General features: G+C 36.8%; 17 protein-coding genes and 2 long non-coding RNA genes across 25 annotated transcripts; 11 read left to right on the top strand and 8 right to left on the bottom strand.

The window, feature by feature from the left end:
• Positions 1 to 155,747: 155,747 nt before the first annotated feature.
• Positions 155,748 to 305,636, top strand: LOC126758405 (tRNA dimethylallyltransferase). Its single transcript, XM_050472664.1, has 9 exons — positions 155,748 to 156,012; positions 163,082 to 163,219; positions 178,248 to 178,451; positions 178,597 to 178,721; positions 285,900 to 286,038; positions 301,725 to 301,828; positions 302,262 to 302,413; positions 304,149 to 304,615; positions 305,399 to 305,636. Exons 1-9 carry the CDS (start codon positions 155,893 to 155,895, stop codon positions 305,561 to 305,563), a joined length of 1,614 nt encoding a protein of 537 aa, XP_050328621.1. The 5' UTR covers positions 155,748 to 155,892; the 3' UTR covers positions 305,564 to 305,636.
• LOC126758417 (uncharacterized) lies at positions 176,607 to 177,595 on the bottom strand. The gene has a single exon (XM_050472680.1). The coding sequence runs from the start codon at positions 177,292 to 177,294 to the stop codon at positions 176,689 to 176,691; it is 606 nt and encodes a 201-aa protein (XP_050328637.1). The 5' UTR covers positions 177,295 to 177,595; the 3' UTR covers positions 176,607 to 176,688.
• Positions 305,637 to 307,713: 2,077 nt separating the features above from the next.
• Positions 307,714 to 365,269, bottom strand: LOC126758423 (uncharacterized). Its single transcript, XR_007666847.1, has 2 exons — positions 364,821 to 365,269; positions 307,714 to 311,347 (listed from the first exon to the last, which is right to left on the bottom strand). It is a non-coding gene; the product is annotated as an uncharacterized LOC126758423 (long non-coding RNA).
• On the bottom strand, positions 308,537 to 331,141 carry LOC126758403 (sodium-dependent neutral amino acid transporter B(0)AT3). The gene is made up of 11 exons (XM_050472660.1): positions 330,506 to 331,141; positions 324,788 to 325,250; positions 324,287 to 324,603; positions 321,900 to 322,077; positions 321,608 to 321,799; positions 317,935 to 318,169; positions 316,305 to 316,657; positions 316,035 to 316,238; positions 315,820 to 315,977; positions 315,484 to 315,747; positions 308,537 to 315,424 (listed from the first exon to the last, which is right to left on the bottom strand). The coding sequence occupies exons 2-11, from the start codon at positions 324,881 to 324,883 to the stop codon at positions 315,226 to 315,228; spliced, it is 2,196 nt and encodes a 731-aa protein (XP_050328617.1). The 5' UTR covers positions 324,884 to 325,250; positions 330,506 to 331,141; the 3' UTR covers positions 308,537 to 315,225.
• On the bottom strand, positions 333,732 to 337,149 carry LOC126758402 (uncharacterized). Its single transcript, XM_050472659.1, has 5 exons — positions 336,987 to 337,149; positions 336,584 to 336,929; positions 335,984 to 336,178; positions 334,676 to 335,908; positions 333,732 to 334,606 (listed from the first exon to the last, which is right to left on the bottom strand). The coding sequence occupies exons 1-5, from the start codon at positions 337,044 to 337,046 to the stop codon at positions 333,990 to 333,992; spliced, it is 2,451 nt and encodes an 816-aa protein (XP_050328616.1). The 5' UTR covers positions 337,047 to 337,149; the 3' UTR covers positions 333,732 to 333,989.
• On the top strand, positions 337,537 to 338,348 carry LOC126758418 (mitochondrial import inner membrane translocase subunit Tim29). Its single transcript, XM_050472681.1, has one exon. It carries the CDS (start codon positions 337,633 to 337,635, stop codon positions 338,206 to 338,208), a length of 576 nt encoding a protein of 191 aa, XP_050328638.1. The 5' UTR covers positions 337,537 to 337,632; the 3' UTR covers positions 338,209 to 338,348.
• On the bottom strand, positions 338,281 to 339,960 carry LOC126758408 (alanyl-tRNA editing protein Aarsd1-B). The gene is made up of 4 exons (XM_050472667.1): positions 339,845 to 339,960; positions 339,276 to 339,788; positions 338,882 to 339,138; positions 338,281 to 338,807 (listed from the first exon to the last, which is right to left on the bottom strand). Exons 1-4 carry the CDS (start codon positions 339,881 to 339,883, stop codon positions 338,351 to 338,353), a joined length of 1,266 nt encoding a protein of 421 aa, XP_050328624.1. The 5' UTR covers positions 339,884 to 339,960; the 3' UTR covers positions 338,281 to 338,350.
• LOC126758412 (uncharacterized) lies at positions 340,075 to 341,319 on the top strand. Its single transcript, XM_050472670.1, has 3 exons — positions 340,075 to 340,561; positions 340,645 to 340,749; positions 340,807 to 341,319. Exons 1-3 carry the CDS (start codon positions 340,200 to 340,202, stop codon positions 341,171 to 341,173), a joined length of 834 nt encoding a protein of 277 aa, XP_050328627.1. The 5' UTR covers positions 340,075 to 340,199; the 3' UTR covers positions 341,174 to 341,319.
• On the top strand, positions 341,371 to 342,260 carry LOC126758416 (uncharacterized). Its single transcript, XM_050472679.1, has 2 exons — positions 341,371 to 341,710; positions 341,770 to 342,260. The coding sequence occupies exons 1-2, from the start codon at positions 341,421 to 341,423 to the stop codon at positions 342,107 to 342,109; spliced, it is 630 nt and encodes a 209-aa protein (XP_050328636.1). The 5' UTR covers positions 341,371 to 341,420; the 3' UTR covers positions 342,110 to 342,260.
• On the bottom strand, positions 342,265 to 342,745 carry LOC126758422 (40S ribosomal protein S28). Its single transcript, XM_050472684.1, has 2 exons — positions 342,415 to 342,745; positions 342,265 to 342,350 (listed from the first exon to the last, which is right to left on the bottom strand). The coding sequence occupies exon 1, from the start codon at positions 342,654 to 342,656 to the stop codon at positions 342,459 to 342,461; it is 198 nt and encodes a 65-aa protein (XP_050328641.1). The 5' UTR covers positions 342,657 to 342,745; the 3' UTR covers positions 342,265 to 342,350; positions 342,415 to 342,458.
• LOC126758411 (translocon-associated protein subunit alpha) lies at positions 343,440 to 345,492 on the top strand. The gene is made up of 3 exons (XM_050472669.1): positions 343,440 to 343,649; positions 343,888 to 344,604; positions 344,680 to 345,492. The coding sequence occupies exons 1-3, from the start codon at positions 343,586 to 343,588 to the stop codon at positions 344,790 to 344,792; spliced, it is 894 nt and encodes a 297-aa protein (XP_050328626.1). The 5' UTR covers positions 343,440 to 343,585; the 3' UTR covers positions 344,793 to 345,492.
• LOC126758415 (uncharacterized) lies at positions 358,743 to 499,583 on the top strand. Of its 5 annotated transcripts, none has more exons than XM_050472676.1 (6): positions 358,743 to 358,789; positions 375,526 to 375,841; positions 405,397 to 405,473; positions 480,231 to 480,950; positions 481,874 to 482,989; positions 497,077 to 499,583. In XM_050472676.1, exons 4-5 carry the CDS (start codon positions 480,481 to 480,483, stop codon positions 482,055 to 482,057), a joined length of 654 nt encoding a protein of 217 aa, XP_050328633.1. In that variant the 5' UTR covers positions 358,743 to 358,789; positions 375,526 to 375,841; positions 405,397 to 405,473; positions 480,231 to 480,480; the 3' UTR covers positions 482,058 to 482,989; positions 497,077 to 499,583. The 5 variants fall into 5 exon arrangements, with proteins under 5 accessions (XP_050328633.1, XP_050328631.1, XP_050328632.1 ...); XM_050472674.1 differs by having other exon boundaries at positions 358,749 to 358,981; XM_050472675.1 differs by having other exon boundaries at positions 358,749 to 358,981; positions 481,874 to 482,993.
• Positions 390,352 to 391,100, top strand: LOC126759305 (uncharacterized). Its single transcript, XM_050474041.1, has one exon. It carries the CDS (start codon positions 390,396 to 390,398, stop codon positions 391,098 to 391,100), a length of 705 nt encoding a protein of 234 aa, XP_050329998.1. The 5' UTR covers positions 390,352 to 390,395.
• A 7,615-nt stretch (positions 499,584 to 507,198) lies between the features above and the next one.
• Positions 507,199 to 509,161, top strand: LOC126758425 (uncharacterized). Of its 2 annotated transcripts, XR_007666850.1 has the most exons (4): positions 507,199 to 507,510; positions 507,571 to 507,790; positions 507,843 to 508,156; positions 508,219 to 509,161. It is a non-coding gene; the product is annotated as an uncharacterized LOC126758425 (long non-coding RNA). The 2 variants fall into 2 exon arrangements; XR_007666849.1 differs by having other exon boundaries at positions 507,571 to 508,156.
• A 51-nt stretch (positions 509,162 to 509,212) lies between these two features.
• On the bottom strand, positions 509,213 to 510,180 carry LOC126758413 (inactive protein tyrosine kinase pTKL-like). The gene is made up of 3 exons (XM_050472671.1): positions 509,884 to 510,180; positions 509,697 to 509,827; positions 509,213 to 509,627 (listed from the first exon to the last, which is right to left on the bottom strand). Exons 1-3 carry the CDS (start codon positions 510,096 to 510,098, stop codon positions 509,227 to 509,229), a joined length of 747 nt encoding a protein of 248 aa, XP_050328628.1. The 5' UTR covers positions 510,099 to 510,180; the 3' UTR covers positions 509,213 to 509,226.
• A 789-nt stretch (positions 510,181 to 510,969) lies between these two features.
• On the top strand, positions 510,970 to 523,246 carry LOC126758399 (receptor-mediated endocytosis protein 6 homolog). Of its 2 annotated transcripts, XM_050472656.1 has the most exons (12): positions 510,970 to 511,094; positions 514,223 to 514,462; positions 514,542 to 514,688; positions 514,779 to 515,215; positions 515,890 to 516,779; positions 516,847 to 516,876; positions 517,041 to 519,924; positions 519,989 to 520,103; positions 520,164 to 520,738; positions 520,799 to 520,969; positions 522,045 to 522,141; positions 522,208 to 523,246. In XM_050472656.1, the coding sequence occupies exons 2-12, from the start codon at positions 514,316 to 514,318 to the stop codon at positions 522,346 to 522,348; spliced, it is 5,634 nt and encodes a 1,877-aa protein (XP_050328613.1). In that variant the 5' UTR covers positions 510,970 to 511,094; positions 514,223 to 514,315; the 3' UTR covers positions 522,349 to 523,246. The 2 variants fall into 2 exon arrangements, with proteins under 2 accessions (XP_050328613.1, XP_050328614.1); XM_050472657.1 differs by lacking the exon at positions 516,847 to 516,876.
• Positions 523,247 to 525,624: 2,378 nt separating this feature from the next.
• Positions 525,625 to 530,768, bottom strand: LOC126758401 (DNA topoisomerase 2-binding protein 1-A). Its single transcript, XM_050472658.1, has 6 exons — positions 530,001 to 530,768; positions 529,223 to 529,940; positions 528,400 to 529,097; positions 527,860 to 528,324; positions 526,424 to 527,800; positions 525,625 to 526,367 (listed from the first exon to the last, which is right to left on the bottom strand). The coding sequence occupies exons 1-6, from the start codon at positions 530,673 to 530,675 to the stop codon at positions 525,768 to 525,770; spliced, it is 4,533 nt and encodes a 1,510-aa protein (XP_050328615.1). The 5' UTR covers positions 530,676 to 530,768; the 3' UTR covers positions 525,625 to 525,767.
• Positions 530,769 to 531,101: 333 nt separating this feature from the next.
• Positions 531,102 to 533,797, top strand: LOC126758406 (coatomer subunit delta). The gene is made up of 9 exons (XM_050472665.1): positions 531,102 to 531,242; positions 531,316 to 531,355; positions 531,451 to 531,674; positions 531,732 to 532,132; positions 532,196 to 532,369; positions 532,440 to 532,753; positions 532,818 to 532,929; positions 532,998 to 533,163; positions 533,229 to 533,797. Exons 1-9 carry the CDS (start codon positions 531,240 to 531,242, stop codon positions 533,355 to 533,357), a joined length of 1,563 nt encoding a protein of 520 aa, XP_050328622.1. The 5' UTR covers positions 531,102 to 531,239; the 3' UTR covers positions 533,358 to 533,797.
• A 670-nt stretch (positions 533,798 to 534,467) lies between these two features.
• On the top strand, positions 534,468 to 536,317 carry LOC126758421 (uncharacterized). Its single transcript, XM_050472683.1, has 4 exons — positions 534,468 to 534,601; positions 534,666 to 534,727; positions 534,793 to 534,907; positions 535,980 to 536,317. The coding sequence occupies exons 1-4, from the start codon at positions 534,567 to 534,569 to the stop codon at positions 536,041 to 536,043; spliced, it is 276 nt and encodes a 91-aa protein (XP_050328640.1). The 5' UTR covers positions 534,468 to 534,566; the 3' UTR covers positions 536,044 to 536,317.
• Positions 536,318 to 576,716: the final 40,399 nt, after the last annotated feature.

Here is a 576,716-nt window from a genome sequence, read left to right as displayed (position 1 = left end):
ATAATCTATACCAAATTTCGTGAATATATCTTGTCAAATGCAAAAGTTTTCCATACAAGAACTTTTTTCCGATCGTTCAGTTAGTATGGCAGCTATATGCTATAGTAAACCGACAAATGAGCAGCTTCTTGAAGAGAAAATTGAAGAGAAAATTACGTTTGCAAAATCTCAAAACGATAGCTTAAAAACTGAGAAACTAGTTCGTATATATACAGACAGACAGACGGACATGGCTAAATGGACTCAGCTCAACATGTTCAGGGTATAAAAAGAAAACTAGAACCTTATTTTTGTTGTTGGAAGCTGGAAGGCTCTAGTCAAAAGTCATCAAAATTTTCTCTTATATAAGTATATTGTATGACCATTCAGCTCCTTTAATGGTGGTCTGAAGCAATGGACCCTCGAGGAACACCTCAGGTCTTGGAACATATAATAACGGCACATCATAAAGTTACTTGGGTCTCAGGTCTTGGAACACAAGCAATAAAGGGCACATAATAAAGTTACTTTGAGGTAGTGTTGATGGTGGACAGACCAAAAAGCCCCTTCTTCTTCTTAATTGGCGTAGACACCGCTTACGCGATATAGTTATATAGTTAACAACAGCGCGCCAGTCGTTTCTTCTTTTCGCTACGTGGCGCCAATTGGATATTCCAAGCGAAGCCAGGTCCTTCTCCACTTGGTCCTTCCAACGAAGTGGAGGTCTTTCTCTTCCTCTGCTTGTCCCGGCGGGTACTGCGTTGAATACTTTCAGAGCTGGAGTGTTTCCGTCCATTCGGACAACATGACCTAGCCAGCGTAGCCGCTGTCTTTTAATTCGATGAACTATGTCGATGTCGTCGTACATCTCGTACAGCTCATCGTTCCATCGAATGCGATATTAGCCGTGGCTAACGCGCAAAGGACCAAGCAATCTTTATGAATATCCAAGCAGGACGGGAATACTTATAGAGTTTGGTTTTTGTTCGTCGAGAGAGGACTTTGCCTCTCAATTGCCTACTCAGTCCGAAGTAGCACCTGTTGGCAAGAGCTATCCTGCGTTGGATTAGGCTGTTATGACTGCAACAGTTGTGAGTGCCAAGTCGCGAGTGCGACGACTGTTTGTTTGATGACATATCGTCTTGCCCTCGTTCACTGCCAGACCCATTTGTTTTGCTTCCTTGTCCAGTCAGGAGAAAGCAGAGCTAACGGCGCGGTTGTTAGGGCCGATGATATCAATATCATCGGCATACGCCAGCAGCTGTACACTCTTATAGAAGATGGTACCTTCTCTATTTAGTTCGGCGGCTCGAACAATTTTCACATAAGCAGGTTGAGAAAGTCGCATGATAGGTAATCGTCTATGGAGTCATGTGTAGAAGTTCACGCAAGTGAGGAAAGTTCTCTGATCGCCATTCACATGGGAGTGGCCAGAAACGATTCTTTTACATATGACTCAAGCAGCTCACGACTTCCGGTCTTTGACCAAGTATCCTCTGGGTAGCCTAAGAACATCCGTTCGAAGGCGAGCTAAAGTGAGAAGGCGAAACATCCCCATAGGGTTGTGCTTTTGGGACCCGCCACGTAAAAAGCTCACCCCAATGAAAAACTACCAACAGCCTCGGATGAGAAACCCCCCTTTTGATGACGACCATGGCAAACGAAATAAGGAAAAGTCCCTATTTCTAGGAAAAAAGGAGCTTAGTAGCATTGTAGGGGTCATAACAGGGCACCAATTATTAAGATCCCATCTTCAGGCGGCATGCACAGCATTCGCGAAGGATGATGAGACGCTGGAACATTCTGTATGCGGGTGCCCGGGTTTCAGTCGGATGATAAGGGAGTTATACCCCGGCTCCAAGTACACCAATTTAAGTGACATTGGGCAGCTGGAATGGAGAATAATCAGATTTTTCACCAATTCCACTGAGTTGCTGGATAAGTTGGCTGTATAGTAGTTACCACCCGGACACAATGGCTTAAGTGTGTCCGGCGCTCATGCACCTTCCTTTTCAACCAACCAAGCAACCATATAAATATACAAGTATAATATCGGGTGATTTTTTAAGAGCTTGATAACTTTTTAAAAAAAAAACGCATAAAATTTGCAAAATCTCATCGGTTCTTTATTTGAAACGTTAGATTGGTTCATGACATTTACTTTTTGAAGATAATTTCATTTAAATGTTGACAAGTTTTTGGGCAACTTTTTTTTCGAGCATGAATAAATAAGGAAATGTTGTCTTCGGATTTCTGTAGACTTTAGACTTGACGTAGCCCCACAAAAAATAGTCTAAGGGCGTTAAATCGCATGATGGAGATGAATTGTTTTTCCCTCAAAATGGCCAAGAATCGCGAGCTGTGTGGCATGTAGCGCCATCTTGCTGAAACCACATTATAAGTTCAGTTCTTCCATTTTTGGCAACATTTGTTAGCATCGAACGATAGCGATCGCCATTCACCGGATGGGATGCATGGGCAGTTCTTGAACGGCTTCTGGTTGCTCTTCACCCCAAATGCGGCAATTTTGCTTATTTACGTAGCCATTCAACCAGAAATGAGCCTCATCGCTGAACAAAATTTGTCGATAAAAAAGCGGATTTTCTGCCAACTCGAACTTCGAACCGAACACTGATTTTGGTAATAAAATTCAATGATTTGCAAGCGTTGCTCGTTAGTAAGTCTATTCATGATGAAATGTCAAAGCATACTGAGCATCTTTCTCTTTGACACCATGTCTGAAATCCCACGTGATCTGTCAAATACTAATGCATGAAAATCCTAACCTCAAAAAAATCACCCGATATTATAATAAGTGCAAATGTGTCACCTGTGGAGTGTGTACTTCATGATGACATTGTTTTATAACAATAAATTACCGTTAGGTACACATTTGTATATGCATCTACATACATACGTATATGTTAGTATGGTATATACACTAGAAGCGTGTAGTCAAGAGAATATAGGTTAGTATAACAAATAGGTAGATAAGAGATTTTTACTCTATTTACCTTGCATTCAATTTTTATCGGGTGGAGGAGCTCTCTGTGTGTCTACACAGTATGCATGGAGTTCTATCTCATAAATTCTGCAGAGTTGTATGTACATACATATTATCTAAAATAAAGCTAAAGTAAGAAGACACACTTTTTAAAGCCCATATTTAACCCTTAAATTGTCAATTGGATCACAAAATCTTAAATAAACGGAGAGTTTTGAAGAAAATTTGCAGACAGTCTTCCATTTGGAAATTACAGTAGACATATTATATCCAATATTGGCCTTAAGTTCAGTTTCGTGTATCTTGGATGACGTAAACAATCTTAGCTAATGCCGTAAGCAACAGGCAGGAAGGTTTTAGCAATCATTGATGTTGCAGAAAGCCTTCAGTACACTTAGTGAATTCACCACTTCATTCCACATCCTGAGACCCATTATTGGATAATATTCGACCAAATAGACCACATCTAGCATGCAATGAAGAAAATATAGTAGCCGTAGCTGAGAGAGTAACGAACACCATGGAGAGTCGATTCGGCGCCATTCGCACAACTCGGACTGACGTATGAAACGACTTGGCGCATTTTACGTCGGGATCTTAAATTGAAAGCGTACAAAATACAGCTTGTGAAAGAACTGAAGCCGATCGACATTCTAAGTGACATTGCTTCGCTCTATAAGCTCTTGAAAAGTTCCAAGAAGATTCGGCGTTTTCGAGATAATTTTGTTCAGCGACGAGGCCCATTCCTGGCTCAATGGGTATGTAAACAGGTAAAATTGTCTCATTTGGGACGAAGAGCAACCTGAAGAGGTTTGATTTCCATTTCATCCAGAAAAAAAATGTTTTGGTGTGGTTTGTGGGCCGGTGGAATCATCGGTCCATATTTCTTCAAAAATTATGTCGGTGAGAACGTTACTGTCAATGTCGACCGTAAACGCGCCATGACAATCGGCTATTTGAGTCCTGAAATTGAAGCTCGTGGCCTTAGCGACATTTGGTTTCAACAAGACGGTGCCACTTCCTACGCATCACAATAATCAATGTACTACATTTATTGAGAAAACACTTCGGTGAGCAGATAATTTCACGATTTGGGCCGGTCGACTGGTCAACAAGATCGTGTGACATCACACCGTTGGACTTTTTCCTGTGAATGTATGTAAAGTCTAAAGACTAAGCGAACAATCCAGATTCGATTTATGCCTTGGAGCATAACATCACTAATGTCATTCGCCAGTTACCAGTAGAAATGCTAGAACGAAACATCGAAAAATGGACTCAACGGATGGACCATCTGAGAAGTAGTCGCGGCCAACATTTGAGAGAGATAATCCTCAAAAAATAAATGCCAAAGAATGTTCTTTCGAATGATAATAAACATTCCCCATTAATTTTCTAGTTTCTGTGTTTTTCTTTAAAAAAGTAGGGAACCTCGATTATTAATTATTTGAATATTGAAGAAGGCGACTGTCATGAATTGAATTTCATACCAATTTGGCCTCTAGCAAGAAAAGCTCTTATGGAATATTTTATATTCCCTTGGCCGAAACTAATCATTAGTAGTCAAGAAAAAACTGAAGACAATTCTGAACATAATCAAATCTTAAATTCCTTATCTTTTTGGAATATATGTATGTACCTAAGTACCTTTAATAACAATAATAGTCTTAGAGTTGCTACTTTGCTCTCTGCTTAAAAAAATTGTGTGTGAACGGTAAGGGTAGCCACTTAAATATGATGGAAGACAATATATATCAGCATATTTGATTTATGAAAGTTGTTTGTTCGATTCGCTACTAACCGCGAATGACATATATGTATAGTTAATAGTTACTAGTGAATTGCTGAGTATTTGCATAGTCGATCGTATTTAGTATCGTCCCTTAAGAAGCTCTAATGGGTAGTTTACGCTTACGTGACTGTCATAGTTCGTTTTCAATATGATTTATTTCGCTAAGTCAATTCTTTTTATGCTTCCAACCAAATGTAATCGAAATTTTTGTTATCTTCATTTAACAAATCATTAAAACAAGTTGTAAGGGAACTTTTTAAGAGTGAAAAGCACTTAGTCTGTAGTAGATCTTAATTGGCTTAATAACAAACTCTTTATTATATATTTACATTTGCGTTTATGTGCGCATATGTACATCTGGCTTAATCACTGATCAAATACTATTAAATAGCATCGCACATATTTTTAATTTTGGTAAGAAAATAATTCATGAAAATAACAGGAAGCGAAAGTGCAAATACTTATGTTCGAAAATAAGGCAACGATGAGTTTTAATTCGGGATAATTTTAAATTGTTAAGGAGGGGAAGGTAAGTCACAGCAACCAAAAATATGTATGTATATATATATATATATGTATATGAATTATATATGTTCACAGACTTACCAAATATTTTTGGCGTTGATTAGTTAAATGCAATTAGTATAAATTAACCCCTCTTAAAAGCCTGCCTTCAGCCATATCAATAAGACAATCTGAAAAAAAATGAAATATGTGAGCAAATAAAATTTTCGTAACATCGTAATTCACTCCGAACAGTTTTTATTACACACAAATATACAACACATATTAGATTTGCTAATGAATCTTAATTAAAAGTAGTAAAATTTTAATAAGCATTATTGTCTGAAGCGCTTTATAAAAGTATGTTTTAATCATACGGAATGGAATGGCATGCGTCTGTATACTCACACATTAACAAAATTATTTATTGGACTAAAGTTTAGGACAATAACGTCCGGTAACCTCTTGCCATACAAAATTGTAACTTTTGATAATGAAGCTCCGCATCGTAATTGAGATGCTTGTGAGCAATGTGTCTTTTGCTTCCGATTAAATAATTTTGTTATGTAATTTGTATTTTTGTAAAAACTTTATTTAAAAAATCGAAAACAGTTATAATTGCATAAAGTAATACAAAGATTCTAGTTAAAAATCCTTACAGCGATAATGGGTTTACCATGGTAAATTCGAAATGAAACTTAAGTTCCGTGAACTTCCAGTAGCAAATGCCTTATTACAAACTTGTAGTTAAACCCGCTTGAAAAGAAGAAATCTACCAGCTTCTAAAAAGCAACGGGTTGACAAAAAGCCTCAACCTAAACCTTGAGTTCGTTTAGTTTCAAATAGATTGAAGAATTTATTGCTTATCGTTAAGTTTTAAACAAGCAGATTTGATAAATATACAAATATACCCTTTGATGTCTGACACCTTTTGACCATAAATTATTCAAATCGAACCAAAACTGTTCAAGCCCATAGGTACCGAATATGTGGTCTTCAGTAGCTATGTTTGACCGAAAATATCTGTGAGTTTATGGGATATATAATTGAAATTCAGAGAGAATGCTTTCTGGATAATGCTATGTATATCTGTGTGTCAGAAATAGGGTAAGTCTAGCCTTAAAATGTTCGGTAATACCCGAAGCCTTCCTTACTTGTTTCCTTTTAATATTTTTCTCTTCCGGTAAGTTAAATCTCGACTAAGACTATATACATAGGTAGGTAGATAGGAGTGCAGCCCTATCGAGCTCAATTAGCACTTGATGTGCCATTTTGATATACTATTCGTAGAACCTCCTGTATCTACTATCTCACCTTCTCTCTCAAACTATTTTGAGGTTTCATAATGGTTTGTCTGATATGCTTTTAGTGGAAATCAAAACAAGGTTTGGTGCTTGGTGGATTCCAATATCTGTTTTTTCATCTGTGCTAGAGCTGGGCATCACAGAGAAAGTGGAAGATCGTTTTTGTTCCCTGCTACTCCGCAGCTTTTTTTGCATTGTCGTTGTCACTTATACTTTTTTCGGACGCAAGAATAAATTGGAAACCCACTTTTTTGGAAGATTTCGATGGTCCAAAACTGATAAATCGACGTTCCGCTCGGAGTGCAAAGCATTTCAACTTTAAGCGCGTTTTTCCAAAACACACTGTCTGGCAGAATGATTCCGGTCGAACTAAACCGATTTGCTTATAATTTATTGACAATGTTATGACAAAGTTTTGTAGAAAAAAATTTCATGGAAAAAATGTAAAAAAAAGGCCAGTTAATTACTTTTCGTTATTTACCCTCGAAATTTTTTCGCATTTTAGTTATGGACGATAACCAATCGGTCCTGTTTTTTTTTTTAAATAAATACATTTATGACGAATACAAAATGATTTTTTTATGTTTGTTTATTGGGTGTATCATAGTTAAATAAATTGTTGAAATGACACATAAAAAAAGGTCCGTAAGTAAAAAAATGTGCACGATTGCGGCCGCAATTTTGGTCTAAAACAAAAATTTCAAAAAGATTATTAATCTGTAGGAAAGTCGCTATCGAGCTATGAAGCTTTTTTTGGTTTTTTTGAAATGTGACTAAAAGCCGACGGTTTCGAATTTGGCCCTTTTTTTCGACACTTTTTCGTAGAAAAAAAAGGAAGATTTAAAAAACAAAAAATTCCATAGCGCGATAGAGAATGACGTTAAAAATGTTCTCTCCGAATTGGAACTATATATTTTCAATACTCTTACTTTGCGAGTGGAAACCGTTTAGAAAAACATCATTCTAAGAAAACCGCGTTCAAAGATTGGATTGGCTAAGTCGCTGTAGCGACCGTAATAATTAGAATTTCGATTTCAAAATTTGAGGGAATGTTTATTACAGTGTATACCATCCGATATTGCAACAAAAAAAAATCGATTTCTCGAAAATTTCACACTGAGACGATTCCTTAAGCAAACAGTTGCAACGCTCTCTGTTGTTCAAAGAAGCTTTTCCGCTAACATTGTTAATATAGCCGATAAATGTATCGATCTAAAATCGACATTAAAATTTCGCTCTATTAGGAGCAAAAGTGGGACTACAATCAAATAATAATTTTACGAACTATTTATTTTACTAAAACTAACTATAAAAATAAAAGTAAAAAAATCATTTTCTTAATTTAATTTTAAGGCTAGAACAGATTGGATGAAGATAATAATAATATCGGAACCAGGAATATATACATATAAGTACATATTTATATCGAATGCACAACATTTGAAGAATTTTCTTAATTCTCAGAAAACAAAAAAAAAAAACACTATTTTACTACCTATTATTCTAAAAATTCGGAATCCAAACGAGAGTATGAGAGTAATTTATCAGAGGCAAATTCATTCATTCAACAAACTAAGAATCAATTAGACGTCCATTGCTATGAGAAACAGGCATAGTTTTCCGAGTTGTTAGCAGAGAAATTGAATTCTTTAAAGCCTAGCTACATGACGTTTCATACAAGAGACATACATACCTAACGGAATGAAATATGTAAGTATTTGTGCCTATTTGGCAACTAAATTCCACGAAAAGAGAGTAAACAGCAATTGACAGGGCATTTTTAAAGCGAATAATATAAATTTTAAATGTGTGTGAAGAAATGGTAAGGTTTTTGGCAAGAGATTGCCTTGACAATTTGTCACACACCACCGGACACCGGTAAGTAAGTGAGAAGACAGAATTGTAACACAGTGCCTAAAATAAAAGCGAGCGTTTGTTCAATGGAAAAGGATACCGAATTATGTACATACATACATAGGTGTGTCGCGCTGTGAAATCGTGCGCATATACAGTTACTTTTCAGTTTGTCAACAGTAGAGATTTAGAAATGGTTATTTAAAGAATTGCCGGTGACAGGTAGAAGTCAAGTTAGATTCATTTGTCCGTCATACGCTGTGGTCAACGTTTGTCTGGGTAAAAGGTATTGATGTAGCTACAGTTGGTTGTCAGAAAAATAGAAACACACGAAAATTGAGGAGTTTTGGAGATATTGAAAATTTTGTTGTTGACTTAGCAATCTTTTAATTATATTTTAATTTCTTTAATATATACTTTTAAATTTTTTTTATTTAACGCTATTATGATTAATAAATTCAGAAAAAAAATCGATAATTAAAATACCAATAAATAGTTCTTCTAAAAATATAAATTTAAAATAATGATAATAAAATGATTCTCGCAGCGAACAGAAGGGGGTATTCTGGTCTAGAAGCATGAATTTCAGGTAATTTTTAAAGTGTCGTAAAAAAAATGCAAAAATATTAATATTTTTATTATCAATTTTTTTATTAGTTATTTGTTAAAAAAAATTAAAAACTTAAAAATGTAAAAAATTTCAAAAATTATGAGCTGACGAAGTGGGGGGTCTCTAAAAATTTCCACGTGACCATACCCATGATTTCAACCCTGCTAGTTATCTGAAACCAAAAAAAAAATTTATTAATCTAGAATAATGTCGCAATGGCCGGAGCTACGGAAAAGTGGGAAAAATTTGTTTTTACAAAATGGCGACTGCCTGAAAAAAAAGTTTCTTTGGATCACTTTTTCTGACTATTTCGAATTCTTTAAAAATAATAAAAAATAAAAATTGGGGGATGGATTCCAACCATACACAAGCCTATAAAGAAGACTCTATAAAAATTTCAAGTAAATCGGTCCAGTAGAACCGGAGAAATTGTGGGTATCGTTCCGAAAAAGTTAGTTTTGAGAAAAACGCGTTTAAAGTTTCGCGTAAAGTCTTTTGTTTGATTAGTTCCGGCCGAACCAGTTTGGTTTGAGTTTTGAAAAATCCTCTTGTACACATATTCTTGAATAGTTAAACTTTGAAAATGTAAACAAAAAAATCGATTTTTTTTAATTTTTAGACCAGAATACACCCATAAGTTAGTGCGGCCCTCTTAGCGTTAATATAGAATTCTTAGAAATTTTGCAACAAACTCATCTACGAGGTCTGCTTTATCATGTAGTGATTTCTACCTATCCTTTGCCAATAAGAAGTAACATAAAGCGCTGTAAAATATATTAGTTTTAACGGAATTCTTACAGAAGTATAGACGGAAATTGTTAGATTGAGTTGTAAACCGTTTCCGTCAGGCCTATGTAATCGGAACGAACGCGATTTTATATTCGACTAGGGATTGTCAACACGACAGCATTCGCAAAAATATTTGGAGAAAAGAAGAAAAAAATTTGACTCCTGGGCTCCTTAAATATCTATATATTATTTTCATTTAACATACATTTTTCGAACAGGTGGTAACCTTATGATTGTTTTTAAGCCCCTTTAAGGGGGTTCAAATCGATATCTTAAATAGTTTTTGAGTTACAGCTTTCTACAATGTAGCGCACAGTTCAATCGGTGATAACTCGAAGCTTCGATCGTCATTAATTTTTTTGTCTGTCTGTTCTGTATATAATTCTACATACAATGGTTTTTTTGAAACCGAATTTTGACAGGCCAAAAACGACCGAAATTTGAGGAAACATTAATTTTTTTTTAAGCTCCGCCATTTTGTCAATTTTTGATTTATCTTTGAGGACTAATACTCCAGGTTAAATAGTTCTAATCCACCCACAGATCCGGCTGTGGTAGGGGTTCAGATCCTGGAGACCGTATTTGCAAAGTGTTCCAGCGATTGGAATAAACGCTGGCATAAGTGTATAATATCGAATGGGGTCTATTTTGTAGGCAACAACATTTATGTATGGAATGAATAAATTAAAAACAAAAAAATTCCCTTTAGATTTTGAACACATACACTGTTATTCAATATCGAAAAGGCTCTTGAATATAAGGAATATGCTCTTGGAGCATTCTTGGACATTTCTGAAGACTTCAACAACGTCTCTACGGAATCAATTCTGAACAGTATCCAATCAATCAATCAATATCCAATAGGTGTTGATCCTGATATACAACGCTGGATCAGAAGCTTTTTGACCTCTAGGCGTATAAGAACTGAATGGAACTACGCTAAAATGACTAAGGAAGTCTGTACAGATACTCCGCAAGGTGTAGTGCTATCTCCGCTTCTATGGACTTAAGTGGTGAATAAGCTGCTAAGGAACTTGGAAGGCAAGGCCACTAAGCCGTCGACATTGCCATCTTAATAAAGGCTAGATGTCTGCAGACCATTAGCAGCATTACGACCACCACTCTCAATATAGTCCAGAATTGGGCATTACAAACGGATCTGGAGTTGAACCCGGGGAAAACGGATCTGCTATGCTCACAAGAAAGCAAAAAATTTCTCTATGGAGGTTCCTTTCAATGCATTTCATTGCATTGGACGAGATTCTCAAGTATGGGGCCGGCTAACATGATGGAATACTAACTGGTTACCGTATGGTGGCGACACACGCCCGCAGGATGGGGCTGACAGAACGAGAACACTGCAGGAAAAGTCTAGAACAGGGCTCTAGTGAAACAATGGAGCATCTCTTGTGCACTTGTCCCACATTGGCAAGACTACGCTTTAAGCATCTGGCTAACCACGGTATGATATATGAGCAGGTATATAGTGAGCCCGCTGAGTATGTTAAATTTCGCGTCAAGCGCAAGCATCCTAAAAGATGAATAGTCCTCTTAGACTTAGCAACTGAGCTCCATGTGCTATTTGAAAGGACCAAACTGGTCTATGCGCGACTTATTGGCATACCAGATTAACCTAACCTAACCTTTTGAACACACCTAGTAATTTTAAGCATTTATGCGACAAACCACTCGACTGAGTTCAACTAAGCGACCAAGTTGATACTTTTGCTACATTTTCACAATTTTCATAGATCAGCTGATGCAAGAATGCAAGGGTTACAAATAACCCAAAGTCAATTAAGCAATGCGCACTGTACCTATATTTGTAAATCAAAATATAATTGCTTTAAAGAGGAATTTATACTTCCAGCTATTTTTGGATGAGCCTTTCTTCATTGTAGGACGCTCCTGGGAGGTGTTTCAAATACAATAACCCTGACTTAATATATGAATTTGCATTTGAGTAATTGCCGCTTTGGGCCGCTTTAGTAATTAGTGAAGTGTAGTGTAATTACCCGCGCTCGACCTGTAAATCATAATTAAGTCGGCTGATTTGAATATGGCTTAAGTATAACGGCAGCGCAGCAAAGTATGCCAACACCGCTTGAGGTCTCCACCGCTCTCAACGGGCTTAATGAGTTTGCTCCACAGCGTTGCTGAGCGTGGTTGCTTGATGCCTGCTGCCACCTTTAACATTAATCATTTGGCATATCCTTCGAGGAGATTTTTTTCGAATTTTTTTTTCGCCTGCAAATTCGTCGTTTGCTGCGCTGTTTTTGTGACGTTTAATTTTTTCCGCATTCAAAAACACATATCTACCACTAATTGTACATAGTAAGTGTGTGTGTGCGCTTGCCGCTAAGCGCATGTGCCTGCGGTCATTGTACTCGCGATTTTGTTCCCTTAAATTCAAGGTATTTTGATATCTGCCTCAAATATTTGCACAAACACACGCATACACACACATAGATAGGAGCATTCCTGTTGCTTGCCGGCAGTGGGTTTGTTGCTGCTTTCTTTTAGTTGTTGCAAATTTTAAGGCCACACACATATGTACACACACACGCACAAATTTTTAGTGTCAATGAAATAAGAAGGTCGATTAATAGTTGCTTTGTCGTTGTGTATGTGGCTGTGTGCCTAAATCAAATCACTTAGCATAGGTGCGCAGTAGTGTGTGCGTGTGTGTGTAGTCGTTTAAATATTTGATTATGCTAGTTTTCTTTTAGTTGTTAGTGTGTTATCAAAATATACTTCCATTCTGCATGAGTCGCCTACGTGACAGATGTGGTGAACACTTGAGATTTCGTTTGGACATTTGTTGCTGCAAATTTAGTTTTAGATTTAGTTTGCGATTTGCGAAACTCTTCCTAGTGGCATTTATGTGTGGTTGTGTATATTTTTGGCTACAAAATTTTGATTTGAAATTCTAGACGTGCAAAATTGAACGAAGAGACCTTTCCTTATAATACAAGCAGAGATTTGGATTTGATTATTGAAACCATAAATTTGTTTAGTTAATTAATTCGTACTTGTGCTCAACTGTACAAGTATTATGATTGATTACTGATATGCATTTATATAATTTTTTGCGTTTGCTATTAAAAAAATCCGATTAATAATAGAATAAACTAACAGAACAGATGCGCAAATTTTTTAGAAAAAAGAGAATGCCTTTTATTTAAAAAATAAATAAGAAAGAAATAAGGAAGATTTAAGTTCGGGAGGAAATAAACATTTTATGTTATGCTCTCAAATTTGCAAGGTTCAAAGCCGAGGAAATACCTTCAAGTGTTGCCAAACTTTATATTAATTAAGCGGTTACATGGGTTTACGGGTTTCAAAAAATCAAAAAAAAAAATTTCTTTATTGTCCTATTGAATTTTACAGCACCTCAAGTTGATCCGAATAATAGTTTCCAAGATACAGTTTTGAGAACTAGTGCGCAGTCTTTAAACGCGACCACTCAACCGATCTTGATGAAATTTTACACAGGTATTTGAAATACAATTCTTAAATACTTGGATGAAGTATTTTTTTCGATTACAACCATTTGAAATAAATGTCGCGAAATTTTTACTGAGATTTTTATTTTTTTGTAATAATGTCTTCAAAAATCCAATTTCAGTTGTTTTTTCCTTCGTTCAAGTTCTAAGTTAACGTTTCAACTAAAATATGTAGTATTTTTTGCTGATCTGTAAGGAGTTATCCTGCCAACACGGCGCATCTTTTTTCCGAGGGGTCGCCGGAAATGACGTCACAATGGCCGAGTTTAAAATATTTTTTTTTTTTTTTCAAAAATTTTCAAAATTTCTTTGTTAATAGTGTATGTTTGTAGCAATAAACATTTCCGACGAAATATTTAATTTTTTATATGAGAAACAAGAAAAAACGTTAACTTCGGCTGCACCGAAGTTAATATACCCTTCACAGGTGCATTTCTTTTGGTAATTATGTGTTCAGTTTGTATGGAAGCTATATGCTATAGTAATCCAATCTGAACATTTTTTCGGAGATTATGTTATTACCTCAAGCAGTAATCCATGTCAAATTTCGTGAAGATACCACGTCAAATGTGAAAGTTTTCCATACAAGAACTTGGTTCCGATCGTTCACTTTGTATGGCAGCTATACGTTATAGTGGTCCGATATCGTCAGTTCCGACAAATGAGCAGATTCTTGAAAAGAAAATGACGTTTGCAAAATTTCAAAACGATATCTTAAAAACTGAGGGACTAGTTCGTATATATATAGATGAACAGACTGTCAGACGGACAGACAGACAGACATGGCTAAATCGACTCAGCTCAACATACTGATCATTTGTACATATATATACTTTAAAGGGTCTCCGACGCTTCCTTCTGGGTGGTACAAACTTCGTGACAAACTTATATTGGTCAGGGGTATATTGTTGAGTTTGTATTGCAGCTATATGCTACCGTGGATCCCAGCAGAAATCCTCAAAATAATCGCTGCAGAGCGCCCGGCAGTACTACTGAAAGTATACAACGCCTGCCTTGAAACCGGAATATTCCCTGAACCATGGAAGAAGCAACGGCTAGTGTTAATCAGTAAGGGAAAAGGAGACCCCAATTCGCCATCAGCTTACCGTCCTCTATGCATGCTTGATACAGCGGGAAAGCTATACGAAAGTCTAAAACCCAGACTCGAAGCGGCCATTAACGAAGCTGGAGGATTGTCCCCTAGACAATATGGTTTCAGACCCGGTAGATCAACAATAGGAGCCATAAAATGCGTCGTCGAAAGCGTAGAAGCAGCGCAGCGTAGATGGCATAAATATAAAAGAATAGTGTTACTGGCGACTCTAGATGACCGAAACGCTTTCAACAGTGCTAGATGGGTGGACATGATTGACGCTCTCGAAAAAAGCTTCAAGATACCCGACTACCTCAGGGCTGTGGTGCGGAGCTACCTTAGCAACAGAAAACTGCTGTATGAAACCAAAGAAGGGTCACGACAGATAGCGGTTACGTCAGGAGCAGCACAAGGATCCATTCTAGGCCCAGACTTATGGAACATCAGCTACGACGCTATATTAAAACTAGAAATGCCAGACGAGTCATATTTAATTGGCTACGCGGACGACATTGCGGCAGTAATCACAGCAAGGGACACAGAAGAAGCGCGAAGAAAGCTGAATCAGGTCATGTTACGGACGCAAACATGGCTTGACACACACAACCTCCAGCTCGCTACGGAGAAAACAGAGCTACTGCTGCTAACAAACAAGCACATACCTCTCGAGATAAGCATGCACACAACTACGGATATTCTTAGGACGCAGAGAGCAGTAAACTACCTAGGCATAAGACTGGATCCCAGACTAACCTTCTGGGTTCAAATCCAGCACGCCGCAGGAAAGGCAGCGAAGATCACCTCTCAACTGAGTCGATTAATGGCCAACATGGGGGGCCCCAGCCAAGAAAAGAGAAAGCTCCTAATGTCGACGACAATAAGCGTCTTACTATACGGAGCCGAGATCTGGGCAGATGCGCGTAAAAAGGAAAACCGGCGTAAGGTAGTGACCAGAGTGCACCGCATCGCAGCCCTCAGAGTTGCATCAGCCTACCGAACAGTATCAGGCGATGCAATATTAGTTATAAGCGGTAATGCCCCAATTGACCTTCTAGCATATGAAAGGAAAAAGCTGTGGGAGCTAAAGAAATCATCCAATAACAACAAGATGGACGGCCAGGCTAATAAAAAATCTAGACTTATGGACAAGCCGTAAATTCGGAGAAGTCGATTTTTACACAACTCAGTTACTATCCGGTCACGGATACTTCAAAAAGTACCTCCACAGAATGGGAAAAGTCGAAGAGCCGTCATGCCTGTATAACGACGCGACAGAAGACGACGCTGAACATACATTATTTGTATGTGTGCGCTGGCAACAAGAACGCACCGCCGTAGAAAACCTGGTTGGCCCAATAAACGCGGACAATTTAGTCAGCGTCATGTTGGAGAGTGAAGCAAACTGGGAGATCATCAAGAATTTCTCAGCAATTTTGCTTCGCAGCAAAAAGCGGGACCTGGACGCAGGTGCGCAGATGTAAATCTCTCAATGAGAAAAATGGAACGCCACCCTGAAGTAATGCAAACGCGGTCCCAGGGTGGGCGACGGTTCCTTAGAGGGGGGGTTTTTAGTGACCTGCAAGTGACACATACCGCTGCTGTGACGATAGCACCGATGATGCGGAAGGCATTTTCCACCCCCTCACCCGCAAAAAAAAAATATGCTACCGTGGCCCGATATCGGCGTTTTCGATAAACTAACCGTTTTTTGGAAAGAATAGCTTGAGTATATACGGATATATGGACATGACTGAAGTATGATCAAATAGATGCTCATATAAATAAAATTTCATCTAAAACTGAAACGGGTCCACAAGTAAATTTCAGTGTTATCTTGCGTAGGCACTGCAAACTTACAACAATACCCTCATATGCAATATAACTTATATGTACAGTACTGGGAACAAAAAAAAAAATAAGTCATTTAATTGCTACCACTTTAAATTTGAAATAGTTCGCTAAAAAAAATAGTTTCATCACAGCAGATTCAAACGCTACAGACAAATGGCGGCCATTGTGGGATTCTGCCCGACTACTGTCGTAGATTTCATAAAAAAATTCGGAGGACGAGTTCTTTTTTTCGGACAGAAGAGTCTGGAATGAACCGTAAGATGACAGTTGCCTAAGACCGGCTCATCCGACGATCTTGGCTACTGGATCGCTTTAAATCCTCGTTAGATATCAAAAAGAACCTTTGTAATGCGACAGGAATGATAGTGGATGCATCAAGGAGTCGCGGGAGACTAATAGACTAAAGTGAATCATTTAATTGATGGAAGATTTAACGGTGAGGCATATATGAAAATTCTGAAGGAAACGTTTGATACCCTGCGTCAGAAATTTATCGAGAAACTACAGCGTCACAGGTGATGATTTGACGCGCAAATTGACTACAACACAAAAAATCCTATCCGTTTTCGGTTTTAGCAACCCAAAATTGGCAAGAAACAGTCTCTAACATCCCTGTAAACTGTAAACAAGTGTTAATTCCATATCGATACAAATTTAAATTTTCTATTGTTGTTGTTGTAACGGTTTTCTAGTTACCGTTAGGGTGGTAAGGTTAAAATAAGTTGTCATCGAGGTTATCCAATGGTAGGTCTAGGAAGCCATAGGGATAGGGATGGCAGATGTGTAGGGTTAGCTCGGCATTCAAAGTCGGGGTCGATTTTGGATTAGTAGGTCAAACTCTCGATTCTCGCGGCAACTCGAGCTCTTCGTCTGCAATAAGTGGTGCTTTAACTCCAAGTACGCCATTCACTGAAAGAAAGTTGGTGAATGTGCTTATGGCTCCATTGTGAATGGCGATCAGTGCATGTCTAAAGTTAGTTGCGTTCGAAGTCTGGTTGGTAATCGAGGAAAGACCACGTGATGCTCCTAGGAGGCGGTTCCGCTTCAAGCAGATGACTACAGGGATGATTTCTACGAAAGCATCCAAAGAAAAACTGCTTGGAGGATGTTATCCCAACTGGAAGCACGTGGGCCACACTGTGCAGATGTTCGATAGGAGACATCAAGAGGCATCCCGTTAAAGTCCGGAGTGCAGTGTTCTGACATGTCTGCAGCTTCCTCTTAATGGATTTCACTGCATCCAGGTGACAAATATTGGTGCGGCGTAGTTAAGGACCGGCTGGCCGATTGCCAACAAAGTTCTTCGTCTTTTCCCCAGAGTGAAGTAGCACAGGATGGCGAGTGTCACACCTAAATCCTAAGGGTTATTTATTAATTAATTGATTAAGGTAATTTTCTCATAAGAAGTAACTATCTAAAAAATATCAAAGTAGCACAGGCAAACTCTTCTGGTTTGGTACTATGTATTCTAGATGCCAGTGAGTTTTTCGAAATAAAAGTAGTACTGTAGATGCAAAACATTGAAGTACCGAAAGATATAGAATATTTGAGTATTTTGAGGCCACTTTCGTTAATTTTTAAAGAAGTAGGTAGATCTTCTGAATAACCTAGATAGCTTCACCACTGGGCCTACTATTGACGTTCAAATTAAATGAAAACTTCACGTTCGGCAATCAAATACAACTTTATTCTTTTTTTGGCTTTTGCTTTCAGTCTTAATATTTTCATTGTAACTTCCAGGTCTGGTCTTATCATAAAGAATATCATACATTGCATAATATACGCATATATCTTAAATATGAGTTTAAAAGAGACAAAGATACAAAAGGAAATTTTGTTGATTCAGCTGATTCAGCTCCAAAAGGCTTAACGCACACAATATCTCTGTATATTGTTAATCTAAATATTAGCTACTAAAAATAAATATGCAAATATGCGGAACATATTGTACAATATGGCCTTTTTATTGCCAACCAACCACCCACCTCCAATGCGTCACGGCAAACGTAGTCACCCGCAAGCAAGCAAGCACCAAGCACCAGCAGCATTTAAAGCACACGGCTCTACTTATGTAAGTCTGTATGCCTACGTATTTATACTATTCTATTGCCCAATGAGAGCTCCCGTTTTTGAAATTAACCTACTTTCGCTTTCATTCTCTTTCTCTATTTATATTGCCATGTTTTATATCTCTCATTAGACGCTTACCGTTTTCCCCGCAAACTTATCTTACTACATATGTATGTATATATGTACAAACATAGGCACATATTTACAGTGTACATTAATATATACGTAAACTTTTGCCAAGGCCACCGAAACTATTGAAAAAAGTGCGACTAACGCTAAAATAATAAAATCGCCAGAAAAATAAATAAAGAAAATCACAAAAAATTTCGCATAATAGAATACGGGAAGACCTAGGTAGAGCGTAATAGGCATTTATAAATAATTTGACCTATTTTTTGTTTTTCACGTAGGCAAACATTTGCCGATTGCGTGTTCCCCGATTCCCCGATTCGCCGATTGCCTCCTGTTTGAGTAGCGTTTGGCTTTAATGGCTTATAAAATGATAAACATTTTTCGATTTATTAATGTAAACAAACGGTTGGTAACGCACAAGCAACCTCAGCATATTGTTGGTGTAGAAATTGCGGTATTCCAGAAAAATACTATAGAAAACTCACGTGTCATTTATTTGAATATAATGGTTGGCCGTTAAGATAAACTTTAAGTATTTGTGTGGTGGCAATTTAACAGGTGATTTTGATTTGATTATGGATCTAAATTCCTCTAAAGATTACGAGTTTTTTTCCGAGCTTAAATTAGAACGATGTAACCTCAAAAAGATGATTTCTCGGGCGGTAAACTGAAAGTTCGCGTGATGCTCGTGTTTCAAGGGGTGTATACATTATTACTTTGAGACCACAGCCTCGTCAACAACGTTTTATTGTGGTAAAAAGCGACGACATTGACATAGTTCAGCGAATTAAAAGACAGAGGCTACGCTGGCTAGGTCGTGTTGTCCGGATGGACGAAAACACTCCAGCTCTGAAAGTATTCGACGCAGTACCCGCTGGGGGAGGCAGAGGAAGAGGAAAACCTCCACTCCGTTGGAAAGACCAAGTGGAGAAGGACCTGGATTCGCTTAGAATATCCAATTGGCGCCACGTAGAGAAAAGAAGAAATAACTGACGCGCTGTTGTTAACTCGGCTATAATCGCGTAAGCGGTGTCTATGCTAATAAAGAAGAAGAAGAAGAAGCGACATGGTCTCGAAAAGGTAGTATACAGTATGAATGAAAAAAGCAGAAAAAAGCAAAAATACGTCCTTTGCAAAGTTGGTACTGCTGTCCTTATTTACTATGCCAAATATGAGTCTAATCTGGCAACCTGTTTGTTTACAACAGCTGCTTTAGTCGGTGCACCTCAGTGGTATGTTGCGAATTTTTGCAATGGATAAAAATATCGAACAAAGATTTTGTCATAAATTTTGTATTTCTAACCAAATTTCATATGCGAAAGCACTACGAATGTTGAAAACAATCTTATGGTTATTCAGTTTTAACAAAAACATAAGCCCACGAGTGGTACAAAGCCTTCAAAGACGGTCGAGAGATCGTTGAAGACAAGCCGCATTCTGGACTACCTTCGACCTCTTCAACTGATGAAAATATTAAAAAAGTGAAGGTTATGGTGCTTGAATATCGTCAGGCAAGTGTGAGAGAGCTGGACATTTCTCGAGAGTCCGTTTGAATGGTTTTAGTGGATATTTTGGGTATGAAACGCGTTCTTGCTTGACTCGTCCCGATAAAACTGAATTTTTTTCAAAAAGCGAGTCGTAAACAGATCTCTTTTGATATGCTTGATCATGCGAATTCCGATCTCACATTCATGGAGAGTATTATAACTGCCAATAAGATATGGGCTTATGAGTTTGACACATATAAGAAGTCAATAATCATCGGAATGGAGGGAAAAAACGAGCCGAAACCAAAAAAAAACCGCTCATAAATCAATGTAATGTTAATTTTTTCTCAATATTCGTGGTTTGGTGCATCATGAATTTATTGTGGAGGCTCTGGCGGTCAACAAGGAGTTCTATTTGGGCGTCTTGAGGCGTTTGCATGAGAACATCCGTCGAAAACGGTCGCAATCGTGGAAGAACAATACATGGATTTGACACGATGATAATGCACCATCGCATTGAGCCACGATTGTGAACAAATTAAAAGCCAGAACGCAATGAATACCATTGATTAATCACCGTATTCACCAGACTTGGCTCCGAGTGATTTTTACTTGTTCCCCAAACTGAAATTTTCGCTCCGTGGAACGAGTTTTCAGTCGATCGAAGAGATAAAACAAAATTTGCAGAAGGACTGAAAGCTATCCCAAAAAGTGCTTATGAAAGGTGTTTCGAGGACTTGAAAAAATCGTTGGCATAAGTGTATCACATCTGGTGGTGATTACTTTGAAGGCGACAAAATAAATATCCGTGAATAGTTAAATATTTTGCGTTTTATTTACAATTTTCAGGTACTTTTTGTATATATAAATAATCAGCAAAACAAGCTGAGTCAATGTAACTATGTTTGTCCATCCGTCTGGATAAATATGTTCATAAAAGTTCTGTTTTCGTTATTACGTAACTTCAATTCGAAATTCGAAAGCTGTTCATAGCAATAAGTGTGGCTAGAAAGAACTAGCAAAGTGTTTTTCATTGAACATATATAAAGGGTTACGTTTTCTGCACATAGTTTTTTGTAAGAAATGCACCTGTGAAGGGCATATCAAGGCATTCTCGTTTAAGCGTGGTCGAAATTAGCATTTTTTCTGGTTTCTACAACAATTCGAAACAATCTATAAGAGATAATAAACGATGTAAATATTTCAGAGTCTATTAATATCTTTCTAAATTTTACTGTTTACCTCTGCCTGTTATTATCATTGTAATAAACCATTCAAGCAATTAACAGCATCTCTCAAATTAATTTTATTTCTAATACAATGTTTATCTTACGCTATACACCCACATAAATATTTGACTAAATTTGCTATTTTTATTCATATTTATGACGAACATTCTTTATGTTTTTAACACTTTTTATTCAAAAATATTTAGATTAACCTATATATGTATGTTAATAGACGATATTTAATTGCGTAAAGTGAGATATCTGAGATAATTAGAGCTAATTTAAACAATTTACCGTAGTGAGTTATTAATTAATATAATTAAAATAGTAGTCAATATCTATACGTATGCAGACCTATAGTCTGTTTCATATATAGTGCTCTCCCATGAAGAAACTTAGTTGAAGCGTTGGTATAAAAACACTATTTCCTTGTCGTCAAACAAGTTCTTGAAAAATACTAACTGCATTACATCGGAGCAAAGATTATTTTCAAGGACATCTTCGATAGCTGTAGAATTTAGCGCGTACTCTAGCCAAGATTTCATTATGCACCGAGTATTAGCGAGCCTTCTGGTAAGGTAAGATTTAAGGGGCTATACCAGTGTGACGCATTAAAAATTAGGCGATTTTCGTGAATTTTTTCAAGAGAAAGTACGTGATTGATTATTTCGAACTTTTTTGAACGTAATAAGCTATATTTTCAGCTATATTTTAAGATTTTTTTTTTTACAAAAATGTTGAAAAATAACTGAATTATGGGCTGTCTACGGAGGTGCCAAAAAAAAGTGTCCCAACTGCTGACATGATTACGGCCGAATGAGTAACTGAAACAAAAAAATTCAAAAAGTTTATGAAATTTAAAGATGTTTCCTATACAATGACCGAATATCAAAAAGTAACAAAATGGCGTAATTTTGAAAAAAAAACTTTTTTTATGTAAAAAATGGTCGTGTTTTTAATGCCAAATTGACAATTTTCAACCAATCAAAAAGATCGTAGGTCATTGTATTTCACAGCATATTTTTGGAAATACGAACTATCGAAAACGCAAATAAAAAGAATTTTTTTTTTTGAAAGTGTCACACTGGTATAGCCGAATATCAAAAAGTAACAAAATGGCGTAATTTTGAAAAAAAAACTTTTTTATGTGAAAATGGTCGTGTTTTTAGGACAGCTTTTCAACCAATCAAAAAAGATCGTAGTGAAAGCAAATGTGTCAATGCAACTCCAAACAATTTTTGGCATATAAGTAAGTAATTTGAGTGATCTAAATGCCTCGAAAAAAAATTGAAAATGTAGCATTTATTTATTAAATGATAATTAAGCAACTAAATATAGATAGAGATGTAGAAAAATTTGTGTATATACATAGCTGATAATAGTCACTTGTCAGCTAATTGTCAGCTGATAATAGTACCACTTGAAGTGTTTTATTCTTACCATATTATAAAGTTAACAAGAGATAACAGATATCTGATCTCAAATAAATTCCATTTCCATACACATAAATGGGAAAAGGTGTGCCTCACTTTTATCTAAATTTAAAGTGATAAGCTTTTTTTAGTTTTAACGGCACCGATAAGTGGAATTTGGTTGGGTTACACACAAAAGTGTATTCGAAAAACGAGCAACTTTATCAAAATCTGGCTATAAATTAGCATGAGAAGAGTATTCTGCTGTTGTGCAGTATCAAAGGGTGACCATGGTTGTACCGAAGTAAAGCCTAGCACGCGTATCAAAAAAAAATATTGTTTACCCATGTCGATACCTTACCAGTCAAAATCTATATACATATGTACATATACCATTTTTTAGTGATACATGAACCAAAATGGAGAAATAATGATTAGAATAACTAGCACCTATATCTCTGGCGCACGGCTGGAACTCATACAGAGGGTGATCCATTTGGAGGATCGCAAATTTTAAAAGAGAAAACACACAGAAACTTCAATTGGTCCATCTGTTGAGTCCAATTTTCGATGACTCGTTCGAGCTTTTCAACTGGTAACTAGCGAATGACACGGACGATGCTTTGCTCCAAGTCCTTAAGGGGGTATTCTGGTCTAGACGCATGAATTTTAGGAATTTTTGAAACTAAGATAAAAGAAAATGAAAAACATTTTTACTATCCATTTTTTTTTTATTGACATTTTAATAATTTAAAAGAAAATGCAAAAAAAAAAAAAAATTCATCGAGAAACGGGCCGGTAGAGTGGGGGCTTCAAAAAAAACGGTGCGTCTTGGTAGACGTGATTTCAACCCTTGTAGAGATCTAAAACACGAAAAACGAGATGATTCTTCATTAGTAAGGATGTCGTTATCGGGTTGACCGTTTTCAAAAAAAAAATAAATAAATAAATAACAAAATGGCGTCGACTTGAAAAAAATTTTTTTTTGACTCGATTTTTTCGAACTTTTCGAATTTTTTAAAAATACTTCAAATCAAAATTTTTGGAAATCCAAAGCAGACACGATGGAGTATTGTATAAAGAAGATATATACCAAATTTGAAAGGAATCGGTTCAGTAGAACTTGAGATATCATGTCAACCATCTCAAAAAAAGTCGATTCGAGAAAAACGCGTTTAAAGTTTAGGAGACAATTCTAGTGAACACAGACGCCACGTCACAAAATCGGCTGTATCTCAGAAAATAAGTCGAATTTTCAAAAATCCTTCCAAGATCATATGTTTGAAAGTCTAAACTTTCAAAATATGCAAAAAAAAAATCGATTTTTTCAAAATCGTAGACCAGAATACCCCCTTAATCGAAGCGGGATTGCCCGCATAGGCTTTAGATTTTACCCACTCTCACAGGAAAATATCTAACGGTGTGATATCAAACGATCTTGGTGGTCAATTGACCGGCCAGTAATGTGAAATTATCTGCTCACCAAAGTATTCTCTCAATAAATCCATTGATTGAAGATATGGGGGGAAAGTGACGCCATCTTGTTGAAATCAAATGTAGCCGAGATCACGAGTTTAAATTTGAGGCATCAAATAATCGGTTATCATGGCGCGATAACGGTCGTCTTTGACGAGTACGTTCTCACCGGCAACAGTTTTGAAGAAATATGGACCGATGATTCCACCGGCCTACGAACCACACTAAACCGTTGTTTTTTCAGAATGAAATGGCAGCTCTTGAATCTCTTCAGGTTGCTCTTTGTTCCAAATGTGGCAATTTTGCGTGTTTATATATCCATTGAGCCACAAATAGGCCTCATCGCTGAACAAAATTTGGCTCCAAAACGTCAGATCTTCTTGAAACTTTTCAAGAGCCCATAGATCGAACCGATGTCGCATGAAAATTTCCACTACGGGTCATCAAAAACAGCTATGTGAAAAATCTACAATTACTTGGATCACCTGTTTATATATGTACCATTGTTTTGTATTTTTTATTTTGTTATGAATGAATAAATTATAAGTCTGAAAATATTCCATCCATTTGATTACACCAGCAATTATGCCAGTTGTTTGTTCTTTCGATACGCTATGTTTTTGATATGGAGAATTGAGCTTCACAATTGGCATATATAGTTCCTTTCATACTTGTTCTTTTAATCACTTAGTTTCAAAACTCGCAAGACAGGCGCTCAAACTCTTACTCTCCGAGGATCATGATGTAGATTTAAATAAGAAGTGAAAGAAAAATACACAATACCTCTAGTCTGAACTTGAAACCGTTGTTTGTGATAGTTATGGTTCTGTAGATGAGAGTAATAAAAGAAAAGATATCTCAAATTCGTCACTATACTCATATCATAGTATTCCTACGCGCTTTTAAATATGTTTCGTAACACGTTCCTACAAATTACGCAAACCATGTTTGGTCATTAATAATACTTCTAAACAGTGTTATCACAAGTCATCACATTGGTTTGATATATTAGGAAAACTAATAATCATATATCTCGCAGTGTACTTACACTACTCACTATTCACTAAAGTGTTAGATAGGCATATGTACCTACGATTTAGCCTCAGTGTTTGTGCGCTATATTCAATATTTATATGTACCTTTTTTATTGTATTTGCTCAAACTGTTCACACGGCTTCTATTTTTATAGAAGACTCACGGAAGTGCTCAAACTGTTTTGAAATGCGCTTATTAATTATAAAAAAGACTTAACTCAAATATGTATGTTTTGAAATTTTGCCGGCCATAAAAGGATTTTTCTTTCGTGCGGCGAGTTGCTAGAAAAACTACATACATATAGTATATTCTTAAGGTTAGTGTTAGGACTTTCTATGGATCGTTGGACAAAACCACCATAAAATAATTACGAAATATTCAAAATGATATGCAACAGATGTAGCTAAAAAGCAATTGTTTGTACTAAAATATATAATTTTAAGGCCAGTATTTCAGTCGAGCTGCTTCGTATCAAGAGAAAGACAGATTGATCTTATTAAAAATACGATTTTATTTTACATTTCGAGTGCGATGCTTCTTAGCTATCCAATCTGTTATATACAGACAAACGGACCGACAGACAGACGAACATGGCTAAATCGACTTTTGCTTCTTCTTTGAATAACCTGATAATATCCAATATTTCACAAGACCCGTCTAAAAAACTCATCCCGAATGTAATGGTATAAAAATTCTCCATACAAAATTATATGTGGTGTAAATCGGCCTATCAACCGAGAAAGCTGGATAAAATTTCGCGAATAAGTATCTGAGATACAGTAGTGGCTCTCTCCGTTTATCTTTCAGAGTAAATTACTGATATATGTATATAGGTGGAGGATGGAGCCATGTGTGTCAGAAACGGCTGATCATCCCTCCCAAGGGTCGTGTGCCGGGCTTGGGATCCGCCATGTAAAAAAACACTGTCAATGAAAAGAACACAACAACCATACGCTGTTGTAAACTCGACTATAACCCCGTAAGCGGTGCCTATGCCAATAAAGAAGAAGAAGGTGTGATTAAGAGGGCTCTTTATGTGCTTTTAAGGTATGTCTCTTAATCGGAATGGTCTCTAATTTTTGGTGAAGACCTCAATAAATATTAGCTGAGGCTGTAATTAGGTTAATGCATGGTTAAGTTAAGAGGTCGATCCTAACATGGATCTCACTTGGCCAGCTTAGAACAGCGATTCGTTGTGGTAAATTTTGTATGACAATAAAATGAGAAATCACAATTGAAATTTATAATTTAGAATGAAAGAATTTAATTCGGCTTACTACATGATAAGTCTGGTTCAACTTCGCGTAGATGGTTGCTAGTGGTTTCTTTCCTAGCTTTTGCAGGTCCGATTGGCTGATTAAGGTATACTATATATGTATATATTCACCTTGGAATGGTCTCTTTATGTCAGAAAAAGTTCTGCGTATAATAATAGATTCCGTATTATCTGAAGGTACATAATTAGATGTTATAGTCATGAAAGTAGTTTTAGAAGGTTTGAAAATTGTTAAGTTCTGAATAAGTAAATTATCTCAGAATTCAACACGACCACTTTCATTGCCCATCGCTTTCAATTTTGGGAGGATCACTAGCTGATTATATATCAGTAGGGCGATATAATAGCTCAGGACTATTTTACTAAAGTTTTAATAGCATTAATAACCTCTTTAAAGTTTGCTCAATATGGCGATTATGAATTATTAAGATGCAATTTGAGAGATTTGAAGAGGTCAGGGCACACCTACATATATACCATATATTAATTTTCGAAAATATTATTGTTTTTCGCATATTAATGCTTTTGAACTTTGCTTTCAGCCAATGTCCAAAACACTGCGCAGTGCTCTACTCGTATCTATAGAGAAAAAGTGCCTTGTAGAGTCCATATGTATGTATGTATGTATGTATATTTTATTGTATTTGCATACTGCGATTGTTCATTTCAGGTATTTCAACATTTTGCACAATAAAATCTCTTTTATTATATTTCGGCAAGGTCAGTGATAGCGTAGAACGCTAAACAACAAATTTCGACAGCCGTTCAGCGGCGATCGGGACCGAGGCGCGCTATTAACGCTAGTGATAGTGGCACATAATTTATTTGATTAGTTTATTATATTTTCACTTTTGGTTTTTTTTTTGTTTTGACAGGCGTGCTATGTCAGTTTGTAAGTATGTATATTGATGTGTATGGGTTCGCACTTGAGTTGAATGCGCAATTTCGCTTTTTAAATAAATTTTAATATATTGTTTAAATCCACTTTCAGGGACAAAGCGAAATTTTAGATACGAGAATAGTTCTTTACCTTTAAATATGTAGAAGCAAATATGTATGTATATATATATATACGATTCAACCATATACATATGTATATGAACATAACTATATACATAGATACATGTCTTAATTTTCGAGCTAGTGGAATATATAAATATCCTAGGTGTGACAGCTTAGCAAAATGCTAGAGTGTGCACGCCACTTTTACTTTCGCACGAGATAGTCTGTCTATATATCTACATATACTAAATATCCACACACATGTCTATAGGCATGTAAAACGCGCTCAGGCGACTTTATATTTACTTAAGTGAAAGAGGTGTTATCTCTGTGGGCAAGGAGTGGATCCCACAGCTGCGACTGTCCATCGATTGTGCGTTTAAGACGAATGGGGCTTATTTTACTCGTAGGCATGTGCACGTGGCCTCCTTAATAAATAGGTATTTACGCACAAGAAGAAGAAGAAGAAAATTGACAGCGTAGCACTCTTTAGCGATTAAGCGGCATGTTGGGATTAGCATGACGCCATGTTACAGATACATATATTAGTATAGACAGACATATTCTCTTAAATCTTTTAAATAGTTTAATATAAATGCTTACATGAGGCTATGTTTAGGCTAAGATTAGTATGCGAAGGCATAGAACAAATATACGACAAGACTTATTTATAGTGCTAGTCACTAAATATCTTATGGACACTAACGCCAAACCTCCCAATATGTAGCGGTGCGTTGGATGTGAAATATGTAGAACTTTATTCAGAAAAAATTAGATATTAGACTAGAGCGAGTAAGATGTCAAAGTATATATTTACGGTGTATCGGTATGAAAGTATTATTTTTTTTTTTTGAAAATGAAATACTAGTTTGATTGGGAAAGTAAAAAAAATTAATCAAAGTATTGACCATTGCTTTTTACACATTTTGATCACCTTTCTGGCAATTTGTGGATAACATGCTAATAGAAATGTTCGTCCTTTGAAGCAAATCAATCAAACACCCAATTTTCGACTTCTGGGTAGGAATTGAAGGGCTGCTCAGCCAGTGCATCATCCCATCGATGAAAGGAAATGGTAATCGGAAGGTGCCAAATAGGGTGAATACGGCGGATGGGGTAGCAGCTCCCAGCCAAGTACTCTGAATGTATTCTGAATCGATTTTGTTTTGTGGGCCGGTGCATTGCCGTATCTTCTGGCCGTTTTTCGATAAAAGCATTGTTCAAATTGGTCACTTGTTGTCTATAGCGACTAGTATCGAGAGTTTCACAATGTTTTAGAAGTTCATCATATACCACATCCTTCTGCTCCCACCAAACATCGCATGTTGATGGTTGTCCCGGATTAATACATGATTTTCTCCTTTTAGAACTCTTAAAATATATCCAGTTTTCATCGCTAGTGACAATCCGATGGAAAACTGATTCGCTTTCTTGTCTTTGAAGCAAAATTTCGCAAGTATTTTTCGGTTTACCATTTGTCTTTCATCTAATTTATGTGGTAACCCTTTTTATTACTTTGAATCTTTCGTATAGCATTCGAACAGTTTGGCAGACGGACATAGCTAAATTAACTCAGTTCATAACGTTGAACGTTTTTACACATATTTTGTAGGGTATCCAGCGTTTTCTTCAAGGTGTAATAAACTCCGTGGCAAACTTAATATACCCTGTTGAAGACATAAAGATCTATATGTTGATTTGATTTTGATCGGCCAGTTTGTGTGGCAGTTGTATGGTATAGGTGGTATGATACCGATCTACGAAAGTTGTTTGGATATTATACATATATATATAATATATATATTACATAATAGTCTATCTCAAATAAAGAAATAAGAACATAGTCTTAAATAGTCCAATTGAATTCCGGTAACTTAATTACCATGTTAAGCGTCTACTGAAAATTTGGAATTCCAATCTAAACAGAACTTACAGAGGTACAAAAAAAAGGTATTTTTACGATTTTGTTTTTTAATATAAGCATCATATATTTGAAAAATATAATATGTTGTATCAAAGGTACATATTTTAACAATTTATCCTGAAATTTCGATACAAAAATGTTGAAAATGCAGCCGTTGAGACCTAATTTCCCTGGGTGTCTCACAAAAAAATTCCTCTCGCCGTGGACAGTATAACTTAATATTTCTTCATATAAAATTAAAAAACTAAGCATATTCCGTTAGTACATATCTAAATCTCGTTTTTGAACGAAGGAAGTAAAAGAATATTAAAATTTTCCTTTTTTCTCAGACTTTGAAGAAAAAATCAAATTTTTTGGTAAAATTTTCGCCATTTATTGGTCAAAAAAATAAGTTGTAATGAAACAAGAAAAAATCCTTCGTAATTCGGTTTGATAACTTTTTTCGAGATCCACCGAGTATCCACCGACTTTAAAAACACAGTTTCGAGAAAAACACGTTTAAAGACGAAGCACTTAGCGCAGCTAGCCTCGAGCGCACAAGTTCTCAAGGCTGTATCTCCGAAATTATTAATCAGATCAACATTAAAATTTAGGACAATATTCTAGAGGTAGAATTTAATAAAGCAAACAAAAAAAAAATCGATTTTTTGAAATTTTCAAACCCACCTAACTCCTTAACAATTTTTAAAACTTGGCAATAAATGTTGTGTTCAGAACTTTACAACCTTTTTTTATTTTTCGAACAACTATATTGACTATTGATGTCATGAGTGAAATTTTATTGACTATCTAGAGTACTATCTTTCTTGCCATTACAGATTATAAGATAGGTTTATAAAAGATCTCTTCGATAACTTGAAGCTTTTTCGGCTGAGATCTCTAACAGTAAAAATAAACAAAGAGCACAAATATATATATCGTTTCAAATTTTGCAAACGCCATTTTCTCTTCAAGAAGCTGCTCATTTGTCGGAACGGCCAATATCGAATCACTATAACATATAGCTGCCAAATAAACTGAACGATCGGAATCAAAATTTGGTTCAGATTATTTTCTAAGGCAACAATGTAATCTCCGAAGAAATTGTTCGGATGGTTAACTATAGCATATAGCTTCCATACAAACTGAACACATAGTTACTAAAAGAAATGCACCTGTGAAGGGTATATTAGCTTCGGTGCAGACGAAGTTAACGTTTTTTCTGTTAAAACATAAAAAAATCTCGTAAAATTCATCTGCCTTTCTAATTTTGAATTTTGTAAGAGCATGCCAGCGATCCAAAGGATTAAAAAAGGGCGATTTTCAACAAAGCACGATTTCATTATTAGTATGACTGATGTAAGAACTTGTTTCAGCATCGAGCGAAACCATGTAATTTATAGCGTTATCTCATCTTTTACTATGTAAATAAGCCAATCTAATTATTTATTCATATTAATTAAATACCTAACTACCTGTATTTAATTTAATCATAAAAAGTTAAGAAACGTCACAACTAAGCAGCAAACTGCGCATAATGCTTGATAAACATATGATCGCAAAAATACATTTTTTAGAACGTAAATACAAAGTACAACAACGAATTTCGAGTAGTAGTAAAATAGACGTGACGGCAGGTGAATAGGCGGCAGAATCATTAGCAGATTAAACGCGTATTTCTCGATTTGAATGCTTAATCAAGTACAATACAAACAAGCTGAATGAAAACATTATCCAATCTTGCCATGGAAAAAATAACTATCAAGTATACATACACACACGTATATATGTTGTTGTAATAATATAAATCCACAACGTAAATTTCTTTTACGATTTAATGTGGCCAAAACAGAATTAATTGTCAATAAAAAGGCTCTCGACAAAATTATAGTTTTACATGCACAGTATTGTGTAAAACATATGCAACTGGGTAGAGGTTGTTTTTCATTGGCCGTTTGCGGACTTCTTTATCAATTTAATGCGGAAGATGGAATATTTTAACAACCTTCGAGTGAAATAGTAGCCCAAGCACAACAAAATAAATTGATAAGTGTGAGCATTATGTTACGTCAGGGTAGGTCGTAGCGCTGATCCTCGCACCGAAGGCAACGCAGGATCCCATTTCCACAGCTCTGAACGCTGATTCTTTGTTATTTGTAAAACTTTTAGTTATGGAACACCAGACCCTTATATGTAGATCGACGGAGCGTTTTGTGTGTATCACATATTTCTTAAGACGGCTAGTATCAATCTCAGTAACTTCGCCAGATTCGAATAAGGCGTGTCTACCAAGATGTTTCAACTTCAGTCGGAGAGTTGAGAAGAGAGTGTTAGATGATTCCTCCTCGTCTTCCTTCATATATCTTTGGCAATTAGCAACCGTCAAGATATGCAGTCTCAAAGCCTCTGGGCTGAGAGATGAATCTTGCTGGCTTTTACAGTCCACACACACACAAGGTTTGTTTAGTGACTAGCGCTTGTCAAGCTCACGGGATATCAACGTTAGAGCGTAAGATGACAGCGGAGTACCGACTCGTTCGCGCATTAATGAAATTGGAGTAAAGGTGCTCTCTCTAGCAAGCTCATCGGATTTTCAGTTTATAATAAGATATGTATATAAAGAATGCCAGTACATAGGTGGAGGTCTTGGTAATCAATATCTTTCAGAAATTCTTCAAAAATGTTTTCAGAACTTTAATTAGCAGATTTCGGAGCTTCTTGTCGGTAAATAACATAGTTAATATGTTGAAATTCGTGACACTAGCGATCGTGCAACTTTTATGTTCTCAGCTGAATATAACATTTCGCAAATATAGATTAGCATTTAATCCACTCTATTGCGTCCAGTGTGGAATTTTCAGCTCGAAGAATGAGACTTTCATTGTCTCTTTAACTGTAAAGCTTCAAACTAAATGAAAGTCAGGGCATATTCTGTATTGTTTCTGAAAATTTATTATTCAATTGCTTTTGGGAGTTCAAGAACACGAGCCATGACAGTTTCTCGCATCAAGGGTTTTGTTAGCCTCTAAACTTTTAAATACAAAATACAGAATACAGAATTTACACAAAATTTGTAAAGGGGTATAATGCGAAGTTGATCGATTGTATAAAGGTGAGATCGTAAAGCTCGTTGTACTTCCAAGTAGATTCCATTCGACATCTGAATTTTACAATTTTTTGCTTTTTCCAAATTGCCCTAGTTTTTCGAATTGACATATTGGCAGCAGTGTAAGATATAACGCATAAACCATTTGAAGTCTGGACGTGGTCTAATCCCCATTTTTCTTAAATGATCGGCATGTCGAGCTGAGTCGATTTAGCCATGTGCGTCTGTCTATATGTACGCAAACTAGCTCCTCAGTTTTTGGGATACCGATATGAAATTGGCTCACGTCCTTTCCTTCCCAAGAAGCTGCTCATTTGTTGGAATTAATCATGTTGGACCACTATAGCTATACCTTTCATACACACTGAACGACCTGAATCAAGTGCTTGCATGGAAAACTTTTTTATTCGACGAAATATCTATATATTATTGTCTAAGGTATTAGAGCAATCGCCGAAGAAATGTCTTAGTTCGAATGACTATAGTATGCAAGCTGCCCGATCTAAATTAGTTTTTTTAAACGAACTTTCGTACTTGTAAGGGTATTATCGTTTCGATGCAGCCGAAGTTAACGTTTTTTCTTGTTTCTTAAATTATTAATCGTTTCTTTGCAAATAAGTGGTTATATGGGTATACGGGTTTCAAAAAATCGAATTTTCTTTATTATCTTATTAAATTCTACAACACCTCTACAATATTGTCCTAAATTTGATCAGAGTAATAGTTTCGTAGATAAAGCCTTAAGAGCTTGTGCGCTCGAGGCTAGTTAGGCTAAGTGCGCCGTCTTTGTGTTTTTGAGAGGCAAGATTACTGCAGAACTACTCAACCGATCTTCATGATATTTTACACAGGTCTTTGAGATACAATTCTTAAAGACTTGGACGAAGGATTTTTTTTCGATTTTATTTGTAAAAATGTCTGTAAAAAATCCAATTTTCAGTTTTTCCCCTTCGTTTAAGTTCTAAGTTAAGGTTTTAACTAAAAGACGCATCTTTTTTCCGAGAGGTTACCCGAAATGGCGTCGCAATTACCGAGTTTAAAATATTTTTTTTTTCCAAATATTTCAGGTTTTTTTTCTTAATAGTGTATGTTTGTAACAAGAAATTTTTTTAATAAAATATTTATTTTTTTTTATATGAGAAAAAAAAAAATTGTTGAAAAAAGGCTGTTTTTTATCCGAGGAAATCCATGTAACCCCTCAAGGTTTACAAAATATGGCTAATATATCAAAGCAGTTTTTAAGAAGTTTGTTTGCTTTAATTGTAATTTTTTAGTTCGGCAACAGCTTTACACAGAAATAATTGAAAACATATTCGGACACACATATCGAGCGTTAGTTGTAAATACGGCTACTCTATTGCTATCAATGTATCCATATATGGGCATATTGCTCAGTTTTAATTCCTACTTGGTGTCGGCGGCTGTTTTTTCTTAGATTTACATTACATTTGTCGCAAGCTATTTAAATGGGTGTGTGAAATTTTGTCAACGTCATGAAACATAATTGTTTAGTAACGATTTTTTCCTCGCTCGCTCACTCTGCGCCCGTAAACACTCCTTTGCTCATAGTTGGGTACTTGACACACCTGAATTGCGCTGTTTGTTATAAGACGCCGATCAGTTTTTCTGATAGCTCATTACTTCTATATAAATATAAGTATGTATGTGTGTTTAGTTTCATTCATTGTGCGCAGAGTGAGTTATGAGATTTCATCACTTTCCTGCCATTTCGCTTTGAATATGGAATGAATATGGAGTGCGCATTTCTTTCGACGAAAGTGTCACCATGATTTAATGCTTCTTTTTGCTCCAGTTCATTTTTTGTTTGTGTAACTTGAAGCTATAATTAAGGAGACCGCTGGGATTAACACCTTTGCTGTTATATGCCATATATGTGTGTTTGTATGTGCATGTGTCTACAACTTTTTTGTTGTATTTTGGCATTGTGCAAATAAAAATTTAAGATACCCCTCTTTACTCAGCACTCTTGTATGGACTCAGGTGTGAATTGTATGCTATGCAGCGCGACAGAGGTATGTAGGTATTTATAACTATATGTCTGCAGATAGGCAGCTATCTTTTTAATGATGAATGTGTGAAATGTTCCGAAGGTGATTGATAAGTTAAAAATGCCATTGGTTCGGTGTTGAACAGCACATTTGTATTATACATATAGACACAAGCGTTTGATATCTTTCAATGGACATAAATATGTATATGGTACATATATTTAATTTCTTCACACATATTCACTGTGTATGCACTGAGTAAGGCGGCAAGTACTAAGGCCAGTGTTAAGTGTGAAATTTAATATGGTTTGTTAGTGATCCGCGAAGATTTGTAGTTAGATCAATTTGTTACCGATACACTGCGATCGGCATACGCAGCAAGGTGTCTTCAGCCATCTGTGTAGACAGGTATATAAAATATGCTTGCTGTACTCATATTTCATGTCAGACAGACGATGTGGAATTTATGAAAAAAAAAAAACAAAACAGTAATTATAACAGTAAGAAAACTAGACATACATACACTAATTTATTGCGGGTATAAAGCTGACAGAAGAAGTCTTAAGTTAGTATTTTCTTCGTTAAAAATAAAAAAAAAAACAAGAAAAAACGTTAACTTCGGTTGCACCGAAGCTAATATATCCTTCACAGGTGCATTTCTGTTAGTAAATATGTGTTCAGTTTGTATGGAAGCTATATGCTATAGTCAACCGACCTGATCAATTTCATCGGAGATTATATTGTTGCTTTAGGAAATAATATATACCAAATTTCGTGAATATATCTTGTCAAATGTGAAAGTTTTCCATACAAGCATTCGATTCCGATCGTTCAGTTTGTATGGCAGCTATATGTTATAGTGGTCCGATATCGGCCGTTCCGACAAATGAGCAGCTTCTTGAAGAGAAAATGACGTTTGCAAAATTTCAAAACGATATCTTAAAAACTGAGGGACTAGTTCGTGTATATACAGACAGACAGACGGACGGACAGACAGACGGACGGACAGACAGACGGACGGACAGACAGACGGACATGGCTAAATCGACTCAGCTCGACGTACTGATCATTTATATATATACTTTTTAGGGTCTCCGACGATTCCTTCTGGGTGTTACAAACTTCGTGACAAACTTAATATACCCTGTTCAGGGTATAAAAATATGTTTTTGCTTATAATACTCAGCAGAAGACGCTCATCCGTTGGAAAACTATACGAGTTGTTAAACTTTTGAACCTTATTTTATCTCGTTTCTAAAAAAGATTTATTTATCCCTTTATCTCAAAACAAGAACGTTCTATAAACTACTATGAAATCCATTTCAATACTTCTCTGCCAGCAGTGGACATTGGAGGCCAGTGCATTGCTGCTCAGTGCACTCTAAGACTGGGAGACATGAAGGCGCCCGAACTAGGACATGCCGATATCAATCCACCTTCAACTTCATTTCTGCCGCAAAGGCTACTAGTGGGGTTTTTTCTCTGTTCACATACCGATGTGTGAATGGGGAGAGATCGCTAGAGAAGATGCGCAGTGAGTTTTTTCACGGAAGGTACGTCTAAGCTTCGTCGTGTGACAAGGATGGAGGGGGAGTTTTCTGTAAGTAGCTACTATTAAGGTGGCAGTAGACATACTGCTACGAAGTGCAGTCTCTATCAGAGAGGTGAGCATTCACTCCGACAGCGGAACGACAATACTAGCGCTGCGCTCGCTAAATGTGCGCGCAAAGCTAGTCAAGGAATGCTAATTTTCAAGCTATTTCATCATCATAGCGAAAATATTAGCAACTGCAAAGCTTCTGAGCTAACCAGAAGATTCACACTTGCCTCGATCACACTGGATTGTGACCGAGTTGGATCTGCATTGTAATCTTGCGTTTTAGCACGAGACCTTTGGACCACGTTTAGTCTAAAGTAGAAGATCTACTGAACTTCTTGCTCTTAGAAAAGTCAATCGTAGGGTTTCTAACTGTACATTGTCCACACCCCGTCTTGACCTGATTGTTATACAGCGCGCTGTTGTATTCAGGTTAAGAAGGGGCTTGAGTGTGTCTTTGCTGCGGAATGACTGGATCTCTGATGACGATGTGGAGAGATCCCTCCCTTTAGGAAGTAGGAGGCTTCTAGATAATAGGGTCAGATGTAGGTGGCAAGACCGTTGGGACAATAGTCCTAACGGTCGAGTGACTTATGAGTACATTCGGGACGTTTGGTTTATTGAGGGCCACGTAGACTTCAGATTTTTTCAGAGTCTGGGATTTTTGCTTATGCATTTTTGCATCAGAGGCACCTATCTGATAGGTTGAGTTGTTTTTATGGGGAGGAGGTATAGAACTGGTTGCATTTAATTACTGGGTGGTATGGGGATTAACTATACTGAGGGACGTTTAGATGTTAGCGGAATGGCTAATGGTTAGGGTCGTTTGCGCGTGAATTGTTTCGACGTTTAACTGAAAATTAGGGTTAGCTTCTTGTATGAATGGTGTATGCGTGTAATGTGCGTATGGGTCCAACCTCTGGTCACCAGTCCAGAGCAGTATTGTAGTAGTCTCGGTTACAAGGTCTGACTGTAGGCTTAATTCAGGAACCACGGGGAGCAGGAGCCCTTCGAGCTCGCTTCAACCTGCTTATTCGGACTGGCCCCTCGAGAAGTATCGTGGGGTTTGTGGTTAAAACCCGAATGTGGGAAGAACTGACACTTTGTCAGTTGAATGTGGAGTCGCATTTCCATCGGATGCCGGACCCAAAGTACGGCAGAGGTTTTAGATGGGCCTCGAACCCTACCAAGGTGGTTAGTGTGTTCATTCCACCTGTCAATTATGATAAGGCTTTCATACCCACATTCAACACACCGGATGTTGTACTTCGTCCAATAGGCGTTCATGTGATAAGACTAAAAATCTTGTCGGACCCAAGTTGTCAAAGTTGTATAGATGAGGATGAGGTGAAAACATCTAGACACTTTCTGTCGGACTGGCGTTTTAAGTTGCACAATTGAGATCTCTGTTAGAATCGACGAGGGGTTACATGGGTTTACGGGTGTCAAAAAATCGATTTTTTTTATTGTCTTATCAAATTCTACAACCCCCCTACAATATTTTCCTAAATTTTCAAGTTAATCCGAGTAATTAACGGAGATAAAACTTGTGCGCTTAAGCCTAGCTGGACCAAACGCGTTTTTCTCGAAACTGTGTTTCGAAGTCGGTTGACAAGATTTCTCGAGAACTACTTGACTGATCTTCATAGAATTTTACACAGGTCTTTGAAATAAAAGTCTTAAAGACTTGGGCGAAGGATTTTTTCGATTACAACTATTTGAAAAAAAATGTGTCGAAGTTTTCACTACAATTTTAATTTTTTTGTAAAAATGTCTGCCAATTTTCAGTTTTTTTTTTTCCTTCCTCCAAGTTCTAAGTTAAGGTTTAAACTGAAACACGTATTTTTCACTTTAGATGATTCCGTAAGGAATTATCCTGCCAATGTGGACGCAACTTTTTTCAAGGAGTCATCGGAAATGGCGTCTCAATGGCCGAGTTTAAAATAGTTTTTTCTAAAAATTGCAGAATTTCTTTCTTCATAGCGTACCAACAAAAAAAAAATTAATAAAATATTTCATTTTTTTTATGAGAAGAAAATTGTTGAAAAATTACTGTTTTTTAGCCGAGAAAACCGATGTAACCCGTTAACCTAACCTAACGTAACTAACTGCGGCTGCTTGTACCCTTTTCAGAGACTTTTGACTATTACAGATATTAAGTTAAACTGCTATTAATTAAATACCCTAAACTTTTGTTATTGTAAAATAAATTCAACAAAAACTAAAATTAATAAAACTACGCTTTTGTTTATTATTGATTTATAAGCCACATCTTGAGCTTTATTGTTCACGACTATTTTTATTCACCACGTCTTAAATAGGCGTTCTTTGACCTCTCTACAAAACAAAGCGCTAATTTTTTCCAACGGTAGACACATTCAATTTAGATAATTAGCGGTCCACAGTAAAAGAAAATTAGTTGTAATGAAGTGTTTTGTTAATTTTTTCGTTTGAATTTTGAGCGAATAAAAGTGAATCGTTAATATGAAAAAAAGTTGTTTGTATGGGTCAAAACTATTGAGTTTACTACGACAGCTGCCAATGACTCACGGCAACGCACATTTTATAATTTCTAGCTTTTATATATAATTTATGTACATATATATTTATACATATATCGGTATATACATATGTATGTATACAACTGCCTTATTGTGTCCGTAGAGAAAACCTTATATAGAAATTTCACTACGAGTTCGTAGATTTCATTCATATTTTATTTTAGCGAATATTATGTCATTCTTGAATACATACCTATATATACATTTGTACATATGTATGTGTGCATTATTAACGTTTCAAGCCACAAGTGCTTAATTAAGCATGAAAAAGGTGCATTGAACTCGGCAAAACTGCGAAAGCTGCAAAAAAAGAGAATAACAACAATAATAACACAAATGATGTGTGTTAAATTGCGTATTTACCACACCAATCAATTTAGCCAGAAAATTTTTTGCGAATAAACTATGCATAAAAGAATTCGTGTAGAAATTGGCAAACTTTAGCAATATTTGAGCTATTTTGGCTTGTTTTTGCACTCTTAAGAAGTCGTTTCTTGGCTGTTTAGAAAGCCTCATAAATCAGCAGTGAAAGAAGTGACTAGATTTGTTATAAAAATGTGTGTATTTGCTGATATAGGAAATAAAGATTGGTTCATACAGTGGCACTTTAACAAAAAAAAAACTAAAAATTATCGACACCCATAAAAGCAGCAGCAAGAACATAAGCTCGACAATTGAAAATATTATAGCATTTTCTTTTCTCGATGAAAAAATGTTTCATCATCAAATGGCAACATTATTATTATGAGCAAAAAATAGTAAAACTTTGTTCATAATTTTAAAATTCTTGATTTATTCTTCATACACTATGGCTTCCCACTCAAAGTAATCCCCCTTTGGCCCCAAGACACTTGTATCAACGTTTTCCCAATCCGAACTATTTGTTAAAAAAAATATCCGTAATATTCAATGCGCGTATTGATTCACGTTTAAGCCTTCAATTGAAACAAAACGGTTTCCCCAGAGCGGTCGTTTGAGTTTGCTGAATAGCCAGAAGTCACACGGAGCTAAATCAACCGAATATGGTGGTTGCGGTACGATATTGGTTGATTATTTGGCGAAAAACTCAGCAAGAATCATTGCAGTATGCGACGGTGCATTATCGTGATTCTAGGCCCATGATTCCGACCTCTTTTTAAGAATAGCTCCGCGAAAATTACGCATAACACTCAAATATTGATTAGTCTTTTCGTATTTTTAATCACACTTCAACTTATTTTTTTAATATTTATAACTTTAATGAACCAAATAGTATGTACCATTTTGGTCGACCACTTTTTGCCATTTTTCTGCTAGAAACATTATTCCATCAGTGTAAAACTTTTCTGGTTTCTCGGCGAAAAACTGCGACATGTAATTTTCTCAGGCTTCTCTTGAGGCCAAATTTACTCCATTAAGGGAGTTCTGCATTGACCGAAACAAATAGTAGTCTGATGGTGCAGGGTCAGCGCTATATGTGGTGGATGCGTCAAAATTTCTCAGCCAAGCTCTCCCAGTTTTTAGCGAGTCATCAAAGATGTGTGTGGTCTAGCGTTGTCCTGATGGAAGACGAAGCCCTTTCTGTTGATCAGTTCTGGCCGTTTTTTTCGATTGCTTGCTTCAATATCATCAACTGTTGTCAGTAAAATATAGAATCAATCGTACGATCAGGCTGGAGCAGCTCATAGTAGATGATTCCTTTACAATCCCACCAAACACTCAGCATAACCTTTCGAGGCGTCAATGATGGCTTTGTGACTACTTGTGGAGCTTCACCACGCTTGGACCATGATCTTTTTCGCACATTATTTTCGTATTTGATCCACTTTTCGTCTTCTGTTACCATTCGCTTCAGAAATGCTTCGATTTTATTCCGTTTCAGCAAAGAATCGCAGATGTTAATTCGGTCAATTAAATTTTTCACAGACAATTCATGTGGTACCCAAACATCGAGCTTCGTTTTATAGCCAGCGTTTTTTAAATAGTTCAAAACCGTATGATGATGAATGTTAAGTTCGTTAGCGATGTTATAGCTGCTTATGTGATGGTCCTGGACCAGAGCGAGGTGCATCTTTCACATCGAAATCTCTGATACAGCATCGTCTCCATAAACTTCACAAATTTCATTGGTGGCTTGCGTGGCATTCTTCACTTTTTTATACAAAAATTTCTTCATTATTATACTCTCGCAACAAAGTTGCTAAGGAGAGTATTATAGTTTTGTTCACATAACGGTTGTTTATAAGTCCTAAAACTAAAGAGTCAGATATGGGGTTATATATACCAAAGTGATCAGGGTGACGAGTAGAGTTAAAATCCGGATGTCTGTCTGTCCGTCCGTCTGTCCGTCCGTCCGTGCAAGCTGTAACTTGAGTAAAAATTGAGATATCATGATGAAACTTGGTACACGTATTTATTGGCTCCATAAGAAGGTTAAGTCCGAAGATGGGCAAAATCGGCCAACTGCCACGCCCACAAAATGGCGGAAAAGTGAAATTTGGCACAAAGGATCGCATTAGGAAGGGGCATATTTGGACGTAATTTTTTTGGAAAAGTGGGTGTGCGTTAACCGACTAACAAAAAACGTCAGAAACACTAAATTTTACGGAAGAAATGGGAAAAGGAAGCTGCACCCAGCCTTTTTTTAAAAATTTAAAATGGGCGTGGCGTCGCCCACTTATGGACCAAAAACCATATCTCGGGAACTACTCTACCGATTTCAATGACATTCGGTATATAATATTTTCTTAACACCCTAATGACATGTACAAAATATGGGTGAAATCGGTTCACAACCACGCCTTCTTCCAATATAACGCTATTTTGAATTCCATCTGATGCCTTCTCTGTATAATATATACATAGTATATTAGGAACCAATGATGATAGCGGAATAAGACTTTACACAAATACGGTATTTGAAAAATATGTAAATGACGGATAATGAAATCTCGATTATCACTTTATCGTGCGAGAGTATAAAATGTTCGGTGACACCCGAAATTAATTTTTTTTGGTTGAATGAAGCTTAAAATCTTACCTTTCCAACACTATATTGTATGACACAATGTGGTTGGTAGCACTGGAGATATACGACTGCAACGACATCTATTGACAAAATACGAAAAGACTTTTTCGACTACCCAATAGTCGAACCTGTACCCTAATTAGAATTAAGCTTAATCATGAGTTATTTCAGTCAAAATTCTCAATTTTTCGCAAGAATTTCTTCGTAAATTTGGTTGTAAAAATTTTTAATGTTGTCCAAGAGTTAAGAGGGAGTGGTAATGAAACCAAGAGAGATAACTTAGCTGAAAGAGCTGTTATTATATGTTGTATATTGGACCACCCTTTTACTCAATCAGTTAATGTCACTTTTCGCCTTTCGCCTTTTGTCATTTGACAATATAGTACAATAATTGATTAGATGTATTGCTGTCATTTTATACCTTCGGACATGTAACACGGAATTCGATAGTTTTACTTGAATTGATTGCTTGTACTACCACAAAATAATCGCTAAAGGTAGTATGAAGTTCGATGCGGGGTACCCACGCTTTGTAAAAGCTCTTCCAAAACTGCATGAAAACGACCATATCGACCTTTGGTCCATATATAGCCTTTTGACTGACTTTATACTTATACATTGTGGGAAAAGGATCTGGAAAATTGAAATAAAACTCAAATCAATATTTAATTTGTCGCCTTCAAAGGAAACTCAACCAGATCTAATACACTTATGCCGATTTTTGCAGCCCTCGAGAAACACTTTTCATAAGCATTTTTTGGGATAGACTTCAGCTTCTTCAGCGAATTTTGTTTTATATGTTCGATCGACTGAAAACGGGTTCCGGAGCGACAATTTCAGTTTGGAGAGAAAGAAAATATTACACGGAGTCAAATCTGGTGAATACGGTGGTTCATCGAGGGCATTCATTGCGTTGTTGGCTCTAAATTTCGTCTCAATCGTACCCCTTTTGAAAAAGTTCGGCTTTATCGAGACGAGTCGAGCAAGAACGCGTTTCATACCCAAATCATTCGAACGGGACACGCGAGAGATGTCGAGCTCTATTCACGTCTCTCGTACACTTGCCTGACGATATTCAAGCACCATAACCTTCGCTTTTTTAATATTTTCATCAGTTGAAGAGGTTACAGGTCGTCTTTGAAGGCTTTGTGTTTGTGTTTTTGATAAAACTGAAGCACCGTAAGCCTTTTCCAACATTCGCAACGATTCCGCACCCGAAATTTTGTTAGAAATACAAAACTTGGGACAAAAACCTTGTTCAGTGCTGATTCCCGTGTGAATATTTCGAGTAAAACAAAAACAGATATTTTAAGGTTATGAATTTCGCTATACTGTTTACTGTTGTTTGGTACAAAAAACTTATATTACAGGTATATCTTTAACCCTCAACTAAGTATATTAATCGTTGATTTCTGAATAATTTTAATTGAAAGTAAGAATCTTTATGAAGCTGATTTTACAGCGGCAAAAAGAGGCGTAATCCGGTAATCCGTTCTAATGTGTTCTTTCTCAAGATATTAAAAAATTTTAAATTTCGAAAATTTTCGGTACGAACCGCACCTACGCTCTCCTTCTTTGACTCTTTTTTAATTGACAACACAATTTCATGCAAAAATGATTTCGATTAATGTGAATGAATGAAATCACGCCGCGCCGACAACAGTCGGCTGGTGTTGATTCTAGCGCAGTCGGTGTCAAACGCCAACACCGCAGCCAACAACAACATCAATCCCAACGCCAGTTGACTGGCCACTGCGATGACATCAAACACGCCACTCACACAAATCGCACGTCGGCGCTTTGGACAAGGTGAAGTGAGGTTATGTTCGCATGCATTGTGTGCTTGCGTGGCGGTTTGGCAAATTGGATTTAGGCGAGTTCGAGTTCGAGTTTTTTTGGCACATTTGAGGGGGCTTTTGTTTTGGTCGCTTTCGCACACAATTGCAAACAAGTGAAATAATAACAAACGTTGTTTAGAAACGGCAGAGAAACACAAATGCGGGAAGAACGCGGCAAAAAACTCACGCGAATGTGGGAATGTAGTGTATGGATGTGTTTTTGCGCGTATGTGTGTGTGTGTGTGTGTGCGGGAAAAGCCTGTTAACGAGCTCACGCGAGGCAGCGCAAAGGCAAAAAGTGTGAATAGCGTTTTTAATGCAACTTTTTGTTTGTTGCTTTCGGTGCTCTCTCCCTTTTATTGCGTACTTTTTGCACATCATAAAAATATTAAAGCAATGAAAACAAAAAAAAAGAGTTCCGCAAAATGTAAATATTATGGTGCGCTGTGGGTATTTAAAAGCAGTGATAGGCAATTAGCTCGCCACGCAAAGGCAAACGTGCGCGCCAGCGCGGCCCTCACGTGCGCCGCGCTGCAACGGCTGAGCGATTGCCATAATGAATGAATGAGTAGTTAAATGGCTCTGGTTGAGGGCGCCGATGAGTAAATCTGTTGGGGTGTGCCATAATTGTGGCTGCACAGCAGACTCATTCAAAGACAATTACAAATGTACAAATGCACTTCAGCGCCGAAGAGTTGTAGCGCTGGCTAATTGTGGCGATGTGACAGCATGTGTCTGTGTGTGTGGGCGCGCACCGACGCATGACTTCCCTTTTTACCACATTTAACTAAGTATTTAACCAAATGTGCCGCAAATTATTATTGCTTTTGTCATTTTCATTTTCAACATATTGTTGTTGTTGTTGTTACTGTTTTTGGTGGTTTTCAATTTTGGTCAGCATCAGCGGTTGAAGTTTGGTCAATGGTCAATGGTCACATAAGTGGCAACAGCTGTGCGCGCTGGTTTCTTAATTGCTGTCCAAATTGGGTGACACCGATTTACTATATGCTATATACACACAGACACATACTACGTATACATATGTATTAACACAAGTGGTTACTTCCATATAATTATATACATATAGTTTGACGCTCCGTTTTTGTGGCAGACACTTTGGAAATTTCCATAAACTATAGCCATTCGCTTGTTGATTGCGGAGCATCATACTATACTCCATTAATAATTTTATTGTGCAATAAAATCATGCTATACTCCTTTAATAATTTTATTGTGCAATAAAATTGTCCACACAAAAAGGCATTGCTTATCATAACCACACCTTTTGAACCAGTTGAAAAGTTATTTGGTCCCATCGCATTCCGAACATAAACATTTTTTCACCTCAATATTCCAGAAAACTCTCAAATGGTCTTAGGAGCTCAATGTTTGAAATTTGATTTTAAGAAAAACTAGAATTATTATTAGAACTTGAATTATATAGCATTTTAGTGTGGATGTTTGAGTTCTTTGATATTAATAGACAAAAGAAAGTTTCCAAAATCACATTTGCTGAAATCATCGGTCCATATTTCTTCAAGAATGATGCCGGAGAGAACGAAACCGTCAATGACAACCGTTAACGAATCATGATAACGGAATACTTGATACCTGAAATGGAAGCTCGTGACCTCGGCGACATTTGGTTTCAACAAGACGGCGCCACTTCCCACATTCGCATCAATGACTGGATTTATTAAGAAAAAACTTCGGTGAGCAGATAATTTCACGTTTTGGTCTGGTCGATTGGCCACCAAGTTCGTGTGATGTTACAGCGTTGTAGTACTTTTTCCTGTAGGGTATGTAAAATGTAAAGTCTCTGCGGACTATTGACTTCGATTCAAGCCTTGTGTGTCACGTGTGTCATTCGTCAGTTAACAGTCGAAATGCTCGAACGAGTCATCGAAAATTGGACTCAACGGATGGACCATCTGAGACGTAGCCACGGCCAGCATGTGAAAAGATAATCTTCAGAAAATAAGTACCAAAAAATGTTCTTTCGAATGATAATAAACATTTTTCATTAAATTCAAGGTTTCTGTGTTTTTTCTTTAAAAAAAAGTAGGGGACCTCGAAATGGATCACCCCTTGTAAATAGGCTGAACACACGACTAATGGAGCCCCAGAAGCTAGAAATCGTGCTGAATAGGTGGAGAAAGTCCATTTGTAGTATTGCGTTCGATGCAAACTTTACAACGAGAATGTTGGCTTAAGGATTAAGTAAGAGAAAAAACACTATGTGGAACAAGATTTGGCTAAAAAGGACTGTCAGCCTTTTGTTTCACATGAATTAAATACAGCGGTAGTCAAACTAATGTTGCTTAAGGGGCTATACCAGCCCCTTAAAGGTGGTTTGGTAGAGTGAACCATTGTCAGCGGCGTTAGGTGAATTCTGCACGAGAAAATGGAGTTAGTGGATCTAATAGATCACATATCCTGGCGCTTTAGTTCGGAGTGAAACTTTCAAGTCACACCAAAGAGCGAGGATGGTGGAAAAGCCTGTGACTCGGCAGTGGAACTTACAACATCTTTCAGATCAAAAATTGTTAATGCAGTCGCGGCCGGAATCTATTTCTCGGAGCTGGAGGCGATACTTCAAGATTCTGGAATACTATACCAGGCAGACTTAGAGGTCAAGAAAGCAGCTGGGATAGGTACAGGAGACAACATAAAGAAGATCAATATTTTATGTTATGTACACCGATAGCCAGGCGGCAAGGATCATGACCTTTGGGGCAGCGGCCGGAAAGCAGCTGCATTTATACTCGATTCCAGGCTATAAGGAATTCAGGGTAACAAAATAGCTGATGTGATTGCTAAAAGTACCATTCACTAAAAACGACACAATGAGATTTCCGAAGGGGCTGTCTGATGGACTAGGGTAAGATGAATACATTAAGAACATGCCGGATCGCCAATATCTGTGCTAGAGCGTCTTCGGAAAACTCGCTTGCTTCTTACTCACACGGTTTCGAAAGGACTGTCGGACGGCTGTTGGCCTCTTGACAGGTCACAACCTACTCTCATTACATGTGAGCAGCATGGGCATAAGGAACGATAATACATGCAGAAAGTGTAGAAAACATCTCCGACAGAATCATATGTCCAGCCTTATCTTGAACTCATCTTACTTATCCATGTAGGAGCTTCGCAGTCAAAGGAACTCGCTGAAATATTGAAGTAAAGCGAGATAAATATAGAGTTATATAAATATAAACGATCAGGATGATGAGAAAAGTTGAAATCCAGCTGACTTTCGTCTGTCCGTCCGTCCGTCCATCCGTCCATCCGTACGTCCATGCTAGTTTAGTAAAAATTTAAATATCTTAATGAAACTAGTTCCTTGGCGTAATATGACCACTTCCACTATACTATACTATACTATACCATAACGAAATAAGTCAGTGCTTTAAAGGAACCGATGTGTAAATTGGACGTTGGGCATGGCACCGTCCACTTTGAGATGAAATCATATATCTCGGTACCAGACCGACCGATTTCGACTAAATTAAGTACGTTGCATTCTTGTCACATACCTATGTCACTGCGGGAAGATGGGTGAACCACGTCTACTTCCCATATAGCAGAATTTTAAATTCCATTTGATTCTTTTACTTTACAATACACAAATCAGGAAACAATTAATGTAACGGGAAACAATTTTGCACTAATAATAACTTTAAAGTATGGCACCGTATGACCAAAAATTGTTTAAATTCAACAAAAAATTTTCAAGACCCTAGGTACCCAGTATCTATAGTTGACTTTTCACCGAAAATATCGGTCAATGTATGGAATATACAATTGAAAATCATAGACAATACTTTCCTGATAATAGTACATCTGTGTTTTAAAAATGGGTTGAAACCGGTCAATTCTTCCCTGAGCTCCATATACGTATGTAGTATAAAGATTATCGAACTTTCAGCTGACTTTATGCTGGCTATCGGCCAATAAGTGAGTTATCTCAATGAAAATGATTTGAGAAAAAAATTAGATAAAATTAAGAGAAAACTTGACCTGGCCTCCATAGAACTAATATCAAAAATTTCGAACATCCGGCTGACTTTACTCCATATTATTGGTGATTGTATGTGAGGTACCTTATTGGAAACCATGGAACATTTTTTAGAATTCGGCAAGTTAATGGAAGCTAGCACTGGCAAAAATAGATAAAATCGGGTCGATACTATCCCAACTCACACATATCATGTACATATGTATGTATGTATAATGATTTTGGTTTTTCTAACTAACCTTATGCTGAATATGTCGGCCAGTGTATGAGTTATACTATGACATATGTATGTATACTATGTATGTATGTATAAAATTGCTTGGATTCCGGTTTTCTGATAATACCCTGGTCTCGATTACTGCAAGTTGCATGACTACAAAATGTTCGATTGCACCCGAACTTAACCGCTCCTTACTTGTTATTATTTTATGTTGATAACTCACTTAAAAGTTTGAACAGATTAAAACATTTTAAATTTTTATAGCAATAAAAGAAGAAATTATTTTTTTATTGCGAAAGTGAATGTTAGTAAAATGTTCTGAAAGCCATTAAGTAAAGAAAAAATTCCATTTATGAAAGTATTTGTATACAGAATCGTACATACATATTTATGTGTCTCCACAACTTTATATAAGTATGTATGTATATAAATTAGAACGAGCACTTATAATAAAGTCTCTATGCCGTACGTTTAATTACACCAATTTTTATTGTCCCATTGACCTAACACCCAAACTCGAGGCCTAATTAACTGATATACTTTTCAACACACATATGCATGCACATACATACATACATACATATATTATGTATGACTATATTATCATAAAAAGCATACATACATACATTACGTATAGTATAACATATAGGCGTACCGCGATCTTTCGTCAAAACTATATTGAAGTTGATGACTGAGCGGAGCGCGGTAGGTGCTATGAGGCTTTATAGGCAGCTAGTTCCCCGATTGACTGACTGACTGACTGCCGTCTAGCATACCACACACAAACGGCTGTATTAAAACTCACTGGACGGCTGCGTCTACGCAACGACGCTTGAGCTATCGGTAGGCGCATAAATATGTATGAATCTGCCATGCGAGCAAAAACTACGAACGCACACACAAACATATATAAACAAGCATAAGCGTGTACTTGCACATGAATAAATACATTAAATTCTTCTTATGGCTTGCCTTTAATACATACATACATATGTACATGAAGGTATCTCGTTATAGGTATAAATTATGTATGCGTAGTGATGGGTGTGTGTGTGTGCGTGTGAGTGCGTGTACGAAAATGGAAAAAATTAACATCAAATGTTTGTAAACAAAGCCAGAACATAAACATTGAACCATTATGGTAGTCTAACAGAAATATATATGTATGTATATGAATCAAAAGGGAAATTAAGAATGGAAAGTGAACGACAGAAGTCTAAATAAAGATGTTTGAACAAATGTAAGCGCGTGTATATTTCTAATAAAACACGCACTTTTAAATATAAGCTTATAAAGAGAAAAATATAAATTATAAAAGCTGAAATTTAATATGAACTCATTTAGCTATGCATGTACATGGTATAAATAGGTGTACATGGGAGTTCATAAATGGTTAGATGTGGAAACCATACCAACAAACTATTTTTTTGCCGGTTCTAGTGAATGCATCTGCAGAGCTGAAGATAAACGGCACAATCTTCTACAAGAGTGTTATACCGCTGGCGTACGCCGATGATATGGATATCATTGACCATAACAATCGCGCCGTTAGTTCTGCTTTCTCCAGGTTGGACTAAGAAGCGAAGCAAATCGCCTCGTAGTGAACGAGTGCAAGACCAAATATTTCCTATCATCAAGCAAAAAGTCGTTGAACTCGCTTTCACGTCACAACTACGAAGTCGTAGATAATTTCGGCTATGTTGGAGCCAATCCAACGCAGAATAACTCCTGCCAACAGGTGCTACTTCAGATTGAGTAGGCGATTGAGAAGTAAAGTCCTCTCTCGACGAACAAAGACTCAATTCTAACAGTCACTCATCATCCCCGTCCTGCTATATGGTACAGAAGCATGGACGATCTGATGAGTCGACGTTACGAGTTTTCGAGAAAAAGGTTCTGCGGAAGAATTATTGTCTTTTGTACATTGGCATTGGCGAATACCGCTGTCGATGGAACGATGAGCTGTACGATATACAAGGTGCATTCCAAAGTAAACAGGACTTCTTGAATCTAGCGCCCACTGCTGGCGCCATCTATATGTCGACTGGTGCGTTAGAATCTGCTATCTTTATCGATTATCCAGTGAGAATTTCATGACATTTCTTCGATTGGAAGTGAAGTTATTGCGTTTTAAATGGCAGCATGTTTGTGTTATCGGTGTGAAAATGAGCTTAGAACAAAGAGCAAACATTAAATTTTGTTTTAAAATTGGTGAAATTTTTACCGAAACGATGACTGTCTATTCCGTAGCAGAGTGCGCGAGTGGTTTCAACGTTTTCAAAGTGGTCGCGAGGACAAAAATGACTATCAACATGTGGGCCCATCAAAATCCGTGATCACCGGAAATTCCATTGAAACTGTGCGTGAATTCATCAAAAATTAGCCGAAATCATCATTGAAATTCATGGAAATGGAATTGAAGATCTCCAAAACATCGATCTATCGCATTTTGACCGAACATTTGGGCTTGCGAAAGACGTGTGCACGGTTTGTTCCGCACAAATTGACTGACTACCAAAAATTGCTCAGGATCCGACATTCGAAGGACAATTATTTGACCAAAAATCACATTTTAACCATTAACCACTCCCCGTATCCACCGTGCGACTTCTTTCTTTTCGAAAAAATGCATTTGCCCATGAAAGGAAAGCGTTCTGCAGACGTAGCCATTCAAAAGGCTTGCACCGGCATACTGGCGACCATACCGGCCACCGAGCTAAAACACTCGTTCGATATGCTTTTGGACCGTGCAAAAAGCTATATTGAAGGAGAAGGGACTATTTTGAATAAAATAACTTGATTTTGCCAAAAAACCATTTGTTCTGTTTTTTTTTTAATCCTGTTTACTTTGGAACGCACCTTGTATGCGACGACGTTAACATAGTTCAGCGAAGGCTAGATGATGTCATCCGAATGGATGAAAACACTTAAGCTCTGAGAGTACTCGACGGACTACCCGCCGGGGGAAGCAGAGGAAGAGGAAGATCTCTACTCCGTTGGAAAGACCAGATGGGGGAGAACTTGGCTACACTTGGAATCTCTGATTGGCGACAAACAGCGAAAGGGAAGAACGATTGGCGCGCTGTTGTAAACTCGGCTGTATACATTGTAAGAACTTGGGTCCCACACCTGTTAGATTGAGTTAAATGACTGATCACTTTCATTGCGGTGACCGTTATGTTCAGGTCCTGGTAAACACAGACGAAAAAGCTCGTGTAATTGGATTTCAGCTATCGATAAAATGCCCTGAACCTATCACAAATACATGTCTAAAAGTAAGAGATCGGAGATGGTTCTGTATTGATCTGGCAAAAGCGCGACAGTTCTTGTAAAGGGCGAATGTATTTGGCATGGAATATGCCAGATGTAGATGTTCAATAATCTCGCAGGAATCCCGATAGGACAGTGTCTAGTAGAGCTCCAACAACCATTGAAAGGTTTATCTTGCTGAGAGCGAAGAGTTCTTACGGTTTAGCCTTGACCAGAAGGACTTTGAGTCTGCACAGCGGTTGATAGTTGACCAACGCTTGCTAAACTGCTCTAAGGCACAACAGTTCTGCACCACAAGAAGTCTGCGGAGATCTTACCCTCACCGATTCCACAGTTATTGAGACTGAAGTACCTACTCCAGCAAGTTTATCAGCCTTACAGTTTCCTATAATGTCGCATAGTTATTAGTGATGAAAAGTGGGTATTTTACGAAACGTAAAGTAGAATCGTAGTCAGCCAGTGTAAACGGTGACCATGAGGAATTGACGGTCAAAGTTTTGTTATATATTTGGTGAGTCTGGCAGTGCATGGCTGCTCCTCTAGGGCCAAATTCTTTATTCAGACCTATACTGTCAACAAATGATTCGTCTGATGAAAACAAACACCCAGAAGCGGCCATTTTTGTCCAAAAAGAAAAAGTGTCGAATTGGCTCGTCAGAAGCTCCGAGAACTAAGTTGGAAGATTCTTGTGTATCCACCTTATTGTCCACACCTGCCATCAAATGATTACTAAGTGTTGCTATCTATGGTGATTTTTCACGAAGGTGAAGATGTGTATCTCCTTTACAGAAGACTCCCCACCAAACCATAACAACAGCTGGATGGTGACCACGCTGAGTCCTTGGAATAGCATTTTTTGCGTCTTTGGAAGTTCTTGTGTAGATTTTGTGTTTTTTTTACTAATTACAAATTTTTTCAATAGTTAAATTTTTTTCATTCGAAATTGCTTCAAGCACGTGTCAGCAGATGATCAGTTCATCGACGGTAGACTTTCAAGTGGAGATCATCTCGAATAAGTCTCGATATTGATCTAGTCGATGGATCCAATTCGTTTGGCATAAGTCTTTGTTTTCGGATTTCTACGGTTTAAGGATTTCTACGAATGCTTTCGCGAACATTTTTTATGACTGGATTGATACGAACTCCGCGAGTATGACCACTTCTCTTTTTTACTATCATCAACTGTTAACGCTATAGCCAACAGCTCACTGAAAAACGTTTTTGAGGATGCGCATTATTCACTAGGGTTGTTTGACTTATGTCGGCCGAATATTTGTCTTGAGTATTAGTAAAGACCTACAGGTTTAGGAAATAGCGTAAGCCACTATTGAAGAACACCTATCGGCATCTTGAAATTTCTAGTTCTTTAAGTTCAATGACTACAACAACACAAACTACCACTTATGTGGTTAAGTCCAAGAGACCCGTTGGGAAAAGCGGAGTGGCAAACATAAAACCATTTCGTTGAATTTTGATTTCTTTAAATACTCAAATACCTTTAAATTTATTTGCTATTACACTTTACATGATTATACACATATCTATATAAAAAATGCATACATACATATATATGTATATACATACACATACATGTATACATTTGTACTTGTAAGATTTAATTAATTTTTTATATGCTCCGCCAACCAGTTAGCAAACTACTCATCATAACCGCACTTCACTGCCTCCAACGGATCTACTTGGTTACATACATACTTACACATGCGCATACATACTTACGTTTGTATGTGTGTGTGCATGTTTCATATGTTAGTTTGACAAGTGTAGTTCAAGTTCATGATCACGCTTAACTTCGAGTTTTATCGTGTATTTTTTGTTGCTTTTCCTCGCATACTTGCAGGCAAGCGCTTGCTAACTAAACAAGTGTCTAACACTAGCAACTAGTAGTTGGCAACGCTTAGTACGAAATTCTCAATTCGGTTAAGGTAGTGCTTTGGCTTTGCAGCCGTTCTCATACTTGTCGGTATGTATTGCTTTTAATTTTATTGTTCTCCACTTGAGTTGCGCGCTGCCTCTTTGCCGCTCGTTTTTTTTTTAAGTTTCGCCTCGAACTTGGCACGCATTTTTCGAGCGCGACTTTACTGGCTAACCAATGAGTCGACAGTTCAGCCAAATTTGCCCACACACACAGACACACACACTTGGCGTTACAGGTTCTATTGCCGGTTTGTGAAGAATTGGTAGTAGGCATATACATACATACATACATTTGAGCAAACATACATATATACATACATATCCACATACCTCAAAACTAAATGCGTAATTGTGTTCTGCGACGTTGAAGTGCGGCTTTTTAAGCATTTTATCACAGTTTTGTAATTTTTGCTTTTATGTTTTTGGTTTTATTTGGTTAGCTTTCATTTTCGGCATTTATCGCTGATGATTTTTTTCATTTCTGCTCCGCATTTTTCGTTTTCTTTTTTCTCGTTTTTTTTATGGATTTTTGTATTGTCAGCATTTGGCAGTTTGGGCATAAGTTTTGAACTCTTTTCTGAAGTGTATTACCAAATAATTAGGCACTCAACAGTTTGTTGGCTTTTATTTATTGCGACGTAAGTTTACGCTTGCGATACGTGTGTAAGTTCTTATAGACTGAAACAATTTCCTACATGCCTATCGATTCTTTTTTATATATCCTACAGGGAAATCGGGAATCCACTGATTCGGTGTATTGCCATTTCGGTGAATATTGAAAATTTTCCGTTCGTCTACTTCTCAAAGAAGCGAATAAAATACTGGACACTCAGATACTCTATCTTTAGTTAAATGATTAGTACCGTTATGTCTCTGTTTGGTATAAACGTTTTCTCTTTATCCAAAAGAATTGAAATCATGAGTTTTTCATATTCACGAAGCACCGATTTGGTCAAGGCAATCAAATCGCTCGCCCAAATCAGGATGGGTCATGAAAGTGTTCACATAAAACAGTGGTAGTCAAACTGGGAACGTGTATATAGAATCAATTAGGCTCTGAATTCTTCATATTCAAGATAATTTGGTCAGCGGTTGCACTCAAAAATCAATTAAGACTACATTATCCAATTTACTATAATGTAATGATCATACGAAAGCCAATTACTGGCTACTTTAGATCATGTATACCGTGTATTCAGAGGAGGGAAATGAACCAAGGATCTGCGGCCGACAAACAAAACGCGAAATGGTTTTCTAGAGAAGTATTGGATAGATTTCAATTGAGTTCGCTGCTTCCAGAAACAGTATGTGCTTTGAAAACTAAAGAAATCGAAAATCTTATTGACTGCTTGATAGTTATCTTCGCATATTTTGCACACTTTCTTTGATGAATGCGAGCACTGAACACTTTTTTTCGACACTTCGCCGCATAAAATCGTGGCTGAAGATGCTTCAAGATATGGGCCTGGCATTGCTGCACACGGAGCGTGACATTGTAGTCACTGCAGAAGAAGTTCTCGAAAGATTTTCAAAACTTGGTCCAGTATTATACATTGCAATAAAGTATGTCACCCGCACGTCTACGATTTATAATGTGCTTTTCAATTTAGTAAGATTTAATATTAGATTAAGTCGATTTGAAATTTACCCCCATGAAATCGCTTCTGAATCACAACAAAATCGATCCTTTTCTGAAGCAGGAACTTCTGGTGATAAGAAATAAGTTACAAACGAACCAGCGCAAACGTTAACCAAGCTAGGATTGACGGTCGGGAATGTTTTGCTATGTCTGGTGGTATTAGCAGTAGATTATTCTCTGAATTTGCTCCCCTACGGTCAAACATCTAACTCGGACCTGTATAGTCAACAATGGGACTGTCTAAAGTAAGCAAACACCCTAAAGCGGCTAGCTTTGACCAATAGGAAACGAAGTGTGTTCCATCAAAACAACGTCAGCCTTCAAGCGGCTCGCCAGGAGCTTGCCTTAGGCATCCACAATATAGTCTAGACGTCTAATTACTAACTTCTCCTGTCTATGAAGAATAATTTGATTGCTATTGAAAAATTCGTCTCAAGAGAAGCCTGCGAAAATCGACTGTTCCAATTTTTTGCCATCAGGGACGAATGTTTCTACGCGAATAGCAAGCAAATTTGATTTAATTATTTTCAATAGGTCTTATATAAAAAATATGAGATACCCTCATACCTCTAAAACTCGAACTTGAGAAAAATGGGTATTTGTCTTCGACAGATCTTACTTCTTAGTTACCGGGAGTCACAATTATAAAATAATTTTATTTTGAATTCTACCTGGGCGCTGAACGTACATTCATGAAAGTTAAAGTGCGGTAAATACTTACGCGTTTGTTCCATGATTTATGTTATTTTTAAGCGGTTAAATAGAGGTCTTTCAATAGTCTAGCTCGCAATAGCTGAGAAAAGACCGTGGAGAGTCGATTCGTGCTTAGAGAAAAACTTCACGCTTGTCATTCGCCAGTTACCAGTCGAAGTGCTCGAACGAGTCATCGAAAATTGGACTCAACGGATGGATCATCTAAGACGTAGCCGCGGCTAATATTTGAAGGAGATAATCTTCAAAAAATAACTGTCAGAGAATGTTCTTTCGAATGATAATACATAAACATTCCCCATTAGATTTGGAGTTTCTGAGTTTTTTCTTTGAAAAAGTAAAAAACCTCGAAATAGATCACTCTATTTTGTGCGGTAACACCACACAAGAACGAGAAGCTCGGCCGAATTGAGAAGAAGAAGGAGTGAGTATCAATTTCATTATAACCGTCTAAAAGAGGTTTTTTACTGAAGTATATTTATAGAAATTTCACAAAATTATTTATGAAGGTTTAGGATCACTCTTTAATAAATTTAATTAGCAAAAAGACTTAATTTAATAAAATACCTTCATCAAATTAAGGTAGTAAATAAAAGGCTGACTGAGGTGTCAAGTAACGCAGCTCAAGCACAAAATCGGCTAAATTTCTTAAATTAGACCTTCAACTGCATTCTAAGAAGGACTTGTTCCTTATTGTTTCTTATCAGCACAGTAACTCCGGTTAAATTTGAAAATTGATTTTCTTGCTGGGTTCGAATAAAATTTGTATGTGATATTTGAATATACAAGTATATATGTAAATACCATGTAAAACAAAATTGTAATTTCATTTCATTAGTCAAGTGTGATTTCAATTCCAATAAAGTGTTGAAGAAATCTGCAGAAGCTCGTGGGCGTACAAATAGAAAACAATTTGAAATATACATATGTACATATGTTTGTATGTATTATGTACTATTATAATTAAAAGTACACACTTTATATTCCACTCACCGCCGCGCTACTAGTTAGTAGGAAATTTGTTAGCACCCATGGCGCTTATATAACTTTTGTCTAAATTGGGTTTTCCCTCTTTGTAATTTACAATATTGTGTTTTAATGTCTTTGAGCACACGCGTGCGTTGTAACATAAGAATTGGTATGTAATTTTTGTGGCATGACAAACGGTTTCCTCACTTAAACGTGACTGAAATACTTCTAGTTACCCCACTTCAATGACCCTTGAGACTATTATATTATATAAGGTTTGTTTGGTAATAATTACTTAGCTTTTTTAAATTACGATTGTCTATTTCTTATTTAGCACAAATATACCAATATTTTATTGTATTGAAACAGAAAAGATCTAAAGATAAAGATCAATGTATCAGCGTTCCTGACCATTCAAGCACTTTCAAAAAATTATTTATTCAAATTAAGGCTCATTACAGCATTAACATTTTCGGTTGCATCCGAACCTTGCTTGTTATTAAAAAACTTTCTACATTTTAGTATATTTCTCTCAAATTTGGTTTTTGCTTCGAGAAAATAATGTCGCAAATAAATATTTATTAAGTAGCACCCTCACGAGATTTATAAATTATAAATATGGGCTTAAATACAAGTATAACGATAAATATCAAACGGGTAGGAAACCACTATGGCTTTACAGGAATCAAATTGAAATATTTTTCAATAATATGCTTCTAAATTATTAGCAATTATCATTAACATACAAAATTATAAATGGATGCACATACTTACGTACATATGTATGTATATACGTGCGCACCCTTACCTTTTATTGCCTGCACATATTTAATTTCTTTCAATTAAACGTAAGTATGCACGTCAGATATTTTAAACGCTACGAGAGCACCAAAAACAATTTAATATCATCAACATTGATAAATTTGACACCAAACTTAGATTTACTACTGCATATTGTACAAAAGTATGCATATGTACTTATATTTGCTGCGTTCATAACGCGCAGTCGGAAATCTTCGTGTAAAAGTGCATTTTACACACAAACATGTTGAAACATGTTTGCCAAACCAACACATGTGCACTATTTTGCTCAATTGGATTTGCACACCTTCACTTCAATTGATTAACACACACTTATCACTTTACATTCACAAATTCTAATAATTATTAAATAATACTCAAAGAATTTCACTTAATTATTAATTTATAACTTTTTCCCAAACTTTAATCGCGATCACCAACCGACGCGGACTTACCGGCACACGACTGCTAAACAGAGAATGTTAACGAACATCAATGAAATTGTATTAACATTCGGTCATTCTGTTGCACTTTTCCTGCAGTGCTGCTCCCCTGCTTCGTAACGACAAGACAACAACTGCGTTTGTATGCGCTAATGTGTAACACTTCTGCACTGTTCTGCATGCTGCAACGAAATTACAAGAGATCACTCGGCGGGTTTTCTGTAACATAAAACGAACAAATTACATTGATTTATAACCCAATGTCGAGATTGAAATTCGGATAACTGTCTGTCTGTCCGTCCGTCCGTGCAAGTTGTAACTTGGGTATAATTTGAGATATTTTGATCAAACGTGGTATGCGCGTTCCTTGGCAGTTCCTTGGAGTTCGTTCTTATTCGAGGATCGCAATAGCAAGGGGCATCTGTGGGCGAAAAATTTGAAAATTGGGCGTGGCCTTTAATAAGTTTAATGCTTATATCTCCTAAACCACTAAAGCTACAACAGCCAAATTGGCCCAACGAAAATATTATAGAACTCCTGCCGACAGGATTAAAATTAATGAAATTGGATCATAACCCCGTTCACTCCACATATAACAGTACTGTTAAAAACTAAAAGATGGTATAAGAAGCTTTTAATGGTGCCGGTGACGATGTCTAGTGACGTCTAATGACATCAGTTTTGAACAAAAGGTGATTTGAAATTCATTGATTAATCCCTAGCTCTCCTTTTCCTAAAGGCAAAATAAATATCAACATTTTTTCCTAGCTCCAACAGTGTGCTCTCTACGCTTGCTTTGGAATATTGCAAACAATGAAGGTTGTGGCAGTCAAGGGTGCCAATGATGAGTCCCTACTCCTTGCATCCTGATACTTGCCACATGATTGCGAGGCGCCAATAGCAGAGCACAACGTGGAAGAAAGGGTGAGGAAAGCCAGCAATGCTTTATAAGCGTGTAGACAGATGCTTGGCACAACTTGGGTGCTCTTTCCCTCTCCCATGTTACACAGCTATCGTTAGACCAATTCTGATCTACGGTGCAGTAGTATGGTGGGCAGGCGCACGGAAATCCACCTACTGGAAGCCAATAGAAGGGATTGCGAGGCTCGCTGCGCTGTGCATAACGGGAGCTTTAAGAACAACCCCAACGGCGGCTCTTGAACTGGTTCTAATGCTGCCACCTATAGACCTCTTCGCTGAAAACTGCGCAGCAAAATCGACGGGACGACTACTGGATGCAGAAGAATTTACATATAGAACCATCAGGCATAGCTTAGTGGGTAATGGCGGTTGGGCAAACACCGACTACATTAGCCCACTTTTCAATTGGGAAGGAAGATTCAAATTAAACATAGAAAAAGAAGGCTGGCGTAAAGGTATATTAGCTACACGCAACACTCTAAGCATTTATACGGATGGCTCAAAAATAGACGATGGAGTTTGTGCGGCAATATACTGTCCAGAGTTTGGCATAAGGCAGCCTTTTAAGTTGGCGGACTACTGCAGTATATTTGAAGCTGAGGTCTTTGCTATTGCGAAAGCCGCAGAGCTAGCCTCTAATGCATCTGCAGGCAAATCCAGAGTCAGCATCTGCGTAGACAGCCAAGCAGCAATCAGGGCAGTAACTTCGTATCTCATATCGGTAAGAATTGTCTTTGGAAGCAGAGCAGCAGTGCAAAGTTTTGCCAGAAGTAAGTAACTTCACTTTTACTGGGTGCCAAGTCAGAAAGGTATCGAGGGCAATGAAATAGTGGACAAGATTGCCAATAATGGTGAACGGCTGACATCCGAAAACGTGATCAACATTGCGAAACCCATGCATTGTCTATACGAAAATCTTGCCAGAAGCATGTTAAAGAAAATCAAGACCCGATGAACCGAACTACCTGGGTACAAAACTGCAAAAATCATGTGCAAAACGGTAGATCGGAAGTGCACAAAATTCATATTGGCACTCGATAGAAGACTCTGTAGGAACATGATGGGAACTGTTTTGTGGCGACACACGCCCGCGGGATTGGCAAGACTACGATGTAAGCATCTGGGGTCCCCACGGTATGACACTGGAGGAGCTATCGATAGTGAGGCCGCAGAATCTATTAAAATTCAAGTCAAGCAGAGGCATCCCAAATGATGTCCCCTCCTCTTGGACTTAGTACTGAACTCCATATGGTATCGCAATGGGCCAAACTGGTCTATGTGTGGCTTATTCACCAATGTTGTTGACTTTTAACCATAAAGATTGTGATCAACCTAAATTATTTTCTTTCTACTCTGCTATCCAATTTCTTAAATGATTGTTATGAGAGCCCAAACTGTAGCCACTTGACGATAATTCGTAAAGAGTTAGAGCAAATCTATTTTTATAATTTCTTACCACATTTAACACATTTATGCCTAAAAGCTTTATTTTTTGGGAAAACCTAGTAGACCTTACACCTACATACTTACTTACACATATACATATATACATGTGTATATTCTTAAGAGGTTTACTGTTGGTTATAGCATAAATGTAGCAAGTATTTGCAGAAGTAATGGCGTTTGGCATGAGAGACATGTTTGGTTTTATATTTAAGTACACTTATTTGCTTATTCAAGCAGTCACTTCGCGTGACCGAGCAAATTGATGAGAATTAAAGCAGGTGAACGCACTCCAATTGAAATACCATGCGGCACACGCACACACACACATATACATATGTACACAGACTAGGTTTGTGCTAGCGATCGATGTCGATCGACAACATACGCCTCGAATTACCAGCGATTGTTGCAAATAAAGCATTTTGACAATACAAACAATTAACAATTGTTAATTTGACATTTTGGTAACGTTTCCAATACGCTGGGCTAAAATTGATTGGGCTTAAAGTGAATGAATTTAATAAAGTGTGACAAATCGGCTATTTAGACAACGGCCCAGCGCTTATTGGACATATTGAAATGACAGCAAGTGGCGCGAAATACAATCAAGTGCGACAGGCATAAAGCCACATAGCAACAACAACAGCAGCCTAAGTAACCATAGCGAATGCTATGTGGTGAATTCGTGTTCAAATGTGAGGCGAAACTATTTTAAAGTTTGAAATTAAACAAGTACACTTAATTGAATAGCACAATCACGGGCTTTATATAAATATTTACCAGCTAATAGGCTTGACACATTATTGTTTTTATACGCGCGCCACACTTTGCAAGGCGGCATAAGGGTTGTTTCAAATACATAAAACTGGATACAGAATATGTAGACTTACATACGTCAAAATAAACTTCAACTTCGTCTGCACCGAATCTATTATGCCCTTCAGAAATACCAAATATTTCTTACAAGAACTTGATATTGATCGCATCTGGTATTCCAATAAGCCACGCATAGACCAGTTTGGTCCATAGCCATATCAGATGGAGTTCGGTTACAAGGTCCATGGGGAGTATTCATCCTTTAGGACTCCTGCGCTTTTAACAGACTCTGTGGTCGCACTATCGATACCTCCTCCAGTGCATCATACCGTGGGGTCCCCAGATGCTTGCCAATGCCGGACAAGTGCACAAGAGATGCTCCATTGTTTCCCTAGTGTCTTGCTCTAGATATTTCCTTGATACCTTGTCAAAAAAAAAAGTTTTCCATACAAGGACTTGAGTTGAACTGGTCAGTTTGTGTGGTAGCTAGAAGATATATTAGTCTGAGATAAGCAGTTCCGATAAATGTGAAGCTTCTTGGAGAGGAAAGGAGATCTGAAAATTTTCAGATCGATATCTCAAAAACTGAGTGGCTAGTTCGCATATACACTGGTGGACAGACGTATTAGGTCTACAACTTTGCTTCCGCCGTTTTCCAATAGATGTCTCTAGGATCAAGCACTGGTCAATTAAATCGATTAAATCGTTTTGTATCGATCTTGGACATTTGTGTCAATACTAACCCAACAAAATATTTGTAGAGATCTGTTTGCATCCAAAATTTATTCTCAACTGAAAATGTCACTTTTTGAGCCGAATTCTCGACATTTGCGGGAAATTTTACTTTTCTTTTTTAATTCCAAGAAAAGTGCGGCTGAGGCTCATCGAATGCTTTCGGATACGTACGGTGAGGCTGTCCTAAGTGAAAAAACATGTCGCGAATGGTTTCAACGTTTTAAGAATGGTGATTATGAAGTCGAAGACCGGCATGGTGGTGGAAGGGGGAGGATGCTGAATTGGAAGCATTAATCGACCAAGATGCGTTTCAAACCCAAGAGGAATTGGCGAATCGTTGCAAGTGACACAGCAAGCCGTATCAAAACGCCTCATAGCCATGGGGATGATTCAGAAACAATGAAACTGGGTTCCTTACGACTTGAAACCAAGAGATGTCGAACGGCGCTTCTTTGCATGTGAACAGCTGCTTCAAAGGCACAACCGAAAGGGATTTTTACATCGCATTGTAACTGGCGACGAAAAATGGGTCCACTACGATAATCCTAGGCGAAGAAAGTCATGGACATGCCTCCACGTCGATGGCAAAACCGAACATTCACGGCGCCAAGGTCATGCTATGCATTTGGTGGGACCAGCTGGGCATGATATATTATGAGCTGCTAAAGCCAAGTGAAACCATCACAGGAGATCGATACCGAACGCAATTGATGCGTTTGAGCCGAGCACTAAAAGAAAAACGGCCACAGTACGAGGAAAGACACGATAAAGTCATTCTCTAGCATGACAATGCTCGGCTTCACGTCGCAAAGGTGGTCAAAAAATATTTGGAGACGCTGAACCCCCTTACCCCACCTACCTTATTCTCCAGACGTTGCGCCATCTGACTACCACTTGTTCCGATCGATGGCACACGGTCTAGCTAACGAGCACTTCAGTTCTTATGAAGAAGTCAAAAATTGGATTGATACTTGGATCGACTCGAAAGATGAGGAGTTCTTTCGTCACGGAATACGCATGCTGCCAGAAAGATGGTCAAAAGTAGTAGCTAGCGACGGCCAATATTTTGAATAACATTTTTGTAACCGTTTTTATACAAGAAAGCCTTAAATTTACGAAAAACAAGGGCTAAGTTCGGGTGTCACCGAACATTTTATACTCTCGCACGATAAAGTGATAATCGAGATTTCATTATTAGTCATTTATATATTTTTCAAATACCGTATTTGTGTAAAGTTTTATTCCGCTATCATCATTGGTTCCTAATGTATATATTTTACAGAGAAGGCATCAGTGGGAATTCAAAATAGCGTTATATTGGAAGAAGGCGTGGTTGTGAACCGATTTCACCCATATTTTGTACATATCATCAGGGTGTTAAGAAAATATTATATACCGAATTTCATTGAAATCGGTGGAGTAGTTCCCGAGATATGGTTTTTGGTCCATAAGTGGGCGACGCCACGCCCATTTTCAATTTTTAAAAAAAGTCTGGGTGCAGCTTCCTTCTGCCATTTCTTCCGTAAAATTTAGTGTTTCTGACGTTTTTTGTTAGTCGGTTAACGAACTTTTAGTGATTTTCAACATAACCTTTGTATGGGAGGTGGGCGTGGTTATTATCCGATTTCTTCCATTTTTGAACTGTATATGCAGATGCCTGAAGGAAACGACTCTGTAGAGTTTGGTTGACATAGCTATAGAGATATGTACAAAAAGCTTAGTAGGGGGCGGGGCCACGCCCACTTTTCCAAAAAATGGCGTCCAAATATGCCCCTCCCTAATGCGATCCTTTGTGCCAAATTTCACTTTAATATCTTTATTTATGGCTCAGTTATGACACTTTATAGGTTTTCGGTTTCCGCCATTTTGTGAGCGTGGCAGTGGGCCGATTTTGCCCATCTTCGAACTTAACCTTCTTATGGAGCCAGGAAATACGTGTACCAAGTTTCATCATGATACCTCAATTTTTACTCAAGTTACAGCTTGCACGGACGGACGGACGGACGGACGGACGGACGGACAGACAGACATCCGGATTTCGACTCTACTCGTCACGCTGATCAGTTTGGTATATATAACCCTATATCTGACTCTTTTAGTTTTAGGACTTACAAACAACCGTTATGTGAACAAAACTATAATACTCTCCTTAGCAACTTTGTTGCGAGAGTATAAAAACGGCGGAAGCAAAGTTGTAGACCTACTACATACATACATAGATAAATCGACTCAGCTCGTCAATCGTTTATATATATTCCAAAGGGCCCCCGACGTTTCCTTTGAGGTGTTACAAACTAGAAAAAATGTTAAAAATTGCGAGTTTCTTAGCAAAATTTTTACTCTCTGCGTATATGAGCATTACTTATTAATGTTGTATCCGCAGCTGATATGCGTAATCGGACATCCAAAGCTCGCGCTTCATTCGACATGTTGAAAAAAGTTTGGAGAACAACACATATATTCGGACATATGAAGATAAAAAAGCAGAAGCTCAGAAAATCGGTCATTTGTAGAAAATCTGTTTATAATTTGTTTGCTAAGTTCCGACACTACGGGAATTTATATAATTATATGTGACCTGGTCTACGAAAAGGGGGCTTAGGTGTCAAAAAAAAGCAGAACAATTAATGAGATAACGAGAAACTGACGATTATTTTTAACAGCTTTTCCCAGAAAACTAGTTTTCGCACGTTAGCCCCCTTTTCGTAGACCAGGTCACATATAGAGGAATAATACCTAGAAATTTTTAACACTACTCATCCAATGTTGTTGTAGCGGCAAAAAACATTCCTGAAGAAATTTCGAAGTAAAAATACAATATAAAAACTGCCAAGCGGAGGACATTCTCCTTATAATTAACAGCTCATACTTGGAGAGAGCTTCTTAAAGGTGTTTAAAAAACCCAACAGAGTACCAATAAATTTTTTTCCTAATATAGTATATACATAAGTATAATCACAGTGTGTGAGATTTTTTGATGAAAGTGCATTGCATTGAGATTTTTCTAGTCCACATATAGCAAATATGTTGATATGTTGATTTTCATCCTTCTGGTTGATTCTTTAGCATGCGTATCTACGAATGGATCGTCCAAATTCCTTGGCTCTGTGAAAAACAACCTGTCGCTGACCACTCTTCAAATACCCGATGTGTGGAAAATCGGATGAGTGGTCTCACTACTGAAACCTGGGAAACCCGCCAGCAAAGGGGACTCCTGTCGTCCGATAACTCTCTTCTCCCCAGTAGTGAAGACACTTAAGGCCTTGCTACTCCCGAACTTCACACACCATCTGAGCCTAGCAAAGCACTAGCATGGCTTCCGAAAAGTGCGCAGTACTGCCACACCACTCATAAACGCCCAAATTGTTTATCGCCTTAACCGAAAACCACCCTGCAAGAAGACGATCCTCGTCACACAACGCTAATTGAGGACATCGTAAAATCTACGCTACCTCCAGGACTGAAGGTAGGTAGGTAGAAAGGAGTGCAGCCTTATCGGGCTCAATTAGCACTTGATGTGCCATTTTGATACACTATTCGTAGAACCTCCTGTATCTGCTATTACGTTTCACCTTCTCTCTCAAACCATTTTGAGGTTTCGATGAAACTACTTATGTCCGATATGGTTTTGGTGGAAATCCATTCAAGGTTTGGTGGTTGGTGGATTCCGAGTGTTTTGTGTCGGATCTGTGCTAGAGCTGGGCATTCACAGAGAATGTGGAAGATCGTTTCCTTGTTCCCTGCTACTCCGCAGCCTCGGCAGATGTCGTTGTAGGGCATAGCCATTTTGGACGCATGTTCCCCAAATGGCCAGTGTCCTGTTGTGCTAGCTGTTTCTCTGTAGATGCTTTTTCTTGACCTATCGTTGTTGGTTCTTTTCCTGTCATTTGTTGGCCATATGGCCTGTGGCCGGGAACCCAGATCAAGTCTAGTTATTGAGCTTAGTGCTCTCTTGCAGTTGTCAACTATGCTGGAATTTGTCATGGGTGAAGACAAGGCCAGGAGCGCCGCCTGGCTATCCGTAAATATAGTTGCTTTATGTATATTCCCGTGGTTTTCTAATAGAACTTTGCAGGCTTTTTCTATTCCTAGTGCTTCTGCTTGGAAGATGCTAGCCGAGTTCGGTAGACGTATAGAGAGAGATATGCCTAGATCAGCGGAGAATACCCCTGTGCCTACTCCACAGTCCATTTTGAACCCGTCGGTATAGACTGAGGTGGTATCTTCGTCTACTATTGAACCTCTTCTCCATTCTCGTCTAGATGGTAACCTCACCTGAAAGTGTCTATTGAAATCCAGCTTTGGGAGAATGTAGTCTGATTTATTAATGGTGACCTTTTTTCGAATTACACTATGTCCGTAGTTCTGCTGATTCCAACTTCCCAATTCTTTTATTCTTATCGCCGCAATAGCTGCTGTTTTGTAAATAAAAATTTCCATTGGTAGTTGATGCAGGATCACATTGAGCGCATCAGTCGGACATGACCTGATTGCACCCGTAACACCCGCACATGCTACTCTTTGTATTCCATTTAATTTTTTAATGTTGTATTGTTTGTTTAGCGCTGGCCACCATACCAGATCTCCATATGTAAGTATAGGTCTTATGACAGCCGTATACATCCACATGATTATACTTGGTTTAAGGCCCCAATTCTTGTTGACGATTTTTTTACAAGTATAGTAGGCCATTTTGTTTATTCTTTTTTCTATATTTATTTTCCATCATCCTGGACTGAAGAGGTGGACTATGAACTATCTGAGCTGATAATGAACTTCTCTACAAGCAGTTCCTGCTGGAGTGCTTTCGTAGAAATCATCCTTTCAGTCACCTGCTTGGAGCGGAACCGCCTTCTATACGCGTCAATCATTCCTCCAACTACGTCGACGTCATAAAACAATACGCCGACCAGACTTCGGACTCAACAACTGCCGACAAGTACTGACCGCCATTCACAGTGGAGCCATTAACACCTTCACCGACTCCCGCTCAGTGAATGACGTACTTGGAGTCAAACCACCACCCATTGCAGACGAAGAGCTCGAGTTGCCACGAGAAACCGAGAGTGACACCCTTCTCCCTTTGGTCCGAACAGCACATTTCCTTGGCCAACCGTTGGATGACGTCGATGACAACTTAACTAATCCTTACCATCCGAACGGGGATTAGGTACCCGTTACAATAACAACAACAAGGAATGTGTAGGAAATCTCAATAGTATGTATGCGTTTTCTCAATTACAATAATGTGATATTAGGCCAAAAATCATGATATAGGTCGAAACTTTTTTCCGGCCCCCATATATACAATATTTTATTTATACATATTTAAATGGGTATATTATACAACCGAAAATAATAACCTTACACAACAGCTCTTACTTCTTTTCTCTCTCTCTCAACTATGATATAGTTGCGTATACGCAACGTTGTTCAACTAGGCGAAATGAAAGTGAATGCTAGAAAAGGGTGTGAGCACAAAGAATGCTAGCAAAATATTACGAAATCCGGCATGAAGCATAATATTGGCGCTGATTTGCATGAAATATATGAAATGCGAATTACTTAAGTTCGTAAAAATGTCAGCACATATGCATGAGTGCTTTATGAATCTACATACTTACATACATATGTACATACATATGTATGTGCATAACGAAATAGAATTTTTATGCGCGCAGAAGACAATTATTGCTGAAGCAGAATACGCTGACGCTAAGCAAGTTTGGTAAACTGAAAAGCGAAATGACAACAGCCTAAAACTAGCAGAGAGAGAGCCAACAAATAATAATAATAATACAATAATAATAAAACCAAGCTTATAAGGCAGAAGACAACAATAAAGCATATTACAAACAAGAATGACAAAGGGAAATAAAACAAAATTTGGGGAAAGCTTTATGAGTTACATGCATACACACTTGTATATACATATGTACATACAAACATTGAATGTTAAATATATGTACATGCATACAAACATTATACGTACATATGTATGTCTATACTTAGCAGTGCTTGCAAACGACCTCACGAACCTTATAACAAACAGGCAACGCCAGAACGACGCGCAGACCGACCGAGCGTCAGCCAAAAGGACGGAAATGCTGAAATGGCAAAGTTGTCGAAACGACAAGCAGACACTTCAATTCTATGCCGCTTGAATAAAGAAAATACACAAACTTACGCACACACCTAGAAACATGTGTAAGCGACGCTTCAGCAAAACAACAACAAAATACATGATTTCTACATACATAGCAACAACATACAATATTAAAACACAACACGGCGACGGCAGCTAATGCTGAATTTCAGCTATGCTTTATGCTTTATATACATACACACATACATATACACATGCGGATGTGAGTGTGTGTGCGGCAAAGAATTCTCGCCAAAAAAGTACAAGCACTGTGATTCTTCGGTGTTGCCGACGCGGCTGTGGTACGCAGTTAAAATCGTGAATTATTTTGGCCTTCAAAAATTTTGGCGGCCAATGAACCAACAACAAACGCGAACTACACAAACGCGCGCACACGCATTCGCGCATACAAACGTACATACATATATACATATTTACGTATATTATTAATTCACATTACAAACTCACTTACGCACATTCGCAAATATTGACGAAGCAGCTATGGGCAGATACACGCATAAATATGTGTTTCATCACACACGCACACACTTAAACTTGTATGCATAGACGCTCATACCTTATTAGAGGCGTATAGACAGACACTGTTGGGGCTGTTGGCGTCGGCAGACATAACTAAAACCTAAAACTTGCAAATATATATGTATATGTACATGTACGTGCTGACTTTATACATATTAACATGTATGTAAATATCTACATATAGTTGTACATGTACATATATTTGTATGTAAGTGCTTGCACGGCCTGCTATGATTTGGCACATTTTAAGCGTAGACATACACATGCGGAGAAACATACCATTATTGGGCACTAGGGTGGTTACAATGAATTCGATATTATGCTTTCATGTAATGAATATGAGTAATTAGTGGCATTAACTATTGATTACTAACAGCATTACAGCACAGTTTTGGTATTTCTCGAAGCCAGCCGGTTTTGATTTAGGAAAACGAAGAAACTTTGAACAAAACTAAGGTGGTACTTAAACTAAAATTAGAAAAAAGTTAACTTCGGTTTCACCGAAGCTACATTCTTAAAGAAAAAACACAGAAATTTAAAATTTTGGCGCAGATTTATTATCATTCGAAAGAACGTTACTTGGCATTTATTTTTTGAAGATTATCTCTTTCAAATGTTGTCCGCGGCTACGACTCAGATGGTCCATCCGTTGAGCCCAATTTTTGATGACTGGTCCGAGCATTTCGACTGGCAACTGGCGAATGATACGCGTGATGGTTTGCTCAGAGACCTGAATCGAAGCGGGATTGTCCGCATAGACTTTAGACTTTACATATACCCACAAGAAAAAAAGTCTAACGGTGCTATATCACGAGAAATTGGTGGCCAATCGTCCAACCCAAAGCGCGAAGTTATCTCAATAGATCCATTGATTGATGCGATGGGTCGGAAGTGGCGCCGACTCGTTGAAACTAAACTCGTCGAGATCACGAGCTTCAATTTCAGGCATCAAATAGTCGGATATCATGGCGCTATAACGGTCATCATTGACGGTTACGTTCTAATCGGCATCAGTTTTTAAGAAATATGGACCGGTGATTCAACCAGCCCACAAACCACACCAAACCGTTGGTTTTACTGGATGAAATGGTAGCTCTTGAATTTCTTCAGACTGATCTTCGTACCAAATGCGGCAATTTTGCTGTTTACATATCCATTGTGCCAGAAATGGGTTTCATCGTTGAACAAAATTTGGTTCGAAAATATAAGAACTTCTTGGAACTTGCGAACAATTTATACAATGAAGCGTTGTTGCTTTGGATGGTCGCGCGGTTTCAGGTCTTGCGCAAGCTGTATTTTCTACGCTTTCAATTTAAGATCTCGACGTAAAATGCACCAACTCGTTCCATACGTCAGTCCGAGTTGCAACAAATGGCGCCGAATCGACTATCCACGGTCTTCGTGAACACTCTCAGCTACTGCTGCTATATTTTTTTCATTGCGTGCTGGATGTGGTCTATTCGGTCGAATATTACCCAATAATCAAAGCTGGGTCTCAAGATGGGTGATGGTGTTGCGAATAGTACTCCTCAGTAGGCTGATTATGTGGACCATAAGTTGAACGAAGCGCGCGAAACACATTCTTTACAGAACGTGAATTTTGTAAACTTTGTTCAAGAGTAGTTCTTAATACGACTCACGCGTGATTTATCGAAAAAGGGATAACGTAAAAAGTACCACTACTTCGATCACCCGTTCTTAATCCTCACTAAAACGATCCTGCAAACACTTGATTCCGATCATTCAATTGTATTTGTATGACAGTCATATGCTGTCGTGATTCAATCTGAACAAATCCTTCGGATATTGCATTGTTCGCTCAGATAATAATCTATGCCAAATTTCGTAAAGATATCTCGTCAAATGATATAGTTTTCCATACAGGCAGTTTATTCCGATCTTCTACAGTGGCTTGATGGTATATGATTAGCTTCTTTGGGAGAAAAGGACGTGTGCAAAATTTCCAAACAGTAACTCAGAAACTGAGAGACCAGTGCGCGTATATACGGTCTGGCAGACAGACAGACATAGCTAAATCGACTCAGCTCCGACGTTTCTGTTGGATGTTAAAACCATCGTCGCAAATTTAATAAGCCCTGTTCAGTCAAAGAGTTCTTTATGACACGCTATATATGACTTGTGGCTTTCCACGCTTTAGAAGCTGTTTCAACCATATATGTACATATTTGTAAGAGTATGATTCTTGATGTTTTCAGCTGCGATTGGATAAGAGAAAAAAATGTAGCGAGGGACGACTCAACCTCTGTGTAGCTTGATCTGTAATCTATAAGACAATTTGCTACATCTACGAATCTTGGTGTCTTATAACATGAGAAACATGAGGAAAAAAAAGTCATAATACCCACTAAGGAGTGAAATCTCCCATATAATATGTAAACCTGGTTCCTTAGGTTTTAGAACCCGTAACGCGTTGGTGAGTATTGGTCAAGTCAAAATTTTTGACGTGTGGAATGCAATTTGCAAAGTTCTCTGTAAGAAGGCGTGATGCAAACATTTTGACAGTCAATACTGGACTGTCCAGCTTTCGTTAGACTGACAAACTATGTTAGTACCGTAACATATCTTTGGAAAATAATAGTTTTGGAATACTACTTAACTAAACTGGCAAATTGACTTTGAGGGTTTTTAGTAGGAAACTAACAAAGACGATCAATAAGAAATGTTTGAGAGCAACTACTACTACAGGTTAACTTTCAATTAATTATAACCTGAATAGGGTATATTAAGTTTGTCACTAGGTATATAACACTCAGAAGGCGGCATTGGAGACTCTATAAAGTAAATTTATACTATACAAGTATATATGTAAGTGATCAACGTGACGTGCTGGGTTGATTTAATTGGGACAAAGATCCTTACTACACTTTTATGCTATAAGAAATGTACCTGCGAAAGAATTATAGCCTCAGTGCAGCAGAAGTAAACTATTTTTAGTTTCTTCTTAGAATTATTTCCATTGACAGTTAAAATTTCTACCTCATTTAGAAGGAGGCTTATATAAATGCTTCGCTTCCTTGGACCAGATCGTTAGATATACTTGTATATTATAAGCTGAAAAAAACTCTGCAAGACATTAAACAGAGACAAATATAAATACAAATGTAGATATGCATATGTTTCTTCGTTGGAAATTTCATGGCTCCCACTTTGTATATATTTATACTGTCCGTGTGTCCGTACTTTTGATGTGTTAACCAACATTTATTGAAATAGACATCCACATGATGTCTGTTTGCACAGCTTTTATGAAAGCTGTCACTGTATATTGTGAAAGAAAGAAAGTAAGAAAAAACTGAAAGTAAAACGTGCACGTGCTGGCGATTACGTATTTGGGATCAATAGAAAATATGTTTCTATGCATTTGTGGCATGGCATAAGCGCAAAGAGTTAACACTCAGCTGAGATGCCTATTTTAGTAATATTTTCTGGTATTTATTGGGGTACATTTTGACATTCCTTTGTAAATATATTATATATATTGAAGATTACATCAGTATATCCAGTTTTAGACATTGTTTGTTTAATTGAGTAAGTTAAACCATTAAGTAACTGGCATATCTTAGAATTACAGCTGTACTTTTGATGATGTAACAATAACACACTACCTTAAGCCTTCACTTGTCGTCAAACATTATAAATTTTATTAGAAAGAAATTCTTTATTTTTGTATTAATTTGATGGTTTTATTTAGCTTAGTAGCTCATAGAAACCCTTGTCCCTATTGGTAAAAAGTTTAGACAGCCGATTTTCACAAGATTCTCTTGCGGCGAATTTTTCACTTGCAAAATCATTCACCAAAGATAGGAATACTTAGTAAACTCTCCGTGGCAGGTCCAAACTATAAGGTGGATGCATAACAACTTCCCAACTAAGCTCTTATATCTACTGGCAATAGATGTGTGATCTGGCGTGGTCTTGGTGGAACACATTTCAAGAGATCTTACTGGCGTCGTTGGAATATCGGAGGGATCAGTGAAAACCATTTTGAAAGACTATTTGGGTTTCAAAATCACCTAATTTTTTCGAAAAAGTGCGTCACCTTAAAGTCTGTGAAACAGTGCTTCTGACTACCAGGATGTCATGAAACGGATTATTACCGTTGTTGAGTCTTGGATCTATGATTACGACTCGGAAACACTTTGGTGAGCAGAAGCCAACAAAAACCATGTCATAGCAGCTCAAGATCAAGGTTGACAGTTTTCTACGATTATCGAGGTGTGGTGCACTCCGAACTCCTTCAATTGGCCAAACTGTCAATAAGAAATACTATTTGAGTGCTGTGCGTCGTTTGCGCGAAGCTGTTCGTAAAAAGAGACCGGAATTATGAGCCGAAAAATCTTGATTTTTGCACCATGATAATGCACCGTCGCGTAGTATACATTGATTCTTCGTGATTTTTTGACTAAATTATTTACAAAATCTTACAATTTTTTGCTCAAGGTAGTACATAATCACATAACATAACCCAAGCATCCCAAAGCGGCTATCTTCTTTGACTCTCTCTCCCTTATTATTCAATATTTCTTTTCGCGAAAATTCACATAAATTATATTCTAATATAATATGATTTTGAGTATACTTATCGCTTGCATCTACTGCCCGCAGCTGCCGGCGGATATGAGAAACTGTTTAAGCCTTAAAAATATGCGTAAATATCCAGTGACTACTAACTCCGATTAACCATTATTTTTCACAAATCGTACGAATAATCAGTCTAATGCATCGTTAGCAATATGAGGCTGTGAGTCTTCGGCGCGACGCACATAATAAATAACCAGCAAAATAATTTTGGAAATAAGTCTGCGAATTTCTGACAAACAACAACACTATAATAATCAGTTGCACTTCACACACATATACATACTTAGAATTGGTCTATAAACTGAAGAAGTAAATGAACCTCTAATTATAAGGTCTCAAATCAAGCGTAGCGTGGTTTGCGACAAGGAGTCGTTTGCTTTTTTATTATAATATATAATATTTTAAAATAATGTGCATTCTTCGTACTATATTTTTATAAGTAATGAGTAAAGCAGAAAAAAACTCTTTAAATTGAGTCTTTGGTTTTGTGGCATCTTCTTAAGTAGTTGAGTCAATGGCTTGTGGCCTCTCGTAGGTACTCTTCTTCTTCTTAATTGGCGTAGACACCGCTTACGCGATTATAGCCGAGTTAACAACAGCGCGCCAGTCGTTTCTTCTTTACGCTACGTGGCGCCAATTGGATATTCCAAGCGAAGCCAGATCCTTCTCCACTTGGTCCTTCCAACGGAGTGGAGGTCTTCCTCTTCCTCTGCTTCCCCGGCGGGTATTGCGTCGAATACTTTCAGAGCTGGAGTGTTTTCATCCATCCGGACAACATGACCTAGCCAGCGTAGCCGCTGTCTTTTAATTCGCTGAACTATGTCAATGTCGTCGTATATCTCGTACAGCTCATCGTTCCATCGAATGCGATATTCGCCGTGGCCAACGCGCAAAGGACCATAAATCTTTCGCAGAACTTTTCTCTCGAAAACTCGCAACGTCGACTCATCAGTTGTTGACATCGTCCAAGCCTCTGCACCATATAGCAGGACGGGAATTATGAGCGAATTATAGAGTTTAGTTTTTGTTCGCCGAGAGAGGACTTTACTTTTCAATTGCCTACTCAGTCCGAAGTAGCAGCAGATAGACGAAATTATCTACAACTTCAAAGTTATGACTATCAACAGTGACGTGAGTACTATACATACATATATCTGAGTTTATGTAGTTGCTGAATATTTTCTAATTAGTAGTTCGACTTACCTTGACAAACGATTGCAAGATCAATGAGGATAGACTGCCAAACACGTTAAGAATGCCAAATTCACTTCGATCTGCAATGAAAAATGTACATAACTCAATTAGGTTCAGTTCCCAGATATATAGTAAGTAGATATTAGGTTAGTTTAGGTTAGGTTATACTAAATGGCTGTCATACATAAACCTACAGGTCCTTTGCAATGCCAGATAGAGGTTTATTAATACGAACTCAAGTTTGCGTTCTGCAGGACGTCAACGCATTTTGCGAAGTTCAATAAAGACTTGATATCCAATTCTGATACTTCATCTAATGTAATAATAATGCTTCAAAAGCTTACTTTCAACATCTAATGTCAACCTGAAGCATTAGCAGGGGTTTCATGGGTGGCTGATAAATACTTAAAAGTACGAACTGTTAGGTAGAAATTTTTTTGCTTGATCTTTCCAACGTGGAAGAGGCTTCTGTTCCCTAATCTGCTGATCGACGAAACGTTTAGAGCTTACCACAAATGTATTAAGACAGCAAAGAGGATAAAGTTCCTGATGATTTCATATCGCATGTTTCGACACAGCTTTGAAAAAGAGCGTCTGATAAAATATTTAGTCGCTGCGCGTGTATATCTATTAGACCTAGAAGACGGTGTTCAGTCAGAACATCAACAATTTCGGCAAGGTTGACTTTGCTTAGAACAAACAACTTAGAGGACCTCTTACGGTTTCCGCTGATCCAGAAGGATTTCACAATTGCACTAGTTCTGATTGTTGGCCAGCGTTTGCTGAGCTCACTGGAATTCCAGGGATCCAGCGCTAGAACACAAGAGAACATCGAAGAACCGATTCGATTCTAATAGGGGCTTTGCTGCCACTGGTGATTCCGTTGTAACCGGGCACCCATGCAAGTCTAATATGGAAGAAGCTTAAAGCTATTGCTAATGAAGATATGAACTCCTTGACTAGTTGCGAGAGCGCAGCCAGCGAAAGATAATTTAATCTATCTTGGAACCAGCCTTAATATCTGATGTAGAGGCATGGACGATAACAACATCTGATTAGTCGGTCGCTAGCAGTTTTCGAAAGAAAGGTTTTGCAGCAGATTTATGGTCATTTGCAGTCGATGGAACGATGAGATATACGAGATATACGACGACATTGACATAGTTTAGCGAATTAAGGGACAGCGCCTACGCTGGCTAGGTCATGTCGTCCGAATGGATGAAAACACTCCGGCTGTGAGAGTGTTCAACGCAGTACCCGCCGGGGAAGCAGAGAGAAGGGAGAAAGATAAAGGTCTCCACTCCGATGAAGAGATCTGGTGGAAAAGAGCCAGGCTATACTTAGATTCTCCAATTGTTGTAGAAGTTTACGCAAGTGAGGAAAGTTCTCTGAGCGCCATTAACTTGGGAGTGATCAGAAACGATTATTTTACATAAGGCTCAAGCGGCTCACGACTTCCGGTCGTGGACCAAAAAACAACCGCTTGAAGGCGAGCTAAAGTGAGAAGGTGAAATATCCCTCCCCAGGGTTATGCACAGGGTTTGGGACCCGCCACGTAAAAAATCCTACCAATAAAAAGAAACAACAGCCTCGAATATTCTAAGCATCTACAGATTATGCTTGAATTTGTAGTTATAGTCTTAAGTCTTTTAACTAAACACGCGACGACGTGAAAGATGATCGATCACAACGCCAAATACACACTTTGTAAGGTATAAGCAAAATTAAGGCCACAAAATGTAGATACATGTGCATAACTATTCATATTTATACCCTGAACAGGGTGTAATAAGTTTGCCAGGAAGTTCGTAACAGACAGAAAGAAACGTCGGAGATCCTAAAAAGGAACCGATTTAGCCATGTCCGTTTGTTTGTATATACGGGAACTAGCTCCTCTACTTTTGAGATATCTCTCTGAAATTTTGCACACATTTCCTTTTACCCGAGAAGCTCTTCACTTGTCGGAATTGCCGTTATCGGACCACTATAACATACAGTTGTCATACTAACTGAAGGATCGGAATTATCTGCTTATAGGAAAAGCTTATTAATTTGACGAGATATCTTCACGAAACTTGGCAGGGATTAGTATATAAGGCTTGAATGCAATCTCCAAAGAAAGTTCTTAGATCGGGTCACCATAGCATATAGGTGCCATACAAACTGAAGGATCGGAAACAAGTTCTTGTATGGGAACCTCTTTATTTCTTATGTAAAGGGTATTCCAGCTTCGGTGCTTGCTTTTATTGGCACGCATGTGACAGCAAAGCATAAAACAGAAAGTTATCAAAATATTTTTGTTTTGAAACGCTTAAGCCCTGGAACCAAACAAACTTCTGTACATACACAAACAAACATTTGCTTTAGAATATAGTTAAAAAGCGAATAAAATAAAATCATAATGAGTTGAAATTCTGCAAAACAATTAAAAGAAGTTTTTGCTGCGCAAAGCTTTATTTATTTTCTTTCACATTTCGTTTTCTGCCAGCTACGCTTCATTATTCTGCGCCAGTGCTTGGCTTACGCTGTTCTTTGCCGCGTTGGACATTACCTGCCATTAACGAGGCGCGCTTTTTTGCGTTTTTTTAATTTCTTCATTTTATTTACTCGGCTTTAATTCATTTTTATAAATTTCTGTTTTGTTATTATTTATGTTTATGGCGGCAGATTTATGCGTGTAATTTTTTTGTTTTTTACCTTTTTTGCAGATTTTTTCGGCAACAACTTTGTCACGTTTCTCTGCGGTTCAATTCTTCGGCTCACATATTTTTTGTACATAAATATATAAATATGTAATGCATGTATGTGTGTGTGTGAATGTAAAAATTATTGCCCCTTTGCGCTTATCACAATGTGTTAGAGCGACAATGCTCGTTGATATTAGATTTGTGTGGGATTTTCGTAAGAACTTGGAATGCTTGATGTGGCAAAGTGTGCGAAACAAAACAAAAGAAATCAAATAACAACGAAATAAAACAAAAGAAATCAAATAACAAAGAAATAAAACACAAAAATCAGCAGCGTAAGGTAAGGCTGAGGCTGGTAACTATACGCCGAAAAATTTAAAGTCGTGTGTGTAAGTATGTGTGCGCTAGGCATATACAAAATGTCTGTATGTAAGCGCAGACTTTGAAGCGATCGTTAGAGCACACGGCTTTTATTTTGAATTTTTTTTTTAATTTTTCGTTCGGTTCTTGTTGTCGCTTTTTCCGGTTAAAGCTGGACTTTCCAGGGCCTGCAGGCGTGTTATAGATAATTCATGTTGATATGAAGTTACGATTAAGCAGAAAATGTTTGGGGTTGTCTGCGATCATGTGATCTTGATAAACTCAAGGAAGTAGCGAACAAAATTATGAAGTGTTAAAGCGTGCATAAATAGAATAAAACTGAAGCAGCGGCCTAATAGAGAAGCCAGAAATAGAGAAAAGTGCTCAAACAAACAATTATGTACAGACAAACATATCTCTATGCCCACAAATGTTGCTGAGGAAACAAAAAAACAATAAAATAAAAATATAATAAAAAAAATACAGAAGAAGACTTGCAAAGCGTTCGTGGGTTAAGCGTAAAATTTGTTTGCTGCCTTTTTTTGGAAATCTGTTACTTTTTCACTTTTTCTAGTTATGTAAACACGGCTGGGTCCAGCAATCACACGCAGGTAGAAATCGAAAGTGTACATAAAAATATCGTATGCAAACAGTAGCTTTGCCGCGCCAGTAGATCTATATCTAGCATGTGTACTTTGTAATTTCTAGGTACTAATAGAGGTAGCGTGTACGTATGTAAGTATAAATCTTTAAAAATACATATGAACATCTGAAGCATAACATAAGTATGTAATGTACATATGTATGTATGCACCGTATAACCCAAAAACCATCATTTACAGCATGCGCTGTCTAACCCTGGAACACGCTTTTTTATTCCCTTGCTACTCTTGAGCTGTCCATAACACATAAATAACATACATATATATGTATGTATAAGTATTTTCAGGGGCAGATTTGAAGCAAACCTATTGTGTTGAATTATCGTCGCTCTCTGCAGGAGGTTGTCACACTGTGCAGGCTCTTATGTGGGTTCTCTGCTAGTGATGCATAGAAGGAAATTATAACATAGCTGTCTTCGATTCGCCAAGCTTTAGAGTGTAGTGAATCGAACAAATTATACCAGTTGTTCGTACAAATTGACAGCAACCTGTCATGTCCTTTGACGGATGCACTATTATGTTGTGATTCCTGAATACATTCATTTTTCTACAGCAAAGAAAATCTATTAATCTTATAATTTCGAAGCGCGTACATGCCTTACGTTTTCTTTAAACTAATTTGATTTATTTAAAATCTTAAGTTTTAATGAAAGCAAATATCTGCATTGTCAGTTCTCATTTGAGCCATTGGAAACGGTAAAACTGGTCTAAAATCTATATGCAAAAACTTGGTAGCATTGAAGATGAAAGTTATACCAATTTGATAAGCTAGCCATATACTCCCTCGCAACGAATGTAACTCTCTAATTTTGCTATTGCTTTTCCAAATATTTTTTTTGATAAAAGAGCAGCGCTTAAAAGCACCTATCAGAGAAGTAGAGAATCGAAGACAGTTTACATAGGTATATGGTCTACTAAGGCATGTCTGAAGACATTTTCTCTTAAAAAAATCAATATTTTCACTAGGTTAGGTTAGATGGCTGATCGAAGATCGCACGTGAACTGCTATATGTGTGCTATTGTGAAGCCATAGGAAAGAAGAAGTCCTGTGTTCGAAATTATATATTATATTAGCAAAACGCCTAGTAGTCAATACAAATTTGCACAAGCTTTTAATTGAAGGTATGGAGGTATGCGCTCCCAAGTGTTTAAGTCTTAACCTCGCAAACGCGGGACAGTCAAGAAAGCAGTACTGAATGTCGTCTGGTAAGATTACCAACCTTACTGCATGGACGGCAATAGGGCAAAGGTCTGTTAAAGGCCCCACAACTAGGGAGAAGCTGGCCTTACTGAGGGCAAAGGAATCACTAGATCTCCTGCAATCGATCTTGGGGCAGAAGGCTTTTGCGACGGCGCATGTACCGATGGTGGCCCAGCGGTGGCCTAGCTTCCGCGAAGCCTAGCTATCTAGTGGTAGAACACAAGAGAATGCGGGAACACCAACCCGCTCCCATTCTACCGATAGCTGTTCTTGGGTTCTTTTCCTGGCTAGCTTGTCAGCTTTGAAATTTCGGCAGTAAACCCCTCCACTAACATTCCCCCCAAGCTTTGACCATCTGTAAAGAAGCTCACTGCCCCTCTCCACCAGCGGCTTCTTCTCACCCTCAACTCCCTCGTTGTTATATGGGCAGAGAAGGAGCTGCCAGAGTTCGGTTTGGCGACTCCATGATACAAGTGATCCGATTATAAAGAATATTCAGATACCTGTTCTTTTAATTACCCAGATTTTTCGAGTCTGATTGCAACTTTCGCAGCCATACACCTTCCGGGTCTACGGGCTTTGTGTGCAAGATGTCGTTGAGTGGCATGGTTGCAATGAACCTTAGAGCCCCACACATGCTAATGAGCGAAGCCTGTTGAATGCTCTCGAGTTTCTCTGCAAGTGTGGTTCCTAGTGCCCTTTATCACATAAATACTCCATAGAACATGGAGACATGACTATATTGTCGTAGAACCAGAGAACCACTTTCGGTGACAGAACTCACCCTTTGTCAATGGCTCTTCTACAGTAGTCTAAGGCAATCGATACCCTTTTCTCCCTGCCCTCTCTCTTCGATATTCGGCTTCCATGACAGATTGCAGATGAATGTCTCCCATTTGCGGCAGCGGTGGGAACCAGACGGCACTACTTCCTCTGTATGACGAGATTCGAAACGAAATAATCAATTGATTGAAGGAAACTTTTGGTTAGTGCATTATCTCGCGTCGTGAGCCTGTGCCGTGGCCTCCAAGAACATACGATTTAACACCGCTTTAATATTGTAGGTGTCGCTCGTCCACTCAGATAAGTCCGAGACGATTGACGTCTTGAAAGAAACTATTTCGTGTGGAGCTTATTTGAACCAGCCGCGGCGACGACCTTTTATTTCTAGTAAACATTATTTATTTCAATAAATAAAAATACTTGAGATCCTGCCAGTGTACCTAGATTTCTACAAGGATCTAACTTAAAATTCGACATTAAATATAAGTTAAGGTATTAATATTTATATAATTTTCTTTGAATCAGATTAATGTATATAATGGGAATGTTAAGAAATGATATGAAGTATTGTTAACGAAAGCGGTTCTTTGAATTCATTTCTGTAAGTTTTGTTCAAGAAATTCGTTGTTATACCAGTTGTTCGTCCGTTTCACTCGTCTTCAAGACTTGGCTGAATTAATTCGTTGTTATACCAGTTGTTTGTTCGATTCAAGATTCTTCAAGACTTGACTGAATGAATTCCGCTTATGGATTCCTGTCTGTCTCTCACAGTAAAATTTACATTATGAAGCCCCTTTAACTTTGTCTAGACTTTGGTCGAATATTCTTTAATAATCTACATTTAGGCCAAATCGCACATTATTGCAATCAGTTCAGCAACAAATATTTCGAACATAATGTTAGATATTTCAACCAGATTTTATTTAGATAATAAAGAGTAGTTTGCTTGCGTTGTGGAGTAGTCTTTACTATAATCTTGCCAATTACTTGATCTTACAATCAATTCTTAAATACTAAATGCTTGAAATTGGGTCAGCTCTTGCTAAAACTCTTTAGCTTTTCTAGTTAGCATCAGCTTTGAAAGTATTACATATGTAAATTTCTATATACATATGTACATATTCTCATGCTTTCTTCAATCTTTCTAGCAAAACGATCAAAACGTGCGGCCTCAAGCAATTACAAGTCGCTTGTAGGCAAATTTCACACGCTTAATGAGTTTATCCCCAAAAAGTACGTAAGATATACGTAAAGCATTTATCCTCAAATCTAGTTTATTTGTGAAATACATTTGCAGTAGACACCACTAAACTGAACCTCGTTCAATTCGATTAGCTGTTAAAATTAAAATAATTTCTTTAATATATAGTGAATTTAAAATTTGTCCTTGGGTTGGGTTTATTCATAAGTAACACGAGCTACAGGTAATTTATAATTTGAAAATCCAAAATTGCGCTTTGGAGACTTACGAATCGAACACGCAACTGGTACAAAGCAAATAGATTTTCATAATAGAAAACAGTCATAAGGAGGGTTTAATAAAAGTTATGTCCCTTTAATGGACATCAAAATAAAGTTTTGCATTGAACTCAAAAGGATTACTTCATAGACGCTTTTGTATGTACTGAAACCAGAGAGCAGAACCCAGACATGGCGCGTAGAGCAGTGGTGCATCGAAGCCGGCAACAAATAACGTGGACTAATTCTTTAAGCAAGTGTTCAAAAAGGAATTTGTAATATCTGAAATATGTCTACGATAACTTAAACAACAAATTCCAGCTATTGGCAATATCAGTTAACCAGAGATCACTGTACTTACAACCGTTTTCTACACTCTGCAGCCCAACTGCTTTTTACCAATATCTACGTAGCAACAGTTGTCTAATTGTCTGCGTAATGTGTGTTGTCTGTTACTAACCAAAAAAAAAAAGTCAATAATAAATACCCGAAAAAGAAATCGTCAAACAGAAGAATAGAAAACTGTTACAGAAATGTCGATTTGCTGTTAAAATGTTCGACAGATCACCGCGTCGTTGGAACGCTCAGCCAATTGTTGCTTCATTAGCGCGAACATTAGCTCACTATTGGGTTGATTGACTGGCCGGTCCACTGGTGGAGGATCGGTTCGCTTTACCTTTGACGGCACAGGCATTTGCGTGGCGCTTTACGCAGACTGGTTTTGTATTATTTAGTGTTGTTGGCTCCGTGGTTCGCACTAACCGAACGCGCAATAATCGCAAAGATCATTACACCAAGTGCCACGCACTTAACACTGTAGTATTCCTACTCGTGCAATATTAGTGGTATTTGGGTAAGCCCTAAACTATTAAATTTCAGGTACTCCGAGATTTATTCAAATAATTCATCAATCATTTACAATAATAAAAGAATACGAAGCTACTGGCTATTCAAAGTGAGTGAGGGAATATGTTAGGGGGAAACAAGGTTAATATGGTTTGTTAGTAGGCCAGAGCGCTACAAATTATTTATTATTTTACAAAGCAATTTTGTATATATACATAGGTATTTGAAAGAATTGAATTTGAAAGAACGTCGCTGAAAAAATTGACTGGAAGAGCTAGAATGTAAAAACGCTGGCCAGAGTTGGTATTCGAATGAGTCCAAACTTTGCAAAGCATTAAGAGAGTTCGTGTTTTCTTCAAACAAATCGAATTGGTTAGGTCTTCGCGTTGTATCACCGGGTTGGTAGAAAACCCTGAATTGCAAATAAAATTCTCTCTCAGCTCTCTAGGTAATATTAGGAATGAAGCTATCGAATTATAATCCCATCTTATACCCTGGTATATAGTTAATTATATCGTAAAGTTATAGATTAAGTTTGCCCGGTTAGATCTGGAGGTAAAAGATCCTGAGCTAAATCGTTAATATGCTGGAATCAGATATCGACGAAAACTATGTTCCAGGCCTTGCGAAGTTGATCTATCGCGCTCTGAACGTGTCTTCAAACATAAGCTTCTCTTTCAATTTTAATATTGGGGCCTTAGTGCCCATAATGATATTATGAGATCATTAAAAGAGAATCTGTTCCACTCACCGCATCCATTTTCTACTGCCTTAGAGCGTTTTGAGGATGGAGTCATGTGTTGAAGTTCACGCAAGTGAGAAAAGTCCTCTGATCGCCATTCACTAGGGAGTGGCCAGAAACGATTCTTTTACATAAGGCTCAAGCAGCGCACGGCTTCCGGTCTTAGACCAAGTAGTCTCTGGGTAGCCAAAGAACATCCGTTTGAATGCGATCTAAAGTGAGAAGGAGAACCATCCCTCTCCAGGGTTGTGTGATGGGTTTGGGACTCGCCATGTAAAAATCGTCCCCAATGAAAATCCAGCCTCAATGGCAGTAAAGGCATGAAAATGGCGAACCCGATTCCCCAATCGATGACGATAGAGCAGACGTTCCATTGCTCGACCATGAAGAAGTTCGAATAGCAATTACCCGTCTGTAGAACAACAAAGCGACAAGGGCAACCGAGCTATTCAAACACGACGGCGAAGAACTGATAAGGAGCATGTATCAGTTTCTTTGTAGAATATGGCGTGTATGAAAAAGCGTGCTCTGCCCAATCCACAAAAAGCGCGACCCCACAATCTGCGCCAAATACAACCTCCTCAACATCGCATATAAGATTCTGTTGAGCGTGTTGTGTGAAAGATTAAAGCCCACCGTCAACAAACTGATTGGAACTTATTAGTATGGAATTAGGCCTGGAACTGACTAGATATTCACCATGCGCCAAGTCTTGGAAAAGACCCGTGAAAATAGAATCGACAGACACCACCTCTTCGTCAATTTTAAAACTGCTTTATGCCGCAATATCTGAATTTGGTATCCCTGCAAAACTAATATGGCTTTGTAAACTGACGTTGAGCAATACCAAAAGCTTCGTCAGGATCAGGAAGGACATCTCCGTGCCGTCCGATATCAAACGAGGTTTCAGGTAAGCCCACTCCCTTTCGTGCGACCTCTTCAATCTACTCTAGGAGAAAATAACTCGAGCTGCGGAACTAAATTTTTGAAGCCCGAGGTATGGAAAGATTCTGATTGAAACTCTGCGTTGGAAATCTTCGAACAATCATATAAGGGAAGAAATACTTGTATGTTGATGCAAAGTGGGTCCAAAGTCATTAAAAATCAAAATTTTTGTCAGATGTTCGCCCATCGGTAGTAGAGACAATAAGTCTTTCACCTACCTCAACACCCGTTTTGCTGTCTAGTAGGTTTCTTGTTATATCAGAATCATGTCATTATCTTCGATGGAGGTAATGTACGCAGTCTGATTTCGCACTTCGGTAGCATCATTATCAGAGTCAGCAAACCACCCAGGGAATTTCGAACATGGAAAAGTTTTTATTAAGTCTCATCAGCTGTTGTTGTTGCAAATGAATATAACAATTCTACAAAATTTTAAGGGAATGTTAGCAAAGTTCCTCTTGTCGTAATCGTAGGAGTTCTTGCTGGACGTTGCCTAATAGGCATTCATGCTGTAAGGCTAAAAGTCCAGTCGGAGGCAAAATGTCAAAGTTGTATGCAAAGAGGTAAGATGGAAACATACAGACAATGTTTCCTCCATTGCCCAGCGTTTTTAAGACTGAGGTTGAAACATCAGTCATACCTTCGGCGAACCAGCAGAGATAGCCGACAGTGACATTAGCCACCTCAAACAATTTGTGATCGGCTCAAATCCCTTCGTCGAAATGTGAGGGTCTTTATGAATTCTTGGTACCAAAAGTTACCGAATATAGCTGTCCATGAGAGATCTCTGTTAGGATTAACCTAACCTAACTTTAACCTAACCTAAAATAACCTTTGGAAATGCTGTGTAGGAGCTAAACCAATGTCAAATACAAATTTGGTGCCGCTGTATTACAAAGAGCTGACTGCATTTCAAAATTAATAGCACAACAAAGAGCTTCTCGTAAAGCCTACAAGAGCAGAAGTTCGGAGGTGAACATTAATGCTTAATGGTTTATGGAAAGAAAAGTGTAGTTGCCGGAGATGCTGCATAAATTAACTTGTCCTCACTGTACTTGTGGCCGCCGTTTCCTTTCTGTTATCTCATCTTCTCGGCACCTCATCGCTAAATAAATTTTTTTAATTGTTCACGATTTACAAACAAACTTTTTTACGACTTGTTTGATTTGGACAATTTTCGGCTATGCAACTAACCAAAATCTACTCGACTTGACGCGTTCACTGATATGTTATATAAACATCTATGAGCACACACAGTTTTACATACAAACATATGTACATATGAAAACTTAGACATATTTATGTTGGTTTGTCCAGCGAAGTGTCGATTCGTCAACGACTATCCGCTCGGTCACGGCCTTGTTGCGCTTGCGTTGCTCTTGCTTTTGCTGTTGTTTTATGTTGCCAAAAGTGCGTGTGCGCATGCGTGGCGTACTATGTATGTACATATGTGTGTTTATCTTTCCTGCTTTTGTGTACTTTTGGCTTTTCTTTTAAGTCATTCGTTTTATCAGCAAAAGTAAAAAACTTGTGTTTGTGTGTATGTAGTAACAGGTAGTCTTTATTTCACTGAATATTTCAAATTTTTATTGACAGTCATTTTGCCATTGTTGCTAATGGTTTAAGTAGCTTCTTCCAATTACGTGCTGTTTGTAGCTGATATGTAGTATGCACAAAAATATTTACATATGTATATACATATGTATATATTTGATAATGATCTTCATTTCTAATTGAATTCACGCCAAAACTGGAATCGGTCAACATTTAACAATTTATTTTAACTCAAGTTATGTGACCATAGTTCAAACGTACAGCTTTATTTGACAGTTGGACGACACTAAATGTCCATTTTACTAAAGGTAAGTTTTATTTTAAAATGTTTTATATACTTATTTAATTTAAATAAAATTTTTTGAGTAATCCTTCAATGGGTACTCTAGAACACTGCCAAGTTTGCGAAATGACTGAATTGGGTTAGGTTAGATTAGGTCATACTGGTCGGCTGTCACGCCATACATACACCTTCTGGTCTTTAATAATGGCAGATGAAGGTTCCGCTTAATTTGAGCTGACACATTCGTAATACAGGACGTGAAAGCTTTTTGCCAACCTTAAGAACAAAGACGAACTTCGAAGCCAATAGACGTGTATCTAAGACGAGTTTCAGATAAGGCTGGATAGAACATAGGACGTGATTTAGCTTCTTTCTCACGGTTGAATTGGAATATGCAAAATTATTTTTCAAGTGAAACTTTACCTTCGATTTGCATAGATGTGGGTGCAAGATCCAGACTAGATCTGTTTCGAAATATTCTAAAATTCATATGAACTTTACAAACTACCCTGCTTAGCTGTCAATAGCTGAAGTCATACTAGCCCACGTGTTGCCAAATTTTGGACAAATTCATGGTTGAAAGTGCCTTTGTCCCTTAGATTCCTATCCAAGTCTCATCTACATTGGACGCTATCAAATTAGCTTAACGATATATATAAGCTGCATTTCACCTTGCATTTTCTTACATGGCATGAAATTGTGCAGTTCTAACTCATTGATCTACCTTTCATCGAGATAAGTCTTACAATGAAACATAATTGACAATTTTTGACAGCTGTTATTTAATTTGGTTTAGTTTGGCATTTCTTAATGAACAGACTTACTCCGGAACAACGTTTGCAAATGTGGCACATTTATTACCAAAACAATCGTTCGGTTCGTGAGACTCATCGCGACATACTCGTCTAGCTGTGTGGGTAATTCGAGCTGCTATGAAGCGGAGTGTCGAAGAAGACCCGAATGATCCAACATTACGTGCAACAGTTGAAGCTGTGCCCGTCCACTTTATGAAGGATTTTGCGGAAGAACCTTAGTTTGTGGGCTTAAGAAAATCAACCATCAATTGTGTCGCACGTTCGGCGAAGAAGCACAAAACGAGATGGCTACCGGCATGTTTGGTGTGTTCTATGGGCAGAAGGAACCATTGGTTTAAATTTCTTCAAAAAAAAATAAACTGGCCGTATCATCAACGGAGAACGCTACAGAGCCATGATTACTGACTTTTTCCTGCCTGAATTAGAGGATGTTGATGCGGACGACTTTTGTTTCCAAAAAGATGGCGCTACATGGAAGACAGTCAACGAAACAATCAATTTATTGAAGGATTGTGGACGCAATATCTTGCATCGTAGGACTGTGGCGTGGCCTTCATGATCGTGCGATTTAAGTGAACAGAATGGAGCTGATAGACCGAAATGTCTGCAGGGAAACACTGAATGAATGGCCGCAGAACCTGTTGTAACCTATTGAAATGTGCATTAAGGGCTGGCACCCTGAAGGATGACTACATAGCGGCGTCATCTGGAACCAAAACTGGTCTATTCGGGGCTCTTTAGCCTACCAGTCTAACCTTAATCTGGAAGGAACGAAACAAGGGATAATTTTTCAAATTGTAAAAATATTTCGTGTTGAATGCAAATAATTTGTCGTTATTATTCAAAGCAATCTTTAATTATTTATGCAAATCCCTTGCGAAATGCTGTCAGTTCTTGGACGATCAAAATCCGAGTCCGTTCCGGTTAGTTAGACTCAACTATCGTTGGAACGCTTAACGACAGTTCTGACAGTTGAAGTATATAGTATATGTATAAATGTATATATTTTTGAATCCACCACCGCAGGACAATTTTTTGTGGAGTTATGTGAAGTCGCTTGTTCACGGAGATAAGCCCGAGGCGATTGTCGCCTCGGTATTTAACGCGTTATAACCGTGTTGATCACTTGCCAAAAATCATTTTAAAAACATAATTATAGGCCCCTCCTTTTACAATAAAGCTTAGCCAATACATTAAAAATCTAAAAAAAAAGGTAGCAATCTCGTGACAATAATAGGGGTTCACCCACAATCTACAATTTGAGCTATAAATCCCACTCTGCTTAAATACTTTAAGGAAATTCATGCAGCCTTAAAAAGAGCTCCATGTCTATACTTGTATAATAAAATGAGTTATTAGTCAGTAGTAAATGATTGCAATTTAATCCCTTTATTAATAAAAGTATCTACTCTGCAATTTAAACGAAAACGATTCGAATTTCGCCTTTTTGACTAGAAGCGATTCGTTTCTTGTTATTTTCAAGACCAAATAGAAGAACGCAGTTGCTGTACGCACTTCGCATTACCTTGACAGGTGACCATAATATACGTATTTTGTTTAGTAATGCTGGGCTGCCCACACGCTTTCCATTTCAATGGATCACCGCTGGCGCTCGAAATTAAGCCGACATACAAATAATAGGAAATATAAGGAAATAATGAACTCATTTGTCAAATTTGTATAAATAAATACAAGAATGGCATTTGTGCGCAACTACAATACACACATGGTGCATTTGTATGAACGTGTGTGTATATGTGAAGAATTAATCCTGTTTACTTTGCGGGCAAAGGTGGAGCCGTAAATCTTAATGCAAACATTGTGTACTTCTTACCACGCACAATTCGACGGTTCGACGAAATCGAACGTACGCACCGCTGAGTACTCAGTACGCATGTGGCGGTTCGAAATTATTCGTATTTGTATACCCTACACAGCGTGTATTAATTTTGGTACGAAGTTTCAAACAATCTGAAAGAAATGTCCTAGACCCTATAAAGTATAAATTTAAGTGATTTAGCCATGTCCGTCTATATGTATATATATACGTGAAGTTTTTCACAATTTTTGAGACATCATTCTAGAATCTCCAATATCGGACCGCTATATCATATAGCTGCCATACAAACTGATCGATCAAAATCTAGTTCTTCTGAGGAAAACTTTTTTATTTGACGAGATATCTACACGAAATTTGGCATGAATTTTTTCGAAGAAAACGGTATAATCTCCGAAGAAATTGTTCAGATCGGATAACTATAACATATAGCTGCCATACAAACTGGCAAATCAAAATCAAGTTTTTGTAAGAAAAAGTTTTTTATTTGAAGAGATATCTACACGAAATTTGGCATGAATTTTTTCGAAGACAACGGTATAATCTCCGAAGAAATTGTTCAGATCGGATAACTATAACATATAGCTGCCATACAAACTGGCAAATCAAAATCAAGTTTTTGTAAGAAAAAGTTTTTTATTTGAAGAGATATCTACACGAAATTTAGCTCAAATAATTGCTAAAGATAACAGTACAATCTCCGAAGAAATTGTTCAGATCGGAGCATTATAGCATATACATAGTTGGCATATATACTGAATGTTCAAAATCGAGTGCTTGTATGGACACTTCTTTAATGGTGAAGGGTATTATAGCTTTAGTGCAATTGAAGTTAACGTTTTCCTTTTTTTGTAAATTTATCTAACTTTGGATGTGTATATTTGTATATAAGTTCGTGTGTAGTATTTTATCGGAGTAGTTTTTAGTGTTCCAAATTTTTTTATGCTATTTGTCACAGTAACGCCAATTAATCAACAGCGCAGGCAGGCAGGCGGCGGCAATGTGCTGCAAGTATACACATACATACATATAAACATATATTCATACATAACTACATACTTACATTTGCCCCAGTGCAAAGCGTACGCATGCTTACAAGACGTTTTCTATGCTTTTACCGCTGTTTACACAAACTTTGTATAAACACACACATAAGTGCATATGGCTGTATGTATGTATGTGCTTTAAAAAACTTAAGTTATGGTGCTATAGGCTGAAAGTTGGGCAATTACACATATTCGACATGTTACGTGACAATTAAAAAATCCGTTGTCGATTTCGGTTTTCGCAGTTGTCAAGCAGTCAGTTGGCGAATTTTCAATGCCTCTGCCTCGCCTCCAGCCGACCCTGCCATCAGCCACAAAGCACAGCAGACTTGGCACAGCGGTGGTACGCACATTTCACGCTCGTATTGCTCGCTATCTATCGGTTAGCCGCGAAACGCACTGCTGCCGACACAACATATGGTAATTGTAAGCGTTTCTTGCCAATTCTACAATTACTTCAGCGGACTTATAAGGCACAAGCAGTTACAAGCCGGACACTTAAATTACATATGTATATATAGTGCATACAAATATGTACATACATATGTATTCATACATACAACAGTCGGTAGTGTACCATATGCGGGCAATTATAAATTTGCTGCTGTTACAAGACGGTCTTTTCTGATTTAGTGTTACATACATACATATTCATATTAATATTACACATATGAATGTATGTATATGTGTGTATAAAAGTGCGTTTATGCTTACTTGCATGGCACATTAGTCATGCTTAATTTGCTTCTAATTATTTATGTCGCTCTGTGGCAGTCGTTTAAACGATAGATGAAAAACCGATAAAAACCGTGGCTTCACAGATTTCTATCGCTAAGCTTTTGAGAATACCATTTGACCTGAACTGACAAACCAAAAAAACAACATTTTCATGTATTTTTATACAAATCTTAATTATCGGCTCTATTAGAGCTAATGCCTAATCCAACTTTCCCTACACTTGTTATAAGGCACGGTTGGTATGGTCTTCAGTGCCTTCACCGAATTTCTTTTAATGGCTTCAATGGACTAATGACGCGTTTCCCGAAGCGAATTTTTTATTTTCGAAAACCGGAAAAATTCACATGTTGGCTCCCTGGCTCATACTGTGGCTGCGCGATGACTCCTGTTTCGTGTTTGGCAAAGAAGTCAGTCAGAATCATGCTACAATGTGACAGCGCGTTATATTCATCGGTCACGTGGTATCACTTATCAACTGTTTTATCCCGAGGCACCAACTTTTCTCTGTTTTTTCGATTTCAGCTAATTTTTGCAACGAAGTTCGATAGATTGTTGGACAGTTACGCCGTTATAATCATAAAGCCACATCTCGACAACAGCGGGAGTGCGTTTAATAAATATGGGTTCGTCAGCTACATTGTTAAACATCTCTTTTGCTATCTCTTCTTAACGTCTTTATTGCAAAATATTCAGGTCTTTTGGTAACGAGTCTACCATTGAAATCTTTGTACCCAAGCCATTAACAAAGATGTGGTGAGTGGATCTTTAGGAGATCCTCTGCAAACTCTCTGTTGCCAAGACGACAATTTTCAAGACCTGTTCTTTTAACTTTTTTGATGCTATCGTCAATAACAGAGGTAGATGGTCACTTGAGGCAAGTTTGCGATGACTCATGACTTTCACTCAATGCCTTGTGCCACTCAAAACTTGTGTTCGTGATAAAATAGCCGTGAAAGCTCTAAGCAAACTCATCGTTGAATTTATTTATTTTCTTGTTTTCATTGTAAAAATCGTCAGACAAACGTTTCGTGTCAGGATCAGTCGGGGTCAAATTTGATCAGATGGCATATGAGAGCAAAAAAAAAACTTTTGACAATACGCTAATGGCTAGATCCATAATTATTTATACGAGTCTCAAAGAATTGTTGCTAGGATGTCGAAATATCTTCAAAGCTATTCAATTATTTTAATGAGTTTAGGGAAGTCGAAACTGGGAGTAGATTTTTTCGTGATCACCAGTGATACGCTGAAATGGAATCTGTATAAAATTGCTTCCGAGTGAATACATAGCTTTCACTTGTCTAATATTTGTAGACAGTCAATTCGGTTCTTGTGCCGTCAAAGAGTTTTGAGCCTCTCTTGAGGCGGCTAATTTTGATTTCAGCCAATTTGAACGATTACTCAAAATTGCATCGAACATACTGCAACTTCAGTAAAGCGAAAGTTCAACAGTACAGCTATCGAAATATTATTTTCTCTTTTTCTTGCAGGCAAATTTGATCATTGGCCTACACAAAAATATTTTGCGTTAGACAATTTATGAGCCAGAAGAATCTTACAATTGCGGTTGTCCCAGCTATTTACCAGTGCTCGAGAAATTTATGAAGTTAGAAGCTACAAATTCACAACGGTTCGTTCATTCACCCCGTTGCTAGATATCTTATCTTATACCACAGCTATCCATTGAACGAGCAGCGGATCGATCAATACGGCTTTTCACTCTAATCTTTCTAACGCACTAGCGTATTAATTCGATATTTAGGTTTGTCGATTTCTTTATAGTATTACAATCAATATTTTTATAATTTATGGCATACATTTACATTACAGGTGAACTAAACAGTGATGTTAAGAGAATATGAGAAGAGAACGATATTATTTTGTAAGAATATTTGTTAGATGGGGATGAGACGAAATGTCCACAGAACTACTTTCGTTCGAATAGAAATATTGATAGGCAAACCTCTCACAATTAAAAATAACTCACTTTTTGTCAGAAATTAATAGAAATTGAACGAATAGAAGAAATAGAGTACACTCGTCATAAGGAGTTAGAGAGAATAATTTTATTGGCTAAAATTAATTTTTAATCATGGAGCAGTTGAGCGAAATCGATTTTCGTTGATGTTTGTCAATCGTTTGAATCGATTTAAACATTTTTAAATGTTAATTTTATTAGGCATGCTTATTTTATTAGAGATATGTCTCTCACTTTTATGGTAGTTTATTATGAGAAATTAATGTTGCATTATTTCAAAAATTGGTATGAAAATTAATAGAGAAATTCGCTGGCACTCAGATTTGCTTAGAAAATCAAAGCTCATGAACGACAAGTGACCACTAATTTATCGATTGTAAAAAATTTTAAAAAGCGTGAATAATTTTCTATTTTACAGTAAACAATATCTAGTCTAATTTCTACAATTATTTGTATGACTAATATATAGGCATACAAATTCATTAGTACATATTCATACCTCAAATATATGTATATTTAATAATACATACATACATACATACATACATGTAAATAACTATGTAGTATTGCGATTTCATAGTAAATATTAACTTAAAACTGGAATGTTCAGACTAAAAATGAACTAGTTGCCAAAAAATGCAGAATGGGTCAATTATAATATTATATAGTAAATTAAGAAGAAACGAAAAGGTTTGTAATAAAATAAAAAAGAAGAAGAACAGACTACACTTTCATCTTTTATGCTTATAATTAAAAAAGAGGTCTTTACTGTATATTTATAATACATATAAGTATTGGTCGAAAAAGTATTTGCGTATTTGCCAATAAATGCTGTTGCAGTAATAAGCATTATATCTCCAGTGCTACCAATCACATTGTGTCATACCATATAGTGTTGAAAAGGTGAGATTTTAAGCTTCATTCACCCAAAAAAAAGTTAAATTCGGGCAAGTTGAAAAAAATTTACAGCTGTTCAAAAATGAGTTCAAAAATTCAAAAATGAGGAAATTCGCTATATTCTGAAATTTTTGTATAAAAAAGGGAAGAATGCCACGCAAGCCACCAATGAAATTTGTGAAGTTTACGAAGACGATGCTGTATTAGTTCGTGTAGCACAACAATGGTTCGCTCGCTTCCGTTCTGGAAATTTCGATGTGAAACATGCACCTCGCTCTGGTCGACCTATCGTTGAAAAAGTCGATGAAATTATGGAAAAGATTGACCAGGACCGTCACCTAAGCAGCCATGACATCGCTAATGAAATTAACATTCATCATCAAACAGTTTTGAACCAATTAAAAAAGGTTGGCTGCAAAAAGAAGCTCAATGTTTGGGTGAAAATTTTAATGGACCGAATTAACATCTGTCATTCTTTGCTGAAACGAAAGGAAATCGAACCATTTCTGAAGCGAATGGTAATAGGAGACAAAAAGTGGATCAAATACATCAATAATGTGCGAAGAAAATGTTGGTCCAGGCGTGGTGAAGCTCAATAAATGGTCGCAAAACCAGGATTGACGCCTCGAAAGGTTATGCTGAATGATTGGTGGGATTGGAAAGGAATCATCTACTATGAGCTGCTCCAGCCTGGTTGAACGATTGATTCTACATTTTACTGTCAACAACTGATGACATTGAAGCACGCAATCGAAAGAAAACGTTCAGAACGGGTCAAAAGAAAGGGCTTCGTCTTCCATTAGGACTACGCTAGACCACACACATCTTTGACGACTCGGCAAAAACTGGAAGAGCTTGGCTGGGAAGTTTTAAAGCCTGTGAAAATTACTTGTCACAGTTTTTCGCCGAGAAACCAGAAAAGTTTTACACTGATGGTATAATGTCTCCAGCGGAAAAATGGCAAAAAGTGGTCGACCAAAATTGTACATATTTGGTTCTTAAAGGTATTTATAAATATTATAATAATCGGCTGAAGGCCTCGTAGCCAGTGCTGCGTTTATGTATTTATATAATAAAACTCTTTTTTGTTATATGAATTATTATAAATAAAAAATAAAAAATAAAAAAAAAATAAGTTGAAGTTTGATTAAAAATACGAAAAGACTTTTTCGACTATCCAATATTAATACGACACCCGAAAGAACGTTGAAGATCCTTTAAATTATATACATAAAATTTCAACTTGTCATAGATTTCGAACAAGTAAGAAACTGACCAAAATCTGATAATTGACATCTGTTAGGCCAATGATATCAAAAGTATGTGAAAAACAGTAGTTATGTAACTAGTTCCCTCTGTAATACAAACTAGTTTCATAGCAGTACACAATTCGTTCAATTCACAACAGGGCGCCGAAAACATGTCTGAGCGCTACAAAGACTTGCTTTGACATAATCGCATTATGAGTGTCATGCATTTGGTTCATAAGTTATATATAAGTAAATATATTTAATATACTTATGCATATACATATGTAGTACATATATCATCACATCAGTGCACTAATGGACTCGGTATGTGTGTTCGAAACTGAAAAATGAGCTACTTTGTTTAATAGATTTATACATTTTTGGCTTTCACACATAGTATTCACACACGTACACACCACTAACCGAAGTACGCGCACATATTTATCCCTTGTGTTGCCACCCGGGTACCCGGGTACCCACCGCAGTGTATTTTGTTGAATAATATTTTTTCTAAAAAAGATAGGCTAAAATCCTCTTGGATCCCCATGGTTTAATCGATTATCTAGCGAATTGCCCATTATACATAGTTTAAATTGTTTTCTAACTTCGGAAATGTTACATTTTAAAATAAGAACACGTCTCAGCCACCCGGGTACCCGGGTACCCCGATAGAAGTTCGTGTGATACATTAAGATTATAATTTTATTTTATATCTAAAAGGAGTAAATAAGTATTTATATGCTAACTATAACAAATTATGTTCATTTCTAATTATTTATTGATATTTCATTCAAAATTTTTCAATTTTTTTGTTCAAATAATTACTTATATTTCACTATGTAAAAAGCTAAAAATTCATTTCTTTTTTTTTCATATCATTTCATTCATTCATTTTTTTAACTTCATGCCGCAAAATAATATTATTATCATATTTTAAGAATTAAGTAAAAAATTAAGAAAAATTAAAAATTAATTATTGCAATGTAAACATTTAGAAATGTTCACCGAATGCTGATTGCATAGGGGCTTATCGCACTCAACGCAGGATTTCCGTGTCTTTCGGCGTTTGCGAATAGGCTGCTCGTTACAAATGTAACAAGCTCCAGCTTTTCTCCCAGTGGCGTCTCGACGTTGGTCGTTTCTGAGTACCACCTCTACTATTGGCCTTTCAAAGAAACTTTCGACTGCGATTTTAGTAGAGTGGTTTCGCATTATTTGCTGATTCGGCGCTCGCTCTTCGATCATCGGCATTGCTAACTCTTCTGACAATTGTCGAAGAAAAAGTCTTCGTCTATTCGTTTTCTTACGAAGCATGCTGTTATTTTCATAATAGATGACATAGGCAGCTACACCTGCAATGTCGAGGATATTGAAAAAGAAAGCCAGCGGCCATCTACACGTTCGCCGTTGGGTGGAATACCTCGAACACATTTGATCCATGGTGTCAACTCCAGCTTTTGTTTGATTATAAAACAAAATCATTTCTGGTTTTTTGTGAGCTGCATCAGAAATTTCATAACCGTAGTGCATAAGTACTTTCAACCGTATTTAGCAGGCTTGGATGGCATATACTGAGTAAACTTAGTTCTTCCTCTGAAAGGGTAGAGCTATTCGTCGATGGTCAAAACAATGCAGCTAAGTTGGCATTCAGCATCTTCCATATATCCGAAATATTTTATCATTGGCTACTCGAGCCGGGCGTGTTGTATAATCATCGAAACGTATGAACCGTAAAAGTGCTGCGTTTATTGTATTATAACGGATAAATATACAATTTAAGACTTTTTGAGTTATTTGCAATAGATATCAATACTCCAAAAAAGAATACATCTCTGAAAGAACTTTTTTCCAAGATCATTTTCTGGATGTTGTTTGTTGTAAATTATATGCAGCGATAAAATTTGCAACGTGATAATTTTTTTTAATTTTGAGCGATTGACAACATTTCCGAAACTGAGGTCCAAAAATCTGATAATCTGATGATCTGCGGTTTTATTCCAATGTTATCAAAATGTTGTGTGAAAAAGCACTTCATTGTAGTCATCGTCGTCATCATCCTCTTCTTCTTCACCCTCTGGAGCTTCACGACAAACCGCTCCATCCTTTCATAATCTTCAGTGTCTCCTTCAATACCGTCCGTGCAAATCGTCGTCCTCGCTGTCTGACGGATCTTCACTGTCGATCGCGGCGTCAACGAAATCCAATTTTCTGATATACTCTGAGCGCTCAATCTGAATAAAAATAAACTTGAGTTTTACAATAATATTACATTTTGAATAATATCATATATACGGTGGGTTTTAACATATGAATGAAAAATACGAATAAAATAATTTCTTTTCGATTTGGTTCATAATGTAAAATGTATATTTCTTATAGCATATATTTTATTCATAAGTATTTTTCGCATAAATATAAAAACCCATTTAACTATATTTATTGTTTTTACGTTATATGCGACATATCCATATTTATCTGACGTATATAAATAAAATACAATTACACGTAAAGAACTATCCAAACAGCGATACGTCTGGCTTCTTCGAGTCATCAACAGAAACTGAACTATACAGCTTATATTCGTTTCACAGCACTAATGGACAAACCAATTCAAAGAACGACCTATGTTCCACGGAACTGGCCTTCGCAACTCGAAAAACATTAGAGCTATTTTATTGTTTAATTATGTATTTATAAATAATTTATATGGTATTTTCACAGAAATACCTTTCCATGTCAGTAAATAGATCACACTCAATTATTTTAACGTATAACGCACTTATACGCACCAATTTGCGTACACACACATATTTATATGTAAGTATAGTTTGTATGTATGTGCGTACATTTGAATTTTTGAAACACTAATGCTGCTGTCATCGCTAGGTGATTTCTGACAGCCGACATCAACATTCCACCTTGTGGGCCTACAAATGACACAAAGCATATTTTATTGATATTCGCACAATCACACAATTAAGACACTTTTTGTTCGCGCACCAATATTCATATACACAAACATATATATTTGTAAGTAAATATATATTTATTTATGCCATTTGTTTTGAATCAAACTGTTTATTAGTTGTGAGTCCACTGTGTCCGCGTAAAATGCTTGAGATTGTTTAATCCTATTATGAACAAAAGCTTAACGGTATTTGTAAGTATCTCAAGGTCGATTGTTGATTGGTATTTGTCAACTTAACAGATCCTTTCATTAATTCCATTGTTCTTCTCTCCTTGAGTTGCTCAAACCAGGCGATTTAGATAAAATTTATTAAGAAATATGTCACCAGTCAGAAACGGAATTTAAAGAACTTGGTATGCAGGAAGTATTTATCAAAATTAAGATAAATGATATCAAATGGAAAACCAACGTTATGATTTAATGCATAAACCATTTTTAGTTATCAAGTATCACACTCTTTAAAATGCTAATGAAACATATTTTTTTGATTGGAAAGCAATATTTAGGATTACTGTAAAAAGCGATGTCGATAAAATTTTTGAACGACAATCCAAATACCCATTTGCCTCGAAAAAATAATCTCCCGAATAAATATTTAAGGGGGTATTCTGGTCTAGAAATTTAAAAAAATCGATTTTTTTTATATTTTCTAAGTTCAACTATTCAAGAATATGTGTACAAGAGGATTTTTCAAAATTCAAATTATTTTCGGAGATATAGGCATTTTTCTGACTCGGCATCCAAACTGGTTCGGCCGGAACTAATCGAACAAAAGACTTTACGCGAAACTTTAAACGCGTTTTTCTCAAAACTGACTTTTTCGGAACGATACCCACGATTTCTCAGGTTCTACTGGACCGATTTACTTGAAATTTTTATAGAGTCTTCTTTATAGACTTGTCTATGGTTGGAACTAGCCCCATCCCCAAATTTTTATTTTTATTATTTTGAAAAAAATCGAAATAGTCAGAAAAAGTGATCCAAAAAGACCTTTTGTTTCAGGCAGTCGCCATTTTGTGAAAAAATTGTTTCCCACTTTTCCGTAGTTCCGGCCATTGCGACATTATTCTAGATTAATAATCTTTTTTTTTTGGTTTCAGATAACTAGGAGGGTTGAAATCATGGGTATGGTCACGTGGAAATTTTTAGCGAGACCCCCACTTCGTCAGCTCATAATTTTTGAAATTTTTTACTTTTTTTAGTTTTTAATTTTTTTCTGTACTCTTCTATAATTAGCAAATAATTAATGAAAAAATGCATACTAAAAATATTAATTGCCTTTTTTACGACACTTTAAAAATTACCTGAAATTCATGATTCTAGACCAGAATACCCCTTTAATAAGTCGAATAAAAACAATTTAAATTTAAAATAAATTGGTAAATTTCTCATTAAACTATTACTATTTAATAGTATACATACTATATTAGCTGGGTTCATAACGCGCAGTCGGAAATCTTCGTGTAAAAGCGCATTTTACACACAAACATGTTGAAACATGTTTGCCAAACCAACACACTGTGCACTGCTTTGCTCAATTGCATTTGTACACCTTCACTTCAATTGATTAAGACACACTTATCACTTTACATTCACAAAGTCTAATAATTATTAAATATTACTCAAAAAAAACTCCACTAAATGATTAATTTACAACTTTTTCACAAACTTTAATCGCGATCACGAACCGACGCGCACTTACCGACACACGACTATTAAACAGAGAATGTTAACATTCTGTCATTCTGTTGCACTTGTAATTTTCTGCAGTTTCCTCGTGATTACAAGACAACAACTGCGTTTGCATATGCAAATATGTAACATTAATGCACTGTTATGCATGCTGTAACGACATTACAGAAGATCACTGGGCATGTTTGCTGTAACATAAAATGCACAAATTACATTGCCTTCTTGTTTGTCTGGGATTATAACAGCAATTCCAAATAATTTGTTAACATCAATGCTAGGAGTGACTGCTTTGTTTTTATACTTTTGCAACATGTTGCTGTAGAGTATAATAACTTTGTTCACCTAAAGGTTGTACGAATCACCTAAAACTAATCGATATAGATATAAGGTAATAATCAGGACGATGAAACGAGTTGAAATTCGGATGACTGTCTGTCTGTGTGTCCATCCATGCAAGTTGTTACTTGAGTAAAAATTGAGATATCTTGATGAAATTCTCCTAGCGCTAATATTACAAAGACTCCTGCTGACGGTCTGAAAATGGATGAAATCTAGCTCACTCCCCATATACTTATGTAACGGTACTATTCAAAACCACTAAAAGCGCAATAAATCAACAACTAACTATGACAGAGACATTAAATTTTTCTACCGAAATGGGAGCTAATGTGAAAATTGGACCATGGACGTTGAAGCGCCCACTTTTTGGTAAAAACACATATCTCGGGACACAACCCAACGATTTCAACTAAATTTAGTAGGTGGCATTTTCTTATATTCCTATGTCACAGTACGAAAATGGGCGACCACTTCCCATAAACACAATTTTAAATTCCATTTGATTCTTTCACTTTACAATACACAAACCAAGAAAAAATTAATGTAACGGCATACAATTTTGCACTAATAATTCCTTTAAAGTATGTTACCTGCTGTCAAAAAACTGGTATCGAATATTTAGACCCCAGTACCCATAAGTCACTTTTGATCGCAAATATCGGTCAATGTGTGATATATATAAATGATATTCAGAGAGAATCCTTTCTTGACAATAGTAGTTCTTTGTATCAAAAATGGGTTGAATCGGCTCAAAACTTCCCTGAGTCCCTATATACTTAATATAAAGATTTTCGAACTTCTAACTTTGTACCGCCTTATCAATATGTCAGTTATCAGTTTCATTTGCTCGGTTATGTAGATATATATGTATTAAATCAACATTCACATGTAAGTATATACATCTGTTTATTAGCTTTCAAGGTAGGTTTTTAGGGAAAATTTTTCATCTCAGTCCGTTGTTATATTCTCAAATCGCTTTCATTTAAAAATTAATACCTTTAACTTTGTAGGCAATTAAAGACAAATGTCACCAAATGGATCAGTCATATCACGAGGCCAACGTGTACGTTTGACAGAATTATGTTCAATTTACCTTAATTAGTATTTTTCCACTCTTTTTATCAAGCTCATTAACTGCTTTCTTACCAAAGAAACGTGCTTTTCTTCCTTTTGGTGAGATCAAAGTTTGAAGAGCTAATTATCTGTCTTCTCAGTTTACCTGAATTAATCCAACATGATTCAAAGTCTGGCGCACGTGGGGCTTAATTCATAATGAGTGAGGTAAATTGGGTCACTCGGTTGATTGCTTGCGAACAACTTGGTTTAATTGAAGGTGCTTAGAGACCAATTAATAAACCGTTGTTTGTGAATAAAGGTTGTTCCTGACTTTATAGTATTGAAAATCTTACATAATTATGTTAGTAACTTACTGTTATGCTGTAATTTATATATTAATATAGCTTTACTAAGCAAATAATCGAGTATAATTATATTAACTGTTATCAATGTCTAAGAACTCAGAAAAATATATACACACACATCGTCCACCTAAAATACAATACAATTAGAACAGTAGAAAGACGGGTTGCTGAATTTAAACGTGGTCGTACAAGCCTTGAAGACGATCCACGTGACGGACGTCCAAAAAGCGCAACAACACCAGAAATCACAGCCAAAATACTAGATATTGTTTTGGAAGATCGTCGATTGCCTAAGAGAGAGATTTAGTAGAGGCTCTGCAAATCTCATAAGGCAGTGTGAGCCATATTTTAAGTGCAATTTTGGGTTTTAGAAAGCTGTGTGCACAATGGGTGCCGCTTTCGCTAACAATGGAACAAAAACACATTCGAATGCGACTTTCTCAGCAACATTTGGAGCGTTTTAAAAAGGATAAAGTGTGGATTTTGTGCGTCGATTCATTACTATGGATGAGATTTGGATCTATCACGATGATCCTGAAACAAAACAAGAGGCCAAAGAGTGGTGTGTGCCTGGTTGTTCAGGTTCGAAACGAGTTCGGAAATCGGCCAAGAAGGTTATGGCATCAGTTTTTTGCGATAGGAGAGGAAAAGTGTTTGTGGATTACTTGCACACTGGTAAAGCAATTAATTCTGAATATTATTGCGATCTTTTGGATCAGTTGAAGGAAAAAAATCGTGAAAAAATACCCGGTTTGCAGAAGACAAAAATTCTTTTTCGTCATTACAATGCGCCGTGTCACAAAAGCATTTTGGCAATGGCTAAAATTCATGAATTAAAATTCGAATTGTTGCAACATCCCATGTATTCATCAGATTTGGCGCCCAGTGACTTCCATTTTTTCCAGAACTCAAAAAATATATGCGAGTCAAGCGTTTTTCATCAAGTAAAGAGGTCCTAATGACTGTTGAAGCGTATTTTGCAGACCTTCCGGATTCTCACTTCCGGGATGGGATCCACAGATTGGAGGATCGTTGGAGCAAGTGTATTAATGTTCAGGGAGATTATATTGAATAATAAAGTGTAGTTTGAATTATAAAATTGTGTTTTTCCTACCAAACGACAAAACTTATTGAACAACATGGTATATTGGTCAACTTTGAGTAAAAATTAATATTTACATATTATATATTTGAGTCTCATATAAAAATAGTATTTAAATAATATTTAGCCACAAAATTTATAAATTTTTTTTTTTTAATTTTATGGAACTTTGATATTTTCGCGTTGATCAGTTTAGACCTTTCAGGAAACATTCTTCAAAAATCTCAAATAAAATATTATTAATTATTTTTCATAAGTTTAATTATGTGATGTGGAAACGCAAAAATATTTGAAAATGTAGTTAGTATTAAAATTAGGGAAATTTCTAAGACGGTAACAGATAGAAATTAAAACCAAAACATTAAAAAAGAGGATACTATCAAAGCATATTTGTTTAATATAATTTTGCACGAGTTTAGGTCAGGGCTTCATACAAAAACTATAGTTTTAGAGACTTTTGAACACAGCTGATTTTTATTAGGAAATTTGTAAAAAGAAAAAAAAAATGTATACAAACACCCTGTACTCACCTTTAAGTTTTAGAGCGAAAAATTTATTACTCTCCTGGGCTGCTGCATTTGTTTGTTTATTCGAACGACGTTGTTGGTTAATTAGCGAACGCCGATAGACGAACATCGAAAGAACGAACGCTTGACTTCATGTTTGACGAAATATATTTAAAAAGAAATTAATTCACTAATTCACTACAGCACTTTTTATGAATGATATATTCTATATACGATTTCCACTCACTTCGCTATTAACACCATTAACAAACATAAACACATATCATAGAAAACAAAATTGCCAATGCACACTATTCTATTTCACTTTACACATATTCTTTGCTTTTACTAGAAAGAACACTCACAATTTTTTTGCTTTTACTAAAACACTTACAACTTTTCACTTAATTTGAAATTTCATTTGCAGAACTCTGACTCAAGCTTTTCAATTAAACAAAATAATTTAAAAAGCACTTTTACTATAAATTTCTTACGCGTTTATTACTATTTTTCCCGCAACACGAACTGACGCGCACTTTGACCGATGACCGATCGCGATTGAAAAATTCCAATTGACTGATTCTGAGCAAATGTGTGTGTAGTGAGTGTGTAGAACTCCCCTTGACACGAGGTGATGATGTTGTGTTTGTTATATGTGGGGGAGTTTAAATATGGAGAAGGCGTTCGTTGTTCTTTTCCACCTTCCTTTGCATTTGCACATCGCAACATAGCGAAGGAGTAAAATGCACTCGCTCCGTGCCTCGTTACATTGCGGTAGCTGTTGATTCTCTTTGAAATGTATTTGGTGAATTAGCAGCAATTTGGCGAAAGAGGTGTCAAATGAAAGAACTCGCATGCGATTTTTAATATAGGTACTCTGAAAATATTAATTGAATATAAAATGTAATAATATAATGAGTTGTTTTGAAAAAGGACTACATTAAATAATATTGATTAAACGAACATTTTATTTTAAAAGTACTTTTACAAAGTAAGAAAATTTAATTTTCACTTTCTACTTTTTTTATTTAATTTTTGTATTTTTTTATTTACTCTCATTTCTTCTTTCTTTTGAATAAAATAAGAAATAAAAAAAATAAAAACAATTGTATTTTATAAATAACTACAACGATCATAGGAAGAAGTGTTTGTTGAGCACAAAGTCATATTATGGTATCAACACTGAAAACTTAAGTATGTAATAAAAATCGCAGAGCGCATATATCAAATTGTTCAATAAGTTTTGTCGTTTGATAAGAAAAACGCAATTTTATGATTTAAAATACACTTTATTATTCAGTATAATCTCCCTTAACTTTATTACTCCTGCTCCAACGATCCTCCAACCTGTGGATCCCATCCCTGAAGTGAGAATCCGTATGGTCTGCAAAATGCGCTTCAACAGTCATTAGGACCTCTTTACTTGATGAAAAAACCTTGCCTCGCATAAATTTTTCGAACTTTAATTCATGGATTTTAACCATTGTTAAAATGCTCTTGTGACACGGTGCATTGTCCTTATGAAAAATGATTTTTCTCTTCTGCAAACCGGGTATTTTTTCACGAATTTTTTCCTTCAACTGGTCCAAAAGATTGCAATAATATTCAGAATTAACTGTTTTACCAGTTTGCAAGTAATCCACAAACAAAATTGCTTTCGCATCACAAAAAACTGATGCCACAATCTGCTTGGCACGAACTCGTTTCGAAGCCGAACAACCAGGTTCACACCACTCTTTAGCCTCTTGTTTTGATTCAGGATCATCGTGATAGACCCAAATCTCATCCATAGTAATGAATCGATGCACAACATCCACACCTTATCCTTTTTAAAACGCTCCAAATGTCGTATTCGAATGTGTTTTTGTTCCATTGTTAGCGAATGCGGCACCCATTGTGCACACAGCTTTTTAAAACCCAAAATTTCACTTAAAATATAGCTCACACTGCCTAAGATGGGTAGAGCCTCTACTAAATCTCTCTCTTAGGCAATCGACGATCTTCCAAAACCATATCTAGTATTTTGGCTCATTTCTGGTGTTGTTGCGCTTTTTGGACGTCCGTCACGTGGATCGTCTTCAAGGCTTGTGCGACCACGTTTAAATTCAGCAACCCATATTTCTACTGTTCTAATTGTAGGTGAACAATCATTATATACTTTTAACATTCGTTCCTGAATTTTATTTGGTGCTACACCTTCCAAAAATAAGAAGTCTATCACTGCACGATATTCAAATTTTTCCACTGTAAAAAAAAACACACTAATTGTTAAGGAAATTCCAATGGGTCTGGACGAGTGGACGAGGGCTTGACGAAATATCGCCGGTCATCAAACAAACAGTCGTCGCATTTGCGTCTTGGTTCTCATGTGACTGTTGACGGTCGTAACTTCGAAGTCATAGGCAATTTCATCTATATTGGAACCAGCATTAACACCAACAACAACTCATTCTTCAATTATAAATCAGAGATATAGGTTGGGTTAGCTTAGGTTAAAATGTCGTTCCTAATAGGAACCTTACTTGGACAGCATGCAACGTCGGCCCTCGTTGAGACCCTTTAGAACGCCTTTAAAATTCATTAAACGACAAAACCTTTTGAAGAACTTTTGTATGCAAATATTTTCGAATTATAAAAATTCAAAAGCGAAGCACACAAAATTAAAATATTAAACCATTTCGGGAACTTTTTCCCGCGTTTAACAACTTATTTTTACGTTTTTTTTCGCATAACTTTCCGTATTCCCTTTGTGTTTTTGAAATCTTTTGTATGCTCTACTGGATGAATCAAAAGCCATTTGAACTTTCGCTTTTTTACTTATTTTTATTTAAGTTGCTACTCGAAAAATTACAGTGAATTAAGGCTGACACAAAAAGAGTCGGTAAGATAAGCATCAAGACTAAGCAGAGGCATTTTGTAGGGAGGAGATCACTGCATGGCAATAACGAGTTTTTTTTAAACTCGGCTCAAGACGTACCTTTATGCGGCTTTATCCTTTCAATAACTACATCACTTCGAGATGCTTGTTCAAACTTTTCCTCTCTTGCTACCAGAATATCTATTAAGGTTTGAAAACACAGACATTTTCTAGATATTTATTATTTCTTATTACGAAAAATTATTTCCGATAACCAAACTTCGATTAATACAGTGCTTTTTCACAGGGACGCGACAAAAAGTAGACCGATAGGGACAGCAAACGACTCGATATTTCTTCCCGCTCTTTCGACATTTCTCTTCAATAAGGTTAACCATTTCATCATGGAAAGATATACGCACCAACAATGAGTCGAAATTATTAAAATTTACTACCGAAATTCGGAGTCAGTGGCCTCAACTTTGCGAGCGCTATGTCCAATTTATGGTCGTCATAATCGTCCTGTCAGATCAACAATTTAGCGTCTAGTGGAACGATTTTAATCCACAGACACAGTAGAAAATGTGTCCGTGCCAATGAGACAAAGAAGTGCCCGTAGTGTCGAGAATATTGTTGCCGCTTGCGCATAAATTAGGGAAGACCCAAATCAGTCTCTCACTCGTTCGTTGTGACGAACGAATTTTGCGAAAAGATCTTGGCCTACATCCTTACAAGATCAAACTGACGCAAGAACTGAAGCGCTTGGCCACCGGAATCATCGTATGTTCGTGAATTGAAAATGATCCGGCTTTTCGTTGAAAAATCATCTTTAGCGGTGGGGCTCATTTCTGGCTGAGCTGCTCGTCAATAAGCAAATTATGCGTTATTGGTCAAGCAGCATTTCATTGCCACCATTTCATCCCGAAAAAATTACGGCTTGGTGCGGTTTATAGGCCGGCGGCGTCATTAGGCCGTACTTCTTCTGTGATGATCACTGTGAATGGGAATCGCTACCCCTCAATGATAACCGAATATTTTGGGCCCGAATCGGATAATATGGACTTGGACAACATGTGGTTTTGACAGGACGGCGCCACAAGCGACACAGCGAATGTCACAAACGATTTATTGAAAACCAAATTTGGTGAACGTGTTATCTCACGAAGTGACTCTGTCAATTCTGTCATTTTGACCAAAATTTGTTCCGGCTACTTCATTAATTTTTGGCCGCTAAGTCGGCGCTGTTCTTTTGGGCTGGAACCCACGAATAACCATAAATTTAGAAATAAACCTTTAAAGATAGCTCTTGCAATTTTATAACATCCTTAAACCCCTCCGTGGTGTATACGCCACTGGTAGCGTCTGAAATGCGCCAAAGCAATGCCATGTTGCATGAATCATGTGCAAAATGTTGCCGCTAATGCATTTTTAGTGATTGTGCCAAGAAAATTTCAGCCAACAAACAATCAAACCCCAATACAATACAACAACAACGATTCTTTGATACTTTTTTAATCAGAAATAAGTCCAAAATCACACGAAAAATCACGTTAGTCACATTGCGCAGGAGCCGATGGTGGAGCTGAAAGGCGGGCAGTGGTGGAAAACACGTCATGTTACTTAAAATACAAGTAAATATACAAATCTACAAAGCGCCAAGACACACATGTGCATACGGTTGCGAGATTTTCCTAAACAACAACAATAATAATAACAACAACAACAAATATGCTGCCAACTGGCCAAAAATCCAAATAATCCAAAAAAGCCGAAAAAGCACAGATGGCGTCATCGTCTGTTGCCGGGTCTATGGGAATGGCCCAAACCAAAGTCTGTTACCATGTTGCAGGCACACATTTCGCGTTGCATAGTTACATACTATACACAAGTATATGTATGTGCACTTACATGGTTTTTTTATATTACCAGATACATACATACACTTTGGAAGCGATTTGGCTTTGGGCGGTGGACGCCAATTTCTTAGCTTCGCGTCTGCTCGGCAACGGCGTGTATTCGCGTGTGTATTTACAACAAAAGCTGTGGCATACAACCATGATGGTATGTAATCACGTGTATGTTTGTCTGTATGCGTATAATTGGCATTGAGCTGACGCGGCATTACAACCTGCAGTAAGAAAAACTGTGTTAACAGGTTGCGCCAAAAACATTGAAACCACCGCAACAAATAATTGCTCAGGGCTGCCGTGGCAACAACCATTCAAGCCGGTGGCAACAAATAAGCCATATGTGCATATAAACAACAATATTTAGATGTGTGTTAGTATGTAAGTAACAACGCATGCAATAAATTCGCTATTAAAATAATGATGTAATGTCAGGGAGTCTAGTCGCGGGCGAAATATATCGGCAATGGAGCATAGAAATTCAGTGGGGCCAGTAAACCGAGACAAACATAAGTGGTATTAATTTCCAAAATCTTACGACGTAATAAATTCATAAATATTTATTATTATATTAACGTCTTATTGTAAAAATTAAATATTTTTTATTTTTTCAGGTCTTATGAAAAATTATTTGTGAAGGGAACAACAAAATATCCAAGTTTATTTCTGGGCCAGAAACGAACCTAACGTTTTCCTTTACCCAATTTTATTGGCGTAGCCATCCGAAGAACTCTAGCTAGTCTCGGTCTATATGCCGCATGGCAACGAGGAGACCTGCGACTTCGACAAACACCGACAATGTGACTCGTGTGCGCAATGCACAGTGCAAAAGGGGGCCGTCGCCTCGAACGCAACGTCTTGGGGGCGGCAAAACGATCTTCGCTGTTTTTTAATATATATTAATAACAGCTTCTTTGTGTCAAAAGTGTACAAGATATAGGGCGAAAATGGGTTTTTTCTATGGCTTTTAATAAGATGTCTTGTAGATTTACTATCAATTTCCTCAAAAACCCTATTGTGAGAAGTTTGGAACTTCAGAATTTGCGTGGCTTCTAGTTCCTAAATTTTATATACTTAGTATCGAAGGTATTTTGTAAAAATTCACTTTTGTTCGAACCTCATGAAACTTGTAGGTAGGTAGATATAGGGAGGGCGGCAGAACATCCTTGGCCCCGGGCGCCCGAAGTTGTAGCTTCTCCACTGGACAGAGGGGACCCAAGCAGCATGCACCTTAGCTCTCAAGGCCATTCCGGAGAATACCTGGCAGCGCTGCATCGACGCAGAAGGAGTCTATTTTGAGAGTTTTTAAAGAATTGTAACGAGTGGTTCAATCATTTTTTTTAAATGGACCCAGTCTTAATACTTTCTGGACAAACCCTGTATAGCTATATACTTCGATCAGCTCTTCCAACAGCATCCGACAAAGATTCGATTATACCAGCGAGTGCCATTGATGAGCTCGTCATAAGGTCTTCGAACAATCTTGAAAGCTCATGTCGTCTAAAAACTCATAAATATAAAGACAAATTCCTCTGATGGACATCGGAGATCAGATCTTCGAACAGAATACTCTTTAACAAAGCCCGTAGAAGTTGTTGTAGTGACGATTGGGCACTGTATAAGGCAGGACTAGTTAAATACAAGAAAGATTTATGGTCCTTTGCGCATTGGCCACGGCGAATATCGCATCCGATGGAACGATGAGCTGTACGAGATATATGACGACATCGACATAGTTCAGCGAATTAAAAACAGCGGCTACGCTGGCTAGGTCATGTTGTCCGGATGGATGAAAACACTCCAGCTCTGAAAGTATTCGACGCAGTACCCGCCAACGACGCAGTAGGGCCAAGTGGAGAAGGACCTGGCTTCGCTTGGAATATCCAATTGCAGCGAAAAGAAGAAACGACTGGCGCGCTGTTGTTAACTCGGCTATAATCGCGTAAGCGGTGTCTACGCCAATTAAGAGGAAGAAGAAGTTAAATACAAGCCAGAGTTAAAGAATGTTGGCTTTATCTGCGAAAGTGTAGAGGACTGTCATGAGTCCTCACATTCAAAGAGTTCTCTAGCAACAATTCTTACTCCACTCGGTTGTCTTAGAAATGCTTGTAGTAATTGGACCGTAAGCAGCGATGAGTCGTTCAAACTATTTCCGGATGCTCACTTTTCTTAAACTATTCCTCTAAAGAAGTGCCGCAGGAGGAGTTTCGAGAAGGCTTACGGTCTACTTAAAACTTTTGCATAACGTCACCTTACCTATGCGGTGAACTCGGTTGAATGGCATGGTAGCGCTGCAACTGGAGCGGTCGATCAAGGTGTGATGCAGCTGCCTGGCCCTGTGCTAGATTGGCGCAATGTTTCGAAAGTCTGGAGACTTGTAAAGATTGCAATTATACCCAAGGCGTAAGAAGCTCTAGCGCCGGTACTTTTAGTATAATTAGCTTATACTCGTTTCTGTTAAAAACGTTATTGAAATTCATGGATATTTACAGTACGTATAGTATATCGTGTGGTAAATTGTTAAGACCCAGCAAGGTACATCAAAGGCAGGACAGCTGGAAGGAGCTCTTATAAACATAAAATTTGCTGTATGCAACTTTCTCGATATCGATGACGCCTTCAACAAAGTGTGCCTGAAGACGATGTTAAAGAAATCGAAAAGTTTAAGGTGGAATCGAACTTCAAGCACCTCATATATAGCACCTCCAGAAAGCTTATCAGTGGCACCCCACTGGTTTGGATCAATCTACTTAAAGTTGTCGGGTGACACCGTACGCTGACGACGTTGTTCTTATGGCTAATCAAAAATATACTAGTATCCAAATAAGCGAATAGAAGCGGCTTACCTGCTGTACATTTTAGCATCAACAAAGAATCATAAATAGGCTCATATGAACATATGACTCGGAAAGTCACTTAAGAGTAAATATCTCTCAACGACAACGAAATTTACGATTCAATGTAAACCTAAAAGCATGTAAATGAATGACGTCTTACAGAGGCACAAAGAATAACTAAAATTCTCGCTAATGGAGATTTTAACACAGAACCAAAATTCAAATGAAATTCTTTAAATTATTCAACTTGAGTTTGCAAATTTTTTCAGCGACACGTAATAGAAATTAAATACGCGAAAACGGAACACAACAAAACTAGTATAAGCCGAGTGAATTCATGTCATCATTTTCTGCTTAAATGCTTAGTTACTATGCTCCTTTTGTGTGAGTCCAAAGAATAGACGAGTTGATAAAGCTAAGAATTAGAATTATTCACCGCAACAGGTTGCTGTCGGCGGCGGCGGCTTGCCAACTAGCTTAGCGTTATAGCTAGCAACAGCGATCCATGACAGATCGAAGATCATCTGTTGACAACCAGCGTCTGCTCTCTAGCACGGACTGGCTCGAGCCAACAGGTTAATTAATTAATTCATTAATATACAAACAATTATCATAATTTCGATACAGATTTATCTACACGCATATAAATGCGTATTTAAAGCAGTGAATGGCATTAGCAACCATTTTTCTAACGCTACAATTCATTAATTGGTTTTTATCACTTATCACATACACAAACATACATACGTACATATGTTGAAGATACAGAAATTCTAAGCATCCGATAAATAATGCACGAGCTTGGCAAGTTGCCGGCTAAATCTAGATAGAATGGCGGTTTTTGTCGATTTTTGTTTGCTTCTGGTTTTGCTAATGCGCATAATCGAGTTGGAATTTCGGCAAAAATGTCGCTGGTGCGTTATGAAATATTTCTTTAACCCTGCGGAAGGGAGTTAAAAAGTACATATACTGCTGATTTTTTTTTTTAAATAAGGTGGAAAACAGAATGCATCGCAAATCTTGAAGAAAATCATATTTGCAATTAAAAGCTGAAAACCCAAAAGGTCGTCAGGCAGAATCACGGCTGAAACTCTGAAAGTGTGCCCAGAAGACACAACGAAACTCCTGTTCCCAATTTGCACTTCAATTTGGGTAGAAAAAAAGGTTCAAAAGCTGGAAGGTATCTTAGTCATTATCTCAAAGGAACGTCGCCTTTGATAATTTCTTAATGATAGATCTGTGTCATCGCTAAGATCATCAGAACTTTACCAATCTCTGAGAAAACTACAAGCTGGACTTCGCCCGAATTGTTGGTGCGTTGATCAGATTTACATACATATCTAAGTGTCATAGTTAGTGATTGAATGACATTCGCCTTTTTAATTGTTTTCGCTGAATATAGCACGGCGCTACAACCCACAGTATTTGGGCGGCGCTTAGATCTAGGGGAATTCCTGAGAAGTTTACGGCTTTAATCAAAGGAGAATATTTGGACATCAGGTACAAGGTACTTCACAATGATTAGCTCGCTCAGAGCATCATAAAAAACGCTGGAGTTTCAAGGTTTTCGCATCTTATCGATGACATTCTACACAGGTCCATAGATGGCATCAAGAGCAATCTACTAGAACTTCACTGAATATCTTAAAGATGTCGCGTTTGAGGATGATATTTGCTTCTTGTCTGTTTAGCATTCCGACACTGATTTAAAATCAACATCGGTAGAACAAAATCAATGAAAATTAGTACTAAAATCAATGATAACTTTAAATGAAAGGACAAAGGAGATCATGTCGAAGGCTGTATAATATCCGCGAAAAACAGTGCAGAAAAAGATATATATTATTAGACAGATTGAATTTAGTAATAGGCACAGGAGACCCTAACAAAAAGACGGAAATGAAAGCGCGAAGTCGTGGAAGGAACTAAAGATACTAGCCAAAATCAGGAGCAGAACGATGTGCTTTATTGAGGTCCTATGCTCCAGTGAGAGATACAGAGAATTGTGAGAGAATTATATCGAAAGATTTCTGGAAGAGTTCGAGACTATAAAGTTATTTTATGAAGAGACAACTAAGCTTGTGACTAAAAGGGTTGTGATGTTAACTAAACTTTTGATTTTGGGACAAACTTTAAGACCTTCCTAATAGGTCAAGAAGGGACTAATCCATTACGAGCTATATATTTATATATAAAAATAATGTAATCAAACCGTGAACTTCTTCATGTGATTTTTGTAAAAATTATGATGTCATTTCCAATCTTTAGTGTCGAACAGCAGAGTTTATCCTAACTATTTCTTTTATCCTTTTTAAAATCTAACATAGCGTACTCTTGTAGAACCAGAGGTGGATCTAGTGACTGATGACAGAGCATACTAAAATTATGGAGGAAACACTTCTCCAGCCTGCTGAATGGCAGTGAAAGCATAACGCCAGGAGAAGGCGAACCCGATTCCCCAATCGATGACGATGGAGCAGACGTTCCATTGCCCGACCACGAAGAAGTTCGAATAGCAATTACTCGTCTGAAGAAAAACACAGCAGCAGGGGCCGATGGACTGCCGACTGAGCTATTCAAACACGGCGTCGAAGAACTGATAAGGAGAGCATGTATTAACTTCTTTGTAAAATATTGTCGAAAGCATTCCGACGAATGGAATTTAAGTGTGCTCTGCCGAATCCACAAAATCCCACAATCTGCGCCAACTACCGTGGCATAAACCTACTCAATATCGCATATAATTTTCTATCGGACATATTTTGTGAAAGATTAAAGCCCACCGTTAACACACTGATTGGATGTTATCAGTGTGGCTTTAGACTTGGCAAATCAACGACCGACCATGCGCCAAATCTTGGAAAAGACCGTTGACACGCACCACCTCTTCATCGATTTCAAGCTGCTTTTGACACCATGAAAAGGAGCTGCCTTTATGCCGCGATGTCTGAATTTGGTATCTCCGTAACTAATACAGTTGTACAAATTGGTGTTAAACAACACCAAAAGCTCTGTTTGAGCAAGTAGGACCCTACAAGCCCTTCGATACCAATCGAAGTTTCAGAAAAAATGACTCCCTTCAATCTATTGTTGGAGAACATAATTCGAGCTGCAGAGCTTAATCGAGCAGTTACAATCTTCTATAAGAGAGTAAAGCTGCTGGCGTACGCCGATGGCATTGATATAATTGGCCTCAACTTCCACGCCGTTAGTTCTGTTTACTAGAGACTGGATAAGGAAGCGAAGCAAATGGGCCTGGTAGTGAACGAGGGGAAAACGGAATATCTTCTGACATCACTGTTTACAGTCACAACTTCGGAGTCGCAGATTATTTCGTCTATCTTGGAACCAGTTTTAACATCAACAACAATGTCAGCCTCGAAATACAACGCAGAAAAATTCTTGCCAACAGATGTTACTTCGGACTAAGTAGGCACTTAAGAAGTTTAGTCCTCTCTCGACGAACAAAGACCAAACTCTATAAGTCCTGATATATAGTGCAGAAGCATTGACAATGACAACATCTGATGAGTCGACGTTACGAGTTTTCGACAGAAAGATTCTGCAGAAGATGTATGGTCCTTTGCGCGTTGACAACGGCGAATATCGCAACCGATGGAACGATGAGCTGTTCGAGATATACGACGACATTGACATAGTTCAGCCAGGTCAGGAACGTCTGGTGCGCTGTTGTAATCTCGGCTATAACCGCGTAAGAATTAATAGATATCATAAAAAGGTCACAGACCATAGTCCCGATAGATATCGTATAAAGATCAAAGAACGCTGTCAACTCAAACAAACTAGGCAAAATGACCCGACAATTTCACATAAGCTTCCATTATTTCGGAGGCGGAAAAAGATTAAAATGAATAAGTTTTTGCGCATGCGCAATTCACATATCCACTACATTTAACTTTCAAATGTCTTATATTTCTTAAATACATATTAACATAACATACATATATACATATACATATATATATATATAACATTTATATATGTATAACATTTCGAACCGATATCTATGTGCGTACATCTTACAATTTCGGAGTAAAAAATCACAAAAACCTGAAACGAAAGATAATTAAAAATTCAAGCGTAAAATTGGCTTAAGCGATTTTCAAAGAAATGCAACAAAAAGCACAAATTTTGAAATCAAAAAAATCGGTAAATGTGTAGGAACCTATAGAAATGTAGGTTTATACGGAAATCACATACATATGTATGTGTATATAAGTATATTTGTGTACGTTTGTGTATGGGCATGTCTCGCATTGCGTTTATGCTGCGGCACTTGTGAGAGGACACCGTTCAAAAATTATGTGCGAAAAAACGAAATTGCACATAAAATATAAAATAAAACAAAAACAATAAAAAGCAAGACAATAAAATCGTTATGGAACAAGTTTTTCTGCTGTTTGAATCATGTTACGAGTCATGAGTGCGAGTACTAGTGGCGCAGCCTGTGGCAGACTTAAGTAGGGTAGGCGTATTTTGAAGTTGAGATTCTGCGTAACTTAACGTACTTCATATGTATGTGTGGATGTGTGTGCTTCCAGTATAGTGTTTGTGGGGTACAGTAGCGGCCACGGCAACTTTTAGCATAAAAATGGACTTTACAAGCGCAAAAGCGTTGTGCCTCCTTGCCATTTTTTTACGCCATTCCAAGCGCAAGCGGTATTTGTTGTTATTGTTGTTGGAAATTATCAGCAAACATTGGGAGGCTACAACGTTTTTGGACTGTTTTGTTGTTGCTGTTGTTATTCATGTTCAATATTTTGTTGGTATTGTTGTTATTGTAAAAATTGTTTTTGTTGTTACAAATACTTTTGTTGTAAAAAATTTTCTGTTGACACAAAAATTATTTTTGTTGTTGTTGTAAAAATTAGTTTGTTGTTGTTGTAAAAATTGGTTTGTTATTGTTGCTGTTGCAAAAAATTGTTTATGTTGTTGTTACAAAAACGGAGTTGTTGTTGCAAAAAAGTTTTTTGTTGTACATAGTTGTTGTTGTAGAAGAAGAAGAACATGTTGTTGTTGTTGTTGTAGTCTTTTGAAAAGATTGCTTTCCTCTTCGTTTAACAATAAGCACACAGCGTCTCACAAATAAATCAGCTCGCCAATGTTCACACAGCAACATAAAGTTTCTTCGTATGTTGTCGTAGTATATTCGAATATTCGCTTACTCACGGTCCAAAACAGCAATCAACAACATTTAGAAACAAGCAAAAGGTATGAGTAAAAGCAAAAAATTGTCCGAAACAAAGTTCTTTTTTTTCCTATTTTATTTTGTATATTTTGTACTTAGTCGAAGCACAACTCATTTTAGGACCTTTTTTGGGCTGCCATCAAGTGGCGGTAGGTACTTCTGCGCCCGCGTATGTTGACGCCGTGGCTGTCGCTCGGCTTGGTCGCAATGCCAAGAGCATAAAATTCACACTCGTAAGTAAATAAATTTTAATGGCCATTTTCGTTTGGTTTTTTAGGTTTTGCCGTAAGTTTGTTGTTGGCCGCCATTGATGCCATTAGCGTTCGTCTCTTTGTAATATATGCAATTTCATTAAGGTTTTCGTAAGAAAACGTAAATCGCCTCAATGAAAACGTACGTAGATGAAGTTGAATTTTATTGTTTTTTTCGCATTTTGTCAGTCAGTTTTAATGGTTATTAATTTTGTCAGGCAAATAATACCAGGAAACAGAGCTTAAGGCATTTAGAATTTGAAGGGTATGCTTACAAAAAGGTTGGGTGATCTCTTGGCATTGTGTGGAGTAGTACAAAGGATTGAGTAATTAATTATGTGGATTGTCAAAGGTAATTAGGCATACAAGATGCATGTGTACGGGTATATTTTCAAAGGGCGCTATAAGTTACCTATGATCGCCAGCATAAGGAAATGCTTATTTTATACATAATTCAAAATGTACTATATGTCTCCGGTTGTTATTATAGCGAAAAAAACGTTCTCCAAGTCGTTTTGAGTTCTTGGATGCCTAACGTCCTCTCTCTCTTTACCAAAATTATTAATTAAGATATACCAATATTAAAAGTCTATAGCGGATAATATTCGACCGCATAGACCACGTCCAGCACGCAGTGAAGAAAACATAGCAGTCGTAGCTGAGAGTGTCGAATCGGCGCCGTTCTCAGCAAGTCGGACTGACGTATGGATCGACTTGACGTATTTTACGTCGAGATCTCAAATTAAAATCGCACAAAATACAGCTTGTACAAGAACTGAAGCTCCTCGACCTTCCCAAGCGACTACGCTGCGCTCCAAGAGCTCTTGAAAAGATCCACGAAAATCTAAGGTTTTCGAGCCAAATTTTATTTGGCGATGAGCCCCATTTCTGGCTCTATGCATATGTAAACAAGCAAAATTTCCGCATGTGGGACGAAGAGCAACCTGACGAAATTCAAGAGCTGCCATCTCAACGGAATTTATTGAGGAATTACTTCGATAAGCAGATAATTTTACGTACTAGGCAGGTCGATTGGCCATCAAGATCGTGTGATTTCACACCATTAGCGTATTTCAAGTGGGGATATATTAAGTCCGAAATCTATGCGGACATTACCGCTTCGAATCAAGCCTTGGAGCAAAACATCGCAAGTGTCATTTGCCAGCTACCAGTCGAAATGCTCGAATGAGTCGTCGAAAATTAGTAGCCACGGCCAACATTTAAAAGAGATAATCTTCAAAAAATAACTGCCAAAGGATGTATTTTCGAATGATAATAAACATTTCTCATTAAATATGAAGCTTCTGTGTTTGTTTCCTTTAAAAAAGTAAAAAACCTCGAAATGGATCATGGATTTAGAAGGTGATATCAAAATACCCAGGCACTTTTTCCTTTATTGCCCAGCTTTTGGATGAACTAGGAGACATAGTCCAAACTGACATTAGCCGCCTTAAAATGGCTTTTATTCTAATTTTAATAATAATTCTAGGTACCCCAACGGATAGAATATTCTCCTTTATTATATCAAGTGAATAAGTTTTTTGTTATCACTTTATTGTTATTTATGAAGAAAATAACTTTTTAGTTACGAAAAGAAAAGAAAACTATTGATTAGTTGTCAATATTGACAAATTACGAAAATCTTATCATAACACTCTATAGATGACAACAGAAGATGTTGGATATGTCGCAATGCAACGAGAAAAGCAACGGGATGCGGCAACTAAAGGAACATGGATATATAGGCTAATTAAGAATGTACCTGCCTAGATATTCACAGACAACACATTGAGACAAACTTCTATTTAACACAGTTCTTATCGGACCATGGCTGTTCCAGGGAATACCTGCACAAAATTGGCCACGATGATGAAACACAATGTTCCTTCTGCGGAAATGCCGCCGAAAACGCAGAGCACATCTTTTTCTTCTGCTCGAGATATGTAGTGGATAGAACCAGCATAGAAGAACTAACAAACGAAAGAATGAGGCCTGCCAACATAGCGCTCCGAGAACTAAGAATAAAAGAAAGGCAGTGGAATAGCATAAGACCACATAAATAATCATGGAGGGAGGCCATTTATCGCGCAGCTTGGCCTTAGTATACGAGTGCACGAGTGTTTCGGAGAGCGTCCTATAAGGCAGATCTAGCGTATAGAACTAGCATTTAGATTTCAAATATGTTTTTGCATCTAATTTGCCATTGATTGATTAATGTGTTTTAAACTTTTGGTTTCTGTTTGGACATTTCTCGACACTTATTAATCATGGTTAATTAAAGCAGCGAATATTTGCATATTTCAAGCTCATTCATGGTTTCACCGCACTACTTAGACAACACTTTGTGTTTGCTTAGCAAATGATGCCCAGCGGCTGCAAATCTTTATATAATTTTAACCAAGTTAGGCATTCGCAGTAATACCTATAATTATGTACATATGAATTAAATATTCGAATGATACCTTCAGTTTCGATATCTTCAATTCTTTTCTTGCTTCTAATTCTTTTCTTAGGAAATAAATATTCAGCGGCGCATGCGTAGATCCGGTTTCACAAAATTGGCCGAACAAAAGCACCTGTCCCAAATTAAATAGTGTAAAGGCAACCATGAAAAAAAAATAAATAAAATATTCTATAGGCATTGCTTTGGGCCTGAATATACATATACATACATATATACATGTATGAAGGAATATATTTGCGGCTGAAAAATCAATCGGCAATTCACTCCAACTTCTTACGCATAATCCACACATTAGCTGCTTTGTCATTCTCCAATGCTTCTGATTTGCTTCATTTCAGCCGAGCTGGATTAGTTTTGGGACTAATAGTAAATTACTGGCGGGACTTTCAATTTCCTTTTGGTTCCACTTTTGGGCTTGTTCGACTTGTGAAGAAGCTGAGGCCCTACATTTAGCAAATTACAAAGAAAGAGCACACACACAGGCGCAGCGACTTCAGCTGATGAAGATATACCAACATATATGTATGTATGTAAGTGCGTAAGTATGAGTTTGTGTGTTTGTTTGTATGATTATGTTTGTATGTGTGATTATGTGCTTCTATTATAATTTGTAGCGCCCCGAAAGAGTATAATAGCCAAATCACGCATATAAATTAGACTGAAAAACAACAACAACAACCACCACGAACTGTAAACCAACAACTACAGCATGCTAGCTCAGGCAGCAGCGCCTCCTTAAGCCAAGTTCTAAACGCTTCTGGAATTCTTAACTAAACCGAACTCATTTCGAAGCAACGCTGATGGAGTCTGTATGTACATATGTATGTAAGCATGCATGACAGTGTGTGCGTGAATGCTACTAAATTTTTGAGAAATTAAAATTCAGTTGAACACACACACATCCATAGATTTACATTTTTTGTTCAGTATAATCACAGCTATCGAACTATTTAAGTCCATACGCGTATATATGTACATACGTATGTATGTGTGCGTGTGTTGGCCAAGTTTTATGCTGGTAGGGCTGTAATAAAATGAAGCCAATATTGGTCGTCACACAGCAGGTGAGTTCACCGACAAAGTCCGCGCAGCGCCTCCCAATGACCAAGTGTCCAATTGAATACACGCCTGGCCCCCAGAGCAGCACACAGCCACATACATATATACATACACACATACATATTCATATACATATGTTATATGTAATAATCCATTCGTTTCAAATAGTTTGCATAAATATTTTATTGGCGGTTTTGTATTGACTTTTTCTTTGTATCGTTTTTGTTGTATTTTATTGGAATATTTTGTTGGTTATTGCCCTTAGAAAATGTAAAATTGTGTGTGTGGAACTAATATACAAAAATGTTAGCATACATGTATTGTCATACACATACATATGTATATATGCAAATTTGAAAATTCCAAATTACAAGCAACTTTTCGCTTTTGTTGTTGTTTCATCCATGTTTTGTTTGATTTTTTCCAATTTTTTAATTTTTTGTGTCTTCATTATAATTTTAGCTTTTTTGTTTAAGTTCCATGGCTTAACTCATTTGACACGTGCATGAAATTTACGTCTCATCATTGATTTGCTCATAAATTACAGACAAAGCTCAGCGCTTTTTACAGGTGATCGGTAGTCAAAACCCAATTATGTCGTCTCCATGGTAAGACTTGCACAAAAAGTATTACGAACCAGTTTATTACGGATTTATATGCTTACCTACATACATAACTACATATACATACATACATGAAGACATGTAAAATTTTCACTTTTTTGGGGTGTGTCCATTTTCGAGCATCCAGAAACATTTGGGATAACATAAGAAATAGTAAGGAAAAATATCTTACACCTTTAAGTTTAAGGTAGGTTATGGTATTACCAAAGTCGTATGACATATGTATATTGGAACTTCGAAGACCGAATTTTGTTGGATAAAATAGCAGTACAAACAATGATGAATGAGTGCACTTTCCACGGCTGTCGGGTCCAAGTAACTAAAATTGGCATGGATTTGTAGCCTGCCGAAGTCGATGAGTCTGGCTATATTTTCTAATTATTTGGGAAATGCCACTACAACAACATCTCATTGTGATCATAATTTAATTAGAAGCGGGTTAGTGCTCAGAAAAAGGACAAAATTATACATATGTTTTCAACAACGAGGATCATCGCCTGCTAACACCGCTTAAAGGACAATTAAAAACTACCTACAAAATGAAGTGTACTTGCTTTCAGTTAAGGAATAGAGCGAGATTCTTTTCAAACATCATTCCTGCTTTTCTCGATATCATTCCTGCAGGCACTTGCTTGAAAAGGAATAACTTCTAGTGTATTGCAAACGATAGGTTTTCAAAATACGCCGAAGAGAGTTTTAGAAACATTGACATAAGGTATTTATGAAGGGATATATGACTAATAACGGGTGATCCCGGAAGAGGTACTTTTTTCAATAGCCTTTTTTGACAGATCAGGCGACTTGGCGCATTGAACGTCGAGATCTTAAATTGCAAGCGTACAAACTACAACTTATGAAGCTTGGCTCTTGAAAAGTTTCAAGAAGATTTGACGTTTTCGAGCCAAATTTTGTTCAGCGATGAGGCCCATTTCTGGCATCCCGCGTGTCACTCGCCAGTTACTAGGCGAAATGTTCGAATGATTCATGAAAATTAGACTCAACGGATAGACCAACTGAGACCTAGCCGTGGCCAACATTTGAGAAAGATAATCTTCAAAAAATAAATGCCAAAGGATGTTCCTTCGAATGATAATAAACATTCCCCATTAAATTTGAAGTATCTGTGTTTTATTTCTTTAAAAAATAGGGAACTTCCAAGTGGATCATCCTTTGGATTTTAAGCATATAACTGTCATACAAACTGAACGATCGGAATCAAATGCTAGTAATGACAACTTTTACATTTGAGGAGGTACATTTATGAAATTTAACGTGGATTATTATTTAAGACAATGGTACAAACTGAGAAGACATTTTTCAGATCAGCTCACTATAGCATCTAGCTGTCAAACAAATTGGTGGAAACTCATAAGAAAACATCTGAGGTCTATATATTCCTATATATATTAATGATCAGTGTTATGAGCTGAGTTTGGTCCGTCGTGTCTGGCAGTCTGTGTCGTATGTTTTTGTATACCCGAACCAGAACTGAAACTTTGTAAAAGGTTTTTCTCAACAGTAAACTGCTCACTGGAGGATGGAGTCATGTGTAGAAGTTCACGCAAGTGAGGAAAGTTCTCTGCTCGCCATTCACTTGGGAGTGGCCAGAAACGATTCTTTTACACATGGCTCAAGCAGCTCACTACTTCCGTTCTTTGACCAAGTAGCCTAAGAACATCCGTTTGAAGGCGAGCTAAAGTGAGAAGGCGAAACATCCCCTGCATAGGGTTGTGCGCTGGGTTTGGGACCCGCCACGTAAAAAAACACCCCCAGTGAATAAGTATAACCAGCCTCGGATGAGAGACCCCCTTTTTGATGACGACCATGGCAAACGAAATAAGGACTACGAATTGAGGGCATGCACCTGGAATGTCCGGTCCCTTAATTGGGAAGGTGCCGCTGCCCAGCTGGTTGATGTCCTCGTAAAAACAAAGGCTGACATCACCGCCGTCCAAGAAATGCGATGGACGGGACAAGGACAGAGACGAGTAGGTCCTTGTGACATTTACTACAGTGGCCATATAAAGGAGCGCAAGTTTGGTGTTGGATTCGTGGTGGGAGAGAGACTCCGTCGCCGAGTACTATCATTCACTCCGGTGAATGAACGTCTAGCCACAATCCGCATCAAAGCGAGGTTTTTCAACATATCGCTGATTTGCGCCCAGTCCTCGACGGAAGAGAAGGACGATGTGACCAAAGATTCCTTTTATGAGTGCTTGGAGCGCACTTATGAGACCTGCCCCCGCCATGATGTCAAAATCGTGCTTGGCGACTTTAACGTCAGGGTGGGCAAAGAAGGTATCTTTGGCACTATGGTCGGTAAATTCAGCCTCCACGACGAAACATCCCCAAATGGGTTGAGGCTGATTGACTTCGCACTTCCAGCATAAAAAGATTCATCAAGCTACCTGACTGTCTCCAGTTCGAAAAACTACCAACCAGATCGATCATGTTGTGATAGACGGAAGACACGTCTCCAGTGTTTTAGATGTGTGTGCGCTCCGAGGTCCTAACATCGACTCGGACCACTATCTTGTTGCAGCTAAGATTCGCACTCGCCTCTGTGCAGCAAAAAACGCGCGCCACCAAACACAAGGAAGGTTCGACGTCGAGAAGCTGCAATCACAACAGACAGTCGAACGATTTTCTACTCGGCTTGCACTCCTGCTCTCTGAGAGCACTCGTCAACAACTCGGTATAAGGGAACTGTGGGACGGCATTTCAAACTCCTTACGTACAGCTACAACCGAAACCATTGGTTTTCGGAAAGTGCAAAAGAACAGCTGGTACGACGAGGAGTGCCGTGTCGCAGCGGAGAGAAAACAGGCTGCCTACCTCGCAACGTTACGATCGACCACTACACGTGCGGGATGGGATAGATACCGAGAGTTGAAGAGGGAAGCGAGACGCATTTGTAGACAGAAGAAGAAAGAGGCCAAAATGCGTGAGTACGAAGAGCTTGATAAGCTGGCCGACAGGGGTAATGCTCGAAAATTCTACAAAAAAATGCGGCGGCTTACAGAAGGTTTCAAGACCGGAGCATACCCTTGTAGAACCCCCAAAGGTGATCTAGTCACTGATGCCCAGAGCATACTTAAATTATGGAGGGAACACTTCTCCAGCCTGCTGAATGGCAGTGAACGCACAACACCAGGAGAAGGAGAACCCGATTCCCCAATCGATGACGATGGAGCAGACGTTCCATTACCCGATCATGAAGAAGTTCGAATAGCAATTGCCCGCCTGAAGAACAACAAAGCGGCAGGGGCCGACGGATTGCCGGCCGAGCTATTCAAACACGGCGGCGAAGAACTGATAAGGAGCATGCATCAGCTTCTTTGCAGAATAGCAATAGCACGAAAGCATTCCCGATGATTGGAATTTAAGTGTGCTCTGGCCAATCCACAAAAAAGGAGACCCCACAATCTGCGCCAACTACCGAGAGATAAGCCTCCTTAACATCGCCTATAAGGTTCAATCGAGCGTATTGTGTGAAAGATTAAAGCCCACCGTCAACAAACTGATTGGACCTTATCAGTGTGGCTTTAGACCTGGCAAATCAACAACCGACCAGATATTCACCATGCGCCAAATCTTGGAAAAGACCCGTGAAAGGAGAATCGACACACACCACCTCTTCGTCGATTTCAAAGCTGCTTTCGACAGCACGATGCCGGGATGTCTAAATTTGGTATCCCCGCAAAACTAATACGGCTGTGTAAACTGACGTTGAGTAACACGAAAAGCTCCGTCAGGATCGAGAAGGACCTCTCCGAGCCGTTCGATACCAAACGAGGTTTCAGACAAGGCGATTCCCTATCGTGCGACTTTTTCAACCTGCTTCTGGAGAAAATAGTTCGAGCCGCAGAACTAAATAGAGAAGGTACCATCTTCTATAAGAGTGTACAGCTGCTGGCGTATGCCGATGATATTGGTATCGACGATGATATTGGTATCATCGGCCTCAACACCCGCGCCGTTAGTTTTGCTTTCTCCAGACTGCACAAGGAAGCAAAAGAAATGGGTCTGGCAGTGAACGAGGGCAAGACGAAATATCTCCTGTCATCAAACAAACAGTCGTCGCATTCGCGACTTGGCTCTCACGTCACTGTTGACAGTCATAACTTTGAAGTCGTAGATAATTTCGTCTATCTTGGAACCAGCGTAAATACCACCAACAATGTCAGCCTAGAAATCCAACGCAGAATAACTCTTGCCAACAGGTGTTCCTTCGGACTGAGTAGGCAATTGAGAAGCAAAGTCCTCTCTCGACAATCAAAAACCAAACTCTTTAAGTCACTCATAATGCCCGTCCTGCTATATGGTGCAGAGTCTTGGACGATGTCAACAACGGATGAGTCGACTTTGCGAGTTTTCGAGAGAAAAGTTCTGCGAAAGATTTATGGTCCTTTGCGCGTTAGCCACGGCGAATATCGCATTCGATGGAACGATGAGCTGTACGAGATATACGACGACATTGACATAGTTCAGCGAATTAAAAGACAGCGGCTACGCTGGCTGGGTCATGTTGTCCGGATGGACGAAAACACTCCAGCTCTGAAAGTATTCGACGCAGTACCCGCCGGGGGAAGCAGAGGAAGAGGAAGACCTCCACTCCGTTGGAAGGACAAAGTGGAGAAGGACCTGGCTTCGCTTGGAATATCCAATTGGCGCCACGTAGCGAAAAGAAGAAACGACTGGCGCGCTGTTGTTAACTCGGCTATAATCGCGTAAGCGGTGTCTACGCCAATTAAGAAGAAGAAGAAACTGCTCACTGGTCCATACCGCCAATATCAAACCACTATAGGTTATAATTTAGGTTAAGTTCGATGGCTGATCCAGAAATAGCACTTGGAATCCTACGAGAAGGCATAAAAATATAACTCCTATTTTTGGTTTTGTAAGTGAGCAAAGCACTTTGTGGCCAATATAAATTCGCTCATGAAGAAGGAAGTTTTGAGATGTTTCCATCTGGTCTTATTCCATACAACTTCTACAGTTAACGTCTTGTAAATTCTTAAACTTACAGCATGGACGACGTTAGGGCCAATGCCTGTTAGAACTCCCTCTACCAGGGAGAGGCTAGCCTTACTGAGGACAAAGAGCTCACTGGATCTCTTATCACCGGCAAGTTCCCATTCTACTGATTACGGAGCTAGAGTACCTTTCTTTGTCAGCTCATCAGCTTTACAATTACCTGCGATTCCGCTGTGGCTTGGCACCCTTTCTATACTTATTACAAATTGATTTGATACAAATTGACTTAACATTGATAATTCATTAACCACTCTTGAACGCACGGTTAGTGAGCTCAAGGCTAGTATCGCCGCTCTGCTATCAGAGTGGATAGTCTCTTCTCTGAAGCAGGCTGCACTTCGGCGAGAAAATCTATTGCTACCTATTGGCAGCAACCTCGGCTTGAAAAACCCTCCAATAGTAAGGAAGTCTATCCATGATTTTGTTGATAGAGAGTTCCTGTAAATATACTCCTCCACCTATCTTCCAACGGCTTCTACCCACCCAAAACTGCCAAGCAGATATGTGAACAGAAAGTTTAGTTTGGCGACTCTATGATCCAAAAGATGCAAAAGTGGCTTTCCGCATGTTTAGACATTTGTTCATTTAAAAACCCATATCCTGAGCTTCAAGACAGATAAAGTATGGTTCTGATATCAACATAAATCTTGCGCTTGCGGTAAATAATAAATGTTAGACAAATCGCTCTTTTCCACTTATCGATGGTGCTTACTGACTTCACGGAAGTCTTCGAAAGGAACTTGGAAATATGAAATATGAACAGTAGATATGTTTGTATGTACCATACATAATTATATATGCCTTAAACATTTCAAATAAATTTGGAAATCAGCTGGTTGAAATACGCAAGCGTTTTCCATATGTTCGAAATTCGTACATTTTAATTTATAAGTATGTATACTTATGTTTGTATATTTTTATCAAGCCTAAGCTGAAACGCAAAATTGCTTTTGTGCCCTTATGTGCGCAATAATAATACTAAAAAGTGCGTAGCAATTTGTATGATAACTACATTTGTACGTGTTTCCACCGCCTTCAGCCGGGTAGCCTTGAAGCGCGTATGAACCGCAGCCAACGCAACGCAAAGCCCAAAAAAAAATTTTTAAGTAGAAACTTCAAATGAAGCTTCACTTTTGCTTTCGGCTATGATTTCCGCCAATGCGTACGCCAGTCATACATATACATACATACATACATACAAAAATAATAAAAGCTACTACTGCGGCTTAGGCTTACGAGCCTCTTCAGCCTTTGGCGAGCAGCAAAGGTATGGGTATACACATACATACGTACATATGTATGTATATTTGAATGAATGGAAAAAAATTAAAAAAATATATGAAAATATATAAAAAAAATTTGAAAAAAAGCAAAATAAAAATAACGAAAAACTAAAAAAATACCAAAAAATTTGAAAAAAACATAAAAAAATATTTAAAAAATTATAATAATTAGTTGAAACTGCCTATAGCATTCCGCTCGCTTATTCGCTCGTGTTTGACAAACTTAACGCATACAGAGCGCAACCAACAACAACAACAAGTTAGAAATCGCCAATAATAATTGAAAGCAAACTAACAGCACAAAGCTGTACAACAACAAAAACGCAAATAAATTAGCAAACATTTTAGGATACACAATTTTTTGTTTGTCGTTATTATTATTGTTTTTGCACAATTTTTTGTTGCTTTTGTTTTGCACACTCTTTGTTGGTGCAGCACTGCCTTGGCGTTTGGAAAGGTTTACTTTTTTGTTGCTGTTCCAGCGATAAGCTTTGTAGTGCGTTCGGCAAGTTGATGGCTGCTCTCGATCGCCACTAAAGTGCTCACCAGCTTTTGAGGGTCGTCTTCGGCGTTTTGGCCTCGCCAAGCGCATTGTTGCTGTGCCCGGGCTAGATTGGTTGCCAAATCGCCAAGTTGCTGCTGCTGCTGTTGCTATTTGTTTTTGCAGTTATTGAGTTGTTTGTTGTTGTTGCCGTTGTACGCATTACCAACTGATTACGTGGTTCCTTCCTACGGCGTAGAAAACTTTTCGTGATTAGACAGTGCGTAGTTAAGCCATTAGCGCGCTGCTGATGGCTGGGCGCAACACAAAAAAAAATTAGCAAAAGAGCTTGGATTTCAACACATACATACATACATATGTATATACGCCAGTGCGTGGCAACAACAAAGCATGTCCGCTTGCTCTAAATAAGTTTTCCTTTCGAACGCTTTCAGCGGCAGCGTGTGAAAATTTTCAATTCATAGCTCACGCGACCCAACGAACCGCAACGCCGTATGCGATCGCCGCCACAGTACGCACCAAAAGCTATATACATACGTACATTTGTATGTGTGTGTATATTCGCCTTTTTGGGTGGCGTTCACGAATTTCTTTGCCTAAATAATCCGCTTTGCGCGCCTTTTCCCCCGCTCCCATTATCATGCGATCGATCTCATTAGCACTTTGCGCGTTAAACGGCTTTTATCTAGTTGCTAGGCCAGCGACTCTTCTTTCCGCGTCTTTGCCTTTGTATGGCATTTTGCGAAATCTATATTAAATATGGTAAATTAGCATTTTAATAATTACTTTTATCTGCACCACCACAGCCACCCGAGCCAACGCAGACAACAGCGGATAGCGCGAACAATTGACCGGCGTGTGTGACTCAAAATTAACAGCTACATCGCTCTGCATAGAGATTTGTATACCTGTATTTTAGACGCACTGTTCGTGTTTTATAATAAAACACCAATCAATCAATCAATCTGTTGTATAGCAATTAATCACTGCTAAATAAATCGTATTTGTTGCCACAAAGCTTATTCCGACCTACTAAGAAAGCGACGATCGAGGCGGCTAATTGACTGAACCATTTCGTGTGATAACTCGTTCATCAATAAGTCGATTGTGACATTCGCTGAGTGGCTTGTGGCGCCGTTCTGTTGGAACCACATATTGTCCAAGTCCATATCATCCAATTCGGGCCAAAAATATTCGGTTATCATTGAGCGGTAGCGATTCCCATTCACAGTAACGTGTCGGTCTTGATTATCACGGAAGAAGTACGGCCCAGTAACACATATGTATTTTGCTTTTTGACGAAATCATTCAGCCAGAAATGAGCCTAATCGCTGAGACGATTTTTCGATGAAAATCCGGATCATTTTCAAGTTGTTGCTCAGCCCAATTCATGAACATACGACGATTCTGGTGGTCAAACGCCTTTAGTTCTTGCGTTAGTTTGATCTTGTCAGAATGTGGGCCAAGATATTTTTGCAAAACTCGCCACAACACGTCACAGAGATACCCAACGCTTGAGAACAACTTGTGAGAGACTGATTTGGATCTTCCTCAATTGATGCGATCGCAGTAGCAATATTCTCGACACTATGGACACTTCTTTACCTCACTGGAACGGGAATATTTTGTTGTATTTAAAGTACAATAAATCGATTTGCTCTCTTAAACGAACTGGAAGAATTTTTTATAGCCTGCGGACTAACGGTACTCTTGAGTACAACCTAAAAATTACACATCACTTCACTTTTTGGCAAATGCATTACATATTCGTCCCACATGCTCATTGTAAGTTGACGTTTGCTATAGTGCGGTCGCGAAATAAGAGTGTCATTTTCTTGAAATTATTTCCAGCAAAGTTTTCAATATTTTTCTTCGAATTAAAAAGAAGATATTAGTTTCATGTCTTATTAAAACAGTAATAAAGTTAGAAATATCTATCTCTTGTTTGGCGGACAGTAACAATCGGTTTTCTCTAAGAGACTTGTAAGTACCTTTGGGCTCTGTGGGCCCATGCAATACATATTTTCTTATATCTACAACTAAATACAATTTCTAGTACATCATGGATCGTTTCTACGGCAAATCTTTGAAGAAAGATGAAATTGCTTAAATTTTAGAAGAAATTCCAATAGATAATGAATCAAACACGGATATAGAGTCTGACGATGAAGAAGACCAAGTTATAATTTCAGAAAGCAATGAAGATCAGTGTTTGAGTGATGTTCTAAAAGAAATCAAGGCTGAAGAAACAGCAGAGCCGGAAATCCTCAGAAGGCGGTTCTTGAGAAACCATTGCGGAAATGGATAAAAATTGAGAAAACAATCGAGATTTCACAGTTTGACTCATTCGTGGGGCCATTAGCTGGTTTTTTGAAGATATGGAATCGCTGACACAAGTTTTCTTGTCGTACATTGAAACTATTGTTGAAGAACCCATATTTAATTCGAATTTGTATGCGGTAATAAAGCACTTTATTTCAAAAAAAGTGAGTTCATTGCATTTCTTGACATAAACTTCTTTATGAGTTATCATCAACTTCCAAATTGGCGATATTACTGGAGTACAATTGAAGACCTGGACTTAAACCGTAATATCCAAAACAATGTCCCGTAACAAATTCGACACAACACTAAGATTGTGCCATTGATAATTTAAAAAAACTTTGTTGTTTTCGGTTATTCAAAATATGCCTAATGATTGACGCTTTGAACAAACGCTTTCAGCAGGTGTATCAAGGAACCAAGCAATTATCATTCGACGAATCTATGATTCTTTTCAGGGACAGAAGTTTCATCAAACATTATTGTCCCATGAAACAAACTAACCAATGGTTACAAATTGTGGTGTTTGTCGGATCAATATGGCTATATTAAAAAGTTCCACATATACCAAGGAAGGGATGAAACTGTGAACGCAAAGTACGAAGGATTTGGTCTCGGGGAGAGAGTGAATTTGCCCCTCACAGAAAATGTGTGGCAAGAGTAAGTGAGGCAATCGAAAACGACTTCCTTCAAACATGAAGCCAGAAGCAAATGAAAAGAGGCGAATTTGATTCACGATCAACAATATTATTGGCGTCTAATTCTCATGGCACTGAGCAAACTACAGTCACGAAAAGGGATCGAACATGTCAGGAAATACATATTCAATGTCCAACTACCGTTAAAGATTATAACACAATCATGGGTGAAGTAGATCAATTTTAATGGTCTGTAAAATCAGTCATCAAATTTTAGTAATTCATAGCCGGAAATATTTCCTCGCGAAAGAATGTTCATGAATGTGTATGTCTAATTTGAATTTATCCATTTTAGCTTTTCTACTTCATTTCATCCACACTGATATTTATCAGTTATGTACACCTTTTTCCATGAATATCATATGACAATATAAATATAGATTTCATATATAGAAACTTATTTGGTATTGTTATGATTCTGCCTACTAAAAAGCAATTCATTCTTTGTAGAGGAGATAACGAGAAAGTAAGGTTAAGACGGAAATGAAAATTTGCCTTGATAATTTTGTTTTGACTGTAATTGTTACATGATTTTTTCAAAAAAGCTTTAATTTATTCTTCTTCTTAATTGGCGTAGACACCGCTTACGCGATTATAGCCGAGTTAACAACAGCGCGCCAGTCGTTTCTTCTTTTCGCTAGGTGGCGCCAATTGGATATTCCAAGCGAAACCAGGTCCTTCTCCACTTGGTCCTTCCAACGGAGTGGAGGTCTTCCTCTTCCTCTGCTTCCCCCGGCGGGTATTGCGTCGAATACTTTCAGAGCTGGAGTGTTTTCATCCATCCGGACAACATCGCACAGCACATCGTTCCATCGAATGCGATAATATTTAATCTATTACAAAAACAATTATTGTATTGCATTGGTTGCATCTTCGAATTCCAAATTTCATACCAATTACTATATTCTATGTATGCCCAGGGGTCTATAATGCAAAATTTATTGTGATTCTGAATGAGACTTAGTGACATTCAGTGAAACCGAATTACTCACTTCCCTTCACAGGCTAAATTTTCTGATAGCAACTACATACATATATACAATATGTATATAACTAAATCTGAAAACGTATCCGTACTATTATCAGACAGGTACTCTTTCTTAATCGCAATAATATAACGAACAAGCTTTGGAGTGCCCATATTCGGTGTCTGGGAGCTTGAGCATTTACCACTGTAACATAGAAATATCATAATGAATTGAATTTATATTATGTACTGACTTTGGTTAATTAAGTACGAAGATATGTGAATTCACATATGACTTCGTGGCACCAACCGCTGTCTATTTTTGACATCGGCTCCTGCAAAGCCCTTTTGTACTATCTCTTATGTAGTATATATGTAATTTGAGGTGATACAAACAGTATAAAAACAGTGCTAGCACTCAATATAAAAATAACAATAATACAATATGTACATACATACCAGAGGAGAACAAGTGCGCCGGCTTAAACCGCTTTCCAACTGCAACCATAGAGACATATGCACCCGTGACATACAACATAACATTACAATACTTTATACAATTTGCTTAGTTACTATTATTATTAATGTAAACTTACACATTTATATGAAAAACTCTTGATCGGAGAACACGTGTTTATTAGCTCATAGGTTCGTTATTGCATCCACATACTTTTACTGTTCACTTAGATTGTATTATTCTATTTATGTATTTACTTTAGTTTAATGCATTTGTTACTTATTATGGAATTGATTTTCTGATCATTTAACTGTCATAAAGGAAACTTACTTGTCATTGCCAAACAGCTGACTCATTCGCCGAAACGGAACTAGCGAGAACTGTAGGGGAAACGGAAAAGGGTTGCATTTGCAATATAAAAAAGTTTTTGTAAGACAATGTTTTATTTTCTAAGAAATATGAATATAATGCATGGGAAATTATAAACTGATTTTTTTACTTAAAAAGTGTATATAAACATACATACTACCTACATATGTACATACATACATACATACATGTATGTTTGTATATATAATATTTAGTTTGTATGCAGATTTTTATACAACGTTATTTTAATTTTCGTTGTTTTTAGTATTTTTTACTTAACAAAAATCATTATTATATTAATATTTTTTACAAAATATTACACCTAATTTTAATAATTTATTACTTTATAAATTTTAAAATATTTTTATAAAAGGATATGCAACCCTACATCCGTTTGCCCTATGCTCGTCAGTTCCGCTGCAGCTAACGAGTGAATCAGTTCAACGGCAGTGAATTAAATTCGTGAATTTATATTAAATATGCAAATATGTCTTAAATAAGTTAAGTTTTTTCGATCGATTATAAACTCACCTAACGCTATCCGATTGAAAAGTAATAAAAGTGAAACAAAAGTGTTTAACACGATTTTTTCATCAAACTGTGCCTACGCAAACGACAAGCCAAAAACATAACCTAAAACGGCAGCGGAGCGCTAGTTAGATGCTGCTTACGATCGTACATATGTGCATATGTATGTACGCATGCATGTAAGTATGTATGTATTGTCAAAAATATTGTAAGGATGGGAATTTTAGCAAACACTAGCGAGTGTGAGTAATTTAAAGAAAGAGAATTAGTGCTCTCATGCTTTGTCTTATGAGCATACAGGACAACAACAAAACCAAGTAAGCTAACGATTTACTCTTTAAGTATGTATACTAAGTTATTTTTGAAAATGCACTAGTTAACGAATATATCTGACAGGTGATGATGAGAATGAGACAAAGCAATAACAACTGGAATGTACTAAGTGTCTGGATAAAGCTGTGCGTTAAAAAACTGTTTATGAGCGAGTACAAAAAAGTGCGTAAATGAGTAAATGACTTGCTTTTGAATAGGCAGAATCACAACAATTCCAAGTATATATGAAATCTATATTTACATTTATTATCATATGATATTACATGGAAAAAAGTGTACTTAACTGATAAATAGCAGTGTAGATGAAATGAAGAAGAAAAGCTAAAATGGTTAAATCAAAACTAGACTTACACTTTCATGAATTTTTGTTATTTGATTACTGATTTTATGTCAAAATAATTATTTAATGTAAAACATTGTAATGAATACTCCGGCATAATTTTTGAAAATATATACACATATGGTTATGTAGGTTTATATGTGCATGTTTAAATCAAATGTTATTGATACGAACCAGTTTCATTACACATATACATACATATGTATAAATGACCAGGATAACGAGAAAAGTTGGAATCCGAAGGCTATCTGTCCGTCGGACAATAACCACGCTTACGTCCCATATAGCTCAACATCTATTCCACTTGATTCTTTCACTATCCGGTACATAAATCAAGAAGCAATTAATATAGCGGTATACCACTTTGCACGAATAATGCCTTTGGTGTGTGCCACTTTGTAATCAAAAATTGTTCAAATCCAATGAAAACCGTTCAATCCCCTAGGTACCAAATGGTTGGACCCCAGTACATATAGTTCACTTTTGATCGGAAGTATCGGTCAATATGTGAGATATGAAATTTTAATTCAGAGGTAATACTTCTCTAACAATGGCATGTCCGTATGTCAAAAATTTGATGTCGGGCCAATACTTCGCTGAGCCAACATATACTTAATATTAAGATTTTCGAACTTCCGGATGACTTTGTACAACGTACATATTGGCCAATATCTGAGTTATCTCAATGAAAAGGAGAGAGCGTGTTTTGCACATAACAGTGTATCTTTGTGATTAAAATAGATACATTTGAGCGAAACTGGACCTAGCCTTTATACAATTATCACTAATATCAGGATTTTCGAACATCCTATATATTGGTTTTTTAGTACCTATGTATCATGTAATAGTACGTGGCATAGGAAAAAGTAGATAAATTTGGGTCGATACTATCCCAATGATTTTCCGTTTTTCTAACAAAGCTTATGTGTCTGTCAGTGTATGTGTTATACATAATATATTTACTATATATGTAAATAAAATTGCTTGGATTTTGATCCTTTGGTTGACGTGTTACGCCTTAAAGTTTTTCCCTACATATTCAATTTATTTAAAAAAAAAATATATACAATATTTTGTATACAAACACCCTGCACTCACCTTTAAGTTTTAGACCGAACAATTCATTACTCTCCTGGACTGATATTATTTGTTTGTTCAACGACGTTATTGGTTAATTATCGAACGCCGATAGACGAACATCGTAAGAACGAACGCTTGACTTCATGTTTGACGAAATATATTTAAAAAGAAATTAATTCACTAATTCACTACAGCACTTTTTATGAATGATATATTCTATATACGATTTCCACTCACTTCGCTATTAACACCATTAACAAACATAAACACATATCATAGAAAACAAAATTGCCAATGCACACTATTCTATTTCACTTTACACATATTCTTTGCTTTTACTAGAAAGAACACTCACAATTTTTTTGCTTTTACTAAAACACTTACAACTTTTCACTTAATTTGAAATTTAATTTGCAGAACTCTGAGTTAAGCTTTTCAATTACACAAAATAATTTAAAAAGCACTTTTACTATAAATTTCTTACGCGTTTATTACTATTTTTCCCGCAACACGAACTGACGCGCACTTTGACCGATGACCGATCGCGATTGAAAAATTCCAATTGACTGACTCTGAGCACATGTGTGTAGTGAGTGTGTTGAGCTCCCCACGGCAGCGGTGATGCTGCTGTGTTTGTTGTATGTGGGGGAGTCTAAATGTGGAGAAGGCGTCCGTTGCTCTTGTCCACCTTACTTTGCATTTGCACATCGCAGCATAGCGAAGGAGTAAAATGCACTCTCTACGTGACAACTACATTGCGGTAGTTGTTGCTTCTCCTTTAAATGTTGTTTTCTTTACAAACGATTTTAACGACTGCGGTGTCAAATGGAAGAACTCGCATGCGATTTTTTATATACTCTGAAAATTATTTAAACTATTTATTTAATATAGCATGTAATAAGGTGCTTTGAAAACGGACTACATTAAATAATATGGATTAAATGAACATTTTGTTTTAAAAGTACTTTTACAAAATAAGAATAGAAAATATCTTTATTATGATCTTTAATTTTCATTTTACGTTTTAAGTACTTTATCGATAACATATTTCTTACTTCTCTTGCATAAATTAAAACAAGTTAATAGAACAATTGCAAATAAATTACAACAACAATCATAAGAAAAATGTTCGTTGAGGAGGGTTCTGCTTTTTATACTTTGCACTATACATACATACATATGTACTGCACCGAAAATTAAAATATGGTATAAAAATGGCAGAAAGCTTGCAGCCTGTTGCCACATGGTATAATAGTTTTGTTCACCTAACGGTTATACGTATCACCTAAAACTAAGCGAGATATGTGGGTAGATATATAAATGATCAGGATGGTGAGAAGAGTTGAAATCCGGTTGATTGTCTGTCTGTCCATCCGTCCGTCCGTCCGTCCGTCCATGCAAGCTGTAAGTTGAGTAAAAATTGAGATATCTTGATGATCAACTTGGTATGCAGGTTCTTCTTCTTCTTCTTCTTCTTAATTGGCGTAGAAACCGCTTAAGAGATTATAGCCGAGTTAACAACAGCGCGCCAGTCGTTTCTTCTTTTCGCTACGTGGCGCCAATTGGATATTCCAAGCGAAGCCAGGTAAACACCACCAACAATGTCAGCCTAGAAATCCAACGCAGGATAACTCTTGCCAACAGGTGCTACATACTTCGGACTGAGTAGGCAATTGAGAAGCAAAGTCCTCTCTCGACAAACAAAAACCAAACTCTATAAGTCACTCCTAATTCCCGTCCTGCTGTATGGTGCAGAGTCTTGGGCGATGTCAACAACGGATGAGTCGACGTTGCGAGTTTTCGAGAGAAAAGTTCTGCGAAAGATTTATGGTCCTTTGCGCGTTAGCCACGGCGAATACCGCATTGGATGGAACGATGAGCTGTACGAGATATACGACGACATCGACATAGTTCAGCGAATTAAAAGACAGCGGCTACGCTGGCTAGGTCATGTTGTTCGGATGGACGAAAACACTCCAGCTCTGAAAATATTCGACGCAGTACCCGCCGGGGGAAGCAGAGGAAGAGGAAGACCTCCACTCCGTTGGAAGGACCAAGTGGATGCAGGTTTCTTAGTACAAAAAAAAAATACTAGTTGGTAGATGGGCGTAATCAGATCACTGCCATGCCCACAAAATGTCATCAACCGAAAATATATAAAATGCCATTTCTAAGCACCAAACTAAAATATAACACACATATTTGGCGCCGGGGATCGCAGTAGTAAGTGGCACCTGCGGGAAAAAATTGTTTAAAAGGTAATAAATTTAATTTACATAATCGCCATATCTCGTGATCTGGCTGACCGATTTCGACAAAATTTGGTACGTGGTATTTTTTTCATATTTCTATGTCATGCTGTGAAAACGAGCGAAATCGGACAACAACCACGCCGTCTTCCTATATAGCACAATTTTAAATTCCACTTGATCCTTTTTTCCTGTACAAAAACCAAGAAGCAGTTAGTATAACGGGATTAAACTTTACACGAATAATGCCTTAGACACCATATGATGAAAAATTGTTCAAATACAACAAAAACTGTTCAAGTCCCTAGGTACCGAATATTTGGATCCCAGTTCCCATAGTTGACTTTTGATCGAAAATATCGGTCAACGTGTGAGTTATTTAAGGGGGGTGGTAAGGTTTGTTTCGTCCAAAAAAGACCATTTTTCGTGAATTTTTTTAGAAAAAATTATTGCTGTAGGTTTATTTTACTTATTATTATTTGAAAGTACAACATTTGAAGGATACTTAAAAAAAGTTGTATCGAAAAATAGCGAGGAATAACGGATTTATCGTCGATCTCTGCAGGCACCTCGAAAAAAGTTGTTGTGCGGTGACCAGCCTACAGCATCACTGGATCATCTGAAATCAAAAAATCAAAATGCTTTCTTTAGTTTATTAGTTTGTCTTTCAATTGACGTCGATTTTTTTATTAATTTTTCAATTTTTGGTACCATTTTCAAGCCAAAATGACGATTTTAGACGAAAAAATCGACCTATTTGTTATTGTAAAATTCTTAGAAATTATAATTTTTGGAAAAACTCGACGTCATTCGAGAGCTATGTATATGTAGAATATTTGTACAAAATTTCAAAACGATCGATGCGGTAGTTTTTTCTGTAGGCTGGTCACCGACTTTAAAAATGACATATTTGGGAAAATCGATTCAAAGTTTTGTACACTCAGCGCAGGTAGTTAGAGGTACCGTTATTCAACCTGCTGTAACTTCGTTAGTTTTTCTCCGCATGACCTAAAACTTTAACACAGTATTCTTGAGGAGCTGATGGTTCAGAAAAAAAAATTAAAAAAAATGGAAAAAAAAGTTGTCAAACCTTACCCCCCCCAGCCCCCCTTAATTGAAATCAAAAGTCAACTATAGGTACTGAGGTCCAAATATTCGCTACTTAGGCGCTTGAATTTGAACGATTTTTGGTCATAAAGTGGCATTACTTGTACATACTTTTATCCCGTTATATTAATTGCTTCTTGATTTGTGTACTAGAAAGTGAAATAATCAAGAAATCAACCGAAATTTATCAAACTGTTCAGATTCATGATATGAATTCCTTTAAGAATTTTTCCCTCACTTGCTTGACTGCCATTAGGAAGGTCCGATTCCGGCATGAAATGAAAAAGAAAGACTGATTTTAAACGGCCAAGCCTTTTTCTAATCCTCAGGTTCTCGAATTTTTATTGATAAAGTATGCTTCCTCCAGTGAACTGATATTTCTCGAAAGTTTATAGATATTTAGCATTATTACTTCATCGAAATAGCAATGTAATTTTAATACCAGTTAAATGTTGATTTATTGACGCGAACAATGGCTTACTCAAAGAGTGATAAAAAAAGCAACAAAAGTGCTCGCATGTTTGTCGGCCTTTGTACAACAAAAGGCTTATTAATTTCACATAACCACAATTCCGCTTACAATGTTTGTCATGAATGCCATGAATGCGTATTTGCCACTTTGTGTGCACCTTTAAAACCTTGAATTTCCATATATCGATCTCATTATTCTGGAGCCCGCTAAATGTTTCTAGTGTGTTCGCTTTTTATGCGCAACGACACTATTCGGTCATAATCCTCTCACTCAACACGTATTGATAATGAAAATGCTATAAAAAACGAATTCCAGTGCAAGCACTGAATGAACTTACATACGCCGCCATTCTACCATATAGCTATTATTTAGTCCATAAAACGTACAAAGACACTTGTACCAAGGTATGAACCGCCTCGTACCGCGCGACCAGCCGACACAGACGCAGGTCTACTAAGCAGGCATTTAATTGCGCATGCGTAGCAATGCTTTCGCTAAATCAGGCTGGTGGCTTGGTCGGTGCCACTGTCTCGCGTCGCCACAGAACTTGTAGCAATGCTGCGTGTACGCATGTCTTCGCTGGAAGATTTGTGAATTTTTATGCTCGCCACAGAACGTGTACGCAATATTAATTTGTGTTGAACGCATTCAAATTGCTAGCGAATCGCTGTGAATACATAAATGCATATACCTATGCTAACTTATGTAGGTTCCCATAAATGGTAGTACATGAATTAATCCCTGCAGGGAAGACTGTGACACTAAGCTTGGAAAAGTAAAATTATCATTGACTCAAAGTATTCGACTCGAATTAAAACTTGAATTTGACAGCACCGTACATTTTTGAACTTATTGTGTGCAACTGTTTTTACTGGAGAGTTACGTCAAACTTCGAAGTCACAAAAAAATCGTATATCCCGAAATCGGTATAAAGGCACATGATCTAACTAAGGAAATCTGGAATAGACTAGAATGACTACGACACTTCGTCTGATAGAATACTGAGTTATCAACAGCTGCCAGGAATAGAGATTGAAGAATCATCCACTGTATTCGAAAACCCAGTTAAGAGAAGAACTTCACCTGACTTGGGGCTTTGAACTAGCCTGAAATAAATAAGTAATGAGAACGTTATTAAGGTCATTAAAACTTCTTCGACGGAGTGGAGGTCTTCGTCTTCTTCTGGCAGGTACCTTGTCGAATACTTTCAGCTGGAGTGTTTTCTTCCATTCGGACGACGTAGCCGCTGTCTTTTAACTCGCTGAACAATGTGAATGGCGTCGTATATCTCGTACTGGTCATCGTTCTATCGACTGCGGTATTCGAAAACTCGTAACGTCGACTCATCAGATGCATGCTTCTGCACCATTTAGCAGGACGGGGAGGATGAGTGACTTGTAGAGTTTGGTCTGCGTTCGTCGAGAGAGGGCTTTACTTCTCAATTGCTTATTCAGTCCGAAGTAGCACCTGTTGTGTTGTGTGTTGGGTGTTAAAGCAAGTTCCAAGATAGATCTCGATGTGACGAAAGATATGTTCTATGAGCGCTTGTAGCTCATAGCACGTGTCCAGCGTTTTAGACTTACGTAAATAAAATTTTCGGTAAAATTAATCTTTTTTTAGGAAGTACCGGCATTTTCTGAGCTATTGATATCTTTCTGAAGAGATTTCCTTTAGGTTTCATCTACGGGAAGGCTGGATTCAGTGCAGCAGTGGCGAACCTTTAGTAGCGTCGTCGGAAAACGCATATAACTTCAAACATATAAAGTATTCCTAAAATTTTCAAACGGATCTCTTATCTGTCGAACTCAAGGCGTAGCTATAATGACTAAAGGGTATCACAATAGAAAATTTAAACACATTTACCCTTTAAACTAGTTTTAAAAGAAATATAGCACGACCCTAAAGACTACTTCTTGCAGTATTAAAAAAATTTGCTCTAGAATAAATTGGCAATCTTTCACCCCTCATTACCAATGACAAGCATCAGGTATAGCTATAATAATGCTTCCTGAGTTTAATTATTAAAATTAAGCTGGCATCTTTCTCTTGTTTTTGGTTTTTTTGTAAGAATCTGTTAGCATTTTGATGTCGGCTCGGCAGTGATCATTCCAGAGACCATAAAAACAAGACTTTGTTTCTTATTTGGCCGCCATATTTGAAACATTTTCCCATTAAACCACTTTTTGAGACCGTGAAAAAGGGAATAGTCACTGATATCAAATTTACCGAATACCATGGGTGTGGGAATAGTTCACTTATCGGTCGTATCGCAAGCTGAATAACCCATATCTATGATTGATGTTTTAAAAACTCGGACAACTATGCCCAAAGCATTTTCATATGTATGCTAGGTCTTCGTGAATGATTTAAACTGCTTTTTTCCTAACGGGCAGGCAACTGCCTAATCGCGACTCGTCAAGTGCTGTCACAACACTTTACACCTTTGTAAGTATGTGCGCTGGAAAAATGTTAATTTATTCATTCTGCTATAAATCTGGTGTCAACCTGTAATAACAAGCAAATGTTTAACAACAAACATCTTCGGCAAATTAACGAGTGTATAGCAATGGAATACATATAAATTAGTTTGATGAATTCACAATTATGCCATGATTATGTATGTATGAGTAAGTTCACAGTGTTAATATGGAAGTATACCCTCATTCAATGCTAGGAGCGCAACGACAAAAACCTCGTAAATTTCTATTTGATATTGGGTCTCGAAGCAACAGTGACACTTTAACAAAAGCGATTGATTTGAAATAAAAAATGGGTATTTAAACGTGTTGCATGCAACATAATCAACGCCCTTCAGAAAGGGAAATTAATTTCACACAAAGAAGAAGGGATACGCCGGGTTACTTATTTTATGTTGTAGCGCCTTAGCGCTCACTCTCATGCATACCGCATTGAAAGCGGACCCCTCCTTGTTCGATAATTGCTGATATGAGTAATATACAATGCATTTACAACAACAATTACAATTTTTTGTCACTTCAATAAACTTTTACAAGAAGTTGGCCTATGCTTGTCCAACTAAGTGGCATCAATTGTTAGAAAATCTTGTGTCCCCTCGCTCGAAATGTGTCAATAAATTGCCAACAACACTTCCGGTCGTGAAAATATCGGAATGGAGGCAAGCGAAAAAATTTACAAAGCACCCTTTCCCAATTTTTCACATTCATTCCTCAACTGGGAGTTTGAATCTTATCTAATTTGTGTGTTGGGTAACAAAGCGCCCATATCATTGACATATTCTAGATTTTGATTGACATTTGATTGCTCTTTGGAATCTTTGATTATTATACATTGCGACACATGGTAACTGTAGAAAAAAATATTTCTATGCTTTGGTCTGGGGTAATAACAGCTGTCAGTTACGCACCAGCAAAGGGTTGAGATCAACAAAATTAATCAATGACGCACATACATTTATACCTTTTTTTGGAAGTATTATTTGGTAGTCTCATATTTTTGTTTACCCTTGCTTACATACGAAAAAAATATTATTCATTTCTGCAGATGTCAAATAACAATATATGTACCTGATATAAATAGGTTTGTACCCCTTTTTGCAACAATAATAGCCCGTCACGTGAATTGCTTTTCTACTTTTGGGCCTAGTGAAGTATTTATCATAACGTCTGCATATATGTACATACATATACGTAGTATATAAAAATATTTACTAAAATTTAATCAAATTATGCTAATTGACACTTCTGGCATTAATTTTCCATATGCCAAGTATAATATTTCTACTAAGATCTACCGATATCTCTCGTTGTTGCTAGGTACATGCTACGCACTGTTATATTTATTCGTTAAGGGGGTCTTATTTAATTTTATAACTCTCTACAATATTGTCCTAAATACTCAATACTTTGAGAAAAAACAGTGGAAACTTTCCACCAATTTTTTTTTTTTTTGTAAAAACGGATGTCAAAAATACATTTTTCACTTTTTTTCTTTTTCTTCGTCCAATACTCAATATATAGTGTTATATTAGACAAGTAATTTTTGTTTTTTTTTATGTGGATGATCCGATAAAAAGTTCTGGGGGCCTATTCTGTAACTCGATTCGAAAATCAATTTACTTGAATTCGGATTTTGTATATTCTGTAACTCAATTTTCGGATTTTCAAGCCAATTTTCGAATAAAATATTCGTTAGCTTTTGAGTTGTAGAAAGCAAAAACGAATATTGTACGTATTTTTTCTGGCACAGGGTGGTACAACTTTCGCATAATAATAAAGTAGATCCGAATTTCGAATAGAATACATTTTCGAATCGAGTTACAGAATAGGCCCCCTGCTCTCGAGGCAGAGGCATCTTTTTTCCGAAAAACTGCGTAAATGATGTCGTAAAGACTGATTTTTGCATATTTTCCTTTGAAAATTTCATAAAATTTTTGCAAAATATGAATCTTTGGAATAACTAAAATATACAATGATATACCAAAAGGTATTAATAATGTATAAGATCTAATAAGCACGGTTTTGTTCCACAATTTGGTACCTGTTGACCAGAACCAAGGACAGTTGTTTTTCACAAGCTTCTCTTGAAGCGTAAGTCTCACCAGCAAAATTATTACCGATAACCGATATTATAACCGATAGTCATAATTATAATTCTTGCACTGAGCAAGACACATTAGAACCTCTCAAGCAAACTATTGATGTACATATGTGTGCTGGCGTTATCTCAATAGAACACAATTCTCTCTTCTTTTGACCGCAGCTGGTGACTTCTGTGCGAATATTTCCTTCAGCTGGTTCAATTTTTGACAGTACAGGTCCGAACTAAAAGTGTAGCTGCAGAGGTGCTCATAGTAGATCATTCCCTGACCCTCGATCGTGGCTGGGTCACTATTTATGCGCCGGCTCATCACTATTCGAACACGACTGTTTTCGCTTGACGCTGTCGTAAATGTATACATATATTTTCTTCCGATTCAACAGAGATTTGGAAATGGAAACTCAGTGAAATTTAAATGGTTTCAAACAAGACGGTCGGACACAATGATTTCCATTACTGTCTGAATTTTTTCGACAATTCTACTTCCAGGACAAAGTGTATCTTTGACGTCAAAATTACTGGAGTTGCAATTGATTGCCTATTCGAATATTGTCACCATGATGTTATTCACATTTTCAGCCGCCGTTTACACCTTTATCAAAGAAAAACTGTAAAATGCTCTTTTCGAACGCGCTCAAATAATGAACCAAGCAATTACAAAACTGATGGTTTTTTGTTACGAAATCGTATCTTTTTAACGCCATATCTATGGCCTACAAGGCGATTATTAAAGCCATCTGTTGCGCATATAATGAATTAAGCAATATGGATTGCTTCTTTGTATGGCCAAAAAGCTCAACTCAAACAGGTGGAAAAAGGTCAACCATATAGAGAGGTTTTCTACAAAAAAAAAAGTTATTGAAGTCAATGTTTTCAGAAGTCTGAAGCTAACAGTGCCTACTTGAATACTTTACTTTAGATACTTCTTAGAGTGGTGTCGTCTCGCTTAAAAGCTTCATTATGAATTTCCCATAAATCTGCTGACAAAAGCGAGGGGAAATTGCTTTCTGTCGACTAAATACAAATTAAGTTTTGATATTCTTGAATTACTGGGCGATAATATAAAACTTAAGTTTATGGTGTTTGCTTATAGGGTATAGTAGAATTTGTTTAAGGTAATCTCATATATTACCTTGGTCTAAAGTAAAGGTTAGTCAACTAAAGCCAGCTTCGCACCACAGATTTTCAGTCTCTGAACCGATAATTCACACCAATGAAATTTCTCCTATTGTAATTTTTTCTAAGTATGGTACTTTTTTGAAGATAGATTTGAATCGATCGAAAGAGATCGACACAGATCTTCAATTTTAAGTTCAACGTCTTTTTTATAGTAGGGAGAAGTACCGAAAGCCGGAGTGCGGAACTTTAATCCTTTAAACTTAACCTACTCCCAACTTAAGACTCTCCCACGGAGCCCGCGGCTAAGTATTACTTTGTGGGTGGGACAGGAGTTTAAGTCTCCTCTCTTGTGCGGACTGACGGACGCCTAATCTGTTGAAAAAGTCTCAGTTTTGCCATTATGAATGTTGACGCTTCGCTAACAGCTTTCCATTTATCAGTGTCGTTAAATTCGACCGTAAAACTAACTTTAGTTTTAGTTTTTAGTACATGTTCAGAGTCTTCTATATACTCTGTACACGTCGGACAGTACGGACTAATGTCATTGTGAAAAGCACCCATATTCACTAAATATTTGAGTCAGATGGAAATTCAGGTCCCCATGTCGTTTTTTTATCCACGAGTGGATGTCCGGAATAAGTCTATGGGTCTAGGGCCCTTTGGATGAGGAATTCCGCTGCTCCGGCCACATTTTGGTGCTCGTTTTCCTCTCCTCTCCTCTTTGCCGCTACTTTTTGTTTTTTTAGGCGCTAATAGCTGATATAATTGCTCGAGTTTATCTCTCTGGATGTCAATGGGCGGTATACTGGCTAATACTTCAGTAGTCCGAAAAGCACTTATTACCCGAATTGCAGAAAGCCTGAAAGCCCAACCACTACAATTATTTGTTTAGCATAATAGCTTTTAGATCCATTGCTTGTATCCATACTGGCGCTGCATACAATATTACGGAACTATTTGCTTTTGCCATTAAAAATCGCCGACTGGAACGTCTTTGGCTTTAGGTTTGTATGCACTCGTATTCGATGTGACAATTGTTATCCCTTGAACAAGGTGTACGAGGTATAAGTTTCTAACACTCAGAACGAGACGTCGGAAGACCCATGCATACATACATATATAAATGGTCAGCGTGACGAGCCGAGTCGATTTAGCCATGTCCGTCTGACGTTCAGTTTTCGAGATATTGAGTATAACATTTAGTTCCCATACAAACTGCACGATCGAAGTAAATCGCCTGTAAGTAAAGTTTTTGAATTTTAGCTTCGGTGCAACTGAAGCTAAGGAGTTTTCTTGTTCATTTTTATATCAGCAAATGACTGTGGAAAGACTTTGCACTTTCAAGAACTGATAAAAACTCATTTTCCAGGCTGCACACCCAATAAAGAGTCGGCAATATGCGAACGTGCACATAAATTTGCTCCCTAGCTAAATGCCTCTAAACCTAGGTATTAATATATTACACAAACTTCAACAAATAATTCAATGAGACAGATAATGAGGGTTATTGCAAGGCTATATAAGCATATTGCGCATAGAGAGGCCCCTCACCCCACAAAATGTTGAGAGCCAACATAAATTTCAAGAATTAGCGCATACTTCACCTTCAAAGAAACTATACAAACACACACACACATGCATACTGATAACAATTATGAATATGAAGTCATTAAATGTTGAAGATATTTTTTGTATTTCATTGCCTCTTTATTGCCGAGCATTTATACCCGTCAATGTAATAAAATACTCGCGTGCTACTGCGACATTTCGCTTTTTCTACTCTTTCATTCCCTTGGACGTTTCCTCGGACGGGGACCCTCAATCAGAATGAAAAATTAAATAAATAACTTATTACTATCGCGCAAATTATTATATTTACAGCTTGATTGTGGATTTTCAATAAAACAAAACGCAATGAGTAAAAAATAAACTAAAGCGCTACAACAACAGCAACAATGAGCAAGTAAATGGCAACAATAACTGGCATTGTAACAAGAATAAAGCGCAAAGGTGAGGCATTAAGCGACGGAGCCCACGAGTAGGTAGCGCTTACCGGGCTCTACAAGTGCAGTCGAGGCTGGAAAGAACTGCGGAGGGCGCGAGTGCGCATTGAAGTGCCGCTAAAAGGGCGCTAAAGAGTGCGGCAGAGGGGCGCTGCAGTGTGTGGCCAAGTTGAATGGCATGACTGGCCACCGATGGCGAGCAGCATGGCTGCGGCGCGACAGACGGCGCATAGCACACACACACACGCATACATGGGCAGCCGTGCGGCATGCTGCATGCAACATTCCAACACTCGTAGCGTGACGAACTCACTTGAGCAGGCCGCAAGTGTGCGGACAGCATTATTGCAACTTTGCTATTGTTGTTGCTGCTTGTATACCCCATTGCATTGCTATTGTTATTGTTGTTTAGCCGGCTATGTGGCGTTGGGTTTGCAGCTATTTCGTGACTTTGTGGCAGCGTGACGCGCTTTGTCTTTTATGCAAACTTACTTACCTTTCGCCACAAACACACACATACACATTTACGTCTTAGCCACATTTACATATGTAAACATGTATGTATGTATGTACATATGTATGTATGTGCATGCCTGGTATACTCACTCGTGCCACTTTTCTTAAACGGCGCATTGTTGCTTTGCTCTGTTGCAACTTGCAACTTCAATTTGCATGACGTCGCGACCGACGCTGGGGATAACGAAGTAGCGGCCAAGTGCCAAAAGTGTACCACTGTACACAGTGGAAATTTGCATTTGATGGCCTGAAGTCTAAATGGAGGATAAATATGCTAATAAAAAAATTTTTAGGAATACCACTACACACGCAGGCAGATCAACAAGCAGTCATAGACACACAGACACACATATATACATATATATATACATATGTATGTATATATGTGTGTATGTAGCATCTAAAATGTGTTATAGAAGTGTATTGTTAAATAGTGTGGCAAGGTGCTGCTCCAGCGTGACTCTTTTCACTTTTCACTTTTACATTGTTGTTGCTTCCGCATTTTTATACCCGAGCGCAATATGCCGCTGAGAGTGTTTTTTCCAGAATTCGAATGGTGAGGTTTTGTTCTTCTTCTGAGGTTTAGAACCCGGCTAAGCGATTTCAGTTAAATCAACTGTACAACCCAAGACGCTTTGCAAAGCTAAATAGTTCTGATCACCCGAACACAAGAAGAACTTCTGCTTTTTCCTTTGCTACGAGTAGCTAACCATAGTTATGAACTCTGGGTCCATCCTAGGTGCATTTCTTAGCAGGGGTAATAGCAAACTTTTTAAGAGTGTTCGGTCTGTCTGCTTACTGAACTTATTGTCTTCGATTCAGTGTTCTAAGGTCTCTTAGTACTTATTTATACGTGTATAAGAGTATGTCAGACATGACAAGGACCTCGCACGATTTTAAACAATAAAGAGGGGATTTTACTTTTTCATTTTCTACTTGGTTCATAAGCTCTTTCAGCGTGTGCCCATCGTTTAATGTGGACCAATTTTATGTGTACTCTAGGAAGCCGTCAATTCTTCTTCTTTACTGGCGCAGACAGCGCTTACGCGGTTTTTGCCAAGGTAGCAACATCGCGCCAGTCGTTTCTTCTTTTTGCAATGTGACGCCTCCACCTGGTCTTTCCAACGGAATGGAGGTCATCCTCTTCGTCTGCTTCCCCCGGCGGGTATTTGCCATTGCCAATGCGCATAGGGCCATAAATCTTCCACAGAACATTTCTCTCGAAAACTCGTAACGTCCACTCATCCGATGTTGTCATCGTCCAAGCCTCTGCACCATATAGTAGGACGGGAATAATGAGTGACTTATAGAGTTTGGTCTTTGTTCACCGAGAAAGGACTTTACTTCTCAATTGCCTACTCAGTCCGAAATAGCACCATTTGGCAAGAGTCATTCTGCGTTCTGGGTTGTATTTCGAGGCTGTCGTATATTGGAAAGAATTCAGAAAAATTAGTATGTATATATGTAGTACTTCGGTGGATTTTCGAACGAAAATTTTAAGTCATTTAAAAATGAGCCTATGAGCATTTATTCATATTTTAATTTGTCCTGCCTATATGGAATATGAAGGATGGAGCCATGTGTAGAAGTTCACGTAAATGAAGAAAGTCTTCTGAGCGCCTTTCACTTGGGAGTGGTCAGAAACGATTCATTTACATATGGCTCAAACAGCTTACGACTTTCGGTCTTAGACCAAGTATCCTCTGAGTAGCCAAAAAACATCCGTTTCAAGACGAACTAGCAGGCGAAACATCGCTCGGGTTTGGGACCCGATACGTAAACAAAGCACCCCAATGAAAAGGACACAACATGGAGCTGGAGCTGGCTACACTTGGAATCTCCGATTGGCGCCAAACTGCGAAAAGGAAGAACGATTGGCGCGCTGTTGTAAGCCCGACTAAAACCGCCTAAGCGGTGCCTACTCCACTAAAGAAGATCTTATATAAATTGCGGTTCCACTCGAACTCATCGCCTCCTTATCTCTTTACAGTTGTTGCTGTGCTTTTTGCGTGGCATGGAGGCTGTTAGCGACAGGAAGCGGAAGCTCAAACTTGTTGTTGCGCGTAGTAAGAAGGCATTTACACGAGTACCGAAGTACGTGTTTGCTACAAAATGAGGCAAAGTGCCGCAATTAGAGGACATAACAATTTACAAAATTTACTTCGTTTTATATATACACACAGACACACTTAGTACTTGTTCGCAATGAAAATGCTCTTTATTATTTCCCTTCACTGGTGCCTTTACCTCAAGTGCTACGGACTGATATAAGTTTGCTTTAAGTTATGTATATAAATATATGTATGAATGCACATCCACCTTTTTTGTGCACATAACATTTATATTAGAATTGCTGGTGAAAATGGTAAAAAAGCTATTTTGTGGAGATTTATGAACTTAATACAAGTCTATAGTATGCGGAAAAACGAGCGCACTACGTGCCTACCGAATCTTTGACAACTGAATTTGACTGATTTCGATATTGAGATGATTCATAAAATTTTAATTTTTCCCATTTAATGTCTAACGTAAAGAATCATTTGAAATAATAAAAGGCTTTCAGTTGCGAAAAACGATTCAGTTACTATTGATTGTTACCTTGCTATCTGATCATGCCTGGTGTCAGGTCCGAACTATCAGGGAGATGTATAAGAACTTAACCAAGCTTGCGGAGCTTCTAATGAATCACTATAGATCTGTGTGACCTAGCGTTTTACTTATGGAACACAATTCCTCCCCTATTGACCAAAAGTTCTGCGCGATTATTTCCTTTAGACGGTCCAATTGTTGACATTTCAGGTCCGTATTAAGAGTTTGGTCTCCCCTACGGCCCTATCACTTACTAGATGATTCCCTGGCATCTCAAGAAATACATTACACAACTCTCTAACCCTCAACGCTGGCTTGATCACCGTTTAGCGCCAGTTCATCGCAATTCAACCATGACTATTTTCGATTGACGCCTTAGTAAGTGACCTACTTTTTAATCCAGTAACCATTCCGTTCAGAAACGGATCGATTTTGTTGTCATTTTTAAACCAATTTCATATTTGTCTCTTCAATGAGAGACGCGAGAAAATACTTGTGCTAGAATAATAAAATCATGTCTTAAGTGGAAAACTTATTTAAAAAATTTCCACAGATCCCTTGAATTTCATTAAATACATGGATGTCAAGTTGAGAAAAGGGTTAATAACAACCCAAGTTCTTTCCTGAATATAAATTCTATATAAATATCTAACAAGGTCAGAAATAATGTTATGACTGAAGGCTGCAACATCGGATACGTGGATTTTCGGAGAACCAAAATTCCTAATTTGAAGTTTCTAAAAGCCTCTTTCGTCCTTGAAATCCTATGCAGATTCACTTCTTGCCAACAGGTGCTATTTTGGTTTGAGTAAGCAATTGAAAAGTAAAGTTCTCTCTCGACAAACAAAGACCAAACTCTACAAGTTCCTCATCATTCCCGTGCTGCTATATGGTACGGAGACATAAACAATGAAATCATCTGATGAGTCGTCCTTAGGAGTGTTCGAGAGAAAGGTTTTGCGGAAGATTTATGGTCCATTGCGTGTTGGCAGTCGATAGAACACTCCAGCTTTGAAGGTTTTCTATTCAGTACCCGCCGGTGTCTGCCGTGCTTTCTTAAAAGTTTATACTTTAATGGGATTAAAATATATAAAATAAATATTAAAATATTTAAGGCCGCATACAGAAGGGTTTTATGAAACAGTAGCACATCCGTAGGCGTGTAGTTAATCGACGGGAGATTGTTTAAATAAAACCACATGCTTGATTTTGATCGATACCAGGATATAATGGGCTGTTCTCGTGTCATGGAAAATCCAGAAGATTAACAGCAGTCAGCATCGAATGAGATAGTTACCCAACTAAAAGCAGAACAACTGAGGCTATGAGTTTTAACTAGTTTGAAAATACCATAAGAATTAGAAGGCCATTGTATAACAATTAACAAAGCTCTGTTTTGATATTCAGTAAACTTATAGTAAAAAAAGTGTTTGAAAAACAAGATATTCTTTATTCTTCCATACACTCATGCTGCCATTCAATTTACAACACATTAAACTTGCATAAAAATATTTTAATAGAGCATTACAATAAAAAGAAAACAACAATTGAAAGGGATCAAGTAACGCGATACGCGAATTCTTGCACAAATGTTTGCATAGCAACAACAAAACTTCGAAAATACAAAAAAAAATTACGCGCTTGAGGAAAGCTGAAAATGAGTATTGAAAGAAAGGAGACTTTAAGAATCTCGCCGAAAACTTAAATTCAGCTCGAACTTGTTTTTTGTATTCGTTTGCATTCAAGCGATTTTGAGGAGTATTTTTATTGTTGGTTTGAGGGTAGAATTTAAAGTTTCCTGTTTTTGTGAGCATGTCCGCTTTATGTGCCTGTACCTCAAAGGCGGATGGCGTCGTTTTCCACAACAACACGTGTGCGCATTTAGCAAGGAGCTGACGGCGCTGTATGCCAAACCCCAGCTTTCTTTCAAGTTGGGAGGAGAAGAGCTTGCAAACTTTTTATGCTTTTGTTTTTGCTTCTTTTCACATTCAAAGTATGTGTGTACAGAATACAATAACAAGCATTCGAAGTAAGATAATTTGCGAGCGGAAGGCACACAGCACCAACTGGAAGCTTTTGCCAACCCTGGCATGTCCTACGAAATTTAAATCATGCAACCTGGTTCACACAGATTTTGAATATAAATTGCGTCATAAGTTTATGTGTAAATAAATAGAATCAATTACACACAATATGTGCCCCAAGAAAGCATTGCTTGCCTTTGTTGTAAAAAAATGCGTATGTAAGGGTACAGAGCTGTTGTTGTTCCGTATGTCCCAAATAAATATCAAGGAGGGTTAATAAATTCAGTACTCGTAGACAAGTCCGCTAAATGTTATTGAATATGAAATGAAGCGTCAGCCCTTTTTATTTAGCGGCTGCTCGCATTGAATATCGTATTAGCTTTATTGGGTCTCTGCGGCTTAATGGCCAATTTGAAGAAAGATGATGCGCACTTGAATTGACAACACATTGACATTATACACAGGTTTGCTAAGGATCAGCCAGGAGCATATCCCATCCTTATAAAGAATATCTTGCACACGTGAAGCCCGCAGGCGACGAGTGAGTTTGAGGTGGGAAGGTATTAAAATTGTTTATACCCTCAACAGGGTATCTTAAGCTTGTCACGGAGTCTGTAACAACCTGAGGGGAGGGATAATTTTATGCCATTTACGATTTGTCGGAGAAATGGCCACCCCGACTCCGTTTCCATTTATCCACCCTCAGAGTTTTCAAAGCACTCTGAACACGTCGGACAATTCGGACTAATGTCGTGCTGGAATCTGTACAGATATCTTTTAAAGCAGCCATGTCCACTTAGTATTTGGGTTAGGTGCAAATCCAGGTCCCCATGTCGTACGTCTATCCACGCATGGATGTCATGTCCGGCTTCAGTCTGTGGACCTTTGAGTGAGGTTTGTCACCGCCGCTGCCATATTGTTAAGCTTTTGAATGTCTCATCTCTTTTGGCTCTTGTAAACAACTCTGATAACTTGTATACCCGCTCGTATTCATCACCCTGGATGTCAATGGGCATCATACTGGCTATTACTTCAACGGCATCGCTTGATATTGTTCGGAAGGCTCTGATAATTCTTATTGCCGGCAGCCTGTACACTGTGCTTATGGTATTTCTCTGGCATATGCTTTAAAGCCTAGCGCTTGGATTCATAATGGAGCCGCATATAATACAACCGATAACTTGTATACCCGTTGCAGGTAAAAAACGCCAGCTGGATTGCACGCAGGCTTTATTTGCCATCATTATTGATCAGTCCCAGATACTTTAGTTGTGGCTGTGAATGAATCTCACACTCCACTATAGTAAGAGATATACTTTCCTCCACTTTTCTAGTACTTATGAGCAAGACTAATTGGCACAGATCGTTTATGCTTTCATTGCATTTGCTCCGGAGGTCATCTAGGTGTTTAACCAATGCTACCAGCATAAGGTCGTCTGCGTACGCAATTAACTTAACGGCTTTCGGTTGGTGTCCTTTTAGCACCCCGTCATACATTATATTCTATAGAAGTGGGCCTAGAACCAAGCCTTGCGGTACTCCATAGAAGATGCGCTCTTGGTGTCTTCATCTGTATCGTCTTTCTAATAATCCGAATTTCTGAATCGTCACTACAAACGGTTTCTTACTATGCTTTCGGTGTCATAAAGGTTACTCCAGAGCCATTATTGGTTTAGAAATTATAACCAATCCTTTTCCAAGGGTCGAGGAATATCCCATTTTTTTTAACACGTATTGTACACTTTTGCGTATAGCAAACTGTTTTAAAATTATGGCTTATATGGCTTTATTTGGTATGCAATCTAATCCAGGCACAAAATTTGCTGTTTTTACGTTATTGATGTGGAAATATTTTCACTAACTAGCAGTTGGTTCTACGACTTTGGTTCGTGCCTTAGCATAAGAAATTAACGTGGTATTTTGGAAACAAGTGTTTCGACGACATAGAAGATGTTTTTTTTTAGGTTGTTGTGCCTGAATTTTGACATGTAATCTCCGAAGTAATGTTTGCCATACAAACTGAATATATACAAACTTTTGAGACATCGTTTTCTCAGAAATGTATTCATTATGTATGTCAAACCGACAGGTTTTTCTTTTTAACCACCATGTTTCCAATATTCCTAAATCCATGAAGAAAGCTACAGAACAGTACCTTCCAGGAAAAAAAACGAGTTCATTTAATTACCATCCCTTAAGAAGTCTTCAATTTACAACATCATCCAAATGTTATAACCAGATTCGAGTCATTTACATGGCATCAATTTGTATATAAAAAATATTTTAAAATATTCCCAGTATTATTAATTTTTTGGTGTTGTTATTTCGAATATATTTGAAGTAGATTTCAGAAACTCTGGCGAGGGTGGAGGTAAACGGATGTTCTTTGGCCACAGAGCCACGTAGCTGCTTGAATTATATAATAAAATATCTCCCAAGTTGGCAATCGAAATTTCCTCAAACATATAATCCTCCATCCTCCGTTAATCAAAATTTTTTTTCGGGACCCGAATATTTCTGAATTTGAATAAATCCACAAATGAAATCGGAAAATAAGGCAAATTAACAAAACACAAACTACTATCAGCCTAAGTAAAGAATTTTTTTAGCTACTCAAAGAGCTATAATTTGTTAACAAAAACATGCAAAATGTGATGAAATCTAGATGATAACAGAAATCAAGTTAAATTGCTTAATTTACAAACCCACATACTTACATACATATGGTAGATGTATACATAAGTATGTATAACACACATAAATATGTATGTATAAGATAATAGTAACATAGTATGTACATATGTATGTATGTACATATATACATATGTATAAATGCCGCTTTTATCGGTTTGTTTTAAGTTTCGGCATTATGTGGTCCACAAGCGCTACCCTCTCTTCTCTTATCACATAAATAATGAATTTATGTTTATGTATTTATGCAATTTTTGTATCAAATTAAAATTTCGTAAGTTGTCCTTCAAAACGTTTGTTGACTTTTAATGCTTAAACGGCAAGAATTTGCTGATATAATTTGTGTGCGTACTAAACGGCTTCTATAAGGCCGCATAAAGTATACATACATATGTACATATATACATATGTATGTATGTATATGGTATGTAGGTATGTATGTATGTACGTAGGCTTAAAACATTTTAATGTTTTGTTATAAAATCCGCAAATTTATGTACCGGTTAATGAACTTTGTCAAGAGCCAGTTTGCTTTTCGAAAATCAAAATCAATATTTAGCCGTTTTATATTAAATTTGAACTTTGGAAGGAGCTTGTATTTACATACAAGGGTTAATCGTTTTAAAAAAAGGAGAAACAAACCAAACGAGAAATAAATGGTTGGGTGACATAGTGGACTGATCGCTAGTGAGTCGGTTCTACGTTATTACAACTGATCGCTCGCTTGTTGGCTTAGACCATAGACTTGACATACTGTCTACTGTCTAACGGCGTCAAAATGTATGACCGAGGTGCCCAATTGATTGGGCCATTCCGTGAGATAACATTTGGTTTTCAATAAATCGATTGTATCATTCGCTGTGTGACTTGTGACGCTGTCCTGTTGGAACCACATATTGTCCAAGTCCATATCATCAAATTTGGCCAAAAAATATTCTGCTCTGATTGAGCGGTAGCGATTCCCATTCACAGTAACGTACCGATCTTGATCATCACGGAAGAAGTACGGCCCGATGACGCCGCCGGCCCATAAACCGCACCAAGCCATAATTTTTTCGGTATGCAATGACTCATTGAGTACGTGTGGACTGCTGCCTGACCAATAACGCATATTTTGTTTATTGACGAAGCCATTCAGCCAGAAATAAGCCCCATCGCTGATGATGACTTTCGCTGAAAATCTGGATTATTTTCAAGTTGTTGCTCAGCTCAATTCACGAACATACGATGATTCCGGTGGTCAGTTGTAGCGTTAATTTGATCTTGTAAGGATGTCGGCTAAGATCTTTTCGCAAAATTCGCCACAACGGTGGCACAGAGATGCCCAACTCTTGAGGACGACGTGTGAAAGACTGATTTGGGTCTTCCTCAATTGATGCGATAGCAGCAGCAATATTCTCGACATAACGGGCACTTCCTTGTCTCACTGGCGCATGGAACATTTTGTACTGTGCCTGTGGATTCAAATTTTTTTACTAGACGCTTAATTGTTGATCTGACAGAACGATTATGACGACCATAAATGGGACGTAGAGCTCTTAAAGTTGAAGCCACTGACTCCGAATTTTGGTAGTAAATTTTAATAATATCGACTCGTTGGTGGATCGTATATCTTTCCATGATGAAATGAAACCGTACTGAAGAGAAATGTCGCAAGAGCGGGAAAAAATATGATGTCGTTGGCTGTCCCTATCGGTCTACTTTTGTAGCATCCCTATTGAAAAACCCGTTATATCCAGGAATGAGCTGTCATTTCGGCACCATTACTCAAAAACATTGCGGTATCTGCTACGCCATTACAAAAAGTATCGTCTGAGCCTACTTTTAGCATCCCATAAGCTTATGCTTTTTACAATTTATGTAGCGAACCTGGTTATATCAACCATACCTGGCATAGGACAGTTATAGAGAAATCTGATAGAAAGATATACTCACCAAATTCTAATGAAATATCTATTTTTGTCGATGTATACGGCATAAAGTCAACCAAGGCGACTAACATCAATATCCCATAATTTCTATATGAAGTCCAATAGGATATATGGACCGATTACTAAGTAACACTAATAATAATTTTGATATCTTTGTATAAACCTACCTATATATTCAACTTATTCAATAGTGGTTGAACACACAACAAAAATTCAATTTCCGGCTTTCACAAACGAATTCTTTGAAACCACATATAATTTACACCAGAATGGTACCTGAGGGTTGCTTTCATAGTTTTCTGACATACTTGAATTTTTTGTGTTGACCTTAAATATGACGTAGTAGTTTTTGGCTGCTTTCTTACAATTTTTTGGTTACTTTATTCATGAAATTAACAATGTAACAATCTGATAAATAGAGCATTCATAAGAAACAAGAAATTAACAAGCCAACATGACAAGGGTTAATTTCATTCATTGTATGGAAAGTGAGCAACAGGGGCTGCAGTCTATCAATAAAAAGGAAAATCTGTATATGCATATATAGTACATAAGTACGTCTGCATTTAAAAAATCTTGAATGTGAAGGACCTTTTGTCTATTTCATGGTTCATGGTATCTAATTTAAGGTATTCAAATTAAAATTCAATAGTAATTAACATTTTTGCATTTTAAACAGAAAGGAAACTCGATAACGAAATATATTTATCAATATTTGAGAGAAACGGTAATTACTTTTGCAGGGATCGGGCTGGAAACAGTCTTATCTGTCAGTTCCAATAAACACTAATACACTCCACAGGGGTATTTTTTAAAGCATAAAATAAAAAAAATTCCATCGAAAGACTTTCCTTTGATCGATTAGTTTGTAATGACAACTATGTATATGCTATAGTTCTCAAATCGGAATAAATTCTTTGAAGAGTGTAGCGATGTTTCGCATAATAATCTCTGCCAAATTTCGTGAAGATACTTTGTCAAATAAAAAAAAATTCATACAAAGATTTGAGTTGGATCGCTCAGTTTGTATGACAGCTATATGCTATAGTTGACCGATATCGACAGTTCCGATAAATGAGCAGTGGGCTCAAGAGAAAAAAACGTGTGCAAAATTTCAAGTCAAAATCTCCCAAAAAATCGTATATACAGACGGACATGGCTAAGTTAACTGAACTTGTCGCGCTGATCATTCTATATATACTTTGGAACGTCTCTTTTGGGTATTAGAAATATCGTGGCAAACTTAATATACCATGTTCAGGGTATAATTATATATCTAATAAAACATAATCTACAATTTATCATCTGGTCACTTTATTCTCGTACATTTCACAACTAAAAACACTGAAACCTTAAACTGGTCACCCTAATAAGCGCTGTGCTAGCAAAGCGAACAGCTGATTGTTTAGTTTGTTTTGTTGTTCATGTGTTCGCTTTTACGTGCTTTTACATTTCTGGCACAAATTTCGATGTTTTCTCAGTATTAAATTGTGGTGAAATTTTAGTGAAAACACTATTTATTATTCAAAGTAAAAAAATACAGTGAAATATGTTACGCAAAGTGCCATTAATTGTAATTTTGGGCTCAACCGGCACGGGGAAAACAAAGTTGTCGCTGGAATTGGCAGAGCGATTCGGCGGCGAAATAATCAGCGCTGACTCTATGCAGGTATGTTAAACGCCAGTGCTTACGCTACAGGGTTGTTATATGTAGAAATTTTTATTTTTTTATAAGATAATAATATAATAGTGGGGAATTGTAAATAAAGGTTAATATAATTTATTTATAAAGGATTATAGTTTAGTTTATTAAATATTTAATAAAACTTATAAAATTTGAGGGTATTTTTAAAGAATTGTTTTTATTTTTTTTATAAAAAACTTTAAAGAAATAATTACCACCGACTTGGTTAAGGGGTTACATGGGTTTCCTGGGGTAAAAAACGGCCTTTTCAATAATTTTTTTCTTATATAAAAAATTAAATATTTTATTAGAATTTTTTATTGTTACAAACATACACTATTAACAAAGAAATTCTGATTTTTTTTAGAAAAAAAAATATTTTAAACTGGGCCATTGCGACGGCATTTCCTTTGGCCCCTCGCAAAAAAGATGCGCCTGCGTTGGCAAGATAATAGAAATAGAATCCTTCGTCCAAGTCTTTAAGAATTGTATCTCAAGAACCTGTGTGAAATTTCACGAAGATAGGTTGAGTAGTTCTCGAGAAATCTTGCCAACCGAATTCAAAAACACAGTTTGGAGAAAAATCCTTTTAAAGACGGCGCACTTAGCCTAGCTAAAGTTTGAAAAGAGTCTGGTTTAGTGCTAAAGTGACTTCAAATATCCCTACTACAACTTCTTGAAGACCATTCAATGTCACAATTTCTTGTAATAATCGAATCTCCAAACTTTACTTGAAATAATTCGGTTGTTGCATGAGCTGTGTGGCACGCAGCTCCGTCTTGTTTGGAACCAGATTTTGTCATGATCAACTTCTTACCATTGAGCCCATAAAAAGTTGGTTATCATCGATCTATACCGCTCTCTATTGTCATCGGCGGTGTTATCAGCTTCAATTCGAGAGAAGTACGGACCGATGATCCAACCAGACCAAAAACAACACCCAACTGTCAATTTAGATTAATGAAGGGATTGTTCATGAATAATTTGTAGATTTTCGCACCAATCAGATGAAAGTGAGCCTCATCGGAGATGATTTTCTTAAAAAAATCGTTATTGTTTTCTTGATGTTTCAAGGCAACTTCACCAAATTCACGACGTTTACGGTGGTTCATTGGCTTCAGTTCCCGAATAAAAAAATTTTATATGGACGAAAGCCCAAATTTTTTCTTAAAATCCGCTAGGATGTGGTTTGAGACATTCCCAAGTCTTGAAAACGTCTTGGAATGGACAAATTGCGGTCTTCAACAAAACTACTACTTTACTACTTCAAGCCGGATAATGTTTCAGAATCCGAATTTTAACCAAAAAAATATGGTTTTTTGGAAAATCCTTGATTGGCCTAACCCCTTAAACCTTCATGAAAGGTGGTCCGTTTTGCTCCGGATATAGAATTTATGGTTCAGTAATACAAACATTCGGATTCCTCTCGGGTATTAACTACTGATTTTGTCAAAATTCAAGCTTAGAGAGCTCAACAAATTGCTTCTTAAGGGGGTATTCTGGTCTAGAAGCATGAATTTCAGGTAATTTTTAAAGTGTCGTAAAAAAAGGCAATTAATATTTTTATCATCCATTTTTTTTATTAGTTATTTGTTAATTTTAGAAGAGTAGAGAAAAAAATTAAAAACTAAAAAAAGTAAAAAAATTCAAAAATTATGAGCTGACGAAGTGGGGGGTCTCTAAAAATTTCCACGTGACCATACCCATGATTTCAACCCTCCTAGTTATCTGAAACCAAAAAAAAAAAAGATTATTAATCTAGAATAATGTCGCAATGGCCGGAACTACGGAAAAGTGGGAAAAAATTGTTTTCACAAAATGGCGACTGCCTGAAAAAAAAGTTTTTTTGGATCACTTTTTCTGACTATTTCGATTTTTTTTTAAATAATAAAAATAAAAATTTGGGTATGGGGCTAGTTCCAACCATAGACAAGCCTATAAAGAAGACTCTATACAAATTTCAAGTAAATCGGTTTAGTAGAACCTGAGAAATCGTGGGTATCGTTCCGAAAAAGTCAGTTTTGAGAAAAACGCGTTTAAAGTTTCGCGTAAAGTCTTTTGTTCGATTAGTTCCGGCCGAACCAGTTTGGATGCCGAGTCAGAAAAATGCCTATATCTCCGAAAATAATTTGAAGTTTGAAAATTCCTCTTGTACACATATTCTTGAATAGTTGAACTTAGAAAATATAAAAAAATTCAATTTTTTTTTATTTCTAGACCAGAATACCCCCTTAACAAACATATAGGAACATCTGGTGACTTCCATATAATAAGGTTATTTCTTTTTTAACAGCAAGAGTTTTAATTAGAATCGCAGTAGCGTTTCACAACCGATTCCACTTAGTACCTTCGAAAAATTTGCAAATTCGCATACAATTTTATAAAAAAAATTTAATTTATGAGCAACATTAAAACCGACATTGATTGCCTTAAATTTCTAATGAAGCACTTGACCACTCGGCCTCTGAACACATTTCGAATATCCATTAATAGGCCGATTAGTAGCAAAAAGCTACTAACCGTCTAAGTGACTAGGATTCAACAGTTGCAAAAAATCGTTAGCTAATTGATCTTGCCAATTATAACATACTTATGTACATATATGCGTAAAAATGTCCATCGAATAGACAAGCCAATTAAAACTGCTTCGAAACACGAGGCATTTAGTAAAAACAATTTCTCGTTTGACATTCATTATTTATATTTTAATTTTATTCATTTTCTCTAAAGGTATTAAGTATGCATTTCTATTAGTAAATTTGACGACCAGATAAAAGCGTTTGAAAAAGAAAAGGCATAGACAATTAAAGATTTAGGGTAGTAAAACCGGCTTAAACTTTCGGAGTTTATGCTAATTTCGCCACTATAATAATGAACATTTTACGTTTTGTATAAACATTTTAACTTAATTAAACTCGAAAGAGTTTTGTGGAGCGATAGTAACAGGTGACATCAGGTTCATTTCGATTTTTATGGCCCATCAATATTTTAGTGGTATATATGTGATAAACATATAATACACATTGCATTCAGAACTCAATATATTTAGTTGCTTCGAAAATATTCAAATGAAGCGGCGCTTAAGTCATCGAAACTCATATGTCGCTCAAACTTATGTGATCATCTTTAGCTGGGGCTCGTCCACTCAAACCGTACACGAACATGGAAATTGCAAACTTGTTCTCCATGTTTGGTGAATATATCGTCATATGAAATACCGTAATATTCTGTAATACTGTATATTGTCAGAAAGTTCTTAATATGAACAAAGCGAGTAATTTGTAGATAGTAACTACGTAACGGGGTTTTCAATAGGGACGCTACAAAAGTAGACCGATAGCGACACCAAACGACGCCATATTTTTTCCGCTCTTTTGACATTTCTCTTCAGTAAGGTTTGCCATTTCATCATGGAATCAAACCAACATCGAGGCGAAATTAATAAAATGTACTACCGAAATTTGGAGTTAGTGGCCTCAACTTTAAGAGCGCTACGTTCAATTTATGGTCGACATAATCACTCTGTCAGATCAACAATTGATAGTCAAGTGGACAAATTTGAATCCACAGGCACAGTACAAAATGTTCCCGTGCCAGTGACACAAAGAAGCGTCTGTAGTGTTGTTGTTGTTGTTTTAACGGAAATCGAATCCCCGTTAGGATGAAAAGTGTCAGTTGTGTTGTCGTCGATGTCATCTAACGGTAGGCCCAAGAAACGTGCTGTTTCGACGGGGTCGGACCAAAGGGAGGAGGGTGTTAGATGGGTAGGGTTTGTAGGGCATGCAAAGAGGTCTGTAGTGTCGAGAATATTGCTGTCGCTAGCGCATCAATTGAGGAAGAGCCAATTCAGTCTCTCACACGTCGTTCTCAAGAGTTGGGCATCTCTGTGACGTCGTTGTGGCGGATTTTGTGAAAAGATCTTGGCCTACAGAACTGAAGTCGCATCGAATGTGCTTTCACAGGAATAAAGAATTTTATTGATTTTCCAAACCTTTTTTGTTATTTCTTTCGAAGAAAAATTGATATGAGACAGAGAAAAGGCTGAGGGCATTGTTACGGCTCTGTTCAACACTTTAATTGATGTTTTGACCTAGAAGAGATAGAAATTAGGTTTGAGCGGCAAAAAGAGTCTTCATCTGAACATGTACTTACAAAAGTCATATATCGTCTTCGGAAAACGCCCCGAATAAGATCGCAGAAAGAAATTCAAAAAATAAAACGAAATTTTCCGAGTTAGTGTTTAGTAAAATCGAAAGTAAATTTGTAACTTTTTATCTAATGTAATTCTTCAGGTATTCCACTAGCCCAGGGCCAAACTCTGCCGGCTGGACAGTGCAAAAGTATAATGTGTCCAATGACATTGTTTTTTTAGTCGAACTATAGAACTTAATTATTTCTTCGAAAACTTGGACACCTCGTTTCGTTGTTTTACATATCTCTTAAAAGTTTATGAATGGATAGGTCAAAGAAACTTGAAGAGTATTGTCTTTAGCATTGTATAATCAAGGTGCATATTCGAATTGTTCTGGCAGAGCTCTTAAATTCAGTTCTTTAGGAAATATAGGAGAGCTCTGGAATTGAGTCCTATAGGAAAGTGTCTCGATAAAATTGTAATGGCTCCCCAAAAGTTGTCCCAGAAAGTAGTCTCATGTTGATCCAACAGTAACTTTCGACCACAAGAAAAAACACAAACTGACTCCTTCCTACATGATCTAGATCGTAGATCTGTGAAAGTAGAGTGTTTTAGTTTCCCCATCGAAGGACCATTCGAACGATCATTTGACTCATCTTTTTTATGATTATAGCTAAAATTATTATTATTGTATTTTATTTATTAACTTTTCAAACCGAAAAAACGCTACACGAATATTTAACAGAGCTTTAAGTTTCTATTTTAATTTACATATATTATAAGGCATTTATATAAGTATATGTATACATATACATGCATTTATTTGTATGTATATATGTATGTACAATTCAATTAAAATACGCCTTTTGTTCTTATTTTCTTCTAATTTATGTGTGTGAATAACTGGTTTGTCGTATAAATTCCTCTTATAAAAAAAATGTTGCTTTCATTGGGATAAAAAAAAATCCACTCAAACCAGAAGTTAATTTGGAATTTGCGGGTTTTTATATTTGATTTGAAATGTTTATTCAAATTGTCACACATTTCAATGAAGAAATAAACTCAACAAACAACACCATTCAAACAGCAAACACGGAAATGTTTTTTTTATGGAGATATTATCTGCAGATCCAGTTCATACCTAAAACAAATTAAACAAACACGCATGCTGGCATTTATGTTCGTTTTTTATGGGTATGTCTTGGTTGAAGATGAGCTTATTTGAGAATTTCGTATTAAAATTTTACTTTTATGCATGCTGACCGCTGACCAGACTGAGTTCCGCTATGGAATCGATCAAATTAGTCGAATTGATTGCATTTAACAATTTCAAGCTTGTCTTTATTTGCATTATGTACATATGTATGCTATATGCATGCTATATATGTAGTATATAATGTTTATCATATCGAGCGCAGTCTGTCCAAATTATTTGAATAATGTTTGCGTATCAAATTCAATGGTTTTAAATCATTAACGCTTTTTATGGTAGAATACAAAGCCAAACAATCCTTGAAAATGTTCGTCCAAACAGGTTTTGAAACGAAAAAGTGTTTGTTGTAGGTACATATATATTAGGATGGGTAAAAAAATGAATATATTTTTTTCCGCTTACTATATCGGCTCTTAGACACTTAGAAGTGTGAAGTGAAAGTCTCTCCAAATATGAGCTCATAATTGTAAAGAGAAGGACTTCCGCCTTACTCTTCTTCTTCTTTGCTGGCGTAGACACCGCCAGTCGTTTCTTCTTTTTGCAATTCTCAACCTGATCTTTCCAACAGAGTATAGGCCTTCCTCTGCTTCCCCCGGCGGGTACTGTGTCGAATATTTTCAGAACTGGAGTCTTTTTATCCATTTGAACGACATGACTTAGCCAGCGTAGCCGCTAACTTTAACTTCACTGAACTATGTATGTCAATGTCATCGTATATCTCATACAACTCATCGCTCCATCGCACCATAAATCCTCCACATTAGCTGGACAGTGAAGAAGAAAGTGCTAAGAGCTAGTAGTTCCCTGGACATTTTGCGTTCCACTCTGTGCCAGAAGGCTTTCGCAACCCCAAGTGTTGGTTCCTGTGACCAACGCTAACTAAACTCGCGCGAGACTCTTAGATTTAGCAACGGAGTGCACGACAACAGGGTAACACCTGCTCTTTTCTTCATCCTTATGGGATTTGTGTATGGATGCTTTTATTGCAAGCTCATCGGCTTTGGCGAAATCCAACGATTTCGCTGTGGCCAAACACCTAACCAGTTTTATATGAACGTAGCTTGATGCCACAGTTAATGAGGTCGTCCACTCCTTGATTAGCTTTGAGCTTATTGCCACTGTCATTCTCAGACCCTTAATGTGTGCGGTTTCCTGAAGACTGATAGCAACCTTCGCAGCAATGCATTTGACGGCTATGTCGACGGGTACTATATGTACATAAAATGGCTTTAATTGTCATCATTAATGTTGTATGTAATTCACCGCTGATGCCAATGAGAGTCGCTAGTGGAACACGTTCTAGCTGTTTATTGAGTGTGGCTTTACTGAGCGACCTCCACCAAACAAATACACCATACTATAACAGCATTGGTATTTAGTATTTAACTACGGTTTTGTAAAACCAAAGCACAACTCTAGGTGAGAATCTCCACCTTTTTCCAATAGATCATTTACAGCAATAGAAGGCAATTAATACCTTCCTTTCCTCTCCTCAACATTGGGCTTCCATGATAGTTTTCTATTAGGGATGAAGCCCAGGTACATCACCTTTTCGACAGGGTTCGTAAACCTAATCATTTAAGAGATATCAATGGTTTCCGTTCGATTGTTTTAAGGCAATTGTTTTCCTTATGTATAAAATTCAATGCAAAAAATACTTTTCAATTACAAAACATACTTTATTTACGATTTTTTTTTTTAATTTCTAGGTTTATGCCAAACTGGACATTGCTACCGCAAAGGCTACCAAAGAGGAACAGTCTCGAGCTAAGCATCATCTCTTGGATGTAGCGACACCAAATGAACCATTTACTGTGGTCAGTTTTCGTAATGCCGCTTTGCCAATTGTATCCTTTTTATACTAAAATAATATATTTAAAATACTGCTCAAAAATAATCGTCAGTTTGAGCTTATCTCATGTAAATACCCAAATTTGGATCAAAGGGAAAGTATTCTGCAGAATTTGATATACTTATGTATGTATGTAATAGTTGTTAAAGCAATCACAATCCCTAAATAATTGTGTTCGAAGGACTTCAACGCTGATAAGTTGTGTATAATTTCATTAGTATCAACTTAGTTATAACTGTCCAAGAAAAGTAAATTTTTATATTGTAGCAACCTGTTGCTACAGAGTATAATAGTATAGAGTATAAAACGTTCGGTTGCATCCGAACATAATCCTTTCTTACTTATTAATTATATGCCAAATACATACAATTATACAAACATAAATCTGACTATATAACGTCCATACATATGTACATATGATTATAAACAATTTTAATATAAAATGGATGTACATACATGTACATCAGTATAGGTATACTTACGTGCTCACCCTTACCTTTTATTGCCTTCTTCTTTCAAACAAAAATTACATGCTGAAACATGTTTGCCAAACCAACACTTTGTGCACTGCTTTGTTGAATTGCATTTGCACACCTTCACTTCAATTAATTAACACATACTTACATACTTATCACTTTACATTGACAAATTCTAATAATTATTAAATAATACTCAAAAAACTCTACTAAATGATTAATTTATTACTTTTTGCCAAACTTTGATTGCGATCACGAACCGACGCGAACTTACCGACACACGATTATCAAACAGAGAATGTTAACGAACATCAATGAAATTGTATTAACATTCGGTCATTCTGTTGCACTTATAGTATAATTTTCTGCAGTGCTCCTCCCTTGCTCCGTGATGGCGAGACAACAACTTCGTTTGTACATAAGTTCAAATATGTAACATTGCTTTACACTGTTGAGCATGCTGTAACGACATGGAGATCACACGGCAGGTTTGCTGTAACATAAAACGAACAAATTACATTGCCTCCTTGTTTGAACAGGAATATAACAGCAATTCAACATATGTAGTTAACATCAATGCTAGTAAGGAGTGACTGCTTTGTTTTTATACCCTTGCAACATGTTGCAGTTTTTGTACAGAAAAAACTTCTATTTGACATAATTGCTGCCACTCAAACAGACCGATAAAAATACAGACAAAGCTTTTTAATACACTTTTATGCTATAAGAAATACCCCTGTGAAGGGTATTATAGCTTCAGTGCCACCGAAGTTAACTTGTTTCCTTTTTTGGCGATTTTATTTATAAATTAAAGATGCCAGCGAGTACGGAATACCAATATTTAAAAATCATAAAAATTATTTTAAAACGCCATTCTAGTGCTACAAATGAATTCGTTTATTTTGTTTTTTTTTTCAAACTTTGTCATTCTGGTCTGGGTAGTACTTTTTTCGTAATCTCTGCGGAATTCGTTGTCCCAGTTTTCCCAACAAGTCAACAGTGTATTCAAATCTTCAGGCATTAATCTACACGCAACAAGAACAACTTTTGCTGTTGGAAAATCTAAAAATAATGGGTTGCCACAGTTGAAAATTAATGTCAACACACACACCAATCCACGCACATCAAGACAACGGTGAAACGGTGAAGTTGTACGCCGTGGTGACAGACAGCAGCAGTCATGCTATTCCCATCGTGTGACAAATGTTGTCATATGTGAATATAAATAAACAGAAACAAAAATGTGTACCAGAAGATTTGCCGGACGGACTTGTCACAATATCATATCTGAGTATGCTTTGGGTGTCCTCACATCAAGTGGACGGCGATGGCAATCATACTTGTGCACATACTTGTACATATAGGGTGGTCCAATCCTACGAATGGCTTCTTCGATATTAACATTAAGGACTTTTAAGGACGCAGAACTTTGCTTCTTCTCATGAAAACTCTAATGCAGTCAATAGACGAGTATGTATAGTTGCCAGATGGCCAATTAATATGATCGAGACTCGGCGCGCCATCTTACTGAAAAAGGCCCTTAAAAGTAATAACCGTAGCGTGGTGTTTTCCACTGTTGCAGGGCTTCGGCCTCCTCCGTCAAAGAAACCTTTAAGAAAGTTCTCTAAAAGAAAATATTATCCGTACTTCTTTCTTCTTTACTTATGGTAACTGTAGTAAGTGCCATAGGGACCTCTCTTATCCGAGGCAGTTGTTTCATTTTCATTGAGTCTTTTTTTACGTGTCGGGTCCCAAACCTAGTGCACGAATCTGGGGAGGGATGGTTCGCTTTCAAACGGTCATCACTTTAGCTCGCCTTCAAACGGCTATTCTTTGGTTACGCAGAGGATTCTTGGTCTAAGAGCGGAAGTCGTGAGCTGCTTGCGCTTAGAGAACTTTCCTCACTTGCGTGTCATAATAACATGAAATTTAAAAAATATGTACAATATATGTACCACCCTGTATGTAGAGTACAGCACGATCACTTCAGTAATAGTTTTGCAGCATTTTCATCGCTCATCAACCGAGTGTTTCTGAGATTGTGGCGCTGACTTTGTCAGCAGATATTTAGTAAGCAATATTTTATTCCTAAATATTTATAAAAATGCAACAACAACATTTATGGGATCTAGCTGTTGATATACATACCTAGATTTGTTGCAGTTTTTTAAAAAAGCCAAAAAAGCAAATCTACAAAAAGTATTATAGTAAATTAAAACGATTTCGAATTCTTTGCGGCAATTAAAAGAGACGCTGACTAGATGGACGCCAGAATTGCCGTTGTTGCTGGCGACTGAACTTTTAGTGTGGGCGTTGCTGTGTGCTTCTTCGTAAACGATATAGCAATTAATTCGTTGCTAATAATACACATATATTTCTATATTCTAAATATGTCTAGATTTTTTCAAAAGGTACTATACAAATGTCGATCGCCCTTTTTAAGTTCTCTTCCGATATACTATATATTTGCTCAATATAGGAAATACAGCTATGAGCAAAAAATAGTAAGACTTTGTTCATAATTTTAAAGTTCTTAATTTATTCTTCAAAATCCATGTTCTTCCCTTCAAAGGAGTCGCCTTTGGCTCTAATACACTTGTGCCAATGTTTTTGCCAACCCTCGAAATAGTTGTTAAAACCAATACCCGAAATAGCCTTCAACGCACGTAGTAATTCAGGTATTCACGGAACGGTTCTCTGAATTTTCTGAATAGCGAGAAGTCGTACGGAGCTAAGCGGCGAATGCGATGGTTGTGGCACAATATTAGTTGAAAATTTGAAAAAACTTCGGTTGCACGAAGAATCAATATTTCTGTTAGTATGTGTTCAGTTTGTATGGAAGCTATATGCTATAGTATTTCTGAACAAGGTTTTTAGGTGTTGCAAAAAATAATCTATACCAAAATATATCTTGTCATATCGAAAGTTTCCGATCGTTCATTTCGGCAGCTCTTTTAACCAGTTTCTCGGGAGATTACATTGACACATAACATTCAAACAGTTTGGAAAATGTCGGAAAATTTCAAAACGAATTTAAAAACGAGAGGACTAGTTCATATATACCACACGGACAAACAGACAGACGGACATCGATAATCGATCATTTATATATATACTTTATAGGGTCTCTGACGATTCCTTCTGGGTGTTACAAACTTCGTAACAAACTTAATATACCCTGTTCAGGGTATAAAAATTTGGCGAAAAACTCACGAAGAATCAATACAGTATGCGACGGTGCATTATAGTGGTGCAAAAACCAAAAGTTATCGGTCCATAATTTCGGCCTCTTTTAAGCAGTAGCTTGACACATAACATTCAAACAGTTTGGCCTGTCGGAAAGAATTCGGAGTGCACCACACCTCGATAATCGAAGAAAATTGTAATTTGACCTGCTTTATCGTGTTTTTTTGGCTTCAGATCACTTTTCTCATGATATTCGGCCGATTGATTGTCTATTTTCTCTATTTCCTCCTATTTTCTCTTTGCCAGTAATAATACGTTTCATGACATTCTGCCACAGCTGTTAACGTAACGTGACGAAAAATCGTGCTTTCACTTTTCTTGGGCCCAAGTGATCTTTCAAAATGATTTTCACTGTTCCTTCCGATATTCCAACGATGCCAATAAGAACTCTAACTGTTCATAGACGATTATTTGACATAAATTCCTTTATTTTATGGGCGTGTTGATCATCAGTTGATATTGATGGACGTCCTGGACGTGGTTTGTTGGCAACGGGTTCTCGACCATCTTTGAATAATTTGTACCAATTAATACATTAGATAAGCGCTATATATTTGGAGCTAGAGGTAGATATAGATCTAGCTAGGTTTGGTGTTCTCGTGGGTTTAATTAGCGCTCATTTTCATCATTACACCCAAACCATTTGGTGCTCTCAATAAAACTACTTTTATACGTTATGCTTTTAGGGGTTACCCATTCAAAGTTTGTTGTTTGATGCATTCGAAACATTTTGTGTCGGGTTTGTGATATTGCTATTTAATAAGCCCTTAGTTTTATTCCTGTAATTTATTTTATTTTTGTTATCTTGAAGCTTGTTATTAATTTCCATCTGTTCTGAGCTATTTGTTCAAACTGCATAAAAAGATCTATTTTGATCGTTGCCAGCAGGCATAGTATTAACTCCGCCTCAGCTTCGTCTAAAGAGGCTCCTAACTTTACCAACTCGTCTGCCTTTTCGTTGCAGAACATGTTTCTGTGACCGGGAACCCAAATTATGGACAAGCGGAGTTGATCTGAAGAAGAAAGAGTTGACCAGTCAGTGAGCTTACAGTCTTCCTGCAATTGTTTACTCCACTGGATTTAATCTGTGGTGTCGACAAGGTCAGCAATGTCGCCTGGTTCTCCGTGTACTATATATACATAGTTGCCTCATACAGTTTCTGAGCTGCTTGGAAAATCAAGGCGAACTTGAATAGTTGGTGTAAAATCTCGACACTCAAGAGCCAACCTGAAAATATTTAAATAAATTTCTGACATATTTCTCATAAATAAATCACTTCCAAAAAGCCAAGAACTTCGCGTACACTCTACCCCACCACTTCCGCCCGTTTTGACCACATGCAGCGTTCTTTTAATTTTACCATAGTCTGCTGATAAGTACATACATATGTATGTATGTAAGTGTGTATATTGCCTTTGGCTAAGCATATACCACGTATAGTTGTTTAATATTTGCAGCACACTTCAATAGTGTCCAACAGCAACGGAAATGTCTGTTTAACAATTTGTGATTCATTAAAGAAGCTACACTTCTTTCGCGCATTTCGAAACTCGCATTCCGAAAACTTGATTGACAGCGAAAAAAAACCAACAAAAATATATTTCATAAAAGCATATGGACATAATGACTTGTATGTCTGTATTTTTGTGCTGAAAACTTATGTTTTGAGTACAGTTATGCTTTCTGCAACGCATCGGACAATTTGAGGAGAGCTTTCAAAACTTTCATGAAAATATACCATATTTGATTAACAAATGTAATGAGAAAATAGTGAATCCAAAAAACCAAATATATTGATAGATATCACCTCCTGCGATTAATATAGCCCAGTTCCACAAGTAATATACATATATCTCTGACCCCATTTTAAACAGACTCTTTTTACAAAAAGTTTAGATATTGGTACTAAAACCCATAGTACTGCGGTATATTATATATAAAGGGTGATCCATTTCGAGGTTCCCTACCTTTTTAAGAAAAAACACAGAAACTTCAAATATAATCGGGAATGTTTATTTTCGTTCGAAAGAGCATTCTTTGGCATTTATTTTTTGAAGATAACCGCTTTCAAATGTTGGCCGTGGGAAAAGTTCAACGGTGAGATAACGCATGATCTTGGTGGCAACTCGACCGGCACAAAACGTGAAATTATATGCCCAACGAAGTATTCTCCTAATAAATCTATTGATTGATGCGATGTATTGGAAGTGGCGATATCTTGTTGAAACCAAATGTCGCCGAGATCACGAGCTTCCATTTCAGTCATCAAATAGTCGGTTATCGTGGCGCGATAACGGTCGTCATTGACAGTTACGATCTCACCGGCATCATTTTTGAAGAAATATGGACCGACGATTACACCGGCCCATGTTGCTCTTTGCCGCGAATGCGCCAATTTTGCTTGTTTACATAGCAAATTGAGTCCTCAACGCTAAACAAAATTTGGCTCGAAAACGTCGAATCTTATTTGAACTTTTCAAGAGCCCATAGAGCGAAGCGCTGTCGAATAGTAGGTCTTGGGAAGGTCGAGCGGCTTCAGTTCTTGCACAAGCTGTATTGTGTACGCTGTCAATTTAAGATCTCGAGTAAAATGCGCCAAGTCGTTCCGTTCATCAATAGAATTACTACGAACGGCGATAAATTGTGTAGTACCCTTCATAAATACCCTTCATATTTAAAACAAAAGTATGGATTTTGATCGGTTAGTTTCGAAAGATGAGCAGCTTTTTGGAAAGAAAAGAACAATAGATCGACTTGTAACAGGTGATTTTTCGACCTGGCGTTTTCAATGAGGCAATTCTTTTTCGGATTTGGTTTTTTTGACAGCTGTAACTTGATTTGTAAGGATCTTGTGTCATTGTGTAACGATCTTGGTTTGCGGGCTTATAAAACTCAAATTGTGCAAGAGTTAAAGCCGAACGAATATCAAGTGGGTCGCACGTTCGGTGTATGGGTTAAAAACGAGATGGGCATGTTTATAAGCAAAATTTTCCCATTTGGAGTGATGATAATACACAAGCAATTGTTGAGACGAAGATCTAACGTCCCACCAAGTCTCTGTTTTTTTTGTTTTTTAAATGAAGCCGGCCATAATGTTACAGTCAGTAAGGAACGTAGTAGAGCCATCATTAATGGCTCTTTCATGCCTTAATGGTGGGATATTGATGTGGACGATCTTTAGTTCCAACAAGACGGAAAGAAAGTTTTGGTGAGCACATTATCTCGCGTCATGGATCATGCGTTTTAACAACGCCTAACTGCTTTTTCTGTGGATATAAGTTGTCTACGCACATAAGGCCGAGAAAATTGACGCCTTAAAAAGAATATTCGGCGCGTTGTTGCTGACATATGCCCCCAATTTCTGCAAAAAGTGGTGGAAAATTTCGTTTCTTGGCTGACATTTTTTCGATCCTAAGATTTTCGCAGAAAAAATGATTTTGGTATTCAGTGAGTTAATCTATTATACTTGTCTTTTTATATACCCTCAATATTACCATTGAGTCGTAGTGTTCGTAACTTTTGCATACGTTTAGCTTGCAATCGTTCAATCCTTTGTTAACTTTTAAGACGATAAAATCTTTTTCAGAAGAAAAAAGTCCGCGCTTGGATTTATTGCTTTTTCGGCTAAAGGTTCGTGAGGTTCCGTTACCTACTTCATTATCAATAACACATTTTTATATGACAATGAAATTTCCTAAGATATCCCTCATGGTTAGTTGGGTTCGGAAGCTCTTCGCTGTGGTATTCAATCATTTAGTACGTATATACGTCGAAAACGTTCAGAGAACGTCTATAAAATTAATATTTTTGTTTACTATAAAAGGTTCCGTAAAATTTCTAAATTTCCATCGAATTAGAAAAAAACTTCCCAGAGAGTAATCATGTAACATCTTTTCTTATACCGTCCCTACCGTAAATTCATTCAAAAGCCTTTTGAACTAAAAAAACTTACAAACACAGCCTTACACTAATTAGCGAAAATCGTAAAGCTCCAAAATGTAAGGCTGGAGAGCTCATAAAATCAATTAATGAATTGAAAGTGAATGCATTAAAGAATTGATTCAAATATTCAAATTAACGCACACATAAGTGGAATGCAAAACGAACAATCTTCATTTGTCATAACCGACAAATGTGTTCCAGGAATGGAGAAACTCGAAAGGTGAAGTATTGTATCCTAAAACGTGCGTCCCGCACGAGATGGACGCAGGGACGCAGATAATGATCGTTTATGGCATGCGTGCATTTTGTTGTTCGTTGTTAGTGTATAACGTCCGGCTCACAGCTCATAAAGCCATCACACCATAAATAAGAGGCGTTCCGAAAACAAAATCTCTCATGAAACAATGCAGGCAGAAGAACAGCTAAATGATGGGCTTTTAAGATGTTGTCACTTTCAGCACTTTCGAGTGTATGGGTCCCCACGATGATTTCGGCAAATCGCTAATGAAATGCAATCGAGAGTTAACATATCAACTAATTAAGATTTAAGTAGAGGTCGAAATGACGCGGTTCAAGTTGAAAGACACAAAAGACCAAAGAGTCGAAGAAATAAATACAAAGTCATTGTCATCAGCGGCTTAAAGTGGGTACCGGCTACGGCCCCCCGCAAGATACTTAAACTTACGTTTTGAATTCAACGGGCAAATAAAAAACAGCAACGAACGCCATGAGTTGCAGGCAAATCGACGCAATGCGCTGAAAAAGAGCGTAACTGAAGAATATGTAAACAAAAAATCTGGCGGGTAAAAAGTGCATAAACAAAACAAAAAGCAAGAAACGCGCAGACGTCGAAGTGGAGAGGAAGAAACAACAAAACCGAAAATTCACAGCTTTTTAGCGTCTTGCAGCGAAGCGTCTGTGCGTCAGTCAGCCGGACGGTCGACCAGTCAGGTAGGCAGTCAAGCGCAGGCAGGCAGATCGCGACTGCGCGCAAACCTTGTGCAAGTTCAAAAACCTGTATGAATGAGTCAATCGGTAAACAAAACGACGAAAGCCAGACACAGTCACAGGCAGCGCGCCAGCGACGTGTGTTGCATTAGGCGATGCGCCGCAGACGTCTTGAAAACAAAGAAAAATGAAGAACAGAAAAAAAACAAGAAAAATAAAAGAAACAGAAGAAACGCACGAAAAACAAAACAGCCGCAATGCCGGTTGGACGCCGGGTCTGGCTGAGCAGACAGACGCGGCACGCCGATCCGGCCGGCTTTTTGGCCGTGGTTCCACTTAAGCAATTCGCTTTTAATAAACAAACCGCATTGCATGCGCACTCAAAGTTCAAACATGCGGACGACGGACGGACGGAGGGCGGAAGAGATAAGCCAACAGCCGCACAGACGCATCAGCGAATTCGCTAGCAACAAACGCACACACGTGTAAGGCGCATATATGCATAAACAATCGTGAGCATAACAATTGCATTATCGAGTTTTTTTTGTTTTGAGATCTTCTTCATCTTTAATGGCGTAGACATCGCTGATGCGGTTATAGCCGACCGAGGCTGTTTTCTTCTTTTCATTGGTAGTGTTTTTATGTGGCGGGTCGCAAACCCAACATAAAACCCTGGGGAGGGATGGTTCGCCTTCCCACCCCAGCTCGCCTTCAAACGGGTGTTTCTTGGCTACCCAGAGGATACTTGCTTTAAGACCGGAAGTCGTGAGCTGCTTGGGCTATATGTAAAAGAATCGTTTCTGGCCACTCCCAGGGAATGACGCTCAGAGAACTTTCCTTACTCGCGTGAACTTCTACATATGGCTCCATATTCCTTGTTTTGAGATCACGCCTGTGAAAAAGAAGCTCTCAAACTAGCGACGTGTACCCACTTATCAACCACTCTTCACATGGCATTATCAGGCAGATTCTTGTCCGGAAAGAAACGGAATCAAAAAGTTTATTTACTTAAGGACGGAATTACCAACTTCGGCCACTCACTAATAAGCAGTGTCCTTCTTCGACAGCAATCGTGTTACCTTCGTATTGATTTCGTAAGGGTAAGCTAAAATATGACCTCTAAGCTCCTGAGCAAATAACGCAAAATGCTTTTATCCAATATCGTATTGGGGGTCTCTAGGAACTCCGCTCGCATTGAGGTGGTATATAGTGTTTAACGTTCTCTAATAAGTATTGTTTCGTAGAGTTCGGCTTAGATCACAGATATTTATCTGACGTACTGGAGATAGATAAGTGAGGGATCTAATTACCAAATATTTAAAATTAAAAAAATAGAGGTGGCTTTTTACCAGGGTTTTAAAGTCTTTTTACTGACACCTCATGTTTTTATCGAATCGAATATGAGTTTCTCAAACAAGCCAAGCACTGGTCCAGCTTCAGGATCATACGCAATCATCTGTTCACCTCGCCTAATTATCATATATGTATATCTTCGTCAAACTCAAAAGCTACAACTTTAATCGAAAATTTGCTCTAAAAATCGTTAAATGAAGAGAATATCTTCTGGGGTGGTAACCATTATAGACTAAATGTGGTGTAAATCTACTAAATTAGGTCAAAAATCTAGTAGTTCGTCGAATTTTTTTCAGTTATTTGGGTATATTATGGGTCTCTCTTCAAGATACCGGCTGTATAAAATTTTGTCTTGTACGCAAGAAACTTATCAGAGCTTTTTACGATCGAAAACTGATAGGTTCCTGTCAAAGTCCTGTTCCTGTCACAGTTCAACTTCAGAACTCTCCAGAAAATCGTTTGTTTCTAATGTTGTGACGAAAGATCAATAACATCGCTCCGCTTATCATGCCATTATTTCTTTCGCAGCTGTAGATACATACTTGTGTGCGAGTATAGAACATACGCCGATCGGCTAGTCATGCAACCGACTCAAAAGTGTTATTGGTATGCATCATACAACCACACACACACACATACAAACACATGCATTTTTTGTTTGTGCACGTATGTTTGTATGCGTATGTGTTGCAGACACAGTGCAAACATTTATTAATGTTTTCATTTTGTAGCCGCCATTGTTGTTGTGGCTGTCGGTTTTCGCTTTTTTTTGCTGCTTAAACGCTTAACAGCAGTAACGTCATTGCAAACAGACGCGAAAGGAAACACAAAAAACATGCGAAAATCATATTTTAACACTATCCCTACACAAATAACCGAAAAACAAAAAAGAAATTGAAAATCTGAAAAACGAATTCGCATTTATTTGTTTGTGTACAAACATTGCAAAATATTACTTACTTACTCTTGACCGATAAAGCAATGTCTATAAACAAATTCATAACTTGGAAGTTAATATTGTCGAGTCTTTACTTAAATCGGTTGCTGATCATGGAGAGATTTTCGGAAACTTACACTCTGCTTTCATAGTGGTTACTTATCCTTTCCACGACCAATATTCATGATCTAGACGTTTTTATTGTTCATGTCTGTCCCTTAACGCCATTGCCTGACATCTAGTGTGACTCGGCGCCCACTTGTTTAGACCTTTGGGTGTTCAATAGCAACTAAACTACATTTTGACTGAACGGAGACGGAATGCTTATTATCATTCGAAAGAACATTCTTTAGCATTTATTTTTTGAAGATTATCTCTTTCAAATGTTGGCCGCGGCGAAGTCTCAGATGGTCCATCCGTTGAGTCCAAATTTAGATTACTCATTTCAGCATTTCGACTGGCAACTGGCGAAAGTCTGAATCGAACCGGGAAACCGCAAAGACTTTAGGCTTTACATATTCTCACAGGAAAGAGTCTAACGGTGTTATATCACATGATCTTGGTGGCCAATTGACCGACCAAAACGTGAATTTATCTGCTCAAGGAATCCATAGATTGATGCGAGGTGTGGAAGGTGGCGCCGTCTTGTTGAAATTAAATGTCGCCGAGATCACGAGCTTCAATTTCAGGCTTAAATAGTCGATTATTATGGTGAAATAAAGGTGTTGTTGAAGTTGAACCGGCATGAATTCCGCCGAGTTGACCACACCACACTTGTTTTTTCTGGATAAAAATGGGTCCGTTCCATTTACGTAGACCCCACTGTCGTGGGAACGGGTGGGATCAACAAATGTGTGAAAACAGTCGCCATTAACGGTTACGTTCTCACTGGCCACATTTTTGAAAGAAATGTGGACCGATGATTCCACCGGCCCAGAAACCACACCAAACCTTTTTTCTTTCTGGATGAAATGGCAGCTCTTTATTCTCTTCAGGTTGCTCTTCGTCCTAAAGGTGGCAATTTTGCTTGTTTATATTCCCATGGAGCCAGAAATGGGTCGCATTGCTAAACAAAATTGGGCTCGAAAACGTCGGATCTTCTTGGAACTTTTCAAGAACCCATAGAGCGAAGGGATGTCGTTAGGGAAGGTCAAGCCTCAGTTCTTGGAGTATTTTGTACGCTTTGAATTTAAGATTTAGAAGTGAAATGCGCCAAATCGTTCTCCAACTTCCCATGTGTCCTCCAATCTGACACCTTAATTTCATTGGCATCTGGGAAAGAACTTTGGAAAGCCCTCAATTGAGCTCCATCTCGGAATCGAATGATATTTAATTACATGAAACTTGTTTTGCCACTCTGACAGAATTTCAACGGTATAAAATATCTGCACTGAAGTATAAAGGCGGCGTATAGTTTGAAATGGTTGAGTTTCCCAGGCAATGTATTCTAGGCGATCATAAAAGGCGTATGTAATACTGATTATCTTAGGTGACAATCAAACTGTCCTTATTTATGGGAAAAATCACTTATCTACCTACCAACTTAAAGCTATATTTATGGTTGCCAAGATCCGTAACGAAACCGAGATCGAAGCTTGTAATTTGGTGTCTGCTCCACCTCGTTTCGACAGTTTCCACTTTCACCCCAACACTGACCGAAGGTACTTGAGATTAGTTGTGCTAAAGATTCTAGAAACCTGATCTACTCTAGTGTATTGTCGACATTGTGAAAGACCGTACTTTGGATAGACCTACATATGTGTGGAACCGGTTGCCACTGATGATAAAATACGATTATTTGCGTTTCTGTTATGAAAAGTAATTAAAATTCAATCATCTTATAAAGTCTGGTTATAGAAAGAAGTAGGGGGATTCTATACTTTCGGAGGGTGATAGTCTAATGGCTGGTAAAGGTCGAGATTACTTAGCGTTTTTACTGTATCAACTGAATAATCCGCAGACCAGTCCACCTTCTTCAATGCTTTAATTTGGTTTACTCCTAAACGCACGTTATATTGTTTCTTTCATTATAAAATATCTTCCTTCAATTCGTCGTGCGCTAGTCAAATATGACACATTGAGAATTCATCCCAGATTATACTTTAAATAGTTCTTAAGTAAAGGTTTGTCAATAGAAATAAAAACATTTAAATAACGTCTTTTAAGCTATGGCTAATTAGCTCAGCCAAAACTAATTCTAACTAAAGAGCATTCAAATTACAAATCTAGATTATTATAAATCCAATAAAGTCTTCGAATCAGGCAAGTCTTATGCCCAAAACCGCAGCGTCTTCTTACTATGATCATCTAAAATACTCGATAGCTATTCCTAACATAATAGAAATTATTCTTACAAGAATACTTCTGTGCTTCGGAACAACACTAAACTTATAGCATCTACAAATGATCGTCCAGACTTCTTGGCCACTTCATAAAACGCAACTTGTCCATTTCGAAATCAAATTTATGTATTTTCCGCAAATTAATAATAATTATCTCATGAAATGGTCTGTTTACATGCATTTTTCCGCAACAACATTCATTCGGTCTTCAGTTCCATCTCATTGCTTCATCCACTCGGGCTTACCAGTGATTGCGTAATTGGCAAGGAATGTAAACACTGAATAACCGGTAAGTACAGTGTTCTCGAGTGAGCCCTCCCAGTAGCTGTCCAACAGTATGGCACCATATTTGGTCAAGAAGGCCGTAAGAGCCATGCTCACATAAACGTAGTTGCTCTCATTGACAGCCAAGAATGTCAGCGACATGATATTGCCCAAAATTGTCAGATCTTTCAGCGTATTTGTGTTGCTATCATCGCCTTCCTCTGTGAAGAGTTTCGCAATTAAATCAAAAGCGAGTGGTATAACGAATAGTCCATGGCCCAATGCCAAAGCGCTGGTTTCCGATGATGCCAAATATAGTTCAATATTTATTAGTGGCAAATGCACGATCTCCATAACACTGTCAGATATCTGACGTATCTTATTGCAACTATCACTCTCGTCGCCCTGCTTGTAGGCATGTATGATGCCCAGCAGGCCATGGCAGAGTCCAAAGGCGCAAGCGGAGAAGGCATAGGGATGTTCGGCCGGCTGTATTGAGGCCAAAGCAAATCCTGAGGCACCTACCAAAAGGCCATTGAATACCATGGAAAGCCCGGCCATCCTGCCGTTTAGCGTCTTCACTGCTCCGTTGCTAGACTATTGATCTCTGTGTACGCAGCGGTATAACGGCACGGTTTTGCTTCAGCTACGTCAAACTCGGCTACGTGCTCCTCCGGTATTCCGCCAATAATTTTTTAGCGCAGAGAATTTTGTGTAAGCTTCTTATAATTACTGTTAATTTTGAAATATTTTGCTTTCGGCGAACAAACAATATAGAGTTTAACACAATTTTAGTTATAATGGTAAAAAAAAAATATTTATAGAGAATTTTGTTTGAAAACCGAACGAAAAATTTGTGATGTTTTTCACCATGTAGTTTACGAAATACGAATTTCGGAAGGATGAAGTGTCTATGAAATTAAGTTGTATGTGACTACAGAATAAATACTTAACTAGCTTGGGTTATAGACAGCTTATTGTGGTGATTTAAGCGAACTCCTATGTTCCTATGCACTACTGTCCTACAGGTCCCGAACTCTATTTGTGTGTCTGAGTGGTAGCTTATCTGAGAGGTATAACATCCTCAAGCAGTCAGTTCGAACCGGATTGTACTAGTTTTCGAACTGGACTTTCGGGATTTCGTCTTAAAGTACACAACTTAAACTTTCACCGTTTTCGACTTTTTAGTCGCGTCGTAGCCACAAATTTTGAGACGGTATACTGTTGGAATATTGGTTCTTGACTTGCTGATAAGTCATCATTTGAAGTCACTTCAAGATCTATAGTGTCTTTTCATATATTTTCAAACAACATGTGTAAGGATTTCTAAATCGTCCCTAAATATTTTGAATCGTCATTAAGTGACTAAGTTCCTCGTTCAAAGTATTTAATGGTCCGTGTCCGTTGGTTACTTTACTTTACTTTGGCTATATTCCTCAGGTATGTAGCCTAGTACGCCTTTTCTGTGGTCGAAAGTAATACAAAGATAATCCTTAACTGTTCAATACGCTTAGATCGAAAATCTTTTAGCACAAAACAAGTGTCCCATTGTTGTTGGTGGCACTAACTACTACATTGAATCGCTACTTTGGGATATACTCGTTAGTCCGCAGGATCCCAACGACTTGGACGGCATAGACAACCAGTCTGGCATATCTACTTCAGTTGCAGCTACTCAAGAGGAAGATCCTAATGTTGAGTCTGAGGATGCGAAGAATGTAAGTATTATTGGAAACCTTTGTATCTTAAGAAATGATTAAAAATCGCTTTCTAAACACTGTGCATTAAAATATTTCATTTCATTTCATTTTCCTATTTTGTTTTTTTTTGGTCTCATTACTTATTTATATCGTATGCTTTTAGCCTTTATTTCTACCTCAGTCAGAAATGTCAGCAATGTCATCTGAGTTGTTGCATAACCATTTAAGGAAGATCGATCCGGACTCAGCAAATCGCATACATCCGAACAATAAAAGAAAAATTATGCGGTAAGTTGATTAAGAAATATTTGAGAAATTCAATGAAAATATTTATAGCGTTTATATGTATGTAGTCGAGCATAAGTGTTAAAAACTCATCTACACAAAATTCAATTGTCTTTATTGCACAAAAGTGGCAGAAAAACGTATCGCATCAAAAGTTTGGTTAGGTGAGCTAAATTTAGCGCACTGGTACATCTATCATACTTATACTTACAGCTTTAAATACATGAAAATACTTAGATAATATTGATTCCGCAACGGGAATACAAATTGTGGAGCTTCAAAATATAATTGTCTGTCTTGTTTTATATTTTTAATGGCGGTCAGTAGGAAGTTCGTTACTTATGCAGGTCCAGTCAATAGGACCTTGCAATATTCCACTGGTATTCGTATTATGATGACAGCAGAAACTCTGCCTGTTGATTTTTTTTAGAATATCACTGACGATATGACCGACATCTAAAAGAAACTTTACATACCCTTTAATGTGCCTCACACACTCTCCAAGTCTTGTATTCGCTGTTCGTTATACATGCCTACATATCCTCAGCTTTTCGTCTTCTCGGACTTCTTCTCAATCGAAGTGGGATTGTCCGCATAGACGTTAGACTTTACAAATGCCCACAGGTCTAACGGTGTGATATCACGCAATCTTGGTGGCCAATCTACAAAAATGTGAAATTAGTTTAAAAATTAAGAAAAATTAGTTTTTCTACCCTCTACTTTCAACTATTATTTATTCTTTGGAACTAAAACCCGTTAGTCGGTCTGAGCAGAGCAAAAAACTTCGCAAGTTGCCTCTGTCTATCTATCTTTACCGAGGTCGTGCTAGGCGTATATCCCAAATGCAGACTGCTCCCTATGCATTTTATTCTTCCACTGGATGTGTGGACGTCCCTGCTTCCAATGTCCACCCAAGGGTCTCGAAACGAAAGAGCTTTGCGCTAAACTACATAAATCCAAGTTGCTATGGTACTGATTTAGAACAGTTGATTTCCGTACTTAGATTGTTGGCTGTCAAATTTATGGCTCTACATATGTTCCCATGACGCGAGGATGCTTTGACTGTGATCTCCTGGTATTTTGGTTCGACACCTTTCATCACAAGAGCAACGTCTTTCGCGTCATTTTCTAGTAGATTGAAAAAGGCTGCTAATGGCTCTCTTCCTTGTATTACTACTACTCTCGACCTACATATGTATATTGAGAGAACCTCCGACTTGCCTTCCAAACGCTTCAGAAGAGATTTCCGTACTCTTTTCTGGCGCGGTGGATAACTTCAGCACTACTTGTAAAGCTTCCATAGAGAGATCCTCTCCAATTACTTCACCAAGCGGCATTATCAACGCAACTGCAACGGACTGTCACGTTCTCGCGCAATTGGCTGGTACCCATCTATGCGAACCGCTTGGGGCTTGGAGACGGGTGAGGATCATTTCGAAGGTCGGTAAGAATCGCTTGTGTCGGCCAAGGTTTGTAGACCCATCAGCCTCTCGTCGTTCTTACTGAAGACATTAGAGAGACTGATTGATCTGCACTTAAGAAGTAGTATTCCAATAGATCGAGTTTCAAGGGTTTAGCATACGTATTGCAAAGGTAAGTCAGTGGACACAGCCTTGCACACTACTGTCTCCTGGCTCGAGAGAAGCATAAGGAACAAAAAGTTTGCAGTAAGGACCTTCCTCGATATCGAGGGAGCATTCAACAACGTTTTCCTGGAAGTGATCATTAAAGCTTTAAATAGGTTTAAAATTTTTATGCGACAGAACTATCGCGGCAAAGTGCGGTAGGGCGCAGACACAACGGAATGCAAGCTGGTGCACCCCATAAAGGGGAGTTTTCTCGCCACTTCGGGATCATGGTTGTTAAATCTTCGGGAAAAGCTAAAGAATCTTTTCTTTTTTTCACCAGGGACGTCTAATTCCATTAATAAAGTTTTGTACTGAAAAGCGAATATTCTTCGTTCACGTAATAGTCTAATTCAGGCCTGTCCAACATACGGCACCGGGCCACCATCCGGCCCGAAAGATGCCTTCATCCGCCTTGCCATCTCTTAGAGCCTTCATCATTGTATAGGCCTGAAGCAGGTGATGGATAAAGTAGTGCAGACAGTTAATTTTATACGCGCAAGAGGGCTTAACCACAGACAGATCCAGGCTTTTCTGGCTAATGTCGGTTCAGATCACGAAGACATTGTATACTTCAGTCGCGTTCGCTGGCTCAGCAGAGCAGCTACACTAAAACGATTCTATTCCCTGCTGGACGACTTAAAGATTTTTCATGACAACAAAGACCAAAAAATTACTTTCCTTACTGATGAGCAGTGGTTGGCTGATCTGGCTTTCGTGGTTGATATAACTAAATATCTTTCTGAGCTTAACTTGAAACTGCAAGGGAAAGACCAACTATGCACACAGTTATACGAACCGGTTCCAGCTTTCACAAAAAAGCTTTTGTTGTTGGAAAAGCAGCTGGAACAAAAGCAGTTGATTCATTGGGAGACATTATCTACAAGAAAGCAAGATACCTTGGATTTTGACAAGTACGTGTTGATGATACAAAGATTAAGAAACGAGTTTGACGACAGATTCGCTGACTTCAAATCACAAACTCCCTGAATGAAAGAATCCATTTCAAATCCATTTGATGTTGAAATTGAAGGCGCTGCGCTGAATTCACAGCTGGAGTTAATAGAATTGCAAAGCAGCTCTCATCTAAAAACAGCATATAATAATTGTCTTCCAAACTTAATTGAATTTTACAAAAAGTATATTACACCCAGTCAATACCCAAACCTTACTAAGCTGCCTATTCAACAAATTTCTTTATTTGGTAGTACATATGTTTGCGAGCAGCTGTTTTCTCGCATGAAATTTAACAAATCAAAAACCAGATCATCTTTATTAGATAGCCATCTTAAAGGCATTTTGGCATAGCCACTTCTTCTCCAGCCGACATAGATCTCTGGAAACAGAAAAATGTCAGACATTGTTTAATTAGATTTTAAGAATAAGAATATCTTTATATGCTAAGGCCATAGTTACATTAATAATAATATATTAAGATTTATGTGATGTTGCTTTTTATAAATAAATAAATATACCAAAACTGAAGGTAATTTTATTTTTTTTTTTGGCCCGCTACGGTTATGAAAATGCTAAACCTGGCCCTTCACAAAATTATGTTGGACGGGCCTGGTCTAACTTGTTAGTCAGTGTTTAACTGCGAACTCATGGTTACCAGTACCCACAAGTAGTTTACAATTGTTAAAAGTAAAATTGTGACTAAAATAAATGCTCATAATAATTTCGCTGTATTAAAAATTCATTAAAAAAATTTTATTTATTCTAATCCATTAACTATTTATGAAGGCGGGCATTAGGCATTCATATCCATTAAAATTTTCTCGCTTCAAGGCGCACCAAAGTGCCATTTGGTAATAAAAACCCTCACTCACCCTGTGGCACATACATACATACATACATATGTAATATAAGCATTAAAACATTAAAATATCTGTTTTTTTATTGTATCTATTTAGAGTCGAATAATTTAATTGTTAGGCCTGGCGCACGTGCTTTAATTGGGTTTATTTTGCTGTACACGCACACTTACACCCATTGTACTTAAAAGTACTTAAAACACATTGGCTTGGAGCTTAGCGAAGACTTCATTAATTAATATGTACTTACGTTTGTTATGAAAATATATCACTTTAAAAGCAAATTCGTTAATCTTAACACCCCAACACCAGCATTTATAATTCTTTGTCGTAATATTTGCAGTGTTGTATTATTTTTATCGTCGTTATGCTTCCAACATGTCCAAAGGTATGTGGAAGTTGGCGCAAAAAATTGTGAGCGTGATTAAATTACATACGTTCAATTTATTGCCTGCGAAGCATTTTAGGGTTCTCATATACCGGCGACCGTTCAACTAGGCAGGAAGCCAGTCAGTCGGCCGATTCAGCTTTAATAGCCAGACAGACAGTTAAGGAACGCGTGGACAATGCGTTGCAACTGAAGATCACCAATTTGCGCTTGTTATACCAAGGGGTGTTCATTCAAGAAATATTGCCGGTGTGACAAGAAAGTAACTCTCGATAGGGAATTGGTTTCTTATGATCAGTACATTAAAAGCTATACCAACTCATGGAAATGGTCTACTATATCTCTGAAGTTCTGACAGCCTCCACAGATATCGTTGCCAAGCTTTTATAATTCTGGAACATTTGGTTGCCTTAAACCTTTATCCGCCTTATATTACTTCAACCAATTTTGTTTGGTTGTGATTGTTCACTCTCTCCGACTACATTGAAGAACGTTTTTAGAATAAGAAGTGCGACATTTTATTCTAGGTAATTCTGGTTACCAGAAAGATGAAAACTTTTGTATGTCGTAAATTTGATTTTATTGTATTCTCTCACGATGTCTAATTTAGATAACAGATATCAGATTTGTTGACCCCTCCTTTACCTTTTTCATTAGGTTAGGTTGGGTTAATCTGATAGGCTAATAAGCCACGCTTAGACCAGTTTTGGTCCTATGCAATATCAGTTGGAGTTCAGTTGCTAGTTCCAAGGGGAGTAGTCATCCTTTAGGATGCCTGCGCTTGCAGCGAATTTTAAAAGACTCTGTGGTCTCACTACCGATACCTCGTCCAGTGTATCATGCCGTGCGGACCCCAGATGCTTATAGCGCAGTCTTTTCAATGCGGGACAAGTGCAAGAGAGACAAGAGATGCTCCATTGTTTTCCTGGTGCCCTGCTTTGGACATTTTTTGCAGACTTCTCGTTCTGTCAGCCCCATTCTGCGGGCGTGTGCCCCTACTCGACAGTGGCCAATTAGTATTCCCATCATGTTCCTAAATTGTTTTCTAGTGAGTGCCAATAGGAATTTTGTGTACTTCTGATCTACCGTTTTGTACATGACTTTTACGGTTTTGGACCCAGGTATATCGTTCCATCGGGTTTTGTTTTTCTTTACCATGCTTCTGTCGAGAACCCATTTCATGAAGAGATTATGTCCACTTGTGCATAAAATTCTTACAAAAAATTTAAAATTTAAGATTTATCTAGCAAATAGTTTTGGAGTTATGATCGCATTTGTAAGAATTTTTAGACTAAGTGTAGTTTTGAGAGTCAAACTTTAAATGCATTTTTCCCGAAACGCTGTGTGTGCAGAGTCGTTGAGGAAAGAAAAGTTCTTAGAAACGGCTGGACAGCTCGCCTTTAAATTTTCTCACGACCTTCTTAGATAGAACATATTTGTCAAGTAATTATCGAAGGCATACTATTTTTGAAAGCAATTTGAAATTTTACGCTACTCTGAAGTGTAAAAACGACTTTTGTGGGAAGCCGTCATTTGGTCAAAAATGATACGTCCTCCGTTCTGTATTCGTTTATTTTTATAATAGTTTTTTGAGGTGAAAACAGAAAAATCTGCTTCACTGCCAAACACCTCTTTTCTCAGACCTTTCTGGAAATCGGCTAATGGTTCAAGGAACACCAAAAATTTTCAAATGATCGACCGCTACCCTGAAGTTTGCCACGAAGTTTTTAACACCCAGAAAGAAACGTCGGAGACATTATAAAATGTAGATACGAAAGTGATCAGCGATTTAGCTCTTATATACGTAAACTTGTTTCTCTTATATAAGTGAACTTGTTTTTCCGATATCGGACCACTGTAGCATATAGGTACCATACAAACTGACTTATCGAAATCAAGTTCTTGTGTGGCATCTTTTTTATTTGTGAAGTTTATTATAGCTTCGGCTGCATATTTCATTAAGTTCTCCATGTTAATGGCAGACTATAAAATAGACATACATACATATGTACATAAGTATTAATTTTCATGTTGCATGCAACTCTTTTCGATGCCACCTACTACTACCTTAGCAAAGCAGTTAAAATTCGAGCCAGTTTGTGCAATAATTATATCCCGCAACTATCGTCGGTGGACTTTCTTCGGCCTATGGTTTGCTAGAGTCGCAATACATCTCTTTACATCGATCATTTTTGCTTATAAGTCACCATTGACTCGTGTACAATATTGAGTCCCACTAGAAAGAGTCCTAAATCTAAAAACTTTACTTTGTTTAGCACTTATACTTAGTGTCCACCCTAATATTGGAGTCGATTACCCACTGTCCATTACCAAGGGTAAACTGATTAATTATGAGTATTGTACATAAATTGCTGCTAAGCACCGGTTTTTCACTGTTCATTTCGACCGCCCTTTTCAATGTTTTGCCAACTTTATTTTATTAAATTTTCCTGCAACATTAACAATAATTAAGTTGTCTTATAATATGCACATGTATTGCTAAGAACCATAAGTATCTAATTACATTACATTGCTTTTTTACATACACACAAACAATTAGAGAGCCACAGTGGTGTCCGGCGCTTTGAACTAGAAAATAATTAAATAATTAAAATTACTCGAAATTTCTATATAAAGTCAACTAAATTTGTGGTTCAATTAGGGAAACTCATGTTTAAAATGATGTAGACACTGGTCTACTGGTTAGTTGAGGACATTAGAAGTATAATCGACTCAACATAAAAGTATTTAGTATTCACATAGACTCAATTAAGCTTGAGCACGTAGTTTTCGACGGCATCAAATGAGAATTTACAACAATTTGTTGGCAAAATGATATTATAATTGATATTAATAATTGAACAATTAGTTAATTACTTGAGACAATTAGAAGGTAAAATGCTGATGATCATTAATTTACATACCATATAGTTGTTATCAATTAAATATTAGGTGATTAATTATCATTAGTATGATATAAAGTATACTCTTTACGTACAGCCGAATTAATTTATTACAATTAGATTATATTTGAGAAACCAGCTTTTTTGCTTTTCACACAGCCGGCTAATCGAACAACGTTAGGCTCGATTAACGATAGGCTCAATTAACAGTAGGCTCGATTAACGTTCAGCTGTTATACTTGCTTTTGTTCTTCATTTTGTATATTTTCTGGTGACCAAAATTCATCAACTGATTGCTGTTTTATCAATGTACACAACCAAATTTATAGCCTAGACAACCACCTGTATAGTTACATTTCAGTTTCAACTCGATTAAGAATTAATGTAGTAAAAAATTTATTTTGTATGGTAAATCGATCTAAATTAGCGTTTCAATCAAACAAAGATTGGTTCATTGTTCAATTAAATCCTGTGCGAAAAGGCTAAAATTGAAAACATTTAGAGCAAAAATCACTAAAAATCTCTTCATTGCGCAATTAAGATTCAAACATACTCAATTAATTTGAACATTTGTCAATTATATATTAAATGGGTAATTAGTTGATGGTTTTATAAATTAACAGTTATATACTAATTGTAATTAATTTACTTATTATCTGTCAAATTGAGCACAAATCGAGACTAAATTGTTGAATTTCGCTAAATAGCGCAATTAGTTTTCACCTTCACTTAATTAAACGTGAAAAATTAGTATTAGTCTCCAACAATTTATTGCAAATTAAACACTAATTGAATGAATTAGGGCCTATCTACATGTACAGGGATCACATCCCCTCACTCGCGCCCAGCAAGCTCCTGGAATTGTTCAGAGTGCTGGACTTTTTTGACCATATGTGATATAAAATAGGGCACAATAGACCATAGTTTGTAGTCAAAGCCTCAATTATGTTCTATTTATCTATCTAATTGAATAATTAGTGCATCATTACATGATAAATTGAGAACAATTACAAGCCTAATTGCCAAAATTTACTTATGTACTTTAAAGAAAGTCTGCACCATTTCCTCCGCTCATTTGTTAGTAATTTATATGTGGTTTTATTCTGATTACCAAACGGGGTCTACTGTACTCTTGTAAGCTTATGCTTGTATGAAATGTAGCTAAAGTGGCATATGCATGCTTTTGACTAGTTTTTGCACTTGTCTTTTGTTGCTACATTTGATTTGTACTTCACTCGCGGATCAGTGATAGCGGTGCATTGAAGCAAGAACTTTGAACACGCCACAACCAGAGACAGATGTTGGTGGGCTGGACTCATAGTAATCGTCTTGTATAAGCACATTTACACTTTACATAATAATATAGTTAGATATATTTACAACTTTAGGTAAGGGTTCACACAGTTACGAACAAACTCATGTGGCTTAAAGGCGAAGTGCTTGGATTTTTAGCCAATTATGAGGATAAAATGTCTTCATGATATATTAATAGTAGTTTTTATATGAATCTAGATGTATACTATTATAAATTAAATAGGTTTTCAAATCAACCCATAAAAAGTACTTTTGTATTAACAAATATTTTTAAGAAAATTAAATATTTATTTAAAGAAAGTTAAATTTTTTCGCCCCATGCTATAAACAACTATAATGATTTATTGGTATTCATGTTTTTGAAAATTTCCTAAAAATCAAAAACATATTAAACATTAGCAAAAATGTTTATTTTTTCATGTATTCATTTTTACTTTTTTTTCAAACTGTTCTGCACTCATTCACACGAATACGTCCCCGTTTACCTTTCGTGTTAGCAGTTATTAAATAGGCTGCACGTTTTTCTGCCGCAACAATGTTGTTGTAATTAAATATTAATGTAAATATTCAATTAGAACATCAAAATGATGAAAACCATCAAGTATTGTGTTATAATTTCAACACGATGATTAAATACTGCTCATGTAGTAAGGGTATACCACACGCAGCCTAGGGATGCACATACAAATATATGTATGAATAAATATGTCAAAGTCCAAATGTGATATGAAAGTACTTAGTATAACTACCTTATATAAAAGAAAGAAAGTGAGTTGCCGCAGTTGTCTTCTCACCTCCAAATTTGTCCGAGGCTCTTGTTAAGACAATAAGATTTCCTTGCAAACTATAAAATTTATTGCATTGTCAAATAAAGGTAATTAGCCTTGAACTTGCCTGCTTCCTTCTGACCTTGACGGTATTTCGAGTATCGGAAATAACGATTCCAAATGGTTTCCTCAATTGTAAATGTAATACAAGGTCAGTTCGGCATGTATGGTATGACGGCGAGTTCGTAAAATTTAAAAAAGTTCTCACATAGTATTTACTTTTCAAGAAATCTCTTTTAAGCATATATTTTAACCAATTTAACCCTTTATAGCTCAACTAAGTAAAAACGGAAAAACTGTATCGTTTCTAATAGATTTCGGATAGAAATGAAATACGTGTTTTATAGTTTAAACAATTTTCTTTGAAAATCAACAAAAAAGGGTATGTGACAGATATGTCACGTTATGTAACAACGTCTCTAAGCTCTTTAAATAATAAATCATTGTATTTCGTGAATATTTACATGTTTTTTAAGCAGTGTGGAATTCTTTAAAGCAGTTGTTTTGCTTTTTGTAGCATAAAGCCACACCACATTTTTCACATACCGTTTGTGATACTCCAACACATCCTGTACGCTTGCAACGAATTCGGTTTTCTGCCCATACCGGCCAGTGTCCAACTTGATCTTGCCTAACTGCCATAGGAGGAACATGTTGGGCTGGGCCCTTATGCTTTTTAGATTGTATCTCCGCTTCAATTCCTCTTCGTTTCATAGGGGACTTTGTACCCAATTTGCACAACACCGTGGCAACTTCTAAACGAAAATCAGCAGATGACAACTGATTGCCCTCTAATTTTTTTCTTTATGAGCTCTTTTGTATAAGAGCCAAGCATTAGACATTGCAAGGTCTAAAAAGTGATAAAATAGACGAACGTGCCATCGCTTGCTTCTTAGCAATATCTTATAGCGGCCCATGATGCTGTCAATGAGATCAACCCCACCCATGTGCCGATTATACTCGGCTACAATATAAGGTCTTTCAATATCTATGTACCTTTTGTTTGCCTTATCATAGCGGCGTACTGTGGACTTCGGTAGCTCACCAGTGAAATTAGAAGCAAGAGTTACACTTTTGTTGTCTTTCCAGTCAACGGTGGCTATATCTATTCCTCGCACATTTCCAACATATTCTACGCTGTGAACACGGCTCTTTTTCGAAATATCCTTATCTGTTGGCAGTTTACAGTCAGGTATCCTATTCCGTCGTATTGTTCCTAAACTAAGAATTCCTTCCTTGGCCAAGTATTCTATAAGTGACAATGACGTGAACTAGTTGTTGAAATAAAGTTTATAGTTTTGGTTGTTTGGAATATTTCTGGCCAGTCTCATGACAACATTTGAAGCAGCACCTAAATCTGGTTCTCCGGGTTTCAAAATATTTTCAGTTCCAGATTCCACTTTAAAACTATACGCGAATCCGTTAGTGTCGCAAAGTACAAATATTTTAAATCCCCATTTTTTCGGCTTTTTAGGGTTATATCGTATTGATTATGTCGAGCTTTGGTGGAGCAAATTTGCTCATCTACACATAGCTGACTTTGTAGCGGAATTTTTTTGCAAGTTTCGTTTAGTTTTGCCAATATTGGTCGAGTTTTAAAAAGTCTATCAGCTTGGGGATGATCACGAGAAAGCATCTTAGAATTGTCATTAATACATTGTCTCAATTTTTCAAACTTATTCGCTGCCATTGTTTCCTTTATGAAAGGTGTACCGATTTCGTTATTCCAAAGTTTCGTCACCCTCGGGAGGTGCACCAAAGACATCATGTATGTTATACCAATAAATTGTTGAACGTCGATTTCGGATACTTGGAAACTATTGTTGGGATCCATTTCCCTTATGTATGGGTTAGTTTGTTGTGCAATATCTTTGATTAATTCAAGAGGAAATATTTTTTAGGAAAAACTGTATGGGTGTTTCCAAATCCAAAATATCAGCAGGCAGTTCTTCCTTTCCAGTGAAACGTATTTGATGTTCGTTTAGTTCAATATTCTTTTTCTTCCAGACTACATTCATTTTTGGTTTAGGGCGATGTGACGATCCTTTCTGAGTGGCATTTGTAGGCATGGCTGATTCCTCTAAGCGAACGTCAATATCTTCCCTTTAGTTTTCCAAAAGAGCGTCATTTTGCTCACAATCGAGTTCAAAGTCTGAACTTATATCGCCCTCAGGATCAAAATCGGGATCTGTAACGCTATTATCGTCAGTTTCGAACCCATCTTCACTACTTTAATAATTCATCAACTCTTCAAGAATTTTATCAGCAGATAAGTTACGAGACGCCATTCTGGTGAAGTATATATGTAAGAAATCAACACAAACTAATTTTTAGTGACCCTTATTACTCAATGTTACAGAAATGGTACAAACCTAAACTTCACTATATATTGTATTAGTGAACATTTTTCGTATTATCTTATAGAAATTAAACATAATAGTGAACTTACCTGGACTTTTCCACTAAATATTTTATTAAAACACTGAAAATTTTCTTATTTTTATCTTTTCGGTAATTGCAAGCACGTGCATTCACTAACTTTACCACAGCGAAAAAGAAAGTACCGTTTTATAAGTGATGCCAATACATAAAAAACCAGAGAATTTTAAAATTGAAAAATACGGAGTGTGACAGTGCTGCTACATCATACTAAAAAGGGAAAATTTAATTTTCCTATGTTTTGTACCCTCTAAAAGGGTTTGTAACATATCTGTCACATGATGCTATAAAGGGTTAACTAATCTTTCCATGGATTATATTAGACACTTGTTTTCATGCACTTTGTTATTCGTGTTGACTTTAACCAAGAAAGTCTACTAGGAACTAAAACATTTGCTATATGAATATATGTAACCCTTATTTTTTCTCTTGCAGTATTTTTTTATAGAGTATAGTAAACGGTGATCCATTTCGAGTTTCCCTACTTTTTTAAAGAAATATTATTAAAACTTCAAACTGAATGGGGAATGTTTATTACCATTCAAAAGAACATTCTTTGGCATTTAGTTTTTAAAGATTATCTCTTTCAAATGCTGGTCGTGACAACGTTTCAAATGGTCCATCCCTTGAGTTCAATGCTCGATGATTCGAGCATTTCGACTGGTAACTGGCGAATTATACGCGTGATGTTTTGCTCCAAGACCTGCACCGATATATAGATTTTAACCTTTACATATCCCCACAGGAAAAAATTTAAGGGTGTCACTCGATCTTGGTGGCCACTCGATCGGCTCAAAACGTGAAATTATCTGCTGACCGAAGAGTTCTCTCAATAAATCCATTGATTAATGTTATGTGTAGGGAGTAGCGCTGTTATCACGAGCTTCAGTTGCAGGCATCAAATAGTCGGTTATCATGGCGCGATAATGGTCGCCATTATTATTGAAGAAATGAAAGTTAAATGCTGCCTTTTCCCAGCAATATGCTCCACGATGCGATTAGCATTGATCCGAGGCATTACACCAATTACAAGTGGCGAAGTGTGGTAGGCCGTTCTTCACCTCCTTTCTAGCATAAGCCAGCCGTTTCACCTTTTCTTTCCTCAGGCTGGACTTGCCTTCGAGACGGTTGCATATTCCGACCGCCGCCTTGTATCTCGCTCTTGCCTTCAACCCCTTCTTGCTTGACTTCCTTCGGTCACCTGTACAGGAGAGCGATGAAGTTCTACTTCCCTTTTCGAGTTTCTGTGCATAACGCTTTCTTGGTACGAGTCTTCATGGACTGTGTGGACTGCAGTGGAGGTGTGGCCGCTGGCGACACAGCTCTTACGATCGCCGTACCTGTTCGTCTCCCATCGACGTTTGGACCGATATCCCAGTCCGCTACGTTCCTTTGTTGTCGTGCATTTCGAGTTTTTGATTCGGAGGTCTCTACCCCAAGCGTTTTATAGCTACCGCCAGGTACCTCATCCTCGCTAGGAGCCGCCTGGCTGCAATGTAATGACTCGGATAGGAGCCAGCTTGAGATCATGATATTGTAAGCAGCGACACCCACTGCCCAGTCGACATCCGCGCGGTGGATACAGCTAAGAAGAATTTTTGCTGACCAATTAAATTTAAAAAAATTTCGATGCTTTCCACTTCAAGCACTTCCAAAGCAGATTGAAAATCACTGTAGTTTAGAAATCTCAAGGCCTCTGATTATCCACCATTCCTCGTATAAATCCGGTTGCGTTTCGACTACTATGCAATATTCAATATATTTATGTCTGCCAATAGGAATTCAATTGGTCGACGGAATATAATATATTTTACATAATTTTTCGACAAATTTTTTACTGTTAAATTCTCAATATAAGCAAAACAGTCAAATATTCAATATTATTTATTACGTGGTATTTTTATGGGTATCCACTTTCACAACAAAGAAGTTCTCCATTTCATTTGCAAGCAAAATACTAAACCCAAACGTTTATACAACAATTGTCCGCGACTTTGATGAGTGTGTCCAAAGTTGACGCTAACCTTGAAAGGCCGTCAAACTAATAAATCAAATAAATTTTAATATTTTTATAGAAACATATATACACACACAGCAAATTAGTAGAATAGAGGCAAAAAAGCACTGTCCATTACATATTTGCATTTCAGCAGAATTTCCTAAACGAGTCGTGTGAATCCCGACTGGCGGCAACAAAAAAGCTTTGGCGCTCAACAACAAAGTATGTAAGGCCACTTGATACAATTTGACAAGTAATTGTCGACGCTTAATTTTGTACAGCAAAGTGGAATTTCTGGAATCAGCATACATATTAAAATGATCAACGTAAGGAGGAAATAGACTTGTATTGTTGCAAATACCGACTTATGAAACTTGAACTTAATGGCTTTGACCTAGAATTCAAACGGACTCTCTATTCAAAGACAGTAAGAAAGGGCATTCAGCTCAATTCTCTCTACTGAGCTGCACTACTTTTGTGGACCATAAGTTCGGATACTTCAGCTGATTCCTTCCGAATTCCACCATCAAAATCTGACGGGTCTCAATGATGAATCAGATTAGGAACTTTGCTGCAAGTTCTCACTGACTCTGAAAACAGCGTTTCGGCAAAAACGCCTTAAAAGTTTTGGGAGCCGATTACACTTGGTTAAAAAATATCTCCGAAATTATTTGCTGGATCAACTTCAAATTTGCAAAGATTATTTCAAATGTATGTATAATACATCTTCTTTTTCGTTATTGGCTTATTATATTGGCGTAGACACCGCTTACGTGATTTTAACCGAGTTCAGAACAGCGGGCCAGTCATTCTTCCTTGTGGCTGTTTGCCACCAATTGGAGCCAAGTGTATCCAGGTCTTTCTCCACCTGGTCTTTCCGACGGTGAGGAGATCCTTTTCTTCCTCTGTTCCTCCTGGCGGGTACTGCATCGGATACTCTCAGAGCTGGAATATTTTCATCCATTCGAACGACCTGACCGAGCCTAACCGCTGTCTTTTAATTCGCTGAACTATGTCAATGTCGTCGTATATCTCGTTCAGCTCATCGTCCCATCGAATGCGATATTCGCCGTAGCCAACGCGCAATGGACCATAAATCTTCTGCAAAACCTTTGTCCTAAAAACTCGTAACGCCGACTCATCAATTGATTTCATCGTCCATGCCTCTGTAGAATATGGCAGAACGGGGATGATGTGTGACTTGTAGAATTTGGTCTTTGTCCGTCGAGAGAGGACTTTACTTCTCAATTGCCTGCTCAGTCCGAAGTAGCACCTGTTGGCAACAATTATTCTACGTTGAATATCGAGGGTGACATTGTAGTTGGTGTTAATGCTGGTTCCAAGATAGACGAAATTATCTACGACTTCGAAGTCATGAATGTCAACAGCGACGTGGGAGCCAAGTCGCTGGTGCGACGACTCTTTGTTGGATGGCAAGAGATATTTCGTCTTGCCCTCATTCGCTTCCGGACCTATTTGCTTCGCTTCCGTATCCAGTCTAGAGAAAAAGGAACTAACAATATAATTACCCTCAATTAAGTAATTAAAAACAAATTTTGATGTTAGTCTGGAACTGGTAGCGACCTCTGACCAGAACACCAAATAAAAATATTTGTCACAACTGCTTCATCTCAACCAAAGTCAACAAACTTCACAATTTATAAAGATTTTTTTGTTTTTTTCCTTTCCTCTCCCAACCGTTCCATCATTCTCTTTCACCAAAGGAATACTGGAAACAACATAACCTTATAGCCGCTGTCAGTGCAACAGTTGCTCGTCGCTGTCAAGTTTTTGATGTGCCTTTGTTTGTTTTACTGTATGCATTGTCAGTTGTTTTTTATATTTTATTGCTCATTTGTCCATTGCAGCCAAATGCCGGACCCTCAAATTCATTTAAAGACTTAAATTTTGAAAAGTACTGCGTCCCATATGTGCAACAGGCACCACATCGGGGAAGCTCAGTAACTTTTGAATATAAGCGTGCATTTTTATTTACTAGGGTGTTAGTAAAACGCTAAGTTAAAATATGAGAATGCTTATCCAGACCTCAATATACTCATATGTTTTGCCAATACTAAAATAATTTGTTATATATATATATATATAAGTATATGATTTTTAAACAAATGACAAGCTTTTTGAACAACCCAGATTTAGAAAATTGACCTTAAATATACACTTAGACAACAAAGCAATTAGTGTAAGCAGTAATGAGAGGATAATACTTCCTAAAGAGGTTCAAATATATTTGGGAATATGAACTTTCATAAAAATTAGTAAATGAAGCATTCAGAAATCAGCTGAACTTTTAGTTAGACTTTTAGTTAAACTTTCATATATATTCCATATATCTAGTTAAATAAGGTACACCCTAATAAATTAAATAATATATTAGTGTAGGTATGTAATATACATATATGAATGTGTGTGAGTATTTTTTGGTGCAAAATAAACTGAAATTTAAATTTTGGATAAATGTGCCCACGCTTGTCATCAACGTATTTACGAATGCTTGATCGCGTCCAGGCGTAATGGATTGCATACCAATTAAAAGCCAATAAAAGGAGCGTCTTTGTCTGTTTACGATTGCGCCTCACAGCGTTTTATTGCTCTCTTTTAGTGTAATTGCAAAAATTTGTCGCCGATTTGAAAGAGGCAACGAACTAACGGACCATATGTTTTTAAGCCCAGAATTTTCGCGAATTTCAGTGCACCTGTTGATAAATTAAAATATGGTGCAACCACAAAAAATAAAAAAAAATCTAAATTAAAAAAATTATTTTATTATTTTATGGACAATAGGCATTGCGTTTCACAGGAGTTTCTGTGCCATAAAGTACATTATCAGGCCACTAAAGGCTTCAAAGCTTTTAAATATAGGGTCAAACCACGTCAAGTGATCCATGAAAATTTCGAAAAATCTCCGATTTTGAAAATTAGCAGTTCATTAGGAAGGGGACCAGACGCATACCCCGTGATATAAATGTTCGTTAAAATTCTTTTTTTCGTTAAAGTTATTGAAGGTTGAAATTTAGAGGACGAAAAAATTGTAAAATTATTTTCTCATAAACTACTGGAGATAAATCGATGAAATTTTGTGAAGTCAAAGAAAAATGTTCGTGCTATATTATAAATATTTTTCATGATCCATTTGTAAAAATAATAATATTTTACATAATTTCTTGTTAAATAATAAATGCAAAAAAATTTGTGTTCATTCATACCATTCCAAAGATATTGAATTTTTTGTCCCCCTACCGCTCTTAAAACGTATGACACATCGATCCATCCAAGCAGGATATTTTCTTCTGAGGGTCGTTTTTTACAGTCTGAGTACAGATTTCTATGCGCACACCGTAGCGCTTCTTTTGCAGTGATCAAACCATGAAAATCTTGCATTAGCTACCATTAAAGAAAGCACTTTCCTTTCGCCTCTGAATAGGCAATATCTTCATCCCATGTAGAAGGGTCTCTGGAGGAAATTTTCATAAATTTTTAATCGAGAAAATAAATTTGTGCTCTTGACGGATACAAAATCGCTTAATAATTTTTCTGCAACAATAAATAAGTTAGAATTATTAACAATTTATTCAAAACAGTATAAACAAGTAAGGAGCTAAGTTCGGGTGTCACCGAACATTTTATACTCTCGCATGATAAAGTGATAATCGAGATTTCATTATCTGTCATTTACATATTTTTCAAATACCGTATTTGTGTAAAGTTTTATTCCGCTATCTTCATTGGTCCCTAATGTATATACTCGTATTGTACAGAAAAGGCATCAAATGGAATTCAAAATAGCGTTATATTGGAAGAAGGCGTGGTTGTAAACCGATTTCACCCATATTTCGTACATGTCATCAGGGTGTTAAGAAAATATTATATTTATTTATTTATTTATTTAATCACCAGGATACAATTTTTTTTTTATTATTGTATCATCAGCGTATGCTGCTATATTATTTTCATGTGATAGATTGAAAATATCATTTATAAATATAAATAACAATTTATTTACTTTTAACATTCATACATTAAACAACTTGGTATCTGTTTGATAAATAATTATTTATTAAGTCAGCTACTATGCCTCTGATTCCATATTTGTATAATTTTTCAATTAAGATCTTATGATCTACCGTGTCAAATGCTTTGGCTAAGTCAAGAAAAGCTATTACTGTTTTATTATTCCGATCAAGGTTTGTGTATATAAAATTAGTAATATCTACAATAGCATCTTTGGTGCCTTTGCTTTTCAAAAAGCCATATTGATTTTTATTTATATACCGAATTTCATTGAAATCGGTCTAGTAGTTCCTGAGATATGGTTTTTGGTCCATAAGTGGGCGTCGCCCCGCCCATTTTCAATAAAAAAAGCCTGGGTGCAGCTTCCTTCTGCCATTTCTTCCGTTAAATTTAGTGTTTCTGACGTTTTTTGTTAGTCGGTTAACGCACTTTTAGTGATTTTCAACATAACCTTTGTATGGGAGGTGGGGGTGGTTATTATCCGATTTCTTCCATTTTTGAACTGTGTATGGAAATGCCTGAAGGGAACGACTCTATAGAGTTTGGTTGACATAGCTATAGTAGTTTCCGAGAGAAACTTAGTAGGGGGCGGGGCCATGATATCTCAATTTTTACTCAAGTTACAGCTTGCACGGACGGACAGAAGGACGGACGGACAGACAGACATCCGGCAATTTCTTCTGACAAGTACTAAAGATGTTGCCTAAACTTGCTCAAGACTGCTTTAGAGATCAATTTATCACCATTTCATATTCCTTAAGCCGCTTTAAAAAGCACAAATCTTGAGTTGTTGCTTTCACCACCAGACTACATCCAAGCCATGGTTTTACAGATAAAACCGCAATGAAAAAACATACTCTTGAGGGCTCCTTTCAATCGCCCTATATTAGACGCAGTTGTGTCACAGCACATTATTTGTACTTTGTCAACGAGGTTCCAGTCATAAAATGCGTTCAACACAGCTTTAGCTTCATCCTGGCCTTAAGAGCGCTCCAGTTTGGGTACAGCCAGAAGTTGTTCCTTTTCTCCAAATGAAATTAGAATTGGTAGGCATTCTTGTTTAGCGTTTCTCACCTCAAGTTCAGGTAATAATTTCCCATCCCAGTGAACGGTCACTATTTCAGACGTATTATTCTAGAAATCTTATTTTATAGACTCCGCTCTATCTTGTCGACTCTGTGTGCGAATACGTTGAATAGACGATTTGTTTATCGCAAAATCATCACAGCTAAGATTTAGAGCTTCTACTACAGCCTGAAGTATATAGATTGACTTAACTTGAGAAGTCTTTCGAGGATTGGAAAAACCGTTGGCACAAATGAATTGAGTCCAAATGGGATTACTTTGAGGGGCGACATAGATTTTGAAGAATTAAGAATTTCAAAATTATGAACAAAGTCTTCCTATTTTTTTCTCATAGTAGTATAACTGCCGTAGAAACTAACCGATCAATTTCAAGTTCTTGTATGGATTCTTTTGTATCTGTGAAGGGTATTAAAGCTTGATTTCAACCGTACTTAATGTTTTTTCTTGTTAAACTTAGTCGGCTTCAGAAAGTTTAACGGGGTTTCCTCCAAACGCTTTTTGCAGAGTCGGTAACGAAAATTTCTCCGAAATAGCTGGACCGATGACTTGAAATTTTGACACGACCTTCTTATGTATTAAGATTTTGATAATAATTTTCATATTTTAATGCAGCTGGAGTGTAAATTTTTGTACAAAGTCGGCTTTTTTCTGGAGAAGCCGCAATTTTGTAAAAAAATAACAATTTGGACTGTTCTCTAACTATATACATTGTGACAAAAAATTGTAAAAAAAAAGCAAAATATTTCATTATTCATCAATATTTATTTTGTCGCGGCCAAAGTAATCCCCACCAGATGTTATACTTTTTGGAAGGGCCTTCAGCTCCTTCAGCGAATTTTGTTTTATCTCTTCGATGGACTGAAAACGGGTTCCATTCCGATGATTGTTGACTAGTTTACATGTCAAAGTCATAAAACGATGCCTCGTCTGCAGTTATTATGCTCTCCATGAATGTGTGATCGGAATTAGCACAATCAATCCTGTGCACAACACTTGCCTGATGATTTTCATGCATCATATCCTTCACTTTTTTAATGTTTTCAATAGCTGAAGAGGTCGAAGGTTGTCCAGACCGAGGTATGTCTTCAACGATCCCTCGACCGTACTTGAAGGCTTTGTACCACTCGTATACTTACAGATGCTTTTTTCACAATGTGTTATATTCATTTAGAACATCTCCTTCACTGCCAGACAACTTGTTTTCGAATGTCGTCTGAGGGTCGGCTACGGGATTAAGGGAGTCAACCTATTATTAAAGTGCATTAAATTCTCTAAATGTACATTTGGGGTACTCACAACCCGTCGTAAAGCATCATAAAATCGTAAAATTATATATTTTTACACTTTAAAATTGTTGTTGGATTTCATACAAAAATGAGTTTACACATTTACAATTCTCAATGCTATGTTTTCGAATCGTTATAACTTATAACTTTATGAGACTTGTGAAAACCCTAATTATTTTCATTGTAACAGGTGGCGCAAAAATTACCTTCCGATGTTTTTTGAAAAATGAAAAACTTTGATTCTGCTTTTGAATTATTTTTATTTGGTCTTTTAAATTTTTTTACATCAAGTCGAGAATATGATATCATGTAAATGGCCCCGCCACAGTTGATTGTCATTTGAGCCCTTTTTATGGCATTTTCCATCACTTTGGCCAGAACTTCTGGTGATAGCTCCCCACATTCTTGACGCATATTGTCTTTAAGAGCTGCAAGAGTCTGAGGCTTGTTGACATAAAGCCGTGACTTCAAAAAGCCCCACAAAACGAAGTCTGAAGCGGTCAAATCAAGCCTGATTTGACAGGCGTTCTTGCTGGGCAGTGCAAATCGCCAAAACGGGAGATTAGGCGCCCGGGAAATGCATCCTTCAGCATATCGGTTGCGGCACGCAGTGTAGCGCACCATTGTTTATTTACGTGTATTTCGCATGTGTTTACTACACAAATGTCAAAACTGAACTGTCAATTTATAGCATCTTCTGATCATCCTCTGGCTTTTGCGCCACCCGTTACTATAACCCCTTAAGTGAAAGACAAATTACTAAAAATTGGCGGATTTATGCGTAAAATACCCTTTAATCTTCCAACTAAATTACCGAAAGCACTTCCTTACGAACAAACAAAAACAAAAAATATGCTCAACAGCTAAGATTCAAAGTGCTTTCGCCCTCACAGAATTTAATTACATTATTGAAGTTTGAAAGTAGCGCGGAGATGCCGAAGCGCGCCATCAACGTCTCATTTATCACGAGTGAAATATCCTTTTCTGCTGGCAGCGCTGGAAAAACAAATAAAATACGCAGTCCGCTCTCCGCTTGGCAGCCTTCGAAGCATTTTCTACACCCAATTAGCGATGAGTGTCATAAAGTCAGCGCGGCACCAAGAACACACAAACACACATGCACACGCACCCGCAGATGCATACATTTATAAAATTAAAAAACAAAAACAACAACATGCATTTGCCGCTCGTAGTTTTGGCGTAATCTTTTGACAGGAAGCGCAATGCAACGCTGCAAATGTGTGTCACCGAGTCAAGAAACGCAACAAAAATAACAACAACAACAAAAACAGCTAGCAACTATAAATGACAGCGACAAATGGCTCGACAACAAATACCGTTACAATGATTTTTGCGAAAAGCGCGCACGGAAGTGATTACTAATGCATGCATGCGCATGTGTGCGTGTGTGATTGCATGTGCATATATGTATGTACATATATGCCGAGGCATTCGTGCTTCCAGGGAAGGCAAACGCTGAAGAAGTCAACAGCGCACGCTGACAATGCCATGACAATTTGGAAAATTGTGTTTCTATTTTCAAACTTGCAACTCGTTTGATCTTTTTTGTGCTTCTTCTTCGTCTTCGTTTTCCTTATTTCTCACTTAAGTGCTTGTAAATAGTTCGACCCACTTCTGCCAATCGCACGCTTTGAACGAGTGATTTACGCACACACATACACTGTGTTATAATATATATGTGCATGAATCTGCATACATACAAACATACATATATATATGTATATATATGTATACCATACATATACTATATATATATATATGTTTCTATATGTATGGTATATACAGATTGTATCTAAATGCATGTTTTTGTCTACATGTGTGTGCATTTTCAGAAGCAAATTTTCTTAGCTAAATTTTTCTTAAGTTACTGTCTAATTTTTGCTTCCTAAGTCACTAAGTACGCACTTACAATATCTCGAATTAAAATTTTAATGGCATCCACCCCATTAACACCTCAGCCACCGACGCGATATCACGTTGCAGATAAGTGCCATCAGACACACGCAGCAAAATGCTCGCAACGCCCTCAACCCTTTGCCCAAGCGTTGCCAAAGTAAACCAAAAAAAAAAAACAAAAAAAAATCGAAAATCAAGAAAAAAAGAAAGAGAAATTTAAAACGGAAATCTTGACATCAATTTGCGCTAAATACGCATAGTTAGCCAAGTGTCTTTTTAAATAGACATTGAGACATTATTCTAAGGCGGCGATGCGCAGGTGCTGCGTTGCCTTTGCGACAGTGAAATTGACACTAAATTTACACTTTTCGCCTTCTTCAATTTTTTTTTTTTTGATTTTTGCGTTTTTATTTCTAGCTTTTGTTGGTTTTGTTTTTATTTTTGTTCTTGACAAATTTTGTGCGATAATTTTGCGTCGCATTTTTTCTGTGTCACACGCGTCTGCACGGGATTTTAGGATTTTTGCCAAGCAAATTTTAAATAGTTGCCGGCTATAAGTAAATATATATTTTTGGTTGTGCGCAGCGCAGCAAAGTGACATCACACCACCCCACAAATTATAATTTTCACCGAAATTCTACTTTAAACAGCCATAAATCTTCGAAAGGACAAGTAAGGACGTAAGTGGCTGCGTCTAAATCGGAAGCATTCCAGTTTTGTTTTCAAGGTGAAAGATAATAAATTATATTTTTAAATCAATTTCGAAAGTGTTTGTGGACGCTTAAAGACAATCCGAGCGCATTTTCCCATTTACGCTCGGCTCAACTTTGAGCGTCCAATCTGCGAGCACCCTTAGAAAATCCTTTAAAAAAGCAAGGGCTTCTCCGAAGGCCATTTTGATTAGCACTAACCATTTTATTGAGGAAATCTTAACTGAAAACCAAGAAATTTTTTCCCACCCCACCATATTATAAAGTTCTACTTTTTGGAGTATACCAAAGTTTGCACTTTTTTGACAATTCCATTAAATCTTTTAAATCTAGAAATTTTCAATTTTTTATACATATGTATATGTGTTATAGCTGCTTTCTATTTGCTAAAACTTGCCGAAACGATATACAGCTGGCATAAAACTGATAAACAGTCATAATCTAGTAAATATGGAGGGGAAAAGGGTTACTCCACCCTGAAGAGTTATTCTCCAACTCACTCTAGTTAAATTAGGTTCATAACGTGTTGTTGTAATCTCGACTAAATTTATTAACATCAGAACAGTGCTTTGACATATTTTCTCTCTCAAAAATAGCGATCAGGGGAGTGGCGAATCGAAAGCGGCTGTAATCCCTATTAACCATGTCAATATTTCTTATGAAACCTTGGTGTATCTTGCATAACAGCACCAATTTAAACGGCAGCAATACAAAGTTTTTTCTGAAGACAGAAATGTACAGTTAGCTTGTAAAGTTAGATTTCCTCAAATAATAATTCAAATTTGATAACACAGTTAGTTCAACGATATCATCCGACTTTATATCCCAAAACTCTTACAAAATAATCCTTTTGCCTCTACCAAGTTTGTTTTCATAGAAAAATTATATCAGTACGATTATTTTCGAAATATTTAGTCAGTGCCAACCGAAGATGTTCACACTAATTTGAGAGCCGAAACAATCAAATTGTTTAAAAAAATAAACTTCCCAGTTCGCTGAGTTAAAATGTAGTCATCAGTAGGTACATACAAGGTCTGTCGCAAAAGAAACAAGACTGTTAAAAAAAAACAACAAAAAATTAATATTTTTCAAAAGTTATATTTTTTATTCAAAGTAGTTTCCTTGTGCTTCGATACAGCGTTTAGCCGGTCAATTAGCATTTCAAATGAGTGTTTAAGGTCATTTTTCGGAATGCTCTTGAGAATATCGGTCGTCGCCTTTTGGAAAGCTGAAATGTCCTGAAACCAGTGTCCTTTCATGGGCAAATGAAGTTTTCCAAATAGGTAAAAATCACAGGGTGCCAGATCAGGTGAGTAGGGTGAGTGATTAATGGTTAATATGGAGTTTTTTGTCAAAAAATCAGTGATAAGCGTCGACCGATGACACGGCGCATTATCGTGCAACAGGCGCCAGGACCCTGCCTCACGGTATTGTGGTCAAGCACGACGAATGCGTGACAAAAGACGCTTCACAACACCAAGATAAAACACAGCATTAATCGTTTGGCCAGGTGGGACGAACTCTCGGTGTACAATACCCTCGGAATCGTATGAAGACGACTTTTTTTCGGTGATGGCTCGTCTGGATGCTTCCATTCGGCACTTTGACGTTTGGTTTCGGGATCATATTGAAAGCACCACGTTTCATCACCAGTCACAATCGAATATTTGTAGTTTGTGTCCTTTCTCGACTCCTTAGTCAAATCCTTACAATGTTGGATTTGTAGCAAGTTTTGCTCCTCAGTCAATTTGTGCGGAACAAACTTGGAGCACACCTTCCGTAGACCCAATTTATCTATCAAAATGCGATGAATGGAGTCTTTGGTGATATTTAACTCCATTTCCATGTAACGCAAAGAAGATTTCGGCTCATTCTTAATAAATTCCTGCACTTTTTCAATATTGTTTTGGTTAATCACTGATTTTGGCCGGCCCGACTTCTGATCGTCACAGAGGGCCTCATGATCTTCTTGGAATCGCTTAAGCCACTCATGCACATTACTACGGGATAGGCACTGATCACCATAAACTTTTTTCATCATTTGAAATGTTTCAGTAAACGTTTTCCCAAGTTTAAAACAAAATTTAATATTTGCTCTTTGTTCAAAATGCATTTTACGACCGATGACCAAAAGCTGCCGTCACTTTTTGATCGATAACATCGATTGTAGTTATCCAAGTGTCTTAAAATTTTTACGAAATGTCAACAAGAGATAAAACTTTTTATTTCATATACCCACCAATAGGTGGCGCCACCAGAAACAGTTATATTTAAAAAGTTCTGTTTCTTTTGCGACAGACCTTGTTGGTGACCGCACAACTTTTTCCGTGTTTTTTCAAGATTTTTTATTCTTCGATATTCTCATTATTCGTCGATTTTATCACTCTACTAAAAACAAGCTATTAATAATTACCAATAAATTAACCCTAAAATGTTTCTAAATGTATCATTTAAAAGTGTAATGAATGCATTAATTAATTGCTATTAAATTACCTTAATTGACCCAAAATTTTTGGCTCTGTGAAGTGCAAGAAAAAGTGGAGTATAATTGTCTTAAGCTGAATTAAAATGAAGCCAAATTAAGATAGGCGAATAGGCGATAGGAAAAATTAAATTAAAACTGATCAAATAATAACATATACTAATATGGGCAAAAACTAGTAAGACTTTGTTCATAATTTTAAATTTTTTATTTATTGTTCAAAATCTATGTCGTCCCTTTCAAAGTAATCGCCTTTGGCCACAGTACTCTTGAGTCAACGTTTTTTCCACTCCTCGAAACAGTTGTTAAAGTCAATTTCCGGAATAGTCTTTAATGCGCGCAGCGATTCACGTTTAATGCCTTTAATCAATCAATCACGCGAATATGATGGTTACGGCACGATATTGGTTGAAAATTTTGTTAAAAACTCGCGAAGAATCAATGCAGTATGCGACGGTGCATATCGTGCAACGAATCGGGCCGTAATCCCCGCCTCTTTTTACGAATAGCTTCACGCATAACACTCAAATATTCCTGGTTGATAATTCGAATAATCGAAGAAGAAAACTATCAACATAAACTTGATTTTTGACCGGCTTTAACCTGTTTTTTTCGGCTTCGGCTCACGACGATATTCGGCCGATTGATGGTCTGTTCCAAGTCGTTAGAATAGATCCAAGACTCAGCGGATACGTTTCATGGCATCATGGTAGTCGGAAAGCATTATTTCACAGACGTTAAAGCGACGCTGTTTTTCGAAAAAATTAAATGATTTTGGAACTAATCATGCTTTCACTTGTTTACGCCCAAATGATCTTTCGAAATGGTTTTTACTGATTCTTCCTATATTCCAAAGATGCCAGTAAGATCTCTGAACGATACTCATCGATTCTCAAGAAACAATTTCTTTATTCTATTGACGTGTTGATCATGATCATCAGTTGATGTTGATGACCGTCTTGAACCGTCATCAACGCGTTCTCAACCCTCTTTGAATAATTTGTACCAATTAAAAACACTTGCTTGCGCCAAGAAATGATAACCGAAGGCTTGTTCCAATATTCTGAACGTTTCGACACCAGAAATTTCATTCCGCACACAAAATTTAATGAACTTCTTTTTCACTCATCGTCAAAAGCGCCGAATGCACTTTATGTATTTCAGAAAGACAAGCGTAGACTAAACACTAATGATTTTTTTAATGTGACATTTTCACAGATATCAGTGACAGGTACACCAACCTAAGAAAAAAACAAAAATTATTTAAGTCCTACTATTTTTTGCCCAAAATATGATTAAGATTAAGTTTAATTACAGTTTATGTCAAGCATATTATTTGTTATGCGATTCAAGACAAAAGTGAGATTCTGGGCAAGAAATAGTTACAGACAGGAGATTTTATATATAATTAAGCCCCTAAATATAAGTTTAAGTATTTACGCTGTTTTTCCAAAAAAAAAAAAAAATATGTAATTAACTGCTTTCTCGACGTTTTGGAACGGTAGTGGTAAGGTTTGGAATGTGAACCCTTAAGAAATAATTAGAATTCTTAAATACCTAATGCTTTTCGTAAAGCTATCGAATTATCTCATCTCTGGGATAGTACGTTCGTTTCCATGAGTTTTGTACGCAATTAATGAATAAGATTTATAATGAAATCTTATTGCTAAAAAGAAATGTTTACCAAATCCTTTACTGCATGTATATTTCAGCACTCAAACATGTGTATATCTACTGCAAATTTCCCTGTGCAAAAAGTATAGTTAAACGACTTCTCATAAAAAACGTATAAATTTAGAATTTTTGATGTGTTACTTGACATACATTTCAAATATAATGATTGTCGAAGTTTCACACCCACGCCACGACACCTTTCCTTGGGTCCGCAGGCTAGTATATGGTAGAAGCTGAAAAAAATGTTTAAATCATTGTCAACATTGAAAATCAGGACGCCTTCAAGTGATTTGCTTTCCACGAAACGCACGATTGGCATTCGAATTTAGCAAAAAATTTGGCAAAAAGTTTGCGGTGTTTTATGTTTCACCTCAAACATCGCTGCGGTGCTCGTCATTTCGCCTTTTCTCATCTAAACTCATCTAAAATGTTGACAGTTTTCTTTGAGTAGCATATATACCCTTAATAAAAGGCGCTATAAATTTAATTAAATGCATGTATTTCCTACACACTGCTGCAACAAAAAATCTAATTTTAAGCAAACTGCTTCATTATGCAGAATTCAACTTGACGACAAATGATAAAACGATCTTTGATCACACGCTGGACGAGTGAATATCAAGGCCAGCGCGAATTAAATGTTTCAACTAACGCGTAAGTGTGTGTGTGTCTATTGGTATGTATGCAGCTAAAATTCTTTAATTTCAAAAACTAATTTTTGTATCGCAAGATGTTTTTTTAGTTTTTTTGTTTAAATCATTTATAACGTTAATCAAACGCACACATACATGTGTACACACAAGTGAAATCACAAAATTTTCCAAAGCGACGATACACACCACACACGGGTGAAGGCGTCTGACAACGCTACAAAATACTCGAGAATCGTATGAAATACTAATTTAGTTTCTACAAAGAGCACTGAACGAGCGCGTTGCTTGCGCTTACATCAGGGCAGAGCTTGTGTCGCGTTTTATTGCTTTTACAAGGCTGGTCGAACACCGACGAAAGCGAAACGCGCACGTGTCTCTATTTCTCCTCATTATACAGTTTACAATTATGTAAAGTATATATGGCTTGTAAGTGTATACGTGTATATGTTTGCTCCGGCCTGACACTCAAACATTGTTTGGAAACATTTTTATGATTTAATCAAGGCTTGTTTTCCGGCGACACTGATATTCGGCTCGTCTCTAATTTAAATGTAAATTGTAAAACAGCAACAACAATTTCATATGTAAATATATGATTTACAATATTTGTTTACATATTTGTAAATATATTTGATTGCCCGAAGGTGATGTTCCGTGAATCATTCTTGTCTTTATCAATGAGTTTTGAGCGACGCAGTTTCCACTTTGGTAAAAGTTTAGTTGTGATCGAACACAAATCATTTTAAGAGACACCTATGCACTTCTGAGCTTAGAATCGTTAAGGAATTTACAAAAAAAATCTGCAGAAGAGCAGTTAATGCTGTCCGTCTGTCGGCCTATCTGTCAAGCTCTTCGTAAATTTTACAGATATCTGAGTAAAGTTTGTTAGTTAGATTAAGCAAAATATTACAGTAACATCATGATATAGACCTTTACAAAATGCTGTGTGTTTCTAAGTCATAACTCCCAGACATATTTTAGAAACCTTAGCTCAGTGCGAAACGTTCAGAATGTTGGCAAAGACCTTCGGTTTGTCGCGAGCAAGTGCTTTTGATTGGTACAAATTATTCAAAGAGGGTCGAGAACGCTTTGATGACGAACTACGTCCAAGACGGCCATCAACTTCTACTAATGATCAACACGTCAATAAAATAAAGGAAATTAGTGCTTGAGAATCAACGATTAACAGCCAGAGATCTTATTGGCATTGTTGGAATATCGGAAGCATCAGTGAAAACCATTTTGAAAGATCATTTGGGTGCAAAAAAAAACGAATGCACGATTGCTACCAAAATCACTAAATTTTTTCGAAAACAGCGTCGCGTTAACGTCTATGAAACAATGCTTCCCAACTACTACGATGACCTGAAATGTATTTTTAATGGCCATGAGTCTTGCATCTATGTTTACGACCCGGAAACAGACGATCAATCGGCCAAATATCGGTTCGAAGGTGAGCCGAAGACGGAAAAACCACGTCAAAGCAGCTCAAAAATTAAGATAATGTTGACAGTTCTCTACGACTATAAAGATGTGGTGCACTCCCATTTAATTCCGAGCGGCCAACTGTCAACAGGGAATTCTATTACAGTGTTAAGCGTCGTTTGCGCGAAGCTATTCGTAAAAAGAGGCCGGAATCATCGGCCGACAACTCTTGGTTTTTCGCAGACTGCATTGGTTCTTCGTGAAATTTCGAAACTTTCAACCAACATATTCCGCAACTCCCGTATTCACCTGATTTAGCTCTGCGTGGCTTCTGTCTATTCAGCAAACTCGAAGAACCGCTTCAAAGGAATCGTTTTTATTCAATTGAATACATTAAACGTGAATCGCTACGCTCATTGAAGGCTATTCCGGAAATTGCCTTTAACAACTATTTCGAGAATTGGAAAAAACGTTGTCACAAGTGTATTACTGCGAAGTGTGATTACATTTGGAATCGACATAGATTTTGAAGAATGGCATACGAATTTTAAGGAACATAAAAGCTGATAAAAACTTTAGACGGATATCGGCTCAATATTTTGCCTGCAAATGCGTGGAACAAATTCAAAAATCCTCAGATTTTATTCTCCTCTGACTTACATTTACTTTTACACATGAACAGGGTATTAAGGCAAACTCGAAGTTTGTAATACTCAATAAAAAATGACGGAGACCCTATAAAATGCATAAGAATACGAGGTGTGTTCAAACAGTATCGCGAATTTTGAATTTTCGCGGGTTACGTATATTCGAATTTCGATTTTTTTGTGGCGTTATGTTGGTACTCATGTCTCTCACTTATGCAGACAAGCTCGGCCATTTTGAATGTTCATTTAATTGTTGACAGCTGCTTTGCTTGCACATGTTTTGGATCGTCTTCGATTTTTACCTCTTCAAAAAAATGGATCAAAGAACCTGTATCAAATTTTGTGTGAAAAACGAAATTAAGTGCGCGGATGCATTCCGAATGTTGACTGTGGCATACGGAGAGGCTACCTTGGACCGAAGCAACGTTTATCGTTGGTACAAAATGTTCTCAGAAGGCCGAGAAGATGTGAACGACGAAGGCGTGCACGCCCGAGCACTTCAACAACAGACAAAAAATTAATGAAGAAAAAATGCCCCTCCCTATTGCAATCGTCGAAACACCGTTAGAGAAATTGCTGAGGACCTAAACATATCGATTGGCAAGTTATGCGCAATTTGCGCGAAGCAATCCGCCAGAAACGCCCGGATTTGTGGAAGAACAAAAATTGGCTTTTGCACACACTAATGATGCCGCAGCCACCGTATTCCCCAGATCTGGCCCCCTGTGACTTTTTCTTGTTCCCTAAATTGAAGAGGCCCATGAAAGGACGACGTTACGCTTCTCTTGAGGAGATAAAGACGACATCGAAGGAGGAGCTGAAGAAGATAAAAAAAAAATGATTTTTTGAAGTGCTTCGAAGATTGGAAAAACCGTTGGCACAAGTGTATAATATCTCATGGGGATTACTTTGAAGGGGACAAAATAGATATTCATGAATAAATAAATAATTTTTGAAAAAACACAAAATTCGCGATACTTTTTGAGCACACCTCTTATATAAATGATCAGCGTGACGAGCTGAATCGATTTAGCCGTATCAGTCCCTCTGTTGGTCTAGATATACACGAACTTGTTTTTAATTTTTCGAAATATCAATCTGAAATTTGCACACGGTTTTCACGAAATTTGGCATACATTAATGTTCAAGACATCGTTACAATCTTCGACCAAATAGTTGATATCCGAACACAATAGTGTAGAACTGTCATACAAACTAAACGATCAAAATCAAGTTCTTGTTATAAAACTTGCACTCTTGAAGGTTCAGTGCAACCGAAGTTAACGTTTTATCTTGTTTTGTAGAGTTATTTGTAGAGCAAAGGGTATCCCCACGGTACTTGATCTATTGACTAGCCAAAGACAGACAATTATGCCGAAATCAGCGATGGTCGAACGCAGCAAAAATAGCTTAATTTTTTGTGTCTAATAAGAGCGGCCACTGAATTGATTTTGTATCCAGAAAACAGTCAATGACCCACTCTGTATTTATTTGTATTCCATAGGCTGGTCAATCTACTATTTGAAAATGCTTCAAACTAGTTTCATTGAACAATATTATAGTACATAATAATCATCACACAAACGACATGATCGAAAGGCTTGGCCCCAAAAGCATAAGATGCATACGAGTTCGTAGACAGCGCGTGCGACCTTCAAGTCACAGATGCCAAAGCAACATTTCAAACGCTTTCACGCAGTTTAATAGGCATGAAAGCTGAAAGAATATCATTGCCCAAACAAAATTATAAAACATGGAAAAATTCCATGCGTACGCCTATGCGCTTATCATAAAAATTCGAGTAAAAGTGTGTACACTAACGGTTACGTGTGGTCATACACACACACACTAGTGTTGGTGTTTGCTTTGCGTGTTGCAAGGCAATGTGGCACACTGGCAGCTCCGAAAAATGATGGGAGTTGTACTACACGCACACAAACGTGCATATAAATAGTGCAATATTTTTTTTACAAAACATTTTGTTAGGCGTTTTTATTTGAATTTTTAATTGCGCTCTTGAGACTTGCACATTCTGGCGTTGGAAAAAAGTTCGAAAATGTTTCTCGTTTTTTTCTAAGCGCCGAGTTTAGCATTGTCACATCATCCACCTACAAAAGCGCGCATATGCATTTAAGTAATTGCTAGATATACATACAGTCAGACATTTTCACATATATGTACACATACGGTTATATTTACGTATACGTACATATATATATATGTATAGATATATATAGTCGCCTATGTCTGCGCTTCGCGTTAATTTGGTCAGACGGTGACTTCAGCTGTCTACTATTCTGGTTCGCGGTTTTATGACGGCATGACGGTGGGTGTCTTGATTTCCCATTCGAACTAATGAAATGCGAGCACTTAAATTCTTTTATGTTCGTCCGTCGTAAATGTGTTTCACACGCCGAAATGAAAGTGTCAGCGACTAGGAAACACAAATGCGATGGGCATGTGTGACTCTATTATTTAGTTTGCTCATACAGAGTTTGATATTATTACCTATATAAGTCGAAATAAATTTGCATTTGCATTTGCCTTTACACGGTGCTGTATATAGACATTGCAGTCATATAACCAGAACTCATTTTATTTCGATTTCAAATTGATAACAGTTTTTGGATTGAAAATATCATATTTTTAAGTATACCTTAAATATTAGTTGAACAGAATGGAGTCCATTGAGAGTACCTCACTCATAATGCTTCCGCTTAACAGTATTTTTACATCCTGAACAGGGTATATCAAGTTTGCTAGATGTTTGTAACTCCCAAAAGTAAACGGCGTATACCCTATAAAATATATATCGTCACCTAAAATGCAAAACAACGTATCATCAACAATTTTGAAATTGAGATTTTTATTACTTACGATTGACTACATCATATTATATATACATATGTATCACAAAATGTTCAGCTTCTATCAGCTGTCAGATATAACCAATATATTGAGTAGTCGAAAAATTTTTTTCGTATTTCTAATCAAACTTCAACTTATTATTTTATATTTATAATAATAAATAAATAAACAAATATGTACCATTTTGGTCGACCACTTTTTTGCCATTATTCCGCTAGAGACATTATTCCAACAGTGTAAAACTTTTATTAGTGTAAATCGAAATTTTCAGAACGGAAGCGAGAACCATTGTTCTCTTTACGATATATTGGTTACCTTTTATATTTCGTGATTCTAAAATACAAAACAAATCTTTAGCACAGAAATTCCCTTTACTGTTTTTGAAAATATCCTCCTTTAAGATTTACATATATACTTTTGCATGTGTTTGAAACAATAGTCGAAGCACTTTTGTCACTCTAATAAGGGTATCTCCAAAACATGCCTTTTGAACGCATCAACCGCCTCTTCAGATGTCGAAAAACTTTGACCTCTTAGTTTATTTTCTACGAACAGGAATAAAAAGAAGTCACTCGGCGTCAAGTCAAGACTGTACGGAGGATAATTCATCAAATCCATGTCTGGAGTGCTCAAAAATTCAGTTGTTTCAATCAATGTTTGAGAGCTAGCATTGTCGTGGTGAAGAGTGATTGGTGTTCCAAATTTCTTGAAAGAGTGATTAACAAATTGCTTGGGATCCAAAGTGAAACATTTTATTTACAGTGAAATGTCCATGCAATATGAATGTACATATACTGGTCCCACAAATCCCTATAGTTGCCTCTATTTCACGATAAACCACAACATCAGTAGTTTCCGGAACAAAGACGGACTGATCTATGACCTCGATTGAATTCACCTTACAATTGTTAAAGCTCTTGATCGCCAAAAATTTAATTAAGTTCATCGATGCGCTGTTGCTGAGTTAAATCACGCCAAAAGTTGTAAAAAATAATCTCGGTTTAATTATATTTTTTGTAAGCAACACAAATAACGGCCGTATGTCAAAACGTTCTGAGCAAACATACCCTTAAGAATGTCAAACTTTACGATAAAGTTGTAACTAGCCGGATTGCCACACCAGGGTTACGATATACCATCATCCAACCATCACCTCTACCATCTCGACTATGTGACCGGTTTAAAACCAATTCCTCCTTTCCTAAAGCATTAAAGTAGTAGTAGTAGCCATAGGATTTCCCAAATCAAACTGATTTTCATTTGAATAGTAAATAAGCTAACACTTATTGATGCAGGTCGAATTGGCTTGACATAAATAGGGGCTACAATCTGCGAACTGATTGTTCAGATTAGAACACTCTAAGATATATGTAGCTGTCACACAAACTGAACGATTCGGAACTGACGAATTAAACGAAAAACCTTTGTATGAAATGTTCTTTTATTGTACAGCTATCCTTGAAAGTAATCTTGTTTCTATGCAAAGATATTACTTTAGAGCCACAGAAGACAATGCTTAGCATTTTGCAATAAATCCCTAGCAATCTAGTATAAACTCATCTCTTTTATGTTGGATGAGGCACCTTAGATAGCATTTCCGCGATTCCCGGTACAGCGCCACACATTGTCTAAATATGTGCATAGAACACACACATTTTTCAAGCGATTTGAAAATAAAATTAAAAAATTTCCTCTTTCAAATTCAAATATATCAGCGCCAGCGTAGCGCTTAAAATAACCCCCCACGTACGCGCCATAAAAAAGTAAAAAAAAAAAAAATAAATAAAACAAGTAAGGTAGAACTGAGTTCGGATCAAACTGAATATTTTATACTTCTGTAAGACAGGAAAGAACATTCAGGTACTGTATGGGGTCTAGGGCGAGTTCTCACCTGATTTTATTCATTCTAAGCACAAATATGCACCGTTATAAGAAACATATGCTCTCTCAATTTCATTAAGATTAACTGATATAAGTGGTATAAAGTTACCCGGAAGTTCGAAAATCTTTATATAAGGCATATGGGGGCTAAGGAAAGTCTTGATCCGATTCAACCCATTTGTAGCAATACAGACATACTTCTATCAGGAAGTGATTCTCTCCGAATTTCCGGAAGTAAAATTTAATGTCTCTAGCGTAGTTATTAATTTATCGCGATTTTAGTAGATTTTAATTGTACCGTTATGTGGGGAGTGAGCCGTTTTCGCACCGTCGGTTATTTGCGTTGGCCGAATTTGGTTGTTGTATCTTTAGTGGTTAAGGAGATAGTATGCACATTAAACTTATTAGAGGGCGGGACCACGCCCTCTTCTTAAAATTTTTTGCCCACAGATTCACCTAGCCACTGCGATGTTCGTGTCAGTGCTTAGTTGTTGCACTTTATATGTTTTCGGTTAATGGCGATTTGTGGGCGTGGCAGTGGTCCGATTACGCCCATCTATGAACTCGTACTTTTTTTGCGCCAAGAAACGCGCATACCAAGTTTCATCAAGATACATCAATTTTACTCAAGTTACAGCTTGCACGGACGGACAGTCACCTGGATTTCAACTCCTCTCGTCATCCTGATCATTTACATATATGTATATACGCAACACCATATTAATCTCGCTTAGTTTTATGTGATACGTGTAACCGTTATGTGAACAAAATTATTATGCTCTGTGGCAACATGTTGCAAGAGTACAAAAACAAAAAATTAAAAAGTGAAAAATGAAAAATGAAAATAGGAAAAAAATCACACAAATTTTCCCGCTTTGAGCAGATAGCTGGCATGCATGTGGATGTGTGGACTGTGATCATGGCGACACGTTCCCGCACGGCTGCCAAGAGCTATGTGCACAAAATTGGAAAATCCAACGCATGAAAAAAAGCGAAAAGCAGAATTTCTATTTGAATTCTTGTATTATTATAATATTACTACTTTCGTTTTGTTTTTGTTGTTGCTTTTATTTATTTGAAACAGCAAATCTAAAATAGCTAAAATTTCTAATGGCCTGTGCGCCGTGTTGGTTGTTGGTTGCTGGTTGTCTAGAAGCGTGCGGAAAGGCGTGTAACCGTGCGAGCTGCTGGTGAAATGCCTGGCCTTTGCTGTGGCGGCGCGGTGGGTTAACCGAAGATCGCATGCCGTGCTAATGGGCTTACTCTGTGCATGTGTGTGCATATGTATGTGTTATACTATATATGCGTAGCTATGTGCTTAACACACCTCCTTGTTGGTATTTATAGAATAAATGTAACCAACTATGTATATATGTGTGTGTTTGTATATTTGAAGGTATATTTGTATGTTTGTGTGTGTATTTGTGTGTATCTTTCAATTTGCGTTCAAATGTGCCCACCTTCCTGCGCCGTCACCTTCTAGCCACAAGCACATTTAAGTGTCTCAGCATTTCACCAGCGTCGCTAGCGTGCGCTTTTGAGCGCCTGGCCGATTTTATCTTGTTGTATTCTGCTTTCTTTTCCACTGAGGTGTATATATTTAGTGATAGCGCTCTAAATTTGTATGCGTGTATGCGCGTGTGCGTGTGTGTGCGGCGAATGTGACAAATTTAGTTTAGAGTACACAATTTTAATGCCAAATAAATATGTAAGCAAACTCAGGCACACCAATACACGCGCACACACATACACATACACTACTACAGTCACACATATTTTTTTTTCTACAAATATTTGTTCGGTTAATGCGAGGCATTTTAGTAGTTGCTCACCAAAGTTTTAATTTTACTTTTATTTCATTTCTTGTTGTTGTTATTGGTGCTGTTGTTGCCACTTAAAATGTTGCTTACTTTAAAATACTAAACTTCTGTGTACTTTTCGATTAGTTGCTAGTACAAGTGAGTGTTGCAAATTAAAGGTGAAAAATGTTATCACACACATACATATACACATACATACATCCATACATACATATGTATATGCAGATAGCCAAACTTACATGCAAACACATTCTACACCTATATACATGCTTACACACACACACGTACATTTAAATACATGCCTACATACATACACATATGCATACATACAGACATATTCTTGTACTCCTTGTAGTTGTAGTTGTTGTCGCAATAAACGCTTTTGTTTATTGGCAGACGCCTGTGGGTCATTGTACTCCTCCAAGCAGCAGCTGTGTGTACAAAATGTGAAATGTGAAATGCACTATTGAGTTGTTGCTGCTTCCTTCTGCTGTCAGCATTTAAGTTTAATTTTCTTTTTCTTTTTTTTTTGTTGTTCAAGTAGCAATGTAGCATTTGTACTTTGCTGTTGGTTTTAACAAATGTTTAAGCGTCTAAGTGTTGCTTTTGACAGTTTTTGATTTCTGGAAATTTTCGAAAAATTTTTGAAATGTTGCGTCGCCACAAAGAAATCGATATTAAGCAAATTGTAGATTACTCATACGCACTGTTGAGTCGCTGCGACAATTTCACGCTGGGCGTTAATAATGCTTGCGAGTAGCGTAAATTTTGCGAAAAGAAATTATTTACATAAATGTGTGATTTTTAAATGGATTTTATGTATCGGTATACATATTTGCATATATATGTATGTACTCGTATATACATATATCCGCACACAGTAGACTAGTGCAGAAGCCTTTGAAAATGATAAAAAAGAAAAAAATGTATCATAGCTTGGAACCCATGAGAAACGAAAGATAAAATAACAAACACTAAGGAAAAAATTATTTACTCGCGATAGGAGGTCGAGAAAAAGAAATGGGCGTGGCTAAATTTTTGCTTTAAATGGATTTCCGGCAAAACTATCAGTCTTAAACAAAAAAGTTACTATTATTTATTATAATTGAAATTACAATAAATGTCAAAAAATTTCTAGCAACTAGGGCTATCTATTATCAGAAAAAAGTTATATGGCAATGTTGGAGGTAATGAAAAGGTATAGCCAAGTTTTTCCGATTCATATTTTTTTTTTTTACTTTAAAACAGAAAAAACTTATTTCTTTTACGAAATTTGAATGATTTCTGAAATAATTGTTAATAAACAAAATAAAATATTGGCGTTAAAAGTTCTATGTTAGAGTTATGATGATATTAGAATTTTTTTAATATACTGCAATAAAATGCAATGAAAAGATAAGGTTTTTGTATTCTTTCTAATGTATTTCTAAGCGTATAGACATCGTTAACTTAAATAAGAATAAACGTTAACTTCGGTTGCACCCAAGCCCTTCACAATAAAAAGTCTTCACGAGAAGAGAACTTGATTTTGATCAATTTTTCTGGCCGCTTTGTACTACAAGGAGCGTTCCAAAGTAAATAGGCCTTTTTTAATCTAGCGCCCCATGGTAGTAGCGCCATCTATATGTCGGCTAGTGCGTTATAATCTGCTATCTTTATCGATTGTCCAGTGAGAATTTCATGACATTTCATTGATTGGAAGTGAAGTTATTGCGTTTTATGTGTCAGTATGTTTGTGTTATCGCTGCGAAAATGAGCTTCGAACAAAGAGCCAACATTAAATTTTGTTTTAAAATTGGTAAAACTTTTACCGAAAGGTTTCAATTGATGAAACAACTTTATGACGATGATTGTCTATCCCGTAGCAGAGTGCACGAGTGGTTTCAACGTTTTCAAAGTGATCGTGAGGACATAAATGACGATCAACATGTGGGCCAATCAAAATCCGTGATCACCGGAAATTTCATCGAAACTTTCACGCACAGTCATCAAAAATCAGTCGAAATCATCATTGAAATTCATGGAAATGGAATTGAACATCTCCAACTTTGAAAACGTGACATCGACTTATCGCACTTTGAGCGAACATTTGGGCTTAAGAAAGGTGTGTGCACGATTTGTTCCGCACAAATTGACTGACGACCAAAAATTGCTCAGAATCCAACATTCGAAGGACATCATTAAAGAGGTTTATTTGACCGAAAATCTAATTTTAACCTTTAACGACTCCCCGTATTCACCTGATATGGCACCGTGCGACTTCTTCCTTTTCGAAAAAGTGCATTTTCCCATGAATGGAAAGCGTTATGCAGACGTAGAGGCCATTCATAAGGCTTGCACCGGCATACTGGCGGCCATACCAGCCAACGAGCTAAAACACTCGTTCGAAAGGTTTTTGGACCGTGCAAAAGGAGACTATTTTGAAAAAAATAAATTGATTTTGCCAAAAAAACCATTTGTTCTGTTTTTTTTTAAGTCCTATTTACTTTGGAACGTACCTTGTATAGTGGTCGGATCTGAACAACTAGTTCGGAGTTTGTACGGTTGCCTTGTAATTGTTTTATCAAAAACATAACCCTATGAGTAGTACAAGGCCTTCAAAGAGAGATGGCGAAAGAGCTCCACATCTATCGCGAGCCCGTTCGAATGATTTTGGTGGATATTTTGGGTATGAAACCCGTTCTTGCTCGACTTGTTCCGATAAAGCTGAATTTTTTTCAAAAAGAGTACCGTAAAGAGGGCTTTTTGGACATGCTTGATCGTTCCCACACGCATTATAACTACCGATGAGGCAGAGATCTATAAGTTTGACATGCAAATAAATCAACAATCATCGGAATGGAGGGAAAAAACGGGGCGAAACCAAAAAACCACGCTAAAGCTGTTGAAAAATCAAGGAGATGCTCTTTTTCCAAAATATTCGTGATTTGGTACATCATAAATTTTTTCCGGAGAGTTCTTTTTGGCCGCATTCACTACTTCCAAGCAAACAAAAGCAAATTATTTATTGCTATCAAACATTAGAAAAGGATCCATGAAGCATATTCTCTTTCAAGTCTCGAACTTATCCAGCCGTGTTAAATCGCACAATATTGGAGACTCATCAAAAGTTTCCGACAATAAATTGATCCTTCCCTTGGCTGTAGGGAATGTAAGTCTGTGTTATTGGTACCAAAGGCGTTTCACATAAACATCCTTCGATTCAGGCACGGAAGGCATTAAAATAGCGTGAACTGTTTACAATAATATTATGGTTAACTTTTTGAAGATGTAATTTGTGGATTAACATCAATCCAAATGAGACAATCTTATTTATTAACGTAATGTTCAACCAAAACTGAACTTCATCACCACTGAAAAAGATTTTCTTGTAAAAATCGTGACTGATGACCACCTCGTTTTGGGCGCATTCACCGATCGTGCAAGGTGTGCGCCTTTAATTCTTGCTCGAGTTGAATTCGCCAAGCAAACCAAGATCCTTCCGCAATACAGATGGATAGTATTGCGCACAAACGCGGTTGAAGTCATTCGAGTCTTTTTCGATAATATGCAACACTGCAGCAGTAGCGTCTTCGGTACGTGCACAATGTGTCTCTCTTATCTTAGCAGAATGAACGTGGTGCTATACCCTTCCTTGGTTCCTCGAATTATCAACTCTTCGGGGGGACTATGTCGACCGGATTTTTCACGATGCATCGCGCGTACCGAACCCTTATTTGGTAATACATTTGCAAGATTTATAAACGTTTTTCCGACATAAATATGTTTATTCTGAAATAGCTAGCCAAATTGAGTATAAATCAACCAAGAGTTGTCGGCCCACAATTCCGGCCCCTTTTTACGAATCGCTCGCGTACTCGTAAATGACGCAAAACACTCAAATAGTATTCTTTGTTGATAGTTTGGTTGGTCGGAAGGAATTCGGAATGCACCACACCTCTATAATCGAAGAAAACTGTCAACATAACTTTGCTTTTTGACCTTTGACGTGGTTTTTTCGGCTGCAATTCAACTTTACCACGATATTCGGCCGATACGATTGATTTCCAAGTCGTAAGCAGAGATGCAAGACTCATCGCCAGTACTAATACGTTTCATGATATCCTGGTGGTCAAAAAGCATTGCTTCACAGACGTTAACTCGACGCTGCATTTTCGAAAAAATTGAGTGATTTTGAAATTAATCGTGCTTTCACTTTACTTAGGCCCAATTGATCTCTCAAAATGGTTGTTAATGATCCTTCCGATATTTCAATGATGCCACTGAGATCTTTGACTGTTAATCGTCGCTTCTTAAGCAGCAAAACCTTTATTTTATTGACATGTTGATCATCAGTTGATGTTGATGGCCGTCCTGGACATGGTCGTCAAAGTGTTCTCGACCCTCTTTTAATAATTCGCACCAATCAAAAGCACTTGCTCACGACAAACATTTATCACCGCAGTTCTTTTCCAATATTCTGAACGTTTCTGCACCAGAAATTTGATTACGCACACACAAATTTAATGGAACTTCTTTGTTGGATAATTTCACTGATCCTAAAAATCGCCGAATGCATTTTATGTCCTTCAGAAAGACAAGCATATACTAAACAATAATTATTGTTCTGATGTGGCATTTGGCACAGAAGTCACTAACGGTCATACCAACGTATAAAAACAAGATATTTCGGCGAATGTCCTTTCGCGGGAAATTTAATTTAAAGTAAGTAAACGTCTTACTATTTTTTGCCCACAGGAATCTTATTCTCTCAATTTTTCGAAATATCGAACTGGAATTTTGCACTCGTTCTTTTCTTCCCAAGAAGCTTCTAATTTGAGGAAACTGCTGATATCGAGCTTCTCTAGCATATAGCTGCCATACAAACTGATCGGTCAAAATCTTGTCCGATCAAATCTTGTCTTGTTTGCTTTTGTGAAGGGTATTATAACTTCCTTTCTGCGGAAGTTAATAATTTTTCTTGTTTTATACCCTTCTGTGCTATAAAAATACACCTGAGATTATAAACTTGGTATCATATCTTCGATGCAGCTGTATTTAACGTTCTTTATGGCTTTTAGAAAAAAAAATAAAAAACTTTATTCCAAGCACAACACACCAAACATAAGAATAGAGCATAATTATAAGTACATTTTAGTATATCTACACATAAGTGTAAGTATGTCTCTGAAGGACATTGCGATAACGTAGTGAAAATCGCAGCACTTGACGCACAACTACTTTTATTATATAATTACATGCATATATTATATATATAGAGAATGAATATTCACACGCATCACTATCGTCGCTTTGCTGCACTTGAATGCTCCTACATCGCACTGTTGTTATTTTGCAATTTGTTGTTGTTTTTTTTTGCAAACTGATAACTTTCAATGCGCTTATTTATTTGCAAATAAACAAATACTAAGCGTGCAATAGTAATTAGCGAACAATTACTAGTAATATGCCATATGTGTCCACCAATCGCCGGGCCTCGACTGTTTACACCCCTCATCCACCTGACGACAGCCGCCGCTGCGCTTCTAATTCAGCGCGCATTCTGCTGCGAGGCGCCGCGCCTTATCGCCCGCACTTGTGGTCGAAAGGTTACTTGCATATTGTGCTTATAAATAATTTGCTTTTGTTGCTGAGTATTGAATGCAATTGGCTTTGAATGCAGTAGCTGTGCCATTCGCTTCTGTGTACTTTGCGCTTTTGTCGTTTCTTCGCGAGAAATCGCTCTGTAATTTGTAGTTCGGTATTTATAGCGGGAAGTGTATAGTTTCGCGAGTAAATCACAATGTGTTTATTATGAAAAATATTTATTTACATATATTTTATTCATGTGTAATTTACATATCACATGTTATTTTTTGATTATGAAAAATATTTATTTTTTTTACATATATTTTTATTTGTTCGATGTGTATATTTACATATGGGGATCATTTGCATGTTATACTGTTTGTTTTGATTAATTTTCCCCAGCTCTTGACCGATTAAGTATGATTTATCGAGATGTTTTATCTTTTCGATGACAGCATCTTTCAGTGCGGTGGAACTAATTATCATTTTATTTGTTATGCACTTTTCGTAGTGTGTCTTTTTCTGATCATGTTTGCGACGCTATAACTCAGAATACGAAATCAATCAAACACGTTTAGACTTTTTCTGAAAAGGTTTTGAATGCGAAACTTTGATAATTTTTATATATATGCAAGACTTTTTGACAACCAATACTTATGTCCGGATTTAGATTATTTATTACTTGAAGTTCGAAAATCAAAAGAAAATAAGCAAGTATGATTTCTGACACTTTGTTGTATGTATAAATGGTGATCCATTTCGAGGTTCCCTGCATAAAAAAGCAACACACAGATCATTCACTTTTTGAAGATTTTCTCTTTCAAATGTTGGCCGCGGCTACGTCTCAGAGGATCAATCCGTTGAGTTCAGTTTTCGATGACTCGTCTGAGTATTTCGACTGGTAACTGGCTAATGATAGGCGTGACGATTTGCTCCCAGGCCTGAATCGAAGCGGGATTGCCCGTATAGACTTGTTTTTTATTTATGCAAATACTCAATCACGCTTGTCACTCACTCAATGCTCGTTAAAATTGGACTTCGTATTCCTCATTCAATTTTAATAGCCAATGTCAATGTATCCCCACAGGAAAAAGTCTAACGGTGTGATCATTAGATCAAAAATCACACGATCTTGGTGGCCAATCGAGCTGCACAAAACGTGAATTTTTTTTATAGCATAAAGGGGTAACAAAGATCTTTTTCTAGATTTGGATTGGACAATTTAAATGATACCTATATGTTGTATATATTCGGATATTGTAGTAACGCCTTGGACAATGATCTATACCAAATTTAATGGAGTTGCCTTGAGTTGGATCGTTGAGTTTATATAAGAGCTAGCAGGTTGTTCAATAAGTTTTGTTGTTAGATAAGAAAACACAATTTTATGATTAATGCACTTTATTATTCAGTATAATCTCCCTGAACATTAATACACTTGCTCCAACGATCCTCCAATCTTCGGATCCCATCCCTGAAGTGAGAATCCGGAAGGTCTGCAAAATACACTTCAACAGCCGTTATGACCTCTTCATTTTATGAAAAACGCTTGCCGCGTATAAATTTTTGAAGTTCTGGAAACAAATGGAAGTCACTGAGGGCCAAATCTGGTGCATATGGTGGATACTCTTAAAGCTGGAATTCATGGATTTTAACCATTGTCAAAATGTTCTTGTGACACGGTGCATTGTCCTTATGAAAAATGATTTTTTTCTTCTGCAAATATTTTTCACGAATTTTTTCCTTCGACTGGTCCAAAAGGTGGCAATAATATTCAGAACTAATTGTTTTACCAGTATGCAAGTAAACCACAAACAACATTTCTCTCGCATCCCAAAAACCTGATGCCATAACCTTCTTGGCCTATTTCCGGACACGATTCAGGATCATGGTAATAAACTCAAGTCTCATCCATAGTGATGAATCGACACACACAATCCACTTTATCCTTTTTAAAGCGCTCCAAATGTTGCTGAGAAAGTCGCATTCGAATGAGTTTTTGTTCCATTGCTATCGATTGTGGCACCCATTGTGCACACAGCTTTCTAAAAAACAAAATTTCACTTAAAATATGGCTCACACTGCTTAATGAAATATGTACTTAAGCTTCTAGATGATAGAAAATTCTGTCAAGGGAAATGGATATATCCACCAGCTCAATTGCAAGTCACATGAAAGGGTTAAAACTGGGACAAACCCGTATCTGCAGGATGGTTTAGAGGACATGGGAAGACAATTGTGCAATACCTATGATGGGAAGCTTTGAGTTGCTCAGCGAAAATCCGCTCCAGCACACGAAACAGAAACCACCAAAAACAAAAAAAATAAAGTGGCTTAAAAGTAATATTCCTAGTTTCATAGCTGCACATGATTGGCCGTCTGGAAATCAAGATTTTAATTCGTTGGACGACAGTTTGAGGTGGGAGTTGGAGAACATGGTCTGTCGAATACTCAATAGAAATTTAGAGTCTGAAAAAATCGTTGATTCGAGCAGCACCGTCCATATCAAAAGTAGCTGTCCGTGCTGCTATTGATCAATGACCGAATCGTTTCAGCGTCTGTGTGAAAGCCAAAGGTGATCGTTTCGAATAAAATTTTGTTCCTCGCTTATTAAATATATGCATTATTAAATATACTTAATCTTATTGAAAATGTATTATACTTTCATTTTTATAACTGCCTGAAACTATGGCAGGACTAAAATTTATAAAAGTTAAACGTCGCTTGGCTGGCTCAAAACCGGTTTAGTCTCATATTTTCGTAGGCGAAGTTGTTCAGAATGATTCAATTCCAATATGCGATTTTTCTGTTTTTTTTGTCTCGGACCCGATTTGATGTTGATATTTTTAGGCCAGTTGTTTCCAACCATAAAGTATTTAAATAGCGCAAGTTTTCCTTTTATTTTTAAAAATATTGATCAAAAAATATTTTCATGGTTTGTGCAACGCTATCTTTGCCTAAATCTAAGAAAAACCATGCAAAAAATTGTCTTTCGGACGAAATCAAAATGATTTTTTCCTATTTCCAATTGTCAAGAGAATAGTTGTCGACAAGAAATTAGCTACAATAAAGAGGTAATCACAGAGAAAAAAGGTTTTCTTGTAGTAAAAGGCATACTACAAAATTGATATTGAAAAGGAGGAAACTTGCTAAACTGGTGTATAGAGCTGCTAACAAGACTATGTTGAAAAATAAAATAAATTCGGCAAACAAAAAATTAACTTTTCTATACCGCAACTTTTCAGTCTGTATTCATTCAGTCATATTTTTTAGCGAAAGGTTACCATACATTTCTTATAAATATTTGATGCCTCTAGTATAATTTTATTGCGAGTTATCCCGGTTTCTGTAGTCCAAATAACATGTTATTTGAAAGGTGGTCTTGGCGAATACCCGATTTCCTGCCCTTTTGTATAGTAATCATCACATGCTTCCACCTTGATTGCTGATTCAGTTAAAAAATTTATAATATTTTCGATATAAGATCTATTGTGGGCATGGCAGTGGGCTGATTTGGACCAACTGCGATACCAACCTCTCCAGAATGCCCTTGAACACGTTTACCATTATCGCTTGCACAAGCAGACGGCTAGATATACAAGCGGAAATAAATTTGTTTCGACAACCTGCTCTCTAAATAAATCTAAATCAATTAGATGCCTAGAATTGTTTTTTTTTTGTATTTGTGAGATTATAAGTAGCACAAGAATGAAAAAAATCGAGTTAATGCTAATTACTTTCAAAAACAATGCTTCCGCCCTAAATATTAGCCTTGCTGGCTTACGAATCTAATTATTTAATACTATAAAAAGAAATTCGCAAGTTCAACTACTTTAGTCCCAACTATTTTAAGCTATGGCATGCTCAACAAATATGTGAAATACTAAAAGTCGCGACAACTAAACCCTCTTAGTTGCACGATTAGGGAGTGACTCCCTCACGTTTCTTAACTTCTCATAAACTCCCGCCTAAAAGTCGTTACGCTTTCGGCGCTTTGAAAGTGGATTTCGCAAAATTAGTCGACTGCGACCGCACTTACTTGCAATCGATTTATCAATATGAATAATCAGAGTAATCGCGCAAATTAACGAATCAGACGTTTTTGTTTGCTTGGAGTGTGCGAAAATGTATGCCTTAAGTAAATAGCGGGTATCACAAGTAACTGGCTTCTTCAAGTACTACAAAATTTGGTTATGCGTATGCACACGAAAGTTTACATGCGTGCGTGTATGTGTGCGAGTCTTGTGATAATGAAAGTGAAATAATCGGCGCCAGCGTGCGATTGAAGCCACACACTGAGCTTATCTGATCGTTTCCGCCTTCTGCAAAGAAGTGCTGTGTACATAGGTACCACTATTTACTCATGTAGATATGTGTGTATATGCTCAGTGCAAATATTTGTTTATTTGCATAAGTACATACCTACATATGTACGTATAAAAGTTAGCATAGCTCGTTTGATACATGTCACGCTTATTTCATATTTCTGCCAGAACAGCAAACATATTTACTTTTCCACTAAATTTTATGAGGAAAGCAAATAAAGTCAATGGAGAGCACATACGGCATAGAGGAAGAGCGGAAATTTCACAATAATATGCAAAACCCTCCTTTAAATTGTAGCTAAGCTGTTTATACGTAACGGTTTTTATACACCGAACAGGATATATTAAGTTGGCCACGAAATCTGTAACATCCAGAAAGAAACGTCGGAGACCCTATAATTTGTATATATGTATAAATAATCAACTTCCACCCCATCTGTCGATATATCTGATTGTCTATCGATCGATCATCAAATTTTTCACAAGCTCTTTTTTTGATATCGGACCACTACAGCATATATCATGGCTGCCGTATAAACTGAACAATCAAAATATTTGAATATATTCACGAAGTTCGGCATGGAATTATCCAAAGCCACAATACAATATCCGGAAAAAATTTCTGGTCGGAGCATTATAACATATGTATATGTTAGCTGCCGTACAAACTGAATGATCGGGACCAAGTTCCTGTAAGGAATATTTTCTTTTTGTGGGACATTAAAGCCCCTCATAGTACCTAGAATTGCTAAAAACTCTTTAGGGATGCGGGTCCTAATCATTATGCAGTATAAGATCAACCCAGAAGACGAAGAATTTTCCAACACGACAAAGCAATCAAACTCTAGATTAGATTAGAGAAATAAATGAGGATTGCACCACGCCTTTAGGTCTGTTGTGACCTCTCGTCAGTCACTACGACTCGTTTAGCCCCAACATATTGATAAATTGCAATAAGCTGCTAGATGCTATTGAGGTAATGTGACTCCTATTTGGAAACATGGATCCAAGAGCTTTTATCCTGCGCCTACAGACTGCAGTCAATTAGCAAGTGTTCTGGAGTTTCATGCAGAACCGGCAATTCGCACAAGAAGTTAGGACCATGTTATGTAAGTGCTTCTTGAACTTGAAATGGTCAGATAAGGTGCACCTGGTTACAATCTGATACACTGTTCAGCCGTTCTATACACTCCAGCACCAATAGCCATTTTTTCTAGTATGCGGAGATCGCTTTTAGTGTCGCGTGACTGTCGCTGCGTAAAGCTATGCGCTCATTGCGATAGTTGTGTTAGAGGTTTATCTCTAAGCACCGACTTATAGCAAAGGCCTCTACTTGGAAAACTGGGAAAACTACCTATAGGTATGGAGGGTTTGGTGCGTGGTCCTCCGACTCCTGAGCCAATTCCCTTCGAGGTCTTCGAGCCTTCGGTGTACCATTTGTTTGTGCTATAAGCAGTAGCTCGAGAGCGGTATCGTTCCATTCAGCCTCACTGCTGAGGGTTACCTTGAACTTCTTAGTGAAGTTTACGCTTTTGGTAATGTTGTGGCTTGAAAGAAGCTGGTGTGGTAAGTGGTATTTCGACACTTAAGTTCATCATGCGCTGGGAAGAGATTATCTTACTCCTGCCAAAACCCTTCTGCTGTCATTTAGAGTAGTGTGTTTTTAGCAACCTGATCGATTACTAGGTGAAGCGATGTGAGAAGTCTGAGATGCTTCCGAGGCCCAAGCTACTGCTCCATATGTAATAATCAGTCGCACGATCGTGGTGGACAACCACCTGATAATTCTTAGTTTGCAGTCCCAGGATATACCATCTGGCCGATTGCAAACTCTGGATTCTGATCTCAAAGAAAGTTCGGTTATGAAAACATTCCAATGAACTAAAGAAACAACTTGGGGATCGCTGAAATTGAAACAAAATTGCAAGTGACGTAAGTCATGAAGAAATTTGGATATTGTTGGGATCTTATTCTTCTAAATACTGTGGAATAATCTAATCTAATTTTGACTTAGTAGAAAGAAAGCATTAGGGCCCTTTAAGCATGCGTAGGCGACTTTTGACTTTCATTGCCCATGATTTGTAGCTCAAAATCATAAAAATCAAGTAAGAGAAGCAGCTCATTTGAGCTTTTAAGTATGTTAGCTTTAGGTTAGGTTTTTCAAATTGACAAAAAAGAAGAGTTAAAGTAAAAAATAACAACAGCAGTTGAATTCCAGACAGCCAAGTGTTTTTTGCAGACTTGCGATTCACAACTATATTTGGGGAATACCCTCGGAAGAAGAAAAGAAATAGTTACATACGAGTTAAATTATTTCACCATAATTTTATCGGTTTACCGCGCTTAAGAGCACCCACCAAAAGTGTGATCTCGTTATCTATCTCAATCTGTGTTAACCTTTAATTTAACCTGCCAATAAGAGCCGAAATCAACAATTAAACTATTTGAATATTACTTTCACCTTATACTAAGTACAAGTATGCATGCATTAGTATTAAAACTTAGCAAATTTCTCACTAACCTGGAATACCATGCTCTTATCGCACAAAGAGTGCCGCAGAACTGAAGTTTTTGTTGGATTGGTTTTATTTGGAAATCGTGGCATTAAAATCTATATTAGTAAGTGGCACCGCTTTCATTCCACTTAATGTCTCTCATTAGTCATTTAATGTCTATGCATACATATGTATATACATACTTTTAACCGAGTTCACCTGCCGCCTCCTTGCCATTTCTCAAAAGCGCTGTCAAAGCCACAATCAACAGCAATTCTCAATACTAAACTGTCAGTAACAATAAGATACTGTATTTAAGTATGTATATATGTACCATATGTATTTTATATTGCCATTAAATATACTACTTTCTAAGCGAAATGGCATTTGAGCTCTCAACACTTTGGCGCCTACATTCTTATCAAAGTCGAAACACGTGTATAAATATGACAACAATGTGACTGTTTGTTCAGCAAAAAGAAAGTAAATACAGATTTGCAATAGTTTTGAGTGTGTGATATGACAGCGTTTATATTCGTATATATGTAGTATATATTTGCACATATGTGAATTTGAAAGGCAATCCGATGGTAAATTTTGTTGAGTTTAGACTGGTGACAAGCCTATTGCGGTTTGGTGTGGTGCCTTTTTGGGGTATATGTATATTCTCCCTCTATAGTAATAATAATAATATGCCATGCTAGTATGGGCACATTAATGATACTATGTTGACAGAAAGCTTCTGATATGGCTAGGAAGTGAGATTCTTCAGAATCATACTTATAACTTTTCATATGAAATTAATTGATTTTATTCGAAGCTACATCACATCTCTTCAAATATGAAACGGAATATTAAAAAAGGAAAAGGTCTTTATCAATGTACTCTAAATCTTTTGAAATAAATACTCAGGTACTATTTTTCGTACAGCTATTATAAGCCGGCAAGTTTTTGCTTAATAAAGCAAAAATCTGTTTATGATTTCCCCAAAGTGGTTTCTTGAGTTAGGATAATTAAAAAACCATTAAAAATAGTCAAATCCGGTAAATGATACCTCGAATGGCGAGTAATTTTTTGGGAAAACTTTTTTGGACCTTTTCACTACACTTCAGATCCAAAACAGCAACGAAACTTGTTCATTTCAGAAGAGAAGTCAGAAACTACTTTTTTATCACTAATCTGATAATTAACCAACACAAATTTATTCAAATGAAAAATATTTCCATGTTAAGAGACATATGTACATAAACATTCACTATAAGAGCCAAAATTTTTGGGTTTAGTACTCGCATGGAAAGACTTAAGCGGGCTCTTTTAAATACCCAACCCACCTAAGTACCTCAAAAAGCTGGGTTTTTTCATGAGACTTTTAAGCCGGTTTTAAAATAGATGCACGATATGAACGAGGTATATTTCTACGAGCTCATAATCCTCACTCAGCGCTGCACTTCTGGTATTTAACCAGCTTTCTTGATAATCAAAATACCTCAGCTGTGTGATACCTGAGTCGTAAAATCATTTAAATTTTATGTGATCATCTCATATCTCTAGATTATTACTCAACAATGTGCACTACTCAAGTTGTCGCACCAATTTCCTTTAACCAGTTATAATATTCTTGTCCGAAATAGTTGGCTTGCTGAAAGTAAAAACCAATTAGGTATTCAAGTTTCATGATCCAAGGTTCTTCTAGTCCGTTGGGAATAGTAACAACTTTCTAAAGCTATTCCACTTCAGGAGGCAGCTCTTTTTCTATATGGTCCGCAAGTTTAAAAGTTCATTTGATCTCTACTCTCAAAATTCTCTACAATGAACAGATGAGATATTCATATCCATTCCTGCTTTTGTCATGATCTTCTATCCCAGTAAGAGCCTTAGGAAGTTTTGGTTTTTGTTCTGCTCAGTAAGACACATCCTTCTCTATTATGTGGTGTTCTGAATAATCGCTATCCGATTAAGTGACAAGCTTAAATATTTTGCTCAGTCCCTAAGCCTGTCTAAACTGGTCTAGAAGATAAAATTATATCCATTCTTACTTTTATATTGTTCAGATTTTACATTATATATATATTTATTAGTCTCACTACATTTAATGGATACGTAATTATTTTTTTAAATGAAGCCACAAATTTTCTGCATTAACCTGATTTATCGGACACAATTAGACTTTCGAGGAGAAAGTGGCCCTTCTTCGACGTCTACCTTACCTTAATTTCGGTCTAGTTAGTAAAGTAAGGTTTTTACGAGGTCGAAAATTGCCCGCAAAATATATGAATCTTACATGTGTTTCAGTCAGCTTCTGAACTAAGTCAATAAGCAACTTTTTTGGATACGCCTAATTGACTAAATTAAAAACCTGTTCGAAGCGGCCCTAATATTGATAGTAATATATAGAACGAAGGTTCTGCTCCAATAACAACAAATTTAGAATTGAATTAATAACCTTCAAACGTCTAAAAATGAAATAAAAGTAATAAATTCATTCAAATTTTTCGAACAATAAATAATAAAATTAAGAGTTATTGAAAGTCAAGTTTCTATATTCTGTACAGGGTATATTAAGTTTGACACAATGTTTTAACACTCAAATGGAAATAACACAGACCCTATAAAGAATATATACAAATTATCAGCGGGACGAGCTGAGTCGATTTAGGCACCCGTTTTCTCACCAAAAAGCTGCCATACAAACTGAACGGCCGGAAAAAAGTTTTGGCAAGACTACGCTGTAAGCCGTGAGGTCGCCACGGTATGATACACTGAGGCCGCAGAGTCTGGGAAAAGCACCATGAGCTCATTGGCCCAATGCATAAAAATCGTAAGACTTCAAGCAGCTGGCTGACAGCTCTATATGCCTGCCCAATGCTTAGGTGACACTCGCGCTGCGATGTGATGTGATTTAAAAGTCAGGGCTGTGAAGGGTATTATAAGCATCGGTACAAGCGAAGTTAATGTTATGTGTTTTTTTTTCTATGAAAATTGCCAACTAGTAATTTTTCCAGACTATACCAGTTTCTGTCTAACAAAGAGTAAAATTTTTAAACGCAGGCGAAATCAAAACTGATAAAATATTCAAGTGTGTTTCTATTGTACATAGCAACAAATTTGTATAGTTATATATTATGTACCGTAGTTCAATTTGATTTATCATTATGCGTTGCGAATTGAAAGAAAACGCACATACAAACGGCTATTGCACACGACCTCACCTACAACAAACACAATGGTTTGAGGTGCTAATATTCAAACATACGCATGCTTGGCTAATATGCTTACACATACACACATATATAGAGCACTACACTTTGCACAATCATTATTATAGTTTCCTTATCAATTTGATAAGTAATCACCAACTACTTTGGAGGAGCACTCACTCCATTCATTCTATTTTTGAGTGTGCTGCCACGAAAAGATTTTAATAATCACTTTTGATTGATTTAAACTCAAGTGCCTAAACTTATTCGCACGCATACGTACATACATACCGTCATGCATTGTGTAGTGCACACGAAACACATGAATGCGTATGAATTTGGCGCCAGCGTTGCGTATGAGTAACATTCAATCGGTTCACAGTTTACACTACTGTTTAACAGCTATTATCGCCCGTTTGGTATGTGCGTATGTGTAGAGTGTGAGGCAATAACATTAAAATGTATGTATATGTATACATATGATTAGCTACATATACATGGATGCATGTGCGTGTAATTTTGAAATTTAGAATGACAGCTGATAGCGTCTCGGTGCAAATTAGAAAATAAATTAGGGGAGATTATGAATGGTATGTTGGTGCTTTTTCTGTCTAAATCAAATACGCACATACACACACAACCGTACATACAAACATACAAAGGAAATGTGAAATACGAAGTGCCAACTAACCGTATATTCATATCGCTGATGTGCTGATAATTCCAGCTGCCAACAGACGCGCCAAGGCAACGCAAGATTTAGAGTGCTCACTTTAATTGCTGATAAAGCTTCAGTTTCATTTAAATATGTATTCGTATATACGAGTATGTACATATGTTGCTTTAGGTTATACACAAATGTACAATATGTGTGTTTAATCAACTGTGCTGATGTGAAAAGCAGCGGTATAATGAAGAAAAAACTGAATTTCATTAGCCCATATTAAGACAGAATATATCACTTGAAGTGAAAATTTATGCAGCTCACATTTCAAAATGTTTGAAACCCTCCAGTGGGTGAATGTAAATGCAGTATTTATTAATGCATAACAAATTTTAGTAGAAAAAATGAAATATTCAAGCTTTATCTGTCAATCAAGCGCAATATTATAATACAGGTAGCAGAAATTTAGTTCACTTCAACTTGGTATACATATATTTTATCAGATCGAAGACTTAGCTTTTCGTCAGGCAGCCACTCTACTTATCATCTGAGGCCTAAATCAAAGTCTGGACCAAATTCATTCCTAGGTACCTGTATGACTAAACCACATTCTGGCCAAGGAAAGTTTGCACAAAGTTATAGTATTTCGAAGATAATAAGTTTATCTATCTATTATATTGCCTGGCATATCATATACGGTATAAAGTCAACCGCAAATTTTAAAAATTTGTATAATACGTTACATAAGATGTTAAGATAATATCATTCCCGAAGTAAGTCATTATTGGTGGAGTAGTTGTTCATTAGACAACCCATCTTACACTTGGTTGGTTCGAAATTGAGGGTTGTGAGCGTAGTCTGCAGGTGGCAGCACTTAGGTCCTTATTAGTTATTATTGTGGTTATTGTGCTGCCGCATGGCAACCAAATTAAGAAATATCCATCAACTCAGTGAATGTGGTAAAAAACCTGATTTTTTCCACCCCAACTACCAAATGTCTCTTAAGTTGGAGCATTGGGAGCCGTGGAGTATGTCCCGTTTCATCCGGCTGTTGGCTGGGTATTCAACATAGATAATGTTCCAGCGCCTCATCATCATCCACCCTTCATTCCCATTTTTACCATTTTCTAAAGATGGGATCTTAAGTGTAAGTGTCCTGTAATGACCACTACAATATTACCTACGCTTTCTTTTGCCTAGAAGTAGGAGGTTTTTGGTCTTCTGTCTACCATCTACACTTCTCCAAAGTAACTTTGTGCTATATCCTGTGTTACTTGCGTTCCAAGACCTGAGTTGTTTCTTTATGGTACATTGCTTCAACAATCTTTGAAGGAGCTGAATGGCCTGCGGTGGCTTAGGGGAATTGTGTTTCCTGCGCCACCAAGCGGGCCAGCTCGTCTGCCTTTTCATTTTCTTCTCTTCCCACCCAATACCAGATGATATTAACCGAGTTACCTACTAAAAGCTTAGTCACTGTCTGCTTGCAGACTAGAATGTTTATGGACTAGTTGGTTAGAGCAGAAGTTCACTTGGCACTTTCTGTTACACTCAAAATTTTAGCCTGAAAGACTAAATTGTAGTTATTTAGTTTGAAGCTACTTTCTATGTATGGATTGGTAGAGAAGAAGCGTGCTCTTGATCGTATTCCGGAAGTGTCGATCACAAATCCATTGGTTCAATTTTCTATACTGAGGAACGAAAACGAAGTATCGCATTTTGGCACTGGCGATCGCAGTGGCAAGGGCTTCTCTGAGTTGAAAATTTTGTAAAATGGGCGTGGCCCTGCCCTCTCATAGGTTTAATATACACTACTCTCAAGCTGTTAAAATCAAAATAACTAAATTCGCCCAAGATAAATCCCATAAGAACCCCTACCGACAGTATTAAAATGAAAGAAGTCGGATCATAATCCCGCTCACTCCTCATATAACGGTACTGTTAAAAGCTACAAAAAGCGCGATTAATCAAAAACTAAAATTTCAGATATATTTATTTTTACCACCGAAATGGTATGAGACAGCTTTATAAGAGCCGCGGGCAAAATTGGACAAAGGGGCTGGCACCGTCCTCTTTTAGGTGAAGTCACATATGTATCTCCGGACCTGCTCGACCGATTTTAACTCAATTCGGTACATGAAATTATTTTTATATTCCTATGTCACAGTGTGAAAATGGAGGAAATCGGACTTAATCCCGCCTACTTCCCATATAGCACAATTTTAAATTCCACTTGATTCTTTCACTTTCCGGTATACAAATCAAGAAGCACATAATGTAATGGGTTTAAACTTTGCACGAATAATGCCATTAAAGTAGGCTACCTTCTGACCAATTGTTCAAATCCAACAAAAACTGTGCAAACCCCTATGTAGCGAATAATTGGACCCCTGTACCTAAAGTTGACTTTTTACCGCTAATATCGGTCGATGTGATAGATATATAGTTGAAATTTATAGAGAAACGTTTTCTGATAATAGTATGTATGTGTGTCAATAATGGTTTCAATCGGGTCAATACTTCACTGAACTCCCATATATCTAATACAACGATTTTCGAACTTCCAGTTGACTCTATACTGCATTGTATATCGGTCAACATGTGAGTTATAAATATTTTGTCGGGATTGCTAACAACAAGCCTCCAAATGAAGGGAAGTTTCGCGGTTTGATTTGAAGTGGGTTCATCTAAAGTATACCTCTTCTCTTAAAAAATAAGAGAAGTTGCATAAATAGAAATATCGGCGACTTTATTATTGGATATACTAGACTATTTCGAAGTTTCTTAATTATTTCTTACATAATTCTGTTCTTTAAACTTTTTAACCTAAAGCTCAAGCAATTTAGTACCGACGTGACGTAAGTTACATGACGTACAGACTTTCTTTATGTTTCAGTAGCTTTAAGATTTTATTATTTTTATTTTATTAAAAAAACTTAAGTGAAATTATTATAAATCGTAAATGCTATTGGTGTTGTTGTGGTATGTTACGAAACAACGGAAGTGGCAATACCTTGAACTATCGCATATTAAACCGCAGCTTTAAGTCACTTCCTGTTGCAGTAATCAACTGGGGCTGATTATACAAAGTAGCAACAAATTGAATTTGAACTCAAAATTGTAACAAGTTTTCTAATCAGTGCTAAATTTTGCTTTCATACACACAAGTGCACACATATATACTTGTATATGCTAACTGTAACAATATAACACGATGCTGTGAAAAAGCTGAAATCAAATGTCAAAGTTCCGACTCATTTGGCGCTTGATTAGCGCTGTTAAATTGGCCAGCGAGGGCATAATTGTGTTGCGAATAATTGAAGGCAGCCGTAACTATGCGGTGATATGCAAGCATACATACATATACTTACATACATATGCATATGTGTATGGCACTAAATTTCGGCGAGCGAATTTTAATCAGCGCTCGGTCTTTATTTGATTGGATTGGCGTTTAATTGACGCATGAAATAAGCCCTGCATGCTGTGCGATAATTATGTGTGTATGTTTGTATATGTGTATGTATGCATGTATGAAGGTATGTATTTATGAATGTACATATGTATTTATAAATGTATGTATGTATGCATGACTTATGAATGGTTTATGTTTGTATGTACTTTCAGCATTAAATCTTTCAGTTCTGCGCTTATCAGCGACACTCTGGCATTGAAAGTGAACGCTTTTTCTGCAACAATAGAATTTAAATTAAATTTCTGCTGCTTGACACCCCATAAAGCTGTACTAAGTCATTACTGATATATTAAAACTGAGCAAGTAGCTCAGATAATATAATCAAACTATATTTCAAGCGAAATTTCCAATCAGAGACTAGAACGCTCTCTACTTTTACATTGTTAGAGGCTCATTACTTTCTAATAAATTTTAATGTCTATATACATATATACATACATATAAAGTTTATATACATATTTATATACCATTCAATATGTATGTATATATGTCTGCGCTTGACGTTCGATGACGGTGCTTAAGTTTTTTATTGCTTTACTTCAACTAATTTTCCATTTAGTTGGTTTGTCGCTTGTCGCTTGTCGCACGCGTGCTACTGCCTGTTCCCGCTTATCAAAATTAGGTCAAATCAACCTATCGCTATACGAAACTTATTCCCAATTGTCGTTTTCTTTGTGATGGGCCCATTTGCTGGCCGCGATCGCTTTTCTTATCACGAAATCGGGAATGCATTCGCGCTTAAGTACTTTTATTGTTTAATTTTTGTTGTATTTTTTGATAATGCCATATTTTTATTTATTTTTATGATTTTATTTTCTGTTACGTGTACAATTTGATTGAAGGGATTATAGACAAAATTGTGTACACAATGCAACTCTGTTACACTTTGTTGTATTACTTTATTGCCCAATGGAAATTGTAATGCGCAATTGAACTATTTGCATTATTGTGGCTTATAAGTAATGATTACAATATTACTGTTACAAATACTTTTCCATAATAATTCAGCATATAATGTCTAAGTGTTTTTTAATGTCATTGAAGGCGGTAGCGCTTGTGGGGTCCTAGACTTTTGTGGATATATCAGTTATAACCGAACCATTTGAAATGATTATTGTATTATGTAACAAAGCCAAGTTAGAAGTGTTCAATATTTATCTTACAAACAAATATTTTAAGAGCTACCTGAATCCAGGGATTGTTCTCACCTGCAGGTCAGAAAAAACGATTTTTTGTGATTGTTTTAAGAAACATAAAATTATTAATAAATAAGTTTAAAAAAATCATTTACGTATTTTAATGAACTTTCGGAGTAGTCCATTCATTTTGAGAAATTCTAAACTTCTTCTTCTTCTTCTTAATTGACATAAATTCTAAACTACCTTGATCTTATAACCGCTTTACAAGAGGACTTCCTAAAAAGGTGTCTGTCGGTGAGCAACGATTGATCCAGTCATTTCGGAATTATTTTCTTCACCCACTCAGAAAACAACGTTTCGAGTTTAAAGTTGCAGGAGCCGATTACACTAAGTTCTTACAAATACAACAATTTTTCCAAAATTGTTTGACGAATCAACTTCAAATTATGGAAAATCGATTTTCGCAATATACTATTAGTACCTTTTATTGTGTCACCCTTTATGTAATATGTGATCCATTTCGAGATACACTACTTTTTTAAAGAAAAAACACAGAAACTTCAAATTTAATGGGGAATGTTTATTATCAGTCGAAAGGACATTCTTTGGCATTTATTTTTTGAAGATTATCTTTGCAATATTGCCCGCGGCTGCGTCTCAGATGGTCCATCCGTTGAATCCAATTTTTTTGATATTTTGCTCCGAAGAATGAATCGAAGCGGGATTATCCGCATAGACTTAAGACTTTATTTATCCCCACAGGAAACAGTTTAATGATGTGATATCAAACCATCTTGGTGGCCAATCGACCGTCCTAAAACGTGAAATTATTTGCTTTCCGTAGTGTTCTCTCAATAAATCCATTGATTGATGCGATGTGTGTGAAGTGGCGCTGTCTTGTTGAAATCAAATTTCGCCGAGATCACGACCTTCAATTTCAGGCATAAAATAGTCGGTTATCATGACGCGATAATGATCACCATTGACGGTTAAGTTCTCACCGGCATCATTTTTGAAGAAATATGGACCAATGATTTTACAGGTACACGAAACCGTTGGCTTTTCTGGATGAAATGCCAGCTGTTGAATCTGTTTAGGTTGCTCTTCGTCCCAGAAATAGGCCTCATCGCTGAACAAAATTTGGCTCCAAAAAGTCGGATCTTCTTGGAACTTTTCAAGAGACAATATGAAACGATGCCGCTTTTTGTACGCTTTCAACAAACAATACTGAACAAATATATCATGACAGCTTGACACGACTCACGCGTGATCTGTTAAAAAAGGCTCTCAGTAAAACAGAATGAAATACGTGCCACAATGTGGCTATTAGCTGAGAATAGTGGTTTGCTAACTCAAGGCGCTCGTCTGAAAGAGTACCTTACTAGAAAAGGTTTCGTAATTTTCCCATAATAGCACTTCTTCTGCTTCTTAAAAGCACTTTACACCACCGGCACTAAGAAAATTGGAATCTGTAAGGATCAAGGTAAAATATTTTTTATAGCCTGAACAGGGTATATTAAGTTTGTCACGAAGTTTGTAACACCCAGAAGGAATCGTCGGAGACCCTATAAAGTATATATATAAACGATCAGTATGTCGAGCTGAGTCGATTTACCCTGTCTGTCCGTCTGTCTGTATATATACGAACTAGTCTCTCAGTTTTTAAGATATCGTTTTGAAATTTTGCAAACGTCATTTTCTCTTCAAGAAGCTGCTCATTTGTCGGAACGGCCGATATCGGACCACTATAACATATAGCTGCCATACAAACTGAACGATCGGAATCAAATGCTTGTATAGAAAACTTTCACATTTGACAAGATATATTCACGAAATTTGGTATATGTTATTTTCTAAGGCAGCAATGTAATCTCCGAAGAAATTGTTCAGATCGGTTAACTATAACATATAGCTGCCATACAAACTGAACACATAGTTACTAACAGAAATGCACCTGTGAAGGGTATTTAGCTTCGGTGCAACCGAAGTTAACGTTTTTTCTTGTTTTTGGTTGCCTGCATACCCTTAAATATATTGCAACTATTTCTGAGAACGAATACATCATTGGAATGTAGGTAAACTTTCCTATTTCAAAGAATCGAGCAAAACGGCTTGTAATAACGGCATATAAGCCGTTAATCGCTATTATTTACATACACACCTAATCACATTCGGACACATATACATACAAACACATATCTATGTATATTGAACACATGTGCTTCATTCCCGAACTTACGAACCGGGAGTGATTCATAAGACTGTAGTGTTTACTTCCTGTGTGTGAGCTAAGCGCAATAAATTAAGTAAACAATAATCGCTTAAGGTGCCGATTTTCTTCATTACCTTAATTTGGCAAACAATTAACAACATTGTTTCTCATGCCATTCAGTGATTATTTTTTACGACGATGACATGCATAACTTATATAATCGGTTATTTATTATACTTGTATTCATAATTGTTGGCATACCCTTCTTCTTCATACAAAGTCATAAAAAGCATATTTGGCAAGTGGCAAATTGGTACCCCTACCGATATTTGCCAAATTGTGACGTTACAAGGAGTTTATCTCTCTACGCGTAATTTATTTTTCAATGCTTGTGTAACCCTCCCAAGCTTTCTAAAATTATTAAAAAATAACCGAGTATTCAGAAAAAGAATATAGCTTCAGTTCTAGAAGGTCGTTATATCTCCCAAGCTTTCTAAATTTATCAAAAACGAACATACAAACGTATGGATATATCCTTGTTGAACGAACTCTTTCCGTCGCTCTCTGACCCTTCCATTTATAGATAAAATAAATACAGTATGTCAACTATTTGATCACATACATTTCCAAAAACACTCTATTTTGTTCTTTTTTATTTAAATAAACTTTTGAGTAAAAGAGATAAGTACACTAAGTAGGCCTATGCAAGCACAGTTAGTAAGTGCGGAATTACCCAAAATATGCCGTTACTTTTCAGAGAATATTTACAAATGTAGACAAAGGCATGTGATCAATTAGTTGACTTTGTGAAGTAAATGAGTATTGATCGCCGTAATATTGCTCTGAAATTCAAGTATTTCTTTTGATTATTTAATTAATAGTTGTGGAATCATTAGATTCTTGTTTTTAGTAAAATGTGAGTATTTTTTATTGTTTTTCTTTGTTATTTTCTTAAGTTTGGCTTGACTATAGATGAAAAAACTAAGTGCAACAAAAATGGATGAAATCAAAAGGCTTATTCATTTAAACACAACGCATAGAGAAATTGCAAGACTCGTTGGTGTTTCTGTAGGCGTGATTTCAAAAATAAGACAATCAATGAGCCCTTCATGTGTAAAAAACCCTCCCGGACGAAAGCCAATTTTGAAAGCCACCCTAGAAAGGGGCATTTTTAGGCAGATAAAGTTTGGTGTGCATGAGAATGCGGGCCAAATCAGACGTGATCTCTTCCATAGTGATGGAGTAAATGTAACAAGTGAAGCTATAAGGAAGAAATTGCGGAAAAATGGATTCCACGGACGTGTCAAAGTAAAAAAACCACTATTGACAAAACGACACCGTAAATTGAGACTCCAATTTGCAAAAAAATATAAAACCTACACCCAAAATGACTGGATGCGAGTCATATGGTCCGACGAGACAAAAATAAACCGTCTGGGAAAAGATGGGCGTCAATGGATTTGGAGGAAACCCCGAGAACCTTTGACTAGCCGTATTGTTCAACCAACGGTCAAGTTTGGAGGCGGTAATGTAATGATGTGGGGGTGTATGAGGATGGAGGGGGTAGGAGAGTGCGTAAGGGTTGCAGGACGAATGGATGCCAACCAATATGTTGATATCCTTCAACAAGGTTTGCGCAAGAGTCTGGAAGTGTGGGGCAAGAATTTAAAAAAAAAAAAAAACAATGGTTTTGAAGTACTCGACTGGCCCCCTCAATCGCCAGACCTCAACCCAATCGAACATGCTTGGGTTGAGGTCAAGCGTGCGATTTCTGATGACCAAGGTGAGTGTCCGAATCTTGACGATTTATGGCAGAAGGCCAAAAATTCCTGGCAAAATATTAGCGGAGATTTCTGTAGGAAGGTGGTCGAGTCCATGCCCAAACGAGTTAAGGCAGTAATCAAAGCAAAAGGAGGTCATATTAAATATTAAGTAAAAAAATCGTTTATGTTAACCAATTGATCAAATGTGCAGCGGAGACATTTTGTTAAATTCTATAATATCTAGCAAGTGTTTGAAAAACAAATGTGTTAATTTTATTATTTTACTTTTAATTGTTTTGTATATAAAATAAAATTGGATTGCCATTACAAATAAAAAAGTTGCAAACAAAAACCTTTTTTTGATACCCAGGTGTGATCAAATAGTTGACATACTGTAGTTGAAAATGACTTTAAAGGAAATTTATCAAAACTACGTTAATCCTCCTAACTAAATTCTTACGTTGATAACGAAAGGCAACAATATTGATCGCTCACTAAGGGATTATAACCTCTTAAAAGTCATAAATAATGTGCAGTTTAGATATACTTTAATAATCGGTGATTTATATTGGATTCTGTTGACCCCGTACTCGATCTCCGGAAGGATATCCGAAAACAAGTGTCTGGCGGTTAGGAATATTTTTCTGCTCAAAATAATTAGGTATTTCAACCCAATTCCCCAAAGAACAACTTTGAGTTGCCAACCTTGCCTAATACCGCAAACGAGTCGCATGTGTCTATTAGGACTTCTACTTCTGAAGTTACTAGAATAATAAAAGAACTTAACCCAAAAAAGTCACCAGGATATGACAATATTACACCAAAAATGCTAATTGAGTTACCAAATATTGCCGTAGAAGTGCTCTCTTTGCTCTTCAATGCAATTCTTAATCTCGGACACTATCCTAATTCATGGAAAAAGTCGCAGATTATCTTGATAGACAAACCTGGGAAAGACTTAACACAGCCGTCTTCATACAGACCAATCAGTCTTCTATCCTGTCTTTCTAAAATATTTGAAAATGTGTTGCTATCAAAGATGTCTCCTTTCCTCCACGAAAATAATATAATACCAACGCACCAATTCGGGTTTCGTGAAAAACATAGCACGATAGAGCAAGTAAATAGAATTACTAACGAAATAAGAAAAGCATTTGAGCACAGAGAGTACTGTTCAGCTATATTCCTAGACGTGGCTAAGGCGTTTGATAAGGTATGGCATGAGGGCCTTTTATATAAGATTAAAAATATCCTACCTTCAGAATTGTATAAAATATTGGAGTCTTATTTAAAAAATAGAAAATTTATGGTAAAAGTGGGAGATTTCATATCTGATGAAAGACAGATAAGGGCTGGCGTACCCCAGGGCAGTGTTTTAGGCCCAACACTATACATCATATATACAGCAGATCTTCCAACAGCTAATAATGTATTGACTTCAACTTTTGCGGATGACACAGCTTTAGTGAGCCGTAACAAATGCCACATAATAGCATCAAGAATACTAGCCGAGCACCTAAGGTTTGTCGAAGAATGGCTAGCCAACTGGCGTATAAATGTTAATGAACAAAAGTGTAAGCATGTTGCATTTTCGCTTAGACCAAAAATGTGTCCGGAAGTAAAAATTAATAATATTTTAGTACCCCAAGCGAATGAAGTAACTTATCTTGGTATTCACCTCGATAGAAGACTTACGTGGAGAAAACACATAGCGAGTAAAATAACTTGCATGAAGATAAGAGCTGCAAATTTAAATTGGCTATTAAATAAAAACTCCAAACTTAGCCTAGACAACAAAGTGCTTTTATATAAAGCGGTCATAAAGCCGATTTGGATGTATGGAATTCAACTGTGAGGTACGACCTGTGCAACTAATATAGACATAATACAAAGGTTCCAATCAAAAATGCTTAGATCAATCACGTGTTCGCCATGGTACATGCGTAATGAAAATATCCATAAAGACCTTGGTATTTCTATGGTAAAGAAAGAAGTAGAAGACAGCAAATTGAAATATATATCTAAACTCCGTGATCACCCAAACCCTTTGGCTAATGCTTTGGTACATTCCTGCAATCAAACACGCCTTAAAAGAAGAGATATGCCCGCGTACTAAGGAGCAATGTATCACCAAAACAGCTCAATCATTTGCTTGAGCGTGTCTAGTTTTTAATTAGATTTAAGATTTTATAACTTATTGTTAGGCTTTTAAAACAAAAAGCAGATTCAATAAATAAAAAAAGATATTGAAACAAAAAAAAAAAAAAAATTATCTCAAACCCAAAAATAAAGAAAAATTTTATTATTACAATGAATTATCATAGGACTGGAAAAATGTTGATTGATAAAATGGTGACTTTTCAAAAGGAACGTTGTTTGTGAAAAAATTTGCCCTTCAAAGTGACTTACAAATTCGAAATTATTATCAAAAATCTTATTCCTTCATTTATTACCTGACAAATTGACATACCTACATATATCTAAGAAGGTCGTGTGAAAATTTCAAGTCGGTCGGTTCGACCGCTTCGAAGAAATTTCGGTAAGAAGAACCATGTTTAGAGAAGATTACAACCCCTTATCATCAACGCTTGAACCTTGATCTCTTTCGCATATTATTGTCGTATTAGATCCACTTTTCGTCTCCTATTACCATTCGCTTCAATGGTTCCATTTCATTTCGTTTCAGTAAAGAATCGCAGATGTTAATTCGTTCCATTAAATTTTTCACAGACAATTCATGTGGTATCCAAACCTCGAGGTTCTTTCTGCAACCAGTCTTTTTTAAATGGCTCAAAACCGTTTGATGATGAATGTCAAGTTCCTTCGCAATGTTATGGCTGCTTGTGTGACCTTCCTGGGCAATCTTTTTCATAATTTCGTCGACTTTTTCAACGATAGGTCGACCAAAGCGAGGTGAAAATTCCAGAAGAAATTCAGGGAGAATTTTTCTTTGATAATATTATAATATACCCGTATGTTAGAAATGAGTTGAATCGAGTCAATACTGCCGTAATACTTACCTAATAGAAGAATTTTCGACCGGCTGACTTTATGCCGCATACAATTGCAAATAAAATTGAGAAAGCGTTAAGTTTCTTATAACGGTGCTTCTTTGTGTCTAAAATAATAATGGGTTGTCAAAAAAGTCTTACGGTACTTTTATTGAATTTTCAATTGTTCATAAAATTGGTTACAATAATTCGATTCAAGTCAAATATGCGCCGTTTTGTTCGATGATGCGTTCCCAACGAGATGCCAACTTCATAATGCCCCTCTCATAGAAGCTCGCTTCTCTATTGGCAAAAAACTCGGCGAGCCAATTTTCAAAGGATTCTCTTGTGGCCAACTTCAGACTACCATGCGCGTTCGCCATGGACAGAAACAGGTGGTAATCACTTGGTGCGAGATCCGGACTATACGGTGGATGCAAAAGAACCTCCCATCCGAGCTCCTGGAGCTTCTGGCGCGTCACTAAAGATGTGTGTGGCCTGGCGTTGTCCTGACGGAAGACAATTCGGCCTCTGTTGATCAAAGATGGTCTCTTCTGCATGAGTGCTGGCTTCAAGCGGTCCAGTTGTTGGCAGTACAGATCCGAATTGAGCGTTTGGCCATAGGGGAGCAGCTCATAGTGGATTATTCCCTGCCAATCCCACAAAACACCCAGAAGAACCTTCCTGGCCGTCAATCCAGGCTTGGCCACCGTCTGGGCCGCTTCACCGCTTTTCGACCACGACCGTTTGCCCCTTACGTTATCGTAAGTGACCCACTTTTCATCGCTAGTCACCATACGCTTCAAAAACGGGTCGATTTTGTTGCGATTTAGAAGCGATTCGCATGCGTCGATACTGTTAAAGATGTTTCTTTGCGTCAATTCGCGTGGCACCCATACATCGAGCTTCTTAGCGACTCCAAGCTTCTTCAAATGGTTTATAACGGTTTGATAACTCATGCCCAGCTCTTGACCGATGCTACGGCTGCTACTATGGCGGTCTCTTTCGACCAATTCAGCGATTTTATCGCAATTTTCGACGACAGGCCTTCCGGAGCGTGGCGCATCTTCGACCACCTCTACACCAGAACGAAAACGTTGAAACCATCGTTGCGCGGTGGAAATGGAAACTGTATCGGGTCCATAAACTGCACAAATTTTATTGGCGGCTTGAGATGCATTTTTGCCTTTATCGTAGTAGTACTGTAAAATATGCCGTATTTTCTCTTTATTTTGCTCCATGTTTGCAACGCTATAACTCACGAACGACTTAAAAGAAACGACAATCAATCAAACACGTGTTAGCGCGTGAAATGAGCTTTCCAAAAGATATAACATGACCCGAGGCGACGAATAAAACTAGAACTACTCGCTTTCAGCGCCAACTAGCGAAAATACCGCAAGACTTTTTTGACAACCCATTATATAAAATCGGGTGAAAACTCGTCCTCATGATTTTGAAACGTCCGTCTGAATACTCCGTATATATTGGTGATGGCAAGAGAGGTACCGTAATGAGACTTAGAGAGCATCATCCAATCCCCAACTGTGATTCTTGCAAGTTTAATGAGTATGAAATGTTCAGTTACAACTGAACTTAGCGCTTACTTACTTGTCTTTTTTTCAAGAAATCGTCCACTGCTGTTGTTGGCTGGAATTTGTTGCTCCAAACAAATATCGTCGAATATCTTCCGAGTTAACAGCCCTTGAGCGGATAAAAATCCGGGTCCGTCCGGGGTTCCAACAGTGGTGGAAACGGAACTCATACCAACGACCATACCAAGGAGCATAATACATCGGTTCTCGTCTGATCACCAAAATTAAGCAGCGTCGGGCGCAGTTAGTAGTTAGATGGGAAACGAAAGTGGCTATCCTAGTCGCGTCCCCTGGTATTTAGAAGCTCACCAGCTGCAGATATCAGCCTACAGTGAGCTCTCGGGCGAAGTACGTCACAATGTTTTATCCAAAGATGCCCCTTCCGCCCCAGTGTGCAAGCGAAGCTCGCGCTTTGAGTTGGTGATATAATTGTTATTTCATACCTAGAACATATAGTAGATACAAATCCGAGAAATTGTTATTCACTTAAAAGTCGTTAACGACAAAATCTATAATTAAAACTGCGATTATTCACCACCTGGAAAATTGCCCGTTAAGATTGCGCATTCATGAATCACTAGACCGGGAAATCATTTACAAACATGTAAAACCGGTTGCATAGGTGGCTGCAAACAAATTGAAAAGTGTGAATGAGGCAAATCCGCTTAGTCATCGGCGCTTCGCCGGTAGCCTCGCCACAACGTTGGCGCCTATTTTCTCAGCAATTGCCTAGGCTAAGGAGTTATTAACAGGCGAATAATACTCATAACCGGCGATCAGGCGTCCGAAACGTGAATGCGAATTCCAAAAATTTTGCACTTGATTGTGCAATCTGTGTACACATATACAAGTGTGCGTATGTATGTGTGAATATCTGAAGCGTTATTATAGAATATTTGCAAACGAATGCAAATCAACAACAAACAGTTCTACAAATATTTGTGTGAAATATTTATAAAAAGCGCACAAAAGCCATTTCCCTTCCACTGTCTATATGTGTGTGCGTGTGTCACAATGCGCAGCCGTTTTGTATTTGCAAAATTCTTGTGGTTTTTATTATTAATAAATAGCTTCAATAAATAAATGAGCCAGCAAAATGAGAAAAAATGCAAACGAAATTTGTTTTTGTATTTGCTTTTTTTTCTTTCGTTTGCGTTCGTGCACTGTGTATGAATGAATTAATAGTCCTTTGCATATGTATTAGTGCGCTGCATATGCAAACAGCATTGTGGTTGTGTGTGTGTGTGTAAGAATTCCCGCGTAAATTTTATCTGCTGCAGCGTGGCGTCGGTTCAAATGCACTCGGCGACCGACGTCAATTGTTGTGATTCCTGGAAGCGTATCTAATTTGTGCGGCAAATATGGTGAACCGGCTTACAAATGGATATTTGTTTGCGTGATTGTGTGTGATTTCATAAACAAGCCCACTCATTCATGCCGATCTTCAAGTGTATGTGATTAAGAAGCTTCGCGGAAAACACCTTAAAAATGTCATTTGTAAATTTACACTCAATACTTTGTAGGAATGTTTACGTTTGGTTTCAGCTGTGTATGTATTGTGATATGTACAAGTATGTTTCTTCAGGAATTACGGCAAATAATCTTATAACGAGTTATATTTAAAACAATAAAAAACGTTAACTTACGTTGCCACGAAGTAAGAACTGGATTTTGATTGCCTACTTTGTATAGCAGCTATTTCATATAGTACGTAGTCCGAACTGGAAAATTGCATCGTATATTGTAACGTTGCCTTGGGTAATATTCTGAGTGGAATTTCTTAAAGCTAACTTGTCTAATGATAAAGTTGTTTCAAAGAAGCACTTAGGGATGATTGTTCAGTCTGTACGGCAGCTATATGCTATAGTGATCCGATAGCGACCGTGCCGACAAATGAGTAGCTACTTGGTGAGAAAAGGATAGATGCAAAATTTCTGCTCTACTCGATATCTCTAAAACTGAGGGATAAGTTCGTATTTAAAGCGGATAGACAGACAGAGATGGAAGGAATCAACTTAGCTCGTCACGCCAAACTTTTATATGGTACATACCATACATACATACATTTCATCGGGTCTCTGACGCTTCCTTTTCGCTGTTATAAACAACGTGGTAAACTTAATATACCCTGTTCAGAATATACCAAAAATATTATCGAATCCATACATATCTCTTCGTGGGTACTTAAAGCTAGACTAGACCTTTTTGCCTTGGGGAATTCCCATAATGAATTATTATTTGGCCGGTCGGAAGGAATTCGGAGTGCACCACACCTCGATAATTGAACCTTGATTTTTGACATGGTATTTTCGTCTTCGGCTCACATTTGCAACGATATTCGGCAGATTAATCGTCTGTTTCCGAGTCATAAGCAAAGATCCAAGACTCATCGCCAGTAATAATACGTTTCATGGCATTCTGCAAGGGGGAAAGCATTGTTTCAAAGACGTCTATGCTGTTTTTCGAAAAATTTAATAATTTTGGAACCAATTGTCTTACTATTTTTTGCCCACAGTCTGCGAAAATGGCAGCAGTAGTAGGACCTTGTGACCATTTAACCCTATGCTGGAATCTCATCATCTTTTTCACCTTGTTGACAGCAGGTTCGATGGGTGATATTTCAGATTTGCAGGACATGATCTAAGCGATCTTTTGAGATGCTTTATAAATCATGCACCTTCTAAGCATTGTACCAATACGGGATTTTGGACTTTTGTCACGTTATCCTCCGTAGTAACCGTTTTGGGTTTGAAACCGGTTATACCTACATATTTGTGACGGACGCCATCAAAAGAGAACACTCACTATATTCAGCATCCAATCACTTTTTGAATTCAGTACACAATTTCATCTCCAAAAACAAAAATATCATCCCCGACCGATATATATAGTTTCCTTTATTTTTCTAAAATTCGCTGGGACACACGCTTTTACTTGCAGTCAAAATAAAACTACTTTGACATTTTAAGAGGTTACACTACACGATAATAAATTTCTCTTCCGATAATGATGCCATCAAGTGTTGAAAGCGAGATATTTATTGAACTGTTCTCGAAGATCTCGACACTTCAAAACTCTTTTTTTTCTTTCAGAACGCGGCAAAAAGCTCTTAAATGCGGTTTGCGTCGCTCGAGTTGTTCGAGCGGGAGTAGGATAATTGTAGGCCATATTTTCCAAAGATTTGACTAGCATTCAGCCAAAAGTCAAACTTTTTTTCTTTGATTTTCTAAAATTGCTGTTACTCAATAGCTTATAAATATCGCGAAAATATCAATCCATATCGAGCAACTTTTATTAAAACGTTTCAAGATTTTATATATGGAAATATACTTGTATGTATGTGCATATGCTTCCCAAACCTAGCGTTTCACTAAGGTCCAATTAGTTCATTGACGGTGGACTTTAATCGTTAACACAGCTCATTCAACGGAACTTTTTAGGCGTTATTTAATATGTACATATGTAAATAGGTATTAAAAAATTTATTGTATTTGCAAAAATTATATTTCATATGTATTTTCCTGTGCTAATAAGCGCTAACGAACAGCATGTGATTTAGCTGCCCACTTCTACAGATAATAAATGAACTTACGCATGTATGAATGTGATCGTTCATAGTGTTTGCCAGTTGTGAAATTAAATTTTTTATGTCAATACGCATAGCTAGGTACGTTTGTATCTACGCACACTATATATAAGTATACCCCACAAGCAATTACGTTTTTCTCAGCCGGTGAATATTTGAGCTTGCTCAACTAATCGACAAATTTTCGAAAAAGAAATGCTTTTTAATTAAATATAATTCAGAAAGGGTTTTCTTGTAAAATATACCAAAAAATTACATATGGATAAATAACGCTCCTTTTTGAGTTTTCCAAGACCTTAATGTCTATTTCTAGCGCTATCTCGCGCGTGGTCTCCTTTTCTTTTTTTTCTTAGCGACCTAATAGTATGGTGAAACATCGATTATAGCATTTTGTGGCAAGTACGCCATTCACTGAGAAAGAGTCGGTGAACATGTTATTGGCACCACTGAGAATGGCGGTCAGTGCATGTCTAAAGTTTGTTGCGTCCGAAGTCTGGTCGCCGTATTGTTTTATGACGTCGACGTAGTTGAGGAAGGACCTCTTGATGCTCCTAGGAACGGTTCTGCTACAAGCAAGTGGCTGCAGGGATGATTTCTACGAAAGCACCCTAGCAGAAACTGCTTGGAGAGGAGTTCATTATGCTCCTTAACTGGGAGAAGTGAGGCCCGCAGCACTGTGCAGGTGTTCGATGGGATACATCACAGGCCTTCCGTTATAGTTCGGAATGCGGTATTCTGACATGTCTGTAGCTTCCTCATCTGCGTTTCACTGCATCCAGGCAACCATACCGGTGATATGTATGTATGCGGCTTTGTATGTTTCTTTGTCTTCTCTAATCAGCTCAAGAATCATATATCATATTTTCAACTAAAAAATTAAGTATTTCACAAATTTAATGCAGGGTATATTGAAATATAAATATGTAAACTTATATATAGATACGAATTTTTATGCCTGTAGGCGCAAAACTTGTATTTTTTTACTCATTCCCGAACTTTGGACCCGTGAATCAGTGACAGCAGACACTTCAAAGACGATAAAGAATGCTGCATGCAAGATTTATTCATTATTTTTCTTCTGAACACATTTTTTGTTTACTTTGCAAAAAATAAGTATTGAAATAACAGATTTCAGTACTTCTATATATACAATATGTATATGTATGTAGGCATATAATGGTGCTAGTTAGCTGCTGCCACCAGTGCAATTACTCTTATCTGGTTGGTGACTAAGCATTTTTGCAATCTGGGTGGACTATTCTGGTCCAACTATGCATTCAGCAACTAGTTGACTTGGTGACAAGGCTATGCTGAACTTAGCTAAGCTTTCTTAGAAAGAAACGGTGTAAGTTTGAACACTATCATAACTACTTTAAAATATTTGCTTAAGTCTCTAAATGACCTTTCAAAGCAATTAAGCTGTTGTTGTAGCAAGTCTTCAACAAGTTGTAAAGCACTTAAAATGGACAGACAGTGTGGAAACTCTAGTATGATAGTTTATTAACCCGCTCGAAAGCACTGTGGTAGTACTTCCATGAAAGAGTCCATTAGTTATATTTCTCCCAGTCCAAGGAAATTTGTACTGGCGGAAGTGAATGTAACTTCCAGTGCTTCTTTCAGCTTTTTTGCTTTCTTCCACGAGTTGACTGATGTGATATGTACTCCCCCATTTTGACTATGTTAGAATTATCTATTTGCTGCAATCGGTAATGGTAATTCACAAAGAAAGTTTCTTGATTTTTTTTACCTACCTATCCAAACAGCGTCGACTTACATTCGGCCGTCCGGTCACCTGGATGCAGCAGGACGGTGGTGAAGATGATATGGATAAGTCAGAAGTTATCTGCTTGAAGTGAACAGAAAACATTCTTACAATACGTCGACAAACTTCAAAAATATATCGACGCAATTTGGTTTTCGACCGCTTCAGACAGTTACTGAACGCTATTAAAAATACATAGAGCTATTGTGTGCACGAGTTGCCGGGTAAAACCAGAGCGACAGTAACGCAACTTCGTTCTGGATACTATAGCAGGTTAAACTCATACCTATCTAGAATAGACCCTAACATTCAAAATATATGGCCTGTGCGCATAGCACTATTCACATCTTTGCTTGCCACGCTAAACCCATCCACTTTACACTCTTCTCTTGACTTGGTCTTGGCTAATTGATTTCGATGACAGTTGTTTTTCACACTTTCATCCAAAAAGGGCTTAAATATTCACTGTTTTTCTGCAATTGGAGATTTCAAGTGCAGTCAAGTCCTTCTCTACCTGGTCTTTCTAACGAAGTGGAGGTCTTTTTCTTCCTCAGCGTCCCCGGCGTCGAATATTCTCAAAGCTGGAGTGTTTTTTTTTCCATTCGGACGACGTAACCAAACCAGCGTGTCCACTGTCTCTTCATTCGCTGAACTATGTCAATGTCATCGTATACCTCGTACAGCTCATCGTTCCGCAAAATCTTTCTCTCGAAAACTCGTAACGCCGACTAATCAGATGTTTTCATCGTTCCTGCCTCTGCACCGTATAGCAAAGTCCGGAAAGTAATAGGACTGAGTCGATTTAAATAAAAAAAAAAATTGAACCAATCGTTACAATTATTTAAAAACTTTCCAAATAGGTTCCTTCTGCGTCGATGTAGCGCTGCCAGCGCGATTTCCAAGCATTGAAGGAAGGCATTATCTTGAGAGTCTTGGGAGCCGAGGTGCATGCTGCTTGGATCCCCTTTCATCGGCCTTTTCAGGCAAAGAAACAAAAAAGTCCGGGGCCACATCTGGGCTATGGGGCGGCTGCGGAAGCATTGGGATGCCGACCTTGGTTAGGTAGCTTTTCACAAGAAAGGCGATCGATCGTCGGCGATGCCTTGTCGGACCCGATTGACTCTTCATTTGAGTCTCTTGAGGACTTCCACGTAAAACTTGGCGTTGACGGTTTGTTCAAGAGGTACAAATTCATGGTGGACGATGCCTTTGATGTCAAAAAAGACTATAATAATCAGCGTTTTTACTTTGAATTTGCTCATTCTTCCCTTTTTTGGGCGAGGAGACGCCGGCGCCTGCCTCTCAGAAGATTGCCTCTTTTTCTCGGGATCCTACTCAAAGATTCATAACTCGTCACCTGTGATGACGTTATTCAAAAATTGGGGGTCACTTTCACACATGTTCAAATTTTCTTGGCACACTTCCACTCGCTTTCGGCTTGCACCACTCACAGAAACACGTGGCGCAAAAATGCTTTTCCTGACTCTCGAGGTGCTCGGAGACAACTGACCAGCCGCTCGTGCGTTAGCAAGGAGCGCCCTCCACTGAACCCAGTCGGTGCGCGCACGCTCCGAAGTACAGTCGCGGCAGAAGAAAATCAGCACTATTACTTTCCGGACAAACCCTGTATATAAGGTATCAGCGTGACGAGTTCAGTGAACGAATTTTTCTGTTTTGCACACCTCCTTTTCTTCCCAAGAAGCTGCTCAATTTTCGGAAAGAAAAGATTCAGTGTTGCTTCTTTAATTTGTATCTGTTACATATGAACACATACCTACGTATGTATATATAGTATATGTATATGGATTTGAATGTCTTCTTCGATTTCGCGTTCCATTCATTCACACTTTGCTCGTGGAAAATAACAGCATTATTTGCTAGTCACTCACTTTGAACCATTAATAAATTACTAAATGTTTTCCGAAAAAAAAAAATAATAACACACACATACATGCGCGTTTAAATTTGTACACAGCAGCTAATTGTTGGTTCGAGCAAAGTTGCCATTGTTAATTACAGCTGTAATAGTGCTAACGAAAGCGCTCACAAGCTTCTAGCCAGCAATCACCGCCGCCTCAAAGCTTAGCTTCACTGTGTTTCTATTTCACCTTATCGGCTGTGTCAAGTGAAGCGTTTGCTATTTGTGCTAATTACATTAATAACAGAACCACCGTAGGGTTCAGTAAACCTCACTCACAGCCCAGAAATATGCTCACGCACTTGATTTGGAATGGAATTTTTTCAATGTTGCCATTAATTAATACATACACATGTAATTTTCCATTCCATATCTTCTGAAGCTCGTCTAGAACTGAACTTTATGGTTCAATGTTGACTTTTATGCCCTGCGCTGGCGTGTGACTCAATGTTTCACTAGTAACTTATTAATCCGGACGAGCGTGTGTGCGTGAAGACGTGCCTATGAATGATCATCGATGATCAGCACGTCTAGTGTAATGCTTACGACATTGCTATATACCCATAGGTGTGTAAGTAAGTGAGTGCTTGAGGAAATACTCATAAGCTCAGTGATCGGCGGTTTTTAATATTTAACCAGCTCAATCACAAAAAAAAAATTTATGACATTTATGTATTTTTTATGAATATTTACGCATACACGTTCTACTAATGTCACTATAAGGAAGTGCCTCACGCTTAAGCATATGATAATTGTCAAAGCTATTTTGCGTACTCTGTGAATATTGCGGTGGATTAAATAAACACTTGATGAGCGAGCATCGGCATTCCATAGATATGTACACACATGCATGTATGTATATCTAAAATTTCACTTTCAATTAAAATATAGTATAAAAAAAAAACTGGAAAAAGCTGAATTTGGGCTGAAGTTTTAGGTTTGAGCAACAGTAATATGTTATTTCAGATCGATATCCCAGAAACTGAGGTACTAAACGTATCTGGCAATATCGACTTAGCTCTTCACGCTTATTTATCATTAGGTATAAACGTGGACCTGACATGCCCTTAAATCATAGTCCTTATTACGTTTGCTGTGGTCGTCATCAAAAGCGGGTTTCTCTTCCTATGCTGTCCCAAACCCAGCGTACAAGCCCATCTCACTTTAGCAAATAGATGTTCTTTGGCACACAGAAGATACTTGGTCTAAGACCAAGTCAACCCCATGGGGAATGGGAAGAGAACTGGTTCATGACTCTTTATAGTAATCAAATACACTACGAGCGCAGTCCGATAAGTATAGTACTTAAGCTCAATGAACGGATTCGCCATTATCACCAAGGGAAAAGTTTCAGCCGATTCGAATCGGTAGACATCTCTAGAGACCGCGAGAGTACGGCGTAAAATATCAATTTACAGAACTCAAGATAAGTTGGGATCTGTCTGGGTTAAGTATATTTTATTAAAAGTTGACTATGTTGAGTAAAATATGTAAATTTTGCAAAATTTCCGTTTTTCTTTAATAAACTAAGAATTTGAGGGCAACGACCGGTGTATTTAACGTGAGTACCAGCTGACGACAGCCTTATACTATGGCGCTCAAGAGCACTGTGGATCAAATCAATGCGTAGATCAGCGCCCTGCAAATGCCAGGCATTTTCAGGACCAATAGGCAGTATGGAGATTAGAGCGAACTCCAAGGGCTCCTGCTCCCGGTTGTACCAGAATTAAGGCTCTCGTCCGACCAAACAAATCACACGCAAACGACCCTAACTGTTCGGCATTCCGACTAGTGGAGATCACACCGCGAACATCTAAACTTTCATCAGTCCAGCTAATCCCCATATCACGGAGATCCCTAATGTCCAAGTACATTGGACATTCTGCAATTACATGCACCCAATCCTCGATCCGCGTCCCACATAAACACCCCGACCTATTAGATAGGTGCCTCTTATGCAAAAATTCATTCAGAGGCCCATGCCCCATAAGCAGAAAAACCAGACTTAGACAGAAGTCTGAGTTATCCTCAACAAACCTAACGTTCCGAATGTACTCGTAAGTCACTAGTCACTCAACCGTTAGGACTATTGTTGCCATAGCCTTGCTACCTACATTGACCCTATCATCTAAAAGGCTCTTGCTCCAAGATATCTCTCCCTCTTCATATCATCATGGGAAATCCAGTTATTCCGCAGAATGTCCGCCTATTTTTTTCCAAAGCGTCACTGATCTCGGGCTTATCTCGCAACTTCGCATAACCTCACCAAAAATAACCGAGCGGCGTTAAATCCCACAATCTTGAGGGTCACGCCAAAAGCCCACGATCCGAGTTACTGCATTCAACAAAAGGTTTCCTTCAATAAATTGATTGCTTCGTTAATGTACGTATGTCATGTAGCGCAGTATTATTGAAACCAAAGTTCGTCCTCATCAACATCCACCAATTTAGGTATGCAAAAGTCATTAATTGTGGCTCTATAGTGATCTCCTTTCACTTTATCATGATGGCCGGCGTCCTATATATTTTAAGAAATATTGACCAATGATTCCCTCTGCCCATAGAGCACTCAGTTACTTTTTGAGGATGTAACGGCGTTCCAATAATGGCTTGTGGGTTATCAGCACTCCAAATGCAACAATTTTGTAGTCACGATTTCAAGGAATTGTTCTCTATTTGATATAATAACATTCTATATATTTTAAGAACATTTCTATAATCCGTTGTCTCATCAAAGTAACGCTTTCTTCTTCTCACTAAAATCCATTACCAAACTTACATGCGGAAGTTATATTCATTTATTAGCATTCCATTAGTAATTGAGTAATTATAGTTAATAACTCCACATCAAATACTTACGTAAATTTCCCAATTAGGGACAAATGATAAGAACTAAATCACTTTATTTGCAAAAAATATATAACAACATACAAAATTTTTTTAAAAAAGCATTTATACACATTTTTTAATCCAACATAAGTGATCTCTTTTAGCACCTCCTACAAATAAAAATACTTGAATAAACACCAAACAAAAAAATCACATTACGCACGAAATTCCAAAGTCAAATAATGAAGGCATTTTTTCTACGCTCTCAAAGAATTGTACGCACATGAAATATTTAAGTGTTCATATTCATACATAGATAGATACATACATACAATACACACGGTGTGTACATATGTATGTAATAGCAGGCTCGTACTTTTTTTTAAATAATTGTGGGTGTGATTTTGATTAAACACTCAATTACGAAGGAATGTATGAAGTAATGGCATGTGATAAATGTATGTAAATACATACATACATACTATACGTATAAATATGTATATATGCTATTACATACATAAATATTAAAAATAAGAGCAGAAATGCAATAAAAAACAGCCCAAAACGACAAAAATTAGGCGAAATTAATTAAAATGTTAGAAAAAAATTACATATTGATACATATAGTACATACATATCTACATTTATTAATTTGTTATACGCAGAAGAGAATTAAATTAATGGCCAAATTGAAAGCGTCGTGCTCTGAATCATTCATATTATTATTGTCGGTATATGTTTGTATATAGGGTGATCCATTTCGAGGTTCCCTACCTTTTTAAAGAAAACAAAAAGGGGAATGTTTTTTTATCATTCGAAAGAACATTTCTTTGACATTTATTTTTTGAAGATTATCTCTTTCAAATGTTGGTCGCGGCTACGTCTCAGATGGTCCATCCGTTGAGTACAATTTTCGATGACTCGTTCGATCATTTCGACTGGTAACTGGCGACTGACTCGCGTAATGTTTTGCTCCAAGGCTGAATCGAAGTAGGATTGAGCGCGTAGACTTTAGACTTTACATATCCTCACAGGAAAAAGTGTAACGGTGTGATATCGCACGATCTTGGTAGCCAACTGACCGGCCCAAAACGTGAAATTATCTGCTGACCGAAGGGTTCTCTCAATAAATCCATTGATTGATGCGATGTGTGGAAAGTGGCGCCGACTTGTTGAAACCAAATGTCGCCGAGGTCACGAGCTTCAATTTCAGACATCAAATAGTCGGTTATGATAACGCGATAACGGCCGCCATTGACGGTTACATTCTCAACGACATCATTTTTGATAAAGTATGGACCGATGATTCCACCGGCTCGCAACTGCACCAAACTGTTGTTTTTCCTTCGTCCCAAATGCAGCAATTTTGCTTGTTTACATACCCACTGAGTCAGAAATGGGCTTTAACGCTGAACAAAATTTGGCTCGAAAACGTCGGATTTTCTTGGAACATTTCAAGAGCCCATAGAGCGAAGCGGTTTCGCTTGGAAAGTTCAAGTGACTTCACTTCTTGCACAAACTGTATTTTCTACGCTTGCAATTTAAGATCTTGACGTAAAATGCGCCAAGTCGTTCCATACGTAAGTCCGAGTTGCTGCGAACGATGTCTGTTCGGTCGAAAAATTATCCAATAAGGCATGCTGGGTCTCAAGATGGGTGATGGTGTTGCGAATAGTACACTGAGTATTCATTACAGAACGAAAATTTTCGTAATAAAATTGAATGATTTGTTGTTGCTCAGGAGCAAGTCTTTCCATAATGAAGAGCCAAACATTACAGAACAAAAATAATATGACAGCTTGACACGACTCACGCGGGATCTTTCAAAAAAAGGCTATTGAAAAAAGTACCTCTACTTGGATCACCCGTTATACAATATATATATCAGGCGTTTTGTGATTCATACTCCCATAGGCTGAATTTTTATGGGTGGATTGACTACAATGAAATATTACGAAACCACTGTTGCTATTTCATGTTAATCTTCGTGACACGCTGTACTTGTGCCCCATTAATGATAAGTTTTTCGCATAGAAACATACCCTTGTAATGAGTATTGCAATGTAAATTTTGCTTTATTATCTGCAATATTTATATACAAATTCTATTTGCTAAAAGTTATTCGAGAATTATCGCGAACTTCTGCCCACATTAACTTAGTCATCATTTTCTACAACCCAAACAGCGAATCAACTATTGACTATTTCATAAAAAAAATCGAAAAAAATATTACTTGCGAGTTTATGCTACACTGACACCCTTTGCATTTACGCGCTTGCCTTCCGAAACTGTCTAAAATGAGTTCAAATGCGCTAAAATTTGTGAAAGCTTGTCTGCTGGATACTTTATGGTTCTTTGACAGCATTAAATAACAACAGGACTCACTAAACTACCGACAACAGCTTATCAAACAAAAACGAGCGATCGCCGTAAAATCCCGGAATTTGCGACTAAACTGAGGCCAGTAATTTTCCATCATGACAACACTCAGCCAGATTCTGCAAGACCGGCTAAAACTATATAGAAAACAAAGTCCCAGCAGTCCCTCTTGACTACAACTTGTTCCGGTCGATGAATTACACCCTCACTCGAATATGCTTCTCAACAGAACAGGGTATCAAACATTTGCTTGATCTTCGCTGCCAAGCCGACGAATTTCTTTTGGGATGGAATCGAAAAGCGTGCCGGACGCCCGAGCATAGCAGAAAAAGCCGAAAACATTTATGAAGTGAAGAAAATAGTATTGACCAATCGTCGAATCACTAGAAATTGCTGAGGCACTAATCGTATCGATTGGCTCGTGCCATTCCAATACCAATGATTTGGTTATGAGTGCGGTCGCCGCAAAGTTTGTGCTAAAATGTTTGCCTCACGCCTCTCTCATCCCCTTAAACTGATCGTCTTTCTTAGCAGATGCGATAGCCTTTGCATTTCCTGCGAAAACTTGTGGCCCGGCTTGTTAGTTGTCTTAGTTATTTGTTTGTATATTTTTATTTATATTAACCAATTTGTTAAACAAAATTAGATTACATACTATATATCACACACACACAGCTAAATTGTCGTTTTATCTAAAGCAACATTTATAGCAGGTGTCACGCACTGCAAGTGAGAAATTATATTTATCTATTTAATTATTTTATTTTATTAATAGTGATTTTGCCACATGAAACAAAAAAGATATAAAAAACTGAAACGCTTACGCATAAAAGTCTTGATTTATGACCTTTTTTGTAAAGATATCGCATTGTGTACTTTATGGCCACGCACACTCAACCACACACATACACAATCTCTAAATATAATGCCAAATCATGCCTTAGATTTCGAAGATACGCATACATGCCTTGAAGGCTAAAATGTTTCGAAAAATTTCGGAATCATTTAATAATTGGCCTTAGCAACACCGAATTTGTTTAAAGATGCTTAAATGGCAAGCCCAAGCGATATTCCCCGCGCTAATGAGCACTCATATATTTGTTTAGAAATCAGAATTTTTGTAATCTTTTTTAAAATTCACGTATAAAAAGATATAGTTTTATCTGCTTGATGCTCTTCAGACCAAGAAATATACGAACTTTTGCGTTAATCAGTGGAGTAAATGTTGGAATAATAGTTGGATATACCCAATTCTTCTTCTTCTTAATTGGCGTAGACACCGCTTACGCGATTATAGCCGAGTTAACAACAGCGCGCCAGTCGTTTCTTCTTTTCGCTACGTGGCGCCAATTTGATATTCCAAGCGAAGTCAGGTCCTTCTCCACTTGGTCCTTCCAACGGAGTGGAGGTCTTCCTCTTCCTCTGCTTCCCCCGGCGGGCATATACCCAATTCACAACAAACTTATTTCTTTCGTAAGTCTTACAAGTTTTAAACGCAACTTGTCCATTATCCGCAAATCTGAGCCAAAAATGTGCTAAATTTGCCTGTCGCGACCAATGTGAATCACTATCGTACAGGGTTTGTCCTGTAATACCGATAAATAGTTCTAGTTAGCATTTAGTTGCTGGCCGCGCCAAAGCCTCTGTTGCCACTATTTTGTCAGATTGTAATAAATACTATTCGCAAAACCATCACCTCAAGATGGGTGATGGTAAAGGCTAACTAGAACCATTTATCGGTATTACCCAGCATTCATTTTTGGATAATATTCGACCGAATAGACCACGTCTAGCACGTAATGAAGAAAATATGTATATCAGCCGACACTGAGAGGGTGCAGGAAGAACAGCAATCGACTCACCATTCGGCGCCATCCGCAGCATCTCGTACTGACGTATGGAACGACTTGGCACATTTTACGTCGATATCTTAAATTGAAAGCGTACAAAATACAGCTTGTGCAAGAACTGAAGCCGCCCAACCTTCCCAAGTGACAACGCTTCGCTCTATGGGCTCTTGAAAAGTTCCAAGAAGATCCGACGTTTTCGAGCCACATTTTGTTCAGCGATGAGGCCCATTTCTGTCTCAATGGGTATGTAAACAATCAAAATTGCCGCAAAAAGCAACCTGATGAGATTCAATAGCGTCCATTTCATCCAGAAAAAACAACGGTTTGGTGTGGTTTGTGGATCGGTGAAATCATCAGTCCATATTTCTTCAAAAATGATCGCGGTAAGAACGTAACCGTCAATGACGACTGATAACCGACTATTTAATGCCTGAAATTTAAGCTTGTGATCTCGGCGACATTTGGTTTTAACAAGACGACGCAACTTCCTAGACATTGCATCAATCAATGGATTTATTGAGAGAACACTTCGGAGAGCAGATAGTTTCACATGTGATATCACAAAGTTAGACGTTTTTCTGTGTCCTATGCGGACAATCCCGGTTCGATTCATTCTTTGGAGCAAAACATCTCACCTGTCAATCACCAAACACGACAGCCTCTCTGCCGGTTGTCTTGTCGATCCCAGTCGGTAGCGTTCCGGATTATTGTATCTACATATCGTCTTAGACCAAGCCGAAGCTAGCAAAAGTTTCTTTTAAGGATTTGGACCCAGGCGTATTGGGTTTGTGCGTGACGATAAGTCCGAGTTAGACAGGGTGACCGACAAAAAAGGCGGCAAATATTGCGAAAACATCAGTTTGTGAAAACGGCCACACATGATGGCATAATAACATAACTTCGCATGTAGGCACGGGACATTTGGGCAGCCCGGGCCTACATCCGCAAAACCAAAGTATCAAACAATAAATATGCATTCATACATATGTACATATGCACATTCCTGTGCACTCAAATTCTTACGGCTGCTAAAAATTTACTTTTAATTTCATTGACGGCGCTTAAACGTTCTTTATTACTCTCATATCTTTAGCTTTTTCCACATAATTTCACTTATGTGCTTCCGCCGCGACATTTAACGGTTGCAATTCTTCAGCCAATAGTTTTACTTCCACACAGGAAGCTTTAAATCTTGCGCATATGGACACATACTTACATATATGTTTGTAAATATGTACATATGTATATGTGTGTTTTCTGTATTGTTGTACTGTACTATAATTGTATATAGACACATATATGTATGTATGTATGTAAGTAAAGCATTTAGCATGTTTGTTTGTATGTATGCCCGCAGCCAATAAAAATTCATTCATATATTTTGCGCCTTCATTCATCATGGCATATAAAATAAGGAATTGCAACAACAAATTGCGATCACAAAGAATTAATATGCGCAATGATACTTTTAATATGACAACTACGTAAAAATATATGTGTGTAAGTATGTACATACATCTGTGCGTAGGATAATTTCATTCAGTCATTTTATAACTCTGTATGTATGTATGTACATATGTGTTAGGCAAGCATATTTCTCATTTGCATTCATGTTTGCATATGCTGAAGAGTAAATTCTTCTAAATACAGCTTTTGGCAACTAATTAGATACAGTGGGTGAAGTATTTACATATGTACATATAAGCATACATACAAAAATATTATAATATTTTTCGCAATTTTAATTCTTTGCTATCATCGATCAACAGATTTTTTAAAATTATAATTTCTTTTTTTTTTTGAAAAAAAAAAATTTCACGAAATTTTCCTAAAATATTTTTTTCTTCAGTAAAAATTTGGTTTTGCCTTCAGCCATTTTTATAATCGGCTGTACTTATCGGTGAGGGAGTTGGATACCCCCACTTGAACAATTAAGTCCAGTTACAGATTTCAAGTGTTCGAGGTTTATCTTTAGGCCTTTACGGCTGCTTATGGTACCTTGATAATTTATAGTCCACTTTCAGTTGCTTCAAGAAATTCCCATGAATTCAGTGACGCAATTATAATCATATCGAACTTAAATATGTACATTCTTATGTATTAATAAGTGTAAGTCTATGTATATGTATATATGTATGTATGTATGTTAATATGAATTGTGGGTGCGATAAGAACGCGTAAAACCCCTATCAAGTGGTGTTCCAAGTAATGTTTGTGAATTTATCAGTCTTTTGTGCAATAAATATTAACATTCCGTCATGTAAATACAAACGTACATATTAGAGATGGGCGCTGAGTTACGACACTCATGGTAGTAAACTTAAAATTACCGAGAAAGCCTTGTTTGGCTTCAGAATACTTTATCGACAGCCCAAAAAAATCGAGTATGAAAATTTTCAGTTCCATTATTTTGAAGCCAAATTTGTGTGTGATCTATGGAACCCGTCCCAAAAACTTATATACCTAAATGAAGGTCTTCAAAATTTCTTTGCCGACGTACCAAAAAATCGGAGATTCTCAAATTCCATATTTGTAGTATTTTGAAGCCAAATTTTTGTCGTGATCTATCTAACCCGTCCCAAAAACTCATATACATAGGTTAAGGTCTTAAAAATTTCTTTGCTGACACACCAAAAAATCGGAGATTCTAAAATTCTGGCTTAGCGTTCCACATCTCTGGTATTTTGAAGCCAAATTTTAGTCGTCATCTATGGACCTACATTATTTTGAAAATCACATATAAAAATAAAAACTCCGAATTTGTATATACAAAAAATTATAACCCAAATGGGTGGACATCGGGACTCATAGAACCCGCAAGAAAAATTGGTAAACTTCGGCATTTCCGGCTTCGAGAGTTATCATTAAATACCGATATGTACGGGCTCGGGATTGAATATTTAGTCTCGCAACAGACTCTACCAACAGCATCAAATACACAAACATATTAACACACAAATTGCATGGGAATATGTGTATGGCGATAAAGCGGAGCGCTGAGCTCATAAGACGCGAAAAGTTTATCAATTTGGTGACCTTAAATCCGCCTAATGTGCAAATAGCTTTTTTGACAAATCTAACTACATAAGCAAATGCGTATGTACATTTGTATGCATGTATTCCCAGATTGACGTGTGTCTGGATGTGGGTGATTAAAGCGCAGCTGCTGGGCTGTTAAAGCGCATACAGAAAGGATGAGAATTCAGGCTACAAATATAAAAGTAATGGAATTATAAGCAAATACAAGATAATAATTTGAATTCGAGTATCATTGAAGCTTCAGTTAGTATTTTTTTTTTCGAAATTAAAAAAAACCTTTTTGGTCCAATTGCTCACCACTCTTTCCAACGATGTACAGAACCGAAAAATCTGATCAAAAAGATCGACTTCTTTAATAAACCTGTGCTAATGAAACTTTTTAGAAACGCAAACCGATTCCGAACATTTCGAAAAATCAAAAAAAAAATAATAATCAGAGTAACAACCTTTTTGTGTTCTCAGTTTAAAAGTATTACAAATACTATACTTAAAGTTGAGTTTTTTAAAGAAAAGTTAAACTGAAAAGCTTTGAGCTAAATGTGTTCCTTATCGCTTTTGACTTAATTTGCTAGAAGTCCCGACTATTTGTTTTAATAATAAACATCTCTAATAATTTTTATTATTTTGGTGAGCTTTGGTAAGCCACAAATATATTTTCCTTAATTTAATTTTTATTATTGAAAATTTACAGCTTCAACTAGTTCAGGTGAGTGTGGTCTGAAGGGATTTGCCGCTATTCTCCTTGATTTTTAAGTAAGGTTTCTATACTTGGACGATGGGGGGTGGTGGTTCTAACTATAAAACAAAAAACTCAAGTTCAAGTTTTATTTTTTCAATATAGAGTGGTGTTTTTTATTACATCCATTAGCAGACGTTGCACGTGGTCTATTAGATCCTGACCGCGTCTCATAAGCATATAAGCCCATGCTTCCTTGACCACTAGCCAAAGTTCCAGTTACTTAATGGATTTTCTTTAGCTACAACTTGTTTAACATTCCCCCAAAAATGTTCGTTTGAATGCAAGTCTAATACCTGTGTTGCCCAGGACTTTACGTTGATCCTTTCTGATGCAAACCACTCCTTAGCTAGTTTGATCGTATCTTTTGGATCGTTCTGCTGTTCAAACGTCCTTTTTATAGACATTTCGCAGCTGGCAAATGATAACATAATATTCTACAACAATTTTACATACTCTGTTCGGTATATGTCAAATATCTAGGACCAACACCATAGTACAAAAAGCAAGGTCATAACATAATGCTCCGACCACCACGTTTAAAAAATTTGGTAGTGCATTCCAGGTGCATCTTTTGTGTTTAGTAGTGGGCGGATATACTTTCTTGACCCTGTCCCTTCATAATGCCCAGACCACCACCACCTTTGGTAAAATTTTGGTAGTGTACTTGGAATGATCTTATGTGTTTGATAGTGAACAAACAAACCTTCTTGACACTGTTCCTTCAAAAATAAGCAAATTTTGCTTTCATTGGTCCACATCAAATTTCGTCATTTTGTAGATATCCAATTGAAATGTTATTTTGTGAACTTTATTCTTGCATCCACATGTTTCTTCGTCAAAGTAGTTACTTTCGGCGAACTTCTTATATTCAAAATATTTTCAAATAGCCTCCTAGGCCGATTCTCTGACAAATTAGGGAATATGATAATCCAACCTATATCACATATGGGATATCGACCCCTATCGATAAGCACTACAATTTTAATGAACTGCTTGTTTTTGCAGAAAATATAAAAAATCGTCATTGAAATGTATTTTTTCCGAAATAATCACTCTTGCTGATTTGGAAAGTCAGAAAAGGTTCGGAAAGACTTTCAAATACATATGTACATATGTATATACTTTGATGAATGTACATATATACATATGTATATCTAAGACTAGACAAAGCAATATGCGAACAGAAATACAAATCACAATCTGTTCCCACAACTCATTTTGATTTACATATGTTTGTACATACATTATGTACATATTCATCTGTTATCCAAGCTTCAATAGATTTTATCACATTTAATCCGCTCAGTTCAGTTGATAGAAACTCTCCTATATAGTATGTATGTATGTACATACTTATGTATAACATTTACGCTGTCAGATATAAAGGAAGTATCGATTTAGCGTCCAAGTAAAGTAAAATTAACGAATTAATAGGAAAATTAATTTAATTATTTTGGACCTTCCTATGGTTACATCAAGCCAGATTTCTGACCCGAAAATCTTTTCATCATGCAAATTTTTGGAGCAGGAGGTCAATTGGACACCTGCTAGAGAGCACAAAATCACTTTTCTGCGAATTATGCCGGCGTGTATTCATCTACATAGCATATACCGTGTAGATACATACATACTTACATATGTATTGTATATGAATGTACATCTAAAACCATTTAGAGATGTGTGTGACTATTCATACAAAAATTGCCGCTGACTCATCCTTTTGTCAATATTTTTAGATTTCGTAAAAGCCCACATAATTGTCTTTCTCATCCTCCCCTTCGTCCACAACATTATACTTATGTACATAGCCTTGACAGTCGATGCCTAAAAAGAGCAGGGCACCGCCACACCACTCGCGTCAAACACTCCGACATTTTTGTGATTGTTGGACTGCTCACAACGTTTACGACCCCTACGAACCAAACAAATAACAAAGCATTCGGCATTAACTGTATCTACATATATATTTACAGATGTACATACGAATACATACATACATAAGTACATGCCGTACACATGCCACCACAAGCAGCCACCCTCATATTCCAAATTCGAAATGTTGCCGACAAGCTTTTGTCCTTGACTGGGAGATGGTGTCATTGCACGCGTCGTGTCTGCCGAAAATTGTAGCCACTACTCTCGAATGTAGTAAATATGCGTATATTAAAAACATGCATACCACCACGCCGTGTCTCCTAAACACCGTCAAACACCTTCAACCATTCTGCATTCCCTTATCACTTGACATTTCGTTTCGGCGCACGGGCATACATACACACTTATCCTGACGACCACCACCACCTCCACTGACCCGTAAACACTCCTTGTTAAGTGCGGCGTACTAACGCACTCAGCGACCCAACCACTGTTGTCGGCTTTTTTCGTGCCCTTCCACAAGCGAAAATGCCTGGTCCCACCCAGTACCCAGTTAGTTTGTCGGCAATGGTATGTTGGCGCCGGCAACAACCCGGCTCTCTTGCCGCACCTGAAAACATTCCTACATATCCTTTAAAAATCTCGCTGATAGCACGTCTGACGCCCCCTGACCATATTTAGCTAACAACAACCCTGCCTGTTTCGCTTCGCGCCAAATTTATCCATTTCTCGTTTTCTCACAAATGCATACGACCGGCGCAAGAGACGCACAGTTAGCGTAGTCGCCACAGCAACAACGCGTTCCGTGTACTTCGGCTCTTATGTGCTTTGCTTGCGCATTTCTTTTGTCTGTTTTGCTTATTCGATTTCTGGAAATGCTATTCCGCCTCGCCTTGGCATTCGCGTATGCTTTACATTGTTTTTGTAACTGTACCTTTTTGCAAACAATTGCGAAGCTTATAGCGCCGCTACTCGCGCTCGCTCGCTGCCGCTCTTCTCAGCATTACCTACACATACATACATTTATTTACCATAAAATATAAAATATTTTGTGCTTTTTCATTCCTCAGAGAATTGGGCGTTTTCCAGTGTTGATGTCATGCAAATTGTCTTACTCTCCGCGGTTCTCTGTTTAGTTTAGAGCGCGAAATATTTTTCCTCAAAATAACACAAAAAGTCTACTCACTCTTTTGCAGCAAAAATCAATTTGAGCATTTATTTGAGTGCTTTTGATTTGAGCTTTTCGCGTGGTTACTCTTATACCGAAGAGAGCGTTGTTTATATAATTGTAGTAATTCAAGAGCAATTTAGGTTTGCCCGCACGTCAGAAGGGTTGCCGTGGTGAGTTTTTAGATTAGGAGACTAGATTAAAGGAGTGATGGTTTGGAAAGCTTTTGTTAGATTTTAAAGTATGTTTTTTTTCGGAATGTCTTTTCAGCATGTTTGATTGGAAATCGAAATTTGTTGACTTTTAAGAAACATTACTTTTGTACGAACAAAAAAGCATACCAATTATTGAAGATAAGTTTGTTGATATCTCTCTTCTCTTGTTCTTTTTGTGATTCGGAATATTTTTGGCTTCGAAAGGACATTTCCGCCAATGCCATTCATTTGAAAGGGAGTAACGAGCCGCCTTAAGAAGACTTGTTTACAGAAATTGGTTTTAAGCATGATATAGTTGCAATTTTCCCGATATTTTTTCAAGTCAGCATAGGTTATTGTAAAAGTTTCTTGTGCCTGCAAATCTGCAGCAAACTTTTTGTCAAATCGGAAGTGTTGACATCGACGAATAAGAAGAAAAGTTTTAATTTAAAAAGGGTTAAATTTAAAACTAAAATTTCTTCTGTTTTTCTTTATAAAAGTTCCAACAAGATGGGTTTCTGTTACCAATTTTCACTACCATATCGACAGTGGATCACAAGAAGCTCCGGGAGCTTAGTTTGAGTTATTCCTACACCTTATAGTCTAACCAAGTGATTAGTACCTGTTCCTGTCTATGGCGAATGATTCTGCTGGTGAAAAATTTGTCTTAAGGAAAGCTTGTGAAAATCGAATGTTCCAGTTTTTTGCCATGGGGACGAAGGTCCCAATGAGTGTGCCATTATGAAATAACCCTCAAAATGGCAACCAAATGTTGGACAAAATGTTGAATATTTGACATAAATCGTATAATTCTAACTATGTTCTAAATCTTCATTTTTATGCAAAAATATTTTTTTTTAGTAGACCTTATATGTATATCAAGGGTTTGTGTACTAATATTGACTTTTTGTTAGTCTACTGACAAGTCGATATATAATAATATAAGAACTAATGGTAAAATAAAAAATATTATATTATTAATATTTTCTAAAGATATAACGTGTTAAGATAACTACATCAGTGGTTTGCCACCAAATTTTTGGAAACTAAATCTTAAAAATCCATTGCTTTTGGACTCAGTAAAAAAACAACTCGCTTTGCAATATGCGAAATTTTATTTTTTCTGAAATACAAGTATATCTAAAATATGCTGTTTTTCCGCTTCGCTTTTGGCGCTGATTTTGGCCGAATTCAAGGTCTTCTTTCAAGTGTTTTCCTATACAAAAAGCTTTATTACTTTAAGATTTTGTTAAAACCACTGAAGTATTGAACATTCAAACATTTTATATATTGAATATTCAATATTTCAGAAAGCGTTTTATTGATTGATTTTGACACACATCTCCGTATTGCTTTTTGTAGACAGACATGTAAACTTTGGTATCTGATAAATTCCAAGGGTTCGATGTCTGATTCCTCCAGAGAGAATCCCGACTTGGCCAACACGTCTGTTTTTTGTTACCGAAAATGTATCTGAGAATGGAATTGATCTGCCAGCTTTTCTACAATTGTTTACTATGTTTTAAATAATTTTTGGCGACGATAAGGCTAGTAGCACCGCCTGGCTATCTGTGTAAATGGTCGCTTTATCCTTCATTAATTGTTTAGTAGAACTTCATAAGCTTTCTCTATGCTTAGTACGTCTGCTTAGAAAATGCTAGCTGAGTTTGGTACACGGAAAGATAGTGAGATTTTAAGATCTTCAGAGCTTACCCTGTCCCTATACCATTGGGCCGCTATTATAGATCGAGGTAGTATCTTCCTGTCCTACTAAACCTCTTCTCCATTCACAGCCAGAGGGTACTACTACTAGAATATTGTCCTAAATTTTTAAGTTCATCCGAGTAACAGTTTCGAAGATACAGCCTTGAGAGCTTGTGCGTTCGAGGTTAGCTAGGCTAAGTGTGCCGTCTTTGAATGCGTTTTTCTCGAAACTGTATTTTTGAAGTCGGTTGGCATGATTTCTCGGGAACTACTCAACCGACCTTTATGAAATTTTAAACAGTTCTTTGAGATACAATACTTAAAGACTTGGATGAAGGATTTTTGCGATTACGACTATTAGAAAAAAAAATGTCACGAAATTTTCATTTTTTTGTAAAAATGTCAAAAAAACAATTTTCAGTTTTTTCTTTAGTCCAAGCTCTAAGTTAAGATTTTAACCAAAACTCGCATTTTTTCACTTTATATGATCCTGTAAGGAGTTATCCTGCCAACGCGGGCGCATCTTTTTTCCGAGGAGTCACCGGAAATGGCGTCGCAATGGCCGAGTTGAAAATATTTTTTTCCAAAAATTTCAGAATTTCTTTGTTAATGGTGTATGTTTGTAACAATAAAATCTTCTAATAAAAAATTGAATTTTTTATATGAGAAAAAAAAAAATGTTGTAAAAATGCTGTTTTTTACCCTAGGAAACCTACATACGTATGAATGTAATTAAAGACGCAAGTTTAATTTTTAAGCTGTGGGACATGCGCTTTGTAAAATATAATATTAAAAATTGTTAAAAAGAATTTAAAACACTAATACTGCTGTGATCAAATTGAAAGGTGAATTTTGTCCATTTAATTTCCTTCAAAGTAATCCCCTCCCGCTGCAATACACTTATACCAACGAATTTTCCAGTCATCATAGCACTTGGAAAAATTCTCCGTCATGATGGCCATCAGAGCCTTCTTCGATTCAGCTCTTATAACCTCAATTGAGTCAAAACGGTGTCCTCGGACTGATCATGTGAATTCGCTGAATAGCCAGAAGTAACGCGAAGGTAAATCAGGCGAAAGCGGTGGTTGCGGCATGATATTAGTTGAAAATGTGGCGAAATGATCACGAATAACCAATGCAGTATGAAATGGTGCCTTTTCGCACTTCTTTCAATAAATTCAGACATAGAAAAAATCGAAGAATACACTTTTAGAGCCTCACAAAACGACGCGAGTCTCTAGGGCTCTAGGTCGCAAGATATGATCCCCGAAATGAACTTGTCGATACTATTTCAAAAAAAATGAACAATCGTTTTACAAAACTAGTATGAAAAAATTCTTTCAGTCTGGCATGTAAGTATTTACTACACCTATATAGAGACGTCTATTACTACTACATGATAGTTTTACGTCATTCGGAGATCAATAGTCTACAATCATTTCTGGCGACCACAACTCATCAAGACACTAAACGCCCACGATACTTGAATGGCCACAAAAATTGAAATTGCCGGCCCAAAAAAAGCAACAATTTGAGAAAACAGAAAAAGGGATTAAGCTTCTGGCTGCCCTAGAAAACCACTTCAAGCGCACACACACATATATGTACATACACACCTACAGCAATTCACGCGAACATTGTCGGCATGTTGCACCACGCATATGTATGTATGTATTTAGGAATTCTCGAACTGGTATCGCGCTCAAGTGCCCGTGTATTAATCAAACAGCCGACAGACCAGCGGACACAAATGAACAGCGACACACCGTAAACTTCAGCACCGCCGCAACCAACAAAAAATAAAAACGAAAAAAAAATTGAAATAAGCGAAAATGAAAATAAACCGAAAACTTGGCATTGGAAAAATGGTTACTGCATAGTAACTACCCGCCTCGCCGACACACAGATCGCGGCAAAAGCTTCAATGAATAACTGCTGAGCTCTCGAGCGCACACTGCCTACATTTCACATATTTATATGACTGTGTATATATGGGCGCATGCGCAGAAGTATGAAGTATGTTGTGAATACCTGCGAGTTGAATGGAGCCGCAGATCGGAGCTAACAGCAGCCAGCAAACAATTCACAGAACTCAATAATTACATTCGCACACACAAGCAAACACGCACAAACTCACAGAGTTGCGTAGTGACAAAGGCAAAATCATCGCGGAGTTGTGAAGCTGTGAAACAGCGAAGCCGCGCATGCGCCACCACTTACCACATTCGCTTGCCGGCTTAAGCGCTACACGCTTGAATGCTGTCTGCCACGGTCGGCGCTTCCCCGCCCCCCGGGCTCGCATTTTAGGTTTTGTTGAATGAATGCGCGCTGCGAAATTCGAAGATCACGTTTTGCCCTTACAGCGTTTCTGTGTGTTTGTATGTATGTTTGTTTTTTTGGTTTATTTTTTACCTTCGTTTTCACGTGTGTTTTACTTGTGTTTGTTGCTTGCTTGTTCATTTCATTGGAAATCGCATCCAGCAGCGAACCACTAAGTACGTTCATAAGCGTATGCATAGCTGTATGTATATATATGTATGTGTGTGTGTGTGTTCGTACAAAAATACCGCCATCCTTGCTGGTGTGCCTGCTTTGATTTTAAATGTTAACATTTTTTTGTGTGGGAAGTTGCCCTGCTTAGTTATTAAGTGCGGCGAGTTTGTTTGTTTGTCTGCCTTCCTTGTGGAATTTCTGCCCATGCGCCATATTTAGTTTGAGCAGGGTTAACAAAAACAAAAACAAAAACAAAAAGAAACCAGAATCGAAGAATTGAAAGTTATCAGTTTCGTTCTCAATTAAGGCGAATATGTTCAATAAAAAAAAAAAAAACAAATAAAAAAACATATGTAAGCATCGAGGAACTCTACTCGTGCAGAATTGAACATAAGATACATACAAACATATATACATATGTAAAGGTAGCGACTAAAAAGTATCGAATAGTTCGACATAATTTTCCAAATTTTGTTTTCAAATATAATATATACTATGGTATACAGTCAGCTCCTGTTAAACAGTTCAGATATATTGAACGCATAAGTTTTAATAACTTCTTAACCTAATCTCACTTTTTCAATAGAAATTACGACATTAGCTGTGGTTAAACCATTTTTATTCACACGCTAAATTGTATACACTAGCGAAAACAGTCCAACGAGTAACGGAATTTTAATATTGTAAATGCTCGCAGAGGGTTACTGTCAAAATATCAGTCGAATCCGCTTGTGGAGGAGGGCATTTCCACGTAATTCAGAAAAAATGGGAAAAATTGTCAATGATTTGGTTGTTGTTTTTATAAAAAAGATCAAATGAATAAGCCTTGCCCAGAATGATAGCGTGAAAAAAATCCACGTCTTCGTATTGGCGTCTCAAAAGATCGTGTGGGTTATATCCTTCATGAAATATTGGCATGAGAACGCCCGGTCCAAATGTCGGCACATGGACTGTTTTTGACACTTTTTAAATGCAATTTGAGGGTTTTCGGCATCGATTCGTGGCCTGGAACCTGGAGATCCCCTGGTACACACCAGAGACGGGGTACAGGCGAAGTAATGGAATTTTTTTTCTGAAGAAGGCTTTTCTATCGGTCGGTAAGGTGATGGAATCTTCTTCAAGGAGTGCTTTTAGGTAGGTAAGGTGATGGGCATCGAATACAAAGTATGATCGACATCAACTACTGAGAGAAGAGAAAACATTCACATAGCTCTACAAATTTGAATTATATCAACACTGATCAACACTGAAATGCAGAAATGCAGAATGGCTCCATTTGGCGAAGCGAAAAGTGCGCTTCCATCACCTGATCGCACCTACGCCGTCACCACGAGCAAATTAGTGGAATTTTGTGGCCTAAGTAAATATAATTGTTGTAGTTGTTATAGCGGTTATCTAATCCCCTTTTGGGTGGTAAGGTTCAAGATGGTTGTGATCGAAGTCATCTAAGGGTAGGCCCAGGAATCGTGCTGTTACGACGGGGTCCGGCCATATCGAGAGATGTTGATTGGGCTCAAACGGATAGTGATTGCAAGCAGGCTAAATATTCTGAATAAGTAGAGGTACAACCTGGTAAAATATACAGCTGCAAAAGGCGGTTTTAAGCATTATTTTGAAAAAAAAAAAATTTTTAATTCTCTAAAATTTGGTGTAATTCCGAATTCGAATTTTCTTTAATACGATGGTAGTCCATGCGATTCTACAAATTTCCACATTTTTAGATTTTTTGTGCGAGCTCTAATTTCGAAGATATAAGCATTTTTCTATTCGGCGGCTGCTTGCTACATGCTCCTGGTCGCCTGGTAGAAATCCGGGATTTTGCTGCCAAATTGAATGCAATTTTTCTGCAAGTAGCTGGCGAATGTGCCGGAAAACTGTACCATATGTAAAGGGGCAAAATTATTTGGAGGAAGCGGACATATACATAGACCGGCAACCGGAAAAATCTCGGACTGGAAATTAAAATATTACGATTTCCAACTTCCGGTTTAGGGGTCCTGCCGGAAGTAATATTTTGGAAACGGAAATGTTATTCTAGTATTTTCGTTTCCGGTTGACAACTTCCGTAACAGCACCAGAACAGCAACAGAACAGGAAGTGGTGGACTATAAAATTATATTTTCGTTTCCGGTTAACAACTTCCGGAAAAGCGCCTAGACCGGAAGTAGGTACCTGGAAATTTGCGCTTCCGGTTACGGCCCAATTCCCGTTTTCGGTTAACAATTTCCGCCATTTCGTATCATTTAAAGACGACTTCCACATTACTTTCTTGCACAAAAAACTTCTAAATTTTTATTTCAAAGTGGGAGTAGAATATATCGATCAAACCAAAACAATCAACCAAAAGATGAAAATCGCAATTATCTTATAGTATAAGGTCCAGGGGGGCTAGGAAATAGTCTGACCTGAATGTCGCTGATTTTCATTAAGAGACCTCAAAGATTAATCAAAGCAAAAGGTGTAAAGTCAAGTCATAAAACTGTTAAGTATATGAGAACTTGCGGAAGTATCACCTTTATTTCCTCCTTTTTAAGCAAGAGGATACACTGCTATTAGTGAGAAATTTGTCCTGAATTTCATTAAGATTCCCTACATATTGGCCGATTTATGCGACATAAAGTGAGACAGAAGTTCAAAAACATTTATATTAGATACTACCTTGAATTATTGAATATTGAATCTTACCTATACCTTCCATATACCTTTGGGGAGGTGGTTTTTGCGGATTTTGCTTCTAAGAGCCATTTCCGCTTCAAGCTGACGACTGCAGCGGTGATTTCTATGCAAACATTACAGTAGAATTACCTCAACTATGGAAGTGTTCGACGAGGTCAGAAATTAGCAGACATTCTGTTATCGTATGGAGTAAAGTATTGTCTGCGTTTCACTACATCCAGACGACCATATCGGCGCTGCGTAGTTGATGAACGGCCGGCCGTTTGCGTTGTATATTGCTAACAACATTTCTGGATCTTTCACCCGGTGATGCCGACTAACGACTTAAGCATTTTGTTGCGACTCTGTACTTTGGCAATAATCAGGGTCGCTTGCGGAGTGAAGAAGCACATGTTGCCAATGTAACGCCGAAAATCTTACGGTTGTTCCCAGTCGGAATTTTTATGACAACGACTGTGATATTCAGATCCAATCTGTCCTCCCTCTTCCAGTTTGTGAATATGGTTTCTGTGGATTTAGTGGCGGAAAGTGTTAGGCGGTGAGAGGCGTGTGTAGATTACTGTTTAAAGCTCATTTTTCACGCCAATACCAAAACAGCTTATCTCTAGTTGGTACTTTCACCGCTAAAGCTTTATGGTGAATTGATCTTATACCACTTTAGCCAGTTAACTACGCAAATCTGAAGTTTAAGGCAACCGCTTCCTCTCAATATTGATTGATATACATTCTGGTTATCTAAAAAATGTCAAATTAAGTATACTCAATAAAAAAAGCAATAAAAAAAGTCCAGTTCTTCTTTCAAAATTATGTCCTTCTCTATTTCTACTGTTAAGAAAATATCAATACACATTACATTTGCTTGCCTTAATAATTACCGCAGCTAATCTGAAAAATAACTCTCAAAAGTTTATTGAGTTTGTGAGATTTTCTATTTTATATAATAAAGGCCAATAAAAAATGGTTTGGTAAAAATTGGTCGGCTAACAACCGTAATGTTTATCTTCTATCAATTTTCATTGAAAGTATTATAAAAAGGACTTAAACTCCAATATAAAAAAATCTGATTTCTGCGTAAATGCAAATAAATAAATGAAGAGTCTAAAGAGTCTAAAAAGAAACGCCAGCGTGACTTCAACAGCGCCACTGCTGCCAATCGATTTAAAGCACACGTGACTGTTGCTATGACTGCGCTGTCTCCAAGTGGTGTCTGCATTGTCTGCTGACACAGATCTTAGTATACACCATAAGCGCGAATTCAAAATTCATTAATTGAATTTGAGGTTTTTATATAATATTTTTAAATATTTTTTTTTATTATATATATATATATTTTTGTTTAATTTTTTTAATTGTTTTGAAATATTTTTTTTTAAGTCTTTCATAATTTTTTTATTTTTATTTATTTTTCTTATAATTACTAATATTTTTTTTTAATTTTTTTATTATTTTTATATTTGCTTATACTTTTTTAATTTTTTTCTATTTTTTCATATTTTTTTCAAATTTTTTTTTAATATATTTATTTTATAAATTTTTAATATTTTTTTTTTAATTTTTTCATAATTTTTTTTTATTTATTTTTCAATATTGAATTGGGTTATGCCTTTTTAATAGCTGCCGCCGAAAAGTGTGGGAGCAGCGTCAAAATTATGTGCAAATTCGCCGATTTGCCCTCATAAAAAACGCCAATCAAAGGTAAATCCATACCCACACAGGGCATGAAAGTGTAGCGCCGCGGGAAGAAAAGTAAAATAATTTGGCGCCAATAGCAAAAGGCGTCCAATAAAGAAGGTATCACATAAAAGCTTCACTTTGCGCTCTTTGTTTTGTGCCTCACCTTCGGCGTCGCACACATTCGTGTTTGTGTCTGTGTCTGCTTAATTGGCGTCATTTGTTTACTACATAGCATATAGTATAAGCGCACATATGGGTAATTGCAGCTATCGGCACACCACCTATTTGCACTTCGTCGTGTCTATTTGTCTTCCCTTTTATTGGTCTTTTAGTTTTTTACGAAAGGCACTTCTATTTACCTTTCGATTTTGTTTACGGAAAATTACATGCTCGCCGCACAACCTACCCAAAGCGACCAGCAACCTACTTCCACATATGCAAATAAGAGTAGAAAAAATTCCTGAAAGTAAAAAACAACAAAAAACATAACTCATACGCCCCTCAAAACTAGTTCAATGAACAGCTGCTCCATTAACATTTGCAGGGGGTGAAGGGGTGAGGCGGCAGTTTTATTGCAGCAGGCGCTTTGTTGTTGTTGATGTGCGCCGATTATAATGTAATGATGTGCGACAATTGCAATTGCAACAACTACAAAAACAAAACGCAAACCGGCATGCGCAATTGCACAAATATGCACGCGGCTGAGGAAGAGGCGCACAGTGACGTGTTTCGCTTGCCCTTTCCGCTGCACTAAATATGTACATATGTATGCAATATGCTCGAGTTCTGCTCTGCTGTGTAAACAAATACATACATACATTCAAATAAATTAGTTTCTTTCAATTAGCTTTTTTTAATTTTTGCTCAAATTGACAAAATCAGTGGCCTCTTTTGCTATACTTATTCTTATGTTCTACCACATATTGCAACTTTTTCATATTGTTTTACGAAATATACATACAAAGTTACATATAATATACGTACATATATGTATATATGTCCATATTTACTCTTACTGCTGGGCTTTTCTCGCTGGTAGGCGCAGACCAGCGGTTGCCAGACGAAAACGTCAAAAACATCAAAATTCATTGAGCTTTTCTCGCTTACCGCTGAACTTATGCCCATTAAGTTCGTATGCATGTGTGCGTGTATGTGTGTATGCCGTTTCGTTTGCGTGCCTGCGGCCTTATTAATAGTTTACGCTTGAATCTTTGTAATTGTTGTGGGCTTGTTGTCTGTAATTACACTTTAAAACGCCAACAGTAAACAGTTCGTGCCCACAAACATACATACATATTTACAAACATACATAGATACACACATACATATATCCAAAAATAAGCGCAAACACTCACACAAACATCAATAAACAACACACGGCGAACAACCAAAATTGTAAATGCCTCATTGATCAATTAAATCAAACAATGTGTTTATGCATCTGTCAGTCATTCCGTCATATTTACACGCACACACCGTCATACCCAATTACATGCACAACAATCAATTAAAGAATCACGTGAAAGAACTGAAAGCAAAAGGTGTGCCATATCGAAAATTTGGGCTGAGGAAAATTAATGAAAACTTGTATTTCTTGTTTGCTCGACTAAAAAGTGAAAAATTTTTACCTTCTTCTTAAAGCCTTAGTTATTAAAATGATGTTTGAGGTTATTTCATTATTTATTTATGAAAAGTGTCGGTTAACAAAACTCTGTACGAAAGCTGAAACGCATTTGATACCGAATGGTGCTCCGATGGATTTGGCATTCAGACGAATTAAAAGAAAAAAATGCAACCTTGCCACCCCGTTGAAATTTAAAAGTATAGAAAATGTCATTTGTTTACTACAAACTGAAAGAAAGCGACAAGAAAGCTTACAACGAAAATTTTTTTTTTGCAAGGAGTTGCCACATGTTAGAAAATTGTATTTAAAAGTATAGAAAATGTGATTTTTTTCACAACAAACTGAAGAAATTTAAGAAAACTTGCAGCGAAAATATATTTGAAAGTAGTTGCCACATGTTTGAAAAATGTTTATCAAAAAAAATTTAAATATGAAGTAACATTACAACTAAAGAGCTTCACTTTCCACTTCTGTAAAATTGTTAAGTTCGGTTGCCACTTTTAAAAAATTTTGAAAAAATTGGTTATTAATGATCAATCTGAAAATAAGAATTTTTTTTATAGTAGTTTCCGATATTTTAAGAATTACTCTCATGTTTGCAAAATGTATAAAAATATTTTAAATGAAAAATTTTGTGGGCATGGCAGAGCATAACTTAACCTTCTTATAAAAATACTTAATTAAAGGGTTCACACGTTTATTAATTAAATACTGATTAAACGGCTAAAAAACGGACTAAAAAGGTAAAGAGAGGTTAAGAATTCTTATAGTTGGTATAATAATATTGCCATCTGTTTTTAGTTTCAATTAAAACTGGTTCCGTTATGTGAAAAAACTATAAACTAATATTTTTGAGAAGTGAATATTTAAAAGTATAACATTAATATAAACTGCAAGCGCATAACTAACTGCTGATTGGAGGGCAATACAGCCAGCAACTGAGACATTTGTGTATAAACAACGCTTTAAGTATCTTCACTTTCTAAATGAAAATTGTTAAGCGGCATACCTAAACTGACCCTGACAGTCTGAAAATAATATAGTTTTATATTTTAAGAATACACAGTATAGTTTTAAAGAAACAATTTGACATATTTTTCGAATTCACACGATCTCTGACGGCGCTAACAAAGGTGGAGGTCCTGTTGAAATATTTGATCATGTGTTTCGAGAAAAAAACATCAAACTAATAGAGCTGATTGAACTAAGCAAACTAACTAACTGATTGACAAAAGCAAACTCTTTGAGATATCGGTTTAAAATTTTAGTATATTATTTTTAAGGGTGTAACAGTTCAAAATATGGAAAAACATTTAAAAAAAAAAACAATAAAAAAATATAAAAAAAAAAAACTACAAAAATTAGAAAAAAAGACTAAAACAATATTTTTTTAAATAAAAATAAATTTACAAATTTGACACCTAATGTCCCCTTAACACTCATTTGGAAGGATAGTTTTTATGGTTTCTTGCTAATTTTTGGTTCTGTGACTATGACATGGGTAAAGCTAGACATACTATATATTTTGTGTTATAGTTCTTCCAATTGAGAGTTTTTGATCCATAGTTGGAGATTTGTCTGGTTTAACAAAGAGTTTTCAATGTGCATACAGTTATCACATATCTACAGAATTTTCATTGGCGGATTAAGTGATTAAAGTAAGAAAACAAGGGTGTAGCAATTACTGCGTTTTACATCTCCCATATTATTAGAGTCTTTTGATTCTGTTCTGTTCGAATATTACCAATCAAAAGTGGGGATAAATAATTTGTTTCATAACTACTATTTAAAAAAGGTATTTTTTAGAAGTGTGGTTTTCAAGAAGAAACCAAACGCATATAATTTAATGTTATGGCCAAGAATTGAGCAATATTATAAAAATTAAGGTTTGCCACTATATTTTAAAAAGATTTCGGCAAGTGACCGTCGCGACTGACTCGAATAAGTTCCAGCCGACAGCCCTAATTTTTGACCTACAGTACACCATGTAAAGACTTTTTGAGTATGTAACGCCGTCTGAATATTGGCTTGTGGATTATCATCACTTTGAAAGCGATAATTTCGTTTTTTAACATACCTATTCAATTAAAAGTGAGCTTCATTGCTAAACCAAATGTTCTTGTGAAAATTTGGAACGGTGGCCTTCTGGTTTGAGGTGCCGATTTCAAACGTTGATCCAAAGTAAGTCTATTATTATGGATTGGCAGACCAAACGGAGTATAAATCAAGTAATGTACATATCTTACTTTGTATTTAAAAGTAAGTTACTAATAAATATACGAGCATAGAGCTACTCTTCCAAACACTTGAAGCAATCACATGCAATTTTAAATAAACGGTCTACACATAACCACAACACATTGCTATATAGATATGTAGGCAATCGGTTAGTCGATAGACAACATTCATCTAGCCACTCGTCCGGTTAATTTATTATTATTATTTTTTTGCTTTTGTTTACTTCCGAACATGCTGCACGCGACAAAAACAAAAATCACATTTTATGAATGAAATTCAATTTTCTTGCATCAACGCTGGCATTGACTGTATGCCGCTATCATTGTTGTTGCTGTTGTTTAGTTGGCGGCTGTTGCTGACAGCAAACTGCAATGTGCAGCAAACTGTGACGGCTCTTAGAAGCTAAAACAACAATTCAAATCGGCTTTGTTTTGGCGCTGACAGCAGCGCTTATTGTTGTTGCGACACCTTCGTAGCTTTATGCATATTCGGTATTTTCGTTTTGTTCATAAGCGATTACTCGCTTACATATGTGTTGTTATAGGTGTGTCAATGTGTTTGTGTGTGATTTTTCTGCGAACCCATATGTGCTAATCGCCAGGAATCTGTGATTTAATTGCGGGTTTCCAATGATTTCTATCAATGGAATTACATGTGGGCACTCTCACACATCTAAACTCATACAAACACATGCATCGGCATTTGTTCGTACACTCGTAAGCGTCGTAATTGCATTCGTAAATTGTTGTAGCCACAATAGTAATCGGCATTCGAGTTATTTTGTTGCTATTAAATGCAATTTTGTTGTAAGCGCAATTTTATAATTAACTTACGTATCGGAATTCTATCGGTATTCGGTTTGGAAATATTGTTTCTGTAAACAAACCACACGAATGTTGGCAGTTTTTGACAGAATTTACTTCAAATATATACGATATATATCTGTGAATAAAGGGTATTTTTAGAGGTATGTATTTAACAAATATATACAATTAAAGAGAGTAATGTGAATAAAGAACTTAATTATTTTTTTAATCAAAAAATTTTAGAAAAAAATGTTCTTGATTTTTTATTGTTATTCTGGTGTGAGTCTTCTTCTTCTTCTCTTTTATTGGCGCAGACGCTTACGCGGTTATAGCCGCGTTCACAACAACGGCCCAGTCTTCCGTTTCACTGTTGGGCGCCAATTGAACATTACTAGTGTAGCCAGGTCCTTCTCCACCTAGGCTTTCCAACGGAGTGGATGTCTTCCTCTTCTTCCACCGTTCTGTACTTCGTGGAATACTTTCAGAGCTGGAGTGTTTCCATCCATACATTAGCTAGCCAGCGTAGCCGCTGTCTCTTAATTCGCTAAACTATGTCAATGTCTTCGTATAACTCGTACAGCTCATCGTTCCATCGAGTGCGGTATTCGTCGTGGCCAATATGCAAAGGACCATTAATCTTTCGCAGAACCTTTTTCTCAAAAACTCGTAACGCCGACCATCAGATGTTATCATCGTCCATGCCTCTGCACCATAAGCAGGACGGGGATGATGAGTGACTTGTTGAGTTTTTTCTTTGTTCGTCGAGAGAGGACTTTACTTATCAATTGCTCATTCAGCCCGAAGTAGCACCTGTTAGCAAGAGTTATTTTGCGTTTCGAGGCTGTAGTTGCTGTTAATGCTGGCTCCATGATGGAAGAAATTACGAGTATCTACGACTTCGAAGTAGTGACTGTCAACAGTGATGTGGGAGTTAATTCGAGAGTGCGACGGCTGTTAGTTTGATGACAGGTATCTCGTCTTTTTCTAGTTCACAACCAGACCCATACGCTTTGCTTCCTTATCCAGTCTAGACAAGGCAGAACTAACGGCGCGGTTGTTGAGGTCATTGTTGAAAGAATATTGAAGTCGCCGTTACGTCCAGCGATTTGCTTTTGTATACGTAGGTTGCTATATAAATTTCTGGCCTAATATTGTAAATAGGCATATTTATCAACGAAAATGTTTTTTTTTTGTCGATTGCTGTTTTGTTTCGGGCTCATACGCATAGATCCATGATTCGTCACCTGTGACGATCTTATAAACGCCTTTTGAAGCACCGCGATCGTATTTTTTCAGCATTTCTTTACACCAATCCACACGAGCCTTTTTTTGAGCGATTGTCAAATTGTGCGGGATCCAACGAGAACAAATCTTTTTTACGGCCAGGTGTTCATGCAATATCGAATGTATGCTGGTGGGAGAAATGCATAGGCATGTCTCTATCTGAAGGTATGTTACATGACGGTCGTGCATTATCAGTTCACGTACGGCATCGATGTTTTCTGGCACAACGGCTGTTTTTGGACGACCTTTCACGGAATTCGTCTTTGAGCGAGCGTCGGCCACGATTGAATTCGTTGTACCAGTTTTTCACAGTGCTATAGGATGGTGCTTCATAGCCATACAAAGATTTTAGTTCATCGATGCACTCTTGTCGTGATAATCCACGTCGAAAGTTGTGAAAAATGATCGCACGAAAATGTTCACGAGTTAATTCCATTTTTTGGCCGAGATGAATTTTTTAATTCCCTGTAAATAAAACAATTCACGATTAAATGACAAAACGTTCTGAGTGATGTTATGCTAAAAAATGTCAAACTTTCCAATGGAAATGTCAGATTGCACCTGGCAACACTTAGTTTTGCCCTAGGCCAGAATATATATAGCAGCCCTCGTAGTTTTGGCCTGAGTTTTCTTGGAGAGAGCAATAAGCGAGGTACGTATGGACGCTACAAGCCAAAGGTAGGTAGTCTGGCACAGTAGCTAGGGATGTTAGGTTAGGTTACAAGCTTTTCGGCCAATAGGGAGACATTCCATTTGAAACATCCTTTACTTCAAAAGATTTTAAGACTTCCTTTTTATTTTAAAAGAAGCTGCACGCGTTTGGATTAGTTGAATAATCCCTTTTGTGCTGTCGAAGGCGGCTTTGATGTAGACCAACAATAAGTGGTTCGTTGCGATTTCTTGTCGCCTAATAATTGTCAAATCAATGAAGTCTTAAAAAGCATTCATTTGTATTTTTGGTTTTTAAAACTTTTCAAAGATTTTTTCATTATTTTTCCTTGGTGTCAGTAACCTTATCAAATTACAGAAAGTACTCCACACTCAGATAACTTCAAACATTTCCGTTTCAGCCTTCTAGTCTCCTACGCACTTACACAGTTATTTTCTAGCTCAGTCATGCCTTTTCTTTAAAAGATCGAAGCTAAGAAGACATTTCAACTACAAAGCATTTCGTATCGATTCAAAAAAGTAAAAGTAAACGCGTGCTTGCTTGTTGTCTACAAAAACTAGGCTTCACGATCGATAGCCGTGTGCGCAAATAGAGCAGCAGAAGACGAAAACGAGATGAAAATTATAAATGAAAAACAAAAAAACTGGAAAGACGACTTCGAAACGGAAATGCAATTGCAACAACTGCAATCGATTTCAGGCCGACCATTCAGAAAAACTCACTGACAGCAAAGAGTGGCGGCTAAAATATTGAAGCTGAATACGTAATAACCGTATGGACTGGTTGCTGTTGCAGCATTTCAGCAGCGCCAGTTGTGATTGTGCAGATAAAATAATAGCCAATTAGCTATTGGTGTGGTGCATGTGTATTTAGGGATAGACATACAGACATACATCGATACAGGGATCAATCCATAGTTACTTATGTAAGTTAATGTGAGTAGTGCTCGCATATGAAGGTGAATATCTTTATATACTTCGGTGTACACACCTATTTGTGTACATATGTACATATGTATATGCACTTCAGTCAGACGACCAATTGGCCGATTGACCCACATTTAGGCCTGTCTCGTCGGCATTTGCTTTCTGACTCACGCCGTGGCGGTTGCAGACTCAGAACTTGCAGACGGCAGTGATTGCCTAGACTTACATATACCTTTGACCGAATACATATGTATGTATGTATAATATATACCATATGTATGCATGTATGCTGTAACAATGCAAGATTTTGAACTACATATGCCGTTATGTACAGTTATGTATACCTTTCTATTGTGATGCTCTTTCAATAATCGAATTGCCGCCACAGTTGCTTTTCTATTGAAATTTAATTAGCACAAGCAATTGATATTTCCACTCACTCACACGCACACTTCCAGGCCGGATTTTTTACCTGTGTGCGGTTATTAAAAGAAAAGTAAGAAATCGAAAAGCGTGCTGAAAAAAGCGACAACAGAAACGTGACTTCCGGAAAATGGGTGTTGACAGATATTAATAAAAATTGCCAAGACAAAATAAATGCACTGAAAGAAAAGCAGTTGCAGCTAAACTGGGCGCTATTGGCAAATGCAGACATGTATAGGTACATTAATACTTCGCAGACCTAGGTACAATAAGTAGTTAGCGTCACCGCTTGATGAAATCACTATCACTATAGAAATTTACTTAAGATATTACACAGTGGTTCGATATCGGTCGTTCCGACAAATGAGCAGCTTCATGGTGAGAAAAAAAAGGTGCAAAATTACAGATTGATATTTGAAAAATTAATATGCATATACAGGGAAGTAATAGAACTGAATTGATTTAAAAAAATTATTAACCAATCGTTACAATTCTTTAAAAACTTTCAAAATAGGCTCCTTCTGCGTTGATGCAGCGCTGCCAACGTGATTTTCAAGCATTGAAGGCGTCGCGGAAGGCATTCTCCGGAATAGCCTTGAGAGCCGAGGTGCATGCGCTTGGATTCCCTCTGTCGTCTCAAAATGTTTGCCTTTCATCGGTCTTCTCAGGCAAGGAAACAAAAACAAGTCCGTGGGGCTGTAGGACGGCTGCGGAAGCGTTGAAATGTCGGCCTTGGTTAGGTAGCTATTCACAAAAAAGGCGGTGTGAGCCGGGGGTTGTCGTGGTGCAACTTACAATCGGCTGCGATGTCTTGTCGGACCCGATTGACTCTTCGTTTGAGTCTCTTGAAGACTTCCATGTAAAACTTCGCGTTGGCGGTTTGCCCAGGAAGAACAAATTCATGGTGGACGATGCCTTTGAGGTCAAAAAAGACAATGAGCATCATTTTCACTTTGGATTTGCTCATTCTTCCCTTTTTTGGGCGAGGAGACGCGTGTGCCACTCGGATGACTGCATTTTTACCTCGGGATCATACTCATCTAGGTAAGCCTGCTTGATCATATCAAACGTCTCTGTCGCAAATTAACCGAGTTTCACACAAAAGTAATCGCGTACCTCTGCTGCAATGACCAACGCAGCATTTTCGGCTTGCACCACTCACAGAAACACGTCGCAAACATCGATCACATCGATCGGTGATTTGTTTCTTCTTTTTCAACAGGGAAACGTGATCAGAAATCAAGTCACTCTTTCGCTTCAATGCGACTATCTACATACATTGACTTTAGTTCAATATGATCACTAGTCGGTTTGTGCTGAGCCATCTTAGATGCCCTGAAAACTGCTACCACGACAGATAACGTGACAAAAGTCCATGACGGTCACTGCGAGAGACTATCGCATCCGTGAGTCCAGTTTCAGCAATGTTTGACGCTATTTATCGCAATCTGAAAGAGGTTCTACGTCGTTTCATGTTCGTCGACAAAAGATAGTTCTACTGGTAGATATCAAGGTATAATTAAAACAGTGTACCTTACCCGACGAGCTCACTTCAAAGAACTATTAAAGCGAGCACTCTGCTGTAGTCGTAAGACGTCTTCTACATGAAATGCCCGGAGAAGGAGAGATGGTCACAGCGCTCTACTATTGGGTGAAGAAAAAACTTATATAATTCACACTGTCACAAAGCATCGTCCATAACTCAACCGTTGCCATAGCCAAATTGCTCGAATTAGGCTACGAATTGCTGCTTCTTTTGCCTTAAATTCCACCAAATATGTGCGTACAAAAAATTTAGTCTGTTTTTCTGTTAACGCTGTCATGGAAGCTTTCATGATGGTTTCCGGTAAACCTATTTTTTGTATAAATTAAAGTTGTTGGAACAACGCTGGGTCATGTGAACTAAAAGTAGACTATGTCAGAAATTAATTACTATTCAAAATTTTCTGTTTTCTCTTACTGAATATTTCGTACATACATACATACAAGTATGTTATACTATATAAAAAACCGAGTGTGGCCATCATCAATGATTTCCCCTTAAACAGTAGCCAAACAAAATGTTATATTCTACAATTTCAGAAAACTAAATATTACGTTGGGTGATGCTATTTCTTGGCCTTTTAGATAATAAATATGTATTAATAACTTTCTAAGTAAATTGTAAATACGCCTAGTTGTGATTGACAGGTGCCGACAACAAATGTTTCCGCCGGCATTCACACCATTTAACAACTTGTCAAGAGATCTCAAGCATCTGTTGACTTACATATGTTGATTTTGACAAAATACACAGTGATTGAGGAAGCTTTTGAACCGCCATTGATTTTGAAATTTTTTTTAATGCGCTGTCAAAAATGTTATGTAAAAATTTGGGAATTCCAAGTACAACTATGTTCATTTGTAAGATTTGACAGTACCCTATCTTGCAAGCAATAAAATGACGACATTAAGGCAAAATATAAATATATGGTATGTGCTCAAAATATAAAAAGTTGTGGGTCAAATTTGCCATGGAAAATAAGCATTTCTTCGCTTTATATGTTATGTTATTTGCAGTCCGATGTACCTAATTATGTTAAATCAAGCTCTGGTTGGCGTCTCAAGTTTCTCTTATAGTTCTACCCTCTAGCGGCAGAACATATGGTACTTCTGTATATCCAAAATAGTTTTGGGGGGTTTTGTCGAGTTGATAATTCTTGTTTCGAGATGAATCAGAGTAAGTTAAGGTTGCTTAAACACGACTGTAGTACTTCGTCACAGATTGTTTTCCAAGATGGGCAAGCTTTCTTACAATCTCATCTTATCTTATCTTATCAATCTCCTTTGGCAATTGCTGCTACATATGTATTTTAGGGAATCTACTTTGCTGGGAACATAGTTTGAGTAGTTCAAGGTGTTGAAAAATATGGAGAAATTGTCCTCGAAAATATTTATAGGATTGAAAAGATAAAAAAGGTTTTAAACAACCCCCAGGACCCGTTCACTGTAACATTTTTTCTTCCCAAAACTCAAATTTCCTTTCCGAATATAATGAGCAGATCACGGCATAAAAGAGAGTCTTTCTACCAAAGGTTATTCTAACAGTAAGGGTCAGTATTTTTTTATATCCCTTGTGACAAAGAGTACCCGGAAATTTTAAATAAAACGCAAATTATTTCATTATTCATCAATATTAATTTTGTCGCCTTCAAAGTAGTCCCCACTAGATGTAATGCGCTTATGCCAACGATTTTTCCAGCCCTCGAAACACTTTTCATAAGCACCTTGTGGAATGGTCTTCAACTCCTTCAGAGAATTTTGTTCTATCTCTTCGATCGACTGAAAACGGGTTCCACAGAGCCACAATTTCAGTTTGGGGAACAAAAAAAAATTCACACGGAGCCAAATCTGGCGAAAACGGTGGTTAATCAATGGTATTCATTGCATTTGGCTTTCAATTCGGTCACAATCGTGGCTCTATGCGATGGTGCATTATCATCATCATATCATGTAAAATCCTATAACCACAATTCCAGCGGTTTTCGACGGATGTTCCCACGCCAACGCCTCAATATGGCAAAATAGATCTCCTTATTGACTGTCTGTCTTTCCGGAACATTTTCATGATGCACGACACCACGAACATCGAAAAAACCGAGCGCCTTTGGCGTAGTTGTTTTTCCTCCATTCCGATGATTGTTGACTTGTTTGCAAGTCAAACTCATAAACCCATGTTTCATCGGCTGTGATAATGCCCTCCATTAATGTGAGATCGGAATTTGCACGATCAAGCATATCCAAAGTGATTGTTTACGGTTTTCTTTTTGGACAAAAAACGAGTCGAGCAACAACTCGTTTCCACAAATATCCAACAAAATCATTCGAATGGACTCGCAAGAGATTTCAAGCTCTCAGCACAGAACGAGGCATGTCTTCAGCAATCTCTCGACCGTCTTTGAAGGCTTTTTGCCACTCTTTCCTTTAACCTTGTTGATTCTCACAATTTTTCTTATACTACTTAAACTATATTTCACTTCTTGACTCTTATTTTATGTAGATGTGAAAATTTTTCCAAAGAAAATAATCACCACAAGCTGCAATTTTGACATTCATTTTCTCTCTTTTTCCTCCTTAGCGCCATAGAAGTATATCAGCAAACGGGAGAGACCCTAACCGCTAAATTACAGGCGCAACGGCAACAACCAGGCGGCAATCGGCTCGGTGGTCCACTACGTTACCCGCATACTATATTGTTTTGGTTGCGTTGTAAACAGGTATGTACAAAGAATAAATTAAATATAACCGAAAATAATAATGAACTTAAACAATCGCTAGATGGCATATAATTAGTGTACTTTTCCACTGTTTTGACTAAAAACTATTTGGCAGCCAGGGTGCTTCCACAAAAGTGGCGTTTCTATCGAAAGTGGGAAACAAACTGTAAATTAACGCATTATAAGCGTCATAAATGTTTTAAAATAGCAATTGGGTTGACAAATCTCAGACGTATGCGCTTTTGTACCGGGGCTGCAGACATAACATTGCTGTTGAATGATGTGTTAGTTGTTCGTCTGGACGCCGCCGGTGTTGCTTGCTCTAAATCGTTCACAACCAAATGCTTAACATATTTCATTCAGCTTCTTCTGGCTAGCGGAATGTCACTTAAATTTCCATTGTAGGTAATATGGAAGAGGCGTAGTCGAAGAGGGTATGTGGGGGGGTTTGAATTGCCTTCTGTAAATTTACTGAAATCAATAAAATAAAATAATAACAAAAACTTTTAACAATTGGCTCATATTGAATGTTTTACTTCTGGAAGAATGCCTTTGTTGACCTAAGTGACCATTATTTCGATTTCTTGTTAACTATTGGTAAATACAGCTAACTTTCAGACTTCATTTTAATAGCTTAAGCGATACTTCGATTCCAAAGTAGTTATTTATAAGCCAATGAGGATACCTGTGAGTTTATATAAAGTTTTCATGTTTCAAGTTGGCTTACAAATAAAGTTCTATAAGCGCATATAATAGAATTAATATAAAGCTGAATATTCATTCATTCATTCCCTGATTCCTCTTGATATGTTCTGACAAGCTGAAGCATAAGGCCACTTCAATTCTAATTAGAGATCCAAGTCAACAAGTGATGGTAAGGCAGTTCGCCTTTGTAAGAAGAAGAGAGTGGTATCTGCAAGTTACTCTAGATATTGTGTTTTGTTCAATGTTTCCATACCGACACCTTGGGGTCAGACTAGTTCTTTGTAGTTTATAAATAGTTGACTTGAAATAGTCTCAAATATATTCTCACATAAAAATAAAAAATTATGCAATCATATGTAATGAAATGAAAATCGAATCAACATCCCCTCATTAAAATGCTAACGTATGTCTATGACAGACACTATGCGTTGTTGCATATTGCCTGGCCGCAACAAATCTGTGTCTATGTTTTATGAAGACGCTAACATTGTGTATGGAAGGAAACACTTTTGTCACCTTTGCAGCACTTTATTTATGTTCGTTGCAGAGCTGAGCTGACGCTTCTCCATAACACTAAATTTTATGCGACATGTAGCATACCATGTTGTTGTATTGTTCCCCCATTTTCATGATTTTTTTCGGTGTTAGTAAAATTTTCCAACACCAAAATAGCATTAGTTCTAATTTTCACGATATTTTGTAGTAAACCAGCGGCGCTTGCACGCACAAGCGCAAGTATTTCAATTTATGATAAGGAAATAAACAAAGCGAACAAAGAAAATCTCGGCGGTTTTGAACGTAAAATAATTAGAAAAGAGATAATTCTCGAAAATCCCATTAGACGCAGCATTGTTTAAAGTATCTGAGGGGATAGGCAGACAACAGCTGATCGCTGATGGTGCACTGGCAATCTGCTGCAACACAGGGAGCAACTGCGGGAACAAGCGCTGCAACCAACGCCCACACCACAGCTGATAAATCTGTTCGAAATTTCTGATTGCTGCCGTTTTCTTTTTAATTTTTTCCAGGCCGTTTGCTGGAATAACAATCTCAGAAGTGTGTTTTGTCACTCACATATGCAATATATTTATATATATGTATATACTGTAAATATGTATTTAGACAAACATGAAATGCATTTATGTTTAAGCCGATTCTATTTCGAACCGTTAAATTATCGAAATTTATGCATTTCATCTCTACTAATCTGCTTCCGGATTCCCATCTGTCTAATTTTTGTATAAATTAAAGGTGAAATAAAATTAAAAAGTGAATTTAAACAAAATTTAACTTTATTACGTATATTCTACTTGACTTTGTAACTTATAAATGTTCGCTAGCACCCATTTAACTAACATAAAAAATTTACAAAAATTTCAAATTTACGAATTACTTTATATCTTATAAATCGGTGAATATATAAGATATCTTAGCGAAATTAACTGAACATATAATATTGGATATACTATGTGAAAAATGTGCGATATCGATCAACCAATTACCCAGATTTCATATAATGATTTTCATCTTTTTTGGTTGATAGTTCCATGATATATCACATATAGTAAGTATATTAACTTTATCTTTGATTGAACTTGTATCAATTATATATCTTTTTAATTTTATTCATTCTTTTTTCATTCGGCGAAATTTTCCTTCCAGCGAACATGCTTTGAATATCTGAGAACAGGAAATAGTCCGTCAGGACTGGATCTGGAGAATACGGTGAATGCGGGAGCAATTCGAACCCGATTCATATATTTTTGCCATCGCTTTCTCTGGCTTGTGACACGGCGCATTGACTTGTTGAAAAAGCACCTGCTTTTTCTTCAAATGTAACTGTTATTCTGCGATTTCGTCCTTCAAATGGTCCAATAACGATATGCAATAGTCGCTGTTAATCGTCCTTCCTTTTCAAGGTAGTCAATAAAAATTATTTCATGTGTATCACAATCATACACACGCCATAACCTTGTCAGCCGACTGTTGCATTTTTCCATGCTTTGAAGCTGGTCATTGTGTGCAGTCCACTCGGATTGATTGGACTTCGGAATGAAATTACGGAGCCATGTTTCATCCATTGTCACACATCGACGCAAAGTCTCGGGTTCATCTCCGAACACTGTTCCGAATCTTGACAGTTTTTGGCCAAAAGTGAGCTCGCGCGAAACCAACTTTGCAAAGAGCTTTCTCATACCCAAATGGTCATGAATTATATGATGTAGACGTTCGTATATATCATTACTTCGAAGAACTTCACTATACAGTCATCCAAAATTATTTTGTGGACTTTTTTTGTTTTCGTCGGTAATATCTCAGCTCATTTTACCACGTCTAAACTTAGCATACCAATCCTTGATGGTTGCTTTTATTGGGGCAGTGTCCGAAAACTTGTCATTAAGCCAAGTGTTTGCTCCAACTGTATTTTCCCCTTCAAAGGGCAATATTTTATCAACACGCGAAATTCTATTTCATGCACAATAATGTGACTCCACGTACTAATATTCCATCATTTTCTTACTGGTTAGACAATAATATTGATCTTAGTGTGAACTTTAGAACCACTGACCAATTAGAGGGATTTGTTGAAAAATTTAACAACGCCATTGTAGAAGCAGGTTTTATCTCAACTCCACAAGATACTTTTGTAGTAAACAGTACCTTTATCCCTGCGGAAATCAAAACCCTAATAAAGCCATACTAAGGCTTCAGCACTTTCCTACAGCCTGGAAATGTGCAAAAATAATTATGATTGCTAAACCAAAAAAAAACCGAAAACTTAGTTAGTTCGTATCGCCCCATAAGTCTACTGGTCGCTTTCTCAAAGGTATTCGAAAGAATTCTGTTACGAAGACTGATACCGGTGTTGGAAAATTTAAATATAATTCCGGACCAACTCCTCCTGAACAATGCCATAGAGTGTTTAATAAAATAAGGTCAGCTTTAGAGCAAAAAGAATATTGTTCAGGTGTATTCCTTGATGTGCAACAAGCATTCGATAAAGTCTGGCACCCCGGACTGCTTTACAAATTAAATTTACCTGCTCCCTTTTTTCTTTCTTATTAAATCTTATTTAAAAGATAGACAATTTTATGTTAGGGCTGGAAATGAGTACTCAAGTATGTATAAAATAAAATCAGGCGTACCACAGGGAAGTGTTTTAGGGCCAATTCTTTATTCGATATTCACAGCGGATATACCAAAAAACAACGATGTTACTATAGCAATATTCGCTGATGACACTGCAGTCCTAACTTCAAATAAAGTGCCTTCAGAATCTTCTGACATACTACAAAATTACTTATTCCAACTAGAAGACTGCCTCAAGATGTGGAACATTAAAGTCAATTCAGATAAATCTGTCCATGTTACTTTTGCCCTAAGAAAAGGTGATTATCCTTCAATCAAAATGTTTAATACAGCCATACCTGTTAGTGATCATGTGAAATACCTGGGGTTACACATAGATAGAAGGCTTACCTGGAAATATCATGTAAAAGCGAAAAAAGAACAAATTAATATAAAATTGAAAAGTCTTTATTGGCTTCTGGGTAAAAAATCTGTTCTTTCTCTTGAAAATAAACTGCTAATTTATAAAACCATCATCAAACCTATTTGGACTTATGCGATACAAATATGGGGCACGGCAAGCAATTCAAATATTGAAATAATACAGCGCGTTCAATCAAAAACTCTCAGGTCAATTACAAAAGCTCCATGGTATGTTTCTAATCATACTATTCACAGAGATTTAAAAATATGCAAAGTGAAAGATGAAATAAAAAAGTTTAGTGAAAGATACAAAATCAGGTTAGAGATCCATCCCAATCCTTTAGCAGTGGCATTACTACAGGCACCCACTACAACAAGGTTAAAAAGAAAAGACATTATAAACTTGAAAACCAGCACGCATGCACGTAATGTAAATACATAACTTTAGCACAAACTAGTGGATTATGTTATTTTAACATAAAGAAAATAGCAAATAATTATGTAAATTAGTATGTATGTAGTTTGGATTTTTATTTGTATTTTTATTATACTGTCACTAAACAGAGGGTCACTAAATGAAGTAACACTCACAATTTGTTTGTACCTTAACAGCACATTTACTTATTGTCTAGTATTAACATTAAGACAGATTGTAAATTTAACTTGAATACAAAAAAAAAAATGCGCAATAATAAAAGTTGGTTCACAAAACATGTTAGAATTCAAAAAGTAATGATCAGACACGCGCCTTTTGATGGTTTGGGCTAACTAAAAAGCTTAGAGATTTAATTCTAGTAGCGTCATTTATGTATCAGGCCGGGGACTTTTCACTTGACCTCTTAGATACAAACTTTTCATAAGCCATTTTTAATAATTTTAATTTAAGCTGAAATTGGTACCAGATTACACTAGATACGGATACATTTTTGTTTCGCAAAGAAGAATTCCTTAATGAAGATTTTAAAAACATTAGAAAATTCGAGTTATGGGCGCAGAAAAAATGCATATTATAGAAAAATTAAAATTAAAGGAAATTTGTTAAAAGGAGAGCAAAACATAGTGGATATTGAAAAAAATTTAACGATACAGAAGTTCGTAATAGAAAAGTTCGACTGTATTATTTTGATGAGGTATCCCATAATTTCATATATCATTATTATAGTCTAAATAGGGTATATGTGACCTGGTCTACGGAAAGGGGGCTTAGGTGTCAAAAAATCAATTTTCACTTTTTAGTTGATTCGGATGGAAGATGAGATGCTTTTTCACGTGATAGAATCCAAAAAGCCATAACTTGTTCCCTAAAAATGTAGAAATATAATTTTTTGGTAATGAACAAAATACATTGAATTATAAGCTATAAAGACATGATTATACACTAGAAAAACGTATTATGGGCCAAAAATAATAATGCTGAGTAGTTTATTCTAGTTCTAGCAACTTACACGATGAACTATAATAATATTCCGACCAAAAACAACACTTACTGGACGTCCTTGAAGCCTCTGGAAAGGAGAACAATTAATGAGATAACGAGAAACTGACGAAACGAGTTGTTTATTTTTAACAGCTGTTTCCCAGAAAATTAGTTTTTGCACGTTAGCTCCCTTTTCGTAGACCAGGTCACATATTAAGTTTGCCACGCTGCTGCTTGTATGAAAACTTTTTTATTTGTCAAAGTATCTTTACGAAATTTTACAACAGTTATTATCCAAGGCAGCGCTACAATCCCCGAATATATCGTTCAGATCGGGCAACTATAACAAATAGCAGCCAGACAAACTGACCGATCAAAATCAGAATAGAGATTTTCGTATACCCTTTTATGCTATAAAAAATTTACGTGTGAAAGGTATTACAGTTAAGGCCGAAGTTAACGTATTTTCTTATTTTGTCTTTATATTATTAAAATTTACTTCTTATCACTCAAAGAAGCAATAACAAATATTTTAAATATTTTATTTTATTTTAAATATCTTTCATTGCTGAATCATCACTGGAGACATACCAGGGCTGCAGTCACGCGTGCATTTATATACAAACGCAAGTGTAGTTGTATGTGGCTCAAGTTAGCGGTTTTCCTTATTATTTCCACTGAATTCACCTCAATTATTTATTGATATGAAAATTAAAATTCAGCGACATTCTGCGCTGCAGTGACCTAAAGTAATTTGTTCTTGTTTTACAATTTTGTTTTTGTTGCTTGTACGAGTATATCTTTAGCCGTAATGCGATTGCGCAACCAGTTTAATTGTTAAACCGAAGCTAAAGCACTTAGCAAAAACTTACAAATGCCGAGCAATAGATATACATACATACATACATATGTATGTGCACATGTGTGTATATGTGTGTTTGCAACCAGTTATATGTCTGCGTGCATTCCTCAACATTCACTACACCTAATGATGGCGACGCATTACAATGAAATACGCGATTGCGTCGAATGTGAAATTAGCATGCAGATGCGGTAACCAGCCGGCGCGCTAACTTCGACAAACTGGCTGCAACAACAACACGCACACATCGATAGTCGTAACAAGAAGTCGAAGACGTTCTTTGACTTCTTTGTCGCTGCGGCGATAGCGAGTTGGCTTGAACAGTGGTTTACGACTCATTTGGCTTTTGGCCAAAATGACTTCGAGTAGGCGCTTTTACGATGCCAGAACAAACAATTTCGCTGAGTGACGACGCACTCGCCAAAACACACACACACAAATGTACACCCATTGCGCCCAACAGCTGGAAGTGAAAGATTGGCGCAAGCACAAGTCAACGGTAGATTGTGTGCGGGCAGGGGGCGCTTTAGAATGCGAGTCGTAATTGAAGAAGAATGTCGAATGGATAGGAATGCAAAGTGAAAGGAGTTTTACAGGTTCTTTTCCATCGTGAGCACAAAGAATCGGCTTTAAAGCTTTAACTTTGTACGGCTGTATGCGTGACACAACACGATTGCAGCGATAAAATGTAAGTAGGAAAGGTACAGCGGTATAGCGGTGCGGTGGCGGCGGGCAATGAAGAATTATAATCGCATACGGGGTTAACCGATAATCCGGTAGAGGCGCAAGGAAGACTTGAATACCATGAATTTGCGTAAAAAAAATTGCGAAAAGAATTGGCAAAGAACGTTGGTGGCATCTTAAAGACGTGAGACCAACAAAATGTACGGACGTGTGAAGTGACTTATGTACACAGATGAGTGTCGGAATGCATCAAATGTTGTTGTAATGCGTAATATGCACTGATTGTTGTACGTTTGTGTGTGTGTGTGTGCGTGTATGTAGAGGTGAAAATTCGCGTTAATACATACAAAACTCTGTAGAGCATCACAAAGTCAACATTACATGTATTAAAACACATATGTATAATACATACAGTAAAAAAAAAGTAGTAAGAAGCTAAGTGTAAATTTTTTAATTGCTGCTAAAGCTCTCGAGTTGTGCTAATTTATAAAAAAACATGATCTTATTAGTCGTAATCACTTTAACATGTATGTTCTCGCTCTCTTTGGACGCTGTTCGCCTGTAAAAATAACAAAAATAATAATACTTTCGACTGCTGCGGTACGCTATAGTCGTCCGATATCGCCGGTTAGAAGAATGGAGCCACTTCCTGGAGAGAAGAAGAATACATACCAAAGGTCATGAAATTACTTAGTTTCATAGCCTAGATATTTATATTAAAATCAATATATTAGTAAGAAATCTATATATTTATGAGATTAGTGCTATGGGAAGATAAGGTTTTTCAATAGGGACGCTACAAAGCAGACCGATAGGGACAGCAAACGACGCCATGTTTTTTCCCCGCTCTTTTGACATTTCTCTTCAGTAAGGTTTGCCATTTCATCATGGAAATATATACGATCCAACAACAGGTCGAAATTATATATTGTGGCGAATTTTGCGAATAGATCTAGGCCTACATCCTTACAAGATCAAATTGACTCGAGAACTGAAGCCGCTTGACCACCAGAATCATCGTATGTTCGCGAATTGAGCTAAGCGACAACTAGAAAAGGATCCGGATTTTCTTCGAAAAATCATCTTCACCGCCCAGGCTGAATTTCTGGCTGAATGACTTCGTCAATAAGCAAAAAGTGTGTTATTGGTCAGATAGAAATCCACACGTACTCCATGAGTCATCATTGCATCCCGAAAAAATTAAGGTCTAGTGCGGTTTATGGGCCGTCACGTCACTGTGAATGGGAATCGCTACCGCTCAATGATGACCGAATATGTTTGGCCCGATTTGAATGATATGGACTTGGACAATATGTGGTTCCAACAGAACAGCGCCACAAGCCACACAACGAATGTCACAATCGAATTATTGAAAACTAAGTTTGGTGAACGTGTTATCTCAAGAAATGGCTTAGTCCACTGGCCACCTTGCTCGTGCGATTTGACGCCGTTAGACTATTCCCTGTGGGGCTACATCCAGTCTATGGTCTTACCTAACCAGCCAGCGACGATTGATGAACTTCGTACGAATATCGAACGAGAAATTACAGCAGAATCGACCGATTTATGCTTGAAAACCGTCGAAAATTGGGTCCAGCGTCTAAACTTCTGCAAAAGTTTCCGTGGCGGCTATGCAAAAAAAAAAAATTGAGCTCCATACATAATGGCATCGAATGTACTTCCACAGGAATAAAGAATTTGTAGCGCTTTTATTGAAAAGTCCGTTAGTTATGTTAAATTTTTTTCGATATCTTCGTTGGTGTTTGATCTACCTAAACACTGTTAAGTGAAAGAACCATATGAAATTTAAAATTGTAATATATGGGAAACAGATCTGGTTATAGTTCGATTTCTCCCATTTTCACAATGTGACTTTAGAATATCATGGTTATCTGATGAACCAAATTTGACTGAAATTAGTGGAGTAGTTCTTGGGATATGAGATTTCATCTAAAAGTTGTCGGTGCACGGTCCAATTTTTAGACAAAATCTTATGGAAGCCTTCTGTACCATCGAACGTAACTTCAGCAATGTGTGCAAAAGAAAATTTGGGTAAACTTAAACTTACGAAGGATCTAATATTTAGCATTATTGCTGTCACCACACAAAAATAATTTGAGTAATATGTTTCAGAGGTGGTTTCTAGACCTAAATGGGTAATTATAATGTTTGTTTTCTATTGCATTTCTGAAGTTTGAACAAACCAGAGTGATATAAGCAGTTTGCAGACCTATCTAGTAATGTAAAATGACTTAATCACTAATTGATTGAAAATTTTTAGAAATATCTGCACGAATCTTATTCATACTTTCGATTCTTATGACTCGAGCAGTTCACGACTTCCGGTCTTAAACCAAGTATCCTCTGGGTAGCCAAAAAACATCCGTTTTATGACCAACCAAAGCGAGTATAGAAGTAACGAATCCAAAACGAGTTTTGGTAAGAACTAGTACTATTCTCTTCCACATAGACTAGCATATCTCTAAGAAAGATGCCAAGAATAAAAAGAGGTTGTACCACTGTAATGTATAGGATACCTATACGCTTCTAGCGTGAAATCCGCTGCATAGTTTTTATTGCAGAAGTAAAGTAGTTCAAACATAGCGAGTAGACAAGTGGTAAATAGAAGACCAGCTAGTCAAACTATCATTGTAACTCATAAATAATACACGATCTAGGAGAAGTGTGATAAAAATTATTGCCAGACTTTCTTCTATTTACAATGCATACGAAAAGTAAAAATAAAGCAAATAGAAAAGTAATCAATGGGTTTATTTTATTAAACTCAAACTTTCGGACATATTTATAGTCACGCTTAGCTAGATAAATACATTCATAAAACATATAAATATTTATGGTGTATATTAATATATACATATGTATGCTTGTAGACACCTTGCATATGCATCGAAAAATTCAATCAAATCTAATTGTGGCCGATGAGTTGGTGGCGCGTACAACTGCCTGTACGTGGAGATATGTACGGCACATGCTTGATTTTAAATTTAGATACGAAAATTAGAACAAACTGATAAGATATTTGTTGGCGACTTGGCAGCAAGCATTCATTAGCATTAGCAGCGGCAAGGAATTCAACAAATGCAAAGGTGATGCCATTGCTCGGTTGTCAAGTGGTAAACAAAGGTCTTCAAAGCACTTGGGCCCTTATCAACTTCATTATCAACCAAAAAATAAAAACAAAAACAAAAATTAAATACCATAAATTAAAACAAAAACTTTGAAGCCAATGACCAACAGAATTGACGAAAAATGTATTAAACTTTTTTATGCGCTTGCCACATCTTGCTGCAGAGTATAATAGTTTTGTTCACCTAACGGAAGTATGTGTCACCCAAAACTAGTCGAGATAGATATAGGGTTATGTATATATACATAAATGATCAGGATGAGGAGAAAAGTTGAAATCCGGGAGACTGTCTCTTTGTCTGTCCATCCAACCGTACGTCCGTGCGTGCAAGCTCTAACTTGGTTAAAAATTAGGATATCTTGATGAAACTTGGTGGACGTGCTTGGTGGACGTGCTCTTTGACAAAAAAGTAAGAACGAGTTCGCACCTGTAATCGGAGCACTGTCACGCCCATAAAACGCAGATGATAAATTTAACACTCGAGATAGTATGAGAGGGCCTTCTGGGAATCGGAATAAAAATTGGACGATGGGAGTAGCACCGCCTACTTTTAGGGAAAATTTCATATCTTAGGACCTGTCCAACCAATTTTGACTAAATTTAGTAAGTGACATTCTTCTCATATTCCTATGTCACAGTGCGAAAATGGGCAAAATCGGACTACAACCATGCCTACTTCTCATATAACATGCTTTCAAAATGCTCCTGATTATGTTCTTTCCAGTGTATGAATCAAGAATCAATTCATATAACGGTCCAAATTCAACTAAAGCTATTCAAGCCACTAGGTACCGAATATTTGGACCCCGGATCCTATAGTTGACTTTCGGCCGAAAATATCGGTCAGTGTATGTGATATACAATTGAAATTCAGAGAAAATCCTTTCCTGGTCACGGTTTCTCTTTCTCAAAAATGGGTTGAATGCATATTGCAAGAGCATAAAATATTCGGTTGCACCCGAACTTAGCTCTTCCTCACTTGCTTTGTTTATTTATTATTATTTTTTTTATGGCTAACGCATATCTTTTTTGTATTTTAATTATACGAGTAGTTAACTTAAACAAACATACTAAAAAAAAAGAAACAATCGCTGTGGTTTTTAATAGAAAAAGTAGGTCAAACGTGTGTTTGAATATTCGTTGGTGATATAACAAGTTGACCAAGCTAAACACTTCTGATCACCTAAACATGCTTAACATACACTTAAAATCACGGCAGATTTTAGGAAAACTGCGTGTGATCACATATGACATTTGAGCAAAAACACACTGACTGTCACCGTGAGTTCAACTCATCAATTAAACGATCATAGTTTGTACTATGAAGCAGATATCTTCTCACGCAAAACAATATTCCAACTATATAATTGTTTTCCTATCAAATACAAAAGTTTTTCATAAACTGAATTGAGTTTGATCGATCAGTTTGTAAAGCATCTACATGCTAAAATTCCGACTAATGACCAACTTCTGGGGAAAAAGGGTATGTGCTAAATTTCAGATCGCTTTCTCAAAAGCTGAGGGACTAGCTTGCGTATATGCGGACGGACAGACAGACAGATATGGCACTTAGCTTGTCACGCTGATATTTATATACATACATACATATATGTAAGTATACTTTTTAGGGTCTCCAACGTTTCTTTCACCAGGTTCAGGAAGAAAAACAATATGGGAATGATACTAAATAAGTTTAAGACTACTTATAGTCGAAAATATGTTTAAATGGGTTGCCATACGCAATGTAAAAAGTTGATAGCTGTAAATATTTACAGTTAGCACGTCTTTGAATTCAAAATTTTAAAAGACCTACAAATCAAAATCTACACGTTTTCGAAAATGTTTATTAATAGTCGTAAAATACTATCATTTACTTGGATAATGTAAAGAGTTATATGCTCTATATTTAATTGGTTTCTTCTCGATTAAAGGCATATTTATATGGATCCTTCCACTGTTAGATTTATGCTTGTTCATATCATGTTACCTTAGCATTCGTCACTATGTTCGGGTATAAAAATATAAGCCTATGCAGCATACTATAAATTCTCTTCAAAACACACATAGAAGAGCGCTCAAATATTATTGAATAACAGCTATTATTATATACATATGTACATACATATATGTACGAGAATAAATAAATACAATTTTTTTTTTAAATCTGTTCTAATTTATGCTAACATTGATACGTATAAACACATAGTGTCTACGTGTGTCCAGTCAAGTTTTTGTGGCAGCCACGAACTCTAGTGACATACATATGTATATGTGTTGAACCCTGTAGGGATTGGATTGTATTTCATTACAAAATAAACAACTTCAATACAATTAAATAAAAAAGCTTTTTTGAAACTCATTTACATACTCTGTTTTCTAATACCTGTAAATCCTCCGATTCACTACGTTGGTTAAGAAATTATGTTATTAAAATCAATATAAATATGTAGCTTCTAAAAATAATGTCGTTGTCCATGTATTTCGATATCATTACTGCCTTCGAAAAAGTACTGTGAAGGTCCGGCGTTTGAATTTGTTTTTATTAACAGATGTCCAAATGAAACATTTATAATTTCAAAATTATCTGCATAAACTGCCTCACTTAGAAGTCAATGTCAGCCAAAATCGAAAAGCCGCAGAATTCCATTTCGATTTTCATTGAAAAGCTTCTGCACGGATATACCAACTGGTGCATAACCATACATATTTCATATATTCTTGTATATACCCGAATAAATATGTTTGTTACTAATATGGTTTTAGGTAAAATCCAACACTCTTTCTTCCCGTCATTTTACTATAATTATTTGTAGAAACTCATTAGCTACACGTGCCTCGTAAAACGCCGGCAATGTTGAAGATTTTGTATCTCTGCAGGGTATGCACCGCAACTGCTGACATATAAATTAAAATGTAATTATGCTTATGTTTTACGAGGGTAGTTCGATAAATCATTTGATAGATCAGTGTTTAAGAATACTTCGTGATTGTTTTGATAGAAAATTAAGAGAATTTCTGTTGATCATTGCAGCGCAAAAAAGTCCATTTCATTGCTCAATGAATCAATTTTATTATATCATAAAAAAGCAATGAAAGATGAGGAGTATGGCTGGCGGCATATAAGATCTGTCCGGTTTATTGAAATATGCTCAGTTGACAATACATGGCTGGGTATGCAACCGTGCTATTCTGGCAGAAAGCACTATATATATACATATATGACTGATCTGGAACATGAACGGTGGTCAATCATCCATACTATTTCCAGGTAAAAACTCCAAACTAAGAAGAATTGAACAGCGGGTTCAGCAGGATAGTGTCCTCTCCCCATTGCTGTTTAACTTCAACATATCGAAACTCCCGCAGCCACCAGAGGGAATTCATATAACCTCGCATGTTAATGATTGCACGATAATGACGTCGGGCAATTGAATCGATGACATGTGGTCAAACGTAAATGGCTATCTCTCCGACCTTTCCCGCTTCTTCGTTGCACATAACCTGACACTCACCCCTATAACTCCACAGCGACCATATTCGCAAACTGGACGAAGGCGTACAGGCTTGACTTTAATATTGCAGTTGATGGCGTTAAGATTCCAACTGTCAATAACCCTAAGATTTTAGGTGTGACTTTTGACAGCCTGTGCTTCTTCACTCCTTACAAGACCGTGATTATTGCTGAAGAAACGTTTTTGGCAATATACAAGGCATTCGGTCGGCGGGTCTTATGTAAGTCGCACCAATATGGTCGCCTTGATGCAGTGAAACGCAGCCGAAGAAGCTACAAACATCTCAGAATGGGATGCCTCTTGATGTCTCTCCTTGAACAGCTGCACAGTGAAATCCACATACTTCCAGTTAAGGAGAATAACTCACTCCCCCTCAACCCTGTGGTCACCTGCTTGTAGCGCCTTCTCGGAGCATCAAGAGGTCTTTCATCAACTACGTCGACAACATAAAACAATACGCAGACCAGACTTCAGACGCAACAAACTTCAGACATGGACTGACCGCCATTTACAGTAGAGCTATTAACACCTTCACCGGCTCTCTTTCACTGAATGGAGTACTTGGAGTTAAATCCCCACCCATTGCAGACGAAGAGCGGGTGAAACTCCTACTTATCTACATCTTTACTGGACACTTTATATGCCTTGATAACTCCTCACATCTGACACCCTTCTTTGTTTAGTCCGACCCCGTTGAAACAGCACGTTTCCTGGGCTCACCATTGGATGACGTCAATGACAACTTATCTTATCCTAACGGGATAGGTACCCGTTACAACAACAACATCTGATCTGAAAACCTTTCTAATAAACCGATGTGTTTTCTTATCGAAGTGAAACACAATAAGACCTGATGGGGAGCAATTATGCATAGTTTGCGATGGCCGATGTCCAGTATTTGACATGTTGAAGTCCATTCTCATGAACGAACGGCAAGTTGAAAGCTATGTATATTTACAATTACTCTGACAGTTCGTTTTATTTATGACGTTTATGGTGGGTGACATTATTGTCTCAATAATTTTCGTATTCTTAGAAAACAAGAAAGACCAAAGGATAATATTGGCGACTGGGTTTTTGGTGAATATTGACGACTGATTTTTTTTAATCAGTATTATGACATCGGCGACTGCCTGCTAGTTTCTAACCTTATGAAGAGAAGCTCTAAGATTTTATGATCGAATAGAAATTTTATTGCTTATGAAAAATTATATTATTGTTGATCTTGCATCAAAATATTGATATTATAAACACAAAAACTTGAAAACAAATAACTTTAAAATACAAAATTATTATCGTGCCGCCCTCGTACATACTTGTATGTATGTACATTAATGGTACATGTGTTCAAAGCGACAATTACAATTGTGCTCCAAATAGGGCCTTAGGAAATTTCGGTGGACTTTTATGTATGTTTATATATTTCAGTCATCGATCAGAGCTCATTAATTGCTGAAGTTTTCAAGTGTTATTTAAAAGATTACTTAGCAGACACGCCTGCCAAAAACAATATCCAATAGATACACTTTTCAAACACCATAGGCTTAATTGTTGCGTGTGTGTGTGAGAGAGAGCAAGTACCTTCTTAGAGTCCGCAATTAGAGCTAATGATCTGCAGGAAGTTGTAATGTTGTTAATTATAGCTAATATATGGTGTTTAAAATATAGAGCATGGTGTTAACCAATAGGCCTATAATTATTACATACTTAGTTTCGGTTACTAATCATGTTTGGCAGGCACGGACTATAATATTAATTTTAATTGACCGATATAATTTTCAATTTGCCACTTTATGAATTAACTTGTAAGCATAAATTTTTGTATATGATCACTCATCCATCTCTCACTCTCGCTCTCCCATTCAGGATGTGCTCAACGCGCGTTTGGACAAGCGTGTGGACGCTATGCTCGAACAAGGTCTCTTGGCTGAGATACGTGCATTTCACAACGAACACAACGCTGATAAAAGGTAAACAAACGCTATAGAACAATTTCTGTATAAAAAGTTGTAGAAAACCCGGAGATATCTAAATATAATGTACAAATGTAGTATAGAGTCCACTTGTGCGCTTGATTAGGAAAGATAATTGTATGTATGTACATATCTCGCATATCTACATAGCTATCATATGTTTATATATATTATATAACTTGTAGACATAACATATACATATATATACATATATACTAAGCACATCAAAAAAGCGCCAAAAACCATTAATCATTTTAATCGTTCGATAATCTCTGCATAGCTTTCCAACAAAGTGTCGAAGAACTTTGGCCAGCTTTTTTGTTGTTAATTTGTATGTATGTATGTATGTCTTGTTATAAAAACTTTTATTTACATTTGTACAGTTTTTTGTATTAGCAAGTATGTACTCATTATGTTCTCTATGCCACAGCCAATCAGACAATTCCGCAGCGTACACGCGTGGCGTACTTCAAACAATAGGCTACAAAGAATTTATACCCTACTTGGAGCAGTTTAATGCGGCAAATGATCAGAAAATTGAAGAGTACTTACGCTTGAATGCGTATAAAATGCCAACAGAAGGTAATTGTATACAATGATCTCGTTTCTTTCTTTTTTTTTTGCCTACTACTTAATGCCACTTAATTTTTGGCATTTTTAATTTTCTTCAGTTTTGACACCAGAAAAAATTATTTGATAAGTTTAAGTTATATGATAGTTAGGTTAAGATATTTGATCTCTACGGTTATTCGAAGGCTGTGCCAAATACCGCAAAATTACGAAAATTTTGAAAAACGCCAATTTATTTACAACATTTGCTGCATAGTCTCCTTTTAGCTCGTTACACTTGACACCGCGATGTGCCAACTTCTTTAACCCCGATGTAAAGCAGGCCTCCAGCCCAGTGCCCAATCTATAGAGTACGGTGTTAAAGCTCTAAACTGTAGCTTTGTCATGGTGGACAAGTATTTTTATCTTCACCATACGGACCGCTTTTTCTACTAGTCGGGCTTGAATTGGCCCAATATATCAGCATAGTAGAAAATTATAATCCTTCTTGCTTCTCTAACCAAGTAGTCGATGTAGATTTCAGCTTGTGAATCTCATAAAATGGTGAGCATTATCTTCACCGTCTTAGGAGTAGGTTTGTCGGGAGGAGTTTACTATATCAAACTTGCTACTCGTTCGACAGCCCGTGTTGTGCATAAAGTCGTAATCCGTCTGTGTGAATTTCTCATATAAAAAACTACTCAATTGGTCATCTAACAGAAAAAGTAGAAGGAGTTAGTTTTACATATCAGACCTCACGTGCGCCTAAAATTAGTTGGGAATTGGCTTTTTCTTACCTACATCGATTGCTCTGCTAGGAATGCCGACCATACAAGAATCGTTGGAAACTATGAGCTTGCATGAAAGGGCTTTCTCGTACACCATGTTGTATGACAACCTTATTAGTAAAAGGTAGGAGTTTCATTGGTCTTGAAATCTGTCCAGCACCTCTCATAAGCTCAACGAACGCTGAATAGTCACCAGTACTAGCGCGTTCGCAAAGTTATGAGGTATGAAAGATACATTGAGGTGGGGTCTTTTCAGAGAGACTCTCTCTAATTTGTAATTCTCAAGTCATAAAATGTAGATGATATTAGTATGTTTAACTAATGTCTTCTATTGATGGACAAAGACCAAATTCAACAAGTCACTCATCATTCCCGTCCTGCTATAAGGAGCAGAGGCATGGACGGTGGCAACATCTGGTGAGTCGGCATTACGAGTTTTCGAAGGTATTTGCGCATTGACAACGGATAGCTATGCTGGATAGATCATGTCGTCGGAATGGATGAGAATACACCAGCTCTGAAAGTATTCGACGCAGAACCCGCCAGTGGAAGCAGGTGAATAAGGACCTGGCTACACTTGGAATCTCCTATTGGTGCTCAGCTATAAGGTTTGATGTTGCATGAAGGAGGAAGTTAAATAAGTGACCTTACTTATATAATTATTTTATATAAGTTTAACTACATACTTTATGGTTAAATCCCAGTTTTTTACCATGTAGACACTCACCCATATTGAATTTTCATGTATATTTGAATCTACAACTTCAACCGAAAAATTCCCAATTTGCGTCAGCTTTTTGAAAGATTTCTTTGCCATTCCAATATCTAAGAGATCTAATTTTCCCACACACTCGCATAATAGAGTCGATGAGAAACCATCACTTTTTCTTACTTTACGCTTAATATCTTTTATATTCACATTTGAATGACCATAGTTTTTTTTTATTGTACAATAACTTATACATATCATTCACATGCAGAGCACTTCAAAGCACAAAAGCCGAGTTCAATAAACGTAACACCAATTCAGAAGCACAAACAAAGCCAACATATATGCGAACGTCAATCACAACAGCCGCCACAGCAGCACGACATGCATAGAGAAATTGAATTAGAATTGGAGGCAGCGACAGATGGCGATACAACAACTACATGTCCACCTTTGCCCCCGGGCCTCGAGGTGCTAAACGCGTGTTTGAATGAGCTGAAACTGGTCACACAACGCTACTCCAAGAAGCAAATCAAGTGGATAAATAACCGTTTTTTGGCCAGTAAGGATCGTCAAGTGCCCGATTTGTATGAACTCGATACTAGTGATGTTAACTTGTGGCCAGCAGAAGTGTACGAACGTGCTGTGACGGTCATCGAAAGCCATCGCAGAGCTGAGGTCTGTGAGATACAGCCAATGGCGCGGCGTCAACATCCGGGTGCGGGACTCAATGAGGAGGTAAGCTGCCAGAGGCAAGAAATTTATTTTTATACTAGACACAAATTTATAATTTAGTAAGACATTAAAATCCAATGTGTATATTTGATGGGATAGCTCTTTTCAACCTTACAATTCTTGTATAACAGCAGAAGAAGACACACTCTCTTAAGAAAAATGTGATATTCATAGATTTCTCTGTGTAGTGAATATGTAAACCTTGTTTCTATGGGAGTATTGTCATAAGTTAACAAGTTTATTCAAAGCACACGTTAGAGATGACTTTAAGTCTCTTTAGAGAGAGTTTTTATATCAAACAGTATCCATACAACAACTAATACCCGAGTCATGCGAAACAAAACGACCTCTTCCTACTAAATATCAAGCATACATGAACATAATGGCCTTTCGAATCAGTGTTTCCAACTAAGAATTTGAGGATATTATAACGGTTATGTACTTTTCGAACAAAAATAAGCGATTATGGTGCAAGTCAGAGCAAAAGTCGAAAATAATATCGGTTATTTTAACGTTTATTTATATCTTTCAGTTGGTAAGAAGTGTTTCAAAGCGTTAATGACAGTAGTTGGTAAGGGGATTAGAAAGTCACAGAAAAGCAGCAAAATCTGTCAGTTGGGTAATCTTGGAGACGATGTTAAAGATCCAAATACCGAACCACAAGATCTATGATACTTATAATCAATCTCATTGGCAGCGGATTAGAGAGAGAATTATTCTTATTAAATAGGTTACAAAAGTCTTTATATATTTCTAATATTTTCAATGCAATCGACTTACTTTTAGACCTGCAACTTTTGTGAGATCTGTCAACGGCATTTCATAGGAGAATATCAGTGGCATTTACATTTGAAGTCCAATAAGCATAAAAAACGACGGGAGTCAAATAAAAAGAAGGAGAAAACTAAAGAAATTCCCTTGGAGGCCAAAACGGAAGATACAAATGTATGATTTTGTTGATATTACTATTTTGAATAAAAATTTTAAAATAAAATAAATAAAGTTCAGAAAAATTAAAAGTAAATTTTTAGTTTCTAAGTCGTATTTAAACAACGGTCTTCTTAAAATTTGTTCAAATTCAAAAATCAAATATGTGCACATATGTATTCTTACATTAGGTAATGATCGATAGACTAGTCAATATTTTGATTTTAAAAATTGATTTTTCTCCCTCGATTATGGCAATTATATTAAAGAATGTCGTATGAAAACTTCAAGTCGATAGGTTCAGCCGTTTCAGAGAAAATTTCCACACCGACCCTGAAACGAGAACACGTGTTTAAAGTTTCAGGAACTAATGACATAACTAGATCAAGATATAGAATCTTTTCCGTAGTAAAAAACTTCTATTCGACTAATGGTAGTGGATTGTTAAAGGAAGAGTAAAACGTTGTTCCCTTTCGAAGGACCGAAAAGAGTTGTAATGGACTACACTTAAAGACCATTATCAATTTGGGACAACTAAATCAGGTATGTGCTCTGCCATCTCAATATCGCATATAAGGTCTTTTCGAGCATACTGTGTGAGAGATGAAAGCCCGCTGTCTACGAAATGATTGGACCTTATCAGAGTGGACTTAAATCTGATAAATCTACCGTCGACTAAATATTCACCATCCGCCATAACTTGTGAAAGATCCGATAAAAAAATCGACACACACCACCTTTTCATCGATTGAAAAGCCACCTTGGACAGCACGAAAAGGATCTGTCTCTATGCTGGAAAATAACTGAAGTGCAGTCAACTGGGAAGAACGTCTACCAGGCATTCGGCACCAAACGATTACAAGTGCTGGCGTATGCCGATGATATAGGTATTATTGGTCTAACAACCACGCTTTTAATTGTGCTTTCTCCAGGCTAAGTTGGCATCAACAACGCCAACAATGTTAGCATCAATTCAACGCAGAATCACTCTTACCAATAGGTACCACTTTGGACTGATAAGCAAATGAAAAGTAAAGTCTTCTCCCGACGAACCAGAATCATACTCTATATATCGCTAATTATTCTCCAGCTGCTACTTGCCCAGCTTGTTTTTGTCCTCTAACCTGTAAATATAAAAGGTAGGTTACGTATATGGTGCAGTAGTATGGACGATGTCGACATCCGTTGAGACAACACCAGAAGTTTTCGAGTGAAAGTTTTTGCTGAAGGTTTACGGTCCTTTGAACATAGGTAATGGCGAACGAGTTGTACGAGTTATACGACGACATTGACATACTTAATTCAGCATGACATCCAAATGGACAAAATCACGCCAGCATTGCAGGTGTTCGATGCGTTACCCGCTGTAGAGGAATTGGAAAATCTCCACTCCGTCGGAAAGATCAGGTGGAGAGCAACGGGTTTCGCTAGGTATTTCCAACTGGGGCCAAACTGCGCTCAGCGTTTGCCGCCTTCTTATGCAGCCTCAAGAGTGAAGGGGTGTTAAGAAGACAGCAACCAGCAGACATAAAGCTAATAGTTCACAGCCACAATTAATTAAACGTAATATCAGACTCAAGACTTAAAAAATTAAGGAGCACCTGATGTTATCAAGAATAATGGCAAGCAGGGACTGCGTGTGAGCTCAGTATATAGAATGTGGCTACGCTATGGATCCAGGCTCCACAGAGCATAAACTTTTGGCAATACGAATAATCGTGTTTACCGTAACATATCAACCGACACTGCTGAAATATTAGCCAGTATGCCGCCCATTGACATTCAGGGAAAAAAACTTCAGCGATTACATCAGCTATCAGCACTCAAAACAGTATCGACAAAGACAGAGGATAGGAACAAAAGTACCAAAATGTAGGAGAGTGGTAGCAATGCTCATCCAAAAGACGCTGAACCCACAGACTAATACCGGACATCCAATCGTGGATAGACAGACGACGTGGGGATCACGATTTCCATTTGACCCCTATACTTACTGGTCTTGAGTTGGCGGTAGGTTAGGTTTAGCGGATTAAAGTTTCGCGCTCCGGATTGCGAAGCTTTCCCACTAATATAAGAAGATCTCTTTCAATGGTTCAAAGTTTTACTTCTCTGCTTTTTCCTACATGCAATTCAAAGAGATTTTCTTAATTACTTATCTTTATTAATGTAATAAGTATTGTTTCGTTTTCTTTTATTGTCTTCAGTATATAGTTTAGTATTTTTCACTTTCTCATTCTCTTTTATTTATACAGTTATAAATACAATTTAGTGTTACTCATTGCATTGCTTTCGTTTATTTGTAGTATATATGTATATGCGTGTTTCTATGTACTTGTATGTATATAAGTGCTTGCATTTTATACTAGTAGCTATGTATGTTTGTATATAAATACAATTGGGAGAGGATTAGGTAGATATACATATGTGTGAATATTTCAACATTTCAACAACTAAAGTATGGAACTAAGCACTCAAAACAACATTTCATCGAACATTGCTAAATAAATTAATTTCTGTTTGTATGTATAAGTTTAGTATATATATTAATCTTCATTAAAATGCTAACAATTGAATATATTTTGTTTATGTTTAAAAGCAATCAACACCTTAACGCATTTGTAATTCGATTAGACACATTCATATGTATGTATATGTATGTGTATAATATAGAGTGTGCATGTGTTTATGTGTGTGTTTGCGGAGTAAATTTTTATTCGCAACATCAATAACAATTAATTATATTTAAATAGGCATTTTTTCTACAAATATATACGCATGTTTGTATGTAATTAAGGTATCCCATATTTGGTGTGTGTATGTATATAGTTAGTAGGTATGTATTTGTTTTTGGCTTTTGTTTCGCTTCTTAGTACTTATACGCAAAAACTTAAAATTTTAAAAAAATTTTTTCAAATTATTTGATATTCATATTTATTACTTAAAAGTTACATGAAGATTTAATTTTTGTTGCTTTTGTATTTTTAATTATTTGTTTTTTTTATTCATTATTTTTTTATTATTTATTATTTATTTTTTTATTTTTTATTATTTTTAATTATTATTATTATTTATTATTTACCTTGGGACTTTGCTTTTATGCGTACATCAAGAGTATGTGAATGCAGTAAATATAAAATACAAATACACGGGTTAATAATAAAATTCCTTACGAACACACAGCATGAATAATTTTCACTTACAGGTGAATGGCAAAATTTATGTTTGTAAATCGTTCAATGGATTAAGTTGGCTTTATATTTAAATACCTATAATAATACTCTTAATAGTCTTGTTGTTTTTGTTATTATTTTGTTGGGACACATTTTTAACAAATACGAATTATTAACTCCAAATTACTCAATGACGTCTATTTATTGTCTTAAGTTGATGCACATATGTAAATATATATGTATATGTACATATGTACGAGTATGTATATATTTAGGTATTGTAGTACACTTTAGGAAACTTTCGATTCCTTAGAAGTGCAGCGTGAGATCACAAGATTACTATGCAGTTAGTTATCTGTTTAGATATGATTGGGTGATATTGTTTGCAGCGCCTATGAAAAATAACAACTTTTTTCAAATCTGTAATACCGCAAATAAAAACTACGAATATGGAAAGCAGCCTACGTCGAGTTGAGTCGGTCCGTTATTTTCTGTAACAAAATTTTAAAGTTTCGTCATTAACTTAAGAGTGCTTACATTCGAAAGATCTATGTATTGAGGTCTTACAGAGAGCGATAAATTTTGCCGAAATTTTGCAACCAAACAAGAAAAGACAATAACTTCGGCTGCAACAAAGCTATAATACCCCGAATACAAGCGAATATTTATTTTGGCGACATTAGACATTCGAAACGCCTTCAATAGCGCAAGGGTGGTCATGATGGTAGCTCTAAAAAAAAATGTTAGAATTCCCGATTACCTCAATGCAGTGGGGCGGAGTTATCTTAGTAACAGAAGACTGCTATACCAGACTCAGAGATCACGACCAATAGAAGTAGCATCAAAAGCAACTGACGGAATATTAAAAGTTGAAATGCCAGACGAATCATATTTAATCGGCTACGCGGACGACATAGCAGCAGTAATCACAGCCGGACACACAGAGGAAGCCCGAAGAAAGCTGAATCAGGTCATGATTCGGACGAAAACATGACTCGACTCACGTAACCACCAGCTCGCTACAGAAAAAACAGAGCTACTACTGCTGACGAATAAACACATTCCGTCTTACTGTACGAAGCAGATATTTGAGAAGATGTGCTAAAAAAGGAAAACCGGCGACTTCTACACAACACACCTGTTATCCGGACATGGTCAGGATTATTGACCTGCAAGTGGCACATACCGTTGCTGTGATGACAGCTCTGATGATGCGGAAGACATTTTTCACCCCTTCATCCAAAAAATGCTATAATATCCTTCACAGAAGCATTTTTATATCATAAAAGTGTATAAAAAGACCGTTATCATAGTTTTCATTGGTTAGTTTAGATAGCAGCTATATGCTGTAGTGGTCCGATCTGACCAATATGTAACGAAGATGTCAAATCTCTCGACGATATCTTGCCAAATAAAACTTGTGTTCGATCCGTCAGCTTGTATGACAGCTATTTCTTCGAAGATTATAGTGATGTTTTGGATAAATTCTGTGCTAATTTTCGGGCAGATATCTTACCAAATAAAAAAGTTTGACATTTAATGACTTGAGTTGGATCGGTCAGTTTGTATGGCGGCTTTACGATATTGAATTCTGATATGAGCACTTCCGGCAAATAAGCAGCTGCTAAGTAAGAAAGGGACTTGTGCAAAATTTCAGATTTTCAGAATTTTTGGTTGTTCATCCATGCAAGTATATTTTTGCCAACAAAATAAGTTGAAACTGCATTTTACTTGCAATATCTGACCACATCTTTATATAAAATACATTGAACTAAAGGGGACTTCTTCGCTATTTAAACAAATCGTTTTTTTTTTTTGTTGTATATTTCTAGTGTTGACATAAGTACTTAAAGGATTTAATCGAAAGCATTTTGAATATTTTTTTTCGACTTCTACATTTTTTAACTTTAAAACATTTTGAAAAAATGCACTTCTTTAAGTCAGGTTTGTAAATACTCAAAAGAGCTTGCATTATTGAAGTCATGACTGGGATTACAGACATTAATTTAAATCAAATTTGGTTTCAAGGTTCTATAGCTCAAATCTATTGCTGCACTAGCAATAGTGCATTTAAGGACGCGAGTAAAGAAGGGCTAAGTTCGATCGTAAACGAACATTTCATACATTTGCAAATTGCGATCAAAGCCGGGGAAATACCTTCAGCTCGTAAGGTTTGTTACTTATATGAGGTCTGGAGCAATGTTCAAAGAACTTATCCTTACACTTAAATATACACATTTTTCTAATATACACTCTCTCAATTTCATTAAATAACTCGCACATTCGTCGATATTTGTAGTGTCGTAGTTCGAAAATATTTATATTGGAAAATCTTTATAAGGAAATTATTGACCAGTTGCAGCCCATTTTTGACTCAAGCTTATATTACTATCAAATAAACATTTTTCCCGAATTTCAATAACATATCTCACTGATAGATCGAGATTTTCGGCAAAAAGTCAGTCATACGCACTGGAGTCCACGTATTCGGATTGTGTAAAATTAAATAAAATAAAATAAATTTTATACATTAATTGAATCGAAAGGGGAGGTCTAGCAAGTGATGTCTTTTCAATTTTTTATGTTGTAAAGTATTGTCCAGCACTTGAACCGCAAATCCCGGTGAGGGACATCGTTTCTCAAATAAAAAAGACTATGGTGCGTAGAACTTTATTTTGAAAAGCTAGAATTACTTTCAAATTTGAATTCGCTGCACTGCCTAACATTTTAATGACATACGTCGAGTTCGGCCTAATTATTACATTATAAATTAGCAACTTACTCTTCAGATTGACTTCAGACCGTCATTGTGGAGTCAGAAGGAAAGGTTTGCTGTATAAAGAATGTACATATTGCACAGAAGCGAGTACGCTGCCTTGGAGCACGCGATCGAGAACAGATCTCAAATCCGGTCCGGTTGTGCATATAACACTTTAGCAGCAAATAATAAAGCATTGGTAGTTTTTCCTTTAAGTTATTTTGATGAACGTTGTGATCATATGCGCTCAGTGAACATATCTACAACTTTTAAGGCGTCTATGAACGGTAGATAGATTTTGTTGTCAGCTTTTAGTACTAAGACGACAACCAGAAGTTATTGGGTCTGGACGAACGCCAGTTAAAAAAAAAAGAATTATAATCACTTTTTTATAGGCCAACTCTTCACTCAACTTAAAATATATTGTTCTTATATTAAATTAAACTATAATGTTTGAAAGAAAATTGCACAATTATTGCCATTTCTATTGGCAAAAGAACCGACTGTTCTAGCTACCGATTTTCTTTGATCACTTTGAAAATATTAGCTTTAAAACTATTCATATACATACGCTTCTTCTAGCATAACAGAGCTACTTATGTTTAAATATGACATATGTATGTATATATACTAAAGCATATGACACTAATTAAATGTACATATGTATATATATTATATTTTGTACGTACAACAACATGCAGTCAAAAAATGGTATAAGCGTATAGAACAACCAGGTATGAGTTATATTAGAGAATACAAAAAAATCGCTTAATTATGTTCCAATTTCGTAATTTCATTATTAATTTATTTGTTTAAGCCGCGAGTGCAATGGCATGTATGTATATATATTTATATGTACCGACATATACTCGTATACTAGAGAACTGAAAGTATAACAATTTTAATTTACGTATAATTATATGTACGTATATGTATGTATTTGTGCATCTGAGTGAGTATGTAAATGTTTGCAATAGGATATGTCATTTCCAGTGGTATCGGATAATTCAAATATGCGCACACATGTCTGCAGTGATAGTTTAAGCTTTGCTGCACACGTTTGGTGACAAGCATTACAAAAACAAAAACTACAATATTTTAACAAGGCAGCAATGCCTGCACATTCATCATTCTTGTATGTATGCTATGCTATGTTAGGTTATGTTATGTTGGGCGGTGTGGAGTTGCACGTTTCAAGTATTTTTTGCCTCACCCGACGCGTGTACGGTGTGGTGGTCATTGGTTATTTTAGACACACTTTTGGTGAAACCTATGTCTAGTTGGGAAAGGTTTTACGCTTTAACAGTTTTGTTTAAGTTTTTAACAATATTTTTTAAATAATTTTTTTTTAACGAGTTGATATTCTTAGGCTGTTGGTGTGTTGAATTTCAACCGAGGTTTATTTTCGAGAAATAAAAAAATATTTGAATGTAGCAACAATGGATTTCAAATATTATAATAACAAATCATAGATTAAATTAAATTTCCTTAAATAGTTTTTGTACATATTTTAAATACAATACAAGAAGGCATAAAAATTTAGTCTCATATATAAGGGATATAAAAGAGAGATATATGTATAGTCTTCAAACAGGTTTCAAAATCACGTTGAAATCCAAGTAACATTGAGCCAGAATTTGTTTTTGGTAGTAGGAAACAGTTAGCAGTACCGTTATTTAGTTGTATTAGGAATAACCACATTGTCTCAAATAACGGGTGATCCAAGGAGAGGCACTTCTTTCAATAGCCTTTTTTTTTTTGACAGATCACGCGTGAGTCGTGTCAAGCTGTTATGTTCGCTCAACTTATGGCCAACATAATCGACCTATTGAGCGTACTATTCGCAACTTCATCATCCACCTTGAAACCTAGAATTCATTATTGGATAATATTTGACCTCGTTCAGCACGCAGTGAAGAAAATATAGCAGCTGTAGCTGACAGTGTACACGAAGACCGTGGAGAGTCGATTCGGCGCCGTTCGCAGCAACTCGGACTCACGTACGGAACGATTTGGTGCATTTTACGTCGGGATCTTAAATTGAAAACTTACAAAATACAGCTTGTGCAAGAACTGAAGCCACTCGACATTTTCAAGCGGCATCGCTTCGCTCTTTGGGCTTTTGAAAAGTTCCAAGGAATTCTGACGTTCTCGAGCCAAATTTTTGTTCAGCGATGAGGCCCATTTCTGACTCAATGGATATGTAAACAAGCGAAATCGCCGCATTTGGGACGAAGAGCAACCTGAAGATATTCAGGAACTGCCATTTCATCCGAAAAAAACAACGGTTTGGTGTGGTTTGTGGGACGGTAGAATCATCGGTCCATATTTTTTCAAAAATGATGCCGGTGAGAACGTATCCGTCAATGGCGACCGTTATCGCACCATGATAACCGATTATTTGATGCCTGAAATTGAATCTCGTGATATCGGCGGCATTTGGTTTTAACAAGACGGCGCTACTTCCCACACGTCGCATCAATCAATGGATTTATTGAGAGAACATTTCGGTGAGCAGATAATTTCATGTTTTAATATCACACCGTTAGACTTCAGGCCTTGTACCAATCAAAATGCTCGAACGAGTCATCGAAAATTGGATTCAACGGATGATCTGATTCATCTGAGACGTAGCCGCGACCAACATTTGAAAGATATAATCTTCAAAAAAGAAACGTTCTTTCGAATAATAATAAACATTCCCTTTTAAATTTGAAGTTTCTGTGTTTTTTTTTAATGTAGTGATCCTCGCAATGGATCACCCAAATGATCACATAATGTGTTCAGAGAGAGAAACATTTAGAGATTAATTAAGATAGACTTGTAAGTAGCAGTAACTTAAGTTGGCTTAAGTTAATGGCAACCATTTGCTGCCTTTCAAGCCACCAATTTATTCTAATCTCGACACACTTGTAGTTATATAGCTTTATTTAACAATGCCTTTGTTCAGTTCAAAATTAATTAAACCTACATAGACCACTAAATCTAAATTAAAATTAATAAGAAAAAAAATAAAATAGTTTTAAATAAAATTGAAAATATTAGCAACCTCGGTCGTATAAATACTTGTAGAATCATAATCGGTGGCTAATTTGAGATTATTTTTTGGAGGATTATTTGTTAGAGCTCACTTAATACTTAAGTCAAGTTCAACTAAGAGTTTTTTATGGAAAATCTAATTTCCTTTAGGCGCTAAGTATTTGTATCAGTGTAGCTTTTGTTCAAGTATGCTCAACATTATTATTGTCCTTAACTTTTATAAATACTTTAATATATGTACAAGTAGATTCTCTTGTCTAAACTTATGCCTAAACAATGCGCTACTTTAAATTATTGTCTTTAAGTGTAATTCTACAGAATTAACTTATATTATATACTCTTGTATAGATATATTTATGTATAATTTATATGTATATATATATAATTTATTTCATGCTTAACGTATTATTGTATAGTTGAGTCACCAAACCATTTTTTTTTGCACCAAAACACCAAAAATGCAGATTTTTTATAAAATAAAATGTTGATAACATCGTCCTTTTCTTACTTATTTTGTTTACTTCATTCGTTCTACTAATTTTCGCATGTTCTATCCGCCTTCTTTCGTTTTAAGTATATTCTCGACGGTTTCGTGTGAGTCATTAATAAATATGTACTTCATTTTATATATACCACTCGTTTCAGCATTTTCATCACACCTTTGTGATCTTCCTCATATTTTTTATTTTTACGCTTTATTCCTTTGCTTTTTTGTATATTTACTCCTCTTCTTCGAGCGATTTCTCTGGCAAGCCATATTTTGGACAGCACATGCCCTCTGTGCCATCCATATTGAAACAAAATATGCTGCGTTCGATTTCGGTAGGTTCGTGTGGCACAATGCCGTGCACCTCTTTGAGCTCGGCTTCTGGGAACCAAGCAGGATCTGTGTCTTCCACCACTTTAATGCCACATAATCTAAGCAGGAAATACATATTTCAGTACACATGTAAAAAATGACTGATGCTCGGACATACCTCAGTATCGCCACGATCGGTATCCATAATATTGACGATAGTATAAGGAAAAATGCAATAACAATGCACCAATGAGGCCACTCAAGCTTTTCGGTCAGCCCTTTAGCGGCTATCCAAGCGGGATAACTGCTACCCTCGGTAAGTAGTTGATAGAACGAGGCCAGCAATATTGTGATCATGGCAGCAGGTGAGAGATACTTCCAGCATAACATCCAATATAAGCCGGGACGCGAACCAGTCATCATTTCAATGTCGTCGGAGAACCTGAAATGTTAATAACCAATAAAAGAATGTAATCAAAGCCCTAAAATACGTTGTATCTAGAGTCTGCCTCACCTTCTAACACCGTAGATATAACTGATCGACAGACATTCGAAGAGCGCAATGATCAGAAGCGGGAAGTTGCCAGCAAAACTGTCCATCAGCTGAAATATATAGCTTCCAGCGCCGTTAGCAAAGCACATTGAGATTAAACAGCAGGAAAAGCAAAGACCCTGTAATGTTACAGAAAAATTAATTCATTCAAAAATGTTCGGTTTTGCCTTACTGACCCCCACAATCCATTCCTTGGGTAGATTTGGAAATAGCTTCATATCCACTAGCGAGGTTACGACGCCTTCCAGTGTGCCGAACTGTGAATCGATGCCGAGTGTGAAGAGCATGAGGAAAAACAACACGGCCCAGATTTGAGCGCCAGGAAATTGATTGATCGCTTCGGTGAATATGATGAAGGCCAAGCCGGTACCTGAAGCGCTCTGCAGCCCAAAAGTGTGAAAAGTTTATTTAAATAAATTAAATTATTTATATATGCCTAAACTCACGTTCGCCAGTTCTTTTTGCAGATCACATACTGGTAAATTTGTGGTTCTATTTTGCGCGATCAAACTTTGGCGTTCCTCGTTGCAACGATCAAATGTTGATGTGGCCTTGAAGCCGATCACCGAGAAGACGACAACTCCAGCAAACATCGAAGTGCCACAATTTGTGAGAGACACTAAGATGGCATCTCGATAACAATTATTGTTGGCAGGATTGTATGAACTGAAGGCGATCAAGCCGCCAAACGCAAGTCCGAGGGAGAAGAAAATCTGCGTGCCGGCTTCTAGCCAAACAACCGGGTCAAGTAGTGTTTCCCAGCGTGGCGTGAAGAGATGTGCCACACCTTCTGAGGCGCCTGTTGGAGAAAAAGAAGTGGGTGGAGGTGTATTAATTTTCACGAACTTATTTGAAAATTTAAAGATATTGGTTTGACTTATAACAAATAGTATAAAACTCTAATCTAATGGAGTCAAACGGAGTCTGCAATGACTCCAACGATATTAAACCGCTCGATTTTGGAGGCCGCGCCACAGGTTTACGACGCCAAAAATTTTTTAAATAACTTGATTGCTTCGTTTTCTGTATGTCATGTAGCGGCGTCTTGTTGGAACCAAAGGTCATCAATATCCTTCAAGTCAGGCACGAAGTAGTCATGACTAATCCCAATGACCTTAAAATTTATTCCGGCTTCTCTTTCGAAAAAATATCGTTCAATGATTCCTCTGCCTACAGAGTTTGTCCGGAAAGTAATAGCACTGAGTCGATTTAAAAAAACTTATTGAACCAATCGTAAAAATTCTTTTAGAACTGTCAAAATAGGCTCCTTCCGCGTCGATGAGGAGCTGCCAGCGTCCAAGTATTGCAGGCGTCACGGAAGACATTCTCCGAAATAGCCTTGAGAGCCGAGGTGCATGCTACTTGGATCCCCTCTTTCGTCTCAAAATGCTTGCCTTTCATCGCACCCACACTCACAGGAACACGTCGTGCGAAAATGTTTGGCCTGACTCTCCAGGTGCTTGGAGACAACTGACCAGCCGAATCCAGTCGGTGCATACACGCTCCGAAGTACTGCGGAAGAAAATCAGTCCTATTATTTTCCGGACAAACCCTATAGCGTGGTCCTGTTGAAACCAGAGGCCATCCACATCAACATCCACCAATTCAGGCACGAAAAAGTCATGACTGGTTCCACTGGCCTTAACATTTATGTCGGCTTCTTTTTTGAAAAAGTATGAATCAATGATTCCTCTGCCACTTAAAAAAGTGAATTTTGGAGGATGTAACAGCGTCGATAATGGCTTGTGGATTATCATCACTTCAAATGTTTATTACGTACTACTTGTATTTAACCAAAATTGAGTTTCGAAAAAAAAACAATATTCTTCTGCAAAATCTTTCCCAAAGGAAATGAGCACCGGTCTACATATTTGTTGGACGCGATGGCGGATAAACTAATTCGGGTCTTCTATGACGACCCATATATTCCGACAACCAAATTCTCATATACTTACATATATATATATATGAATGTATGAGCATTCACACACGTTATTTGACGCTTCGTTTACTACAAATTACTTTTCTGTGAACTTTTCATTCATCGTCTCTATTTTATGCTCTTTAAACACTCACCTTTCAACGTAATGCCGCGAAAAAAGAATATTATGAGCACCACATATGGAAATATGGCAGTCATATAGACAATTTTTCCCGACGAAGTAATTCCCTGCACCATACAGATGTAAACGAGAAACCATGAAACTATTAACGCTATAGCCATGTGATAATTAAAATTTTCTGGCTCATTGACGCTTTCGGAGCACTGAAGTGTGGTGCGATACCAGTAGAATTGCGTGGGTGAAGAGGCCTGGCAAAATGTAGACAAATATTTTCATATGAATATGATATGCTTATAAAATAATATGTGTCTATGTATATGTGTGTGGGTTGATATATTGGTAATAAATTTAATTGTGGTAATTGTAATGTAAATATTTGCATTAATTTAAACTTGGAGCTATAATTATGCGGCAGTGCGGTTATGTTTGTAGCTAAATTTGTATGATAATGTTAAGTATGTAAGTCACTTAATTAAGTAAATTATTACTTTCGAGTTCCTTCTATCTTTAGTATTTGCTTTCAAATACTTAAAAAATCTAAAAATTAATTTAGCAACAATGTCAAGTTTAACTGGTTTAGCCAAATATTTTTTCCGACTAAGGATACAAGATATTATGGGAAGAAAAGGAAGGTTATTGATGTTGAAGTGACAGAAGACACTCCCCAATAAGCTGTTCCCACGACAGTCGGGTTTTTGTCCGGCCAAGTACTATCAACTCGACAGAATTCTGTGGCTACAACAACAACAAAGCCCCAAACAAATTTGAAAAATACGAGTACTGTGCAATGGACAGTTTCCGCCAGGAAAAAACGGATTTCTTCCGGCTACCGACCCGACTGAAGTCGGTAGGCTGAGACTGCTATACGAAATCGTTCCAGTTTTACTATTACCTTTCGTAGATCAGAAAATTTGCCGGCTACTATTACGTCCGATGTCCGTTCATAAGAAAGCTATAAAATTTCATCAAATCAGCAGTAAGTATGAGTAATTAGGTTAGGTTAGGTCAATCTAGTAGGCCAATAAGCCACGCATAGACCAGTTTTGGTCCTTTGCGATACCAGATGGAGTTCACTTGCTGGGTCCATAGATTCTGCGCCTCACTATCGATACCTCCTGCAGTGTATTATATCATGGGGACCCCAGATGCTTACGGCGTAGACTTGTCAATGCAATTGTTTCCCTGGTGCCTTGCTCTAGACATTTCCTGCAGTCTTCTCGATCTGGCAGCCCCATTCTGCGGGCGTGTGTTGACACAAGACAGTGATCAGTTGATATTCCCATCATGTTCACCATGTCTCTTCTATCGCGTGCCAGTAGGAATTTTGTGTAATTCCGATCTACCGTTTTGCACATGATTTTTGCAGTTTTGCACCCAAGTAGCTCGTTTCATCGGGTTCTGATTTTCTTTACCATGCTTCTCGCAAGATCGTCGTATAGACAATGCATGTGTTTCCTAATGTTTATCACGTTTTCGGATGTTAGCCGCACACCATTCTTGGCAATCTCGTCCACTATATCGTCGCCATCGAAGCCTTTGTGGCCTGGCACCTAGTATAAGTGAAGTTACTGGCAACACTTTCCACTGCTGCCCTGCCTCCCAAGACACTTCTGGCTGATATGCGATACGAGGTTACTGCCTTGATTGCTTCTTGGCTGTCTACGTAGATATTTACTCTGGAATTGCATGCAGTCGCATTAGAGGCCAGTTCCGCTGCTTTCGCAATAGCAAAGGCCTCACCGTAAAATATACGGCAGTGGTCTGGCAACTTAAAAGGTTGCTTATGCCTAACTTCGGACAACGTCCGGTGTGTTTTACGTGGGCACCTGCTGACGACAGCCTTACTCCACGGCGCTCAAAAGCACAGCGGATCAAATCAATGCGTTGATCAGCGCCCTGAGAATGCAAAGCATTTTCAGTACCAATTGGCAGTGTGGAATGGACACACTAACCACCTTGGTAGAGTTCGAGGCCCATCTAAAACCTCTGCCGTGCTTTGGGTCCGACACCCGGTTGCAATGCAACTCCACATTCAACTGACAAAGTCAGTTCTTCCCGCGATTTAGGTTTTAACCACAACCACCACGATACTCCCCGAGTGGCCAGTCCGCACGAGCAGGTTGGAGCGAACTCCAAGGGCTCCTGCTCCCCGTGGAACCAGAATTAAGTCTCCGGTCAGACCTCGTAGCCGAAACTACTACCAGTTGAGCTTCCATACGGCTCTGGACTGGTGGCCAGGGGTTGGACCCCATACACACATCACTTACACACACCAATCATACAGAAACTAACCCTAACTTCCAGCTAACCGCCTTGGCCGCTTAAACAGTTCACGTGCAAATGACCCTAACTGTTCAGTATTCCGACTAGTGGAGATCACACCACTAACATCTAATTGTCCATCAGTCCAGCTAATCCCCATACCACCCAAATCCCTAATGTCCGAGTACATCGGGCACTCCGCAATCAAATGCGACCAATTTTCTAACCCCGCCCCACAAAAACACCCCGACGTATCCGAAAGGTGCCTCTGATGCAAAAATGCATTCAGAGGTCCATGCCCCGTAAGCAGGAAACCCAGACTCAGAGAAAATCTGAAGTCTAGGTTATCCACAACGAACCCCACGTCCCGAATGTACTCGTACGTCACTCGGCCGTTAGGACTATTGTCCCAACGTTCTTGCCACCTACACCTAACCCTCTTGCTCCTCTTGCTCCCTAGATATCCCTCCCCTAACTTCGGACAGTATACTCCCGCACCAACTCCATGATTCATTTTCGAGCCATCAGTATAGATGTTTAAAGTGCTGCGCGTAGCTAAACACCTTTACGCGAGCCATCTTTTTTTCTATGTTTATTTTGAACTTTCCTTCCCAGTTGAAAAGTGGGGTCGTGTAGTCGGTGTTTACCCAACCGTCATTACCCAACGCACTATGCTCGAAGGTTCTAAGTATAAGTTCTTCTGCAGCCAGTCGTCCCGTCAATTTTTCTGCGCAGTTTTCAACGAAGAGGTCCTTAGGTGGCAGCTTTAGTACCAGTTCAAGAGCCACCACCTGTCCACCATACTGCTGCACCGTGGAGTAGAATTGGTCTTACAAAGGTGTGTAGCACCAGTGCACGAGAGAGTGAGAGAGCCCTCAATGAAACGAAGTTTAAAATAAATATTTGGATCTTCAGATTATATTTTGGAACTGTGGTCGACTTGAAAGTTTGAAAAGTGTATTAGCTTGTTGATATAATGCTCTTAATTACACGTGGGGGTTTTCAAGAATTTCGTTAGGTTCATAAAATGTTTTTTATATCCTGTTTTCTATCTTCATTCATTTCCGTGAGTGGATGGTGATGGTTTGTTTGTAATTGAAGATTTCAATGTTTCAAAAATAAAGGAAGTTTAGCCTGTTGAACTAATTAAAATCGTATTTTACTAATACATATGAATATAGTGCTATATACTCTACAGGGATGCCAATTAATTAAATTTACTCACGATTCATGAAGTCAACGCAATTTATGTAGTTTTATGAGCGCTCGAATGAAGGATGATTATTGTTCGCCTTCATGTGTATGTGTGGATGTTTGTACATATGTATATGGGTATGTTCATAATTATGTCAGAGCATAGTGTGGCAAATGCGATAATCTGGATGCATGTGTGTGAGTGTGCTCTATGTGTGTTAGCTGCTTACCACACATTCCGGCTCATGGTCATAAGTGTAATTGGCATAGAGGCGTGTGGGGCAATCGGCCCACGGCAAAGGTGACTCAAAACTGTGCAACAAGTATATGAGGCACCAGGCAATTATGGTATTATAATACAAAGCGACGATATAACTGACAACTGCGGATGAGATGCCAATGCCGCCCAAATACGGTGAGACCTATGCGACAAAAGAGTGAAAGAGTAAGCGGTACTTAATTGAATAAATAAATTATAAGAGCATTTATTTTCTTATTTATTATATATGCGGCTTCATTTACCTGGCTCCATACACCAATCGCACCCTTGCGCAGTCGTTGGCCTACAGCCAATTCCAGATAGAATATCGGCAAGCCCTGTATGCACAGCATTATGAAATATGGCACGAGGAAAGCACCGCCGCCATTCTTTTGCGCCAAATAAGGAAAACGCCAGACATTACCCAAGCCAACGGCATAGCTAGAATTGTTAATATTAAATACATATTTTATTTCCTCTTTTTTCGTGAGGATTACATAAGGAAATGATATTAATAGTCCTACTTAGAAAGTGCTTTTTTTATTCTAAATTTTTGGATATGTTAGAATCCAGAGGGCAACACCAGAAGAGTTTATTGATTCATCAGCTCTTTCCTACTATTTAAAGTACCAGTTTTTGGATAAATTATTTGCTTAAACATTGGAAAGTTCTACAAAAGATCTCTAAATGACCTGTCTCCACAAAACTAATTTTTATTAACCTAGACTAACAGAGAGGTTCAAAAAGTCATGGCAGACGAAGTCACCTTAGCTTCAGAATGCATAAATGTATATTCCTTTCAAAACTAAAAAGGTCGCATGCATCTAAATCTGGAGATACGGAGAATAGACCAACAGTTCGTGGACTATTCGAGCTATTTGGCCGTAACGGCGGAGATGTAAGCTGGTAGGCTCTCACGGTGGGATATTATTTCTTTTACAAAAGGATGGGATTTTCTCCAATTTGCGACGAATCCTTTTGGAGGATGGAGTCATGTCTAAAAGTTCACGCAAGTGAGGAAAGTTTTCTGTGCGCCATTCACTTGGGAGCGGCCAAAAACGATTATTTTACATATGACTCAAGGAGCTTGGTCTTAGACCAATTATGCTCTGGGTAGCCAAAGAACATCCGTTTGAAGGCGAGCTAAAGTGAGAAGACGAAATATCCCTCCCCAGAGTTGTGCGCTGGGTTTGGGACCCGCCACGTAAAACACGGCCTCCAATGAAAGGGAAACAACAGCCTCGGATGTATACCGCGTAAGTGTTGTCTACGCCAATAAAAACGAATCCTTTTAATAATGCGGCATAGTAGAGTCCTGTGACCGTTTTGCGTTTCTCGAGATATTCAAAGTGGGGCACATCTTGTATCTCCTAGAGAACGGAAGTCATCACCTTTGCTTAAGATTGGACAGTCTTTGTCTTCTTCGGAACAAGTGGGGGAAGTGTCCTGTTGCATTCACGATATGACCCACGCGATCTCATTAGATGCCTACTTCTTAGCTAACTTTTACAGCTTCAGGTATATGCCAATGTGCAGTGGTTCAACAAAAACCGAAGTGCGAACATATTTTAATCATTACCCACTTACAATTTTAAGGTCGGAAGGAGAATCTTCTTATCGCCTTTTGCAATATTCTCTTTTTTACCAATTCTAGTTCTATTTTCCATATCATTTATAGAGCTTGGCCTTGAATGAACACGTAGACATGAATAACAAAGGGCGGTAGCCTAAAACTCTATCTGTCAAGTCAGAGAGATTTTGCTGCTATACGCTCCTCTAATTACTCCGAATTGGTCTCTACTAGATAAAGGCATTTGAGTATGTCCAAGTTTTAATGGGAAGCCAATTCAAGGGTTCAATAGCAAGGACCCGTAAAGATTGGTAGGTAATATTACTAATGCTAATTTATTTATAGACCACGTTCAGCACGCAGTGAGGAAAATATAGCAGCCGTAGTTGAGAGTGTACACGAGATGGAGCGACTTGGCGCATTCTACATCGAAGATCCGACGTTTTCGAGCCAAATTTTGTTCAGCGACGAGCCCATTTCTGGCTCAATGCAATAACCAAAATTGCCGCATTTGGGACGAAGAGCAACCTAAAGAGATTCCAGAGCTGACATTTCATCCAGTGTGTGGACATTAGGTTTCATCAAGATGATGCCGTTTCCCACACATTGCATCAATCAATGGATTTATTGAGAGAACACTTCGGTAATAAGAATATTTCACGTTTTTGGCCGGTCGATAGGCCACCAAGATCGTGTGATATCACACCGTTAAAATTTTTCCTGTGGTAAAATTGGAATTCAATAGATGGACCATCTGAAACTCAGCCTCGGCTAACATTTGAAAGAGATAATTTTCAAAAAATAAATGCCAAAGAATGTTCTTTCGAATGATAATAAGCATTCCCCAATAAGTTTGAAGTTTCTGTATTTTTTTCTTTAAAAAAGTAGATAACCTCGAAATGTAAAAAAATAAAATTATTATTTTCACTTTGTACACAATTATTCAACAGTTTTGTACAACCACTCTCATCGACGTCAGCTTCATAACACTTCGCGGTTATGTGAATGAGCATAAATACCAGTAGAGTGTTATTTCCACGGCTCTTAACGCCATCAATGTCGCTGTCACACTTCACTTACCCTATTGTGGCGAGTAGAAACATGATTTTGTTGTCCCAACTTTCACGTTCTTCACCCTCCTTCTCGCCCTCAACAATATCCTCTGCTTGTGCCTCCACTGTGGCCGAGACCGCTGCGACAAGTTCTGCTTTTGACTTGCTCGTGCTCGCCTGCGAACCGAAACCGTCCGGTTCCAACTCTGTCGATTCGTCAAAAGCATCGCCGAGAAACGCCTGATTAGTGGCACCATACATGGGTTGATGGTGGTGGGTGGGATGCGGATGATGATGTGTGCCGCTGGTATGGTGTTCTTTGGGTACCAAGCGACCGCGCATTTCCTAACGAGAATGCAAACAAAAAAATAACAGCAAAGTCAAACAAGTTGTAACAGTAAGACGAGGAGTTGAGCTAACGAAGTAGCTAATTAACAAAGTTGATTAAAAACGAACAAGCACTTCCTGAAATCAAACCCTTGGATAAGGCGCTTAATTGGGCAGGGAAGTCTGCCTGTCAGCTACTCACCCGTAGTTCCAGTTGATCAATGCTCTTTTGACTTTTCAATACACCACCGAAGTCTCGCGAACTCTGTCGCCGCAAAAGCTGTGCGGTATTCGCCATTTCTATTTCGGTTTTGAATTAGTTTTGCTGGTTTATACCCGTTTAGTCAGTGTTGGTTACTTTTTTCGTTTAAATGCGTTGTTTCAGGTTTAAAATTGTTGTTTTTGTATTTTCTTGTTGCATTTATTCTTTTGTGTTTTGTTGTTTTATATTCAGCAATTGTTAAGTTGACCGTTATGGTTTTTAATGCGAGTTATTGATTTTCCATCCTTTTAACTATAATTGATTCACTAAGCAACGAAGCGATCTTTCTCTCTTTACAGCTTCTAATCACAAGTGGTGGAATTTTTATTAGTTCTTCGTACGATTAACCTTTGTTTTCTTGCAACTTGCATTTTGTACTTGGAAATCTGTTATAAGCAACCAGCTGGCATTTCAGTTAGTGAAAAGAAAGTATCAAAACAAGCAAAGAAGGAAAGTTATAGTTTGGTTACAATTGAACAATCTCATATTACTCATCTTAGAAATTTCGAAATTTCTGATGCTGTTCAAGAAATTTAATTATTGAGTTTTTGTTTCATGAAACAATCAGTTTTATGAAGCTAGAGCTGAGTTTGCTTCGGGTTACGCACATACAGCAGCTTTATTGGCCAAGTCGACGCTTGCCAAACACTCTGTACATATAATTTAAACAAACGTTTTATAGAAAACACCGTTATACAGGAAAAATGCACAAAACATATAAATTGTTCGGAGAAAACTGAGAAAGTTATACGGACCAACATAAGTCGTTTGGCTCGATAGTATTGGAAAAGATCTAGTCAGCTCAGTAATATACAGTTATTTAGGATGCGTAGAGACTAAAACTTTGTCAAGTCTTTACTCTCAGATTTGTCCTGTAGATGACGAAATTCAGCACTAATTTTATTACTCTTTATTCACACTTCTTTCACCATCCTGGGTACAATTTGGTATCCAAGTTAGTTGTATTTGAAGATTTGTGATTAAATCCGGACGCTTCGTTAGGTTAGGTTTGGTTAAATCGATCTTAATAGGGATGTAAATTAGATAGCTTTGAATGTCGGTCCGTTGTGTTATCTAAATCTTCTATTCATTATATCATAAGACCCTTAAAATCGACAAAGTCACACATCACAAATTTGTTAAGACGGTTAATATCAGTTTCGGCTATGTCTCTTGGTTCACCGAAGGTAAGACTGCTAAAAAGCTTCCTCATCAGCCTTGCAAAGACTGGACAATGAGGAATAAAGTGCCTGAATGTTTTCACCTCACCCTCCTCCATACAACTTTGAAAAATAGCGTCCGTAAAGATGTTTAGCTTTACCGCATGAATGCCTATTGAACAATGTCCAGTAAGAAGCCCTACTTTTGGGACAACTGTCAATGTGTTTTACGTGGGTATCTGCCTACGAAGGCTCAAATCCACGGTGCTATCTATTGCTAGTAGCACATAGATCAAATTAATGCGTTGATTTTACTTTTGGGACAAAATGAACTTTACTAAGGGAGATGTCTTGCGTTCTACTGTAGGCCAAACGGACCTTACAGTGTCACAGAAGGGAACCGTCGACCGCCGCTTGATAAGCGCACGCGAGGTCCATTGGTCCAGTTATTGAACGCAAGATGGCAATGGTAATTCAACTCGTTCCCATTAGCTCGTCGACCTTGCAGTCGCCAGCGCACCCAAACGAGTCTGATGATACTCTTTAGCTTAACGTTAGTATTGCCGCGCTGCTGTCGGAATGAATGCCTGTCTTCTTAAAAGGGGCTGCACTTCGCAGCAGTGCGTCTACGCACACCGTAATAGCTGCCATTTTTGCCTGAAAAATACTAAAAGGTCCTACGTCCTAGAGCTAAAATCGGCGGAGAGCCTCTAACTCCCATTCCAACCTTTCCTCCCAGCTTCGACTCATCTGTTAAAAAGCGTCTCTTCTCCAGTGACTGTTTCACTTCCACATATCTCCCGTTGGTATGTGAGCAGTAAAAAAGCCGCCGTGATTCCGGAGACTTCGATATGCCCAGCCTTAAGCCTTAAAGCGCACTTCGCAGTTATGCAACTGTCCGTAATGTTCACAGTGTGTAAAATGAAATTAAGTGATGTTGCTGGGTAGTTCGCAGTGCACCGAGTTTTGTATGAGAGCCGCGACACATTCAAGCTTCTTAGCAAGCGTAGCCTTTTCCAGCGCCCTCCTCCAAACAAATACACCAAAGAACATTATAGGCTTGTCCTACAGTTTCATAGGGCCAAAACACCATCTTTGATGAGAGTTCCACCCCTTTTTCCCAAAGCTCCTCTGCAGCAATATAATGCCACCTTCTACTTTTATTCCTTCCTGCTTTCTCAACAATGTTTGGCTCCGTGAAAGCTTTATATCAAGACTAATAAGTTGATACATGAAGATTTTTTCGTTTTCAGGAGTTTTGACATCGAATTTTTGAAACAATTTTGTCATCATTAAAATTGTACAAGTGTGATCTCTCGTTCGGGAATTAGTGACGAAAATCCTAATGTAACTGAATTACAGTACAGGTTTGTTCGGAACGGATTTTCTTCCACCGCGCCTGTACTTCGGAGCGTGCGCGCACCGACTGGATTCGTTAGAGGGCGTTTCTTGCTAACGAATGAGCGGTAAATCTACGTTAGAGATGTTTGATATAATCAAGCAGGCTTACCCAGACGTTGATTTAGCAAGAAGTGGTGTGTTTCGTGGTGCCAGGCCTTTTTGGAGGGCCGGGAAAAGGTCGCTGATGAAAACAGTCGGAGACCTGCGACTTCGACAAACACCGACAATGTGACTCGTGTGCGCAAAGTTTTGAACTCAGACCGTCCTCAAGAGACTCAAACGAAAGGTCAATCGGGTCCGACAAGACGTCGCAGCCGATTGGAAGTTGCCCCACGACAGCGCCCCGGGTCACACCGCCTTTCTTTCATGCCCGCTCCACAGCTCAGCCGATGAAAGGCAAGCATTTTGAGGCGACAGAATGAACCTCGGATATTATTTAAGTGATATATCCGAATATATTGTTAATATACATATACATATATATTACCCAAAGACAACAACTGCAAAGGCCTTTTAATTTAATCATCTATATTTACATTACTCTTCCAACTACTATCAGTCTAATCAGGCAAATAACACGATTTGAAAGCAAAACACTGAAAATGAGTTGAATACGGACATATTTATTGATTTGATTAGATTAGCTCAACCCGGATGCCATTAATGTCAAACAAATTGCAATGCATTACTCATACGCCCTGTCAAACCTACAAATACTTGTGATAAGTATGCGCATATAAGTAATAGGTATGAATACGCTAATAATCACATGCGGTTATAGTGTATACAAATATATGGTAGGGGTTGTGTGCTCTGATATATTCATACACATATGTATATGTATGTGTTTAACCACACACAATTACTGCCCATTTAGTGCAGCATATGGCTCAATTCATTATTTATTTTGGCCAAATTTGTATAGATTAATCATAATTTTGATTCAAATGTTCATAGCGTTCCTAGGAGAGAATGAATAGAAGTCGAATGAATATGTGATTTTCACAGTTATCGGATATTTCGTAATTTGTACCACACGTAATAACATAGTACATCATCGTCAATAAATGCGATGTAATCAAATTCTGTTGTCGTTCAGGAAACTATTGATCCCTTGCATAAACTAATATCGCCAGATCGTCATCTGACCTATCGTGAGATAGAAGCAACTATAGGCATTAGTAGGACTAGCATACAATTAATATTGCCGAAACATTTCACTGTAAAAAAAATTGTTCACGTTGGATCCCACACAATTTGTCAATCGGACAAAAAAAGACTCGTGCCGATTGGTCGAGAGAAAAGTTAAAGAAATACGTTAGCAGTGCCTCCAAACACATCTATGACATCGTAGCAGGTGATAAATCGTGGATTTACGAGTATGCGTCCGAAAGTAAAGAGCAGTCGATTGCTTCGGTATTTCAAGATGAGCCGAATGATTGCCTGTTTTCTGGAATAATTGGATATATTGCAACCCTCTCACTAGAAAAATGCAGAAAAGTAGATCCTGAGTGGTACATAATCATTTTTTGGTTATTGTTTTTCAAGAAATGAGAAAAGTCAACCGCCGAAGACGAATCACTCTTCACCACGATAATAACAGCTCTCACTCATCGACTGCACACTGCATTTTTGAGCACTTAAAGCATCGATTTGATGATCGCCCGTATAGTCCTGACTTGGCACCGAATAACTTATTTTTATTCCCGTTCTTAAAAAATAAACAGTAGGTCAAAGTTTTTTGACTCCTGAAGACGCGGTTGATGCATTTAAAAGGCATGTTTTGGAGATACTTCAATCAAAGTGACAAAAGTGCTTCGACAATTGGTTCAAAAGCATAAAAATATCGATAAAATGATAAAAATCGTCGAGTCCGACCGGAATTTATGAACTGATCTAAAAATGAACCGAATTCGATTGAAACCTGAACGACCTTTTTTTACAAAAGGTTTAAATGAATTTACGGTAACCAATTATCGAAAAAACAGAGAATTTCTGCAAATCCAAAGTTATTTAATGCGACCAACTTTGCAAACCAAAGTTATAGCAGCTTTCTCGAATTAATGTATAGTGCTTTCTGGCGTAACTATGGTAAATATAACACTGGACGAGTATCAGTATAATATCTACAATGACAGAATGATATACCCGAAATCAACGAAATAATGAAATTTCTAGATTGCGGTAGTACTGCAGCGCCACGGGAAATGTAACAATTCAGCTGAGGTATAAGTGTTTCAAACGAGCGCCATTGAAGGCGATGTGATCCAAGTAGTGTAAGCGGTTACAGAATCTAAACGACAGAAGAAAAGGATTTGTGTATGGTCTTTAATTGATCTATCAAAATAAATGGTGTTCCATTCTTAAGATAATTTTCAACATTAGAACAAACATCTTCTTCTTCTTTATTGACGTAGACACCGCTTACGCGATTCTAGCCGAGTTTACGCGCGCCAGTCGTTTTTCCTTTTCGCCGTTTGGTGCCAATTGGAGATTCCCAGTCGATCCTTCTCCACCTGTTCTTTTCAACGGAGTGGAGGTTTCCTCTTCCTCTGCCTTCCCCGGCGTGTACTGAATGTTACTACGTGGACCTATGTGTAGAAATTTATGCAAGTGAGGAAAGTTTTCAGATTGACATTCACTTGGATGTGGCCAGAAATGATTCTTCTACATATGACTCAAGCACCTCACGACTTTCGGTCTTAGACATATTATCCTCAGGTAACCAAAAAACATCCGTTTGTAGGCGAGCTAAAGTGAGAAGGTGAAAAATTCCTCACCAGGGTTGTGCGCTGGGTTTGGGAGCCGCCACGTAAAAAACACCCCCAAAAAAAGGAAAAACACAGCCTCGGATAATAAACCCCACTTTTGATTAGAACAAACATACTTTCCGAAATTGTCCCTCGTTAGTTTAAATTCACCCAGTAAATTTTATTTATTAAGCTCGGAAATATTAAATTCTCCTTCAACACAAGTCACACACTTCAACATCTTCGCTGCTGTCGATAAAATAGATGTAAACATACTTGTGGGTGTGACTGTAAATATTAACGAGTATTGAGGTAGACCTAAGTTATTTCGAATAAAAAATGACTACCTCACTCTCGGCGTCTTACGCACACTCTTTCGTTGCTCTTATGGTATATTTTGCGTTTTGTTTTGCTTTCACTTTCTTCGCTGAAGCGCTGTTCGTTTCATCAGCGCTATGATCAAACTTTCACCCACTCAACACGTACACTGAATGCTTATATAACATATGAACTAGGACTGAACACCAATTCACACGCTCCGAGCCAGACATACGAGCATAGAACGAGCGCGTTTACAAACGGATATAACACGCAAACGGTTGGTGTTAGGATCGAAGGTACCGAAAATTCACCGAAATTTGGGACGGTCAATAAAAGTGACGACGACAACGACGACGACGACGACGTGAACGCGATGAAGCGACGAAAGCGCAAATATGCTTTGAACTTTTATGGACGGGAAGCTGGAGGTGTGGTGCTGCCGATGGTTATGGCTGTGGAGGGAGGTGCAACAAATAGTTCAACGCTTGCTGAGCACTTGCAGGCGAGTACCGATAAACAAAAACGCCAATTAAGTGGGCGGTGCGGGCGCGCGCCTTCGCGTGACGAGACGTTGAACAAGTGAAACAGCAGCAGTGACGTTGCGTTAATGAAAGCGAGTGACGCGCAAGGCTGAATTTCGACTAATGCAGGCGTACGCTTGATGGACTAACTCCTCACACAAGAATGTGGGCACCACATACATATGTATGTGTATGCACATGTATGGGCCCACAAAAGTGAAAACGACAATTAGTTTTGCCAACTGGTGGGTTTGGACGTTGTGTGTCAACCGTTATTTCACTGCAAGCGCACAGCACAATAATTGATTTTCAGCGCACAAAAGTGAAAGGACACAGCCGACCGTGCTGGAGACCAACGCGCACGCACCCACACACCCACACAAATGAAAAGCGTATAAGCGGGTGTTTGCGTAACACTCTTCGCTTCGAAAACTTTCTATTTCACGAGCCAAATATTTACGGCGTATTTTTCAGTGTGCATTTTATTTATGATTTTCTTCATACACTCAATTGGCGTAGATAGTATTTTCCGTTTTGATTATGTGTATAATAGCGTGTCGATAGGTGGATAGACTGCGTGGCGTTAATGGCGGAGGACCAACGGCGGAGACAAGCGAGTGTCACAAAGTGTAAAGCGAGACTGTTAAATGGCCAGTCCAGCTAGCGTTAGCACTACCGAAGGATGTGTGTGCGAGCGAGTGAAATCAGAATAACGAGTAACTAACCGAGTTACTCGTATGTGGAAAAACGCAGGAAAGCAACACAAGCGCAAAGTAACGTGTCGTTGATAAGAACTTGTAGCTGTAATGGTGTTTGATTGTCAAAAAGCAGGTGGCAATGGAAAGGGCGATATCGAAACGTGGAAAATCAAAAGTAAATGATATGAGCGATAACCGAACATAGAATGAATCAGTAATAAGTGGGGCATGACAACCGCTGTATTCGAGTAAGATGAATGAGTACCTGCAACTCGTTGATGGGAGTTTAAATTATAAATTCTTAAAAGTGAAAAATTATTGGAAATTAAGAGGCGGCTCCAAACAGGATATTTTAAGAAAAGTCATTTAAAAAAACATTATATTTTTAGGAACCGAAACGTACACGACTTTTATCCGGCCAAGAACAGATATTTCGACGATGTAACTCTCCGTTCCTACGACAGTCGGGTCTACGGATTTTTATCTGGCCATAACTGTCAACTCGGCAGAATTCTGCCGCCAGAACAACAACAACTATCTAACTCTGTTTCTACCGGTATTCACAGTAATTTACCACAATTTTATCTAGCCCCCCTCTGTTATTTTCCGATATAACCTTATTTGTATCAATATTTACTGGAATGGCTCCAAATTTTAGCGTATTAAAAGCTATTATTTCGACGATCTAACCCTGTTTGGTTCGTTAAGTAATAAAATAAATTAAGAAAGAACTCAATTTCCAGAACAGTCGGATCTAAGTAATAGAAACAGATCCGTATATTTGGCAGACAAATACCGTTAACTCGGCAAGATCCCTCAAAATTATGTGAGGACGGAACATTCGAACGCCGCATCAATATGACAGTGAAACGCAGACGAGGAAGCTACAGACATGTCAGACCACTGCATTTCGAACTACAAAAGGATGCCTCTTGATGTCTCTCATCGAATACCTACATAGTGAGGCCAATTAAGAACCATAATGAACACCTGTTTGTAGCGGATCCGCCTCTTAGGAGCATCAAGAGGTCCTTCCTCAACTACATCGACGACATCAAACAATACGCCGACCAGACTTCGGACGCAACAAACTTCAGACATGCACTGATCGGCATTCACAGTAGAGCCATTAACACCTTCACCGACTTCCTTTCAGTGATTGGCGTATTTGGAGTCAAACCACCACCCATTGAAGTCGAAGAGCTCGAGTTGCCGCGAGTTTCGAGAGTGACGCTTGCGCAGCTTCGTTCTGGATACTGTAGCAAGTTAAACTGCTACCTCTCTGGAATCGACCCTGACATATCAAACATATGTACATACATACATATGTCCAGCGTGCAATGAGTCCCCGTGCGATCCCGTCGAAGCAGCATGTTTCTTGGGCCTACTGTTCGATGACCTCGTTGACAAACTTATGTAATCCTTACCATCCTAACGGGAATTAGGTAACCGTTGCAACAACAACAACAACAACAACTTGTAAATAGTTACTTGGATGTCTGGTAGGACTTACAGACCAATTTTTCCTTCATTATTAATGGTTTCTGTCTTTCAGATCGACCAGCATACAAGCTGATAGTGCGGTTTACAGTTGACAGTTCAGATATTCAAAACTATATAGAACTTTAAATGCAACACTGGTTTCTCAACAATTTAATTACAGGGTGAGTCAAAAATGTTTTAAATTTAAAACCAACTGTTGAAATAATACAAAGGCTTTTTTAGATAAGCCCTTCTTTACTTGTTTTTAATATTTTTATTTTGAGCTATATATACAAGCTTTACGCATTTAAAATTTTTTTAAATAACATTTAATTTTTATAAAAAAAAATATTTTTATGAAAAAATTGCAAAAAAAATATTTGTAAAAAAAATGCAAAAAAAAAATATTTTTATGAAAAAAATTGCAAAACAAAAGATTTTTATAAAAAAAATTGTAAAATAAAATATTTGTACAAAAATTCAAAGCAATTTTTTTAATTCATTATATATTTATATTTTATTATTTTATATTTTATTAAAATAATTCTACAATAAAAAGTTGTTGAGCATTCGAGAATGTCATTTTTCTAATTTTCGCTTAAAATAATTACAGCACATCGACTAAACTAACTATATCGAAGTTAAATTTTCAATAATTTACAAAAATGTAGTAACAGACACTTGCTGTTTTATTAATGCTTATTGTAGTAAGTGGAAATTAAAATATAAAAAAACTTTAAATATCTTAAATTAAGTGAGCAACACATACATACATATATACGAGCATTATTTTCTCACCAAGCGATTTATCAAAATCCTTTAACATATTTTGACTTCTTTTTAACTGGTTTTTCTTTCGGTTTCGGTTTTAGTGATATGAACTCTTCCTGTTCAGTCGGCGAACCAGGCATATTGATGATCGCCTCGGTGACTTGAGTTGATTGATGTTGCGGCATAAACTCACTTACAAATGAAGTATTTAGAGCACTAAATATGTACTCGCTATCAGTGTTGGTCTCCATTTTAATATTTTCGTGTACCACTGTCATAGTGGAAGTTTCTAACAGTGTGCTCTGCAATTTACTGGTCGAATTCATGGACTCTTGTTGTTGTAATTTCGGTTTTTCTTCTTTAATATTTTCATTTAGCCAGTCGCTAACCAGACTCACTGGATCAGGTTTAACGCCCAAACCTTTTTTGATATGCGCGAAAGATACAGCTTTTTTATCATCCTCGTAATTAATATCCCAAATGGCGAGTATGTCTTGGACTAAAGCATCCTTGTAGGAATGTAGTGTTTGTATGGGCTTCTGCCAGCGTCCCAAACCACGTTTTCGGACGGGTGTTATATCTGCTTTGGTCTTATCATCTTCTTCGAGGTTGAGTGGAATGCTCAAAGTGTTGCAGCGAAACACCTTACGCATAGCTGTAATGGCGGGTATAATACAGTACAGATTTTATGAAAAAAATTTTATTTGATTTCGAGTGATTTTACCTGCTAAATTAACCACTTCTGTACAATTCAGTCTTGGCTGCGTCAACTCACAAACCCGCTTGGCATATTCACACATTGTATTTTCTACCTCAACTGCAGACTTTAAGCGTGTATCACGCTCTAGTGCATCCCTCTCAATTAAGCGGTGCGCAAACACATCACCAATCGAATTTGATCTAAGCAGTAATGTAAATGTGTCACAATCGTCTTCACCAATACATTCTGCAAAAGTTGCGGTATCGTAGAAAGCTAAGCCCGTGCTGCAACGCGATATACGTGTTGGTAAGTCGGCGTCAGGTTGCAAACATTTACCGACAGAACGCGCCTGGTGGTAAGCGTCCTGTAATGTTGATGGTTGATATGGGAGGCAGTAAGATTTGTAAACACTTTTTCTTATTTGGCCTTTGCCCGGTGATTTATCAGCCATTTTGCGTTCATCCTCGACCATTTGCGCCGCATGCTCTCGCGTGAGTTCACAAATACACATGTCATCTGCTAAGGCGCTACTAAGTGCTATAAGCTCTACACCGCCCAACTGATATGTCTCCATAAAAGCAGGTGCATATTCTAACTGATGCGTCCAGCGACAAACTGCGGTGGAGCCTGATTCCATATTGCCACCCAAGTAGCGCAAATCTAAGCAATGTAATTTATGGTTGGTGGCCACGTATGCCAAATCGCGAAATTCACTTTTGGCAATCGTTGATATCAAATCGCAATCATACGTGGACGTTTCATCACAGCTACAACCTTTTAACCACTGCTCCGGTGTGGTGCGCGTATCGATTACTAGAAATTTCTTTTCGTTTGCGTATAAAAATGTTTGACCTTGCCATGGTCGTACCATATTCCAACTTATCCGCATAGCATCATCCTTGGTGCAAATGTCGTGTGTGGCGGTGAGTGTTGGTGTTCGTGAATTCACATCATACACTCGCACACCTTGCTTCATTGTGGTCAGAATAAAAGTATTCATGTCGATAGGGGACTGCGCGAAACTTATAAATGGCGTTGAAGTTGACCTGAATAGAGTAAGCGGTGTCATTTTTCCCGTGGAAGGAATACTGTATAAATTTATGCGATTGCGTTGTCGCAAAGCAAATGACATCGAGGAATCGGCACGCAAATTTTGTATAGAACGTAACTCAAACACTTCACTATCTAATTGTTGCGAACTGATAGGATCGAGAAAGCTGTTAGTAAAACTCCTCAGCTTCGGAAACATACCCAAATCTAAAAAGAAGCATATAATTTTTACAGTTCTAAAGAAACATACTACCTTTAAAGTTAATAGTAAACACAACTTACGTAAGCTGTCCAGGTTTTTACCATCTACATGCAGCACATGTTGACCATCTCCCAGTATACAAAGATTTCCTCCAGTGTAGTAATAATCGTAACTGCCGTGAAAGTACGGATCAGGATCACATTCCAAACGTTTGGCCAATTCAAATAATGAATTATGATAAAGATCTTCCTTGTGGTTAGTTTTGAACTTTTTAACTACAATTATAGTTTGTTTAAATATTTTATGCAACAAAAAAAACTTGAACTGCGTTTGCACCGAAGTTAGAATACCCTTCACAAACACAAGAACTTAATTATGATCGGTCAGTTTGTATGCCAGCTACAAGCTGTAGATTTGTCTTGGGCAATAATCCAGGCTAAATTTTGAGATATCTCGTCAAATTAAAAAGTTTCTAACGCCGCTATATCGGCGGTTCCGACAAATAAACAACTTCTTAAAGAGAAAAGAACGTGTGCATAATTTCAGACAGACGGACTTGGCTAAATTGAATCAGTTTGTCACGCTGTCCATTTTTATATACATTTAATAGGGTTTCCTTCTGGGTATTACAAACTTCGTTGCATGCTTAATATACCGTGTTCAGGCAAAATAAATCTCACCTTTTTGAACTGTTTGATAACGTGTCCGTGATGTGTGCAAACGTTTGCGATATATCTCTCTTGCCATTGTGCGTCGATGGCATATATCTACATTTTCGTAATGACTGCTAGCGATATAAATTGGACATGGCATGGAAACATTGAAACTTGGATACAAACGAAGTTCATCAGCGCTCTCAACTGGATGTCTCCCCACATTGAAGGAAGGAAATAAGCAATGCTTTTGGAGTAATTTTAACTCCTCGGAGTTATGAAGTAACATTCTATCTAAAGGGTTAACAGGTACATTCCTTGACTTATTTGGTTGAGTGATTTGTGATTTATTGTCTTTAGTACAATCGTCATCCTTCAATAACAAAAGAAAGTATTAAATTAACTGATAATTATTCGTCTGATGTCTTACTTGTGTTGTATTTTTAGCCTCTTTTGTTTGTGCCTTTCTTTTATGTGGACGAGTTGGCATTTTTATAACTTATATGCAGAATTTCAAAGCAATATTCTTATTTTCTTAAAAACAACTGATCATATACCAAAAACGGATGTGAAGACGCAAGCCAGCTGATTGATAAGAAGGTTGCCATTTCCTTAAAAAAAAAAACAATAATTGCTTTATAAGAGCCGTTTTCTAACCAAAAGGAACGAGTCTTGGTTAAGTTAACCAGAACTTAACATATAGACGGTTACTAACCAGACAATGAAAAAACGGTCCGAAAATGTAAAATATTTGCAAAAATCAAAATTTTTAAACAAATTTGTTTTGCCTTAGTATTCAGAAATAGTAGTGCGTAGTAGTGTATAGTACGCAATCCAATTATATAAAAATAGAATAATGCAACAAATATCATCACATTTTTTGCAAAAATTACAAAATAATAACAAATAAAATGTATGTATTTTATTAATAGTTTTATCATCAAATAAGTTTGGACTTGTAATCGATAAATTATCCCCAGGTTTAATTCTCCGCTAACCTAAAACGCATCAGCTGTTACGTCAAAAAATGAAAAAATATTAAAACTAACACTTCTTTTATTAAAGTAATTAAGAAAATGCGTATATTCTCGCTCAGTAATCGCTTTGCCAATATACGAACACGTATAAGTGATAAGTTCACATTACCCGAACGATTTAAGGGTACTGTAGTTGAAAAGTGGGCACAATATTGGCGTGGTCTAGCCAGCGACTATACGGATGTGGCTGTCGATGTTGTGAAAAGTGCGCGCACCAAACCGCGAAGGGCACTTGTATATGCTGGTACGGGATATGGTTTATATCAATGTGCCAAACACAACCCAGATGAAGAAGCATTTATGCATTCATTACGCGGTTGGAGTAATCAAATGTCAATGGTGGCTAAAACATTACACAACCCGGTGTCAGAAGCATACCTCCGTGAACTGGAAATAGCCATCAATGAAAACAAACTTCGGACATTTTCACTTGGTATCTGTACGATTTTGTGGAGAGATTTGTACGATAAGGAAGATTGCACTTATCCGGCTATATGCAAGTATACGCAAGTAGATTATACAAACTTTTGGAAACATATAGTAGATATTGGCTTTTGGGATTACTACTGGCGACTTGAGTGGAAAATGCATAATTTCGATATTAATTATTTATAGTTACAATTACTGTTAAGGATTATGGGCTCCTATTATTTTGACCAAAAATATAAAGTGTACAAAATGTTGGTCTTCTTGTAAATTAACAACAGCTTTATTTGACAAATCAAAATAAAGTCAAAACAACTTTGTTCGAAAAACCTTATTTTTTACTTTTATCGCCGTTAAAATGTTTTTCTAGTATAGCATTACATTCAGGGATCTTGCTTCCATTGTTGAATTTGCCTTGAAAATTTGATTCACGCCCATTTCCTTTGCCTTGTAAAAGTTCCATAAAGAGTTCACCAAATTTTTTTACATCTTCTTCGTTACCTCTCAGTACCATGAGACCTTTACCATTATTTGTTGAGTTTTCCGAAACAGTGAGGAAATAAAATATACCTTCGGGCGCATTTCGTAAAAATGTGTTAATGAAATCTGGTTCTATACCATCTTTGCGATGGAGACAGTAATACTTCGGATAGGGTTGTGGAGTATTCTCCAACCTTTCAGCTTCGGAAATTGCAACATCTTTTAACAGCTTTTGAAATGCTTTTGTGGATGATTTCAAATTCAACTGCAATTTCTGTATCAATTCCAAATGTTGTGTGGGCCCACCTCTGGATACATGAAATAATAGATAATTATCAACTATACATGAAGATTTAATTTAAAAATAAACATTAATATTTACTTTAGCGCTAAATTCATTTGCTGCTCTCGTTGAAAGATCTCTCCGAGCTTCCGAAGTACACGTTCACCCACCACAAAATGAACATTTATTGCATTTTTAACTTTTTCAGCGTATAATAATTTGATGGACTGTAGCTGCGATAAGTTGCTTACATGTGTACCACAGCACATATTACTCTCGACACCTTCAATGCGCACAACACGTGCTAATCCAACATGATCTTTTGGTAATCCCCGCGGAGCACGAGCGTCTTGAAACTTAAGATTCCAAAATTTTTAGTTATTGTGGTAAGATATAAAAAGGAATAATGAGTTCGTAATAATATAATATAAGTTCATGAAACACTTGACAATGATTTCTTATATTGGTAATATATGTTTATTTCAAATAGTACCTCTTTAGCAATTTCTGGATCCACTAACTGTACACTGACCTCCCGACCCTCACGAATTAGCTCGTTGGCCTTTTGCTCTATTAAATCTAATGACGCACGAGTAATTAGATGTGTGGTATCTAGTTCTATATATGACGTATCCGTTCCTAACCACCAAGACGTGGTGTCATATTTAAATTCACTGTCAAATAACGCTGTTATCAAATGTTGGCCAGAATGCTGCTGCATATGATCCAACCGTCGATTCCAATCAAGCTCCTGTTTCACTATATCACCTTCCTCAAAACCTTTTGTACTTTCAACGAAATGTATTGCTTCTGTTCCTTTACGTACGACAGAACGTACTGGATATCCATTAATTTGGCCATAATCGCATGGTTGACCACCACCCTCAGGAAAAATAATTGTATCCTCGCAAATTACATTATATCCTTCCAATTTTCTTGCACTTGTTTCACCAGTTGGTATCCATTCCAACTTAGCGACTTCACAAGACAAAACTTTGCAAGTAAACTAAATTTACAAAAATTAACGTTAAGCATTGTATTTACATTTTAATAAATACTTGCTTGACGTAAAAAGCTATCCTCTTGGCATTTAAAAACCATTTTAATTACTTTGTTTTAAAACGAGACGTAATTTTGGTTAATTATGCAAAAATTGTTGGCAATAGTAATAAAAAAGTGAAAACAAAGACGACTTCGTCGGCAACAACTGACAGAAAATATTTTCTTTTTTACCGGTCACACGGTTGCAATATGTATGGTTTTGGAATAATAATAATGAAATAACATAGTAGCTATAAATTTTACAAACAAAATTCAATTTTTTAAAAAAATATAAAAAATATGTTTCAAGATACAATATAAATTAAAGGAAAATAGAACCATATTTAATTTTGCGGTATAAATTAATACGTTTACAATGGCATGCAATGAAGGAAAATTTTTTAAAACTCAAGCACCCGAATGCAACAAATTGGACTGTTGGTGCCTTCCAGTACCATATGTTGATAAAAAGGTCACCGTGAAAAACAAAAAATACTGTTGGCTATACCCCCAACAACGTGCAAAGGATTTAAACAAAATGTTACCCAATTTTGACCATTGCGAGACCCTTTACACAATTTGCGATTACAGACTTGAAAATTATGTATTTAAACAGTTACTCTTGATTGAAGAACAAATTCGCAATTATAAAAATAAGCTAGACAAGGAAATCGATTTCCAACGCAAAATGTTGGATGATATGTGGAAGCTATCTCAACGGTTTTTACTATTAACACAGTAAGTTTTGTTAAACAATTTGTTTTATTTCAACAAAAAAAAAACATATACAATATTATATCGATTTATATATATATTTCAAGATATTACGGTTGCGTTAAGCCATACCCTGACAATGTCTCTATACCGGCGGAAAAAGTCGCCCAATGCAAATTTCAGAAAAAGCGGAAGGCAATTCAGTATTCTAAGTAAATCCCGATTAATTTCATATTATATTGGTACTGTTAACACTAGTTACGTTCTAGTTGTCGCCTGATCTTTATATTGGACACACTTCGCACTTCCATTAGAAAATTAAATCACGTATGCTCTCAAATGGATATGTCAGTTCAAAGTCCAATTATTTTAGGGGATTATAAAATACGTCCATTATCATACTACCGCAACTTGATCGACGATGCGTTCGAATACTTCAATAAGGTACTATGCAATTTAAAGAGTTGGACCCAATTGCTGGACATAGGCGATCCAAATGCAATAGACGACTACAGGGCCTTACTTGATCCAAAGAAAAAGTTTGATGAATTTATGAAAACTGGAAAGATGAACTGTACCTGCATGCGCACTAAAAACCCTGAATGTATTAATAATTTTGTTAACAAATGCAAATGATGCAGTGCACAAAAATATTTAGAAATCACTGAATAAATCTAAACTAAACTTTAATGAAACTTCATAAAAAACTGTGGCTGCAAAATACTGTGTACTAATTGTATCAATAAAATATTTAAACACATCTGGCAACGCTCATAACCTCATATGCTCAAGTTCATTAAAATCAACAATATTCATTCATTTATTTACAGATTTGCTTTCAAACGCTTTTAAAAAAATTAAGAATTAAGAATTTTTTTTAATAATGACTAGTGAGACTGACATACATGTTCGCATACATTACCAAAAAGAAGAGGAGACGCTTCGGCAACTACTTAAATTGGAAGAACTGTTTAGGGAGCACTTGACGCTTACCAAACGGGAAATGCTTCTTCAGAAAGAAATGGTAAACCGTTTGTGGGTTTTGTCTCAACGCTATGTGATTTTAATAAGCACAACAGGCTGTTGTAAACATCCAGAAGTATATTCTGGTCCCACGGAGGACATTTTGCTGCGAGAATATTCCGATAAACTTAACCTTTTACGTACATCCAAGTAAGTAAACTGAGTTTATGAAACATATTTATTTTTAAGCTTTCAACTCTTTTTTTTAGTTGTCGAATTTCAGATTCCTTGAGAAAACTACGACAGCAATGCATCATTTTTAATTCACTGCACAGTCATTTAGATTTAACAATGGAAACTCCGTTCATGATTGGTGACACATTTCACAAACCAATATCATATTTTGTTGAGCTAGTAGACGATTTATTTAAATATTTGCACGCGCTTAGTGTAAAATTAAAATATTTAAGTCATCAATTGGATCCGGTGGATTTACTTGTACTTGAGGAATTAAAAGCAGCTTTAGAACCGTCTGAAGACTTCGATGAATACTTACTTGTTGGACTAAGTTACTGTAAATGTTTGCGTCCCAAGCAGGTTTGCCAATAGGAAGAAATCAATCGCGTCTAAATTTTAAACGGCTTCTTAGTAACTTGTGATACTTTTGTTCCTCGTAATCCATTGTATGCGATTCGAATTGTAAACAAAACACTTTTAATTAAATAAACTGTATCCTTAATTCTATAGCCAAGAAAGCAAACTACTTTTGTACTATTCAAAAACTTGTTTATTCATTATTCCGCTTGTTAGTTATTACTATTGGATTAATTAAAGTCACGTAGTACCAAATCTGCAATCAAAAAGAAAACAAAATCTTAAATACCGTTTAAAAAATATGCAGCGTGTTAACTTACCACGCAAAACGGATAAACAAGCTTCTCGCCCAACGTCCGACTAATCAACGAAGTCTTCTAGCTTCACGTTCAGATTCGAGCAGGGTAAGAATATCACCTTCACGGACTGGTCCCTTAACGTTGCGGATAATTTGACGGTTTTGTTCGCCGATGAATTCCACTTTCACCTGTGTACACTGTCCCTGGGAACCGGTACGGCCCAAGACTTTCATGACGCGTGCCCAAACAACTGGTTTATCCATGGTTTTTTATAAAATTTGTATATACTTCGCGAAAAAATTCACGTGCAGCAACCGCATAAAATGACAGCCGGAAGCAAAAGAAAGAGATGTCGTCAAATTCGACAATTTTTGACGAATATCACGATTTGGCAGCACTAGTTGCAAAGCGCAGCTCACTTCACTACTTATGAATGTACCCAGCAAGTCACGGCGACCGAAACACCAATGCCTTGAAAGAAGGTGCTCGTAAATTAACAGACATACAGCGTGGAACTTATAAAACCATTGTTTTCGAAAGAGTTTAAAAATCACTTTTGAGTACTTAACCGGTAGTTTCACAAATAGGTAGTTTGCAGGATGTACTTTCGTATCAGGTATCAGTCTCTCTGAAAAACGAGAATTTTAAGATTTTAAGTTCCAAATGATAACTGCCAAAATATCAAATTTAATTTTACAATTAGCGTTCCCAAAAGGAGAGATATTGACGCTAAACAGATTTTATGAATTATGTTGAAATCGCAAAAAAATAAATTTTAAAATAATTTATCGTTATTTGGATTGTTCGGTCATAATTTATATACATTTTTCCAGATTTTTATATTGGTCAACTTTTTTATTTTTGAATGGTATATTATTATACTTATTTTTCATCCTAGGTATTTTGAAGCAAGAAAACTCTCTTTCAGAACGCTTCCGAAAACGTCTCCAGTGTCAAAATTTGATTGAAGACTTTCGTTAAGTACAGCTCCACGTAACAATCGCGGAGACTTTGCATTTTGACAAGTGAAAGCTGTCCGATGTTTTTCGTGTGTTGATCGTCGTTATTCGGTAGGTTCATCACTTTGCTGTTAAACATTTTCTTTCTGTCAAACGTATTCATTGGCTGTGTTTGCCGCAACTGTTCGAATTAGATTTTCAAGTAGGATTTCTCTGGGATAAAAGCAATAAAAATGAAAAGCAATTTCCTGATTTTATTGCTGGTGGTGCCAGCACTAATTTGCACATTTCATGCCCGTAAGTACAATTCAAAAATCGTGAATAAATTGGGTTTACTTTATTGGTGAGTTGTGCGGTGGGGGAAGTCATCGACGTGGCAGCAGACGATTGCTAGACGAAATGCATTGTTGAGTGGCTTGTCAACACTCAGGTGTTTTGTTTTACATTTTTCAAAATTAAACATATTGCATAAAATTTCATGCTTACTTGATATCATAAATATGTTTTAGTGTTAATTGAAGTTTTCTTTTCACAGCACATAGATTTGCGGCGTTCGCTGAAGGCTCGGCAGAGGATGACCTCGTAGATGTAGAGGGTGAAGATGGTGCCGTGACCGGTGATGATGCTGAGAATGAAGAAGATGCTGATGCTAGTGTGACCACGTCGCCTTATGCTGACACTTATTTGCTTTTTACAAAACCCTTATATACGGCTGGTCAACAATTGGATTTACCTGGTGGTAAACCTGTTGAATTCCTTATCGGTTTCACAAATAAAGGCAAAAATGAATTTGTTATCGAGACTGTGGAAGCATCTTTCCGTTACCCTATGGATTTCAACTATCATATTCAGAACTTCTCAGCTGTTGCATACAATCGTGAAGTGAAACCAGGCTCTGAAGCTACTGTTGCATATTCGTTCATGCCATCAGACACATTTGCTGGTCGTCCTTTTGGTTTAAATATTGCCTTGAATTATCGTGATGGTGCCGGAGCTCAATTTACTGAAGCTGTTTTCAATGAAACTGTGTTGATCTCTGAGGTCGATGAAGGTCTTGACGGCGAAACTTTCTTCTTGTATGTGTTGTTAGCTGGCATTGTTGTCTTGTTGCTGGTTATTGGTCAGCAATACCTTTTGGGCTCATCTGGCAAGAGGAAGCGTGCTGCTGCTAAAAAGACCATTGAAACTGGTACTGCCAATGACAGCAACATCGAATATGAATGGCTACCACAAGAAACTTTGCGAGTGCTGCGTAAGTTATATAGCTTTAGCTTGTGTCTGTCATATAAACAATATTAAATGTTGTTTTTTTTATCTTATTTTATAGAACAATCACCCAAATCAAAGACTCCAAAAACATCGCCAAAGCCAGGCAAACAAAGCAGCCCAAAACAAGGTCAGAGCCCCAAACAGCGAAAAGTGAAACGCGGTGATGATTAAACTATAACTGTGGTCGAATCACAGTAAAAACAACAAATTCACCTCAAATGTAAACGCATAATCGCCTTACGCGCTTGGAAATCATATAATTTTTTTATTTTTTAATACGTTGTTTCTATTATTTCTATATGCGACATTTGAGAATTATTAGATTTCGATAAACACAAGTTATTTTTAAGTCTGAATAGTACTCTAAAACCCCTCCCATTACAAACGGTATTGTGTTGATGTGCGTTGCAGTGCAGTGCTGGTGTTATATTTGTTTTATATTTTTTTAAAACGTGCCAAACGCTTGTGCTGCAACGCCGTCAAATGATACTGACCAACAACATTTCATGTAGCCGAAAAATTTGTATTAAGTTCAATTTAGTTACCATTAACATATTGTGTAAAATGATGTGGACTTAATGTTGAAAACTTTCTACAAAACATGCAGCATTTACGATCAGCTCGCAACTTATAGTTTCGTATTAGAGATTTTGTTAGAACACAGACACACAAACTTGTTTAAACGTTTTTTTTTTTTGCTTATTCATCTTCATTTTCGTATCAAAAAGATTGTTTGAGCTTTCGTTTTTGGTGCATTGGAATTGCTAATGTCTGATTTTTCTATTTGTAATTAGAAAATGTTCATTAACGAAACTAATTTATAAAATAAAAAAATAAAACCAATAAAAAACGATTTCTATAAAATTTTTAATTTCTGTGTATATGGTGCATTTATATTAGAGAGGGTCGATTTATTAAATCGCATATGCGGGAAACATTCTATGGATCATTCTGAATAATTTTGCCTAAGAGACTATGGGTCTATTGGCTTCGTGCCAGCGTTTTCCGTTTCCCCTGTAAATCAATCCGCTCTACTGTATGTATGAACTGCATATGTCACATTTGTATTTTGAGTTGTAAGGCTGAAAGTTAATCGAAAATTGACCATCCATTTGTCAGATTGGTTAGGTTTGGTTAGATGACTAATCAATCAACATGGTGGGGGATCCCACTTAGATGCTATGTTCAGTTCTTTCAGAAGCCTGCAGAAAGTCTCCTGTAATTGTATATCAGCTATCGACGAAACGCCATCAACCTTTAACAAATGTGATTAGATGCTTTATTTCTATTTCCGTTATTTCACCTGGTTGCCTAAAATATCAGATCCGAGGTGTTTTAGTCTTGATCTGGCAAAGACGCGGCATTCGAAGATTAATTGTTGAGATTATTCTATCTCATCCTCTCATCAAGCTGAAGATATGCATTCCAAAGTGTATAAGTCTTGAGTCAAACGCGGGACAGTCAAGAAGGAAGTGCTTCCACCTTATCTTCTTCCGTTTTCTACTTCTTGAAACTATATCTTCTTCTTCTTCTTCTTAATTGGCGTAGAAACCGCTTAAGTGATTATAGCCGAGTTAACAACAGCGCGCCAGTCGTTTCTTCTTTTCGCTACGTGGCGCCAATTGGATATTCCAAGCGAAGCCAGGTCCTTCTCACCTTGGTCCTTTCAACGGAGTGGAGGTCTTCCTCTTCCTCTGCTTCCCCCGGCGGGTACTGCGTCGAATGCTTTCAGAGTTGGAGTGTTTTCGTCCATTCGGACAACATGACCTAGCCAGCGTAGCCGCCGTCTTTTAATTCGCTGAACTATGTCAATGTCGTCATATATCTCGTACAGCTCATCGTTCCATCGAATGCGATATTCGCCATGGCCACCGCGCAAAGGACCGTAAATCTTCCGCAGAACTTTTCTCTCGAAAACTCGCAACGTCGACTCATCAGTTGTTGTCGGTCCAGGTCTCTGCACCATATAGCAGGTTTTTGTTCGTCGAGAGAGAACTTTGCTTCTCAATTGCCTACTCAGTCCGAAGTAACACCTGTTGGCAAGAGTTATCCTGCGTTGGATTTCCAGGCTGACATTGTTGGTGGTGTTTACGATGGTTCCAAGATAGACGAAATTATCTACGACTCCAAAGTTATGACTGTCAACAGCGACGTGAGAGCCAAGTCGCGAGTGCGACGACTGTTTGTTTGATGACGAGATATTTAGTCTTGCCCTCGTTCACTGCCAGACCCATTTGCTTTGCTTCCTTGTCCAGTCTGGAGAAAGCAGAACTAACGGCGGTGGTGTTGATTAATATATGATATTAATATCATCGGCATACGCCAGCAGCTGTACACTCCTGCTCCTGATTGTACCTGCTCGATTAAGTTCTGCAGCTCGCATTACTTTCTCCAGCAGCAGTTTGAAGAAGTCGCACTATAGGGAGTCGCCTTGTCTGAAACCTCGTTTGGTATCGAACGGCTCGGAGAGGTCCTTCCCGATCCTGTCGGAGCTTTTGGTGTTGCTCAACGTCAGTTTACCCAGCCGTATTAGTTTTGCGGGAATACCAAATTCAGACATCGCGGCATAAAGGCAGCTCCTTTTCGTGCTGTCGAAAGCAGCTTTGAAATCGATGAAGGGGTGGTGTGTGTCGATTCTCCTTTCACGGGTCTTTTCCAAGACTTGGCGTATGGTTAATATCTGGTCGGTTGGGGATTTGCCAGATCTAAAGCCACACTGATAAGGTCCAATCAGTTTGTTGACGGTGGGCTTTAATCTTTCACACAATACGCTCGATAGAACCTTATACGCGATGTTAAGGAGGCTTATCCCACGGTAGTTGGCGCAGATTGTGGGTCTTCCTTTTTGTGGATTGGGCAGAGCACACTTAAATTCCAATCGTTGGGCATGCTTTCGTCCGACCATATTTTACAAAGAAGCTGATGCATGCTCCTTATCAGTTCTTCGCCGCCGTGTTTGAATAGCTCGGCCGGTAATACATCGGCCCCCGCTGCTTTGTTGCTCTTCAGACGGGTAATTACTATTCGAACTTCTTCGTAGTCGGGCAATGCTCCATCGTCATCGATTAGGGAATCGGGTTCGCCTTCTCCTGGCGTTGTGTGTTCATTGCCATTCAGCAGGCTGGAGAAGTGTTCCCTCCATAATTTAAGTATGCTCTCGGCATCGGTCACTAGATCACCTCTTGGGTTCTACAAGAGGATGATTTTTGAGCATTACCCCTATCGGCCAGCTTATCAAGCTCTTCATACTAACGCATTTCGGCCTCTTTCTTTTTCTGTCTGCAAATGCGTCTCGCTTCCCTCTTCAACTCTCTGTATCTATCTCATCCCGCACGCGTTGTGGTCGATCGTAACGTTGCGACGTAGGCAGCCTGTTTTCTCTCCGCTGCAGCACGGCACTTCTCGTCGTACCAGCTGTTTATTTGCATTTTCCGAAAACCAATGGTTTCGGTTGCAGCTGTACGTAAGGAGTTTGAAATGCCGTCCCACAGTTCCCTTATACCGAGTTGTTGACGAGTGCTCTCAGAGAGCAGAATTGCAAGTCGAGTAGAAAATCGTTCGACTATCTGTTGTGATTGCAGCTTCTCGACGTCGAACCTTCCTTGTGTTTGTTGCCGTGCGCTTTTTGCTGCACAGAGGCGGGTGCGAATCTTGGCTGTAGCAAGATAGTGGTCTGAGTCGATGTTAGGACCTCGGAGCGCACGCACATCTAAAACACTGGAGACGTGTCTTCCGTCTATCACAACATGATCGATCTGGTTGGTGGTTTTTCGATCCGGAGACAGCCAGGTGGCACCCATTTGGGGATGTTTCCTCGTGGAGGCTGAATTTACCGACCGTCGTGCCAAAGATACTTTTTTTGCCCACCCTGGCGTTAAAGTTGCCAAGCACGAGTTTGACATCGTGGCGGGGGCAGCGCTCATAGGTGTGCTCCAAGCGCTCATAGAAGGCATCTTTGGTCACATCGTCCTTCTCTTCCGTCGGGGCATGGGCGCAAATCGGCGATATGTTGAGGAACCTCGCTTTTATGTGGATTGTGACTAGACGTTCATTCACCGGAGTGAATGATAATACTCACCGACGGAGTCTCTCTCCCACCACGAATCCCACACCAAACTTGCGCCACTGTAGTAAATGCCACAAGTACCTACTCGTCTCTGTCCTTGTCCCGTCCATCGTATTTCTTGAACGGCGGTGATGTCAGCCTTTATTTTCACGAGGACATCAACCAGCTGGGCAGCGGCACCTTCGCAATTAAGAGACCGGACATTCCAGGTGCATGCCCTGATATCCTAGTCCTTATTTCGTTTGCCATGGTCGTCATCAAAAAGGGGGTCACTCATCCGAGGCTTGTTGTTTCCTTTCATTGGGGGTGTTTTTTTACGTGGCGGGTCCCAAACCCAGCGCACAACCCTATGTAGGGGATGATTCGCCTCTCACATTAGCTCGCCTTCAAACGGATGTTCTTAGGCTACCCAGAGGATACTTGGTCAAAGACCGGAAGTCGTGAACTGCTTGAACCATATGTAAAAGAATCGTTTCTGGCCACTCCCAAGTGAATGGCCATCAGAGAACATTCCTCACTTGCGTGAACTCACTTGCGTGAACATCTTCCTATATATCATTGTGGTAAAAAAACTCAGCAGCTCCTTTAACGTCTTTCGTATGACTAAGAGACAAGAAGCCATCTCAAACTGTTGGCGAACTGAACCTCAGCTCAGCGCCTATATGGACATATCATCTTATCGGATATGAAGGATAGAATTGATAGAATTTAGAGATTAGATCATTACCTCTGTTTTCCACGGTTCTAAAATAAAAAAAATCGGGTTACCGGATTGGGAGATCCTAAAATGCCTTTTCAACTTTTCCTTTCCTGCAACAAATCGCTTAATCAACTAATGATGTATGTTTTATATTGATCAGTTAAATGATTGTAAAAATATTTTTATAAATATTTTGTAGGATAATGGTGTCATAAGTTGTAAAAAAATTGCTTTGCTCTTAGCCTTGAATAAAAGACTTAAAAAGACTATATGGTACATAATATATATTACGAAGGTAATTGTTCGCATACTGCTTGTAACCAATCGGAACATTAAACGACTGCTAATATTCAAGTAAACAAAGATAATCTGTGCACATTCTCGCTTTGTTAAAAAGCTATAAATGGTAATGGATTTGTAATTACCGTTTAGCGTAAATGTGCTGAACGATGTAAAGAGTGAACAAAGCACTTGAACATATACTCATATTTATATTAAAATATACGCACCTACATATCCTTATGTACATGTACTATATATTCGAGTATCCTTTATTTGCCAAGCTGGTTTCTTTTTTGATAACGCCCACTGAAGCTTCAGTTTTAGCCATTAAAGTAAGGATCCCACTTATTTTTAACTTAAACAGTGCCTTAATAATAATTATTTTGTATTAGGCGAGTAAATCTACAAATTTGAAAAAAATGATTTTCTCATGCAAAATTTTACGCTCTAGAAAAAAATATTTCTAGATTTTTTCCATAAAAATACTTCTTTAAAAGTTTTATGAAATTAAAGTTATGTACATATACATACATACATATGTATATCAAACGTATTCGCACTGAGCATTCAATCGATTGAGCGTGATGCTCATACGACATGGTGTACTATTTGGTGTGCTGTATCTAATAGTTTGATGCATAACTCTAACTGCGTATAACTTTTCAAAGATTGTTATGAATGTTTATGAAAAATGGATAATTGCACACGCTTTAAATTAAATATGTTTAGGATAAAAAGTAAAACGGCAGGGGGCGGGCGCACAAAAGAAGAACCCAAGTGAGACCTCGACTTTTCACTAATGAAAGCAGATATATGATATAGTGGTTCGATCTGAAAATTGCTTAGCTGCTGTAGCGTTGCGTGGAACAATAATCCATGCCAAATTTCGTGAAGATATATTCTCTCATAAAAGAGTTTTCCATACAAGAACTTGACTTTGATTGTTCGGTTTTTTTGGCAGCTAAATGCAATAGTGGTCCAATATCGGCGGCTGCAACACTTAAGCAGTTTTTTAAGAAGAAAAAAAAACAGTATGCAAAATTTCAGAGCGACATCTCAAAAGTCTCTCATATTAGGTCTCGTACATACAGATATTCGGACGTGGTAAAATAACTCAGCTCTAACATTATTTACGGCGCTCCCGCCTTTTCCTTCTGGATGTTATAAGCTGCGTGGCAGATTTACATAATATACTGTTCAGTGTATAAAAAAAAACAACTGGAGTAGTAAAGTACATCCTAATGTATATAGACATATTAAACTTAATGTTTATTCTACGAGTATTATTGTTATCGTAACGAAGCATGAGCTTTGTTCTCATGTAGACTAACTACTGTGGGCAAAAATAAAAAAAATTGTGGTTGAAAATCGACGATTAACAGTCAAAAATCTTACTGACATCGTTGTAATATCAGAAGGATCAGTGAAAACAATCTTGATCATTTGAGTCTGAGAAAAGTCAAAGCACGATTGGTTCCAAAATCACTTAATTTTTTCGAAAATTAGGATGTCATGAAACGTAAAATTGCAGGGGATGAATCTTGGAACAATGCTTAGGACCCGGAAAACGGACGATCAATCGGCCGAATATCGTGGCAAAGGTGAGTCGAAGCCGAAAAACTTTGTCAAGCACGTCAAAAATCAAGCTTTTGCTAACTGTTTTTCTCGATTATCGAAGGGTGGTGAGCTCCGAATCCCTTCCGGTCGGCCAAACTGTTAACAAGGACTACTATTTCAGTTATGCGACGTTTGTGTGAAGCTATTCGTAGAAGGAAACCCGAATTATGGGCCGACAACTCTGGGTATTTGCACCACTATAATGCACCATCACATACTGCATTGATTCTTCGTGAGTTTGTTGCCAAATTTTCAACCAATATCGTGCCACAACCACCGTATTCGCCTGATTTAGCTTCGTGTGACTTCTGCCTATGCAGCAAACTCAAACGACCGCTCTAGGGAAACCGTTTTGAATCAATTGAAAATTTTAAACGTGGATTGCTACGCGCATTCCGGAAATTGACTCTGACAACTGTTTCGAGAATTGGAAAAATCGTTAGCACAATTGTATTTTGACCAAGGGGGATTACTTTGAGCGGACGGCATAGTGACTCAGTGTAAAATTTTTGAAAAATCGATTTATTTTGTTGCATTCTTTAAAATTTTGAAATCCAAATCCAATTATTACAGTTGCTACAGCGTTTCTTGTAGAAAGGGTATAGAGTGGGAAACGTTCGAACTCCATTCTTTATACGCGTTTTTCTCAGAATGGTCTCAAAACGGTTTCCACTCTCAAAGGAAGAGTTTTGAAGCTAGATATCCAATTTGGAGAGAACATTATTAACGCTTTCATACAGATTAATAATCTTTTTAAAATTTTTGGTTTAGATTAAAATGGCGGCCACAATCGTAGACATCGTACAGGACCTTTTTTTAAGTGTCATTTCAACAATTTATTTAACTATTATACACCCAATAAATAAACATAAAACCGGAGCGATTAGTTAATTTCAACATTAAAAAAATATTGCGAAAATAAGTTATTTTTCAGAGGGTCACACTGAGAAGATCCCTTAAGAATTTTAAAAATATGAACAAAGTCTCATAGTAGTATGTGTACTTTGTAGTTTACAGTTAATGTTCATTTTACGAGTATTATTGTTAGGTTAACGAAGCATGCAAAATGATAATTGTCACACTTAGGTTGGAACTAGAGTATAATTCTGCAGAATGTGGCTTTGATTATCAAAAATAAATACATATGTACATATTAAACACGACGCTGCAAATGAAAAGAATTTCGACCACTTTTGTGCATATGCAAAGTAACAGTGGATTTCTCGCGCTGTTTAAATACAGATTCTCCTTTAATTTTATTCACTAACAGCACTGTTAAACTGATTATTTGCTTTCAGCCTACATTTAATTAAATTTTCAAATGCCGAATGTGGTGAAGTCTTGCGCTTTAAGCTATCTCCTGCGCTTTTCTAAGCTCTTCTGCAGGGAACTTTGCAAGCTCGAAGTTGGAGTATTTTTTAGAGAGCGCTAGTTGAGTTTTTGAATTGAGTGACTTGAACGAGAACCGCTCACTCATGTACTATACGGATTCTAGTGTGTATATGAAAGGTAGATAGATTTTATCTATGAATACTTATTTTTGAAAGCTTGACTATACTCATTTATATACAAAAGTGGTATGTATATGGAAAATGGTTTGGATTTGCTTGTATTTTCTGTATACGTAAATAAAAGTGGAATCTACAACAACTTGTTGGTTCTTCATATGCCAGAAGGCCAACAAGCATACAATTGAAAATGAATTGAGTATAAAAATATTTTTGCATGCGTTGCGGAACTCAGAAAATATTAAGAAATTAAATTTGTTTTAGAACTGAAACAAACATATGTATATCATAATATGATTAAATATTAAGATTTAGCTTTACTCAATTAGTCATGGCCAGCCGTCTTATACGTATGACATTCTTCTTCTTTATTGGCGTAGAAACCGCTTATGCGGTTATAGCTGGGTTTACAATAGCAGTCGTTCTTCTTTTACACTGTTCGACGCCAATTGGAGCTTCCAAGTCGAGCCAAGTCCTTTTGCATTTGGTATTTCCAATGAAGTGGAGGTCTTCCTCTGCTTCCCCCGGCGGGTACTGCATCGAATACTTTCATAGCTGGAGTGTTTTCGGCCATTTGGACGACATGACCTAGTCAGCGTCGCCGCTATCTGTTAATTCGCTGAACTATGTCAATGACGTCGTATATCTCATACAGCTCATCGCTACATCGACTGCGATAATCGCCGTTCCGCAAAAACCACTTTATCGAAACGTCGTAACGCCAACTCATCAGATGTCATCGTTCATGTACTATATAGCAGGACAGCAGGGAGCATGAGTGACTTGTAGAGTTGTTCCTTTGTTCGTCGAGAGAGGACTTTACTTCTCAACTGTCTACTCAGTTCGAAGTAACACCTGTTGACAAGAGTTATTTTGCGTTGGATTTCGAGGCTGACCTTGTTGTTGGTGGCTCCAAGATAAACGAAATTATCTAGGACTTCGAAGTTGAGACTGTCAGCATTGACGTCGGTAATAAGGGGCATTCCAAGAAACTTAATAAGTTCCCGTTTCTACGAAATATCACAGATATTCGAAATTCTATAGAATTGAACTTAAATTGGGCCCCCAACAATACCTTCCCTTCAAGAGAAGAGTGAGAAAAAGACGTGGTGAACACACAACACAGGGATAAGCATCTATACGGAGGAGTTCAAATATGATAATATGGTGGGAGGCTGTGTATTTCACTAAAATTATCTTCCAGTAAAGCCTTTCGTTTATCAGACCACTATTGTGCCTTTCAAAGCGGAGATCACAGCAATTAAACAAAGTATTTTTGTTCGGCCAAAGATTTTGCTCACAACAAGGAATATATTTATATATACAGATAGCCAAGCTGTTTTAAAATTACTAAAATATCTTAGAATTTCGTCAAACCTAGTGAAAAAATGCCTTGATTTCTTAATGGATGTATCATCTTATTTCACGATAAAACTGCAAGGGGCTCCAGGACATCGTAATATCCTTGGTAACTGCGAAGAAGATGAACTAGCCAGAGCAGTCACTGTTCTACAATTAGACTCCGAAAAATAGAGAATTTATATGCCTCTGATTACTTGCAGATATTCAATCGCCAAACATGTTACCATATAAATACAGGTGAGTTTCTGTGGACTTAATCCCTAACTTGCTTAACAAGCTGGAAACATAGCATGAATGACGTAAGAACTCTAGTAGAAGTGCTAACAGGCCATTGTCTAATTGAAGAACATGCCAGCAAACTCGGAACGCCATGTAATAACTATTGTATATATAACCTAACAAGAGGTAGAAGAAGAAAGAATTATAGAACATTTCCTATGATGATGTCGAATGTTAAGCTTTGTATAAGAAAATACTACTACTAACTATTGATCGAGGGTTCCTTAACGATGTTTTAGAGGTTGCACAGATTAAAGTTTTCAAATTGATGAAGTTCATCAGGAGCACAGCGATTCAGAGAGCACATAATATAGAGACGGGATTTTAATGACGGTGGCTTCATAATGAGCCCCCTGAAGGCTTAGGTACAATGTCAAACATCCACTCTATCTACCTAACTTTCCTTTCTATTGCCTATTTTCTGAAAAACTGGAAGCAATGGAGCCGAAAGAAGTGTCTCAAAAGACTAAAAGCTTGACATTCGACATTTAGATAATATTTGGTAGGGTGATTATAAATATTCTCTATACTCTTCTATATCTTCGCTAATAGAACTTCATTGAGCTCATACAATTAGCTTTCAGCGGAATTTCAGTGGGCTTTCAGTGAAATTATATTTCAAGGACTTCCAGCAACTGCGTTGTGAACATGTTAGTACTCCACAATTATTATTTGCACACCTGTGCAAGCACACATTTATGTGTATGTGGCTATATTTTAAGTCTCTCTCCCCAAGCCATGCCAATAAAAGTAAATCGCTTTAGAGTGGTTATTTGATTTGCTCAGTTATTAAATGCACTAATACGTTTAACGACGAACTCAAAATGAAAATGAAATCAAAATGAATTTCAAACGAAAAATCACTAATGCTGCAGTGCTCCAGCACTGACTAATCGAATGTTTATCGCTTGGTGAAAGTGAAAAATAAAAGTGGAAAATTCCCAAACAAACACACTTGTGCGCAAATTTATGTCAAACAAAAGTGCGCATATGAAGGATTATGGCGGGCGAAAGTGCGGCAGTGGCAGGAAGTGGTGGGATTGCGACATTGAATAACGCTAACCAAATGTAAATAAATAAAGCAGATATATATGTTTGCGAATACATACATACAGATTTATGTACACACAGGCATACTATAACATATACTATATACATATATATTTTATATAGTATATTCCCAAAGAAAGCGAGTGACAAAAACTTTATAAGCGGCGTACACAGAGTTGCTACTGAGCGAGTGAAACAGCAGATATGCTTTGAAAAGTTATTGAAAATAATAAAAAAGAACTAACAGCATCAGGAAAGCAAAGAGAAGCTGCGAGCTGTTGAGAGAACTATGCTGTAGATTTAATGTTTATGTCGAAGGGGAGTTTTTAGGGGTAGATGCTGTTGCTAACAATGCTGCAAAATTATAATAATGTTAAGAGCACAGTTTTGTATGCTTGCAAGTGACTTATAGGTGGTAAGCCGCAGGGTCGTACCGTATTGCGAACCTAGAGTATACATATATTAATTGATTATGTACTATATACATATATAGTACATCTTTAATAAAACACTATTTTTCTTGAAGAGAATATAAAAAAAAGAGTGTACATAATTCAATATTTTAACGAGCAGCGCAGTTAATAATTATGATTTTTTTTTTACAGTTAAATAAATATGTTTACTCTTGGGAAATTTCCAGAAATTTAATTTTAAATATTATTTAAAAATTTTAAGTGTACAGCGCGTCATTATTTGTAAGGTTTGTTAATGTTTTTCCCATCAACTGTTAAAGTAAAGTGCTGTTAAAATATTTATGTTAACCACATAGCCTGGGGAATGCGCTAAATACTGTTAAAGCAAAGTGCTCTTAATATATTTCTGTTAACCATATAGCTTGGGGCTTGTATTTCTGTCGCGCTGTTAATAAAACCAGAAGGAGTATGCCGTTAACAGGAGCATAAGAAAGCTTTTGAAGCTATTTATATCTACAATGCTCTCCTTCCTTCTTCCTCTTTGAGAGCGACCAATTACACTACTAACAGACGGATGTGTCTCTGTGCGCCTGAAGGCCTCTGCAGCAAGTATATTATAAATGTCATACATATTTAAGCTTATGTTATTATCAAGGACTGTGCACAGCGCTACCTAACAATGGGAGTAGACAATGTCGTCAATGGCAGCTGTTGGCATTGTCAGCATTTCAATTCTGTGTGTTTGTATGCGTGTGCGCGAACGCCTGTTGATAAAGGTGCTGCTATTCGCACTCAATGCTATTGTATGTATGTAGATAGTTATGGTATATACATTTGTATATGTTTAAGTGAAGGGATAAATATTTGAACATTACTAGGGCAACCTTAAGTTGCTGAGATTCAATGAAGAGTATGTTCTCTGTGTGCGTTGTATAGTATGTAAATATTAAATTCAATAAGGAGAGGAATAAGTATTAAGTAATCCTCTGAATTTTTGAAATATGTATTTTATTTTTGTTTTTGTAATATTTATGAATTTGTTTTTTTTTTTCAAAAATTTTTACTGTTACCAATAGCACACGACTTGAAGTAAATAATAAAAATATATTTTAATTGAATTTAAATCACATTTTTAGAAAGAAAAATTAATCGTATAGATGATTCCATTTTATTGCCCGTACTGTATATAAAATGAAATTTTTCATTATTTTGGTGATATGGCTTATGATAACTGCTAGTTAGTATTTCTAAGTACATACATATGTACATACATATATACATACGTCAAAATTTTTTTTAAAATATTTTTTGATTTTACATCAGTAATGAAATACTGCATTTAATTTGTTAATTTCGAAATAGGTGGCAACCCTATTCAACTTATAACCTTAAATAAGTAAATATTTTAGACTATTTCAGTGTAATACCCATATTATTCCTAGAGATCCAAATGTTTCCTTCTTTCCTGATTCTTGACTAATAATATGAGAAATTATTCCGAATCCTGGAAGAATTAAAATTATCAGTTTTATTGAATTGACATTATGAAACAAGTGGCAACTCCTGCTTCCGACGTTGTTATTTTTTATGGTCTGATATTTATATTATAACAATAATTACTATTATATTAACGATTATTTTTATAGTATATTTCATGAATATATTTAAATTTTTAAACAGGTGGCATCTCTGTGTTAAAATATTTTCCAATGTTAAAATCCTCTTGAATTTAATACACATATTGTAATGTTTCCTTGGTCTATCATTTTATTAAACTGAAAATTTAGAACGATTGGCAACTCTATTTTAAAAAATCTTCCTATGTATGCTTTCTTAAACTAGTTGTGTTTAATACGCATATTGTAGTAATTCGTGTTATCAATTTTGTTGAATTAATTTTTTTGAAAAGTTGGCAACTCTCCTCTAAAATTATTTCCGATGCAAAGTTTCTTAAACGTCATGAGTTTAATACACATGTTTTACTAATTCCTTGGTCTTACCAATTCCATTTAACTGAATATTTTTGAACAGCTGGCAACTCTGTTTTAAATTGTTTTCCAATGTAAGCTTTCTTAAAGCACATGAGTTCAATACATATGTACATACATATGTATGTATATTGTAACAATTCGTTGGTCTTATCAATTGTTGAATTAAATTTTTTGAAAAGATGGTTTCTTTTAACTGAAATTTTTTTGAGTTTCAATATTTGGCAATGTTTTGATATTTTGCGACAGGTGGCAATCTTCCAATTATATATACATACATATGTACGTATTTTATAAAATATTCAACTATACTCTATACATTTAAACACTACATACATAAATCTAATTTTAATGCTAGTAAATTTTTTTTCAATTTAATATTCATTCTGTTTGAAGTCCAAACTAACCTCTATTTCACCAGTGTTTTATGCTCCTACGCTACTCCACGCAAATGTTAGCTGACAAAAGTCACTTGAACTGCGTCGGTGGTTAAATAGCATAATTATCTTACAGGATTTACACTCATCTATTTGCCAATACATTGAGTTTAGCGCAACAGTTTGGCTTCTGTTATATAAATTTCCATAACAGTACGATAACATGTGCACCCTTGCGTTAAATTTATTGTGGCTTTGGCTCTCAGCGCTTCATTCGGCACTGTTAGCGACATAGTCACCAATTCGTAACTCTGTTAGTCTGACATTGTTATCACGCGCTGGACCAGAGAATATACGCAGATAAGACAATTGTTATTGTCATTGTTGACGCTCATGTTAACTCAAACTTTGTACATGCTGTTAAAATGCTGTTCTGCTGACAGTCGAAGCAATTCTCAATTCGAATTCATTCGCGTCCACGACGTCAAGCGTTATCGTCATTGAATACGGTCGGTTCAGACAAGTTGTGAGGTTACGAATATTTCAGTACTATCAGTTCTCATCTCAATTACAGTGATTTGTTTTGGAGATAGTGTGCTACAACAACAACAATTGAAAATTTTATGTGTTATTGTGCCGTCTATGTTTTTGTGTAATTATCTGATTCGCAAAACGTGTGGCAGATTGATACAGTACTAACGGTCAATAATTTGAAAAGGTTGGTGCGATTCCATTAAAGTGGGGCAGAAAAATTAATAATGATAAACAAATAAGTTGTAGAATGTTGTAAAATTTTTGAATACGATGAATAATAAAAAATCGCAGAATTGTGTTTATGGTGTGGTGTTCATGGAATTGTTGAGTGTTTTTAGTGTTCAGAAAAGTTGGTACAATAAACTAAAGAATAAAAAATTATTTGAAGTAAAAAAAAAATAGGAAAAATATTAACCAAAATTTCGTGTGAAAATTAAATACTATATAATATGAAGTTATGTGTTTTATAGAGAATTGACTAGAATGATGGCATTATAAGAATTTAAATAAGGATTATGTAATTTTGAACTTTAAACCCCCAAATAACATTTATTTTTAAAATTTTTATGACGAACGTGAGAGGATTGTATTAAAAGTTCACTTTCACGTTAATAAATTTTTCCAAAAAAAGGAAAAATAGTTATTTAATTTTAATTGATTTTAAATTAATTAATTAATTTTAATTTAATTCTAAATTCGATTTAATATTTTATATTTATATAAATTTTATATTGATTAAAACTAAATTAAAATTAATTAACTATTTAAAATTAATTAAATTAAATTTCTATTTTTACTTTTTATTAATTAAAAAGAATTAGTCAATTAACTAATTTGAAATTAATTAAAGTCAAATTTCTATTTTTACATTTTTTGTAGAATTTATAAATTTTAAAATTCATGCACTTCAGATTAAAAAAAATGTATAAATAAATTATATATAATAATGATACTAAAAAGTATTGAAAAATAATGCATAAAAAAAACTACTAAAGAAATTTAAAAGTAAAAAGACCTGAAGAATGGTGATAAATGAAATAGGGAGGAGAGGAAGAAAGCTCTCATATTCAGTCCCATCCATTGCACATTTCGTCCAAATATACAAACATATACTTATTATCTAATAATCCGGATGCTTTAAAGTTTTTGAGCTCTACACACACAAGTCTGGTTATAACTTTTTAAACTAATATTCAATAAAAACTTTAAACCACAAACATTTTAACGAAATTCAAAAATAGAAATTAAAAATTTGGTATATATTGGAAATAATTATAATTGTTTTAAGTATGATATTTGATTCGCTGGCAAAATATTGAAATTTTTGCAAATCTAATCGCCAAAATCGATAATGTCAACATTAATGAGGCCTTACTGTATTCAGTACAGCACAATATTGCCATAATTCATTTCTATTAACACTTATTCTGTAATTATTACCACAAACACACGAGTCATTCGTAATAGTTAGCAAGTAATTTGTGCTTACACCGATCAACAGGTCGTATGAGTAATATTACTTGTTTACTGTGTATTCTCTAACACAAATTCGTTTGAAATATGTACCAAGTTCTGCTTGTTCGATCTTGTAATTTTCATTAATGTTTTAACCATTCTGCTATTAAATTTTTATAGTATAATTCTAGCAGCACTTTTGGTACACCTTGGCGTATGAGTAATAATATAATGAAATATGTTTAATGTTCTATGAACCAAAGTCGTAAATAATGCAGATATATGCTCGGAGTACTACTTATTAATTATTAGAAGATCTTCATTTAACTTTAATAATTACGGAGATCAATCTGATGTTTAGGCATATACATATGGGGTTTTACAAAGTCACTTATATCGTCGTGGCGTATGAGTAACCCTCATTCAATTGTTAGGACTCCACTTAAAAGTAATAAATAATGCTGAAATTTGCTCGAAATTCTACTTATATCTTCGTTTAAATATATGTATGTATGTAAATATTTCAGCCGTACTAACTGAAGTATATTCATTAGGGTGCTTAAAACAAATAAAAAATAATTTTTTTTTAACTCTTACCCCCTCAAATGTTACTGATTGACAAACAAAAAATCCTCCCTCAAGCCAGGCGCTGTAGCATAACTCTAAGGGGTCGCTATTTTTTTTTAGATTCCCATACATTTAACATAGGAATTTTCGTTTTTTCATTCAAACTAAAATCTCACCAACTAATTTTCGTTTCTCAAAAATAAACATCACATACTCAGAAAGTTCACTTTTCAAACTTTAAAAATTTCTGCGACAAAATTATTATCAAAATCTAGACAGAAACTTAGTTTTGAAATTTGGCACTTAAGTTTCTGAGTTTTGTTTTGTTTGATATTATGTGATGTTTTTTTTGAGAAGCTATTATATCGTTTATCCTCCGAGGGGGTAAGAGCTGAAAAAAAATTCAAACATTTTTTTGAAGCACCCTAATATTCATACATAGGTATATATCGTCACCTAAAATGCATAATAACGTATCATCAAAAAAATCGAAAATGAGTTTTTTATTCCTTATGATTCACTACATACATCATATTACATATACATATGTAGCATAACATTTTCAGCTTCTGCTATCAGATATAACCAATATATAACCATTTTATAACCAAAACTAAAATTTTGTTTCGATATTAGTGGTTTATATTACATCGTTTTTCCTTCGCCTGTAAACTTATGAAATGTAATGTTACGATATTTTACATTTTGGGTGCTGATATGTAATTATTTCGGAATCTGCATGGCGTATGAGGAATTTCTTTAAAATTAAAGCTTTTAGAATGAAGTGGAAGCACTCACTCCAAACTTACTTTAAATAATTTATATATTTTGAATTTATTAAAGTAGTTTTTGGAATTTTGCGTTTCCATTTACTCTTTCAGACATTTTCTGCTGTTCTGATTATCTGAAATTCGTACTATTATTAAATTTAGCAGTTGAAGCTTTATAATTCGGGTCTATAATTGCAAAATTTTACACTGAAAAATTAAGATCGTGCAGCAAAATATGATAGTAGTCGGCGCGCCAAAATGTGTCTATAACTTTATTCGTTGGACTTTTTTGGTGCAGAATATATATATTAAGAAAACTCGATTTTTTGAAAATCCTAACTGTATATAACGCCATAAAATTATTTTTTTTCGAATTTAATAGAACATTATAAATATTATAAGGTTTCATAAGCACATAAGCGATATTATAATTGACTCTTTTTGTAGTTTATAATAACATTTTTTATTCTTATATCACAAAAGGCGAAACAAAGTAAAAGTATTGTTATCAACATGGCGTATGAGTAATATTAATTTTAGTTATAGTACTGTTCAGTGCAAGGTCGTTGCAATTGTCATGATATGAATGTTATTGCTTAAAATTCTACAGTTATTCTAATAATATCTTAATTGGTTCATTAATTACGACTTAAACGTTTTCACTTGCAAGAGCGTATTCAAAATCATGATGAACTAACACATTGTATGAGTAATTTTTCTTGAACTTATAACAGAATTGATACTAAAATTTTGTATATGGTATTAAATCACTTTTAACGCTCTTTGACATATGAATATACAATATACATATATATTAGGGTGTTTTTTTTTAACTATTAATTTTTTTCAGTCCCGTCAAGAAATTTCCTTACTTTTTAAGTAAGGCTTTATAGAATTTTCATAGATGGTATCTAATGAAAAATCTATGAAAATTCCATACAGCCTTACTTAAAAAGTCGAATATCTCGAGAAGTATTAATGATAGTGATTTTGACTTCGAACCTTTTTTGTAGCAAATAAAATTTCCTACAAGTTTGTGATGAACGTTTTTTCTATAGCTCTTGTCATTTACGAGACATATACAAAAAAATGCGAATTTCATGGAAAAATCAGGTTTAGAGCCCCATACTACCTCGTCGGTGTGAGTTACGACTTTGTTGCTCTGAGCACTTTTGTAGAGTGAGCAATTCTGAGAAATATGCGTCTAAAGTCAAAGCGATGCCATAAAATACCCCTGATCTGTAGGAATTTAAAGATAAAAACTCAAGATTGTAGTGTATTTTCTATAGAAAATTTTTACAGGCCTTGGTCCAGTACTTAATGTTAATATTAAGGGCTAACATTTTTAGGAATTTTTTTTTCGGGTATTTAAAGAAATTTCGTGATGGGACTGAAAAAAATTAATAGTTCCAAAAAAAAAACACCCTAATATATATATAATATATCAACTTTCAAATCCCCAAAGAGCGTAAAAAGTAAGTGATCTATTACTTTCATATATTACTTATTTACATATATATTATATATACTATATATGTACACATAAGTATATTAGAGCGGGTTGATTTACATGAAGACAAAAAATTGGTTTTTTTAAAAAATAAACTTCGACTTAAAAAGCGTTGGCCCGAAACCAGTTTTAGATCAGCAATCTGTTAGGCAAAGTTATGCAGAAAGAACACTTCCCACAAACTCGAATCTACAAAAAAAAATTGACCCGCTCTATTATTATCTATTATATTGATGTCCTCTCCAGTTATAGGAGACACCTAAATTAAGCTTAATTTTTAGGTAATGTGAGCAATATAAAAAAAATGTATTAAAGTTCGAAAATTGATTTCCGATTTCAAGCACTACATACAATCCAAAATGATAACTTTATACTCTCATGGCATAATGAATATTAGTGAATTTTTTACCTCTTAATTTTTTCACAAAATATGTAAGAACATTATTTTGAACTAAAATTAGAAACCGAATGAATCCATTTGAATTCTAATTGAGTAATTTAGCTGTCGCTGAAAGTCAAAAACCTGCTGACATTACGAAATTTTGGCAAATACAATTAGCTGCCCTTTCAGCACGCACTCAACTACCCTTTCCAACTCATTAGCGGCGCAATTCATACATTGTCGAATTAATGGAAGTTTTCTGCTTAAGCATCAAAATTTACAACCCAAACCCACACATGTGCATGCATACTTATTTCCACGTGTATGTTTGCCTGCGCCAGCTAACCACTTGCGTGCTATTAATTGTTGCAATTGGCATAAATTAACTGCGAGCACTCGTTTGCGGAGCGGAAATGCAGGTGGCTAGTGCGAAAAATTTTAATGTGCTCGCTGCCTTGCCATGAGCGCTAGTTTGTTTGACTATGCATAATGTATTCCACGCACACAAGCGCCTTACAGGAAATGAGTTTTAAACGAAAGCCATAAATAGCGCTTAGGTAATTAACTAACTTTCGCGTGTTTCAAATGACACGCATATAGTGAAATTCTGCCAAATAGTTTAAATTTTGAGAGCTTACAGGTGTGAGGGTGGATATGTTTTTCCTTTAAGAATTACAATAAATTAGTATTTTTGTTGTAAATATAGATCAATGGGAGCCCCAAAGAAGAAGTACAGCCTTTCTTCTCGATATATCGATTACGATTAATCGATTATCTTGGGATTTTTAGCGTTTAATCAGCAAATATAGACGATAAAAAGTCAAACATTTTGAGTATTTGAATTATTTTCGTAACAAAAAAATAGTAGTATTAGTAGTTAGGTGAGAGTTTGAATGAAGATGATTATTTGAACTGTAGTAAAAAATATAAACAAAATCAATTAATTGAAAACCTTTAAAAAAAGTTTGAAAAGCTTGAAACGAGTGTATAATCTATTATATTTCTAGAATTTGGTCAAGACAAAATTCACGAAGTATTTTTCCAAACTCAACTTATTGTCAAAAATTTCGGATTATTAATTTTATTTATTCAAAAAAAAATTTATAATTAAAAATTTATTATTAAAAATTTTATAAAAAAATTTTATCAAAAAAATTGTGATATGTGATTAATTACAAGTTTTTATTGTTAAATTTTTTTGCTATACTGTGATTAGTTTCCAAAAGAACCTTAATGAAATTCCTATCTTTATTGTCAAATTTCGAATTATTAATTTTATTTACTTAAAAAAAAAAATAATAAAAAAAAATATTTTTTAAAAGTTTATTATTAATAAAACTTATAGAAAACAAGTAAGGAAGGGCTAAGTTCGGGTGTCACCGAACATTTTATACTCTCGCATCGTAAAGTGATAATCGAGATTTCATTATCCGTCATTTACATATTTTTCAAATACCGTATTTGTGTAAAGTTTTATTCCGCTATCATCATTGGTTCCTAATGTTTATACTCGTATTATACAAAGAAGGCATCAGATGGAATTCAAAATAGCTTTATATTGGAAGAAGGCGTGGTTGTGAACCGATTTCAGCCATATTTCGTACATGTCATCAGGGTGTTAAGAAAACATTATATACCGAATTTCATTGAAATCGGTCTAGTAGCTCCTGAGATATGCTTCTTGGTCCATAAGTGGGCGGCGCCACGCCCATTTTCAATTTTTAAAAAAAGCCTGGGGGCAGCTTCCTTCTGCCACTTCTTCCGTAAAATTTAGTGTTTCTGACGTTTTTTGTTAGTCGGTTAACGCACTCTTAGTGATTTTGAACATAACCTTTGTATGGGAGGTGGGCGTGGTTATTATCCGATTTCTTCCATTTTTGAACTGTATATGGAAATACCTGAAGAAAACGACTCTGTAGAGTTTGGTTGACATAGCTATAATAGTTTCCGAGATATGTACAAAAAACTTAGTAGGGGGCGGGGCCACGCCCACTTTTCCAAAAAAAATTACTTCCAAATATGTCCCTCCCTAATGCGATCCTTTGTGCCAAATTTCACTTTAATATCTTTATTTATGGCTTAGTTATGACACTTTATAGGTTTTCGGTTTCCGCCATTTTGTGGGCGTGGCAGTGGGCCGATTTTGCCCATCTTCGAACTTAACCTTCTTATGGAGCCAAGGAATACGTGTACCAAGTTTCATCATGATATCTCAATTTTTACTCAAGTTACAGCTTGCACGGACGGACGGACAGACGGACGGACAGACAGACATCCGGATTTCGACTCTACTCGTCGCCTTGATCACTTTGGTATATATAACCCTATATCTGACTCTTTTAGTTTTAGGACTTACAAACAACTGTTATGTGAACAAAACTATAATACTCTCGTTAGCAACATTGTTGCGAGAGTATAAAAATTGTGATCTGTGTTCCTTTTACAAAAAACATCCCAATATAACGCTATAAAAAAAGCTTTCCGCACCTTCTTAGTGTATAATTTTCTATAGGGCCTTCTCTGGCGCTACCGCACATCACTCATACGCCATGTACGTTTGCTTGAATTCGCAAGTGCGTGGCTAATTGGATTTGCTGCCGCTGTCGATTATGACATCCACTCTAATATGTATGCATGTTTTTTGGCATTGTTGCAACTGTCATTATCGCCGCAATGCCGCTGGGTGGTAAAGTGTGCGTGGCAGTTGCACTGTGCAAATTTCCAGCACATCCGCAGTCGCTGATGTTGCACGGCTTTCAAATGTTAAAGTGATTGCTATTAATATTCGTACGCCATTATTGGCACGTGTTTATATATAAAAATTTATAAAAAGCCAGTTGTTTTAATTTTTTTATTAAATATTTAAGTTTATTTTTGCTTTCAAAAGAATGCCGTTCATATGGTCGGGGCTGTATTTGACAGTTTGAGTATTTATACAATTTTAGTCCCTTAAATAATATTTTCATATTCTTTAATTATGTCTTTATATTCTTTGATTATATTTTCATACGCTTTAAGTGTCTTTTACACATATCTCTTAGGCATTAATCAACTCAACGCTTTAGCTGAATTTGATTAAGCCCCTCGTGTGTGTTTTTTTACAACAAATTAGCACGCACTTGTGCAAGCGGAACTTTCTTCATTTGGTTCATGAACAAAGGCGTGTAATTGGAAGGCAGCAGCGCGTGAAATATTTCGAGGTTTTTTTCATATTTTAATTTCAACGGATATACTTACATATATATATATATATATATTTGTATGCTTGTATGTACATACATATATCCTTATGAGCATAGTTCATTAAGATTTCTTGAAGGTTCTTCATAAATCCCTTATCTGTTTTCTACATTCGTATTTGTGCATATATGTATATTAGGGTGAGCCAAGGACTAATTTATCAAATTTATGGGTTAAAGTAAACCTACATATGTATATACAGAGAAGATAATATCCATGCAAGGCAAAGTTTTTTTACTTAATTTGTACGTGGAATCGTCACATAAAAGTAATACATAAAAAGTCGGTTTTCATAAAAAATATCATAACTTTTGAACCTTTTTGGATAAAGCTTTTTACATGGCGGATTCTTGTAGAGCATCAAATTTCCTAAAAAAATTTTTTTCAGAGTTAATTTATTTAAATCAGAAAAGTCATGATTTTTTATTATTGAGTAGTCGAAAAAGTCTTTTCGCATTTCTAATCAAACTTCAACTTATTTTTTTTTATGTTAATATTAATAAATAAATAAACAAGTATGCACCATTTTGGTCAACCACTTTTTGCCATTTTCCCGCTAAAGATAATGTCCATCAGTTCCATCAGTGTAAATCGAAATTTCGAAATTTCCAGAATGGAAGCTAGCGAACCATTGTTGTGCTACATGAACTAATACAGCATCGTCTCCGTAAAATTCATAAATTTCATTGGTGGTTTGTGTGGCATTCTTTCCTTCTTTATACAAAAATTTCAAAATATAGCGAATTTCCTCATTATTTTCACTAATTTTTGAACAGCTGTAATTTTTTTTCAACTTTCCGAATTTAGTTTTTGGACTAAATGAAGCTTAAAATTTCACCTTTCTAACACTATATGGTATGACACAATGTGATTGGTAGCACTGGAGGTATACGAATGCGACTATTGACAAAATACGAAAAGACTTTTTCGACTAACCAATATATTGGTTATATCGGACATCGGAAGCTGAGAATTTTATGCTACATATATGTAATGTGATGTAGTAAACTGGAAGCAATAGAAAACTCAATTTCGCTTTTTTTGATGATACGTTGTTTTGCTTTTTAGGTGACGATGTATTTAATAGCTTTGAGAAGTGAAAAACGCTACATACGTAAACAGATAGATATAGATATAAAGGATAATTTTAAATCATGAATTCAATAGTGACTCACCTTATCTATTGTCTACATTTTGTGTTCAAAATCGTTTCTCATCACATTTATTATACATACATGTCTATTTATAATAATATATTTATATCTCCACTTAGATATAAATATATATATACATTACATATATATTACATATATATGTAATTATACATTCTGTCATTGCCCACAAAGTTGTTTGTTGTTGCTGCGCTTTGGGAATCAAATAATGAAACTTATCCACTCACTCTTAGCAAATATGCTCAATTATATCCTTAACCATCCACTTCACTGCTCAATGTAAGTGAGTGAGTTTAGCAACAGTTTCATACTATATATTTGTTGTTATGTTTGCGCAGCACACTTGTTGTACCCGGAAATGGCTACTCACTCATTTCAACTCCTTAAATTATTCATTAATTTTATTTTTTCGGCTGTGCCGCCTTCAGGCGTATAAAGTTCCAATGACTGCGTGCAACCGCAACATGAATAAAAGAAACGCCGAAAAGCCCACAAACCACAATTCAGTCCGAAAAAAATCTATACACGTTTGTATATATTGTAATTTAATGTATGTGATTATATTTTTTGGGGATTTTTGGCGAGACGATGACGAATGTATTCACTGATGAACAATGCTAACTTGATTAGGGTTCGCAGTGAACTGACACAGCTTCCTTTGAAATTTGTGTATATACTTGTGTATTATGAACCTCGACTTTGACCTGCTGAAATACAGTTTATTTTTAATAAATTTCAATGCGTCGTGCTTTTACGTTATTCTTTTTAATGTGAGTTCATAAAATTTTAAAGACGTTATTATCATAACGAATATAACGGTCTCGATATTAAATTTGATTGTGTTGGCAATATTAGTTCTTTAAGAAGCTAAAAAATATTAAATTAGAAAAGCGTTACTATTGGTTGGATAAATAATCTATAGAAGGGTATTACTTTTCTTTAGTCAGAAAAAAGTTTGTTGAACAGCGAGGCTCAGTGATGGTTGTGACTACCGAGGGTTTCAACTAATAATGATATAATGATATACAAACTTAAGTTTTAGGAGGGCAATTTCTTCACACTTTCAAAATATACAAAAATAATAAAAAAAAATTAATTTCACATTATATCACATAAGCCCTGACTTGGTTAATTAAGTTTTTATTAAGTAAGTTAATGTAATTTTAAGCACTCGCTTTTAGCATAAATCTAAGCAGAAAATCTTTAATTAATTGTTTTCATGAAAATAAGCTTTTATTAGAATTCTCTTAATATGCAATATACCTCAGCTCTAGAAATCAAGTGTGTTGAACAAATTTGATTGAAACAGCACGCGTGCGAGTAGCTATCGTTCACTTCTTTCCTCAGCTGTTGCTTCCGCATCGGCTTCTCTGCTGCTTAACACCTGTCACTGTCAGTTAAATTAATTGAAATGAATTCAAGTCAAAGGCTGATTTATTAAGTAGACATGCATAGTAAATCGTACTCATCTAAACTCACTTATGCGTACGTAAGTGCTCACAAATACATGTATATACATTATTAAATGCCTCAATATATACTTGGTCATGGGCACTTAATTAGTGACAACAAAGGTTGCAAACAATGAGTAAATAATTGCAGCGCTTTCAAAATCTTAAGAAGTTTGGTAATTGATGTCTCTAATTTAAGCCCTCGTTTTAGTAGCAAAGTTGAGATAATCGCCTCGTCTTGCACTTTTTAATCTTGGTCAATGCTCACAAGATTTTTGTTGAGACTGAGACGGCTTTGTAAATAAGGTGAGAGCATTTTGGTGATTTTAAGCTAAATTTAGGGGAAGCACTTATGCATATCTGGTGGAAATAACATTGCAGCAATACATCTTATTAATAATATACTACCTTGATAAACATGCACTCTCCACCAACGAAATATACTACCATAGAGTTGTCTGAATAAGCGAAACATGGTAGAGCAACTTTGAAAGGGTGTCGATAGGATCCTTTCTTATAAAGAACTAAACAAACAATATCAATAAACATCTGTGAAAGCAAATTCCATTATATGTGGAACTCGATTTTTTTTGCATGGCTATCGCGGGCACGCTTGCAGAAGTCCAGACGCTGAATCCAATTTTCGACGGTTTTCAGGCATAAATCAGCCGATACTGCTGCCAATTCAAGTTCGATATTCGTACGAAGTTCATCAATCGTCGCTGGCTTGTTGACATAGACCATAGACTAACGTAGCCTCACAGGAAATAGTCTAACGGCGTCAAATCGCACTACCTAGACTGGGCCATATCGTGAGATAACACGTTCGCCGAACTTGGTTTTCAATAAATCGTTTATGACATTCGCTGTGTGCCCTGTGGCGCCGTCCTGTTGGAAACCAATACTGTCTAAGTCCATATCATCCAATTCGGGCCAATATCATTTAGTTATCAATAAGCGGTAGCGATTCCCATTCACAGTAACGGGCCGGTCTTGATCATCACCATTGACTCCGCCGGCCCATAAACCGCACCAATCCGTAATTTTTTTTGGGATGCAATGGTGACTCATGGAGTACGTGTGGATTGCTGCCTCACCAATAACACGTATTTTGCTTATTAATGAAGCCGTTCAGCCAGAAATGAGCCTCATCGCTGTTGATTTTTTGATGAAAATCTGGATGATTTTCAAGTTGTTGCTCAGCCCAATTCATGAACATACGACTATTCTGGTGGTCAAGCGGCTTCAGTTCTTGCGTAAATTTGATCTTGTACGGATGTAGGCCAAGAGCTTTTCGCAAAATTCGCCACAACGACTTCACAGAGTCGCCCAACGCTTGACAACGACGAGTGAGAGATGGATTTGGTTCTTCCTCAATTGATGCGCCAGCTGCAGCGATATTCTCGACACTACAGGCACATCTTTGTCTCCCTGGCACGGGAACATTTTGTACTGTGCTTGTGGATTCAAATTATTCCACTAGGCGCTCAATTGTTGATCTGATAGGATGATTATGACGACCATAAATGGGACGTAGCGCTCTTAAAGTTCAGACCATTGGCTCCGAATTTCGGTAGTAAATTTTATTAATTTCGACTCGTTGTTTGATCGTATATCTTTCCATAATAAAATGACCAACATTACTGAAGAAAAATGTCAAAGGAGCGGGAAAAAAATATGGCGTCGTTGGCTGTCCCTATTTTTCTACTTTTGTAGCGTTCCTATTGCAGAACTAGTATTTTTCTCTTGGTTTTACAGACAATAACTTCTAAATTGCCAAATCTAAAAGTGAGCAATAAAAACTCAAGGACCATCATATTCATTTACAATATTTGGAGAAATAGAATTAGATAGTAATTAAGATTTTTTAATTTCAAAATAAAAAATAATGTAACGGTGTTAACGGAACACATTTTTGAAACTCTCTCTTCTAAAACGAAGTGGAAATGTTTTGAAATGATCTCGATCTGAAAACTAGGTCAAATAAGAAATTTTCTTACCAACACCGTAAAAGCTGCATTGAGCTAAAATACTGCACACAATATTATGTTAAGTAACTTCGCTAATAATTCTATATAATCAGTTTAATTTCATTTTATTATTTTAATTTATTTGTCAAAAGCACTCTTCACATCTTTCGGCCTTACGTTTTTCCAGCTGGCTTGAGGAGGCGCCACTGAAAACAATCAGAGGAGATTAAAGCAAATCTAAATTTTTAGCTGGAAAAACATGTGTATATACTCATTTGTACATATATATATAAATATGAGAAATATATATATATATGTATATGAGAAGAAATGAGCATATACCAATACATATACATATGTCTATACATGTAAGAAGTAAAGTTTTGCAACAAATTCTTTGGCTTTCACTAACTTTTGCCATAAAAGCAATAAAATACAAATGTGAGTCGGAAACTTTGGCTCACAGACATATGGCGGTTATGTGGATGTCGATGTGAATTTGAACATATGCTGCGAAATATGTACATACTTCTGTGATATACATATTTGTAAGTATGTATTTAAGGGCAGATTATTGTACAATCAAGTATATCCCTTCTGCAGGTCATTTTGGAGTATAGGGGATGGTATGTGTGTAGGCATCCAAACAAAACTGCACGTGTTTTATAATATAAGCTCAAGCATTTAAACTGTATATTTTGTAATAAACTAATCCCCATCCTTTTTTGACCTAAACTCGAATATTTTTTTTTAATTACTTCTATAATGCTGTTTCTCTTCTTTTCATAAACCTATTTCTTTTGGTTGTTTGGTAGAATTGCAGTCTAAGCTTTGAATTTCTGGACTTTTTGAACTTTTCTATCTTACTTGATGTTCAGCAATTTTTCGCAACCTCTTAAAATACCGGCTATAATAACCATTAATTCCTTATAAAATATCTTCTATACCTCGAATATTTTAAAACTAGCAGTGTTTTCTTGTTCTTTCCAGAGAAAAACACTATTGTAAATCATTAATTGAAGTACATTTCCAAAGCAATAAGTTGTGCTTTTTATTCAATTATGTGAGTCTTAGGGTCTCATATTGTTCTACCTTTTCATGCATTAATGAGCTCCTACTCGAAATTTTTTGTGTTTGTTTGACAAAGAGGTCTCATCCTACTAACTAACGAACTTCTTTCTATTTTCTCCACCATTTTTGAGTTTCAGCAAGATGTATTTGAGTATCACCACAACATTTAGAAGTGGAAATAAGATATTTTATTGAGTATTATGCCTGCTCCAAAAGCAGATGAATGACTCTATTTACTTGCATCTACAGATAATACAATCATTTCGGTGCTTTATAACATTGAAAGGACGGTAACTTAATTTAAGATTAATTCCTTTGTTTTCGAATAAAATTTTCTTACTCCAAATTTGAAAATCTAGTTTACAGTACTACTTCAAGCCATAACGTAGGAACACATTAAATCTCATGGAATAGCAGGAAATAATTGAGAACAACAGCTATAAAATGAATAAACAGCACATGGAGATGTGGAGATATGTGTTGGTGTTAGCAAACATGTACGAGTATTTACTAAATTTACGAGTGCATGGAAAGCTGTTAAAAAGTTGAGCATCTTGCACAATTTCATTTCATTTCGTTTTACACATATACATGCATATATGAACGTTTGGAATTGAAATTGTTCATATGAATTTGTCTCATACATAAACAAAATAAATAAAGCTCTACGTCTCATTAAAGTGCGATCACATTTGTACAAAAATGTATTTATGTAGTTGTTTTCAGTCTTTTGTGCTGCATAACAAAACTTGTTCAGAATTTATGTACATATGTATATGTGTAGAAGTTCGTTGAAATGTGTAGGTAAGCAGTAGGGCCACTACTCCGGATAGTATTACGGCGAAACTAGTCATGAGCTCGCTGATCGCACGTTCGAGACTAGTGACGGGATGTTGTCGGAACGAGGTACCAGAGTGCAAAACTGCAAAAGTAATGTCCAAAACGGTAGATCGGTAGTACACAAAATTCCCATTGGCAGTCAATAGAAGAGACTGTAGGAATAAGAACTAACTGGTCACTGTCTGATGGCGACACACGCCCGCAAGATGGGGTTGACAGATCGAGAAGACTGCAGGAAATACCTAGAGCAGGGCACCAGGGAAACAATGGAACATATCTTGTGTACTTGTCCCGCATTGGCACGCTGTAAGCATCTGGGGTTTCCGCAGTATGATAGATTAGAGGAGGTATCGATAGTGAGGCCGCAGAGTATGTTAAAATTCGCGTCAAGCGCAGGCATCTTAAACGATGACTACTTCTTTTGAACTTAGCAAGTGAACTCCATTTGGTATCGCAAAGGACCAAACTGGTCTATGCATGGCTTATTGGCCTACCAGATTAACCTAACCCTAACCTAAGTAGACGCAGTTTCAATATAAGATGACGCCTGAGTTTATTAAATATGATATACATAAGAACGGTGTAAAAAGAAAATGAAATTTAGTGATGTCAGATTTATATTATTTTTCTCTGGCATCGAGTTACACCATAATTAGACCGGTTTGAGTGCCTGGCCATAGCCGAGTTGAAGGCTTATTAGCTTGTTCGATCACGTATTTCAGTCTGACTACGTGAAAAATGGGAACGGATAAGAGCTCTACTGGCTGCTTGCGGTTTATTACTGGAGGGTTAGGTCTCAGACGAGCTCCGCAAAGCCCTGTTCACATACTATTTACCAATAATCGCAGGGTCTTTCTGGCCCAGAGTAAATCGGCAGAATTCTAGAAAACTTTTCGCCCTGAGCAAAGTTCACCTTTCAATAGTTATATAACTGGACTGGATCAGGATTCAAGCATTTAAGAGTGTATTTTTTACAGCCAGTTGCATAAGCTAATTGCAAAAGAAAGAGACTTTTAGACATTTTAGAAGAAGGTATATGGTAGGCGTAAGGCTCTTTGTCGCATTATTTTTCAAATACAAGAGTTTTTATCTGGCTTCACAGAAGTCTGTATTTAGCAGTGCCACGGGGATTCTCCACCATGTTGCGGAATCTGCAATCTAATCAAACCTAACTTACCTACTAAAAGTCGTAGTATCTTATAAATCTCGTTACGAATTTTCGGGAGAAAGATTCTGCGGAATACCGTCGGTAGAACGATGAGCTGTTCGAGATACATATACGATGACATTGACATAACATAGTTCATGGAGTTAAAACTCCAGCTTTGAGAGTATTTGACGCGGTAGCCGCCTGGAGACCCACAGAAAGAGGAAGAAATCCACTCCGTTGGGGAGATCAAGTGGAGAAGGACCAAGGTGCACTTGCAATCTCCAATTGGCGGCAAACAGCGATATTGCTTATATCAGAGAGATTATATTTGGTCCCCAATTTCTGTCTTTAACTTCGTATTTTTTGAATAATTATTCAAATTGATTAAGCAATGCTGGTGCTTGTTGACACGTGTGGATTTAGTCGAAATAAATGTACGTAATCTGAGTGAGACTGCCTCACATTCACTAGGTTTTGATAAGCTGAATCATAAAAATGAGAAAAGTATAAGGAACTGGAGTGAGTTTTTAGCTTTATTATTATTTAATTTAATTTATAATTTTGGGTCAACATTACTTTGCTGACAACCTTATAATTATAATATTTATTGTCATGGTTCTTTGGTAAATCCTTATTTATGCCGGTAGGAACCCTTGATTTATACCTTTCGAAATATTCAAATTATCCAAGAAAATAATGGTAAATAGCACCATGCAGTAGATAAAGCATGGTTGTCCTCTTCGTCGGCCTTTAGGTTGAAAGTAATTAGAGATTGCCAGGAAAACCTGCCTGTGCATTATTTTTCAGCATACAAGAGACCTAAATACGACTTTATTTATTATTAACCCTTTCTGAGAGTTTAATAATGCTATTAGTTCAATGTTCATTCCAGTAAAAGGTGTTTTAAGACTCCATTTAGAGATTTCATTACTTTTGTTTCTCTTATTTCTCATCATAAGTAATTTCCGTTCGTATAAACCAAATTGCCCACGAATATACTTTTTGTATTGTTGTATACGCGTTTAACCGCTTTGAAGTGCTGACACCGCATATTTCATATTTTTACGGCACCGCCCTTACTAAATGGCAGGGCGCCCCTCATGATCCGCATCATTTATAACAATCCCTACTTTTATTTCACTTTATTCAGCCGCGAAAACTCAAAGTCGCATTTGGTACACGGCAATAACATTAATCAAACGCTCATAAAAATAGCTTTTATGATATAAAAAAAAGTTTCCAAAGTGGCAAAAGCAAGTAGAACAAAAACAAAATTATAAGTGTAATAGCTCAGAAACAACAACAGCTATAACAAAAACAAAAACACACAATAAAAGCAAAAACAAAAAAGACAATATCACGCAAGGATTCTTTCTACAAATACATACACATCCATACATCCATGCTTTTGTATGTGTAGACATCAATATTGGTTGTATCGTGGAGCATCTGAGCAGGAACAGCAGGTATGTAGAGTGTGTTATGGGCGATACAAGAGCGTGTGTATTGCCATATTCATGTGTTTATATTGGGGAAATCTGAGAGTATTGAAAGCATTCGCAATTATTTTCGGTTTAAGAGTGCATAGAACTGAAAACTGATATTTATCACACTCGTGTCCTAGTGAATATGCAGGGGCATATTGGCGTAAATCATATGGAAATTCTTTGTGTGGTCGTAAATATTAAATTGCACAAACTGGTAGCGATTTCGTTTGAAATATTGCCAGGGAGGGAGTATCAATTGCTAAATAAAATTAAATCGATAGCTGGTGTTAAAGTCGGGATATTTGTAATCTTTTTTTATAGATTTTTGCGGTTGAAAATTTATTGAGGGGTTACATGGGTTTACGTTTTTCAAAAATCGAATTTTTTTATTGCCTTATTAAATTTTACAACACCTCTAGAATATTGCCCTAAATTGATCCTAGTAATGGTTTCGTAGATACAGCCTTGAGAACTTTTGCGCTCTAGGCTAGCTCGGCTTAGTGTGCCGTCTTTAAATGCTTTTTTCTTGAAACTGTGTTTTTGAAATCGGTTGGGAAGATTTCTTGAGAATTACTCAACCGATCTTCAAGAAATTGTACACAGGACTTTGAGATACAATTCATAAAGACTTGGACTAAGGATTTTTTTCGATTACATGGCCGAGTTTAAAATATTTTTTTTTCAAAAATTTTAGAATTTCTTTGTTAATAGTGGATAAATAAAATAAAATATTTAATTGAAATATATATGAAAAAATGTTGTTGACTGTTTTTGCCGAAGGAAACCTATGTAACCCCATATTAGTGTTAAATTAGAAAAAAAAATTTCTTTTCATATTTCGATACCTTCAAAAAATACACAATAAATTTTAGATCGATATCAAAAGTAATTTTTGAGTTACAGCCTTCTAAAGTATAGCCACAGATGTATTTTAGTATCACCACATCATTTAGAAGTGGAAATAAGATATTTTATTGAGTATTATGCCTGCTCCAAAAGCAGATGAATGACTCTATTTACTTGCATCTACAGATAATACAATCATTGAAAGGACGGTAACTTAATTTAAGATTATTTCTTATATTTTCGAATAAAATTTTCTTACTCCAAATTTGAAAATCTAGTTTATAGTACTACTTCAAGCCTAACGTAGGAACACATTAAATCTCATGGAATAGCAGGAAATAATTGAGAATAACAGCTATAAAATGAATAAACAGCACATGGAGATGTGGAGATATGTGTTGGTGTTAGTAAACATGTACGAGTATTTACTAAATTTACGAGTGCATGGAAAGCTGTTAAAAAGTTGAGCATCTTGCACAATTTCATTTCATTTCGTTTTACACATATACATGCATATATGAACGTTTGGAATTGAAATTGTTCATATGAATTTGTCTCATACATAAACAAAATAAATAAAGCTCTACGTCTCATTAAAGTGCGATCACATTTGTACAAAAATGTATTTATGTAGTTGTTTTCAGTCTTTTGTGCTGCATAACAAAACTTGTTCAGAATTTATGTACATATGTATATGTGTAGAAGTTCGTTGAAATGTGTAGGTAAGCAGTAGGGCCACTACTCCGGATAGTATTACGGCGAAACTAGTCATGAGCTCGCTGATCGCACGTTCGAGACTAGTGACGGGATGTTGTCGGAACGAGGTACCAGAGTGCAAAACTGCAAAAGTAATGTCCAAAACGGTAGATCGGTAGTACACAAAATTCCCATTGGCAGTCAATAGAAGAGACTGTAGGAATATGGTTGGAATACTAACTGGTCACTGTCTGGTGCCGACACACGCCCGCAAGATGGAGTTGACAGATCAAGAAGATTGCAGGAAATACTTAGAGCAGGGCACCAGGGAAACAATGGAACATCTCTTGTGTACTTGTCCCGCCACTCAGTTCAATCACTGCTGACAGTTTGTCTTAAAACGCGTTTTTATCAACACTACATTTCACAAAATGGTTTAAGTAATTGTTTAGAAGCATGTTCTGTATATTGGTCACCTTATATCGACCTACCAAAGGTTTTATCTGATGAAAAAGAAAATTTTGTCCACCAAAATTTAGGGTGAAACTTAACTTTTTTGTAAATGTCGCCATTTCGTCAATTTTTAATTTTTTGCCGATCGTAGATCAATATATAGACATAATATTCCAGTGTAGAATTAATTTTTTAGGCTGCAATCACAAAGAAAGTCGCAACCGGTGCAAAAGTGGAGGCCCTTTTTTAGCGCCATCGTAAATCGCGTGTAACTCAAAGGCATTTAATTCTCTGCTCCAACAATTTCTCTGTGTTCTTAAAATAAATATAAATATACCTTTAAAATTATAAAATAATTGATAGAAGATTTTTTTGTGCTACTGCGCGTACAGGGCTGGTTAAGGAATGTCTAACCTTGTTATCAATAGCATCAAATCACTTTGTGATAAGACTAGTATGGCTGCCAGGTCACAGAGGAATTGCTGGCAGCTATAAAGCTGATGAGCAAGAAAGGCAAGGAAGGTTAAACTACATAGCTCAGCAGTCAGTAGCATGGAAATGGGTCGGTGCTCCCCTCTTCTCTTGTGATATATGTATTATTGTATAGTTGGGCTTCGCGGGAATTTGGCCAGCGTCGGGCCACAAACGGTTCGTGAGCTACCGCAAGACGCTTGGACCCAAGATTGACAGCAAGAGATGCAGTGAGCTCTTTTCTCTCAGAAATTATGGGAATTCTAACAGACCATTGCCCTATCGACATCTATGCAAGAAAATTGATAATCTTGAGAATCCAGCTGCAGAAGTTGTATTAAAGAAGGTTAGGTGAAAATATCTCAAAACCCCCTTCTGATTGTCTCGTGTTTACGAGATTAAGACTCAAATATTTGGGAGCTCACACTTTCAGATATTCCACCGAACTCGTGGGAATAGAAATTGAACGCCTGAGCAAATTTTTATATGGCCACAAGGCGCTTTGCTGACTTATGAGTTCGAATTACAGAAGATTTATTTTTATACTCGCGCAACAAAGTTGCTAAGGTATTGTTGCATATTTGGGCGTAATTTTTTTGGAAAAGTGGGCATGGCCCCGCCCCCTACTAAGTTTTTTGTACATATCTCGGAAACTACTATAGCTATGTCAATCAAACTCTATAGAGTCGTTTCCTTTAGGCATTTCCATATACAGTTCAAAAATGGAAGAAATCGAATAATAATAACGCCCACCTCCCATCAAAGGTTATGTTGAAAATCACTAAAAGTGCGTTAACCGACTAACAAAAAACGTCAGAAACACTAAATTTTACGGAAGAAATTGCAGAAGAAAGCTGCACCCAGGCTTTTCTTAAAAATTGAAAATGGGCGTGGCGTCGCCCACTTATAGAGCAAAAACCATATCTCAGGAACTACTTGACCGATTTCAATGAAATTCGGTATGTAATATTTTCTTAACACCCTGATGACATGTACGAAATATAGGTGAAATCGGTTCACAACCACGCCTTCTTCCAATATAACGCTATTTTGAATTCCATCTGATGCCTTCTCTGTATAATATATACATAAATTAGGAACCAATGATGATAGCGGAATAAAACTTTACACAAATACGGTATTTGAAAAATATGTAAATGACGGATAATGAAATCTCGATTATCACTTTATCATTTGAGAGTATAAAATGTTCGGTGATACCCGAAATTAGCCCTTCCTTACTTGTTATAACAGTTTTTGTTCATAAAACACGTAGGATTTGGAACAGGACAATCCTTATTCATTGTATTTTTTGTGACCGTCACAATTTAATGGCATGTAATGGCTTCATCTTCACTTATTTTGCAATTGAGGTTTCCATTGTATAACTCTATTAACATAGCCGTCCTAATATATTAGGTAGGCAATGATAACATTCTATAAGCTTGGTCTTAATATGCTCAACGTGAAATCCCCACTCTTTATGTGCTTTTGAGTATCACTGCATTGCGACATCAATATCGTTAAGTGACCTAAAATGCCAGGCCCAGCTCTAGCATTCAAAGCTTTAATGAGATACTATCAGAGTCAATAGAAGAATAACAAACCAAAACGAAGGTTGGTTTGATACACAAACATTTAAAGAATCAGTTCGAGACAATGTTCCTGTGTTGAGTATCTCGAACGTCTTATTGAACGCAGGAAAATGGATAAACCTGCAATTGGGATTTCACAGATACATATCTGCCTTGTGACTTTTTAATCCAATTTAATTATACCGAGAGAGTATATCCATAACGAGCTTGAAGTTATTACTCTGAACATAGTAGAAACTGCGGTCCATTCAAAGTGGATTTAATGAGAAATTATGTTGATTTTTATCAAATATTGATTTTTAGTGTTCCCCAAAAGAAAAATTTTAAAAATTTATGAATAGATAAGTGCTCAGAAAAAATTGATGCCAAAAAATATAGTTTCGGGATTCCGAATTGGAAGGTTTTGGTAACCTAAATAATTATTATGGGATTATAGAGTTGACATGAAGAAGTAAGCTATCAGCCTAAGGGTTTCTAATAAAATCACTTCTTCACCTTTTGTTTTAGGTCGTGCTCTATTAGGTTCTGAACATTTGCTTTGAGTTGTAGTATTAAGAAACCCGTAAATCTGTTCCTTGCAGTGAATGCTTATACATAAAAAACACGAAACTTTAAGACTTAATAATTTTTAATAAGACTTTAAAAGCCTCAAAAATTTTAAACTCGCATCAAGTAAATATTTCTCACTTGATTGATGTATCTAGCTTCGATGTATGTACTTCATACTTTTACAAATACTTGTACACCTTTAAATAACGATTACACATTTTTGCGGTGAGCAGGTGTGCGATGATATTTAAATATGTACTTCAGAATTATTTATATATGCATTAGGGTGTTGATTGTATGTGAAAGGTAAATTTACTTTTAATTTTTTTAAATACTACAATTGTTAGGGTGTGGCCGAGTTTTTAAGGTAAGCCAAAAACTTAACTTTTGAATTGTGAGTTGAAATGGACTCCTTATTCCTGGGGAGAAAAGGATTTTATCAAGACGAAACATTAGGCAGAAAATGATTATAGGAACTTGTTTGACAAATTTAGATTATAAACGAAATTTTGTACTTTAATTAAAATAAATTTCAATATACTAGGTCTTTTGATAAATGAAAATAGTTCACATTAAATTAAAAAAAAACTGTTAAACTGTATAACTAGTTTTTTATATCGAATTTGAAAAAAAATCCCACTCAGATACATTCTTAGGTAGTTTTAGGTTCTACAAGAATCCGCAAACTAGAAATTTAAATTCTGATTGCCTGAAAAGTTGTGGTATATTTAAGGAAAAAGATTTTCCTCACAGAAAATAGTCTAATACCGTCGACCGAGGCGGCCGATTGACTGGACCATTTCGTGAGATAACACCTTCCACAAACTTGGGTGGAACCACATATTGCCCAAGTCCATATCATTCGGGCCAAAAATATTCGGCTATCATTGAGTAGTAGCGATTCCCATTCACAGAAACATGCTGGTCTTGATCATCACAGAAGAAGTACGGCCCAATGACGCCGCCGACCCATAAACCACACCTAACCGCCTCTTCGCTCAAAATGATCCTTGGATGAAAATTCGGATCATTTTCAAGCTCAATTTGCTAACATACGACGATTATGGTGGTTAAGCGGCTTCAGTTCTTGAGGCAACTTCATCTTGTAAAGATGAAGGCCAAGATCTTTTTGTAAAATTCGCCACAACGACATCACAGAGATGCCCAACGCTTGAGAACGACGTGTGAGAGACTGAGACACTTCTTGTGTCTCACTGGTACGGGAACATTTTGTACTGTGCTTGTGGATTCAAAGTTTTCCACCAGGCGCTCAATTGTTGATCTGATAGCATGATTATGACGACCATAAATTGGTTGGTCTTAAAGTTGAGGCCACTGACTCCGAATTTCGGTAGTAAATTTTAATAATTTCGACTCGTTGTTGGATCATATATCTTTCCATGATGAAATGGCAAATCTTACTGAAGAGAAATGTCAAAAGAGCGGGAAAAATATAGCGTCGTTTGCTGTCCCCTAAAACCCGTTAAAACTACATAAAGACGAAATTTAATATATAGTATATTATTCATAAAGGCTCTAAATAACATCTTGTTCAGAGAGGTGATATATTATTTTTGGAACCGAGTGGGAGATAGGCATGAGATGTAACAAAGAAGTCGAACTTTAAACTACCTTCACAATATCATTGGGATAACTGGGACATTTAGCTCAGAAACTAATGCATTAGAGAAAACTTTATTTGTTTTTATGTTCACCCTAATGCATCAGCCAGCTTTGGAAAGTATTTGTGTTTTTTTTTGTTTTGTGGTTGAGCGAGTTTTTGTTTATGTTGGTTAACCGTCGACTACTCATACACGTATTCACGTGGCATATATGTATGTGTGTGTATATACTATATAACTGTGCCTGTTCAGCCATATCGCAAGGTACATAAACTCTAAGCGCTCATGAGCGGACACAAATTTGAATTTATTATTAGGTACATATAATGAAAAATCAATATTGTTTATTTTCGAAATATGTATTTATGTATGTAAGAGCACATACCAGTATGCATATACATATATCTATGTCTGTTTGTAGCTGTTTAAGTGTATAATGATAGCTTGTTAGGCGCACAAGAATGTTAGCAATGAAAATACGGAGAGACAACCAGATGAGGGAATCGCCATTAACATACATAGCTAGCAGCTACTGAGTAGTCCATATAACTATATATATTATGTAGTGGTAAGTTGAACCCATACATACAAGAGTTACATACCTGCGTAGATATGTATGTGTGAAAAAGTATGCTGTTAAACCCAAAGTATTTGCGGTGTATGTGTATGGAAAAGGGGTCACAGCAGCCCTAAAGGAGCAGCAACATTTCTCATGAAATATTTACAAACATTGGTGTTGGTGTTGCAGAGTGTTTGTTGGCGCTATTAGAGCTTGTTTTTGTTCTTATTTTCGTTTAACATATTATGACGACAATAAAGATAATGATAATAACGTTGGTAATAGCCAGTGGTTACAGGCATACTAATAATAGCCGCTTGTCTGTCGCACAGCTGCTGCCTGGCCAGGTGCCTGCTAAAATTGGCGCTCGAATTTATCCTGTTTGTTGTTGCTGTCGCTTGCATAAATATGGTTACATTTGTTAATTTCAGTTTACGTTTTGTTGTAATATCGAGTTTTGCGGTTGTTATCGTCGGCTTGCGGTGCTCCGACACCAGACAAAACAATTGACTATTGAACATTAAAACGTAATAAATATTTAAATTTCTGCAATCGAAATGTAATCGGCATTTTATTGAGGTAAATAATAGATAGAGGATATTATTTTATTAAATTAAGTGAAGTGAATCTCTTTTTACTATTTTGGCATTATATAACCTGCGAAATCATCAAACCGATATCAATGAACTATGGTGGGTCTCTGGTTTAATGCCAGAAATGTAAGAAACTATTAGTTCGAATTTGAGACAAAGACAATTTTAAAACAATTTTATAATGGAAAGCTAGAAAAAGAGAGATCAAAAAGGCATACGATATAAACTTCATAAGATTCGAGTATCTCGTGTCAAATTAAAAAAACATGTCCTCTAGACCATTGCTTCCTTCAGACGGTTCAGGTTCGAATTAATCGTCTGAGCGTAATAATCATCTGTAGTAATCATCATTTTCAGAAATCAAGCTTTTTATATACCCAGTCAGCTTATAAATTGTACCAAGCGGTTTTTCGTGCCAGGTTAGCTCCTTTTTATAGCAGGAGGAAGCAGAGTGCGGATCTTTTAATCTGCTAAATCTAATCTACTCTCAACTCATATCTCTTCCAGTATTATTTCATTGAGAGAGAGAAAGACTTTAAGTCCAATCTATCATACGTACTGACTGACGCCTAATATACTGTATATGCCTTAGTTTTGTCATAATTAAAGCTGACGCTTTGCTGACAGCTTTCAGTTTATTAGTGGATTGACGCATGAGTGCTGTCAAATTTTCCACCGAAAAACTACCGCCAAGTGAAGTTTTTAACTTTTTCCTTATATTTGAGGAAAAAATTCGAGGGCATTGAAGAAATACGTGCTCAGAGTCTTCTATGCACTCTGTACACGTCGGACAGTACGTACTAAGATCGCGGTGGAATCGGAACAGATAGATTCTAAAGCATCCATGACCACTCAGTATTTGGGTTAGGTGGAAGTCCAGGGTCCCATGTTGTCTATCTATCCACAAGTGGATGTCCGGGATTAGTCTATGGATCCACCGTCTTTTGGTTGAGGCTTGCCATCGTTGCTGCCACATTGTGATGCTTTTGGTTTTTTCCTCTTATTTTATACTTACAGATGGCTCTGATAGCTGGTCCAATCGCGCGAGTTCGGCTCCCTGGATGTCAATGGGCGGCTAGCTAGAACTTCGGCAGCGCTTGATATCGTTCGGAAAGCACTTGTTACTCGGATAGCAGTGAGCCTATGCATAGCGTTTATTTGCTTTGCATATGCTTTTATATCTAGTGTCTGTATCCATATTGGTGCTGCACACAGTTTTACTGAACTCATTGCTTTTGCTATTAAAGCTCACCTGCTGGAACGCAGGCAGCTCCTATTGGTCATCATTCTTGATAAAGCATTATATTCTTTGTTTGCTTTACGCCAGGTGTTCCTTAAATTTTAATTCAATATTATGTTATAATGTTTTGCTCCTGGATAAACGAAACGGGGCTTACTTGACACTTGGACTCGATAATTTTCTTTATTTTCTTAGTTTATGAGAGTCAACAGAGATTAAATAACATAACCTTACCTAACAATAGTTTACCTAGTGCTGCAATATGGCAGCTCACTACTTAATCGTAATGTTATGCTTACTCTGAGTATGAATTTTGGTATATGTGCCCTATTTGTATTGCTTACAGTAACTTAAAATATTCATCATTCATATTCAGTAACCTATAATATAAATCTCGGCCAAAAAATATAATTAAATCGTGAAAAATTTCGACGTGGATTAACTAAGTGTCTATCGATGGTATGGTAAATCCGATCAGGGTCGTAGATCACTACAAAACGATTTCGTGAATGAAAATAAGTTATTTTTCCTGAGACTATTGATGCTGTGTGTCAACTGGTCTTGCAACATCGTCATGTCAACCTATCGTATGATTGAGATAACTATAGACATTGGTAGGACCAGCATACATTCCATATTCCATGAACATTTCACTGTAAAAAAATTATTTACGTTGAATACTATACAATTTCTCAATCGCTTAAAAAAAGGTTCGTGTGGATTGGTTCGAAACACGTCTATGACATCGTGACAGGTGACGAATCGTGGATTTAAGCGTATGCGTATTACAGTAAATTCTGAGTGGTACATAACCATATGCTTGCCAGTTGTCTTTCAAGATATCAGGAAGGGCCGAAGAACCACCGAGTAGGGATCACTCTTCACTACGATAGTGCGGGCTCTCAAACATCGACTGCAGCAGTTGCATTTTTGAGCACTCAAAGCATCTATTTGATCAGTCATCAGTCTTTATAGTCTTGACTGGGCATCTAATGACTTTATTATTATTACTGTACGTAAAAAATAAAGAATGAGGTCAGCGTATTTCGACACCTGAATATGCGGTTGATGCGTTTAGATCGCATGTTTTGAAGATAATCAAAGAAGTGTGACTTTTGTCAGTTAGATGGATTTAGAAATTATATAATATTAATCTACAGACCCATAATGATTACGAAATCGATTTTGTTCAGCAAATTTAACTGTTACATCAATCAATCTTCCTGAGCTTGTAAGTGATCCGAATATTTTGGGTTTCTAATTTCAATACATCAATTTCTTCTTCATCACATAAACATATGCACAACTGTTTAGAAATTTGACAAGTTCACATTTGTTTTTATTGACGAACAGAAATGTTCGAAACACAAATTCGGAATATGAAATATTTATATCGTACATATATTTTTTTAATTGTAATAAATTCTACTGCAAAATGTGTATATGGATTACAACTTAACAATGGTGATCATCTAAATGCATACGACACTGATTACTACAATGATGGCGGAGAAGATTACGGCGAAATACAAAATACACAACTGCCAGAGGAATGCAAATCGCTACAATATTTTGCACTGAAACGAAAATGCTCTGCTCTCTATCCGGAAGATATAAAAGTCACCTATAAAGATGATCTCGTTGAAGCCAATGATCAGTATGCAGTGTTCACATTCAACGATGAAGGCGAGGACAATTATTTTATAACTTTCCAGCACAGCGCACTTTTTCATTGTGAGGAACTCGAAGTAGTTGATCTCGTACATTTTATATGCACAAATGCAACGGGCTGCTCACAGAATCTAATATTGAAAAATAGTTTCATGAAATGCTTGGATTATAAGTCCAATATGGTGGATGAGCTGTTGGTAGCATGTACGCCAGAACTTCATGGTAGTTCTGCGTTTACAGCTCTACATTATTCGAATTTTGTGGCGGGAAAGCGCTCCTCCGATGCCCATCTCACCACTGTCATACACTGGTGGTTATGGCTGGGAATGGTCATGCTCGCGACTATTTGTTGCTGCCGTGAAATTTTTGTTTGAAAACAAATTCAAAATTTGAGTTGTTAAATATTTTTGAAAATGTCTCTAATTTCCGTTTAAAAATAATCGTGATTCGATACTAATACTGTGTTTAATTTTATAACGAATAAAGAAACCAGCATACAATTCTAAATAAAAGAGCTACTTAAGCTTCCATTGAACCCGTTTTTTTCAAATTTATAATGGTACAATAAGTCTCTGTTGCTACAGAGTATAATAGAGATAAAAATAAAGATTTTCGAACTTCCGGGTGACTTTGTGCTGTATATATCGGCCCATCTGTGAGTTGTCTCAAAGAAAATGATAGAGCGTGTTTTACTCATCACAGAATATCTAAAATTTTTGTAATAGGGCGAAAACTTGAGCTGATCGCTATATAACTAATATTAGATTTTTCGAACATCCGGCTGACTTTGATCCACATGATTGGTCATTTATGTGCGGTACCTTAATGAGTCTCATGGAATATTTTTTAGTGTGTATAACACAGAATAATACCACAGCAAAAATAGATAAAATCGGGTCGATATTACCCCAACTCTCACATATGTACTACGCATAATGATTTTCGTTTGTCTAACAAATCTTATGCCGACAGATCTTATGTCGGACAGTGTATGAGTTTTATATGGTATATGTTTATGAAAAATTGTTTTGATTCCGATCTTCTGGTTGATGTTTTACAGCTTAAGGATTGATTCCTGCAAGTTGCTTGAATATAAATAGTTCGGTTGCACCAGAACTTAGCCCTCCCTTACTTGTGGTTTTGTAAAGTGATAAAAACATCTGCATAGCAGGTTAGTCGCAATTTTAAAATCGTTGAAGCCTATATCTTTTCATGGGGTATAATTTGTTCCTTCAAATTTCTATATAGTCAAGTCGAAACCGTACTTTATTTTTACTTCTAAAGTAACATGAATCACTGTCAAAAAATAATTTTAATAATTTATATCAATTTTATTTAAATTTGCCATTTTTTCAAGCCTCTAAATACATACGTACTTTACATCTTATCGCCAATATCAATTTAAGTGTGACACTTTCAAAAAAATTTTTTTTTTTGCTTTTTCTATAGTTTATATATTCAAAAATATCCTGTGAAATCGGCAAGGTCGTATCTTGAATAGTTTTTGAATGGCAGCGCTCTAAGCAGCGACCGCTCAGAGGTGCAAACATACATACATATATGTATAAGTGAAAACTTTAAACGCGTTTTTCTCGAAACGACATTTTTCAAATTTGCTGACATCATAACTCAACGTGAAATTGACCGAACCACTTCAAATTAAAACTGGGTATAGTAGAATACATTTGCTATACTTTTTGATTGGTTGAAAATTGTCAATTTGGCATTAAAAAAACGACATTTTTTTTTCAAAATTACGCCATTATCTTAATTTTTGATATTTTTCAAAGACGTTGTTCATTGTATAGAAAATATATTTAAGTTTAATAGACATTTTGAATTTTTTTGTTTCAGCTACTCATTCGACCGGAATCATGTCAGCAGTTGAGGCACTTTTTTTTCGGCACTTCCGCAGACAGCACATAACTCCGTTATAGTATAGCTAATGATATACTTTATTACGTCCATAGAACGTCGAAACATTCGAACTAGTACTTTCTTTTAAAAAAATTCACGAAAATCGCCTAATATTTCATGCGTCACACTGGTATAGCCCTTTAAACCCAATTAAATCACCCTGGCTCTCAAACTGTTATTTGTGTAATTCCACTGTTCACACATATTTAATCGGGAATAGTGAAGATAACGAAATTGCCGCAGGCAAGAATGGAATCACAATGGCAGCCTATAAGTATGCAGATATTTTTTTCCGCACTCCTTATTCCTGTAGGATGTGGAAGCTTTAATCCAATTGTTAGCAAGAATTTTTTGAAGCTTCACGTGAAATCCACTAATTTAACTACCAATAACAACAACAACAGGAGGTATGAATAAATTGCTCCATGTAAAGGTTTACAACGTCTTATTTCTTTCCTATTTAAGAAACGCGAGTTAACCTCTCGCGCATACTGTTTACCGCGACGACACGAACGCACTTTATTTGATTTCTGAAAACCCGAATGAAAAATGCCGCAACCACTACACTTCAGTCATTAATACATTTACTAATACATTTAGGATTTTCACGGATTTTAATACGGGCGACGGGGAAATAGTTTCGGAACTGCTTGCAACTGAAAGGTGACGCCGGAAAGTTTCCAATGCGCAGAGCTGCATTTACTGTCAAATTGTTTGACGCATTCTATTCACAGTGAAGTGCTAGAATAATAATTTTTATAAAAATAAAATTTAAATTTTTAAATATTTTTTATATTTAAATAAATACGATAATAGAAATTAATACCAAATAGGCGAAATGGGAGTTTAGCACGCTCATATTTAGGTAGTGAGTTGTTGTTGTAGTTAAAGTTTCAATGAATTTCTTAGGGACCAGTTGACAATTCTTACCAAAAAGCTATCGGTTAAGTAACCGTTTAATTATCCAAAAGTACTACCAGAAATTTCGGTTAATGTTTTTAAGCGCCAATTCATGAATCATGTTGATTTCCGTGGTAATTCTTCCAATGTATTTAAGTTTCGGTAGCCGTGACTGTTTAGTAATACGTCCCTAGTCGAATTTTCCATATGTAGCGCCTACTTGTGATAATTATTATGCTTCGGTGCCACCTAGCGGAGAATTTTTTAAGATTGGCTGGCTTTCGGTGCATTAGCATATGCATATGTAGGTACCTACATATTACGAAAAGTGATAATTTGATCCAAAATATAAATTATATTTATATGTATATATATAATTTAATTTCAAAATATAAATAAATATAATCGAAACGATCGTTTATTATATTTTGATAATAACTAAACTCTGGCGCCACCTACTTTTTAAATTTAATCTCTCACTGAAGGCTGAAAATTAACGCACTCCTCATTGTGAATAGAAAAATTTCCAGTTTGACATAAAAAGTACAACACTGTGCTTCGCCATGATCCGCCGCCATTTAGTCAATTCCGTATGAAGTTTCGTGCGCGTCGGATGAAATTTGGTTATTGTGGTAAATATTGAAAAATATAAAAGTTTTTTGTTTCAAATGCGAAAGTTAAGTGATCGGGAGTGTGTAGTTAAGTGAACTAACTATGAGAGCATGTTTTCTTATAGGTTTTTTAGAAAAATGTGGAATTATAGTTTCTTTAGGAAGATCTGTAAGGGTAGTGAGTGCTCGCTGTGCGTTTGCAAAAAGTGAAGGTTTGAAAGTTCCTTGTGTTATTGGAAAAATAAAGAATCAGCAAACGACAGCAGCGGATGTGCAGTGATTTCTAATATACGGAAAGTGTTTCCTCAACAATTTTGATATGAGACTCCTTTCAGGTGTGTATCCATAAGTTTGTAAGTTGCGCACGCAAAGCTCCTGTCCCTCCTTGATTTGCTTTGATGAGCTTTTTTCGATGTTTGCGAATTGAAAAAAGCTTTTGTGGAAAGTATCCTGTTTGTAGATCTTTTTATACATTCCACATTATATAACCCACAACATTTTTAGAGTTAAGGACAATTTGTGGTGGCACTCAGACCAGAGAACGTAAAGTATATATAAAGTATGTTTTAAGTTCTCTGGTTAGGTTTACCGGATTAAAGTTCCGCACTCCGGCTTTCGATGCTTCCCCCTACTATAAAAAAAAAGATCTTAATTAGTTGACATGTTTAACTTCCTTATTTTATTTAGTTTTTGTTAGGATTTCATTCCGAAAAGTTTATGCTAACCTGGCAATTATAGTCAAACATATTTACGTTCAAAACACAAATATGTACATAAATATTTTGTTTGGAAACTTTAAATATTTTGGAAATGAAATATTTTTGTAAACTTCTGATAATATTGCTAACTATAAATTCTTTGACAAAATTCTTAAACGGACAGAATGAAGCGGATGGTTACGATGATGATGAAAATTATTATGAAGGTGATGGCGAAGGCGAAGATTATGATGGCGACGAGTATGATTATGGCGATGTAGAGTATGTCGATGGTAATGAAGAGAATAAAATGGAATTATCTGAGGATTGTATATCACTGAAGTATCTAAAACTGAAACGAATTTGTGACATTGGTTATCCGGAAGTTTTGGCGCAAAATTACGAAGATATGCTCGTGGATGTGAATGAACCGTATGCTGTTTTCCAATTTCCATATGAGGACACAAATCGCTACTTTTTCACATTTCAAAAAAGCGCTATATTCGATTGTCAGTATTTACAAGTGATTGATGTACGAAACTATAAATGTTTTAATGCATCGGATGTGGTTGCAGATATAGTCTTGACCAAGGGCGTCATGCAATGTCTCAATCACCCATCCGCCGCCATTGATTTGCTCTTGGGCACTTGTTCATCTCAACTGAATGAGAGCGCAGTATTCACCGCTTTGCATTATTCTAATCTGGTAACGTTAGAGCGCAGCAGCACAAGTGGCAAAGAGCATTTGAGAATGGAGTGGTGTTGGCATTTGGGGCTCATGGCATTGTTGTACATTTTATTAGCAACTAAAAAGTGATGCATACAAAAGCTTTTAAGCGGAGATACATTGGAATCAATTTTTCGTATCAAATTAATGCAAAGAATTTCAAAATGATGCTTACATGTATATATTGTGGAGGGTCTTTTAAAATTAATTCCTTGTACTTTAAGACATGAATATAGCTCAATTGTATTCAGTACATGTTACGGGTACAATTTACTCGTTAATTGTTTTGGCAAAAGCTTACCAGGTAGACACCGATCATTTGTTTAATGTTTGCACATGAACTATTGATCAATAAAAGTTTGTTAAAAAGACAACAAAAAACTAAAGTAACTGAAGTTTGCTATTAAAGACATCATCATCTGTGGTACTACGCGAAAGTTGCTTAAGTTCACTGAACTAAATATGGTTAGAACCTATCACAGATTGCGGCAGATATTACATGTTGAAAGCGGAGGCCAAAATCACTAAGTCCGTTGAAATTAGGGTTAGGTATTTCGAAAATTCAGAAATTTCACTCAGAAATAATTTTAAAGCTTGAGCGTAATCAAAGGGTCACCCTCTTACGAAAGAGTTGAATTTAGTTTTGGAGATATAAACGTGAATGTTAATCGCCCAGACGTCAGTTAATTTGAATGTTAGGGTTGCTAACTCAAATTAAATAAGCTGGCGTTATATAGAAAACAGGTGATCTCGAAGACTGGTCCAGTAAAGATATTAAAATGTCACTAAACTTTTAATACTCTGAACAGGGTATATTAAATTTGCTATTTCGTGGCAGAAGATCCCTCCGTTTTTGAAATCTTTCTTCTTTATTGGCGTAGACACCGCTTATGTGATTATAGCTATAGCCATAGCTTACAACAGCGTGCCAGTCTTCTTTTTCGCTTTTTGGTGCCAATTGAAGATACCAAGTGTAGCGAGGTCCCCCCTCATCTGGTCTTTCCAACTGTGTGGCGGTCTTCCTCTTCCTCTGCTTCCACCGGCGGGTACTGCGTCGTATACTCTCAGAGTTGGAGTGTTTTCATCCATTCGGACGAGATGACCTAGGAAGCGTAGCCGCTGTCTTTTAACTTGCTGAACTATGTCAATGTCGTCGTATATCTCGTACAGCTCATCGATCTTTCGAATGTGATATTCGCCGTTACCAATGCGCAAAGGACCATAAATCTTTCGCAGAATTTTTCTCTCGAAGACTCGTAACCATATAGCAGGTCTTTGTTCGTCGAGAGAGGATTTTACTTTTCAATTGCCTACTCAGTCCGAAGTAGCAGCTGTTGGCAAGAGACAGTTTTTGCGATATCGATCGAGCATATATCTGCCATACAAACTGAACCATCAAAATCAAGTTCTTGTAAAAAAACTCTTTTATTTGTACGAAATTTGGTATGGTATAATCTCTGAGCAAATTGTTCAGATCGGATCATTATAGTATATACATAGGTGGACATGTGTAATAAAGATGAGATAATTGTCTTTTTCTTACTGCCAGAATAAACTGTCAATTTTACTTAATTTCTTTAGATATGTGGACCCAGCCCCTTAACTTTTGTTTCATGTTGCGGCGGCCATTGAGTAGTTTCATATATTATATATTACGTAAGATCTACATATATCCGTATACATATGTATATTGTAAAAAGAGCAATTTAATGCCGAACTAAATACCTCCAGTTTGCGGTTTTCAATGAAGTAAAAGGCTTCCATTGCGTTGAAAATATTAGGAGTTAATAAAGAAAAGTTTAGCAAATAATAAAACTGCTTAGGCAGGTATTGAGATAATCAAGAAGAACCGTTCACACGGCAGTCGTTTCTAAGTAACCGGAACATACCCGGATTTTTATCCGATCGAAATCCTCGAAATTACTGCAGGATTGTTTTTTGCCGCTACAACAACAACCAATAAGTATGAAAAGGCTTATTCGATAGGATTCTCGGGATATGATAAATAAATATAAATTTTGAACCAGTGGTACGTGTGGATATATTATAACTTATTTAATATTTAAGAAGCTTTTAGGTAGAGCAGGGCCAATATTTCACCAGCTCACACTACCACTCGTATTAAAACTAAAAGCATATAATCTTAGTGTTGAAATTGCTAGACTTGCCTTAGAGTACGAGGCATATACCAGCTCAGAAATAAAAATTGATCTATAACAAGTAAGGAAGGGCTAAGTTCGGGTGTCACCGAAAATTTTATACTCTCGCATAATAAAGTGATAATCGAGATTTCATTATACGTCATTTACATATTTTTCAAATACCGTATTTTTGTAAAGTTTTATTCCGCTATCATCATTGGTTCCTAATGTACTATATATTATACAGAGAAGGCATCAGATGGAATTCAAAATAGCGTTATATTGGAAGAAGGCGTGGTTGTGAACCGATTTCACCTATATTTCGTGCATGTCATCAGGGTGTTAAGAAAATAGTATATACCGAATTTCATTGAAATCGGTCCAGTAGTTCCTGAGATATGGTTTTTGGTCCATAAGTGGGCGAGGCCACGCTCATTTTCAATTTTTAAAAAAAGCCTGGGTGCAGCTTTCTTCTGCAATTTCTTCCGTGAAATTTAGTGTTTCTGACGTTTTTTGTTAGTCGGTTAACGCACTTTTAGTGATTTTGAACATAACCTTTGGGCGTGGTTATTATCCGATTTCTTCCATTTTTGAACTGTATATGGAAATACCTGAAGAAAACGACTCTGTAGACTTTGGTTGACATAGCTATAGTAGTTTCCGAGATATGTACAAAAAACTTAGTAGGGGGCGGGGCCACGCCCACTTTTCCAAAACAATTGCGTCCAAATATGCCCCTCCCTAATGCGATCCTTTGTGCCAAATTTCACTTTAATATATTTATTTATGGCTTAGTTATGACACTTTATAGGTTTTCGGTTTCCGCCATTTTGTGGGCGTGGCAGTGGGCCGATTTTGCCCATCTTCGAACTTAACCTTCTTATGGAGCCAAGGAATACGTGTACCAAGTTTCATCATGATATCTCAATTTTTACTCAAGTTACAGCTTGCACGGACGGACGGACAGACAGACATCCGGATTTCGACTCTACTCGTCACCCTGATCACTTTGGTATATATAACCCTATATCTGACTCTTTTAGTTTTAGGACTTATAAACAACCGTTATGTGAACAAAACTATAATACTCTCCTTAGCAACATTGATGCGAGAGTATAAAAACAACTTATTCTCAGCATTGAGCTGAAACTTAATCCCCAAAACCCAGTTAGTTTTTCTGGTTTCGCCTTAGACTGCTAATTTTTATAAGTGTTTTCTAGGTTGATTTGAAATCGAAATATTCTCCAAGGTATTTAATAGTGTCGGTTTTTGAGTGTCGCTCAATTTTTGAGCATTATAATTATCAATAATATTCAACTGTTTAAAGAAGTCTAGCCATTTTTGATATTTATTATATTTGTGCATATGTATGTAGTTCATTTCCTAGCAGGGCACCTGTGCAAGCGTCATTGCATGAAGGCGCCTTGACAAATTTACGGAAATTAATGTGACTCTGCAGTCAGCTTGTTCCTCAAAGGGCCTAACAATGCGTACGAAACGAAAGCAACACTTAACAACAAAAACAACAACAATTGCATAATAGTACAACAAAGAAAATTGCGTCTGTATGCCAAACGTGAGGAGGAAAGCTAAAAATATGTCAATGCGAAAAAAATTCTTGAGTGAAAATGGGTTTGCGCTGTCGTTGCCTTTGTTGCTATTGTAATGTTGGCGTTGAAGTGTGGCAATACCGTTCGTTGCTAATGTCAAGAGTGTGTGCAAATTGCAGCAACAAAATATAATTGTTGTTAGCGAACAGGTGAGGTAAACGTTGTAATCTTTACACACATGTAACGTTAGCATGTGAACAGAACCGTTAGAAACCCTTGCGTTTCGCAAAAGTGAGTTGGTGGCAGAAAAGTTGCAGCTGAGGCTCTTGCAGCAGCAAAGCAAAGCAGTGCGTTTAGTAGTAGATTAATGAACAGTACTTATTTACTATACTTAGTTGTTGTTGTTTTTGTTGCGCCTGTCAGCAGTGATCATGTGCCAATGGCAACTATAATTTATTGGTTTTGTTGTTTGCTGTTCGTGCGGAAATTTTCGAAAAACGCAAAATGCATGCACACAGCTGGGAAAGCATCAACGTGCTGCTACCGTTAGGGAGTATGTAGGTGTGTGGTATGCACGAGTGTTGCATGCAAGCACTAAAGGAAGCACAGCAGCTTGCTGGCATATTGCAACATTTCAAATGTTTGGATAAGAAATCGAATTTCGACGCATTCACACACACATATACTATATATGTATATACACATATGTTACAGTTATATACAACTATGCGCCATATACGTGCTTTTATGGTATAACATTGGCATTGAGGTTTATTGTTTGTGCAATTATGGCATGACAAAAGGTATTTATTGCCCTTTCTTTCCTAGTTAGTTTCATATTTCGTGCCACCACACACCAATATGCTGACTTATTTTCACAACACTCAAACGTCAATCTCTCATATCAAATGTGCTGCTTTTTGAGTGCAAGTGTTACAATGAAAAGCTTTTAAAGTACGTGCTTAGCTGCATGACAGTTTTTTTTCCGTCATAAATCCGTCTCAGTTCTCAAAATTTGTTCAAAATCTGAAGAATATCAAGTGGGCGGTTCTCCCTCCATATATGAATGTGAACTAGTTCATTATAGCATCGCAATTTCAAAATTTGGTTACAGGCTAGACTAGACTTACAAGCTTTAGCGCGTAAAGTTCCCATTAGACTTATTAGTACAGTATCAGAGTGTTAAACTTGACTCATACTAACTTAGCACATATATTTTTAATAAAATTGAAAACCTCAGTAATGAAATGCTACTTAGAATTAGAAATCGGTATATACCGTTTTCGTCTCTAGGTATTATGATATGGACTTCCATCTGCCTTAAGAACCTTTTATCTACTTCTTTCATTGGTTTCTAAGGCTCTTTGATAACTATCCGAAATATCTTAAAAAATTTGTTAAGAATGTAGTGTTAAGTCATTCAGTCATTATGATATCTCTTATCCAATCGATTGAGATTGTTTAGCATAATGGGAACTGGTAACCACGATGAACGAAACCGGCTTGCTCATCTTAAGTATATTCTGAAAATGTGGGTTACACTGTCTTTCGTTAGTCCAGTTGTCTTTAAGGGTTACATGGGTTTCGAAAAATTTAATTTGTTTATTATTTTATTAAATTTTACAATACTTCTAGAATATTGTTCGAATTTTTCAAGTTGATCCTAGTAATGGTTTCGTAGATACAGCCTTGAGAACTTGTTCGCTCGAGGCTAGCTAAGCTAAGTGCTCCGCCTTTAAACGCGTTTTTCTCAAAACTGTGTTTTAGAAGTCGGTTGGTATGATTTCTCCTGAACTACTCAACCGAGTTTCATTAAATATTACACAGGTCTTTGAGATATTATACAATTCTTAAAGAGTTGAACAAAGGATTTTTTTTCGATTACAACTATTTGAAAAAAAATATGTCGCGATATTTTTATTTTTTTGTAAAAATGACTGCCAAAAATCCAATTTTCATTTTTTTCCCTTCGTCCAAGTTCTAAGTTAAAGTTATAACTAAAACACGTATTTTTTCACTATAGATAATCCTGTAAGGAATTACTCTGCCATCGCAGGCGTATCGGAAATGACGCCGCAATGGCCGAGTTTAAAATATTTTTTCCAAAAATTTCAGAATTTTTTTGTTAATAGTGTATGTTTGTAACAATAAAAAATTCTAATAAAATATTTAATTTTTTATATAAGAAAAAAATTGTTGAAAAAGGGACTGTTTTTTACCCGAGGAAACTCATCTAACTCCTAATGTGGATATTTGTTTTATTAGACCAGAATACAGCTAGAAAGCTTTACATATGCGATAAACTAATTTGGTATAAAAGAAGAACAATCGGTTTATATTGAGTAATTCTGACGTCATGAGCTAAATTGCTCATCTATATCAGCTCCGATTATTTAACATACTTTAAAATCGTACTTTTTGCAAAATAAGCTGATGCTTGACTGTGTCTGTGGTTATACTCGTATATATACATTTTTTTTATTTCTTTGAGCGAACATATTGCTCCAGACAAAGAATTTTTTGTATTGTGAGCACGACTGGCAAAGATATAAAATTGTACGGTTAAGCCGTGAAACCAAATCTGGTACAATAAAATAAATGTATCTTAAAATATACATATATCTGTAGCATATATACATATGTACTCGTATATGTGCCTTAGGGTGTCCGTCATTTCCCATGTTAATTTCTTTTTTGTCAAAGTCCCTTGAAATTTCAGTTTTTGCCTTAAAAATTAAATGCAACAAAAATAAATACTTCGTTTTTTACTATCATTTTTTCATTCTTTGTTTGCCATAAATTTTACATGCGATTTTTTTGATATTGCAATGCATTCTATATATCCCAAGCAAATAAACCTACAACTTAAGGAATTTTTCTTAATAAACTTTTAAATTTATTGAACCAAAAATTTGTACACATATTATGGAATTATTTAATTGTATTTTAAGACTTAACATTAGTAAAAATATTAATTTCGAAAGGAATGACAGCTGATCTCCGGGAGCTCCTCTAAAATGGACGTTTTGTGTGACCTCTATATCTCTGAACCGGCTTCTCTGAAATTAACAAAAAAAACTAAACAGATTTCTTTAAAGTATTGTTAAATCTACTAATGAATTGAAGGAATAGCAAAATATTTTTTTTTGACAAAATTGCGGCTTTTCAACATAAAATTCGATTTTGAACCAAAAATTCGCCTTTAAATTATTTATAAAAAAAATATTTATTGCTGAGAAAAAATCTTCGTTTAATACTAAAAAATATATTTAAGAAGCTCGTGTTAAGACTAATCGGTTTAGTCGTTTTCGAGTAATGTTGATCACCGATTTGGAGAAAAACACTTTTAAAGTTTGGCCTTGTACTTCCAAGCACTTTGAAACGCCTTTTCAACTTTGCGTGTAACTTCGAAAATATTCACCGGAACGATATGAAATTTGCTCTTGGAATCTTTAAATATATGTACTTTAAGAAAATAGAATTTTTGCAAAATTCAAAATTTTGCGATCGACAAAAAATGGTCTCAATAATTTTTTCACAAATATATTGCTTCAAAAGTTATACGCAGTTCAAGTTATGCATCTAATGTAGTGAGCATTCATTCATTACACCATGGCGTATGAGTAACACAGAATGTATCAGATAAATCACTTTTATAAATGCTCAGTACTTTTCATGTATAACTCTTTTTTTCTTAGAGCAAAAAATTGTGTATTAAAATATCACTTTTTCAAAGATGCAGCTTTACTTGTTTATGGCGAAATATCAAAAAATACCAACTTAAATACATGAGAATAGCATAATTTTTTTAGAGAGAAAAAAATCAACTTGCAAAGTAATGGACACCCTATTGTACACATATGTATATGACATGATTGTAAAGCAGATTTTATACAAATCTTATATGGGGTACTTCAGAAACGAATCGAGCTAAATGTACATAAAATCAGATCGTTGGAAAGACAAATAAAATGTTCTTATGAAAATTTTTGTAATCTCTATTATTCAATGTTGATATAATATGTAGTCGGGGTTGGAATATCGATGTTCAGGCTGGCGTAACCTACTAAACTCAATCTCTAAAACTACATTGAAGTCAATTGAAGTACTTTAATGACAATTTTCATACGCGCCTAGAAAGACGTCTGTATACGTTAAAAATTATTTTATGTTACTGGTTACATACAGTGGAAAGGAAACCACCATTAAACTGCAAATATACCTAAGTATACTCTTTAAAGGATCGTCTCAGTATGAAATTTTCGAAAAATCGATTATTTTTTGTTGCATTATTGGATAGTATACACGGTAATAAACATTAAAATTATGACGGTCACTACAGCGTACAGAGTGGGGAACAGACCGAGACATCTACCTCGTTTTTTGTTTGACGCATTCGTTTCAGAGTTTTCTATTAAAACATTACACAAATTCACATTAGATCTAACAAAACTATGGGAGTGACATTCACATACCACAAATTATATCAAAATGACTGTTAAAGCCGTTGTGAAGCACCCTTTAAACGAAATGAAGCGAGTCACTGTGTTTTCGATGTTGTGGCTGCTTTTTCTTTATTTGTACTTTAATTTCGTTTGAAAAACATCCTAAGAAAATATAATTTCATCGCTGTTGTGCCATTCTAAGTACATGCTTTCAAGACTACATATGTTTCTCTAAGTATTGTATTAAGTATGTATGTACATATGTATACGAACATGTGCAAATGTAAAAGCACTTTAGCTTTTCGCTATAAATTCACAAATTTCATTTTTGTCAACACATGCACGATTAAATTATGCTCCCAGGGTTGCATGAAATACCGTTTAACAACCGGCTCGTTGAATTTTTCTCCTTTTATCTGAATTATATGTGTATACTTTAAGCGCTCATATGTATGCGGTCGCGTGGGCGTCGTTATAATTTTGTAATATTTGCCAATAATTACCTACTTATATATTTAATATTTCATATATGCAAAATAACAAAATATTGGCGCATTAATGCCGTTATGTTGCGAGCGAAACTATAAAAGGGTAAACAGCATTGTTACTACGAGTAAATTATTAATGTTATTAATTATTAAAATTTTAATTTAAATATTGACATTATATGAACACTGACAATAAAGAAGCGTCAATTAATAAAAACATTAAAATTCGTTTGTGACACCATGTGAGTATGGTCAATGAATTGTCTGTCGCAGGTGTTTGTTCAGGCGTCCTATCGCTTATAATTAATAATTCAGTTTGAAAAGAATGTAATAAAGGCAATGTTCGGCAGCAAGTGACCTTTATACTCGTATACATGAACAGTTTACAGTTATTACAAGAGTAAAAATAAATCTAAATAAATATTTATAAAATGCTTTCATCGACAATAGTATGAGCTTCCACTCTCACTGTGGCAGGTGGGCTTGATTATCATTACTAAACTATGCAATAGAGAAGTGAATGCTAGATCTGTGGGCAAAGTATAATAAGTTTATTTAGTTTAAGTTTCGCGCGAGAACCCATTTGTTGAAATATTTTTTTTTTCTGGGTTGGTATAACTGTCAGTGATATCTGTTCCAAATTTCACCTCAAAATAGTCATTAGTATTTAGTACAACAAAAAAGTTCCATTAAATTTTGTGTGCGGAATCAAATTTCTGGCGTCGAAACATTCAGAATATTGGAAAAGACCTTCGGTTATAGTTGTTTGTCGCGAGCAAGTATTTTGGATTGGTTCAAATTATTCTAAGAAGGTCGAAAACACGTTGAAGATGAACCTTGTCCAAGACGGCAATCAACATCAGCTGATGATCAACATGTCAATAAGATAATTGAATTGGTGGTTGAGATTCGGCGATTAATAGTCAGAAATCTTACTGGCTTCGTTGGAATCAGTGAAAACCATTTTGAAAGATCATTTGGGATACATTTCCTCGAAAATCAAATTTTGAAAACTAAATTTAATTTTAAAATTATGAAAAAAGTCTTACTATTTTTTGCTCATAATAGTACATATGTCAATGAGCCTGGTATTAGTCACAAAAAACTGTTTTCCTTTTTATTTTTTCCACAATTCCTAACAGCCTTTTGTATGAGGGATAGCAGTTCTTATCATAAGTTTGGCCAAAGTGACCGTGGGGATATAAATCCGTGCGTTGTTGTGGTCAAAGCGCACTTTTTCTCCGTCAATTCGGAGCATTTTTCCTGTGAGATGCTGGCAGTTTCAACTTTCTTGCGAGAAGTCAATCGGTATCTGTTAATATGAAAATACTGACGTATGACAGAAACAAAACTACCATTCCAATTTGATATACTCGTAGACTGAATATTTATCGGTTTTCTTTTTTGCTGTTTGGCGCAAATTGGAGATTCCAAGCATAGCCAGTTCCTTTCTCACTTGATCTTTCCAACGGAGTGAAGGTCTTCCTCTTCCTCTGCTTCTACCGGTGGGTATTGTGTCGAATACTCTGAAACAGGAGTGTTTTCGTCCATTTGGACGACCTGACCTATCCATCGTAGTCGTATTCTCTTAATTCGCTGAACTATGTCAATGTCGCCGTATATCTCATACAGCTCATCCTGCCATCGACTGCGGTATAACATCCGAAGTAGTACCTTTTAGCAAGAGTTATTCTGCTTTGGACTTCGAAGGAAACGTTGTGTTTGGTGTTAATACTGGTTCGATGATAGACGAAATTATCTAGGACTTCGAAGTCAGTCATAACTTCGAACAACAGTGATGTGGGGCCTAGTCGCGAAATCGACGATTGTTTGTTTGCTGACAGGAGATATTTCGTCTTACCCTCGTTCACTACCAGATCCATTTGCTTCGCTTCTTTGTCCAATCTATAAAAAACAGATCTAACGGCGCATGCAAAATAGGGAGTTGCCTTGTCTGAAACCTCGTTTGATATCGAACGCTCGGAGTTTAACAGCCACATTATGTTTGCGGGGATACCAAATTCAGTCATAGCGGCATAAAGGCAGCTTATTTCGTGCTGTCAAAATTAGCTTTGAAATTGACGAAGAGATGGAGAGTTCCGATCCTCTTTTTACGGATATTTTCTAAGATTTCCCATTTTGTGAATTGAGAAGAGAACACTTAAATTGCAATCGTCGGGCATGCTTTCGTCCGACTAAAAAATATATATTTAAATGATCAGCATGATGAGTTGAGTCCTGTTCGTCCGTTCGTATATACGCAAACCAGTCTCTCAATTTTTGAGATATCATAACATATATCTTCCATACAAACTGAACGATCGGTATCAAGTGCTTATATTTTGGTCGAAATTTTTGTGTTTGTGAAGCGTATTATAGCTTCGGGGCAAGCGAAGTTAACGTTTTTTCCTTTTTTAATTGCTAAATATTTTTTATGAACCACCCTGTAAGTGAGAAATTTCATTCCTAAAAGCTTTTGAAATATTCCATCAGCAAATATTAAAAATTCCTTTCTGAATGTATAATGTTACAGCAAAATATACACACCAACATAGCCCTAGTGATGACACATGTACACAAGTCAAGCTTCTACGCACGCACATTTGACTTTGCTATAGAAATAAATATATATATTAAGAGCCGTTTCATAAATTCTTTTGCAACCTGACACAGGTGTATTATGAGTTTTCATTTATAATATTCTTGATTTACTTTTTACCTCGTCCATTCCACTCCACTTCACTTAACTTATGAATTAATGTTTTAATAAATTTAATATGCGTCAACAACTCGTCTTTGCTGTTGTGAGTGTTTGTCGTTATATGCCTTTCATTTTTAATAAATTTGCGCTTGAGTAAAATTCCAAAGTAGGACTTTTAGCGTCTTAAAGCTTAGATGTAAAGCAATGAGAATTTCGAGTTGGAAATGTGGCTTTAAATGCTATAAGCGTGCATTGCTTTGCTTTTAGTTCTTTCAAAGTAATGAAATTGTAAATGCTACTCAAGTGCATCACTCTAACAAAATGCATAGAAAATTTCACCATTTTTAACTAAAAATTTAAGCGAAAAGAATACACGTGGAAATCAAAATTCAATTTCAGTTCCATCCTCCATACAGACACACACTGACATATGTGTTTAAAGAACTTTAAAAATTCCAAATCGAGTGCATAAATTATAAATTTGTATGCTTTTCGCAATATTTTTCTAGCATCATTCCACAACACACTCCACATGAAGACATTTACCGCATGCTCCTTGCCAGCCAACATTATTAGCCAAGAGCCAACGCACGATTCCAACCAGCGCACGGTTCGCTTGATTTCTTCGTTGCGCAGGCAAATTTTTCTAAACTCGTTGAGATATACATTCAAAAGTGTTTTTCCAAGTCATCATTTCAACACTTTGTTAGCACGGCAGTCAGTTAGTCAGTACCATGCGTTCGATGTCTGTCTGCCTCACCCTTCTGCAAGTTCCTTCACTTACTTTGGTGGCATTTTCTGAATTTCTTATGCCAAATTCGGCTATTTTGCATATAAATTACACTTTTACTTTGGCAATATTTTCCCTTTTTATACTGATATGAGCCAGCAGTGCTTGGAAGTAGAAAAAATATATATTCATGTATCTGAATATACGATTTGTGCTGTTGTGTGTTTTTGTTTTGTTGTCTTGTTGATGTGGAAAGTTATTTTTTTTTTCTCTTTGAGATCGATATTTGATTAGTTTATTTGAAGGCGCTAAAAGTCTTGTGATTTATGCAATTTTATTTCCATTATTATATCTGCTGACAGGTAGTGGTACATGCTGCTAACCCATTCTTCAAGAGCTAGTTATCTAGTTTGAGTCCTGAAACTTAAATTAAACCTCATCTTCTTCCATACAGCTTCTGCCCATGGCGTCTAGTAATATTCCTAACCTTACAGCATGGACCACAATAGGGCAATGACTCGTTAAAAGCCCCACAACTAGGGAGAGGGTAGTCTTACTGAGAGCAAAGAGATCACTAGAACTTCTGCGAATCTTGGCCAAAAAGTTTTTGGTGGTTCTAGGGTGCCTTTTCTTGTTAGGAATGTGTGATATCTCTTATGGAAAATAATTGATGTGTATCACTAAAATATTCAAGAAACTGCGTTTAGAAAATCTTTAAAAATAATTGCTTATGCACTTCTTGTTCGAGTTGATTTACTCTCGAATGGTTGAGGCATTGGGAATATATTATTATAAAAAATATAAAGATAGAAGCATAGATAAATAGATAGGGATTGTACGGCACTTTAAAGTCTTTTGACCCTCTCATAAGTCACAAGGACCCACTTGATAAATTCCAATACGATGTTAGGTGGTAGTGAAGCGATATGATCCATATTTAGAAACCAAGGATCTTTATCTTGCGTGTGTAGACTGCTTTGTAGTCCATTAGCAGTTGTTCTGGAGTTTCAGTCTCCCTGTCGCAGAACCGGCTAGGCCCATGTTATATAAGTGCTTCTTTAGCTTAGAGTGCCAGTGTAAAATGTGAGAAGTAGCATGAGATCTAGGGAGGTTGATAGCATATTTAACCTGCTGAGGTTATATGGTTAATAGGAGGTTCATTAGCAACTTGGCATGGCGCATGTCTTGGAATTGTTGCCAATACTTCTCTCTGCCTCTCCTTCCACCTTGCGGAGCAACTCCTTTATGGAATGAGAACACAACGCGATGAAGGCGAAATATAATAGAAAAGATAGTTATTAAATGATAAATTGGATAATGGATTTTAATGAATCCGGAATTAAATTCATAGTTCTTTCTGATGTCCTCTACTCCTTCTTTATCATAGGAACACCAAGATCTCTGTGAATATTTTCATCACAAATGTACCAAGGTGAACACATTATAGCTCTAAGGATTTTTGACTGGAACCTCTGCATTATATCAATGTTAGTTGTACATGTCGGACCCCAGAATTGTATAATTTGCTTCTCTTATTTCCATGCTATTTGCTGGATATGTATTTTCCCCACGCAATCCTTCTCTACAAGTGAATATCAAGATGTTATTAAATTTTATCGTCTGACATATTTTCTGCCTTACTGTACATGTAATAAGCTTACCCTTTTGTTTTGTTTGGGCTAGCGCAATCCCCTGAGTTACCAAAGCCCTTATCGGTCGTTCCTCTGATATGAAATTAGCTACTTTAACAGTAACTTTCCAATTTTTGAAATGAGACTACAATGTTTCGACCAATGATGGGCTTCTTGAAAAGAAGAGGACATGCGCAATACTGCAGATCGATAAATCAAAAACTGAGGAATTATTACTTTTCTTATTGAGAATTTCGTCTGAATAATAATTTATTTTATAGCTCCGATGACGGACTTTAAATTACTCTCTGACTATTAGAAAAAAAAAAACTGTATTGTTAAAAAGCATTTGCTTAATTATCTCTCCTGCTTATAATTAACATAAAACATCGCAAGCTACAACTTTTTTCGTAAATTGGAAAAATGCCTTATCTAAAAGTATAGACAAGAAAGGGTTTTGGCTGAGATTTATACTTCATTCCATACTTATAGAACCAAATCCACTTTCAAACGCCTCGGGCGCATCTGCAGCTGATAACTAAAACTAATTAATGGTTGAATGAAATAATAGTACCCATTTAGCCAGAAATATATAAAATTTGTAAAGAACACACGTTCTCTGCTAGCCCAAAAGGGTTTCATTGTGTTATTGTGCAAAACTTTAATTCCATAAATATTTTTCAATGTCTCCTTTTTTCAGATTTGCTTGAATTGACACGTGTGCCACCAATACGCTCTGCTTTGACCTTCACAAGGTGAATCGCCCTTTGTGCGCAAGTAAGTTAAATGAATTTCTATGTGAAATAAAATAGTGCACTTTTGCCATTCTACCATCGCTTTTATTGACCTTCAGTGTAACTTTGCCATAATGCTTCATTGGGACAAAGCAGTCGAACATATAAATGCGACATATAAATGCCAATGGCAGTTTTATTGCTTTGATTTGCTTTTTTTTGAAGAAAATAAAAATTACTATGGAACCACTACAGCTCTATAAGTATGTATATTACATATGTATTTGCGTTTTTATACTTGTAAATTTATTCAATATCCAACAAATGTTCTGCTAATGTACTCTTATACAAATACTTACATATGTATGTATGTGTGTGTGTGCGAAGTCAAAAAGCGTATGATTTGCATAATTTGTGATGTGGAATGAATTTCCGTTAACAATACTTGTGAACATTTCTATAGTATAGGCCTCACATGGCACAGCAGCGCATTGTTCGCACCCCACTAAAGCTTTTGCAAGTAATTTTTAAAGATAGTACATCCTTTTTTCTCCCTATAGGGTATAATTGGGAATGGATTAGTCTCCAATATGTATCTTAGAATACAGTTGTGCGTTAATTCGTCCCAAATGAATATAAATAAGGTATACATATGTAAATGTAGATTGACTAGTTGTAAATGTTGGAAGAAGAGTGAAGTATAGTAAATGTAGTTAGTTCAGAAGACCTAAAAAAATAATTCGTAATTTTTCTGGTAAAAAAGAGAAGAATTACTCTATTCATAAGAGCTGCTTGAAAAAAAGAAAACAGTTTATTAAATATGTGGTCTAGAAAAAGAAATTTTGCAATAAATTTAAGGTTTAATTTAGCATGGTATGAATCATCCGATTTAGGTCAAATATGCACCGTATTGTTCATAATGCTACTCTCCTATAAACTCGCGTCCCTATTGGCAAACAAATGGCAGAAGTCGATTTTCACAATCTTCTCTTGAGGTGAGTTTTTCACCGGCAAATTCATTCGCTATACAAGGCGCGTTCCAAAATAATCAGGACTTAAAAAAAAACAGAACGAATGGTTTTTGCGGTAAAAACAATTTATTTTATTCGAAATAGTCTCCTTCGGCTTTAATACAGCTTTTTGCACGGTCCAAAAGCATACAGAACGAGTGCAAACCTTTTGAATGACCTCTACTTCTGCATAACGCTTTCCTTTCTTGGGCAAATGCATTTTTCCGAAAAGAAGAAGTCGCACGGTGCCATATCAGGTGAATACGGGGAGTGGTTAATGGTTAAAATGTGATTTTTGGGCAAATAATCGTCCTTTGAATGTTGGATTCTGAGCAATTTTTGATCGTCAGTCAATTTGTGCGGAACAAATCGTGCACACATCTTTCGTAAGCCCAAATGTTCGGTAAAAATGCGATAAATCGATGTTCAATTCCATTTCCATGAATTTCAATGATGATTTCGGTCGATTTTTGATGAATTCAAGCACAGTTTCGATGGAATTTCTGGTGATCACGAATTTTGATTGGCCCACATGTTGATCGTCATTTATGTCCTCAGGACCACTTTGAAAACGTTGAGACTACTCGTGTACTCTGCTACGGTATACCATAAGCTTGTTTCATCAATTGAAACGTTTCGGTAAAAGTTTTACCAATTTTAAAACAAAATTTAATGTTGGCTCTTTGTTCGAAGCTCATTTTCGCACCGATATCACAAACGTACTCACACTTAAAACGCAATAACTTCACTTCCAATAGAAGAAATTTCATGAAATTCTCACTGGACAATTGATAAAAATAGCCGATTCTAACGCACCAATCGACATATAGATGGCGTCACCAAGTGGCGCTAGATTCAAATTGCTTTGGAACGCACCTTGTAGACAGGAACGGATGATAATCAGTAGGCATCAGGTCCGGAATGTAAGATGATTGCTTAAGAACCTCTCCAACGAATTCCCGGAGCTTCTGTCGAATCACTATCGATTTTTGTGGCCTGCTGTGTTCTTATGGAAAACAATTCCTATTGAGATACAAATTACTTAAGCCATTTATTGAAAACATAATGAACTTCCTGTTACATGACCTTAAAGAAAAAACATCAGTAGTTTCATTAGTCAAATGCCATTCAACGACTAATCGCAATTAGTCCGGGGTTGCTTTTTTTTGGGCAGTGTAATAAAGCTCTCATATGTGATACCACATACATATATCCCGTAGAAGAATCAAACTAATCAGGACCAATATCAGTCCACAACTCGAATTACCGGGCTAAAGTTAGAAAAACTTTAGCTCTTTATGATTTTCTGGAAAAATGGTTCAAAAGTATTCTTATAACAAAAACTCGAAGGACTTGAAGCAAATTCAAAATAAAGTTGGTACACGTGATATATGTAAATTAACCTAGGCAGTTGTAAATATGTCTTGAACTATTAAGAGTATTCCTACTTAAAAGCTGCCAATCGATACCAAAAGAGGAAAAATATCATTAGCTTCCTAAAGAAAATAATGCCTGCTATCTAGTTGTGTTTTTGGTCCTTATGTTACTAGTTGTATTCTAGGTTCTAACTCTTTTATTTCTCCAGGGTACTTATCTAGATAAATATTTAGTGCAAACGTATTCTGGTTAGATATATGTACGTAAAAATGTGGATTTGATTTGCATGCAGAAAAATGGTTTTGGGGTGTTTAGTGGTACTAAGTCAGGGTGTTACGACATGTCAAGAGAAATGCTAGAACTTGCAAGCAACGCACAAATACTTTTTCAAATGTTAATACATATATACCTACACTCATATAAATATATGCAAATATGTACAACAAATATTGATGTTTAACTTGAGTATAACCCATACAGCGTGCTGGAGTGAGTAAAGGGCGAGACTTACTTTGTCATTGAACGGTATTTATTTAGTTCTTTTTTTTGTATTTGTTTTGCGATGCATACTTTGTGGTTAATATAAAGACCTATTAGATATACCTACAAGTATGAATAATATTAATATATTTACACTAAACAGGGCGGCAACTTGCCAAGCAAACTTCTCGATAGGTTTAGAGTTTGCTGCTGATAGGACTTTTCATACAGGTTAAACGGGTCACATAATATAGTTTGTATTTATATTTATTTATTTTTATTTTAACTGTACAATATTAGATAACATTAGTCGTCTGATTTATGTATTTTAGTAAGAGAACAATGCTCAATTAATTCCATAAAGGCAAGTCCAATTCTTAGAACAACCTGCCCAGATCATCTAATTTCATATGTTCTGGTACTGCGAGTTCCTTGTAAAATAGTACTTTCATAGCAATTCTTTGATATTTTTTCTATGTGGCAAATGTAGTTATTAAAAAAAATTATATTTAAATTTAAAAAACGTCATAATATCATCCCTGCAAGCTCTTTCATTTATTATCGTTATTTTCTGGATGTAATTTTTTAATACATTGAGTAAAATTGTCTAGACGATTTTTTAATCTTTTGAAGCAACAGTGATAGATGATAATTGCATCGGAGATAATTTTTTCTCAGAATTTTTTTTCAGCTTATCGACTTTTGCAGGTCTTATTTAGGCGGTATTCGTAGTTACTAACCTTAGGTACTATTCGTTAGATATATATATAGCAAATAATTGACGGTTTGCTCTGCGACCTATGGTCTATAGTGTTCTCTCCTATATCACATATGGTCACCAACGTTCAGCACTCTGAATAATGATTTGTGGTGATGTAATTCTTGTCCACGTAGATGGTTCGTAAGATCTACAAATTGCTGGAAAACCTAGAATCCGGTGTTTTGGAGTTTCCTGTTCCATGTCGCACAACCGGCAGTTTGCGCAAGGAGGCGGAGCTTGTCTTGGAGAAGATTAATCATATCTCTAAACCTAGCCAGGTTGTAACCTCCCAGTAGTAGCTTGGCGTGGCGCATTCCTGATGCCTGCTGCCAGTGTTGTTCTCTCTTGACTCTCTCTTTCATGCAGACGAACTCCTTTATGGTGTGGGGCCCCACCACAATGTAGGGTTCTGGCCATATCATCCTAAAAGCTGCCGCAGAGCGGGCTAGTTCGTCGGTCAGCTCATTGCAGGTTACTCCTTTATGGTCCGGCACCAAGATCAGGTATACACGGTTGCAAATTGATAGGCGGTTCAGCTCTTCTACACATTCCTACACCAATAGCGATTTGACCTTATAAGTGGCGATCGCTTTTAGTGCCGCTTAACTATTGCTGAGTATAGCGATACGCTGGTTGCTATAGTTGTGATGGAGATTGATTGCTGCACACTGACTTATAGCAAAGACTTCTGGTTGAAAGATGCTCGGAAAACATCCCATTGGTATGAATAGATTGGTATACGGTGCCGCAATGCCTGCTTCAATACTTTCCAGTGTTTTCGAGCCGTCAGTGTACCACTGGATATAGCTGCCCCTCAGTAGTAGGTCGAGCTTTGCTGAAACCGAATATGGACTCTTTTTTCAATTATGACTTAATTTGCTATTAAAAATTAAAAAAGCTTTGAGAACTGAAATGATGTTCTTTATAATTGGACATGCTTTCATTATTGACTGGATGTAAGACATTATATTATAGCCACTTCCATTGGCAAGTGCTTTCGCTATGTCTTGTCTGTCAACATTGTCAACATTGGCTCTAAAACTATGTTTATACTCTTTCAACATGTTACTACAGGGTATAATACTTTTGTTCACCTAGCAGTTGTCTGCATAACATAAAAATAATCGAGTTTAATATATGGTTATATATATAAATGATCAGAATGATGAGACGATTTGAAATCCGAGTGATCAAAAAGTCTGCCTGTCCGTCCCTCCTTCTATGCAAGTGATAACTTGAGTAAAAATTAAGATATCTCAATAAAACTTAGTACACGTATTTCTTAGCAAAGAGGTGAGAACGAGTTCGTAGATGGGTGTAATCCGAATGGAACCACATCCACAGCACGCCATTAAACGAAAAACAGTCAAATTGGGCGATGGCTGTGGCACCTCCCATATTTTGGTGAAGAGCCCATATCTCAGGCCTTATTCAACGGATATTGAACAAATTTGGTATACAAGTATAATGTTATCTTGATATGCCGATATTTCAGTGCGTAAACAAACAAAGTCGGACTTCAACCATACTTACCTATAGCCCAATTTTAAGTTCAATCGGATCCTTTCAATTTTCAGTTTGCAAACTAAGCACCACTAAAGGTATCGTCCTTTGTCCAAATAGTGAGCATAAAGTAGTCCACTTTATAACCAAAAATGCCCCAAACTCCGAATATGTGGATCAAAGTTCCAACAGAGAACTTTTTATAGAAAATATCGGTCAATCTGTGAGATGTATTAAGAAATTCGGAGAGAATCTTTTTTTTAGTAGTGGTATGCCGGTATGCCAAAAATTAGTTAAATCGGTTTAATAATGTTGATAAAATAGCTTGATGTGAACTGCTATGGTGAAAGCCTCTTTCTTTTTCCATTATGATATTTTATATTTGTTATATGTACACTGCAAACCTCTTAACCTCTCGAACAGTTTTTGATTTTTACAATGTCATACTTTGAAGTTAAAAGACTTTGACATTACGTTGTGGTAATCCCTTTAAATATCTGTACTGCGCTTAAGTACTTATGCATGTACTTATTTATACAGATTATAAACCATGTGTAAGCGTTTGCTAAGCGAACTTTCCAAGCGTCAAAGTTTCGTATGTGAGCATGACGGTCGTTCCAATTTTCAAACTTTTACCAAAAACTAAAATAGTTGCTCAATTAATATTAAATAAACATTAGCAGCCTGAGCGCTGACATGCCCACGTACCTATAACGGTATTTACCATATGTATGCACATGTGGGCACACAACTTCAAAAGCTTAATTTCGGCTAGTGAGCTTATTCGCTCAAAATTCGTACGTGTGTGTGGGCAGCTTCTTGCTGCTTGTATAACTAAATGTATATGTATGAGTATATGTATGTGTACATGTATGTGTGCATGTATATATGGTTGTGCTTATGTGTATGCCTGCATTGAAAACTATTTTCAAAAAGGTCTAATTAGCCAGTTTACGTCAATCCTTTGCCAGCGCTCGCTAAGTGCAAGTGCATTAAAGGCCAAATCCTAAAGAATTACCACAGCACGCTTACGCTTTTAATTTGTTTTACGGTTATGCCTGCTTTTTTGAAGGCTTTAAAAATGCTTAACACACTGGCTGACAGGTTGACTGACTGGCGTGTGTGTATTAAATGCGCATTCATATGAACACGGTGCAAGTGTGTCTGTGCGAGACGGGCATCTTTTGTCTTTTTCTTTTATATTCTTTTATTGTGCTTGCTTTGCTTTTCATTTTGATTACCTTGTAGTCTTCACATCCGTTACGGACATCCGCTTGTATGCAGCCTTATGAGCACATACGCATACATATATACATACATGTATGTGCTTTATACGCTTTCATATTAGCCGGTAGTTAGCTTAACTTAAATCACATAAAATTATACACCTGCATATATGAAGTACGTATATATGTATGTATACACACATATGTATATCAATACAGAAGCGCTGCTGGATATCCAAATAAGCAAACGACATGTTGAGGTTAACTTACTTCGCATACAGTTTTACTTTCGCTTTCTCTTATTAACCTTCAGACAGGCAATTTTACTTTTTTCCGCATTTCGATGAAATTTTATTTCATCCGATTTTTACACGTGAGTTGTCAAAAAGGTTCGTCAACGTTTTCCCTGTGCCTGCCTATCAGCCCTTTCTTCTTCTTTGCTACTCGTAGGTGTATGTGTGCGTATTTTCAGTATAGCTCGCTTAGTTGCCGCTTTAAATTTTCAACAAATCCTTCAAATGGTTTGGGTGATAAAATGCTTTGATAAATACACGAACGAAGGTAGCAGAAAACATTATACGCTTCGTTACTTAGATATTCTTTTAATATAGGTATATAACAAGGAGGAGGAAGACATGCTCATACTCGTGTATATTGATGTATTACAGCTATAAATAGCATATATGTACATTAGGGTGTCCGTCATTTCCCAAGTTAATTTCGTTTTCTTTTTGCAAACATCACCTGAAGTTCCAGATTTTATTAAAAAAAAATAATTAAAATTATCTAACACAAAAATTTCTTTATTTTCAATTTGAAACGACCCTGAATTATATTTTTTCCTATACCTGTAACGTGGTTTGGTATTTTGCATTAAAAATGTAAATCTACAATTCTCAAAAATTGACATTTTTACATAAAAATTTTTCGCTATAAAAAAAAATTAGTTGATTTTTTCATAGAAACATCCTTTTCAAAGTTATACGCAGTTAAAGTCATACATCAAATGTACTGAGCATTCATACAAGTGATTTAAGCATTCTGTGTTGCTCATACGACATGGTGTACCCTTTTCGTAGTGCGCAAAATTTACTACAAGAATATAATTCTTTCAAAGCAAAATGAAAATAAAGTTTTTCTACATATTGCATAACTCTTTTAGGCCGATAAAACGAATTTCAAAAACAACGGACACCCTAATGTACACATACATATACGTACTTATTCATTGTGAAACACTTCTGGCTACGACTTTGTGTTGTACTTTATAGATTTTTCGCATATCTACGTTAAAGCGTGCCTGAAAGTCAATGTTGCGTGAATAAGCGACAAGTTCTTGAAATTTCCAACAACAAAGTGGAATCGCAAATATTTTTATACAGTTGCCTGAACAAAATATAACGCTTGCGACAGGTAATCGGCTCAGCCTGCGTTGAAAATGTAAGTGTATTATATACACGTATATGTAATGGCAGCTGAATTGTATGTGGGTTGTTAATCAGTTAGGAAGTTTTTGAATAACACTGCTCGACTTTGGATATATTTGTGAGAGCAGCTCAGCTCTCAGCTGGGTTCAGTATGAGATAACTGTCGTTTGCATTTTGCTCACAGATTACCTTTTCATATTTTGTTATGCAAAATCAGTTGAATTACTAGAAATTATGATTTGAAATTTATGCAAAAATAACTTTTAAGTAAATTTATTATTTAATTATTTTTTAAGTATGGTTTAAACCAAAATCGTCGCACAAAACTTAAAATTCTTAAAAAATTATTCGAGAAAATTTACTTTCTTGGCATTAGTAGTAGGAGAATGGTACAATGGAGCATTAAATATCCGATTTTCATTAAAAATGGAAAGTTTTGTTTAATTATTTGTTCACAACTTGAATGCCTTTCTCATAGGGACACTCCTGCCTATTGGCGAACAACTGTGACCTTCGACTTCTCTTCTCTTTGCTTCTCTTGAAGCAAAGCCCTTTGCTTAAGATGAATGTATAAAAACCGTGCAAACAAGCTGTCACTATCGATGTAAATAGTCCTCATGGAACATAGTTCCTCTGGGCTTGAGATAAGATTACTAAATAAATCAATCCATACCTTATACTATACAAAATAATCAATGATGACATTGGTTGAACGTTATTTTGCAACTAATCGGGATTTTGTTACGGGCTTTTTATATCTTTACAACTCGAATTTTTAAGCAAAAGGTTGTTTTAATTAGGTATGTGGCTTTCAACGCGAAATAAAACGTATATAATTGAAGGTTGTGGTCAAGAATTAAGCTTTATCATAAAAATAAGGGTTATCCACCATGTTTTAAAAATGATTTAAGGCAAGTGAGCGTTACTCGAATAAATTTCAGCAGAGAGGCTCTTTTCTCGACCAATTTTTACAGCAATTGCCGCCATATTTATGTCAGCAATAATTCGCCGAATATACTCAAGGCGTCAATTGTCTCGGTCTTAGCGTTTTCATATTTTTAAATCGCAATGGACTTGTTCAATATTTTGACTGCAAGCTGTAGCGCCGTCTTATTGAAACCAAAGCTCGTCCATATCAATATCCTCAATTTTGCTTATTAACGTATTCAGTCAACCAAAAGTAACCTTTATCACTGAAACAAATGTCTATAGTTTTCCCTTCTCACTTACCGTTTAATAAAAAATCGTATTTTACGTTGTTTGTTCTAAACTCTTTTCAGATGTCAATCACAGTCTTTCAGGAATGTTTCAATTTATTCTGAAAATAAAATAAAAAAATTATGAACATTTCCAATATTAAGGTGCTGTTTACGCCGATTACTAAACGACTTACTTCGATCATTAACGAGGCAATTGAAATGAAATTTTTTTTAATTTGGCTCTCCAAAAAATAGCAAAAATTTTATTGGTTGTGATATTACACTTTTTTGGTTCAACATTCTATGGCAAAATTAATGTGATATTAAATGATGGTTGAACGTAAATCCAATGTCCATAAAACAAAGAAATGTGCGTCCGCAACACAACTAAGTCCTTCAAACACAGTGGCGACAATATAATGGCTTGGGGCTGTTTCTCATAATGTGGACTTAATTTTTGAACATAAGAAAACATGAACCGCCATACGTTAAAATTTTAGATAAAGTCATACTCCAATATGCTGAATGAAATTCGCCTTCTACTTGGCAATTCCACCAAGACAGCGACCGCAAACATACTTTAGGTCTTGCAATAAAATGGTTTTCAGATCATGGTGTTGATGTTATGGCTTGGCCAGCAAAATCACCAGATCTGAATCCAATCGAAAACTTATGGAAAAATGTTAAGAAAAGATAAGAAATACCATAAAAAAATCTTTAACAGCTTCAACAGCTTCAACACACTAAACACATAGCCACCATGTTAAAACAACTACAACTTCGGAAATAACTTGAATTTTGAAAAAATATTGTAGGGAGATATTTTTGAATATTTCAATTATCGCAAAAAAATTTCAATTTTTTTTCAAATTTCTAGACTAAAATATCACATTAAAATCAAATATTAGTAAAATTATCTTCATCGATATATTAAATATTCAAATTGAGTTGCGTTTCGACATGATACAAACCTTAGTGCTCCTGCATAAAAGATATGCAAAACTCACCAAGCAACCCTGACTCATTCATAAAATATCATATTTGTATTACCATACATTACCATTTTACTATATGCATTTGTGGCGTGAAAATATAATATTACCATATTGCAATGCTCAAGCTTTAAGTGGCATACACAACTTATAACCACGCAACCCAATGAATTCTGTGAAAAATCTCTTAAACTTCTTAACGGCTGACTTTAATAAGAAGTATAAAAAGACGAGTAATTGAAAGCATTTATTTAATTTATTGCGCACTAAAATCAATAAAAGCAGCATCCAATCAGCGACACCATCTTGCACATACTATCTACAAGTCTGCGCACATTCCACCCACTTCATTCATAAATTCAAACAAAATATCTATTACGTAGCTGTTTAGTGTGAATGCATAGTAAATAACAAACACTCACTCACTTTATTGGTAGTGTAAGGATGTGTGAACGAGACGCACTCGTATAAATAAGTGTGTTTCACGCTCGACGCATTTTTAAGTATCCACTTGAAATGCGCCAGTTACAGTTTATGGAGCGCCGGGTAACAGCGCAGTGATTCCGAGAAATGTGCGAGTTCGAATGTCATCTACATATACGGTGGGTTAGTGACCCGGCAGGGAAAAGCGGCACATAAAATTTCCAATAAGAAAGAAAGGAAAATGGGAGTAAAGAGTAAGGTATGAGATATGAGAATAAAAAGGAAAACAAGAAAAAGTTATACTTTTTGGATTGTAAATATCACCACCAAACCAAATTTAACATATACTTTAGAACAGAGCAAATTAATATGGATTTTTACTCGCTACCCATACACATTTATATGACTCTATATACATATGTATATAAGTATATATGCAGTACCTATGCATATGATAATATAGAATTTCGAACCCAGAGAATTACACATGCCACAGCGTAGGTGCAAGCAAACTTTAGCTCATTCCCACGGCAGCAATTTAAGAATGCTTTTGCCTTTTCTCAACTGGCTCGCAGAATAAAAGCTTAAGTGATGAAATAAATGAGTCTCGGGTCACTTTATAAATGACTTCCGGCACAACGCTAATGTGGATGATCATGATGATTACCTAAAAAAACTTTTTCTTTGAAAAGAAGTGGGTGATAAGTAATGGGATGCAGTACATTATACACTTGGTATTTGTACAATTTTACTCAAACTTACGGTAAAAAAGAAAAGCACGAAAAGTTAAACATAATTCATTTGCGTGCTTTCTTCCTCACCCACAATCTGGGTAGTTACGGGTGTATTTTTATTTCATACAAGTTTTCCCTTAGTTTGGATGACTTTTTAATATTTTCTTATACATATGATGTCCAAAAAATGTATGTTTTGTGTGACCAATAGTAACGTGATTGCACTAACTTTTGATAATGGATCAACAAATGGTCATATATGTACAGTATGTATATTATTATGAAAAATGTCATTAATTTAACCCAGAGTTCTATATAAAAGTTCTGTGATAAATAATTTTCGGAATATCTTTACTCTTACTCAAATAAGATGAAAGGAAAGAATCCTAAAATGAATTGATTTCAATGCTACCATATTTACAAATTTGTTGAAAATTTTTACTTAGAACTTCTATGATAAGTAGCGCGCTTATGAAACTTACACCATTCGGAAGTAGTTTGCTAAATTCCGCACAAGTCATATGAGCAGCGAAGAAGATTTAGGTCCCGTGCGAGATCTCAATCAACTCGGGATTCCAATTGCTTACGCCTCCATCGATTTTCGAGATCTGGCTTCCAGCGAAATTTTCTTATTGATCTCAGGACTGAAATCACCAAGGCTGAAGTCTATTTTCAAGCAAAAGCTCAATCATATTACATAGCGGTATCAGAAAGTTGGATGATCGTTTTTTTAAATCTTTATACTTTTTAATTATGCTGAATAATGTTGTCTGTATACTATTCTTACTATCTTACTTTTATACTTCGTGCGTATTTTGTCTGAGGTCACACAAGACTGGCACTGTTTAGTCCTGCGTTGAGAGCATTTACTTTAACTTGATCTTTTAGAAATTTTGTGTATTTAATAAAAACACCTCAATTTCAGTCATTAAGCTTACATTCTGGAAACCTTGTACCCCTGTAGAATCTAGTGACTGATGCCCAGAGCATATCGATGACTATGAAGTATACGTTCCCTTTCCCAACCATGAAGAGGTTCGAATAGCATTTACCCGTCTGCAGAACAACAAAGCGGTGGAGGACGATGGATTGCCGACCGAAGAACTGATAAGGAGTATGTACCAGCTTCTTTGTAGAATGTGGTCGGAACCCGAACGGGAGACTACACAATTCAGTTCTGAAAAACCAACAGACTCTATTTCTTATTTACGCTATTTGGCGCCAATTCGAGATACCAAGTGCAGTCAGGTACTTATCCACTAAGAGATTAGGTATGGAGGCCTTCCTCTGCTTTCGCCGGCGGGTACTTAATCGAAAACCTTCAGCCGCTGTTTCTTGATTCGCTGAACTATGTCAATATCACCATATATCTCGTGCAGCTCATCGTTCCATCGACTGCGGCACTCGCCATTATCAATACGCAAAGGACCATAAATCTTCAGCAGAAGATTTCATCAGTGGACGCCATTGTCCACTCCTCCGCACCATATGGCATTACGGGAATAATATGGGACTTAAAGAGATCGGTTTTTGTTCGCCAAGAGAGTGCTTTACTTTTCAATTGGCCACTGAGTCCAAAAGTAGCACCTGTTAGTAATTCTGAGTTAAATTGTTGATATTTGAAAGGAGATATTTCGTCTTGCCCTCGTTCACAAACAGACCCATACGCATCGTTTTTTTGTCCAGTCAGAATAAAACAAAACTAGCATTGCAGTTTTTGGGGCCCATGATATCAATATCATCGGCGTACGCCAGCAGTTGTGCACTCTAATGGAAGATTGCACCTTCTCTATTTAGATCAGCAGCTCCTAATTTCCTTAGGAATATATTGAAGAAGTCACAGGGAGGAAGTAGGGAGTCTCTTTGTCTGTAACCTCGCTTGGTATCGAACGTCTCGAAGAGGTCCTGGTTTTGATCTTTTGGTTTTGGTCAACGTCAGTTTACACAATCGCATGAGGATACCATCAGTCATGGCGGTAGTTCCTTTTAGTACTACAGTTCTGTTTTTCACGGGTCTTTTCCAAGGTTTGGGGCATGGTGAAATCTGCTCGATTATAGATTGTACAGGTCAAAAGCCACACGGAGGCTGTTGAAAATTTGTCATTGGCAGTGGTTTTTACGTAGCTGGTACTAGCTTTTTAGGTGAGTATTGTAAAGATTTTTACACATTCATATAGCGATCCGCTTGCTTCAAGACCGCACATCTGGTAAACAGTCGCTGCAATTAGACTTCAGCGAACCTTTATCGAATACATATGTCGGAGTGGGTCCACAGAACCTTCTTCTCTTTTTGCAATGACGCCAGGCTACACACAGGTTGGCTACCGCTTCTTACAAAAGGGTTGCTCACGTTTCCAGGGTGCGCGGCGAGGACCTAAGAATAGTAATTGTGTATAGCCCTACGACTGTAACTGCTTCCACAGAAGCATGAATACACCCAGTACACCCCTAACAAAAAATCATTGAGGAATTTTTTAACGATTGAAAAAAGGTTTACATTATTTTCGCAACTGAGGCTGTAAATCTCAAGACACAGCGATAATGTCATTTACTAAACTCACATACTCGGGTGAGGCGGCACTGTAATTGTATGCAAAGTTGTTTTAGCACAATTTAATTAAATAAAACTTAATTCTCATATAAGAAAAACACGTGTTTCTAATGAAACAATTTACGAAAAGCTCGGTGCTCTGCATTGCGATGCCATCTACTATTATTCAACAATAAAAATAAAATGGCTGCAACAGAAGTAGATCCATTTAATTTAATGTTAGAGATAGCATTTCGACAGTACGCATATTTCCAAAAATGTAGGCGGTCCGCACATAATTCCCCCATAAAACTGAGATCACAATATGAGCACATGTGTGTTGTTGTCAGTTTATGAGCAAGCTCGGCGGTATGCCATATATTTTTAGGTCAGCATATCAGCTCAAGCCACTTGCTGATTTACAGTCGCATCAGACAATTTACAATGCGACCACGTTTGCTACAGCCTTATAATATTTTTACCTAAACACATAAATACCGATCTACATTGCACGACATGTGTTGCCTTGTTGGTTATTTGCTTTCCTGCTACCATTTAAAGCACCGAATGCCTGTGTGTTAGATTTCATAGTCTCCCCTTACAGAGTGTATCATAGCACACTTGTAGGCATTCGCTTGTTTCCGGAGGCAAGTGAGTTGTATTGTTGCATACATTGAGGCGCCCTGGCATGCTCGCATTACACTTTGCATATTTATTCGGTGGCTCGGTGGCTGTGCATGAGCAGCCGTCGTTGCTGTAGGGTAAAAACTTAATAAATTTCCTCTTCTACACTGTGGCACTTGCGGTTAAATGGCACGTACACTGTACGTTTGTTATGCTGGAGCGGCGGCGCCTAAAAGGAGGGTAAGTGTGTGTGCAAATATTTATGAGAAATTTCATTGTTTGCCCAGCGGCTTCGTGTGTTGGCTTTCTTTCACTTCTTTTCTGTTCGTTTTTGTTTGTTTTCAGCCACGTGGTTGTTTGTGCTTTTATAATTGTGGCAAGATTGGCAGCGTGACTGTTGATTTACATAGATTTCGTACGTACGAACTGATTGTGCGCTTTGTTGGTGTAAATAGTCGGAAACTTTTGCTACAACCAAATGTGTTCGATTGAATTGCTAAGTTCTGAAATGTTTCGCATTTACGTAAAATTTGAATATTTGCATTGTGCTTTTTTGTTTTGGTTTTTAAAGTAGTGTTTCCAGACAATCGGTGTTTCCAAACAATAATTATGTTTTAGTTTTATCTTTACTAAAAAGCCCCCCAAGATTGGGCTGACGGATCGAGAAGATTGCAGGAAATGTCTAGAGCACCGCTCCAGGGAAACAATGGAGTATCTCTTGTCTCTCTTGCATATTTTCCCCATTAATAGGTATCGACAGTGAGGCGCGTCAAGCGCAGGCGTTCTAAAGGATGAATATTCCCCTTGAACTTAGGAACTGTACTCAAAAAGCAAAACTGGTCTATGCGTGGCTTATTAGCCAACCAGATTAACCTAACCTAACCTATTTTTAGATATTAGATATTAGTATATTAGATCTTTGGTTCTTGACTTTTGAATGTAAAAAAGACAATTAAATAGATGTTCAATCACAAGCGACTAAGGATGGTTCCCCATAAATTCCAACTAGACACTGTGCAATAGAAATATTATGAAGCATTCTAAAAAAAAATTTCATAACTCTACATGGATCAATTTCGAAAACTGTGGTCTTGTTCTTTCATCTTCCATATTACTCCTAATATAATTTATAAGAGCGGTCAGTTTTTTGGGATCGCATTTTTGGCAATACCTAAGCGTTTCGATTTATTCACATATACTTTTTATATGCCAAATAGCGAAGGTATAAAATTTTGCACAATTAATTCTACTACAAATACCTGTTAACTGGTTCCTTGAAGTGGTGTCTTCTTGTTATTTCAGTTTGAAAAACGTGATTTACATTGAGCCTCCTCAGAGAGTAACCATAGACAAATTCTGTTCCTGAACCTGTCCGATCGATGACCATACTTTTGATACAAATTTCTTTGACGTTGAAGGTTACACATTTTGAATATAATCACTAGGTTCATTGTTGTAGTACATTCTCCACTTCAGTTATACTACTATCTATATTTCGGTATCTCTACAGTCTGAACCAAGTATAAGAATTTTGAGCATTGACATCGTAGTACATTTAGTAACTTTAATACCGAAACGGTAAACATTTTTCTATAGGGTGATCCATTTCGAGGTTCTCTACAGAAACACAGAAACTTCGAATTTGATGGGGAATGTTTATTATCATACGAAAGAACATTCTTTGGTATTAATTTTCTTAAGACTATCTCTTTCAAATGTTGGCCGCGACTACGTCTCAGATGGTGCATCTGTTGAGTACAATTTTCGATGACTCGTTCGAGTATTTCGACTGGTAACTGGCGTATGACGCACGTGATGTTTTGCTCCAAGGCAAGAATCACACTCGGAAATAAGTTCAACCTCTTTTCTCCTGGAGGGATTTTAAAAAGCTTTCGGATTATTGCAGTATCTTCTTTGCGGTTAGAAAAGCGGCTGGCAACACAGGAAACAATATCAACATGTACATTGATAGACACTTAGAAATTAAGGCGTTAACCCCACATCGCATTACGTCAGAGAATTAGCTAAGAAGCAGGGAGACAGTAGATAAAGTAACTGCCAAAAAGCGACGACACATATATTGAGCTCTTGGCTACAGCAAACATGTTCATGAGATTACCATTAAAGTGATGTCTGGGTACTGAGTATCAGTGTCGGAAATAAGTCGCTTAAACCTATATGCAATTAAATTTCCGAAAGGGCTGACAGACGGATCAGTGTGAAATGAATGCCTTAGGAACAAAGATCATGTACAATAGCGCCAAAGAAAATCCGCATGTTTTTATTCACACGGTCTCGAAAGGACTGCAGCACGGTTGTTGGCCAAATTATAGGTCACAACTCAGCATACAAATTGGTGTGTTCATAAATAACAATTATACATGCAGAGAAGGGGAAGTAGGCATGAGAGAGACGCTGAAAGACCTCTTATACTTCAGTCCAGAGTCATCTAGAGCTCGTCTTAAATATACAGGAAATTCCAAGTTCATGGGGATGAATAAAGTTGAGATCGGAAAAAGCGTTGACGTTCTATTTGTCGAATACTGCAGCTAAAATTAAAGTGAACTTACATCTGGTGTTACCAAGGACCAGTAGATATATGACATGACAGCGAAACAGTATTATATAGCCCCTAAAGTTAAAGGCTGGGGTTATGTTGCGACTAAATTGGTGGCAGGTAGCTTCGGGGTTACCGAACTGTTCCTGAAATATTTGGGTGTACAAAACTAGAACTGAAAACGGAGAACAGTTATTATAGGTGAATATTAGAAGAATGTCTTATGCTACCATAACAATAGCATCAGTGATTTGAAACTGTATCCTTACTGCAGACGTCATCTTCAGGGTAGGGTTTCCAACTAATTCTATAAAAAAAAACCTAAAATATATTTACGCAATTATTAAGAGACAGGTATTCAAACAACAGGGATTCAAAAAAGTAGATGTCTCTTTTTTCGAAGGTTGAAACTCAAACAAGCTCAATATTTATTATTATTTAACTGAGAATAAAAATACACGACTACTAAAACATAAGAATTCCTCTTTTAGCATCCTCTTTCCACGCCTTAAGAAAATTAAAAAATATACTCCCTTCATTCTTATTACCTTAAGTAAGTACTTAGCTGGCTATCAGTTTGCCAACTAATCCGCAAGTTAAACTTCAGAATATATATATTAGGGTGTCCGTTATTTACCAAATTGATTATTTTTGACGAGACGCCCCCTAAACTTTTAGTTTTCAATTTAAAAATAAATATCAGACCATAAAAAGCCCTTAATTTTCATAATAAACCTTGCCCCAAACACGATACATTTCCCATTGAAATTACATGGGATTTTGTCACTTTTTACGAATATTTTTTTTCTCTGGAACTTTCTCGTTTGTAGGAATAAAAAAGTTATATTCTTGTACAGAATTGAATGCTCTACAAAAAAAGTCCGAACAATTTTTCGATATACTCACTCTTTTTTGAAACCTGTAAAGCCATATAACCCCTTAACCGAGTTTTATGAAATTTCGAAAATCATTTTTTTCACTCTGTTCTAGATAAGAATCAGAGTAGAGCCGGATTTATGACCAACAAAAAATTATATTTTTTAGAATAAACAATTGAATTTAAAAAAAAAAATTTCAATTTGCCGTGAAAGTTCGAAAATTCTAGAAATTACCCGAACTTTAACCTTGAATAACTTTTAAAGGAGTGAGTATATCGAAAAATTGTTCAGACTTTTTTTGTAGAGCATTCAATTGTACAAGAATATGACTTTTTTATTCCTACAAACGAGAAAGCTCCAGAGAAAACAAAATATTCGTAAAAAGTGGTAAAATCCCATGTAATTTCAATGTGAAATGTATCGTGTTTGGGGCAAGGTTTATTATAAAAATTAAGGGCTTTTTATGGTCTGATATTTTTTTTTTAGATGGAAAACTAAAAGTTTAGGGGGCGTCTCGTCAAAAATAATCAATTTGGTAAATAACGGACACCCTAATATATATATATACTTATAAGTTGGTGAAAGTTGCCGCAAAGAAACTTTAATGAGTGTCTAGAGATCTTCGGATATTTCTTCTAATTTTACGCTTACTAAAGTCTTAGCAACATTTTTTCGTGTGGATTGCCGCCTTGCTGTTCTTTTCTACTTCCATATCCTATTATCTTCCGCAATTTTACCACAAACTCCTTAAATTTATTTCTGCTTTTTCAGCCTTAAGCGAAATTTGCTTCTTCGCTTTTTCGATTTCTGCGCAACTTTACCTTCCAACAAAGTTTTTATGGAGTGAAGTGCACGCACACAAACTCATTTACACGTACACATATAAATATAAATCCATAGAGTCTGCAATATGCTTGCACATTGATTTGTGTTTTATTTTGCTCCAATCGTTTGGTGCATTGCCGAGGGAAATATACGAATTGTTCGATGTGGCAAGCAAAGATAATTAAATTTTAATTGCTTTCGTTAACGATTTTAGGTGTTGATTTTTGCAACGATTGCCAGTTGCCAAAGTACATCTATACACATCTATACACACAAATATACAGATTAAACTGAATGTATACTTACTTATATTTTAAAGTGGCTTCGATGATTATTGAATTATACAACTGAGCTCTTATGTAATTTGTTGAAGCTTATACTTACTATATAATCCGTCAGAAACTCTGCTAAATATCGCAAATTATATTAGCGAGTTGACGATAATACCATTATGTGATTATGTATTGCCTAACTTGTTTGCGAAGTGAGCGTGGATCAGCCCTTTAATAGGTTTAATATACACATATCTTAATTTACTATGTAATCGCAAGCGTTCAATGACTCGATGATTTTATTTCAAAGATGTGTGTACAATAGGAAAGAGCTTCATTTTCGACTAATCGTGTCCATCGACTTACAAAAATTAAGTTTTGAGATAAACTCACATGAGGTTTAAAAGTTGAACGGATGTGACCTGATTTGCTAAACTTCCGAAGAGTCTATCTCTTAGAATTTTACTCATGTTTTAAACATGTTCTACTATTTATGTGACAAAAATCGATATTTTGAAATTTCAAACCCCCCTCTCAGTTTTATAGCATGCGTTTCTCTATTTTGAAGATATATTTGTGAAATTACTTCTACATATTTTCCCAAGCATATTGCCTTTTTATACTAAAATTAGTGAATATGTTCTACTAGGCTATAAAGTCATTCTATTGAGGTCCGCGCTTTTCGTATGCAACTCTAAAATATAAAGTCTGGTAAAAAGAAATGTATTAGTTTTGCATTAATTTGAAATTGTTTCCATTTGAAGGTAATTTCATAATGCTACCATTATAGAAAGAAGCCCTCGTAGTTCATGGTAGTTGGCTGTTATTGTATTAGGACTATAAACACAATTCATATTTTCAGTTGCACGGTTTGTGTTTCAACCTTTGTCAAAAAAATTTTCAACATGTGGAGTTTCTTCTTAGTAATGTCCATCGTTCAGGCGTGCTTAAACAACACTGAGACAAATAATCAAAAAGCTGTCTGAGAAGTTTCTTTTGTGCCATACAAGTATAGTGGAAAAATAATATATTTCTATTTATCAATCTTATTATTCAGCAAAATATTTTATTTAGCATTATGTAGTTTGGTTTTGGGAATCAAAAAAGAAGAAAAAATTGCATCAACCGTTTCAAATTATAAGGGTGTATTTGTAAATATTTTAGAAAATAGATAGTAAAATTTTTGAAGAAAAAATTTAAATATTTTTTGAGTTACACGCGATCTCCAAAAGCGCTCAAAACATTATATCTTCTCTTTCTTTGCCGGCGTAGACACCGCTTTCGGGGTTATAACCGAATAAACGACAGCGCGCCACTCGTTTCTTCTTTTCGCAATGTGGCGCCAATTGGAGATTCCAAGCGAAGCCAGGTCCTTCTACGTCTGGTCTTTCTAACGGTCGCCGCATTTTTTGGTAGAATTTTCGAGCCTTACTCCTGTGGGACAGCATTTCGGTCTCTGTATTTTTGGCAGCAAATACGGCTCGCTTCCCTCTTCAGCTCATAGTATCTATCTCATTTTTGCCGCACAGAGGCAGCTGGGTATCTTGGGTGCAACAAAATAGTGATCCAAGTCGATAGTAGGACCTCGGAGCGTACACACATCTCAAATACTGGATTCATGTCTTCCATTCATCACAAAATGATCGATCTGGTTGCTGGCTTTTCGAAACAGATACATCCAGGTAGCTTGATTAATTTTCTTTTGCTGGAATCTAGTACTACTGATAACCATATTTCCGGCCGCGGTGAAGCCGATCAACCTGAACCCATTTGGGGATGTTTTATCGTGGAGGCTGAACTTAGCGTCCGTTGTGCCAGATATACCTTTTTTGCCCGCGTTGGCGCTAAAGACGCCAAGCCCAATTTTGGCATCGTGGCGTGGGCAGCTCTCATAGGTTATCTTCCATCGGAGCGCGTGCGCAAATCAGCGGTATGTCGAAAAACTTCACTTTGATGCAGATTGTGGCTAGACGTGCATTCACCGGGGTGAGTGCTAGGACTCAGCTATGGAGTCTCTCCCAGCACGAATTCCACGCCGAATTCACGCTCCTTTATTTGGTCATTGTAATAAATGCCACAGGGACCTACTCGTCGCATTTCTTGGACGGCGGTGATGTCAGCCTTTATTTTTACGAGAACATCAACCAGGTGAGCAGTGGAACCTTCCCAATTAAGGGGGACATTCTAGGTGCATGACCTTAAATCATAGTCCTTATTACGTTTGCTGTGGCTGTCATCAAAAGGGGGGTTTCTCTTCCGAGGCTGATGTTTATTTTTTATTAGAGGTGTTTTTTACGTGACGTGACTCAAACCCATTAAGCGGCTGGTTCCTTAATGAGTGAGTAATATGATCGCATCTAAATTATTAAATTTAAATATCAAACAGGTAGCAGTACTCTAGGTTGTATTGTTTATACCAAACTAACAAAAATAATATTCAACTGGACTTAGCGGTCACTATAAGGGTACTCTGTTTCGCGTCTGGTAAAAAATATATTAAGAAGGACAACACAAAGAAAGTAAGATATGTGATATAGTAAAATAAGTATTGAAAACTTTTATCTACCATCCAATGACACAACTTTTCATAATCATAAATGTTCCCCCTTTTATACTCCCACATACATATAAACTTCACGCTTTCGCCATGATCAGCATTTATTGTTGTAAGCATTTGCTTTTGCTTGTCATTGCATAATTTGAAAATCATCGCTGCTGCTGTTGCCACTTGTTCGCTTGCCATGTTTTACCCAATTTTAATTACAGTTTCATTTACCGCACACGAATGCATTTATTTGGCTTCGCTAACTTTGTGAGCTTTGCTGGGTCCTACGGTTTTTTCTAAGCCACCACTAATGTATGTTAACTCTCTTGGAGAAAAGGAAAGATTTTAAACATTTCTTTTACGACATTTCTCGTTTCTTCAATTAAATATTTATTTACGTACTTATAAACGAGCATATATACGTATGTAATTTTACATATTTGTGTGTGTGTAGGTGGATGTGTTGTGTTTTCATAAAAACGTAAATGTGAAATTTCATAAATTCCAAAAATAAGCGCTCTGCGTAAAGACAATCTCAGCGGTGTCTGAAACCTTTTAACGACCACCAAAACGCCCTTAATATATACACACACACAAACACCTATATGCATGTGTATGTAAGTATAAACGAGCCTAACGAAGTTTGCGCCCATTTGCCGCCTAACGCGACGCCTTCTCCGTTTCACCCGCTCTACCGTTTCACCTTCTTTACGGCAAATTGCAATGCGCACAATTCAATTTCCCTAATTCCTTCTTAATCCTTCTTGTTGCGTGTCTTATTTATTCATGGGTCCCCACCGAATGTTAAGTGGAAAAGGCAGTAAAATTGTTTTGCGTCAGGGTAAAGGGCCGCTGCGTCGACATGCTTAGCTTCGAGCTGCTCGTAACGGTCGGCAAACTCGTCTGTGTTGTGCCGTGCTTTATTTTGGTTTGTTTGTGTGCCTTCTTCTTAATTTTTTTTTTGTTTTTGCTTACTTAGAAAATTTACCGTCCCTGAATTTGTTCATTCGTATCATCTGCATTGTCTGAATATTTCATATTTCCCTTTGTTTCTGCCGCCATCCAACCTAACTGAAGCCAGCAAAATGATTTTTATTATGATGAACAAGCTCCCAAGTGAAGGTATGCGCCGCCTGGTTATTTTTTACGTTCTTTAAGGGTAACAAAAGTTCGGTGTAACGAAAACAGCTGTGCACAAAAATATTATTGCTTAATCGATTAATACCTGCCAAGTTTCATTTTTGTTATGTTAGCGCTGCCGCACAAATATTCCTTAAATCGTCAGTGAAAAGTACTGCGCTCAGCTTTATTTAGGTTTTCCCTCCAACCATTTTTTTTTTTTTGCTGAATAAAAATTCAATGGAAACTGTAAAAGCAGCAGCCCTCGGCATTTTAATACTACGTGCAACACATTGAAACAGAATTAAAAATTCGTTGGCGCACAGACCACTTACATGCTTTCGTATGTAAGTGAGCGCGCGCATAAGTAAGCTAGTGATGGTGCGTTCATGGGCCCACGGGGCGTATGAGTGTCGTGGCTGCGTGCGCTCTGACACATCATTTCAACGTTTTATTGGTGATAAAAGCAAGCGCACACAGGTACACAATGTATATCTGCACGGACGAACACACCGGTATTCGGACAGACAGCGTTATGCTTTTTTAAAAGAGAATATTAAATAAACGCACTAAAAGTGAACACTAATTTTGTTATTAATTCAATAGCAAAAAAATTGTGCTGAAAAAACATAACTAAATTTAAGAGACAAATTTGCAGCACAAACTGTTTGAAAGCAATTAAAGTCAAATAAACACAAGAAAGTAAAAAGATTAAAAACAAATATTTGCATGTTGAACCAAAGTATGGAAAACCAAAACGTTTGGAATTTCTCTTAATTTCAACAAAAATCATTTTCCTTAAAAATATCATGATATTATAATGAAATTATCTAGTTGAAGATAGGTCGATTTAACATTTTGAAGCACAAAATTGTTTAACTGATAGCATTTTTGCATGAACCTGAAAAGTAGGTCAGCACTTTAGCATTTATAAATAAGTAAAATCAAACAGAGTAATTTAAAATTTTACATTTGGAAAAGGAAAATCGTGGCTGCCCTGTCAACTGCAACTGCACCAAAGCTGTAATAACCTTACTAAATGAAAATAAACCTATAATACTTTTCATAAAACAAATAATTTGATTTTTAGATTTTCTGACTTCTATATGGCAAAGTGGTCCGATATCGACGGTTCCGATATATATGTATATCAGTAACTTCTTAAGGAAAAAATAATGTGTGCAAAATGTCAGATCGATATCTCAAAAACTGAGTGATTAGTTCGCCTATATACAAATATATAAATGGTGATCTATTTCGAGGTTCCTCACATTTTTAAAGAAAAAGCACAGAAACTTCAAACTTAATTTTTTTTTGTAATATATACTTATTTGCAATCTATCAATCGACAATCAGCAAATTTTTTAAATACATTAATAGTGACAGGATTGATTGTTCTCCATTGAGACTAATCAATATATTCTTAAATTATTTTATTTGCTTAAACTTCTTAAAACTACTTAAAATTTATATGGAAGATCCAAAATGTGAGTTCGTTTTAAGCGTCTAACATCCGTTGTGTTGTCTAGTAAATTTATTGCCAGTAAGTTTTCATGATTAGACAATCTATCTAAATACTTTGGACAAGATTTGCTGATTTCGTTTTTAACAAAAGGTATATTTAAGTCTTTATGGATTTCGAAGTTGCTTACATACCAAGGAGCACTTACAATGCTTCTTAAAGTTTTCGATTGATATCTTTGGAGGATTTCAATGTTGGATATACTCGCCGTACCCCATAACTGCATTGCATACGTCCATACTGGCTTAAGGATTGACTTGTAAAGTCGTTCTTTATTTTCAAAGCTTAGTTGTGATCGCTGACCTAAAAGCCAGTACATTTTTTTAGTTTTAAATTTGAGCTGCTTCGTTTTTTCTTTTATGTGTATCTTCCAAGTGAGACGTCTGTCCAAATAAAGACCAAGGTATTTCACAGTTTCACTTTCACGTATTATGGAGCCATTTAATGTTACAGGGGGATATTTCTCAGTCCTTAACGTAAACGTTATTTGAACGGATTTCTGTGTATTTACTTCTATCTTCCAATTCTTTAGCCATTTTTCGACATTATTAAGTTGTTCTTGTAAGTGAAGTGAGGCATCACTGGGATTAAAACTGGTGGCGATAAATGCCGTATCATCAGCATAAGTTGCTACCTCTAAGTCATTAGCGATCGGTAGGTCAAGTGTAAATATTGTATATAATACGGGGCCCAAGACGCTCCCTTGGGGAACTCCAGCGTCAATCGAATAAACCTCAGAAAATGCATCTTTTTCCTTGACATAGAACATACGATTGCTCAAAAAAAACTTAATGGAGAATATTTATTATCATTCAAAAGAACATTCTTTGGCATTTATGTTTTGAACCGAGAGACCGAAAACGTGAAGTTATCTGCTCACCGAAGTGTCCTTTCCATAAATCCATTGATTGATGCGATGAGTGAGAAATGACACCGTCTTGTTGAAACTAAATGTCGCTGAGATCACGAGGTTCAATTTCAGGCATCAAATGTTTGATTAACATGGCGCGATAACGGTCAACATAAACGGTAACGTTCTCACCAGCATCATATTTGAAGAAATATAGACCGATGCTTCCACCGGCCCACAAACCACACCAAAGCGTTGTCTTTTCTGGATGAAATGGCAACTCTTGAATCTCTTCAGCTTGCTCTTAGTCCCAAAAGTGGCAATTTTGCTTGTTTACATACCTATTGAGGCAGAAACGAGTCTCATCGGTGAACGAATCCACATTCTACGGTCTTCGTGTTCACCCTTAGCTAAGGCTGCTATATTGATGGCATATTCCATTGAATATTATATTAAGCGTAGCTTGCGAAACACATTCTTTATAAAACGTGAATTTTCGTAATAAAGTTGAACGATTTGTAAACGTTGTTCAGGCGTAAGTCTCTGCATGATGAAATGCCAAACAATACTGAACTAAGATTATATGAGAGCTTGACACGACCCACGCGTGATCTGTTAAAAAGGCTATCGAAAAAATACTTCAGCTTGGATCACCCCTTATATGACTAAATATACACGAATTATTTTATATTAAATTTACTTTTAATAAATGAAATCGGCTAGTACGCACTTTTATCCATCAGGTCATACTCGATTTCATTCGAACTTAGCCATTCCTTCTTTGTTTGTAGTCATATCGCTCTTATGGCACATCAATTGACTTTGATTGCATTTTAACACTCAATGCAGGAAATTATTGAAATAGTATGCCACTTTTTTTGACAACTCACTTGATGTATTTATGACACAAAATGTTTTATATGTGACTGGGGGAAATGCGAGCTCGAGTGCTGAATCTAAAATGTCACACGAAATGAAAATTAGAAATAAGGTGAATAAGTAACAGAGCTGAAGGAAATTTCTGATTGAATATTTGCAAATGTATTTCAGTTTGTAGTAACAAAAGAAAAAGTAATTTAGAATGCTATTGAAAATTCTTAATAATTTGTGTCAAAATTGCTATCAAAATAGTTATGCAATCAGCCATCGGGTAGTCAATATTACAAAAGTGCTGAATTCAAATCGGCAAATATACTCTCATATTCAGTATAAAAAAATTTTTATCGGTAAACGGCAAAAATTGTTTCTTTCATTTTATCTCAAAACTCTCATTTTATTTCCAGAAGACATAAAATTTTATCTGTTAAGGACTCTGTTATATCTACGATTTGTGGTAGTATCCAGTTAATTTTTGCAACTCATTCCGTTTCATTTGCTTAATTGCTCAATATTATAGTATTCCTCTTTGGCGATTTTTGCGGAGCATTACCGAATTGATTTATCAAAATTTTTTCGATATTGCGGATTGGAGATATGGGTTTTACCACCTGCTTTTGGTACTTAAAACTGTTCCGAACAAAGTTAAACTCAGGTTCTGTAGATTAACACTAAGAAATATTGTGAACTTTATTCCCTTTTTGTCAATATCAGTTAGAAATTATTCGATATTGAAAGCGAAAATCTGAAAATCATAAGTATCGTAAACTTCCCATTTAACTGTTTTATCTTCATATATCATTTTATTAAATTTTACCCGATTGGGTCGCGTAAATCGAATTAAAATAATTAATTTTCTTGGATTGTTACACTTTTTTTTTAATGTTCGTGTGAAGCTTGATCTTTGTATGTCAATTAATGTCTGGAACGATTTGAAAGAGAACAATAAGTTCGCTTGAAATTTTGTGTTTCCAATTGAATCGCGGCCACGGAATTCTTGAAAATATTGCAGAAGTGTTTTAGGGAGTCCACTATATTCTATACACAAGTATTTGATTAACACAAAACATTCTATGAAGGTCGTAAAGTCACTCAAAACTTCTCTTGCTTGTTGCCAATTTAGCTCTGATAACATCGAAAAAGTAAAAGGAACAGTGCTTAGCATTAAGAAGATAGCCGAGCATCTCAACATATCTTATGGAACATCTCAACACAGTTTGGTTAATTTTTTGGATAGACTCGTAGCAAAAGATCTGACTATTTTGCAAAGACGACCTCGAGTACAACGTAACTAAGCACCCTACATTCATCAAATGCATCATTACTGGTGACCAAACGTGGGTTTATGAATATGGCGTCAAAACTGTCCAACAATCTAGCGAATGGCGCGTCAAAATTCTAAACAGCCAAGGCTTGATTACGTGGAAAATTGAAAACACTTTTTAGGTCTTCCATTAGCTCTGCTGAAAGTTTCTTTCAGTTTCCTTAGAGTTTTCATATAAGCTACACCCAAAATATAAAGTATTTTCTTTTTGATAGCTAACTAAAATCATCTGTGAGTCCTGTTCCAAGGCTTTTACAGTTCTATGCTCTTTCGTTACGTTCAGCTAACCTAAAACCTTAAAGTATTTGTGAGAGTTTAATGGAAGCTATAAAAAACAGTTTTTTTCAGAGAGTTACACTTGCAAGTGTTGGCCTTATCATATTTCAACTTAGAACATTAAATGTATAACAATCCATCAACTTCATTATTTGTTCTGTATTTGGCGTCCTCTTTGACTCTTTTGCTGCGTATTTTCCGAAAGGATATTCCTGCATTGATTAAATGTATTGCATTCCCTACAATCACTTATTTAATACTTGCTCCCTTGATATTTCGCACTCAAGCGCTTTTCTATTCAAGTCTCTAACTACTTACTTACCGTTAAGTTTGTGCTGGAGTTCATTTGGCTATTGGTAGGTGTTAAATATCAGCTGATAAGTGCAAAGCTATTAAGGCGATACGAATTTCGCTTCCGTTCTGCTACGGCAAGACCGCCGTTAAGTTTGTCTAAGGCAAGAAATAGATACAAATAACTGCGTAAACACCTTGAAAATGAGTTTGTGGTACTTACTTGTTTTGCTACTTAGTTGTTTCGTGCGAACAAATAAACAAAAGAAAGAAGGAAAATATCATCGCATAACATTACTAAGTATTGATATAACTTTTCAATGTGAAAAACTATTAAGTTGTTGTGTTTGTTGTATTCGCATGAAAGTTTGCATGGTGCAAGTTTTTGTTTGTTTTACGTGCTGCTACCTAGTACTAGTATATCTATTTGAGAGTTTGTAAACGAATTTGTTTATAGATTGAAAAATACACTTGCTACATTGTCTTCCAACGGCTGAAGTGTAACTAGAAATTTGTTCCCATACATATATTCTATTGTGTCTCCCATTTACCTATCACTGGCCTTTAGAAGATCTTGTTCCCTAACTTTGTTATGTGAGTATTTTACTGTAAGTTGTAGCGAAGTACAAATTGACAATGTCAACAAAAAACTTCAAATGAAAAAATGGTCTGCACAAGACTGTTTGTTATAAAATTGCAAAGTTCTGCTTTCATGCATTTAATTGACTGAAAATTATGAAAGTTGTCTTTTAAAATAAATGAAATAAAGAATATTGTAGAAAAAGTTGATGACATTATTTGACGATGGCAATCAAAATTAGTGGGATCTGTGAATAAGTCTGGCAAGACTTAAAATCGAAAATAATTTGATTATTCAAATTATAAAGATGGATCCGATGTATTGATCTTGAGCTCAAAAGTGGTGATGGACCTATACATATATCCCCATATATCCCGACCGTTTCGTTTCGTTACTTAAAGTGTGTTTGATAGAAATTTACTTGATTCGATATTGTCCGTTTGGTGGGGGGATAATACCTTAGTCTCTATAATTCTTTATATATCCTAAATGCTAATTAGCATTCAAAAGAACACTCTTTGGTATTTATTTTTTGAATATTTTCTCTTTCAAAAAATGCCCGCGGCTTCGTCTATGAGGATCCATCCGTTGAGTTCAATCTTCTATATAACACGATCTTAGAGTTCAAAACGCGAAATTATCTGCACATGAAAGTGTTCTCTCAGTAAGTCCATTGATTGATGCGATATGTGACAAGTGGCGCTATCTTGTTGAAACCAAATGCCGCCAAGATCAGGAGCATCAATTTCAAGCATCAAATAGTCGGTTATAATGGCGCGATAACGGTTGCCATTGATGGCTGCGTTTTCATTCGCATCATTTCTGAAGAAAAATGGATCGATGATTCCACCGGCCCACAAACCACAACAAACAGTTGTTTTTTCTGGATGAAATGGCAGCTCTTGAATCTCTTCAGGTTGCTCTTCGTCCCCAATGCGGCAATTTTGCAATGGCTTGTTTGCATTCCCATTGAGTCAGAAATGGGTTTCATCGCTTAACAAAATTTCGCTCGAAAACGTCGGATCTTCTTGGAACTTTTCAGTTCTTGCACAAGCTGTATTTTGTATGCTTTCAAATTAAGATCTCGACGTAAAATGCGTCAAGTTGTTCCGTAAGTCAGTCCGAGATGCTGCGAACGGCGCCAAATCGACTCTCTATGGTCTTCGTGCCGACTCTCAGCTATGGTTCTTATACTTTTTTCACTGCTGGCTGGACGTGGTTTATTCGGTCAAATCATTTATAGTGATCGGATTATTTGTCCCTGAGTAATCATTCAAGCAAATTTGAGATATTGTTTTGTCAAAAGCGGGTTTAAAGGTAAACTGATGGGACTGAGCGATTATAATTTAAAAATGTGAGAAAGCCTACAAAGTATATATGTATATAATTTATCAACGTGACGAGCTGTGTAGATTTATTGATGTCCGTCTGTTCATTCGTCCATATATATATGTAAACTGGTTCCTCAGTATTCAAGATAGCGGCCAGAAATTTTGCTCACGTACTTTTCTCACCAAGTCTAAGGCAATAATGCAATCTCAGAAGAAATTATTCAGATCAAACAATTTATTAACTAAACGATGAAAATCAAAATAAAGATTCTTTAATACTTTTTATGCTATACAAAACGCACCTGTGAAGAGTATTATAGCTTCTCTGCAGCCTTAGATAACGTAGAACAAGATTCTATACTTTTAAAATACATTACTCCATTATTTCATATCACTTTCTTTATATTTGTCTGATCCTGATATTGTATACATTGCAACGTTAATAGCAAAACAGTTTCAGCAATTGGTTAAGTATTTTTCTGGCGGTTCTTACACCTTGCGTAACCAGAGATAAATACGCTTGTGGATTTTTCAGCAAATATTTGCGTGACTTACATAAGTAAATGTAAATATTATTAACTGGTGATTTATTTATTTATATACAAATATTTACAACCGTAAAATGCATTTAGCTTTGGTTACAATAAAATTGCATTTAAATCGATTCTTTACATACTATTACACAAGCATGCCTATTTACATATTGGAATCACGTTCGTTGAATATACGGAGTGGAAACGGTATTTGAAATACGGAGTGTGGGTTGTCTCTATATAATAATATAAAAGCTAGCAAATATATTATTATTTTTCGTAACCCAGCAGACATTTTCGTAAAATGTAAAATCAGAAGCAAATTTTACTCAATAAATTGGCAATTATAGTTAAGCAATAAAGAGCACCAAACAAAAAAAATTAACCGATCAAATAATAATTTTAAACACAAATAAATTTTTTTTATTATAATGATTATATATGTACATTATATCGATACTAAAAGATCCGGCCACGCTTTTACTTGGCTATGGTATACCATACATTAAATACTATTGCTATTAATACAGTGAAAATAGCATTTACGAATAACGACGCAAACGTTTGCAAACTATGTCAGTAAATAACTTTTTCTATATGTGAGAGAACCTACGGAGGTCCTCTAAGCTTGTTCGCTGTCGAAGCTTCAAAATCACTTTGATCTCCGCACTCATTTTTTGTTTATGTTGATTTGATTATAAAAATTAAGTTTGCCGCCAGAAGGAGAGTTTGAGAATTTTCCGAGTTATACAAATTTTTCAAATACAATCTTTTAAGCGGTAATCTTTCAAAATACTACTGAGGGCAAGAAGCAGTAAGACTTTTTAATTTAAATTTTGCGCGATAACTCATTCATCGAAATACTTATTTTCTCTGATTGGTATGACTGTCCGTGACATCTGTGCCAAATATTACATATAAGTAATTATTAGTGTTTAGTATACGCTTGTCTTTCTGAAGTGCATAAAGTGCATTCGGCATTTCTGGATATTGGAAAATGCCTTCGGTGATAATAAAATGTCGCGATCTTTGATTATTTCAAATTATTCAAAGAAGGTTGAAAACGCGTTGACTACGAATGACGTCCAGGATGGCCATCAATATGAACAACACGTCAACAAAATAAACGATTTGGTGCTTTAGAATCGACGATTGACAGTGAGAAATCTTACTGACCTCGTTAGAATATCGGAAGGATCAGTGAAAACCATTTTGAAAAATAATTTAGGCCCAAGAAGAGTAAAAACACGATTGGTTCCACAATCACTCAATTTTGTTGGAAAACAGCCGCCCGTTGACGTCTATGAAACAATGATCTCCGACTACCAAGATGTCATGAAACGTTTTGCTACTGGCGATGAGCCTTGGATATATGCTTATGATCCGGAAACAGACTATCAAAGATGAGCCAAAGCCAAAAAACCACGTCAAAGCAGATCAAAAATCGAGGTGTGGTTCACACCGAATTTCTTCCGGCCGGCCAAACTGTTAACAAGGAATACTATTTGAATGTTATGCATCATTTTCGCGAAGCTATTGGTAAACAGAGGTCGGAATTATGGCCAACAACTCTTGGTTTTGCAGCACGATAATGCACCGTCGCATACTGCATTGATTCTTCGTGAGTTTGTTGCCAAATTTTCAACCAATATCGTGCCGGAGCCACCGTATTCGCCCGGTTTAGGTCCGCGTGACTTGTGGTTACTCAGAAAACTCAAACGATCTCTTCAGGGAAATCTGTTTGAGTCAACTGAAGACATTACACGGTAATAGCCCATTGAAAGCTATTCCGAAAATTGACTTTAACAACTAATTCGAGGATTGGAAAGGTTGACGTAAGGGAGATTACTTTGAGGGAAATGACATAAATTTCGAAGAATAAATTAAATAAAATAAATTAAACATTTTAAAGTTATGACCAAACTTTTACTATTTTTCGCTCATAGCAGTAGAAGGCAAATGCAAAAAATTTCCACAAACGCCAACTGCCACTGATTATCTTTTCTGAGCTTATAAACCGTTGATAAAGGAGGTATTCTCCTTTTAAGGTGCAGAGTTGTATTAACACAAGTTGTCAGATTATATAGAATTGATTGGGTCAGATTATAGCCCTGCAAAGCAAAATATCTCATTTTTGTTGAGAATGTACTATTTCTCAAATTTAGAAAATGAAGAAAAACAGGTAAACTTCAAACTTTTAAACGATAATTGGGTATAATTTAATCGGTATTTATGTACACCCCTAAAGTGTATCGAATTTTTTCGAGTATGCCTCATTTGACTGTGTGAACGTTTGTGCGCGCAAAACATATCTGCCGCACGCATTTATCCACTTCAATGACTTCTCACATTTCGTGGAAATCGCGCCTATGCTTCGCATATATATAGCATATGTATGCATGGGCTTATACATATTATCGAGGTGTATAGTATATTGGTGAGCAAATATTTATGCATGAGCGTGCATCTCTATTTAAATAGCTGTATATACCTATGCTTTTGTAAGTAACCATGGCAAAATTGTGCTTCACCTCACATATTTATATATATTTTATGTATTTATTTTTATACGCACATTCATAGCTGATTATCCATGCTGATCACAATGTTATTAAATGGATTTTATTCGAAATGACTATAATTTGCTGGCACCTCTCAAGCAATTTCCACATAGTTTGTCTGCATTCTTGACTCTATTGACTGTGGGGTCAACATAGATGAAATAAACATAGCACACATAGCATACATATTAAGAAAAAGGCATAAATTTATGGTTGTCTTCCTACAACCGCAATTTCACGCCCTTGCTTTGTTACTTGGAGTTCGCTGCTGTTGCGCATACGCCCCGGCACACCGACATGCCACCGCTGACTGTGTTTGCCATTTGTTATTTGTAATTTGCGTTGAATGTTATTGTGGTTATGCGCTTAACGACGTTATTAATTTTACCAAAAATGTCATTTATCTTTGTTTGAGTCACACACGCACACACTTTCACACATTTTCATATACTATACATCAAGTAGCTATAAAGAAGCTGGCTGTATTTGCATTTGTCAATTTGTATGTGGTAGATTTTAGTTAGCTAGCTTTAGTTGTTGTATTTCGTTTATGCAGATAATTTCACACAAATCATTTAGGTGGTCTAGCACAAAATCGATGCTCGATTCGTCTATTATTTTGTTTGCTTTGTTTGGTAATTTCATAACCATGATTTACCCAATCAGACAATCATCAATCGTCGTCGGAAGCGTGCTGTGTTATCACAGAGTGTGTGAAGCTTGAAGCTTAGCAATTGAAATGCCAATAAATATTTATGAGTTAATGAAATAGAAATAAAATATCATAGTTGTGTTATTGTGGTAACAAATTCCGTAGAAGAAGAAAGCATAATTGCTTAATTCAAACGCATTGAACCGTCAAATATTGCATTCACACACATATAATCATAATGTTTCAGCAGTATATAAATAGTATTTTCTTCCAAAATGAGCAAATTTTAGGTGAACTCAGACGGACTAATAAGTTTGTACCGGTGATAGGTTATGGGACAGTTTTTGATACAGGTAGGCACAACCCTATTTTCAATAACCAAACAATGGAATTATATGAATCAAAACATAAGGACCCGATTCTATTAGAACAGCAAGACCGAGGTGAGGAATACGCAAAATTATTTATTGGTATCGTAAAGTGTTATCCAGCCTTATCAAAATCTCTGTTGCGAAATCATCATCACCTCATTGTAGAAGATTATTTTTTTATGAAACTCGTTGTCGGCTTCCAAGTGCGAAATTTTCGAACAATTCGTTTTTTTTTGTTGCATTATCGGATAAAATACACTGTAATAAAAATTCTCTTAAATTTTGAAATCGAAATTCAAATTATTACAGTCGATAAAGTGTTTCTTGTATAAAGACAAGAGGGTTGGGAACGTAGTGACTCCGATCTTCAAACGCATTTTTCTCGGTATTTTTCAAAACGGTTTCCACTCTCAAAGGAAGAGTTTTGAAGGTATGTAGTTGTAATTTGAGAGAAAATTTTTAACGTAATTCGCTATCGCGCTATGGAAGCTTTTATTTTAAGCAACGGTGCAATTTTCGAATAACACTTTTAGATCCGAGCACTATAGCATATAGCTGCCATACAAAGTGAACGGTCGGAACCAATTGCGTGTATGGAAAATCCTTATTTTCTTTAACGAGATATCTTACCAAATTTGGCATGAAACTGACTGATCCGAATCAACTTTTTACAAGGGTTACAGTTTCGGTGCAATCAAAGTAAACGTTTTTCTCGACTCTATTCATTCACTTAAATTTCTTGATCTTTGCAGTATTATATCAGGTTTTCCAATAGATGTGTCATGGGATTTCAAAGTGTCGTTTCAGCCATTTATATTATGCCTTGATCTGTAACTTTGTTTTCAATGTATTCAGCAATGTTTACAATTTCATCATGGAAATATATGCGCAAGAACAGCGTTTAAAAATTATTTTATTTAATTATCAAAATAATAAGAAATAAATAAGACGGCTTCTCCTGTGAGCCTCACTTTCATCTGAGTGGTTAGGCAAATAAAAAAACTATCGATGCTGGTACCAAGAAATTCCACAAATTGTTCATGAACAACTATAACATGCACCTAGTTTGGTGTGATTTTTGGTCTGGAGGAATCATCGGTCTGTACTTCTTTCGATTTGAAGCTGGTAACATCATTACTATCAATGGAGGGCGGTATAGAACAATGATAACCAACTTTTTATGGCCACAATTGCAAGAAGTTGATCTTGACAATAACTGGTTTCAACAAGATGGGGCTATGTGCCACAAAATACAAGCAACAACCGAGAAAATTTTGGTGATTTGATTATTTCAAGAAATTGTGTCATTGAGAGGCCTCCAAGAAGCTGTGATTTACACCATTAGACAACTTCTTGTGGGATTATTTAAAACCTGTAGTCTTTAGCAATAAACCAAACTCTTTTCAAGCTTTAGAATACAATATTCGTTTTCTTGTACAAAACACAAATCACTTGAAATTACTATCTATGGGAAAAGGTTTATTGAGAAATTTGCAGCAGAAAAAAATAAAATTTTTATGTATACGACAATATAAAATTAACACATGCAGATAGATAGTAGAAAAACATGGTATTTATAAGAGTATGCGAAAATCTGCAATCCATGTCAGCCGCAAAACTCATAAAAATGCAATAAAAGTAAAGGACAATAAAAACAGACCTCAATTAGGAGGGAATGTATAATTGCTAACGTAAACGTAAACACCAACATACAAGCGGACATAGCTTGCAGCATTTTCACATTATATCTTTTAATTTTAGTATGCAAAGTATAAACGCATAAGTAGAGTTGCGATGCCAGCGATTTTGCTTGCCTTAAATAAAAATAAATTAGGTGCTCAAATTGGTATTTTTTTAAGTTCTGATGCTACTATGGTCCCAAAGGTCCAGCATCCTGAACAATTACCGAAACCTGCTGGGCGCGACTGAGGTATTGTGATCCCTATCCACGTAGATGGAACCTAGGGCCTTGAACCTGCTTCCTGGTTCTAGAGTTTCCTGTTCCATGTCGCAGAATCGGCAGTTTTAGCAAGAGACTATGCTCATGTTGGAAAAGTGCTTTCTGAACCTGCAGTGCCGTGTATACAGTGAGACAAGATGGCAGAATTTGTCTCGGTGGAGTTTCATCATTTCCTTAAACTTTGCAAGGTAGTACTTTCCCAGAAGTAGCTCGGTATTTCGCATTTCTGCTATCTGCAGATGATGTTGATGTTGAAAATGTGAAATTTTTTACCGAAAAGTTATGATTAGCAGAAAGCATTAATTTTTTGTTTCCATTTGAAGAAAACTGAAATTATGGTGATCACGAGCTATCAGAAGCAACAAGCGAAATATTTTTCGTGTTTCAACTATTCGGAGATAATGATTATGATGTGTGAAATAAAGAACGTGGAAGATCACCAAAATAGTTTGAAGACGCTGAGCTGCAAACAATATTGGAGGAAGCTGATAGTTTGAGTCAAAATCAAATTACAGTCCTGTTAGATGTGGTACAACCAGCAATTTTAGACCGTTTGAAAGCCATGGGAAAGATCCAAAAGTCTGGAAAATACGTGTCGCAAAAATTGAATGAGAGCTGAATGTAAAAACCGATAAAAGCACTAAAAATTTCACAATTTTGCTTCAAAGACACGAAAAAAATCAGTTTTGCAACTAATTGTCACTGGCGAAGAAAAATTGATTTATTTTAATAATCCTAAATGGAGAAAATCATGAATCAATCCGAGACAACCATCAACATCGACTACAAAAACATTCGGTAAAAAGGCAATGGCTTTGTGTTTGGTGGGATCAGCAGGGTGTGGCATGTCATGAGCTTCTAAAACCTGATAAAACTGTTACTACTATTCGCAACAGACCAAAAATGATCAATTTGAACTATGCATTGATCGAAAAACGATCAGAATAAGCCAACAGACGTCAAAATAATAGTGTTAGACGACAATGTACCTAAATTCAAGGCACAAACGGTTCAGGATACTAAAAAGTAGCCTCTTGGCAAGGAGCTACTACCCCACCCGACGTAGTCACAAGGTTCCGATTACAATTTTTTTTTTCGATGGGACACGCATTGGCTGAAGAGCACTTCAATTTCTACGCGGAAGTCGAAAATTTGGTGTCGGATTGGTGTGCTTCAAAGAACGAGCATTTCTATTGGCATGGATCCAGAAATTGTCATAAAGTAGTCAAAATGTGTAAAACGTAATGCTCAATACTTTTAATAATTTTTTTTTTTTACTTTCACATTCAAAATTAGTATTTTTTTTGTACAAAAAATATATCGATACAGCTGGTATGAAGCCGACAAAAGTCAAAATTTTGTAAATTAAATTTAAGCTATTTTTGCTTTTAAGTGCAGTTACATTTACTCGTACTATATTTGTGCGTTTAGCTGCTGCCTTCAATGTAATTTGCTGCATAAAAGCACATTTTCCTATAAGAAAACCGGTTTTATTTACATACATATTTATGTACATAATACATACATACATATATACACAGTCATAAATATATTTATACCGTCTGTGGTCAGCTGGGTTTGTTTTGACAGCTTTGGTTTGTTGTCTTAGGCCGTTTCTTTGTTTTCACTTGTAATTTGTTTTGCGCCCTAAAAACTTGTGGCTATGTAGCAATCTAACGGTATCTGTTGCAAAGTACTGAAGTGGCATGTGTGGCATTATAATCCAACAGAATCACTAAGTGATAGCGCAAATGCTGACCACGTGAACACTGCGTAACCACAACAGGCGTTAAATACACTGAGTGCCGCAAGCCAACAATACGAGCAATGTAGCGTGCTACGAAATAACAGTTACCCGTATTATTTGACGTGGTCAACAGCGCAAATAAAACAGCTTGCAACCGCAACCGAGCCTCTTCTTCTGTCGTTTTCGCCTCCATTTCAAGTACTTTTTATCGTTAATCTGTTTAATATAGCATCTCCTTTTCAACTTTGTTATTTCAGTTCTGCCTGCCGTTTTACGTTCGTTTGCGCAATTCTACTCTTGTGCGCTTAATCTTCCACCAGTACACTCATAACCACCTATACATCGGTGTATGCTTGTGCTTGATGTTGAAGTTTTCGAAATAAAAGTGAGGCGTCATCTGTTTTTATTTATCCACGCGGTATCACTTTGCCTTTTTTATGTCCGTTGACCGCAATGGCGTCCCTGTTCAATGTGTGTGTGGCTGTGTGCCACTGCCAATTTCTGTTTGTGCTTTTGAGCTTAAGTGCGTGTGTTTCTGTCGCCAATTGTTTAGTTCTGCACGTAATGCAATTGCTGTGCTAGTGACAACCACATTCGCCATCGCCAACGCACTTTCAAAGGCTGTGCTTGGGGTTTCTAGTTGTACTGCCTTATTTCCTGGCGCCCAATACACAATTGTTTGTGCTTGTTTCTGCGCTGAAAGGTATTGCTGCCTTAAAACCAGCTTTAATGCAATAATAAAGTAAAAATGTGATCAAGAGTGCCTGCGAGAAGCCTTTTAAACTGCTAGCGGAAGACGAGTGGATTATGCGTTGCTTCAGAATAAATGCAAGAGGAGAATTAAATGTGTAGTGTTTGTATTTTTGTGAGTGGGGTGGCTGAAATTTTAAAAATCTATTATGGAGGCGATTAAATAAGGTGCTCAGAAAATATAATCATTGAATATTTTAAAATGTGAAAAATAGCCTATTTTCAACAGTTTTTTCTCATATAAAATGCAATATTTTATTAGAATTTTTGTGGTTATAAACATATACAATATTACCAAAAAAAAATCTGAAATATTTGGAAAAACTATTTGAAAATCGACCATTGCGAAGCCATTTCCTTACGCTGCTTGTTTTAGTTAAAACCTTAACTTAGAACTTGGACGTAGGAAAAAACCGAAAATTGGATTTTTGGTATACAGTTTTACTAAAAAATTTAAAATTTCACTGAAAATTTCGCGAGTTTTCAAATAGTTGTAATCGAAAAAAACTCCTTCATCCTTTAAGAATTGTATCTCAAAGACCTGTGTAAAATTTCATGAAGATCGTTTGAGTAGTTCTCGGAAAATCTTGCCAATCGATTTCAAACAGTTTCGAGAAAAACGCGTTTAAAGATGGCGCACTTATCCTAGCTAGTCTCAAGCGCACAAGTTCTCAAGGCTGTATCTCGGAATATTACTCGGATCACCTTGAAAATTGAGGACAATATTCTAGAGGAATTGTGGAATTGAATAAGATAATAAAAAATTCCGATTTTTTGAAACCCGTAAACTCATGTAACTCCTTATTGTAAGTATGAATCATTAAATTCGTGAATATAAACTTTTTAATGGACAATGTGAAGGCCAATGTAAGCAGGTTTATTTACAAGATATTTGTACATAAACTTGTGTGAAATAGTCTTCTTCCCAGGACATTGGGGTCTGATTAATAAATTGTTACTAATTTCTTTCCAAATTCAATATATTATTGATACGGCAATTTTATGGCAAGCTTTATACTGAGAGACGACTAGACCACGGAGGTACGCTTGGTTCCAAGATCTCCGTATTTATAAATTTCCTCGATAAAGAATATTATTAACCTAAAGATAATTTGGCGGAAATGAAGTTTGGAAGTTTACGGAACTAAAGTTTGTTTGAGTTGAAAAGCTAGGCTTGGATCGATGCAATGATAAAACCGTCTTCGATTTGTTACTTTAATGCTCGCTAAAAAGACGACAGTAGGAATCGCAATTGCAACCACAAAAATTTACCATTTCGAGAGGATTGTTGTATGAAATGAGGTAGGAAATGCCCATCAATAACGAGCGTTATAACACGATGTTGACCGGCGTCATTTCCGAAATTTGATGAACTCGACGTGGACGATCTCCATTTCCAACCCGACGGTGCGTCGCCTCATGTTTCACGTCGGCTCGTTAATTTCGAGAAAGGATGCCGTTAAAGTGGCGCCGAGACCATCCGATTTAACGCCTTTAGCCGCAACAAAATCATTTAGTCGTTAATCGGCATCACCGGGTGAAAAGATTCAGAAATGTTGTTGGCAATATACAAGGCAAACGACCGGTCGTTCATCAACAACGCAGCGCCGATATGGTCGTCTGCATGTAGTGGAATTCAGACAATACTCTACTCTGTACGTTAGCAGAATGCCTTCTAATGTCTCACCTCGTCGAACACTTCCATAGTGAGGCTTGTATGTTTTCAGTTCAGGAACACAATACACTCCTAAAATAAATGATCGTGGTGACGAAACGAGTTGAATTTCGATGGACTGTCTGTTTGTCCGTCTGTCCGTCCGTGCGGTAAGCTTACTGAATAAATGTGCCACGGGCATACAATTTCACAACCAGAATGGCAGGGAAGAGCCTTATCAAAACACTGGACAAGGAGTGTGGCATCGCCCACCTTTAGAAGACAGCCTATATCTCAAGAACTATTTGACCAATTCCAAGCAAATTTGTTGATTTATGTTATCCAAGCACTCCTATCTTATGAGCGAAATCTGGGACAACCACCGCCAATACAACAAACTTTTAAATTCCATCTGATTCTTTCACTTTATAGTATGTACTATATATAAATCAAACATCAATGAAGTTGTCAGAATAAAACCTTGCACAACTAGTGATCTTAAGGTGCATCATTTTACGGTCAAAAATTGCCGAAGTCGGACTATAAGTTTATATAGAGCCCCCACTGTGTGTGCAACTGACTTATTTCTTACAGAAGGTATCGGTAAATCTGTGAGGCGTAATATTAAAATTCGAGAAGCATATTCCTGCCAATATGTAGGGAACCTTAATGAAATTCAGGAAAAATGTCTTACTAAAAGCAAAATTTCTTGCCTAAAATGGAGGTGATACACTCCCCCAAGTGCCCATACACTTAATATTCGGTTTATCAAAATATTGCTTAACTTTACAACTTATGATTTGGTCGATCTGTGTGGTTTCTTAATGAAAATTAGACACATTTAGGTAAAAAACGTGAAAATGAGCCTGAAATATTGAAATATTGAAAATTTATTAAAAAAATGTAAGATATCGAAAACTCTTGTACTTTAAGTATACAGCAAAATACTTGAAAGAGTTCTGCCACCCTATTTCACCGCACTCACCAAAGAAAAAACAGCATTTTAAGCATTTATTTAAATAAAACCGTCGATTTGTGACGCATTTCTAATAGTCTAAAATTATGGTTAATTCCAAACTTAAATTTTATTCAATCCTGCAATCCTTTTTCTACGAGCTCTAGTTTAAAAGTTATAGGCATTTTTCTATTCGGCAGCTACTTCCTACATGCTCCTGATCGCCTGGTAGAAATCCTGGGTTTTGCTGCCAAATTTAATGCAATTTTTCTGCAACCGACAGCGGTTGAAGCGTAGCATATGCAAGGGGGAAAAAATTAGGTAAAGGTCATTCTTTAGACCTGGATGTGGATATATGACCAGAACTGGAAATAAGAAAATAACAGTTTACTACTTCCGGTTTATGTGGTTTTTCGGAAGTTATCAACCGGAAACGGAAGCGATATGAACTTGAAGAACTTCGCTTTGATGCGGATTGTGCTGAATGCTAGGAATCGGTCACGGAGTCTCTCTCCCACCACGAATCCCACACCGAATTTGCGCTCCTTTATATGGCCACTGTATTAAATGCCCAAGGACCTACTCGCCTTAGTCCTTGTCCGTCCATCGCATTTCTTTGACTGCGGTGATGTCAGTATTTACTTTAACGAGAACATCAATCAGCTGGGCAGCGGCACCTTCCCAATTAAGGGACCGGATATTCCATGTGCATGCCCTTAAATCATGGTTCTTATTACGTTTGCTGTGGTCCTCAAAAGGGAGGTTTCTCTTCCGAAGCTGACGTTTTTTTTTCATTGGAGGCGTTTTTTAAGTGGCGGGTCCCAAAACCAGCGCACAACCTTTAGGAGGGATGGTTCGCCTTCTCACTTTAGCTCGCCTTCAAAAGGATGTTCTTTGGCTACCCAGAGGATACTTGATCTAAGACCGGAAGTCGTGAACTGCTTGAGCCATATGTAAAAGGATCGTTTCTGGCCACTCCCAAGTGAATGGCATTCAGAGAACTTTTCTCACTTGCGTGAACTTTTACACATGACTCCATCCTCCAACCTTATCACCTTGTGAATAAATTTGTAATTCTATACTTCCTCCTCTAATAACTTACTTAAACTTCCAATCGTGTTTTCCGCTTAATTTTTGTGATTTATTCTCTCTCTCTGCTTGAGCATCTATTTTTAAAACACTCAGCACGACTTCTGGCAAAAAGCATTTCCTAACTTATTTGCAGAGCTTTTCATTGTGCCGCCATTCGATAATTCGGTAAATTGTTGAATTTTTATTGAGTCAGTCGTCTGTTGGTCAGTCGTTTAACTTCTCTTTCCTGCATTGTTTATCTTCCCTACTGTTACGTGATGTTATTAGAAAATGCTACTTAATAACAATTTCATTTCCATTTTCATCACTTTTACTTTCACTTTATTACCTGTATAAGCGCTGCTGCCACGTCTCGCATGCTAAGTGCGTAGGCAGACGACACAGACGAAATGTGAGGTTATGCGTATAACTACCGTACTGTTTCCACGTGCAGATGTAACGGTGCACAGCAGAAATTTACATCTCATTGTAGCGCTGGTCAAATGGCTGATTGACTATTAAGATGGCGCTGCGGTTGGTTGAAGCACAATAGCCTCCCAACCGCAAGAGATTTGTCAGCATTGTTGCTTTGCGTACACTTTAAAGTACTCTTATTGTTGGACCTGTATAATTCTATCTTCGTTTTGGACTTTAGTATTATTTTTCTGTCATTTTACGTGGCGGCAGGTGTGCGCCACGACCGGAATGCTCAACGAAATGCGTCAGTGGAATTGATGCAAAACAGATGGCTGTCCGGAATTGGTTCCCAACTGCCCCGAAGAAATGGCGAAGCACACGTTGTGCAACTTCAATTTAGTCGGTGTGTAGCTGCTGTTTTTATTGCTTTACCTGAATTGGTTTTACTGGTGTTTTTATAGCACTTGCGATTACGAATGTATTTTTCATGGAAAACCAAATCACTTTTTTATATTCACCTGCGGTTCATTGAATGTGTCCCTGATTTGTTGCTGAGCATGGTATGGGTGCGTGTAGAGGACCTAGTTGGCTGAATGGCGGGCGTTAAGCTGGCGGCTCTTGAGAAAAATGTTTTACTTGCCAGCTGCGTGCTCGTTACCACTACTAACATGTAGACAAATTGAAATATATATACAGGGTATATATGTTTGTCAAAAGCATTTTCAAATCACTGGCGTACTTATTGTGAAAATTGAGAAGTCTGATTTTCATTTGCTTTATGTACTCACTCAATTGTTTATTTTCGTGGTGCGTTTTAGTATAAAAGGAAAATTGTCAACACATGCAGTTATATATTGCTTTCTTCTTCACATTTAGGTAACTGCGATCTAGTAAATATTTACTACAAAGTATTGATAAAGCTGGAAATCGATTATGAAATGAAAATATTTTGATTGAGAAGAATTTGCACAATCATTGTGCTCGAATCAATTCTTCAAGTTGCTTTTCCTTTTTATTTCGGCAAATTATTTATAACTTATTTTTGGAGGCTTACGGATTACAGTTAGGTTGAACTTGGTAGCCTTCAAGAGAGTTCTTGACTCGTTTCAAGATATTTTGACCCTTGTAATCGGATAATAGTTCCAAAAACTTGATTTTCACGATAAGTGAGTTTTAAATATTAACATTTATTTTCTTAAGAAATTTTATAAAACACCAATTCCAAGTTTCTACATATTTTATACATTATTCTCAACAATGTAATAAATTTTAAGGACTAAAATAAAATTAATAATTAATATACTTAGTTCTGCCTTAAGTTATGTTACAAGTTCAAGTCATTATAAGAATCTTACATATTATATATTTTTTAAAAACGGTAATTTGAAATTTTATTCCAAATGATTACCTTTTACTTTCACATAAGCCCTGTAGTTGAATTGTCAGAGCTTTGGCGGATACAAATCCGGTTTCGTTTCGGTAACATAGACCAGACTCTTGTGAGAACAGATCAGCCGGCCCTCAAACCCTCAAACGATTCTGTCAATAATCAAACGCAGCAGGCACAGTTTCTATTGGTATTTCTTACACTGCTCGAACCAAGTATTTTGGATACTATTCAAATTTCTGAGGGGCTTTCGACATGGCATATTCTTCAAGTTTGAACATAAACTGTAGTACAATGAACTCAATCCTGGTGGATGCTTTTTGTCTTTTGTGCTCTTCATCGGAGAGAGTATTGCTTAAATGCTTTGCCTCGCCTACTAGAACATCCTGATGGTACATTTTTCCTCCAGCTGGAATACCTTTTAATTTAAGCAAAGTTTAGCACACTGTGTACAGTTTGAACCAACTTAGAAGATTGAACAGTCAAAACAATTAATAAATAAGAAATACAGTGAAAGGTGAATTAAATGGACGTTCTATTCATAACTCGAACTCTTGAATTAGCAATAAAGTCAAACTGCATACAAATTTCCTGCCAAAATTCGAAGTTTTTTTGTGGATTATGGTGATTCGAGTTAGGAAAGTTCAACTGTAATTATAATTTTCAGTAAAATTCCAAATCTTAAAAGCCATTTTCTCAATGTTTGGTTAGCAGCTATTTATCAGTTAAGTTCTGGTAAACTTAACCAGGGTTGCTTCTTTCGGTAAAGAACCTTTTTTTAACTAGAACTGACAGATGCTGTTTACCTAACTGAGAAAACAGCCTTAAATTCGTTATTTTTTCCAATGAAATTTATTTGTGTGAACGTATTCAAAATTAAATCTCAAGTACCATCCCCTGGATTCTTATATCGACAAAAACATTTTCGCCTTTATTCGTAAATGAAACTGTATTGAATAATTTATTGTATGAGTAATAGTATAAAATGTGCAAAAAAGAAAGGGTAGCGGAAGTGGTAAAATTTCTTGTGACAGAAGGTATGAATTTCGGCTATTTATTTTTCCAGAAAAGAAATGTCAGAAGAACAAACTTTCGAGCATTTACAGAAGATCGGCAGTACTTTCCAGTTTTTTTCTTCAAAAACATTCTAAGTCATTTCATAATACACAGTTTTGAGTTACAGCCTTCTAAACTGTAACCGTTCAATTATCAATGTTCAATCAGCTCCATCACATTATCTTTAAACGCGTTTTTTTTTCTCGAAACTTCACTTTTCAAGTTTGCGTGACTGGCTGCTTGGAGACAATGAATCTGGTAACTGTCATCATACATAGCAGGCAATGTCAAAAACTACCAAAATTTTGGATAAAATAAGGTTTTTCCTTAAACACCTCCATTTCGTCAATTTTTGATATTTTTTCGATCGCAGATCATCTTTTAATAAAGAATTTTTTTAAGTTTAATCCACGGAGAATGCGGGAACCACGGCAGCAGTGGACTACGTTTTTTAGCACCGTCAGAGATAGCGTGTAACTCGAAAAGTATTTAATATTTTTCTTCAAAAAGTTTACTGTTTACTTTTAAAGTATGTATAAATATACCTTTTGAATGTTAAATTAATTGATGCAGTAGGTTTTGTTTGGGAAATTCTAGGAATCGCATATTTTCCAGGCTGCCAAAGTGAGTATGCCCCTTAAGTAACGCTCTACTAAGTCTATCATTGTAATTTATGTAATTATGTAAAACGGACTCAGAAAAGTTTTCTACATTCGTGATGTGCACAACAACGCCTTTGTAATAAGCCAACAGTGACTTTAATCACCAAACCTTCTTCAAATATCGAATTCAGTGAACTTTAATTAATAGTCTCACTTTGGAAACACACGCAAAGTCACAAAAAAGGCATTGAACTACTATACATACATACATACGCATTTGACTTCTAGTTAAGCACTCGCAAACGCTGGCAAATTTACAATTAAATCCTTTATTAAGGAATGAGGTCAATGGATTGAGAGTGCGACACATTGTTTGAGCACCATTTATATAACAACAGCTTAAATCACATCAACGAGGAAGAGCACAGTTTAATTGACTTCCAACCACATCCATACCTATACTAGCTTAGTAACTTGCAAGAGATTATTTCACATACATATAGTGTATGGGAATACTCCTGCGCACTCCTTTACTCATTCATATAACGTCTATTACGCCACTTAGTTACGAGTATGTATGTTTCTTAGCAGCAATTGAACTGCTTCTCAGAATTGTGTTGAATAACTGGTGATTCTACAAGGGTGGTTGTCTAAAATTCTAAGGCCTTAGAAAATGTAAATTGAAAAATAATGAGCTTTTTCAGAGAAATTGTTAAAAATACAGTAATTGCAACCTTTTTTTTACAAAAGTATAATGACTTCTAGGAAAATGTTGCCATATATTTTTATATGGATATTTGGGTTAAAATTCGCCCATCGGCTGCACAGAAGTTTCACTTCAAATTGTTCAATTATAAATATCCATTGTGATGTCGGCAAATGGCATCAAATTATTGTACTGTTATCGATTTGACACAGCTTGGGATGAGTTCCGGATATGGAAAACTCACTTTCGAGCTCGAAACCATAAAATATTCGTCTCATTTTAAAGAATTACACGGCTTCAACTTATATTTTTTATTACCTTATTTAAATCTATAATATTTCTAAAATATTGTCTCAAATGCTGTAGTTTTTTCGAGTAATAGTTTTGGAAATACAGCTTTGATAAGTTTCGCGCTCGAGGTCAATTGAAACTTTAAACACGTTTTTCTTGAAACTGTGTTTTCAAATACGAATTTTTTATTTCAAACGATTCTGTTAGAAGTGCTGCTGTTAACGCAGAGGCACCTTTTTTCCGGGGAACTGCTGGAATTGGCGTCCTAATGACCGAGTTTTGAATATTTTCCTTTGAAAATTTTACAAAATCTTTGTAAAATATGTATCTTTGGAACAATTGAAAAAATTTTAATGAAAAAATATATATTGAAAGTTGTAAATTTTTTACTCGAAGTAATCCTTAAAACCCAGTAAAACATTTTATAAAATATTAGTAGGTTAACCTTTATATATAAAAAGTACGTGTCACGTTTTGTCCGAGGTAAGCTCTTGTACTACCGAACCGATTTTAGTAAAATTTAGCACACTGTGTCCAGTTCGAACCAACTTAGAAGATAGGATAGTCAATACAATCTAATGGATGCCCTATTATGCGGGCATCTCCATTAGCCATGCATATTGTTGATGTTTATTAAATACAATCTATTAAGCGGACAGCTCTATTAACTGGACAGAAAGGCTGGTAACAAGACATTGAGAAAGCAGCCTTAAATTCGTTATTTTTTTCAATGAAATTTATTTGTATGAACATATTCAAAATTAAATCTCAAGTACAATCCCTAAGATTCTTATACTGGCAAAAATATTTTTTTCGCTTTATTCGTTAGTTGATAAGACAGTTCACCATCAGTTAAGATTGTGCGGTGTTTAAATTTTTTTTTAATTTATATGGCCTCACACCAATCAGTGGATCCCCATAACAAACTCTTTCATGTTAGATCTAGTTCTACAAGAGCTGCAAAGATTTGGAGTAAAATGTATTATAATCACTAAATCAATGCGTCGGCGATAGGAATCAAAAGTTAAGTGTTTATTACCAAGACATTTCTAGCAAGACCCTAAAATCTTCTGACTAGAATTGATAATTGAAAACCTATATGTGCAATAGCCGGGTCGTGAAGAAGTCTAAGAGGTTAATTTACAGAATCAGAAGATTGTGAATACTGAAAAGTGATTAAACACTACGAGACTTTTGGCTATCATATCCACTGCTAAGCTCTCGAAAAAGTTCGCTTCTCAACACCCACGCCCTTAAGGGTGCCGTGTAACGGTTAATTCATACAAATGCACAAATTTTATATACTTAAACAAAAATGGAATCAGCTGCTGAATTTCTGTTTTCAACGTTTGTTGGCGGCATTGTACATTTAAACCCAATTTGCACATACACAAAAATACTTAATTCCATAAGACAACAAATGCCATATATAACCAGAAAGATGTTTTTGTAAGACTTTGCGCAAAGCTTTGGCAAACTTAGTACTTGCTATGTTCTGCTTGTTTTCACAATCGTTATTTAGTTGCCTTCGACGACTATGCGTTGCTTTCTTATGGATGAATAGACTTGGGTTTGCCGAAGCCACAAGTCAACAGCTGTTTAAATGCGCATAAATTATGTAATTTGAAACTACAATTTTAATTGCCAGCAAACTTACATAAATGTGTATAAATATGTATGTACGGAGCGAAGAAATATTATTTAATATAAAGGGTGCGTCAATATGATTGTACTAGTAAAGCTGTTACGTCAAGTTTCTTACTGAAAACAGCCGACATTTCGAGGTGGCAACAAAAAAGAAGAAGACATTTTTGCATTTTGTTATTTATTTATTGACAATTCAGTTACTTTAGAACAGTGTGTAAGAATTTTTTTAATAATTTGTTTGCATTTGGTGTCTAAGCTTATAACCACTTTTTAAAAGTTCTCTACGATCGACAAAGTATAGCTCAAAGCCAAATATTCCGGAGACTTCAAAGAAAAAGGGCTTTTGAAAAGAAGTTGGTCAGCAACTAATCTAAATTTCTACATAGCCATTAAACATCTATAATTATTAATTACGATTTACTAATCTAGCAAAAAAAAAAAAAAATCCAAATTAAACCACAGTCTGTAACTAGACAGATTTCAATATGCATTCTTTCAATTTGATCGATTCGATTTACAATCATGAAAGTTGATTCGTATAAACCAACAACATAAATTGTACATCAAACAACTGAAAAGATATTTGCTTCAGCGAAAATCCAATTTCTAACCACCCTGTATAAATGTAAACAACAGTTAAAGCAATGGCGCGCACACTGCGAGAACAAATTTATTCTCCATAACCATTTTACAAGCCGCATTTTAAATGAGTTATAAATATTCAAATATTTTTAGTGCCACAAATAGCAATTAGTAAATTAATAGATGTAAAAAATAAATGTAAAATGGAATCGTAAATGAGTGATATAATTGCTTACCATGTCTGACTTTTTAATATATTCTATTTGATTATGTACTAGTAGTTTGTTCGTTTAGGCATCCTACGAGATTTTCCGAGGAGAAAATACTAGATATTTTATAGTACCTGGTACTAAACCTGCCACCCATAGACCTCTTCGCTGAAAACTGAGCAGCAAAATCGGCTGGGCGATTTCTGGCTGCAGGAGAATTTACATATGGAACCTTCGGGCATAGCTCAGTGGGTAATGGCGGTTAGGCAAACACCGACTACATGACCCTACTTTTGAACTCGGAAAGAAGGTTCAAAGTAAACATAGAAAATGATGGTTGCGTAAAAGTAAAGGCTAGTGGCTCGAAAATGGAGGTTAAAAATCGGGTCAAGCGCAGGCATCGTAAGAGATGACTACTTCACTTGGACCTAGAAACTGAATTCCATCGGGTATCGCAAAGGACCAAAACTGTTCTATGCGTGGTAGGTCAATAACTACCAGTTTAACCTAACCTCACTCATAGTGCCTGAAATTTTAAATGGGAAGTGACAATAGAAACTATAATTCATAAATAATGATATAACAGTAATAGAAATTCTTCATAATACTTCCAATTATGTTTATCAAAATATGCCTTTTTTATCAGCAAACACCCAAAGTATGTGACGATACCTTTCTTGTGGATTCTGTTTATCGTTGGAATATTGTTAGCTTCGTGGCATTCTGCATTCCACAAAATTATTTATGATTATGTGGTGACATACCCACTGTCGTATGAAATTTTGGTAGAGGGCAGAGCTCCGATTTCACCTATGTGCATGCTTAGTCCATTCCATAGGATGAAAGCTTACAAGATATCTTGAATAGAAAAAATATTTCCTCATAATTTTATTAATAATATTAAATGTTCTAGGTATTAATCTTACAGATTTTTGGTGATGAGAGTCGTTGCAATGTCGTTACCTGATGTATGGACAAACTGATGAAACAATATCATACATCATATACACGACTCATTTCTTAACTTAAATGATTCTAATGCATATTCTATTTCGTACTCTGGGAAATATGTTAACTAAACAATTAAGCTACCACGTGACATTACATACATTTAAGTAATCCACTAACTGTATATTCGAAGAAGAAATAACGTCGTACTTAAACGCAGACTTGCCACCAAAACACATAAATTTGAACGCAATTACGAGTACAAATACACTTTAATGCCAAGAAGTTTGAGTTGTTCTTACTCTTTTCACTTCAGTGTATTTATGTGCTCTTAATAATATTGTACGCCTTGTTAAGTATTTAAATTAGCAACTCGACCAAACTTGTGCCCCTTGTTTACAGATTTTCCATTTAACTAACTTTAAGCTGGTGACGCGTTCTTACATGAACTGTTCAACTACATTTATCAGATGGCAGAGCTTGGTGGGATTTACTGCGCATGAACATTTAAGTGTCTGTGCAAACATACATTAAGGTCTTCCTTATTGTGACAATACAATGTTTTTAAGAAAATTCACTTTAATAGTTTTGAAGAAGCAGGTTCGTGATGAAAGATTTCAATCGATTTGTATTGTCATATTGTAAACTTTTACTTTTTAGAGGTTTCGTTATATTTAAATAGGTTTCAACTTATTTACATAAGTATGTAACAATAATTTGTTTGCAAGTAATCTATTGAAGTAAGAGGTATGAGATAAGAGAAATAGTTAAGGATTGCACCGCGATCTAAGGTCTATTGTGCTCTAAGAAGTATGAGAGAAAATTGTTAAATTGGTTTTTTAAATTAAATTAACATTAGGTTTCAGTTTAAGACTGTATTTGAAAGTATTCGAAAGTCCTTAAAATTTTAAATTATCTTGACAACAGACTCATAGTGATGAATTACAGTACCTGTCCAATAAATTACGAACGAAAACAAAAATTTAATATTTTTAATATAATTTAATAATATTGAATATGATTCAATACAAAAATATGATAATTTAAGTTTAATGTATATAGCATATAAAAAATATTTTTTTTTTTAAATACGCCAAATATTTATGTTTTTATTAATTATTAAAGTTAGAACTCCGGATAATTTTTTTGTTCGTTCGTAATTTTTTGGACAGGTACTGTACTTAGTAGTATGTAAAAGTCACACATTATTAATTGTGATTATCTCATCGTTAGCCGAGGCGACCACTGCAGCGTAGTATGTAGTTAAAAGTGAGAATGGTAATCAACGCAGAACTAAAGTTCGTTCTCTCATCAAGAAAAGCTTTCTTACTAGTGCTCGCAGCTCGAGTATCATAAAATGGCTTCTCCGAAAAGTTATTAGCCATATGGAGTCAACTTTATAATAGGTTTTTCATTAAATCCGAAACGGTTTGGGATATCAATGAAATTCTTTATTCCTGTGAAAGTATATTCGATGTAATTATGTATGGAACTCGATTTCTTTTGCATCGCCACCACGGGCATGCTTGCAGAAGTCTAGATGCTGCCAATTTTCGACGGTTTTCAAGCATAAATCGGCCGATACTGCTGCAATTTCACTTTCGATATGTACTATATACGAAGTTCATCAACTGTCGCTGGCTTATTGGCATAGACCATAGACTTGACATAGGCCTACAGGAAATAGTATAGCGGTGTCAAATCACACTACCGAGGCGGCTAATTGACTGAGCCATTTCATGAGATAACACGTTCACCATACTTGGTTTTCAATAAACCGACTGTGACATTCCCAGTGTGCTTTATGGCGCCGTCTTGCTGGAACCATATTGTCCAAGTCCATATCATACAATTCCGTACCGATTCCCATTCACAGTAAAGTGCCGGTCTTGGTCATCAAGGAAGAAGTACGGCCCAATGATGCCGCTGGCTTATAAGCCACACCAAAATTTTTTCGGGATTCAATGATGACTCCTGGAACACGTGTGAATTGCTGCCTGACCAATAACGCATATTTTGCTTATTGACGAAGTCATTCAGCCAGAAATGAGCTTCATCGCTGAAGATGAATTTTGGATGAAAATCCGGATCATTTTCAAGTTTTTGCTTAGCCCAATTCTCGAACATACGACGATTCTGGAGGTTAAGCGGCTTCAGATCTTGCCTCAATTTAATCTTGCAAGGATGTGGGCCCAGAGATGTCCAACGCTTGAGAACGACGTGTGAGAGACTAATTTGGGTCTTCCTTAATCAAGCTGAGCTAGCGGTAGTGATATTATCGACACAACGGACACTTATTTGTCTCACTGGCACGGGAAGATTTTGTACTGTGCCTGTGGATTAAAATTTTTCCACTAGACGCTCAACTGTTGATCTGACAGGACGATATTTTTATAATTTCGACTCATTGGTAGATCGTATATCTTTCTGTGACAAGAGTGAAGCCCATTCTTGTTAAGAGTTGAGGTTTCAAAGGGTTTAGCTCAGTATCAGAGGCAACTGTGAAGTGTGTAAAAGAATCTACCAACGCTGGTCCGATAAATTTTGATCTTGGTACACTTCTTACTTATTTCGAGTTGTTTTCATCGAATTTATGTGAGAGACGTTTCTTTTATTTTGTATTATTTGTCCTCAATCCAAACAATAGAAGCTGAGGAAATATTTTGGGGTTAATTTTTTAGGTCGAGGGTTTATCAAATCTAAACCTAAGTAGCCATAAAATATCACTCATTTGCAAGTTTTTACGTATATAAGCTCCGACCTAATGCGATTTTATTTATTTTATATAGCGCCACTAAAATCCCCCTTAACTTATTTCGTACCGTAAATTCACTAGCATCTTCTGTTCTTGCTCGCCCTTTTATATTTCGCAGTGCACGGCCCCTCGGGCTACTTCTAATGAAGTTGCTTGTAAATTTTGTTCAGTTCGCGTTTTGCCTGAAACGCAAATTTTCCGCTACATTGCTTCGCAACTAGCAACAAAAACAGCAACGACAACGACAACACACTATTATTAATGCTACTCAACAACCAAAGTTCGTTCTTAATGCCTTCTTTTTTGCTTGTCTTGGCTATTTTCTTAATTTTACCGCTTTGCTATCGCTCTATTTTGCCAGTGCGTATTTCTATTTGTAGCTACTTCGAAACGAAAAGAACGAGAAGAAAATTGCTGTCTGCTGATCATAAACTACAAAGGTTTCTCACTTCCCAGCTCTTTTGCAGCTCCACTTTTACTTGCTTTCTTTGTGGCCTGCGTGTTTTCATCGCGATTTTTCGGTCATTTGCAAATGTTTAACAATTTTCAATGGTTGCTTGGCAGCGTAATTTATATTTTTGTGGTTATGACATATCAGTTCTTACTTTTTGCTGTTTCTTTTTGACTTGTTATGCTTTCCATTTTCTTTGTTTTAGATGTATGATTAAGTATTAGTATTAAGTAAATAACATCTTGAATATCATCGAAATTATATTTGCCTTGCTTGGTCTCAGAGCCACTTAACGGGTTGTTTTTTAGCTTTCTACTAATCCAGTTGTATATTTTTTCGATAAAGCAAACACTACCGGCACTCACCTTGGAAATTCGAAGGAACCTTTTTAAAAATTAAAGTTGAAGCGGATGAACGTATGTATATGCGCACGGACCGAAAACAAAAGAGAGGCTCGCGCCGTCCGCCAGTCCCTTTTGTTACTTGTGTTTGGTGTCCTCATGTGTGGTGTGAAAGGTGTGGTGTAGATGATGATGAAATGATGACGTGTTGAGGTGTGGATGATGTAGATGGTGTAGTCGTGTTGAGTATGGTGTGTATGAGTGGGGTGTAGCTTGATTATATTAAGAGGGGGGTCAGGTGCTCATTTAGCCATCAGTTAAGCAATTTTTTTATGAAATGTGGAAAGTGGTTCCAAATTTTGTTTGAAAATATAAAAACACAATAATTCTCCCAGGATAACGGTAGAACCATTGCCCTTCTCTATTTAATTTCAAATTAATTTATCGTTGGTAATATTACTTTTATTGGCAAACTATGTACATATATCCAGATCTATATCAAATAATTTTTTTACAGACATGTTTTAACTCAACAAAAATATTTTTTTCAAGCAATTCAGTTTTCTAATGGCTCGATAGGAAAGAAATTTCTAAATGATAATCCAACATTTTAGGTACCAAAACCAATCATATAGTGTAAAGTCAGCTGAACGCTCGAAAATCCTGATATTATTTATGTATATAGGGACAAGATCAAGTTTTCGCTCATATTTATTTAAGGCACAAAGATACACGGTTGTGAGTAAAATACGCTCTCCCATTTTCATTGAGATAACTCTCCCGGAAGTTCGAAAGTCTCTAAATTAGGTATATGGGGGCTAAGCGAAGTATTGACCCGATTCACCAATTTTTGACACACAGAGTTACCATTGTCAGATAAGGATTATAGATGAACTTCAATTATATATCTCACACTTAAACACATATGTTCGATCAAAAGTCAACAATAGATACTGGAGTCAACATTTCCGGTATTTGGGGGCTTGATCAGTTTTTGTTGGATTTGAACAATTTTTGTTCATAAAGTGGCACATACTATAGCCATTATTCGTGCAAAGCTTTATCCCGTTATATTTCTTGCTTCTTCATTTGTGCACTGGAATTTTTGGAATTTGAAAAGAACTAAATTTAGTCGAAATTTATTTGGTCGGGTCCCGAGTTAAGTAATTTCACCAAAAGGTGGGCGGTACCACACCCAACGTCCAGTTTTTACCCCGGCTACCATAAAGCCTTCTCATGCCATTCCAGAGGTAAATTTTAACATCTCTGGCGTATTTAGTTAATGATTTTTCGCGCTTTAAATAGTTTTTAACCGTACCGTTAAATAGGGAGTGAGCGGGTTATCATCCGATTTTTTCCTTTAACTTTCCATTGAAGTTTTTATAAGATTTTAGCCGGTAGTTGTTGCAGTTTTAGTGGCTTAGAAGATACATATGTACCTTAAACTTAGACGGAGCCACGCCTACTTTTTCAAAAACTACTACGATCCCCTGTCGGAAATTTCAGTTCTATATCTTATTTAGTACTTAGTTATGGCACTTTAAAGGTTTTCTGTTAAAGTCATTTTGTGAGCGTGACAGTGGTTCGATTACGCCCATCTTCGAACTCGTAATATTTTTTTTACCAAGGAATTCGCATACCAATTTTCATGAAAATACATATATCTCAATTTTTACAGAAGTTAACATTTGGACGGACGGACAGACAGACAGTCACTCGGAGTTCAACATTTCTCGTCGTCCCGATCATTTATATATATTAAACCCCATATCTACGTCGCTTAGTTTTAGGTGATACGTACAACCTTTAGGTGAACAAAACTAACTTTGTAGTAACAAGTTCCAAGAGTATAAAAACTGATCGAAGGTCCCTCCATATTCACGGCTAAGCTACATATATAATTATTAAGAAAACTTATCTACTTCATTTCATTAAACATCAACCTAAACGGTTTAAAGTCAACCGGAAAGTCGAAAAATACTATACAGAGAATACTACGAGAAAGGTCTTTACTGATTGCTTAAACTTTTTCGATTACTAAACTACACTTATCGACATATCCCTATGTTTTGATTGATCATCCGCTACTTGGTGGTCACTTTTCACTAATCAGCTCTTTGAGTAACTCCCAGCACAGCCGCCAGTTATAAAAACAAAATCAGCAAGACCTAGGATAAGTAAAACAATTAATTCTTGTGGCTAAAAATGAATAGCTGTCGCTACATTGATTTATTAACTAAAATTCGTGCATGTCGAATTGAAGAAAAACATTATTTTATGCCAAAAATATATACTATATATATTCATTATATGATCGGTTAAGCATACTACCGAATTGTCACTGCATTGAATATTAGCTGCAACAACAGCAACAAGTAGAATGTAACGAATTGGTTGTGGAACGCTTAAACGCAGCTGATGGAAGTAGTGAAGCAGCAAAATCGCGCAGCATAAATGTCAATTTGAAACTGGCCGCGGGCATTACGCCTCCAAGGCATTTCAGCGTCAAACGGGTGCGGCTGTGTGTATGTGCATACTCATGTAGGTATGTGTTTGCTTAGCGAAATTAAACGCAAACTCAAATCATGATTTGGCTTTGCATCAAGTTCATATGGTCTCATGGCTCACGGCTATCAATCTTGCGCTCGTTTGGTTCATTTCCGTCAAAAACGTGAAAAAATTACGTATACGACCTGTAGCACGCCTGCTCCTGTACGAGAATGGTCGAGAATGTGTTGGTACATTTCTATAAGTATGTGAGGCACGACAGGCAACCAGCTACGCTTCAATATACTATTTTTCCAACTCACTTGTTCGATTATTATGGCTTCTGAGAAATGTCGAATTTGTTGCAAATACTTTCGTTCGCTTCTGCCAGCGACAGCGTGTGCATCAGTCCCTCGGGGAAAACTCTTTTAATGGCATAGTGCTTTTTAAATACATTCGTATTCTAGTCAACGCGCTTTTATAATATGGAAATAATAATTTTGATCGGAATTTCAAACAGTCGGGGGGGAAAAATGTATGCATAACGGTTAAAACGAGTATTTTGTATCTATTTATGTTTGATTTCACTTGTGGATTTGATGTGGAAATATATTTGCATAGAAATTAGTTATTGTATTTCGATATAAATGTTAATCGAATTCGGGTAAATGTTAATCTTAACTCTCTATTACCCTCAATAAATCTTCATTTTCAGAACTGGGCGAATCCCAAATACGACAATTAAAATTATGGGCGTAAACTGTAAGCCAAAAGTGCCGTCCTTGCTGAAGTTATTTGGTATTTTCCTGCTGTTAAAATACTGTTCCATATAAGTATACTACTTTAATGACAGTTTAGGTTAGGTTAGGTTAATCTGGTAGACCAATAAGCCACGCATAGACCAGTTTAGTCCATTGCTATACCAGGCGGAGTTCACTTCTTAAGTCCAAGAGGAGTAGTCATCGTTTAGGATGGCCGCGCTTGCCACGAATTGTAACAGACTCTGCGGCCAATACCTCAAATATATCATACTGTGGAACCCCAGATGCTTACAACATAGTCTTTGTTTCGCTGGTGCCCTGCTCTAGATATTTCCTGCAGTCTTCTCGATCTGTCAGTGCCATCCTGCGAGCGTATGTAGCTAAGTATACAGAATATAAATGTCAAACATATATGTCAACTTTGGCAGCTAGTTAGACAGTTAACCCTGTGGGAAGGTCTACACTTTTAAGAAATTCAGCACAAAGTAGTTTAGTCATTATATCTTATGTTTATTTTTTCATATAAGTATACTCTGTGAAACAAAACCTGTTTCCAAGTGCACACTTGTCACTTGCCAATCTTCATCTAAAGTTATCATAATACCCACACCACTTGATACATTAGGCATGTACTACCAGCTGTTGCCATAACGAAGCAGAAGCCATCAGTGTAAAGCAGACATATTAACGAGTTAATAACCTTTTAAAAGTACGCTGGTGAAGGTTAAATGGTGTATGGTCATTACAGCGTTATTATCGATAACTAAAAAGTGCGAATTGCAGTTTATTTCGTTATTGCGGGAAACTGCTTCGAAAAGCAAGACAACGCCAATCGCCACTCATTGCAATAATGGATGCTTTGAACTTAACTCAGCATGCATTCAAGTAGTGAAGTCTTGCGCTGCAATAAAACTTTATAAGTGCTTTATCATATGCTTGCCCCATAACGTGTTGCATTAGCCGGGACTCTTATGTTTATGTCACGTGTAGTGCGGGAGTGAATAGTTTCACGGGAGGTCAATCGTTAAATCTCTTTTAATGATCGCCAATTGATATTAACAAAGCATTGTGTTCATCAATCGATGATTCAGTTGTGAAAGTTAATAACCGATTACAAGATTATTAACAAACTTACATTTGTGGTAAGGACGATTTTTTCTCTAAAAATATATTCAATTATGAATACTGCAAGTGTGGTTGTGAACAACATATACCTATGTATTTCCTTAATGTGAAAGGTATTTGTCAATTTGGTCGCACTTTGTAAGCCGATCTTTTCAGATTTGTTAAACGACGTATCCTTTTTTTATTTTATAAGGCCTCTGGAATGAGCGATTTGGAAAAAATTATTTATTTGAGAACCACCAAGTCATAATATAAACGTATACAAGTTTTCCATTTAGAAAGAGGATCTTCTTAAGGGGTTACAAGCTCCTATGAATATAAAAAGTTTTATTTTATTCTATGTATATCGAAGGCTTATATTTATTTATTTATTTATAAAAAAAGGAGCACTGGCTGCCATGACCTTCGGCTCGCTGGTGGATCTAAGGCTAGATGACTAAAATTAAGTTCTATTGTCCACGCTTTATATATTTAAAATCTACATAAAATCTATATACATGCTTAAGTAAAACAAAAACAAAGTTCTTATCTAAGCTGGGTAGGATGTCATATTAAATGTTTTAGACCGCATTTATCCAGGTATTTTGAAATTTTTGTAACGTTCTCGAGAGACGTAATTTTCAAAAGTGTTGTAGGTGTTTCGTTATCGAAGATAGTCCTCCTTGTTGCTGTGAAATGGTGGCATTCGTCGAGCAGGTGATGGACTGTTAGTGAAGCCCATGGGCAATGTTGGCAGTAAGGCGGACTGGACCGGTTGAATAAGTACGAATGTGTGGCTATTGTGTGCCCTAAACGTAGGCGGACAAATGATTTAACATATTATATATATTTGAAAATATTCTCCGAAAGCTTGAAATTGATCCGGCAAATAGCTTCGGAGATTCAACCGTAGATATTTTTGAGAATGGTCACGACCAAATATTTTCAATCAACATAACAGCAGATGTATCTTTCTAAAGTGCACTCAGCTCCAGACGCATCGTCAGCGATTTCGGTGGAATTGAAATGTTGTCCGAAAGTGTGTTGTTGCTCTTGTTCTTTTGTTGTTGGCTACTATGGTGTGTTAACTTGTACAACCTCACTAGCAGTAGCATCATGCTATTTTCATATTAAATTTGTTTAGTTGTCTGTTCACAGCGGGATCGTTGAAAATTGTAATTATATTAGGCTTTAAGAAAGTGACCTTAACCCAATTTCCATCAGGATGTGAACGAACAGGAATTCCCCTGTCTTAATGCATTTGGGCGCTAGCTCAATGGGCCTCACGAAAGCCTGTTTGTCCAGAAATGAACGGAAAAAATCCCCTGAACTGCAAGTCTTTAGCAAGGATCACGTCGTCACAATGAGAGTTGTCCTAACTGGACACTGTCCCGAAAGCACTAAAATAATGCAGTGAGGTAGATGAGATGAAAACATCTAGATGCGAACCAGGCGAATTGGTTGGGATATTAGCTATATAAATGCATGGCAGGCTCTGGGCGTTTTGTTGTTATGCGACGGTCGTTTTGATCCACATCCAGAAGTTCTGGGCATCACAACGGAGAGACGTCACTAGCTGCCCAAGTTGGATTCTTCAGCCTATTTACCTAACCCAGGTTTGGCAAAAAATTGGTCAAATAAATTTAGTAGACGATATTGGTATCGACTGAAAGGTATTTAAGGCATTTTTCATTTGCATAAAAGACTTCACCAGGGCTGAATACTAAAAACGGAAAATATCGATATTAAATAAGGTGTCACCAAACCGTTTTTTTCAGGAGGCTTTCAACTACCCAAAGAATGATAAATTTTATTGAAAAACGTCTACATCGAAGAGTGTATAAATAACACTGTAATATGTACTTAATAGTTAGTCCTGCTCGTACTGAAGTTAATTATATATGTACAGATAATTTGCAATTGTACGAGTTGTGTTTTACTGCTTAAAAAAAGTTTACTCTCAGATAAGTACATTTTAATAAATTTTTGTATTATCCACATAAATACAGAGTAATAATATAAGAAAACATATATTTGACACATTTATATACGCACATTGATTTACATTAGTTTAAATGCCACTTGTGTGGTGAATGCATAATTTATATACAACTTTATTGTGTTGTTGATAAATTTAAATTTAATCTGTGAAATTAGTCATGCAATTTATTTAGCCATCGATTATGAAATTATGCAAATTGTGCATTTTTTTTGTTCTGACATGTTGAGTACATTTGTTACATTACAATGATTGTACACATAAATAATTGGTTTTGTGTGTTAAATTGAATTAAGTACTGAAAGAATGGAATTAAAATTAAATTGATGAAGAATTAACTATTCATTATGTGAATGAAATAGTTACGTTTGCATTCAAATAAAACTATGGTTGAGCCTAAAATGTACAATAAATACACAATGTTTGCAGATTTCCAATAAAGGATGTAACTTTAACTTTCAGTCTCTTTGAAATCCCTGGAAACTATTTAGATCAGTAAGTCGTCATAGTCCACTCTTTGAAGCGTCTTCATAACTGCAAGAGATTAGAGTATAGAGAGTAGATGTCTGACGACGCACCTATGCATTTAGCAGGTTCATTATGAATCCGCCGGGACTAAAATCCACTCACTCTATTATGACCTCTCTGAACCAACCCGTGCAACTGATGAAATTCATCAATAAGCTAAGTTTTATCTTTTTGTCTGTGCAATCTCTGAAGCATCGTCAAGAAACCCTCGTTCGATAGTTGCAATTATTTTCTTATATCTCGCCTTGCATTCGCATAGAAGATGTTTTATAATCTCGTCTTCGTGTACTTCTTAACAGCTTCTACAATAGTTCTCAGTATGCTAAGAATATTCGTGGTATTGGGTAGAAACCTCAACTTAGTAACTAAGTATCTTTCTCTAATTATGTGGGACTGATAGAAGCATTCCCTCAGTGTAAGAGCTGATTTCGCTGCCAGCTGCTTACAGAACATGTCTGCTGGCAGTAAGTGTAAAATGACGCTAAATGCTTGACTTTGGCGTTGTGCTATGAGCTTCACTGATGCATATACCACATGCTACAAATACAACGCATGTCATAATTGTCCTTACAACTGCTGTGTGAGCAAATGAGCAATTGGAGGCGTTAGTCCCCATTTAGGCTCCACCATCCCTATACAGGTATTAAGTGCTGTAGCTACTTTCTCAGTCCAAGTAGCTTGCCTTATCTCCTATTGTTAACCTGGTACCATTTGTTAATGGTGGTATAACTTTTGTAGTTCTATGTTTCCTAGTGAACAATACTAAAAGCGGAGCCATTCAGTCGGATTAGCTTGAGTTGGAAGTAATCGATTTAGCAAACTTGTTTTGGATACAGAATTTTTTTTTCATACACGAGGGAACCCAACTTTAAGGGGTTTAGAATCACAATAGGCTTCTTCCTTCTCGGGACTCAGCCTTTATATATTTTAAATCGATGTCTTGATTTTAACAAATTGAAGGTTTACAAAGTTGACTGCTTTTATGATAGAATGTAACACACTTAACATTATTATTAAAAAAATAGTTCTGTGTTAGGTTAGAAACTTGTTGCGAAACTAGATACTTCCGTGGTTATCTGCACTACGCATTGCTGCAATATTCACTTTTTTGCTCACCTTCAATCAAAGCGGAAATACTGGCAAAAATACGCAAAAAATTTGTCTAATCAGTTAAAAATAAATATATTTTATTGTCATAATAAAACAAAAACAGCACAATAATAATTTATCACCATTTTCTTATCGCCCAGTTCACTCATAAGAAAGAAACATTTGTCTTCAAGTGATTGTGCAATTATACCAAAAGCGTTGATGCAAGAAAACAGCAATCTCTATAAGAAGCCTATACTCAAAGTTCTTGCTTGCCGCTTTACACTGTCTGAACTCGCCTTTGTAATTGGTGTTGGCAGCCAATAAAAAACAATTAACGTCGATGAGGCTTTCATAAAGGTTCTCATTTAATTTTAGCACAGCCCATCATACCTGAAGAGCGACTCGTCCACTCGTCCTCACCACTGGCCGAGGCGTAAATAGATATGTATCAACACGTTTACTCAAAAGACTTCGAACCAGCTTCGAGCTAAGTGCTTCGAGCCACTGAGGTCCTTTTATTCATCGAACAATGCCAACGGTGGAGGGGGAGAGATAATGCCGGAGATACCTTGAAAGCGCCAGCCAAATACGTGAGCATGAAAACGCGGCAAAAACTACACGTTGGCAGCGAATGTAATTAATTTTATTCCTATCTTATAAATGCAATAAACAAACAGTCGCCGGAGATGACAGCCAACAACGACGCGGTGGTGCTTCTGGCGCTGGCGGTTGGTGACGGTGCAGCAGGATGTGACAGCTGCAGTCATTGGTAAATTGGCAATGGCAGGTGCGCGATAACCCGCTTTGTGGTGGCAATGATGAGCGACATAAATGAAAAGTAATGAACTTATTTATTTTCACACACATATAGGCTCTTGACTGGCTGTGTGCGGCTGTGTATATATATGTGTGTGTAGCAATGCCCCAGTGACAGATTGTCGACTAAGGAAATCGAGTAAATGGATATGTTGGCAACTTCTGGGAAATAATTTGCATAAAATGGCTGATTTCATAATAAAAACAGAAAAAGGTGTTAATGTAAGGAATGAAATTAAGTTGTGAACACGCCACTGAAAAGAGCGTAATTTTTCTAGTCATACCAATAAATCATGATTTCTTTAAAGGACCTAATAGTAAACAATGTAAATTTTAGTAATAAGTTAGACAAGTGCTTAGTATTATCACAATGTTTCTTAGAGGACTGCGAACTCAAAGCCTGTATAACAGCTTTACTATCGGAGTACCCACTCCCTAAAAGAAGCCACACTTCGGAGAGATGCATCTGCTGCTGTCTTGATTGATAATATTTGGGGGTAACTATTTACAAAAATATCCTCGGAAACTATTTGCTGGATCAACTTCAAGCTTTTGGAGAATATTTTCAAATATGTGATCATTCTATCTTTTCGTCTTCGTCTTTGGCAATAGATGTCGTTACAGTCGTATACCTCCAGTGCTACCAATCACATTGTGTCATACCATGTGCTTGTAGTGTTGGAAAGGTGAGATTTTAAGCTTCATTTAACCGAAAAAAATTAAATTCGATGTTGAAAAAAAGTTAGAGCTGTTAAAAAATAAGTGAAAATCATGCAGAAACTCGCTATATTTTGAATTTTGAATGAAATTTGTGAAGCCTACGGTTGTTGTCAATGGTTCGCTCGCTTCTGTTCTGGAAATTTCGATGTGAAAGATGCACCTCGCTCTGGTCGATCTATCGTACAAAAAGTCGATGAAATTATGGAAAAGATTGACCAGGACCGTCGCATAAGCAGGAACTTAACATTCATCATCAAACGGCTTTGAACCATTTAAAAAAGGCTGGCAACAAAAAGATGTTCGATATTTGGGTACCACATGAATGGTCTGTGAAAAATTTAATAGACCGAATTAACACATCTGCGATTCTTTGCTGAAACGAATTGAAATCGAATCATTTCTGAAGCGAATGGTAACAGGTGACGAAAAGTGGATCAAATACAACAACAATGTGTGAAAAAGATCATAGTCCAAGCGTGGTGAAGCTCAAAAAATAGTCGCAAAGCCAGAATTGACGCCTCGAAAGGTTATGCTGAGTGTTTGCTGGGATTCGAAAGGAATCAGCCAGTATGAGCTGCTCCAGCCACTTCCAACGATAGGTTCTACATTTTACTGTCAAAAACTGATAAGATTGAAGCAAGCAATCGAAAAAAATGGCCGGAACTGATCAACAGAAAGGACCTCGTATTACATCAGGACAACGCTAGTCCATCACATCTTTGATGACTCGGCAAAAACTGGGGAACTTGGCTTCGAAGTTTTGATGCATCCACCATATAGCCCTGACTTCGCACCATCGGACTGTCATTTCTATCGGTCAATGCAGAACTCTCTTAATGGAGTAAAGTTGGCTTCGGGAGAAGTCTGTGAAAATTACTTGTCGCAATTTTTCGCCGAGAATTCAGAAAAGTTTTACACTGATGGAATAATGTCTCTAGCGGAAAAATAGCAAAAAGTGGTCGACCAAAAGGTACATATTTGGTTCGTTAAAGTTCTTTATAAATATAAAAAAAAAAATAAGTTGAAGTTTTATTAGAAATACGCAAAGTCTCTTTCGAGTACTCAATATTACTGTGTTATTTAAAGGTCTTTCTTCAATTAATTTTATTATTTTCTGGGTAGTTGAAAGACTGTTTTATAAAGCCGTAAATCATATCCTGTTGCTATTTTCCTAAGAGATACTATTGCTTAGCTCTCCTCTGAAGTTACTTTTTAAGTCCGGTACTCCTTTTACCTTCTTACCTTCCCAATTTAGCAATGCCGAAGTAATATTCCAAATAAAAGCTTCGTGTGACATTTAGAGACTAGTGTTAGCTTAACTTAATAAATTTTATTAAGTTCATTTTTCTAGGCAAATACGATGCTGACTTAATCCATGGCACCGGCACTCAAATAGTCAATGCTTTTCCGCCTGGAATATTTGAAATTATGCAATATTAAATACTAATATATTTCTATAGAAATTTATTTGCTCGCAGATAACCTTCACAATTGAAATTATTAATGAGTTTGCAACTTTAGGAAGTTAGGCGAAATGTCTCATCTGCGCGATAAATATTTTGCATCCGTCAAGGCAACGACATTTCCTCCACCGCTCTTAATGAAGCCAGCCGCCCCATTTGGTGCTCGTGATCCCAATCCTCCCCTCCACCTTTTCTGAATTATCCCAAATAGCTTAAATTTACAACACACAAATTCCCCAGCTGCGAAGATGTGCGAAACGATTTTATTGGTGATTCGGTTGTAAAGATTTTCGCTCGTCGCTTGGCAATCGGCGGATGGCGTTGAAATTAAGCGTAATAATGGGAAAAGTAATTAAACTGACTGCTGATAATGTGGCGTAATTTCGTGCGAAGCAATGAAATAAATGAGTTAAGTATTAATTTGACTTGGCTGCTGCTCTGTGCTGCCAGTGTGAATGCGAGCAGGCGGAAATGATAAATGTGTGCCTGAGTATAGGCTACGAAATCGTCTGCGTTTGCCGATAACAGCTCGATAAGGTGCTCAAACAAAAAGTTTGAATAGATATAAATAATTAATTTGCTGTCAAGTTAGCTAGCATTAGCAGAGAATGAATTTGCCAGAGCTTAAACTAAATGAAATGCCAACAATTTTATTTAGAAATTTTTGTTGACCTAAATTGGAAATGTGATTGTGACGCATATGAAGCGATGAAAGGATAACGAAGGTTATTGCAAAGCTTTATGTGTATTGTGACAAATACAAAATGCAAATATATCTTGTGGATCAGAAGTTGAAGGCGCAGCATATGGAAGCTTAAAGGAAAAGGGGTCACAACAAAAAGGCGCATTTTGTTTACAATTGGACATGTCCAGTTGAATAACAATCGTAAAAGTTCTAATTGGATTAGGCGACCACAAGCAAATACGCAGATAAAGCAGAAAAAAGTCGACGGCACATGTATTTCGTAGCCGCAAACCTTTTTTCTACACCTGTGTGTGCATGTTTGTGCATTACGGGTGTCCTAATTTGAATTGAAGACTTAGACAAGTTTTTTGAAATTAATTCTACTTTTAAAAAGACCGATATGTTGGAATTATGGATTTCTCGGATCTATACTAAAAAGTTAAAATTAAATAAGTATTATCTTCAAAAATATTCTAAAATTTCGAAATGGTATCTTAGCTGGCTCTGACGAACGCAATTAAGCCGAGCATAATGTATTTTGTTGCAGTACAGACTAGAACTGAAAACTATCACTACCAATGATCTAACTTTGGTTTTGCGTTACTCACATTATAAATACAAACCTTAAAGAGGCGATTAAATTGCACTCACAAGTTACTGATCACGAAGCCATTCACTGATGTCCAAAGTGATTTCAACGTAAATTCTCTGATCGTACAAATCGAACTAATCTCAGAGTCTCTACCTTTATCTAATGTTGAACTTATTCCCATTTTAATGAATATGAAATATCTGACGGGGGTAAAAAATCAATAATTGTGCATGCTATTGGAAAGCTCCCAGTATTATTCTCAATTCCGAGAACGGTGGTAATTTAAATCATGTAACGAGTAATTTAAAATAACCAAGAAATCTATACATACTGTTACCATTGTGTCGCCATAGAGCCAGTCGTAAAAGCTTTTCCTTCACAGGTGCAATTCTTTTAGTAACTATGTTTTCATTTTGTATGGAAGCTATATGCTATAGCAATCCGATCTGAACAATTTTTTTGGAGATTAGATAACAATATTACCTTAAGCAGTAATCCATGTCAAATTTCGTGAAGATACCACGTCAAATGCGAAAGTTTTCCATACAAGCCCTTGATTCCGATCATTCAGTTTGTATGGCAACTATATGCTATAGTAATCGTATAGTACGCCGGTCTGAACAATTTCTTCGTATATTCCATTATTATCTTAGAAAATAATCTATACCAATTTTCGTGAAGATACATTGTCAAATGTGAAAGTTTTACATACAAGAACTTGATTCCGATCGTTGCCGATATCGGCAGTTCCGACAAATGAGCAGTTTTTTGAAGAGAAAACGACGTTGGCAAAATTTCAAAACGATATCTTAAAGACTGAGGGACTAGTTCGTATATATACAGACGGACAGACAGACAGACGGACATGGCTAAATCGACTCATATATATATATATACTTTATAGGGTCTCCGACGCTTAATTTTGGATGTTACAAACTTCGTGACAAACTTAATATACCCTGTTCAGGGTATAAAAATGTATTTTTCTGAGTTGGTAGGACTGTCTTTAATTATTATGTCCAAAATAGACGGGATTTGTCAACCAGTTTGTTTCCAGCGGCTGCTGGAAGTCGGTACTCCTCAGTGCGTCGAAGAAAGATGTTGTCTCAAAATTTGCATTTCTAATCAAATTTGTGTGAACAATCGCTGCGAATGTTGGAAAAGGCTTACGGTAATTCCGGCCGAGAGATCGTTGAAGACATGCCTCGTTTTGGACGGCCTTCGACATCTTCAACTGATGAAAATATTAAAAAGTGAAGAATTTGGTGTTTGAAAATCGTCAGACAGGTGTTAGAGAGATGGTAAGAGAGCTCGACAGCTCTCGTGAGTCAATTCGAAGAATTTAGTGGATATTTTGGGTATAAAACGCGTTCTTGTTTGACTCGTCCCGATAAATCTGAATTTTTTCAAAAATAGTACCGTAAAAAGGTCTCTTTGAACATGCTTGATCGTACAAATTCCGATACCGACATGGGTTTGCCATGCGAACAAGTAAAAAATCATCGGAATGGAACCCTTTTTAAGTCGTTCGAAGATATACATAAAACCAAATTCGCTGAAGGAGCTAAGGCCATCCCAAAAAGTGCTTATGAAAAATGTTTCGAGGACTGGAAAAATCTTTGGCATAAGTGCATAACATCTGATGGGGATTACTTTGAAAGAGACAAAATAAATATTGACGAATAATTAAATATTTTACGATTTCTTACAATTGCCGAGTACTCTTTTGTCACATTGTACGTCAAGTATTTTTCAGAAACTGAATAATTACCCTACTACGTATGCAAAATGGGAAGAGCATAAAAATAGTTTCATATAACTGAAAGAGAAAACAAATATTTCCTAAATGAAATTTCTTCCGAATTCTCTCCCGAGTTAGTACATATATAGGAGCTTTTCGGGGTATGAAGGAAATGTAAATGACTCTATAATATATATAAATATGTTATATATAAGTGGTCAGTGTGACTAACTGAAACGATTTTGTGATATCCCGACCTCTAATTGAACTGACTAAAATCAAGATAAAGATTTTCAAAAAAAGCTCCTTTTCCATTATTAAGCAATACTTGAAGGTTTATATAACATTTTTTGCTTTGAATACCAATCTATTGCCAGTTGCGTTTTCAGATTTAGTTTCACATATAATTTCTACAAGCGGCTGAAGGCCTTGTAGCCAGTGCTGCGTTTATGTATTTATATAATAAAATTCTTTTTGTTATATGAATTATTTCTTGTTCGAGTATTGTTAGAGCTTACAATAAATTAGAGTGATAGAAATTTTTCAGACATTAATAATTTCTGGAAATATATGTACATATGTATGATTTATACTGGCTGTAGACTGTTTGAGTAAGAAACTAAAATATATAGTCTTTCAGATGTTAGCATATAATTTATAAGACTTCACCACTCTTTAGTTTTTAGTATAAACAAGTAGTCAACGTCAATTACAACAATTTATATTGCGCTTTTTACGTTCTCTTCATTCGTTGCTTCTGTTTTCTTGTCGTACATCTGTACATTCAATTTAAGTTTATTGCCAACTTTTTTATTATTTTTTATTTGCGCTGTCGGCCACAGTTGTTTAATTGTACGCACAAGTCTGCCAGTCTGTCTGCCCCGTTTTATCTGTTCATCTGTTAGACATTTGACCGGTCGCATGTCCTTCGATTGCTCAACTGGTGGGGAAAGCCAGTCGTCGGTATAAAAGCTTAGACATTTTTTCAGCAAGAATATTCATTCATTGGTGTCGAGGTACATTTTTGCATGTTTTGTTAAACCTTTTCACATCAGTATGCCCTTTATGTTTTCAAATCAGAGAGTGTTCATTTGAATACGCACCCATACATACAAACACACATAGAACAAAACATAACATTTAAGAAAGACTGATAGTTTGCCAGATTATACTTTGCCTTTGATTCAATCGTTTTTTTCGTACTTTTTGTTCTGTCGCCACATTAGCGCCCTTTCAGGCAGTGAGTCAGTAACACACTGATTACTGAAAAGGTCCATAATGTTGCACCCATTAAGCGGCAGATATGAATTAAAGTATACATATACTAAGGGGCATTCTAATTTGCATTTTATGCATAGTTAACAAACTGGAAGATATAAAAAGGTAGACTTTTCATTTGCATTTTTGAAGACCCACGCTCAACGGATTAAATTTTGATTTAAAAGGGTTTTATCTTCAAAGGGGTTCTAGAGTAAAGTTGATGTGGTATACTGTTATACTAGCGACGAATATTTTAATGATATCACACCAATGATCGGGTTTAACAAATTTACGAATACTTTGCTATAAAGAAGAATTATATTCAGTCATGTCATAAATTCTGTTAAAAAGTTTACAATGCATACCACGAGGACAAATTCGAAAAAAGTGCCGTTATTTTTTATTATACCATATACGCAATGTTTACTCGTATATAATAAACTGTTTATTAACGATAGCGTGAGGAGATAAAGCAAGTCGTATTGCGATTTGAAAAAGCGCAAATGAAATCTATGAGCTTCTCAAAAAACTTAATACTTTCAGAGAAGGAAATACTCCGCTCACTCGCCGCTTTATTGATCGATCTTCTTGAAATTTGTTCTTCAAACGTCTACAATCGATAAAAAAAGAATAGTTGTAATCCTCGGGTATTTCGAACCAATTCAACCATAACAAGTAAGGAAGCGCTAAGTTCGGGAACAACCGAACATTTCATACTCGTGCAACTTGCAAGGATTAAAGCCAGGATAATACCTTCAGCTAAATAAGTTAGTTGTATGTGGTGTAAGGCGAGTTTTCATACGATTTTAAGGGGTTACATGGGTTTCCTCGGGTAAAATACAGCCTTTCTTCAACAATTTTTTTCTCACAAAAAATTAAATAGTTATTCGAATTTTTTATTGTTACAAACATACACTATTAGCAAAGAAACTATGAAATTAAAAAAAAAATTATACTCGGGCATTGTGACGCCATTACCAGTAACCCCTCGGAAAAAGATGCACCCGCAGTGGCAGGATAACTCCTTACACGATCAACTAAAGTGAAAAAAATTCGTGTTTTAGTAAAAACCTTAACTTAGAACGTGGACGAAGGAAAAAAAACTGAAAATTGGATTTTTGGGAGACATTTTTACAAAAAAATTAAAATTTCAGAGAAAATTTCGTGAAATTTTTTTCAAGTAGTATAAAGACTGCGCACTTATCCTAACTAGCCTCGAGCGCAAAAGTTCACAATACCGTATGTCCGAAACTGTTACTCAGATCACCTTTTTATGATTTAGGTCACCTTTCACAGGTGTTGTAGAATTTAATAAGACAATAAAAACAAGACAAAACGTTAACTTCGGCTGCACCGAAGCTAATATACCCTTCACAGGTGCATTTCTTTTAGTAACTATGTGTTCAGTTTGTATGGAAGCTATATGCTATAGTAATCCGATCTGAACAATTTCTTCCGATATTACGTTATTTCTATGAAGAATAACTCAAACCAAATTTCGTGAAGATACGTTGTCAAATGTGAAAGTTTTCCATACAAGAACTTGATTCCGATCGTTCAGTTTGTATGGCAGCTATATGTTATAGTGGTCTGGTATCGGCCGTTCCGACAAATGAGCAGCTTCTTGAAGAGAAATGATGTTTGCAAAATTTCAAAACGATATCTTAAAAACTGAGGGACTAGTTCGTATATATACCGACAGACAGACAGACGGACGGACAGACAGGCAGGCGGACATGGCTAAATCCACTCAGCTCAACATACTGATCATTTATATATCTACTTTATAGAGTCTCCGACGCTTCCTTCTGGGTGTTACAAACTTCGTGACAAACTTAATATACCCTGTTCAGGGTATTGAAACCCGTAAACCCATGTAACCTCTTAAGTCACCCAGAGGTTTGAAAATCTTTACATTATATATATGGGGGTTAAGGGAAGTATTGACCCGATTCAACCCATTTGTAGCACACATACGTACTGCTATCAGGAAAGGATTCTCTCCTTAATTCAATTTTATACCTCACATATTTACCGATGTTTTCGGTATAACGTCGACTATAGGCCCGGGGGTCCACTTATTCGGTACATAGGTGATTGAACAGTTGTGGTTTCATTTAGAGAATTTTTGATCATAAAGTGGCATACTTAATTGGCATTATTCGTGCAAAGTTTTATCCCGTTATATTAATTGCTTATTGTTATGGCAAGTAGCCGTAGTTGTAGTCCGATTTAACTCATATTCACAATGTTACATAGAGATATCAGTAGAATGTCATATATCGAATTGCGGTCGGGCTGGTCTCAAGATATATATTTTCAGCCAAAAGTGGGCGGTGCTACCCCCATTGTTCAATTTTCACCCTGACTCTATTAAAGCCCTATCATACTATCTTGATGTTAAAATTTAATGTTTCTGGCGTATTCAGGAGGCAATGTCCCGATGCCACTTATTAACTTCTTTTAAATCAAATTTAAATTATCGATTGTACAGCTGACAGCTCACCTCCTCACGTTATTCTGACAATTTATATGTAACTCGCTATCTGTCTAGATTAGCTTAAGGTGTTGCAAACAACCGTTAGGTAATCAAAACTTGCTAGAATAAAAACTTATATGTCAGTCATCTTGAGGAAATATCAGTTTGTTATTTGTGAATCAAGAACATGTTAACTCCCCATGTTAGTGAAAACCGTAAATTCCATAAAACTAAATTACTAAACCGATTTCGATGAAAAGTACTCACAGTGATAGGATACGAACCGATTTATATACTCGCAAAAGATTCTCATATTTTATATCAATTTCAATTTAAAAACACTTTCACTGTAGTTTTCGAAATTACTACCCGTCAATTCAAATTGTAAAAACCAAATGACGTCTATGAAAAAAAAATTGTCAGTAAAAAAATTAATAGATTTAAATAAATACATACTTTCAAAGGTATAGAGCCAATCAATTAGCAACGGATATTTGCAATAACTCTATCAAGCCTCGAATATTCTGAGCAACGAGGTAAGGGATCAAAAATTACGCGCTTTAGTATTTGTGTGTTTATGATTTTCTACTAAACTCAAACCAACTGCTTTCTCTATGTTTTTTTGCATTTAAACACGAATAAAAATGTATTTACATACACACATAGCTATGTGCATACACAAAGTGAGACTTCGTAAATTGCAATAAGTGTCAAGTTTCTTGAAGAAAGTGCTTTTGTTCGCGCGTCAGTTGAAGAAGTGTTGGCAGCAATTCACTGCTCACAGTGCAGCTTTCAGGAGAATGAAATAATAATAAAAAGAACAGCACCATAGCTGCCACTTTTTATACAACGTAGTAATAAACTACCAAGAAGACAGGCGGAAAGAAGACAATCGCCGGCACGTGATAAGATGCGCCTACCACGAGTATACAGTTAGGTGCATACGTATGTATGTATGTTTGTTTGCGTATAATAAGATGTCAGTGCTGATATTAAAACTGACAAGAAGTGGCCTAGTAGTCTAGCAAGAAGGTTAACATTATTGGCTCTTAAATTTAGGAAAGCTTAAAGTTAAGTTACCAAATTATCAAACCGACTGCAAAATTAAAGTTTCATGAAAATTAAGAATCGTCTTAAGCTTTGTTCAGAGTATAATAATCAAACTAATTTTAGTTAATTTTTGTGAAAAATATGGCCCAAAACTATTTGGAGGAATGCTTCCTTGATGAAATAAACATCTGAGTCCGTTACTCTTACGTAGAGCTGACTGTTTCAAGCACGGAGCTCCTTTCAGTCTTCAAACACCCATAGTCTTTTTTTATACCCTGATAATGGAAAGAAACTTCCGAGATCCTATAAATTATGTACATATATAAAATACAGTATAATTAAATAAAAATATATACAGAAAAACGTATATAGCTAAAGCGATTGAAGAGCTGAGTCTCATCTGTATACTCGAACTAGTTCCTTAGTTTCTAAAATATTTATCTAAAATTGCGGACCTTCTTTTTCTCACCAAAACCTTTTTATTTGTCGTAATCGCCAATAACGGGCCTCTATGGCATAAAGCTGACATACAAACTGACCGATCAAAATTTTCACGGAATTTGGTACGAGTTATTGTTTAAGGCAACAGTACAGTCTCCGAAATTGTTTCGATCTCACCATAGTATATAGCTCTTATGCAAGTTAATCCACTAAAACTAGGTCTTTACTATTTGGCAAAATATTTTAAGGAAATATAGCATAGATTATCATCCATGGCATCGTTACAATCTTTAAACATATTGTTCAATTCGGACCACTATTACATAAAGCTGCCATTTACTCTGACCCTTGGCGACTGTGAGGAAGCGACTGCAGGTAGCCGTAGGCAAAACACGACTCATTTCGTGGAGTGATTGGGCCACTTATGGAGCCGCTGTATGGTGGGAAGCAGCCACGATTGTCTCGGGGTCCCAAAAATTCCTCTTAACACAGCGTTATATGATGCTTGCCTGTGTGTCGCACCGTCTCAACGGTTCTGTTAGGTGCACTCCCGCTTGATCTGATTTTCATACAGCGTGCTGTTGCATTCAGGTTAAGAAGAGGCTTGAGTGTGTCATTGCTGCGGAATGACTGGATTTCCGATGATGATGTAGATGGAGAGGGTGAGATATCTTTAGAGTAGGAAGGTGTAGGTGCGTTAGGACAATAGTCCTAACGGTCGAGTAACTTATGGGTACATTCGGGACGTTGGGTTTGTTGAGGTTAATCCAGACTTCAGATTTTGTCTGAGGCTGGGTTTTCAGCTTACCAGGCATGGGCCTCTGAATTCATTTTTGCATCAAAAGCACCTATCTGATAGGTCGAGCTATTTTTGTGGGGCGGATATAGAGGACTGGGTGCATGTAATTGAGGAATGCCTGATGTACTCGGGGGATCTATACCCTTAAGGATCTGGGTAGAATGGGGATTAGCTGGAATCATGGACGTCTAGATGTTAGAGGTGTGAGCTCCACTGGTCGGAATGCCGAACAGTTAGGATTGTTTGCGCGTGAATTGTTTAGGCAGCGAAGGCGTTTAACTGAGAATTAGGGTTAGCTTCTTGTGTGAATGTGAATGTGAACCCCTGTTCACCAGCCCAGAGCAGTATGGAAGCTCAACTGGTCATAGCTTCGGCTACGAGGTCTGACCAGAGAGTTAATTCTGATACCACGGGGAGCAGGAGCCCTTAGAGATTATGCGGACTGGCCCCTCAGGATGTATCGTGGTGGTTGCGATTAAAACCCTATTATGGGAAGAACTGACACTTAGTCAGTTGAATGTGGAGTCTCATTGCAAACTCATTGAGGTTTTAGATGGTCATCGAACCCTATCAAGGTGGTTATTGTGTCCATTCCCCATCGTCAATTGGGCGCTGATCAACGCATTGATTTGATCCGCTGTGCTTTTGAGCGCGTGGGGTAAGACTGTATTCAGTCGTTAAACACATCGGACGTTGATCGACCAAACGCAAGTCCCTATATTGACAACTTTTGGTTTTGGCAAATTGTCTTTATGAAAATTTGCTTGGATTACTATTCAAAGCAACAGTATAATCTCTGAAGAAATCAACTGAGGCGGTGAATAATAATAATTTTAAAAAAATCAGAACAGTCGAAAGTAAAGTCTCGAGATACTTTCAACTCACTGCAGAGTAGATTAATCTATTGCATATTAATAGCCTTCACGAGCTCATTGCTGTATCTTTTTTAAATTCAGATATTTAGGATAAATTTCGAAAGACTTAAATATTGGTACTTTCTTTATTTTCTTTAAATTTTCTACTGCCTACAAAACATCTTTGTATTTCTCTATACTCTTAATGAGAGTAATATATGTGCAATGCAAAAAAATTCGTTTGAAACAAAGTTGTTATGCTTTTCTCATTTTATGGTAGAACAGTCGGAAGAGCGACATACCAAACAATTAATGGCAATTTGTTGAGTTCCTGTAACGCGGCAAATAGGAAATGCTGACGAAAACGGAGACAGCTTACGTAAACTAATTAGCGCAGGAATGGCACTTAAATGAAGGGCGTAATCTATTTTACGGAAGCAATTAATTTTCGACAGCAAAAGACGTTTTGTTTTGGTGGTTTCGAAGTATTTCTTCAGTTCTGTAGCGGCGAAAATATTCTGTCTTTTGCCAAATAAAAGGATTTAAGGAGACATTCAGTGTTATAAAGGAAATTCTTTTTTGTCCTGGTAATTTGTCCCAGTTAACCGTGTAAAAGAGGGATTAAGTGTATTTATAAATATATATTTATCTACTTTAAGGTATTTTTTCATTCCATAATACTATAATATGTTTATATGTATGTATGTTTACCAACACATTCACTTATCAATTGCGAATTTACCTAATTTCAGTTAAAAGCGAACTAGACAACAAAGACGCCAACTAATCGACAGCTCTCAAAACTGAGAATAGGAGCTTTCCACAAACGTTTCGCCCTCCCGTAAGCGACGCATACGCTCGCGTACGCAAACCAGTTTAATCATTGCTGCCTTTAACACCGCCACCATTTCCACCATCAGCACCATTGAGCACCCGGCAGCGTCGGCCTCCGTCTCCACTTCCGCCTCCACCTCTGCTGCCGCTGTAATTCCAAACGCTGCAATGCGTCGCTCCTCATTTACACCCGTCTTCAGTTTGAGCACTCAAGAGCCGCTCATTGTTGTTGAAGAGACAAATACCGTCGAGGATGGTGGGGAGGCGGAAGGCGCAGCCGGTGGTGTTGATACCGCAGGTGGCACACGCAAGTCCACAAGCGACGATTCTGAGCCCGACTCGCCCGTCAATCCGTATTTGTTATGCCCATTTCCGGACATGCAACAGCGACGCAAACATTCTTTGCCATCACTGCAAATCACCGAGGGTATAACAGCCAGTCAGGTGCGTCGTTTGTCGGAGGTGGGCGGTGAGAATGGTGGACTTAGTCCGAAAGAAGTGGAGTTTCTGGCAACATTGTCGCAGAAAGCAAATCCCGCCGCGGGTGGCCGCCGACATTCGGTTGTTACAATTTCTGCCGTACCACCGACATTGTTTGGACGCAATCGACGGGAGTCGCTAACAGGCATGCCGCTTGGGTGAGTACAAAAAGCACGTGTAGTGCAATTAATCGCCGGTTGACTTATACGGGAATTAATTTCTTAGTTGTTGTGGTACAGCAAATATTGAATATTTGAGGCACTTATTTCGTTCGGCAATAAACTTAAGCTAAGTTCCGTATTAGGTACCTCCAGACTCGATGAAGATCGTATAGGTTTTAGCGAATGATGAGGCTTCTGACATATCTCATTTAAAACGAGGACTTTATCAATAGAAAGTGTTTTCATATTTCTCTTGATTTCAGCCAACCTCTTCTTCTTCTTTACTGGCGTAGACACCGCTTATAGCCGAGCTAAAACAGCGCGCCAGTCGTTCTTCCTTTTAGCTGTTTGGCGCCAATTGGAGATTCCAGGTACCGCGTCGAATACTCTCAGAGCTGGAAAGTTTTCATCAATGCGGACGACATGACCTAGCCACCCTAGACGCTGTCTCTTAATTTGCTGAACTATGTCAATGTCGTTCTATATCTCGTACAGCTCATTGTTTCATCGGCTGCGGTATTAGCCATTGCCAATGCGCAAAGGACCATAAATCTTCCGCAGAATCTTTCTCTTGAAAACTCGTAAAGCCGACTTATTAGATATGATCGTCCATGCCTCTGTATCATATAGCAGGCCGGTATGATGAATGCCTTGTAGAATTTGGTTCAACAGACTTTACTTTAATTCAAATTGAAGACCAGTTTTTCGGCGACTCAACAGAAAGAAGTGATAAAGATTGAATTGTAGTCTTCTGTAAGGTTTAGGTTTGTGAGTAACCTTAAGCAGTCTTCTGAAGTATTTTCGATTATTCCACTTTTATATTTAATATTGAGATTGGAACCCACAAATATTGCTATTATCTTATTTGCCAGTTTTTGTACTATTATTATTCGTAACGCTCTCCCTCTCTCTTTCCATAGCGGTGGCAGCCGACGTGGCAGTATTATTCAAGGACCACCACTCACCGATCATCGAGGCAGTATCCACAATTTACAACTGGACATCATGGATGGCATTGTGCAGACACGAAAACGTGCCGGCAGCGGTGTGTGGACGGCACCAGTACTGCAAGAGACCGAGAATAATGTGCCAGTGCAAACATAAATTATAACAACGTCCCCCTACCCCACCAATCGGCCCACGACCATTATACTCAAAACTAATAACATCATCGACATCAATGGCGGCAGCAGTAACAACAAGAGCAACAAGCAAGATGAGAAAAATGTTAGTCAAATTAGCAGCAAGACAATTAAGCAGAAGTGCAGCGGCAATGGCAAAAAGCAAAAAACAGTAACGGGCAGTTTGGAGGGTACAACAGCTGAAACAACAACAGCAGCGACAACGGCAACTGGTGGTAATGGATCATCAACATCATGGCACAGCAATTTAGTTTCACGTTTTGGCGCATTGCTCTGCTGGCAATCGCTGGACTGTTGAACCGACGACGAGGCGTGGCTTGAGTGACTCCAACAGTGCAACAGCGAGATTGTAGCGCACATTGTGTGTGTGGCACGTATGGTGGCTGTGCCTATGGTCGGTTTAGAAGTCAACCGAGCAGCAGTGGCCAACCGGAAATGTCAACAGTGCACAGCGTGTGTCAACAATACGGTCTAGCTCAATTTGGTAGCAAAATGTGGAAGCAATCATCAACATTTCCGTATTCCCAAATGGTTGCGAGGCCACATACACGAAAGTCACAAGTCCATCGATTTGCTAGTTATTTGTGTCAGTACATATGTGTTTAATGGCAACAACATTGACGCTGTGCAGGGCACAAATTTGCCAAAGGTCAGCCGAAGGGGGACGTTGGGAAGAAAAAGAAATTACTTTATATTTTCAGTTTACTCGATTTCTATTGTTTGCGAAGTCAAGAGTGGTGTATAAGCAGTGCTTGAATTATTATTGGAGTATTATCATATATTCAGGGAGAGTACTAAGACGTTATGGAGAGCAACGGGTGCATAAGCCAGCGAATAATTTACAACCTCAATACAACTAAAACTTTTCAATGGCTTGAAAAAACAACAAATAATGTGAGTAAGTAAATATTGCTTGACGCCAAAACAAAAATTATTACAAAACTAAAACACGCCTGTATGAAATTAATTCTAATAAAAATTTTTATATAATTTAAATATTAAAACAAGAAAAAACGTTAACTTCGGTGGCGCCGAAGCTAATATATCCTTCACAGGTGCATTTCTTTTAGTAACTATGTGTTCAGTTTATATGGAAGCTATATGCTATAGTAATCCGATCTGAACAATTTTTTTGGAGATTACATTGTTGGCTTAGAAAATAATCTATACCAAATTTCGTGAATATATCTTGTCAAATGCAAAAGTTTTCCATACAAGAACTTTTTTCCGATCGTTCAGTTTGTATGGCAGCTATACATATGATCGGCAGTATATCTTGTCAAATGTGAAAGTTTTCAAATGAGATGGTTCAGTTTATATGGCTTATGTTATAGTAGTACGATATCGGCAGTTCCAACAAATGAGCAGCTTCTTGAAGAGAAAATGACGTTGGCAAAATTTCAAAACGATATCTTAAAAACTGAGGGACTAGTTCGTATATATATGTATACAGACAGACGGACAGGACATGGCTAAATCGACTCAGGTGAACATACTGATCATTTATATATGTATAGTAAAGTTTATTGAGTCTCCGACGCTTCCTAAAAAATGCATTTGGAGAGCATATAATTCTCCCTTTTAAGCAAAAAATGGTAAGACTTTGTACATAATATTAAAATTCTTAATTTATTCTCAAAAATCTATGTCGTCTCCCTCAAAGTAATCTCACTTGGCTTCAATACAATACACCGGTGCCAACGGTTTTTCCAATCCTTAAAACAGTTATTAAAGTCAATTTCCCGAATAGCTTTCAATGCGCGTAACGATACATGTTTAATGTCTTCAATTGACTCAAAACGGTTTCCACGGAGCGGTGGTTTGAGTTTGAATAATAGCCAAAAGTCACACGGAGATAAGTCAGGCGAATGCTGTAGTTGCGGCACAATATTGGCGGCGGAAAATTTAGCAAAAAACTCACAAAGAATCAATGCAGAATGAGATGGTGCATTATCGTGGTTCAAAAACCACGAGTTGTTGGCCCATAATTCCGGTTTCTTTTTACGAATAGCTTCGCACAAACGAGGCATAACAATCAGATTTTAAAATGGTTTTTACTGAACTTTCCGATATTACAACGATACCAGTGAGATCTCTGATTGTTTATCGTTGATTGATGATTCTCAAGCACTTATTCCTTTATTTTATTGACTTGTTGGCCATTAGTTGATGTTGATGGCCATCTTGGGCATGGTTCGTAGTCAACGCGTTTTCGATCCTCTTTGAATAATTTGTACCAATCAAAAACAAAAAAAAATTATCACCGAAGGTCTTTTCTAACATTCTGAACTTTTCCGCACCAGAATCTTAATAACACACACAAAATTTAATCGAACTTCATTGTTGAATAATTTCACTCATCGTCAAAATCGCCGAATGCACTTCATGTACTTCAAAAAGTCAAGGGTACACTAATCACTAATGATTAGTTTGATGTGAAATTTGGTACAGATGTCACTGGCAGTTATGCCAACCTAGAAAAAATATATATGCCTTAGCAATTTTTTTAATAGACAACCACTAATTTTGGTACTCCTGCAACATGTTTCTACAGAATAGAATAGTTTTGTTCACCTAATTTTTTGTAGCGCCGGAAACCAAACGTTGAACTTCGAATGGCTGTTTGTCTATCCGTCATACCTTTGAACTCTACCAGAAACAGTTTCGCATGTCATCTAGAAATTTGCTATCAGAACGATATCTACCTATCCTTCCGTAGCGCCTCTTGTAATGTGTAAGGGCCCTCAATGAAGAAATGTTCCAGTTCGTTTTTCTCTCAAATATTATTTGCATAGCTACTTATAACATAGACTTCAGCTGAAAAAACTGTTCATGTTCCCCGAAAGCTTTATTTCCACAGCACTTCTGTTCACGCCGTTTACCATTGCTGAGAGCTCTTTCTGAGGAAGCCGTCGCAAGTGGCAGCCGCTTTTACTTCCCAGACATAATTTTATGCTCGCTTCAACGTGTATTTTTACCTGTAATCTCTAGAAAAAATATAAAATAATATCCATGCTTTAGCTAATGATTAATTAACAATGACAAATATGTTAACATACATATGCCATGTTTCTTATAGAAACGACCCAAGGTGCTTGACTATACTAAAATTCAGCTAGCAACCCTTCGTTGTAATAATGCGAGAGTAATCCAGACTCACTATTCACTATTTTTGTGAACAAACTTGTTTGCTAAACAAAAATTACCGTTAAAAATATGCTCTAACGTTTGTAGCATGTACTTTAAGCATGTGCTTTAAGTTACTCATACGCAGTGGTAAACAAATCATAAACAACAAGCTGCTTATGTAGTTTAATATGGATATATATATCTATTCGAACTCTATTTTGTACTTGTGAAGAATAAGGTTCCAAAAGAATTGTGAGCGAGCCGGGTTCTAAGTGACTAAAACTTTCTATAAAGTATTGGCATGCATTCTTTTTCTAAAAAAATTGGAAAAATGCGTATTCCATAATTGTTATTGTAGCTGTCCATTATAATATAAATAAGCTTAAAAATCATAATGACGTAAACAAACTTAACGAGATCTGGTGGTAAGCGCAAAAAACGCTGCTGAAGACCGAACTTTCTATGGAAATTTAGAAGTAATAATTCGCTGAAGTCTTAATCTGCTGCAAAGCAATTGTATTTGGCGAACAAGAAACTAATCAATGAGCGCACTGTCTCACATCGTTTAAAATAAGTGAATATCAGAATGCAAACAAACTAGACTAGCCTGCGCAGAGGAAAATCTGCACAAGTAAACGGAGTTCTGGAGGAGCGTTCTAAAGAAAGCACGTCTGGGTATAATCTCTCAATTTAAATATTACAGAAAATGTCTGGTTTTGAGTAAAATGCAACAAAACAGTTTTTCGGAATAAAATCGCAGAGAAAGGAAACTCTGTGGTAAACTTTCTTTGGGAAGAGTTATGTGCAGGGATTTGTTTAAATTTATTGGATTCAGTAGCAAGTTGCCTACAAAAGGCCATGGAAGCCAAAGAAGCTTATGCATTTTACTAAGTTTTCCTTCATTTCTTTATATTTTTAGGTTCAAGAAATAACTATTAATAACTAACCATTTTAAAGCTGAACTTAAAAATTCACGATTCTTATTGCAGCTGTTACATTCACTATAAACCAATTTAAACTTCACAACAAATTTTTTTCATAAAAATGCTTTACTAATATATTTTATATTCATGAAGGTAAAAGCATATTTTCCACAAGGCAAAAAGTCAGCATGCATTATTAGAACAAAAAATTAATACTCAAACTTATGACATGTCATGAGTTGATTTTATTGCAAACGCTCGACAATAAGTTGCTCATACGTACTTGTGTACGATTTAGAAATTATAGCGCAGAAGTTGCCTGAATAGTTGCACATATTTATATACATTTGTGCATTCGCAGATAGTTACAGCTGCTAGGCCATGTCCTTGGCCTTCCCTGGTGGCTGCGAAAAAATTACAATTTCCTTGAATACATTTAATATACATATGTATGTATGTAGATGTATGTAATGTAGGCAGCAGATGTGCTTTTATATATTTACATTTCAAAATCAAGGAATGTTTACATGAGTTGCTGCAACTGGTTGAACATTTTTTATTTTTCTCCTGGGCTCATGTTACTACTGTTGATATTATTTCTGCATTCCCTCACTTTTTATACACGTACATTCATATATGTATTTGTAAATATGTGTGTTTATCACCATTTCCATGCAGGAAATGGCAAAAATAACTGTATATAATTATCATCTGCTTCAAAATACACTGACGTAGGGTTTCAATCTTTTGCTACAATTTTTCGCTGACTGCTCATTGAGCAGGCCAAATGGACAGAATAGCGTGATTGAGTAGAAATTTTACAAATTAAGTCAGCAGAAATATAAATTCATAACAATTTGGCAAAATATATTGAGCATAAATGTCAAATATAAATATCATAATAAATTTGATAGCTGGTTTGACAGCTAGTTTGACAGCTATCCCTAGCTAAGGAAGTACTATACTCCTAAAATACTCTTAAAATTAGAGTAGCATGTGTTTATATGCAGTCAGTATAAAGTATTGTGCAGCTTATGGATTGAGTGAAATATACTTGTAGAACGAACGTAGCATGTTCAAAATTACATTTTCCTTCAGATAACCAACCTACATACATATGTATGTACATAAGTGACACAGAATACACACGAAAAGTGGCGGCGGCTTGTGCTAAATACAGCCAAACCGCAATATCTAATAATAAACCGTGTTGAAAGCTTTATCAGTTGGAACAAATGTTAACCTGTTTGTTGTTGGACTTTGTGCTGTAGCATTTGCATTGGTAAATTGGCATTGGTATCTGAATGTGCACAAAAATAGTTTTAAACTCAGTGAATCAGTTTGAACTTTTTATAACCTCAACGTGATAATTTATGTTCACGTTAGCAGTATATATTTTTGGAATTACTATTTGGTTCCTGAATATACGTGTTTGCCAATATATACATACATCCAAGTATTCATATATATATATATCTGTTCCATACATGTACGGTATATAGACACATACATGCATATTCCCAAAGTTGATTGTTTTTTTGCAAACACCCCTGATGTTTCAGTTTTTATGCTAAAAATAAGTATCCAACGTAAATAAACTCTATATTCTCAATTTAAACTTTGATCCAATCATGTTTTTTTACCAACATGCGATTTTTGGATATTTTGCATAAAGAACGTAAATCCAAAACTTTGATAAAGTGATATTCAAATATAAAATTTCCTGCTTCACAAAAAACATAAAATGATTTTTTCAATAAAAACATGCCTTAAAAAGTTATACTCAGTCAAATTTATATATCAAATGACCTGAGCATTCATACAAGTGGCTTACGCATTCTGTGTTGCTCATACGACCTGGTGTACTATTTGACTTCAGTTCATTTGATGCTTAATGTTAACTGCGTGCAACTTTTAAAGGAATGTTTGTATGAAAAAAAAGTACGTAGGGGAAAATTTTGTATCAGAATAGCGCTTTTTTTAAACTCTAGGTAAAAGGTAAAAAAAATTTATTGCAAATCATCTAAATATCATAAATATGTATAATTAAAATCTATGGGAAAAGTACATTGATTTGGTCACTGTTTAAATTGAAAATATTGATCTTGTTTACGTTATTTTAGAGCAAATACGAGAACATTAATAGAATTTAGCAAAAAAGTAAATCAACTTGGGATAAAGCGAACTTTGAAAAAGTTCAATATATGTACATAAATCTTCTCGTACGTTCGGAGGGTGTAAGGATTTACCTACTTATTCTTCTTTACTGGCGTAGACACCGTTTACATGATTATAGCCGAGTTAACAACAGCGCGCCAGTCGTTTCTTCTTTTTGCAAGGTGGCACCAATTAGAGATTCCAAGTGAAGCCAGGACCTTCTCCACCTAGTCCTTTCTACGGAGTGGAGGTCTTCCTTTTTCTCTGCTTCCCCCGGCGGGTATTGCGTCGAATACTTTCAGAGCTGGAGTGTTTTCGTCCAATCGGACGACATGACCTAGCCAGTGCAGCCGCTGTCTCTTAATTCGCTGAACAATATAAATGTCGTCGCATATCTCATACAGCTCATCGTTCCATTGAATGCCATATTCGCCGTGGCCAACGCACAAAGGACCATAAATCTTTCGCAGAACCAAAAAAAAATTATGTGAAACAACACAAATTCAGTAACTACTGATTTCTGAATATGCTGAACATTTTGTAAAAAGATTTTTCTATAAAAATCGGTCGACAATTTAATAGTGCTGGTGATAATACTTAAATAGTGACCTGGATTAATTCTTTAGCAAGATATATATTTCAAATTATACAAATTTAATAAAGCTTTAGAAAGAATTATTGTTTAGAAAAAATATGGGGAACTTAACAGTCCCAAAGTTGTGATTACTTATCATTGTCTGACCACTTCTGTAAAAGCCGGCTTGTAAAAAGCTCTCATGAGCTTGATATCTTTAACTTCTGAGCGACAAAATAAAATACTCACTAAAAAACAAGAAAATTCAAAGTAAGCAACAACACAAACTTAATAATATTTTTCGAGTTTAGAGCATGAAAAATATACATTGTGACAAAAAAGTATCCGAAAATTGTAAATAAAACGCGAAATATTTAATTATTCATGAATATTTACTTTGTCGCCTTCAAAGTAATCCCCACCACATGTAATACAGTTATGGCAATGATTTTTCCAGTCCTCGAAACACTTTTCACTGCTTATTTTTTTAGATGACCTTCAGCTCCTTCAGCAAATTTCGTTTTATCTCTTCAATCGACTGAAAACAGGTCTCACGGAGAAGCACTTTCAGTTTGGGGAACAAGAAAAAATCACACGGAGCCAAATCTGGCGCATACGGTGGTTGATCGATGGTATTCATTGCGTTTTTGGCTTTAAATCCGGTCGCAATCGTGTCTCGACGCTTTGGTGCATTATCATCTTGTAGAATCCATGAATTGTTCTTTCGAAATGCCGACCGTTTTCGTCGGGTGTTCTCACGCAAACGCCTCAATATGGTCAAATAGAAATCCGAATTGAATATAATCAAACCTCGAATATCGAAAAAAGCAATGAGCATCAGCTTGATTTTTGGCGTAGTTTTTTTGGTTTCTGTTCGTTTTTTCGCCTCCGTTCTGATAATTGTTGACTTGCTTGCATGTCAAACTCATAAACCTATGTCTCATCGGTATGGATCCGAATTCGCGCGATCAAGCATGACCAGAGACCTGTTTACGGTACTCTTTTTGAAAAAAATTCAGATTTATCGGGGCGAGTCGTGCAAGAACGTGTTTTATACCCAAAACATCCACCAAAATCATTCGAACTAACTCTCAAGAGATGTCTTGCCATCGCAGAACGAAACTGATAAAACTGAATCACCGTTACCCTTTTCCAACATTCGCAACGATTCCGCAAAAGAAATTTAATTAGAAATGGAAATTTTGGGAGAAATTCTTTGTTACATATTTTTTTCCATTGTAAAAATCTACTGAGGTGTCCGACTTAAGCAGCATTAGAATCCTTAAAGATTTGGAATATTATTCCCTTTGACTTTACACATACATAAAAAAACCAGACTTGTTAAATAGTGCTCAGATATTTTCAACCCTTAAGTGGTAATCAAGAAAGGAAGAGCTTACTTCAAATGTTCATATTGAAGAACTCTAGAAGCATTTGGAAGTTACATAAAGAGTACAAAAGAATTTGGACTAAAATGATCAAACTTAAAGTGGCTCCATCAAAAATGGTGTATTAGCTTTTATTTCGATCATAAATTAGTTTCCTGAGAAATATTTCTCTGCTAGCTCCGTTTAAGCAATTTCAACTGCGTATAAGCGCTAGTATACGCAAATACCGTTAGTTGATTATTGTGAGCTTACATTTTCGCTCCCAATCTGCAAACTTGAAATTACCAGCTTAGAAGTGAAGCTAAATGATTTCCATATAAGCATTAACTACCGATTATCGCATAAGGGTTTCAATAGTAGAAAAGCTGGAGCAGAGTAAAGCTGCTTTAACGTCACACTTAAAGCATATTAAATTCCACCATATAAAGAGGGTGTAAGGAAAATGCGTTTTTAATGTATGTAATGGAATGCATTTTCACGTAACGGTGCATTGCCATGAACTTTTGCTGTTAAAGCACATCTACGACTTTTATTTTAATAATAAAGAGCCAAACTTAAGCAACAAAATACGAGCATACGATGCGAAAAAAAACATACAGGGGGCGTAGCACAAAACCCACGAACGTGCACACACAGTAAATGAATGCAAGGAGAGCTTACAAGCGCAAAAAAAAAAACATAAGGAAAAATTAAAAATTTACAAAAAGTAGCAAATTGCTCGGTGGTAGAGGCAAAAAAGAAAGCGGAAAGCGAGTGGTGACGAACTGCAAGTGTGTAAAAACCAGAAAGCGCAACAAAATGCCAGCAACAACAATGGCTTTCCTAGCGCATTTCCACTTTCCGTGGTAAACGGAAGGAAATTGGCACAAACAACGGCACACAAAAGGTGTACATGCTCATTTAACCATGCGTTGGTATGGGCATACCCAGTATGAGAACTGAATAGAGGACGAGGTTTAGGGGTGGATGGTTTGATGGCTGATTCAGCGATCGTACTTGGACTTCTGTATGCAGCCCTTTGTGATAAAAAAAATATATAGCTCCTTTGTTCGATCTTATAAGTTAGCAAAGTGCCTAGTGGGCAATACAAATTTGCACAGACGTTTAATTTATTACTCTTCTTCTTAATTGGCGTAGACACCGCTTACGCGATTATAGCCGAGTTAACAACAGCGCGCCAGTCGTTTCTTCTTTTCGCTACGTGGCGCCAATTGGATATTCCAAGCGAAGCCAGGTCCTCCTCCACCTGGTCCTTCCAACGGAGTGGAGGTCTTCCTCTTCCTCTGCTTCCTCCGGCGGGTACTGCGTCGAATACTTTCAGAGCTGGAGTGTTTTCGTTCATCCGGACAACATGACCTAGCCAGCGTATCCGCTGTCTTTTAATTCGCTGAACTATGTCAATGTCGTCGTATATCTCATACAGCTCATCGTTCCAACGAATGCGATATTCGCCGTGGCCAACGCGCAAAGGACCATAAATCTTTCGCAGAACTTTTCTCTCGAAAACTCGTAACGTCGACTCATCAGTTGTTGACATCGTCCAAGCCTCTGCACCATATAGCAGGACGGGAATTATGAGTGACTTATAGAGTTTGGTTTTTGTTTGTCTAGAGAGGACTTTGCTTCTCAATTGCCTACTCAGTCCGAAGTAACACCTGTTGGCAAGAGTTATCCTGCGTTGGATTTCTAGGCTGACATTGTTGGTGGTGTTTACGCTGGTTCCAAGATAGACGAAATTATCAATATCATATCATCGGCATACGCCAGCATCTGTATGCAGCTCGAACTATTTTCTCCAGAAGGAGGTTGAAGAAATCGCACGATAGGGAATCACCTTGTGTGAAACCTCGTTTGGTAACGAACGGCTCGGAGAGGTCCTTCCCGATTCTGACGGAGCTTTTGGTGTTACTCAACGTCAGTTTACACAGCCGTATTAGTTTTGCGGGGATACCAAATTCAGACATCGCGGCATAAAGACAGCTCCTTTTCGTGCTGTCGAAAGCAGCTTTGAAATCGACGAAGAGGTGGTGTGTGTCGATTCTTCTTTCACGGGTCTTTTCCAAGATTTGGCGCATGGTGAATATCTGGTCGGTTGTTGATTTTCCAGGTCTGAAGCCACACTGATAAGGTCCAATCAGTTTGTTGACGGTGGGCTTTAATCTTTCACACAATACGCTCGATAGAACCTTATAAGCGATGTTGAGGAGGCTAATCCCACGGTAGTTGGCGCAGATTGTGGGGTCTCCTTTTTTATGGATTGGGCATAGCACACTTAAATTCCAATCGTTGGGCATGCTTTGTCCGACCATATTTTGCAAAGAAGCTGATGCATGCTCCTTATCAGTTCTTCGCCGCCGTGTTTGAATAGCTCGGCCGGCAATCCGTCGGCCCCTGCCGCTTTGTTGTTCTTCAGGAGGGCAATTGCTATTCGAACTTCTTCATGGTCGGGCAATGGAACGTCTGCTCCATCGTCATCGATTAGGGAATCGAGTTCGCCTTCTCCTGGCGTTGTGCGTTCACTGCCATTCAGCAGGCTGGAGAAGTGTTCCCTCCATAATTTATTACTATTTCGGTGAAATATATAAAAGTGCGACTTCATCTATGCAGCTTCTGCTGCTAGCGTGTGGTAAGATTCTCAACCATGACCTGTAAGAACCCCCAAAAACTAAAAAGAACATAGGCTTATTGATGGTAACTGGTTCTCTTATGATCAATGCTGGGCCAAAAGTATCTTATGATAAGCTCCCACGAAGCCCAGCTATAAAGTAGTGTAATGCCTTTTCTTGGTAGCTTATCAGTTATTTGCAATTCCGCTGTGGCTGGACTGCCATACTAGCCTTATCACAAAGACTGGGCAATACTTAACCAATCATAAAAGCACCATTTTTGCGTTGTAGTATCGCCGCTTTGCTATCAGAGTGGATAGTTACTTCCCTGTCGGAGACTGCGCTCCGCAGACGTAAATCTGCCACTACTTTGATGGAAGCAACCTCGGCTGCAATAGTCAGGGAGTCTATAACTGAAATTTATAGAGAAATTCTGTAGGAGTAGGAGCTACTTCTCCAACGAATTTCCACCAGGTCTGTGAAAGAGAAAAACCAGCCAAAGTTTGGTTCGGCGACTCCACGATCCAAAAGATCCGATTTACGAATATTCAGATATGTGATCATTTAAAAACCCAGATTATCTGAGTCTGATAGCAACTTTCGCGGCCATACACCTTCTGGAAACTGGAAAATGGCTTTAACTGCTATAGTTGGAGTGGACCACACATACCGATTAGCGTCGCCTTTGTGACCTTTTCTGAAGCACTCCACTATACAAAGACCCCTCGGAACCAGAGGACTACTTTCGGCGAGAGGCCCCACCTTTTGTCAATGGTTAATCTACAGCAGTGTAAGGCAATCAGTGCCTTATTTGTTCTCTATTCGATACTAAGTTTCCGTGAAAGCTTACTAGCTAAGACGGCCCTAAATATCTTACCATCTGTACCTCCTAAATCTGAAAGGACGCGTCGAAAACTAAGAAACTACTTTATATATACAAAGACAGATGCACAGACAGACGAACGTGGCTAAAATGACTCAGTTCACTAATCGCCGTGATTATCATCGCTGAACAAAATTTGGCCCGAAAACGTTGGATCTTCTTGGAACTTTTCAAGAGCCAATAGAGCGCAGCTAAGTCGCTTGGGAAGATCGAGCAGCTTCAATTCTTGCACAAGCTGTGAAGACCCCACAAACTATATATATACATATATATATAAATTATCAGCGTGGCAATATGCGAACTAGTCCCTCAGTTTTTGAGATATCAATCAGGAATTTTGCGAGGTCCTTTCCAAAAATTAAAATCATTTCTTAAATGGAACATTTTTTATTTGACAAGATATCTTCACTTCCAAACTATTATGTCTTTAACTGTTTTGGACCAGCGCGCAATTGGTATATATCTGAACTAAAGTTGAGAATTAACATCCCCTGTAGTATCAATAGATAAAATGTACCAGCTGCTTCTATGGAAAAAGTTAAAGAGGTATCTGAATAGTTGAACATTTGTTTCGTAAGTTACTAGTTATAAAGTAATTCATAACTGGTTGATTTGACTGCAGGGATGTTATTGATGTAGATCCTTACTTACATATTTTGCAAATGTGTTCTTGGAAATGAAAATGCACAACTTCATACATATGTATATATGTGTGTACGTATTCATGCACATCAAAAATGCAGTTCCGCAACTTGTGCATTTACATATTCTCTTGGGTGCGCTCTGGGTGTGTGCTCGCGCGGCGAAGGTGAGAGTGTGTGTTCTGTATGGGCGTGCAACAGGTGAACGTTTTTGGTAGGGTGAATCAAATTAAATCTAAATTTAGAGGAATTTAAAGAACACCTACACATGTAGAAAGGAATATGTATGTATGTGTGTGGTGGCTTATGTGTATTTACTTATTGTATTTATAAAGGGATTTCAGTATGTACATACATATGTTTGCAAACACAAAATGTGCTTAACGAGCAGTGTAATAACGCATTAATTGAAAAGTACCGCGCGTAGCGGATTAAACATGTCCGTATATATACTATATATATATATATAGTAGACGTACACTAACCGTCAATAGGTTAGACGCAGAGGTACTTACATTAGTATTCAGTTAATAACCTTCATTTGAAATTCAATTACATAAAAGTTGATATGAAAAACTTTGGCTATTCAATTTTATTTGAGCATACTAATCAAAAAAGGTTAAAAAAATTTGCATTTGTTGGATTCTTATGCGCTTAACCATATCCATGTCACCGCAGAGCTCATACAGTTCATGGTTCCATCTTCTTCGATATTCATAGGACACGCGGACGGGTCCAAAGACCTTACGTAAAACTGTTTTCTTGAATGTTCCAAGCGCTTGCTCAACTCGGTTTTAATCGTCCATGTTTCTGTACCGTATAATAGGGCGGCTGAGATGAGAGACTGTAATTTTTGTTAGCCTACCGATTCCAAAGTAGTACATGTTGACAAAAGTGATTCTGCTTTTGATCTTCAGGTTTTCTTTATTAATAGATTTATAGTATTTATGCTGGTCCCAAGACCTAGAAATTCCTTCACTTTTTTACGGCATCAGCACTTGCATCAATTTGAGCTTGTAAGGACGTTGGCTAGATTTTTTGCAAAATTCGCCACAATGACGTCACAGAGATGCCAAAAGCTTGAGGACAACGTGTGAGAGACTGATTTACGTCTTGATTGATGCGGTAGCGGCAACAATATTCTCGACACTACAGGCAATTCTTTGTCTCATTGGCACAGAAACATTTCGTAATGTGCCTGTGGATTCAAATTTTTCCAATAGATGCTCAATTATTAATCTGTCGATTATGAGAACCATTAAAGATGAGGCCACTGACTCCGAATTTCGGTAGTAAATTTTAATTTAATGTTGTTGACAACATACAAGCAAACGACCGGCCTATCATCTACTACGCAGCGCCGATATGATCGTCCGGATGTAGTGAACACAGACAATACTCTACTCCGTACTCTTTAGAACCGGATGCCGATATCTGGCCAAAACCGAAAATGAGAAAATAACCGCTTAGTACTACCGGTTGATGTGGGGTTCCAGAAGTTTTGAACCGGAAAAGAAAATTTGTTTCGGGAGGAACCGGAAATAATAAAATAACGGTTATAACTTTTGGTTTATGTTATGTTCCGGAAGTTGTGAACCGGAAACGGAGGTTTATTCTGGACGGAACCGGAAATGACCTAAATTTTACCGATTGCAAAAACGGAAGTATTATACGTCGGTACCGGATATAAGTTTTGATAAGTGCTAAGAATAAAACATCTTTTTATTTAAATAACATTTCCGTTTCCGATATATTACTTCCGGTAGGATTCCTAAAGCGGAAATTCAAAACCGTAATATTTTTATTTCCGGTCTGAGCTTATTCCGGTGTCCGGTCTAAGAATATGTCCACTTCCTCTATATAATTTTACCCCTTTACATATGCTACAGTTTTCCGGCACATTCGCCAGCTGCTGTAGAAAAATTGCATTCTATTTGCCAGCAAAATCCCGGATTTTTTTCTACCAGGCGACCAGGAGCACGGCAAGCAGCCGCCGAACAGAAAAATGCTTATAACTTCTAAACTAGAGCTCGCTTAAAAATTCTAAAAATGTGGAAATCTGCAGAATCGCATGGCCTACCATCCTATTTAAGAAAACTCGAATTCGGAACTACGCTAAATTTTGGAGAATTAAAAATGTATTTGAATTCGCTGGTTTTTACAAAATAATGCTTAAAAGTGCATTGAATTGACTATACCGAAACTCCACGTATTTGTCATTTATTTGTCTTCGAATATCAGCTATATTTTCGTAATCCAACCGGCTATTATCAGCAGTTTTTTTTTTCGAACAAAATTCGAACGTTGATGAGAAAAATATTTTTGCCAATCAAAACATGTCTGGCAATAAGTAGAACAGTTTATTGAAAATAAAAATTGCTGGGGTCTAACCATTGAACAACAGTGTATGTGTGCATGTGTGTATGAGTGTATGCGTGAATGTGATTATGCTGAAATTGCAGTGTGTATTTATTTATATACATCGAGGTGTACGTGAGCTTTGACTTATTTGCGGTTATACTTCATGCATTTATATACATACATACATATATGTTGTAATTTTGTAAGTGTATATAAACAAATATGTGTGCATTAGCTTGAGCTTAATTGGAATTATGCATTTTTTATTTCAATCTGCTGCACATTATTATTTATTAAAATTCTCTATTTCCGCTTACAGGATACACTGATAATCTTAAATGAAACTAAACAACAAGAACAACAATAACAATATGATGAAAAGCAACTGTAGCAGACGCTACTGCGCGCGTTCGCTGCTCTTATCTCCCAAATGCACCGTGCACCAATTATTTACGGAATAATTGAAATCACCCAACAAGCAATGGAAATTACAAACACACCGATAATCAAACCAAACCGAAAATTAACACTTTCATGAGATTATAAAAAGGACATAATTAATTATTATTAAATCAGGAATTGATAAATTAGTGGTTAAATATATATATGTATTTACAATATCTGTATATGTTTGTATATTTTCGAAGTGCACCCAGCAAATACGCTTACTTACATAACACACATACATGCATGCATACATATGCTGAGTGTATGTACTGTGTATGTGTATGCGTGTTTATTACAAAAAACGAATATGTAACGGTATGGATATTACGGAAAGTAATATAATAATCAATGTACGAAAGTAGTAAATACAATTAAAATAAATTAATTTAAAATATTTTTAAATATTTTTCTTTAAATTTTTTGTTGAACATACATATATTTCGCGTAGGCATGAAAAGAATTCCATGAATTTTGTTATATAATATTTATTTGATTTATATTATATGGTTTTTTATGTGATATTTTATTATTTACATATATGAGAACGATTACACTGCAGTACTGTATGACTGCTGCTCATATAAATTACGGTATTTACTGTGCCCGTTATTTTCCTAGTTGATTTGTTTTCACCCTATAAAGTTTAAATTTTTGCCCTTAAAACAAGGATTCAACTTTAAAAAAGCTCTTCATTTTCGATTTAAACCGTAACAAAATCATATTTCTCTTCTCATGTATTAAATAGCATCGAATTTGTGTATATTTTGCATTACCCAAGTGCACCTACAACTTTCAAAGAATGTTTTTCTGGTACAAAATTTTCTGCTCTACAAAAAGTTTTAATTAATTTTTTTCCATAAAAGCAGTCATTTAAAAGTTAAACGCAGTTTAAATTATTATATCCAATGTACTGAGCATTCATACGAATTCCGTGTTGCTCATACGACATGGTGAACTGTATGCATATATGTATGTAGTACATTTGACAAGTAATTTTAAATGCCTATAACTTTTAAAATGATATTTGTTGAAAAAAATTATTCGGACTTTTTTGTATAGCAGATAATTTTGCAATAGAATATAATTTGTTCAAAGTTGTAAACTCATCTCCTTTCAAGATAAAATATTTTTTGCAAAAGATAAAAAAATTGCTTATAAATTACATGGGAAAAGTAAAATTGTTTAAAAATAAAAATAAATTTTCTTATGTTGGATATTTTTGGGGCAAAAACTGAAACTTTAAGGGAAGTTTGCAAAAAAATTTACTTGGGAAATAGCGGACACCCTAATACTATACTTGTATATATATTGCATATGAGTGTAATAACCCGATACTGTCTAAATAATTTACAATTATTCAGCTAAATTATCTCGAATAACTGCAAGATCGTATGAGATTCGCGAGTTTCAGGAAATATTCCTAAAAAAATTTATTAAAGTGAACAGTTTCAATATTTTAACTTAATATTGCGGAAGAAGGCGATCCAATCGTTCCTGAGTTAGAAATGGTGTAACTAAACCAACCTTTTTGGTATATATACTTGTATGATTATGTAGTGATTAGAACACCAGCTCCGTTAAAAGCAAATACTTTGTGAGAAAACTTTGTAATATTCGGAATAGTTTCCGAAGTCGGTGTAAAAAACGAAAGTCAAAGTAGAGCCAACCGCTTCACTTGATTTTTTTCAATTAGAGAATACTTAAAGAAATGCTTCAACCGGACTGTATTTCGCAGTTAGAAACTGTCTTCGATTGATTAAGCATAGGAAAATATCGAATCGAACAACCGTTCCCACGAAGGTCGGGTCTAAGTAACCGGAAAGGTCCCAATTTTTATCCGGCCAAGGATTGTCAACTCAGCAACATTCCTCGAAATTGCTTTGAAATATTTTGTTCAGTACTTGTGGTGCTATTATGTGCAAACATGAACCATAATAATATTTATTTATTTATTTATTTAACAAATTAACGCCAATCGGCAATATACAACAGTTACTTTTATAAGTAAAAGAATAAAGAGAAAAAAAAAATATATAATAATATGGGCAATTGTATTACAGTGATCAAATTAATGGTATGGAAGGAGTTTGTTCTTTATATTATTGATGAATGAACTGAGGGAGCCTCCATAGAAATCGATGTTCTACTGAAGTGAATTTACATGGTTAGCAATCCTGTTGTGAGGTCCGTGGAAGACGTAGTTTTTCTGTGTCTTTGTTGTTTTAAGTTTCCGTGAATGTCTCAGCGAGAATGCCGTAGGAGCAAACTCAAAACTACCAAGAATCTCTGGGGCATCAATTAGGTTGTTAGCAACCTTAAAGTAAAAGACTAGGTCAGCGACTTGACGACGTGTAGCTAGGCTGTTGATTTTATAGCGTGAACGAATATCGTCAGTGGAGAGGACCTGCGACCTTAAGGTTGTATGAAAGGATAGAGACTTACAGAATTTATTTTGGACCTTCTCCAATCTGTTGATTGAGACATCAGTGTGAGGAGACCAGACTACAGTGGCGTACTCAAGTATGGGTAGAACCACTAGGCGATATAAACATATCAATGTGTAGGGATTGCGAAACTCTTTGCCTGTTCTCGTGATTAATCCAAGAACCTTGAAAGCTTGGAGTGTGATCAATCTATATGCTTCGAGTAAGTGAGTTTGTTGTCTATGATGATGCCCAGGTCTTTGATGTCGGGAACTTCTTGCAGGTTGTGACCGTTTAGATTATAACTGGTGGCAATATTGCTGTGAGAGCGCGAGTACGAGACTACCGCGCATTTATTTGCGTTAAGGTCAAGTTTGTTTTTAGTACACCAGTCCGAGAGTTTGTCAATGTCATCTTGAAGCAGCTGGACATCAATCTCATTTTTGATGGTTCTGTAGATCTTTAGGTCATCCGCGTAGAGCAGGTATTCTGACAGGAGATTTTTGCCAATATCATTGACAAAGATGTTGAAAAGCAGAGGTCCTAAGTGGGATCCCTGTGGCACTCCAGATGTAACTTTATATTCCTCAGACAAGTATCCATCAACTCTAACTTGCAGGGATCTGTTTACCAGGTAGGAATATAACCAATCCAAGGCACAGCCGTCGACTCCGTAGACTTGAAGCTTAGAAACAAGAATTCTGTGATTTACACGATCAAAGTCTTTGCTAAAGTCAGTATATATGGAGTGAACTTTGAGACCATTATTCAAAGTGTTGAGTAGGAAATTAGTGTATGAAAAAAGATTGGACGTGGTTGATCTGCCACCTGTGAATCCGTGCTGTCTTGTCGTGATGATATCTTTAAAGGCAGCAGTAAGTTGAGTGAGGACCAGCTTTTCAAATAGTTTTGCCAACGCTGATTGAATGCATATAGGTCTGTAGTTGGAAACATCAGTTCTCTGGCCACTTTTGAAGATTGGACTGACATACGACAGCTTCCATGCGCTAGGGAAGGTGCCAAGCTGCAAATAGGCTCATAGAGCACAGTAGCGCAGTTTCTAAGGAAAACATTAGGTATACCGTCAGGTCCAGCGCCTTTGTTAGGGTTCAGTTTGAGTAATTGATTGAGAACATCTTCGCATTTGATTTCCAAATGATCGATGTTGGTTTTTGGGCCATTGATCACTGTATTTTTGTCAATTCGATCTTTATTGTTATCGTCAGTGAATGTTGTTTTAAAGTATGAGGCAAACAGGTTACTGATTGATTCACCAGTGGTGGCAGATTGATCAAGCCATGACATTTCGGATGGAATGTTCACACTATTGTACTTCTTATCCTTGATGAACTTCCAGAACGCACTTGTGTCAGACTGAACCATGTTCTCTATTTTGTCAACATATTTTCTGTAGCATTCAATACTTAAAGTTTTGCAATCACGCCTTAACATGCTGAAGCGAGCGTAATCTCGTTGATTATTAGAGTTCTTGTATTGTGAGTGAGCCGCATTTTTGAGCTTAATTCTGTTGATAAGCTCAAAAGAGAACCAATTAGGGTAATTACTGACATAATTCTTATGTACAGGCACATATAGGGTAATGCCTTCCTCTAGCTTGTTATAAAACCAAGCAATTTCATTGTCGATAGTGTCTGTTTCATACATTCCTACCCAGTTAACCTGGTGATAAAAAACGTTGAGATTATGATAATCGGCTTTCTTAAAGGTGTATGTAGGTGAACTCGGTGATGTAAGATTAGGTCGAAAATTAAGACTGATAGAGAGATATAATATTTACAATATTAAAACTGATTGAAATGTGCAAAGCAAAACTTGGAAGCATTGAAGATATCGGGTATAGCTAGATAACCACATATTCTCTTGTACGAATTAAACGCAATAACTTTGTTGTTGTTTTTACGTATACATTTTTGACAAAAGATCAGAAGTGGGCAGAGAAATCGCGAAACGAAGACAGCTAGTATTGAAGTTGATGCTGCTTCCGAAAAAAAACAAATTTTCTGAGAACTTCCAAATTTCGTTTGATAACAGATATCCGTATCGTTTCATCTTTCAACTGTAACCAATGGTCTGCTTTGTTTTTCTATCAATAGGACTAACAGAGCCTCTCGATAGCATTATCAAAAAATAATTTAGCCAAGAGAACACATATATCTAGTATAGGATCTTATTACAGATTTAAGGAAGATCTTAATACAGTTTTAAGGAAGATCTCTAGTGTTCAAATGATCTGTTATACATGATCCCAAAGTTGAAGATACAGTTGTCAATCGATTTCTTGTCTCAAGAAATTTTATCTCTAAGGCTCCAGTAGCAATAGCATCGCTTAAAGCATAAAGTTGGTCGTCAAAACACTCGGTTTTCAAATATACTATACTTTTTTGAAATATTTAATTCCAAACACTGCATTGAATACTGAGTTTGGTGTAATTACATAGTACACACCTCTGAGCTTACTGTAGATGCTAGTTAAACTGATATCGGTAGAATGTAGAGCATGTGGAGTTTTGTGAAACTTTAGAACGTCATCTTTGAGACAAGATATCTTTCACGGCTCTCAAAGTTCCAATCGAAAAGAAGCTATGGTATAGAAAAATTTGTTATTTGAATCCTAATTAGGCAGGTCACGCTGAGAAGTACAAAGTCCTTAAAGAAGGCTTTAATGCGGTCTCTTGGGATGGGTCATACTGTTGACCTCCGCTTTCAATCATCAACCTTCTAATTATTATCCAAATATTTCCTTTTTCAAGATAAGAGTGCTCTACTTTATAGTTGACGGTATTGTGGTATTTCAACGAAGTATTTTCAATGAAGTTTGCGGCCTGAAAACTCGTAAAATTGTAATGATAACCTTTTGATAGACACTCCTACACAAAAGTATGTGTATGATGATACATAATTACATCATTGCTCAAGAGACAGTTCAATAAATTATAATATCTTTTAACAATTTGCGAAGATATTGCTTTGAAAGCGATAACATAATGGGCTGTAAAAAGACTCGAGCTCACATCAGTGTTGTAACACATCTTCTATTTCAAGTGAGATTAGTACTGCAAAAAAAAACAAAACCAAAATTTTACGAAAATAGGAAATTGCATTTTTTGGTAATTATTTGATTAAAGAAAATAATTAAAAATTATTAATTAATTTTTTATTTAATTTAATATTCTATACCAATTTTTATCACAAACAATTTTTAAGAATTTGTATTAAATACTCATGAAATGCTAAGTACATACATACGTACTATATATTATAGAAAAAATATGTAAAATAAGCTACATAACCGTGTTATTAACCTTGAAACATAAAAAGGTATAGATTTTAGTGCAAACGTAGCGTAAATATTCCTAGACCCTCAGGTGTTGTTTGTTTAACATTTTTCATATATTTATGTATGTATGTCATTAAACTATGTATTTCATATGATGGACAATTTTGTCAGTGAAAAACAAACAAATTTGAAGTTATCTACTTTTAAAACTAGCGAATTAACGGTGTTTTAGTTGTAAAATAAAAATAATATGTACAATAAAATATAATTGTAAATTAGCAAAACTTTGATTGCATTGAGATGTACCACGTACCTTACCTTAAAAGAGAACATAAATAATTATAAAATGTAAAACAAATGAAATTTACGTAGTAAATAAAATAAAAAAATAATTAACAAAAAAAATGTTGTATTAGAAATAGTTATATATATGTTATTTTTTTAAATTAATTGTGTTAAAGACTTCTTAAAAGTTTTGGAAACTAAATATTTTAAAGAAATATTTATTTCTTATTTGTTAGTTTGTTTAAGAAGTCGACATGATCTTCATACTTTTTTTTAATTTTTGTTTTTTATATAATATATTTTTGAGAATTTTTATTTTTTTTTTGTTTTTTATAGTTTATAACACGATATTTATTAATAATTAGTTGCGTTGTCATACTCAATAATTAATAATTATTTGGCGTTTCTGATTGCCGCCAAACCAGGAGATCCAGTAAACAATCTTTGGAATGCGACTAGACAATAAGCCGTCCTCTATCTAATGCAGAGAAAGCCGAATTGCTTGCCACACAACTCCAAAACAGGTTTACACCTAATGTGCTTACGGATAGATCTAGTAATGCGGCAGTCAGCAATTTTTTGAATGTTGCTTGTCAAATGGAATTTCCGATTACTGACATACTAGTAGATGCTTTAGAAGTGCAGGAGGAGATCAAAGCATTGACAAATAAAAAGTCACCAGGTTATGACAGAATTAATGTGTTTGCACTTAAAGCGTTATGCTCAGATTTTGTCATTACCCATCGCAATGGAAATGTGCTGAGCTTCTTAAACCCGGAAAACTTGAACAGCTGGTTAATTCTTATCGTCCAATTAGTCTGAAGACAAGCATCTTATTCCGAATTATCAGCTTGGCTTCAGAAAATTCCATGGCGCAATTGAACAATGTAATAGGGTAGAACACTTTATAACTGAGGCTATAGAAAATAATAAATACCGCTCTGTTGTGTTCCTTGTAGTCTGCCAAGCATTTGGCAAAGTCTGGTATTCAGGTCTATTATTCAAATTAAAAGAAAAACTACCAATGCCTATTAATTTGCTAATAAAGTCCTACTTGCACAAACGAACGTTCTACTTTAGATGCCGTGATGCTGAGTCGGATATGAGACCTGTTTGTGCTGGCCTGCTTCAAGACAGTGTACTCCCCCTGTGTTCTACATTCTTTATACAGCAGACCAAATAAAACATTGGTACTGAAAAGTCCGGACAAGTAGTATATACCAAGTGGCTTCACATGGTCAGTTGTTACTAACAAACACATGCTGAAAATATTTGGGGATTACACTCTTGGCTATACTGGCTCTTTAGGCCAAGATCCCGCCTCAGTCTGAAGAATAAGTAGCTAATTTATAAAGTAATACTTAGGCCGATCTGGACGTATGGCATTCAAATCTGAGGTAGTGCGCAAGTTGTTTGTTGTAAAGAAAACAATTGAAGAATTTAACAGGCTTGTTGTCTTCGCGATGCTCTTGATTCAGCTTGGTAGCTGGTGATAGCTATTTTCTTTATCAAACACAACTAAAACCAATTTTTTTTATATTTATTTGAGATTACGCTTAATTTTTATATTATTTTAATATTTAATTTTTTTAGATTTTGTTTTAGCTATAATTATTATCAGTGCTTATAACTTGAACTAATCTATAAGGATACTTCTTCAACGCACAGAAAAAATGAAGACATGTTTAATAAATATTTAAAAATATTTATATAAGAAAAAATATTCAGCAGAGTTGCTCTAACGACTAAGCAAACATACTACTTACGTAAAAAACATAAACGTAACTAGAAAAAATCACATAAGATGGCCGAATGTTATGCAAGAAGTAATAAGAAAAGATATGTATAAGCCCATTCATGAACACTGGAGCCCCTAGCTGAATGATAAAGCATAGGTTAGCATGTCGAGCCATTCTCTTAAGACACAATAAGATTAATAATAGCGATAGATTTAGTTTCATATGTGTATTGCTCTATATGTATGTATGTAGCAGGTAACATAAATTATGAAGAGAAAATTTCTTAGTTTTAAAGTCGCTGGACGACAAAATCTTATAAAATACTGTTTAGCGTTAAATTTCGCGTTTATTTAACGAATAAAAATACAAACACACAGGAAAAAAATATTTAAAAAATATAAATTATTTTTAAGTGGACGTAAGAACAATCAGTGTTGCAAATTTTACCAACTCTCCATTAGAAAGTTAAACATTTATATAAAATAATGTTCAAATACACATAATTAAAAGAAACGTTTATGCATTTATAAATTTTTAACTTTCTCCACTTTACAAAGAAATCATAAATATTTTGTGTACATGTGTGTTGTTTTGAATAACATTTAGCGGTAAAAAACACATTTAGCAAGTAAATAAAATATGACAAAGCAATTCATGAACAAAACAAAAACAAAAATTAACATAATAACAAAATAAAAATAAACTAAAAATAAAAATAAATAAAACGATTGCAATATTTACGTAAAAACAAAAATGATAAAAAACAACAACTCTACAACTGTAAAAGGTATTAATATTTAGTATAAATTACGTTAAATATAAAAATATATGTTTATGTGTATAAAATAAAAAATATGCGAATAATTATAAGCAAAAGTACGAGACATACTTTACATACATACAAACCTACGAACGTCAACGTGAGAGTCATAACGGGCATGCTGTCATAGGCAGGCGAACGTCGAAAAACAACAACATCAACAAATACACGAGCAAAATACAGTTGATATATTTTTTAGTATTATAATTATTCAGAGATATTGTACTAATAAAACAAAAACAAAACAAAAGAAAAACTGAAATTGTAAACTCGACAAAAAAAATTGTGGAGTTTCTTTTATTATTAATAATAATTATTAAAACTTTAAATGTGAATTAAATAAACGTAAATGTTGAAACAAATTTAACAACAGTAACTCTATAAATAGCCATAAATATTGATAACCATGGACACTAATGGACTTCTAAGCTGTTAGATCGTTTAGAGCGTATGGAATATTAATGGTGTATAAACAAATAAATATTGCAGCGGGAGGATTAACAATTTCACTATGAAAAAATGTGTTTTATTCATCGAAAAAAATTAATTGAAACAATAAACCAGTGAGTAACATTATTTTGTGGAGATACACTTCTCAACTAGCACTTAATTGCGAAGGAAAGAAAATAATATAGAAATTTACGTGAAACTTATTTAAAAACTGTTTTTAATACAATGAGATTTTACAGCAAAGGAAACTTATGCCTTTTATTTGTAAAATTACTTACATTAGCAATACTTGCCGTATATATTGCATTTTACTCTCTTGTGATACGATCGGATGATGAGAAAAAATATGGGCTGGGATTTAGAATAGCATCCCCGGATTTCGGGAATAAAATGGGTATCACTGGAAAGGTGGCATTCTCCAGATCACGAAAATATATATATATATATAGCTGCCGCTGACTTATAGTTTTAAAGATATTTGCATTTAAAGTTGAAAAATTGACTACTTTTACATTGATAATTTGTATATTGTGAAAAACTTTTTCACTTATATTATGAACTTTTCACTTAGTAACACTTTACTATAACGTTTCTGTATATTAATTTTTTAATATTTGTTGTAAATGAAGCTTTATTTTAATTATTTTATTTTAGTTAAATTCTCTGCATTTGCACAATAAGAAAAGGGTTGCCATGCTTATTTTTTTTCGCGCCGCGCTTCATGATCTGAGGAACGTCACCTTTCCAGTGATACCCATTTTATCCCCAAAATCCGGGGATGCTATTCTAAATTTTACCCAAAATAAGTATGTAACAACCAGGCCTAAAACAAAAAATTTAGCATAGGTGTGCCTTTGTTTACATTGCATCAGCTGATAGTTTTCTACTCACCCTTTACGTTAGTTAACAGCTACTCTAAAAACTCTTGTTTGCCATTTTGAATATACTGACAAGTTATTTATAGAGAACATCATAGATATTAATCGATTGCAATTTTTTTTATATTTTGTAGGCAACTCGAACACGGAAAAGTTAAAAATAGATCAATTCCATTTGTTTGCCATTTTGAATATATAATCATAGATATTAATCGATTGTAGTTTTTATATTTTGTAAGCAACTCGAACTAGATAATTTAAATCATACTTCATACTACGTTCGGACCGACATTGAAAACATTTTGAAAACACATTTGGATGTTGTGGAATCTAAGTCGTTCGGACCAACAATTTGTGTTTTCACTGACAACTCACAAATCTATTTGTTTGTTTACATTTGAGCAACGAGAATGGTAAGTTTTGAAATCCTTAATATTTGCTTATAATTATTACTAAAGATCGTATTTTTTTAGAATTCTGAGAAAAAGATATTAATTGCGAAAGCATTGGCTTTGAGAAGCCAAATAAATACCCTGCTCAACGACAATTCTTCAAGAGAAATATTAGAAAGTCTTAGTACTCAGCACCATGCCTTAGCAAAAAAGATAGCCGAGTTAAAGAAACAATATTTAATCGTATTAGATTTAATAAAGGACCTTGGGATGCCGATTAATTCATGTTGGATAAAACTGTGTATATGTTCCTACTGACGAAAAAGTTTTCAATTATGTATTATTAATTCCAGCAACGTAAGAATCAGTTTTGGGAACACGATTGTCAACGAAATGGATCTGCTTTTTTTAAAGAAAACTTTCGTATGGACAAAAGTTCCTTTGATAAATTATCCTCCGCCCGCTACAAAAAATGGATACGAATTACCGAAAAGCTATTCCTGTAAAGAAAAGAGGGCTATTACATTATTTGCTTTAGGGTCATCTGCAGAGTATCGGAGTATCGCCAACATGTTCGGTGTGCAGTGGCGTAGCTACAACTTCGGGCGCCCGGGGCCAAGGATGTTCTGCCGCCCCCCTTTATCTACCTACCTACAAGTTTCATGAGGTTCGAACAAAAGTGAATTTTTACAAAATATCTTCGATACTAAGTACTTATATAAAATTTAGGAACTGGAAGCCACGCAAATTCTGATGTTGCAAAATTCTCACAATACGGTTTTTGAGGAAATTGATAGTAAATTTACAAGACATCTTATTAAAAGCCATAGAAAAACCCATTTTCGCCCTATATCTTGTACACTTTTGACACAAAAAAGCTGTTATTAATATATATTAAAAAACAGCGAAGATCGTTTTGCCGCCCCCAAGGCATTGCGCCCGGGGCGACTCAATATACATGTAAGTACATAACTAATGTTTGCAATGTATTTTCAGATACCGTTTTACTTATATAAACATAGGAAGTCCCGGGCGATGTAATGACTCTCAAATTTATGAGACGTCATCACTTAAGAAAGAAATAGATAATTGTCTTTACTAAGCGAAATGTCTCGAGACATTTCAGGAATAAATGTGAGAGTATTTATTATTGGGGATTCGGATTTTCGTTTTAGCAAACAAATGATGAAGCCGTATCCATTCGGCGTAAATCAAAATCATCGTGAGAAGGAATTCAACTACACTCTTTCGAAAACACGTAGAGTGGTCGAAAATGCTTTTGGACACCTCAAGGCCCGCTTTCGACGCATCGGAGAAGGAATTGACAACTCTGTACGGAATGCCAACTCAATTATAAAAGCATGTTGCGTCCTTCACAATTTTTTAAGTGATAACAACGACACGCTAAACGCTAGATGGTTACGCGCTTTGGAAGAGTTGGAGACTAGACGCCAAAATCCGTGTGATGTTTTATATGCATCTGATGACCCAATTAATGGAGAAACGATTCGGACAGCACTTTGTGCATAATTTGGTAAGTACATGTGTATATTGTATCACAATGTCTACATTTTACACAATTACATATGCATTAAATCAATGATAAAGTTGTACACACAAAACTAAATTTAATTTTATTTTCCATATAAAAATAATTTTAATTATAACTCAATAGGCTGAACTAATTCATGTCAACGTTAAACATCTTTCAAAAAGAAAATATATTAATTTATTTTTTTATTTATTTAGAAATTCAAGCAATCGTTTATTTGTTTCTTTAGAGTCTTTCAGATATTCTTCCATCAGTTGGGTTTTTTTATTGTCGTTTTCAAGAAATTGTTCTGTTATGTCCATAATGTTTTTGCAGGTTTCATTGAATTGCTGATTTGCTTTCTCGAGCTGTTTTTCAATTCTTTCACATTTTTTTAATATCAGGCTCTGAAAATGATTCCTCTTTTTATTTCCATAATCACTCGGCTCGGGAGACGATATTGTTAATGAAGAACTATCGGTTGGCGACATCGGCATCGCTGAGGGCGAAGGTAGGGAAACCGGTGATGACAATGGAGATGCAGCAACAAATGTAGAAGGCGCAGCCGTTTCCACCGAAATTTGAAGTGGTTCGGAGCCAGTAAAACCTTTTTAAAAATGTATAGATGTATGTAAATATAAATATTATACTGAATTACAAACCAAATGGTTCTTACATTGAAAGCTTTCCTCCACTAAGCTCTCGGTGTTGTAGCTGACGTACGGCAACAGTACAGCTCTCATTTTTTCATACAGTGGCCACTGCGATGGAGAACCGCCAGTTGACCCAACTGCTGTCTTCTCTTTCCTGTAAAACATTATATTTATGTAATAACTCTATTATTATTAATTTTATTTAATTACTTATATCTCAGTGAAAGATTGTGCATTTTTGATTTGATTTCACTCGCCGTGAAATGCACACCTTGTTGCTGCAACTCCATTGCCATTTCCTCCTCTATGTGGTTATTTTTCCTTGGCCCGCGAAGAGCACTAATTTTATTTTGCCACAATTCAATCAGTAGGGCTTCTGCCCTATCACTCCACAAATTTCTTTTTTTGTATTTTTGTTTTTCCATTTTTTAATATTAATATCATTACCAACTGACAACTGTATTTGTATATGGAATGTAAACAAATAATCAAGTGACAATTTAGGGCCGGCAAAATATGTCTTCCAAAAACATCGATTAAACTAGAGCAGGCACCGATTATTATGAGTGGAATGTAAGTTTTCAAGTAGTTTTCAGCGAAAACTGTTTTCGTTTGACAGATTTTACATGGACGAAAACACAAGTTTTCGTACGAAAACCAGTTTTTCCCACGAAAACATGTTTTCGTTGTCGGTCCGAACATAGTGGCGGAAATTTATTTTTATAATAGAGATAAAAATCAGTTACTTGAGCTATTGCAGCTTTCCCTTACTATCGATGATTTCGCTATCGATTCTAACCCAAACTGAGGCTGGTGACAATATTACTACACAGGGATTTGAAAATTACTTGTCACAACAAGGTCTATTAAACATTAAACAAATAAAATATGATTAATATTTAAGAATATATTTCTGCATAATCTTTCATTTCAATGGAGGTATGTACTATCAAAAATTCACTGTAACATTCTCTTAGATAAAAAAATGGTATCAAACAGAGTTCAACGTAAAAAATCGATTGATTTAATTTTTACCTAAAAAACTGAAATGGTGTCTTCAGCTCAATATGTATAGTTAATTAAATATACATATATGTGTATATTAAAACCTTGAATACTTTTCTCAGTAATTACGATCAAACAAAATATATAAGCATAAGTGCTTCCACGAAATTTATTTTTAAATTTTTAATATATATGAAGGCTACCCTCTGTTCCTCATATTCGCTTCATTCCCATATCCTATGTTATTTGCTTACTACTATTTAATTCCTATAATTGCTATTATCTGTCAAAAACATCAGTTCGTCTGGTCGAGATTTTGCAAAATTTATTTTTTCCCTAAAAAAATCGCAGTTTTAGTTTACAAATCATTCGAAAATGCATTCTGCTTAAAATAAAATAAACGAAAAATATATTATGTAAGTGCATATGCGGTCAATGTATCAAATAATTTGTGAAAGTGTTGTGCAATGGCAAGTGGTGGCTGTGTGCTGTGAAAAATGCCTGTTTCGGAAATTGGTGTCCAAGATTATTGAGAAAATTACATATGTATATAAATTCGTTTATCACTATAATACATAAGTTTTGTTTAAAAACTTGCAAAAGCTTTGGATGCATAACAACATATGTACGAAAAAATATATACATGTATATATGCATATAGATTTGAAATATATTTTTATGTATTTCCCACAACAATGCATGCATATATTAATAAGTTCATTCATAAGTCGTCATAGTAAGACATTTTTACAAATATATGCACTGCGGTTTATTGTGTATTGCACAATCACACAGCATTCGTTCAAGAAATCCAAACTAGTTTTTGGTCTCCCAACATACATACATATATATTTATGGAATTCAATTGTTTTGTAAGAAAAAAAATCAGCACTTGGTATACAAATAATGACGTTGTATTTGTAAATATTTGCTTTGTTGTATGTAAATGCATATTTAGCTTGGGTGTCATTTGGCCTACAACTGCTAAAGCAGCAAATTTCTAATATGCTAATACCAGTTAATAATTTAAAGTTATTTAGTGTTTATAGTAAATAAAAACAATGATTTAATACAAATATCAAAGTTTGAAACTAATTATAATGCAAAAGCATTTTCTTTTTTTTTTTAGCAAAAGGTTTCAAAATAAACTTCGTTTAATCGAAGATTATTGCTTTTAAGTAAATGTATTCATTTATGTTCTTGTGTGCTTTTTAAAAAGCCTTACATCCGCATTCCTGTTCATTCATGTTAGTTCAGTGGTTATTGGTATTGACCCATAAATATATGAGTGTGAAATCTTCGAGTAGAGGTCATAGTTTTATAACCATTTAGGATTATTTACATTTCTCAACAACATAAATCAAAAGGTCAAAGAAAACTGAATAGTAATAATTCATTTACCTAATTGCATTCTTTACTAATTATAAAATACCACAAAATTAGCCAACCGTGAAATGTACATTTGTTTGCCGACAAGTAAATTAATTTGACTTTTAGTTTCCCATAAAAACAATGCGAGAAAATGTGTGTTCGCGCATATGTATATATAGTACATATGTAGTTTAATGTACATATATATTAGTCGTCAATTGCTTAAATTTTCCACGTATGTTTAAATAAATGCACATAAGTTTACAAACTAAGCAGAATTAAAATTGTATTCGACATTCAACAGATCAAAAAAAAATGAGATGTTATCTACAATGAATCATGTGAAAACTCTTGAGAAAATATATTCAATACTTAGGCAAACAGAAATTATCAATGTGTTAAACATACATAAGTATATCTAAGGTTTTGCTGTTATTTACTTTATCCATAATTTTTTGTTTTAAACATATGAATATACGAAAATTTGTTTACAAACAAAGGTGCTAAATGTGAGTGGGTACAACTTTTGGTGAAATTTTTTAAACTATGGTAACAACTAAGTTTTAAGGCTACGTTGTTTGCCACACGAATACGAATGTTCAAGTATATTCTAAAAATATAAGTACATACATACATATGACTGAATATATATTTGTTTAGCAAATATTTATTGATATCTGACTTATTCTTCGTATTGCAGATAATTCAAAGTCACGAATCGGTGTGAAACAAATTATTTGTTGAGTAATGAGTCGTTCATGTAATTACTCACATTCTTGGTATTAGCAAACTAGTCTTACTTTTCCTTAGAGAATATGGTGTTATCTGTATATAATGACGCAAATTTAATTTTTTTTCTGCTCCAAGGTTGCTAGGAAAAAGAAACTCTCGCAGCTTTATATCTAAATGATAATATGATGTTACATATAAAAATTAATACAAACAAAGTATAATATATACTTGTATGAATACATTGGATATAAAACGATAAATAACGGGTTTTACCGTCACTTATCAACGACCTTGTGAATAAGTTTTCAAACATAAAGTTCTTAACTACGACTACCAACGATAGGTTACTGGTGCAGACATTGGTAACAGTTGTTTAACAAATATTATACTTTATATTTTGAGTAAAAAATATAAATACATAAGTAATTGAATGCTCGCTCATACTACACTAAAGCAAATGTAAGCAATTGAAGCGAGAGTTGTCAGCATTCCTTCAATTTGTTGTGTTCAAACCAAAATTCTTGGTAAAACCGTTGCAGTTAATTTATTGCTTTACACATATTTATGGCAGTCGACTTTGCATAATCGGAACGAAGTCGGAGTTTACGTATACTGTGTAAGCATGTTGGTATGGCTTCCAAAGTTACGCTGCCACAACACCAACAATAACTTTTGCCTTACAATTTTGGTATACGTTAATAGAAACCAAACTGTAAAAAGTTTTTGGTCCTCCAATGTTGCAGATATCCAATCCTACTTACTCTAAAATCTATATATAATATATTAATGTGTTCTCCTGCCTCACTGAGTATAATTCCCCTATTTGTTCAATCCAATTTTAATCCAAAACTTCAACAGCAGTTATGCTACAATTCTCAGATGTGCTTATATGTACTACTAATTCGAAAATCAGATTAAAACCATTTTATAAACAATAAAGTACACATAAAATATATATAAACATTTTTAATTCACTTACATACATATAGTGTATACACTTCCTTATTTCTTAACAAAGACGCATCCGACACATATAATATTTAATTTTTCAATAAACAATAATTACAAGCTTGCATATATTCATACAAAAAAATGCGGTTGACTTCCCTTTACTTGACATTATCAAATTTATTTAACCTGTGGGGTGTCAGCGTGTGTTTTGGTGCCTATCCGAGAGATAACAGAAGCTGCTTTATCACTTTGTTTATATGCACATACATATGTATGTATTTATGTGTGTGCACTTCATTCATATTAAAAAATTGTGTGGGCGTTATGCAAGTTTCCTTCTTGTTCATAGCTGTCATACATATATAACATATTTCAAGTTCAGTTAAACACATTGTTTCACTGCACAACCATAAATTCCCAAATAGTATGATAAATTGTTTAGAGAATTGTCCAAATTAGCTAAAAATATCAACCATTCTGTCAAATTTAGCTATCTATGTAATGGGAGTGTACGGCGACTAAGAAAAATTTAAATTGACTGGATATTTATACAAACTTACTGAAAGCAACAAAATATAAGACAATGGAACCGAATTCGGAGGACAATCTCTTGGAGATTATGGATTTAGCGCGCACTTTGCGCCAAGAACAACTATTCATACAACAAGAACAAGCCGCCTTTGCGCAATTCACAGAATCACTATCGGAGAACTCGGCCGCCATAACAAAGGTAAAATCATAATTTTATTAACTGTTGTTGGCACATCTGCTATTATTAATTAATGTTTGCATAACATACATATTTGCAGTTGGCATATATATGCGCACAACAAAGGCAGAATCTTAATGATTTGATCACGTCTCGCCCAGAGGCGGGCCCCAGTATTTGCTGTCGGCGAGCAAAGAACTATGAAAACGCTAAATATATTGATGCGAAGAAAGTGCTGGACTATGAGGTGAGTTAAGTGGCTTAATTGTTTGTTTAGCCCATTAATTTGGTTGCTAGTTAACGAGAAATTAATTTTTTTCTTACTTTTTTCCTGCAGCATGCCATTTCTTATGAAGAGCTGTTCAATCACCTCTATCGTTCACCCTATCTGCTTGCACTTTCGCTAGCCACCGGCGATCGCATTGCTGAGATAACACCACAACACCTTAGCTGTGTAATACACACCATATCGGCGGGTCTCTATGGCAATGCCATCAATACCAAGGATGTAGAAATGATTTTGAAGCTTTTAAGAGAATTAATTGAAATACAAATTGTGGTTAGCGATAATCCGCGTAATTTGCTACGTGCTAATTCATCGGCTTTTGCTCGTCTCTATCACCGTTTGAATGAGTCAATGTTTTCGGCGAAAATCTTTTTAACGGCAGCATTGTTTGAGCCAATAATGGGCGTATTGAGTGATATTGACAGTGTGCTGGATGTGGATCCCAGCAAAGTGGTGGAGAATTTCAGCAGCAAAGAGCGCTTGAAAAGGTAAAATTAGTTGTAAGTTTAAATTTAAAGAAGAATTAAATATTTTTAACCAGCTGACTATATCGAATTCATTTCTTTATTACCGTTATTTGTGATCATAAACAATTATTGTAATCGTTATCGATTTCAATAATCAAATAAGTATAATTGCAACTAAAATTAAATTTTTACGATTACGATTCCAATGTTCGCGCTTTTTGCCATTACTGTTTTCGGAAAACGCTTTAGTATCATTAAACAAGGTTTTTAAATTTGCAACGAAGTTTGTAACACCCGGATGGAAAAGTAGGAGTACCCACAAAATATATTTGTATATATGTAAATGGTATTGACATTGCCATGTCAGTTTGTCTGTCGATCCGTCTGTATATACGCGAACTAGTCCCGCAGTTTTTGAGACATCGGAATTATGTTTACATCTTTTTCTCTCTAAGAAACTGTTTATCTGTCGGAACCGCCGATATGGGACCACTATAGTACTATATATAGCTGCTTTACAAACTGACCAAATCAGAATCAAGTTCTTATATACAAACTTTTTTTATTTCTGTAGGGTTTTTTTCTTGTTTCGATTACAGTTACAGTAATTCTATCTTAAAATGTTCTAAATGAAATCGTAATTATATATCCAGAACTCTGCTTAAAATTAATCCTCCTTTACTTTAACCTTCTAGATTTGGCGCTGAAGACTCGAATAACTACCAAGATAATATCAATAAGTTCCACAATGATACCATAACAAAGCTGCATTTTATGGCTAACTCATTTATTGACAGTTTAACTTTCAATTGGTCACTTTTTCCATCAACCCTACGCTGGCTGGTACAAACCATGTCACACCAACTAAAGCAATCACATTTCTCGGACAAAATTATCAATGAAATAATCACTGATATGGTTTTCACACATTTCATTTGCCCAGCCATAGTCAGTCCGGATATAATGGGCATCATCGATGCACCTATACCCGAGCAGGTGCGCTTCAATCTCATACAAATCGGACAAATCATACAAATGCTGGCCTTGGCCAAACACGATGATGTGGATGCGAAATTCGCGCAGGTTCATGCTAAATTTGAATCGAACATGGTTTCAAATTTGATCGATCTATTGCTGATGAGTCAATCCGGTGAAGACGTGGTAGCCATACTCTCACAACAAAGTGATTTTGATCGCTCCCATTTGCTGAGTACGCAAAGTGAACTCGCCTATTTTATACAATTTTATCGCATACTCATGGCCAGTGATGACTTCGAGCCGCCACCAGAGGAGCGAAAGAAACTACAGAAAATACTCTCGCATTTGCCGGAATCTACAGAGCTGAATCAGCGTTTGCAGTCGAATGGCGCGGAGGTAGCCGGCGCATTGCCTGTGAATGGCGAGGCAAGTGGACTCAAAGAGCGCTCCAAACAAGGTTTCATGGGTCTAAGTAAAGTGACAAAGAACAAAATTGCCAAAAGTATGAGCTTTAGTACAAATAGTAATGCAGGCGTGGATGGAGCAGCAGCATCAGCCAATGTTAATGGATTTACAAATGGTGGTGGTCACGCGGGATTGGGTCAAGGTAGGTTTCGTTTCGTTTAAGTGAGGTTATGTTAATTGTGTTCTTGTTAATCACAATATTTTTGCAGTACTAAAGAAGCGGATAACCTTCTACAGACGTAATGAAACTTTTATCTTTATTGTAATCACTTAGTTAGGATTTAGTTAGCTAAGCTAAGTAAACACTGACTAGTTTTAGTATTGAAAGTTATTAGTTATTTAGTCGCACACACTTTCTTTGTATTAATTGAAATTAATTTTCGTTCGTAACTCTATTCCACAGCTCCCATACATGATAATCATAACGGTAATAATGGCAGTGCCGGCGCATCTACGAATGCATCCGTCAGCTCGAATAGTTCGTCGCCAATACGCGCTATAAATATGAATGAAGTTCTCGAAAATGAGCCAATACTTGTCTTCAGTATTTATAACGGTGACGATCATAAATTACAACCGCTCACCGAAGAGGAAGTGTTGAAGATGAACTGTATTGGTCAGGATATATCCAACGGTGAGGCACTGCTCGTCGATACGGGCAGTGTTAATTTAGATAACACCATTGACAAATCATCCTCCGTGGCCAATGGTTTCGACGGCATGGATAACATGAGCGATGTACTGCGTCCCATGCATTCGAAAACCACACGTTTCTCACTGTCACACGACGACGCGTCGATAGGCAATTCGGACAATCTGGAAGCTGTTAGCGAGGCGCCGTCAAACCACTCCGTCACCAGTTCACTTGAATTAGAAGAGGAAAACGATCAAAATGACAATTTGTCCGACATGGTGTCGGCAAATGTTTCTGGGCGGGGTTCGCCCAATATCAGCGGTCGCGACACACCTTCATCACAAGTGACCGACGGTGAGTCGGTGCATAATGCGCTACCAACACCACAGATGCAGAAGCTAATATCGAAAGCACGTTCCGATATTGAGGATAAATTTTGTAAATTCGAAATAAAGAAATTCGAAGGTGATGAAACAGTCTCGATCATATCGGACACTTGGTCCACCGATGTGCTGGCGAGCGATTCCGAAACTGTGGATGCCAGTGAACGTGAACGCGATCGTCATTTCTCTACACCGCTTATTCCATCAGCTGTCGTATTACCTGGAGACAACAATTTTGACGTGCTAACTGGTGCGGGCGTCATGCGCCCCGTCTTCTTGGATGTGTCTGATCAACGTTCCGAGTCTAATTGGAGCACCGATGTGTTGGCCAGTGATTCCGAAAAGTTTGCCGAAGTAGATACGGATGATAATTTGAGCATTACCGCCAAATCGGATATTACAGATTCGGGCGCACGTTCGGAACAGGAGCGCGATCAGTTGGCTGCCGCGATATCTGCAGCGAATACGCGACGCATACCGAATTCCCCGTACTATACAGCGCGGAATGGAAGGACATTCCGTGCTGCGACCACCACAAATTACAATGCCCCAGCGGGTGGCAGTTCAGCGCTTAATGGTGCCGGGAAGGTGCCACGAGCAGCTATTGCCAATACAAGTAGCGAAGATGGCGGCGCTGTGGTGGCTGATGGCAGCCACGGTAGTGGTAGCAGTGATCACTCGCAAGATGACTCAGCTTTCTATGATGCGGCAAATTTGTATGATGAGGCGGCAGCTGCCGTTAAGGCCGAACAAGATGCTACAGCGCACTACGCCGGTCTTTCCTCGTTGGCGCGCAGCTCAGTGCGCACTACCAATCAGTATAGCGGCGAAAATAACTTCCAACAAGATTATAAAAGCAGTAGTGGCAATTCTGATTGCAAAGAACCGTTTTTGGGTGCGCCACGCATGCGTCGCCAAACATCAGCCGAGAGCAGCATCTCAAATCAGAGCGTCACATTCGAAGATGCAGCTGGATCAGCGGATGTGATTGCATGCAAACCGCCAAAGTCGCATCATAAGGGTGGTATGAAAAAGAAGAAGCAACACAACAGCGGGTCGAGCGGTCACAAAGATTTAATAGATTTTAGCGATTTCGGAGAGGAAGAAAAGCCACCAGTGTCGGCAAGAGCAATCGCACATGACATTTCAGCAGTTCCAACGCAATCGCCGCTTATCGATTTGTTCGTCGACGAAAACGTCGAACATCGGCATACAACGAGTGAGGCGCGCAACGCCAGCTTCGATGGTCGACGCAACGGTATAATGGCAATGAAGGGCAACGACCACACCGACTCAACGGTGCCAGTGTTGCGTCGCCATCAGAGTCTTAATTATGAAAATCACGAGCTAATGATCAGTAATGTCGTGAATTCCACGAAACGTTTAACTATGATACCGAATTTGTCACAAACGGACGACGCCAAGAGTCAACAACAACAGATTATGTTGCTTTGCGCGAAAACCGAAAAATTGCAGCTGAATGACACCGACAACGGCACGAGCGACAGCGTCACGATTTCCACATCGCGCACCACACTCTCGAACAACACGTCCGGCATCGCCACCGCCAGTGCTACGACTTCGAGCTTAAGTATTGCTGCGGGCAGCATGAGCAGCTGCCAGAAACCGACCAAATCCACCGGCGCCATACCGAAAAGCATCAGTTTCGACGCATCGGCCGATAAGAACACGAATAGCCATAATGATGGTGCCGCAGGTACCTCTAATAGTGCCGGCGTTAATACGCGCCATTTACCCTCGCACCGCAAAGCCCGTGTACTACACCCTAATTTAGGTGCACATATCTCCACTAGTGCCAATAACAATTCCGGTATATTCAACAAGTTGAAGCAAGGTATTTTCAAGCATAGACGTGGCAACAAATCACACTCGCGCCATTCGACGCATCTACATAACGGTGTTGAAAGTGTGGATGCGGGCAGCGCGAATGGTGAGTACGCGTTACACACGACCAGCAGTCGCAGTGTTTCGTTCAGCGCCAACACTTCGGAAATGTCGTTCGACATGATTGGCGTCGGTGGCTCGGCTGGTGCGCGCAACACGTCGGCAGCTGCCGCTGACAGTGCTGTTGCCACTGGCGGCATGGCGTCCAGTTATTGCGATATTAACGAGGATATTTTGGCGAAATATCGCCGCAAAGTAAGCAGCTCTAGTGAAGCGACAAACTCCGACTCAATGGGCAACTGTTTGGCGACCGCAGTGGGTGGAGCTTCTGCGAATGAACGCAAGCTTTCAGATGCCGAGGCGAAGTGAGAAATTTTCAAACGTTTTTTGTTTTTCTTTTATACTGAACTGTTTTTCTAAATCTCACAGATCACCAAACACTTTGCTGCATGATAAGACGCTTGCCTTTAATGTGATCAAGAAGAAAATACGTACCGTGCTGTCAAAGACTGATTTACACACCGGCGATTTTCGCCATACTACTGTAAATATATTTAAGCCATCAGTTGCATTCTCTTTCCTAAACTTTGTTTTCCTATTTCAGTACACCAATGCCTCACCTTTGCTCACATATTTGCAAATCCAGTTGGCGCAAGCGCTGAATCTGCAAAATTTCCAACAAATTTCCTATGTTTCCGAAGCCATTCGTTGCATTTCCACACTCGAACGCAGCCAGCACAACCAATTACTCGAAGAATTGCAGCAGGACATACAAAAGCGTCAAAACTACTTACAGTATTTAATGCGTTATCGCCAAAATCAATTGCTAATGATGGAGAATATCGAACAGTTCGAGACGCGCTTGCGCAGCGAAAGTGCCACATGCAATCGTTACCTAATGGCGGTTTGTGTGCGTCTATTCTTTGAGAAACGCCAAGCGAAGTTGGCTGAGTTCCAAGAGGAATTTGCACGCCTCACAGTCTCCGATGATAAAATCGACTTAATTGAGGAATTCGTTGAGGGGCTGATGGAGGAACTACTAACACCGGGCGCCATATTGCATGGTATGCCAGAGTGGCAAGCACAGGAGGCCCGCCTATCCATCGAACGTATACTGCTAACACGTCTGTACCAGCAGGTGATGTTCCCCAATGAAGATGCCGATTTGTCGCGAGACACGTAAGTGCACGAAGCTCATCTGCAAACATTTTGTTTTACCTGTTATCTTCTCGTTTGTAGCGTACTTTCGGAGCATATCAGTAAGCTGCAGCGTGTGATTAGCCCTTCACATCCGGCACTTTGCATTCCACAAGCATATCTTTCCGAGGCACCTTGGTCCTTTTCCCAGCAACAGCTCTCCTATATATCGGCGTATAAAACACCACGAGAAAAATTGCAGTGCGTCATTCGGTAAGTGCGGTTTTTGTAGTTCTGGCTTTATGTTGTTATTAAAAAACCGTTCACAACAACAAAAACACGAAAATGTGACCAAAACCTAATCCACGACGTGAACGTTATTGTTTTGTTGCTGTAGCATCAGAATTCTGACGAGTTAACAGTCCTTGGCCGAATAAAAAAATCCGGGTCCGTTCCGGTTACGTAGACCCGGCTGTCGGGGGAACGCACCTCCTGCTTAACTTATTGCTTCCCCCAAAACGTGTCTGAATAATCGTTACAATCTTTTTGTAACCACGAAGTTGTAGTTATTGTTGTTGTAGCTGCAGGAAAGATTCAATTAGTTTGGATTTGACAGTTCTTCTGGAGAAATTTCGGGTTCACTGTGGTTACGTAGAACCGACACATAATATTTCCGTCGAGTGTCTTTGTGATAAGACTGATATGGGTACAAGGTCACAGCGGAATCGCAGGAATTGTAAAGCTTATAGCAAGGAAAGGCACACTTGAATCGCTATCGGTAGAAAGCGAGCGGTTCGGTGCTTCCGTATCCTCTTGTGTTCTCCTACTAAATACGTGAGCGGAAGCTTGGCCAGCGCTGGGCCATCATCGGTACATGGGTTGTCGCAAAGGCCTTTTGGCCCAAGATCGATAGAAAGAGATGTATTGATCTCTTTGCCCTCAGTAAGCCTTTCCCTTGTTGCGGGGCTTTTAACAGTCCATTGCCTTATAGGTGACCATGCTGTAAGGCTGAGAATCTTACCAGACGACATCAGCAGAACCGGTATGGAAGAAGATTCTTGACTTTCTTGACTGTCCCGAGTTTGGGAGGTCAAGGCTTAAACATCTTCTTCAGACATCCTACCGAACTGTGGGGCTTGGAAATTAAGTTCGAACCCAGTTGCTTTTGTTTATGGCTTCCCAAAGGACTAGCCATCTAAGCTAACCTAACCTATATAATTATAAATTGAAAATGTATTTTGTAATCCCAATTTTTTAAATTAAAAAAATCGTAACCCTGTTTTTAAATAAATTACACTATTTTAATTTTATTTGGTTTTAATTACATTTTTTTTCTCTCAAATTGCAGGTGCATTTCGAGTATTATGAGTTTGTTACACATGTCGAGCGGTCGCGTGCCAGCTGCTGATGACATTTTGCCTGTTTTAATCTACGTCGTGATTATGGTGAGTATTTCGTCAACAACAAACAGTAAAAACGGAATATTAAATTTATCTTAATTCTGTTCGCAGACAAATCCACCCTTCTTGCTGTCAACAGTCGAATATATTACTTGCTTTATTGGCGAGAAGTTGGAAGGCGAGGAACAATTCCATTGGACGCTCTTCTGCTCTGTGGTGAAATTTATCAAAACAATGGACTACTTGGATTGAGCGAATTCTTCCATATGTAAGCTATAACTAGCTTAACAAGGTTTCTGTTATAAATTTGTTGAAAATAGTTTTTTTTGTTTGTAACTATAAGCTCTATTCCAAATTGATTATTATTTATATTGTGAATGTGTTGTCTCAATTAGTCGACTGGTCGAAATCAAGAGAATCCTTAAAGCAATATTAATGTAATATACATACATACATATATGTATCGAGTTGATAATTGTTGAACTGTTAAGTTTTTTCTTCTGTTATTTATGCACTATATAAAGGCAATTAGTTTATAAATGTTTGATTGGTATTAAGTACACAACATTATATCGAAATATACCATAAATTTGTAAACTTGCATGTTCTTCGTTTATCTCTTACGTTGTATTCGTTTAATGAAAGCGTGAAAGCGTATGTGTAGTTTGTTTTTTGAAATCTGCAAACATACCTCTGACGATATGCATAAGTGAATAGCTTAAGTTGTAATTATTGTATCTATTTTGTTATAATTAATTAAAAAAAAACTTAAATAAAGGCTTATTATATACCTACGTACATAAAATATACTAAAAACAAAAATATATATACATACATATATAATATGAACTATTTTTTGATATTTATTAAGCAAATATAAATACATATATACATAGTATACTTTACCTATACACCATATGTATTAAAAACTAACGGCATTCATTAGTATACTCTTTATAGTAATGTGAACAAAACTTGAATAGCAAACACAAGGTGACAGTAAATGTACTTCATAACCACATACATACATACATATATAGAGTTGAGCATTTTAATTACATATTTTCTTAATTACATAATCATGAACTTAATATAACATATGAAAGTAGTACAATATTCAAAGATATAAATAAAAGAGATACATACATATGTATATGGTACATTCGTTTGGCTACTCTTTTGAAACTACAAACACCTAAGTGTGGCGAACTTTCATTCGGTAAGAATAAGTAACTGAAGACACTCTAATATACCCTTCACAGATGCATTTCTGTTAGTAACTATGTGTTCAGTTTGTATGGAAGCTATGTATATGCTATAGTACGCCGATCTGAACAATTTCTTCGGAGATTACATTGTTGGCTTAAGCAGTAATCTACACCAAATTTCGTGAATATCTTGTCATATGTGAAAGTTTTCCATACAAGAACTTAATTCCGATCGTTCAGTTTGTATGGCAGCTTTATGTTACAGTGGTCCGATATCGGCAGTTCCGACAAATGAGCAGCTTCTTGAAGGGAAAATGATGTTTGCAAAATTTCAAAGCGATATCTTAAAACTGAGAGACTAGTTCGTATATATACAGATAGACGGACATGGCTAAATCGACTCAGCTCAACATACTGATCATTTATATACATATATACTTCATTGGGTCTCCCACGCTTCCTTCTGGGTGCTACAAACTTCGTGACAAACTTATATACCCTGTTCAGGGTATAAAGAGGTCTTTACGAATTTTTGAGATCTATGCGTTTCCATGACAGACGGGCTTAATACAGAAAAAACGTTAATAAAGGGTTAGAATACCTTTCACATATACAAAAGCTTCCTCACAAGACTACAAGCTATCTCCTCTGGAAAGAAGGCCGATTCAAGGACGAATCAGAACCTCCCTTGTCCTTCACCTGCACCGCCACTAGATCCTTCGTTAGAAGCAAAATAAATCTAAATCGTTTCTAACCACTACACAAGAACAAGGTCTCTCGCTAGAGAGATTCCAAATTACATTGCTTCTGCTTGAATTGAGGCTTTTTACATCTCCTCTGAAGATCCATGATTCCTGGATTAATGGTTATCCGTTTCAAACCTCCTCGCGATGACAGCCGAGGCTGCCTCATTCGAGAAGACTCATTCATCTCTCGTTCAACGACAGCGGCAGTAGCGACTTTCTCGATTGTGTTGATGCCGGAATAAGTAGGTAGGTCTCCAGGGCCGCATAACCACCCCGCTGAATTTGTAGTTCATTCAGAATCTCTGCTGCCAGATAAATTTGTACGATGCCTCGTTTTGGTTCCTGATTAAACTAAGTGCGAACTCGTAGAGTCTTACTGTGGTTCTGGGAAGAAATATCTCTCTACCCCTCTTGGCGCACAGGACTGGGCTTTTCCAGCCTTCCAGCTTCGGAGCTATCTCCGCTAGCCAGTTGGCCGTGTTTTCGTCTTTACAGTCAACTAGGAGCAGATCTGAGCTGAAATAAACACCATGGAATGAACCGGTGTATCCATCATGATGTTATTCTGTAATACTGTAATCTTCTTTGACCCCAAGACCTCCGCTGATAAGTTGCGGGGCAGCATCGCCATCCAAATGCCTTTAAGGAATTTGAAGCGGAGCGTTGTCCTGCGATCGCCTGTGACTGGTTCCCCTTTAGCCTTTTAGAACTCGGAGGTTCTTGAGGCGTTATCTGTCCGCTCTTCCACTTCGCGATGCTGAACTTACGTCTAGCTCCTGAACCGCTCTTACCTGCAATTGGCATCTTGCAGTCAGTTAATTTTGTTGTTCTTGTTGATTTTGTGATAGGTTGCTCATCTAGTTCTTACGACCATCAGCATAGGTCGGTGAGCCTACTGATCTACTCTTTATATGGGGAACACAAGAGTCTGCCGCGCCAGAGACGCTTGATGCGGTAAGGCCACCGTTATTTCCCAAGGCGGCCCGGTGTTGGGAGACTCCGCTAGAATACAGCCGAATTTACCTCCTGGCTGCAAGTATGACTTGCGACCTAAGCCCCTGCACCATGACAAGGTTTTAATGACTACACCTGAATGGCGTTCAGTGCATGACTGAAGTTTGTTGCGTGCGTAGACAGGTCGGTAAAGTGCGTAATGTTTTCGACATAATCAAAGAATGATCTTTTGATGCTCCTAGGCTTTGAAGGCTCCGCTTCAAGCAGATGACTCCAAGAAGGGTTTTTACGAAAGCATCCTGGTAAAAAGTGGCTTGAGAAGTGAGAATTGTGTTCTTTAGACGTCAATAGGCATCCTGTCATTGTACAGATTGTAGTATTCTGACATGCCGAAGCTTTTCCGTTTGTGTACCGGGCCTTGTAAATTGCCAACATCGTTTCTTTGACTTTTCCCTATCTTTACTCCAATTCGTGAATAAGGGCGCTGTGGATTTCGGGAGAGATGTAGATTGCAAAAAAGACGCGAAAAATATCGGGGAGATAGGTGTCGATTCCATTTCGTAAGCACCTATCAATAAAAGTTGAATACTATTTGGATTGTAAAAGTAACTTTTTAATAATTATGTAAGTAATTCATCATTTATTGAATTTCACAGAATAAATTTCAACAATTCGAAACCAAATATTACATAGAAAGCACGGAGTCACCTTTTTACACATAATTTGTGTGCCACTTTCATTTGATAAATTCACTCTATTCAGTCTATAAAATTTTAATTTCGTACTTAGCTGCATCTACATCCTCGCCATACATTAGATAAGAGTTAATGTACATCTGTGAGTAGATCTGCACACCCAGCGTACGCAGATAATCGTAATCAGCGCGTGTGATCGGCGCTTTCTTCACGTCCACGAAGCAATGCGTGGCATTTCTCGACGCAATGCACGCGCTAAATGGCGACTGCACGCTCAACACTTCACCATGGCCGGCACGTAAGACATTCTTCACGGCCTCCGAGTTACGTTCGGCTATGTGTAGTATAACGCGAAAACCACTAAAAGCGCCAAGCTTTTTGCCATCGGCTGTTGTGGCATCGTTGAGCTTCTTACGCCAACGGTGCACCGCCGAGGCCAAAAGCTGCTCATCTGCCGTTAATTGTGGCAAATTTAATGCTCTGGTATTGCCCCATTCGTAGAGCTCTTCATCAACAAAAACATCCTTGGCGTAACACTCTTCAATATACTTGAGACTGAGCACCCATTTGCCCGATGACACACAACCGAGCATTTTTTCACCACGATTCGGACGTTCGCAAATGAAATGCGTGCATTGCGGATCGAAGTTGACGAGGTTTTCAGACACCTAAAGATATGATATAAAACATATATAAAGTGGTGTAGTTGTGAAATGAAACTCACCGTTCCGCCGAGCTTATGTATCTTGTTAATTACGTCATTGCGCACGTCTTCATCCACGCATGAAATGCTGAAGCGCGGTGTGCCTTTGTGTTGCATGCTGGGCGAAGCTTTAGAGCGACGCTCCTTACCAAATTCGACTGGATCACGCCAACCGACCATATTCTCAGTGCCCAAACCGAATTGTTCCGATTCGAAGGGTTGAACGTAATTTTGAGTTTCCGTCTCAGCTGCGCCACAAGTTGGCACATCCATGTCCATGTCGTCGGTGCCAGTATCCGTGCCGTCAGAGGCGCCACTGCCGGTTGCATTGTTCGAGCCGCCTGTGCGCCGCGCCTGCTTCAGACTCTGCCTGCGTGATTCACAATTTTTCAGATACTCGGTGATCTTTTGCAATTCTGGTGATGAAGCGGCAAGTGCAGATGTGGTGCGTGCGCCGCTTTGTTCGCGGTTATCGTTTACTGACGCAACGTTTGCCAAAGTGTCTGCTTCGGTGTTTTCGAAACTGATTTTATCAAAATCCAAAGTTGTTTTGCCAAAGCTTGCCTGCTGTACCATACGCGACGGCTCGCCGCCCAAGCTACCGCCTCTGGTAGGGGTTTGTGTGCTCGGCACGAAAGCGTCAGCATCCGAAATGCGTGTTGTGCGACGCTCGCTTGTGTTCATAGTGTGGTCCATGCTTGTGGCGAAGATTGCACGTGGCACTATACCTTTTGTTGTTGACTGTGAGGCATTCAGCGTGTCGTGTGGCGACCTTCGTGGTGTATTTGTCATTGGTGGCGCTAATGCTGACATTTCCGCTGTGGCAGCCATTGCTTTCTTAGCCGCCTTGGCGCTGGTAGTGGGCGTGTCGTCCGTATCATTATATGGTATGCCTAAAGCCTCACACGTGGAGCGCAGCACACGTCGTCGCAGCTCGTCGATGGGTGTGTCAACCTTTAGCTTTTTAGTTGGTAAACGCCAACGACGCTCAAAGGCGTCGGCCATACGTTTTTGAAACTCGGGCGTTGTGCAAAAATCGGGTATACCTTTCGGCGTGGGTAACTTACGATTGATGGGTGTGCAAGCTTGCCGGCGTATACGTTCCAATTCGGGTGTTTGATTGTTACGCATCTCTTCGATTAGTTCACGCAGACATTCGCGTGCATCTTCGTTATCCAGTTCGGCCACTACACCTTCTAGGTACTCGAAATTGCAAGAGGAACGACCATATGCGTTTGTGGGTGTATGTGGTGAGTCTGGTGTTGTAACGGACGTATTATTTGTTGGTATATTGGAAATTGACGTGCGATTGCTGCGCGAAAAGGATCCCGCCAATTCGGTTACACGTTTGTTGCGCAGTGGCGTGAAATCAGTTGCTGCGGCCACACCGTGCGTGAGCTAGTAAAGTTAAAAAATGTAGTATGTAATAAAAAACGAAATGCGTGTACAATTCTTACGTCGTTTTCTGCATTTTCTTGCGTCTCCATTGGTTCAACGATTGGTGTGGTGGGTGGACGCGCTACTGGGTTGGGCAGGTTTTTCTCGCGTAAAGTGGGTGATATTGGAAAATCTGATGGGCTGTTGCCAACTAAGTACTGTTGGAATGGTAATTTTTTGCCCTCGACTGCGCATTGCACCAACCATGCAGAGGTTACCACCGGATAACCCCATTTGATAGCACCCTCATATTTGGAACCTTCGGCGCGTGGGCAAATCAGTAGTGGACGCTCTTTTTTGGCCAGTATGCGATTGACAGAGGCACCCAATAATTGCGCGACGGAGTCTATGAAGTCATATTCCAATGCTGTATATATAGAAATAACAATGGTCATGCCCTCAAGTGGCTGCGCGCTGGCAGTATGCGGCACAGGACGATGGAAGTATTCTATTGGCACAAGTTTATTCTGTTTCATGCAATTTTCCTATAATAAACCAAAAATTATTTATATATTAATATAAATTATCTTGCCTGTATATACAAGTATGTGATTGCTTACCACATACAAATCCGTTACGATATGCCGCGCCGTGACTGGCAACTTTTTTGCATTTAATGTGCGCTCAAACGATACAATTGCATAGTCAACAACATCGACGAAATTAGCCGGCACTATATCACCATGTGCAGCTTCACATTCACTTAGCATTTGTGTGTAGAACTCTTCTGGAAAGTGTTCGCGGTCGATATAAAGCGACATGCCGTCAAAGAAATCCAAATTCTCAAAGTCGATTTCACTAGTCATCTTTGTGGAGTTTTCATTCTCTGCCGTTGTAGGCGCTGCTGGTGGTGGCAACTTACCCACCACCGGTTTTAAAGTTGATGAAGCCACCGGTCCAGATAAGGTGTGATCTGCTAGCGGATTGTTTGTTGTAACTTCAGCAATTGGAGTCGGTACTGGAGCAGCCGGTTCATTTTCCTGTGAGTACTGCGCGATCAGCTGTTGTTCCTCTTCGACGAATGGCGAATCTTTCGGAGATGTGGGCTCTGATTTGTCGTCCGATTCGAAGAGTTTCTTTTTCGGCTTCTCTGGCTGTTTAAAACTGTGATTCATAGAACGGAGCGTCTTTTTGCTAGATGGAGATGGCGCATCAGGCTCACGTGCATTGGGTAGTGACATACGATAAACTACTTCGCTGGCCGGTTGTTTCAACTTAATGCTTTGAAGCAACCAATCGAGACGGACGATATTAACCGCTTTAATTAAAACAAAAAGGAAATTTATTGTTAAAGTGTATGAAATAAATAAAATTTGTTTTAGTTATTAAAGTTGCTTAAACAGGTGATATACATACATACATATTTGTGAATGATGTTCTTACTTGTTAAATATCCATCACGCTTCCAGGCGCGCAGCTCGGCGTCATCTAGTTGGCCCACAATAATATGCGTAATTTTCTCATTCACAACATCGTAACGCGTCGCGCCGCCTACATTTAAAATTCTATTTAATTTTTCTCTTTCTTCCAGCCGAAAACCACTCAAATAAATGCAACATCCATCCAAAAAATTGCCCGCCTTCTTTGCCTGTTTGGGACAAATTTCTTCATAGACTAAACGATAATGATCTGAAGCAACTTGTTTTCGGTGTATTTCCCTTTGTAAATCCTTAGACGTACTGGCGCGGGGTATTGGTGCAACAAATGTGCCATCTTTTTGTTGTATAGCTGTTTCATTAATGCCACTGCTTACTGTGTCATTAACCGTTGTAAGTTCACTTCGTCCGCTACGTCCTGAGCCACCCATAACGCTTATTCGCGATGTGTCGGAGAGTTGCGTGAAATCTGCGATAGTACGATCGCCTTTGATTGGCGTTGAAACCTTTAAGGACTTCACTTGATAGCCTTTTGTAGGTAAGGCGAAACCTTTTTCTGCACTATCAAATATCCACTCTGGGCACAGTATGTCCTTTTTGTAACGCACAGCTGCTTTATACTTATCCGAATTGGTGTTTCCACGCTCGGTAATAACAATATCAACAAGAGCTGAGCGAAATGCAGAATGATAAGTGCCACCATTCTCATTCACAAGGCGCATTATCTGCAATTTTTCGTCTATTTATTATCTAGACAAAAGAAAAATATTAAATTCTATATTTACCTCATTTTTCTTATCAGTTTCTAATCCTGTACAAGTGATGTTTGTACCAAAAAATATCGGTAACTTATACTTGTCGAACTCTTCGTCAGTTGCGGCCACATTTTCAACAGAACTGCGTTCCCACACTCGTTGCACCCAATCAACATGCATCACCGGTATGCCGTTTAATGTGGCATGTTCGTATTTTGTGGACTTAATTGTATTTGATATAAGATGTGTAACTGGACGACTTAGATTCTGAAAATAATAACCACCCATCCATTGAATGTAAGTGCGCACTCGTTCCTTTTGATCTGCCGGTATGCCTGTAGCACAAATGTGTAAATCACGCATTGCCGTTGTATAAATTGGACTAGGGCCAAGAGGCACTGGTTGCGAGCTTATCAGGCAAGTAATAAGACATCGCGGTCCTATTATAAGTGATTTCGTTAACTGAAGTTGCTTGAAAAAATCGCCTTCAAACTGGTCGAAAATGAATACATCCTTTTTTGTAAGTTGCCCTGAAGCTATAAGTGGAAACCCATCGCTGGCATTTATATGCCTTATATTTTCTTCAGCTATATGCTCACGAAGATGGGAAAATGCCGTTTCCAAATCAGCGCATTTTGTGGAGTTGCGCTCATCCACCGTTCCAGTTGTAACGAAATATGCATTTATTGTATCGTCAAAACTCATGAGTGCAGAAAGTATTTTTCTTTAAGTAGGAATTGCTAAAATTTTCGTGCGAATTGTTTTCTTTCTTTTTGCAATTGCGCCAAATCAAATTTACAACTGTCAAGAGAAAACAGTGTTGTATAATTGGTAGTTATTGAATTTGCAATTGGAAGTTTATTTCCCTTATTTGCTATCATTTTATATATGCAATCGAAAGAAAACCGGTTATTTTAGAAGTATAACCTGATATTACAATTGTTATAAAATTATGTTGAAAAGCTTATTGTAAAAGTCATGCAGAGTTAACATTGGAAAATCTATTAAGTTTAGCAAAGGACTTTAGCTTTGAATTAAGTTTGAAAATAATTATTTTGTGTTTTAAGCAATGAAATTGGCTTTTGGTTTGTTATCGGTAAAAAATATCGATCCCTACTAATCGTTGAAATTTTGACATTCTCCTTGTACATTAATCTAACACGTCAGCTACCAAGGGGGAGAATTTCGACAAAATTTTGTAAAAAATTGTCTTAATTATTGTTGTAGCTCTATTAAAGTGTTCTAAATCGTTTAAACAAATCTAACAAAATGGTAAGTATAAAGAAATAGAACGTTAGCTATGATATGCATTAAAAATACACTTTTCTATTCGTCATATTTGCAGGTTTTGATAGCTGCGGCGGTGTGTACAAAAAATGGCAAAGGTACGTATCTACATATATATTCCTACCTTTATAAAATAGTTGCATTGTATACTATACATCTGCCAATAACTTAAAGTCCTATTTTCTATTAACAGTGATTATATCACGACAGTTTGTCGAGATGACTAAAGCACGAATTGAGGGCTTGCTTGCCGCTTTTCCAAAGCTTATGACATCAGGAAAGCAACATACATACGTGGAAACAGAGTCAGTACGTTATGTGTATCAGCCAATGGAAAAGCTTTATATGTTGTTGATCACAACAAAAGCAAGTAATATTTTGGAAGATCTGGAGACACTGCGCTTATTCTCCAAAGTGGTAAGTGTTCTCTTTATGTCTTTATCATGCTTAATTAATATAAACAATTCGCAACAGATTCCTGAATATTGCCACAGTTTGGATGAAAAGGAAATTCTGGAGAATGCATTCAATTTGATATTTGCTTTTGATGAAATTGTCGCACTTGGCTATCGCGAGAGTGTCAATTTGAAGCAGATCAAAACATTTATTGAAATGGATTCACACGAAGAGAAGGTGTATCAAGCAGTTAGGCAAACGCAAGAACGTGAGGCGCATCAAAAAATGCGTGAAAAAGCTAAAGAGTTGCAGCGTCAACGCTTGGAGGCGGCAAAACGTGGTGTTAGTTCTTCGCTGATCGGACGAGGTGGTCATGGAAGTAGCAGCAGTGGCATGGATGCTTTTGGCATAAGTTCTAATTCGATAAGCAGTGCACCATCAATTGAGTCCGATTTAAAGCCAGCCGTAACCAAGGCACAGTAAGTAGCAATATTAAAAAAATTATAATAATTTGTTTTAAAAAATATTTAATTTTATAATAGGAAGCCAGTTGCACGCAACGCTTTAAAATTGGGTGGCAAAACGAAAGATGTAGACAGTTTTGTTGATCAACTAAAGAGCGAGGGTGAGAAGATTTCTGCTTTGACACCTGTAAATAGCCAAAGCAGCGCAGCTGTTGCCAAAACTAAAATTGCTTCGGATGTGCACACTGAAAGGTAACATTTAATAATAATATTTTTTTTATTCTTGATTAATATATCAAATATTTGTTTTTCATATATATAGCGTACACCTCAAGATGGAAGATAAGCTAACTGTGCGCCTTGGTCGTGATGGTGGCTTGCAACAGTTCGAACTATCCGGTTTACTCACACTGCGTATTTCTGATGAAAATTTCGGACGTATTAAGGTTCAATTACGTAATAATGATACCCATGGCATACAGCTACAAACTCATCCCAATGTAGATAAAGAGCTGTTTAAGACGCGCTCATTAATCGGGCTGAAAAACCCAGCTAAACCATTCCCATTAAACACAGATGTTGGTGTATTGAAATGGCGTTTTATTACACAGGATGAAGCTGCCATACCACTGACAAGTAAATATTCTTTTTCATATTTCCTTATATTGTGTACGTGTAAATATATCTTAAATAATTACAGTTAATTGCTGGCCGTCTGAAAACGGGGAAGGTGGTTGTGATGTAAACATCGAGTACGAATTAGAAGCGCAACATTTAGAATTGCAAGATGTAACCATCTCCATACCATTGCCGTAAGTAATGTTTTAATTTTATGCTTTTCTATATTTTCTTTAATTAAATTTAAATTTTTTATAAACAGCATGAATGTGCAGCCGTCTGTCGCTGAATATGATGGCACATACAATTATGATGCACGAAAGCATGTACTCCAGTGGAATATACCCATTATCGACAGAAACAATACATCTGGCTCGATGGAGTTCAGCTGCAATTCATCTATTTCAGGCGATTTCTTTCCACTACAGGTATGTTATATTACCAGCAGCATTAGTTTTGACGACACTCACGCCAACAATGCGTTTGTTTTTAGGTTAACTTCGTATCGAAAACGCCATATGCTGCTCTAAGCGCCACAGACGTGCTTCTTGTTGATGACGATAGCACAGTAAAATATTCTACCGAAACGATGCTTTTTGTTGAAAAATATGAAATTGTTTAAGAGTTAGGCGTATATAAATCACTTACACTTTCCACATCAAGAATTGTAAACTGCGTGTAACGGAAGTTACTAATTATCATACTACATGAACTCTTACCATTTTACTTATATATACTGTTTGTTTTCACTGGCTCAAACATATACAGGTTCGTTGCGTTGTTGTGTTGAAGAATAAATAATCTGGCTATCTTTGCCATTGAAAAATGTAAACATTAAAATGGTATAATCTCGGTATTTCTTGTTAATAGTCTGTAAACTAACAGTATATTGTAATTCCAAACTTATATTACTACATAATTTTATATATATATCTGATTTATAACTTTAAAAAATGATTTTTTGTTGGCCAAACATATATAAATATAATATACATATGTAAGCATTGATTGCAATGGTTTATTAAACAGATAAAATCATAAATAAATATTTAGGTTATGAAATTGTGTTGTATTTCTTATTAGTTAGTCTAAATTGGAGATTTAACAAATTTTAAGAAGACCCTTGCTAACATAAAAAGACTTCATTTTGATCGATCAGTTTATATGGCGGCTATACGATATAATGGTCCGATCTAATCAATTCCTTCGGGGTCTGCACATGGTACCGAGTTGATAGTGCTCCGGATCCGTTCCGGTTAACTAGACCCGACTGTCGTGGGAACGGCAGTTATATGCTATAGTGGTTCGATATCGACGGTTCCGATCGATAGTGAGGCCGTAGAGTTCGTTAAAAATCGCGTTAAGCGCAGGCATCCTAAAGGATGACTACTTCTTGGACCTAAGAACTGAACTCCATGTGGTATCGAAAAGGACCAAAACTGGTCTATGCGTGGCTTATTGCCTACCAGCTTAAAATAACTTAACCTTGTGTATGTACATACATACATATGTATATGTATACAGATGGACGCACAGGTTATGGGTTCCATATTTCCAAATAGGGATCAAATCGCCTCAATAGAATCTAGCAGTATATTGGAGTATTTTCAAAAAACACCGTCAATACAGTCTACAAAGCTATATACATACAGTTGTCATATTTCTTATCGATTGTTATTGTTTATTTGAATATTACCGATAACTGTTTTTGCTCTCTAACTAGCAAAAGATGACATTTGCAAATTGAAACAGCTGTTTGGGAATCTTCAATTTGTTTACGATTTTCTCAGGACATACATTTAGTAAAACTATACAGTGATTCTAATAAAACATGGAACAGCAATTGGAGAAAGCACTTAATGAATTGTAAGTTCGAATTGAATATGTTTAAAATAATTGTTGTTGCTTTACTATATTAATTCCCACACAGTGCGTCACAGCCGGAGACAGTGGGTGTGTTGCTGGCCAATCGTCAAGGTCTCTGTCTGGGAGGTAAGCAATATAATTTAAGTGTTTGGAGGAAAGCGAAACTGATTATACGTCTTATTCACCGTTAGCAAAAGGTCAAATTAATCCTAATGTATCGGGTATTGGTATGGCTATCTCAGAGCAAGTGTGCAAACTGGAACCCAATTTGAATCCACCAACTATCTGTCTGTACAGTGGGAACAAGTAAGTAAAAATGCAATAAATACAAGTTTTCACACTTTGTTAGATATATTTTATTGTGTAGAAAATTAATTTATTCTTTTAACAAAAAATTTGGTTCCATTAATTTTTAAAGTTTTAGTGCTTTGTTTGTTATAAGTTTGCCACTAAGTTTATAACACTTTAAAAGAAATGTCTGCGACTTTTTAAAATACTTATATACACTGTATATATAGTATGATTAGCGTAAAGTGATGAGTCTATTCATTTATGTCCGCGCAATCGAAGTTAACGTTTTCTATTGTTTTAATTGAGATTTTTGCGAAGTATTGTTTTACAAATAATAGACCTTAAGTCGCGGTGCAATCCTCACATATTTATCTTATCTTATCATATTGTTTTACAAAGTAAACTGTTGAAAGAATACAAAAAAAAAAAAAAAGATAACAAGAATTTGCATCTAAACGAAAGTATGACATCATCTTGTAAAATTGTAGTATTGCATATAATCAATAGTAATGCTTCTCTTTCTTGCTATATGGTAGAAATTCATTAAGATTGTGAATTATATTTTGAATTAGGTTGTCAAAAAAGTCTTGCGGTATTTTTGCCAGTTGGCGCTAAAAGCGCGTAGTTCTAGTTTTATTCGTCGCATCGGGTCATGCTACACCTTTATGGAAAGCTCATTTCACGCGCTAACACGTGTTTAATTGATTGTCGTTTCTTTTAAGTCGTTCGTGAGTTATAGCGTCGCAAACATGGAGCAAAATAAAGAGAAAATACGGCATATTTTACAGTACTACTACAATAAAGGCAAAAATGCATTTCAAGCCGCCAATAAAATTTGTGCAGTTTATTTACCCGATACAGTTTCCATTTCCACCGCACAACGATAGTTCCAACGTTTTCGTTCAAGTGTAGAGATGGTCGAAGATGCGCCACGCTCCAGAAGGCCTGTCGTCGAAATTGGTCAAGAGCTGGGCATGAGTCATCAAAAATTCATTTCAATAAAAAAAAACAAAATTCAATAAAAATACCGCAAGACTTTTTTGACAACGCATTATATTTATGAATTCTTACAATTCTCGTTTTCCAGGCGTTGCATCATAAAGAAGGATGGGGAATTGACCGGTGTTATATACAAACAGAAACCTAATTGAAAGCGAGCTCCAAAGTACCCGTGCTGTGCCCTTTTTATAAACCTACACATACCTACATATGTATATGCATAAATAAACCAAAATATCTATAAGAGCGTGTGTAAAATTTAGCATAAACTTCTTTTGTAATTAAAACTGTTAGCGAAGTATGTATGTATATACAATATAGCTTATGAAATCAATTCAAAGTTTATTTGTTTAATATTAATAAGTTTGTGAAATTTATGCTCTTAGAACTAGCTACAAAATAAAAATATTTTTCAAATTTCGCTAATTAACTGTTTTGTGAATGTATGAATTTTTTTAACTTTAACAAGTGGCGTTACAATAATGGGTGCTTTAGTTATGCCTACCAGACAAGTTTTTTTTGATTAAAGTGTTCGAAGTAATTTTTCGTATTGAATTTTTTTTATCAATTTTAGATCATATGCAATGATAACAACAACAACTGAAAATATATTTCAGAGAAAAATTTTAAAATCTGCGCCGTTATGAACGCCTTTGGCTCTGATTTTGTTTTTGTTGTGTCTCATTTTCGAGTGTAATTAGAAATTCCAATGTCACAACGTTCTAAAAATGTATATAGGTTTGAATACACTTACATATGTGTGTTTGTAATAGCATCAAAGGGTTACAGTGGAGTGGAGCGTAAATGAAATGCGGCAAGCAGAGAAAACGCAAGTCAAAGCGACAAGTTTTTCAATTTAAGGCTAACCATTTTTTCCCATTTGCGCGCTAAATGGAGAAATTTCAAAGTCGCTCCAACGTGTGCTGCATGCAATTCGCATACGAAACCTAATGTGGACACATATGATGCATACTTATGTTCAAGCGGATGTAAAGCAAGGAGCTACACCAAGACAAAACGCCGAACTGAGAAATATTGAAAAAGAGTGTAAGCAGTGTAAATGACATGAAACCCTTTTTAGCGGAAAATCGAGAGAATATCTCCGAGAGTTAGAAAAATTAATGAATTTTTATTACACTTAAAATTTTTGGAGAATATTTTCAAATATACACACATATGTACTTATGTACATACATACATATGTATGTACATGCCGTATAACATTTAAGCAAAAAAATCGATTTTTTGAAATATCGAGCTTTAAACTTAAAGATTCCTGGTATTTTTGGAGCAGCGATCATAACGTTCCCACGACAGTCGGGTCTTAGTAATCGGAGTGGACCCAGATTTTTATCCGGTCAAGGACTGTTAACTCGGCACCAAGTCTCGAAATTACTTCGGGAATGTTTTTTGCCGTTACAACAACAACAAGCAGAGATCATTTACCGTTAGAGGCTAGATTGCTGAATATTAAGTTTACGATAGTTTGATAAGATCTTTAAAAAAATGTGGACGAGTTTAAAAATCATTATTTTTGAAAAACCTCCTCTTTCAAAAACGTTTAATGATAGAAATGCGTGGTTTTCGTTCACGTGCAACTGCCATATGTGCATGGCATACACAAACACAGAAAGAAATGTTTGCATACGCACGTTCATGCACAAAACGAGGGTTTGGCAAATTGGGTCACGCCTTCACGCCCGGTTTGATTTGTGTTTGCGCCTTTACCTCGCGTCATGGGCGGCAAGAGTTCGCGTCCAAAACACACGCTTACACATGACACTCGCATGCATACATGCATACATACATACAAATATATGTATGTATGTATGTATATAGCTCTATGCAACTGTGGTTCGGTTAGCGCTTCGTTACATGCAAATATGTCACACATGCGCGCACATAACTGTGCATATGTATGTTTGTTTGCATAATGTGGTAAAAACAAAACAAATGCACATGCGTGCACGCGTCCTACGGTACCGTTAACGAGTTTATTGTAATTTTTCTGCATACGTGGCAACAAGTGCACGTAGACTTCGCGTATTTCTTTGCGCGTGCTAGTGTGCGCGTGTTTGTGTGGATGTGTGCGCATATTCCATTTAGAGGTGGTGATGTGGCATTTGCATCACGCTTGCCAAAGCGTGTAAATTTCCATCGAACATGTGTTTGTAATTGATAGTGAGGCGTAAATATGTAACTAGGCGATTACCTGTGTGTACCTTCTACGTACGAGTATGTATATATGTACATATGTACGTATAAATAGACACACTTAGTGATAATAATGAGTGTTTTCATGGTATTCGCCATAATTTCATATATAATCGAGCCGAGTGGGATTGCCTCATATTTTACTTATATAAGCCGTCATCGGATGGCTGATGGAATTTTGAGATATTATTTTATACCTTTAACAGTGTACATGTATTAAGTTTGCAAGGAAATTTCTCACACCCAGAAGGAAATGTTGGATATCTTATACTATATGTTTGGAAATTATCAACGTGATGAGCTCATTCGGTTCAGTCATGTCTGTCTGTCTTGGTATGTTTGTATGTGCGAAATTGTCTCTAAGTTTTCTTGATATGGTTCTGAAATTTAGTACAAGTCCTTTTCTTCCCAACGTCGAAACCGACAATATCGGAATTCTATAGCATTTAGCTGCCATATAAGCTGAACGAACAAAATCATGATGAAATACCTCCTGTCATCAAACAAACAGTCGTCGCATTCTCCACGCCACTGTTGACAGTCATAACTTCGAAGTTGTAGATAATTTCGTCTATCTTGGAACCAGTTTTAACACCAATAACAACGTCGGCCTCGAAATCTAACGCAGAATACCTCTTGCCAACAGGTGCTACTTCGGACTGAGTAGACAATTGCGAAGTAAAGTCCTCTCTCGACGAACAAAGAGCAAACTCTACAAGTCACTCATCCCCGTCCTGCTATAAGGTGCAGAGGCAAGGACGATGACAACAGCTGAAAAGTCGGCGTTACGAGTTTTCGAGAGAAATGTTCTGCGGAAGATTTGTTGGCAACGGCGAATACCGCAGTCGAGCGATGACCTGTATGAGATTTACGACGACAATGACATAGTTTAGTAGTTAAGGGAGAGTGGCTACGCTGTCTAGGTCATGTTTCGGAATGGATGAAAACAGTTCAGCTCTGAGAATATTTGACGCAGTACCCGCTAGGGGAAGAAGAGGAAGAGGAAGACTTACACTCCATTGGAGCTGCACAATGTTTCTTAAGTTGAAGCATTGGTAGCCGCGGAATAAATCCCGTCTTATCCGGCTGAAAGCAGGGAATACGTATAAATTATGTTCCATCGTCTCATCATACTTCGCGAATGCTCTGCTTTCCGCAGAGTCCAATTTTCTGAAATGATCCTTAAAATATTACCAAGTTCCCTTTTGCCAAGAAATAGCTGCTTTTTGCTCAGTCCACAATCAACACTAGTCAAAAGCAACTTTGTGGTATGCCCTGAGCTCCTAGTATTCCAAGACTTAAGCTGTTCCTCTTGACTCTATTGCTTCAAGCAACCTTTGAAGGAGCAGGAGGAATGGTCTGGGACAGCTTAGCGGAAATACATATGTTTCGAGTTTCGGGCCAACTGGTCTGGCGTTTGAAAGACTGAATTGCAGTCATTTAGTTTGAAGCTACGTATGGATTACTACATGAAATGTCCGCTCTTGTGTCTATTCCACTCCTCTGAATATGTAGATTTCGCCGTTGGAACTATGGATCACAGAACTATTCTTCTCTACTTGAGAATGAAAATGTTGTGTTTAATTTTTCATGGATCTCCTTCTCTCGACCGCATTCCCATGTCGGTAGTGACGCTGAGTGTGACTCCAATCATGAGTCGGCTAGCCGTAAGGATTCCCTCATACTTGTCTTGACTATATATTGGCCGGATATCGAGGTTAATCTTCAGTGTTTTTGTTGACGTAGTTATCATTGCGCCGATAATCCTCAACAAGCAAAACCGTTGCGCCTGTTCCAGGGTTTTAATGCACCGCACTATACATATATTATTTAGTATGGAGCTGATGACACTTGTATAAGCCCAATAGACCAAGTGCACTGTAAACGTCACTTTGAGGCAATGGCTCTTCTGAAGGAATTCAAGATTCGAAGGGTTTTAGTAGATTTTGGACTATTCCGAAAAGTTCACACCATCTTCAGAACGTAATTGGGCAAGTGCTCCTCGGCTCTTTTTCAGGAGGTCCACCTCGTGTGAAATAAAAAAAATTTAATTTTGTTATCATATTTCAATAGGTTAGATCTTTAAAAATAGTATCCTAATTGTCGATATCTATTAAGAAATATATAGTTTTTGAGTTACAGCTATTTAAAGTGTAGCCGCTTAGTTCAATCAGCTGCATCAGTTTATCTTTAAAGCGTTTCTCGAAAAAATTTTTTTTTAAGTTTAAAATTTTAAAGCAATTGATACAGCCAGCTTTTTTAATTCCAAAAAATCGTCTTTTTCAGACTGTTACGCTTGTGCCCCCTAACTTACTCGCACGTCACTCATACGCACCGTCCTACCGCTAACAAAATACACTGTTTATCCACATGCCAGTCTGTTGCTCATTACTATTTCGTTTTCAATTAAATTTTCATTTCATATTACAAATACATGCAAACATACACACAAACACGCTGTAAGTAATGAGCTTCAGCGCAATTACCGCAAAGGGATCACTATGCCGATACTACCGGTGTAATGCAACACTACTTGCACTCGTGTGTGTGAGCGAGTGTGTATTGGTGTGCAATAGCTCAACGTGTCTCTAAGCAATATTTCCGTTAATGCAATGCGGCAACAAAAACAAAAATGAAAGGAAAAGGGAAAATGTTATCATTTGGCTGGGCGCTATTTTCATTATATGAGCATATTTCAGCAAATGCATTCCAACTGAGTGTGGTCAAGCGTGAATTCGCGCTGCTAAATGTAAAAACCGCAGCGTACAAAACGGAAAACCGCATCGGGGCCATGAGCCAAAGGATCAATAGTTCGCTATGCGCGAGTCTGTGTGTGTGTATCGGCGCAGAGCCGCGCGTCGAATGAAAGTGAAATTTGTTGGCTGGTTGCTCAGTTGGTTGGTTGGTCTAGTCTAGTTTTGCTTTTATTTTTGTAAATTATAATTTCGTACCTGCAATGAATGATGAAATGGCCTATACACTGCATCAATAAATGACCTATAAATGGGCAGTAGGCGCGCCATAGGTGCAGACATGCAAATGTAAACAAGGACGTGGCATACAACATTTGGCGAATATTCATTTGCATTGCGGACATCGATATCAGCTGTTATATGTGCCCTAAATATGGGGTTTTAATGGATTTTAACATTTTGTCTAAATGTAAAATTAAAATCGAATAATTCATTGCTAAATTTTGCATTTGTTGCATACTACACTTTATTCATTCTGGAACTGTGGATGTTTAAAAATATTTATAATTGGGCAAAAAATAGTAAGACTTTTCTTTAAAATGTCGCATGAAAACCCATTTGTCGCAATAGTTTTTTTCTAGGTTGGTATGACTGCCGGTGACATCTGTGCCAAACATCACATCAAAATAATCATTATTGTTTAACTTTCTGAAGTACGTACGAAGTTCCATTAAATTTTGTGTGGGGAATCAAATTTCTGGTGCAAAACGTTTAGTATGTTAGAAAAGGCCTTCGATGATAGTTGATTATTGCGAGCAAATGCTTTCAATTGGTACAAATGATTAAAAGAGGGTCGAGAACGTATGACTGCTCTAAATATCAACTGTTGATCAACACATCAATAAAAAAAAGGAAATAGTGCTTGAGAGTCGATGATTAAAAGCCAGAGATCTTACTGGCATCATTGGAATATCGGAAGGACCAGTGAAAATCATTTTGAGAAATGATAAATTTTTACGTCGCGTCAACGTATGCCACAGTGGATCCGTCAGAGGCCAAAAATCAAAAAAATCAACCACACATGATTGAAACAAAATGTAAACCAATTGTCTCTTAAATGTCCAATCTTCTTTAAACCATACCGCATTTTTCTGAAAACCTAACGGGACTTTCTAAAAACAGCATTGAAAGCGTGAACACGTGTTCATTTTCGCAACGCAGCTGCGCGCAGAGTGATTTTGTCAAATTAAAATCGAACTTCAAAGAGATCAAACGTTTGCTAGAGTGCTCGGAATTGGATTATTTAAAATGCATTTTGAAGTTGAAGGTATTAACTTTAAATCGAGATGTTAATAATTAACATCCTTGTAAAGTATTTCATGAAAAACTAATTTTATCGATAGTATCTATTTTGTGTATTTTGTGAACGTCTTTTTTATGTTTAGTTGAAGTTTTAGTTGTGTTTCAAAAAAATCCAGAAATTGGTTTGTATGTCATTGTGTTTGTCTTACTTTTAAGGTTTGAATGTGTTAAACTTATCTGCAGAAATGTGCAGATGTCTGTATAATCGTAAAAATACTAAGGCCTTTAAGTTGTCCTTTTGTCTATTGTGCTGTGTTGGTCTGTCTTCGTCTTTTGTAGCTGTGTATATTTTTGCAAAACTGTTAATAAATAAATATCTAAATTTTGTTTATGTTTCCTTTGAATAATTTTTGATGTAAGTTCTTCCCATAAGTGTGTGTTTACACGCCTGCATATTTTTAATATATGGTGCACAGAACACGGAACCAAAGCAGAAAAACTGACGAAATTGATTTCAGTTGTGCAGGGGAATATTCAAAACAACGGCTACATTACAGAGTTGAGCGATCTGTCGAAAAAAGTTGAGAACATCTGTAAAACAATTTCAACTTTTTGGAAGAATTATAAACGCAAAAAATCTTCAGTTCTTCAATACCAATCTGATTGGCTGAATAAAGAGGAATCGATTTTGTTAAAATGCACGCAGTGTAAATCGCAGCAGATGGAGGAAAGTACTCATCGTGGCCGTCCTCAACTGGATTTTGCTGACTCTTCAACGGGAACTAAGACACAGAGTATAGCTCAACTGAGTGAAATAGATGAGTCCGCTGTTTCTGCTCTACGTAATTAACATCAGAATCAAAAGATTTTGCCAGCAGATTCCATTGAAGTTATTTCACTCTTAATGGAGACCTCTATGTCGAAACACCAGTATTTGCTGATAAGAAATTTTGTGAACAACAAAGTTTCCTTTGATTTGTTTCCAAGCTATCAAAAAATACAAAATTCAAAAAAAAGGAGATACCCAGACAATATTTTTGTAGACGAATCTCATGCGGAAGTCGAATTGCAGAGCTTACTTAACAGTACAGCATCTAGTATAATAGAGCTTCAGACCAACTTAATTGAAACTATTCCTGAGAATGCAGTTAGCAATCAAACTTTAATTGGAAAATGGGGCTTTGACGGAAGTACGGGGCATAGCGAGTATAAGCAAAAGTTTTCATCCAGTGATTTGAACGATAGAAGCTTATTTGTAACATCATACGTACCTCTCCAACTAGTTTCGCAAATAGATGATCAAATAATTTGGAAAAACCCCCAACCATCATCGACTCGTTACTGTAGACCGATCAGATTTCAATTCAAGAAAGAGACAACCGAACTATCGATTAAAGAAGAGAAGTATTTTAAGGAAAAAATTAGCCTTTTGAAGCCAACACAATTAACCGCACCTAATAGAAAAATAGTTATTACTGCGTTGCACCTTACTATGGTAGATGGAAAAGTGTGCAACGCGATCAGCGAATCTTCCGCTGCAAAGTGTTATATATGTATGTTCAGCACGGCCAACAGAAATGAACGATGTTCAAAAATGTTTGAGTAAAGAAGTTCGCACAACATTTTATGAATTTGGCTTATCTCCACTGCATTCATACATACGCTTCTTTGAATACTTTTTACATGTTTCATATAAACTAGAGGTCAAAATGTGGCAAGTAAGAGACACAGAGAAGAAAAGTAAAGTATTGGAGAGAAAAAACAAAATTCAGACGGAATTTCGCGAAAAAATGGGTATAATAGTGGACAAACCTAGAGATGGAGGTAGAGGATCGTCCAACGATGGAAATATCGCAAGAAAATTCTTTTCTAATGCAGCCTTCAATTCCGAAATCACAGGAATTGATGAATGTTTATTCATAGTTGTGCAACATTATTGCAAGCCATGGCATCGGGGTATAAAATTAATGCGGAGAAATTTAAACTCTACGCGCTGGATACATCTAAGATCTGATAACTGCATATCCATGGTACTATTTGCCAGCAACCGTTCACAAGGTTTTAATACATGGTTCTGCTGTGATAGAGCATGCATTAGTGTCGATTGGAGAGCTTTCGGAGGAAGCTGCAGAGTCCAATAACAAGGAAATAAAAAAATGTAGACTTCAGCACAGTCGGAAAGTGTCACGTACTTTAACAAACACAGATGTCATAAATGCACTATTGTTGCGCTCAGATCCCTTTATAACAGGACAGAGACAACTTCCAAAAAAAGACAAGTCGACTTTGTTGAAATCTGTTTATGAATTACTAGATGATTCTATATAATTTTTGTTTCCTTAATTTTTCTTTTATTGTTTTTTATATTGGATTTTTGATGATATGTACATATGTATATGTAAAACAACATTTTTCTAAAAATATAACTGCAATGTAGATAAAACAAACTAATTTCAATTTTATTAAAAAAAAAAATGATTAAGTTTGTTTCGATCATTCCTATGGGAGCTATTGGATATAATCGTTTGATTTGTCAAATTTTTTAATTATTTCTTATCTTTATTTTTGGAAAGAATTTCAACCCGCTATGTCAAGAAAAGTATTTTTGGCCGCTGTTCCATACAAGCGGATCCACAGTGGTCTGTAAAACATTAATTTCCGATTGCCAATATATCAGGAAACGTATTATTGGTGACGATGAGCCTTAGATCTATGCTTACGAACCAGAAACAAATGATCAATCGGCCGAATATCGTGGCAAAGGTGAGCCGAAGTCAATAAACCTCGCAAAGCAGGTCAAAACTCAAGATTATGTTGACAGTTCTCTTCAATTATCGAGGTTTGGTTCACTCCGAATTCTTTTCGACCGGCCGAACTATCACCAAGGAATACTATTTGAATGTTATGCGTCGATTGCGCGAGGGAATTATGGGCACTATGATAATGAACCGTGGCATACTGCTCTGATTCTTCGTGAAAATTTTCAACCAATATCGTACCGCAACCACCGCCTGACTTAGCGCAGTGTGACTTCTGGCTATTCAGCAAACTCAAATAAACGGTCAGGGGAAACCGTTTTGAGCAAATTGAAGACATTAAACGTGTATCGCTACGCGCATTGAAAGCTATTCGGGAAATTGGCTTTAACAACCATTTCGAGGATTGGAAAAAACGGTTGGTACAAGTGTATTGGGGCCAAGGGGGATTACTTTGACGACATACATTTTGTAGAATAAATAAAGTATTTCAAAATGATGAACAAAGTTTTAATAGATTTTGCTCATAGAGTTTGTGACACCAACTCAACTAAAAAGGCTAAATTAATTTATTGAGATGATTGGGAAAACGTTACTAAAATACGGGAATATGTACGTAATAGTGATATGACGATTTCATCAAGGTCTACACTAATTTCATTCATGCTTAGCGCTAAACCATATTATTCAGAAAGATACTTTAGTGGATAATGCGCACCGCAAGCGCTATTGTTGCTGTGGAGTACAGTATCGAAGAAGATCCGAATGAGTTCATCTAGTATGTGGAACGTTTTGCGAAATGATCTTGGTTTGTGAGTTTCCAAAATCCCATTCGTGCAAGAAGTGCGTCGCATGTTTAGTCCCAAGATTGGGGTTACCGATTCCAATTTTCACAAGAAAAGTTTGTTCAACGGTGAAGCTCACATTTAGCTGAAAACGTCACTGTTTGGTATGCCCTATGGGCAGAGAGAAGCATTGATCTATATTTCTATAAAAATACATAACATTACAGTCAATTGGGATCGCTTAAGATCCATGATTAATGACTTTTTCGTGGGTGAATTGGAGGATATTGATATGGACGAGCTTTGGTTCTACCAAGAGTTGTTAATTTTTGGTTGATAAACCGCTATGTCTGAACTCGATATTTGCGTAAAACTAATACGGCTGTGTAAGCTTACGTTGAGCATTACCAAAAGCTCCGTCTGGATCGGGAAATACCTCTCCGAGCTGTTCGATACCAAACGTTGTTTTAAACAAGGCGACTCTCTATCGCGCAACTCTTCAGTTTACTGCTAATCGAGCAGATACAATCTTCTATAAGAGTGTACAGCTGCTGGCGTACGCCGATGATATTGATATCATTGGCCTCAACAACCGCGCCGTTAGTTCTGCTTTCTTCAGACTGGATAAGGAAGAGAAGTGTATGGGTCTGGTTGTGAACGAGGGCAAGACCCAAACAAACATCAGCCTTGAAGTCCAAAACAGAATAATTATTGCCTGGAATACAGCGAAACGATATTGATATTCCATTGTAGGCAAATTTTCCTATATTTCTTAGAACCTCCAATGCCACCTAGCAAAGCTTCAAACCACTATAGTTTTTGACGAATTTATCACTCCATATACATATATCTCACTCCACATCCGTCGAAAATAAGAATTGATACTACCATATTTGATTCTTTTAATTTGACTTTTTTACCAGAATTTTGTTGCGCTCTTTGAGCCCTTTCGAATTTGTATGATTTGTACATAAAAGGGCTTATATGAGTGCCATTTTTTTGGGGTGTGTGTTGTATGTAGTGGAGAAATTAATGGCTTCGCCTGTGCCACAGTTGACATATATCGAAATTATGCCGCGCAAAATGTTGCAAGCCGCAAGTGCCCATACAGACACGCAGTAAATCTATTTGCTGTCATATCAGCGAAAGCGAAAAGTGAAATGCATCACCAAACGCAAAAACAACGAAAAGCTGTCGAAACTAGTTTTTCACGAAATGTTGTGGATGCAAAACAACAACAACAGTAACAAATATGCATAGTACCCAAAACTAACAGGTAGGGGAGTTCTGAATTCGAGTGAGAGACAACACGGTAAGTTTTAGAGGAATGTGATTCTCTCTCTTGTTCGTCATTGATGCTGTAATTGTTCGAGCGATGAAAAATTAGATTTATGATAATTTTTATTCAACAAGTTAGTATCTATTCGAAATTTTGAAATACATTAAAAAGCCAAGGCCTTCCTCTTTCTTCGGTCTTCTTTACTGGCGTAGACACCACTTACTCGGTATTAGCCGAGTTAACCACAGCGCGCCAGTCGTTTCTTCTTTTTATAATCCGGCTGAGATTCCAAGCGAAGCCAGGTTCTTCTCCACCTGGTCTTTCCAACGGAATGGAGGTCTTCCTTATCCTCTGCTTTCTCCGGTGTTTTCATTCATTCGGACGACATGACCTAGCCAGCATAGCCGCTGTCTTTTAATTAGCTGAACTATGTCAGTGTCGTTCTATCGAATGCGATATTCGCCGTGGCCAATGGCCAATTGATGGCAGGAGATATTTCGTATTGCTCTCGTTCACTACCAGACCCATTTGTTTCGCTGTAACGGGTGATCATGTTATTTTTGTTCGGTATGGTTTGGCATTTCGTCATGGAAAGACTTATGCCTGAACAACGTTTACAAATCCTTAAACTTTATTACGAATTAATTTCGCGCACATCGCTCAACTGATGGTCAACATAATCGGCCTACTAAGCATACTATTCGCTAGACCATCACTAGTCTTGAAACCCAGCATTCATTATTGGATAATATTCTACCGAATAACCCACGAACTGACATATGAAACAACTTCGCGCATTTTACGTGGAGATCTAAATTGAAAACGTACAAAATACAGCAAGAACTGAAGCCGCTCGACTTTCCCCAGCGACATCGCTTCGATCTATGGGCTCTTGAAAAGTTCGAAGAAAATCTGAAATTTTCGAGCTAGACTTTTTTCAGCAATGAAGTTCATTTCTGAATCAATGGGTATGTAAAAAAGCAATTTTGTCGCATTTAGGACGAAGAGCGACCTGAAGAGATTCAAGAGCTGCCTTTTCATCCAGAAAAAACAATAGTTTCGTGTGATTTATTAGTGGGTAGAATCTTCGGTCCATATCAAAAAAGGGGCCCGGGAAGAACGTAGCCGTCAATGGCGACCATTATAGCGCCGTGACAATCGACTATTTGAAGCGATATTTGTATTTATTGAGAGAACACTTCGGTGAACAGATGATTTCACGTTTTGGGCTCGTCGATTGGTCACCAAAATCGTGTGATATCATACCGTTAGACTTTTTCCTGTTGGGATATGTAAAGTTTAAAGTCTATGCGGACAATCACGCTTCGATTCAGGCCTTGGAGCAAAACATCGTGAGTGTCATTCTTCAGTTATAAGTCGAAATCCTCGAACGAGTCCATTTGAATTAAAATAGAACTTTCTGTGATTTTTCTTTTAAAAAGTAGGGATCCTCTAAATGGATCACCCTTTATTACACAAAGCGTGAGGAATGTGAATCTCTTTACAGGAACAAATGGACTTGTTGAAAATTTTTTAAGAGAGCATAAGTGAGAGAGTTGGTTGTTTCATTAAACGAGCGTTCTCTTCGGCATAGAGCCAACAATTGGCTGGAGTTTCTAGTAAAAGTTGGAATATCATATGGCAAGTCTAAATTAACCATTATTTCGAATTTATTGCCCGGATCCACCAAATTTAACATTTCTACCATTGCTAAATAGTCTCTCATTGCCAGGATATCCTTGCGCAACACGTTGTGCGCCGGTAAAAGAGGTAAAACCGCGATTTTTCTATCGTCAAGCTGCAGTCCATACATTTGCGACGGTGTTCGCATGCATGGCCGCGTGCTGCACTTGAAGCTTACACCAATTGACGGTGTTGCCGATAGACGGCGGCTACCTGCCGCCCACCCCGACAAATATCCTGCGCCTATCTATCACACGCTCACACACACACGCTTGCATACATTTATTAATGGTGATATTCGTGCATAAATTGCTATCCGGCATAGCTGTGGCGTGTAAACGTTGACATAACGGTAATCTTGCTTATGTATCTGTGCATGCCTTTCATGTATGCATGTATCCACATATGTATGTGTGTGTATGTGTTAGTTGCCCAATGCAATTTCCACTAGCCACTAGTTGTTTGTTAAGCTACTCGCATTGTGTTGTTTTTCTTGTTGTTATTTTGGTGCTAGAACGGCTGGTGAATGGCCGCATGATTACTCGGGTTGCCGTTGATGTATTTGTTAGCGTCGAATATGTTGTCAAAGTTGTTGCAACGCCTCGAAAATGGATGGCAATGTCAATAATAACAACAACAATAACAATGCCAACAACATCTAAAACAACACTAGCTGTAACATAAGTAGCAACGTCTGCAACAACATGCTTAAAACACACAACAACAACAAGAACAACACGTCAAAGTGTAATATTGCACTTGGCTGCTGCACGCCAATTCCAACTGAGCATGAGCGTGCAACAAACAGCAAACTAACGCTAAACACACTTGTGTTGCATGCAAGGAGGCGCGAACTGTACTCGACGTACACCCCAACCTGCTCTGACAGACGCCAGTGCAGCAAAGCAAAGCACATGTAGTTTGTTGTTGTTGTTTGTTTTGCATGCATGTATGCCCTGTATTTGTGCGCGTGTATGTGTGCGCATTAAAACATGCATTTAGTCAGCGCCTTGCAAACACCGCTTCACTGTGCTACAAATGCACACGAGTGTACGTTAACGGATATGCTTATTTGTTGCCCAGTGTTTGCCCTACTAAATTGCAAAACACGAATACAAACTGCTGCGCCAACAAGCAACAACAACACCAAAAAAATAGTAGTCGTACTCGTCCAATTGCCAAAGTAGAAGGCAAATAAACAACAAATTCAAATCACTCGAAGTATTAAGTACGCGAAAAATTGTCGCTGACTGACACGACGGGGCTTCCATACAGAACCAAGTGAATCAAAGTATCACTTATCCGTTGTCGGAAAAAACTTTCACTGGCAATTATTGAGTACAGAATTGTAATGGTTATCGCGACTACATTGCTGAGTTAGCTGATTATGGATATTATATATAAATGATGGATCTTGAGCTCGAGAAGACGACAGTTGTTTGCAGAAACCAAAGAGTTGTCTCCAGTTGTTGTTGTTCTAACGGCAGAATTCTGCAGAGTTGTCAATCCATGGTCGGAAAAAATCCGGGTCCGTTCCGGTTATGTAGTCGTGGGAATGACACCGAGAAGGGACCTAAAGAGGACAAGAGACCTACCGTTGTACAACGGAGTGCTACGATGCTAATTACCAAACGTACCGGGGTCCAAATTAACGGAAAAGCTGACGATGTTGCAGTAACTATTTTATGAAAGGAACCTAAAGCTTTTGTAACGAGACAGCTTTAAAAAACCAAAATTGGCGAAAGGCGAAAAAGCTTCAACCAGCGAGACGTAAAACCGAAGCAGTGCTAATTACAAGCAGGACGGAATAAGATAACTACCCAGCAGTCGAGAATGATGGTCAGTATTGGCAGACCAAGCCAAAGCAAGCGACTACTTCTAGCTAAAGTAAGTTAGCCGCTAATGTATGCGACACGCAAATTGAGAACAAGCAATGAAGAATAGAATATAGGCCAATAAAACAAGATCTGTGACTAGACTAAGAGCAAACAGAGTTATCAGGGAATTCCGCACGGTGTTGCATGAAGCGTCTGGGATCCTAACTAGTATCATACTGCCTGGCATAATTATAATAGAACTCAAAGAATTTACGACAGATAAGGAGAGCGAAACGATGACAGACAGTGACAGAAGCGCTGGGGCGTGGCAGAAAAAGAAGTAGACGTACATGTTAATTAGAAATGTACAAGTTTGGGTGGAGAGAAAGCACGGCGAGACTGACTACTACATGGGTCTGTTTCTGATCGGACACGGCTGCGACAGAGGATATTTGAGTGTTTATATCGGAACACATTTTCTATTCTTATCTATTTTGCAGGACCCTAGAATATATTGTGCACCACTGAGAACAAACGAAATGCAACGCAGTAGGAAAAGCAGAAGAACTAGCGAAGAGTAGTGTTGAAAAGTGTCTATGAAGAGCCAATATGAGCTAAGTTTAGTTCTGGAAGTAATGCCTAAGGATGGTATCGTAGGACGAGTGAACGCAGTCGGTGTTAAAGATTTAGTACGTTAGTCCAGCATAATGTGATAACCCTTAGTAGGTGTAGTCCCGGAAAATGGTTTATACTTAGCGTACAGTACAAACCATGCCTGCCATTGAGGAATCGCGATATCTGTCAAAGATTCCTTCTTCATTTTCATTTTGGCCTGCCCCTTACCTTATTGTGTTGAATGTTTTGGCACCGTTGACGCGCTCTCTTAGCGTCCATTCTTGTTAAATAACCTGCCCTTAGAGTTAATGCATAATGTGACCGTCTTTCTTAAATTCGTTCAGCTCATTGTTCCATCTTATATGACATTATCTTTGACTGTTCCACATATTTATATTAGTATAATGAAAGAGATATAGAAGAGAAGGGGTTATAACACTTTAATAGGATATTTACGTGTTCTATTTAATTGAAAATATCCCCAATATTTTTACATAAGGGTAAGCCAAGAAACATCGGGCTCTCATCCTCGACTATAAACACACCTGTACTATACATTACCAGCTAATGCTAGATTTACATAATTATGTTAGAGAACTTTTCAAAATGGCCCATCCATAATTCGCCTATATTAAAATAGTTAATCAGTATCATATATTCTCTCTCTCTCTGCATTGAACTTGTTTGGTTTATTGGGTAATATCCCAATTTTTTTTTCACTATTTCCCAAACATTAAAAAAAGGACGTACTTCAAACTTTTATTTGCACAATTTTGTTTAACACTTTCGAGTGTTTATATTGTTGTTGTTGCTATGTCTTTGATAGAATTCTTTTATTAGCATTTGATATTCGAAATCAGTTCACATTCTGTAGATACAAGCTGTTAAAACATAAATATGCATTGAGTGACGATAAGTACAAACTTTTTATATGCAAACATGTCTGTAAATCTAAATCAGAGGTAACTTGGTGTAATAACTAAGTCCGGCGTAAGTTAAATAGTTTGTTATATGTACCTAAAAGGCAACGTCGGAGATTCTATAAAATATTTACATAATATATATAAATGATCAGCGTCAGCCGATTTAACCACGTCCGTCTGTCTCTCTGTATGTACGCGAACTCGTTCCTCAGTTTCTGAGATATCGACCAAGATTTTTACAAACATCCTTTTCAATCCAAGAAGCTGCTTATTTATCGGACCATTATAGCATACAACTGCCATACAAACTGAACAATCGGAAACCACTGCTTTTATGGAAATTGTTGCTATTTGACGAGATATCTTAACGAGATTTGATATATTTTTATCGAAGACATATATTTTTTATCGAAACTATTGCATATATGACAGCGGAGAAATCTCAGACACATCATTGTTTAGATCCAGGATAACTATTGCATATAGAGATATTTGGTAGCCAGCTTTCCGTGAAATCATCTCGTGACTTTCAACACATATCACTTCGCGCCGTGATCGTCAACGAACCTGAGTTAACTGTGACTTCAACACACTTTAAACACATATCACTTCGCGCCGTGATCGTCACCTAAGCACTGGCCAGGCACGTTGCCTGCTTTTCTTATATAGAGATATATTGGTAGCCAGCTTTCCGTGAAATCATCTCGTGACTTTAAACACATATTACTTCGCGCCGTGATCGTCACCTAAACACTGGCCAGGCACGGTGCCTGCTTTTCTTATATAGAGCTAGCTGGCAGCCAGCTTCATCACAGCCACATCACTTCGCGCCGTGATCGTCACTTAAGCACTGGCCAGACACGGTCCTGCTTTTCTTATATGGCTGGCAGCTATCCCTGAATACACCTCGTGACTCTCAACACACTTAATTTCGCGCCGTGATCGTCACCTAAACACTGGCCAGGCACGGTGCCTGCTTTTCTTATATAGAGCCAGCTTTCCTTGAAGTCACCTTGTGGCTTTTAACACGCATCACTTAGCGACGTGATCGTCACCTAAGTACCGGTCAGACACGGTGTCTGCTTTTCTTATATAGAGACAGCCGTAGTCAGCTATCCGTGAAGTCACCTCATGTCTTTCAACACATATCACTTCGCGCCGTGAGCGTCACCTAAACACTGGCCAGGCACGGCACCTGCTTTTCTTATATAGAGACAACTGGCTGGCAGCTATCCGTGAACTCACCTCGTGACTTTTAACACACATCATATATAGAGACAGCTGGCTGGCAGCTATCCGTGAAGTCATTTGGAAAATTATTTCATATTATTCATTTCACTCTCATAGAAACTCTCGTCCTCTAGGGAAATACTAGTGGACTGTAAGCTTCTTTTAAAGCTATTTTTTAACTAGCAGAATCATGCCTCATAGACAGGTGCAGGTGGTCATCGCTTGGTGCCAAGTCCGAATTATGAGGTGCATAAGAAGTTTCTGGCGATTCACTGTAGATGTGTGTGGCCGCCGTTGTTCCATTGAAACACAATTCATCTTCTATGGGCCAAATCTGGCTGCTTCTGTGCGATTGCTTCCTTCAGACAGTCATATTGTTGCGAGCTAGTTGGAACTTAAGAATACTCTAAAATAAGAACAACTATTATTATTTTCTAGCCGTCTTCACTGCAATTGTGAAATGATATTGATAATTCAATAAAGGCAAGAGGATGCCCCAGTAGTCGTATTGTACCTGGTGTGGCACACCAAAAATAATTTTTAAAATGTTGCATGAGATCTGACTTTAAATTTATCACTGCATATTTTCATATATGGACATATGTACATAACCCACATATGCAACTACAACAACAACTACATAGGCTCAAGCATTAATTGCTATTTCAATGCGACACCAAATAAAGTGCAACAACGTTGTTGTTTGCGGCTTGGCTGCTCGAAGTGGTCGGTGTCGATCTGCGCAATTGCGGCCGTAATGCATGCAAATTTTCGACCACCACGCAGGGGTGTGCGCGTATACAGTACTTGTGGCATGTGCCACATAACTATACTGGTAATACGTGACACGCACTGATGCGCCGTTCGACAGGCCGTTAAAATTTGCTGCATAATTCCAAACAAAAATTACGAGTTCTACTGGCAATTATGTATGTAAATGTGACACACAAAGAACAAACATTCACGCTTCTGCCTTCACGCAAGCACAATGACTGGTGCATGTTGAATATGTCGCATGTGGCATGCGCGTACAGGCGCTAAGCAGCATTATGATGCAAGCAACAATTTGCTATTAGCATTACGTTAGCTGCATAAAGTGAATATGCACACAAATGCGGTCAGACAGGGACATGCACACACAGACACACCCACACCGACACAGGCATTCATATAAACACGTGTTACATAAGTGCACATTAAGCGTAAGCGTCACAAATAAATTTTGATTTTGTTGATATTAGCGACTAAGCGGCATGTAGCACACGTGCGTAGCGATTTAGGGTTTTGAAGGGCCTGGGTTGCGCTTCTTGAATTGTGAGTGCTATAACCGTGATAAACTAAGCCTCAGAATTGTTTCAAATCAAGATTTTGAGTCGCCTTTGTTTTGCTGAAATATACTTCTTTTCGGTCTCATCGATGCCACTTAGAAGTAGCTTCTTTCGTACAGCTCAAGCCCACAGTACAACGTGCAACGTATAATAAGTCCTTGGTTCTTGTCCTGCCATATCTGCTTTGCTATCTTGCATTTGGTTACAGCTTTCCATCTGCTTTGAGCTATTTGTTAAAATTTCGTATGAGGCGTCCCTTGATCTTTTCTAGTGGGTACGGCCTTGCCTTAGTCTCAGGTTCGGCTGTTTTTCCGTTGCCGTAAATATTCCTATGACCGAGAACGCATATTACGGATCAGTGTAGTTGATCTGCCAGTGAGCTTGAAGCTATCTCTGTGGATATGGTAGCTTTTTGTGTCTGTCCGTAATCATTTAGTAGGCCTTCTCTATGTCTAGTACTTCCGCTTGGAAGGTGCCAACTGAGTTTGGTAGGTAGATGGAGAGAAAGATATTAAGGTTCTAGAAGTATACCCCCGTCCATTTTGGACCTGTCGGTATAGATTCAGATATTAATCTCTCCCACACAAAGTCCCTATCCTCAGTTGAAAGTCTCTATTGAAATCCTTGCAAATATACATACATATACTTATATAGTCTAATCTATTTATATTTGTTTCTAGCTGGTTTAGAATATTACTTTGCTCTTAAATTTTGAAATTCCAATCACCTATTTCCTTGAATCTTATAGTTGCAAATGTTACTACTTTCCGTATGAGCAACTAGGAAAAGCATTGATTTTGGGAATGGTTTTGTCTCCAGCTACTACGAGTATAAGATCGGAAGAGTTCTGAAACTCTGTTCGTTCGTAATCAGCCTGGCATGGTGATAGCTCTGAAAGTTATCAATACCATCAAATCCAAAAACCTTGCATGCACAAATAAGCTGTTTTATAGTATCCTCTTCTTCTATCTCCTAACAGCTTCTTCAACATAATAGTCATTATATGGCGTTCCGAGTCTGCTGGCATGTTTCCCAATTAAAAAATGGCCTTTTAGCACTCTTACTAGAGTTCTCACAACATTTCTTTTGAATTTTAATAGTCGGCATGTGAGGCCACTGTTCTCAGTCAGACTCAGCTAAATTTATAATTTGTTCATCGATTAAATGTTTACAAGTGGCCAGAGGCATGTATACACCCTCTTTTTCGGGGATTACATGTAGGTTGGTGTCTATTCTGGTTAGTTCACCAGCTTCAAAGTTACCAAGGATATAACTACGCCCTGGGAACCATTAAAGGTTTATCGTGAAATATGATGTGAGATCCACTAAGAGATCAAGGCATTCTTTCACGAACTCACTTTCTATGAGGAAGAAAGAGTTCAGAATTCAATTAAGATGTATTTTCTTTCGTGGTTAACTTTTTTTTATTTGAAACCGCTTGGTCTTTCTTATTACGAGCATACATATGCCCAGTATTCATAGTACTTACAGTTAATACTTACAGCGTAGCTTTAAAGCATTTGCTGGTGTTTTATGACTCGATTCAAAAACTCATCAGATTGTTGGTGACATTTCCATTTATATGTTTGTGTGGAACAGTCGAGTTTGCTCTCAAAACAGTGTCCTGATTGGCGTATATGTCACACAATGGATCAATTTACAAGAATCCCAAACAAATGTATTCCTAGAAGGCAACTAAAGATAGTTTCTGGTTCCAAATTTTAAAACATACTTTTATAATCAGATTGATAATCATTTTTTCAATTCTTCCTCATCAGACTGTTTCTTATATACCAATTGAACTAGCGCCCCAGCTAACGCCGTCCAGAACTTATGCCTTACCCGCTGCGCTCTTAATTCACCCCTGATGAGCTTACATACATTACATACATGCATTAGTACATAATGACCGATATACAGTTTCTCTGTCATTCGAATTTTATTTATGTCATTTGTATGACAATTTGCAACATGCAACATGAGCCACATACAATTGCAAATAACAAACTGTCAAAATTAAATTGCGCGAATTAAGTGTCAGCAAACGTGATTTGACATACCGGTGGAGGATGGGGGATGGTGTTTGTGTGAGTGGGTGCATGAAAAATGATGTGACATTGTCTTTATTGCTTTAAATAGTGTGCGTTTCGAAGGCCTCGGTAAATGCGTAAATTTACATACATATGGAAGCTATGAATGGAAAATCATATACATATGTAAATGAGTATCACGTGTAAGTATTATAAACTGGTATACCTTAATCAGAAATTTATTTCGTATACCGTTGGCTTAACTGCCATTTCATTGTTTAAACGAATTGTGTCAAGCTAAGGCTACGCGAATTATCCCCCGTTTAATTTTTTTGCAGGCAAATGTATCAGTATATATACAAGTTATGTGTCACGTTTTGTCCGAGGTAAACTCCTGAACTACTGAACCGATTTTAGTAAAATTTAGCACACGGTATTCAGTGTGATCCCACTTAAAAGATAGGATAGTTTATATCGCAATTATGTTAAAAGTTAAAACAATACATAAATCAAAAAAATATATTTCTAAACATAAGTATCTGTTCTAAATTCATAAAAATATACATATGGATATTTTAGGGTATTCCATTTAAAAATTTTTGTGTTTCTTCGAAAATTTTGTTTCTTATGTTGAACTACAACTTGAGCTTTTAGTTTTGATTTAAGTATTTCTACAAGCGGTTTTATCGAAAAATTTCCAGCGCTCCATAATCGTTAGATTTTCTATCGACACATTTTTTACTACGCCGGATAATCGTTTCGGGTTTATCTGCTTAGATCTGCGACTTCACATAACCTCACAAAAATACTTGTAGTCCAGCGGTGTTAAATCGAACCATCTTGAAGACCACACTACACCCCCACGACGCGGGATGATCCGCTGACGGAAAGTTTCCTTCAATAAAATGATTGTTTCGTTGACTGTTTGACATTTAACGTCGTCTTGTTAGAACAAAAGATCGTCCACATCAATATCCTCCAATTCAGGCATGAAGATTCGTCAATAATGGTAACTTAGCATTCCCCATTGATTATAACATTATGGCCGGCTTAACTATGTCTTGAAAATGGTTTATTAAGTTTGCCACGAAGTTTGTAGTACCCAAAAGGAAGCGTTGGAGATTCTTTAAAATACATATACATGATCAGCGGGACGAGCTGAGTCCATTTAGATACTTATTTCCGTCGGCCTATTCGTTTGTCTGTATTTACGCGAAATAGTCCCTCAGTTTTCGAGATATTGTTCCAAAATTTCGTAAACGTCCTCTCTCCCAAAAAAAGCTGGTAATTTGTCGGAACTGCTGATATCGATAAAGTTCTTGTAAGGAATCTTTTGCATTCATTAAGGGTTTCTATAATAACCTAAGTACGAAATATGAACCAATAAATAGTTCTGTCCGTATAGGGCAGTAACCAGTGACTTTTTGAGAATATAATGCAACAATTTTGTGTCCTTAACGTACCCAACCGGTGGCCAACTCCTTTTGGTCCCATTCACGAAACGTGTGACCCGCTTGATGGTTATTCGGATTCAGTGATTGCACGATTTGGATTTTGTGAGCCCACAAACCAAGATCTTTAATTAAAATCTTGCATAAAGTGGATGAGTATAGTTCCAAATGTTGCGCACAACAGGGGCTTCTTGGGCTTGGGCTTTACTAGAGATAACGTGATGTGAAACCGATCCATGGTTGCTAGAATTGCTGGCTCTGCGGGCGATTCGTCGCGTCGCGTGAACCGAACCATTATTTTGGTAATGAATTTGTACGACTTGCAAACATTGTATCCGGAGTAAGTCTGTACATTATGAATTGGTAAACCAAACTGAGCATAAATCAAGTGACTCGGAAAATAGTATTGCCTCAATGTAAGACTAACGGGTTAACGGAAATGCGTTTAGACAACCAAAGATCAAATCAGTCCATTTCTATACCAAGTGTTTCCCTAATCGCTGTTATAAGTTTTTGAACTAAAATGGGTCTCTAATAATGGATGAGAGAGATAAAATTATATGAAAAACATTTTTTTGAGAGTTCGATATAAAAGTCTTTAGATGATATCTAAAATGACACCCGAATTAGAGTAAACTCATCTTTTATATACGACCAACCTTTGCACAATATTTTACTTTTCGAACTTGCCTTCTCCATATTTTATTTCATCGCGTTAAATTAAATTCATTAAGGATAAATAATCAAGCCTATTTTGCAAGATTAAGTTCAAATGAGAGTTAGTCAAGGGTGATTTTCCAAATAACCGCTCCCTCTCTCTCTCTTCATCGTTGCAAACAGAAAATAAATTCAAAAGGAAATGAAATCACAATACGAAGCGAAGAAATATTCCACCGTCAAGTTAACGAACTTGAACAAATAATAATGATGTACTCATTTGAATAAAAGTTTAACACCTAAGACCTTAATAGCGGTGCCATGGAAACTTAGCCGGCGTGATTGTGAGCTAAAGATGCTTGCTGCCTGAGTAAAGACCCGCATAAAGGTGGGTGAACTTAAAAATGAGCGCAAAAAAATAAATATATATATGTGCGTATAAGTAGAGGAACGTATAAAGTTGGTGGTCCTTATGCCAAATGACAAGTTCGTACGCGTCCATTTCGCTAAATAATTGCCATCATTGACATTAAAAGCGTACATTAAATTTTACTTATCTGCGCGTGTAAGGTGAGTACGCGAGTGTGTATACGAGTACGTCGCACAGACGGCTCTAAAAAAATGTGTATTAAAAGTGTAGCGAAAGAATGTTTGTTAAGAAAATAAAAGAGAAATGAATAAAATAAAATAATGCAATGAAAACGAATGTGAAAGCAAAAGTTTTGTGGTGTTTTACTTCATTCCATTGAAGCTCTTGTGTTGCAAGGTTGCCACACTTGTTATTTTGCTACCAGAAGTGGTAGTATTTATACCCTGAACATGGTGTATCAATTTTGTCACGTTATTTGTAATACTCAGAAGGAAAGGTTGGAGATCACATTAAACATATAGCTAAATGATCAGCGTGCCGAGTTAAGTCTATTTAGCCATGTCTGTATATATGCGAACTAGTCCCTCAGTTTTTGAGTTATCGATCTGAAATTTTGCTCTTTTCTCTCCAAGAAGTTGCTTATTTGTCGGAATCGCCGAGGACGGACCAATATTGCTTATAGCTTTCATACAAACTGAACCATCGCTCTAACCATCATCAATTGCTTGTATGAAAACTTTTTTTTGACGTGATATCTCCACGAAATTCGGCATGAGTTATTGCCGAAGACAATGGTGCGATCGCCAAAGAAATGGTTCACATCGGATCACTTATAACTTAACTGATCGATAAAAGTTCTCGGCAGGAATCTTTGGTATATGTGTAGTCTTTGATGCTATCGAAGTTAAGCCTTTTTCTTGTTTTTTGATTCATTCGAAGTGAGAATTGTTCGAGTTTGCATTGTTGTTTTTTATGCATTTCGATCTTATATGGATCTCAGACCATAAAATTATAGAAGGTAGAATGGAATATAACGTAATATTTGTATATTGATGTTATCACCGTGACTTCTGGTATTTTTTGATCTCCTCTTAATACTTTCTCATCCAATCCCAGCGCTCTAATAAATTCATAAGTATGTTTGGGCAAAGGAAAGCAACGTTCTCCTTGTTGATTTCATTTCAATTTCAATAAAAAAAAATTCAATAAAAATACCGTAAGACTTTTTTTGACAACCCAATATATTGGGGATACCAGGGATCCCCCTGGGATATTAATTGAATCTGCAAGGCTAGTGCATAATGCTATACAGGATTTGTCCGGAAAGTAATAGAACTGAGTCGATTTAAAAAAATTTATTGAACCAATCGTTATAATTTTTTAAAAACTTTCCAAATAGGCTCCTCTGCGTCGATGCAGCGCGATTTCTAAGCATTGGAGGCGTGCCGGAAGGCATTCTCCGGAATAGTCTTGAGAACCGAGGTGCATGTTGCTTGGATCCCATCTGTCGTCTCAAAATGCTTGTCTTCCACTGGATTTTCAGGTAAAGAATCAAAAAAGAGTCCGGGCGGATCACATCTGGGCTGTAGGGCGGCTGCGGAAGCATTAAAATGCCGGCCTTGATTATGTAGCTTCTTTACCTTATTACCGTTGGATGGTTTTTAAGTAATTTAAGGGGGTATTCTACTCTAGAATTTTGAAAAATTCGATTTTTTTTGCATATATTTAAAGTCTATACCCTTAAGAACATATCCTCGAAAGGATTTTTAAAAACTAAAATTATTTTAAGAGCTACAGTTACTTTAGTGACGCAGTACCTAGCCCGGTTCGGCCGTATCGAATTTTTTGAACGCTTTTTTCTCAAAACTACGTTTTTCCACACGGTACCGGCATTATCTCAAGTTCCATACAACCGATTTACTTGAAATTTTGTGTGAACCTTCTTTATATAATCCTTTATCGTTCCTACCAGCATCGTGTCAAAATTTTTGTTTTAAATATTCTAAAAAAATTCAGGAATTTAAAAAAAAGCGTAAAAAATGATTTTTATTTTCAGGCAGTCGCTATTTTTCAAAAAAAAAATTTTTCGTGTTCCCTGAGGTAGGGACTATAACAGCATCCTTACTGATTAAGAATTTCTTTTGATTTTTTTTTCAGACCACCAGCAGAGTCAGGATCAATGTCACCAGGATGCACCATTTTTTTTTTTACACCTGTCTCCCCCCTCCCCCTCTAATTATTTTAATTTTTAATAGTTTTTTGAAAAAATTTTTTTCTGTATTCTTAAGATATCAATAAAAACACCATAAAAATGGATAGTAAAAATATGAATTGCCTTTTTTTACGACACTTTAAAAATTACCTGAAATTCATGCTTCTAGAGTAGAATACCCCCTTAAATATTAAAGACTTTACACCAAATCCTAAGATGCTCATGTCAACTTAAGATAGTGAAAATTAAAAACTCGGAAAATAATGAACAATTTTTACATTTTAATCACAACTGCAACTCTTTGGTTAAATATTCGGATTTCATATTTTTTAAAGTGGCAACTTCGGACGCAAAGTCCTGCTTGTTACTTTTACAACACTTATTTGTGTGCATGTGTATGTGTATGTTGGCGTGCTCGTGTGAGTGCTACAAGCGCCGTGGTACGTGCGACATAAAGTGCAATAACAGTAAACACGACACAATGGTGTATAAATACGACAGCAACAACAAAGCTACTACTGCAATGGCCGCAACGGCATTTGCCAATGGAGTTGACTTGACTTGTGTTAAGTGTAGTGCATTTGCACTTGAATTTAAAAGTTTTCTATTTGTTGTATATATTTTGCTCTTTTATGGCTTTCAATTGCTTTAATAACTTCTTTTATATACATAGAATTGGCTAGCGTAAAGTACACTTTTAATGACCACTTATACAGATAATACAAGCCAAGGCAAGTAGTAAATAGTTGCTTCTTGGACATTGGGAACTCTTGGTTTAAGTGTCAATTGGTTTTAGTATCAAAATAATACTGGAATAGTTGTTCATGAAAAACAAATAATAAATATTCACAAGCATCCTTTTTTGAAGAAGAGACAAAAACAAAAAAAGGCGTTCAATTGCCCCCTTCATCATCACCTATCTTGAGACCTAGCATTCATTATTGGATAATATTCGAGCGAATAGATCACGTCCAGCTCGCAGTGAAGAAAATATAGCAGCCGTGGCTGAGAGTGTATACAAAGACCGTGGGAGAGTTGGTTCGGCACCGTTCGCAGACACTCGGACTGACGTATAGAACGATTTGCGCATATTACGTCGAGATCTAAAATTGAAAGCGTACAAAATACAGCTTGTGCAAGAACTGAAGCCGCTCTACTTTCCCAAGCGACATCGCTTCGCACTATGGGCTCTTGAAAGGTTCCAAGAAGATCCGACGTTTTTGAGCCAAATTTTGTTCAGCGTTTTTTGTCTCAATGGTTACACACTCACAAGGAAAATTGCCGTATTTGAGATGAAAAGCAATGTGAAGAGATACAAGAGCTGCCACTTTATCCAGAAAAAAAACAGTTTGGTGTGGCTTATGGGTGGTGGAATCATCGGTCCATATTTCTTCAAATATGATGCCAGTGAGAACGTAACCGTCAACTGCGACCATTATCGTGCCATGATTACCCGCTAAATTCGGTAAACAGATCGTGTGATATCACACCGTTAGACGTTTTCATGTGGGAATATGAAAAGTCTAAAGTCTATGCCGACAATCCTGCTTCGATTCAGGTCTCGGAGCAAAACAGCACCCGTGTTATTCGCCAGTTACTCGATGTAGCCGCGGCCAATATTTGAAAGAGATTATCTTCAAGAAATAAATTTCTAGTCGAATTTCATTTAGATGTTTATTTCTATTTCCTTTTTGCGTTACAGCTTAAATATGTCAAAAGAACTTTACGAACGTACATCCAATTAGGCTCGTTTTTTACGAAATACAAGAGTTGTACGAGTAGCAAGCTCATCTTAGTTCGGATTTCAAGTCTTAATATACTGCTTTTAGAACTTTTTAGTAAACTGTCTAACTGACTTTTATACAGTAAAAGCTCTTTATTCGCGGGGTATATGATCCATAAATATGCCACGAATACGGAAACCGTGAATACGGGATGGTGATTTATATAAGATTATAGGGGATATGTTCCTAGGTGACAAAAAAAAAAAACAAATAGGTATATAAAAAATGATTTAATTGAAGTTTTTGAACATTTTAATTAATTATCTTAAGGCTTAGGCAATGGTTTGAAGAATTTTGTAATTTTTTCTTGCTTAGCAGTTTTTAAAAGCTCCTTCAATTCAGACTGATACACAGCAGTCGCATTAGCAATTTGTCACTTAAAAATTAGGCTTCGTTCCACAGATGGATCAATGTTCACAAAGAAATCGCAGAGCTCAATTGCCATTCTTAAATCTTCACTAAGATTTTTCAAATTGAATGTCACGTTTCCAGTGCTTTTTGAAGCCTCTTCTTCAATAGGTTGAGAATTTAACATTTCCTCCAAGTCGGTATCAGTCAAATCTTCATCTTGCGATTTAAGCAATTCCTGAATGTCACTTGATTCTATCTGTTCGAACCCATCTCGTTCTATTCCATTCGCGATTTCGGCTATGTTTGCCGTCAAAATTTGAGCTTGCACAAATTCTTCGTCATTTTCTGCAGTCAGAGCAGGCCACAGTTTTTTCCAGCATGACTTCAATGTGTGTGGCTTCAGTTCTTCCATTGATTCTTTTATGTTTACGATGCATTTTGCTATGTCAAATTCTTTCAGCATTCCACAACATTCATATCAGGATTACATTCCATATTATCCAATATGATTTTGAAGGTTCGTCTAATGTAATAGAGCTTAAAGGCCTGGATTAATCCTTGGTCCATAGGTTGAAGCAAAGCCGTCGTGTTGGGAGGTAAAAATGTCACTTTTATATTTGGATGCATAGTTTCAAGTTCGCGAGGATGACCTGGTGCATTGTCCAAAACTAGGAGCGCTTTAAAGTCTAAATTCTGTTTTTTTTTTAAATAAGTTTCAACTTCAGAAACAAAACAATTCCGGAACCAGTCGCAAAAAATAGCGCTTGTAACCCACGCTTTCTTATCAGCACGCCAAAACACTGGCAGGTTGTCTTTGTTTTGATTTTTATAGCCCGAGGATTAAACGATCTGTAAAGCATCAGTAACTTAATGACACAATCTACAGATGTATTAGAACATAGAAGCAGTGTAACCTTTGCTGCCTTAAATCCAGGAGCAGACTTTTCGCTTTTAGAAATGAATGTTTTGTTTGGCATTCTCTTCCAAAACAGTGCAGTTTCGTCTGCATTAAATACTTGCTAAGGTTTGTATCCTCCATCAGCTACTAGGTTTGCAAATTCTTCTGGATATCGTCCGGCTGCAGCAGTGTCTGCTTATGCAACAATTTTGATGTTATGCAATGATTGTCTCACCTTAAATTTATTGAACCAACCTTCTGATGCTTGAAATCCTCCATCTGTACATTCACCACTAAAACTACCATCCGGTTCTTTTAAATGAGCGTAAAGACGCTTTGCCTTCTCCCTGACCATTGGACCACTCAGGGACACCCTTTTATGGTTGCGGTCTTCGATCCATAATGACAACGCCACTTCCATTATTTCTATTGCTGGATCACGAACAATTTTAGCTGACAGTGAAGTTGAAGCTACAGACGATCTTATTTTATCATCGGATTTTTTTATCGATCGTACAGTTGATTCGTTGACATTGAATGAGCGTGATATGGATGCAAATGACTCTCCAAGGCGTAAACGATCAAGCATTTCTATTTTCACTTTAAGCGGTAACATAGTTTTTTTCGTGTCGAAACTCGTTTCTCATTTTTTTTAGTTGACATTATGAACTAGGAAGAGTGCAGTAGAGATGTGTTACTCGATCACAATTTTTGTAACCGTTATACAAATGAACAGATAATTCGGTGAATTTATTTTCAGAAACGTAGTTTTTTTTTTAATTATGTGAGCACAAGTGTACTTTATTTATTGTGGTATAAGGTTGCCTTCATTCAACCGATCGCGGCGAAGGCGGCTTGTGTCAAAGTCCTCGGCGATATCATTTAACAACATTACTTTAGGCTAACTTGTAATAAGATCTATTTTACTTTTTTATTAGTCCATTTGACAAGAATATTGGGTTGGATACCCATTGGAATAATTTTATTATTATGTACATATGTACTTATTAGATCCGCGAATAAAAAAATTTTTAGTTGCGAATATAGAAATTGGGTCTCATTTTTTTAATCCGCGAATAGTGAAAACGCGAATAAAGGAAGCGCGAATAAGGAGCTTTTACTGTACTAGTTCAGAGCATTGAAGTTCCTGGCTTCGCAAAGTGCACGTGTACATCGCAGTTTAAACGGCGATCTTAACTCTTTCAACGCTTAATTGCTTACTTTTAGGGTTGCTTTTTGATGAGGCAATATTGTTAACGGAATTGGTATTTTTCACAGCTGTTACTACACAAATTTAAACTCCGTTTGTCGTTTCAGAGGAACAGACTTACTCTGGAACAACATTTGCAAATCGCTCAAATTTAATACTAAAAAAATGTTTCGATTCGCGGAAGTATTTCATACTGCGTTCAATAATTCAAGTGACCACGGAGCAGTATATCGAAGAAGATTCGAATGAGTCACTCTCAACAAATGGAGCTGAGGCCATCCACTATACGGAAGATTTTGCGGAAGGACCTTGGTTTGCTGTTGAACAATCATCAAGCGCTTCGAATGTTTGGTGAATGAGCCCAAAAGAAGATGGTCACCGACTCCGATTTTCACAAGAAATTTTGGTCAGTGATGAAGCTCACTTTCGGTTGAATACACTGACAGACATATAAGGTTTGTTAGAAAAATGAAAATCATTTGATTTTTTGATTTTCAAAAATTATCTGCTTGGTCTACTAGCAATATATGATTTCTGCAATTTTTGTTCCACATTTTAGTTTTCGGTGCAGATAATACGACTTACAGGCAGTGCTCAACAAACACTTCTTCCTATGATCGTTTATATATTTTATTTTATACAAAAAGGAAGAAATAAGTACTTTTAAAACCGCAAAATAATTTAATCAATATTGTTTAATATACTCCTTTTTTAAAGCACCTTATTATATTATGACATTTTATATGCAATAAGAATTTTAACATAAATTCAGAACATATAAAAAATCTCATGCGAGTTCTTTCATTTGACACCTCTATCGCCAAATTGCTGCTAATTCACAAACAACATTTCAAGGAGAAGCAACAACTACCGAAACGAAGTAGGCATGTAGCGAGTGCATTACCCCTTCGCTATGCTGCGATGTACAAACGCAAAGAAAGGTGGACAAAAAGAACGGACTCCTCCACATACAACAAACGCAACAGCATCACCTCGTGTCGTGGGGAACTCTGCACACTCACTACACATTTGCTCACAATCAGTCAATTGGAATTTTTCAATCGCGATCGGTCAGTAGTTAAATTGCGCGTCGGTTCGTGTTGCGGGAAAAATAGTAATAAACGCGTTATAAATTTCTAGTAAAAGTATGTTTTAAATTATTTTCTTTAATTTAAAAGCTTGAGTTGGAATTGTGCAAATTAAATGAAAATTAAAATGAAGTGAAAAGTTGTAAGTGTTCTTGAAAATACAATAAATGTGTGCAGAGTGAAAGCATAAGTAATTTTGTTTTCTATGATATGTTTGTGTTTGTTGATAGTGTTAATAGCGAAGTGAGTGGAAATCGCATATTAAATATCATTCATAAATAGTGCTGTGGTGTATTAGTGAATTAATTTCTTTTTAAATATACTTATTTCGTGAAATGTGAAGTCAAGCGTTCGTTCCGTCGTTCATCTATCGTCGTTTTCTAATTAACCAGCAACGCCGTTCGTATAAACAAACAAATAATATCAATTCAGGAGAGTGATAAATTGTTAGCTCTAAAACTTAAAGGTAAGTACAGGGTGTTTGCATACAAACTACTTTGTATTTTTAAGTAAATTAAATATATATTAAGAATTCATATTTTGCATAAATTCAATAGTTTTATTTTTAATTTCTGAATTTTAATTGCTGAAAAAGTTAGAGAAATTAGAAAATTTAAAAGTTTACTTAAAAAAAATTGAAATCTTTCTTAAGATATATTATTTGGAAAGTGTTATAAAATAAAATGTTCACTGACTTGAAAAATTTGCGTAAAGTTGTATTAAATTATGTTTTAAAGGGTATATCCACTTCATAGTAAAATAAGTATACATACTTTAATTAAACTAAAAAACACGCTTTTAAAGCTATTTAAGCTTAGAAGTTAAAAATAAATCTATATGTTACAAGTCAGGAAAGGCTAAGTTCGGGTGCAACAGAATATTTTATACTCTTGCAACTTGAAACAATCAAAGCCAGGGAAATACTGTAAGGAGTAAAAGGTCGACCAAAGTATCGAAATGCAAGCATTTTTTTATATACATACATATGTACATATAATTCATACACCGACAGACACATAAGGTTTGTTAGAAAAATTAAGAATAAATTAAGTTGGGGTAGTATCGACCCGATTTTATATATTTTTCCCAATACCACATACTATTAACATGCCAAAATACCAAATACGAAAAAACCAATCATATAGAGTAAAGTCAGCTGGATGTTCGAAAATCCTCCATAGAGGCTAGGACAAGTTTTAGCTTAAATTTATTTATTTTAAGCACAAAGACACGCTGTTATAAGTAAAATAAGCTCTCTCATTTTCATTGAGATAACTCACATATTGGCCAATATATGCGGTACAAAGTCACCCGGTTGTTCGAAAATCTTTATATTAAGTATATGGGAGCTAAGGTAAGCTTAACTCCGATTAAATTTTTGGCATACATACATACCATTGTCAGAGAAGGATTATCCCTGCTTTTCAATTATATATCTCGCACATTGACTAATATTTTCGATCAAAAGTCAACTACAGATACTGGAGTCAAAATATTCGGTATCTAGGGGCTTGAACGTTTTTATTTGGGTTTGAACAATTTTCGGTCATAAGATAAGTGTATGACCTGGCATTATTCAAGCAAAGTTGTATCCCTTTATACTAATTGCTTCTTGATTTGTGTATTGCAAAATGAAAAAATCAAGTGAAATTTAAAATTGTGCAATATGGGAAGTAGGCGTGGTTGTTTGACGATTTCGTCAATTTTCATACTGTGATATAGAAATATGAGAGGAATGCCACGTACCAAATTCTGTCAAATCGGTCAGTCGGGTTCCGAGATATGGGATTTCGCCAAAAAGTGGACGGTGCCACGCCGATCGTCCAAATATGACCCCGTCCCCTTTAGAGGTCTCTCATACCATCGCGGAAGTAAAACTGAATGTCTCTGGCATATTTAGTTATTGATTTATTGCGCTTTTAGTAGTTTTTAACAGTACCGTTATATGGGTAGTGAACGAGGTTATCTTCCGATTTCATCTATTTTTACACTGTTGCTAGGAGTTCACATAATATTAGAGCTGGGTGGTTTGGGAGATATGTACATTAAACTTACTAGAGGGATAAGCCTCGCCACCTTTTTCAAAATTTCTTGCTTACAGATGTCCTTAGCTAGTGCGATCTCCTGTGTCAAATCAGAGTTTTACTTGTATATCATGATTTAGTGATTGGTAATGGCCTTTAATAGGTTTTCGATTAATGGCGTTTTGTGGGCGTGACAGTGGTCCGATTACGGCCATCTACGAACACGTATTCTTTTTATAATAAGGAACCCAATCCATTTCATCAAGATATCTCAAGTTACAGTTTGAACGGACGGACAGACAGACAGACACTCGAATTATTACTTTACTCGTCATCCTGATCATTTATATATATATATAACCCTATATCTATCTCGCTTAGTGTTGGGTGATATGTATAACCGTTAAGTGAACAAAACTATTATACTCTGTTGTAACATATTGCAAGAGTATAAAAATAATGCAACCTCTTATATTTATAATACAGCTAAATGTTGGCCTAAACATAAAATTATATGCGTTTAAGTCCGTCTTGAAAACCACATGTCTAACAAAAACACCCTTACTTTTGAATAAAACTTGCCTAATGAGCAAGGTTATGAGGCAATAACGGCTTTTTCTACAGCTAGTAACAAGATTTGTACATTTACTCAGTTTGTTTGACAATTTCGCTATCCCAGGTATGTCCGGCAGCTGCTGACATATTTTTACCGACATACAAAATGCGCCAAGTTTGTAAATTTAAGAGCTCCGCTAAGATGCCAAATGAGGACAGAGCTGACAAAGCTATTTTACCACAAGGACATCCTTCAAACAGCATCGGCTGCCTGACAATAACATTATCAACTCAGCTACCGGTAGATACATTTAATAAAATCAGCGAGATAGCCTAACAACATCATCTACAACGCGCTTGTTAAAAGCATCACGCTTACCAACAATAAACAGGGCGTTGGTAGTGCCTGGTAAGAGGCCTTCGCGGTGAGAATATGTCACAATTAATATGTCAGCAGTAACTTTTCGAGGCGGGCTTCGCGCTCTCGTATACTAAACGTAGGTTTTTACATAGCTTTATATATTGTATATGTAATCATATTTAAGTACATAGTTCATAGACTGTCCGCGAGAGTTCGTGGAAAATCACTGAATACCTGCAGACAGTTTAACACCCGGCCGTTACGCCTAAGTTGTTTGTAATACTATTGAAACTTTCTTTCCTATTTTACTTGTTATTTAAGTTTTAACCTCTGAGGCCAAGTCAGCGTGCCATCAGCGGCAACACACACAAACTCACGCGCAAATCTCGGCTGGCGTTTCATTTGCCGCGGAAAAGTTGTTCGCAAGAACATTAATCGATTTTGCAGTCGCTTATTACATGCCGCCAGCTTTAGAGATTTACCCGAACAACTGCCATTTACCTTTCCATTTATCACCGTCCACCCCAACCATTCCATCCACTGTTTGCTCTCATGCCCCATCTAATTTGCATCATTCAGTGAAAAGTTGTGGTGTGCGTATAATACAAGTGCGAACCCAAACTGACGAAACTTTTCAAGCTGTTGTGCATAAGGCGCGTGGGTATGTGCGCGATTTTACACCCGGCCACCTGGACCTGCTTAAGTTGATAGGTAGATCGCGTGAAGAGATAGGAAATGCGAGGTGCGTGAAGCGATTTAAATTACATTTAGTGGCAAGTTGAATCTGTGATGTTTTGTTGTTGGGTGTGAGGGTAAATACCTACACTCTTCAGGCAACACGAATGAGTGTAAAATTTGCCACTCTTCCTCACTCCACAACTTTGCTTACATACATAGTAATTTATGATATTATACATATATTTATTTTGTATTTTAATCGATGATATTTGTGGTAATTTGTGAAGGAACTTAAGTGAAGAAGGTGAATTTTGAGTAAAAAAAAATCAGCGTATATTTGTATTTCGAAACTATAGAGTATATTGTTTGAGTTAAAACACAGGAGGAAGTCTCGAAACACTTGGTTAGAATAACTCAATATAAGTGTTTTCATTGTTTGGTGAACAAATTTAATTTATGTTAACTTAATAAAGATTGAAAAGGTTAAAGAATATTAAAGTCAACGACTTTTAGTCAATATGCGAGTAGACCTGAGCAAAAATTAAAATCGAAAGTGAAAGCGTTTTCGAATAGCTGGGGTCTTTTTTTGTAGTACTACTCAAGTTTCTACTACGGACAGGATATTTCAGTCTTCTCTTTGACGGACACTTAATCTGTTGAAAAAGTCTCAGTCTTGTCATTATGAATGCTGACGCTTCGCTAACAGCTTTCCATTTTTCAGTCGACTGACACATGAGTGTCGTTAAATTATCGATCGTTAAACACCACCGAGTACGGTTTTTAGTTTTTTCCTTGTATCTGAAAAGCGAGGGCAGTAAAACAATATACATATTTTCAGAGTCTTCTACATACTCTGTACATATCGGACAATTCGGACTAATGTCATTGCGGGATCTGTAAAGATAGTATCTTAAACACCCATTTCCACTAAGTTATAATTTCATCCAAAGCTTTGGTCCATTTTGCCGTGTTGAACACATTCTTGACATCCAAGGTAATCCTCCTTTCCATTTTATTGTCTTTCTGATAATCCGCCGTTTTCTGGATTGCTAACTCCAAGTAGTTTCGTATTATATTTTCGTACACTTTACCCATTGTCTCGAGCATACTCAGGGGTCAGTAAGATGAAGGTTCTTCAGGTGATTTCTTTGATTTTGGGAGCAAAACCAAACGCTGTACTTTCCACGTGTCGGAGAACACCTCTTCCTTTATATAAGCGTTGTACAAATTAGCGAACAGTTGAAGTGTTGAGCTTATTGCTTCCTTCAGGGTTCTGGTAGGTATGCCATCCTATTCAGGCGCTTTGGTGATTTTGATTTTCTTTGCTATGGCCAATAGCTCTTCTAACAGGGTCTTCCTTCAAGTGTCCTGACACCAAAAACTATCCACAAATCCCTTGAGCATTCCATTTTGTTTGTAGTCAGCATAAATCTTTTGCGTTCCTCTACTTGTGAAAAAGACGAGAAGAATTATTAGAGGTTTTAAATAGCCGTTATATATCGAAGTCGCATAAATTTGGAATCTGGTACACAAATTTTTATATGATAACATTTATGTGAGCGTAATTCCGAGTAGTAGAAAGCAAAGAGGAAAACTTTATAAATTCGAAAAGAAGTATAGATAGACTAGTTTCGAAATCGAGAAAAAGAATTATTGGTAAACGTAAACCTTCATAACGTTTACCAACTATCTTTTTTTTCGATTTCGAAACTAGACTATTATTAATCATATTTAAATATACATATGTCATGTATAGGAGTGGAATAAACTTGGGAGTCTGCTACAGCAAGTTTGCATGATAACACTTAATTTAGCGTGAGTTTACCTAGAGAATGCTTGAATATTGATTCCGAAGGTGTGCGTTTGCCTCCGATTCAGCTTATTTTCCGAATCCGAATGCTGTATGAAATACACATATTATACATATATACTTTTGTTGAGTTCCACTTATGATTTTTATAGTGCTCTTGAGTTTTTGTATTCGTGTTCTTGTTTGATAATAATTTTTGTGAATGCTGCAGAGGTGAAATTCTTAATCGAATGGAATTCTGGTACTGTTTTAGTTATGAAAAACTTTCTAGGACATCGGTCAAGAGATAAAATGCTTTGAAGCTGGGCCAAAATTAAATTGCTAACTAAAAGCTTTAATCAAGCAGTATTTCAATTATATTTTCGCAATTTAGTTTAAAATAGAATAGCATAATTATTGATATATGTACTGCGTTTTTTGTGCGCTTTTTTTTCATTCTGCTAGCTGCTAATGATTAAAAAGGCAATGTGATCCCTGCTTGGATATGTGAAAACCCGCGCCTTATTCCTGACCGTAGACTCAGGTCTTGTTTCGAAATATAGTAGCAAGTGCTCCAGAATTTTGGGCTCTATGCCTTAGAAACTAGCTTAGATAAATTTTATTTTGCAAAGATTTTATAAGAATTGGAGAACTCTTTTCGCAATATAGAGATATCAAACAAATGGGCTCGTGCGAAAAACGTGTGTTTGAAATGTATTCTTACAGTAAGATACATTCATACATATATTTCTATTGAACTAATAAATCTGAGTCAATGGCAGCCAGGAGTAAATGTATTTATTTTCCGTTGAGCCATCGCCAAAATTTTTTGGAAATTTCAGAACATTACAATAAGTTTTCTCGATTCTAGGCTTATTTTCTTATGCACCCCAAAAATAAAAAGATTTCTTCGAGAATAACTGACTGAATCTTTGCACTACACTTCAAAAAATGGATTTTTTTTTGTTTGATAGTTCGAAAGTATAGTCCTTTAAGAATATACTGTAAAATTTTTGGAAGGATATTCACATTATTTTAGCTTCTACAGCCGTTTTAGCAGGTAGCGCGCGGTCGAGGGGCTCAATGAATGGATGCTTTGTACGTCATTTATCTCAAAACTACTTTTTTCGACGTGCCGTTGATGAAAAATAAACTATCCATCCGAATCACTTGAAATTTTAATATGATGTTTATAAGATCAATATCTATCACTGGGACTACAATTAAATTTTAGTTTTAAGAACTTCGATTTTTTTTTTCGATCTAAAACTGGTCCAAAAATAGCTGTTTTCAGAATCTGAACTTCAAAATCGTGAAATTTTTTTAATTTAAATTTTTTTTTTGGTTGTAGTTCCAGCGATAGCTGCACTCCTACTGATTAATAATTTATTTGGTGTTTATGTTTCAGATGTTCTGAAGAGTCAAAATCAACAACGGCATCGGGAGTCATTTTTTAAGATAGCTTTTTTTGGACGCCATTTTTAATATTGTTAAAAATTTTTTTTATTTAATAAAAAAATATTTTTGTACTTTTCTTTCTTAAACCTTAAAAAAATCCAGAAAACACCCTTAATTTGAGGGTTCTAGACCACCGGGACCCCTTAAAGCTGAGTCGACTACTATTTATACCACTTCCCCAGTATGACACTTACCATGGAAATGATTGTACTAAGTTATTGACTTCTTTAAGGGTATTTTGATTAAATATGTAGGCAATTTGAGACTATTAACTTCTTAAATCAGTACTCTAGTGTCCTCGCGTTCTCGACATTTTTTCGCACACTCTTTAAATTTTTTCATGAATTCATGTAAATTCCAAATAATAGTTAGTACAATATGATAAAAATTCCTCTAAATAGGATATCCGCTCTATACTAACCGGAAACAGGAGTAAGGAGGACAGGAAATGTCGCACATTACATACCTGCAAATACATTATGACAAGTTTAATTTGAATTTAATTTGCGAAAACTTTACAATTGAAACGTGTTTACCTTATGCGGAGCAATTTTTGTGGGTGCAACATTCCACACAACTCACACACACCCGGTTGCTGTACGCCACTCACATTTGGTGGGTGGAAACTTTTTTTAACTAACCAACGAAGCGGTTTGGAAGCCTTACCATATGTGACTGCCTGCCGCCTGACTGACTAACTTAGTGAGAAGTTGGCCAACACATAACTGCTCCATTGCCTAACTGTGTTGGGGTTAATGCTTGCCACAGTAAATGTGGCGCAAAAGTTTTTACAACGCAGTCTTGTCTCTTTTTTCAGCTTAAATGACACACCTTCAACGTTGTTGTTGTTGGAAATTTTGTCCCTTGGCGCTGCTGCATGCCACCTTTCGTTCCACCTACTACTATTAATAGTAAAAAGTTTTTACTTTTGCAAAACGATGTTGCCACTTTGTCAGCGCAAAAGTGTCAAAAGCAAGAATGCCTGTGGATAGGCTAAATGTGTCGGAGCTTCAACGCTCACAAACACACACGCATACCTTCAACTATCTCTATTTTCAAGTGTAAATGTACATTAAGTACTTTGCTTTAAACATATCGTCTTTACGTGTACAATAGGCAAGCAATAACAACAATAAAGTGAACTTGTTACCACAACGAGGCCAGCATAACCCAGTAAGCTAAATGCTTCTATTGTAAATTTAAATATGCAGCCTTTTCCTGCCTGGAAAACTAAAGGAAAGAGGTTGGTCTTGTGGCGAACGAGGGTAAGACAAAGTATCTGGTGGATACACAAAAAGCTTCCTCGCTTTTTGGAACTAGGTCTGTATTGAAGAACCTCCATAAACTCCGCCAATAATTTAGGCCTGGAGACCAAGCAGAATACTTTTTATGTACAGGTGCTACTTTGGGATCGGTAGGCAAGTCGGTAGATAGGTACAACTGACGTGATCTTGCAAAGAATAAAGGTAATTGGCGGAGCTTTGTGTTCTCGGTTCAGACTAATCCACGGTTGTCCATAACGGATCAAAAAATCGCTGAAACAAATTACCAACTAGAATAAATCAACTATAGGTGCTTTCAATTGGGCACTACAAAAGTAGACCGGTAGGAACAGCAAACGACGCCATATTTTTCCCGTTCTTTTGACATTTCTCTTCAGTAAAGTTTGCCATTTCTTCATCGAATGATATACGATATAACAACGAGTCGAAATCATTACAAATTCGGAGTCTGGCCTCAACATTAAGAGTTACTTCAAGTAACTTCCTTCGTAGAAGGAAATCAGCGGCCCAACTAAACTCTTGTTTATGACTTAATGGCAACCCTGAGAGTCTTAGCAATTTGGTTTGTTGGCATACATACAATTGAGTTTCTGGTTGTTTACGTAATGGCTCCTGCGTTACTGTCTGTGTATCGCAATTGGGCTAGGTGGCTTGGTCGCTAGGTAAGTGTAGAATATTCACTCCAGCAACTTGATTGTAAAACTAATTCAATAATTACAGTGTTGACACAATTTCGGTTTAACAATGTACAAGACTCCAGTAAGTGCTTACACACTCCGCTCTTCCTCTACCAGAGCTGTCTTTAAAGATGTTTCCGCTGGTTGCATGCAGGTACAAATTTGTACCATTACGTGCTTGGCAGAACGAGTGTACGGTTAAATTAAATTTTTTATATTTCAAAATTTTTGCAAGCCATGGTTTTTGAAATACAGCTTTTACATATTTCACAAGACTTTAACATGGTTGTGCCATACGTTTTAAGAGAGGTAGGGGGACAAAATATTCATTATATGTGGAATGGTAAGAATGAACAAACATTTCTTTGCAGATTATTAAAGGTGTATATTTTCCGCGTTGTGTCACATACTTTTCAGTTTTAATTGAAAAAATATTTATAATATAGCACGAACATTTTCTTTGGCTTTAAAAATTTCATCGATTTATCTCTAGTAGTTTATGAGAAAATAATTTTACAATTTTATCGTGCTCTAAATTTCAACCATCAATAACTTTAACAAAAAAAAAATAATTTTGACGAAATATTTATACCACGGGGTGTGCGTCTAATCCCCTTCCTAATGAACTGCTATTTTTCAAAACCGAAGATTTTTCGAAATTTTCATGGACCACTTAACGTGGTGACCCAGAGGATTGTACCTTTTCTATTGCGGGGATATAAAATTCAGACTTAGGACATAAACGCAGTTCCTTTTCGTGCTAGAAAGGTAGGTGTGTCGATCCTCTTTTCACGGGTCTTTTCCAAGATTTGGCGTATGATGAATATCTGGTCAGTTGTCGATTTCCCAGGCCTAAAGTCACACTGATAAAATTGATTTTTTGTTTGAGTGTCTGGTAATAGCGGAATCGATGGTAGCTGCAAAGCCGATAAGACAGCCAGAGCAGGCACCCTTTCTCCGCACACTTTGGAATGTGATTGAGTTGCATCTTCATTTGCATTTTGCGTTCTAGCACTTGACCAATGGTCTTCGCGTGTGCTTAGCAGGCTCTGATTGTTTGATTGTTTTGACCTAGAGTAGAACTCAGAAGAACTACTGGGCCTTAGCAAAAATCATTTTATCGCAATCGTAGAGGTTCTTACTGGACTCTTTCTATTAGGCTATTATGTAGTTGTCAAAATTGTATAGAGGAGGAAACAGATGCCGAAAATGACATTAGACGTCTCAACAAATTTGCAATATACTCGAAGAGATTTGTAGATTTGTAAGTTTAAGGTATCACAACGGAGTGTTCTGAGCGATCCTTATCGTTATATTGAGAGTT

Source organism: Bactrocera neohumeralis, chromosome 5 (assembly GCF_024586455.1).
Source record: "Bactrocera neohumeralis isolate Rockhampton chromosome 5, APGP_CSIRO_Bneo_wtdbg2-racon-allhic-juicebox.fasta_v2, whole genome shotgun sequence".
Lineage (NCBI taxonomy): Eukaryota > Metazoa > Arthropoda > Insecta > Diptera > Tephritidae > Bactrocera > Bactrocera neohumeralis.
This window is presented reverse-complemented; position numbering and strand designations above follow the sequence as displayed.

What these genes read in the sequence shown, in the direction of transcription:
- LOC126758405 (XM_050472664.1), top strand. Translation starts at nt 155,893, where the DNA reads ATGTTACGCAAAGTGCCATTAATTGTAATTTTGGGCTCAACCGGCACG. An exon ending in TTTGGTTGCGTTGTAAACAG is followed by an intron (nt 286,039 to 301,724) that starts GTATGTACAAAG and finishes TCTCCCATTCAG; the next exon opens with GATGTGCTCAACGCGCGTTT. An exon ending in GTATAAAATGCCAACAGAAG is followed by an intron (nt 302,414 to 304,148) that starts GTAATTGTATAC and finishes ATTCACATGCAG; the next exon opens with AGCACTTCAAAGCACAAAAG.
- LOC126758417 (XM_050472680.1), bottom strand. Translation starts at nt 177,294, where the DNA reads ATGGCCGGGCTTTCCATGGTATTCAATGGCCTTTTGGTAGGTGCCTCA.
- LOC126758403 (XM_050472660.1), bottom strand. Translation starts at nt 324,883, where the DNA reads ATGGCGAATACCGCACAGCTTTTGCGGCGACAGAGTTCGCGAGACTTC. An exon ending in CGATTGGTGTATGGAGCCAG is followed by an intron (nt 321,800 to 321,899) that starts GTAAATGAAGCC and finishes TTTGTCGCATAG; the next exon opens with GTCTCACCGTATTTGGGCGG. An exon ending in CCAAGGAATGGATTGTGGGG is followed by an intron (nt 315,978 to 316,034) that starts GTCAGTAAGGCA and finishes GTAACATTACAG; the next exon opens with GGTCTTTGCTTTTCCTGCTG.
- LOC126758402 (XM_050472659.1), bottom strand. Translation starts at nt 337,046, where the DNA reads ATGCCAACTCGTCCACATAAAAGAAAGGCACAAACAAAAGAGGCTAAA. An exon ending in AGGCTAAAAATACAACACAA is followed by an intron (nt 336,930 to 336,986) that starts GTAAGACATCAG and finishes TTGTTATTGAAG; the next exon opens with GATGACGATTGTACTAAAGA. An exon ending in TTATCAAACAGTTCAAAAAG is followed by an intron (nt 336,179 to 336,583) that starts GTGAGATTTATT and finishes CTATAATTGTAG; the next exon opens with TTAAAAAGTTCAAAACTAAC.
- LOC126758418 (XM_050472681.1), top strand. Translation starts at nt 337,633, where the DNA reads ATGCGTATATTCTCGCTCAGTAATCGCTTTGCCAATATACGAACACGT.
- LOC126758408 (XM_050472667.1), bottom strand. Translation starts at nt 339,883, where the DNA reads ATGGTTTTTAAATGCCAAGAGGATAGCTTTTTACGTCAA. An exon ending in AGGATAGCTTTTTACGTCAA is followed by an intron (nt 339,789 to 339,844) that starts GCAAGTATTTAT and finishes TTGTAAATTTAG; the next exon opens with TTTACTTGCAAAGTTTTGTC. An exon ending in CAAATGAATTTAGCGCTAAA is followed by an intron (nt 338,808 to 338,881) that starts GTAAATATTAAT and finishes TCATGTATCCAG; the next exon opens with AGGTGGGCCCACACAACATT.
- LOC126758412 (XM_050472670.1), top strand. Translation starts at nt 340,200, where the DNA reads ATGGCATGCAATGAAGGAAAATTTTTTAAAACTCAAGCACCCGAATGC. An exon ending in CGGTTTTTACTATTAACACA is followed by an intron (nt 340,562 to 340,644) that starts GTAAGTTTTGTT and finishes ATATATTTCAAG; the next exon opens with ATATTACGGTTGCGTTAAGC. An exon ending in AAGGCAATTCAGTATTCTAA is followed by an intron (nt 340,750 to 340,806) that starts GTAAATCCCGAT and finishes GTTACGTTCTAG; the next exon opens with TTGTCGCCTGATCTTTATAT.
- LOC126758416 (XM_050472679.1), top strand. Translation starts at nt 341,421, where the DNA reads ATGACTAGTGAGACTGACATACATGTTCGCATACATTACCAAAAAGAA. An exon ending in AACCTTTTACGTACATCCAA is followed by an intron (nt 341,711 to 341,769) that starts GTAAGTAAACTG and finishes TCTTTTTTTTAG; the next exon opens with TTGTCGAATTTCAGATTCCT.
- LOC126758422 (XM_050472684.1), bottom strand. Translation starts at nt 342,656, where the DNA reads ATGGATAAACCAGTTGTTTGGGCACGCGTCATGAAAGTCTTGGGCCGT.
- LOC126758411 (XM_050472669.1), top strand. Translation starts at nt 343,586, where the DNA reads ATGAAAAGCAATTTCCTGATTTTATTGCTGGTGGTGCCAGCACTAATT. An exon ending in AATTTGCACATTTCATGCCC is followed by an intron (nt 343,650 to 343,887) that starts GTAAGTACAATT and finishes TTCTTTTCACAG; the next exon opens with CACATAGATTTGCGGCGTTC. An exon ending in AGAAACTTTGCGAGTGCTGC is followed by an intron (nt 344,605 to 344,679) that starts GTAAGTTATATA and finishes CTTATTTTATAG; the next exon opens with AACAATCACCCAAATCAAAG.
- LOC126759305 (XM_050474041.1), top strand. Translation starts at nt 390,396, where the DNA reads ATGAAATATTTTTGTAAACTTCTGATAATATTGCTAACTATAAATTCT.
- LOC126758415 (XM_050472676.1), top strand. Translation starts at nt 480,481, where the DNA reads ATGCGTCGCTCCTCATTTACACCCGTCTTCAGTTTGAGCACTCAAGAG. An exon ending in CTAACAGGCATGCCGCTTGG is followed by an intron (nt 480,951 to 481,873) that starts GTGAGTACAAAA and finishes CTCTTTCCATAG; the next exon opens with CGGTGGCAGCCGACGTGGCA.
- LOC126758413 (XM_050472671.1), bottom strand. Translation starts at nt 510,098, where the DNA reads ATGGAAAAACAAAAATACAAAAAAAGAAATTTGTGGAGTGATAGGGCA. An exon ending in AATCTTTCACTGAGATATAA is followed by an intron (nt 509,828 to 509,883) that starts GTAATTAAATAA and finishes AATGTTTTACAG; the next exon opens with GAAAGAGAAGACAGCAGTTG. An exon ending in AGTGGAGGAAAGCTTTCAAT is followed by an intron (nt 509,628 to 509,696) that starts GTAAGAACCATT and finishes ATTTTTAAAAAG; the next exon opens with GTTTTACTGGCTCCGAACCA.
- LOC126758399 (XM_050472656.1), top strand. Translation starts at nt 514,316, where the DNA reads ATGGAACCGAATTCGGAGGACAATCTCTTGGAGATTATGGATTTAGCG. An exon ending in ACTCGGCCGCCATAACAAAG is followed by an intron (nt 514,463 to 514,541) that starts GTAAAATCATAA and finishes ACATATTTGCAG; the next exon opens with TTGGCATATATATGCGCACA. An exon ending in GCCGATTTGTCGCGAGACAC is followed by an intron (nt 520,739 to 520,798) that starts GTAAGTGCACGA and finishes TCTCGTTTGTAG; the next exon opens with CGTACTTTCGGAGCATATCA.
- LOC126758401 (XM_050472658.1), bottom strand. Translation starts at nt 530,675, where the DNA reads ATGAGTTTTGACGATACAATAAATGCATATTTCGTTACAACTGGAACG. An exon ending in TCGTAACGGATTTGTATGTG is followed by an intron (nt 528,325 to 528,399) that starts GTAAGCAATCAC and finishes GGTTTATTATAG; the next exon opens with GAAAATTGCATGAAACAGAA. An exon ending in AAGAAAATGCAGAAAACGAC is followed by an intron (nt 527,801 to 527,859) that starts GTAAGAATTGTA and finishes TAACTTTACTAG; the next exon opens with CTCACGCACGGTGTGGCCGC.
- LOC126758406 (XM_050472665.1), top strand. An exon ending in GTGTACAAAAAATGGCAAAG is followed by an intron (nt 531,356 to 531,450) that starts GTACGTATCTAC and finishes TTCTATTAACAG; the next exon opens with TGATTATATCACGACAGTTT. An exon ending in GCGATTTCTTTCCACTACAG is followed by an intron (nt 533,164 to 533,228) that starts GTATGTTATATT and finishes GTTTGTTTTTAG; the next exon opens with GTTAACTTCGTATCGAAAAC.
- LOC126758421 (XM_050472683.1), top strand. Translation starts at nt 534,567, where the DNA reads ATGGAACAGCAATTGGAGAAAGCACTTAATGAATT. An exon ending in GAGAAAGCACTTAATGAATT is followed by an intron (nt 534,602 to 534,665) that starts GTAAGTTCGAAT and finishes ATTCCCACACAG; the next exon opens with TGCGTCACAGCCGGAGACAG. An exon ending in TCAAGGTCTCTGTCTGGGAG is followed by an intron (nt 534,728 to 534,792) that starts GTAAGCAATATA and finishes ATTCACCGTTAG; the next exon opens with CAAAAGGTCAAATTAATCCT.